Source organism: Talaromyces stipitatus, genomic scaffold (genome assembly GCF_000003125.1).
Source record: "Talaromyces stipitatus ATCC 10500 scf_1105507295523 genomic scaffold, whole genome shotgun sequence".
Taxonomy (NCBI): Eukaryota; Fungi; Ascomycota; class Eurotiomycetes; order Eurotiales; family Trichocomaceae; genus Talaromyces; species Talaromyces stipitatus.
Window position 1 is genome coordinate 3,342,630 of NW_002990113.1, and position 513,223 is coordinate 3,855,852.

At 46.2% G+C, this 513,223-nt stretch overlaps 192 protein-coding genes, 1 non-coding gene and 1 pseudogene across 204 annotated transcripts in view, besides 51 other annotated features; 99 read left to right on the forward strand and 95 right to left on the reverse strand.

Moving 5' to 3' along the window:
* Positions 1 to 115, forward strand: part of TSTA_071590 (nuclear envelope protein, putative) — a 2,377-nt gene extending 2,262 nt beyond the window's left edge. The window contains exon 3 of the mRNA XM_002341108.1: positions 1 to 115. This exon is cut by the window's left edge and continues 1,567 nt beyond it. Coding sequence (XP_002341149.1) covers positions 1 to 15 — 15 coding nt within the window. The 3' untranslated portion in view covers positions 16 to 115.
* Positions 116 to 185: 70 nt separating this feature from the next.
* TSTA_071600 (L-lactate dehydrogenase) lies at positions 186 to 1,777 on the reverse strand (the record flags this gene model as incomplete). Its single annotated transcript, XM_002341109.1, has 4 exons — positions 186 to 401; positions 452 to 1,500; positions 1,548 to 1,599; positions 1,663 to 1,777. The coding sequence occupies 4 exons, from the start codon at positions 1,775 to 1,777 to the stop codon at positions 367 to 369; spliced, it is 1,251 nt and encodes a 416-aa protein (XP_002341150.1). The 3' UTR covers positions 186 to 366.
* A 584-nt stretch (positions 1,778 to 2,361) lies between these two features.
* On the forward strand, positions 2,362 to 4,259 carry TSTA_071610 (acyl-CoA thioester hydrolase, putative). 2 transcript variants are annotated; one of them, XM_002341110.1, is made up of 5 exons: positions 2,362 to 2,770; positions 2,824 to 2,888; positions 2,940 to 3,236; positions 3,290 to 3,471; positions 3,531 to 4,259. In XM_002341110.1, the coding sequence occupies exons 1-5, from the start codon at positions 2,465 to 2,467 to the stop codon at positions 4,100 to 4,102; spliced, it is 1,422 nt and encodes a 473-aa protein (XP_002341151.1). In that variant the 5' UTR covers positions 2,362 to 2,464; the 3' UTR covers positions 4,103 to 4,259. The 2 variants fall into 2 exon arrangements, with proteins under 2 accessions (XP_002341151.1, XP_002341152.1); XM_002341111.1 differs by having other exon boundaries at positions 2,362 to 2,888.
* A 151-nt stretch (positions 4,260 to 4,410) lies between these two features.
* Positions 4,411 to 5,427, forward strand: TSTA_071620 (uncharacterized protein). The gene is made up of 4 exons (XM_002341112.1): positions 4,411 to 4,661; positions 4,712 to 4,996; positions 5,051 to 5,124; positions 5,196 to 5,427. Exons 1-4 carry the CDS (start codon positions 4,542 to 4,544, stop codon positions 5,308 to 5,310), a joined length of 594 nt encoding a protein of 197 aa, XP_002341153.1. The 5' UTR covers positions 4,411 to 4,541; the 3' UTR covers positions 5,311 to 5,427.
* Positions 4,826 to 4,989: a sequence feature (GA-rich).
* Positions 5,428 to 12,092: 6,665 nt separating the features above from the next.
* Positions 12,093 to 13,899, reverse strand: TSTA_071630 (dual specificity phosphatase, putative). Its single transcript, XM_002341113.1, has 4 exons — positions 13,711 to 13,899; positions 13,332 to 13,553; positions 12,746 to 13,099; positions 12,093 to 12,682 (listed from the first exon to the last, which is right to left on the reverse strand). Exons 1-4 carry the CDS (start codon positions 13,752 to 13,754, stop codon positions 12,154 to 12,156), a joined length of 1,149 nt encoding a protein of 382 aa, XP_002341154.1. The 5' UTR covers positions 13,755 to 13,899; the 3' UTR covers positions 12,093 to 12,153.
* Positions 13,900 to 17,593: 3,694 nt separating this feature from the next.
* Positions 17,594 to 17,627: a microsatellite.
* Positions 17,628 to 19,850: 2,223 nt separating this feature from the next.
* Positions 19,851 to 22,565, forward strand: TSTA_071640 (C2H2 finger domain protein, putative). The gene is made up of 3 exons (XM_002341114.1): positions 19,851 to 20,398; positions 20,469 to 21,470; positions 21,521 to 22,565. The coding sequence occupies exons 1-3, from the start codon at positions 19,998 to 20,000 to the stop codon at positions 22,047 to 22,049; spliced, it is 1,932 nt and encodes a 643-aa protein (XP_002341155.1). The 5' UTR covers positions 19,851 to 19,997; the 3' UTR covers positions 22,050 to 22,565.
* Positions 22,566 to 22,614: 49 nt separating this feature from the next.
* Positions 22,615 to 24,862, reverse strand: TSTA_071650 (aspartic-type endopeptidase (CtsD), putative). Its single transcript, XM_002341115.1, has 2 exons — positions 24,336 to 24,862; positions 22,615 to 24,284 (listed from the first exon to the last, which is right to left on the reverse strand). The coding sequence occupies exons 1-2, from the start codon at positions 24,549 to 24,551 to the stop codon at positions 23,034 to 23,036; spliced, it is 1,467 nt and encodes a 488-aa protein (XP_002341156.1). The 5' UTR covers positions 24,552 to 24,862; the 3' UTR covers positions 22,615 to 23,033.
* Positions 24,863 to 25,998: 1,136 nt separating this feature from the next.
* On the reverse strand, positions 25,999 to 27,373 carry TSTA_071660 (cytochrome c1 heme lyase). The gene is made up of 2 exons (XM_002341116.1): positions 26,361 to 27,373; positions 25,999 to 26,268 (listed from the first exon to the last, which is right to left on the reverse strand). Exons 1-2 carry the CDS (start codon positions 27,251 to 27,253, stop codon positions 26,169 to 26,171), a joined length of 993 nt encoding a protein of 330 aa, XP_002341157.1. The 5' UTR covers positions 27,254 to 27,373; the 3' UTR covers positions 25,999 to 26,168.
* A 142-nt stretch (positions 27,374 to 27,515) lies between these two features.
* Positions 27,516 to 28,990, forward strand: TSTA_071670 (diphosphomevalonate decarboxylase). The gene is made up of 2 exons (XM_002341117.1): positions 27,516 to 27,682; positions 27,759 to 28,990. The coding sequence occupies exons 1-2, from the start codon at positions 27,621 to 27,623 to the stop codon at positions 28,909 to 28,911; spliced, it is 1,215 nt and encodes a 404-aa protein (XP_002341158.1). The 5' UTR covers positions 27,516 to 27,620; the 3' UTR covers positions 28,912 to 28,990.
* Positions 28,991 to 29,008: 18 nt separating this feature from the next.
* TSTA_071680 (killer toxin sensitivity protein (IKI3), putative) lies at positions 29,009 to 33,509 on the reverse strand (the record flags this gene model as incomplete). The annotated part of the gene is made up of 9 exons (XM_002341118.1): positions 29,009 to 30,124; positions 30,182 to 30,461; positions 30,521 to 30,654; positions 30,706 to 30,974; positions 31,025 to 31,367; positions 31,428 to 31,581; positions 31,633 to 32,189; positions 32,242 to 32,334; positions 32,384 to 33,509. The coding sequence occupies 9 exons, from the start codon at positions 33,507 to 33,509 to the stop codon at positions 29,121 to 29,123; spliced, it is 3,960 nt and encodes a 1,319-aa protein (XP_002341159.1). The 3' UTR covers positions 29,009 to 29,120.
* A 229-nt stretch (positions 33,510 to 33,738) lies between these two features.
* TSTA_071690 (cytochrome c subunit, putative) lies at positions 33,739 to 34,439 on the reverse strand. Its single transcript, XM_002341119.1, has 4 exons — positions 34,384 to 34,439; positions 34,153 to 34,330; positions 34,038 to 34,070; positions 33,739 to 33,974 (listed from the first exon to the last, which is right to left on the reverse strand). The coding sequence occupies exons 2-4, from the start codon at positions 34,328 to 34,330 to the stop codon at positions 33,946 to 33,948; spliced, it is 240 nt and encodes a 79-aa protein (XP_002341160.1). The 5' UTR covers positions 34,384 to 34,439; the 3' UTR covers positions 33,739 to 33,945.
* A 234-nt stretch (positions 34,440 to 34,673) lies between these two features.
* On the forward strand, positions 34,674 to 38,272 carry TSTA_071700 (ATP dependent RNA helicase (Dob1), putative; the record flags this gene model as incomplete). The annotated part of the gene is made up of 4 exons (XM_002341120.1): positions 34,674 to 35,508; positions 35,567 to 36,628; positions 36,677 to 37,269; positions 37,326 to 38,272. 4 exons carry the CDS (start codon positions 34,674 to 34,676, stop codon positions 38,070 to 38,072), a joined length of 3,237 nt encoding a protein of 1,078 aa, XP_002341161.1. The 3' UTR covers positions 38,073 to 38,272.
* Positions 38,273 to 38,703: 431 nt separating this feature from the next.
* Positions 38,704 to 40,593, forward strand: TSTA_071710 (nuclear envelope protein Cut8). Its single transcript, XM_002341121.1, has 2 exons — positions 38,704 to 39,080; positions 39,132 to 40,593. The coding sequence occupies exons 1-2, from the start codon at positions 39,005 to 39,007 to the stop codon at positions 40,001 to 40,003; spliced, it is 948 nt and encodes a 315-aa protein (XP_002341162.1). The 5' UTR covers positions 38,704 to 39,004; the 3' UTR covers positions 40,004 to 40,593.
* An 819-nt stretch (positions 40,594 to 41,412) lies between these two features.
* Positions 41,413 to 41,447: a microsatellite.
* Positions 41,448 to 41,846: 399 nt separating this feature from the next.
* On the reverse strand, positions 41,847 to 43,628 carry TSTA_071720 (methyltransferase LaeA-like, putative; the record flags this gene model as incomplete). Its single annotated transcript, XM_002341122.1, has 11 exons — positions 41,847 to 42,278; positions 42,345 to 42,699; positions 42,752 to 42,782; positions 42,830 to 42,855; positions 42,907 to 42,931; positions 42,980 to 43,109; positions 43,161 to 43,205; positions 43,252 to 43,258; positions 43,318 to 43,371; positions 43,436 to 43,476; positions 43,548 to 43,628. The coding sequence occupies 11 exons, from the start codon at positions 43,626 to 43,628 to the stop codon at positions 42,033 to 42,035; spliced, it is 1,041 nt and encodes a 346-aa protein (XP_002341163.1). The 3' UTR covers positions 41,847 to 42,032.
* Positions 43,629 to 45,526: 1,898 nt separating this feature from the next.
* TSTA_071730 (uncharacterized protein) lies at positions 45,527 to 47,258 on the reverse strand. Its single transcript, XM_002341123.1, has 2 exons — positions 47,198 to 47,258; positions 45,527 to 47,145 (listed from the first exon to the last, which is right to left on the reverse strand). The coding sequence occupies exons 1-2, from the start codon at positions 47,201 to 47,203 to the stop codon at positions 45,928 to 45,930; spliced, it is 1,224 nt and encodes a 407-aa protein (XP_002341164.1). The 5' UTR covers positions 47,204 to 47,258; the 3' UTR covers positions 45,527 to 45,927.
* A 638-nt stretch (positions 47,259 to 47,896) lies between these two features.
* Positions 47,897 to 51,197, reverse strand: TSTA_071740 (ornithine carbamoyltransferase; the record flags this gene model as incomplete). Its single annotated transcript, XM_002341124.1, has 5 exons — positions 47,897 to 48,101; positions 48,302 to 48,677; positions 48,862 to 49,266; positions 49,423 to 49,598; positions 50,077 to 51,197. The coding sequence occupies 5 exons, from the start codon at positions 51,195 to 51,197 to the stop codon at positions 47,897 to 47,899; spliced, it is 2,283 nt and encodes a 760-aa protein (XP_002341165.1).
* A 604-nt stretch (positions 51,198 to 51,801) lies between these two features.
* TSTA_071750 (uncharacterized protein) lies at positions 51,802 to 55,078 on the forward strand (the record flags this gene model as incomplete). The annotated part of the gene is made up of 5 exons (XM_002341125.1): positions 51,802 to 52,618; positions 52,671 to 53,630; positions 53,708 to 54,031; positions 54,087 to 54,268; positions 54,332 to 55,078. 5 exons carry the CDS (start codon positions 51,802 to 51,804, stop codon positions 54,671 to 54,673), a joined length of 2,625 nt encoding a protein of 874 aa, XP_002341166.1. The 3' UTR covers positions 54,674 to 55,078.
* Positions 54,371 to 56,072, reverse strand: TSTA_071760 (mitochondrial acetolactate synthase small subunit, putative). The gene is made up of 2 exons (XM_002341126.1): positions 55,159 to 56,072; positions 54,371 to 55,099 (listed from the first exon to the last, which is right to left on the reverse strand). The coding sequence occupies exons 1-2, from the start codon at positions 55,956 to 55,958 to the stop codon at positions 54,922 to 54,924; spliced, it is 978 nt and encodes a 325-aa protein (XP_002341167.1). The 5' UTR covers positions 55,959 to 56,072; the 3' UTR covers positions 54,371 to 54,921.
* Positions 56,073 to 56,682: 610 nt separating this feature from the next.
* Positions 56,683 to 58,966, forward strand: TSTA_071770 (KH domain protein). Its single transcript, XM_002341127.1, has 9 exons — positions 56,683 to 56,977; positions 57,043 to 57,122; positions 57,174 to 57,329; positions 57,522 to 57,543; positions 57,627 to 57,679; positions 57,745 to 57,909; positions 57,970 to 58,178; positions 58,241 to 58,823; positions 58,881 to 58,966. Exons 1-9 carry the CDS (start codon positions 56,761 to 56,763, stop codon positions 58,902 to 58,904), a joined length of 1,509 nt encoding a protein of 502 aa, XP_002341168.1. The 5' UTR covers positions 56,683 to 56,760; the 3' UTR covers positions 58,905 to 58,966.
* Positions 58,967 to 59,164: 198 nt separating this feature from the next.
* On the reverse strand, positions 59,165 to 59,958 carry TSTA_071780 (NPP1 domain protein, putative; the record flags this gene model as incomplete). Its single annotated transcript, XM_002341128.1, has 2 exons — positions 59,165 to 59,657; positions 59,714 to 59,958. The coding sequence occupies 2 exons, from the start codon at positions 59,956 to 59,958 to the stop codon at positions 59,165 to 59,167; spliced, it is 738 nt and encodes a 245-aa protein (XP_002341169.1).
* Positions 59,959 to 59,993: 35 nt separating this feature from the next.
* Positions 59,994 to 60,014: a microsatellite.
* An 803-nt stretch (positions 60,015 to 60,817) lies between these two features.
* Positions 60,818 to 60,841: a microsatellite.
* Positions 60,842 to 61,753: 912 nt separating this feature from the next.
* On the forward strand, positions 61,754 to 63,506 carry TSTA_071790 (uncharacterized protein). Its single transcript, XM_002341129.1, has 2 exons — positions 61,754 to 62,199; positions 62,285 to 63,506. Exons 1-2 carry the CDS (start codon positions 61,866 to 61,868, stop codon positions 63,370 to 63,372), a joined length of 1,422 nt encoding a protein of 473 aa, XP_002341170.1. The 5' UTR covers positions 61,754 to 61,865; the 3' UTR covers positions 63,373 to 63,506.
* A 75-nt stretch (positions 63,507 to 63,581) lies between these two features.
* Positions 63,582 to 63,610: a sequence feature (AT_rich).
* Positions 63,611 to 64,233: 623 nt separating this feature from the next.
* Positions 64,234 to 65,551, forward strand: TSTA_071800 (uncharacterized protein; the record flags this gene model as incomplete). The annotated part of the gene is made up of 2 exons (XM_002341130.1): positions 64,234 to 64,612; positions 64,698 to 65,551. The coding sequence occupies 2 exons, from the start codon at positions 64,234 to 64,236 to the stop codon at positions 65,549 to 65,551; spliced, it is 1,233 nt and encodes a 410-aa protein (XP_002341171.1).
* A 613-nt stretch (positions 65,552 to 66,164) lies between these two features.
* Positions 66,165 to 66,996, reverse strand: TSTA_071810 (uncharacterized protein; the record flags this gene model as incomplete). The annotated part of the gene is made up of 2 exons (XM_002341131.1): positions 66,165 to 66,681; positions 66,745 to 66,996. The coding sequence occupies 2 exons, from the start codon at positions 66,994 to 66,996 to the stop codon at positions 66,190 to 66,192; spliced, it is 744 nt and encodes a 247-aa protein (XP_002341172.1). The 3' UTR covers positions 66,165 to 66,189.
* A 1,471-nt stretch (positions 66,997 to 68,467) lies between these two features.
* On the reverse strand, positions 68,468 to 69,174 carry TSTA_071820 (uncharacterized protein; the record flags this gene model as incomplete). Its single annotated transcript, XM_002341132.1, has 2 exons — positions 68,468 to 68,836; positions 68,896 to 69,174. 2 exons carry the CDS (start codon positions 69,172 to 69,174, stop codon positions 68,468 to 68,470), a joined length of 648 nt encoding a protein of 215 aa, XP_002341173.1.
* A 475-nt stretch (positions 69,175 to 69,649) lies between these two features.
* TSTA_071830 (bicyclomycin resistance protein, putative) lies at positions 69,650 to 71,248 on the forward strand (the record flags this gene model as incomplete). Its single annotated transcript, XM_002341133.1, has 2 exons — positions 69,650 to 69,879; positions 69,958 to 71,248. The coding sequence occupies 2 exons, from the start codon at positions 69,650 to 69,652 to the stop codon at positions 71,246 to 71,248; spliced, it is 1,521 nt and encodes a 506-aa protein (XP_002341174.1).
* Positions 71,249 to 71,529: 281 nt separating this feature from the next.
* Positions 71,530 to 72,805, reverse strand: TSTA_071840 (zinc binding dehydrogenase, putative; the record flags this gene model as incomplete). The annotated part of the gene is made up of 4 exons (XM_002341134.1): positions 71,530 to 71,557; positions 71,617 to 72,530; positions 72,604 to 72,670; positions 72,726 to 72,805. The coding sequence occupies 4 exons, from the start codon at positions 72,803 to 72,805 to the stop codon at positions 71,530 to 71,532; spliced, it is 1,089 nt and encodes a 362-aa protein (XP_002341175.1).
* A 600-nt stretch (positions 72,806 to 73,405) lies between these two features.
* On the reverse strand, positions 73,406 to 75,443 carry TSTA_071850 (RecQ family helicase RecQ, putative). Its single transcript, XM_002341135.1, has 4 exons — positions 75,259 to 75,443; positions 75,093 to 75,211; positions 75,010 to 75,044; positions 73,406 to 74,956 (listed from the first exon to the last, which is right to left on the reverse strand). Exons 1-4 carry the CDS (start codon positions 75,333 to 75,335, stop codon positions 73,568 to 73,570), a joined length of 1,620 nt encoding a protein of 539 aa, XP_002341176.1. The 5' UTR covers positions 75,336 to 75,443; the 3' UTR covers positions 73,406 to 73,567.
* Positions 75,444 to 75,592: 149 nt separating this feature from the next.
* On the reverse strand, positions 75,593 to 77,980 carry TSTA_071860 (pentatricopeptide repeat protein; the record flags this gene model as incomplete). The annotated part of the gene is made up of 2 exons (XM_002341136.1): positions 75,593 to 75,621; positions 75,829 to 77,980. The coding sequence occupies 2 exons, from the start codon at positions 77,978 to 77,980 to the stop codon at positions 75,593 to 75,595; spliced, it is 2,181 nt and encodes a 726-aa protein (XP_002341177.1).
* Positions 77,981 to 78,307: 327 nt separating this feature from the next.
* TSTA_071870 (mitochondrial 37S ribosomal protein RSM25) lies at positions 78,308 to 79,443 on the forward strand. Its single transcript, XM_002341137.1, has 2 exons — positions 78,308 to 78,895; positions 78,978 to 79,443. The coding sequence occupies exons 1-2, from the start codon at positions 78,459 to 78,461 to the stop codon at positions 79,333 to 79,335; spliced, it is 795 nt and encodes a 264-aa protein (XP_002341178.1). The 5' UTR covers positions 78,308 to 78,458; the 3' UTR covers positions 79,336 to 79,443.
* A 974-nt stretch (positions 79,444 to 80,417) lies between these two features.
* Positions 80,418 to 84,415, forward strand: TSTA_071880 (RAM signalling pathway protein domain-containing protein; the record flags this gene model as incomplete). The annotated part of the gene is made up of 3 exons (XM_002341138.1): positions 80,418 to 80,839; positions 80,908 to 81,019; positions 81,078 to 84,415. 3 exons carry the CDS (start codon positions 80,418 to 80,420, stop codon positions 83,523 to 83,525), a joined length of 2,982 nt encoding a protein of 993 aa, XP_002341179.1. The 3' UTR covers positions 83,526 to 84,415.
* Positions 84,416 to 86,500: 2,085 nt separating this feature from the next.
* Positions 86,501 to 86,526: a microsatellite.
* A 205-nt stretch (positions 86,527 to 86,731) lies between these two features.
* Positions 86,732 to 89,409, forward strand: TSTA_071890 (cAMP-mediated signaling protein Sok1, putative). The gene is made up of 3 exons (XM_002341139.1): positions 86,732 to 87,037; positions 87,105 to 88,111; positions 88,181 to 89,409. The coding sequence occupies exons 2-3, from the start codon at positions 87,182 to 87,184 to the stop codon at positions 89,063 to 89,065; spliced, it is 1,815 nt and encodes a 604-aa protein (XP_002341180.1). The 5' UTR covers positions 86,732 to 87,037; positions 87,105 to 87,181; the 3' UTR covers positions 89,066 to 89,409.
* A 2,098-nt stretch (positions 89,410 to 91,507) lies between these two features.
* TSTA_071900 (uncharacterized protein) lies at positions 91,508 to 91,962 on the reverse strand (the record flags this gene model as incomplete). The annotated part of the gene is made up of 2 exons (XM_002341140.1): positions 91,508 to 91,694; positions 91,733 to 91,962. The coding sequence occupies 2 exons, from the start codon at positions 91,960 to 91,962 to the stop codon at positions 91,508 to 91,510; spliced, it is 417 nt and encodes a 138-aa protein (XP_002341181.1).
* A 1,456-nt stretch (positions 91,963 to 93,418) lies between these two features.
* On the reverse strand, positions 93,419 to 94,028 carry TSTA_071910 (uncharacterized protein; the record flags this gene model as incomplete). Its single annotated transcript, XM_002341141.1, has 2 exons — positions 93,419 to 93,456; positions 93,506 to 94,028. 2 exons carry the CDS (start codon positions 94,026 to 94,028, stop codon positions 93,419 to 93,421), a joined length of 561 nt encoding a protein of 186 aa, XP_002341182.1.
* A 3,284-nt stretch (positions 94,029 to 97,312) lies between these two features.
* On the reverse strand, positions 97,313 to 98,428 carry TSTA_071920 (uncharacterized protein; the record flags this gene model as incomplete). Its single annotated transcript, XM_002341142.1, has 4 exons — positions 98,391 to 98,428; positions 98,262 to 98,329; positions 97,720 to 98,195; positions 97,313 to 97,643 (listed from the first exon to the last, which is right to left on the reverse strand). Exons 2-4 carry the CDS (start codon positions 98,277 to 98,279, stop codon positions 97,313 to 97,315), a joined length of 825 nt encoding a protein of 274 aa, XP_002341183.1. The 5' UTR covers positions 98,280 to 98,329; positions 98,391 to 98,428.
* Positions 98,429 to 99,594: 1,166 nt separating this feature from the next.
* TSTA_071930 (12-oxophytodienoate reductase, putative) lies at positions 99,595 to 101,254 on the forward strand. The gene is made up of 3 exons (XM_002341143.1): positions 99,595 to 99,916; positions 100,009 to 100,644; positions 100,706 to 101,254. Exons 1-3 carry the CDS (start codon positions 99,671 to 99,673, stop codon positions 101,054 to 101,056), a joined length of 1,233 nt encoding a protein of 410 aa, XP_002341184.1. The 5' UTR covers positions 99,595 to 99,670; the 3' UTR covers positions 101,057 to 101,254.
* A 794-nt stretch (positions 101,255 to 102,048) lies between these two features.
* Positions 102,049 to 103,368, forward strand: TSTA_071940 (uncharacterized protein; the record flags this gene model as incomplete). The annotated part of the gene is made up of 2 exons (XM_002341144.1): positions 102,049 to 102,499; positions 102,584 to 103,368. 2 exons carry the CDS (start codon positions 102,049 to 102,051, stop codon positions 103,366 to 103,368), a joined length of 1,236 nt encoding a protein of 411 aa, XP_002341185.1.
* A 169-nt stretch (positions 103,369 to 103,537) lies between these two features.
* On the reverse strand, positions 103,538 to 104,761 carry TSTA_071950 (uncharacterized protein). The gene is made up of 3 exons (XM_002341145.1): positions 104,449 to 104,761; positions 104,182 to 104,400; positions 103,538 to 104,125 (listed from the first exon to the last, which is right to left on the reverse strand). Exons 1-3 carry the CDS (start codon positions 104,752 to 104,754, stop codon positions 103,841 to 103,843), a joined length of 810 nt encoding a protein of 269 aa, XP_002341186.1. The 5' UTR covers positions 104,755 to 104,761; the 3' UTR covers positions 103,538 to 103,840.
* A 258-nt stretch (positions 104,762 to 105,019) lies between these two features.
* Positions 105,020 to 105,058: a sequence feature (GA-rich).
* Positions 105,059 to 106,413: 1,355 nt separating this feature from the next.
* TSTA_071960 (cytidylyltransferase family protein) lies at positions 106,414 to 107,286 on the forward strand (the record flags this gene model as incomplete). Its single annotated transcript, XM_002341146.1, has 2 exons — positions 106,414 to 107,241; positions 107,266 to 107,286. The coding sequence occupies exons 1-2, from the start codon at positions 106,423 to 106,425 to the stop codon at positions 107,284 to 107,286; spliced, it is 840 nt and encodes a 279-aa protein (XP_002341187.1). The 5' UTR covers positions 106,414 to 106,422.
* On the reverse strand, positions 107,279 to 108,231 carry TSTA_071970 (uncharacterized protein). The gene is made up of 2 exons (XM_002341147.1): positions 107,934 to 108,231; positions 107,279 to 107,816 (listed from the first exon to the last, which is right to left on the reverse strand). The coding sequence occupies exons 1-2, from the start codon at positions 107,998 to 108,000 to the stop codon at positions 107,491 to 107,493; spliced, it is 393 nt and encodes a 130-aa protein (XP_002341188.1). The 5' UTR covers positions 108,001 to 108,231; the 3' UTR covers positions 107,279 to 107,490.
* Positions 108,232 to 108,528: 297 nt separating this feature from the next.
* Positions 108,529 to 110,056, forward strand: TSTA_071980 (ER associated DnaJ chaperone (Hlj1), putative; the record flags this gene model as incomplete). Its single annotated transcript, XM_002341148.1, has 3 exons — positions 108,529 to 108,799; positions 108,859 to 109,131; positions 109,195 to 110,056. The coding sequence occupies 3 exons, from the start codon at positions 108,529 to 108,531 to the stop codon at positions 109,737 to 109,739; spliced, it is 1,089 nt and encodes a 362-aa protein (XP_002341189.1). The 3' UTR covers positions 109,740 to 110,056.
* Positions 110,057 to 110,412: 356 nt separating this feature from the next.
* Positions 110,413 to 114,209, forward strand: TSTA_071990 (ubiquitin fusion degradation protein UfdB, putative; the record flags this gene model as incomplete). 3 transcript variants are annotated; one of them, XM_002341149.1, is made up of 7 exons in its annotated part: positions 110,413 to 110,442; positions 110,501 to 111,162; positions 111,231 to 111,441; positions 111,492 to 111,947; positions 111,996 to 113,583; positions 113,638 to 113,787; positions 113,855 to 114,209. In XM_002341149.1, 7 exons carry the CDS (start codon positions 110,413 to 110,415, stop codon positions 113,950 to 113,952), a joined length of 3,195 nt encoding a protein of 1,064 aa, XP_002341190.1. In that variant the 3' UTR covers positions 113,953 to 114,209. The 3 variants fall into 3 exon arrangements, with proteins under 3 accessions (XP_002341190.1, XP_002341191.1, XP_002341192.1); XM_002341150.1 differs by having other exon boundaries at positions 111,996 to 113,787; XM_002341151.1 differs by having other exon boundaries at positions 113,638 to 114,209.
* Positions 114,210 to 117,473: 3,264 nt separating this feature from the next.
* Positions 117,474 to 117,494: a sequence feature (AT_rich).
* Positions 117,495 to 120,424: 2,930 nt separating this feature from the next.
* Positions 120,425 to 121,463, forward strand: TSTA_072000 (3-oxo-5-alpha-steroid 4-dehydrogenase family protein; the record flags this gene model as incomplete). Its single annotated transcript, XM_002341152.1, has 2 exons — positions 120,425 to 120,460; positions 120,510 to 121,463. The coding sequence occupies 2 exons, from the start codon at positions 120,425 to 120,427 to the stop codon at positions 121,461 to 121,463; spliced, it is 990 nt and encodes a 329-aa protein (XP_002341193.1).
* Positions 121,464 to 121,756: 293 nt separating this feature from the next.
* On the forward strand, positions 121,757 to 123,508 carry TSTA_072010 (uncharacterized protein; the record flags this gene model as incomplete). Its single annotated transcript, XM_002341153.1, has 2 exons — positions 121,757 to 123,395; positions 123,477 to 123,508. 2 exons carry the CDS (start codon positions 121,757 to 121,759, stop codon positions 123,506 to 123,508), a joined length of 1,671 nt encoding a protein of 556 aa, XP_002341194.1.
* Positions 123,509 to 123,682: 174 nt separating this feature from the next.
* TSTA_072020 (DNA methyltransferase 1-associated protein DMAP1) lies at positions 123,683 to 125,532 on the reverse strand (the record flags this gene model as incomplete). The annotated part of the gene is made up of 3 exons (XM_002341154.1): positions 123,683 to 125,222; positions 125,277 to 125,385; positions 125,439 to 125,532. The coding sequence occupies 3 exons, from the start codon at positions 125,530 to 125,532 to the stop codon at positions 123,683 to 123,685; spliced, it is 1,743 nt and encodes a 580-aa protein (XP_002341195.1).
* Positions 125,533 to 127,132: 1,600 nt separating this feature from the next.
* Positions 127,133 to 128,329, forward strand: TSTA_072030 (endosomal cargo receptor (Erp5), putative). The gene is made up of 3 exons (XM_002341155.1): positions 127,133 to 127,377; positions 127,439 to 127,812; positions 127,888 to 128,329. The coding sequence occupies exons 1-3, from the start codon at positions 127,224 to 127,226 to the stop codon at positions 128,035 to 128,037; spliced, it is 678 nt and encodes a 225-aa protein (XP_002341196.1). The 5' UTR covers positions 127,133 to 127,223; the 3' UTR covers positions 128,038 to 128,329.
* A 5,849-nt stretch (positions 128,330 to 134,178) lies between these two features.
* Positions 134,179 to 134,245: a microsatellite.
* Positions 134,246 to 134,266: a microsatellite.
* Positions 134,267 to 135,126: 860 nt separating this feature from the next.
* Positions 135,127 to 135,148: a sequence feature (AT_rich).
* Positions 135,149 to 135,229: 81 nt separating this feature from the next.
* On the forward strand, positions 135,230 to 137,693 carry TSTA_072040 (uncharacterized protein). Its single transcript, XM_002341156.1, has 2 exons — positions 135,230 to 136,007; positions 136,064 to 137,693. The coding sequence occupies exons 1-2, from the start codon at positions 135,731 to 135,733 to the stop codon at positions 137,266 to 137,268; spliced, it is 1,482 nt and encodes a 493-aa protein (XP_002341197.1). The 5' UTR covers positions 135,230 to 135,730; the 3' UTR covers positions 137,269 to 137,693.
* Positions 137,694 to 137,822: 129 nt separating this feature from the next.
* Positions 137,823 to 139,732, reverse strand: TSTA_072050 (DNA 3'-phosphatase Tpp1, putative; the record flags this gene model as incomplete). The annotated part of the gene is made up of 9 exons (XM_002341157.1): positions 137,823 to 138,137; positions 138,212 to 138,357; positions 138,413 to 138,473; positions 138,524 to 138,663; positions 138,717 to 138,844; positions 138,903 to 139,211; positions 139,265 to 139,377; positions 139,425 to 139,591; positions 139,660 to 139,732. 9 exons carry the CDS (start codon positions 139,730 to 139,732, stop codon positions 137,973 to 137,975), a joined length of 1,302 nt encoding a protein of 433 aa, XP_002341198.1. The 3' UTR covers positions 137,823 to 137,972.
* Positions 139,733 to 140,085: 353 nt separating this feature from the next.
* On the reverse strand, positions 140,086 to 140,885 carry TSTA_072060 (RNA polymerase II mediator complex subunit Srb5, putative; the record flags this gene model as incomplete). The annotated part of the gene is made up of 2 exons (XM_002341158.1): positions 140,086 to 140,398; positions 140,452 to 140,885. The coding sequence occupies 2 exons, from the start codon at positions 140,883 to 140,885 to the stop codon at positions 140,086 to 140,088; spliced, it is 747 nt and encodes a 248-aa protein (XP_002341199.1).
* Positions 140,886 to 141,763: 878 nt separating this feature from the next.
* TSTA_072070 (RNAse III, putative) lies at positions 141,764 to 142,282 on the forward strand (the record flags this gene model as incomplete). Its single annotated transcript, XM_002341159.1, has 2 exons — positions 141,764 to 141,974; positions 142,065 to 142,282. The coding sequence occupies 2 exons, from the start codon at positions 141,764 to 141,766 to the stop codon at positions 142,280 to 142,282; spliced, it is 429 nt and encodes a 142-aa protein (XP_002341200.1).
* Positions 142,283 to 143,080: 798 nt separating this feature from the next.
* Positions 143,081 to 143,136: a sequence feature (A-rich).
* Positions 143,137 to 143,332: 196 nt separating this feature from the next.
* On the forward strand, positions 143,333 to 144,684 carry TSTA_072080 (uncharacterized protein). The gene is made up of 2 exons (XM_002341160.1): positions 143,333 to 143,684; positions 143,794 to 144,684. Exons 1-2 carry the CDS (start codon positions 143,609 to 143,611, stop codon positions 144,090 to 144,092), a joined length of 375 nt encoding a protein of 124 aa, XP_002341201.1. The 5' UTR covers positions 143,333 to 143,608; the 3' UTR covers positions 144,093 to 144,684.
* Positions 144,685 to 144,978: 294 nt separating this feature from the next.
* Positions 144,979 to 148,109, reverse strand: TSTA_072090 (regulator of G protein signaling domain protein RgsD). 3 transcript variants are annotated; one of them, XM_002341161.1, is made up of 3 exons: positions 148,082 to 148,109; positions 145,484 to 146,907; positions 144,979 to 145,406 (listed from the first exon to the last, which is right to left on the reverse strand). In XM_002341161.1, exon 2 carries the CDS (start codon positions 146,631 to 146,633, stop codon positions 145,629 to 145,631), a length of 1,005 nt encoding a protein of 334 aa, XP_002341202.1. In that variant the 5' UTR covers positions 146,634 to 146,907; positions 148,082 to 148,109; the 3' UTR covers positions 144,979 to 145,406; positions 145,484 to 145,628. The 3 variants fall into 3 exon arrangements, with proteins under 3 accessions (XP_002341202.1, XP_002341203.1, XP_002341204.1); XM_002341162.1 differs by having other exon boundaries at positions 144,979 to 145,260; positions 145,337 to 146,907; XM_002341163.1 differs by having other exon boundaries at positions 144,979 to 146,907.
* Positions 148,110 to 152,510: 4,401 nt separating this feature from the next.
* Positions 152,511 to 153,249, forward strand: TSTA_072100 (uncharacterized protein; the record flags this gene model as incomplete). Its single annotated transcript, XM_002341164.1, has 3 exons — positions 152,511 to 152,902; positions 152,959 to 153,009; positions 153,126 to 153,249. 3 exons carry the CDS (start codon positions 152,511 to 152,513, stop codon positions 153,247 to 153,249), a joined length of 567 nt encoding a protein of 188 aa, XP_002341205.1.
* A 2,155-nt stretch (positions 153,250 to 155,404) lies between these two features.
* Positions 155,405 to 155,848: a mobile genetic element.
* Positions 155,809 to 157,221: a mobile genetic element.
* TSTA_072110 (uncharacterized protein) lies at positions 156,327 to 156,870 on the forward strand (the record flags this gene model as incomplete). The annotated part of the gene is made up of 2 exons (XM_002341165.1): positions 156,327 to 156,366; positions 156,578 to 156,870. The coding sequence occupies 2 exons, from the start codon at positions 156,327 to 156,329 to the stop codon at positions 156,868 to 156,870; spliced, it is 333 nt and encodes a 110-aa protein (XP_002341206.1).
* Positions 157,222 to 160,555: 3,334 nt separating the features above from the next.
* On the reverse strand, positions 160,556 to 162,553 carry TSTA_072120 (cytochrome P450, putative; the record flags this gene model as incomplete). Its single annotated transcript, XM_002341166.1, has 10 exons — positions 160,556 to 160,721; positions 160,778 to 161,072; positions 161,127 to 161,268; positions 161,323 to 161,439; positions 161,502 to 161,631; positions 161,681 to 161,777; positions 161,828 to 161,911; positions 161,965 to 162,151; positions 162,214 to 162,342; positions 162,407 to 162,553. 10 exons carry the CDS (start codon positions 162,551 to 162,553, stop codon positions 160,556 to 160,558), a joined length of 1,494 nt encoding a protein of 497 aa, XP_002341207.1.
* Positions 162,554 to 163,463: 910 nt separating this feature from the next.
* TSTA_072130 (uncharacterized protein) lies at positions 163,464 to 164,480 on the forward strand (the record flags this gene model as incomplete). Its single annotated transcript, XM_002341167.1, has 3 exons — positions 163,464 to 163,678; positions 163,763 to 164,320; positions 164,381 to 164,480. The coding sequence occupies 3 exons, from the start codon at positions 163,464 to 163,466 to the stop codon at positions 164,478 to 164,480; spliced, it is 873 nt and encodes a 290-aa protein (XP_002341208.1).
* Positions 164,481 to 164,955: 475 nt separating this feature from the next.
* On the forward strand, positions 164,956 to 167,581 carry TSTA_072140 (efflux pump antibiotic resistance protein, putative; the record flags this gene model as incomplete). The annotated part of the gene is made up of 4 exons (XM_002341168.1): positions 164,956 to 165,334; positions 165,466 to 165,505; positions 165,617 to 165,744; positions 165,834 to 167,581. 4 exons carry the CDS (start codon positions 164,956 to 164,958, stop codon positions 167,579 to 167,581), a joined length of 2,295 nt encoding a protein of 764 aa, XP_002341209.1.
* A 178-nt stretch (positions 167,582 to 167,759) lies between these two features.
* On the reverse strand, positions 167,760 to 169,193 carry TSTA_072150 (annotated as a pseudogene).
* Positions 169,194 to 169,384: 191 nt separating this feature from the next.
* On the forward strand, positions 169,385 to 171,324 carry TSTA_072160 (sugar transporter, putative; the record flags this gene model as incomplete). Its single annotated transcript, XM_002341169.1, has 8 exons — positions 169,385 to 169,657; positions 169,681 to 169,706; positions 169,793 to 169,906; positions 169,952 to 170,075; positions 170,202 to 170,282; positions 170,474 to 170,709; positions 170,761 to 171,001; positions 171,127 to 171,324. 8 exons carry the CDS (start codon positions 169,385 to 169,387, stop codon positions 171,322 to 171,324), a joined length of 1,293 nt encoding a protein of 430 aa, XP_002341210.1.
* Positions 171,325 to 173,372: 2,048 nt separating this feature from the next.
* TSTA_072170 (casein kinase, putative) lies at positions 173,373 to 175,332 on the reverse strand (the record flags this gene model as incomplete). Its single annotated transcript, XM_002341170.1, has 6 exons — positions 173,373 to 173,732; positions 173,787 to 174,371; positions 174,424 to 174,829; positions 174,877 to 175,025; positions 175,076 to 175,145; positions 175,204 to 175,332. 6 exons carry the CDS (start codon positions 175,330 to 175,332, stop codon positions 173,728 to 173,730), a joined length of 1,344 nt encoding a protein of 447 aa, XP_002341211.1. The 3' UTR covers positions 173,373 to 173,727.
* A 378-nt stretch (positions 175,333 to 175,710) lies between these two features.
* Positions 175,711 to 175,750: a microsatellite.
* A 1,166-nt stretch (positions 175,751 to 176,916) lies between these two features.
* TSTA_072180 (negative regulator of DNA transposition (Rtt106), putative) lies at positions 176,917 to 178,610 on the reverse strand (the record flags this gene model as incomplete). The annotated part of the gene is made up of 4 exons (XM_002341171.1): positions 176,917 to 177,574; positions 177,630 to 177,980; positions 178,040 to 178,387; positions 178,448 to 178,610. 4 exons carry the CDS (start codon positions 178,608 to 178,610, stop codon positions 176,967 to 176,969), a joined length of 1,470 nt encoding a protein of 489 aa, XP_002341212.1. The 3' UTR covers positions 176,917 to 176,966.
* Positions 177,024 to 177,173: a microsatellite.
* Positions 177,205 to 177,231: a microsatellite.
* A 182-nt stretch (positions 178,611 to 178,792) lies between the features above and the next one.
* TSTA_072190 (KOW motif domain protein) lies at positions 178,793 to 180,084 on the reverse strand. The gene is made up of 2 exons (XM_002341172.1): positions 179,604 to 180,084; positions 178,793 to 179,536 (listed from the first exon to the last, which is right to left on the reverse strand). Exons 1-2 carry the CDS (start codon positions 180,018 to 180,020, stop codon positions 178,892 to 178,894), a joined length of 1,062 nt encoding a protein of 353 aa, XP_002341213.1. The 5' UTR covers positions 180,021 to 180,084; the 3' UTR covers positions 178,793 to 178,891.
* A 1,165-nt stretch (positions 180,085 to 181,249) lies between these two features.
* Positions 181,250 to 183,161, forward strand: TSTA_072200 (Rho GTPase Rho1). Its single transcript, XM_002341173.1, has 6 exons — positions 181,250 to 181,407; positions 181,613 to 181,684; positions 181,762 to 181,789; positions 181,905 to 182,102; positions 182,160 to 182,294; positions 182,351 to 183,161. The coding sequence occupies exons 2-6, from the start codon at positions 181,617 to 181,619 to the stop codon at positions 182,501 to 182,503; spliced, it is 582 nt and encodes a 193-aa protein (XP_002341214.1). The 5' UTR covers positions 181,250 to 181,407; positions 181,613 to 181,616; the 3' UTR covers positions 182,504 to 183,161.
* Positions 182,895 to 182,965: a microsatellite.
* Positions 183,162 to 183,220: 59 nt separating the features above from the next.
* On the reverse strand, positions 183,221 to 186,020 carry TSTA_072210 (uncharacterized protein; the record flags this gene model as incomplete). The annotated part of the gene is made up of 5 exons (XM_002341175.1): positions 183,221 to 184,151; positions 184,280 to 184,479; positions 184,535 to 185,547; positions 185,599 to 185,692; positions 185,767 to 186,020. The coding sequence occupies 5 exons, from the start codon at positions 186,018 to 186,020 to the stop codon at positions 183,307 to 183,309; spliced, it is 2,406 nt and encodes an 801-aa protein (XP_002341216.1). The 3' UTR covers positions 183,221 to 183,306.
* TSTA_072220 (methionyl-tRNA formyltransferase family protein, putative) lies at positions 185,864 to 187,613 on the forward strand (the record flags this gene model as incomplete). The annotated part of the gene is made up of 4 exons (XM_002341174.1): positions 185,864 to 186,515; positions 186,567 to 186,637; positions 186,687 to 186,802; positions 186,860 to 187,613. Exons 1-4 carry the CDS (start codon positions 186,257 to 186,259, stop codon positions 187,611 to 187,613), a joined length of 1,200 nt encoding a protein of 399 aa, XP_002341215.1. The 5' UTR covers positions 185,864 to 186,256.
* Positions 187,614 to 187,776: 163 nt separating this feature from the next.
* On the reverse strand, positions 187,777 to 189,234 carry TSTA_072230 (short chain dehydrogenase, putative; the record flags this gene model as incomplete). The annotated part of the gene is made up of 9 exons (XM_002341176.1): positions 189,031 to 189,234; positions 188,791 to 188,935; positions 188,649 to 188,735; positions 188,529 to 188,591; positions 188,368 to 188,475; positions 188,261 to 188,312; positions 188,107 to 188,195; positions 187,969 to 188,031; positions 187,777 to 187,905 (listed from the first exon to the last, which is right to left on the reverse strand). Exons 1-9 carry the CDS (start codon positions 189,078 to 189,080, stop codon positions 187,777 to 187,779), a joined length of 786 nt encoding a protein of 261 aa, XP_002341217.1. The 5' UTR covers positions 189,081 to 189,234.
* Positions 189,235 to 190,825: 1,591 nt separating this feature from the next.
* Positions 190,826 to 192,935, reverse strand: TSTA_072240 (amino acid permease (Dip5), putative). Its single transcript, XM_002341177.1, has 3 exons — positions 192,612 to 192,935; positions 192,329 to 192,554; positions 190,826 to 192,264 (listed from the first exon to the last, which is right to left on the reverse strand). Exons 1-3 carry the CDS (start codon positions 192,778 to 192,780, stop codon positions 190,947 to 190,949), a joined length of 1,713 nt encoding a protein of 570 aa, XP_002341218.1. The 5' UTR covers positions 192,781 to 192,935; the 3' UTR covers positions 190,826 to 190,946.
* A 1,274-nt stretch (positions 192,936 to 194,209) lies between these two features.
* On the forward strand, positions 194,210 to 196,930 carry TSTA_072250 (uncharacterized protein; the record flags this gene model as incomplete). Its single annotated transcript, XM_002341178.1, has 3 exons — positions 194,210 to 194,335; positions 194,401 to 195,210; positions 195,260 to 196,930. The coding sequence occupies 3 exons, from the start codon at positions 194,210 to 194,212 to the stop codon at positions 196,844 to 196,846; spliced, it is 2,523 nt and encodes an 840-aa protein (XP_002341219.1). The 3' UTR covers positions 196,847 to 196,930.
* A 212-nt stretch (positions 196,931 to 197,142) lies between these two features.
* On the reverse strand, positions 197,143 to 198,646 carry TSTA_072260 (chorismate synthase). Its single transcript, XM_002341179.1, has 3 exons — positions 198,499 to 198,646; positions 198,087 to 198,448; positions 197,143 to 198,034 (listed from the first exon to the last, which is right to left on the reverse strand). Exons 1-3 carry the CDS (start codon positions 198,531 to 198,533, stop codon positions 197,196 to 197,198), a joined length of 1,236 nt encoding a protein of 411 aa, XP_002341220.1. The 5' UTR covers positions 198,534 to 198,646; the 3' UTR covers positions 197,143 to 197,195.
* A 195-nt stretch (positions 198,647 to 198,841) lies between these two features.
* Positions 198,842 to 200,355, forward strand: TSTA_072270 (lipoyltransferase and lipoate-protein ligase, putative; the record flags this gene model as incomplete). Its single annotated transcript, XM_002341180.1, has 3 exons — positions 198,842 to 199,876; positions 199,925 to 200,032; positions 200,086 to 200,355. The coding sequence occupies 3 exons, from the start codon at positions 198,842 to 198,844 to the stop codon at positions 200,353 to 200,355; spliced, it is 1,413 nt and encodes a 470-aa protein (XP_002341221.1).
* Positions 200,356 to 200,820: 465 nt separating this feature from the next.
* Positions 200,821 to 204,178, reverse strand: TSTA_072280 (uncharacterized protein; the record flags this gene model as incomplete). Its single annotated transcript, XM_002341181.1, has 1 exon — positions 200,821 to 204,178. The coding sequence occupies one exon, from the start codon at positions 204,176 to 204,178 to the stop codon at positions 201,191 to 201,193; it is 2,988 nt and encodes a 995-aa protein (XP_002341222.1). The 3' UTR covers positions 200,821 to 201,190.
* Positions 204,179 to 207,270: 3,092 nt separating this feature from the next.
* Positions 207,271 to 207,297: a microsatellite.
* A 463-nt stretch (positions 207,298 to 207,760) lies between these two features.
* Positions 207,761 to 207,799: a microsatellite.
* Positions 207,800 to 209,245: 1,446 nt separating this feature from the next.
* Positions 209,246 to 213,795, forward strand: TSTA_072290 (serine/threonine protein kinase, putative; the record flags this gene model as incomplete). The annotated part of the gene is made up of 2 exons (XM_002341182.1): positions 209,246 to 210,045; positions 210,096 to 213,795. 2 exons carry the CDS (start codon positions 209,246 to 209,248, stop codon positions 213,028 to 213,030), a joined length of 3,735 nt encoding a protein of 1,244 aa, XP_002341223.1. The 3' UTR covers positions 213,031 to 213,795.
* A 1,133-nt stretch (positions 213,796 to 214,928) lies between these two features.
* TSTA_072300 (C2H2 transcription factor Crz1, putative) lies at positions 214,929 to 217,287 on the forward strand (the record flags this gene model as incomplete). The annotated part of the gene is made up of 2 exons (XM_002341183.1): positions 214,929 to 216,189; positions 216,242 to 217,287. The coding sequence occupies 2 exons, from the start codon at positions 214,929 to 214,931 to the stop codon at positions 217,285 to 217,287; spliced, it is 2,307 nt and encodes a 768-aa protein (XP_002341224.1).
* Positions 216,893 to 216,929: a microsatellite.
* TSTA_072310 (alpha-1,2-mannosyltransferase (Alg11), putative) lies at positions 217,237 to 219,682 on the reverse strand. Its single transcript, XM_002341184.1, has 4 exons — positions 219,158 to 219,682; positions 219,038 to 219,107; positions 218,923 to 218,988; positions 217,237 to 218,877 (listed from the first exon to the last, which is right to left on the reverse strand). The coding sequence occupies exons 1-4, from the start codon at positions 219,502 to 219,504 to the stop codon at positions 217,696 to 217,698; spliced, it is 1,665 nt and encodes a 554-aa protein (XP_002341225.1). The 5' UTR covers positions 219,505 to 219,682; the 3' UTR covers positions 217,237 to 217,695.
* A 134-nt stretch (positions 219,683 to 219,816) lies between these two features.
* TSTA_072320 (mitochondrial export translocase Oxa2, putative) lies at positions 219,817 to 220,969 on the forward strand (the record flags this gene model as incomplete). The annotated part of the gene is made up of 2 exons (XM_002341185.1): positions 219,817 to 220,464; positions 220,519 to 220,969. Exons 1-2 carry the CDS (start codon positions 219,959 to 219,961, stop codon positions 220,967 to 220,969), a joined length of 957 nt encoding a protein of 318 aa, XP_002341226.1. The 5' UTR covers positions 219,817 to 219,958.
* A 126-nt stretch (positions 220,970 to 221,095) lies between these two features.
* Positions 221,096 to 223,322, reverse strand: TSTA_072330 (protein phophatase 2C family protein). The gene is made up of 3 exons (XM_002341186.1): positions 222,600 to 223,322; positions 221,541 to 222,551; positions 221,096 to 221,489 (listed from the first exon to the last, which is right to left on the reverse strand). Exons 1-3 carry the CDS (start codon positions 223,280 to 223,282, stop codon positions 221,378 to 221,380), a joined length of 1,806 nt encoding a protein of 601 aa, XP_002341227.1. The 5' UTR covers positions 223,283 to 223,322; the 3' UTR covers positions 221,096 to 221,377.
* Positions 223,323 to 223,457: 135 nt separating this feature from the next.
* TSTA_072340 (Nulp1-pending protein) lies at positions 223,458 to 226,040 on the forward strand. Its single transcript, XM_002341187.1, has 2 exons — positions 223,458 to 224,554; positions 224,606 to 226,040. The coding sequence occupies exons 1-2, from the start codon at positions 223,666 to 223,668 to the stop codon at positions 225,961 to 225,963; spliced, it is 2,247 nt and encodes a 748-aa protein (XP_002341228.1). The 5' UTR covers positions 223,458 to 223,665; the 3' UTR covers positions 225,964 to 226,040.
* Positions 223,921 to 223,950: a microsatellite.
* A 326-nt stretch (positions 226,041 to 226,366) lies between the features above and the next one.
* TSTA_072350 (vacuolar membrane PQ loop repeat protein) lies at positions 226,367 to 227,533 on the forward strand (the record flags this gene model as incomplete). The annotated part of the gene is made up of 4 exons (XM_002341188.1): positions 226,367 to 226,486; positions 226,573 to 227,180; positions 227,236 to 227,344; positions 227,396 to 227,533. 4 exons carry the CDS (start codon positions 226,367 to 226,369, stop codon positions 227,531 to 227,533), a joined length of 975 nt encoding a protein of 324 aa, XP_002341229.1.
* Positions 227,534 to 227,919: 386 nt separating this feature from the next.
* TSTA_072360 (60S acidic ribosomal protein P1) lies at positions 227,920 to 228,946 on the reverse strand (the record flags this gene model as incomplete). Its single annotated transcript, XM_002341189.1, has 3 exons — positions 227,920 to 228,384; positions 228,459 to 228,678; positions 228,878 to 228,946. The coding sequence occupies 3 exons, from the start codon at positions 228,944 to 228,946 to the stop codon at positions 228,338 to 228,340; spliced, it is 336 nt and encodes a 111-aa protein (XP_002341230.1). The 3' UTR covers positions 227,920 to 228,337.
* Positions 228,486 to 228,544: a microsatellite.
* Positions 228,947 to 229,598: 652 nt separating the features above from the next.
* On the forward strand, positions 229,599 to 231,712 carry TSTA_072370 (uncharacterized protein). Its single transcript, XM_002341190.1, has 8 exons — positions 229,599 to 229,968; positions 230,051 to 230,132; positions 230,195 to 230,219; positions 230,275 to 230,553; positions 230,607 to 230,773; positions 230,822 to 231,035; positions 231,086 to 231,271; positions 231,333 to 231,712. The coding sequence occupies exons 1-8, from the start codon at positions 229,743 to 229,745 to the stop codon at positions 231,495 to 231,497; spliced, it is 1,344 nt and encodes a 447-aa protein (XP_002341231.1). The 5' UTR covers positions 229,599 to 229,742; the 3' UTR covers positions 231,498 to 231,712.
* A 314-nt stretch (positions 231,713 to 232,026) lies between these two features.
* Positions 232,027 to 232,486, reverse strand: TSTA_072380 (uncharacterized protein; the record flags this gene model as incomplete). Its single annotated transcript, XM_002341191.1, has 2 exons — positions 232,027 to 232,247; positions 232,300 to 232,486. 2 exons carry the CDS (start codon positions 232,484 to 232,486, stop codon positions 232,027 to 232,029), a joined length of 408 nt encoding a protein of 135 aa, XP_002341232.1.
* Positions 232,319 to 232,786: a mobile genetic element.
* TSTA_072390 (retrovirus polyprotein, putative) lies at positions 232,514 to 233,453 on the reverse strand (the record flags this gene model as incomplete). The annotated part of the gene is made up of 2 exons (XM_002341192.1): positions 232,514 to 232,693; positions 232,716 to 233,453. The coding sequence occupies 2 exons, from the start codon at positions 233,451 to 233,453 to the stop codon at positions 232,514 to 232,516; spliced, it is 918 nt and encodes a 305-aa protein (XP_002341233.1).
* Positions 232,794 to 233,540: a mobile genetic element.
* A 604-nt stretch (positions 233,541 to 234,144) lies between these two features.
* On the reverse strand, positions 234,145 to 234,848 carry TSTA_072400 (uncharacterized protein; the record flags this gene model as incomplete). Its single annotated transcript, XM_002341193.1, has 2 exons — positions 234,145 to 234,390; positions 234,480 to 234,848. 2 exons carry the CDS (start codon positions 234,846 to 234,848, stop codon positions 234,145 to 234,147), a joined length of 615 nt encoding a protein of 204 aa, XP_002341234.1.
* Positions 234,849 to 237,815: 2,967 nt separating this feature from the next.
* Positions 237,816 to 237,854: a microsatellite.
* A 756-nt stretch (positions 237,855 to 238,610) lies between these two features.
* Positions 238,611 to 239,077, reverse strand: TSTA_072410 (uncharacterized protein; the record flags this gene model as incomplete). Its single annotated transcript, XM_002341194.1, has 2 exons — positions 238,611 to 238,930; positions 239,056 to 239,077. The coding sequence occupies 2 exons, from the start codon at positions 239,075 to 239,077 to the stop codon at positions 238,611 to 238,613; spliced, it is 342 nt and encodes a 113-aa protein (XP_002341235.1).
* A 1,035-nt stretch (positions 239,078 to 240,112) lies between these two features.
* Positions 240,113 to 240,505, forward strand: TSTA_072420 (integral membrane protein, putative; the record flags this gene model as incomplete). Its single annotated transcript, XM_002341195.1, has 2 exons — positions 240,113 to 240,319; positions 240,353 to 240,505. 2 exons carry the CDS (start codon positions 240,113 to 240,115, stop codon positions 240,503 to 240,505), a joined length of 360 nt encoding a protein of 119 aa, XP_002341236.1.
* A 410-nt stretch (positions 240,506 to 240,915) lies between these two features.
* TSTA_072430 (aconitate hydratase, mitochondrial) lies at positions 240,916 to 243,470 on the forward strand (the record flags this gene model as incomplete). The annotated part of the gene is made up of 2 exons (XM_002341196.1): positions 240,916 to 240,960; positions 241,015 to 243,470. 2 exons carry the CDS (start codon positions 240,916 to 240,918, stop codon positions 243,352 to 243,354), a joined length of 2,385 nt encoding a protein of 794 aa, XP_002341237.1. The 3' UTR covers positions 243,355 to 243,470.
* A 265-nt stretch (positions 243,471 to 243,735) lies between these two features.
* TSTA_072440 (Fe-containing alcohol dehydrogenase, putative) lies at positions 243,736 to 245,429 on the forward strand (the record flags this gene model as incomplete). Its single annotated transcript, XM_002341197.1, has 3 exons — positions 243,736 to 244,082; positions 244,138 to 244,671; positions 244,734 to 245,429. Coding segments are annotated over 3 exons (1,256 nt in total), but the record flags the coding sequence as incomplete, so codon positions are not given.
* Positions 245,172 to 246,302, reverse strand: TSTA_072450 (isoflavone reductase family protein; the record flags this gene model as incomplete). Its single annotated transcript, XM_002341198.1, has 3 exons — positions 246,008 to 246,302; positions 245,578 to 245,953; positions 245,172 to 245,514 (listed from the first exon to the last, which is right to left on the reverse strand). The coding sequence occupies exons 1-3, from the start codon at positions 246,279 to 246,281 to the stop codon at positions 245,172 to 245,174; spliced, it is 993 nt and encodes a 330-aa protein (XP_002341239.1). The 5' UTR covers positions 246,282 to 246,302.
* A 2,439-nt stretch (positions 246,303 to 248,741) lies between these two features.
* TSTA_072460 (uncharacterized protein) lies at positions 248,742 to 249,989 on the forward strand (the record flags this gene model as incomplete). The annotated part of the gene is made up of 2 exons (XM_002341199.1): positions 248,742 to 248,800; positions 248,975 to 249,989. The coding sequence occupies 2 exons, from the start codon at positions 248,742 to 248,744 to the stop codon at positions 249,987 to 249,989; spliced, it is 1,074 nt and encodes a 357-aa protein (XP_002341240.1).
* Positions 249,990 to 250,149: 160 nt separating this feature from the next.
* Positions 250,150 to 254,285, reverse strand: TSTA_072470 (importin beta-3 subunit, putative). The gene is made up of 7 exons (XM_002341200.1): positions 254,068 to 254,285; positions 253,717 to 253,907; positions 253,432 to 253,654; positions 253,200 to 253,375; positions 252,721 to 253,152; positions 250,597 to 252,662; positions 250,150 to 250,541 (listed from the first exon to the last, which is right to left on the reverse strand). Exons 2-7 carry the CDS (start codon positions 253,897 to 253,899, stop codon positions 250,334 to 250,336), a joined length of 3,288 nt encoding a protein of 1,095 aa, XP_002341241.1. The 5' UTR covers positions 253,900 to 253,907; positions 254,068 to 254,285; the 3' UTR covers positions 250,150 to 250,333.
* A 271-nt stretch (positions 254,286 to 254,556) lies between these two features.
* Positions 254,557 to 256,888, reverse strand: TSTA_072480 (CBS/PB1 domain-containing protein). Its single transcript, XM_002341201.1, has 4 exons — positions 256,630 to 256,888; positions 255,701 to 256,574; positions 255,556 to 255,650; positions 254,557 to 255,506 (listed from the first exon to the last, which is right to left on the reverse strand). The coding sequence occupies exons 1-4, from the start codon at positions 256,825 to 256,827 to the stop codon at positions 254,649 to 254,651; spliced, it is 2,025 nt and encodes a 674-aa protein (XP_002341242.1). The 5' UTR covers positions 256,828 to 256,888; the 3' UTR covers positions 254,557 to 254,648.
* A 301-nt stretch (positions 256,889 to 257,189) lies between these two features.
* On the forward strand, positions 257,190 to 259,214 carry TSTA_072490 (40S ribosomal protein S26). Its single transcript, XM_002341202.1, has 4 exons — positions 257,190 to 257,350; positions 257,499 to 257,626; positions 257,800 to 257,902; positions 258,055 to 259,214. The coding sequence occupies exons 1-4, from the start codon at positions 257,328 to 257,330 to the stop codon at positions 258,158 to 258,160; spliced, it is 360 nt and encodes a 119-aa protein (XP_002341243.1). The 5' UTR covers positions 257,190 to 257,327; the 3' UTR covers positions 258,161 to 259,214.
* On the reverse strand, positions 258,646 to 261,175 carry TSTA_072500 (Leucine Rich Repeat domain protein; the record flags this gene model as incomplete). The annotated part of the gene is made up of 2 exons (XM_002341203.1): positions 258,646 to 260,939; positions 260,986 to 261,175. The coding sequence occupies 2 exons, from the start codon at positions 261,173 to 261,175 to the stop codon at positions 258,646 to 258,648; spliced, it is 2,484 nt and encodes an 827-aa protein (XP_002341244.1).
* Positions 261,176 to 261,946: 771 nt separating this feature from the next.
* TSTA_072510 (uncharacterized protein) lies at positions 261,947 to 262,822 on the forward strand (the record flags this gene model as incomplete). The annotated part of the gene is made up of 2 exons (XM_002341204.1): positions 261,947 to 262,586; positions 262,623 to 262,822. 2 exons carry the CDS (start codon positions 261,947 to 261,949, stop codon positions 262,820 to 262,822), a joined length of 840 nt encoding a protein of 279 aa, XP_002341245.1.
* Positions 262,823 to 263,042: 220 nt separating this feature from the next.
* Positions 263,043 to 264,899, reverse strand: TSTA_072520 (lanthionine synthetase C family protein, putative; the record flags this gene model as incomplete). Its single annotated transcript, XM_002341205.1, has 2 exons — positions 263,043 to 264,663; positions 264,847 to 264,899. The coding sequence occupies 2 exons, from the start codon at positions 264,897 to 264,899 to the stop codon at positions 263,043 to 263,045; spliced, it is 1,674 nt and encodes a 557-aa protein (XP_002341246.1).
* A 302-nt stretch (positions 264,900 to 265,201) lies between these two features.
* Positions 265,202 to 267,118, forward strand: TSTA_072530 (histone acetyltransferase Spt10, putative). Of its 2 annotated transcripts, XM_002341207.1 has the most exons (3): positions 265,202 to 265,273; positions 265,421 to 265,965; positions 266,017 to 267,118. In XM_002341207.1, the coding sequence occupies exons 2-3, from the start codon at positions 265,468 to 265,470 to the stop codon at positions 267,052 to 267,054; spliced, it is 1,536 nt and encodes a 511-aa protein (XP_002341248.1). In that variant the 5' UTR covers positions 265,202 to 265,273; positions 265,421 to 265,467; the 3' UTR covers positions 267,055 to 267,118. The 2 variants fall into 2 exon arrangements, with proteins under 2 accessions (XP_002341248.1, XP_002341247.1); XM_002341206.1 differs by having other exon boundaries at positions 265,255 to 265,965.
* Positions 266,374 to 266,610: a mobile genetic element.
* Positions 267,119 to 267,296: 178 nt separating the features above from the next.
* On the forward strand, positions 267,297 to 269,477 carry TSTA_072540 (t-complex protein 1, eta subunit, putative). Its single transcript, XM_002341208.1, has 6 exons — positions 267,297 to 267,500; positions 267,563 to 267,729; positions 267,789 to 268,125; positions 268,187 to 268,559; positions 268,610 to 269,271; positions 269,320 to 269,477. Exons 1-6 carry the CDS (start codon positions 267,455 to 267,457, stop codon positions 269,424 to 269,426), a joined length of 1,692 nt encoding a protein of 563 aa, XP_002341249.1. The 5' UTR covers positions 267,297 to 267,454; the 3' UTR covers positions 269,427 to 269,477.
* An 835-nt stretch (positions 269,478 to 270,312) lies between these two features.
* Positions 270,313 to 272,247, forward strand: TSTA_072550 (metacaspase CasA; the record flags this gene model as incomplete). 2 transcript variants are annotated; one of them, XM_002341209.1, is made up of 6 exons in its annotated part: positions 270,313 to 270,422; positions 270,504 to 270,633; positions 270,702 to 270,786; positions 270,855 to 271,202; positions 271,258 to 271,866; positions 271,951 to 272,247. In XM_002341209.1, the coding sequence occupies 6 exons, from the start codon at positions 270,313 to 270,315 to the stop codon at positions 271,974 to 271,976; spliced, it is 1,308 nt and encodes a 435-aa protein (XP_002341250.1). In that variant the 3' UTR covers positions 271,977 to 272,247. The 2 variants fall into 2 exon arrangements, with proteins under 2 accessions (XP_002341250.1, XP_002341251.1); XM_002341210.1 differs by having other exon boundaries at positions 271,258 to 272,247.
* A 140-nt stretch (positions 272,248 to 272,387) lies between these two features.
* TSTA_072560 (RLI and DUF367 domain protein) lies at positions 272,388 to 273,734 on the reverse strand (the record flags this gene model as incomplete). The annotated part of the gene is made up of 3 exons (XM_002341211.1): positions 273,428 to 273,734; positions 273,224 to 273,360; positions 272,388 to 273,169 (listed from the first exon to the last, which is right to left on the reverse strand). Exons 1-3 carry the CDS (start codon positions 273,682 to 273,684, stop codon positions 272,388 to 272,390), a joined length of 1,176 nt encoding a protein of 391 aa, XP_002341252.1. The 5' UTR covers positions 273,685 to 273,734.
* Positions 272,770 to 272,818: a sequence feature (CT-rich).
* Positions 273,735 to 273,855: 121 nt separating the features above from the next.
* On the forward strand, positions 273,856 to 276,571 carry TSTA_072570 (VHS domain protein). Its single transcript, XM_002341212.1, has 8 exons — positions 273,856 to 274,044; positions 274,106 to 274,193; positions 274,262 to 274,337; positions 274,400 to 274,693; positions 274,739 to 275,011; positions 275,064 to 275,427; positions 275,480 to 276,033; positions 276,100 to 276,571. Exons 1-8 carry the CDS (start codon positions 273,978 to 273,980, stop codon positions 276,298 to 276,300), a joined length of 1,917 nt encoding a protein of 638 aa, XP_002341253.1. The 5' UTR covers positions 273,856 to 273,977; the 3' UTR covers positions 276,301 to 276,571.
* Positions 276,572 to 277,371: 800 nt separating this feature from the next.
* Positions 277,372 to 277,397: a microsatellite.
* Positions 277,398 to 279,697: 2,300 nt separating this feature from the next.
* On the forward strand, positions 279,698 to 281,608 carry TSTA_072580 (uncharacterized protein). The gene is made up of 2 exons (XM_002341213.1): positions 279,698 to 279,962; positions 280,013 to 281,608. The coding sequence occupies exons 1-2, from the start codon at positions 279,889 to 279,891 to the stop codon at positions 281,223 to 281,225; spliced, it is 1,287 nt and encodes a 428-aa protein (XP_002341254.1). The 5' UTR covers positions 279,698 to 279,888; the 3' UTR covers positions 281,226 to 281,608.
* Positions 281,609 to 282,964: 1,356 nt separating this feature from the next.
* Positions 282,965 to 284,894, reverse strand: TSTA_072590 (CBS domain protein; the record flags this gene model as incomplete). The annotated part of the gene is made up of 4 exons (XM_002341214.1): positions 282,965 to 283,583; positions 283,631 to 283,927; positions 283,975 to 284,441; positions 284,493 to 284,894. The coding sequence occupies 4 exons, from the start codon at positions 284,892 to 284,894 to the stop codon at positions 283,121 to 283,123; spliced, it is 1,629 nt and encodes a 542-aa protein (XP_002341255.1). The 3' UTR covers positions 282,965 to 283,120.
* Positions 284,895 to 285,157: 263 nt separating this feature from the next.
* Positions 285,158 to 286,496, reverse strand: TSTA_072600 (uncharacterized protein; the record flags this gene model as incomplete). Its single annotated transcript, XM_002341215.1, has 2 exons — positions 286,069 to 286,496; positions 285,158 to 286,013 (listed from the first exon to the last, which is right to left on the reverse strand). The coding sequence occupies exons 1-2, from the start codon at positions 286,284 to 286,286 to the stop codon at positions 285,158 to 285,160; spliced, it is 1,074 nt and encodes a 357-aa protein (XP_002341256.1). The 5' UTR covers positions 286,287 to 286,496.
* Positions 286,497 to 287,855: 1,359 nt separating this feature from the next.
* Positions 287,856 to 287,913: a microsatellite.
* A 1,795-nt stretch (positions 287,914 to 289,708) lies between these two features.
* TSTA_072610 (actin filament organization protein App1-like, putative) lies at positions 289,709 to 291,441 on the forward strand (the record flags this gene model as incomplete). Its single annotated transcript, XM_002341216.1, has 3 exons — positions 289,709 to 289,752; positions 289,845 to 289,906; positions 289,933 to 291,441. The coding sequence occupies 3 exons, from the start codon at positions 289,709 to 289,711 to the stop codon at positions 291,183 to 291,185; spliced, it is 1,359 nt and encodes a 452-aa protein (XP_002341257.1). The 3' UTR covers positions 291,186 to 291,441.
* An 87-nt stretch (positions 291,442 to 291,528) lies between these two features.
* On the reverse strand, positions 291,529 to 294,609 carry TSTA_072620 (Golgi phosphoprotein 3 (GPP34) domain containing protein). 2 transcript variants are annotated; one of them, XM_002341218.1, is made up of 5 exons: positions 294,330 to 294,609; positions 294,029 to 294,275; positions 293,477 to 293,970; positions 292,457 to 293,425; positions 292,346 to 292,384 (listed from the first exon to the last, which is right to left on the reverse strand). In XM_002341218.1, the coding sequence occupies exons 1-4, from the start codon at positions 294,594 to 294,596 to the stop codon at positions 293,375 to 293,377; spliced, it is 1,059 nt and encodes a 352-aa protein (XP_002341259.1). In that variant the 5' UTR covers positions 294,597 to 294,609; the 3' UTR covers positions 292,346 to 292,384; positions 292,457 to 293,374. The 2 variants fall into 2 exon arrangements, with proteins under 2 accessions (XP_002341260.1, XP_002341259.1); XM_002341219.1 differs by having other exon boundaries at positions 291,529 to 293,425.
* On the forward strand, positions 291,652 to 293,027 carry TSTA_072630 (zinc-binding oxidoreductase, putative; the record flags this gene model as incomplete). The annotated part of the gene is made up of 2 exons (XM_002341217.1): positions 291,652 to 292,897; positions 292,957 to 293,027. The coding sequence occupies 2 exons, from the start codon at positions 291,652 to 291,654 to the stop codon at positions 293,025 to 293,027; spliced, it is 1,317 nt and encodes a 438-aa protein (XP_002341258.1).
* A 617-nt stretch (positions 294,610 to 295,226) lies between the features above and the next one.
* Positions 295,227 to 296,329, reverse strand: TSTA_072640 (acyl carrier protein, putative). The gene is made up of 6 exons (XM_002341220.1): positions 295,992 to 296,329; positions 295,913 to 295,930; positions 295,754 to 295,834; positions 295,653 to 295,701; positions 295,567 to 295,605; positions 295,227 to 295,515 (listed from the first exon to the last, which is right to left on the reverse strand). Exons 1-6 carry the CDS (start codon positions 296,208 to 296,210, stop codon positions 295,508 to 295,510), a joined length of 414 nt encoding a protein of 137 aa, XP_002341261.1. The 5' UTR covers positions 296,211 to 296,329; the 3' UTR covers positions 295,227 to 295,507.
* Positions 296,330 to 296,528: 199 nt separating this feature from the next.
* TSTA_072650 (NADH-quinone oxidoreductase, 23 kDa subunit, putative) lies at positions 296,529 to 297,604 on the forward strand (the record flags this gene model as incomplete). Its single annotated transcript, XM_002341221.1, has 3 exons — positions 296,529 to 296,809; positions 296,903 to 297,168; positions 297,229 to 297,604. The coding sequence occupies 3 exons, from the start codon at positions 296,529 to 296,531 to the stop codon at positions 297,357 to 297,359; spliced, it is 678 nt and encodes a 225-aa protein (XP_002341262.1). The 3' UTR covers positions 297,360 to 297,604.
* Positions 297,605 to 297,832: 228 nt separating this feature from the next.
* TSTA_072660 (60S ribosome biogenesis protein Rrp14, putative) lies at positions 297,833 to 299,980 on the reverse strand. Its single transcript, XM_002341222.1, has 3 exons — positions 299,813 to 299,980; positions 299,670 to 299,753; positions 297,833 to 299,605 (listed from the first exon to the last, which is right to left on the reverse strand). Exons 1-3 carry the CDS (start codon positions 299,825 to 299,827, stop codon positions 298,082 to 298,084), a joined length of 1,623 nt encoding a protein of 540 aa, XP_002341263.1. The 5' UTR covers positions 299,828 to 299,980; the 3' UTR covers positions 297,833 to 298,081.
* A 1,145-nt stretch (positions 299,981 to 301,125) lies between these two features.
* TSTA_072670 (high expression lethality protein Hel10, putative) lies at positions 301,126 to 302,142 on the forward strand. Its single transcript, XM_002341223.1, has 2 exons — positions 301,126 to 301,591; positions 301,655 to 302,142. The coding sequence occupies exons 1-2, from the start codon at positions 301,221 to 301,223 to the stop codon at positions 301,887 to 301,889; spliced, it is 606 nt and encodes a 201-aa protein (XP_002341264.1). The 5' UTR covers positions 301,126 to 301,220; the 3' UTR covers positions 301,890 to 302,142.
* A 160-nt stretch (positions 302,143 to 302,302) lies between these two features.
* Positions 302,303 to 303,767, forward strand: TSTA_072680 (mitochondrial 37S ribosomal protein MRP4). Its single transcript, XM_002341224.1, has 3 exons — positions 302,303 to 302,489; positions 302,550 to 302,768; positions 302,829 to 303,767. The coding sequence occupies exons 1-3, from the start codon at positions 302,459 to 302,461 to the stop codon at positions 303,611 to 303,613; spliced, it is 1,035 nt and encodes a 344-aa protein (XP_002341265.1). The 5' UTR covers positions 302,303 to 302,458; the 3' UTR covers positions 303,614 to 303,767.
* Positions 303,768 to 303,821: 54 nt separating this feature from the next.
* Positions 303,822 to 306,365, reverse strand: TSTA_072690 (alpha-glucosidase, putative; the record flags this gene model as incomplete). Its single annotated transcript, XM_002341225.1, has 1 exon — positions 303,822 to 306,365. The coding sequence occupies one exon, from the start codon at positions 306,363 to 306,365 to the stop codon at positions 303,822 to 303,824; it is 2,544 nt and encodes an 847-aa protein (XP_002341266.1).
* Positions 306,366 to 306,790: 425 nt separating this feature from the next.
* On the reverse strand, positions 306,791 to 308,286 carry TSTA_072700 (mitochondrial carrier protein (Ymc1), putative). Its single transcript, XM_002341226.1, has 5 exons — positions 308,099 to 308,286; positions 307,916 to 307,927; positions 307,720 to 307,856; positions 307,040 to 307,671; positions 306,791 to 306,991 (listed from the first exon to the last, which is right to left on the reverse strand). Exons 1-5 carry the CDS (start codon positions 308,208 to 308,210, stop codon positions 306,961 to 306,963), a joined length of 924 nt encoding a protein of 307 aa, XP_002341267.1. The 5' UTR covers positions 308,211 to 308,286; the 3' UTR covers positions 306,791 to 306,960.
* A 216-nt stretch (positions 308,287 to 308,502) lies between these two features.
* TSTA_072710 (mitochondrial translation initiation factor, putative) lies at positions 308,503 to 311,665 on the forward strand (the record flags this gene model as incomplete). The annotated part of the gene is made up of 3 exons (XM_002341227.1): positions 308,503 to 308,526; positions 308,601 to 311,235; positions 311,298 to 311,665. The coding sequence occupies 3 exons, from the start codon at positions 308,503 to 308,505 to the stop codon at positions 311,450 to 311,452; spliced, it is 2,814 nt and encodes a 937-aa protein (XP_002341268.1). The 3' UTR covers positions 311,453 to 311,665.
* A 115-nt stretch (positions 311,666 to 311,780) lies between these two features.
* Positions 311,781 to 312,679, reverse strand: TSTA_072720 (uncharacterized protein; the record flags this gene model as incomplete). Its single annotated transcript, XM_002341228.1, has 3 exons — positions 311,781 to 312,347; positions 312,401 to 312,586; positions 312,653 to 312,679. The coding sequence occupies 3 exons, from the start codon at positions 312,677 to 312,679 to the stop codon at positions 311,781 to 311,783; spliced, it is 780 nt and encodes a 259-aa protein (XP_002341269.1).
* Positions 312,680 to 312,824: 145 nt separating this feature from the next.
* Positions 312,825 to 312,852: a microsatellite.
* Positions 312,853 to 312,977: 125 nt separating this feature from the next.
* TSTA_072730 (uncharacterized protein) lies at positions 312,978 to 313,920 on the reverse strand (the record flags this gene model as incomplete). The annotated part of the gene is made up of 2 exons (XM_002341229.1): positions 312,978 to 313,658; positions 313,714 to 313,920. The coding sequence occupies 2 exons, from the start codon at positions 313,918 to 313,920 to the stop codon at positions 313,086 to 313,088; spliced, it is 780 nt and encodes a 259-aa protein (XP_002341270.1). The 3' UTR covers positions 312,978 to 313,085.
* Positions 313,921 to 314,050: 130 nt separating this feature from the next.
* TSTA_072740 (haloacid dehalogenase, type II) lies at positions 314,051 to 315,108 on the forward strand. The gene is made up of 2 exons (XM_002341230.1): positions 314,051 to 314,281; positions 314,333 to 315,108. The coding sequence occupies exons 1-2, from the start codon at positions 314,110 to 314,112 to the stop codon at positions 314,878 to 314,880; spliced, it is 720 nt and encodes a 239-aa protein (XP_002341271.1). The 5' UTR covers positions 314,051 to 314,109; the 3' UTR covers positions 314,881 to 315,108.
* Positions 315,109 to 315,315: 207 nt separating this feature from the next.
* Positions 315,316 to 316,891, forward strand: TSTA_072750 (protein kinase, putative; the record flags this gene model as incomplete). The annotated part of the gene is made up of 7 exons (XM_002341231.1): positions 315,316 to 315,353; positions 315,402 to 315,446; positions 315,475 to 315,512; positions 315,722 to 315,885; positions 316,110 to 316,325; positions 316,393 to 316,555; positions 316,626 to 316,891. 7 exons carry the CDS (start codon positions 315,316 to 315,318, stop codon positions 316,811 to 316,813), a joined length of 852 nt encoding a protein of 283 aa, XP_002341272.1. The 3' UTR covers positions 316,814 to 316,891.
* Positions 316,892 to 317,174: 283 nt separating this feature from the next.
* On the forward strand, positions 317,175 to 318,197 carry TSTA_072760 (uncharacterized protein). The gene is made up of 3 exons (XM_002341232.1): positions 317,175 to 317,277; positions 317,334 to 317,911; positions 317,970 to 318,197. The coding sequence occupies exons 1-3, from the start codon at positions 317,227 to 317,229 to the stop codon at positions 318,142 to 318,144; spliced, it is 804 nt and encodes a 267-aa protein (XP_002341273.1). The 5' UTR covers positions 317,175 to 317,226; the 3' UTR covers positions 318,145 to 318,197.
* Positions 318,198 to 318,810: 613 nt separating this feature from the next.
* Positions 318,811 to 321,416, forward strand: TSTA_072770 (uncharacterized protein; the record flags this gene model as incomplete). The annotated part of the gene is made up of 3 exons (XM_002341233.1): positions 318,811 to 318,870; positions 318,927 to 320,600; positions 320,656 to 321,416. 3 exons carry the CDS (start codon positions 318,811 to 318,813, stop codon positions 321,268 to 321,270), a joined length of 2,349 nt encoding a protein of 782 aa, XP_002341274.1. The 3' UTR covers positions 321,271 to 321,416.
* Positions 321,417 to 321,481: 65 nt separating this feature from the next.
* Positions 321,482 to 321,506: a sequence feature (AT_rich).
* A 97-nt stretch (positions 321,507 to 321,603) lies between these two features.
* TSTA_072780 (uncharacterized protein) lies at positions 321,604 to 324,094 on the reverse strand (the record flags this gene model as incomplete). Its single annotated transcript, XM_002341234.1, has 1 exon — positions 321,604 to 324,094. One exon carries the CDS (start codon positions 324,092 to 324,094, stop codon positions 321,662 to 321,664), a length of 2,433 nt encoding a protein of 810 aa, XP_002341275.1. The 3' UTR covers positions 321,604 to 321,661.
* A 938-nt stretch (positions 324,095 to 325,032) lies between these two features.
* TSTA_072790 (neutral/alkaline nonlysosomal ceramidase, putative) lies at positions 325,033 to 327,640 on the reverse strand. The gene is made up of 2 exons (XM_002341235.1): positions 327,345 to 327,640; positions 325,033 to 327,271 (listed from the first exon to the last, which is right to left on the reverse strand). The coding sequence occupies exons 1-2, from the start codon at positions 327,539 to 327,541 to the stop codon at positions 325,189 to 325,191; spliced, it is 2,280 nt and encodes a 759-aa protein (XP_002341276.1). The 5' UTR covers positions 327,542 to 327,640; the 3' UTR covers positions 325,033 to 325,188.
* Positions 327,641 to 328,987: 1,347 nt separating this feature from the next.
* On the reverse strand, positions 328,988 to 329,404 carry TSTA_072800 (uncharacterized protein; the record flags this gene model as incomplete). The annotated part of the gene is made up of 2 exons (XM_002341236.1): positions 328,988 to 329,065; positions 329,087 to 329,404. The coding sequence occupies 2 exons, from the start codon at positions 329,402 to 329,404 to the stop codon at positions 328,988 to 328,990; spliced, it is 396 nt and encodes a 131-aa protein (XP_002341277.1).
* A 39-nt stretch (positions 329,405 to 329,443) lies between these two features.
* Positions 329,444 to 330,320, reverse strand: TSTA_072810 (C6 finger domain protein; the record flags this gene model as incomplete). Its single annotated transcript, XM_002341237.1, has 3 exons — positions 329,444 to 329,530; positions 329,569 to 330,081; positions 330,189 to 330,320. The coding sequence occupies 3 exons, from the start codon at positions 330,318 to 330,320 to the stop codon at positions 329,444 to 329,446; spliced, it is 732 nt and encodes a 243-aa protein (XP_002341278.1).
* A 170-nt stretch (positions 330,321 to 330,490) lies between these two features.
* On the forward strand, positions 330,491 to 331,727 carry TSTA_072820 (BCAS2 family protein). The gene is made up of 2 exons (XM_002341238.1): positions 330,491 to 330,597; positions 330,663 to 331,727. Exons 1-2 carry the CDS (start codon positions 330,561 to 330,563, stop codon positions 331,280 to 331,282), a joined length of 657 nt encoding a protein of 218 aa, XP_002341279.1. The 5' UTR covers positions 330,491 to 330,560; the 3' UTR covers positions 331,283 to 331,727.
* A 1,057-nt stretch (positions 331,728 to 332,784) lies between these two features.
* On the forward strand, positions 332,785 to 334,485 carry TSTA_072830 (immune-responsive protein, putative; the record flags this gene model as incomplete). Its single annotated transcript, XM_002341239.1, has 2 exons — positions 332,785 to 333,030; positions 333,088 to 334,485. The coding sequence occupies 2 exons, from the start codon at positions 332,785 to 332,787 to the stop codon at positions 334,294 to 334,296; spliced, it is 1,455 nt and encodes a 484-aa protein (XP_002341280.1). The 3' UTR covers positions 334,297 to 334,485.
* A 440-nt stretch (positions 334,486 to 334,925) lies between these two features.
* TSTA_072840 (MFS multidrug transporter, putative) lies at positions 334,926 to 337,155 on the forward strand. Its single transcript, XM_002341240.1, has 4 exons — positions 334,926 to 335,510; positions 335,566 to 335,942; positions 335,993 to 336,269; positions 336,326 to 337,155. The coding sequence occupies exons 1-4, from the start codon at positions 335,092 to 335,094 to the stop codon at positions 337,092 to 337,094; spliced, it is 1,842 nt and encodes a 613-aa protein (XP_002341281.1). The 5' UTR covers positions 334,926 to 335,091; the 3' UTR covers positions 337,095 to 337,155.
* Positions 337,156 to 337,262: 107 nt separating this feature from the next.
* On the reverse strand, positions 337,263 to 337,775 carry TSTA_072850 (uncharacterized protein; the record flags this gene model as incomplete). Its single annotated transcript, XM_002341241.1, has 2 exons — positions 337,263 to 337,635; positions 337,690 to 337,775. The coding sequence occupies 2 exons, from the start codon at positions 337,773 to 337,775 to the stop codon at positions 337,263 to 337,265; spliced, it is 459 nt and encodes a 152-aa protein (XP_002341282.1).
* A 229-nt stretch (positions 337,776 to 338,004) lies between these two features.
* On the forward strand, positions 338,005 to 339,549 carry TSTA_072860 (SNF7 family protein). The gene is made up of 4 exons (XM_002341242.1): positions 338,005 to 338,500; positions 338,569 to 338,773; positions 338,839 to 339,047; positions 339,112 to 339,549. The coding sequence occupies exons 1-4, from the start codon at positions 338,326 to 338,328 to the stop codon at positions 339,192 to 339,194; spliced, it is 672 nt and encodes a 223-aa protein (XP_002341283.1). The 5' UTR covers positions 338,005 to 338,325; the 3' UTR covers positions 339,195 to 339,549.
* Positions 339,550 to 339,776: 227 nt separating this feature from the next.
* Positions 339,777 to 341,575, forward strand: TSTA_072870 (uncharacterized protein). The gene is made up of 2 exons (XM_002341243.1): positions 339,777 to 341,031; positions 341,088 to 341,575. The coding sequence occupies exons 1-2, from the start codon at positions 340,006 to 340,008 to the stop codon at positions 341,445 to 341,447; spliced, it is 1,386 nt and encodes a 461-aa protein (XP_002341284.1). The 5' UTR covers positions 339,777 to 340,005; the 3' UTR covers positions 341,448 to 341,575.
* Positions 341,576 to 341,743: 168 nt separating this feature from the next.
* TSTA_072880 (uncharacterized protein) lies at positions 341,744 to 344,390 on the forward strand (the record flags this gene model as incomplete). Its single annotated transcript, XM_002341244.1, has 2 exons — positions 341,744 to 341,818; positions 341,901 to 344,390. 2 exons carry the CDS (start codon positions 341,744 to 341,746, stop codon positions 344,388 to 344,390), a joined length of 2,565 nt encoding a protein of 854 aa, XP_002341285.1.
* A 228-nt stretch (positions 344,391 to 344,618) lies between these two features.
* On the reverse strand, positions 344,619 to 345,537 carry TSTA_072890 (GNAT family acetyltransferase, putative; the record flags this gene model as incomplete). The annotated part of the gene is made up of 2 exons (XM_002341245.1): positions 344,930 to 345,537; positions 344,619 to 344,861 (listed from the first exon to the last, which is right to left on the reverse strand). The coding sequence occupies exons 1-2, from the start codon at positions 345,299 to 345,301 to the stop codon at positions 344,619 to 344,621; spliced, it is 615 nt and encodes a 204-aa protein (XP_002341286.1). The 5' UTR covers positions 345,302 to 345,537.
* A 314-nt stretch (positions 345,538 to 345,851) lies between these two features.
* TSTA_072900 (Phospholipid:diacylglycerol acyltransferase, putative) lies at positions 345,852 to 348,022 on the forward strand. Its single transcript, XM_002341246.1, has 2 exons — positions 345,852 to 346,353; positions 346,412 to 348,022. The coding sequence occupies exons 1-2, from the start codon at positions 345,967 to 345,969 to the stop codon at positions 347,990 to 347,992; spliced, it is 1,968 nt and encodes a 655-aa protein (XP_002341287.1). The 5' UTR covers positions 345,852 to 345,966; the 3' UTR covers positions 347,993 to 348,022.
* Positions 347,964 to 347,985: a microsatellite.
* Positions 348,023 to 348,078: 56 nt separating the features above from the next.
* On the reverse strand, positions 348,079 to 350,578 carry TSTA_072910 (aureobasidin resistance protein Aur1). The gene is made up of 2 exons (XM_002341247.1): positions 350,077 to 350,578; positions 348,079 to 350,026 (listed from the first exon to the last, which is right to left on the reverse strand). The coding sequence occupies exons 1-2, from the start codon at positions 350,508 to 350,510 to the stop codon at positions 349,147 to 349,149; spliced, it is 1,314 nt and encodes a 437-aa protein (XP_002341288.1). The 5' UTR covers positions 350,511 to 350,578; the 3' UTR covers positions 348,079 to 349,146.
* Positions 350,579 to 354,025: 3,447 nt separating this feature from the next.
* TSTA_072920 (pogo transposable element, putative) lies at positions 354,026 to 355,749 on the forward strand (the record flags this gene model as incomplete). Its single annotated transcript, XM_002341248.1, has 2 exons — positions 354,026 to 354,999; positions 355,036 to 355,749. The coding sequence occupies exons 1-2, from the start codon at positions 354,082 to 354,084 to the stop codon at positions 355,747 to 355,749; spliced, it is 1,632 nt and encodes a 543-aa protein (XP_002341289.1). The 5' UTR covers positions 354,026 to 354,081.
* Positions 354,127 to 355,542: a mobile genetic element.
* A 1,216-nt stretch (positions 355,750 to 356,965) lies between the features above and the next one.
* Positions 356,966 to 357,028: a sequence feature (CT-rich).
* Positions 357,029 to 357,145: 117 nt separating this feature from the next.
* On the forward strand, positions 357,146 to 357,451 carry TSTA_072930 (uncharacterized protein; the record flags this gene model as incomplete). The annotated part of the gene is made up of 1 exon (XM_002341249.1): positions 357,146 to 357,451. One exon carries the CDS (start codon positions 357,146 to 357,148, stop codon positions 357,449 to 357,451), a length of 306 nt encoding a protein of 101 aa, XP_002341290.1.
* A 2-nt stretch (positions 357,452 to 357,453) lies between these two features.
* TSTA_072940 (mitochondrial distribution and morphology protein, putative) lies at positions 357,454 to 358,010 on the reverse strand (the record flags this gene model as incomplete). The annotated part of the gene is made up of 4 exons (XM_002341250.1): positions 357,454 to 357,692; positions 357,752 to 357,819; positions 357,873 to 357,910; positions 357,970 to 358,010. 4 exons carry the CDS (start codon positions 358,008 to 358,010, stop codon positions 357,603 to 357,605), a joined length of 237 nt encoding a protein of 78 aa, XP_002341291.1. The 3' UTR covers positions 357,454 to 357,602.
* A 350-nt stretch (positions 358,011 to 358,360) lies between these two features.
* TSTA_072950 (exosome component 3'-5' exonuclease) lies at positions 358,361 to 360,907 on the forward strand (the record flags this gene model as incomplete). The annotated part of the gene is made up of 2 exons (XM_002341251.1): positions 358,361 to 358,938; positions 358,992 to 360,907. 2 exons carry the CDS (start codon positions 358,361 to 358,363, stop codon positions 360,727 to 360,729), a joined length of 2,316 nt encoding a protein of 771 aa, XP_002341292.1. The 3' UTR covers positions 360,730 to 360,907.
* Positions 360,837 to 360,865: a microsatellite.
* A 1,790-nt stretch (positions 360,908 to 362,697) lies between the features above and the next one.
* Positions 362,698 to 362,755: a sequence feature (CT-rich).
* Positions 362,756 to 363,261: 506 nt separating this feature from the next.
* TSTA_072960 (GTPase activating protein Sar1, putative) lies at positions 363,262 to 366,293 on the forward strand (the record flags this gene model as incomplete). The annotated part of the gene is made up of 4 exons (XM_002341252.1): positions 363,262 to 363,475; positions 363,526 to 363,659; positions 363,733 to 365,581; positions 365,632 to 366,293. The coding sequence occupies 4 exons, from the start codon at positions 363,262 to 363,264 to the stop codon at positions 365,790 to 365,792; spliced, it is 2,358 nt and encodes a 785-aa protein (XP_002341293.1). The 3' UTR covers positions 365,793 to 366,293.
* Positions 365,923 to 365,950: a sequence feature (AT_rich).
* Positions 366,294 to 366,482: 189 nt separating the features above from the next.
* Positions 366,483 to 368,021, forward strand: TSTA_072970 (phosphatidylinositol transporter, putative). The gene is made up of 3 exons (XM_002341253.1): positions 366,483 to 367,038; positions 367,090 to 367,213; positions 367,268 to 368,021. Exons 1-3 carry the CDS (start codon positions 366,806 to 366,808, stop codon positions 367,856 to 367,858), a joined length of 948 nt encoding a protein of 315 aa, XP_002341294.1. The 5' UTR covers positions 366,483 to 366,805; the 3' UTR covers positions 367,859 to 368,021.
* A 75-nt stretch (positions 368,022 to 368,096) lies between these two features.
* Positions 368,097 to 369,048, reverse strand: TSTA_072980 (uncharacterized protein; the record flags this gene model as incomplete). Its single annotated transcript, XM_002341254.1, has 2 exons — positions 368,848 to 369,048; positions 368,097 to 368,789 (listed from the first exon to the last, which is right to left on the reverse strand). The coding sequence occupies exons 1-2, from the start codon at positions 369,031 to 369,033 to the stop codon at positions 368,097 to 368,099; spliced, it is 879 nt and encodes a 292-aa protein (XP_002341295.1). The 5' UTR covers positions 369,034 to 369,048.
* Positions 368,342 to 368,366: a microsatellite.
* Positions 369,049 to 369,552: 504 nt separating the features above from the next.
* Positions 369,553 to 373,316, reverse strand: TSTA_072990 (forkhead domain protein; the record flags this gene model as incomplete). The annotated part of the gene is made up of 2 exons (XM_002341255.1): positions 369,553 to 370,600; positions 370,625 to 373,316. The coding sequence occupies 2 exons, from the start codon at positions 373,314 to 373,316 to the stop codon at positions 369,594 to 369,596; spliced, it is 3,699 nt and encodes a 1,232-aa protein (XP_002341296.1). The 3' UTR covers positions 369,553 to 369,593.
* Positions 369,804 to 370,262: a mobile genetic element.
* Positions 373,317 to 373,582: 266 nt separating the features above from the next.
* On the reverse strand, positions 373,583 to 374,690 carry TSTA_073000 (uncharacterized protein). The gene is made up of 2 exons (XM_002341256.1): positions 374,141 to 374,690; positions 373,583 to 374,073 (listed from the first exon to the last, which is right to left on the reverse strand). The coding sequence occupies exons 1-2, from the start codon at positions 374,628 to 374,630 to the stop codon at positions 373,802 to 373,804; spliced, it is 762 nt and encodes a 253-aa protein (XP_002341297.1). The 5' UTR covers positions 374,631 to 374,690; the 3' UTR covers positions 373,583 to 373,801.
* A 157-nt stretch (positions 374,691 to 374,847) lies between these two features.
* TSTA_073010 (cytochrome P450, putative) lies at positions 374,848 to 376,577 on the reverse strand (the record flags this gene model as incomplete). The annotated part of the gene is made up of 3 exons (XM_002341257.1): positions 374,848 to 375,658; positions 375,717 to 376,273; positions 376,376 to 376,577. The coding sequence occupies 3 exons, from the start codon at positions 376,575 to 376,577 to the stop codon at positions 374,855 to 374,857; spliced, it is 1,563 nt and encodes a 520-aa protein (XP_002341298.1). The 3' UTR covers positions 374,848 to 374,854.
* Positions 376,578 to 377,099: 522 nt separating this feature from the next.
* Positions 377,100 to 377,120: a sequence feature (AT_rich).
* Positions 377,121 to 377,371: 251 nt separating this feature from the next.
* On the forward strand, positions 377,372 to 378,563 carry TSTA_073020 (uncharacterized protein; the record flags this gene model as incomplete). The annotated part of the gene is made up of 2 exons (XM_002341258.1): positions 377,372 to 378,469; positions 378,530 to 378,563. The coding sequence occupies exons 1-2, from the start codon at positions 377,391 to 377,393 to the stop codon at positions 378,561 to 378,563; spliced, it is 1,113 nt and encodes a 370-aa protein (XP_002341299.1). The 5' UTR covers positions 377,372 to 377,390.
* A 92-nt stretch (positions 378,564 to 378,655) lies between these two features.
* Positions 378,656 to 380,040, reverse strand: TSTA_073030 (cAMP-dependent protein kinase regulatory subunit PkaR; the record flags this gene model as incomplete). Its single annotated transcript, XM_002341259.1, has 2 exons — positions 378,656 to 378,747; positions 378,822 to 380,040. The coding sequence occupies 2 exons, from the start codon at positions 380,038 to 380,040 to the stop codon at positions 378,656 to 378,658; spliced, it is 1,311 nt and encodes a 436-aa protein (XP_002341300.1).
* A 1,286-nt stretch (positions 380,041 to 381,326) lies between these two features.
* Positions 381,327 to 383,232, forward strand: TSTA_073040 (uncharacterized protein; the record flags this gene model as incomplete). The annotated part of the gene is made up of 3 exons (XM_002341260.1): positions 381,327 to 381,349; positions 381,503 to 381,638; positions 381,994 to 383,232. The coding sequence occupies 3 exons, from the start codon at positions 381,327 to 381,329 to the stop codon at positions 383,230 to 383,232; spliced, it is 1,398 nt and encodes a 465-aa protein (XP_002341301.1).
* A 1,084-nt stretch (positions 383,233 to 384,316) lies between these two features.
* Positions 384,317 to 384,348: a sequence feature (AT_rich).
* Positions 384,349 to 384,442: 94 nt separating this feature from the next.
* On the forward strand, positions 384,443 to 385,293 carry TSTA_073050 (uncharacterized protein). Its single transcript, XM_002341261.1, has 3 exons — positions 384,443 to 384,789; positions 384,840 to 384,935; positions 384,989 to 385,293. Exons 1-3 carry the CDS (start codon positions 384,581 to 384,583, stop codon positions 384,993 to 384,995), a joined length of 312 nt encoding a protein of 103 aa, XP_002341302.1. The 5' UTR covers positions 384,443 to 384,580; the 3' UTR covers positions 384,996 to 385,293.
* Positions 385,294 to 385,545: 252 nt separating this feature from the next.
* On the forward strand, positions 385,546 to 387,408 carry TSTA_073060 (cytochrome P450, putative; the record flags this gene model as incomplete). Its single annotated transcript, XM_002341262.1, has 4 exons — positions 385,546 to 385,862; positions 385,929 to 386,042; positions 386,152 to 386,890; positions 386,938 to 387,408. The coding sequence occupies 4 exons, from the start codon at positions 385,546 to 385,548 to the stop codon at positions 387,406 to 387,408; spliced, it is 1,641 nt and encodes a 546-aa protein (XP_002341303.1).
* Positions 387,409 to 388,962: 1,554 nt separating this feature from the next.
* Positions 388,963 to 388,992: a microsatellite.
* TSTA_073070 (vacuolar iron transporter Ccc1, putative) lies at positions 388,978 to 390,089 on the forward strand. The gene is made up of 2 exons (XM_002341263.1): positions 388,978 to 389,375; positions 389,429 to 390,089. The coding sequence occupies exons 1-2, from the start codon at positions 389,014 to 389,016 to the stop codon at positions 389,937 to 389,939; spliced, it is 873 nt and encodes a 290-aa protein (XP_002341304.1). The 5' UTR covers positions 388,978 to 389,013; the 3' UTR covers positions 389,940 to 390,089.
* Positions 390,090 to 391,121: 1,032 nt separating this feature from the next.
* Positions 391,122 to 393,921, reverse strand: TSTA_073080 (N-acetylglucosaminyl transferase component Gpi1; the record flags this gene model as incomplete). The annotated part of the gene is made up of 6 exons (XM_002341264.1): positions 391,122 to 391,570; positions 391,636 to 391,730; positions 391,780 to 392,241; positions 392,294 to 393,413; positions 393,469 to 393,638; positions 393,687 to 393,921. 6 exons carry the CDS (start codon positions 393,919 to 393,921, stop codon positions 391,235 to 391,237), a joined length of 2,418 nt encoding a protein of 805 aa, XP_002341305.1. The 3' UTR covers positions 391,122 to 391,234.
* A 538-nt stretch (positions 393,922 to 394,459) lies between these two features.
* On the reverse strand, positions 394,460 to 397,547 carry TSTA_073090 (DNA mismatch repair protein Msh2, putative; the record flags this gene model as incomplete). Its single annotated transcript, XM_002341265.1, has 2 exons — positions 394,460 to 397,424; positions 397,524 to 397,547. The coding sequence occupies 2 exons, from the start codon at positions 397,545 to 397,547 to the stop codon at positions 394,614 to 394,616; spliced, it is 2,835 nt and encodes a 944-aa protein (XP_002341306.1). The 3' UTR covers positions 394,460 to 394,613.
* A 2,411-nt stretch (positions 397,548 to 399,958) lies between these two features.
* On the reverse strand, positions 399,959 to 401,725 carry TSTA_073100 (uncharacterized protein; the record flags this gene model as incomplete). Its single annotated transcript, XM_002341266.1, has 2 exons — positions 399,959 to 400,064; positions 400,122 to 401,725. 2 exons carry the CDS (start codon positions 401,723 to 401,725, stop codon positions 399,959 to 399,961), a joined length of 1,710 nt encoding a protein of 569 aa, XP_002341307.1.
* Positions 401,726 to 402,608: 883 nt separating this feature from the next.
* Positions 402,609 to 403,805, forward strand: TSTA_073110 (uncharacterized protein; the record flags this gene model as incomplete). Its single annotated transcript, XM_002341267.1, has 4 exons — positions 402,609 to 402,935; positions 402,984 to 403,177; positions 403,233 to 403,617; positions 403,680 to 403,805. The coding sequence occupies 4 exons, from the start codon at positions 402,609 to 402,611 to the stop codon at positions 403,803 to 403,805; spliced, it is 1,032 nt and encodes a 343-aa protein (XP_002341308.1).
* A 2,185-nt stretch (positions 403,806 to 405,990) lies between these two features.
* Positions 405,991 to 407,208, reverse strand: TSTA_073120 (uncharacterized protein; the record flags this gene model as incomplete). Its single annotated transcript, XM_002341268.1, has 2 exons — positions 405,991 to 406,971; positions 407,041 to 407,208. The coding sequence occupies 2 exons, from the start codon at positions 407,206 to 407,208 to the stop codon at positions 405,991 to 405,993; spliced, it is 1,149 nt and encodes a 382-aa protein (XP_002341309.1).
* A 1,189-nt stretch (positions 407,209 to 408,397) lies between these two features.
* TSTA_073130 (uncharacterized protein) lies at positions 408,398 to 408,972 on the reverse strand (the record flags this gene model as incomplete). Its single annotated transcript, XM_002341269.1, has 2 exons — positions 408,398 to 408,723; positions 408,783 to 408,972. The coding sequence occupies 2 exons, from the start codon at positions 408,970 to 408,972 to the stop codon at positions 408,398 to 408,400; spliced, it is 516 nt and encodes a 171-aa protein (XP_002341310.1).
* Positions 408,973 to 409,269: 297 nt separating this feature from the next.
* On the reverse strand, positions 409,270 to 411,009 carry TSTA_073140 (uncharacterized protein; the record flags this gene model as incomplete). The annotated part of the gene is made up of 2 exons (XM_002341270.1): positions 409,432 to 411,009; positions 409,270 to 409,365 (listed from the first exon to the last, which is right to left on the reverse strand). Exons 1-2 carry the CDS (start codon positions 410,965 to 410,967, stop codon positions 409,270 to 409,272), a joined length of 1,632 nt encoding a protein of 543 aa, XP_002341311.1. The 5' UTR covers positions 410,968 to 411,009.
* Positions 411,010 to 412,561: 1,552 nt separating this feature from the next.
* TSTA_073150 (uncharacterized protein) lies at positions 412,562 to 412,915 on the forward strand (the record flags this gene model as incomplete). The annotated part of the gene is made up of 2 exons (XM_002341271.1): positions 412,562 to 412,582; positions 412,778 to 412,915. The coding sequence occupies 2 exons, from the start codon at positions 412,562 to 412,564 to the stop codon at positions 412,913 to 412,915; spliced, it is 159 nt and encodes a 52-aa protein (XP_002341312.1).
* A 248-nt stretch (positions 412,916 to 413,163) lies between these two features.
* Positions 413,164 to 413,905, reverse strand: TSTA_073160 (uncharacterized protein). Its single transcript, XM_002341272.1, has 3 exons — positions 413,737 to 413,905; positions 413,584 to 413,684; positions 413,164 to 413,512 (listed from the first exon to the last, which is right to left on the reverse strand). Exons 1-3 carry the CDS (start codon positions 413,846 to 413,848, stop codon positions 413,312 to 413,314), a joined length of 414 nt encoding a protein of 137 aa, XP_002341313.1. The 5' UTR covers positions 413,849 to 413,905; the 3' UTR covers positions 413,164 to 413,311.
* A 1,009-nt stretch (positions 413,906 to 414,914) lies between these two features.
* Positions 414,915 to 417,811, forward strand: TSTA_073170 (C6 transcription factor, putative; the record flags this gene model as incomplete). Its single annotated transcript, XM_002341273.1, has 5 exons — positions 414,915 to 414,997; positions 415,282 to 415,775; positions 415,833 to 416,363; positions 416,415 to 416,805; positions 416,860 to 417,811. The coding sequence occupies 5 exons, from the start codon at positions 414,915 to 414,917 to the stop codon at positions 417,809 to 417,811; spliced, it is 2,451 nt and encodes an 816-aa protein (XP_002341314.1).
* Positions 417,812 to 418,715: 904 nt separating this feature from the next.
* Positions 418,716 to 419,117: a mobile genetic element.
* A 1,016-nt stretch (positions 419,118 to 420,133) lies between these two features.
* Positions 420,134 to 421,341, forward strand: TSTA_073180 (uncharacterized protein; the record flags this gene model as incomplete). The annotated part of the gene is made up of 6 exons (XM_002341274.1): positions 420,134 to 420,181; positions 420,205 to 420,239; positions 420,290 to 420,428; positions 420,629 to 420,887; positions 420,943 to 421,042; positions 421,098 to 421,341. The coding sequence occupies 6 exons, from the start codon at positions 420,134 to 420,136 to the stop codon at positions 421,339 to 421,341; spliced, it is 825 nt and encodes a 274-aa protein (XP_002341315.1).
* A 3,573-nt stretch (positions 421,342 to 424,914) lies between these two features.
* Positions 424,915 to 426,537, reverse strand: TSTA_073190 (sugar transporter, putative; the record flags this gene model as incomplete). The annotated part of the gene is made up of 2 exons (XM_002341275.1): positions 424,915 to 426,333; positions 426,391 to 426,537. The coding sequence occupies 2 exons, from the start codon at positions 426,535 to 426,537 to the stop codon at positions 424,915 to 424,917; spliced, it is 1,566 nt and encodes a 521-aa protein (XP_002341316.1).
* Positions 426,538 to 427,239: 702 nt separating this feature from the next.
* TSTA_073200 (uncharacterized protein) lies at positions 427,240 to 428,635 on the forward strand (the record flags this gene model as incomplete). Its single annotated transcript, XM_002341276.1, has 2 exons — positions 427,240 to 427,707; positions 427,799 to 428,635. The coding sequence occupies 2 exons, from the start codon at positions 427,240 to 427,242 to the stop codon at positions 428,633 to 428,635; spliced, it is 1,305 nt and encodes a 434-aa protein (XP_002341317.1).
* Positions 428,636 to 431,557: 2,922 nt separating this feature from the next.
* Positions 431,558 to 433,357, forward strand: TSTA_073210 (sugar transport protein, putative; the record flags this gene model as incomplete). The annotated part of the gene is made up of 5 exons (XM_002341277.1): positions 431,558 to 431,822; positions 431,889 to 432,032; positions 432,079 to 432,185; positions 432,235 to 432,369; positions 432,443 to 433,357. The coding sequence occupies 5 exons, from the start codon at positions 431,558 to 431,560 to the stop codon at positions 433,355 to 433,357; spliced, it is 1,566 nt and encodes a 521-aa protein (XP_002341318.1).
* A 1,991-nt stretch (positions 433,358 to 435,348) lies between these two features.
* TSTA_073220 (efflux pump antibiotic resistance protein, putative) lies at positions 435,349 to 437,347 on the reverse strand (the record flags this gene model as incomplete). Its single annotated transcript, XM_002341278.1, has 5 exons — positions 437,028 to 437,347; positions 436,870 to 436,967; positions 436,471 to 436,818; positions 436,263 to 436,403; positions 435,349 to 436,198 (listed from the first exon to the last, which is right to left on the reverse strand). The coding sequence occupies exons 1-5, from the start codon at positions 437,280 to 437,282 to the stop codon at positions 435,349 to 435,351; spliced, it is 1,692 nt and encodes a 563-aa protein (XP_002341319.1). The 5' UTR covers positions 437,283 to 437,347.
* Positions 437,348 to 440,234: 2,887 nt separating this feature from the next.
* Positions 440,235 to 440,960, forward strand: TSTA_073230 (uncharacterized protein). Its single transcript, XM_002341279.1, has 4 exons — positions 440,235 to 440,437; positions 440,489 to 440,600; positions 440,707 to 440,849; positions 440,908 to 440,960. Coding segments are annotated over exons 1-4 (423 nt in total). The 5' UTR covers positions 440,235 to 440,270; the 3' UTR covers positions 440,909 to 440,960.
* Positions 440,961 to 441,624: 664 nt separating this feature from the next.
* Positions 441,625 to 441,647: a microsatellite.
* A 320-nt stretch (positions 441,648 to 441,967) lies between these two features.
* Positions 441,968 to 443,625, reverse strand: TSTA_073240 (MFS monocarboxylate transporter, putative; the record flags this gene model as incomplete). The annotated part of the gene is made up of 2 exons (XM_002341280.1): positions 441,968 to 442,995; positions 443,053 to 443,625. 2 exons carry the CDS (start codon positions 443,623 to 443,625, stop codon positions 442,201 to 442,203), a joined length of 1,368 nt encoding a protein of 455 aa, XP_002341321.1. The 3' UTR covers positions 441,968 to 442,200.
* Positions 443,626 to 443,871: 246 nt separating this feature from the next.
* TSTA_073250 (C2H2 transcription factor, putative) lies at positions 443,872 to 446,394 on the reverse strand (the record flags this gene model as incomplete). Its single annotated transcript, XM_002341281.1, has 2 exons — positions 443,872 to 444,557; positions 444,607 to 446,394. The coding sequence occupies 2 exons, from the start codon at positions 446,392 to 446,394 to the stop codon at positions 444,402 to 444,404; spliced, it is 1,944 nt and encodes a 647-aa protein (XP_002341322.1). The 3' UTR covers positions 443,872 to 444,401.
* Positions 444,155 to 444,178: a microsatellite.
* Positions 446,395 to 447,305: 911 nt separating the features above from the next.
* Positions 447,306 to 447,362: a microsatellite.
* A 905-nt stretch (positions 447,363 to 448,267) lies between these two features.
* Positions 448,268 to 448,293: a microsatellite.
* A 755-nt stretch (positions 448,294 to 449,048) lies between these two features.
* TSTA_073260 (3-oxoacyl-[acyl-carrier-protein] reductase, putative) lies at positions 449,049 to 450,073 on the reverse strand (the record flags this gene model as incomplete). Its single annotated transcript, XM_002341282.1, has 3 exons — positions 449,049 to 449,481; positions 449,541 to 449,988; positions 450,037 to 450,073. 3 exons carry the CDS (start codon positions 450,071 to 450,073, stop codon positions 449,049 to 449,051), a joined length of 918 nt encoding a protein of 305 aa, XP_002341323.1.
* Positions 450,074 to 450,453: 380 nt separating this feature from the next.
* Positions 450,454 to 452,316, forward strand: TSTA_073270 (uncharacterized protein; the record flags this gene model as incomplete). Its single annotated transcript, XM_002341283.1, has 5 exons — positions 450,454 to 450,736; positions 450,786 to 451,072; positions 451,128 to 451,243; positions 451,290 to 451,449; positions 451,549 to 452,316. 5 exons carry the CDS (start codon positions 450,454 to 450,456, stop codon positions 452,023 to 452,025), a joined length of 1,323 nt encoding a protein of 440 aa, XP_002341324.1. The 3' UTR covers positions 452,026 to 452,316.
* Positions 452,317 to 452,407: 91 nt separating this feature from the next.
* On the reverse strand, positions 452,408 to 453,849 carry TSTA_073280 (Golgi transport complex component Cog5, putative; the record flags this gene model as incomplete). Its single annotated transcript, XM_002341284.1, has 1 exon — positions 452,408 to 453,849. Exon 1 carries the CDS (start codon positions 453,824 to 453,826, stop codon positions 452,408 to 452,410), a length of 1,419 nt encoding a protein of 472 aa, XP_002341325.1. The 5' UTR covers positions 453,827 to 453,849.
* A 358-nt stretch (positions 453,850 to 454,207) lies between these two features.
* Positions 454,208 to 455,619, reverse strand: TSTA_073290 (class II aldolase/adducin domain protein). Its single transcript, XM_002341285.1, has 5 exons — positions 455,286 to 455,619; positions 454,967 to 455,227; positions 454,784 to 454,913; positions 454,553 to 454,721; positions 454,208 to 454,478 (listed from the first exon to the last, which is right to left on the reverse strand). The coding sequence occupies exons 1-5, from the start codon at positions 455,572 to 455,574 to the stop codon at positions 454,404 to 454,406; spliced, it is 924 nt and encodes a 307-aa protein (XP_002341326.1). The 5' UTR covers positions 455,575 to 455,619; the 3' UTR covers positions 454,208 to 454,403.
* A 604-nt stretch (positions 455,620 to 456,223) lies between these two features.
* TSTA_073300 (uncharacterized protein) lies at positions 456,224 to 457,055 on the reverse strand (the record flags this gene model as incomplete). Its single annotated transcript, XM_002341286.1, has 2 exons — positions 456,713 to 457,055; positions 456,224 to 456,656 (listed from the first exon to the last, which is right to left on the reverse strand). Exons 1-2 carry the CDS (start codon positions 456,958 to 456,960, stop codon positions 456,224 to 456,226), a joined length of 681 nt encoding a protein of 226 aa, XP_002341327.1. The 5' UTR covers positions 456,961 to 457,055.
* Positions 457,056 to 457,392: 337 nt separating this feature from the next.
* TSTA_073310 (uncharacterized protein) lies at positions 457,393 to 458,018 on the forward strand. Its single transcript, XM_002341287.1, has 2 exons — positions 457,393 to 457,731; positions 457,790 to 458,018. Exons 1-2 carry the CDS (start codon positions 457,495 to 457,497, stop codon positions 457,898 to 457,900), a joined length of 348 nt encoding a protein of 115 aa, XP_002341328.1. The 5' UTR covers positions 457,393 to 457,494; the 3' UTR covers positions 457,901 to 458,018.
* A 154-nt stretch (positions 458,019 to 458,172) lies between these two features.
* TSTA_073320 (RNA-binding protein (Nab3), putative) lies at positions 458,173 to 461,539 on the reverse strand. Its single transcript, XM_002341288.1, has 6 exons — positions 461,035 to 461,539; positions 460,023 to 460,853; positions 459,779 to 459,958; positions 459,235 to 459,730; positions 458,961 to 459,181; positions 458,173 to 458,896 (listed from the first exon to the last, which is right to left on the reverse strand). Exons 1-6 carry the CDS (start codon positions 461,312 to 461,314, stop codon positions 458,325 to 458,327), a joined length of 2,580 nt encoding a protein of 859 aa, XP_002341329.1. The 5' UTR covers positions 461,315 to 461,539; the 3' UTR covers positions 458,173 to 458,324.
* A 448-nt stretch (positions 461,540 to 461,987) lies between these two features.
* Positions 461,988 to 464,502, forward strand: TSTA_073330 (ribosome biogenesis protein Erb1, putative). Its single transcript, XM_002341289.1, has one exon. The coding sequence runs from the start codon at positions 462,040 to 462,042 to the stop codon at positions 464,371 to 464,373; it is 2,334 nt and encodes a 777-aa protein (XP_002341330.1). The 5' UTR covers positions 461,988 to 462,039; the 3' UTR covers positions 464,374 to 464,502.
* A 37-nt stretch (positions 464,503 to 464,539) lies between these two features.
* TSTA_073340 (AAA family ATPase/60S ribosome export protein Rix7, putative) lies at positions 464,540 to 466,982 on the reverse strand. Its single transcript, XM_002341290.1, has 3 exons — positions 466,893 to 466,982; positions 466,577 to 466,828; positions 464,540 to 466,516 (listed from the first exon to the last, which is right to left on the reverse strand). The coding sequence occupies exons 1-3, from the start codon at positions 466,944 to 466,946 to the stop codon at positions 464,600 to 464,602; spliced, it is 2,223 nt and encodes a 740-aa protein (XP_002341331.1). The 5' UTR covers positions 466,947 to 466,982; the 3' UTR covers positions 464,540 to 464,599.
* A 150-nt stretch (positions 466,983 to 467,132) lies between these two features.
* Positions 467,133 to 468,566, forward strand: TSTA_073350 (SNF7 family protein). Its single transcript, XM_002341291.1, has 3 exons — positions 467,133 to 467,366; positions 467,449 to 467,812; positions 467,868 to 468,566. The coding sequence occupies exons 1-3, from the start codon at positions 467,323 to 467,325 to the stop codon at positions 468,084 to 468,086; spliced, it is 627 nt and encodes a 208-aa protein (XP_002341332.1). The 5' UTR covers positions 467,133 to 467,322; the 3' UTR covers positions 468,087 to 468,566.
* Positions 468,338 to 469,143, reverse strand: TSTA_073360 (DUF1000 domain protein; the record flags this gene model as incomplete). Its single annotated transcript, XM_002341292.1, has 3 exons — positions 468,338 to 468,752; positions 468,824 to 468,935; positions 469,002 to 469,143. 3 exons carry the CDS (start codon positions 469,141 to 469,143, stop codon positions 468,338 to 468,340), a joined length of 669 nt encoding a protein of 222 aa, XP_002341333.1.
* Positions 469,144 to 469,340: 197 nt separating this feature from the next.
* TSTA_073370 (ATP dependent RNA helicase, putative) lies at positions 469,341 to 471,576 on the reverse strand (the record flags this gene model as incomplete). The annotated part of the gene is made up of 3 exons (XM_002341293.1): positions 471,245 to 471,576; positions 469,532 to 471,187; positions 469,341 to 469,472 (listed from the first exon to the last, which is right to left on the reverse strand). Exons 1-3 carry the CDS (start codon positions 471,467 to 471,469, stop codon positions 469,341 to 469,343), a joined length of 2,013 nt encoding a protein of 670 aa, XP_002341334.1. The 5' UTR covers positions 471,470 to 471,576.
* A 154-nt stretch (positions 471,577 to 471,730) lies between these two features.
* Positions 471,731 to 473,623, forward strand: TSTA_073380 (CUE domain protein, putative). Its single transcript, XM_002341294.1, has 5 exons — positions 471,731 to 471,857; positions 471,915 to 472,209; positions 472,273 to 472,497; positions 472,556 to 472,837; positions 472,896 to 473,623. The coding sequence occupies exons 1-5, from the start codon at positions 471,837 to 471,839 to the stop codon at positions 473,267 to 473,269; spliced, it is 1,197 nt and encodes a 398-aa protein (XP_002341335.1). The 5' UTR covers positions 471,731 to 471,836; the 3' UTR covers positions 473,270 to 473,623.
* A 416-nt stretch (positions 473,624 to 474,039) lies between these two features.
* Positions 474,040 to 478,264, forward strand: TSTA_073390 (transmembrane glycoprotein, putative; the record flags this gene model as incomplete). Its single annotated transcript, XM_002341295.1, has 2 exons — positions 474,040 to 474,679; positions 475,275 to 478,264. 2 exons carry the CDS (start codon positions 474,040 to 474,042, stop codon positions 478,262 to 478,264), a joined length of 3,630 nt encoding a protein of 1,209 aa, XP_002341336.1.
* A 1,036-nt stretch (positions 478,265 to 479,300) lies between these two features.
* TSTA_073400 (protein phosphatase 2C, putative) lies at positions 479,301 to 482,400 on the forward strand. Of its 2 annotated transcripts, XM_002341296.1 has the most exons (8): positions 479,301 to 479,698; positions 480,020 to 480,338; positions 480,398 to 480,471; positions 480,531 to 480,615; positions 480,673 to 480,879; positions 480,928 to 481,188; positions 481,244 to 481,455; positions 481,552 to 482,400. In XM_002341296.1, exons 1-8 carry the CDS (start codon positions 479,663 to 479,665, stop codon positions 481,672 to 481,674), a joined length of 1,317 nt encoding a protein of 438 aa, XP_002341337.1. In that variant the 5' UTR covers positions 479,301 to 479,662; the 3' UTR covers positions 481,675 to 482,400. The 2 variants fall into 2 exon arrangements, with proteins under 2 accessions (XP_002341337.1, XP_002341338.1); XM_002341297.1 differs by having other exon boundaries at positions 481,244 to 482,400.
* A 491-nt stretch (positions 482,401 to 482,891) lies between these two features.
* Positions 482,892 to 484,674, forward strand: TSTA_073410 (cholinephosphate cytidylyltransferase; the record flags this gene model as incomplete). The annotated part of the gene is made up of 4 exons (XM_002341298.1): positions 482,892 to 483,424; positions 483,471 to 483,821; positions 483,870 to 484,275; positions 484,332 to 484,674. 4 exons carry the CDS (start codon positions 482,892 to 482,894, stop codon positions 484,467 to 484,469), a joined length of 1,428 nt encoding a protein of 475 aa, XP_002341339.1. The 3' UTR covers positions 484,470 to 484,674.
* A 210-nt stretch (positions 484,675 to 484,884) lies between these two features.
* TSTA_073420 (uncharacterized protein) lies at positions 484,885 to 486,060 on the reverse strand (the record flags this gene model as incomplete). The annotated part of the gene is made up of 2 exons (XM_002341299.1): positions 484,885 to 485,438; positions 485,649 to 486,060. 2 exons carry the CDS (start codon positions 486,058 to 486,060, stop codon positions 484,885 to 484,887), a joined length of 966 nt encoding a protein of 321 aa, XP_002341340.1.
* A 1,208-nt stretch (positions 486,061 to 487,268) lies between these two features.
* On the reverse strand, positions 487,269 to 488,963 carry TSTA_073430 (DUF6 domain protein, putative; the record flags this gene model as incomplete). The annotated part of the gene is made up of 2 exons (XM_002341300.1): positions 487,269 to 488,430; positions 488,490 to 488,963. The coding sequence occupies 2 exons, from the start codon at positions 488,961 to 488,963 to the stop codon at positions 487,303 to 487,305; spliced, it is 1,602 nt and encodes a 533-aa protein (XP_002341341.1). The 3' UTR covers positions 487,269 to 487,302.
* A 487-nt stretch (positions 488,964 to 489,450) lies between these two features.
* Positions 489,451 to 491,919, reverse strand: TSTA_073440 (nucleolus protein required for cell viability, putative; the record flags this gene model as incomplete). Its single annotated transcript, XM_002341301.1, has 5 exons — positions 489,451 to 490,445; positions 490,497 to 491,074; positions 491,124 to 491,323; positions 491,380 to 491,744; positions 491,798 to 491,919. 5 exons carry the CDS (start codon positions 491,917 to 491,919, stop codon positions 489,521 to 489,523), a joined length of 2,190 nt encoding a protein of 729 aa, XP_002341342.1. The 3' UTR covers positions 489,451 to 489,520.
* Positions 491,920 to 492,064: 145 nt separating this feature from the next.
* TSTA_073450 (eukaryotic translation initiation factor 3 subunit EifCf, putative) lies at positions 492,065 to 493,775 on the forward strand. 3 transcript variants are annotated; one of them, XM_002341302.1, is made up of 3 exons: positions 492,065 to 492,304; positions 492,366 to 493,075; positions 493,140 to 493,775. In XM_002341302.1, the coding sequence occupies exons 1-3, from the start codon at positions 492,200 to 492,202 to the stop codon at positions 493,372 to 493,374; spliced, it is 1,050 nt and encodes a 349-aa protein (XP_002341343.1). In that variant the 5' UTR covers positions 492,065 to 492,199; the 3' UTR covers positions 493,375 to 493,775. The 3 variants fall into 3 exon arrangements, with proteins under 3 accessions (XP_002341343.1, XP_002341345.1, XP_002341344.1); XM_002341304.1 differs by having other exon boundaries at positions 492,065 to 493,075; XM_002341303.1 differs by having other exon boundaries at positions 492,366 to 493,775.
* Positions 493,776 to 493,788: 13 nt separating this feature from the next.
* TSTA_073460 (transcription initiation factor TFIID subunit 13, putative) lies at positions 493,789 to 494,836 on the reverse strand. The gene is made up of 2 exons (XM_002341305.1): positions 494,474 to 494,836; positions 493,789 to 494,421 (listed from the first exon to the last, which is right to left on the reverse strand). The coding sequence occupies exons 1-2, from the start codon at positions 494,532 to 494,534 to the stop codon at positions 493,955 to 493,957; spliced, it is 528 nt and encodes a 175-aa protein (XP_002341346.1). The 5' UTR covers positions 494,535 to 494,836; the 3' UTR covers positions 493,789 to 493,954.
* Positions 494,837 to 495,725: 889 nt separating this feature from the next.
* Positions 495,726 to 497,909, reverse strand: TSTA_073470 (pentatricopeptide repeat protein; the record flags this gene model as incomplete). The annotated part of the gene is made up of 2 exons (XM_002341306.1): positions 495,726 to 497,498; positions 497,538 to 497,909. The coding sequence occupies 2 exons, from the start codon at positions 497,907 to 497,909 to the stop codon at positions 495,726 to 495,728; spliced, it is 2,145 nt and encodes a 714-aa protein (XP_002341347.1).
* Positions 497,910 to 498,528: 619 nt separating this feature from the next.
* On the forward strand, positions 498,529 to 498,616 carry TSTA_073480. The gene has a single exon. It is a non-coding gene; the product is annotated as a tRNA-Arg (tRNA).
* Positions 498,617 to 500,116: 1,500 nt separating this feature from the next.
* Positions 500,117 to 500,191: a sequence feature (CT-rich).
* Positions 500,192 to 500,254: 63 nt separating this feature from the next.
* On the forward strand, positions 500,255 to 501,869 carry TSTA_073490 (ankyrin repeat-containing protein, putative; the record flags this gene model as incomplete). The annotated part of the gene is made up of 2 exons (XM_002341307.1): positions 500,255 to 500,570; positions 500,605 to 501,869. 2 exons carry the CDS (start codon positions 500,255 to 500,257, stop codon positions 501,867 to 501,869), a joined length of 1,581 nt encoding a protein of 526 aa, XP_002341348.1.
* Positions 501,870 to 502,363: 494 nt separating this feature from the next.
* Positions 502,364 to 502,383: a microsatellite.
* Positions 502,384 to 504,009: 1,626 nt separating this feature from the next.
* TSTA_073500 (uncharacterized protein) lies at positions 504,010 to 505,914 on the forward strand (the record flags this gene model as incomplete). Its single annotated transcript, XM_002341308.1, has 4 exons — positions 504,010 to 504,975; positions 505,099 to 505,205; positions 505,435 to 505,816; positions 505,900 to 505,914. The coding sequence occupies 4 exons, from the start codon at positions 504,010 to 504,012 to the stop codon at positions 505,912 to 505,914; spliced, it is 1,470 nt and encodes a 489-aa protein (XP_002341349.1).
* Positions 505,915 to 508,095: 2,181 nt separating this feature from the next.
* Positions 508,096 to 508,893, forward strand: TSTA_073510 (GPI anchored serine-threonine rich protein; the record flags this gene model as incomplete). Its single annotated transcript, XM_002341309.1, has 3 exons — positions 508,096 to 508,181; positions 508,243 to 508,341; positions 508,416 to 508,893. The coding sequence occupies 3 exons, from the start codon at positions 508,096 to 508,098 to the stop codon at positions 508,768 to 508,770; spliced, it is 540 nt and encodes a 179-aa protein (XP_002341350.1). The 3' UTR covers positions 508,771 to 508,893.
* Positions 508,894 to 508,934: 41 nt separating this feature from the next.
* TSTA_073520 (ubiquitin-protein ligase (Rsp5), putative) lies at positions 508,935 to 512,478 on the reverse strand (the record flags this gene model as incomplete). The annotated part of the gene is made up of 10 exons (XM_002341310.1): positions 508,935 to 509,587; positions 509,639 to 510,034; positions 510,089 to 510,226; positions 510,277 to 510,570; positions 510,620 to 511,835; positions 511,890 to 512,023; positions 512,084 to 512,189; positions 512,249 to 512,287; positions 512,361 to 512,383; positions 512,459 to 512,478. 10 exons carry the CDS (start codon positions 512,476 to 512,478, stop codon positions 509,488 to 509,490), a joined length of 2,466 nt encoding a protein of 821 aa, XP_002341351.1. The 3' UTR covers positions 508,935 to 509,487.
* Between the last annotated feature and the right edge of the window lie 745 nt (positions 512,479 to 513,223).

A 513,223-nucleotide genomic window follows, 5' to 3' on the forward strand; every position in this document is an offset into this window, starting at 1 on the left:
CCTTTCACCTCTTAGGCGAAATTTGTTGTTTTGGGGTGTTTAAAAGTTTGGTCATGCATTGTACTCTATTTATATTCATAGAATCGGCAGCAGGGAATTTACGTCATTCGTATTGTGGTTATGATAGCATATTTATTATCTTCTGAGTCAGTACTTGAGACTGATCATGGTTAGGTTTTTAGATAGCCCTGAATTTCTGTTTCGGAACTTCTCGTCGTATCAAGCAAGCATAGTAGCTTAGGGCTCTAGGGCTAGTTATTCACACTATGTCTGTACACAGATAAGGCAGGTATTTGGCCGAGATAGTTATCCACGGACTGAAATAGCCCAATAACACACTCAATCAGTTGCTTGGACGATACAACTTCATTCAGGTATGCTGTACGACTTTGGATACGACTCTGTATACAAATTAGTCCACTGATAAAGCATATCTTATAGAGGGACATACCAAGAATAGAACGATCAAACTCCTTCACATTCGTAAACCCTCCTACAGCCATGAAAATATCAAAATCCGCCAGCAGCGACTTCATAACATGCCTCACCCCTTCCTCGCCCATAATACTCAAACCCCAAACCCACAAACGACCGACAAACACAAACTTTGCACCTAGCGCCAATGCCTTGACCACATCACTCGCTCCACGGACTCCAGAATCAAACATGACATAGGTCTTATCGCCCACAGCATCGACAATGTTCTCAAGCGCATCAAGACTGGCAATTGCGCCGTCAACCTGTCTACCGGCATGATTACTTACCACGATACCATCAACGCCGTATTCAACCGCCTTCTTCGCATCAGCCACGGACTGGATCCCCTTTAACGCAAACGGGCGTCCACCAGAGATCAATTTCCATTGCTGAATTAACCAGGGTAATTTCTCCCATGACCACGCTCTACCATGCCAGATTGAATCAATCCAAATCGTGGATGCGGCGACGGGATCTTTCTCAATGTCTATTCCTTTCTCGCGACATCGCTTTTGGAAGACGGGGTCACTTAGACCTAGTCCCGCGCCGATACCGCGGTAGAATGCGTAGTTGGAGTTTGCGACATCGTCGTGTCGCCAGCCTAGTTGCCATGTATCCGTTGTGAGGATCAACACGTCAAATCCGGATTTCCAGGCTCGGTTGAGTAAGGATAGAGTCAATTCATCGTCGTGAGGCATGTATAGTTGAAAAAATCGTGGACCGTTCCCATTGGCCGCTCCTACTTTTTCGATCGGTGTACTACCAGCCGTTGAGAGACAGTACGGCAGGTTCAGTTCACCGGCAACTTTTGCAACTGGTACTTCGGCTGCTTGATTGTAGATTGCGTTGATACCGATGGGAGCAAATCCAATGGGTGCAGAGACCTTGTGGCCCCATATTTCGGTAGTTGTGTCGCGGAGATTGGTGTCGACTAACATGCGAGGGACGATGCAATGCCGGTGGAAAGCCTGACGATTGACAGAGTGAGTTGTTGAGAGGCCTGCATTGGAAGCTGCATAGTACCTATCTCTGTATCAGCATTGATTTCTGTTGGGACCCGGTGTATGTACCATCCTCCTAAACTTAGCTTCTCTTTGGCTTTTTCCTCTAGGGCCTTGGGGTCTATATGAAGCTCGTATTAGCTCGTATCTCTATAACATATTCCAATGTACTTAAACAGCTTACGCGTATTGAAAGGAGGCGTTTCTCCATCATTGGCTCTCCAGAATTGCTCTCTTTGATACAAAGCCCATTGCGGCGTTGAGCGTTTCTCGATGTTTGGATTGAATGGGTCACTCATTGTGAATATATGCCTAGGTAAATGTTCTTTGTTATTGAATAACAGAAAAACTCATCATCGTGTTTGAAGTTGTTCAGTCTTTATAGAAGTTCTCCAAAGCATGACTTCACTTTGACGCGGTTCCATATCTGGATTTCCTGTTTTGATCGAGAATAGCCTTAACTTCATGCCCTAACTCTCCCACCTAAGTACCTTGACATGTCGTCTTCACTTGAAAATAGTGCTTCTATCTTGTACATTTATGGTATAAACGCCAGAGAGCATGTCTAGCCAGATAATTCTCCTTCACAAAGCTTAGTGGTTATATAGTGACGTCATAATCGAGCATCCTACCGTCCACGCTCAACAAGCTTCAATTGCCACAAAATACAAGCTTAAAATCTTTCTCTCCCTCGGCTAAGCATCTCTGATTCATCTCCAGTTTTCGTCCAGAAGCTAGAGTATCTGACTCATCCATAGCTAAGCTACGAAATCAGTGAGTTAGGGCTAGGATGTTTATCCGAACTTCGGATAATCCCGGCGATAAGCTAATCCGCAAAGCCTCATTTTTTCTTTTGTTCGCGAATCAAAATTGCTCATCAAACAATGTTGAGAACCGCCAACAACTTGCAGAATTATATAAAAAAGAGGTGATACGTGTATAGATTTTTGATTGCAATTGGAACTGTTCAACACGGAATTGCAGCAATGTTGGCACCGGCTCGCAGGATAGCTCTCTCCAGCTACAAGGCTGCTGCGCCCCGCACGGCCATCACGGCTCGATGCATCAAGCCCGCAACCACCCATGTAGCCAAGCGTCACTTCCATAAGACCCCGGAAACTGCTTTCTACAAGGCCTTATGGCAGTCAATGCGAGTCAAGATACCTTGGGTGGATGCTTTGGCCCAGAGTCGTAAACAATCAAAAGCCGGGGAACCCATTACGTTTCAGGATGAGGAGCTTGCAAAGCCGGACCTTACGCCAAAGAGAATGTCTGATAGCTACTTTGCTGCTGTTCGTTAATCCTTGTTCAGGTTATTGTGGCTTTGCACTAATCGATATGTTAGACAATTCCTCTTGCTGAAGACAAATGGCTTTTGGACGAATATCTGAATGCCTCTGGACGTATTCGGTGAGTATCACTCTGTTTATCGCCTAGCCAACATACGGCTAATGATTTTAGACTTGGTACACTTTTTATGGATTTGGATGCTCTAGCCGGCGTAGTAGCCTACAAGCATACAGGTGATACAGTAGCAACTGTCACCGCTGCAGTGGATCGAATCACGCTACTCAATCCCTTGAAAGAGATTTGCAATCTTCAACTTAGTGGGCAGGTTACCTACGCGACAGGCAGATCAAGCATGGAAATCTCTTTACAGGTCGCCAAGGCACCTGCTGAAGGCGAGAAAGTGAAAGATGAGGATGTTCTGATTACATGTGCTTTTACCATGGTATCATTGGATCCGAAGACGAAAAAGTAATTACCTTCCTTTGCCCTAAGAAATGGTTCTCTTTACTGACCGTCCACAGGCCCGTTGCTGTGGCACCACTCTTGATTGAAACGGAAGAAGAACAACGTCTTTTCCAGAAGGGTGAAGAGAACTACAACGCAAAGAAGGCTTTGAGGAAGAGGAGTTCTTATGAACAACCACCTGATCAAGAAGAGAGTAATATGATTCATTCTATGTGGACGACGCAACGACCATACAAGGGTGAGCTATCTAAATACTCGTTTCCATTCATTCTGACAACTTGCTAACTTAGAAAACAGTCCCCGGAACGGCTATTCAACACTCACCACGCATTCAAAACATGGACCGGACAGTCCTAAGATCAGCCATGATCATGCAACCTGAAGACCGAAACAGACACAACTTCATGATCTTCGGTGGTTTCCTTCTGCAACAAACATTCGAACTCGCCTTCTGCTGCGCCGCTTCTTTCTCCCATACGCGCCCAAGTTTCGTATCCCTTGATCCCAGCACATTCGAGAACCCCGTCCCCGTCGGAAGTGTACTCTACCTAAAAGCAACAGTAGCATACACGGAACCTCTCGTGCGAACCGTCAATGGAGAAGAATCCAGTAAACGGACCCCTTACACCAAAGTGCATGTCCGTGTAGACTCAAAGGTGCGAGATGTCGAGCATGCAACTAAGAACCCAACTGGCGTCTTCCATTATACATTCTTGGTCCCCAATGAAGTTCAGGTTATGCCTACTAAATACGCTGAGTATATGTTGTGGCTTGATGCGCGTCGTCGCGCACACGATCTTGATCCGATTATTGCTTCGAGGTTTACGGAGGATGAGACTTCGGCTCGTATGGACGGCGTTACTGAATAGAGTGTTGTTTTCTATGGGAAGTTGGCGCATACTGGTTACTACATATAGAATTTTTGACTTTGTCCATCTAGTTCAATATTTGTATCTAATTTTTGTTTCGCCTAAGCAGATGGGTTAGGAGATATCCAAATCTTAATGCAGGAGTGCTTTTACTTCGAAATCATAGTAATTCATCTTTTGACATCAGCACAGATCTTTTAAATAGAACAGATTGTAAATAAGTTCAATCATGCTCAGGAGCTGCCTCTTCACGTGACCGTACTGTTGGAAATTCTATGGCCGTGCGGGGAGAACATTGAGGCTTTTCCACGTCTTCTTACATTACACGAATTTTCAATATTACCAGTTTTCCTATTCATCAACCATTATAGTAGCATGAATACATCCCAAACCTCGCTCAGAGTCACTCCCAAAATTTGTACGAACTTGTAAGCGGTATATGTGGGATATGTCTCTTCAGAACGTCTGGCATCTTCGCCGAGTGGCTGATACCGCCTCAAAAGCATGCATGGTTTGCTACAAGCCATCGACAAGTGTGCTGATAACGCCTGATAATAAAGTAAGATACAAACAAAGATAAAACAGTAACATTTGCTAACTTGGTTGAAGGACTTCTTCTACATATGCCCAGCCCATCTCAAGGACCGTGGTTTCTGTTCTCCCATCGTGGATGCAGAGCAAGATGCCAAGAAGAAGAGAGATGAAGAACTAGCCCGAGAAATTGAGAAGGTGACCAAAGAGTATGAAGAGAAGCAGAAGAGGAAAAAAGAGAAAGAAAAAGAAAAAGACAAGGAAAAGAACAGTAAGGACGATGATAAAGATAAGAAAGAGGAGAAGAGCAAGAAAAAGGAAGACGAGAAGGATGAAGATGTAGAAAAGGAGAAGAATGATAAGGTATGTCTGGATTCAAGTCATGATATAGGCAGAGCCTGGAGCTAATCGAGCCAGATCAATGACCTCCGAAAAGCAGCAGAGACGAAACAGAGTGATAATAACTCTCCTCGAATATTCGAATTGCACAAGTGAGTTAGAAAATTGATTTCCTAGGTTGAATATAATTGGAACACTAACGGTGTGCTACGTTCTTGTTTAGGAACTTCTATCAAATGCGCATCAATCGCTTGCGGAATATAGAATTGGCAAAGAGGAATGCTGAGCGCCTTAGAGATCCGACTTCGTTCCCATCTGTTCCCAAGGGTGATTTATGAGCTGTTAGAATGTGGTAATTGATAATAAGTGGATTTTGGAGCAAGACTTTTATTCTTTACTAAAAGTTCTTGGGGCTATATGCATGAGCCATACGATATAGTGCAGTCTGGCCTGGATTGATGAACAGTGATACCTGAAGTTGTTTTAGAAAATCTCGTAGAAAATGCCATATCTACTTAGATACTCTCCATGGTAATAGGTCACCGGGCCTGGCAAACATTGCCCAGGTGGCTACGTACATACGTCCTGTAGCGTACGGTATGGGAACCGTATGTATTGTTAATGCTGCTCCTCCTCTTCCTCTAGAATATTGACACAGTTACGTACATTTACCTGTCCAGTATGGACTACATGGTCTTATGATTTTGGTATCACATCCAACCCAATGATTATTAAACACTATAGTCAAATGCCCACATGTAGGTGAGTCCCTTATCAAGCTTATGGAGCTTAAGTGCAGCAATACAGGATTATGTTACGTTCATTGATCAGGTCATCTGATTGACCATGATATTGAGTTTCGGTCGGATTCAAACCTCGTTTGCCTTCACTTGAGCAGTTTGGGTTGGTTGTAGATCATTGATTGAAATAGCAAGATATCTTTCAAAACGTGGTTATTAGACTAGGCCAATCTCACTACACAATGATGATTGGTGCTATTTCGGACAAACGACGTAGGCGAAAATTCTCTCTCAATAGACATAAAACCCTATTGCGCTAGTATAGACTTATGTACGCACTGTCTATGTACTGTGGTTCTTAATAAGTCCGTACTATCAAGGGTATGTTGGGCTAATACACGCCCAAATGTAGGGCTGACAGGCTATATACTATATCTGAGGCTAACCAGAAAGCTTAAACATGGAAATCTCCTCACGGATTATTTAGACTTCCCAGATCTGACTTGGTTATTGCTGATTTTCTGATCAGTGATCAATATGCAGGGCCGCTAGGCCGTGGCATGAACGTCTATACGTAAGACATTTACGTAGATTCCAGAAATGAATACCAGGTTAATGCATATACGTACTTAGATACACAATTCCACATTAAAAAGAACACGGACTCAAAATCTCTCGGAGACTTTGATGATCATTACACACTAGGATGATTTCAATGGCCCGAATTCCTGGGGCTCAATCCCCTGTAGTAGTTGACTAATTCCTGATTAGTATGTAATTTTGAAGCAACCTACGCAGCTAAACAGCTAGAGACCCTGGCCAGTGCGTGCTTCATTATTGATGATGCGAAAATCGACAGCACTCAGGGGATAGATTTGTTGGTATTTTATATGGCTATCAGTTGTTCCAAATTACGGTATACTCCTAGATTTTACGCAGTAGTTATTGTTCAATTCAATATATACATACAATAATACATCAATTAATCTCAATACTATCCAGGGCTTCATTATTTGTTTCAGTTATCAAATACTCAGGTACCCGACCTAAATATCAAGTAGTTCATCCGGACGGAGCCCAGAATTTGTACTCTGCACCAAGCTGATACCCGTTGTAGATGTTAGTACAACATGTATACTTATTATATGATAATATACCTACTTAGGCTCTTTTGAAACTCCTTGGATTTGGATTAGACGACGCATGTGCTGTTACCTTGCGGAAATGCAGGGCGATGATTCGGCTGTGAGCAAGCAACACAAGTTGCCGCATTTGGGGATTATCGAAAATTACCATTTTTGGAAAGACATGTCAAAACCCTAATCGGACCTCTGATTTTCAGCAACGCAGCGAAAGTTATGGCACTTCATTTTATGTGCCATAATTAGCGGACTGTAATTTATTGTGGTTTCTTGGGGATATCCTAGTATTTCGTTTTCTGTATCTCTTGAAGAATTTCGTGGACTGGATTATTTCGATGAGAGACCTCGCGACTTCACCTACGGAATGCATTCTCAGACTGCCATGTCCGAAAACAATACGCTCTTTTTACTTAGGTGGCCAATGAATAGTTCCAAGATTGAGTTAGGTATACCATCATCAGATGGATTCTGAGTCACTAATACGAAGCGCGCTGAGACTACTCCCATCAGACCTCACTGCAGGGCCTCCAACGAGCGGACTGTGGCAAAGTCCTCTGACTCAAAGAAGCCCGAATCTAGCATAGAGTCACAATGAAACTCGATTTCGACGTCATTCGCCATTGGCTATCATTCATTATGACAACTACCCCAGTCCTCGTCGTTGAATTCTATTGGTTTTGTGGATACCCCTTTTCCAGATAGAATAGAAATTATCAAAAAAAAGGTTACCATTGCCTTTATAGGATTTTAAGACGCCCAGCGACATAAACCCAAATTTGGAAAAATACCTGGCTGCCAGCATACTTTGCAGTTTAGGGGTGTGGGCAACGCTGTATCCCAAGTCAAAACAAAGGCCGATGTGAGGATCTGCAAGCACCTAAGCATGACGTGGTATAATCCCTCACACCATCACACACGATGCAAAATAAGCATACCGCATTTTCAAACGTTCCCTTGGTTCCGAATCGATTGGACTCAATGCTGTCCCATACGAAATAAAGCTTGCTCAAACCACTTTTCGCGAAGTTTCGGTTGGTCAGGGACAGTACCTTGAACGCTTGATCTTTCAGAGTCAAAGAAAGCGTCTCCCTTGTCGACAATCCAGTTTATATCATGGTAGCGTATTACACCATGGTCCTCTGGTAAATCATTGTATGTTGCATCGCTACACAAAGTCGGGACAGCATCGTTCGGAAACTCTTGACTGGATACGCACCATTTGAGGATCGTCTCCGCTGATTCTCCTTTTTGCCTAAGTTCATTATAGATTCTCCATAGTTTTACTAGTTCATTAGTTTCATTGCACCTGTCGAAGTCGTAGGTACACCGCATTCTGAAATCTATGGGGATCAAGCCAAGTTCCCAAGCTTCATCAAACAGGAGGCCAAGCACATCAGGCGTCAGGGGGCCATTGTCTGGTTTCCGAGCTCCATCGTTCTTGTTCGATGCACTGTATATGGGTCCGAGGTGATTGAATCGAGTATCGAGGTTTGAGATTCAAGTTTGTGAAAGCTGAAAGTTCAGAAAGAGAAGTCGTAGAGATTGCTTGTTGGATATTCAAGATCTACACAGAGGTCCCATTTGGCTTTCTTATAGGTTTGTGCCAAGCTCATTGACTCAATATGACTCCTTTCAATTATGACTCTCCGTGTGTCAAGTATGTCATATTTGAAGGAACAAAGATGAGTTGGTTGAGTAAGGCCGGGTTTCATTGTCATCCTATGTTGAAGATCGCCGATTGTGACTCTCCGCAAGTCAAGGTTACTTTATATATTTGATGGGTTGACGGAAGTGTTAGTAATGTGAGTTTATGAGGTCAAGTGTATTTGTTTCTCTACTGAAATCTGATGATTGTACATTTTGTGAGTCAAATATGCTGTCAACTTTGGGGAGATGTAGAGAGCATTAATGCTCGGGTTCGGAGAAGATTTGCATTGTTATCTCATGATGACTACTTCTATCAACTCCTTGTGAGTCAATAGTTTATAATAGAAGGAAATACTCACTGCTGGTGAGTCGTTATTCATTGTCATCCTATGCTGAACTTCAGCCGCGATGCCTCGTGAGTCGGGGTACCGGCATTCTTCGCAAGAATTTTCGTTTCTTCTTCGATGTGGACGAAGAGAGCCGAGAACTTTAAACGATTTGGCGGCTCCATCAAATAGTGGTCTTCGACAAAGTCAATGTCGAAGATGTCTACGACCTTAAGTTCGATGTACACCTAGTAACACCGAAGACAAGTGGGAGAGATAAAGGGCATGGAGGGTTATCGAAAAATTATTTAAATTGACCTTCCAGCAAAGGCCAATGTGGGATCTAGTAAGGCATTCTGAGAATAACTGATTGAGGCGAAAAATGTTGTTGTGGTGCGCTATCGAATGGTGTGAGGATCCGATGGAGCTACATAATATCATACAGGTTCAGGGGGGAAGGGACTTGTGGGCTGGTTTTCGTGGTAGGAGACACACCTATCTAGTCGGGCTCATGCTTGCCTACAATCTATTTGATCTCTTTCTTTCTCTCTTCAATAGATTCCATGCATCTGCTTTTTCATGCACTAATAATTTATCAATCACTTCATGAACTGATTCCCTATGCCCCAATTTCCTTATTTTTTAGTTTCCTATTTTGATACCCCATGCTCTGATTTCATGTGCTCAACTTCCTATGTACCTAATACCAGATTGAATGTGCCTTTTATCTTTACAGACCAGTCAAGGTGCGAACAGCAACGCCAGGAGGTGCTTATGTAGTTGAACAACCATGTGCAAGTAATGCCTGGGAGGAAGATTGTACACGGAAAAGATATCCCACCAAATAAAACGTAGAGACCCTACAACATCGAAATAGGAGGGGAGACATTTAGATATTTAATCTTCTCAGACACATACACTGCCTTTGAGATCAATGGCAGGTCCTAAGTCTTGCCTGAGATGATCCTTGGCTCCAAAATCAAAATGTGTGCATATATACATTAGGATAAAGGCATAAGATCAGACCTAGTAATTCAATCATTATTTTATTTTTCAAGCCCTGACCATGATCGTGTAACCACATCGAAAAGTCGAAGATATAACGACGTAGCACCTACTCCCAATGAGTAGTACCCCAATCCAGTATCGATGTCAATTAACTGTGGGACTAAAACGGCCAGTATATACAGGACCCATATAGATCCATGTGAGGCGCGCCTCGTTCTCGATCGTAACTAAGAAAAAGTGGAAACCTTTGAAAGAAAAAGGTCCGAAAATGATATGGGCCCAAATGGAGGCTACTAGCACGATGTTCTCAGAAGTATTTAGAGTTAATTGTTGTGCATTAGAAGGAAAATTTAGTGGGCTTCCTCAAGGCAGCGGTGAGCATCCTATCTGTCAGTCCATATTCCCAAACGGCATACGGAGCCTCGTGAAATACCGAGTACAGAAATTTGTGCTGACCTGATTGACGTAGCCCTATTATCTCAGCCATCTACAGCCTGATCTACCTAGAAGAGGCAATGTGTCACTGAATCATGTAATTCCTTATGTGATTCGAATATATGGTGACCTCCGACTCCGTACTAAATCAAGTTTTTCATCTTACGGCTGGTTAAATGACCCTTGTTGAGATTCCTTTCCGCCCGTCATGATCCAGGTCGGTGGATATCTCACTGGTTAGGGCTAGAGCTCCGGATCAAGGGGACAATGACACAGGCCCGTAGGGCTAGTTAAGGACAGGGTCTAAATCTAGAGGACGCCACGGAACGGTGGTTTAGCCCTAACGGTTCCGGTCCTTCGTCAAGGTGCTGTTAACTGTTGATTAGTAAAGTACTACGTACCTAGGTCTCTTGAAGACGGAGGAACACATGGCGCATGGCATGATATCGGTTTGACATGTACCGGTACTATGACATGACACTCAGAATAACCGGAGCACGTGCTACATATGTAGACAGGATGACGTTAACTAAATTTTGTTCATGCGGACAATTACTGACAGTGTCTACAGCGTTTTTACCTTTCTGGATATACATCTGAACTCAATGAGATCGACCTGTTCCTGCCCCAGGCTTGCCTAGGTGTCAATGAGAAGCACTCACTTGAAGTTGTTGTAGTACTTAAGAGGGAAAACTAAGAGACAAATAACTTGGCGTGCCATGCTGTATGGTTTACTAATGGAGAGCATAGTTATACGATCCACATATAGTCAGCTTTACTACTACGTAGCTAGAAGTCTCTATCATACAATGCTATTGTGGGCTTTATTCTAGAATCCGAAACATGCTCAATGAAGCAACTGACAGAGGTCTCCAAGGTTGCACATGATATAACGCTCTAAGTTCTGATATCTAGATCGTTTAAATACATGAGTTCATTTCCATCCCATAACGTCTGTTTTCAATACATACAAGCGTTTTCCCTCTTAGCCTTGTATGTTCTAGTTTTGACTGGGCTAGATACGTAACAATATTCCCAACCATAAGCACTAAGCGTAAACACCTCTAGAGGATAAAAATTACGATTCGGAAACACCTAGAACCGTGGCCGAAGCTCCAGCCCGGAACCGAAACCTGAACAGCAAACGATTTTGCTGGGAACATTAGTCGAATTCACAGTCATAAGTACTTACGAGGGACATACTAATTTCCGACATCTTTGACAAATCTATCTCCTTCGACGGATGCATTGGATCCTATGCATATACTCGGCTAAAATTAACCAGCTTGGAAGAGTCCGTCACCGAATACGGTAACTGGCAAAATACCTACATTAGCCCTAACTAGTTCACAATTTGCCTACCTTCGAGACAATTTCAGTTATTCTCAGCTCCGCATGAGGCTATATACATCATAATAGCACCTATCAATATACTAACCTAGTTAAACAATTTGTAACGCCGCACGAAGCACACTGTTCCCCTCAGTTACGTCTCAGTAATCAGAAAATAACTCGATGATCGTCCTTGACTGTAAATGGAAACTCTTATCGAAGTCATTACTACTTTGGAACTAGTTTGCTGTAGGGCTCGTTTAAATCAAGGCTAAAGGACAGTGCGTATATACGGAGAACTCCGTGCAGTATGTAGTTAATAACATGCGTACGTGTATGTATATGCTAATTTACGGGTCTAGGTGTAGAGCCCACTAAGACGTAGATGGACTTTCAGCTGCAGGGCATTCTCAGTTCGGACGAAAGGTCGATCATTATGCTTACGTACTTGACTACTTGCATAGCTTTAGCTAATGTGGAATATTCAAGTGTACGGGTATCAATCCATTGTATTATTCACTCGTATGCAATAACAGCAGGACGAATCCCAACTAGAGATTGTTCCTCGGACTCTGATCGTTACTGTCGTGGGCAATTCCACGCATATGAGGTGGTAGTCGAATACCCATGGCTCCTAACCTATTATTAATACTGTTATAGTTGTTTTTGGTGCTAGTGCTGCTCAATGCGGACACAGAACCAGAACTATCCGTGACTTTCCTTTCGGTAACATCAACTCTAGCACGAGCAACCCCAATTGCCGGCACCACCCATTTGCCGCAGCTGCAACGCAATCCTTGCCAGGCGAATTTGCCTACGTTAGCTTCACACTTGGGGTTTGGACATGTTAGTCGACCTGATAGTGGAGCATCGCCGGTAGCTGTACCCGCCAACCCGTCGGCGGCAGACGATGAACGAGAAGTTTGGGAGGAGTCTTGAGCAGGGAATAAGCAGGGTCGCATCCATGTTAATGGATGAAGGAATATATGGGCGCAGTCCACCCCTTCCGTGGATTGCTTGGAGGGGGTCTTGCTGTCTTTATCATGAGGGTTGATGAAGGGTGTCGTAGCAAGGATGCGTCTGTTCTTATTAGCAATGAAATAGCTAAGCGCAATCCAAACATATAGGAGATGTATTGCGTACCGGCATTTACGACATCGAATCTCAGTCAGCTTCCCCCCCTCAGCCCCGTCACTATCAGGCTGCAACTCATCCTCAAATCGCACTACATCAATCTCCGGCGCCTTACCACATGCGGCACTAAGCTCAATCTGCCGGTGTGATTGCCAGCGCAGATATGCAGGGTCATTGGTGACATCATCCGGACAACCCATCTCATAATAAAGCCATAATTGCTTCATGAAATCTTCATTCGGTTCTGCTATTGCGCGAGTCTTGCGAACCAATTCTAGGGCTGACTCAGGGTCGAGGTTCTTTGGTTGTCGATGTAATAGATATGCAATACATATAGCTGCAGATCGGGATTTTCCCATGGCACTGTATGAGTGGTCAGTACATAGACTGTATGGATGTAGACGAGCAGCCAATCAGATCGACGAGGATCATGCCAGCCATTAATATAAATCGCGGTATCATTGGTATTAGCCACAGGCATAAGGATCCACACCATCCATAGCTTAGTGAGCTCGCTATATATTAGGGTCTTGCTTGTTGCAGGGGTACGAACGGACGCCTTGGAGAAGAGGGGCAAGAACAGCACAGTACGTACCAGTGAACTAAAACACCACCACCTGCATCCAGCCCTGCTTGAATAAATGCATTCGCGGTGGCAAAATATTGCAAAAGATCTTCATCGTCTACATCGTCGACTTCAATTTTGAGATGTTGAAACCCTTCTGTCAGGTTCTCATCCGGATGCATACGCAGTACCGAGACCACGTGCGTAATATTCGCTTTTTGTAATGCAGCTTTATTTCTGAGGGAGATCACACTGTTTGTAATCCAGGGCCAGGAGTGGAGAAGTGGTTAGCAAAATATTCAAAAGGCGTCCATCCATCATGTCAGGTTGGCGATCATAGTGGGACACGGCAAACCCGGCACCTCGCGAAAAGTTCAAAAGCAAAGACAGGAAAAAGCAAAATACTAACCCGCCGATGTAAAGGTTGTGTCCCTCAATCTGATTCAAAGTCATACTGCCTAGTCGGATTGAGAGCGATGATATGTATGATGGAAGGCAGTAGTGTAACGTGCGTCAGTGGTACTCAGCAACGGCTATACAGCTTCGACTTGGCCTGATTAGGATCAAGCCTCAAGACACACTCTTCCCGATGTGAATTCGGTATCCTGACGCAGTTGTGTGAGATGCTGCGTTTTTGATAATCAAAAATAAGAATTTCTACGACACGGATACCGGTCTAACTTCTTTTGATTATAGTCTGTGGAGACTAGTATTGGAACAGTATAGGCTATCCGCCCAGTCTAACCGCATTTGTGTACTTACCCATTGCGGAGTAGCGCGGATAGTAGTCTGTTCTTCCGTCTTCGTAGGGCAGACTCTTACTCCTTCCTGTACGAGTAATATAAACCTAGTGTGTCCTCGTCCCTGGGAATAACCAAGTGAATATTAACCGGGATATCCGATATGATATTACGTCGTAGATACTAGGTACCATGTAAGCAACTACAAGTAACTATGTACAAGTATGTAATTGAGTGAGATTGGATTGCTGATGCTGCAAGCACTCGGATAGTTCTGAGTTAATCGTTGTGTATCAGTGTCGGCAATTATTTTAGCCAGAAGTCTTGAGACTCCTCTTAAGACCATGTCCCACCCAACAAATCCCAAGAGTAATTGGAAAAACGGTCAACAAAAAGAAATAATAACGGCATTGACGTCAAATGACAAACAGTGAGTTGTTCACTCCTTAGTTGGAAATCGAATCAATCGATAGTGTATGTATGTGTCTCGGGATTTGCATGCTCCCAACTACACGTTGCAGCATACGTAATTTTTTGCTTCTGTTCAATTTCATGCTTGAATGCATTTGAGTTGACATGATTGAATGGTTCAGGGAGATAAGTACGGCCGCTAACGCGATCCAAGCGAGAGTCAAAATTTCACCTGTTCGTGGTAACGACTATCTATCTGGCTTGTAAGTAAACTTTATAGCCTGATATGTATCCAATGACAAATGTTCGGGTGGACAATTTTCCTCAGTCATGTCCACCTTGTATTGTATGGTGGTTTGGATTCCATCCACACTGTCTTGAATCATGCTTTGAAATGATTCCGCCGTGACGGAAATACCGCGGATGAAGCAGAAAATCGTGCACGGCGCACACGCCCCCTCAAGCCTTTGGGTTTGATGGTAAAACTGGGGTGATATGCAAAGCCAAATGCCGATATGTAATGTTTAAATTCCAGGTCTTTATTAGGGCGAGTTACGTATACCCTCAGACAATTCATTTCCGATTCTTGATTACTCGTTCATCATGGTCGAAGCCATACGTACGACGATGTACGAGGTAGTCATGCGACATACGAGGGTTCCAATTATTAGCTGTTAGTTAGCTCTACGTAGTAAGCTGACGGACTTTCGGAATTCGGGAGTACGTGGTCAAGACGGCGAAGAGGTGGAAATTCCTTCTTTGGGGCTAGATGGTCGTGCGCTGGTTCCATATTAGGACATAAGCAGTTAGACTGTTAGATGTTGGTCCACTTCGCCTCTTAAGGCTGACGGGCGGGCGGGCCACGGGGTTAGAATAACACTAAGCCTAAACAACATAAGCGTGTATACACAGTATGATTACCGTACGTAATCTATTTTACTTGTCTACAAACCCAAGTCCCTTAAATCTGACAGTTGTGTCCTTGTATGAGTGATTTATTCGGGCAGTTAATTAGCACAGACGTATCTCCGTGCATAATAAAAGGATTCAGTTACAGGGTCGTATCCCGTAAGTATGTATCGATAAGAGATCAAAACGTCAGCTACTATGTATATGTACATCGTCTCGTCTTGAGTCTGACCTTGACGGACACAGATCTTCATAAACGATCTAATTCGTTCATTTATGTCCAATGGTCAATAGCTACATAAATCTCTGTGGAGATGCTTCTCGTGGTCCGTACTTGTACGGATACATTTTTCCGAAGCGTATTGTCCGTACTGTAACACAGATACGTATCGAGTTAGTTAATATGGACAATCTCGGTATCAATCACACCGAACCAAATACTTGCTCACATACTTAATCTCTGTTAATTAACAACCCCAGCGCAAAGACTTACCGTCTCATCAGCAGGTATATTATTGTTGATTGCTGCCGATTTCGCTTTTCCGACCGCTTCCCTCCAAACATCGCGTCTAGTTTCATACAGTCTAAGAAAATTAAGACATGGTGCAAAACTTAAAAATCTCCGACGCGGAAATAATTGCCTAGCATGTTTTTCTGACTTTTTAGATTTGATTCAGATGGATTCAAGACATAACAAATAATTATTATAACTGGGGTAAATCCATAATCCAGTGCGTAGGTTAATCGATCAGTCAGCAATGAGGTCAGCCGAATCAGCCCTGAAAGGATAATGGCCTAGAAAAAGATAGAGTTGGTTACACACGATTAGAAACGTGCGTTGGTAGTGATGGCGACCTTTGGAACTATACACATGTACGTAATTATGTATTTCCCGGATAGGAAGCTCTCTAAGTTAACTTTTCAGAGATTCTTTTAAGTTAACTTAATTCATGATGTTTTCAATCTGTCTCATGATCGAGTACGTAGTTCTAAGTTTGTTGATACCTCTACTTAACGTAGTGTCAGATGGTCTCTTGTTTCAATCTAATCTCCGGCTGCGTGATCCGTGGGCTGCCTGATTAAAATGCGGCGTAGGGCAGGCGTATGCGCACCCTAATTCCTTATGTACGACGTTAGGTGGTCACAATGCTAGCGGTAAATCCATCGTGCCAATCTTGGTCCACTGAAATGAGTAGATCTCAGTCGACTGGATTTGGGCATTGATCACCAAGATGTTCTGACCTGAAAGCCTTCAAAGTTCAATGTGGCAAGTGAGAGACCGTGTGGCGCAGGGTCTCCATTGATTACAGAATCGGTATTACATAGCTGACTAGTTACCGTGTCTTACCAATACATAATCAACTGAGTCAATAAGTTACCGTAACAATGTACAGAATAAGTACGTACTACAGAAGAAGGATCTTGTCTATTGAACTCTAACGTCGCCAGACTGGGGAAAATTTCCTATTTAGTACCATCAACTACCCCATAATTCTTCATAGGCTTCTGGAAGTACTTTTAATTTGCTACATGAATCGGCTCATATAATTTGGGCCGACCACTAGTTAAGAGTGATGTCTTCACCGCTTGAACAAATTGTCTAAATATTTAGCAATAATTTACTTGCTGATTATTTGCTGCGAGTGGTTAATTAACAAGTGGGATGAGCACAATATGATTGGTTGCTAGGATGACACTAACCTGACCTGGTAGGTAGTTGATTCGGCCTCGATAAACGGACGGCACCACCTGTTGAAGACAAGACAACTCCTCACCATCTGTCTCAATTATGGATATCTGGTTTGTTTATGCTCAGAAAACACAAATAGAAATAATATTGATGAAATTCATTCGCTGCCAACCCTCGTATATCCAAGGCGAGTCATTCATGGACCGCCAATTGCTCTGATACGAGGCGCAAGCTTTTCTTATCTGTTTCGTCTCATTCCTCGCTTGCGACGTTTCATTTTATGGCAGATGCAGGGTTTATTTTCGATCATAGCTCATACATTAGGAAAAAGGAAACCTTGGACACACACTTTATGATCACGTCTATGCGCACAAAAGGCCGACCATTGATCAGCACAAGGCTGCCGGTGCCAAGATAACCCCCCAGGTCTAACCCGATAGAGGCGATATGGGAACGATTGGTAGAATGGCTAGGTGACGGAGTCTGCCCTACGACAGAGCTGTTGAACTGAACTGTCCGAGTCAGAGTACCTAAACGGGTCAACGCTACAATACGATACGGTACGATACGATACGAATACATAAGGCGTCGTCCCGCCCTCCTTTCCGGTGGCTAGTCTAAGACAGCTGAAAGTCACCATTAATAATAAATTAAGCTTAGATTCGTACAGAGTACGACGTGCTGACTACGTACTCTTTCAGTACTCGGAGATAACCTCGGCCGATGCTGAAGGTGAGAAACGGAGACAACGAGGCTAGGAATTCCAGTCAATACAGATATACCAATCAGATGCAGTCACTGACAGTAGTAAACTGTACCGCGCCAGCCACGCCTTACCATAGGAACAAAAGGCAAAAACCCATAGATTGGTACTGGGACTGGACTTTGACAGAGCGTGGACCCGGGGACCCACGGCGTCGAGCTCATAGCGTGGGATTGTGTGACGGGCTAACTTCTGCCCTAGCGAGCCAAAGTCGATTTTATCTTGAACACTGGCCTGGCATATCGTGGTACATAGACTGTGTATAAAGATGTAATTACAGTCAACGGTTAACGACTCACACTCAATTCGTAGCCCAGCAAGTTAAGAGATCTCTTCCAACGGCTCCCGATTAAAGTCGACGAGAGTTGCGTGCTGTGCCACCAAGATCCACTGACTGGCCCTCTTCCAGTGGGGAGCGGCCTTTAGGAATCAACAGAATAATACAATACCCTCAGCTTCCCCTGATTCGCCAACAAATACTTGGAAGAGGCAAAGGTTGAAACCATCGAAGCGCTGTGACTGCAGGGTATGTAGCCTTCGAGCTTCCGCATACATACTAAGCATATGTAGTAGTTGCAAAAAAGGAGGGGTGATGATGCATGTGCAGGGTGTGAGAGAAAAAGGCCGAAGAGGAAAATAAAAAGCATGCCCTAAAAGTACGGAACGACGGCTCCTGCCATGCTCCATACATACCATACAGCTATACTGGATACGGTTAGAATGTGTATAATTGTTAACGGTCAGGATTCGGTGCCCTACAGCCTTGTGTTCTTTGTATAACCATTGTTTGGCACTGTGGCATAGATATATTCGAATGACCTGTAATTGGATTGATCATCATAGTATTGATGTATCGATTGAACGTCTTCAGATCTTTTGCACATATCATGTCCATACGTACATGGAGATGTACTTACTGTATTATTAATATTACGCAATATTACCAAATACTCCTAGTGCGTAACTGCGTAGTAATTCAGGGTAAAGTTACCTATTTACACGGCCAGTTACCCAGCCCCACCGCAACGACAGCCGGGGTTTGCGATGATTTGACTCTGCATCTGCAGTGTGTCTACTAAACGTATATTATTAGTAGCTGGTGCTGCATCTGCTACGCGCTAGCTAGGGTTCTTGCTTTCTCAAGTTACTTGGTCAAGTGGTAACTTAGTGAGCTAACTTGTTACTATCACTCGCCCCTCCCTCTCTCCTTATTGCATTACTAGTGGCATTAATTGATATAAGCCCTATGTCCTTCTTGACCATTGCTCTCTCTCCACTGGATACATAATTTCATCTTTTCCTTCCTCTCCCGTTATACACAATGGCTGCTATATTATCGTCTATTATTATAACTGGGTACTAACCTCCTGTGGATGTACACCTCCCATGGCTTTCGCTCTCTCACTGTTGTATTGGATATGGTCACCACCATTTACTGCCAATCATCTATTTTGAGCCATTACCGCATCCTGCATCGCTCCTACCCCGTTTGATCTCTTTTTATTATCTGTCGCGGCACCGTCCTCGCAGGCGCCTTCCTTCAGTTTTACTTCTTGCGCCGTTTCTTCCCTCGGCATCTTTCTCAACCTCAACTTCTTCCAATTTTCTCTCACAACGACTCGATTGATCAGAAGTTTCATAGGAATGGTTTTGAGAAGGAATCAATTTGCGAAGGGAACAACCAACAATTGATCATATATCGTCTGAGACGTCTGCCATTGACCGACCCCGAGCTGATCTTCATTCTGCATGCGCCGCCCTATTCAACCCTAACTGCAACTTTTTATCCGGTCTCCGCAGACCATAAACTACTCGGCATTTGAATAGGGTATAGAACCAGTGATATATATATTTCTGCGCATTTATATATTTTTTTTTCCACCGAGTCTACCGTCTTGTTTATATGACGCTTGTGCTTCTTCATTCATTGGCGTTGACTGACTTCCGTTGATACTCATCACTCCCTATTTGTACCAGGTGCGAGCAACATTCACTTTGGTCAAGTTATGGTTAGATAACTTGCGCTCGACACTCTGCTCGTGATATCCTCTCGTCAAATTTACTACAAATTGTGCTGGGAAAGACTGCCAAAGTTGCGTGGGCCAAAATCGAAAGGAAAGTACACTGAGGTTGTTTGTATTCTCGAACCGACGGTGTGGTGAGCGTTCCTTGCGGACTCGAATATGGACTTCTCCCGGTTCTCACCTCACGAGGAAAATCCACCGACACAATCGTATTCGTCACGCGGTCCAATGCGCATCCCCACGAAAACAATCGAGGACTTTGCTCCTCCTCCGCTACCTCCGCCGCAACGTATCAATGATCTCGAAAATGGTCATGACGCGGGTTGGCTTCATGCCAACGGGATGGGTCGTCCTGATATGACTAAGCTCGCCCCTATCAACCCAAGCTCGAGCTTATTTGGTGGTCATCGCGCCCCAGAGCCTATTCCACGCATTGAGCGCATGTCATTAGATGATTCGGCTGGTCGATCATCTAGCTTCTCCCACACCAAGATTGAGCTTCCGAGACGAGAGACCTCAAGCTTCCAGAGTTCTTATGCAACACATTTCTCAGAGCCCATGTAAGTCAAGCCTTGCTCGTTCTATTTCTAGCCAGCAAATCACCGTGGGCGATAGCTAATTTACTTGCAGCTTACAAGGCGAACAAAACTTCTCCCGAAAATGTGTAATGAGCTCTTCGGACAATTACGATCGACATCTCCTGTCAAAAATCGGAAAACCTCATTCCCCACCTCGTACCTCGAGCATACTCGGCAATGATTTCAGATCAGGCAGCCTGGGAACTAGTTTCCAACCATCTTCGCTATATGACTCGTCGTACAGCCTCGGCAATTATGCTGTATCACCGGGTGGTCTTTCGCCGAGATCAAAGGCTTCTTGGAAAGATACTTCAGATTATCGGAGCCCTAGCGTCGAAAGCAATGCGCCATCTACAAGCATTGATTACGATAGCCGCAGACGCACCGGCGCTTTGACTCCTCAATCAGAAGATACTTTTTCTTTTTTCCCGCGACCTGGTCGACCATATCAAGAGCAGAGCGTATTCCCTGATGTCGAATGCGAAGACGACAACCATATGTCTCATAGTGATTACTTGTCCGGGCAGCATGGAATGAAGCGAAGAGCGTCATCTCCGCCACGTGAACCTATTCTACACAAGGCACCAAGCAACGGTGATCTTGCGTCACGACGAACGAGCGCACACCACTTCACAAATCATGTTTCTCCCACTTCACGTCATTTACCGAGTCATAACTCGATATCGTCTCTGTCCTCCGCTAGCTGGCGGACATCCACATCTTTTAGCTCTTCGGCTGGACTGTCAGCTGGTACAAGTGCATCTTCGTATGATCGTATGTCTACTGGAGGTCAATCTCCCAAATCAGACGGAGATCACTATCATGATAAAGCAGTCGTAAACCAACCCAGCCCCAACGGGTCAGTCGGTGGATTCTCTACTTTAAAAACACCATACTATAATGGGGATTCCAAACCCACCGTGTCGAACCGAAAGATCTCGTTCCAATCGGGCATTAGCGGACCGAGGGGCGGCAATTCCAAGTTGGGCGGACTATACATCTGCGACTGCTGTCCGAAAAAACCCAAGAAGTTTGAGACTCAGGAGGAACTCCGGTAAGTCACAAACAGCACTTATTGTATTAACTTGTACTAACCAGCAGTAGGACTCACGAATTGGAAAAACAATATACATGCCAATACTGCAGCAATCGATTTAAGAATAAGAATGAAGCAGAACGACATCAGAATTCGCTACATCTGCGACGTCATTCGTGGTCTTGTGCGGCACTTGCAAACTTCCAGGCAGCATTCCATCCGTCAACATCACCAGTGACGCAAACAAGCGCAGGCCCTACTCACGACACATGTGGCTATTGTGGCGAGGAGTTCCCCAACAACCCCGAACCAGACTGGGATCAACGTTTTGAGCATTTGACTACCATGCACAAATTCGGTGAATGCAACAACGTGAAGAAGTTCTTCCGAGCAGATCATTTCCGACAACATCTCAAGCATAGCCATGCAGGGACACCGGGGAAGTGGACTAACATTCTCGAAAATGCATGTATGAAGGAGGAACCTCAAGCAGAATCGAGGCTCGGAAGTATCAGTGAGAAGGGCTGTAAGAGATCTGAATTAGGAGATGCACCATTGACATCAAGCACAATCGATGAAGTCATGGACGAGTCCTAGAATCTTGATCATCTCGTATTTCGATATCTTCACCGCCACTGTACGTACCCGGTTACACTTGAATGCCTACGACTGCTTATACGACACGATTTCTTTCATCTGGAACGAATAACGGCCTCCCTCTCTGTTTATATTACAACTATTTGAACCTGCGAGTTTATACCGAGACTTGATCATTTCTCAAGCGAAATTCATTTGAAGCGAAGAACAGCCGACGGATGTTTGCAAAGATGCATCACAACGACTTTAATGCATGGAAAGTCTTTACACGACGAAACGAAAAAAGCGCAGAATCAAAAAATTTTTTTTCTGGAAGTTTACATAACGGCCATCATTCAAGTTTTTTGCATGTACACGGGGATATCAAAACAAAAATTGAATACAAAAAAGTGACTTTTTTTGGTCTGGTGTGAGACGGGTTGGCTTTGTATTTATACATGGTTATAAAGTATCTCACTTAGTACTTTGGTATAGGTGGCCATCAGATTACTACAAATTTACGAGGTTATGAAGGACATTACCTGCTCTACTATAGATCATTGGTACTTAGTAAATATGGCTTGATCAGGATGGGTGTACTGCATCCATTGTCTATAACTACCTAAGACTAACTATGTATATGTATCTAGAAAAGGATCAAAAGATGTAAAATATAAAATCCATTCATCAGCAGATCCTAAATAACCGATGAATCAGATAAATATGTACTACCGACAAATTCTCGCTTTTTGTGCTGAAATCAATATCAAACGGACAGATAGAAGTGTGTGTGCAGCGAGATTAAAGAATATAGTACAGCTCTCGTAAAAATTGGAAAGAGATGAATAATCAGACATGAGAGAGAAGATTAAATGATTAGGCAGGTGACAGAGATGCTTTTCTGTCGCAAATGTGAGAAAAAAGAACAAAACAACAATGCTGTTGTGGGTATCCGAACGAATGAAAAGAAGCAAAACAAAAATAGAACAAAGAGTCTCTCGCAAATCAGAGGTTGGACAGGAAATACAAGCCTAAGAAGATCACCGAAGTCGTAAGTTTGACCAGCGAAGGAAGTGAGAAAGAGGCGGCAGCACCAGTATATGCACCCGTGTGAGTGGCACTAGCTGTCTGTGTGGTGGTGTTGGCTGGAGATGTGGTAGTACCGGCATTCCCTGAGCTGGCAGCAGCAGAGACGGGCGAAGCAGTACTGATGGTAGCCGCTGTACCATTTCGAGCAGCAAAGCCAATACGATTTTGGTCAAAATCAAAGACCGAGTACACATTCTTCATGAAGACGTCCCCGAGAAGCCAGTCATCAGGTCCAAATGTTTGGACCGCAATGATATTTGAAAAGCATGTCGTACCACCGTTCTCTGTTGTACTGCCGATATAGTCTTTGGGCGAAACACTATAGGTCACACCAGAAAAAGTGAATTGCACAGTTGTGTTTGTGGAGCATGGAAAAGTGTATTCCTGGCCTGACAAAGCAGATCCTGGGATCAAGGCGTGAAGCGCGCTGGCATCGGCTGGTGGAAGAAAGATATATGACGTTCCGGTATCAATGATAGCAGACTTGCCAGTCACATTGAGACGAGTGCCAGCAACAACAGCGTCACCCAATGGAATCTCCCACCGGTCTGTGGTTGATATGACAGAGGTATATGTGATGTCACCCTCGAACTTCGAAGCGTCAACCCCGCCAAATGTGACTTCACCGTCCTTCGCACCATCCTCGTTTCGCTGCAAACTGATTCCGACAATGTTCGACGGAAGGAGTTTTGCATTGTCGATGGCCTCCATTGCTGTGGATGTCCCCGTTGTGCTCGATTTCGAGCGACCCAGCCCGAGAATACCGTCCATGGGATAATCGACAAAATCCTTTGATGCATTATTGACCAGTCCAAAAGTGAGTTGGAAGCTGAAATTGGCGAGTTTGACCGTGTCGGAGCTCAGCAAGCCTGACACTGTTCCAGATCCGTAACCGACACTGAACGTATTCCCCGATGTCTGCAACGTTGTCGAGTCATTCTGGCCAAAGGTGTTGTGCATTTCACAGGCGGGGACTGTGCAGTTGGTGCCGAATACCCAGCTGTTTGTACCGCCAGTATCGAACAGTATCCACATGGACTGATTGTTTGACCCGAAATCCATCTCAAAGAAGTAGGAGAAGTCATTTCCGTCCTCGTTAACGGTCGCGCTGTTCGGGCCAGTAGCAGGGTTTCCATGGACAATTGTATACTTGTTCTCGCGTTTATTCTATAAACTGTTAGCATCACGGCTTCTGAAGCTAGGAATCAAGATATATACCACAGTCGACCGCTTTTTCAGCGGAAGAGTCAGTAACTCGTCATGTGTGGCATCGTCCCCGCTGCTAGAACTCCCTCGCAAGTGAAATGGATAGAACCGTTCGACCAGTCTGCTGGTTAATGACGGAACCGCAGTCGAAGGGCGGATGTATGGATAGAATGCGTTGACGCCGATTGACAGAACAGCTGCAGGGAGTACATATCGAGAAAAAAGCATGATCCTAGACGAGGATCTCGAATATTGCGGTGGTCGTCGAACAATTCATTGATGACAGCAGTTGATTAATATGACATGCAATTCAATTGATCGGATGATTATGACAATGACGATGCGAAGATTAGTGATTATGCTGATCAAGGAACAAACACGCAAAAAAATCAGAACAGAAGAAATGCAGAAAAACACAAGTCAATGAGATAGAAGAATATTAAAGGTATACAGTGAATGAGGTTGGGGAAGGGGACCAAAAGAGGGACTGCTGACAGAAGGAAAGAGCGAATTAATGAAGGGAATAATATGATATGGATGGAGCAAGGAAAGAGCGACCCAGGAGGGAGCCCTCCAGTGGAAGGTGGTACCCTGCGCAGAGCTTAGCGGGGAAGCACCTTCCCTAGGCGCGCTGACTCGCATAAGGATCCGGCCAATCACGTTGTGCGCTGTCATCGGCTGGCCTGGAGATCGGTCCCGAAGAGGTTTAGCGCCATAGGAACCAGACGGGCGTGCTGCCCCTGACCTATCTTATTTCTCTCAACTATCTACAAGGTACACAGGACGACTTGTTCTGTATACACTCACAGCATCGATCATTAGATTCAGTTTCCTATCGTCAGTCATATACGATTATCAAGGTCCTTGCTTTATTCAACTCGAATAATACTGTGGGTAGTCACATCCCTTATGGTGTGGATCCAAGATAAGACGACAAACTGACAAAGCCCGGAGAGGTCAAGGTGTCTAGCCCGCGCAGGGGCCACATTTCTCAGGAACAGTGTGCCTTAGCGCCTGAGGCCTGCAGCACTGCCAAGTTTTTGCTAGCTTATCACGGCTGACTTTTGTACCAAGCATTCGATGGCGACGTTAACGTTACCTCCATGGCTGATGACTATGCTACATTCTGCACTGTCGAGTTAGAGTGGCTGTGTGGAATAGCCAACACATTATCTGCAATCGAGTTGGATGACAAGTCATTGCGGATAGATCTATCATGTCCTATATCGCGATGTGGATCTGATACAGCTCGAGCGGCATTGCAGCGCTTCTCCTTACGGAGTCGAACACATGGGCAGGTAATCATGAAAGAACAAAGCACCCACAGGACATCTACATGTATACGTCTTTGGAGAAGGGAGTGTCGGTGAACTCAGCCTCGGTCCTCGTGCTAAAGACGTGACTGGCGCGTGGGACGAATTGGGATGGCGGTGTTAGGGATATAGTCGAGGATGAAGATGACACTGCCCTGCCCTACTATGGTGTTAATGGTGCCGATGGTACCTTTTTAGGCCTGGGAACAGAAGACCTAGTAGTTGCGGTAGGAGTGGTAGATTTGAGACGTCTTGGTATATCCGAGATAGGCTCAGAACGTCGTTTGCGTGAGTATGTAGTCTTTACCTTTGTTTGAGGCATGTTTTTAATTTTAATGCTTTTGAAACAAGTGAGCAGAGTGTTGATGAAAGAAACAAGTTTGCTGCACCGTTGCTGTTGCTAGCTAATGGAAACAAATTATTTGCCCTGGCTGCCGTGCAAATTACCGACTAATCAACCGAATTTCATGCTTCATAGAATGGATTTGCTGGATACTAATAGTTTCCAGAGATAAGAACCTTGGAAAGATATCTATTTATTATTCTCGGTTACGCCAGTCAAAGATGGTAGAGTATTGAGAGTGAGGTTAACTTGTCGAGAAACTCCAGGACCAGTAATCATACATAGATATCTTTTAATATACAAGGCTGTATAAACATTTAAATGCAATGCTATGCAATATCCCATCATAATCAAACAATGCTCTATGCCAAACCCCAAAACCTATTGAACCTCATACGCCATCCCTCATAACTATTCAGTTTAGGCCGTACGTCAAGATAGAAGCTCAATTTCCCAGGCCCCGTAGCACCCATAATCCCTCCAGAAGACTCTTGCGGATTAAGAGGTGCACTCTTCCCCTGATAAAAATCAATCACGTATTCCACTCTCTCTCCACCACAACGCTCAACTACCCAATCATGCCGATCAAACGGTAATTGATACCCCATCAACCCATTAAGTCGAGCACGCGGAGAGACAAACTGTGATTCCGTCCCCAACCCGCGAAAAGCGTATAATCTCGGTCCGCCGCATTTACTACTCCCCGGATCGGAAGATGGGGAACTCTTTTCCCATTTCAATATCTCTTGCCAGGCCTTTTCGTTCACGGCATTGTGAATGGGTATTATGGATGCGACGGAGGTTGCTAATTCTTTGGCTGATTGTGTAGAGCCTGGTACATTGCTTTTGCGTACTAGCGCATCGAAGAATTGTCGTTCGGAAGGGTATATCCAGTTTCCAGTTGCGGCGTCATGGCCTGTTTCAGACTCGGCGTTGGAAGGTGTGGCGTGGGACGCAGTTGAGGATACTGCATATGGTGAGGGGGTCTGTCGATTGTCTGAAGTAGATGTATTCGGACCATCGAATGCTCGAGGAATGCTGCTCACTTCGCGATCGTTGGATAATTGTCGCTGGAGCTTGGATTTATCTTCATTCGTCGTTGCGCCATTGTTGCTGCTTACTGCGGAAGGGGGAAGTGGATGAGGAGGCCCACCGGCAGAGCCTCCTTGATGTTGTTGCAACCATATTTCTCTCGTCTTGTGGTCAACTGGGCATTTGGACTCTTCCGTCGATGTAGAAGGTGCCGGAGCTTGGGTACTGGCATTTGCACCCATCTTGTCGTACCAGGTAGTATGAGTGTATATTGCACGGAAACAAAGACTCTAGGAAACTCCCACGCTCTCCAGACGCTTCAGCCCGACTTCCTAAGCTTGTTTCTATGTCAATGGACGATTGATTCTATTGGTAATCGTAGTCGGAGTCCGGGAGAAAGCTAACAAAAAGCGGCTTGATGCTTACCGCCTAACCAAAATTGGAAAGCCCGCGTTTTTGGCCGAACTTTTAGAGAGACCCCTCAGCTCAGGACAACGAATATATGCCCAAGCTCCCTCAATTAGGGGGGAATCCTTTTTGACTTCATTCACTCGAAGGAAACGTTTCTGCAAATTTATTTCGCACCTTAAAATACGGTCTATTTTCACCATGACTGACAGCAATGTGTTCCGAGCTACTACGACTGCCCCAGTAAACATTGCGGTCATTAAGTAAGATTCCCCGAAGCGCTACCTTTTTACAAGACAACATTGAGCGAGAAGATGGACTGATAAATAACCACTCCAGATACTGGGGAAAGCGCGATGCGACGTTGAACCTACCCACAAATTCTTCTCTCTCTGTCACCCTCTCTCAACGCTCTCTTCGCACCGTAACCACGGCATCATGCTCTCCCAACTACCCCGCCACTGAAGGTGATACACTCACCCTCAACGGTAAACCCGAAAATATCCAAGCCTCCAAGCGAACACTCGCCTGTCTCTCAAGTCTGCGCGCACTACGCAAGGAACTCGAATCTGCAGACCCATCTCTCCCAAAGCTTTCCTCATACCCACTCCGCGTCGTATCAGAGAACAATTTTCCAACGGCCGCTGGTCTAGCAAGTTCTGCTGCAGGATTTGCTGCGCTCGTTCGCGCCATTGCAGATTTGTATGAGCTCCCTCAATCACCGACTGAGCTCAGTCGTATCGCCAGACAAGGCTCGGGTTCTGCCTGCCGTTCCTTGCAAGGCGGATACGTCGCCTGGCGAGCCGGTGTTAAGGAAGATGGAAGCGATAGTCTCGCCGAAGAAATCGCGCCAGCGTCTCACTGGCCCGAAATGAGAGCTCTCATCTTGGTAGTCAGTGCCGAGAAGAAGGACGTGCCCAGTACAACCGGTATGCAGACCACTGTCTCTACCTCGCCTCTCTTCGCGACTCGCGCAGAACACATTGTGCCCCGCCGAATGACCGGTATGGAAGAAGCCATTACCAAGCGGGACTTTGCTGCTTTCGCTGATTTGACTATGCGAGATTCGAACAATTTCCATGCTGTTTGTTTGGATTCTGAACCACCCATTTTCTATTTGAATGATGTGTCGCGCGCTGCTATTCGGTTGGTAAATGATATCAATCGACTAGCCGGTAAGACCGTTGCTGCTTATACCTTTGACGCCGGTCCGAATGCTGTTATTTACTACCTTGACGAAGTCTCTGAGCTCGTCGGGGGAACGTTCAAGACTATCTTGGGTGGTGAATTGGAAGGGTGGGAAGGTCCATTCGGAGATAGACTCAAGGGTGTATCTGCCGGAGTTGATTTGAATAGTTTGGATTCAAGGGCTATTGAGGTCTTGAAGACTGGGATTAGTCGTGTTATTCTTACTGGAGTTGGTGAAGGTCCTCAAAAGATTGATACTCATCTGGTCAGTGAGAAGGGTGATATCTTGAGCTTGGAGAAGTAGGAGTAGTTCGTTTTGTGCATCATGCTTATTTCTTTTGTTGCGCGTTTCCTTCTCAGACGTAAATACTTACATAGATACTCTTTACCAGATGAGCGTCAAAAACAAATCTTATGAATCAGACACGATTTGAATCCATGCCAGGCTCATTCACTGCGTAAATAACTTTTAGTCGTCATCTAATTAATTATCTAATCAGCATTAGGAACCAATCAGCCCAAAAGAGCCAATTTCTTAAACTCCTTCATAACTGGCGCAACACGTTTCTGCCCAGCATAAATACTCTCCAAGAAAACAGCATCACCACCCGCGGCCGAATACGTCTGTTCTCCTGCTCCCTGATCAGTAGCGTCCTCCGTCTGTTTTTGCTGCTGATCTTCTTTTTCCTGGTCAAAAATTTCCTTTATAGCAGACGAACACAATCCCAACACCTCCTGAAGCGCCTTCTCAACCGCAACTGCGCGCTCCCTCATTCCTCGACGCAGGAGTCCCTTGATCAACGAATTAATCTCGTCAAATGTACTATTGACCCGCTCAATAAGTCGTCGAACACTATTCACCAGATACTCTTCCTCATAGACAGTTCCCTTCCGTCCAGCGGCTCGTTTCCGTTCCTCACGGCGGCGGGTCTTTGACGTTCGGCGCGACATGTTCGTTCCGCCCGTGTAGCGAGTAAACATTGTTCGACCAGCGGCAGTTGAGGCGTCTGTTGGTGCGAGCGAGACGTTATCCGGGATATCAACTCCTCCAGCTGCTGCTGCTTCTGGATCTCCGCCGAAGAATGCCAATGGGTCTGTTAGTCGCTTTTCGCGCAATTCGCCGATTCGTGGTACTTGTGCGTTTAGTTGGGCTTTGCAATCGGCTAAGAAGTCGGTTGTTGAACCCATCGCCTCTGCAAGGCCGTTGTCGACGAGTTCCGGAATGCGATCCTGAAGGCCATTAATTGCTAGGATGCGTGTTGCGTCTGCGAATCGGGAGGCACGGCAGAAGAGTGTTGCTGCTGCGGGATAGTTTTTCAAGTGATCTGCTTGGATCTGTGCTGCTGAGAGATAGTCCTTGTCTTCTTCCACAAGTGTTGTAATTAGATTGTTGGCGTGAGTTTCAAGCTCTGTTTGCGATAAAGGTACCATTAAAGCGCAATAAAGGGATTCGCGCCAACTGTGGGCAATCTGATACGATTTGTATGCTTCGTCGTAAATACCAAGGGACTCATAGGCTGAGATAGCGTTAGTATAGGTTGTATATAAGGTAACAGATAGATCAGATTTCTTACCAATGGCAGCTTCCTGATAATTGCTCTGTTCGTACAAGTAGTCGGCATACAGGCGAGTCATTTCCCGCAACTGCTCTGCCTGATACTTGTAGAGATCAAGCGCTTCTCGGTAAAGGCTGTGCTTGACGGCGTATTGCTTCAATTCATCAAATGCCTCTAGAGCATGGAGGTGTTTCAGAGCTTTCGCTGATCGACCTAAGTAATTGTCGATCTCGTATTGTCGACGAAGCTCAGGTAGAGTTTGGAGTTTCCGTAAGAAAGGAAGGTATTCTCTCGGATCCTATTCATTATCAGCAAACTCTAATAGTGCCTATAACATGACCAAAGATTGGAGCCTACCATTTGCGCTTGCTGAGCAACAAGAAGAGTCAGCTCTAGGTCATACAGCCCCAGAGTATTCTTGTAGAGATGATGGGCATCAGTTAAGAAACACATATGCTCTATAGCTTCTTCAGCTTGTGCCGGACTCCGCACTATCTTGTGTTAGTTGCAAAGATATTCGCTGGTAATGCGACGAAACAAACCTCTTAAATCAGCGACCAGCTGTAAACCAGCGTCAAGATCTGGTGGAAACTTGCACACATGAGCTGTAACCAGGTTTTGCAGATTCGTGTCCATTTTGCTCTTGAGGGCCACTAAAAACGCATCGCAAATTCGGTTGATCTTGCTATCCTTTAACGGTTTCAAAGTGCCATTAGCTGTTGGCTTGACTGCAGATTTTGCTGCGGTATCAGCTTCGGCTTTTGAAAGTTTCAGCGTATCCTTGTACAGAGTCTGGGAGACATCTTCTTCTCTATGAGGAAGTCAGCAGTTTGGTCAAACAGAAGGTAGACACGATCATACTTTAGACGCGACAGGAATTCATCAATGTAATCGGCTCTCTTGATCTGCGTAATGAAAAGAGGAACATTCTCCATAAATTGTTGAGGAGCATAATCATGGAGAATGTTCATATCGACCATCTGACTTCGGCAAGCGAGATATGCCAAGCGGTAATCTTTCGCATCAATGAAGCTTCTTATACCCGCCAAAACCAGGGCTCGGGGGTATATCGTCTCCAGGTTTCCTCGAGGCATCTGTAATGTTACGGCGAAGTTTGAAGGCGTCACTGTTACTATTCGTCCACCGCGCTCAATGCTTCGGCATCGCTCGTCCGTTTCGGGTGTATCAGCAGGTACTTCCATGTCTGCAAATCAAGTTTAGTATTCTTCTTGCAACCATGCTAGGCTTTCCTTGATTGACATACCTTCGACGTTTGTGATATGGACGAACTTCAAGAGATGTTGTGTGGTAGTAAAGATTATGTGGGCGGGTGTGAGTATAAAAGAAGTACAATTTTTTGCCAACAGACGTCGATTGGCATACAATGCTCCCGTTCGCGTCATGGAGACGAGGATATCCTGTTACCGTTAGCTAGGTCATACTCCGAGCTTTCAAAGATGAAGAAGTACCTGATCGTCAGAAATATACGTGCTAGCTGCCCACTGAGCTTCGACTGCAGGAGCCGCATCGAAAGATGAGATGTGCAAATTATTCGCAGATAGAATACCTTGAAGGTATGTTGTGCCTTGTGCTTTCAACGAAGACTTTGAAATCCAGAGCTTATCATACCTAATGTTCGGGAAGATACTTTGAATCTGCTCATCTGCGGCAATCACATATGACACGGAGCTCTCACGAGTATCCAGCTTCGTCCTTTCAATTCGACGGGTTGGAGCTCCGTCATGAATGAGAATGAAAATTTCGCTATCGTTAAGGAAAGCGATCTGTCTTGGTCGAGAGTTGGCTGTCTGGGGAAGAGGATGACTAGACTCCAATAACGGCGAAGGGACTGATCGAGTTTTCAACGGCCATGAAAATATCGAGAAGTTATCTGTGGTAAGTACTGCAATCCTAGCTCCCGAATGACTGAATGCGACATCCACGATATTGGAGTCGACGTTTATTTCACAATGAGACATTGGTGGTGGGACGCCAGCGAGTCTCAGGGGAGTCAATTTCAATATTCCTAGTTCATAACAGTTAGGATAGTTACATAACAGAGCTCCTATGTGACTTACTTCCATCTATGACACCAACTGCTCCATAGTCATCTGGACTTGTAGTTGAGCCATGAGCCACATCGAAAACCCATTCGCTATCCATCAAGAGGTCTGGTCCTATTGTCAGCGTGCTTTAGTTCATGAAAATTTCCTGACTTACTGGAAGAAACTGCAATGAGCCGTAAAGACTTCTCTTGATGCCAGCGAACGAACTTCTTGCTCTCGCCGTGAAGTAATATCTCCTGTTTCAGATAGTAATGGTAATTACCCATAGTCCAGAGCTGAATACGATCTTTAAAGTACACAGCCAGAACCGTGGAATCGATGTTCCAGCTCAGATAAATATCCGAGCCCCAAGTCTGTCGTTCTTCCTCCGATAGCCTCAGCGTAAACTGGCCGTGACGCAAGCCGTTGCGCTCAAAGAAGACCACATCTATACGATCATCAAGACGTTGAATACCAGCAATCAAGTTTCCTGACGGTCTCCAGCTTAACGCTCCTTCGAGTCCATCTACCGGCTCGCTAACACTATCGAGAGTTCCCTCTCGAGAGTATACTCTGGTCACTCGTCGAACACCGCTTTCCACACTATTAACGGCAACAAAAGTCCCGTCCCCACGCCACGAGATTGTGGTTCGAGAATCATCAAAGGTGCTGAACTTGCCTTCATCAACCTTTTCAGGCATGGTGGGATCCCTTAATGCTTTGGCTCTTTTGCCTTGAAATTGTGTCTCTTTCTTGCCCCATCCAACAGAGACATGCCGTGACAGTTTGAGATCGTCTGGAGAGAACGTAATTTCTGCGACATTCTCAAATTCGCGAGTCATATAAAGTAGCGTGTTTGCTCTTGTCGTAATTGCTAAAAGCTCTTCATCTGGCGACCAAGCTGCAGCTGATATACCGACATCAACTGAGCCCAAGATTTCAATCTTGTCTTCCCCAGGCTGAGGATCCTCACGAACAATGATGATATCGCCTCCCTGAAGAACAAGGATTGCAGTCAAGTTATCTGCAAAGTACTGCAACGATAAAACTTGATCATAAGGCAAGTCAGGTAGAGGGCTTGGGGCATCCCATGATGCGATCGTCTCAAAGTCTTCCTGGCTGGCTGGAGATGTATAAACTACATCGTGTCGTTTTCTCCGCAACTCGATGACCTGATTTCCTTCCTCTGGGCCAAATGTGCAAATAATGGAATCTGACGCAGTGTCCCAAGCAGTCGCAGTCAAAGGAAGCTTGGTCTGTAGCTCGACTTCGACGAGGCGCACGTTCTTGAGATTGCGCATCTTGTATTATTTGCCCCTCCTCCTCATTGATCAGAACCACGTAATTCTTATGACCCTCTGGATTTTATATCATTTGCTTATCTCCGATAATTTATTCAGTTGGAACTATGTGTCGTAGCGTTGATTAGTCGCAACTGTCATATCGCATAAAAAATTATTTGAGTTGTCCCGCAAAATTAGTCTTCCGAGATCCATCGCTAAATATCAACCAATGACTTCATTCACATTTCCGATTGCAACCGCCTAATCATACGACTACGACCGACCAAAGGAAAAGGATAAATGTGAACTTGTAAAAACAATTGGAGCAGTTTGACGAAAAGAGGTCTTGAAGATTCTCTAGTTTTATACAAATGAAATCTTGAATCTGACGTATTGTAACAATTCCTTTCCTTAAAACTCAACCCAACTAAGTAATCGGCTCGGCGCGCATCGTTTAAGGACGGGTCTTGTAGGTTTGCCAGACTGTAGCAATCAATTAGCGAACAGAGGAAGACAATGACGAGCTCCAAACAGTTAGGAACCTACGAGCAATGGCGAATGGAGCACCGAATCCGGTGACTAGAGAAGCACACAACGCATACACATTAGCCCACTTTGCTGCAGTAAATCTGACGCTGCAGGTTAAAATGGCACAACGTACCCATAAATGCCCAGTATCGGAAGAAGAAGTACTTGGTCTTGGGGTTGAAAGGAATATTGGAGCGAGGGCCCTCAGCGTAGTGGTAAGGACTGGCAAGCTGGGTACGGGTGGTAGAGAAAGCTCGGCGAGCGACGATGGAGTTGGCCAATCTGGCCCGGGCAGCGGAGGCGGCAATCATCTTGAAGCAATTAGATAGAATGCAATTAGCAGGGTATCGTTTCGAATGCATACCTTGATCTGCAGGGTGGTGGAGGAGAGATTGGGAGCTGGATGTCGTCAAGAGAGTCAATAAGAGGGAATTAGCCGTCAGAGCAGATCAGCTCACCCGTGTTCCCGCAAGTCACATGATGCCACTCACGTGACTGTTACTAACTAGCGAATCAGGAAACGGCCCGCGCTCCTTCCCCAATTGGGAATCGCAAATTTCTAGTTCGCGCAACTTTTGTTTCTTCGACAAGGTCTGTTGTCAGCCATCTTTATGTGTACTTCCTTTCGTTTCAAGAGAGGAGTTAATCGTCAAGATGGATGACTTATTCGATGTCTTCGAAGACAAGCCAGGAGCTTACGTCTCAGACGACGAGGCCGCAAAGCCTCGACCAAAGAAAGACAAAAGCAAAAAGCGGCAAGCAAATGGAGATGTGAAGGCCAAGCAACAAGACTCACAACCCAAGGACGACGAAGTGTTGCCAGATGCCCCAGCCGCTACCACAACGACGAATGGCGTATATCATTTAGGCGAAGAGAATGGTCAGCCTGAAGCGAAGCGTCAACGCCTTCAAGATGTGCCAGCCGCAGTCGTCGCTGATTCCTTCGAAACGGAGCAAGAACGTGAGGTAGCTGCCTCGGCTGGTCTGCAGTCCACCCAAGATACAGGTGCCGTTGTACTCTCACATCAGGTCCGCCATCAAGTTGCACTTCCACCAAATTATCCGTACGTTCCTATTTCGCAACATGTACCTCCCGAGGAACCTGCTAGGACTTGGCCGTTCACCCTCGATCCTTTCCAGCAGACCGCTGTCCACTCAATTCAGAGAGAAGAAAGCGTCTTGGTTTCGGCTCATACAAGTGCCGGAAAGACGGTTGTGGCAGAATATGCTATCGCGCAAAGCTTGAAGAAGAACCAAAGAGTTATATACACTAGTCCTATCAAGGCTTTGAGTAATCAGAAGTACAGAGAGTTCGCGGCAGAGTTCGGTGACGTTGGATTGATGACTGGTGATGTTACAATCAATCCGACAGCAACTTGTCTCGTCATGACTACGGAGATTTTGAGATCCATGCTTTACCGTGGTTCTGAAATCATGCGAGAAGTGGGATGGGTCGTTTTTGACGAAATTCACTACATGCGTGATGCGAGTAAGTTACTTCTGCTCTTCTAATCATAGGCGTTGCTAATCTTTCTCGTTCAAATCAGCTCGCGGTGTCGTTTGGGAGGAGACTATTATTCTACTTCCCGACAAGGTTCGATACGTGTTCTTGTCCGCAACAATTCCCAACGCCATGCAGTTCGCAGAATGGATTGTCTACCTCCATAAACAACCATGCCACGTCGTTTACACCGATTTCCGACCCACACCATTGCAACATTACTTCTTCCCAGCTGGGGCAGACGGAATCCACTTGGTGGTCGACGAGAAGGGTGTTTTCCGGGAAGACAACTTCCAGAAAGCAATGAGCTCTATTGCTGAGAATAAAGGTGATGATCCGGCAAATGCTCTCGCGAATCGCAAGGGTAAAGGAAAAGACAAGAAGTTCAACAAGGGCGGCAAGAAAGATCAGTCCGATATCTTCAAGATCGTCAAAATGATCATGCTCAGAAGCTACAACCCTGTGATTGTGTTCAGCTTCAGCAAGCGTGAATGTGAAGCCAATGCTTTAGCGATGAGTAAATTGGCCTTTAACGACGACTCCGAGAAAGAAATGGTTTCGAAAGTTTTCAATAGCGCCATTGAGATGCTCTCTGAAGAGGACCGCAAGCTTAAACAGATTCAGAACCTTCTACCATTGTTGCGACGTGGAATCGGTATCCATCACGGAGGTCTACTTCCCATTCTGAAAGAGACTATCGAAATCTTGTTCCAAGAAGGTCTTCTTAAGGTGCTCTTCGCAACAGAGACGTTCTCTATTGGGCTAAACATGCCTGCCAAAACAGTTGTCTTCACAAGTGTACGGAAGTTCGACGGTATTGATACCCGCTGGGTTACACCATCCGAATTCATTCAAATGTCTGGACGAGCTGGTCGAAGAGGTCTGGATGAACGTGGTATTGTGATCATGATGGTTGGTGAGGAAATGGAGCCCGCCGTTGCCAAGGAAATTGTGCGTGGTGAACAGGACCGACTCAACTCTGCTTTCCATTTGGGCTATAACATGATTCTGAACCTGATGAGAGTCGAGGGTATTTCCCCCGATTATATGCTCGAAAAGTGCTTCTACCAATTCCAGAATACTGCTAGCGTCGCAGGTCTAGAGAAAGGTAAGTAATAGCACCCCGGGATGTGCACCAAAATACTGACAACATTAGAACTTGCGGAGCTTGAGACCAAGCGAGTCAACATGAACATTCCAGACGAGGCGACAATCCAGGATTATTATGAACTACGAAAGCAGCTCTCAAAGTATACTGATGACATGCAAGAAGTCATCAGCCACCCCGATTACTGCTTGCCTTTCTTACAACCGGGACGTCTCGTGCATATCAAACATCAAGGCAATGACTTCGGCTGGGGTGCAGTTGTCAATTACAAACAGCGGAGATCAAAGGATCCCAAGGAAATCCTCAGCGCTCAAGAGTCCTACATTGTAGATGTATTATTGGAGGTTGCCGAAGGCTCTGCAACGGGTACCCGCACTCACACCGGTCTACCTCCTGGCGTCCGGCCACCCAAAGAGGGCGAAAAGAGCCATATGCAGGTAGTGCCCGTGCTTTTGCGCTGCCTACAATCTATATCTCACGTCCGTATCTTCCTTCCCAAGGAGGTGCAAACGGTGGATTCGCGGGCTAGCGTCAAGCGTTCTCTTGAAGAAATAAAAAAACGATTCCCGGATGGGTTGGCTCTTCTAGATCCGATTGAGAACATGAACATCAAGGACATTTCCTTTAAGAAACTCATGAGAGTAAGTGCTTTGATCCAAATTCGGTCGTGTGGATGGTTGCTAATAACACGTTATAGAAAGTCGAAGTGCTTGAATCACGGCTTCTGGCCAATCCTCTGCATAATTCGCCCCGGTTACCAGAGTTGTACGATCAATACTCGGAGAAAGTCGAATTGGGCGTTCAAATCAAGGCAATCAAGAAGAAGATCTCCGACGCCATGTCGATCATACAGCTAGACGAATTAAAATGCCGGAAACGTGTCCTTCGGCGACTCGATTTCATCAACAAAGAAGAGGTCGTCCAACTCAAAGCTCGAGTAGCATGTGAGATCAGCACCGGTGACGAACTGATGCTGAGTGAGCTGCTGTTTAACAGTTTTTTCAACACTCTTACACCTGAACAATGCGCTGCTGTCTTGAGCTGCTTTGTCTTTGAGGAAAAGGCCAAGGATACGCCTGAACTGACTCGGGAAGAGCTAATCAAGCCTCTCAAAGAAATCCAGGCTCAAGCCCGAGTCATTGCCAAGATCTCTATGGAATCAAAGCTAGCGATTAACGAGGAAGAATACGTACAAAGCTTCCACTGGGAACTTATGGATGTGATTTACGAGTGGGCTCACGGCATGTCATTCGCAGGTATCTGCCAGATGACGGACGTCTACGAAGGTAGTTTGATCCGAGTTTTCCGTCGGCTGGAGGAACTGCTACGACAGATGGGAGAGGCCGCCAAGGTCATGGGCAACGAGGAGCTTGAACAGAAGTTTGAGACATCTCTCACCAAGGTACGCAGAGATATTGTTGCAGCTCAATCTCTCTACTTGTAATGACTGCGTATCATTGGGTCATTTATTTCTTATTTCCCGCATGGCATTGGCGTTTTGGAGGGTTTCCGGCTTGGCCATCAAAAGTTCACCAGATTATTCCACAATGTATAGAACTTCAAGTAATGTAGGAACGAGGAATAAATGTGTATATCTAGGAAGATACAACCTCAGGATAACAGGAAATAGACTGATTCCCAGCCAGTATGCAGAACGATATAGCTGACCCCTCATATAAACTTACAGAAACGTGCCTGGGATACAGCAATGTGTGTAATTACAATACGACGCATGGTCCTCATGCGGTTTTGCAAACGGGTTTAGCTGCGCTTTTGGTTACCCCGTCTACGATCAGCCTGGTCAGGCAGGAGCACTAGTACCGTAATGCCAATACGCCCTTAGTCAGCTAGATCTCCGATGACATAAAACACAATACCAGGACATTACCAAAATTACAGTAGGCAAAACCTCCCACAACCGCCGCAGCCCAACCAAAGCTCTGCCCATCGTAATTTACAGTACCCGCCCTATACGCTAAGCTCAGTAACCTAAACCACCACCGCCAATTTCCAGCTTAAACTCAGCAAACTGACCTGGCCATTCCAAACCTCGCTTTCCTAAACTTTACAACCCCATCCTCGTCAAACTTCTCACATCCCAACCTCACCTACTCATTTCTCTTTTCTTGATACCCGTCTGGCTCAAGTATAAACTTCAGAGTGCCAATTTCTCTTCTTTGTGATCTTTTTCTCTCGCAGTCGATACAGCCTGTTGATTTTCCTATCGCCTCCCTTCTGTTGCCTCTGCCCACAAGACACCTTGGAAGCAGTTATCGAACAACACATATACAATCATTTATCGCGAAGACATCTATATCCATCTCGATCGTCAAAGAGTGGTCGAGTTTATCAGGCAGCCACCTACTTCGCATCATCATGAACAGTTTGGTGGCTACGCCTCCTGTTCCTCCACACTTTTACGAACATTCTCGCTTCTCTCCTTCACGTTCCAGTAAGAACACTTTTGACAATTTCTGGCATCAATTATATTAACTGGCAATAGTGTCTACACCAGCACAGCAGAGTAGCAACCGAAAACGCAAGGCCGAAGACGATGGCAACGATGTCGATATCCGCATGTCCGCTTCTCCTACCAACTCTCCAGCTTTTACTCCACGTCCTTTGCCGAATCGCCAGATGAAACGTTCCCGTCCAAATGTATCCGGTCGGCCTTTATCATTACCCAGACTTCTCGAGACGTTAGATACGGATGCTTTACGGTCGGTGCTACAGGCAGTCTGCCAGCGTCACCCAGAGCTAGGTGACGAGGTCGTTCACACTGCTCCACGCCCGAGCGTGTCGTCAACGCTGCAAGTACTTCGAAATTATCAGTCGACTTTACAAACATCGATTCCCTTGGGAAGCGGCGAGTACCTTTCCGACTATGCATATAACCGAGTGAAGCAACACCTTTTCAACTTACTCGATGCTCTCAGCGATTTCACACCACATTTCCTGCCTCCCAACGAATCACAGACATCGGTTTCCCTTACTTATCTTGACGGGGCAACGGATATTATACATAGTTTGCCGAAATGGCAGACACCACGACATAACATCGGCCGTGACTCAGCCTACGAGGAAATTTGCAAGGCTTGGGTACTGGTTATTCGTGAAGCCGCCAAACGTGGCGGAGGTATACAACTACAATACGGAGGCTGGGATCAGAAACTAGCGAAACACAACGAGACTTCCGGTGGCAAATTGCAAGACGCAATCAATGAGCTACAGAACAGCCTGGGTTGGATGGGTTCATCTGCGTTGCCGGGTGTTGGTGCAGCCGGTACACAAGGAGGTGATCAAACCTCCATCCGCGAACAGCTCCTATCTGGAACATATGGTATGGGCATGCCTCTGAAAGTTGGACCCTGGTAGACAACAGAACATAGTTCATCATGATCTGGATCTTTTCTTTCTTTCTTTGCTGTCGATACGCTTTCGATATTACGGCCTACAAACTTTTATTACGACACGACACATAATGATACCTGCATCAGTCCTAGAGAGTTCGTGAAACCCACCGGCGTTACCAGTTTTAAAGCTCTTCTTGATATTTGATTCCGGAGTTGAAGTGAGATGGATTTGGATAGGGTTGATAAAGCTATAAAGCGGAGGCAAACTTAACAAGGTTTGCTATCATTTGTCTTATCAACAGATACTTCTTCATATTTCTTATATTTGCTCCAAAAGACATACTACATTCCTGTCCCTTTTCTTTTTTCCCCTCGACATTCTCATTCTTTCACTTGCTTGATTCCTTTGCTTTTTACTTCCTACCTAACAGTTAAGGAGTTATTGGCTACGAGTGTCTTTTTCTTTTTCTTTGTTTACAAATCGATTCATCATGCACATCATCCATATATCACTACATGTCATTCATTGTCGGCATTTCTGCCAGTATTATAAGCGGGCATTTTATTCGTCTCGCTGTTATCGACTAGGAAGAATATATTATAAATAGGTCCAACTTTTTATTTTTTTTTATGAGTAATAGTTTACCGGTATATACAAGAGTAGAAAATGTATGATGAGCCTTGACATCAGCTTGGTTGCCTGCAGATTCTACCAACCTTTATATGCGCAGTTTTACCTGCTTCTACCTAGTATTCTCCCTCCTCTTTTCAGCATCTTCGATAACAGCAAGGATCCTAATAGTTGACCAACATCACGTTTAACTTTCTAGGGAAAGCCAGGAAACCCTCTCATGAAACTTAGAGGTTGAATACTAACATATGAGATTTTGAGCAGTTCGACGCGCCATCATCAACAGTTACACAGCAGACAGTAACCGAATCGATCTATCAGGGACACCATACTTAGAGGATCCTACAAAGGACCCTGAAATAGAAGCTACCTCAACACCCCAAGTGCGGTTTGTTCTCAACCGGCCGGGCTATGTACTACCTCATAAGAGAAATACCTGACCCATATTTCCCAAGGTCACCTTGATGATGACGGGACGGAAACAAAAATCCCATATGAAACGCATGTTTCTACGAATTGCAAAATGTGATATACCGAGGGATAACCAGCTCAAAAGCAAGCATTTACGCGCTAACGAGGGCGCTGTGAGTTGCAATGAATGGCTTGTGGGAATGGCTCATCCTGATGAGACTAGCTACCTCGTATCACCTGAAGGTAAGGAAGCTATTGAAAACAAGACAATGAGAGAAATGGAGGGCCCTACGAATCAGCACTAGCTAAGCACCATATTCGATTCTGGTTCTTTGTTGGCTTGGGCCAAAATGGGAAGTGGTATATTGGGCTGTCACTTTCCCTTAAAAATGATGGGTGATTATGATGATGATGATAATGGTGAGGTAGGATGCTTGATTTGAGTGATTAAATTGCACCTCTTCATTGGTGGACGAATCGAACCCGTAACAGGCTGAGGCCTTAATGATGATTGGAAGTATCTCACCTATATAGGGAAGTACTAGATCCGACTAAAAGGCATAAAGAAGGTTAAGAGATCTGTTAAGAATGGAATGATTTCAAAGCAACAGATCTCATACCAGCATTGAATAAACTCTGACTTCCTATAACACGAACCTACACACTTGTCTACTCAGCTCGTCAGAGGGAATCCATGGATGCCCTCCAAGTCTGACCAAATGAAATCTTTAGGACTCCTTGAAAATCATTTCTGGTATATTGCATCTATAAGGAAGACCTATAGGTTTCTAAGTCTGGTGAGGAAGAGGTCTGGATATTTATTACGATATATACATGTATTACCGTGCTAGCTTAATGAAGTTAGTAGCTCCTATAACCATTAACAAAATTAACATAAAATACGGTATTATCAGTACCATATTTCACATAGCCCTAATAACCCGATCTAGACATCCTAACAATCTCTTCTGATGACACCCATCAGAAAGTAATGCTCGAAAAAATCTAGTCAGTCTTCCTGTTCACTAGGTTTTTGTCCATAAACAAAATGCACCAATGTATAAATATGGCATGATCGATCCTTGAGTATCTTTCGCACTTCTCCCAACAACGCCTCTACTTCTTCCTTGGGCCATTTCAGAACATTTGTATACAGACGTAGACTGTACGACGTCACGCCCTCAAACATGTGGAGTTGTTGATAACGGCCTAGTTCTTTGAGCTTCGGGTCTTTTGGCCATGTGTTGAACGGTAGCTGCAATCCCGATACGTTAGATAGAAAATAAAAATATGGAGTGATTAAAAGGGGAGGGATAATAACCGGAAACACAACACCCTGCACATTCTGAAATCCAGCATTTCTCATCTTATCCGACCACGTCCTAACAGTCCTCATATTCTTCCCAAATGTGCGCGCAGCTCGATGTAAATTCTCAGACCACCTCACCCACGCAGCAGCCTTTTGTCGCGAGTCATCATCACAGAAACAATTCAATTCGATAGTTTGGAATTCCGCCCATCCACCAGGTTTGAGGTTTTTGTAGCATTGCGTAAAGAGGCGGTCAAAGTCTTGGACCATGCCTTCCATTTCGCGGCCGTGGATGAAGTCGAATTTGGTAGAGTAGGCCCATTCGCTTTCGTAGTCGTCTACTTCGAAGCAGAGGTTTGGTGGGACCCTTTTCATTATTAGTCAATACCCTTTAACCTTTAACAGTCAGTTTGTCTTACCATGAGGGTTGTATAGGACTGAGGTCATTGCCTGCTTCATGATTAGTGGTGGCTATGCTGGGGAGGCATAAATCCTACCTAGGACAGAAGCATTCGGATGTTCACTACAATGATTAGTACAACAAAAGCCGTCATCAGTATATTCAGACACATACTCTGCAAAATCAATTGCCCAAATTCCTACCTAAATTAGTATTCAGGATCTCGAAGCGTTTGGCTCAAACATACCAGTTCCAGTACCGAGATCAAGCACCCGTTGCGGATCATGTATTGGAGAAAGATACAGTTTACCGCCGGTGAGCATTAGATAAATATGATGAGCGAGATCCATTCGAGCTTGTTCATTTTCGTCGTTTGGCTATGCACATTATCGTCAAGAGATGCTGGGTAAAAGCTTAAAAAAACCTACCAAGACATGTTGCCCTTCTCTGAAGGCATGATATCTTCGACCATTCTAAAGAATTAGATATTCGAACGGACCTTCGTAGCAGATTTCATACCTCATATCTAGAAAAAAAAATTCAATATCAGTGTAATGACAATAATATTAATGGGTCTGGGCCTACTTGTAATTTCTCACGCTTGTCGAAATAGACGACGTATAGCTTTCATCTCCAATACTATTTCATATGTGTTAGTTCCTCATCTGATATGATACAACTACCTAGGTATATTTTAACATACGAGCCATGAAATGCAGAATCCGAGTCACTTGAATTGCGATCCTACTCCCATTGATCATCAGTACATTCATCTTCTTCATGCATTGGGGTCGGGTAATAATATTCTGACGTACATCAGCCTCGATATTCCCTTGAAGGTTCGACGGTTGAGGGTTCTCAGGAACAAGAACCGTAGGTAAAGGTGAAGCCTCCATATTTGAATAAGTGGCAGGAGTATTCCAGTCAGAGGAAGATGGAGCTTGAGCACGGTCGATTCAATCCATCAATTATATATTCTTTATGTGCTAATTAGCTTTTCACTTTACCAAAGTGCATACTTAGGTATAGAGTTGCAAGGTAAAAAATAAGGTCTGCTCCGTCCTCCCACCAACTCGGTCAACATGTAGGGAACAGTTCATATGCAACATGAACATGTAACAAGCAATCGGGGAGTTCTTTCAGTCCCACCTTTTCAGAGATGTATAATCTCGCCGGAAGAACAGGTAGGACGACACTGGTCGATGATGCTCTCAAAGAGAACGAGGACGAATAGTCAAGCTGCAAAAAGAAAAGAGGAATGGAGGTCGAGAATTAAATTGGGCGCTTGGGAAGATCCTACGGAATTGGTTGATGGTTAAAGATTGCGTCTGTAGCCCTAACTGCTATGCTCTTACCTAAGACTTCTCATAACAAATCGACGACATATTTAATTAACTAATATAAATGCGTACGTATATACAATTTTTCTGTCATTATGTGTCGATCTAGACAGCGTTACCTACATACCGGGTCGTGCTACGTATGTCATGTATGTCAAATATCATGCAGGCGATATAAACAGCCAACCATCTTGCTTAATGCCTCGGAATACTGTATGGTCACTGGGATCACCACTGTCAGGAATTGTTTTACGTGTTCCAATGCATGACCTGACGCAAAGTAGGGGGGAAAAAAAAGAAAAAGTATGTGCGAATTTTGCTGGTCCACAGAGTTGCAAAGGCACCTAGCCGTACGGAGATCAAGTTTTCACCAGTTAAATGTATATTTTTTTGTTTCTTAAACAGTGGTTTAGAAAAGCTTGAAATTTAGCTTTCTTTACTTAGCTAGGTTTGTTGTAGGTATTGCTTGAATGAAAGAGCAGCATCTAAATGCTTGTGGCCGAAATGTGTAAAGATACTAAACAGACAGCACACAACTGACTTCTATGTATGCCTGAGAGCCAGGCTAAAAAAGAACAGACCGGTTGTACGCACTAAAAATATTTCATCTTTCAATGCTGTAAGCTGTACCGAGGTTCATCTCTCGTGGCGTGAAAGTGGAGAGAAACAGACTCAAAAATTCGTACTTTGACATGCGTGGCACGCTAAAAAGACGACAGCTCCTCCATACCTTGTATCAGAATGCTTTAGTTAATGCAGGGATAATGAAGAAATCAGAGCCTCTATTGCTTGATCGCACGGAGGTCAGTGACCGGTTCTTATTTTTGGGTTTGTCCCGTGCTTTTCTTTTTTCACATCACGTTTCTTTGTCTTCGTATAGGATCTCGGGCTCATATAGAAGATAAGAGCTTGCTGTCTATATAAGTGAAGGTCTAGCTCGATAAATATATCTGTTAGAAGAGAATAGAGAGATCTGCGTAGTACACTTCTTTTTCAATGTTGAATATCTTAACCAATCCGGAAAGGTTTGATACCCTACTCTGACCGACATTTCCGAAACGACTCTCGTATATGAAAACGATAGAACGATGATGTACAACTCAGTCAATGCAGTGCACCAGCTTAGTCGTCAAGTCCAATTGAGACTCGTCTATCACTCTATCTAAATAGGTTTCGATGATGTACTACTCAGATTGTTAGGTTTCGGATGATACCGGCCTGCCAAAATTGACCAATAATCAAAACCCTGAAATAGAAAGTTCATTGGATGATAGAACAATGTAGAGCACGCAAAAAAGTAGATAGTTGCAGTTGAAACCACGTAAAAGTCTCAAAATTTGGATTGAAGCCCGGTGAGATGGATAAGTTAAGCAGAGGTCAAAGCGACCTATATAAACATATCATATGTGCATATATGTACGAAGACTGACAATAATCAAGCAAAAACACTGCTTAGAATGGGATTCATTATAGGAATGTGGATTATAATGGACTGCATGAACTGGGGTATCCCTTCCTGGACACGTAGTGATGATCTAGCCCTAACACTAGGGTTCCCCTTCCATTATTATTGCGAGTGTACGGCAAACTTTCAAGAGGATCAATAAACTTGTCATTATCTATGCAAGATAATGCATACATCCAACGCAAATATCAGGAATTCTGATCTTTGAGAGTCTTTTGATCAGCCCTGCGTCAACTTCTAGTTATGTCATTCGGAATGAAATCGTTGGACCTGTGGCCAACCCATGGATCAATAATAATATAGCAAACTCAATGTACTCTTCAGCTAGAAAAATCGCTGCGCATTCGATCACCCGTCCAAAATCAAGGCGGAACGCCGCAAGCATGAAGACTAAATGATTGCCTTCCTGGCTATTCTCAAAAACCAAGTTGCATCAGCCCACCCTCCTTTGTCGCCGGCTCTCTCTACCGGACCTGTAGCCTCATCGCGATCAACAACACCATCCGAGTCATCATCAATAGACTCACCTTTGACTATTGTTGCAGAAGCCGGCTCAAACGCAACAATAGCATGACGGCTAGACTCTTCCGCAGACGCAGGAGCTGGTGATGTGGAAACTTCTTCTTCTATACCAAACAATGTCCAGCTAACAAATTGGTCAACCCATGTTCCAAGACCGAATCCTCGCTCACGGGTCAGCCGCTGAAACTCCCTCTCGTCCATTTCATCGTCCGACTCGGATTCCGAATCATAGAATGATGAGCCGGATAGATTATCCTCGTAGTCATCGTCGTAATCCTCAAGATTACGACCATTAATAGAAGCAATTTCAGCACGGATACGTGCATCCACAAAGTCCGGAAGCGTTGCATGATAGCTTCCCATGCTAGATTTGCGCGAATGCCTAGATGCACCACCACTCTCTACATCCATTGACGTCATGCCGAAATCTGCACGACTGGCATATCTACTATGCTCGCGGGACCTCGATGGTCGTCGCGATAGTGCTGCGGGCGTTGACACAGCGGATGACCGTGCAGATCGAAAAGGTGTGCTCCTCCCACGTCGATGATGTCGGGTTATCCGAATCACATCCGGCTCTGCTTCAGCCACCAAGCTAGTAGAACTCTCCCTTTTGACTAGCCAACTCTGCCCCTTCTCTTCCCTGGTTGATGAAGTGAGCGCAAGGCCCGCTCGGAGCAGCCATTCCGAATCTTGAGATTTTCTTCTTCCCGTAGACGACGAAGAGCCAGGTGTGTGTGATCCGGACTTTGATGCACCGGTCTGAGCCTGTTGATGATGTATTCCTCTTCGAGCGCCTAGACTCCGGAGATCCGTGTCACTGAGTGTGTGATTGGAGCTCTTACTGCGCCTATGGTGTCGCGTTCGAGAACTGGCGCGTGAATGGGATAGAATCGGTGGAGTGTTGGGAACTGATGAACTAGAAAGATATGAGGTGGACTGTCCATGGGCGGATTGGAAGTAGTCATCTTGTTCCGGTAAATCGTCGATTGGGAATCGCGGTGTAAGTGGTGCTAGCGAGATGTGGTTTAGAGCTGGATGTGAGCGTCTGGACCTGAAAGGGCTATGGGAGGATGGTCGATAGCTCTATACATAGGATCTGTTAGTACTGCACATCACGAGGGTAGATGCCACTTACCTCCATAATATAATCAAACAGCGACCCCCCAGATTTCTCTAATTATATACTGTATCGATAATAGAGCCAGATTTGAGAGAATTGTCTGGGGAAAGAAGCGTTGATGTAGTTGACGAGGTCTAAGCGGGAGCGAATCACATGCCAATGCGGAGTCGGTCCAAGTCGGGTGTTTAACTATTGATCAGCCAACATCACCTCATCATCTCCAATGTTTCATGATGTGCAACGATACATTCGACATGCGATTATCAGGACAAATCTTGGAGAAGTAAGACTAGATTGTCATATCAACATTGGCATTGTCTGACCAACTATCGCCTATCGCCTGCTTATGACGTATTATTCTACAGGATGTCACCAACAACGCAATCTCTAAATCAGCTACAACACATAAACTGCTTGAGCCTCTGATTCTTGCGGTGATTCCATGCACTATGCCACTTCATATTTGCTGGTGTCCACAAATTCTGCAAGACATCATAATCCATAAAGCAGGAGCAGGCCGAGAATGGCCCATCTCGAGCTGTCCTAACAACATTCGCACGCACGTTTTCTTCTCTCAAATGATTGCCCTGCCTCATTGCCATCCCATGCCCATTGCAAGACATTGTGTTCCTTGACTCTTTGGAATTCAATAAGGTAGTAGGACATGCCAAGGATTTGCCGTCCTCGCTCCATCAGATCACGGGGAGACGTGAATCAGTAAATGAGGTTGCCGTGGGGGTGTTTCAAGTCAAAGTCTTCTTCAGGAAGGCCGTGAAATTGGAGTTTGCGAGCGCCTTCAGCCATTTTGACAACTATTCTGGCAGCATATGAGTGTTCACCGACAAATTCCGTCAAGGATTCCGAGGCTGTAGCAGGCAAGTAAATTTTATGCTGCAAGATCGTTGACTGTTCCCGTGATCTGCTCCCGGTGAGCAGGCACAGCTTCTGTAACAAGCTAGAGATACGGTGTCTTTGTTCTCCCATCAAGTAGCGTTTGAATGATGGTCTGCGCAATCCAAGCGGGGGCATCTGTAAGTCCGCGGGCATTCGCAAGGACAGCCACTCCGCTTCGAGAATCTGGGAAGAGATATACGGCAGAAATGGCTCCAGGGACCTTACCCTGATGGTAGATGATGAGCCGTGAACCTGTATCCGATAGTAGGCATGCTTTTCATAATCTGGGGTGTTAGACCTATGAACCCCAGCTTGCTTGGTAGCTGGGTTTGGATCCAACCCAAACCAAGTGTACGTTCATTGAGTGATTCGCGTTGAGGGGGGAAGAACGTATGACCGGTCAATATTGTGGACAGCTGCCTCAGAGGCGACTGTGTTTCTTCTGCATCCGTGGCGCCATTCATCTTTTGTGCTGCATCATTCAATATCTCTCGATAGAAAGTGAGAAGATCGTCGATAGAGCTCCATATGCTGCCTGATGCAATCAAATGCGATCTTTCGAAATATAATGGCCACGTATTCGCAACCGCCGACCAATCCTCTGTAACAAACTATTTCTTGGCCGCGTACGGACGCTGCCGTCGATCAAATTCGACCCCAGTCTGTTCCAAACCAAGCGGCTGATTGATATACCTTTCAAATAGATTGCTATAGCTCTTGCTCGTAGCGCGACTCATCGCTTGACTGGCCAAGCCGTAGCCAAGATCATTATATTGCATACATACTTGACCGGAATGGCCCTACCTGTGGAGGACTGGCATACGCAGCTACGAGTTCCGTATTACTCAAAAGAGGCTGCACATGGAAATAAAGCGAGTCTCCTCCCGCGATTCCAGTCCAATGCGACAAGAGACCAGTGACATTAGTGAGATTCTCGACTTCTGGATGCCCGCTAGGAAACTCTAATAGGACGTCACGGATCAGCGAGTCCCAGTCTACGACTCCTTTAGCAACGAGGCTACCGTAGATGGTAGCCGTGAATGCCTTGGATAGAGATCTAATGGGATCAATCGTATCACTTGTTGCAGGCAGTTTCTGCTCAAGGTCTCGGTATCCGATCGAACGACGGAAAATGATCTCATTTTCATGGAAAACTCCAATCGAAACTCCGGTAACACCAGATATGTCCACTATCTGTGTTTATAACGGAGTGAGTGCGGTAAGGGCTGCTGTGAGGTTTCGCGTTGCGCCTCCCAGTGAGAAACTAGGTTGTTCATTGTTATACCCTGTCGTTTGTAGGGATGGTCAGTTGAAGGTACTCCTGAAATGAATGACAGAAAACCAACAAGAGAATGTTCTCCTTAGATTGTTGCCAAAAGCCATGTCCAGCGTATATGACGGATAAACGAAGCTGCGAGCCTCAACACGCAAATCAATGCCGTCTACGAGAATACCACCTCCTGCAGTGTAAACCTTACGGTGTTGGAGCGAACTCAAGCTTTTCATAAGCCCTTTTGTGCCTCTATGTTGTTGTTCAGATGGAGCAGAATCGAGATTGGGTGACGTGGTGATGAGAGCAACGGTTAGCAGCATCCATATGGCACCTGGTTATGGTACACCCAAATTTCCACATGCACCATCGTCTTGCATAGATCGGATATGGACTGTCGTTCGTCTTATGTCTCGACGTTCGCTTCAAGGCTGGCAAGATCAGATTGCAGTCAATACAAGCACGGGTACTCGTCGAAATCTACTACATGATGTAATTATCCGCAGAGTTTGCAACAGTCGGCAGGGCGTTCTCTGCTCATCTTGCTTCTGACAGTCAATAATGCTGGTTACTGGGCATGTCTAATCGGAGTGGGCGTATTCGGCTTTAGTCATCCATGTGAATAGCTCCTGATTGGACTGAGTTGGGAATGCGATGGACTAGTCTATAGAGTACGGTTTCGGATGTAGCACATGTCGTACTCAAACTTTTATCGTAGAGATGTAACTACTCAATCTTTCCCTTGTTAACGACAAATCCCTCCAGTGCTGAGATAGCAGCCCACAGCCGATTCTCGGCTTCAGGGAACACCAATGAGCGATGGCTGTAGAAAACCTCATCGCTGACCTCTTCTGGGTGACGAGGAAGACAATGCATAAACTTCCAATTTTTCTTTGCGCCTCCTCGCTTCGCAAGCTCAGATGTAATTTGGAAACCCTCAAAGGCCTTCATTCGCTTGACAGCTTCCTCCTCTTGACCCATAGATACCCATGTATCCGTGACTAGGATATCGGCATCCTTGACGGCTTCTTCGGGAACATTCGTCTGGATAAGCTGTCCTGGTGACTTTACTCCTGCTCCCGCCTGCTTGATGATCTCAACCATAGTAGACGGTATCTCGTACCCCTTTGGCGTAGCCACAGCGAGATCAACACCCATCTTAGCGGCCGCAATAGCCATGTCAAACAAGACATTATTTGCATCCCCAACCCAAGCAATCTTCAATCCTTCCATGCCCAAACTACTCAATCCCGTAGTGGAACGTGGAGTGAAATTCTCATGAATGGTCAAAAAATCGGCAATAGTCTGCAATGGATGAAATGAGTCGCACAAAGCATTGATAACGGGAACTGTAGAATGCTTCGCCAAATCCGCCACATCCTGATGTTTATTAACCCGAGCAACAATGCAAGACACCATTGACGACACTACGAGGGCTGTATCGTATAACGACTCATTGACCCCCAATTGGATATCATCTTTGCCCAAAAACATGGGCTGACCACCCAATTGAGCTACAGCACCTTCAGTCGAGACTCGGGTTCGGGTGCTTCGTTTACTAAACATCATTGCTACCGTCTTGCCGGATAATGCGCCTAGCAGATTGCGTGGCACAGAGCCGCTCTTGATGGTCTTTTTGTGTGAGGAGGCATTGCGAACAAGGGCTGTGAATTCGGCGGGAGTGAGGTCCGCAATTGAGAGGAAATGTCGAGGAGCAAATGGTGAAACTGGTGGTGTGGTGGCTGTGGCCGAGCTGTATGTTCGTCGTAGTATAGAGCTTCGTGGTTTGGCTTGGGTGAATCTAGGTGCGAGTCCAGAACGGACTGCCCCAACGTTGAGACTGGAAGCCATAATGACGAGTGTAGCACCAAAGTACAGTAAGAGAGAAACGTGGAGCAATCAATTGATTGAGTAGAAGCTGACAATGAAAGGAAACGAGAAGTCAATGGCAAGAAGAAGTTAATAAAGAAATGTTCACGATAAGTAGTCATCGTCCTGAGTCACCGGTGTCGCTCGCTTACCTAACCCATTAGACTAAGCTGTGATTGGTTGGAACTAGGAATATCTCCTAAACCCAAAACGTCATCCCCGGATTATGTCTTCATGGTTTCAATCTCCAAGAGGTAGGATATTTGACCGAGTCTATCCGTTAGTAAAGCATTGATTAATCGAATATAAATCACTGAATGGGAAAGAGATAGAGCTTTTCTCTATGTATCATGAAGCTCTCGTGTGACAGATAAATCACGTGACTTTTATCCCGATATGGTCTAGCTCCGATCGAGTGTCTTGAAGTTGTTTCGCAGTGCAAACAGCAACTCCAATCTACATCACTATCTCACCATCATATTAGTTCATGAATATATATCGGTCTGGGGGGTGATATTCTGCGGTTATGCGTTGAACGCTGTTACAATCTGTCAGGGCATCATTGAATGCCGAAATCATCTTCATGATGGCTGACGACAGTACAGCCCCGCTCTTGAGCAGGGCCTCCACGGATTCACGAGACACCTCATATTCACACAAGCAGCACCAGCAGCAACGACCAGATTCACCATCCTTCCAACTAAGCTCCGAATCAACACCCCTCCTTCGACATGAAGATGCATATGGGATATCCTATGGTACAGAAAACCGAAGACGTTCATCAGCATCGGTGTCCTCTAACCCGCTATGGCCTATTGAAGATCCTAGCAAGCGTCCACGATATCGTCAATGGCCTATCGTTATTGCGATAACAACTCTACTGGCCGCTGTTATTCTGACGCTGGTGTTTGGGTTTGCGGCTCCATCTGCAGTCAAGCAATATGCACAAGAAGCGGCGGTCTTCAAACCTCAGAGGATCTCCTTGGACTCGGCGACATCCGAAGGCATATCCATAAGGGTTCAAGGGGAGTTTTCTCTCGACGGTTCGCGGGTGAGACAACCTCTCGTACGAGGTACCGGCAGGTTTGCAACATGGATTGCCAAGGAGGTCGAGACTGGTAAAACGGAAGTCGATGTCTATTTACCTGAATATGATAATGCCCTTCTTGGCCGTGCTTTCCTTCCAGCTATCAAGGTGGATATTAGAGAGGGTCATTCAAACAGTATCGACATCGTAGCAGGCTTGCAGTCAGGTGATGTGGCCGGTATTCGCCAGGTTGCGGATGATTGGATGAATGGTCGGCTTGCCCGACTCCGTGTACAAGGTACAGCGGACGTGAATATAAGATCAGGGATACTAAAGTTCGGTAGCCAGGCTATAACTGCTGACTTAGCCCTTACTGGTAAATCTTCGTCACCCTCGATCACCAGTTTCGTTTATTGACCAGACTATAGAAAAGGATATCCCTGCCCTACCATCTTTCAGCATAGACAAACTTAATGTGCATGAAAATCCATGGAACCCCAAAGACCCTGGAATCGCTGTGGAAGTTGCAGTTAGCATCTCGAACGATTATGCCTTATCTGTGGTTATACCTCCTTTGGGGTTTGACATTCTTCTTCCGAACTGTATACCGACCGATCCGCATATTCTGGTCGCTAAGGTGACTACGGAGACAGTCAACGTACAGCCAGCGGCTCCTGCAATCGTTGATGTTAGCGGTCTTGTTCGGCGACTACCATCGGAATTGACGAGGGTCTGTCCAGGAAAGAAAGATTCACCTCTTGATTTGATCATTTCGGCTTATCTCAAAGAACATAAGACCGTTATCTACGTACGAGGCGGTAATCCTCCTTCGGCATCGACACCCGGGTGGATGGTAGATCTGCTCAAGAGTGTTACTATTCCAGTACCCGTGACCGGCCACGATTTCGGTCAACTTATCAAGAACTTTTCCATGACGGACGTCCATTTCTCTCTGCCAGACCCCGTTGCAGAACCAAATTCACCCGAGGCCCAACCGAAAATTTCTGCAATGGTCAAAGTCATGGTTGAATTGCCAGAGGAAATGAACTTTGACGTGGACATTCCCCACGTACGAGCGAACGTTGGCGTCTATTATGAAGACGATAAATTTGGTATCCTTGACCTGAGCGAATGGCAGCCTTCCAATGCATCCCGAATTGATGACCCGGATAGCACTCGTCCGCTGTTATTGGTCAGCTTTGAAATCAAAGACGGCCCTCTACAAGTCACCGACAACGATGTTTTCTCTCAAGTCGTACAGTCAATACTATTCGGCAACGATCCAGTTGAGCTAGATTTGCAGGCGCTCGTGGATGGAGAAATAGCTACAACGTTGGGCCAGTTCATTATACATGATATCCCAGCTCAAGGGAGCATAAATGTCAAACGTGGGCTGTTCTCCTAGGCTATCAAACTACACGAAAATCCAAAGACACTAATGATTGGTTCTTTTTGTGCTCAATAGCGCCGTTCGGAAGCCGCCCCATTGGAAGCTTGATAAAACCGAGAGTTGAATCATTTGAGATATTACATACGACACAATCGACAATCTCTTTGCAAGCTACGGTTAATTTCAGCAATCCTACGCCGTATTCTGCAAGTATACCCTATATTGATTGCTTGATGCTATATAACGGAACCGCTCTGGCACATGTGACGGGGCGGTCTTTGTCGGTCGTGCCGGGGGATAATATTGGAGTTGTTTTCGAGGCTTTATGGAGTCCATTGGCTGCCGGTGCTGATATTGGTGTCATTGCAGGTCGGGAGCTTCTTTCGAACTACATCTCTGGTAATCCGTCACCTCTTTCGTGTTCATGGACTTACTACTAACCATGCTTCTATAGGCCTGAATACCACAGTCACACTACAAGCCCATGAAGGTTCTCTGCCTGGATTGCCCGATCTTGGGAAGGCATTATCAGGGATCTCAGTGAACGTCAGCGTTCCGAAGTTGGGGACACCTGGAGATGGTCAGGGTGATGATGATGACGATGAAGGCAGTCCACACTTCATCAAGGATGCAACAGTATGATCTCCTTTTAGTTTTCCCCACTTATCTGGAATATTTTATCTAACGTTGCTCATATAGTTGCATCTATGGTCCTCCACGGCCGTCTTCACACTCACATCTCCTCTCCGCCATTCAACCCTATATATCGACAAAATAGACGCAACAGCATTTTACAACCATACCGAACCTATCGGACGAATAGACTATGAGTTGCCCTTTGCAGTTCCTCCCGGCGATTCAGAGACACCTAGACTCCCTGTTGCTCTTGATCTTGGCGGTGTTGGATATGATGCCGTTCGGAGAGCATTGGGGGGTACATTGATGATGGATGCAAAGGCCAAAGTTGGCGTTACGTTGAGCGAGTATTCGACCACTGTGTTTTATCAGGGTAGAGGAATTGGTGCGAAGGTTCGCATTTAGCATTTTTACGCTTAGCGGTTTGCTATACTTTTGTCCTCTATTTTGCTGTTTTACAACACTGTACATAATGGGAGTAGGGCGCTCTTGTCTACTCCGTTTTGGTAACCTGGGAAAGACGCGTTCATATGACAACTAGAAATATTTTTTCTCCACTAGATACAATGAGAAAAACTCAATTACTATTGAAATACCCTCCGGAAGAATACACTCAACCCATACTCCTGATACAAGCGACTCACGGAATAATCTTAACCAGGAGGCAAAGTGCTGGCATCGACAACGTCAGCGGCTTCCTTCTCGACTTCTTCAGTAACTTCAGTAAGCGGTGAGCGAGTCAAGGCCATCAATCCGGTTCTGGTTGATTCCAAGATACCGAAAGGACCGACGAGTTTGAGGAAGGAGTCGATACGGGATGGTTTGGCGGATCTGTTACGGTTAGTTCTAAAGAATATCAAAAAGAGACAATGGGAGAGAGGAATACGTACACCTCGACAATACAGTTATTCGTACTAATATCCAAAACCTTACCACCAAATTGGTGCGTAAGACGAGTAATAGCATCAAGATGCTCATGCTTATGTCTCAGAGCTTGCGAAGCGGGGATGTTTCGAGGATGGAAATGGGAATCCTCAATCGTAACACCAGCTTCACCATTCTCTGCGCCCGCGGCATCATCAGATGTCATTTCACGATGGTGCTTGAGCAATTCCTCAAATGCTTCGGGACCCAAAGTGCTGATTTTGGCGAGCAAGAGTTCACGCTGCACGAGAGGTGCTTCAGTGTAATCCAACACAGCCCAGACGGGGACCAAATCGTCCAGTTGGCGACGAGCTTGTTCAACGACTCCGTCCAATCCGCGAAGCACGATGGTCATGCGTGAGAGATCTGCGACCTCGGTGTTGCAGACAACAAGAGAGTCGATGTTGAACCCACGAGCGGCCAGAATACCAGAGACACGGGACAGGACACCAGGTTCGTTTTGAACGAGGCAGTTCAAGATATGCCGTTTGGGCGGGTTTGTGGACGGCAGCGGTGTCTCATATAGGATTGATGATACGGCTGCTGGAGCATCCCATTGAGGTGCATTGTCGGAAACGGGGAGTTTCAGAGGCGAGCGACGGTGCATGGCCTTGTAGGCCAATGCAGACGTAGAGCTACTAGTTGACCGTCTTCCATTGCGAGCAAAGAATGATGTGGCCGATGATTTTGCGGCGGAGGTGGTTGTCGAGGCTGATATCGCAGGTGCAGCAGCCACTGGCTTGGCCAGGGCACGGCGAAAAGCCATTGTGAAGTCTTTGCCAAATAGCTTCTCTCAGCGAAGAGATGAGAGAAGACAGAAAAAGATCAAATTGCTGATCTCGATCTCAACTGATAATTGAGACGAGTAGTTTTTGAAGATGGAGAAGGGAAAAAGAAGCTATCGCGGGAAAGAGTCATAACTTTGCTTGGTCTTCCGACTTCGGATCGCGGTACGTATTACTCGTACTGGCGGCGTATAGATTTCCGCTAATACTCCGCATTTTCTCTCCATACAATTTTGAATACGTGCCTGAGAACAGCCGACTCCATGGATTATATCTCATACGTACCTAAACTACTTTTTGGACTTAACTTCTACAGTAATCGCTATGTACAATGGTATGGTCAGCTCTTACATAGGTCGGTTATCGACAATGTGCAAAATTCGGTATTGATATCAGGTCGTAATTACAATACCGACTACGGGGAGGCCATCAGTAAGTCCGGTGACGAATCATATTGATTCACTAACTAATGCATCAGCTTCAGATCTTTGGAGGTCTTCAGATATGCTAGGGCTCTGTGCGAATGTATGTTTCAAGACTTATTTTATTATCTGGCGTTGAATGCAGTCTGGCAGAAGTGTAACCAAACTGACCAATCCAATCCATAGAAATTTCAAATGCAAGTTCGAATTGCGCTATGCCGTTTTAGTCTAGGCTTTCTTCTCACCCACGTAAAAGTTTCAACCTCTTCAAGTCTGGCCTTTTGCGACTCCATCGCCTTCGTCTAAATACCACTTTATTCATATTTTCCTGGAATCAGTAAGCCTTGGACACCGGTATAGCATGGCAGACGATGAACGCCGCGCAAAGCGATCTCGCTTTGATCAAACCGAACCTGAACCCCGTCGACAATCCCGTTTCGATCGCCGTTCACGATCTCCCGCCTCTCGTCACCCTGATTCGACTCGTCAGCGTAGTCCGTTGAGTAGAGAACCTCGCAGTCCAGGCGCTGAAGGTTCTGCTAGATCTTCGGCAGCACCAGATCCTACGGCGGCAGCAGGTGAGGAAATGCTATCCCTTTTGTTTGATTGTGTCGTGGGACTTGACTGACAGGTTGATGTATAGCTGCTGCCGCTGCTAAGATTAACGCGCAGTTACAGGCTAAGAAAGGAATCCAGCATGTTGACGTACCTCCTATCCGTTCGGTGAGATCTACACAGTCCCAACCGTCTAGCTGTCATCTAACTCTTCTATAGAGTGGAAGCCCCGCTGCTAAAACAGGCGTATCCGCCGACGGTGCTACCAAGCTCGATAACGATGTATACATTGCCGATGGAGATTATATCAAAGATATCGATGTGAATGGCCTGCGTAACCGCTATGCTCTCACCAGAGGCTCCACGCAGAGAATGGTAAATAAGCTCCTGTTATCATCTTGCTGATACTCCCAGAAATCCCCTTGGGCATAGCTCATTCATACATACTTTGCTCCAAGTTCACATATTACTGGCTACATTTGCTTGGATCTCGAAGCTTACCCAATTTAATTGTAGCATTTCCTTGCCCCTCTTTTGCATCTGCTGACCTCGGCTGCGTGATTATAGATTAAAGAAGAAACTGGCGCTGGTACGCGTTTACCCCCAAACAAATATGTTTTTTATATTTCAAAAATTGGATGTTTCAGACACATGCTTATTGGAATGATCAAGATGTCACGACCCGCGGTAGTTATTATCCGGATAGGTCTATGGCCACCCCGTCGGTAAGTTCAATGCACCCTTGTAACTATCCGGAATATTTTGATACTGACAGATTGTTCCGTGTTAGAACCCTCCTCTTTACCTCCACGTTACGAGCACCACCAGAGAAGGCCTCGATAAAGCCGTTGCAAAGATTGAGGAGCTCATGAAACAGGAATTGCCCAATTTGGTAGACGAACGCCGATTCCGTCGCCGGGAACAGCCTGAAGTGGAACGTGATGAATTTGGACGGGTATGTTACTATCAAACGTGAGATAATGCCTTGAATATACGATACTTATACCTGAATTAGAGGAAATGGCCCGAGGAACGCATTCCTATCGACCTCGAGCCAATCCCCGGCTTTAACTTGCGAGCCCAGGTTGTCGGTCAGGGCGGAGCATACGTGAAGCATATTCAACAAAAGACCGGCTGCAAAGTCCAGATCAAGGGACGTGGCTCCGGTTTTCGAGAGCATGGCACCGACCGGGAGAGCGACGAGCCTATGTATTTGCATGTTGCGTATGTGCTTGATTCCTTATTGTCACGTACTAGATATGTTGCGGAGCTAACTTTATAATCAGCGGCCCTGATCCCAATCAGGTGCAAGTTGCCAAAGAACTTTGTGAAGACTTGCTATCAAATGTCCGTGAGCAGTATCAACGGTTCAAGGAAAACCCTCCTCAACATGGATATGGCGGTTATGGTCAGCGCGGTGATCGTCACTATGGTGGAGGACACGGCGGTGGTGGCTACGGTGGTGGTTACGGCGGAGGTGGTTATCAACAGCATAACCAGCATCATCAACAGTCACCATCTGCTACTGCCTCAATGAGCCCTACGGGAGCAGCCACCCCAGCAGAAAGCACTGCCGGGACCACCAACACTGCTGATTACGCTGCTCAATATTCTCAATATTATAATGGCCAGGACCCATACGCAGCTTACGGAGGCTACCAGAACTACGTTGCTTATTACCAATACTACCAACAATGGGCCCAGCAACAGCAACAAGGAGGAGCTCCAGGGGCTCCTGGGGCACCAGACGCTACCGGTGCAGCACCTCCACCTCCCCCAGCTTCTGAAGTCCCACCACCACCACCTCCTGGAGCTGGATCAGGTTCACCTCCGCCGCCACCTCCCCCAGGTGGTGGAAGTTACAATGCTGTAGGCAATATTTAAATTCTCCTCTTGATATCATCTCACTAACGCAAGGTTCAACAGGTTCCACCCCCTCCAGGCTTGTAATCTTGTTTCAATGCCATCATCAGGAGCAATTTTCATACACAATGCGATATAACGTTTGTCCAGTAGCTTTTGTTCGTTTTTCATTACCAAGCCGGTCTCGAAAATGGATGTTTTCTTTAATTAATACCATTTCGCTTCGAGAGTGCGTGATGCACGGATACCAAACCATATAATACTCATTTTAAAACTAGTCTCGCGACAGGACTAGCCAATGTCAACTGACCTTCACCTCTCTGAAGTCATAACCACCCGAACTCCCATCAAAAAGTAGCCTGACCAAGATTCGACAAAAAGTTATTATCATTAAACGGCACATTCCCGGCACCAAAGTCAGTCGTATCAAGAGCCTGTTGCGCAACAGCCGGCAACTCCTCCCAAGAAATCAACGGCTGTAATCCACCCACAGTCGTCGTAAGTCCACAGGAATGATCAAGAGGCCATATACTCTCGTACTTGATCAGGGGTTGTGTTCCGGATAGAGTATATCCATCCGTAGAGCAGTCCCATTTACCGTGTGCAGAGGGACAGACAGCCAGAATGTTGCTGGCGCTGGTTGAAGTGCCCGAGGCGAGCCAGACGATGACTCCTTCCCAGTCGTGCCGGTGGCCGAGACCATCTGATGGCTCGTCCTTGGGCATGTACCACGAGTACATCACGGCGTAGTTGCCGTTGTAACTGGCGGCGCGACTGTATACTTGGCCGGTGCTGCTAGAGCATTGGCCGTCACTTGCGCCTGTAGGCTTGAGACCGGCACTAACAACGTTAGTAATGTATCTATGTATTTATAGAAAGCTATGTTCGAAACTCACTTGGTATTTCCTTCTGCATCAACGGCCGGAAACGGGACACATCCATTCACCACTTTGAGATAGGGCTTGTAAGCCAAATAGACCTCGCCAGTAATACCGCTAGGCACGGTTTGTGGAAATCCAACAACCTTATCACTATCGATCGTTCCTCGAGCGACAAGAGTAGATGTCTCTAGAAGAGGGGATGCGGATGCTACGGACGCGGCCAAAAGGGCCAAAGAAGTACGTCGAAAGAGTGCAACCATGTCTGTTATTTGCTTGGAATATGAACTGTGCTGCCTTTTTTTTTTTTTTTTTTTTTGCAAAACTTGTGTTGGATAGACGGTCTTATATAGACAGTATAATAGTTATTGCACACAGCAGTATGTCCAGGTGCTTGCCCCTTATGCCCTAAATATGAGTAGTAAACATGCGCTAGCAGTGCTTAATGAGCCATCGTCTGCATAATGCAGTAATTAAGAGCTAGTTAAATAATTTAAAGAAACATTTAGATTGAATATTGTCTATAATTATCCAATCGCACAAGGTTGCTAGCGCACACTCTCGGACGAGGTAACAGACGGATGCATAGATAGATTTGTTTAAACAAGCTGGATTCTTCATGTTTCATTGAGCGCGATGAATAGTCAATATCCTCGTTGAAACGTGCAGATATGAAGACAGCTAGGGTGCCGGTGCGACTGCTCACTTGAGAAATCATCGCCGAGGGATTGATTTGGCCCGCTTTGCTGATGTTAATTCATGCAGATATAGGTCTTGTTTCATTCAGACTAGCCGGAAGCAAAAGAACGTCCATTGACAACCATCGCTACGTAATATGTATTTTCACTACTCCATGGGCAGCTTGAGGGACCATCGGAGCCAATGGGAATCGAATCACACTGTAGGTAGTATTGAGAACGTTGCAGGATCGTACGTCCTTCGGTGACAACAATATCATTTCAAGAACGCGCCTGTCTTATTGCGACTGGAGCTTTTCACGATGGATTCCACACAGAACCAGGACCGCTGGAACATATAAAGCAATAGCTAGAGGGCGGGTTATGATCAACTTTTACCTTATAGACCAACACATTACCTACGATTTAGCCCCTTTGCAGGACTGCTCTAGCCCTAGCCCTAGCCCTACCTGAGCGTGTACAAGTCTCGAGATCATTCCAGGAGTGGTAGGGAATAGTTCCACGTGGAGAAATCACATCTTGGAGTAAGGAATGTACGTAATCCCCATCTTTTCTTTTTCTCAACTCATGCTCTATATTTTTGAAATGGAGTGTCAGTATGGTGTAGATTGGCGAGCTATAATTCACGGAACAGCGAGGCTACACCCCAGAGCCATCTTCTCAGCAGTACTGTAGAATTGGTCCGGACCTTCCTCCTCCAGTCCTCAGTCAGATGTATATAGTAAAAGATTGATCAGATTGACCCGTGCCGAAGGGCATACTGCAAAGTCATGCATTACCTTTATGTCAAAACGACTTGGCAATTAATACTGAAGATATCTCCATCCGATGCCGAGGATATCTGATGTCATTTCAAGAATTGGATTTCAGCGCTGGTACAGATTATTTCCTTCGTGAGGTTCCGATCGACAGTCTTATGAGAGGCGATGAAGGTCTAGCGTTTTGGCACGCTACATGAATGATGAAGCAACCCGCAAGGCGATAGAGTTAATACAACCTGGTCTCTTAGCTGACCTTGCTTCATTGGTCAGAGATACCCGTATACATCGTATTGGATATATAGACCTTGAATGATGATGGGCTTCAGCGCGTGAGAAATAGTCCGTATTGGCCTCAAACTTGGCCCCGCCATTTGTTCGAGCCGAGCATTATCGGAACCCGTACTATTCAAACCTGAGATAGTCTTCCGAAAAGAAAAGAGAATAAAAACGTGAAAGTCTTTTTTAGGGAAGTAAGACTGATATCTCATGAAATCTCGGGATCTTGCACGCCGTTCTTCCGGTGGTCCGTGCGCGATACAAGATTGTACGTCAAGAACCATCGCCGGTACAGCTGGCCTTCGCATTAGCACCCACGAATCGCAGTCGAGGATAACAGGGATGGTAGAGTAACCATGTCTTCGTCTATCCCATAGCCTCTACATCCTATAAGGCTCGTCTCCGTATATCAAGCCACCACAGCCAGCACCTCCGATGTTTGTACCCTATACTGGACCGTCCAACCAGCGCAACCCCAAGGCACGAAGGGCTGCCAATGCATTCAAGGCAGCGAGAGGGGCATCTCGTGCGAAAGGTGGCCATGGCACCTTGCAGTGGGTGCAGGTTCCAGACTCCAGCTCGGAGGACAGCTCTGAGAGTTCAACGAACGAGACACCCAGTTCGTTAGTCATCCGAGCGTCGAAATCCTCGTCTTCCAGAGCGGCAGAACCAGCCCCGCTACCAAAATTCGTGCTGGGAGGGCAAAAGTTCTACCCATACCATGGAATGGGAGGAAAGGGTCCTCTCACTACGACAGCTTTGAGCCGCTGTGTGTATCACCCGTTCCTCATTCAAAGCCGTTCTGCTCCTTATCTAGGGTCAATTTGCTGACTGCACACTTTCCTTCAACGCAGATTTTGATATCCTCCTTCCTGACGATTGTAAGGCGCAAGGCATCGATGTCTCCAGAGGGGCAGCATATGGAGGCGGCCTCCTAAAGTGGATAGCACAACATGACGGAGTACTGCATGGGCTTACTGCTTTTGCTCTCTGTAGTTTGGAGACTGTAGGCAAGACAGATGCAATCTACCAAGCAATTCTCCATCATCGCCACAAAATCCTGGAAGACGTCCACCGGCGGCTTGAGCGCAGACAAGTGGATGATGTGTTGATACAAGCAATATGTCTGTTAATACCGGTGGACGACTATCTGGGATATGTGGAATATGGCCCTGTTCATAGAAGCGGACTTTCCAATATAGTCAAGATTCGTGGTGGTTTTAGGCAAGTCGGGAATTCCGACATGGCATTTGGAAATCTACTGCAAACGAGCATGCTGGTCGTAATGAGCATGATTGACTTCCATGTGCAGACCAGAATTGCACCCATGTTTCTCCCGGACGAGAGACCAATGGCCTCTATAAGTTTGTCCTCGGAAATGCAGAAGAGAATCTTTGCACTCCCATCCGGGTTTCAGACCCTTGTTCATGCAGGGATTCTGTCGACGAATGTCTTGGTGATAGTGGAGAGTTATGAGGCCTGGCTGTTACAGGTGAAAGATGTCGAACTCAAAGATAGAGCCACCTGGCGACCACAACTTTTATCAGAACTCAATAATGTCGAAAAGTGCGTTGTCGTGACGCTTGTATGCTTAGCAGACGATATCAGTTCGCTGGGATTCCATGCTGCAGCGCCTATTTTCCGAAAACCCAAGCAGCGCTCTGAGGCCCTTACTGACGTCCCTGAACTCTGGGCTGACCCAGCACTCGTTGACTGTGTGATTTGGATGTCCACCGTCATATCTACCCCGCGCAACAGCCGAAGCATTGATCCCGATTTCAGAAAGGAAGTACTGAAAAGATCCATTCGCGGTAGAGATTTTGCTTTAGACTGGGAACAGATTCAGCGCAAACTCCGTCGATTCTTTTATGCTGAGGAACGCGCTGGTGACTGGGAGAAAGCCTGGAACCTAGCATTAGGTGAACCGTGGCTGTTTGAGTAGTTTACTCCATGGTGCGATGCTGCAGTGCCGCTGGATCGGTCAAGATGGACACTCATGAGTAGACTGAAACCCGGATATGTGTTGAATCCAATTTCTTGTGATGTTTTGCGTCGTGTGTTAGCCTCATTTCGCTGCTTGTCAGCCTTTCTGCGTGCCTCTATCGGGAGGCCGGCGTGAACCAATTGCGTTGGCTTCGAGAATAAATTTGGAAATATATAAACAAATAAAATTTAATAAAGTGTAAAAGACTGGGGAAAAGCTATGTAGAAGATAAGAGGTTGTTGCGTGCCCAAGGCAGTGAAATGGCGGTAGGTGGAGGAAATGTTACGGAGAAGCATAGAAGCTACCATGGATGTAACACAACAGGTAGATTAGTTTAGGAGGAAAGGGTCCATTAGTTAAGAAGCAGTAGTTCCGGCGTCTTCCACATTCATAAGGTAAACATCTAGCTACATTGACAGTTCCTTTGCCAACCCATGTCTTACAGTAGCCAGTCCCGATTGGGAAGGATGTTCTCCAGATGTGGTTAGGGCTAAATAGTGGAGAGTGCGGCCACCCGAGCGAGGGTTGTCACCGGAGGCCCAAGGGTTGAATAATTCTGATGATTCATGATTGTCAATCAGCCCCATATATGGGAACTCTGGTACGCTATAGGTATCCCAGTATTCCTCATGGAGAGCTATGGAGGAGATTTGCAGACGTTGAGATCGCTTCTCTTTACCGATAACCAGAGGACTCAAGGAGTTTCTCTATATCACCAGCAACATACGCCGACTATTTACACCAGGATCATGAACCGGATGTTTGTTCCGAGCAGGAATTTGATTTAACCAGTAAATTTCATCGGAAAATTCCCCAGACATGTTCATTCCTTACACTGTACCGTCCTCTGAGAAAGACCGCAACACTCGTCGCATGATCAACACGCATGTAGCTGCAAATGCCAGTGTCAAGCGTCGGTCCTGCAAGAAGGCAATCAATGATGGGTCTCAAGAATCAACTGAATTCACGAAAGGTCTCAATTGGTTCCATATTCAGAGCCATCCTACTACAACCCCCAGTCACAACCAGCAACAAGAATCTGCGACTGATGAGGAGAAAACTCTCGAACACACAGCTTCCGACCTTGTAGTGGCTCGTGAGTTCTGTTGTCCCTCATTCTCTGGTGGTAGATTCTACCCTATCAAGGATCAGGGCAGTGATTCACGCGGACAGCTTTTTCTGAATGCCCTCAGTTACTGTGAGTACGTCCGGCCCTGATATCTGGATTTCATGCATTCCATCTGTTCCTTGTGGGCCCTTGACTAATCGGATCCGTACCCCAGATTTCGACGTTCTTCTTCCATACGACTCAAAAGTTGCTGGGCTGAATAATGCAGAAAGATATGGTTACGCAGCAAAGTTGCTTGACCGCGTACTTCAATATAAAGAAGTGCTCCATAGCCGGGCGGCATTTAGTCTGTGTATCCTGCACCACAATAATGGCAGTAGACTCGTGCACCAGGCAATCCTGTCCCATCGTCAGCATACACTCAAAGCCTTGCGTCAGAAACTCTCTAGCCAGCAAGTAGATGATGCGCTGCTTGACAGCCTTTGCACAATGATTTCCGTTGACGAATACCTCGGGTTTAGCGAGTATCGTGCGGTGCACTTGAAAGGTCTTCAAGATATCATGCAAGTTCGCAAAACGCGCAATGCAAACCAACAATTAACCCTAAGCCCGGCTCCCATGCCTACAGCAGAAGAGTCAGCTATTACCATGGTGGTGAATATGAACAGGTTGATGGTAGAATTCCATCTACAAATGAACGTCGGCTTTTATCGGAAGATGGCTACAATCCCGACACCAACACCAGAGACACTCGCTCGGTTCTCGGATCCAGCACTGGAGATGAGGGCGATGAATCTTCCACCCGGTTTCAGAGACCTAATTTGCTCTGCTCTTCTTACGGCGAATATACTTAACCTGCTCGATGACTTTGCAGCTTGGTTCTTCAAGGGGATGGGCACGGAAGCCGCATATCGGGAAACCTGGCGGTACTCCTATTTTGAACCGGCCAATGGGCTTGAAAACTGCATTAGCACTGCCCTAGTATGCTTAGCTGATGACCTAAGTGCCCTTGGCTCACACCCGTGCGCAGTTATTTCCGGCAGGCGAACCAACGTGCAGAGATGCTGATGTCGTACTCCGAGCTGTGGAGTATGCCCTGTCTCAGAAACCTTGTTATCTGATGTCCACTGTCATCTCAGTCCGCGGGAGAAAACACTCGTGGCTGAGAAACGCAGATGGCACTGCTGAGGAGATCAATAGGACATACAGACTTCTACCAATCGGTTGATCAGGTTGAAGCAGTGCTGCAAAGTTTCTTCTATGACCACAGTCGCGCCGACGCCTGGCGACATACTTGGCAGAAGAGCTTTGGCTTTGTAATTAGCTTTTCTCTTCTCTGCCTTGATTATCTTGTGCTTTCAGGTGGTCTCCAGGATTGGCGCTTGGGCTCTTACCCCTGAAAGTGATTGGCATGTTTATACGAGTATCTCAGACTAGGCGATATAGATTGCAATTGTTTATTTTCGAGATACCAAGCAAAGCGACTTTGTCAATTCATCGCATCTGATATTCATATCTCATTAATTAAGCGAACAACAAGGGCCGACTGAAAGCGATCCCATAATCTGGATTGTATAACGGGTATAAAGGAGCTATCCTCCACGAAACGTATCGCCGGATATGTTTGCGACAACCATACTGTTTTTGACAATTTCACAGGCAATTTCATCCATGATTCGAAAACTAATTAATGTTCCGCTGCAGAATCACATTGGTAACCCCAAAAGGTAGTCGGCGTTGTTTTGGATATCGTTCGAATGGTCACTGTATCTCACTCGCCAAGCAGGCGTACCACCCACATAATTATTATCATTGAAGAGTAGATAAGGCATATCCAGAAGACCAATCGGCGACATTTCCGGACGCAGAGGATTATTCATTTCAAAAAGAGGATACGACTCGCCGACTGGTATAGAAGGAATAGATTTCGCGTGTCCACCGTAGGCCGCTATTGAAGCTTCGTCGATACCGCTGTTGGGAGTAAGTAGTTCCAAGCTGTCTTGCGGTGATTTCGAGTTCGTGGGCCATTCCCTTAGGACATCGGAGTTCATGGATGTGGCGCAAGTGTTGAGGTAGAGATTGCGGAGGAGGAATAGCTTCTGCTCCAGGTCTGCTACCTTCTTGTTTAGCATTGTTATTTGGTCTTCTTTCCGGGACCGGTATGCTCGTTGTGCAAGTCGTAATTGATCTTTTCGCCGCTATTGAGGTTTTGTTAGTAAGTTGGACAGAGAGTCTACGTCAATTGCAGACCACCCTCGTACCTCTTTAAGGTCTGCCTCACGACGATCGTCACGAATCAATCTGGGTCGACCACGTTTTCTGGACTTGCACACTGGTTTTGTGGCCCCAGCTTCGGGAGGTGAGTCGAATTTTTGGCTTCCGTTCTCTGTAGATGTTGGGCTGGCAATTTCTAAGCTTTCCACTGCTTCATCTAGTAGAGATGGATAGTCGTAAGCTGAATCCGATCCCCATGACGGAAATGGTAATTCTTTCGAGGTGTCTTCACATGCCATCTTCGACTGCTTGTGTGCCAGTAAAAGCAGACTTATTAGTATTCTTCAAGGAGTCTTGCAGGAGAGAGCAATGTTTTTTTTTTTTTTTCAAAAGAAAAAAGGAGAGTTCCAGATTGCTAAGCAGATGTTGCATGCAGCTCTATATAGTGTGATACATGGCCCAATCGCCAAGTAGACTGTAAGGTAAGTATCCGTAGGTGAGATAACGTTGCTGGCATTCCGACTCTAAATTCTGACGGAGACTGTCACGATGGTGCAATATAGTTGGTTAATAACTGGGGAACCGGCGAATACTCTATCTTAAGATGGTAGGAAAAAAAGTTTCTGGTGAGTTTCAGTGAATCTTGTTGGAAATTTCTTGTAGTCCATTTTCCTTTTTTGATTTAGCGCACATGCCACGAGGGATATTTTTGCTTGCTAAGAAGCTTTCTGCCGCTGTCGGACACGTCTGATGGTATTTAGAACTGCCGATAGATTGGCCGATTATGATAACTACCTGGTTGCTAACTAATCAGTATTTCTTCCTCAATATATAGAGCGCGATTGAAATTGGGGATCACGAAAGGACCTCCCAATTAGGAAACTTACCTTCTCTAACAGGAATAGCGTGCGGCTTCAGCTTAAGTTCCGTGACTTCGGGCCCAGACCCCGAACTTAGCCCTAATTCAGAGATCCGACTTCCTTTTTTGGAAAGGTCATTAGACACTTGACATGCTGACAAAGTGAGTCTATCCTGAACCCGAGACGTCCTGCATGAGCACTTTCTGTTTACTCTGCCATTTAGGGAAGTTCTCTTTCCTCATTGACACTAGCTGCTGCGGTTAAACGGTTTCAGACTTTCAAGTGGCTGGATCGCATCGCCAGACCAACGCTTAAAGTTGGGCTGTGGCGGAGGATCTCGTATGAGATCATGCTCTGCGAGCTAGATTCCGCACATACTGCCGCAGGGCTGGAAATGCTTGGCACCGGTGAATAAAATCTGGCTCTGACAAGTTGACGGTCTTCTCGGCTTGGAGACCCTAGGGTAGAGGATGACAGCAATCAGTGACCTCTGCCCATGGACAACACGCACTTCGTCCCGGTCCTACAGAGGCACACTATTAGCGACGGATGGATCATACCTAAGTAACAGTCCTCTGAATCCAAAGTGGATCACTTCATGTTGGACCTATGTTGGATTCAGGGGCGCCGAGCTGGATCATGGGACATTGATTGTTCCAACCTCATCATGTATGCAACAATTTCCGATAGAATGATAGTACGTAGGTTATGTACATAGGTTATGTACATGTAAAAGCATCAATTGATCTCACAAATATCGAACTTTCACTAACAGGGTATCCATATTTATATTATTGAAGTACGTAACCTTAGAACAACAAACCCCAGATTCGTTGTATGTATCCACCGCTTCTGGGATCCAAACAATGGCAAAAATTGGTTGCCAGTATTTGAGGTAGGTGGAGATTGATCACGCAGCGTCGCTCTTAGAAGACACTGAAGCGCAAGCAACTAATTGTCCCTCAGGCGCTGCACAACGGGCTTCCCGGTGCAGCAGATCGGCCAAGCTCTGGACTCCCAAGTCGAAATACGGGTTATGGTTTTCTAACCGTAAACGTTCAGGGTCCGTGAGAGAAAGCAGTGACTGCAAGGTGCTCAGCAGGGTATCGGATGAGTAATACCCCAGAAGACCAGAATTCTTTAGAACATCAAGGCATAGTTCACGGATGGACTGTATCCGTTGCTCGAGTCCCGCAACTTTGTCGTTCAAGAGTACGGCTCGCTGTTCTTGACGTACACGGTAACGTCTTTGTGCGAGGCGATTTTGTCGTTTCCGTCTCTAATTTGTAATAGATCAGTTCCGGTATGGTATTGTTTGCCGTACAAAGTAAACTCTACCTCAGTCAGGCCCTCAGTAGGCCTTTGAACACCGACACAATCGTACTCCAGCTGTGGAGGAAACTCTGATGGCCAAGATCGATGTGCTATATGAGTATAGACTGTAGCTCCATACTCATACAAAGGTGGTTGTGGGATATAGATGAAGTGCTCAAGAGCCGGGTTTGATACTCCCGTAGACATATCAAGATATTTTGGCGGCGGATCTGTTTGCACCTGAGATATGACTGCGTCGTTCCCCATATTTAGTTTAGGGAGACTCAAAGGTGTATCAGGCATTGATTGTATCTCTACTGTGGGTGGCTTCTGTTGGATAGACGATGGAATGTCCGTTGATTTGCAGATCTACGAACTGGACATCAGATGAAGCTAAATGTGGGCGTATATATTCATTCCATTACTGTCTTTAACACAATCAGATAGATTATTTGAACAACAGGTTAAAAATCACCTATTGGATGCCACAATTTTTCATTTACTAATCCCTATTAACTAGGTGAAAGTTTACTTTGCTGATATTTCTCTATTTAGTATTTGATTACCATAATCCCAGGGCAGACATTCTTATGTACAAACTTTTTAAAGATCGGCCGAGAGTGTCCTATCAGAGGGACTGGAATTATGCCGGGATGACGGATTATGTTGAATATTGATTACTTATCAATTCATATTCCTGTCCAAGTTTCTCTCATTAATATTCTCCTACCACCCATATTCTATCGAAGCGCAGAACATTCGCTGCCAACTGACAACTATGCCAGCCCCTGAGGAACTCGGCGTTGAGCTTTCTATAGCGTCCACCCTGGGATATGACGATACTGAAAGAGCTTTAGAAGAAAACTCGCCAGCTAAGAGTAACTCGTTAAGGACGACTGTTACAGCTCAAGACTGGATTGGGCCTAACGATCCAGAGAACCCTCAGAATTGGTCAACGCCGAAGAAGATATACCATGTACTAGTCCCTACCATTTTCGCATTTGTGGTGTATGTAAGAAAATTTATTCTCCTGGTATCTTTCAAACCTACCTGGGGAGCTAACGCGTGTCATTTATGATTACACAGTTCTCTAGGAACATCAATCATTTCGCCAGCGATTGACTCAATGGCCGATGCACTGCACGCCAGCAGCGAAGTAGCCCTACTCAGCTTCTCATCCTATGTCCTAGGACTCGCCTTTGGTCCGCTTCTGGGTTCTCCTATGAGTGAAGCCTTTGGTAGGCGAGCCGTGTATCTACTATCAATTCCGATCTCACTACTATTTACCCTCGGCGTCGGATTCGCCCAAAACATAGAAACAGTCATCATCACAAGGTTCTTTGCCGGTGCTTTTGGAGGACCTGTTTTGGCAATTGGTGCCGGGACAAATGCAGACTTATTCATTCAAGAGCAGAGGTCAACCATGACAGCTGTTTTTTCTCTGGCACCGTTCTGCGCTACAGGTATCGGTCCAGTCATCGGCGCATATGTGAATGCCTACAAAGACTGGAGATGGGTAGAATGGACACTCATTTTCTTTCTTGTCGCATCTTATTTCTTCGCCCTTTTCGAGGAGGAAACGTACAAGAAGACCATTTTACAACGACGAGCAAAGAAGCTTAATATCGCTCCTCCGCCCACGGTCTCCGGTATCGCGAGCCTTCGACATACCGTTACCGTCGTTCTCCTGAAACCTATCCATATGCTTTTTACTGAACCGATCGTGACATCCTTCAGTGTCTATATCTCATTCAATTTTTCCGTCCTCTTTTCTTTCCTTGCTGCTGTTCCACTTGTTTTCCGAAATGTTTACGGATTCACTCCTGAGCACCAAAACTTGACCTTCATTGGTATCTTTTTCGGATGCGTCCTTGCTCTTCCTACACAGCTGGCGTTAGATCAAGGTTTGTATCAGAAACGTCAGCGTAAGTCATTTACCGAAGGTTCAGGGGCGATTGCGATAGCACCAGAGCACCGCCTTTATGGCGCAATGCTTGGTAGTATTGGTCTTCCAGTTGGCATTTTCTGGTTTGCATGGTCATCAAGGAGCGATATACATTGGATCGTTCCTATTATTGCCTTGGTACCTTTTGCATGGGGTAATCTGTTAGTCTTTATCTCGGCTGTGCTGTATACAGTCGATGTGTACCAAGCAGTTAATGGTGCGTCTGCGGTTGCTGCGAACGGACTGCTACGGTACATTATGGCTGCAGCTTTCCCGCTGTTTACGATTCAGATGTATGAAGGTCTTGGTCATGAGTGGGCGAGCAGTCTGCTCGGATTTGCGACTTTGGCGTTGCTGCCAGTGCCGTGGGCTTTATACCGTTGGGGTCCAATGATCAGGCGCCGGAGCAGCTATGATACTATTAAGGCATGATTTTTGGAAGTATACATGGTGACACTCGATGATAATTATCAAAATAGAGCCTTAATATGGGATTAACAAAAGAGATATAGAAATAAAACAAGAAATTCCTCTGACTACTTTGAGCGCGGGATAAGTACTGCTAAGTACAGTAATGACTTATATTAGATGTGACTGCGTTTCTCGAAACACCTACGTGAAACAGCTAATAGAGTACAATAACCATAACGGCAAGTGACAAATAATTTCTGGTCTTTACAGATTCCCCAAGCACATTCCTTGACAGGGCGCTCTTAGACTAGGTTGGGCGTATCTGCGATTCTGTCATAAAGAAAATTGGCTGAATGAGAGAGAAACAGGAAAGAAGTGAGTTATCTCACCGGTAAACCAGCTTCTGAGCTGAGACCTTTCGATCATATAGCAATTGAATTCCTTCGGCCACACTCTCAAGACCCTTAGGTAGAACTTCGAACGGATGGGGCTTGAGCTTCTCCTCGGCCAGGAGGCGACTAATATACCGGTAAAAGACATAGGCAAACTCGTGATCCTCTGCTGCTTGAGTTTCATCTCGATACTTGTGGGGAGTACCGTATGCGCTAGAGACAAAAGTCCTTGTGAACTTGATCCCCTCCGGCCAATTCCAAGAATCACGATTAGGGATTGCAGAATCATCACTAGGAGGGTCGACCATGTCGATTTGACCACCTCTTGACGCCTGGAGCACTGCTACAATATTCTCATAGCTGCGATTGTACGAGACTGCATCGAAAGCGTGGTGCAATTTCCGCCCCTCGAGAGCTGCTTGGATAGCTTCCACCACATTCCCATTTCGATAATCGATGATATGATCCGCCGCATTGAGGGACTTCACAAAGTCTATTCCATTCCCTGCGACTGTAATAATTGGCGATAAACCACTGAACTTTGCAAACTTCAGAGCATAGGCGCCAACAGCAGAAGCACCACCGTAGATAAGAATGGGAGTCTCTGTCTTTGCAGGATTCCATGGCAGAGGAAGGCTCAGGTTCTGGTAGAGTGCAAGGGCAGCTGTCATGCTCGCTAGAGGCAGAGTTGCTCCAGCCTCAAAGGACGTGTTTGCAGGGAGCCGGAAAGTCGTAGATGCCGGGGCAATCGCATACTGGGCATAGGATCCATGAGGCTGGAACATGCGATGAAAGGCAGCAACACGGTCCCCAGGAGCGAATTCCCAGACTGAGCTTCCGACTGACTCGACAATACCCGAGATATCATCGCCTTGGTTGATACCACGGCCTTCTTCATGGTTGCGAAAGGCCTGATCATTGCTCCCATTAGCATATGTATTTCCTACTATCAATTTTGCTATGGAAGCCGCTTCCAATGCTTACTTTCCAATCTTTTGGATTAGAGTCCGTAGCAATGACTTTTATCAGTACTTCATTTGCGCCAGGCTTCCTGTTCAACATGTCTGCTTAGCAGTGCCATGAGCTAGAAGTATGAAATAACCTACGGGATAGGAGCAATGCTCCGGGTTGCTTTGATAGGGCCGGGTTTCCCACTGATAGTGTATTCAATCATGTTGGTGGTCATTCTGGGTTGCTCAGGAACGAATTTTTCAAACCGAAATTTCTGCAAAAGATTTTGAGGATATCGTCTCATCCAGTCAATGTTCTTCGCGTGTAATTGTCTTGCTGTTTGGCCATGTTTGTTGAGCCCTATATATATCCGGATATCTCATAAGGAACCTCTTCAAGGATTACAAATCAACGCTCCTGAACCTGCTAACAGTATGACCATTGATCCTCTAGACATACCTAAGATAACTTATTAATGAATGCGATAGATGATTAAGACACGTATTGATGATTGATTCCCCAGACATTCCTAACATAGCTAGCTATTTCCTAATTTCCTAACTAGGGAATGCTGAGTAATCATAGAAATGGTCGTCATTGTTTTTGTTGGAAAGTCCGCGAATAACCGCTGAGGCTTGCATCTTCATACGGAGTTGGGAAGATTCTCCCCGGCCAACTATAATGATAAGGTAGTATAGGGCTGGGACATCATTAGCTGATCCATCTGTATCCCAGCTTATACATACATATGCTCTTTTCTATCGGTCGAAGGGGACTGCCCCCAGTACCACCCTATGTGATGTAGATTGATTGACGTATTTGGCCACTGGAAAATGAACAATAGTCCGATGATTGGCACAGCCTTCCACTGTTGTTCAAGATATCTCAATCGTGTCATGCAACCTAGACACGATTGCCTTCCCTATAAAACCTATGATTTCCGGAATTGATGGATATCACAAGGATCCCCGCCACTTCATTGTTGTTGTTGTATCCGTCATCGCCGAACAAAATAAGTCATCCAATAATACATAAAAGTATGCATATCAGCCGAGTATGCACCCATGGCTTCTAATTCTGCAGAGGCCTTTAGCATCTCTGTCTTCTTTTGTGTGATCTCTGCCGTGCCGTATTTGCACACATCGCATGCAAAGTCGCATGGAGATGACGATGTCTGATTTGATCGTGTAGTCTGACTCGACATCAGAATTTCCAACTCGAGGTCGCCTGAGAACTCCCGGATAATTTCGTGTCTGCATCGGTCAGTTGACTCACAGAATGCTATCACTTTGTTGAAGCTTTCGAGACGCGCCTCAAGGGAGCGTTTTTTTGCACCCGCCGTTTGAGGAGCGAAGCGATTACTGGTTCGTTCGGGTCGGCCGTCAGCCTTGACTCGTTCAAGAACTCGATCGCGTTCATTGCGATTATAGTATATGATTGAGACAGCTGCACGTCCGTCCCTTCCCGCACGGCCGGACTCCTGGACCAATCCTTCGAAGCTCCGTGGAGGTGCCCAATGAATCACAAAGCGAACATGAGGATTATCAATTCCCATGCCAAATGCGTTTGTAGCGACGACGATTGAAAAGTACGGACAGGGGCCAGTTAGCTGAGTTGAAGGCGGGGTTTTAGATGCCCACATTTTCTGGATTCGCTTGCGGTCACTGGCCGGAAGACCGGCATGGTAAGCCACTGCGCGGATGTTCCTACCAGATTTGTTGAGTATACGAGCAAGTACATCTGCAACTGACCGCAAGGGTACATAAATAATGCCAGATATTGGCGGAAGTTTAGGCCTTGGCTCATTGGATTCACCGTTGGCGTCCGGATTCATACGAGCCTCACGTCGTTTCCGTACAGTGTCTAACCATGTGAGCAGATCGTGTACTCGTTCTTCATCAGCTGAGGTGCAATCATCGTCGATCTCTTCCACATATTTGACTTCGTAATGAATGTTGGGCCGAGCAGAAGGGGTATGAAACCACTTCAGAGAGTCTTTATCAAGGCCAAGCAACTTCACAATATCATTACGCACTTTTGGCGTAGCCGTTGCCGTAAGTGCCGTTATAGGAACAAGCGGGTTCTTAAAAGTCTCCCTAAACCACGACAGCTCTTTATATGCCGGTCGAAAATCATGGCCCCATTCACTGATACAATGTGCTTCATCAATTGCCACACGAGTGAGTTCTCCCTGAGCGTGTATTCTCTTGAGGTTGCGTCGAAATGTTTCCGTGCAGCAGAATTCGGGCGTGACATAAAGCAAGCGGATCTTGGGATGCCCGGATAGGATGTCCTCGATAATCGCTTTCCTTTCGGATAATGGTGTGGTGCCATTGATTGTTGCAACAGGGATCCCGTAGGCTTCGAGTGCGGCAACTTGGTCAACCTAGAACTACTTCGTTAGGGTCTTGTAATCTCAACTGTGCTTTTTGTTCCTACCATCAGCGAAAGGAGTGGTGATACTACTAGAGTCACTGCTTTTGATTAGCATTCATCAAAACTGCCCAGGAAGGGAAACGTACCACCATGGCTGACAACAGCGGGTAGTTGAAAGCAAAGACTCTTTCCAAAGGATGTAGCAGCTTGTAAGAAGACATCGTGGCCATCGATCACCGCTGAGATGACCTCGCGTTGAAGAGGCCTAGTAAGTCAGTTTTATGATCGTCCGAGGATAATGGTTCTACAAACCGAAAAGAAGTCTTCCCAAAGACGCGTCGTAACGTGAAGTCAATATCAACCCATAAATGATTATGATCATTTACCATATCTGCATGATGCGTTGTGGTATGAGGGGCATTTCGTATGGGTTGTCTCACTGTTCGTGTTGTTAGAGCTCGCAACTGCTGAAGATTATGGAACTGTTGTTGATGGATGATCTGGTAGCACGCATCGTGAAGTCGGTGCACTGCAAGTCACGGTGTCATGTGATATCCCGGCAAAGAGTCATTTATGTCCTTTCTGGTGTTCTTTTATTGATTGATTGCTTTCCTATAACAAATAAGACAGAAAGTCTGTCAACCTATTAAAAATACACTGTGATATACATGAGCTCTATGAGAATATACATTGATGAATGGCTGGATTATCCATTCCCAGACCTTGCGTGTAAGAAATACCAGTGGGTGGTACTTTCCGGCAACTATGATCCTCCTTTTGCCAATGCTGCTTTTCTCTTGTAAATCCTTACTATCTGCCGCCGTAACTCTTTTCTCACGCCTCGTACGTCGACAAGCCGTCTCTTCACAGGTTGCCACATACTTTCAATGTCCGAGTACACGCGAAATAAAGTTCTAACTCCACAGTGGGAGCCAAAGGCTTTCAAAATCACGACATTGAGCTCTCGACTAAGAAACATAGCGTTGTAAATCCTTCGTCGCTTTTTCTTATCATAAATCCAGTGCTGGTGGAGCTGACGGAGGCGGCCATTTTTCGTAAGCTGGTCAAACAGTGCCATAAGAAACTCATTTCCGTGTTTCTTGTCTTCGCCGACTGTGTTCTCTTTAGTTATCTTAGAGCCCGTTTGGATTTGTCCATCTATCGACGCTTGAGAATAACTTTGTGATCCTTGTTGAGGTGGTCGGAGAGACTTTAATGGGTTTTCCCAGTTTACTGGCTTTAAAGGCAGTCTCGAATTCTCGAAGTGGTCCAACTGTGTGTAGGAATCATATAGAACACTTTTGAATGCTTTCCAAAGCTCCAACAGTCTCACTTCTGTCCATCCTTTGGCTGACGAATGAAGAGCGAACCCACGAAAAAGGAAGTAGTAAACGATAACATTCGGTGGGTTTTCGAAGACTTTCTCCATGTCGCTCAGTAGCCGACGAATAGCCATCAAATCCCCCGTATGAAGGCAATGGAAGCGGAGCATGATGGAGAATGTTCTGGAGTCGGGTAGGAAGGGGATATGTAATTGTCTTCCATGCTCACATTTCTCTTTTGTCCTCACTGCCAGGTAGGCCTCGAAAACCTTAGTAAGGGTATTATTTCTCGATCTCCAAGCATGGAAATCGGCAGACATCGACGGAACATAAACGGGAGTCATATCGCTGCCAGTAGTTCTCGCGTGATCCTGCATCATGCGAGAATAAATCTGTTCGGCCGTGTCAAAATCTCCCGCGTTGAGTAAAGATGAGATCAAACAATTGATAACAGTCGTATTAACAACTTTGCCCGATGAAACAAGTTCCTGAAAAGCTTTGCGTATCCCTTCCGTATCGCCTCTTTTCCCGTACGAATAAAGAATGGATAAATAGCCTTGTAGTGAAAGTTGCAATTTTCGGTTTTTCATCTCCTGTATCAAGCGATCACCCACGCCAAAATGACCAGAAAGCGAAGCGATTCTGAAAAGCAGCTCAAACACCACGTTATCTGCCTTAAGGTCATATATAGTCTCCATTCGATGCCAGATAGCGATGGCATCCATCAAGTCCCGTTTGTTAAGTTTCGGTTCCTTGTGCGACGTGAAATAAATGGCTGACGTGCACAGAGATCTGGATAGCTTGAATCCGGCGTCAATCATGTCTTTAAAAAGCGTTAAAAAGTAGCGAGCATTACACCGACGTCGGTCTGGTGGGTGTGCAAAGCGATACAGGAGCCTGCTCCTCTGTTTGAATGAAAGGAGCTTCAACCCTGGTGATGGTAGACGTTTGTATAAACCGAAAACATACTGATTAGACTTGGAACTGCTCCGAACGGCAGACATGAATGACTGGATAGCACTGGCAGCTGTAGGTTCCTTTAATCTGTGTCCAATGTGGTTTTTTGGCCACTTTGGTTTTACCCGTCCATTGTGGTGTGTCATCCATTTCTCGTGGTATTTGAACGTGAACGGATGTTCCACCTGCCTTCTGCGATCACACCGATACGCTGAAGTAATGACTGTGTGTCGGGTTTTGCTTATATGTGCAGACGCGTTATGAGGGGAAGACTCTATTGATTCCTTCATTTGACGCATCGTCCTGCGATCATCAGATCCTAGAATCATGGGTTCGGGGGCCCGTTCTGTACTCGCCGAAACCTTGTTGTTCACACGGATTGACGAGAAAGGACCGACAGGACGGGGATCGCGATCGTCAATTTCGCTTTTGGCTGCATATGTGCTTAATGGCTGCGATTGGATGTGTGCGGCACGGGGATTGAATGAGTGGGTTGGAAGCCCAATGCTTGGGTGGCTGGGGCTCTGCTTATTGTTGCTATAGTTTGCAGATGTTCCAAATGCGCGATATCTGATGGAACTGAACTGGTTATGGACGGGATAGGCTCGCTGCTTGGGGGCGTGATCAGGACAGAATCCCGCAAGCACCAGTGACTGTATGAAAACATCTGCAACTGCAGCAACGGCAGGCCGTCGCTGTACTATGCGTCCATATTTATTCCGACCATGACGGTTGAGCTCTCGCTGGCTGTGCATTGGGATTTCCTTCCCATTCGCGATGGCAGTCCGCCAGGGTGTTGGCTCTGCAGATATACTAAAAACCGGCATCGGTAAGCGGACATTGCGACTTCAACGTAACGACACACATAAAAGCATTAGTTTGGATAGAGTAAACAGTAGAAAACGATGGTGTTGAAGTAATTGTATGTTGATAGAAGCTGCGGTTCTGTACAGCGAAATGAAAATAATTGTCAAGATGGACTGTCCGGCGGAGCTGCAGTGGAGCCAATCGGAGCCTTCCTTCCGCGACCATCTTTTTCTGCAATCCGCCAGGAACGCCAAATCATTCCCCCCATCACAATCGTCCTTACAGGGTACCAGGCATTCGTCAACGACGATATCATCTTTCAATACCTTGAAAGTTATTATCGACAAATGATTTAGATTATTTCCCCCCGTCAGTTCGAATCATCATCACGTTCGCTCGCCGTTCGATAACGCCTGACAAGACAGTATGGGGAAGTATAATCTAACCGCACTCCGAGTTCGACAGACTGCTTTGCGCCAGAGGGCAAACGGGAAAATTGACAAACTGCCGGAATGGGTCGATATTGTCGGTGATATTCCCCCAGCGCAGGTCGTTGTTCGTCATCAACCCATTCAGCATGAGTATCTCCGCCAGCGAGTTAGGACAGTGCCCGGCACTTCGAAGCTGGAGGTCTATTTTGAGAGCATAAACCAGCGACGGACCAACCGCAACAAGAAACCCAGCAAACTTTTTCAGCCTCTAAAGATCAAATATGAAGAAGATCAACTTCGAAAGGAATTCTTCCGCGACCATCCATGGGAGCTGGCAAGACCACGAATCGTACTCGAGAAAAGCGGAAAGGATTTTGAGAACTACGACTGGAGTCGAATACAACAACCGGGGAAGAGACTGGATGGTGAAAGGTAAGCGTCATCACCTGATTGAATGGCATTGTATACGCGTGGATAGCTGGTGTAGTTGCTGATCCTTACTTGGTTATAATAGCGTGGTACAACGACAACTATGGCTTCTCAATAACGTACCCGACATGACAAAGACAGCTGCATATGATATTGCTCGTCGAGAATTTTACCGCCTTCGTCTGCGACAGGAAATTGAACAAAGGGTGGCGGCAGAAGAGGCCGAGGCAACGGGCGCCGTGTTTGGACCTCGCATGTTGGACATCTCAATGGAACTTGAAGGAAAAGTCTATGAAGACTGGAAGGTGTGGGCAAAGACTCAAGCCCAGATTATGGACCAGAAAACAGCAGCATTTGTTGGCGCCCCGGAAGTCGCGATCCCTCCAGATGATAGTAAAGTGAGCGTCATGGAGGCTGAGGTTGAGGTGGAAGCCGTGGCGTAATCATCACGCATTATACATGAACTGTACTTTATTCAACTATATCTTTTTAGTTAACCGGTTGTACTCTGTATGATAGGAGATCGCTGTTCTTCCCTTTATTTTGTATAATCGAGATTGCCTACTGTAGAAATATACTCTGAACTCACCCATGCTTTTTGTTGGTTTTTACTATTAGCCTTTTCTCACCTTTTTCTCACGAGAATTATAAACCTATATCAGATCTATCAACATTAAGCATATCATACGATCAGGCATCACGGGCTGGACCAATCGGCAGAACTTCATGCCTGAAAAATTAGGCTTAGCCGCCGTTTCAGTGTGCTCTGTTCCTGCGCTTGTCGATTTCGGGCCTCTCAGCTTCACCCATTCCAGACCCACCAGTGTGACGACTGCAAGAATACTGTTACTCACAATTGATGATTGCTTGAGACGCCCAACTACCGGCTCGAATCGAAATCACCTCCAACCTTGTGCGGCTTCGGAGTTCCAGTATCGTCCACTTCTATTTGCGAGACACACCACGCCGTGCCGGAACGCCGGACAGTGCGGGCGATCTCCTTGCCTGGGAGGTTAATCGCTACAAAGGGATTGATCAAACACGAACTCTACAGCCGTGTCCGCTTATAACGCAGAACATTATCACTGTGGACGTCTTACGAGAATCCTATTCGACTGTAATAGTCGTGCAACGTGGGCTGGTGCTGCTTCCATATTTCTCGCCATCCCTGACGTGAAGTTGCCCTTTACTCCTCTCTCTCCACTCGATCCTCCCTTGCACCGAGATCTCGTTCGCGTCCGTCTATTTTTCCACGACCGAAAGAGGAAAGCAAATCCCACGCCACATCTAGACTGTATCTCGCGATAGGAGCACGTTTTTCGGTTCTTTGTTTGCCGAACTTCCTCGTCCGAACAGCTTGGTGAAACCGTCCAAAGAATGTCGAGATAGTGCTGAGAACACGCCTTTGCGTCCTGGTCATCGAATTATGCGTGTTTTTAGGTGTGAATAAGTTTGAGAAGTCTTGATTCACTTGAGCGCAATTTATTCAACCCTCAAGCAAAAGACGTCTGCAGGGTGCACCGGCATGTTGCGTGTTGAAGATACCGTCAAACTCTCTCACCCTCTCCGGAGCCAGACGAGCATGGAGGATGACATGACAATTGCAACTACCACACCTGGATCGAGCTTTTCGTCCGCTAGCTCAACCCAGAGCGCCCCCTCGAGTATCGATGACGAACCGGAATATATCAAACAGAAGGCGAAGGCTGCAAGAGAAGCAAACTCCGAGGTTCGCAAAGCGACACTCAAACAATTGACACCAGAAGAGACTATTGAGTTGACTCGACAAGCAGTCGAAAATGGTATCCAAGATACGAAGCGATCATTAGCTGGGAGCGAAGCAGTGAGTGATGTGGTGCGGCCGAAATTGACCATCGATCTCGGCCATTCATGTATTGGACAAATTCCTGAGGGTGTTGTTGACATCATTAAGGATGAAGTTGAAAGGTATGTGTTAGGAAGAGAATCCCTTCACTATTATTAGGGGTCATTTGGCCTTTCGTTAACATGAGCAGACTTTCTTTGTCAAACAACCAGCTACTCCATATTCCGTACCGCTTTGCAGAATGTGCCCACCTTCGATATCTCAACATACGCGCAAACAATTTCCGAGAGTTCCCAAAAGGGGTATGTTATTATGATCTAGAGTGTTGGCCGTTCATTGCTAATTTCTGATATTGCACAGATATATAAATTACCTCTGCTAGAAATCTTAGATCTCAGTCGCAACAAAATCAGCAGAATTCCCGATGAAGTGCGAAAACTTACATCTCTACGCGTCTTTTCTATCATGCAAAATCGCTTGGACGATCTTCCCTCAGGTGTTGCGGATATGAACAAATTACAGATCCTGAAAGTGTCGGGAAACTTTCTTAAATATCCTCTAAGGAGAGTTTTGGAGAATAAGGAGAGCGAAGTAGCTCCGCTGCCAATGTCGACGAATGAGAAGGAAGCATTGGTCACCGCAGAGTTGAAGCGCTTTCTAAAGACCAGACGACAAAGCACAACGCCCGAGCCAGAAAGTGGTAGCGAAGCTAGTGAGCCAATGCCCACTCTTGACACACCTAAACCTGTCAAGCGTGGAGGTAATAGCCGATTTCCTGTTATACCTAGTACTAGCGATGGCTCGTCAGACCCTCGATCGCCGAATCTTTCGAGACCACCACCCATCCCTATGAGATCACACCAACGGCTGGCGTCGGGCCAGTCATCTTTTCAGCCGGGGTTTTCAAGGCCCGCCATTGCGCCTGTTCCTGGAGCTAACGAGAGAAACCGCAGCAACAGTGAAGGCATCATACCCCTCTCGACGCGAAACAAGCGAATGGGTCTCATCTCCAGAAGAACAGATCTTGGCACACTAGAAGAAATGAGACCATATCGTAATAGCCACTTGCGAGGTCTCAGCCATGGCTCTCTTCTGAGAACCAACTCATCCAGCGGACGAAATGGTAGCGCCTCCTCCAGTCCCGGAAGTCCTCACGGTGAACGCAGGCGAGCACGCGATGGCCCATCTCGACGCATGTCGAGTCTACCGGAACATAAGGAGGAAACGGCGCTTACTCCGATTGTGACAGGAGCCAAAGGAATCTTGTTCTCATTGTTCCAGATCCATTCTCATATGTCCACTCTGATCAATGTAATCAAGGGTGACGATGCGCGACGGCACAGTCTAGAAATCGTTTTTTATAATGCGTCAACGCACGTGGAACAACTCAACGAAGCGTTAGAGACTATCGTCGACATGGATCCAGATAATAGAGACTTCTCAAGACTCTCAAGCGACGTCAAGCGTGAATGTGTGACTTGTCTAATGGCATACACGCATGTAGGAGCGCAGCTTCGTCAAGGGGCTCGGAGGATTGTTGAGCAAGGCGATCCCCGGTATGTTCGCTCACTTATGTTAGTGATATATGGCAGTCTCCTGGAATTGCGCAATGCTTGCATAAGTCTTGGAGCATCATCGTTAGCCACCCGAAAAGAGCGTAAGACCTTACGCAACAAGCCGGCCGATCTTGGAGGTGAACAAGTACAGATTTTGTCCGACGGTCTGCCGGCGGTTGCAGTCACTCCGACAAGAGAATCAACTCAGCCAACGCGCCGATTCCGAAGCGATACTATGATTCAACATCCCCAAAGCGGCCCTATATCTTCAACACCTAATATGGGGTGGCAGATCACGACAGCCTCCCCCAGTGCGACAACACCGAGTTCAACAACGATGATGTTCGGAAGTCGAAGTCGATCCAACAGTCGGGCAGCTACAGCACTGAGTTCGACCGCTGTATCGTCTCTGGCAACACCTCGTTCTGGCGAAGCTTTCCCACCTATTCCTAACATGCCAGGTACCAGAATCAATCCTGTCACGGGACTAGACGAGTTTGTTGAAGAGCAGATCTTCGAGAAGATTTTCAAGCAACTCACAGCAGCGTACAATGCTGCTCTCCATGCTTTACCTTCTGCCAGGCATCAATTCTCCCGGTGTCTTGAGATTGCTGAGACGACAAGGGAGCCGGAGGAAATTCGTATAATGTGGAACAACCTCATTCGCCGATGCAATGCTTGCTTTGAGAGCTCAGAAGCATTAGGACAAAAGCTGTTAACAATGAAAGTCAAGGAACCCGGAGGTGGAGCCAGAAATCAAAAGGACTTTTGGCAATTATGCAAGGTGTTTATGCAGTCATTTGTCGACTTGGTTACCGATATGCGCGAAGTGAGAAACATGCAACTCCTGCCACCGGACATTGTCACGATCCTACGTCCTGTACAAAAGGCCAGCAGAGAAGCAGGACGATTAATCGAGACATCGCCATGGTCCTATTTCGCAGATGTGCCCGCCGCCCCTCATATCCCCTATGTTTATGGCCCTCCCTTACAAACAAGCCAACATCATCCATCCTCATCAGCACCGGCACCGTATCTCAGTTCGAGTAGCAGACTCCCCGGCGCATCACCGCAATCTTCAGCTATGCCTGCGACTCCTCTGAGTGCAGCATTGGGACCTGCCGTTCAAGCGACGATACCATCTACTCCTGCCAGTGCTTATAGTGATCGATTCTTTGCTGGAGATGTCTTTCAGCGAGCAGATACGTTGTTGTCGATGCAGAATCAGGCTCCGTACCTATATCGCCGGTGATATTACAGTCTTATTTCTGCCATGACCGCGAAGTATATTCGCTTCCCTCTGCTGGGTTAGAAGCGAACATTTACATATACAATCGCCCAATGTTATATATAGGAGATATCTGCACACCCTCATTTATCCATTCATCGTCCACCCAACCCGTCAAGCGTTGATCACATGACTGGTCGAATGGACCTGGACCACATCAATCTATCAAACATCTATCCGATCCAAAATGAAAAGTCTATGTATTTCACGAGCACTATCATCCGGAGTCTCTTTTTCCTGCTTCAGGTCTCTACCTATCTGGCATGTTAAATCATCCCATTGTGAGATGTTCTTTTTTTTTCTTCTTTTTTTTGGGTTTGCATTTTGAGCGTTGTCATTGATCTCTACGTTTCCTTTTGAAAGTTCTGGTTGATCAAAATTTCCTGTCGTGTATTTCCAGCATGGAGTTCTTGTATGTGTGGATATATATCGATTTCAAAATACCTTCAGACAGATACAGAAATACTGAGATGGTTCGCACAGTCTGACAGGCAGCTGGTCCAAGTTTAGATGCGTATCACGGCGTCAACTTAGGCAATCCATGCCTGGGAGAACACGTAGTAAGATATGCAGATAATCTGCATTTCATCGGCTGAAGCACCGTCAGAAAAAAATTTTCTTCTCTTTTTCCAGGCACATGTCCACGGGATTGAGTTGTTGTCACTGTTGTTAACAAAGTGAGGCGACCAAGCTCAGACGTGGCAGGCGGAGTACGACTGGTCCAGAAGGGGCAGCCTCCATCCTCGCCTTCGCACTGAACACGTGCCACCAAATGGCAAACACTAGTGAATTGTGATTCTCACTGTATGTACCTCATTGTAGACTGTTGATGGCATAGGTTAATAACACGTGAATACTTGGATAGAATTCAAGCATTGTTTCCTCTCTGCAGAGCTGACAATTTGAGGATTGTTTTCCTCCAGGCTAGCCGCTGACCCACCAGCGGCGAGTTGACTTGGCGTCCCGGGTTAGCAACTTAGCAATGATGGCGACGTTTAGTTCGTCTACCAAGAGACTAAGACTCAATCCCGGCGGCTTGTTGGGCCTAGTCCGTTCGATTGGTCGCCGCGACTATTGGCGCGAGGCGGCTTGCCATACCTTAAGCCCCAACTAATCCATGTCTATGGTGCTGCTCACTGCTCGCCTACCACTTAGTCGTACTAGAACTACGTACGTAGTACAAACTCGAGTCTCGAACGGAAGTATATAATCGTACTTGGTTGTCTTCATGCAGACCAGGTTGTTCCTGGAGTGTGAAGACAGCCTCACTTGCCGCTTCACCTATGAGACATGTCCCTTGTTGTCTCACAGAGCTTGCATTCCATGTCGCGGTCCATCAGCATTTACTCGACAGGTCGTCGCCACTCATATGGACCCCAAGACCATTATTCAAAGTATATATTTCAGTGCGTGACTTGGGAACTTTCTCTAGAAGCATAGCTAGAGCACACACCGCATTCCATATGGCACGCCAATACTACTTCCAATGCCCGTAGTCACAAATTTCTAGGGATTCTGACCGCTAGATAAACGAGTGGCGCATCCAATGATAAGATTCGCCGTCAGAGAGTACTTCCCATATTCACAGCCAATGGGCAAGTCTTACTTTCGATGACATTAGTTCATAAAAAAATGGACAAATATTGGAGGCGCAAGCGGTAAGTGCGGCGAACGGGAACGATTGTATACGACCCAGCCCGTCGGAATCCGGAAGTTCTTATCGCTCCCCCGAGCCCCTTTCACCTCTGAGCGCGTAGACTGGACCCCAAGAGTTACGGAGTACTTATCTCAGTAAACTCAGACGCTTATTCGCTACAGGCCGGCATTCTGCCGGGCGATGAGCACGGCGAAAAGCGGCGGCTGAGAACAAGTTTCCGCGATTTGTTAGGACGAGGTCAGTAAAATAACATATATATTTTGACTTTATCGCGTACGCTCTCATTCACAACAATAATAATCAAAATTCTGCTTCACCGGAGGTCTAGAGAAACCAATGGGCTCTTAATTGAACTACTTTGTGTACAATTTAAAGATAAGCTCGTAGAGTAGTCGTAGTTCTAAACCATAGCAATGTTTTCAAGCGAGGTCAGTCGACATAACAAGCGGCTATTACCAGCTCAAAAGGGCACTCTCGTGTAATTCGGCACGTCAACTGGCGGCGTACGAGGGTTTGATTATTGATATAGAATAACAATATGAATAGTTAACTATAACTAATAATAATGGCGGTAACTTGTCCTCACACTCTCCTGCGGAGAATTCGCGAAGCGAATGGATTAGCCAATCAGGAAGCTTGCTGCAGGCGGAACGCCTCTGATTGGTCCATTTGCTCAGCGGATATTCTTCGCGCGAGAGTCTGAGTATGCCGAGATAAAAGAGTACAAAATATACTCCGCTCCTTCTCATCCGCGATTGTCACGCAACATATAATTGAAATCCCAAGGCGATACTGTTTTGTAGCACGTGAGGGCGTACCGGCGATCAGTCAGGAAGAAAACATCGGTAGAGCGAGCGATGCTGAAAGCGGATCCAGCGACACAACCGCAAGCGTCGATCTCACAATCCAAGACCAAGCCTCACTTCTAAAGTTCTTGCCAATGCCGACCCTTCTTTGGCATCTTTCCTCCTTGTTTCGACCACTGAAGATTGAGTGAGTGAGTCAAGTCTGTTCCTAGCTTCTGACACTAGCACAAAACAAGGGCCGCCTAATCGGACAACAAGGACATGAATTCTTCATGTGTACAACTCCTGTTCGTGGTTAACGGCTGGGTACCTCCACCCTGACTGGGGCCGAAGTGAGTCTGTAGATGCGAGGCCACGAAGTCGGAAGCACAAGAAGATCAATATTGAGATGGAACAGCTATTCAGAGTAAAAAAGACAGAAATGCAGAACTAACAACGGGGGAGGGAAGACACTGCCAGAAATGTACAAGGGGACGAAAAAAAAAAAGAAAAAAAAGAAAAAGGGAAGCTACGACCAAGCAAGACGGCTCTTTCCCTGCGTGCCCTTTGGTCCTCTCCCTTCTTCCATAGATTCCCCCATCCTTAGCTAACTCAACTACGAACAACTTCTTCTTCTCTCTCCTATCTACACAAAAGACAGTCATCCTTGGATAGAAGTGTCGCTTCAATTCTTTCGCTTCTCTATTTTTAAATCCATCCATACTGTGCTCTCCCTTCTTCCTTTCTTCTCCACATACCCAACTGTGACGTCGTCCGAACTCTACCGTTCGCCTCTGGAGTTAGTCAACCCAAAAACCACCTTCTGTTCGCGGCGCCCCTTCGTTCGCAGCAATTCCCTCCAACGGCGCTTGCCATTTGCCTGCTTCTCATCATTAAGTATTAATCTCGGGGCCTGCGGGCCGACTCTTTCTCTACATGGCGTATTCTTGACGCTCGCTCATTCTTCCTCGCGCTGGCACTTGCTGCGTTCTGTATGCGGTAACAGCTGGCTCAAGCTATATCGGACTCTCAGGGTAATTACCTTAGTTTTTTGACTCTGTTTAAGTTTCTGTCCTTCACTTGTACTTACACCAACTCAAGTAAATTAAGTTCGCATTGTACTGGTCCAGCCGGAACTCTCTCATCCAGCTGTCGAAGCATAGTCTCCTCCGCGCATCATGGACCTTCAGAAGCCGAAAAAGTCGCGACCAGACACCCATGACCAGGATGACAGTTCCGACTACCGGGTGAATGGGTACGGGCCAGCAGGAGTTATGGACAACGACGACACTGATCCTCGACAAGAGCTTGAGCATGAAGTCACTGTCAAAATGGACACCAAGCGTGATATGTCCAATCCTTCAAGCCTACAGCCCCTCGTGCAACCACCCAGGCTTATGAAGCTCTCGCTCAGACGTCGGGTCTCACGCATTACGGCTGCGCGAATACCAAAAGGCATCCCATTGGACTCTCGTCAAAAGACGCGACTACGATACGCCGATATGGTACCACCAGTCACCAAAGAAACACTCAGTGAGCTTGATCTTGAACGCATAATGCAGAACATACAACTTCGCGTGGACGCAAACTTCGAGTCTGGATTACATTTTTTGCTCGATCTCAACGGAGAGAAGGGCAGGCAGAAGAAGATCATGACAGATGAATACTGGGAAGCCCTGTCGATTGAGATCATGATGTACACGTACATTAACATGAACCGTCCTCGTACGAGCGAGATTGACATGGTCCATGTACCGGATATGATGGCATTGATGAAGGACACCGATCTCTTCCAACCGCGATTGCCTATCATGTTCGAGACTCTGCACGGCATCCTTATGACCCTTGTGCCTGAAAAGGATCATCCCAGCGTTTCACAGAACCTTGACATCTCGCACTTGATGCAGCAGGTACACAAGGGTGTTCTCGACCTTGTCAGCCTCTCAAAGTGGCTTGCAGAGCTTTTGAAGATGCATTGCGCTCCTATGAGGGACCATCTCGCCGATGAAATGGCCGCGGAAATCGGCATGGGATCAACGCAGGCGGATGTAGGCATGCTGGTTAGTGGGCTGCGAAAACTATTCAGTATGCTTGAGATGATGAAATTGGTGAGTGGGTGGGAAACTGGTGGGCGTTGTATCCGCATTTTACCATTTTACTTACAGTGAAAACCACAGGATGTTGCGAACCATCAATTAGGCGCATTTCAAATCATCTTGATCGAGAACACAATTCCTTTCCTCCATGACTACTTCTCGCGACGTATCATCTCACGCGAATTCAAAGTTGACGAAACAAAAGCATGGTATCAAGGCCTGCAGCAACGAATACCACATTCACTGAAGGAAGGCGTGAATCAATCATTCTATCCATTGTCAGTCTTACTGTACGGATTGAGTGAGCATATCTTGCAGCCGGATGAACAAGTGAAACTCCCTGAGCCCTTCGACTTCGATACGGCCCGTCTGTGGCGACTTCGGTCTGAGGTTCAGAAAATCATCCATGTGCATGTTTGCTGGTCCATACTCGAGTCGTTGCTTCAAAGTCTTGACTCGAAGCGCTCATATAGCTCTCAAATGCATGCGTCATTCGTGATGCGTGTAGCAGCGCTTTTGGAAAAGGACAATGACTCAAAGTCAGAGCCTTCTAGTCTAGGATCCCGTCTACCGAACGATTCATCTATTGCAATGGAAATGGCGCGCACTATATGTGCTGTCATCGGTCAAATGGATGATGTATCGGACGATATTCTGAAACAGGTTGAGGATGCCATTAGAAAGTCATTCGCAGATGACTCTACACAATTGCAACTGGTTCGAAACTGTGTGCATCGACAGTTATTACAGGCTACCTGTGAAGTTGCGCAGCGATATGTCAACATGACGCCGCTTGAAATCTGCGAATCGCAGCGACAACATGCATATCTGCAATCCTCGTCTTTGGATTTCAGCTTCATCGCAACAAAACTCGCTCACATCGGGGTCTTGCACTGGCGAGTATGGGCTCCTCTAGTTTACGTTTCACAACCGCCCATTGTTTATGAACTCAGTGCCGAGCCATGAACATCGTTAATTCGTTGTCTTGTCTTGTTTTTACTTTTGTTTCTCCTTTTACCCTTTTTTACCTTTTTTTCCGTCGTCTGCTCTTAGCGCTATCGTTATGCATCATTGTCGGATTGCGAAGGCGTTTCAGTGACTATACTTACTCTTGATTATGCATTTTACCGCGCTGGTTAGGTTTGGCGTTGAATCATCTCGGGAGATTAGAGGACAAACAAGGTCGGTCTGCAAGGGCAGGGGAATGGGAACATATTGAGCCGGATTTTTTTTATCATGTATATTATTACTTTTAGCGAAAGCACATATTCATGACATACATCTTTAATGCTGACCTCGAGAACTTGCTACGACAGGGACATGTGGTTATGAAATTGGCTACGCGCCGTAGTATCTTTGGTTACAACAAATTCCATAGTCGAATCTGATAGGAGTTGTCTTTCTCATAGCCCATATTCGTTAATAGGGTATAACCCACTTTTTAGCTTGACTTTATATATGTATATGATAAGAACTACTGATGGAACACATCAAATTGATCGAGAAAGCCTTACTCCTGACAGTCATGGCTATATGTAATCATGGTCTATAGAATATCAAGATATCCTACTACATCTCATCCACCCTCCATCAACTCTCCGTTGAAATGTTAAAGTACTCGCTGCGATCGAGTGATCCAGAAGAATAATACTCACATCCTTCCAGCAACGAAACTCCTCTATTCTCGGAACAGCCAAATCATGCTGACTAGGAGGATCGAGATCTTGTAGTACTTCCTCCGCGAAGGTCGACTCAATCAATAGATATAAAAAGTTCCTGCTTTTTTCTTGATCACCTCCGCGGCAATGTTAGCCACCGCTTTGCGATTTCGCCCGGGCCGATTGAAAGATCGGCTGAGGCAACGCGAGATTCTTTCGATTATACCGTATAGAAAGATGCCCAGGGGCGTTTTTGAAAGCCAAAATGATCGCAAGAGGGATATTGGGTTAGGAAAACCACCGACACGAACCTGTTCTAGGAGAGTGACAGGGCATCCTCGAGTTCAGCCAGTTCTGAGATATGAGATAGAACCCCCAACTTTATGACCTGACTGATGAAGCTATCTCACACAAGTCAGAAACGAAGCCTAAGTGCTCTTAGAAAGTAATGGAAGTTGTTAAGGCTGGCAGAAAAGTAGTTGCCAGGTGTGTTAAGAGCAAAGCCTACACACTTAGACCGAACTACTTATCAGTCTGGACAGACACAGCGCACCACTTTCTAAGTATAAAGGCATAGGGTGGGAACTGAGCTAGGTTAGTAGGAACCAACTATACGAGTATTATGCCAGGCGGGTATTACAAGTATTGGCTTCTGCAAGACATGGTCGGCTGCTAGAGACTTCTAATAGCAACGGGAAATTACTTGATTATGGCAATGAAGTAGCGTGCCGTAGCGCGCTATGAAGATGACCAGAGGGTGACTACGAAGAACATGTTCCTAGCTCGTACCTAGGCCATGGCTATCTAACTGGTGTCTATGCTTCTAACTCGTACTTGGACCACAGCAGCATGGTATCGCCGGCACTTGTACTAATATTTTATTGGTATCTATGTTTTAAACTCGTACAGACCGCTGTTGTGTGGGATCGCCGATAAATTCGTTTTAGGAGGCCCACGGAGATCTTATAAGGGCTCAAGAGGACGGATGCGCATGTTGGTCGGCTTAGAAGAGGAGTGCATTGTGCCTGACTCGTACTCAGGTCCCTGGGATATATGTCCTAGCGCGGTGTCGCCCCTAATGCAATTGCTTTGCGGCTGGTCTAAGGTGCAAACTCCAAAGATGTTGATAGCAGCAGATCTTTTGGCCGGGGGATCTGCCAATAGGAATGGGTAAAATCACCACCGAAGCGAGAAGGCAAGGTGAAGGAGGATGGTATTGGTATCGACCAGACTTGTTAAGGCTCTGCCACAGGCGACCGCGAGCCACCCAACTCCTATTGTCTCTGGCGCCTTTTTTCTTGGTGGGAAGTCACGTTCAGACTCAGATCGATGGCAATCAGATCTGAACGCTGTCCAGGCTGACTTCACCGGTCAAAACCTTTGGCACAACTTCTGCTAAACTTGTTAATCAAGCACTGATTTTCCATGGAGTCGATGGCGACTAAATTCTTACAAATTTTGGACGATCAAGACTGCTTTGGTCGCTCCGCTCTCTTTTATGTCCTCGAATGCCAAGGCCAGCCGTGATGTTTTTCAATGGCACCTAGAAAACGGGGCAAACCTATCAGTTTCTGTGAACGGGCGTTTCCCACAATGGGACGGACTTACCTGTCTTCATGCTACTATCGCTTCTTTTCAGCCTCGACATCCAATATCAAAATCCGAACTGTTCCTGTTGACTTGGCGGAGATTTTAGCCTATGTGTCCTGAATCCAGAAGGATCGACGTGGCTTCCTAGATCTTGCTGCAATTAGAATGGTAGGAGACGAAATCCGTCTTCAGCAATTTCCAGGATCTCCTGGTCCACTGGTTCACTGAAAAGCCCCGTTGGGATAGGATCGGTATCACTGTATGGCACCGGATCATCAAGGACGAAAAATAATTGCTTGATTTCTTCATGAAAGTCAGATCCATCGATAAAAGGTACCGTGCGGCTGCTGTCTGCAGATGCGAAGATAGTACCGATGGAATATACTGATCTTTGTCACGAGCACGAGGCAATCCGGTGAATTTTTGGCGAGCTGCAAATTGTGATGCGTCGTGTGGCGCCTCAAGACCGGGTGCGATGTATTTGAAACGGTGGGTTTTGATTCTAGATAGAAACGAACGAATGAAGCAGTTCTTTGGAACAGATGCCGTATCCTGCTCTGCATCGGTGAAGAGAGGCTTGTCTGGATTGACGGCAAGTAAGTATTCTGAGGACATTTTCGCCTCGATGTGGCTGACAGACGATCCATGGCAGCTACAGCGCTGTCAGCCTGGGCAGGACTGTAAGGTTGCCATGCCCACGACCTGAGTTGGGACCCGACTTTAAAACCATGTACGCTCGTAAAACCTTCCGCCGTTCTCGTCGGGAGGTAGACCGAGGACTACTTTGCCGATACGAATCAGGCGTATCCAGTGAGTTAGGATCGTCTCAAGAGGTATTCATAGGTCTTCATGGTCGTTGACGGGCATAATGCTCTCCAAGTTCTCAATAGAAAATGGGAGTACCACGCGGTGATATTGTTGATCGTAAACGAGGCCTACACTGTGAGAGTCGAAGTCTAACACGACGCCATAGATCAAAACAGACCGTTCCATGTCTTCTAGATGTCCTTGGCAAAAGGTATTCATCAGAGGCTGTCACCTCCAGACCACCAACCCAGTAAAAAAATGCCTTTCTCGAAATTAGACGGAATAATAACGTCTAGATACGAAAGTATGGCTGGATGCAGATGGTTACGAGGGACACCTGACTTTCCTCCATATCCGTCGAGATATTTTGTCCGGCTCAATAACTCACCTAGCTCATGTGGCCATTTTTTGTGATGAGCCATCCAACCATAGGCTACCAAATAATTGTGTATTCTCGCGCAACGCTCATAGTATAAAGGCCCATTGGTGCGTGCAGGGATTTTATGGAGAGACCAAAGTATCCTCAATGTCAAGCAACTGATCCGTTGCGATGTTGAACATGGTGGCTACCGTCGAGTTTGGCATGCGGCTGAGATCTTCCAGGTCCCTGTTCCCAAGAGTCATAAATTGTTAGGATCGCCGTCGCGATTTCAGCAGTCACCATTGTATTCAGCAAGCAGTTGCGCAGCAGACTGAGGGGTACAGAGTACAGCTTTTGGCAGCTAGACTGTATATCTAGTATTATCTACCCTTCTCTAGTGCTAATTCACGCTTTCTGACTAAGGTAGTAATAATTTTCTGTTCCAGAATAAACTAACACTTGAAGGCAATCGCTAGGTGCCTTTAGACTCAAGCCATCATGTCCCGCTAAGTAGGCTAGTTTTTCTTTGGTCTTTCGAAAAGATCATTACTACTCCGAGTAGTCTGAATGATGCTTGGATACTTTGTATGGATAGAATCTCAAAAAGAAAAATAGAAAGAATTTTTTGATGACTTTGAAACAGAGTTACGGAAAATGGAAAAAGGATCGTTCTGTAGATCCGCCGGACCCACTCGGCCATGATTGAGATCCTTAAGTTTACCTAGCTACAGAGTAAACAGCTCACTTAATCAGTTTGGATCGCTAACTTACTATCAAGGATCAATAACAGTTGTGTCGAGGGTGCCTAAGGATTTAGACAGCTTTGTTGCTCGGGAACTGAGTGCTTGATCGTATGGATACTTTGAAAAGCTGAATGTGAGATCATCAGTTTCACTTGACATGTTAAATGGCAGCTTGGATTACATCCCAATGTTCTTCCCCTTGACTTTTTTTTGCTACTCAGCAACATGGCACCAGGAATACTTATACCGGCCATAGCGGCGCCAACAATGAAAGTCTGCGTGGTGACACTGTTATATGCGAGCAGAACGCCGGGTAGGTTTGCCGAGTCAACGACTTGCTTAATTCCTATGGCTCCAGCACCTAAAACAACCGCCGGATTGACTCCTGAAGCATACTCGACGATATACTGGACGAGTTTGTTGGAAAAGACATTTTCGTCAACCGACACAAAGAGTGCACCACCAAGAACCTGCATAAATACTATGAGGGTGGTGCCTGTAAGGACGTCTGAAATGTCGAGCACGACCTGTACGGCAACGAGAGGCTGTTGGACGCCAAAACCAAAACCAATGCCAAAGCCGGCCAGGATCTGGTAACCGGTCCAAACCGGATGTGGCGTGTCTGGATGAAAAGTGCTCACTAGGCCGTAACTGATAGGGGTAATTATGGAGGCGAGCAGCATGAAGGGCGTGTAGTATCCGATCGTGGTAATGGCAACACCTGAGAGGATGGGTGCAACCACATTACTGATCAACAAAATTAAATTCATGACGCCTGAATTGACCACATTAACAGCCTGGAACCAAATAGGCAGATAGTAGTCACTGCTCAGAAATGCTGCGCCCAGGCAAACGGTGAAAATGGCGACAGACCAAACGGAGCGCTTTGAGGAAGATATGCGGAGAGACCGTTACAAAATCCTGCTGCCAGTACTGTACAAACATTAAGACGATGAGAAGCCAGCCAAATAAACAGAAGAGTAGAATGACCAGTCAGATATTCTAGGCATAGGTAGTGCCATTCCACTGCATAACCAGCAACAGGCAGATGATTGCGGGCATGAAGACGAGATTACCGAGAGGATCGAAGCGCCATAAGCATTTAGACCAAGGCTCAGACTAAATCTTGAGTTGGGGAGTTGGGAAAAAAGATCGTAATCACGAACAAGGTAATGGCGCCAATGGCAAGTTGATGAAGAAGCACCAGCGCCAGGTGACCTTATCAGTGAAAGTGCTGCCAAGCAAAGGGCCTGCCACCGACGCTGTGCCGTACATACTGCCAATAAAGCCGCTATACATCGGACGACGTTCAAAAGGCACTGAGTGTGCCATGATAATAAGTGCGGCCGAAAAGATGGCTACCGAGCCCATACCTACCGCCGTGCGGCTGATAATCAATGTCAGGCTGTTTGGACAACACCACAAATTAGACTGCCCATTCCGAAGAGCGCAATTGAGGCTAAAAACACTGATTTAATGCTGAAGAAGCTATAAACCTTGTCAGACAGCAGCTGCAATGATGCAGTCGTCGGCATGTACACCGTAGAGGAATTAGCCTGGTTTATTTCGGCTTTCACAAAATAGGGTGTTATTAGCATACCATTACCGTTCCAGTCAACATTGTCCAGACTATTGAACTGATCTGTGATCTTGGGGATGGCTGTCGCGATGATAGAGTTGTCTGGAAGAAACATTGAAGTATTGGTCAGAGACAATATATGGAAGAGAGATGTTTAACAAGAGCCATAAGAAATACACTCAAGCATAGGACTAGTATAATCAAGAATAACTTTACGCCTGAAGGATATTCGATACCATCGTAGCGTTTCTGGAGAGTGTTGACTGGTGAGGATCCTATCTTCTCACGTGGGTGTCATCAATAGGGACTGGCTAGGATGTGAGAACTTTGTCGGCAGACTCTTCTCCATGTAGTCCAACTGGCCCATGTTGCCGGTACGGTCAATATCTTGTGAAGTTTGGGTTCAGTAACACTAGGCGTAAGCTGTGGGCACTGGCAAAATATATAGGAATTAATCTAGAGCAATATGCTCTTAAAAAAGTCTCTTGATTCAATGCTGCCAATATCAACTTTTCACACATAACATGTCATATCATCTTGTTGCGAGCAGCAGCAACTTGGTGTCAGAAAGAGGAGACGGTGATCTCTGACCCATTATAACTCCTGTACACAGTGCAGATTTTCTGAAATTTTGCGTGTAATCTTTTAGAGGCTCCGTTGTTGCGCTGAAACAAGGATGTTAGAGCATAGGCCAAACAAATGATGCCGTAGGAGAAGAAAGCTCCCAGAGAATCGGAATTTCGAAAATCAAATTCGTAACTCTAGTTTCTTTGTTATCCCTGCTCATCGTTGCCGCAATTTACATGCAATCTATTTCGTCTGGCTAGCCCTGAGTTTTAGCCCTAGCCCTAACACGTGATTTAGAAATATTGTCGGAACTAAAACGTAATACCATTTCACCAAAAAGGTCGAACCGTTCCGTAGTTCGACTTCTGTATTCTGCTAGTCACGTGATTTTATTTCCAACAAATATTCCTCGATTAAGCAATTCGACCACCGAGTATGTTTCAGCATTTCAAATATCCTTCTCTTCGTGCATAATTGCAATAAAACCATGTCCTAGTTTGAAAACCAATGAGACTTGTGTCAGATCCATGTAACATGAAAACCATAATCTTGTAAATGTTTGTCATGCGAAAAAAGCTGACTACTACTGGGGGGCACGGATTTCCCAAAGAGTTGAAGTTACAAATCTGAAATCAAGCCTGAGTTAACAAACGCAGAAATAGAACTACTAAATAGCTGTATCTTGGTTTATACTGCTCCCATTGCATGGTATACTCCTCAAAGACATCAAATTCCGTTTCGTACGGGCTCAGAGATTGCGGTATCCAAACATTGCGCCACTCTCCATCATATTTGGATGTGTACAGAGTCTTGCAATATTCCCAGTAGTGGTGATACCAGCCAGCATTATCCCAATCAATCAAGACGGGGACGCGGGGGAGTTGTTAAAGAAATTATAATGTTACCATGGTGCAGGTCTCCATGGGTTAGCGTAATTGTTCTAGTGTTTGGTAAATATTGTCGATAAGGGACTGTACATTTTTGAGAATCGGGCAGCCAGCATTGAGGAAATGCGGAAAGCCAATCGTTAAAGTCTTTGACAGTCTTGAATGGGCCTTCTGATGGCATACCTTCGAGAACGTAATCATGTAAACGTTGACGAGCTATTGATCCTAGAACAGCTATCAGTACACGATTGCGGATATTGACTTCCCATTTTGCATGATGTTCATACTAATAAAAGTATCTTTAGGGTCCTGTTCAACTTGCTGAAGCGATGAGATGATATCGCGAAGCTGATGACAGATCGATGATTTATCTGTATTACTCAGATAGTCCCATCGATTATGCAGCGGCTCTCCGTGAATCAGCTCCAATGTGTAGGCTCCCTCTACTCTCCAGTCGTACATTTCCGGATACGAACTTTACCGGGAAGAACTTTCGGAAGCACAGGCATACACGCAGCCTCTTCAACTAGCAAGTGAGGACCAAACTTCACAATGAAATTGAGATTTTCGAATTTAATCGGTGTAAATTGAGGCGTAGCCCCAAGTCTTCTGAACAAGCGATGACCACTTGTGGACTGAGCAAGCGCTTCTCACCGGAATCATGTTTGAAAAAGGAAGAATCGAGGAAGTCCATCTCTGTCTTCGTTACATCAGGGAGCCATGATGTATCATTTCGAAGTTTGTCTGCATTTTGATCGATAAGATGCACTGAATTTTATGTTGTCCCGAGTTTAGAAAGCTTTCAATGACATCGTGTTTGAGTGGATAAAGTAGTAGTGGGGAGATATTCCAAACTGGGTGACTAGCACGAACCCCTGAGTTGACTTTAGGGTTAGGGTTGTCCCTGCCCTTGGCATCAGTAAGTGTCTGGAGCGCTACTTCATTAATCCAACAATTGAATTTTACATATATTATAACAGTAATAAGTAACAATCATACCATTTACCAGTACAAGACATAATCATCGTTTATCAACCACCACGGACTGAGAAACAGCCACACTTTTCATTATACCCATGCCGGTTCCCATGTGGCCGTCAGCATCTATTGAATCGGGTAGACTCCGAGAAGCATCAATATTGGATATCAATGTCCTCTCATCAGAACAAAACCCTGACCCATCTTCATGATCTTCGTGATCTTTTCTAGTGGTATCGTTTCTAGACCGCCGGATTTTGCTGAACTGGAATCCTTGGCTGTTCGACGCATTGGAACTCTTGGGGATTTGGCTGACGAGAATGTTCAATGCTGGAAGACAAGCGCATATCAAGGCAACCGCACCTTCAGCATTTCTATACAGACCAGTTTTTAATCAGCATAATGCTATACAAGATTGGGGAGTAAAGGAGGACTAAAGAAAAGACTTACCCGGTCAGCACAACCCGAGTGAAGACCATTGTCTGATCTGAGGACTGTCCGTCCTGCACAATCATAACCAACCGATACAAACTAAACCCGGTCGCAAGCCCACCGGCACTCAAAAGCCCAACAACCTTCAATTTTTTCTCCAACGGCATATGAAGAGACCACGTTAATGGCAGCGGGAGGATGAGAATTGCAAGATCCGTTACAACACTCATGACGGAGTCGGCAAGGATGACCCTTCCTTGATCCAGACATGAGCCACCCCTGTCTGTGCCATACCAGTAGGAAGAGATGGGATTGCAAATACGGATTTTGATGATGAAGGCTGGAATGTAGTATGCTAACACAATTCCCAGGATGATGTTTATGGCTAACACCCATTTCCGATATGGTTTGAAGACCCGCGCCAGGAGGGTCAGTAAAGCGACTTTGACGAATAATGCCATGGGAGCATAGAAGAGCGTTGCAATGTATGAGATCTAGATCGGAGCGCCTTGGTTAATGGTTTGAAAAGAGGTGATAACGTGAAATGGCAGGATACGTACCCTCATGAATTCCACCATTTCCGACTTAGAAATCTCCCACTGATAGTTTCCTCCGCCATGTCTGGACACTTTGAGCCATTGCAATCGTTAGCAGAAGATCTCGGAATGAATACAAGGCAGAAAACATACGAAAAATTGCAGTTATACAATATCCTAGGAAAAGGATCTTCGACAGTATGTAAGTTTCATTATCACACCGACATCAGCATTTGAAATAGGCAAACATACCCATGCAATAAAACCAAAATCTTGAATACCAGGTTAGCCAAAGAAATGTGAAAAGCACAGAAGGAATGGCCCACATTCATCAAGACCTAAGTGTTGTCCGAAGCGAAGTCTGACATGAAGACGAAGCACAATCAGGACCGAGCAGACTGGTATACAAAGACATTGTGTAACAAGAAGCACGGTATTCAAAGCGTCCTTTGGATGGACAAAGTCAGGAATTTCGCCGTGGGGACTTGCGAGAGCGGGTTGGTCGGAATCTGTCATTGTAATTATTCGCGATGTCTCTCGTTTCTTCCTTGTGGATAACAGATGCCTCCAGGGCTGGGTCCATATATACCATGTCGAGATGAGACTGAAGGAAGAAAAGCCTTGATCTTCAACTAACCGACTCAAAATCTTTCAGCTTTGGCAGCTTTACGAGTTATCCGAGGCATGGTGATACTGGTGCACACGACGTACCCGAGAAATCGGTCGATCGACCTCTTTTCTCGCATCCTCTTTGATGAGCTAACTCATTTTCTACTAATTTCTAGGAAGATCTTCTGTCAAACTATGACTATTAGAGATACTACGCACTGATATATTTTTTAGTGCCTCACGCGGACCACTTGGCACTGCAAGCTAGCGGATGCAAAACTTCTTGCTGCGACAGGAGGCGTTTACAAATGACATGCACAACACGTGCGTTTCTATCCAAATCTCCTCCAGACGGTCGGATCAGAGTAAAACACGAATGAGAAATGAAACTAATTCGGTAGCAGGGCTCGGTTATGTGGTGGGTAGGGTGAGATGTCAAACCCTAGCATTTTGACTACTGATTAGGGTATGACGGAGCATCCACTTTTGAGAGGCAGAGTTCCACTTGCGAAACGTATCTCTCACTTCTATCCTTTTTCTTGTCTCCAGTCTGCACATATTAATATATTCTATGGATCTTCGGGTCTTAATAGCGCGAGTGATAGTCTTAATAGTGGTTTTATAATGTGTGAATTACCTTAGTAGTTAACAAACATAGTTTAGTTTGATAAGTTAGATTATGAGGTGATTACTAAAACGCTAAAAATGAGAAAAGAAACAGAATTCCGATCATCATCGAGGATTAAATAGTTCAAATTATGTTGCACGGAGTAGAAAATCAAAGAAAGAGCAACTTTACAGACTTTTAGTGAGAGAGAAGGAAAATGCACGACAGACTTCAGTCCAAATTGTTCCAGCCCCTTGTGATCGCCAATGGCAAAATCAAACTGAACCACCGAGTGGTTCTCGCTCCGTTGACTAGGAATAGAGGGGTACCGCTGAATTCTGTCAGTGCTCCTGAAAATCCGAATCGTATCTGGTATCCGGGAGATCTTATGGTTGAGTACTATCGGCAACGGACCACGAAGGGCGGATTATTGATTTCAGAGGGCGTCCCGCCTTCATTGGAGGTAAAAATTTCTTTTTTGGACTACGTAGCAATGAATGAGGGACATTCTCCTACTTCGGTTTATTTGTTCTGACTGATGTATGTTTCGTATAGAGCAATGGCATGCCTGGAGTACCCGGCCTCTTCACGGAAGAACAAGCGGAAGGCTGGCGAAAGGTAATCGATGCTGTGCACGAGAAAGGTGGTGTCATTTATTGCCAACTTTGGCATGCAGGAAGAGCCACCATTCCCCAGATGACCGGATCCCCTCCGGTATCAGCATCGGCGAGTGTCTGGGACTCTCCTGACGAATGCTACTCTCACATCCCAGTGGGTGAGACAAAGCCTGTTCGATATGCTGACCACCCACCTATTGAGTTATCCAAGGAGCACATAAAGAAAACAATCGGAGACTATTGCCGCGCCGCGCAAACAGCCGTCAGAATCGGCTTTGATGGCGTTGAGATTCACGCTGGCAATGGTTATCTTCCCGAGCAGTTCCTGAGCTCGAATATCAACAAGAGAACCGATGAATATGGTGGTTCGCCGGAAAAGAGATGTCGATTTGTTCTCGAATTGATGGACGAGATTGCTAAGGCAATCGGGGAAGAGAATCTCGCTATTCGTCTTTCACCGTTTGGACTCTTCAATCAGGCTCGTAGTGAGCAGCGAGTGGAGACTTGGACATATCTTTGCAAGTCTTTGAAGCAGACACACCCATCCTTGTCTTATGTTAGCTTTATCGAACCGGTGAGGGCACATACCTTGATAAAACGAACAGACCTTGGGATATTATACTAAAGCTCTTCAGCGCTACGAACAAATCTTCAGCTACAAAGAAAAGGACAAATTCCTTCAGAGCTGGGGTCTTTCTGACGTCTCACTTGACGGATTCCGTCAAATATTTGGCGACACGCCATTCTTCTCCGCGGGCGGGTGGGACGACACCAACTCCTGGGGTGTGATCGAATCTGGCAAATATGATGCCTTACTATATGGTCGCTACTTCATTAGCAACCCGGATCTAGTAACCCGATTACAGAAAGGCATACCACTCGCACCGTATGACCGCAATCGATTTTACGGGCCGTTTGAAGATGACAATGCTATTGGGTATACGGACTATCCGGGTGCCGAGGAAACGGCCCGTTCAAGTACCTAGGATTTGATGCTATCAATAAATTGACATGGCATTATGGCTCTGACTGCTGTGCGATTTTTCGTCTTCGATGTTTTAGTTTGTTGTACTTCGGTATTGATGCTCTTCATGATGGTAGCGCCGTTCACTTATCGAACACACATGTCATAGACCAATAGCATCAAGTTCTTGGAAGAACACAACGAGGAGAGGATATTTGCGCTAATTACAGTACCGAAGAATGATTTGATATAAGAGGGTAGTTGAAAGTATTACTTGATAGATATCGGCTAAAAGACTGAAAAGCTGTCAGCCCTAGCCCTTGCTCTAATTGTAGTCCGTATTGAGATCTCGGGCTGTATTAGAAACTAACAGTCGCGATTTCTCGTAAGTTCTAAAAGGAGAAGAGAAATAGCAAATTACGTCATCTACCTTGGGTAATAATGACTTTCGTGCATCTTTATCAAATCAGTCTTGTCCCCTCTATGCATAGGTGCTGGAAGGACGATGTTAGATAACCCTAATAGTCCGTACAAGCGCAGGGTCTACTTGCTTGATCGATGTGGCTGGATTTAGGTACTTACGGTCTGGTCGCCGTTGTTCAGGCCACCGAAACATTCCCCTATTTTTGCAAGAGACGCTAGGGATGAATCAAAAATCCAACTCATCTCCACGCATTGGCAGGTATCAAAAACCCTCTCGTCATAAGATCTCCGTCTTTTATTTTCCGCCTCTCCTTATCATTGTCATTGTGGAATAGACTCTGCAAATTCTCACTTCGAGTCATCCTTTGCCTCTTTTTCCTTTCCCGCTCTTCTTTCAAAACGTGGCTGTCAACAGGGCTGTCGAGGCGTTCTCTATACCTTTCTATCAGCCACAAATACAATTGAGGCTTAAATGTCCCTGACTAGCCCTGAAATGTGCTAGCCCCAGATCCACCCGTCCATGTCCCCATCCGTCCCAGACAACATCGGACAATCCAATATCATAACCAACAAGAGAAAAGCAAAGCACCAATGCGTCTCGCACTTCCAAACTTATCGAAATTACCGTCAACAGGAGTAGAAACATATCTCACATCTCTTAAAGCAACCCAACTGAAAAACCTCGCCCGAGAAACAGGCATCCCATCCTCAGGACGCAAGGATGAATTGCGCCACAGAATCAGCGAAGAACTCTTGACGAGTATTCTTCTTCATGAGAACAAGAACCATAGCACGTCTGAACATAAGAGCAAGACGAAAGAGAGAAAGAAAAGTGGAAAGGAGTTGAGTATATTAAGTATTGATATGGGAATACAAAATCTTGCGTTTGCGCATTTGATTGTTCGGCCGTTGGGGGAGCATGCACCGGGGACAGGGGCTGGAGTCGATAGAGGATTGATAATGCTGAATGCGTGGCATCGCATCAATGTTCAGGAATTAAGATCTTGTGCTCCTGCGACTCAAACAACGGACACAGAAATAAGTTTACAATCTCTCCTCCCCGCCTCAGCATTTCGCACATTTACCACGAAAAAACAAAGCAAGACCACAAGACAACCATTGGCAGGAAATGATGAAATTGAAGAGGAATCAATCCCTCAAACTGAGACAACAACAAATAAAAACTTTGAACCCGACTCACTCTCCTACAACGCTTACGTGTTACTTTCATCTCTCCTCCAGGCCTACAAACCAACTCATATCCTCATCGAACGGCAACGATTTCGCTCAGGCGGCCAGTCGGCCGTTTTGGAATGGAGTTTGCGCGTAGGCGTGTTTGAGGGTATGTTGCATGCTGTGTTGTGTACAATGCGGGAGGTCTCTAGACTTCTCCACGATACTCACAGTGACATTTATGGTTTAGACGGGGTCGTGGATGGGTTAAAGGTTTATGCCATCAGTCCAGCGAGGATAAAGCAATTCTGGGATGAAGGGAAATCAGAATCTCTTCTTGACAATGAGGAAGAAGGCAGAAAGGGGAAAGGTCAGAATCAGCGGGGTGTGAAGACATTCAAAATGGATATTGTGGGTGATTTGCTTTCTGCTTCGACGAAAACAGGGAAGAGTCTTTCGTGCTGGGATCTTGCTGTCAATACGGACAAGGGCGAGAAGGGTCTTGGTGTCAGTGATGTGGTAGATGCATACCTCAGACGCTGGGATCCGCAAGCCGTGGACTCACAGCCTACAGGCCTGAAAGGAAGGAAGAAAAGCATGTCAGCTACTACCGAGAAAGCACACAAAATTGACAAGATGGATGATCTTGCGGATTGTTTGTTGCAGGGAGTAACCTGGTTGGAGTGGCAGGCTAGACGGGCCAGGATTGTGCGTGGAGAGTTCTTGATTCATAATTGAAACAGCTTGTATGCACTACGTGCGTACTAAAATGGATATATACTGCTGAATAGAACAATAATCTACAATGAATTCAAACTCCATCTATGTGCTAATCCTATTCCAATGCATCAATATTCAGGCTCATCTGTGTCGCTCGAGATGATACAGGCTAGCTGTTGATGTATGTGAAAGAATAATGTATTTCCGAGAATAGAATCTCACTGGCTAGCAGTAAGACAGATGAAAAGTGCATGTAACGAACACAATTCAAGAAGATGGTTTGAAAATCGAAGGAAAAAGGGCCATCACCCAGTGTTGCCCTTGTCATATATCTGAACAGGTGATGGAACGAAATGGTTAAAGATTGAAGCACATACACATGCTAACGCAGCGTAACATTAGTCGTAACCCGGAAACGACTGAAAAATAGACACGGCGGCGAAAATATGATTGAACAAATACCGGTACAGTATCGTGAACTCATATGCGTCTAGAAATAGCCGGTGGGGCGGGGACGGTCAGTGTGCAGTGGGACAGTCTTAGTCAAGAATCCAGAGGATGTCACTTGGCCCTGCCCTGGAACGTTGGTCGGGTAGGGTGCGACGGAAGTATTGCCGTGACCACCATTGGGGCCGCTTGGCGATGGGGGAACCTTGAGAGTAGTAGTCTCAGTAGGTTGCGTGGGAGCAGTTGTAGCGGTTTTACTTGGGGCAGAAGATCCAGTCTCAGAGATCACCTGAGTATTGAGACCACCTGTGGCATCGGGAATGGCGGTCTAGATAAACAGATTAGACCTATCAGGAAAGAATAGTGAGCATATTCTAAACTTACCACGGTGACGGTTTCCTTCTCGGTGACGGTAACGGTGGCCTGACCACTGCAACCCTGGCCGCCATTGCCATTGCCATTGCCAGAAGCGCCGGGACCAGAGCCTGCGGCAGTAGATGTAGCGGCCAAGACAGTGACAGTCGAAGTGGAGGTAGAAGTGCTGAAGACAGTGGTTGTAGCTTCGCTGGATGAACCAACAACTTGATTGTTACCACCAGGGGCCTATAACTCTGTTAGTCTCAGTTGTCTCCGAGAATCAAGGGAACATACCGCAGTGGCAGTCACGTAAAGCGTGTCAGTCTGAGTGCGATGGATGGTAGTGGTCACGACCTGGGTTGAAGTACCCGTTCCCAGTGTGTAAGTCAAGGTCAGGTCCGTCTCAGTAGCAGACGCAGAAGAGACAACAGCGGAAACAGGCGCTGTGCTGAGAGGAATAGGGTACACGGTGACGGTGGGTGCAGAAACAGTCGTGGTCAAAGAACGCTTGGGGTGCAAGAGTCCGTATTCATGGTGGCGAGCCTCGCTCACAGCAGTCAAGACAGCGATGGCAGCCAACGAAATCTTGGTGAAGAACATGGTGAAGTCTTGTATGGTTGAATTGATGCTGAAGATGGAGGTCTGTCTTCTTCTGAGCTGAACGATTTGCGTAGGTTGAGAGGCTTCGAACTCGTCAAAGTCGAATGGTGTTGGATAGATGGTAAATGAAAGAACGCGAAGTCAATTCGCTTGAAGAGCTCTTGAAGGAATGAAAGAGCAACAACAGAGATGGTTCAAAGAATGTAAGAAGCTCTACCCAGAGAGTGCAAATGAGTGAAGAAGCGAGTCCTGATGGCCTTGATAAAAGAGAGGAGAAGAAGAAAAGGAAGAGAAGAGAAGAGAACGAAATTAAGGAAAGAGTCCAGCCCGGCAATTTTAGAGTTGGGCCAAGTGGAAAGAGCACGGTGCGTGGGGTCCTTCCCTTGTGGCAGCTTTGCGGTACGGCGTAATTACAGGGCTACGCTGATGTCAGCATGCCGTGATTGGTTGATAGAGATATCAAACCCGATGGACGTGCGCAAACTATCTCTGATTGGAGGACAGCCAGATGTGTGCCTGACTAGTGGGTGGGTCTTGCGTTTGAGATCAATGAAGGTGTAATCTAATACGGCGCCGTACCAATGCCCTATTCCGTCGTTGAAATTGCTAGGATCTTTGCTTATTGCCATGTCACCTTACTGAGTACTCGTACTAGTAGCACTGCAACGGACAGAGGCACTCTGGATGATCCCATATCTGCTGATATTACCTACCTCCGGACGAATCAATCCTCACTGTCTGTCCGCTGTCCTCTGTGCTCCGACTCGTGCTCCGTATCCTCTTAACTCTGTCAGACGCTCAACTCAACGATAAGCACATCATTGCCTGGCGTCGGACAAATCAGACTGCGCCATTCAAATGGGCGTTCCTGATTTGTCAGGCTCCGAGACAGCCTGTTCGATTAGCGCACGCCCGAGACAAGCCATCGGTACGAAGCCCCCACTTGGCCTGGTCCTGTCACTTTGATTTCATTTACATACTACGTAGGATGATCTTCATGGCCATATATGCTCCAAATTGAATACGCGCTATAAAGATCCAGGGTACGACGGCCTCGCTCTATTAATGATATTTAATTTGATCAAAGCCACACAGGGCTTGCCAATGTCCGCTAGCAGCTGTGGCACAGTACACGTTCATAAGAATATCCGGCCAGTCCGAAAAAGACCAATTTATTTTATTACAGAATTTATTGAGGAGATGGCTCTAGACAAAAGAGAATAAAACGTCAATATGTTTATATTAAATATCCACGTCTGTGTATTCCATCATCATATCAGCTCTCTAATTACCAGGAGATCAATCGTTTCATTGTTGGTTTGATCAGATGCTCATCAAAGCTCCGTACCAAGCATGAAACAGCAGCACCTGTCTAATCCAAACGATCAAGCAGATCGATAGAAACATTTTAATCTATCTTCGACGTCAAGGAAGGGCCTAAAGCAGTTATTTGTTTATTAATGTTTCTCTAGAAACGTTTAACGTACGATATGTCCAGAGGGAGACTGTGCGGTGACCCACGTGCCTTATCGGCACAGATAAGCTGAGATCGAGACTGGTTGTCCAATCAGAAAATGCCGATACTCTGTGGCTGACCATAACGCTCGGCCCGCCATCCGACGTACTTCCATCACCATCATCTTTTAGCCTTCTCAGTTCGGCACCAACATGGCAAACAATTCACTGAACCTTCTTCGCTCGCGATACGCATCCTCACTAAAAGAATTCATATCCTCACCACGAACATTCGAAGTCCTAGACCGCGTCCCCACCGAATCCCACGAACGACGACCAGCCCAAAACGCGCATTCCTTATTCATCCTAGACTCCTCCTTCAACCCTCCCACGGCAGCACATTTGGAAATCGCATCGACCGCACTGGAAGGATCCCCTCAATCATCAAGATTGTTATTACTGCTTGCGACACAAAATGCCGATAAACCATCCAAACCGGCTTCATTCGAGGATCGGCTGGTCATGATGAACCTCTTCGCACAGGAACTCCGAACTCATCTCCAATCATCCTTGCCATCCATCCCCGCCGCGGATTTACCGGAGGTCGATATCGGGGTGACTAAAAAGCCGTATTTTGTAGACAAGGCAGCTGCGATAGAACAATCTGGGGAGTACCCTGAGAATCTGGAACAGGTCCATTTGACGGGATACGATACTTTGATCCGTATCTTGAATCCCAAATACTATCCACCTACACATACTTTACAACCACTAGAGCCGTTTTTGTCGCGGCATAGGTTGAGGGTTACGACGCGGCCGGATGATGAATGGGGGGATCGTAAGGAGCAGGAAGAGTATTTGCGGCATCTTGCTCAAGGCGGGCGAGAGCGAGAAGGCGGGAAAAGGGAATGGGCGGAACGGATTCAGTTGGTCCCTGGTCGAAAGATCGGCGAGGTTCCCGTCAGCTCTACGAAAGCTCGGAATGCTGCTCAGAATAAAGATGCGCTGCTTCATTCTTTGGTGCCAGCCGCTGTGAGCTCTTATATCATGTCACAGGATTTATATCAGGCCGAATGACATGTAGACGATTGTATATTATGAAAGTATAGAACTTTGCAGATGCATAGTCTCGAGCTAAGGTATGTTTTGTGATGTGTATATCGTACATATGGCCATCCTCTGATGGCCACTTCATTTCGCCAAGTCCCCCAATGGCTCAAACCAAACGCCGTAGTCGAAAGTATCATTTCCCTTATTGTACAATGCAATCGTCCTCGTCCTCTAATCTTCCTCTTCCTCCTGTGTACCCAATGTATACGTCAAACCCCCAGCCACCAGATTCGTCAACGCCAAACCCATAGATGCACCACGAATAATTCCTCGGGGACCCCATTTCTTCATAAACGCCTGCTTGCGTCGACTAGCAAGTAGAAGATATAAACCGGACCAGGCGGCGCTGATACCCGCCGAGTCTTTTTTGAATCCGTTCACGTTCGTGTAGGATGTAAATAGGAGTACAGGGACGAAGCTCATCGGTAGCAATTGGAATGGCCGCATGTGTTGCGCGGTGATGAGGGTTGCTAAAAGTGTGGGCGGTAGAGGGTTTTCTGTGTAAATTAGATTAGTTAGTCAATTTGCTTTTACATAGACATGCAATTGAGAATCAGGTGAAGTCAAAATTGTCTTGGTGCGGACAATAAGTGGAATAGGAAGATATTACGCACCTCCCCAGCTTCGAGCAATCTCGTACACAGACTTCTTAGCCTGTTCTGTCCCGTCTGAATTCGCCATTGTGTCCGTAGGTCTTTCTCCAAGAATACTTTATAAGAACTGGCAATTATGATAATTCGTAAAATGGTCAATATCGCAACAGAAATATGAAATGCTTAATTGTAAGCTGTAAAGATATCGCCAATCAACTTATATGCGAAAGCTCCGTCAAGCCGGAAGTGGAACCAAGCGGCGAGTCAACTTCGAAGACCACGTACAATTTAGGACCACTCTTTCTTTCCCAGAAATCTAGAACAACAACACACAACACCATCGCTTGAGGCAACTGAGATTCTCCGCTAATAACCATCATCCAGTCATTCATTCTCTGTTTATTAATATCGTTTACGAGGTTGTCGATACGTTTCGGCGGGGCAAATCGTCGATTTCATTCTCCAACGACCACGGCTCTCCCTTTGCAGATTTGTTGACGTCGCTGCACGATCCACGAGATAAACCACATTTGGGCGGCTATTCTGACTTAATCCCTGAGGCAATCTTCCATCTGACTGAGACGAGTTTTGAGACTGGGATATTACCCACCCAGAAATGCCTTCAGCAACCGCCTCTGGAGCCGACAGCTCCAGTGGATCAGCAAGGTCGCGCGAACACAACTCGGGAAATCAAGACCGTAAATATACCCCCGAACAAAAAGCAGCAGTTCTCAGAGTACGAAGATGTTCTCCGACGGCATTTTACGAAATCCTGGCGGTCGAAAAGACGGCGACGGATGGAGAGATTAAGAAGGCTTATCGCAAGTTGAGTTTGCTTACCCATCCGGATAAGAATGGTTATGAGGGGGCCGATGAGGCTTTTAAGAGTGTGTAAATCATTTTCTAATGGAAAATGTCTTACTCTTACTAATTGATATGATGATAGTGGTTTCCCGTGCTTTTCAGATACTTTCCGATGCCGATAAAAAATCGAGATATGATAAGTTTGGCGGTGATCCTGATAATAGATTTTCGGCATCTGGTGCTGGTGCTGGTGCCGGGCCATCTGGTGCGGGCACGCCATTTAGCGGATTTGGTGGTGGATTTCCGCAAGGTCGACCTGGCGGAGCCATGTTTGAGGAAGAGATATCGCCAGAGGAATTGTTCAATCGGTTTTTCGGTGGTGGTGGATTCGGGCCTATGGGCGGCGGCGGATTTGGTCCGTTTGGTATCCAGACCAACTTGATGATTGACATGACTGTATACTAACTAGCAACTATAGGTGGCCCTCAATTTGTCTTCAATATGGGTGGTGGTCCCGGATTCAGAGTTCACCAATTCGGCGGCCCGGGTGTTCGCAGAAGACCACGTGAAGCTAACGCCCACACTCAACCTGCATCCCCCGGCTGGGCTTCATTGACTCAACTCCTCCCACTTATTCTCTTGTTTGTCTTTCCGCTCCTCTCCTCTCTATTCTCGGGAGGATCAACAACTCCCACCGGCCCAAGCTATCGATTCGACGGACCAGTCTCCCCTCATACCATGCACCGCATCACACCGTCTCTCAAACTAGATTATTACATCAATCCGCGCGATGTGGATGACTTCAGCACGCGGAAATTTAGAGATTTAGACGTCCGGGTCGAAGATGAATATGTCAATAAAATCCGCTATGAATGTGAGGAGGAAGTACAGGAACGGGAACGCAGGATGCAAGCAGCTCAAGGGTGGCTATTCCCGGACGTCGAAAAAATGAAGGAAGCAAGAGCCATGGAATTAAAAGCCTGTCGTCGGTTCGATGATTTAAAGAAGAGAAGAAGATTCTAATATTCCTAATATTGTATTTCTCTCTTCTCTTTCTTTTTTTTTCTGTCTTATTTGAAACAGCTGGTGGTTCTATCATATTCTTTATCCTTTTTTTCTCTCAGTCAATACTGAAACCTTTTGGCACTCAGTCTTCTCTTCTATGGAGTGACTCATGATCGGACTAGTATCATGGGATGTTTGGTTTGTGCTCTCTAACCCTTGTATGAGCATGTGTTTATGATTTACGTATGTGCCATTACATAGCGATTCAGACACTTCTGACATAATGTCCTATAAACAGTATTTATAATTAATCTATCGGTTTTCATTCTTTCCTCAGACTAATTATCCTAGTATCAGTTCATGTAAGTAAACTTGTGAATAGAATCAGTGGAGCCAAACCCTGCCCTGACCCACCCGGCAAGCTCAGCTTAGTAAAGTCAGCGAGTGCGGGCAACCTTCACTTAGATTCCATCATTTCTATGGAGTTTGCCTGCATGCTGTCATTAATCATTCCGCCAACACAACAATTACTCAAGCGCGACCTCGCCTGCTGGACTCGACTACACTGGTTTCATCGGGTCATATCATCGCAATATAGACCTTTACTTTTCTCCAGCTATTTCTCTTTATTGCTTACTATCAGATTACCTTTACTATTTCTTGAGGGAGCCTAAGCTCACTGACTCCGAAGATGTCGGAATCGATGTCAGATGCTGATAAGGTAAGTTTTCTCGAATGTCTTCTTTCAAGTCTTACAACTCACGCTTGTCGCCATTTAGATTCGCAATAAGAGGTTAGCAAAATTGGGAGGACCATCAACATCAACAACGTCATCAACTTCTTCACCGATAGAGTCGAGCTCCCCACAACGACCATCGCCGGATTTGTCATCGCAACAACAACAACTTTCACAACCAGAGATATCGCAAGACCAAAGCGATGCTAGATCGAGCGAGTCTGTACAAGGCAAGAGGATAAAGATTACACCATCCTCAGCAACTCCCAATGTTCCGTCGCCATCGGCGTCGCCAGCGCCACCTAAACAGCGCGCTGCCCCCAAAGCGGAGGAGTCCCTCGAGACATTTGAAGATAGGACATTACGCGCATTATTCAACATCACTCTGGACGAGAACCAGCAGAAGAATATACACGGCAACAAATTGACTTTCTTACCTGGAGTACTTGGCGAACTCAAGGATGAAGGATCCGAAATTAGATTATCTACCGGTGTCTTGGATCAGGCGATTTTGGAAGCTGCGTCGAACACGGGTCGAGATACACCCTTGGATTATCTGTTACCGTGTTGGAAGCGTGTGCGACGATTAATCAAAGGGTTTCGGAAGTCGTCCGACAATGACCCTAGATTTGCAGTGATCAGTGAGGCCAAACGACTGTGCATAAGTTATTGTGTTTTTGCAGTGACTATGCCGGAGATGTTTGGGTTGGTCTCGCTTTTTACCTTGAGTGGCTTGGTTTTTAACTGATGCTGACAAGAGCTTTTCTGAATAGTCAAACGCCAACCGGTCGCTCACCTTTAATTCCAAACCTCCTTCTTGATGCGGAAGATGATCGCGGCGTGGATCTTGACTTTCTTTCTGAAGTGGTGAAGCTGTTTGAAGAACAGGATGATTTGAAGCCGACGATTGTTTCGACGGTGGAACAGATGAGTCAGGAACTCTCTGCGAAGACTATGAATGATGATTATAAGCCATATGTGACGGTTTGTATTCCACCTTATTTCCTGCGGATCTTGTGCTAACATTTTGCCAGGCTTTGAGGAACCTCGTTCATAATGCTGTTATCGGAGCTACCATAGCCGAGTCTCCGCGATTCCTGGACGTTGCAGATGCTGCGTCCTTTGAGGTGAATACACTACTTGGACCTTGGTTTCGTTTGTCGCCGCTTCAAGCACCTGTTACGACTACTTATTTCTCCAGTCCCAAGACACGGGATCAGGGATTTATTTTGAACTCGCAGCGATCTCTTCGAATGACTCAGCAATTGCTCAGCTCTGATCTTTTAGACATCATCAATCATTTAATTCGTGCGTCGAAAGAGGCTAGAGAGAAGGTACTTGATTGGTTTGCGGCGGCCATCAACTTGAATCACAAGCGGAGAGCCATACAGGTTGATCCCAAAACGGTGTCATCCGATGGATTCATGTTCAATATCACTACTTGTCTAGACCAGCTCTGTGAGCCGTTTATGGATGCAGCGTTTACCAAGGTATGCGCTCTCATATATTCTGACTGTGCGCGTATGCTAATTAAACAGATCGATCGTATCGATGCGCACTATCTTCATCGTAATCCTCGTGTTCAGATGCGTGATGAAACCAAGATCAATGCGGACCAGCGTACATCTGACGAGTTTTATGCCCAAAAAGTGGACGGCACCTCCAACTTCATTTCCGAAATTTTCTTTCTTACCGTCGCAGCGCATCATTATGGCAGCGAATCACTGACTTCCAAGCTGGAACAACTGGAAAAGGATCTCCGCCATATGGAAACGCAGATCAATAAGTTTGAGCTAGAGCGACACAAGTGGATCCACAATCCTATTCAATTGAGGACATTTGAAGAGGCTCTTAAGAAGTACAAAGACCGGCTTGACCTTGGATTTTCTCTCAAGTACAGTCTTCAAGGCGTACTATTCGATACTTTATGGCAGACTCGGTCTATGCAGTTCATGAGATATGTCATCGTATGGATTCTCCGTCTCGTTTCTGGAACGGACTTTCCCAAACAGAAACTTACGTTGCCTCTACCCGAAGAACCTCGAGAAATTTTCAAGTGTCTTCCCGAGTATTTCATTGACGATATCGTGAGCAATTTCAAGTTCATAATGTGGTCTATGCCGCAGATTATCACCACGGCGCAAGGTGACGAGCTTGTGATGCTGTGCATCGCATTCCTTGAAAGCTCGCAATACATCAAAAACCCATATCTCAAAGCTGGTCTTATCTCTATACTATTTCGAGGAACTTGGCCTCGACCTGGAGGAGCTAGAGGTATTCTTGTGGATTTGCTCAATTCATTGCCCTTTGCAAATGAGTATCTCCTTCACGCTGTGATGAAATTCTACATTGAAGTTGAACATACCGGAACTCATACACAGTTTTTTGACAAGTTCAATATTCGATATGAGATTTTCCAAATCATCAAGTGCATCTGGGGAAATCCTGCTTATCGGAACCAACTCTCCGACCAAGCGAATGAGAATCTTGACTTCTTTGTCCGGTTCGTTAATCTTCTTCTGAATGACGTGACATTCGTTCTTGATGAAGCATTCACTGCATTTATCACAATCCACGATACGCAAGAGCTCCTGAACCGAGAGGGAAATACCATGGAGCAGGCAGTACGCCAAGAAAAAGAAGAAGCCTTATCTGCGGCTCAACGTCAAGCCAAATCCTACATGCAACTCACCAACGAAACGGTGGCTATGCTGAAACTCTTCACGGAAGCACTAGCAGATTCATTCACCATGCCTGAAATCGTACAGCGATTAGCAGACATGTTGGACTACAACCTGGATGCGATGGTGGGGCCGAAGAGCTCCAATCTGCATGTTGGAAATTTGCAGGAATACGGATTCAATCCTCGAGGACTTCTGAGTGAAATCATCGATGTGTATATTAACTTGATGAACAAGGAGAATTTCATTGTTGCGGTGGCTCGCGATGGACGATCGTATAAGCCGCAGAATTTCGAGAAAGCGGCTGAAATCATCCGCAAGCGCGGATTAAAGTCAGAAGAGGAGCTAGCTAAATTGATCGAATTGTCGAAACGGATCAAACAAGCCAAGGAGGCGGATGAGCAGGCCGAAGAAGATTTGGGAGAGATTCCGGATGAATTTCTTGGTATGTCACTTGCCTTTCTATGCATAGGTGATACATTTACTGACAATATGGAAGATCCCCTTATTTACACCCTCATGGAAGACCCGGTCATCCTACCCAATTCAAAAGTCACGATTGATCGCGCCACGATTCGGTCGCACTTGCTGAGCGATCCACATGATCCCTTCAACCGAGCGCCGTTGAAAATTGAGGATGTTATACCCAGTAAGTCCCCCACACCCCCACAACCCCTGTAGAGAAGCAAAGTGTCATTCTCTAACCTATTTGCTAGATACGGACCTGAAAAAGCAAATCGCGGATTTCAAAGAGGAACGCAAAGCTGCAAAGTTACAGTCACTGAAACAGGATGTTATGGATACATCGGCGTGATGATTTTACATTGCATTTTTTGATGAATTAGTTTACATATGTATTAGCATTTTCATCATTGAATTGTTTTGCACATGAGTGCGAGATGAAGCACTTGGTATCCAACGTTCCAGATATGACTCTTGAATTGCGTTGGATGTTATAGAGAGATATCTAGGTTTTCATGAATGGTGTATAGATCTAGATACTGTTATACCTACAGTCTAGTACCTAGGTGACTATACGTACCAGATTTCCTTTGCCGAATGGGGGTTTCCTTTGGTGGCTCCTGAACAAGCTTTCTCCATACAAAACCTACAAATCACAAAATTAAGGAATCGACTCACTATAGAGCATGCCAATAAGCTCAATTTCATCAAAAGTCGCGCGTTGAATAACATTATGTCTAACCAACTAAGTACCGAGGTCGCGGTACTCGAAATTGAGGCTGAGAATGACTTTATAGATACCCGGAAGATTAGTCAATCTGTAATGGATTCGGAATACGGCAATAGAGGGGGAAATATTGAAGAATCTCAGGTTAGCGACGTCGCCAGGCCGTTTATTTTGATCTGATAGTAATTTGGAATGCAGAAAATCAGGGTTCTTTGGAATTTCCATATGTATGCCAAGACGCACTAAATTTATATGGCAATTTTTATTTTCCAAAAACCAACAAATTTCAAAATTTCATTTCAATACGTTGAAATTTCGAAATTGAAATATTTTTTTCCCAACCCTACTCCGTACAATACAGGGGTGTTAGAAATCATATCACGTGATTTTAACACAGTACGAGCAGATACGGAACATCTGCACTGGAATACAAACCATTACCAGAAAGCCCCAAAAAGGGGGATCCTCTTTTTGGTGAAGTTGTAATTTAGTTCCGACACAGGGATGTGTCGGATTGCTGGGTTAACTTCAGGCCAATCCTGAATAGTAGTTACAAGGATGGGAAAAAGAAGTGACTAGCAAGATTTGTGTGTACTGAGTTGTCTCTGTCTCTGTCTATCCCTCAGGTCTTTTTAAAGCAGGGTGTTTATAAACATCTTTGGCGGGGTGATTTGTGAGCTATCATGAGGGGTAAACATTGGGCTGAAATCTAGGTGCCCAGATATATGCCCTAAGGTGCCTTTTAGACCTGTAAGATCGAACATCGGATCTCTCTGCCTCGTTTGTAATCCGGATTATCTGACAGGATGTGGGGGCCGGGCATATATATATATACAGTGGGGGTGCAGTAGTGTTGACACCCCCCTTCTTACCGCCCACGTTTATTGCCTGCAAAACTTACACCAAGGGTGCCAACACTACTGGAAAGGCACTGTACATGCGGTCCCTATCTATCTGTATTAGGAATCAAGATAGCTTCATATTGTCAGGCTCATTAGGCCGCTTCGTGCTCGTGCCTTGCTACCGTCTATGCTTCATAATACGGACCATAGCAAAACCAACAATAATCATTGCGTATAGTTTAGGTAGAGACAGTCTAGGAAACGCTTTCTTACTTTGCAAGCATTAAATTCCTTTGAAATTCTCTGGAATGATTACTTTACCTATTTGTCACGTATAACATGTAAGAGTAGCACTATTACATTTTATGTATTCAGGTTCAACAGATTATTTACTGTTGGTTTAACTACGTCCTGATAACACGAAGCACAGGATTGCGCAGTAAGGCTATTCCAAAGAGCCCATGAGCCTGATAATATTGATGTTATTCGAATATTATGACGGGTTCCTAAAGGGGATATCCCCAGTGTGCTGGGTAGGTGAAACGGAATAACTAATATTCCGGTGTTGATACTCAACACCTGGGGATTCCCGTACACACAATTACATTTTGTTTACATCAAGGCTAGGAATGGATTAGACTAATTAGCTACGTGACGGACAAATCTAAATATTGTTTAATATATAAATTGGGGGAATTGGGCTCTTCCAAGTTCCTAACCCTCATTCCCAAATATCTCTCTGATTATTTCACTTGATATTCCTTCTTGCCCCTTATCTACTGGAGAGCTCTGCTTATACTCTCTTTTCGTGGTTTGTTCTCATGATTCATCTTTTCGCGCAAATCGAAAGAGACCTTGCCGGGATTATAATGCCTTGAATAATAGCATATTTTCTAAGTCTTCCATGGTACGAAGAAGTAGATCCTCCTGGTTCTTCCTCCCCTAAATCTCTACCTTCTGATATGCCTACTCCATCTAATAAATCTATGCCTGCATCTCACAAAAATATATCCTCTGACAAATTAAGTCTGGTGCTGTTTGAATTAGCTTCACAAGGATTGAAGTCTCCTCAATAGAATGTGGATAATTTCTCAATTAGACCAAGAGTGATTTTAACAAGACTCCAACAAAAAACAAAAGAAGAGATCACGTACCAGCTGGACTGTAGATCATTTTAATGCTATAGGCCTTGAGACTACATGGTGTCCCAAAGGCGGCCGTCATAGAAATGATAGACTACTTTTATGTAAACGATGCAATTTGTTTAACCAATTTAACTACACACCTTTACAAAGAACACCATATTGAACAGAATATGATTACATCTCTAGCTGGGCCTCTTGATATGTTCATAGAACTAGCTAAGTCTAGACTTAATCCTATGCAGGCTCTTCTTCGCTGGGTAATTAAAACACAGCAGCCTTTTATAGTTGTTGAACATCCTACATAGAAAGAACTTCTTATGAGCCTAAATGCTAGCTGCTCTACCAAAACTGCAGATACTCTTTGAAATTGAGTTCAGAGTGAGTATTCGATTTAGAGGAACCAGTTAGAGCAAGAATTAGCTAATACCTGCCAATCGATTTTACTTTCACGCCGCTGCGAGATGTCGCAACACAAACAAGGGTATATCCCAAATTCTTGTCACTATTATGGCTGGTAAACGCCGAACCGCATGTTGGTGACATAATCATCACTTCTGGACTTGGCCGTGTCTGGGAAAAAGTGCTACAATAAGGACTTTCTAAGAAAATCAAGGTTATCAGTCAGGGGGGGGGGGGGGCGCCTTAGTGACCGCATTGTTATTACGCTGTCAGCCAGAGAAGTGGTAGTGGACTATTTACAAGAGTACTGCAAGATTTATGTCTAGGCTTTCAGCAATAGCCTGCTAGACATTCCAATATTAAAGAAAGCTAACCAGGCGGTTGTTATCGTGGGAAATGAAAATGAACAAAGCAAGACGATGGATGAAGTCTTAGAATAGGCTTTTGAGGACACAGATTTCAAGCCTCAACAGGTAGTTTTACCTTCTAATGCTCCTCTATGTCTTGATGTAACCTAACTACTAGTAATAAGTTTGACACAACAAGCGGTTCATTGCCGACGTTTTCACTCGTGGCCGGCTAAAGTAAATATCCCTAGACATATAGAATAGTGCTTTTTTTCTATACTAATAACTGAGCTGATAAACTCAGTTGCCAAATAGCTGCCCACACGCCAGTAAGCTTCACATAGAATAGGGCCATTATTATATATATCCTGCATAGCCATTATAAGTAACTCTACAGATATTCTATCTGTCGCATTAATAATATTAATATTTTACTGATGGATACTAACTCTTCTATAAGGATCTGACCCTGATCATTTCTCTTATGAGGTGCGGAGGCCCCATGGCTCATGGAGTTTGGGGCGTATTCCTCCGTACAATATATCTACATGCCAAAAGTCCTATGGATATCAAGTCTAATCACTTAGATGGTTAAATCAATGTTCTACTTATTAACTCTATTGTAAATACTAGAACGTCTATTATAGAATTTGTATAGCCCATTCGCAATCTTCATACCACTATTTATATTGTGGTTATTGCTAGTTTTATTTAAGCTCGGTGTACTTCTGGTAGCCATAGAACTAACCAGAAAAACACCTGGTAAGTGAAGTCTTCAATTCTAATATCAAAAGGGACATGCGGTATCGACCAGGATAGTGTCAGATAACCCAGATATCTGGTGAGGCAGAAGATAAGCTATTCGATCTCTCGAGCGTCAAGCAGTCACCTCAGGGCTCAATATAGCCCTCAATGTTTACCCCTTATGATAGCTCACAAATCACCCCGCCAAGAATGGATATAAAAACCCGGCTTTGGAACCTGATGTATTCGAAAACAGACAGACAAACAACTCAATAGATACAATATTAATAGTCACTTCTTTTCTCATCTTAGTAAACCACTATTCAAAGATTGGCCTGGAATAAACCCACCAATCTGACAGATAGTTGACGACGCCGAATTGTTAATAAACTAGAGGAGAATGTGGATGCTAAGGGTTATAAGTAGTAGTAGAGATATCAGCTGTATGCTTTCCTTTGGGGAATGATGATTCTTGATAGAGCTTTCTCAACGTTTTTGTTTTCTCTCTCTGCCTGTTTTCCTAGCTAAGAGAAAACTATCTAAGGGATAAGGTCTCCTGTTCCATGCTCATAAATATTGGCCCGAAGGTCATATGATCTTTACATGAATCGTCCATGTGTTTATTTGTATTAAGGTTACCGTATATTGGCAGTATTATGATGTATTTATCTTGAACAGCCACAAAGATTACGGTGTGGCTGTGTCAAATATCATAATATATGCACAAGTGAACACAAAAGTGTTACATTATTGAATATGAAAATTAACTACAAGTCTCTGTAAAATCTTGTAGGACTCATTATAACTGTTCCAGTCTTATGGAAGCTGTGAGTGGTTGGGGTCACTGAAGAAACAAACCTGTGGAGTTTGATCACAGGTAGGCGTAATTAATACTCCATACTCTGTACACACTTCATACAATACTTCTATTGGAGAGCAGAATTCGTTCTGTGCACCCCCTAACCGAATAGCTTTAATTGCGGCTCCCCATTTCTCTACAACAAACCTGTCCCGCGCTCGAATACCGCAATGCTGGAGTTCTCAAGCATAGATGCTCTTATTAGTATACTGTATACTATAGCATTGCGTGTGCCTATGGTATGGAATGCTACCCCAGCATCACTACGGGAGTAGATAACATTATAGCTTTACCTGCTCTCTCAGTGAGGATGCACACATGTCTTTTAGATTGTGGGACAGCACCTCAGACTTTGGGACTTATATATTGGATATAAAATGAAGAAGAATAATAAATTAGACTAAACACTGTATGATACAGGTTATATATTGTTATAACTGTGATGGAATATTAATAAGGAACAGATGGCACATTGTTGTAAGACAAAGCATACTGTTAATTTTGGGTAAAGTATGTCTCTAAAGGGAAATTTCATTGGCGTCGGTTGATCTAGTTGAAAGGTATCAACTTTTTAGAAGCAAGGTCGTCATAGGGGTCAAGTAGCTCATTGGCCTACATAGTAGTGAGTGAACCAGAGTGCTCAGTTCTACTCAGTGAAGCGGCGAGGGGGTGAGCGCTAAACCGGAAGGGGGAAGTCGCGGAACGTCAAAGGAAATCTGGTACGTAGGTAGTGATGGAGAGATGTCTGGGTCACAATTCCCAGATTAGTACGCAATATTCACCCAAAATCCTCCCTCCAGCCGAGAACACCCAGTAGAAAGAAACATTCTTCTCGTCCAGCTAGAATCGTTCCCTTGACAGGACTAATACGATGAAGCCATATAAACCAGATTGACCATCTGCCTATCTGCTTATCTGCCTACGAGCATTTGGTAGAGAAGGGAACTGGCCCCTGCACTACTAAGTTTTTACAACTTTTGCCTGTTGATTTTTGGGTTTCGGGTCATGAGGTAGAATCCCGCTGGATACTTTTGTTTTTTTTTTTTCTCACTCTACAGTATATGGTTTTAGTGATATGTTTTGATATCACGGGCAGTAGGTACATACGGTTCGAATGTGAAGATGGCAACAGATACCTAGGTAACATGAGTTACACTACCTAGTTGGGGCATGTGCTTTCTATAGTCTATCCCTAAGGACATAACTTGTAAATACAGACGGCTGCCTAAGGCTGTATCTGTCTAGGGGTAAAACTGATGTAGTTGATACATAGCCAGCCCTAATTCATGGATATCCCAGGGAATCCGAGGAATACTGAGCTTGCCGGTAAATTGCTCAACCCTACAAATATGCATAGATATTTCCGGTCAAGCATTTATCTCTAATAGTTCAATTAACTATCGCTGAAAATCAATAATGAGAGAGTTAGGATATCCTTTATCAGTCAAGACTCAAGAGCGATGTTGTGAAACAATCAGCCAATCGGGAGCAGCCGATAGAGCCCCAGCTAAGATCGGCAGATCTTTCTGACGCGGTGATCACGCTGACGTTTCGTCCTACTCGAACAAAATCATTACTGATTTTACTACTTCCTTAATAGATATTGGATAATCTTTGACTCGACTACACAACTACTCCCTCTCCAAGTCTCAGACCTGAGCAGCCTATCTCTTCTCTCTTTGTTCAGCAACTTGATCACAATGAACAGTCTCCTCGCGTTCGCGAGGTCTTTTCTTTCCCCCCTCAACCGTGGACTTATACATGGCAAACTTCGACTCTTCCAAATGGTTTCCAGCCGTAAGTCTTGGACCAATTACTTTCAGACATATACTGAGATGGTATACAGGCAACAGTAGTTCAATGGCTCTTAAACTACCATCCAGCAGGGAAATTCTCCCTGCCAAACTCCGTACTCAATCTCAATGGCCGCTTTGCCTGGTGTGTCATGGAGGTGGTTGGTCCCATCAATATGATTTACATACTCTCGACACTTCCGGCACAGGTCAATTTTTCGTTCACAGATTTACCTCTGTGGAATAAACTTGCTGCCGCGCTTTATGTGATTCATTACTTCAATCGATCTATCATGAACCCCCTCTTTGTTGCGCCTAGTATCTCGCCCGTCAGGCTGGAAGTATTCCTGCTGGCTTTTATTTTCAATTGGTTCAATTCTTCGTGTATTGCTGGGTGGATTGCGGGATATGATCTCACTCAGAGACTTGGATATACGCCTTTACCGGCGTCATCGACGATACTTCACCAGTGTCTTCCCTATATCGGCTTGGCAACTTTTGCATATGGGATGATTGGTAATATCCGTGCCGAAAGGACACTATGGTCCCTTCGCCGAGAGGAAGCGCAGCGTCGCGCATCCAAAAAATTAGACAGCAAAGATGGAGAGTGTGAGAAAAACATCTACCACAAAGTCTACGTTATTCCTCCCGCAAAAGGGCTATTCCGATGGGTTCTCTACCCCCACTATGCCCTCGAATGGCTTGAATGGCTCGGTTTCGTATTAGTCGGGACAGCTGTATACCCTGCTCATGCATTTTTGCCCGCGATATCAAATCCAGGTTTGCCAGCACCGTCAGTCGCTCCTGCGCCGTGGTTGAGACCATTTGCTATGCTTGCTGAGCACTTCCGTCTTCCGTTCCCAGGGCCAGCACTTGTGTTTGTGTTGAATAATGTTTTCACTATGTTGCCTCAGGCACGACGTGGGTGGAGATGGTATAATACCAACTTTGGAAAGGATGCTGTTGCCGGTCGGAGTGCAGTGATCCCAGGGGTCCCGTTTCTATAAAAGAATTACTCTTTTCAGGCGGATTGGACTGACTGTATTTATAACTGTATACTAGGATATATAGAAAGAACGACATATGGATCATCTCGGGCTGTTCCTTCCACGAGGAACGGGCAGGTGTCTACTTCCAAACCAACCTCAACCACGACTTCGCTTCTATTCTTCACATCACAACACAGCATAGCTAATTAGCAATTGCATGTCTTTGGCTTACATTATATCGCGTTTTTCATACATTTGATCCTGAAGCACGTTCCCGTCAATTTTGGAACACTGCGGCGTATACCATCAAAATGGCCTTTCTCAAGGGCCGTCTCCGTCGAAAGTCGAGCGAGCGATCGCGAGCAACCAGTATTGATGTGGCAACGAAGAATCACAAGTCCGAATCTAGTCCATCAATATGCGCCTCGGTAGCGGATACTGGGAATCTGGAATCGATCAATATCGAAGTCGAGCAGTTGTTCCAACAGGCAACGGATACTGATACTGATCATCCAGGACGCTCAAAGACCGAACCGTCTGTTTTTCTTAAAATCATGAAACGCAAAGGATCTCCTACGAAACCAACCGGTTTAAAAGAGGGACTAAGGAGATCTTTCTCTCATCGAGAACGTCCGCAGCCGTCGACGGAATCAAAATCCAGCGATAGAGTACAGAATAGTTCGCCGGACTTTGTTAGTGAGATGGGATACGATAGTGATGCTCTCTTCATACCTAGCCCGCGGTTCTCTGAGCAAAGTTGGGATTCTGCGCATCCTTGCAGTCCCATACAGATGGAACGAACTATGACCTCGTTAAACCAAGTATTGGCGAATGATCTGAGATCACAGCCAAACTTACACCAAGATAACGAAACTATTGCCTTGCCGGTCATTGAGCCCCCCAAGCTTAATGACCTCTCGATTTTGAAACGGAGAAGGAAGATTGAATTTGGTGATGAGCAGAGCAGTCGCTCATATACTCTTCGATTATCGAGCATCACTCCTAGTGATGAGAGCGGGAGGTCGGAAAGTTCTATCGCGGCTATTGAGAACCGTCGAAAGAAGAGTCGGTTCAACGAACTATTTCATCTCGGCCTGAAAGATGATATTTCGTCTCAACAACCTAGGAAAGTGAGCATTGGATGGATGTCAGGCGGCAAGCGCTGTGGTTATGGATATTCTTTTGTCGAAAAGGAGGAGGCTACCAACGCCTCCTGCACTGCAGACGTACCGCCAGATGACTCATCTGAAAGTTTATCATCTGGAACTGAGGACTGGCAATCAACCAGGGACGTAGTCATATCTGATGACAGTCAAGATAATGATGAGGGTAGCGAGTCAAAGGTCGAAATTTCTTCTCAAGTGAAAGACGAAGAATCAGCCCCCAAGCCCGAGAGAATCTCGTCCCCTTCTCAGCGCTTACGGTGGACAATCTTTCCAAGCCATACAAAGGCTGAAAGAAACCTATCCATGAATCTTGACAATGGAATTATTGTTCGTGATTTCTGCCCTAAAGCTTCACCAGACAGACCTCAGCTAGAACAAAATGGAGAGGAAAAGAAGCATCATCTGATCTCTCACGCCATCCGTCAAGGCTTCCACGACACCTTTCTCTGGGTGATTGGTCTCCGCAAACGCGAAATAGCAAGATACCACGCCGGCCTTGAAGTACATGCAGCCCGGTCTCATGAGTGCATGGATCCACCCTTCGAGACAACGGTACCTTACTGGGATAATGTCCCAAAGGAGGAACTGGGCGATTATCACATTGAAGCTTGGAGAGCGGCAAAAAGGCGAGAAAAGAAGAGATCTGGCGGAAAATTGGGAAAGTTCAGGGTTTCCATGGGTCATAGTGCTGACGCTGCTGCGAAGGAAGCACGCAAAAGGCCGACATCCTCCTGCTCCTCGTCCAAGAAAGTATGTGAATCACCTCTTTCGGGTCCTGAGACTGGTAGGAGGTATCTTGGTAGAAGGCACAGTGCGAAGTTTTGATGCATGAAACGAGAAAGGTGGCTGAATTATGTGTAGACAGGTTGGGAGTGTTGGGATACAGAGAGATATTGAGGTTTTCGCCTAGGTAGATTAGCCAAGCATGTGAATACCTAATCATAAGATAGTACATACTTTAGGGCCTTGGTATAAATATATTCTAGTATGGGATATCGTACAATTCTTGAATTCATATAACTATCTAGGAATGCACCTAAATGCAAAACCTCGAATGAAGATGAGGTCACATTACTTCCGCTGCCTTTTGGAACTCTTGTCACTCTGAGCACTCAAAACACTAGCCGATCGTTTATGTGACAACGATCCTTTAGTTTCGGGAGCCGTCTCGGTAGTATTATTCGTACCATCTTTTCGCTGCTCTATTGGTGCTCCCTCTTCTTGATTCCGGGGCTGATCATCCACAGCCTCCAGTTTGATTTGTTTCTCTGCTTGTTCAGTGCTGCCTCCATTCGTTGCTGATGTATTTGCAGCATTAGGATTCGCTTCTCGCTCTTTCCTCAGTCGTTCTTCTCTAGCAGCCTCCAAAACCCGAATTTCACTGTCCACCTTTTCAGCCACTTTGCGCGCATCAAGTAGGGTATTAACTTGATGGATGAGTTTCTCAAATTCCTTGCATACTTTCTCAGTAGGCATAAGTAGGCGTAAAGGAATATCCAGTTCCGTAAGCGCAGCGGCAAGTTTTTGTGTTTGAATGTTTGATTTCGCTTGTGTGAGTTTTGTGGCTTTGTCGTTGCGGAAGTGGACGCCTGGCGGGACGCGATCGTGGTGTTGAACACCGTATTTTTGTTCTTCTTCTTTGGTGAGTGTTCGGACGGTCGGTTGGGATGGGGTTGCTGCGGCCGAGGCGGCGGCTGCCGATCCTCTCTTGTTCGATGGACCGGCTGTGGGTGTATCGATTTGACCGTCGCGGGCACCACTTGGTAGAGTTTGGGAGGGCGTTTGACCGGCTGGGCTGGGTACACCGTCCGGCCCGAGTATAGAGCGGCGTTTCTTGCTTTTATCGGCTTGTAACAATGTTGACAGGAGCTGCGACAGGCCTTGGCTGGATTGATACATGGTCGTGTTGCTGACATGATAAGGAACGTCAAGTCTGGCGTACAGTTCCCTGCGCTCTGCTATAAAGTTTTGCTCGTTTGTGACGATTCGTTTGAGTTCCTCTAGTAATATTCCTTCTTCGCGGACTTCATCAGCGGTGCGATTAAGTTGCAATGCAGCCAGTTCCTTTCGAACTCTTTCACGTTCTGGGTCGAATTTCATCATCTTTTCATGCAGCGCGAACTCGGCTTCAGACATCTCCGAGGGCGGATGCTCGAGAGCAAGCATATTCGCCGCAACTGTATAATAACGAGCCTTCATCTGCTCCATGGTCCGGACACTTTTTGCTGTAACAAGTGCCGTCGCATTCGCTTCAGTGTTCTCGGAGATTTCGGGTTGAAAGTCGTATCGATCGGCGATAATAACCCATCTTAGATCATACTCTTCCACCAAATTCATGAGATAATCCGTCTCCTCGCGCGACCAATCATCGCTCTGTAGGTGTCGTTGGTATTGATCGTCGGTATATCGTTTGGGAACTTGGGCCTTGACGTTATATTTCGCGAACATATATGGTTGAGTGGATTGTTGTGCGCCATCAGTCGCATGCTCATCAACATCCATTGCCGTATCGTCTAAAGGTTTGAGAGTCTTGTTCGTGTCAGTCCGTCGTTGCCAATGTCGAAGGACCAATCCATCCCTACGCGCTTCGTTTGTGAACTCAGTCATTCGCCTAGTCATTCACGTTAGAAATCAAATACGATCATCTCTTAATGAGCAATCATACCATGGCGCCGCTCTCCGATTTGATTTCTTCAACTTGTATTTGTTCTCCGTGAGTGAAATGGGAGGCGCCTTTTCGCCGAGGAGCGCGTAGAGTTCACGAGTGATACCCTCTTTTAGACGTCAGCGAGTGAGCTTCAAAAATAAGAAGAAAGGAAAATCTCACCTGGCCTCTTCTCCACGACCTTCTGCTTCTTATGCGGTCTAGGTTGCCCATCCGCGGGCAAATCGAGCATGTCGCGAACATCCGCTGCAGCCATGATGGCGGGATATCCAGACTCGACACCGGTGGATCAAGGTTACGAGATGAAAAAAAGTATGAGTGTTATAAGTGATGATGATTAATTTCCGGGAGCTGACTGATTATCGCGATGTAATAGTAACCCCGGACAAATCGATTGTTGAAGATAAATGATTGAACGCAAGTTGAAATTCGAGATTCGGATTAAAAACACGAAAACCCTACTATGATTGGCCATATGGTAGGCGGTGAAGGCGTTCCGCCCAGGCTGGCAGAAAGGGAAGTCCCAGGGTTATTTAACCTACTTAAGACAGCGCAGAAAGACAACTCCTGGATCAACAAAACATCATCTGATTCCCCTATCGCGAGATCCTTCCAACTTCATCCGGTTTCATTCGTCGGAAAGCTATTGGAAGTCTAACTTAAGCATGATTTCTTACGAATCGTGACCGGCTATTCGAACCCAGCCTGAAGCACCAGGAAGGGTTGCAGGTGAGGGTTCGAATCTGTGGTTTATTTCTCCGTCATATACGTTCATTCTACTTCTATTTTGAAAAGAGGACTCGAGGTTGAAAAGTTATGCACGGCTTTTCTAGGTATGTTATCAAAAGAAATTGTCTACTGATTGTTGAGAATGAAAGAAGTCTTCAATCGAACATCAATCGAACATTTAGTTCTAGCTCACTGCATACCATGGGAAATGGACATGTTGGAGCAACATTGGAAAAGTCCACATGTATTGGTCAAAACTAAGTTGCTAACTATTTATAGAGTGTCCAAACTCATTCACATGTAGGGCAAAGTCGTTGACCAAGAACCCAACATCCAGACTGAATCATGTGCTGCAATCTTAAAGACCCTTTGTGGTACTAGCCATTACTGTGCGGTCGATGCTAATCCCTTGGTGCTTTTCAAGGGCTTCAGTTGCGCTTAGGCGATGGGCAAAGAGGCTCTGTTCAATCTGGAAGGCACAAAGACCGGGTCCTGGACAAGCCCGATTCCTTGTGACAGTGACGAAACTCTAAAGGCACAGTGGAATGATCTGGAGGTGAGGTGTGCAGACCAGCAGTGCCAGCGAACCAGTTCTGATGGCCCTAATAGCCCCGTTGTGGTGATCTGTTATAATGGCGAAACCTCACGTCTAGCTACATCCCTAATGTGCGGTCAGGGAATAGAAGCGTACAGTATTGCAGGAGGAGCGCACACAATAGCAGCAGCTTCTTAGGATAGTTTGATCACAGATGACTGATAATACTGTTTTGATAATTTAATTCAATGATTGTTTGCATTGAACAACGAGCGCAAAACAGTTGGAGTTGTTCAAAGAATTCAGAGTTGTCAAGCATGACTTTCAGAAGGATGCTCACTATCATATTAGCATACAGCAGTAATAGCAGTAATCATCCCAATACAAGTCATAACCAGCATATTTTCTTCTGTATATAGTCACTCGAAGACGTCGAGAATCAACAGGAGCTATAGTTAATCTAAACCAAAAAGAGAAATTGATGCGCTAACTTCTTCTGACATACCAACAGTTTGACCTGATTGGCCAGACAGCAGGCGGTAAAACTGTTGCGGCCAACTTGACAGAAAGAGGAGCTTTCCCCTTTTGTTCTATCAATAATATTGGCAACATCACAGAGATCTGCTTCCTGTTGCATTGCTCTATTTCCGTTCGTTGCTTCTAGGTCATATTGCATAGCCGCAATGTCGGCCACAAGGACTAGCCCATCATGGCTGTTGACACTCTTCACTGTCTTCACCGTGTTGTCTGCACAAGCACGCGCACTCCATGTATACATGGAAGGCCAGCAACGGAAGTGCTTCTTTGAAGAATTGCCCAAAGATACATTGGTTGTTGGTAAGTCTCGAAACATTCAGCATATAGGGCTTTTATGGCGATTAACAACGAATGAGTGTAGGAACATACAAGGCCGAAATCTTGAACAGAGAGTCCAATATCTGGGTCCAAGACTCCTCACTCCAAGTACTCATCACAGTCGAAGAAACCTTTGATAATGATCACCGAGTCGTCTCTCAGCGCACGCCGAGCAACGGACGCTTCACATTCACTGCTGCGGATGCTGGACAACACCGAATCTGCTTCACTCCGGACTCGCAGAGTCAAGGTTGGCTTTCCAGTGCGCCCACTGTGAAATTGGCTTTGGACGTCGCTATTGGTGCTACCAGCAAGATTGAAACCGAGGACTCCGGGAAGATTTCGGATATTACACAAAGAGTGAAGGATCTCAATAGTCGGTTGGAGGATATTCGTCGTGAACAAGTATTCCAACGGGTAGGTTTATTTCACTTCTGTATATCTCGGGTGGCACAGGGAACAGCAAGCTAATAATCTCTGGGACTTTTACAGGAACGAGAAGCTGAGTTCCGTGATCAATCCGAAGCTACCAACTCCCGTGTCGTTCGTTGGACTTTGATACAATTAGCCGTCCTTTCTATTACATGCGCGTGGCAATTGTCGCATCTCCGATCCTTCTTCATCAAACAGAAATTGACTTGAGCAAGTGATTATGAATGTATAAGCGAAGAAATTTGTTTGTCGGCATGCTGGTGTATGGTGCGGGATTTTTGTTGAACTCAAGACATATGTGTTCAATTTGCGAGATTTTACGCCTACTTATGTTTTCTATACAATGCTCATCCTCTATGTGTAGAGGAGCTAAGTAATGGGCTTTGGAGGCATGAATTGTAATGATAGCAAGAAAATTGGTTTGTTATGCGGCATTATTTTAGGGTTAGTTCTATCAGAGCGCATTTCCTTTACTATTTCAAGGCACTATGCTCTTCTATTTATTCATAACGCTTAAATACTTCAAGCTGTGAAGTGCAATGGCCTGTTCTATTAACACATCAAGGGCCAGTATGAGAACCTGCAGGATACATGCCTACTTGGGGAGGTAGTTGGTCAGGATTATCTTACAGAATCACTCTTATGTACGAGAGCCACCAAGCTCAACTGACATACTACTCATAGGTCATTCATAGACATCTCAACATTAACGTCTATATATACCATATAATCAATCTGAATAGCCCCGGACTTGGAGTCCCCAAACCAACGGGAAGTATCTCCCTAGGTTTCAAGCGTACAGGGTGACTGTTCTTCATTTTGGGACGCGGCGTTGCAACACTACACCCTTTGCTCGACGGACCTTTAGCACTACACTGAGCACATGCACTTCCCGGATGTTTCACTTGCATCTTACCTCTATCACTACATACCCAACACTCCAGACCGTCATGTTGGCACCATGTGCATCTTTTATCGCCGAGGAGTCGAACTCCAAGCTCAGTTTCCATTATACGGCCAATATGAGAAGATGCAGCCTCGATTCTGGCATCCCCTTGACCTTCTACCCAATAATTGTACCACCATTTACCGACCGCGATAGGATTGTATGGCATATTATCCTTTTTCACCCGTAGTGGACCGTCGCCATGGAATACGTGGCTGGTCAGCTACCTGTGATCTGAGATAGGCTATCTCCAAGGGAGAAATTAGAGGTGGTCTGGGAAAGAATGTCAGTGGTCTGGCTATTCATCAACCTTGGAGGAGATGCGTGGGATAAAGCACTCACATGGAGATCTGGCGAACAGACGTAGTTTGTGATATTGAAGTTGGCGCCGGAGATGATGCTGGTGCACCTTTAAAATTTAATATATGATCGTCAGCGGCGGTAGCAGCGTCATCTATCATATCACTTTTAAGGTAGAATAAGTCGTCATTGGCCTGTTGCTGCTGTGGCTGTGGTGACGAATCGATGTCACCCACATGCTCGAGAAGCGTGTTGTAGAGTTGCTAATCTAGAAGCTCTTGGTCAATTTGCTCTTGAGCTATAGATTACATGCTCCTCCCCCGTTCACCCTCACCCTCATTCCGTCGCTGAAAATTGTGAATGACTACATTAGATCTGGGATTGTGGCCTTCCAGGCTCAATGTCACTGCGCGGATTTATTACGCCAAAAAAGAATCGTCGGGACAAACAAATCTTGCAATAGCAGAATATGGTATTGAACGGTGTTAGCACGTCGTGGGCATGAACGGATCATCCGTTTCTGGGGTGCAAATTAAGAATTTCTTTCATTGCTAGACTCACTGCTTGAGGTTGCTAGGCCGGAATACTTCACTTGTTATGTGTATCCCAAGATTGTGTTCAATTGACTCGAGGAGAAAAGAAAGACAGGCGAAACAAATTTTCTCCAGTGGCTAAGCATCATAAAATTGCATCGCGGCGGGCTGCAAACAAATGCAAACTTTGGTGCCGATATCGACCTTAACGACCAAATTCCTGATTCGCTAGAAAGTGCAATGGTGTCCGTGGCATATTGCGAATTCATATTCGTTTGGGGAGCTGTAAGATGGATAGGATATTGGCGCATACAATGGAGTATCAGTGAGATGCCCTGGAGATCATAACTAGGAAGTACGTTCGTTATTTGCTAAAATGAAATATCTGACATAAGTGAGGCTGTAGTCCACCGTATTTTATGTCGATTACTGTTTTAGGCAATAACGAAGCCATTTCTTTGCCCTGATTCTCTATCATCTCCTTCCAGTCTGTGAGGTAAGTCGAGACCTTTGACCCCAAGTGCTTTAATATTGTATCTTATGATCGAATCTGGAGTTGAATTTATCTTTCTTGTCTCCTTCGGCAGCATTGAAGTGCTTGTCGGGATACAGCCATTACTGTAAGCGAGAATTGATAACAATGCATCAGACTGACTATCAATTGATAGAGCTTCCGACTCGATGATGATCAATGTCAAGCATAACACCATCCCTGCAAAGTCGTTTTACTTGATATCAAGGAATATCCAGAGCTCCTTTGTTGAACGGGTAATTGAGAAAATCTCAACCCATGCATACCAAGGAAGGATGATACCATCCGGGTTTCACTATCGAGTGATATAGAATCCCAAATACAATGCATAGACCAGCGTATACTAAAGGCTATGCGGTCTGCATGATTTGGGACACTATCTCTTCGCTTACTGTGAACCTGAAAAGATCTGCCATATAGGAGAATAGATAACCCGTAATCATACGATGTCAGTTGTACCTGATAGACTATCTCTCTGTACTCTGTACGACATCCAGTACATTGGCTAGAAGTTTAACAGATTATGTGGAAAGAGAAGTTGACGATATATGAAACGACTGGCCCTGCAAGATGGTAGTACGAATGTCTAGGATCTATACATCGATATCAGATAAAGGTCTTTTCTGACAGCACCTAAATACATAGACATGATGTCCTCAGTACGTAGCTCTAAGAAAAAGGAATTCCTAAGTATGAAACAATGTAGATCTCATCACGTAGACATGCTGACGTACCCTGAACCCTATTCCAAGCCCTAAGTCATCCAACAGTCCAATGTCTGGTATGTTCTACAACAACACTCGGACTCACAACAAAGAAACCATTATCTGGTAGAGGGCTTCTTTCATCCAAGGTTGAACAATATGTCACACATGCAAAAATCCACTTAGTAGGGCTACAGCCTTTCTCCGTCGACCATGAAAAGCTTTCTTTCGAAAAAGTCTAGAATTCGCGTACAATCGGTACCTTTTCTCATCGTTTCTCCACAGGTTCCAGGGTTCTGTTAATAAACAAATGTCGCACAGACAAATCGGCTTCTGCAATATCATTCTGCGAGTGGTGTAATGTTTTGCATGGCGATTGGAAGCCACTGACATGACGGCAACGCAACACAGTTTTGAGGGAAATAAAAATAGACTTGACTTTGTTATCTGCATGCGTACCGCACAGACATTGGAAGTTTGGTTGAAAAGGTAGATACATGTCCTATTCCCTCTCACGATCTCGACGGCCGAAGTCGAAGGGTTCATAGTCAAACTCCATAATTCTTCATCACAAGCAAGCTAAGAGAGCAGAACAATCGCTCCACTCGAGAGTCGTAATTCACGTCCAATAGCTAGTCCCTCCGGAACCCATGAATTCTCCGTATGTTGCTTAACAATTTTTCGAATCTAGATCATTGTCTTTGTTGATCGTGGGGCTGTCTGCCTTGACTCTTGAGCTGGGACCACACCGGAATGGCTGTTACGTACTATATTTGTAGAGTTGGGTAAACGCACCAACGGGCTATAGCCGCTATACATACAAAGTACATCGATATACCTGATTGAGTACGTATAATAGGATACACATATTGAAGCCTTGAAAAATCGCATCACGTGTATTCTCTCTCTCCAGCGTACATTGATAACTGGGCGGATGGTCCGATTGCGGGTGGACCATGTCTCTAGCGACATTCCGGACGGCTCTGATTAGCCGGATCTATAACAATAGCATTTCATCCGGCCGACATCGCTTGTCTAAAATCTCCTCAGATCTTCGTGCGCGAAGAAGCTAGGACTTACTTACTGAAATGGGAAAGACCTCGTTTGACCTCACTATCTGTCACTGTTATGACGGATATAATGTCAATCAAACTACGGACAACTCGAATGGGTAGGAAATGACGATTTTCAGAGTTCGTCCGAACAACAGTTCGTCGAGGGACCTAACCGAAGCAAATATTACATACTTCTGCAGCATGGTATAGTCTTAGGCATAACAGGAGACTGGGATTCTCTTCCGTACGGACACCGAGGAACAAACCACAGGCCTAACATGAGAAAACAAAACGAAACCGAAGAGCATAAAGCTGCATAACAAACACACCCGTTTTTAACAGGCTTAATAGGCCATCCAATGAACCGCGATCATATTGAAAAATTTTCTTATGCATGAAAGAACAAGGATCGAAGGCCTAGAACATGAGGCAAACACCAGAGTAAGCACGGGACTGCTTATTTGGGAATAGCGAGGGATTGACATGTTTAGATGTTTAGGGCTTACTTAGGGCTTACTTAGGTAGGCCTGTAGGATCAATCAAGTCTTTTGGCGGCTGCCATTTTTCGATTTTGTTTTGAACCGCACGGATGTCTCTTTAGCCATGACAGCGGTTATGATGTCAGGCTTGTAGATACGAGGATAGCACTGTTCTCAACAGTGAAGACGATAGTGGGCACTGGGTAGGAGACTCAGGAAGCCAAGCAAAGTAAGCTTACGTTGTCAGTCCACAACACAGGAAATGGCCCATTTCTGTTCTATGACTGTCCAATAATAGTACAAGTGTCAGCGATTCAGTGTTGACTTAATTCCGTCCCCTGTTGCAATTCCGTATGCAGTCAATATATTTCTCGTATTGGATACGTACTCTATTTCCGAACGGAAAGAGTCGCATTGATTTATGAGATGTGTGCTCCGTACTCCGTACGCCATAGATGCACTTAATCATCGTCGCAAAGCCCGGATGTCAATGTACTATGTAGGGTCGACCCTATCCCACATGCGTCATAGTACGTGCGAATAAGCGAATAACGACAGTGACAGGGAACGGCGTACCTGCATCAAATCCCGGTACATTCATCTTGGCTCGGTGCTTAGTTTACTTACCGATACCCGCGATCGAATAGCTTCGTGTGCTTGTTGCGGGAAGCTGACTTGTCCACTTCACCGTTTGTATTCACCGAAAGGAATGCATCAATAATTAATACGAGAACGAGAAGCGACAGAAGAAAATGGCAGTGTTCGCTGGCATTTGCAACGTCATAGCCTCTTGTCTTTTTTCGGGTTAGGCTAAGAATTTCGATCTAAGCTCGAATTACATCATCCAAAATTGGCCAATTAGGGCTATTTTGCCCGTGACCGTAGAACAGATGGCATACTGCAACTGGCTCTTATCTCTTACTGCCCGATGTTTGGAAACCACCCAAATGTCGGCTGGAATGGAAAGGTGCATTTCAAACACCTTCAAATCCCACGACGAAAAGGGCAGGTAGAAGCTTGGTCGTTGTTCGGTTGCTCGCAGCACACCTTCCCAATGCCAGTGGTTGGAGACATCCTCACTGTTATTGTGCAATACTACGCGATAACGGAAACCCCCGCGAGGAGGACAAGGATCAGGGGAGTTTGTGAGGCAGGGATATAGCTGTCGGATACCGTGTCCGGCATGGTAGTGCTGTAGTTGCCATGTTTTTCTCTACCTACCGTGTCAGACATCGTTGTTAGTCAAAAGCAGGGAAGGGATAGACATGATCAGTTTACAGCGGTTGTTTGGCAGTTTGCTGATCTGTAAGGCTGCAAGGCACACTTTCCCAGTGAAGGCTATACTATGTATTGCCATACAGGCGGGTAACGATTGGCAGAATGTGATCGGTCGAGATTGGCTAGAAAATGTATTGTGGCGTCTGGCTGACTTTTAGCATATGACACCGAATGTGACCAGCCAGATCGATCTGGGCTTTTTTGATCAGTAGTACTACGGAGGTACGGTCATACAGGTAAATAATGTTAGCGTCCCACAGAGCGACCTTTCCCTAAAACAGTATAAATCATTCAAACTAGATAAATACACGCTCGGAATCCCTATATCCACCATCTGTTTCAATAAAGGACATAGAAGCAGATGAGGAAGATGTATAGACTAGTGCGTGTTTATAATCAATAGGTGGATTCGAATTATTTCCACGGCCCACCTTACTAGCATTATTTATCTGTATGACCATACAGAGTAGTAATATCAGTAAGTAACACGGGCTAACATGTAATTTTTCTATCAATATGTAGCACTCTCTCACTCACTCACTCACTCTCTCTCTCTCTCTCTCTCTCTCTCTCTCTCTCTCTCTCTCTCTCTGTGTGTGTGTGTGTGTGTGTCTCGGTCAAATAGATTTGTGAGGTCAAGCTGGCCTGGGAATTTGCCTGTTTCTATCGGCGTCTGGAAGCACGTCGACCATGGTCGCAATCCGCCAGCAGTGGGTCTGCCTCAGGCAGTACTAACTTAGTAAGATCCCCGGCCCGGTATTCTGGGACTGGACAGGTCAATCGAGATGTCCTTCCTTTTCGGTAATAAATTGATAATATTGCAAATAGTAAGCGTTGAATATACAGCGAGATCTCAATATTTGTCCGGGTGTCCATTTTGAGTAGAAAGACGCAATAAAGGATGTCGGCATATACCAACTGCCAAATTATGGATGTAAATTATGCGAAACAAAAAGAACGCGATTTGTTGTTTGTTCGCCTTTGTGCATGATTTGCTCCACCAACCGCCAGTTGAAGCCAATCAGAATAGACTCCAGCAGTATCCCGCGCGCCCACTTTCCTTTATCCCCCGCCCAATGAGAAGCATCCATTTTTCAACCCAAGGAAGGAACTCCATGGCCCACACAGAAGAAGCCCAAGGAAGGCGCGCCCTCAGTTTTGGGTAAGAGGAGGCAAACGAAAATTGCTTGTACGTAGTGACATACACACACACACACAACTTCTTTCTTCTTCAATATTCCTCCTCCTACATACTTTGCAACACTATTTCCATCCTCATCTACCATCTCCTTCAACACAACGACTTGAGAGAAAACTTTTCCTGCGCTCGGTGGATACTGCGTTAACGGCTCCGTCATATTCTGGTGCAGATCTTGGCCCCAATCATTGCTAGCCAACAACTCTGAGTGCTCGAAGAAAACAAGCTTGGAGCAGAGCTTGCTCGATCTGTGACCAGCCGATTTAGCTTGATCTTAATTTATTATTATTATTATTGTCCAGTCCACCACTGGCTGGCCACGCTTTCGTGTCTTCTACGATATCCTCCAGTCGCGCGACACACAAAACAAGTACCTCCTGCAGCCTGACGTGGTGCTCTTCTCTCCCTCAAAGTACCATTATTGACTGCTTGTGCCTCGTGACTCGCGTCGTGGTCTTGCTTCATTCGAACGGGACTCAACAACACTGTGCACCGCTGCGAAAGAAGTGCCTGAGTCACTGTCAAATCCCCGAATTACGTCTGCTTCCGCGGTAAGAATTAGCTTTCTTCTCGTGTGAATCCAGTGTGACACCTGAGGAACCCTTGGCTTGACCGCACTCAACGCTCGTGGTTCGGTGCCTGACACGACACGACAGTATCTGTCAATTGGCCAAATACTGTTGTTCAGTTGTATTGCTGTACACAAGATTGGCCACTTGTCTCTTAAAACATACGTTCACCGCCGCTCATTCGCAGTTTACAGTCAGACGACAAGTACACTATGGTCAGAGAGTTCAAGATTTAAGAATCGAGAGAAGCCACCTGGAGACAGATCACCCTGGTCATATTCACCGCATAAAAAACAAGCTTTTTACAAAATGGCTACAGATAGAGGACGAAAAGGACGTCCGCATCCCCTACAAACACCTACAGCCCCGGCTTCGGTTTACACAGATTCGTCTGCTGCCGTCTCGCCAGCCCTATCTTCATTCTCTTCCTCCTCACGATTGCAGAATAAGGTGTTCTCGAGCTCCGTCTCTTCTTTATTACCATCTCCTAGCATGGGTATCACGATGGAACGCACAGGCTCACTGCCAATACAGCTGGCCGATGTCAAAGAAGAGCAAAACAGGGATATTGAAGACGATTATTTCGGTAAGTACCTGATTACTTGATCCAAATGCTCGCAGCAACCTGGCTGACAGATTTAGGCTTCGACCAAGTCATGTTCGAGCCTTATGAAATGACTAGCGACGTCTACGACTTAAATGACAACCCTACATACTATTCTGAGACCGAATCGCCCAAAAGACTGCGCTCAGAAAGTTTATCATCAAGAGGCTTGTCGCGATTTGGATCCGGAATTCAGTCCATGTCGTCTCGCTGGGCATCAATGGCGCGATCATCCGAGGGGACTTATGTTACCGATATTCTAGATGACGAGTTGCGATCACGAGCCAATTCAGCTGCCTCGTCGACATCTCAGATCACTTCCCTCTCCCAAGATGCGCTACCGATGGCTAGGAACTCTCAAGATCAAGCGCGCCACAGCGGGCACAGCTTAGGAGCGATATCCATTGAAAAAGCCAGCAGCGTGGCTTTCGACGAGGAAGACGAAGTCGGTGCCAAGGCAAGCACACCATTGCTTCCGCCTGTCTGGACTGAATACCCATTTACGACGCCCAGCTCTGAAGTCGCGTCCCCGTTACAGTCGCCTTCTGTCGCAGACGTCTTTGATGAGGATACTGTGCCGGCAATGACAAGTTCACGTACATCGATACACCGATCACCCCCATTGTCTTCGAAACCTTCTGTGGCATCCTTGACAACGAGAACTCGAGGTATGACCTTACGGACGACAATATCTGGTGAAGGAGCACCACCTTTGGTATTGACCGAGGGGGACGACGAATGGTCTTTCAAGCTTGGACACGCCAACTTTACCATTCATCCAGAGCCATATATTCCTGAAACCTCGGATGCCACAACATTTCGCCAGTTCCGGGATGATTGGGACCTGGCGCGCACCAATTACGCCAAGCATCTCGTCCGTACCGGGGAGCACTACGGAGAAACCTCGATGATCTATAAGTTCACCAAGGAGAAGTGGGAAGCCATTGAAGAAGAGTGGAAGGAGAACTTGGAAACTATCGTTACCAACGATGTCAAGTTCGGCGCTATCCTTGGGTTGACCAAGTCCAACATGAGTCCCGCGGAGACCATCAAGATTCCTCGTCTACATGACAACGAAAAGTTCCCCGAGTTGGGCGACGAGGAGATTGTTGGACCCATGTCAGTTGCGCCTGCTATTCACTCCGCCATCCGGTGCAAGTCTCCCAAGCGACGAAACGTGTTTCGCTTCTTGCATGGACTTGTCAGCCGTCCTGCACCGGGGATCACCGCGACGCGTGCCTAACCACCGTCTCCTACATGTTACGACCAAAGAAAGAAACCATATAACGACCGTTATGACTATTTGTTAGAATATTAAAAAAAGCCAGATGATTTTACGACCTTGCGATGCCGATATCATTCGGAATTTTCGATCATTATACCACATTCCTTTTATTTGATTCCCAGCGCGTTTCGATCACGCAGCGTTACGTTCCTTAAGCCACATTCATTACAGCGAATATGCTTTCACTTCATGCATCCAGTCCCGACTGCTGCGACTGGCATCCTTTTATTCAATTCTCCTGTGTAATATTACTATTACCACCTTTTTTCACCTTTGGCTATGAGCCATAATACCCATACCATCTGGCTATCCGGGGAAGTTTCCACGACTCGCCCGACATGATACTGTGTTATAGATTTGGTGTCTATCGAGACATTACATGATGATTTAATCATCTCCATGTACTATTGGCTTGATATCTTCTCGGGGATAGTTTTGCCAAATCATGTATGTTACATCAAATGTCTAGGCAGCCCTAGACTGGAAAATAAAAATTCGAAAATCTTTCCGAATACTTTTAACATTCATGCCGTAGTAGTTTTACTCTTGCAAGCTGCTAACTGACCATCGGTTTATGGTGAAGCTCGAGAACTTTAAACCCAAACCACTCTCCTTGTCCTCTTCCCAAACCCATTTGGTAGAAGACAGTAATTATATAGAAATCAAATCCAAAACTGGCCCCAAATCCTTTTCGACTCCTCATCGCCTTCAAACCGAAAATCGACTCGAGTTATATCCTCAAACCCTTCGGCGAGGGTGGGTTCTTCGAATCTCCGTGCAAAATCTGCGAATGCCATGCCTGGAAGAAGGGTGCGAGATTCTGGATTCTATTTCCCCAAAAAGAATCGAGGTTAGTATTGGCTATGATATATGAATGCTAGGAGGGTAATGAGGGACAGACTAATGAAGGATTTGAAGCTCGAACGGCATCGTTATGACGACAAAGGTGTGGAGGAGAGGTGAAATAGATGCAGCGGATGGGGATACTGAATTCTTTTGCGAGGTCGATCCAGTATTTTCTTGTTTCGATGTTGGCATTTGTGTTGTCTTTTCCCCCGGGTCTGTCAGTACTAATTTGATGGGGAAAGGTGGGATGTCTTACCAACGGCCACTGAGTGGCCTGCACTTAGATGATCTGTTGCGACTTTGATACACTTCTGGCGCTGTTTATTTAGTTAGTAGGTTATTCCCAAAGAAAGGAAAAGTGGCGCACTGTTTTGAGGAAATCTTGGTTCACGCGCTCATACCCCAAGGGCTTGAGGTATTTCCAGTAGAATGTTGATTTGCCGGCGCCAGGACTGCCGCAGAATATGACTAGTTCAAGGGGATGTTGTTTGGAAAAGGTGGATATCACTGGCTAAGTCAGATCATCTGAACATAATATGGCATAAGGTTGACATACTTACCAGGTGCATCAGGGTCGACATCAATATACGCCAAAGGATCAAATTCTCTAATAACTTGCTCCGGACTAGCATCAAGGAAGAATTCCTCCGGCGTGTGAAACTTGATAGACACATTAGCAGCAAAGTCCCTATCAACCGGTCAGTTAAAACACCACAACAATAAACAACAACGCAGCGACGAGATACCGATCAACACAAGAATGATCCCCCGGCCGACCAGCAGCATCTCCCACAAAAAAAGACTCCTCCAAATCCAATCTATCGTCAACATCCAAATCATAATCGTCCAAAAACTCCTTCCACATACCCGTCCTTGGTTTTCGGTATTCATCGTACTGTGTAGCTGCGTATATGCTTAGGGGTAGATCGAGCTGTCGCATAACGGCCAGAACTTTTTCTTTGAAATTCGTCAAGCTTTTCGATTCTGATCGGCCGCCTTTGAGTTCGGTTTGGAGGCTGATCTTCTTTTGGTTTGATAGGATGATGATTTGGTATCTGTCAAGACGGACATCTAGTTACTGTATATTTTTGGCATGGGAAATACGCACCCATCGGCATTTAGTTGTTTTAGTTTCCCTGGGACCTTGTTGTTCCACCACTTCCAGTCCGATGCGTCTCGCGCGAATCGATTTCCGGAGGCTGTGGCTATCAATGTCGAGTCCTGGGGGATCAGCACCACTGCCGCAGACGACAGATAACAGCACCTACAAGATCGAATGCGGCAACTTTCCGTCTCTTTCCTGGCTGTGTTTGTGCATTGTCTTCTGGTCCTGAAGTATACTTCCCGGCGATGAGGCTTTTGTTGGTAATCCTCCATGATATCTTCTCTGGTTTCTTTTCGGAGATCGGGGTGAAGAACGAAGCGACGGCGGTTTCTATAGCGTTAAATTCAAAAACGTTAGTAGTCTACTTCAAAAGCCTTGGGTATGCAAATGATACTCACTGGTAGTTGTCGATTCGACTTTGCGTCGGAGTGGAGGCGGAGACACTCCGCCTGAAGAACTCAACCTCTTCATCCCAAGACTGAATGTAGTTCTAGCTTGAAAACTCCAGTTCTGTGTAATCATCCAAGTGCAATGCGATAAATAGATTAGGGAAGGACAACGTCACAGGAAGTGGTATAACATGAGTCGATAGGTAATGGTAAAGTTATCCAAGAGCGGCGCCGGAAGACGCGCCCACGCGTTAATGACTCCGCGAAGTCACATGTCCGATTTCTCAATAGCTCTCATTCTGTCACCTTCAGATCGGTTCTACTACAGATATGAGTATGAAGCAGCTAGTTAAAAACATAGATGAGTTTCTAAATTTGACTAACTTTTATTGGGTATCATGTACAAAAACAAGCGAGAAAATGAACTTTTATCCGTTATTTTACCCTCGTATCCAGAGACAAACGATCTGCCTGTTCGAGCTTAACGGCAGTTCTAAGCTGATCTCTGAGTCCATAGAGACGCTGAGTAGCTGACTCAGAACTTACGCCGTCCTGGACAGTGATCGATGCCTGTAGTAGATAACTCCCACTGCGGTCCAATAGAGTCAAATCTTTCAGTGGCGGTAATGTCGTTCGTGGTGTTTGCGCGGTTTGCGAGTCTTCTGGATAATTGAGGACTCGATGCAAGAAGAGAGTTGTATCGTTGTATATGAACACATCGCCTTCGACCACATACTCATTAACGAATCTAGGCCATGTCAGCTAGGAATCATAACTTGACTTAGTCAGATCTAGACATACGTATACCCCCACGTCTCCATTACCTTCACAATATCCCCTTGCGGAAGAGCAGCATTAGCAATAAGCCTTGAAGTGACCCCCGAGCGAATCCCAGCTTCAGGAATATCCCTCCACTCCATCCGCCAAAACTGCGACTCATGATCATAATCATCTGCCGAAGCGCCGAAATCAGTCCGATTAACCACCCCAACAACTCGAACATAATACGTAGATCCATTCAGCATTTTAAATAGTCTCTGAATCTCTGCACCTTGGACATCTTGACTGCCTCCCCCTAGCCGTGTGTTGATGCGGGTTGCTTTGCGATTGGCTTTGAAGAGTAGACATCGCTCTAGGCGATGGCGTGGCTGCATGGCTGTGAGGCCGGACAGTTGTTGGAGGAGTTCATGGTGTTGTTGGACTGGGACTGGGGCGAAGAGGAGGAATTCATGCATCTTTTATCGCTTCTCTGTCTTGGGGAGATGGCAGTTCTTGATATGTTGGTTGTGTGTGTGTCTGTTGATTTGCTTATCGGTGTTGAAGTGGGTCCCAGTTTATTGCTATGCTTGTTGGCCAATGAGAATGGGCTTAGCCATTACTAATAGAACATCATCTCTAGAACTTCGATTCGACACCATCCTAAATCATGCAGCTGATGAAGAATAATGTCTGACTTGATCCTTAGTGTTCGCACCTGTCAGCATTGTGGTACCAGACATGCACTGGTGGATGCATATCTGCCAGCCTGAATCAGCCCAAATACGCCTACTTAAGAGCCTAATTTCTGGCACAGCGATCTAGTTGCTAGTTTTCGATGGCACAATCTTCTAAACTACAGCAATATGACGGCCCCGTCTCGGCTTTGCTCAAGATACATTTTTGCAGTTGATAGCTGCATTGCTAGTCCCGCTGAATAAGTCACTGACGTGACTGAGAGAATGTCTATCATCTCCCGGAGACGAAATCCTGGACGAGATCTTTCGAAAGACTCGATGTGGCTTCTTAACCCTGTCTTAATCTCTTTTGCATAAGAAAAGGTGGTCTCTTAATTGATACGCCGAGCGCTACGGTGCTCCAGTCGTACATACGGGCCGGTGAGGAGACTGAGATACCACCCTTGTCTATCGAAGTGAATCGACAAAGCCACGACGAGCACAGCCCGATACAAAACATTATTGAAAAGACTCAAAAATGCCTCGTCAGCTTTAGTTACTTGTAGGTATATTAAGAGTCCTACGACGAAAGATTCCGTTCACTCGTCAACGCAAAATACATTCTGAAAATTCTCTTTTTACAGTCACTTTACGCAAGAACTTGCAGAAATATCTTCAGAATGGCTTCTCTACACTCTCATAGGAAAGATGCTGTCCAAGCCATTCAGGAGATCACCGGCTACACATTCAATGATCAATCTCTTCTTTCAGAAGCTGTTGAAGCAGCAGATTTTAGAAACAAAGACGGGAACAAGGATCTTGCTCTTCCGGGCGGCGCAATCCTGAAAGTCTTCATCATCATGGAAGGTCGTCAGAGACACCAAAACAGAAGTATGGGATGAATTGCCTCCATGCTCTTTTGTCAAAGATTAATTACATCTTTTTGACTCTGTCTCTAGAAGAAAATTTCATATGCCCTAGAAACCATTGCTTCAAACGCTAATCTGGCCAAGAAGGCGGTTGAACTCGGTCTTAAGGACTACATTCAAAACAACCCGGCTCAGGGAAATCTCATCTCCCAGGGACCTTTGGCTACCGCAATGGAGGCCATTATTGGAGCTATCTATATCGACAGTGATCGCGACTACTCTGTTCTTTCAGAAGTCATCACTCGCATGGGACTAGGATGGCCCCGATAGTCCATTCCATCGATTACTGAAATCATATTGCCTGACATTTGCTTCAGCATTCCGTAACCTTTTCGGTGGAGATGCAGGGGCTACTCTGGAGAAGTACTAGAGAATTTCGCGGGAGGAATATATTGCATTCATGTACAGAGTATTGGGTGACATGCTCGGCAATACGGAAACTGTACCTTGTGCACAGCTTATGATAAATATTGTTCATTTAGCCTTTAGACCGCTGATTAATTGATCTTTTGCAACCCGACTGGCCCATATATTAGTTTTATTCAAATCCCGGACATAGGGCATTCTGCATGTGAGCATGCACGGCTCATATGTATAGGCCTTGAACCTGGAATCCTCTGCCCGAATTAACATTCCTAAACGTTGTCGTAACAGTAGGGTTTCCATGCCATATTCAGTAAAACAACATCTGATCTGGTGCCGAATTAGACGATGGGATAGCTCAAACGTAGCGTGCTCACTTGTAGATTGACGAGTAGGGGAAGGCAATCCCGAAACGCTAGATGAGTTGGTCAGGTTATAACTTATGGATCTGCAACATGTGCATGGCTCTTGGCCTGTTGTACTTGTCCGCGGCGGTCATGGTAGGTATTCCGTGGGGTCCAAGACTGCCATTTCCCCGCACGAGTAGACTTTTCCGGCGGCTCTGGTGGTTTTCGGGTTTAAGCTTGAAGACGGCTTCGTTCGCCAATCGTACTCGCCGGCGCATGTGGTTGATGATTTGGTGGTGATAAGGACAGCATTAAGTCCGCCCTCTGCGTCCACCATCTGCAGCAGTCAAGAGTCGAGAAAGAAACGAAGAAAAAGAAAAGAAAGAAAGAAAGAAAAGGAAAAGAAAAGATAAGCAATACCAGATCACATGATTGGGGATGTCGTGGGGAAGGAGGGCATCGTCGTTCGTGACTGCCTAACTGGGAGCTCCCGGTGTGCAGGCGTTCCTTCCCCCGAGTCACGCAACTGCTTTAACTCCGCATTGATTGATAATTATTTGATTTCTCTCCTCCTCAACTTCTTTGACTTCTTCACTCTTCGTTCACTATCAACTACATTTATGCTTCAACTATAATCGAATCTACACTGCTAGTCAGATCAGTCTATTACCAGACGTCTTATCTTATCGGATCTCCTCCCGAGCTCACTCACTACACAACCACGCTAATCCGGCACCGAGCGGGCTATTCCGGAACCGAGAACAACCAACAACCACGATAACCAATTCTTCAACCTCTATCCATTGCTTGTTCAACCATTAGGCGCGTCAATTTCAGTCTCGTTGCGTTTCCAATCAAAAATCTAGAAGAAGGAGAAGCTGCGAAAATGCGTACCACAGCAGTTTTGAAGAATGCTGCTCGCACTCCTTTGATCAAGTTCTTGGGAAAGCGCACCACGCCAGGTAAGACGAAATTTCGCCCGCTTCGGGCTCCCTCCGTGACCTGTTACTGGCATTATGACCTTCATTGATGGACAACGTCAAAAGCTAACCTGAAGTCAATTGAATATAGCTTCCATTGACCATACCCCGCATGCTCACCCTGCTTCTCCCACTCAGACTCTACCCGACTCATTCGCTTCGTACCGAGCCAAAGCCCAACAACACGGTCCTCTAAACACTCCCGGCCGCGCCTCATCTCAGTCGTACGGCGCAATTGGCGGCACCCCCGGTGCCACTTTGGGACCTGTTGAGCCTCGCAAGGGCGAATTCTTCGATCGCCAGGAATTGCCTTCTCGCTTCCATCGGCTACCTTGGAGCGAGTTGGAAATTGAGGCCATTGAGACTGGCGGCGCCAGTCTTTACAACTAGAGTGATTGGCACTCAACCCTTAAAAGTTGGATACCTGTGACGATACAGGTCCTTTATATGCAGCATGATTTGGCGTGAGACGAGCAGATTTGGCATTATTCTTATAAAGTTCATTGGATGAGAGAGGGGGGTGGAGAGATGATGAAGACGGGCACGGCTTCGCAAGAATAACTCAAGATATTTGATACTCGTGTGTCCTGGGCGTCGTTGTATCCTTGCGAAGCAGGCAATGCTATCCCGCTCTTGCAGTCAACGCAGTCACACAAATCCGCTCGTCTTCTCGACTCATCATTTCCAGCAATATGGTCTAGCAGATTCAACATTGACCAATTGCGCCGAGAGAACGATTGACCGATGAATGTCACACTCCATCTTTCATGTGATCTGGACCTCGGGAAGACCACCCCTGCATTTTTCACATTCTTATTGAATTGCGTACTTTCACCACTCCATATCATTCAGTTGCTTGGCGTGCCGGTGTTCGCCTGTCTTTTACTTGTTGGGCGATTATTAGTTATACCATGTACATAGCCTATTTCCTTCTGTCGGTCGTTTCTGAGAGAACGATTTGAATCACAAATAAGTATTCATTATATCTTCTTTATTCAACACGTACATCTGATACTCATGATCATGCCAACGAGCAATAGTATCGACACGAGAGACGTCTCATACAAGTTATTCCTTCTCCGGGACCCGTTCGTTCGTCGAGCACCGAACTACGACATACCCAGATAATAGCAACTTACTCCTCGTAGGAAGGCTTACGTACTTCCCAAGATCGTTACTCATTAAGCTTGAACTATTTCGTCCATATTCAAACCGGCGAGTATCTAATAGGTCCTACTTTACGGGAACCGGGGTACTAGGTATCAGACTGGAAGTATGAAGGAACCATGAATAGAATAATTTGCATGCATCTGATCGATTGGAGCAAAAATCTGTTGACATCGCATGTATGCATTGATGCAAAATTGGACGATTGTTACATAACGGAAAAAAAAGGCTATACAATGCAAGATTTCTTCGGAAAATAGACCGAGTAAAGATAACCATGATGATGATGCTGAGACCTTTCTAATCATAAACGCCGATAATTTTCAAGACCCAAACCCAAAAAAAAGAAAAACGAAAATCCAACACGCTTCGCCATGTCATATCGTATACGCTGATTTTGAATCAAAGTGCCTCCGTCAAAAACAATAAAAAATGGATAAATCCGACAAGATCTTAAAGTCGCGCACCTTGCAAATGCAGACAGTCATCCACCCTCAATGCAGCACATAGTGTGACTTGAACCGCCTAGAATCAACGCTATGATGGGGAAGGGCTTCATCTCAGCCCAACTGCAAAAATCCAATCGAAATTCATAAAAAATGCAATAATATTACCAATTCGTCAATTCGTCATGTTCATTTCGGATCCCCATGTCCGAAAGAAGTATGTCAAGCTCGTGCCTGAATTCTGTCATGATCTGGTTGTCTTCTCCGTCATTTTGAAGGTCTTTGCATTGGACCACATCCGACACGCAGAGATTCATTCCTCCCATCTGCCATCACGACTTGAGCTGCCTGGCCGCTTCTTAAAACCCAGTTTTGCTCCCATCTTTTTCCATGTGGTGTCAGACCGATTCCTCGGACTATAGTTATGCGCACTCCCGGGAGGTGTCGTGGGTGGGGTCATTGGATCAATTCCAGTTGGGCTAGACGACAGAGAATCATCTGTAAATACAGGAGATCCGGAGTCCCCGCTGGAGCTGTAGCCTGATAAATGGCTGCCAGTCTTGACCAACGCAGCAACCCGAGCGGATGATGACATGCGGTGGTGATATGTAGAATCGTCTCTGGATACACCTGGGGAGGACCTTTGGGAACGGGATGCAGCCCGTCGAAGTCGGTGTGGGCGATCTTCAATGTATGGAGATTCCATTTTAGAAGGAATCTGCGGTCCGAAAGTCTGGCTGTTCACGAAGTGAATGAATATCGATTCCTCCATCAGATCATGCATAATCCGTACGGCAGGATCTAATAGCTCCGGTGGCGGAGCCATCATGGGATTAGCGTTCGCGAGTAAAGGATCCCGCGCTGCAGATGATAGATTGATCTCACGGGGTGCACCTGGAGCAATATAAGCAGATATTAACCGCCGCCATAGCGTGATCAGTTGTTGCGTCTGGGGTGCGTCAGCGGGAACCATGCTCTGGCCAAGCATGCGAGCAACGGATCGGTATGAATCTCTATATCGCTTTGCTTCCATGGTAAACTCTAACGTCTCCAAACAATGATTTTGAGAAAGATATGCCATAAACGCTGAAAGTGTGTAAGGGTAAGGAGCAGTATTGGACAGAACTTCATCAAGCGTAGGGCGAGCTGGTGGGAAACTCCCAGCGGGGATGTGTAGGCTCAATGGCCTAGAACCCATTGCCCGTCGTTTGATAGACTTTAAATCTAGAGACTGTGTAGGTGGTGAAAACTTTGGAGTCGGGTCGGGTGTGAGACTTCTCAATGAATGCGGCATATGGTAGATGCTTCTCGCAATCATTGCGTATATACGCGTCGGTATCCGGCCTCTCACACTATAATCCCCTATTCTCCCCTTCTCCTCCCAATACCGACGTCGTGATAAAGTCGCAGTTAGATTTAGACTCGCATCTAGTGATTAACTTTCCAACTTGTCTATCTTCATTGATCTTTAAGGAGGGTGAAGTATCGATAGTCAATCTCCCAAGTATGATCTGTGACTTGACTTTTCAGCAAAACATTTGCTCACAAGTTGGTGAAGGACAGTAGTGCAACAAAGATGCGGGCAGTGGATCCTGAAAGTCGAGAAAATTAGCCAAGGTTCCAACAACACAACGCTTATATGAAAATCAAAGTTAAAGAGAATTGCATAAAAACACATTGTGTAAATCCGAATGCAATGGGAGAACATGACTGGTCCAATGCACCTGAGAGGATCAGACTTGACTGAAAACGCTCGAAAAGGGGGGGAGACAGGGATCCAATCCAATGTAGAAGAATGGTTGGTGGTGGGATAGCCTTTCTATGCTGCCAAGTGTTTGGTCTCATATTTTTAGAGCAAACGACAATAGCCATAACGTGTTTAGCGATCAGACTAAACCGATTCCTGTAGTGCACGTTGCAGATTCATCAGCAATCAGAAGCCACAACGATAGCTCTGATAGTGGTGTGGAGCCCAGGATCGGCGGTCGAGGAAGCCTTCTTTTTGAGTCTGCAAGTAATATGACGGAGTGCTGTGGAATCACTGGAAGTTTATTGTGGCCGATCTGCTCTTCCTTCATGTTCTTTCCCCGCTCGGCTCTTTGAGGCGTCTTCAAGGTATTACCATAAATATGCGAGATACCCAATGCACACACACGACCTTTACAGGCCCATCGGTGGTCGCTTTCTAGGTTCTGGAAATACGCGGAATTGCATGAGGGGCTGTACAGTGGGGAAGACGGTGGCACCAGTGTACGTAGTTGTAGTCGAGTTGCTAATCGACAGTGAACAACATGATGCTTCGCACACACTTCCGAATGATGAATGCAGGTGAGTTGGCTTCTTCAGGAACGGCCTCATTAAAGGGTTGGGTAAGATTCTCAGCGGATATGTCGATGGTGTCGCCAGATACTCAATCGCCAAACCCACAGTGGCACATTTCAAGATTACGCGCGGGCGAATCCGGATGATGGAGGCTGTCAACTAGATGCAAATCCCAGTCTGGGCGTGGGTCGTATGTGCACTCTCAATCCTTCCCACTGGTCGGCTTCTCATGCAGTGTTTGCTCCTATTCATGCGGGCAAGACGTAAAAGGTAATAGCAACGTGCTGTGTCTGCTGTGTCTGCTGTGTCGCACTGGAGTGAAGCCAATAAATAGAAGCCAATCCCAAACAGGCATATTGTGCGATAAAGTTGCGTAACAGGTTGCAAAAAATACTGAGGAAGAAACAATCGAAGGAAAATAGAAGAAAACTAATGTACGCTTACCTCAGGTTATTGATGCACTGCGACAGGGAAGACAGGCTTTGCGAGCGGAAACTGCTGGGTCTTGTTGCGATGAGCAGCCGAGCAAGCAAGGGGGTGGTCGGCAGAAAACAACACTGTTGTTTAAGACGTGCTAATGCACTTTCAATGCGACTAGTGGCAGGTTGTCACGCTTTATAATAGATATCGGAGTAGATGCGACAAGTCCGACTGAGAGAATTCTTCTGAGTCGTTGGGAATTTTCGAAAAGACGATGGTGATATATTCTGGTGTGGCGAAGGACGAATGTACTCCGGCAAGTCAAGACGGTAGAAACTTCAAGCTCTGTTACACCAAGACCGATTGCTTCTTCGTGCTGCCTTTTCTTTTCTTTTTGTCGTATGCAGAGAAACAGAAAATAAGGGAATGAAGCTTGTAGGAAGAAGAGAAGAGAAGTAGAAAGTCGAGGTGGCTACCGTTCCAGGTTGGTGCGGCAAGAGGAAGGTTGCTCAAAAGAGGCAACTGCGATCCCGCCAAGTCGTCGTCGAACAAGCAAAAATCGAATATTCCTCGTCCTGGGATGCAAACAGATGCAGAGAAATATGTATGTATATGTAGTAGGTATATAATAGTCAATCAGGCACTTGTCCGTGTGGCGATTGATCGGAGCTGCAAGTTGTGGATGGCTGTACCGCTGCGATCAGACGTGTCTGGAACGCAAAAACGACGTACGAGTAATGTTTGTTCAAATAGTTGTGGAATTAACCACACGAGCGTTGGCTACAATGTAAATGGCCTGCAGCAGTATTGTTTTCCGTTGTCCGGATATCCGTGAGCCTTGCGGTCCTTCGAGCAAATACTTTGCAAGGTGACACACCAAGGGTCCTGTCTGGGCTGATGGCGGCACTATGCAGAGATCAAAATGTTATATATCAGAGCGAGATATGAAGCCGTGGAACGAAACTAAGAATAAAAGAGGCTTGCAGTTCAACAGGTGACTATCATGGATGTAGGATAGTCTAGTTACTCCAGATTTTCTTAGGACCTGCTAGCTTTAGCAAAGTCGCTCGTGTTTGCCAAGTTGCTCCGATGCTTTCGGTGTAGTTTGGAGTTAAATCTGTCATTTGACTTCTACTTAAAAGCCTAACTTAAGTTACATAACTAGCACGCGCCTATCCACATTTCGATCTCCAACAAAGACGACAGAGTCAGACAACAACTCAGCAACAAACAGGCCTGGCCGGGGCCGTATGGGGGCCTATGGTGTACCAAGGCCCACTAGGACGGGACAATCTAGGATTTTCAAAGGAAGCGGCCCAGCGTTCGCTTTTGAGTAATGTCCACGAAGAGAAGGTAGCACGCCCCGAGTCCACAACCACGACTAGTAGGTTAATTCCTTCTGTCAGACTGTCCCTTAGGACTAAAGTTGCTATGGGAAGATGGATCTGCCGTACGGATCGCTGCTTATCTTACATAGTATTACAACTTACAACTTTACAAGGAATATACCATTTCATCGCTGAGTCTACACGAGATTCACCGATGATTACGGATATTTGGCGCTAATCCATCTATGGAAGCAGAGCCCACATATTCTCGTATTTAAGCCAATGAATGTACTGATTGTGTGACTTTTACTGCATCTTACGTCAGTGGCGGCTGAGCAAGGGTGTACGAAAATCTTTCCAGAAGGCGGAAGAAGCACTTTCCGCTCTACGTAGAAGACGGAAAGAAATTTCGCCCGTCGGAAAATCTACATGAATCAGCGGGAGAAGGAGCCTAATGAGAGATGAGCCAATCGAGGCTTGTATATTTAGTGGGACTATACAAAAGAACCAATGGAACAGGTGGACCGTGACCGGTCCCTGGGCTGTTACAATTACGCGTAATTTTTGACCTCAGCCAATGAACGCCTAGTATTTCCGTCTTTTGTCTTCATTAATTACGGACTTGGGCCATCTTGGACGGATTCTGAAGACTGTTTCAGTGTTTCCAACTCGACCGTGGGGGCTGTCCAGTCTAGCCCATGGCCTTCCAGGATGAGCATCCCGGAGTACAGCACGCTTTTCAGAGCTCATCAGTCTGGCTCATCTGGGATCAAGCAATTCTGATCAGACTTTAGACCCAAATTTGTGCTGTTTAGTGTGGACACGTACTATGAAGTAATCATGACTAGCGCTTAGCATCCTTCCAATCTGATAGAGACCGGTTATCCGATAACGCTGCCTTAACCGTTAGCCTGACCGCGCGCCTTTTTGTTGGTCTAAATATTTTGTCTTTTTGATCAAGTTAATACGTAAACATCAGATCTTAATAATTTGTTGATATACAGAGCACATCGTTTGCGCGTCTTTATGCTTTGCCCCCCATGGAGCTTAAATACGGTCGGCCTATTTATAACAATACAGATTAGTCAAAGTATCCAGAGAATCCCGAAGCTGCATCTCCTTCGTCGTTTCCTTTTCTTATTTTTCGCCACAATCAGATATCGTGAATGAACTTTGGATCCTGTGGTGAAGAGAGAGAAGAATTTTCCTTTTTTTTCCTTCTTCATTTGCAGAAAACTAATGCATTTCGGTCCAAAACGGAGCACTTGAGCATCATAGCGGAGGCAAAAGGCCAAGGTTAGAAGCGGATGGGTCTTTTCGATAGGATTTTCTAGCGTATGTTGGAATTTTTCTAGAAGCCTGCCTTATCTATCTTAGTGTCTAAGCCCGATCCACCTCTATTCACATACTAAGCCTAATGTGGATTTAGCCCTAATTGCTGATTCTCGTGGGATGATTGTGAGCTGACTCGTCCCTTCTACGTACTATCTCGCTTATCTCCTGCGCCGCATTTCAAAAGCCTGACATTTGTCAGTACGCTAGAAGGTATACAAGCCGAGTAACTATGCTTTGATTCATTGTTAGGAATAAGTTTCCGAATTGTTCCTGATCAGATGAAAGCTTTCATTGTCATCAATGATCATTCTATGAGTCTTAAATCATGTTGTCCTTTTTCCCGGAAAGAATGGATCGACCGACCTCTTCTCGAATCCACAGTTAGTGGACTCCATATATACGTAACATACGTACAACGTACGTATGTGATCCGTAAATATCGGTGACAAAAGTTAAAACTTGTCACACGCCATCATCATGGTTTACTGGGCACGTTGTTTCCTGACTCAGTGACTCACCAGAGTCAAAGTCAGCCCTAAAAGTAAAAATCAACGGTCAAACTCAAGAACAAAGACAAGAATTAACCCTTCCAAACGCCGGTGCCGTTGTCGTCGTAGCCTGTTGGCCAGCGTCAGAAATGCGAGTCGCTTGTAGTTGCCATGGATGGAGAGCCATGGTTGCCTCGGCACGAGTTGGCGTGGAAAGTTTTTCAGTAAAGAATAATCGTCTCTACGGCTCCCGAATACATATCCAATCGGGTTGACCACGTGCCTATGCCTAGTCATGAAAAACGTGTAGATGGTGATACCATCCCAGCTTCAGTCGTCTTCTAGAAGATTCAGCTTCCCCAGTGTCTTTCAGCTCTGCAATCAATCCAAGACTAGTTGGGTATTTATTTCCGAGTGCAATTAAGCGCTAAGCGTGTTCTCATACCGCCCACAAAACCACACTGGAAGCGTTGGGTATAAACCACCAATGCCCTATCGGCATCCGTAACTAATTGGTAACAAAGTACGACAATTAACATCTGGCTCGGTTACTAGCATAGTAGCAACTATGTACGTAGTCTAACCGAGTAACAAAACGCCAATTAGACTCGAAGTCCTTAACCCTAGAATGTGTCGTGGCTCGTGGGTCGCTTATCTCAACTTAGCTAAGGACTGAGGTAGAACCAACAGTCATTTATTTGATTGGCTACAAAGAGACGCTTTGGAAAGACCGCTGCTCCAAAACTTCAGCTGTTGCTTACATACCATAGCTAGTGGTGTCGCGTTGGTGGTCAAAACTTGGCAGGCGACCGTTAGGGAGTGCTCTTCCGAGGCTACTCCAGGTTCGCTTCTAGTATATAACAGATACTCGATGTAGCCAATGACTGGATATCTACCAGTATACAGCTTGTCAGCTTCAGTTGAAATGCTCACGGCATCGATGTCTGTTGGTATGGGGTTGAGAAGTCGAGAACGAGATATATAGAGGAGGCAAGGAGAATCGCCATAGGATTCCAAGGTTCCCAATTCCAAGGGTTGTAATTGAAAATTCAAACTCGTTCATATACAGTAGACAACACATCAAGATACGGACTCAAAAATGACCGAATTCCAATTCATACGTCTTTCGACAAAACCCACAGCACAGGTTCCCTACAGTTTTCAACCATCAGTATCCACAGCCAAGCCGGCATTGGTAGTCTTTCTGAATGGACTCGGACTCCCCACAAGTGTCCGGATTGCAGACCATTTCCCAATTGAGAGAACTGCGCAACAACACCAATATCCCCGCTATTTTAACCTATGACCGCTTCGGTTAGGGTCAAATCACAGATCGCGACCCAAAGGATGAAGGAGCTTCATACCCAATGCACGGTCATGGTTGTACACGACTTGCACCAATTAATCAGCCAGCTCATCGCCGAAAAAATGGGCATCTCAGACAACAACGTGACTTTAGTCCTAGTCGCAAGCTCAATTGGATGTGCGCTGGCCCGGCTTTATGCACAAAAGGATCCTGGCACCGCGGCTGGGTTACTATTTCTTGATAGCGTCCTTGCCAATTCGGACTGTGTTTCGATCTTTCCAGACCCAGATACCGAAGGATTTGATCCTGCTGTCTTACCTGCGGGGATCACTCACGAGATGCTATGCCAGTCAAGAGAAGCTACACACGACGCACCTTCCATCCTGAGGTCGGTAGCAAGGAGGGTCTGAGCCGAAAGAACTTGCGACAACTACTTCCCTCCAGCGATGGACCCATCATGCAGGGGCCGGAGAATGAGCATGGGCCCTATGTAAGGTTGGTCACGAGTTTGAGACCCTTGTAGAGGATTCCGCTAAGACGGGCCATCCCAAGTTACTGACAATGACATAAGTTAACCCTTGTTGCCATCAATATAACGGACGATTGACCAGGATTACGCAGTTGGAGAGGAGTATGGGGCCGTTGCTTGCGCCAACTTCGGGACATTTTTTGCAAAGGATAATCCTGCGTTTGTGGCCTCAAGAGTTGAATGAAATTCTGTCCCAAGTTCTGTAATCTGATACTCACTACTGACCGGATCTATTAGTTGGTGTTGATGAAGTGTACTTACTGCACTACTAAGAAGCGTCCAACTATCTTAATGTCGATACAGAGTACTTAGCTTTTTACTCCTTTATGGAAGAAACGTCTGGTCAAATAAACTCAAGATAGCAATCATTCAAGACGAAATCATTGCTCTATCCTTGTCGTGTCAACGTTGCACCAGTTCGTATTTTATGGAATAGGATGAAATAAACAAGACCAGGAGCCAAAGACATAACAATAAAAGCAACTAAAGCTTATACTCTATGGTACTTAATGCATATGCAATCACGGCACAGCTCAACTAACAGGACCCCAACCTCAACGTCTCAGGGTCCAAAGCTAACCGAGTTGTCTCTAGATTCACTACACTTCCCTACAAGCGTGAGATGAGTTGTCTTTTTAGTACGGTCCAGTTTGGCTATCCACTAGACTAAAGCGGCTCCGCCTATGGATGAGAATCATAATCACAATCACATATGCACTTGCATATCAAATCTGCATTGACTACCTGGCCGAACAACTGTCTGCGGAGACTAGTACGTTTAGACGATAATGGCCAACCAGGGAAGCATAGATCCAAGTGAATCTAGCGACTGAAACTTTACTTCCACCTTAGATCACACCAAATACATATGTTTTGGTATTGAGCTATTGAGAGAATCTACAGATCCATGATGGGTAATGAGAACGTCCAGATCCAGAGCATGATAAGTACGCCAGTGTCTTCCAAGGTTATCTATAAGCTCATCCAGTGAGCCTTTAAGCACAATCAGATAGATAATCACGTTGTCTAACCTACTTGCTTTCAAATTCCATATAGAACTGCGTCAAGCACAAGTGTTTTGGCTGCTAGCCGGCGAGCATACATGGACCTACTCGCTTATACTCCTTGAACTTGATACATATCCTTGAGTGCAAACAAAGGATCTGAACAGAATGGACATAGAAATCAAATCATACGATGCCCTTTCCCTATCATTAATAACAACTATAAAGTTACCTAGATAAAGTATTTTGTCTCGAGGTATACCTAACCCTAACAACGTTTCAGCTACCTGAAGGGGTCTGCTCTCAAGCAAAATATTTAGCCCTATTTGTGTCAGTTCTAATGACGACCGCCTTCAGCAATTTGCCTATGAACCCATAAAAATATCGTCCTACCAAGGTTACTATGTTGTATGTAGTGCTGTTGAGTGCGATCTTGAGTGCACTTTCTGCCGTGTTGAGTAATCATTTACTTAGTTGCTCCAGAGACATTTCCGCTGTGAGTGAAAAGTAGACACTACAATTCTCTGAAAATACTGTGACCACTTACATATATATCGCTCCAAGTGTTTCATATATTCCTTGAGGCATATACTAGGGCTGTTGCGAATACGAATATTCGCAGTAATCAGCAATATTCGTTATTCGCATTCGCAATATATCACGTGCAACAATTAGGTGACACACAAAGGAGATCAAACAGCTGAAGATAGCTTCGTCTCTTACTCTTCTTCCCTTCCCTTTCTTATGCTTGGTATTTGCGCTATATAGTACCAATATGATCAATCCTGCTTCATATCGACAGGCTCTTGGCATCTCACAGTCTTCTCGTTGAAAATACCTCTATTATTTTCCCTTCCATAGATTTGCCTATAGATCTCGATCTTTTCCGCTGGTGATGCAGACTCGTAGAAATCGTCCGAACTATCTCGCTCTAAACGATGGCTATCGGAGCGATGGACCTCCTGAAGACTTGACATCTAGGCTATCTAGGAGTCCAACAGCCCAAGATCCAGGAATAGGCCCATCATTTCCATCTCAAACTCCTGATCCGACTCCATCAGCAGTCAGTGCTCGACTCGATTCTTGTATTGAATTTCTAGATGATGAAGTTTTGCCTACAGACTCAGCATCTCAGCTTCCAACTAATACTGCAAGTTCCCAAATTTCGCATGTGAATCCACAAAAAAATGAATGGTTATGGGGTTATTTTCATACGAGAGAGTTCCCTAATGCATGGATTGAGAATAGAAACAAAAAAAGACGGCTTATGGACCGAGAAATATATTGTAGTATTATTAGCAAAGACACTGGGAAGCAATGCGACTGGTTTATAACAGACTCAAAAAGACAGACCTCTACTACCAATTTGAGGCTGCATTTGAAGGAGAAGCATGGAATTCTACTACCTGGTATCTATTAGCCAGTTATTGTTACACCAAAGTCTACTATCCTTGGACTCTGGGGCAGTATAGGCATACTCACAGTTCAAGAATTTCTTGAAAGGAATCTTCGTTGCTGGGTTGTTAGTAGCAAGCAGCCCTTTACAGTCATTGAATTACCAGCCTTATAGCAAATATTTAAGAATATACTAGGAGTTTTACTTCCATTTACCTCTCATCATACACCTCGACAGCGTCTTTTGGAAGACTTTAACTTACAACGTGTCAAACTAAAAGGAGAGCTTGCAGCGACGTGCAAAACAATCGCTCTATCCCTTGATGTCTGGATAAGCAAGAATTACCTCCTAATCCTTGGTATTATGGCCACTGGCTCACAGAAGAATTTAAATATTGAGAGAAAGTCCTGGGGTTCACAGAGCTCCATGGACCACATAGTGGTGAGAACTTGGCTGCAGCTGTTGAAGCTTTACTTATTGAACTGAATCTTGAGCATAAATTGCTTTCAATCACTAGCGACAATGCTAGCAACAATGAGCGGATGGTCTTACAATTATTCCAAAACTTGCAGAAGAAGTTAGGAGCCAGTCCTTTATTTTGTGGTCTAGGAAGTTATGTGTGGTGTTTAGTGCATATTATTAACCTTATTGTAAAAGATATCTTTTCTGCTCTCAAGTCTGGCAGTACAGAAGAAGCTACTTCTTTCTGTGATACCCTTGATGAAGGAAGATATCACTCATACTATACACCTAAGCTACTTGTAAAAGTTTGTATCCTAGCTCTCTGGATCCATAGAAGTCCTCAACAGAGGCAGACATGGAACAGCAGTTGTAAGCGCATGAATCTGTCTAATAAATTCATTGAGTATGATGTTGATACACGATGGAATTCTACTTTCAGAATGCTAAGCGACGCTTTGAAGGTAAGCTACTAGCTTCACACACTCGCGTAATATGGAACTAATACTTCAAAGTCAAGGACCCAGCTCGAGAAATTCATTCACTATGAGACAGATTTCCCTCCCTTCTCACAGAAAGATTGGACTCAACTCTCCTAAATTCACAGTATTCTCTCCAAGTTCAATGAGTTTACCTTGTTTGTCTCGGAAAGAAAACCACAGATTAGTCTCACAGTTCCAATATACTATGAGCTCTACGATTTGCTGCATGATGCTGCTGAGCGCAAAGAAGATTTTGCAGATATTGATGAGGATGTTGCAAGTGCTGTCAGAGAAAGTATCAAGAAGTATATGAAATACTATACTTTCATGGATATCTCCGACACGTATTATACTGCCCTAATCCTAGATCCTCGTGTAAAGGGGGATCTCCTCCTATACGAATTGGACGACGAGGACACTGGCAGGAAGATTCTCCAAGCCCTCCGTGGCAACCTTCATGAAAAATATCCTGACACTACAAATTAGCGTACTATGGTGGAACCCGCAGATCACAGCCATAAGAAGCAGAAAGTGGACAGCCAGATGTTGCGAAGGCTACAGCCTTAGGACAAGCCTCAATCTTCTGATATTGATAGGTATTTCGACGATATCCGGGTTGATGCCATTGACATGGAAGATCTGAATTGGCTATTTGAATGGTGGAGAGTCCATAGGAAGGATTATCCTTGGATGGCTGCTGCTGCTAGAGATTACTTAGCAATCCCAGCCTCTGAAGTATCAGTTGAGAGGTTATTCAACTCAGGAAGAGACGTACTTAGTGTATGGAGATACTCTATGAAGAGAGAAACTATGAGGATGCTAATGCTGTTGGATGATGTATATCGTTAAGCAGTAGATGATTATTAATCAACTCAGAACAGATATAGCTTAATCTTGCGTTACTCTGTAGTAGAACTTTTAAGGGAGAGCCAAAAAAATAATTTGCGAATTGCGAATATTCGCAAAATTTCAGCGAATAAATTATTCGCTATCCAAATCCGTTACGAATAATATTCGCAAGATTTATTCGCAGACATGACTTTTGCGAATAATTATTCGCAACAGCCCTAGCATATACTCACGAACAATAATAGTGAAAGGAGCACCGTCTTCGATTTTATATTGGCCCCGGTTAAGCTGCGAGTGCTGGAAATGAGGATATGCCTGAGGTAGCTTTTGAAGGGGCCCCGGGACCATTGCGCAGTTTAGATACCCATCAATGATAACGAAGGTCTGTAACGAGGTATAGAAAGTGAAGTTTGTACCTTGGATAACCGATATTTTCACAACCTCCAGTAAAAGGGATGGCTGTCCGCGGAGTTGTGAGTGGTATCCATTTTACACGGATTGGTACTGTCTTGATAGCTACAAAAGTTTCTTGAAGACATTGTATTGTTCATTCCAAGATGACTTTTCGTTCTACCAAAGAGTTGTGGTGCTGCCTGGGCGATCTGAGACGCCGATGATTGGTGATAGTATCAGGAACATCTGATATCTCAACTTATAGACAAGGGAGCTTTCAAAGTTATGAAATCCAAATTATTTTACAAGACCTTACCACCATTGAGCCAAGGCAATACCAAGTTTCTAAAGTACTCAGCTTCTAGCCCTAAGCGTAAATATTTAGCTACGCCACATGGCAGAGGAACAAAACCCGAGCTTTGACTCAAATCACTCAGCTATGAGCCCCAAGATACGTACAAAATCATTGTGGGTAGAGATTATCTGAAGAAAGTGGAGTTAGTATTAGAACTTATTCGATACTGAATTTTGAGATCACTAATCATGTCAGAACGCTCATAGAGTTTATGGGATTTAAGCACCCCTTGATCACATATGATCACGTTTCAAAGAGGCCATACGTAAAAGCTTGAGGTTCTCCAAGCATACAAAGATGCTGTGTTCTTCATCTAACCCTTAAGAGCTCTAGCTCTACATTCTAAATTGTACATTTTCATAACGAGGACCTGATGTAGAGAAACAACACTCGCCCCATACGAAAAACCAAACACTTGATTCCAGAACTCCAAAATGATCATCAAAACACTTCTCCTCTTTAGTTCCCTGGCCATCCACGTCCGATCCAACCCTATCACCGAGCCCGAACCAGAAGGGACCTCCCTTGAATCTCGCAATCAAGCCGTCTGACTCAACACTTACCGAGTAAGCTCCTGTGACCACAGCTACGAATTACAACCAACCTCCGGCTGGCTTCAGTCCGGGCAATGCAAAAATCTCGATTCGTTTACATACCGTGCAAGACTTGGTAATAATCACCTCGGATGGCCTCTTAGTTATACCCTGAAGTTCTGGCAGAGGGCCGATTGCCAGGGTCATGCAACAGTCACTCGTATACAGGATACGGCGATACATGAATTAGAAAACGGTTTTTTTGGGGATTATGAATGTATTTCTACTGCGGATAAGGATGGGAAGTTTTATCTTGGTAATGGGGTTGCGAGCGTCCAGTTGATTTGTTAGTGTTTACTCGCCCTCAAACCCTATGGATGGTTGGTGTTTGGTTTCTTTATTACTACTTGTTGCTTGTCGTGTTTGTTCTTTTACATCCATTCTTCGTCTTTTGCATCTGTGTACCATTATAGCCTCCTTGTTTCCCGTGTTTTGTGATATGGATTGGAACTCTACGATTCTGGATTAAGCCTGTAACTGCTAATTTGTTTGAAGATATGCTAATTCCTCTGACTCAAATTAGATTCTCTATATCATCTACCTACGTTCATGCGCGCAGAAGGAAGATCAATTCAGATAGATAAGTCCATATCAAACAAGAACGAGTCCAGCCTGGAGCCACCACAGTCCGTCTCGAGAAATGAGGCGATTAACTGAAAGCGCTCATCAATACCTCTCAGTCGATCAGGCAGGCTTAGGGAATTGGGGACAAAAGGTTCATGATCCGAACGTGAAACGAACTGAGACGTATGTGATGGCTGACGAGATGATTTCATCTCTCCGTGATACCGCGCTTCGGTGCCTTTAGTCTATCTCAAACTCTACTTCCCAAATTTCTTCCGCAAAACTCCTTAAGTTCATCGATAGTGAAAATAATTATCTTGTTCAATCCCCCTGACGGTGGCCAAAGAACTAGGTCTTCAAATGTGATTACCAGGGGTTCTCCGTTGGTAGTTTGCGCAACTCTTTCGCCATTCTGGGATACAACATTTTCGATATACTCTGCGTGGAGGGTTAGTGCCATCCGGGAGCTATTGGCAAATTGTCATCTGTTTGACCTCTGGATTGATCGCAATTGTAATAACGGACTTGACATCGCCAGCTGACTGTGTAATCCACCAATTGACATCTGATTCCAGCTTCTGGTCCTAAAGACCCAGCTTTTATGACCAGGCTCGGCTAATGGTTGTTTCGACCATGTGATCGGTTTTTTGTTTTGTAGCTTTCGCCTGCTCTTTTCATCCCACCGTCACGTTGCACATGAGCACCTCCGAAGGGTCTGACAGACTCGTCTGCGCCATCCATATCTCGGAGCTTAAAGTGAAGCAGATTATCGAAATTTCGGTGAGCAGACCCATGAGTTCGTGACTCCATTTTGACTAGGATAAGCTGACAAGTAATTGAGTACGCCTCGAAATCGATTAAACTGTCAACAGGGTCAAGAAAGTCTCGGCTGAAGGCTCACTCGTTCAAAATAAGGTATTCACTTCTTGATCTAGGATTCGAAGTGAAAAGATCGAGCTCCTCATCGAGCACAGAGAGAGAGTGCCCCCTACTTTGGTACTCATACTGCCTGTATCCGCATTGAGTCCAAACAGAAGGCGGTAGTTGCCGTTGTTATCAAATGCCATTGCTACTGCTTCTTCAGCTGAAAAAGGAGAATAATTGATGATATTGGTTTCGTATCCTCATAAAATCCTCAATTGTCTATAATACACCTGGGTATAACCACTATGGCTGTAAAGATCATTATTACACAATCCTTTCCAAGGTTTACCACGAGTAATCATTCGATGAATCAAGATTCAAGTGAGCTTAAAAGTCTGTTCTACAATTATAATTCAATGACTTATTGAGACTAATAATCATATTTTCAGAGATGGGATTTTCGGTTCTATATACCTAGTTGCAATCTCCGAGGCCATCAGGGTTACTATTGGAGTGATCCCTCCAAACTCACAGCACCCATAGCGTCAATATGCTATATCCGCCGACGCAGAACAACTTCCGTGCTTGATCTTGGGTAGATGAATGTCCGCCAACTAACCCAGCGAGATGCCTCAGGATTGGAGAGTTGAATATCATACTCGGTAATGAAAATCTCGACCACTGTTCTCATGATTGCAGCGGCATAGTATCTACCGGGACTTTTTCATTCCCATTATTATTGAAACACTGTAATGGAAAGAAAAAAGAAACTCACCAGGCCATACGTCCAGTCCCCCAGACTTGCCAATCGATCACATCTGTAAGCCGAGAACCTTTTCCAGACCCCACCATGCGCATTTCCGGATCTGATCCTAAAGAAGATGGCATATTCTTCAGAGCATTAAGACGTTCGGTATCCACAAATCGAAAACCATCGAACTTGAGCGGATCAGGGTAATTGGCTGAATCGCGCATCATCGCTCGGAGTGGCGTGCATATCCAGTCTCCGACTTGGATTTTGTGTCCATCTGGGAGCTCAAAGGGTTGCAGTGCTTGGCGACGGGTGCTCACTGTATAATTGAAATGTCAATGATATATAAAAATGTATATAAATGTTGATATACTTGACTCGACAGGCGTAGTACGCATTGACTCCTTGATAAAACTATCAAGCAGATCCATTGCTCCAGGCTCTGCACATTCGGCTCGTAGAGGCTCAATATATTCTGGGTGTAGACAAAGATCGTGTATGGCGAAACAGATCGTCTGTTTGTGTCAATATATCGGAACTTATCCTTCACAAATCCAGTTTATATTTACCGTAGAAAGCACATGGACAGACCCAAACCAAAGCGCCATTAATTCATGAACAATACGCTGAGCAGACCAGGGTTTTTGCTTTGGAGAGCATTCCATTACCCATTGAATGCAGTCTTTCTGTAATGAACATTAGACTTGGTCAGTATTCAGAATATATTGTAGTATGAGCATGGAAATACATGTGTTCTGATTTCATGGCCGAATCTCTTCATATCTCTCTCACGAAGCCGTTCTTCGGTGACGGCAACCAAATTGTCGTTTATCACGAGATGAGCCTTGAATTTATTTGCGAGGAAAGTACCAATTTTCCTATAGCTCGTGTTAGTCACGATTTAGAACATGGATAAGTCCAGCTCACGGTGCCATAAAGCACGGCAATAAGCGCATTATCTCAGCGACTAGAAGAGTTTTTTCAATGAAATCTACGGCTGATTTCATAAACTCTTGGTTTTGAGCTATCTGCTTTTAAGTATATGTTTGTTTCGGGTATAGGAAAGAAACATACCTAGTTCTTCTCCAAAGAATGCCAGTGCGTTGGAATATGCAACAACCGAGATGATCATCGAGTATAACGGAGCAAGGTGGCCCCCTATAGCAGAAAATTAGCACAGACGCCTCAAGCTGGAGAGACGAAGATAGAACCATCAATCTCAGGACAAGACTGCAACATCTGATCAAATTTGGTCACCATAGCTCGACGGATATCAGGCAAAATGTCCGGAACGTGATTGGTAAGGAGGGTCCGCAGAGCCCTAACTAACGGCGTGCCTTCGAGACCACGTTGATCAAACCAGTTAAAATTGTGCATTGTATACTTGGGTTGAAGCATCTATTTTGAAAAAAATCAGAAGATGACATTTTCTTTTTCATTAAATTTGTCAGGCAACTGACCTGCTTCGCCGCTGCTTGAAGTGACAAAACAGAGTCAGGGGCAGCGTCGATTGCTTTGATATGTTCAGCTGACGAGACGAAGAGATAGCGAGCGTCTGGGGCAAGTATTTCAAAAGGTGCGCCTTTAGTCTAATAGTTCTCTGTTAGTGCGTCTCGTTTGCTTATTTGGGGAGGGGGGGTATGTGTAGGTTACCTTGTCGTATCCCTCCTGAATTATGCTAGGACCCTTGAATAGAAACAGCCACGCCTTGCCTCGTCTTTTGAGAAAATCGAATGGATAGCACAAGAGTGAGATAGTTTTTGAGCGCATCTTCTTATTAAAAAGGGCATACAGAGCCATGACGGAACTGCAGACCAAGATAAATGTCAATGGATCGGCTGGTATTATGAGCGAAAGCATAGTGACTACGTGACAGTGAATTATCAATCTATTTATTTTTCAATTCACTTCGTGATAGCTAGATTCTAGATAAGATCAACAATTGTTTCCTTTTTATATCCCATATTGATATCCTTTCCATATCTTTACGGCGTCCAATTCCAAAACTTGTTGATACCAACAAGCCTGTCTTCAAAGCCTCAACCCAGTCAAGTTGGAAATAGTACAATATCCGGCCCCTTGTGTTAGAGCTCAGACTTGACACTGTGTTTGGTCGCCGTTTTATCCATCTTATCAATCGCTATTGGTATCTATACGGACAATGAATCACCAATATATAATAAGATGTCGATGAGGGCAATTTACCCAAAGCAGAATCTGATAAGATCTGATAAACAGGCCGGAATATAATGAATACTCTTGCAGATAGCCCCCAACCTATTAATCCCGAAACATAGACTCGGAAAATATCCTATAAATATCATTGATGTGACACCTGGTATGTTGAGTGACAAACCCCGAGTCGAGGTTCAGCAATGAACCATGATAAGTAACCATATCCGTCTTTTCACTTTTCAGCTGAATGTGTACTCTAACTACGTAACACCTAGGTATTGCCCTACTATGGTTCGTTGGTAGTTGTAATTGCAATCCAATGCATACAGGTAACACATTTATGATTCACATATGTATGGGAGATGCCCTTCAAAATGATGGGCTGAATCGTTTTCCTCTTCAGGCGCTAGCTCTACAACAAGCTAGATTTTTGTCTTATTTCATAAAATAGTGAATGGTATTTCTCTGGATAGATCTAAATAAGAATATCTTATAGAAAATAAAAAGATTAAACATCAAATAATCTGCCTTCACTATGGCTGATTTGTCAAACGTGGCCCTTGCACCCAACCCTAATGGCAGTCCTCCCAATTTCGTTAATCCACCGTCCCTAGAGAGTACAGTTCTCGCAGTTGGGGTTGTTTTTATTGCTATCAGTGGAACTTTGATTCTAATACGCTTGGCTACGAATTATAAATATACGGGAAAGCTAACTATCGACGACTGTGAGGGCCTTTCAAATATACCTAGGTAACATCAGGATACTGAAATGCCTACAGACCTCTGTGTTTTTGGAGAAATAGCGAGTATTGGATATTGGGTTGTAGTGTATAGTTGTGAGTTGTTGATTTCCTTCGTGGTGATGATTTCTGACAGCCAATCGAATACTAGTCACGAGAGACGGCGCAGGGAGGCATACCTGGGATGTTCCTGCCAGTATAGTAACCAAATCATTCATCAAGGTAAAATGCCTAAGCAGTTTAAGAAAGACGGTGTCATTGACCTCAAGAAGAGACAATTTGTCCAGCAAATGCTCATTGCTCCAACATTATGGGCAACCAAAGCATCGGTTCTGGCACTTTATCTACGAAACTTCCGAATTATCCAATGGATGCGCGTCTCTTGCTGGATTCTTCTTGTCGTTCTGTTCTTATTCTATGGATCTAACATTGCCATTGCTGCAGTTTACTGCATTCCTAGAAACGGAGAGGCATGGGACAGTACTGCATTCGAGAGATGTGCTAGCCCCATCACATCAACCGTTGTCATTGGAGTTTTTGCTGTGGTTGCTGACCTGATCATCTTTATGATGCCTTTACCTATCATATTTCGACTGCGACTTACTCAGCAAAAGAAGATTGGGCTGGGGATTGTGTTTTCCGTAGGGTTGCTGTAAGCTTTTCTTATGGAGGTGGCATCACTGAAAGCTAACTCATTTGAATACTGATATAGAACGGTGATCACCAGCATTGTTTCACTAGTCTTCCGAGTCCGCGTGTTTCTCGGACACGATCCCATATGGGCTGGCATTACCCTCGCAATCACAACGTGAGTTGAAGTATATCATATTGACATTGACCCGTAGTAACGATTCATGGGACCCCTAGATTTGCTGAAATTTTCGGAACCATCATAGTTAGCTGCGCACCAGGCTTGTACTCCTTCTGGTTGAAATATGTCATGCAAAGTCGATTTTATTTGAAAGTTCAATCAAGTATTTCATAACTGGAATCACGGCCAAACCTCGTCTTGTATTTGCGGGTGAGAGCTTACTTATCTGCAGTCCATCGGCCACTTCAGATAAAGGAACTAATTTCATTCGATTGGAAATAATAGGAGATTTAAGCCAGAACTGGTAGAAGTACAAGAACAAGCTTGGCCACGTGATTTGATGTGTTCTTTATTGTAACGAGACAGTAACTTCCTTCCCCAACCACCACTACTAACCACTTAATCACTTCAGCGCTTTCGACTCCCAACTTATACTGCGACTTACTTACATCGATCGAATATTCTAACCAGAAATAATGTTTGAAAACTTCAACTTATTCCATGTGCCATCCCTCTTCGTTGCCACTGCCGTTACCTTTGGCGGCTTGATACCCTTCTTCAACGCCGAATACGCCATCGTTGAATTCGGTCTCCCACAACGCATCGCTAATTCCAAGCCAGCTCAGTCGGTGATGATACTGAGTTCTGCACGCGGCACCGCCATCGGTATCGCTCTTTTTACTTTCTATTTTCAAGGGAAACTGGTCGAGTTCGACACCGTTCTGACCATTTTGGGTGCTTACGTCGGCCTGGTAGACGGCTATGTCTGCCTGCGAGAGGATGTGCCTAACAAGGCTGTTTTCCGTACAGCTTCAGGCCTGGCAATTGCTGCATGGGGCTGGTTCAGCATGACGAGTGCTGCCTGAGTGATCTGTGCTACTTGTTTCTCTCTTCTCTGTTTCTCTCTTCTCTGTTTCAAACTCTGCCATCAGCCAAAGTTGTATGATTGCGGTGATCAATATGTGTGTGACTGTGCAATATAACAGTCACCTGGCGGCAGTGGCGGTCAGCTGATGAGCAGAAGGGGTAATCATGATTGACATGTCGTTGTTCCTATTAGGCAGCCTTTCCTGCACAGTTATTCGCCGAGACTCGATATGCATTCATTATTTTAAATAATGCCTATGGTATCTCTAGATACAAGCCGGAAGCGTTACAGGGGGAAGACAAGAGATTGCATTGTGTAACTACCGATAGCGCAAGACTTGACGGTGTTCACAACCCCCTGTGTAACAAATTCTCAATTATTGCCGGATCCCTCCTTCGTTAAAACACAAGAATACATAGAAGTATGACATTCTTGTATCGAGTATTGTTGACTTGACAAAAAAGGATATGGAAATCCATTTTCTAGTTGAATCAGAAGCAGAAATCATGGCCCAGCCATACAAAGATGGAGGAGGAGAAGATACCCCCCAACACACTCAAGAAGATGTACGCGATTTCCACCTACCCTGGCGAGTTCGGTGTGTCTTTATTATCCTCTGTCTCTTATCCTTCATGTCCGCCATCGACGCAACCATCGTGACCACGTCTTTACAAACCGTCACCCAAGAAATCGGCGGCCAAAAGCAATATGTCTGGATAGTAAACGCCTTTATGTTTGCCACTACTGTCCCACAGCCCTTTTACGGACAGATCGCGAACATATTTGGCCGCCGTCATCCGATGATAGTTGCCATTTCACTTTTCGCTCTGGGCAGCGGTATATCTGGCGGTGCGACGAGCGCTGGGATGCTCATTGCTGGACGCACGATTCAGGGGCTCGGAGCAGCAGGCCTGTATGTCTTGTCGGATATCATCATTTGCGATTTGGTGCCGCCTCGACATCGAGGTCCTTATTTGAGTGCTGTGCTATCAACCGCTGCTATCGGAACGACCATTGGGCCGATTATTGGTGGTGCACTGGCTGAGGCTCATTGGCGATGGATTTTCTGGATCAATCTGCCTGTATCAGCTGTGGGGCTACTGGAAATTATATTCCTCCTCAGAGTCAAACATGAGAACACCAGCCGGATTTGGAGACATGCCGTCTCGCGAGTCGACATTCTGGGCAACCTGATTTTCATACCTTCTATGTTTGCAATTTTCTTTGGTCTGATCATGGGAGGGGAGCAATATCCCTGGAATTCCTGGCACATCATCATCCCCTTGGTTCTGGGAGTTCTAGGATGTGTCATCTTTGCTCTTCATCAAGCATCGTCGATTTGCAAAGAACCTAGCACGCCGCCACGACTCTTCAAACATAGCACCTCTGCAGCGGGTTACATCATCATCTTTCTAGCCGCCGTAATTCTCCAAGCCATTTCGTATTTCTTGCCAACCTACTTTCAGGCTGTCAAGGGCACCTCGCCGCTTATGTCCGGAGTCGACTTTTTGCCGTTTGCACTTGCCATTATCCCGTTTGGTGGCATAACGGGGTGGTTCATGTCCAAAACAGGGTTGTATATCCCCATCCACTGGATGGGCTTCATTCTCACCGCTACAGGAGCTGGTCTCCTCTCAACACTCAACCAGGCATCCAGCCGGGGCGCTTGGATCGGCTACCAAATCCTTGTATCTGGCGGAACTGGCATGATCTTTACAGCCACTTTACCATCTACATTGGCTCCGCTGTCAGAGTCTGACGTTGCCGTTGCAACAGGGACATATTCATTTATCCGCTCATTCGGCTTGGTTTGGGGAGCCACGGTGGCATCGGTTGTATTCAACAGTCAAATAGACGCCCATCTCGGTTTAATCGCTGCGACGGATAGCGGTAACCCTCAGACGATAAGGGATGCATTGGCTTACGGGAAGGCATACTCATACGCGAGTGGTGGGTTTATTACTTCTTTGCCTGATGAAACACAACATCAGGTTGTTGACGTCTATGTCAAGGCATTGCGCGTTGTTTGGTTGGTTGTCACCGCTGTGGCATGTCTCGGCTTCGTTTGCGTGATTTTCGAAAAGCCTGTCGAGCTTCGAAAGGAGCATGATACTCAATATGGGCTGGTAGAGGATACGAAATATACAAACAAAGAAGGCATTATTGTCAATTCTTCTATTGATATCAATACGGTGGAACAGGGTTTGAGCGCTGCAAAGGGTGGGCAAGAATGATTGTTCTGGCACTGTTTCAGCAGGGGATAGTAAAGAATTTACCAAATTTTCACTGAGAAACTTGACGAATTTTATAACGGCAGGCTGAGGACTGTTTACCATACAGGTGGCACGCTGAGTATCTAGCGTTGCACATATCATTTATATACTAGGTATAAAAGATCAACATTCAAAGATTCATATCAAACATAAGAGATCCACGGCGGGAACACTCATCGTGCTCGGCTCATCTACATTGAAATCAAACCGATCCGGCATTTGCAGCCCTTCTCGCGCATAATTAGAAGACAGATATCGCACCACTGGCGCACCATCTCGCCACAACCACAAGTATTTTGTCTCCTTCTGCCACAATTCAAGCTCTGACCGCATCTCCTTGACGCTCCGAGCATACGCTGGATCAGCAGCCAAATTATGTATCTCTAAAGGATCATTTTCCAGGGTCAAACAATTCTTCCGATGGTCGACAGATGTAGTCCTTTAGGTTTCGCAGCCCAATCATGGCTGGTGAAGATGAATCTGCCGAGTTGCGCTTCCCTTCGAACGATAATGGCGCGTACAGATCCATAGAAGAAGGAAAGTCCAGTTTCCAGCAGATGTCTCGATGGTATTTATAGCTTTAATTACGCATATGTCTAGTGAGCCAATAATTTGTAATCTCATGGAAGGAGTGCGAACCAAATACGCGATCCCAACCTGGCTGTAAGGCAGTACTTGCGAGAATAGGGAGGATAGATCTTTCCTGGTGCTGCAGCCAGACCTTCATATCCGGCCCAGTCAAGAAACGTGGGCAAGATATCGGTATATGGTATCAAATTGTGATTAACCGAGCCTTTCACGTCAGCACTGGGTACTCGTACCTAGAAAGGCAGCCGTACACAAGCATCAAACAGCGTTGTCTTTGAGCTCACGAATGGTGGGCCATTGTCGCTGAGAAACAAGACAAGCGTGTTGTCCGCTAACTGTGCCCTTTCTAATGCGTCGAGAATCAAACCAACTCCATGGTCCATACGATGAATAGCTCGGTAGTATTCAGCTAGTTTCTGACGAACCGGTGGTATATCGCTCAGAAAGGACGGCACCACAACCTCATCAGGACTGAGAATGCGATCTTTCAGTCAGGGGTCGTGTTTGCCCTCCACATTGTCAAAACATCCTCGTTTTTGCAATTGGCGATGAGGTCCACGAATCCGATAGTGAGGATGAATTGTTTCTCTTCTTTCTTAGCTTCCTCGGAGAAAGATTCTGCCCTGTCAGCTATCCAGCCACGTCTCTGGTTTCGCTCTCTTCTCGGATTTGCCAGGGGTATACGCTATCAGGACTTACAGCACCTCTCCCAGGATTCCAGTCTTGTACCCAAGCTGATTGAAAAACAGGGGTGCAGTCTCGACATTTGAAAACGTTTGGAAGCTATTGGGTACATGAGTCAGACCATAGCTTCCGGTCATGTGTGTCTGCAATGCTGTATGGATCACAGTGCGACTCCCACTACAGGACGCCGTACTGGCAAATGCCATGTCAAACTGAACCCCGGAAGCTGCCAAAGCATCGAGATTGGGGGTAGTTTGGACCGGGCAGCCATAGCAGCCGATCTGCTCGCGGCCCAGATCATCTGCGATCAATAATAGGATTTTTTTTCATTCATCTTTCTTGACACACCAAATCAGTTTACTCAATAAGTCATATTTGAGGTATGAACCGTTCCAAGGGGAAAATGTCGTGATTGAAAAGGCTCTCGGAATTCCGCCAGCCCTAAAACCCGAATCTTGTCGGCACCCGCTCGGCATCCGCACTCGTGGCGAGATGGGGAAAGGTATATATAGCTTCATTACCTCCACTGTTCACCATGTTCCCACGCTTCCAAGGTCAGGAGCAAATGCAGCAGATACGTTGGGCCTAAACCATCTTTCTCTGAGGCAAAGCTTCAGTGTGAGGCTCGCCCTCGCGGTGCTGTTGATTGCCCAGTTCAGCTTTGGATTCGACCAACAGGGCTATTCGTCCACTCAGGCCATGGCTTCTTTCAAGAATCAGTTTGGCTCGTACAATGCAAAGATGAAGAAATATACTTTGGATACAGTATGAGTGTCGTCCTTCAATAGCTGCATATTCTTGGGGCAGGCCGCAGGTAGGACAACAAATGAATAATGCTCCATCCGAATACTGATAGAGAACTTATATAGGAGTGATTATGGGGAATTTTATCAGTAGAAGATACGGCGGACGCATGTGCATGTTCTGCATGAGTATTCGGGCAATCATCTGTGCAACCATCCCCCATCACCCCGAGGACGTCCGACCAGATTTTGGTTGGTCGTGTGCCAAGCTGTGAGTCAAACCCCCATGAGTGACATTTGAGTTGAAGTTTGACAGTATTGGCATTCCAACAGACATCTACATCGGCATGGAGCTATCGGTAGTTTCTATCTTCCAATCCGAGATCGTCCCTTCTCATGCCTGCGGTTTTGTTGTCGGGACCTACCAAAGCAGTTCATATGTAAGTAGCACTCATTCCCATTATGTATTCTCCATGAATTAGTGAAGGAGCTAACCATCTTTTGAATTCAATTCGGGGGATTGGTTATCAACCTGATCTGCCTTGGAACCGGGTACCTTGACAGAGAGAAAAGCGTACATGATCCCATATGGATTGTTCTATCTCGTCCCAACACCAGTTGTGACACTTATTTGGTTCATCCCTGAGGTAAGGAGACCATTCTGACATCTGCACATGAAAGTATATTGATATGTTCCGCAGTCTCCTCGCTGGCTAATTATAAAGAATCGCCGTGAAGAATCCCTAGAAAGTCTCCACAACCTTCGACACGGCAAATTCGGTGAGGATGAAATCCAAAATGAATACAAATGATTATTGCCGGAATTGAACATGAACAGGAAAATAGTTCCTTTCTTGATATCTTCCGCGGATCGAACCTGAGACGTACTCTGGTCGTATGCGGTACTAATTTCTTCCTCCAATCCACTGGTCAAATAAGTACTTCTCTTTATGGAGCTCTGTTCGTCTCGGACCTTGGGACGGTCAGTCCATTCATCGTAACCGTTATAATTGCTATTTCAAATCTAACTGCATCGGGAATTGCGATGATTCTTACGGATCGAATTGGTCGAAGGTGAGCCTGCTATATCCTCAATAGAGTAGCAGTTAAGCTGACACCAGATAGGGCTCTCATCTTGATTGGTGCCTCTATCCAGGTTACCTCGCAAATGACCATGGGCAGTTTAGGTAATGCCAACCCATTCACTAAAAGCGAGAAGGCTGGCGTGGTCGCGATGATGGTTACCCGCCTTTGGATACAGTGTTGGTTGGGCAGCAGGTGCACATATTCTCAGTGTAGAATTTCCCAGCAATCAGGCTCGAGATATGACTTGTCGAACTGCTTCGGTCCTCAACATTGCCGTGTAGTATGCTCTCCTCTCCCCCATGTCGAGCATCCTCTAATCATTTAACTCTGAATACTATAGATTCGCCATCTCGTTTTCCCTCCCCTACCCACTTAACATTCCATACGCCAACCTTCATTCAAAAGTCGGCTTTTATATTTGCATCCATTGCATTTGTCTCGATTGGTATACGTACTTCATTCCAAATGTTGCTGGGTGGTCATTGGAGGAAGTCAACGAGCTGTTTGAGAGCGACACCCCATTGCGGAAGTCTTCAAAAGTTAAACTTCGGAGTGAAGGAGACCATTCTGAGGATTAATAAGCATGAGATTCAAATATTATAATCTCTCCATGACTACTTGAAGTACTTGATATAACTGTTAGTCATTCCTGGGATGACGATCACGTGCTTCTATAGCCCTAAGTACTTAGGACAGCTGTACCAGCGACAGATAAATGGAAAGATTCGGCCCCAATCTCGCACATATACAAGCACGTAGCCTCCCGAGGTCAGATAGTCTGACTGCAGGATTTATCATCTGTTTTGTGGTTCTGTGTTTCCCAATTCGTGATATATAGTCACCGACAGTATACACACGGATGTACTACTAGTAGTCTTGATATCAACACGCGAAGAGAATCGAACCTAAACCAGCATAAGAATCACGCATAAATACCTGAAGACTATCAATCTCAACAGCTATGCAATCATACATAAATACCTCTGTTGCCGACAATAAATTCTACGAGTAGATGTACTTCAAGGTTGCACAGCTCGATATCTGAAGAGTTAATATGCCATGCAATGAGTCCAGTTCGGAAACCGAAAAGACGCCACTGCTACCCGGCAGGTTTGCGATACATGTAGCTCATCTTCTCTATTGCACCTGTCAACGCCTTCTTGGTCTTAATCACTTGATGCTTATTGACTAGATCAATTCCATATATATATTGTACTCAGCCGGACCAACCGTAACCATCCACTATCGACTAGTTTCAGACATTCATAACTCTACCTAATCTGGAATATCACAGATACGTCAACTATTTCCAGCTCCTTCTTCTCCAGCCTGGTGTATTCTGACACCTCACACACAGGCAGGTGACCATCTCGCATCCTCACGACCTCCACACTGGTCATCATACAATATACGTACGTATACCCCGTCCTTGCTGCACCCCCTAATACCCCGTTTGATCAAATACATATCCATCCTGCATCGAACATCTATTCTTCTTCCATTCAACTCCCGCTATTCGTATTTCGGCAGGCCAATTGAGAACTTGACCGGCCTCAAATCCAGAATTCGGAAGTATTTCACCACGGCTAGGAGTCTAGGGCCTGCCAATGTTAGCTGGTATTGCGCGTTTGGTTGACAGGCACTTCCACTGTAGCTGCCCAGTGTCGTTGACAAGGGATGGGAGGCTGATGAGCATATCTGCAGGCATGCATTTCTGTGTATGTTATCCAGTATCTACGTATCTACACAGTTACCTGAAGGCAACAAGATTTCATTTCAAGAATATTCCAGCCAATCCCTAGATTCATGTAGATAATCTGCATAAGCGTAAAACTACATTCTTGATACTGATGTATTCAACCTACGTACTTGTGTATACGCAGGTGATGAATCTGGCCATGGCCCATGCCCTAATTCCGTAAACTAGGTTGTCGATACCCATGTATGTAAGAAGAACGCATAGATGTTGGACTAACCTTGATGTCTGAGGAATTAATACATCTCCACAGCATTGGGCCCAGAACCGATCAGTCTATTAGACGAAATCATGAGAGCATCTCAGACGGTTGACTCTGCCTGTATAGAACTGCGTGGACTTTGAGCATAGTAGGTATGTATATACTGTACCTAGAATATCTGGCCAGGTACATGATTTGGAGGTACCTATGCTCATAAAGCTACAAATACTCATCCTACAAACCGAACTAAGGATAAAAAAATATGAACCTTTATTTCCCATATTATTATATAATCTGCACTTTTTATAACAGGCTTTCCTTGTTTTCTTTCTCCTCTGGTGGTACAAAATCCCCACTCAATCAACTCAGTGACACACAAGTAACAAAAGACAAAAAAAAAAAAAAGACACTCTTCTTCTATCATTAAAAAGGGTGGGAGGTAGTAAAAGGATGCCTGTCACACCGCTCGGGTTCGAGAAACATATGTAGAGGGAAAAAGAGGGGGAAGAAAAGTATATTCTGAGGGAGGAAAACAGTCAAGGCAAAGAGAAATGAAAAACGCTCCGATGTTCGCCGGCCCAGGAATGTATAGCACATTAAATGAGTGATATCAAAGACAGGAAACAATTCAAAAGAGGCTCAACAATGCCATTCGAAAACCACAGAAGAGAGCCCAATATTAGATCATGGGCACCTTCTTATACGGCATCCCAAAGATGCAAAAGTGCAGACTTAAAAATGGAAACAAGGATTAGGCAACAAGAGACGAAGAAAATGCAAAAACAAGACGCAATTCCATCATGGCCGTGCCGTCGTAAAGAGAGCGTTGCTTTGATAATATCAAACCCGTTGAAACCGATTGCAAGGATGTCGAAAAAACAGTAGATGACAGGAATCATTCTGTGTTTTGCACATACTGTATTATAAGGCCCGAGATCTTATGCTGAAAGTAAAAGCAAAAGACTTCAACATGAGCCAAGTCATAGAATTGTGAAGGCTTTCATGGATGATTCAAGTCACAACAACTGATGAGCATGACCAGCTAATCTCAACCTGTTAATCGATTAGCGACGTGATGCAACATCAATCAAGACTTCCGACCCGTACCACAGCACAACGCTCTCATGGCCTTTTGCATGAATGTTGGTTCTGGTTCATTCGCCCCCTGGAGACCTGACATTTGTTGTGCGCTCGTTGTTCCTTGATTCGGTGTGGCGATACGACCGGGGAGATTGGCGTTGGAGTTCTGGAATTGAGCCTGAGTGGACGCTGTTGGTGTCGAGATTTCTTGGCCTAGAGCGCTCTGTCTCTTTCCCTGAAGACCGCCTGAGGCGCTTTGTCGGTCGCGTGTCTTGCCAGCTCCTGGCTTTGCTGGAGACGGAGGAGGGGGCTGCGCGGCGTTTAAACGATCAGCAGTGATACCAGGCCTTGATGGCTGACGGGCTTGCGTGCTGTGGAGATCACGAGCAGAGGTGTTTTGCATTTGGGCAGTGCCATGGGGGTGATGCTGTGATGCGTAAGGTTTGTATTCCCATCCTCTTCCGTTGTTCAATTTCATCCAATCGTATTCGCCATCCTCAACTTCTCCTGTATTTTTAAGAGCTTGTGTGAAGAGATCACGAAGGTAGTCGTAGTCGGGAGTGTCTTCGAAACCGAGGTTGCGAACGTAGGTAAGGTATTTATTGAATTCCTCTGCGAATGATTAGCAGAAAACAAACTACGAGACATATGAACAAAAGCATACCTGGATAGCCTTCACACAAATCCTTTACAGCAGTGGTCTGCTTCTTCTCACCAATCTTCTCGTACTTCTGCTTATTTGTCGCAGCCTTCAATCCCTGCCAGGGAAGACCTCCCCTCAAGAAGTACATAAAGACATGACCAAGTGCCTCCAAATCATCTCGTCGGGATTGTTCGCGCCCTAAATGGGTGTTGATACTCATATAACGAGCAGTACCTGACAATGACTTCCTCTCGCGATAGGGAATGTGTTGCTTAGTCTTTGGGTCACGGTATTGTTTAGCCATGCCGAAATCAACAACGTGGATAACATTAGCTGCTTTAGTTCCGGGACGTCCAATAAGGAAGTTATCGGGTTTGATATCTCGGTAGATCAAGTTCTTTTCATGTATAGTTTGAACGCGGGAGAGCTAAGCAGTGTTAACCGTGATCAAAACTGACCATCTGAATGACGTACCATCTGCTTGGCAACCATGACAACGGTCTTGATAGAGAATCGGCGATTGCAATGGTCAAAAAGATCCTCAAGACTGGGTCCTAGAAGATCAATCACCAAGATATTGTGAAGACCTTCCTGCCCGAAATAGTAAACATTGGGTATACCGGCTGGATTCATTAGCAGATTTCAAAGTAATAGCAGAATGGACCGAACATACGGCACCCGACAAGTATTTTGTATGTTCGATATTCATCGCGAAGCTGAGGAGCATCACTTTTGCGAGGTTCCTGGAATCCTCGTCAGTAGGCGGAACGTGTTTCCGATTGATGAAACATCTCAACATACAAACTTAATAGCGACTTGTTGGCTGTTCAACAAGTTTGTACCCTCAAAAATCACACCAAACGAACCCTCACCAATTTTCTTTCCTACTCGGTAATGTACTCCCACGACGTTGGACGAGGAGGATGCCATTGTAAACCGGGACGGGGCCAGAGGCGATTGACTGTCAGATTTCGGAAGGTCGGTAGAACGCTAGCAGGTAAACTGTAGCACACGGGGAGAAGAATCAGTCGACACAATTCAAGACAAAGATATAGACCTCGACGGTATCATGAGGCTCAAACCTACCAAGGTAGGGATGGTGCTATAGTCACGGTTTACAGTATCATCAAGCAATCGCAGCAACAGTAGATGCAATTGAACTAAATCCGCATCGGAATAGACAAGGTATATGACATGTGCTCGCGAAGTTGATCTGTTGCAGGTCGAAACAGCAACACGGACAGGTATTGGATGGAGATGACACGCGTGTGACAACTGGTTGGACGACGATAGGGGGACCACGACCGGAGAAACGGCGGCGACAACGGCAACAGCAGCAGTAGCAGCACTGGCTGAGCGAAAGGCGGACGAACCGCGCTGTGAAGCGGTCGGAGTGGGCGAGACAGAGGGTGAGAAAAGGTCGGTGATGGACAAAAGAAGAGGAAGAAGGAGAAGGAAGAGAAGAGGAGCGGATGGAGTTGGTCGAGCAGAGAGTAAAGGGAGTCGAGTCAGAGAAGTTCCAGCGGGTAGTTAAACTGGTTAGCGCAGCTTGGCAGGGCGGTCAGCTTGATTTACTCATCCACACCTTGTTGGAGTCAACAATAACTAACTTACAGAACAGGATCTCTATCGAGAACTCGAGAGTCGAGACACGCAGAGAAGAAAGAGAAAGAGAGAAAAGATGTAAGGAAGAAGGGAGAACTGCCATAGGTCAAGGGGGTGTGGTTAGGCTGTGGCTGCGTTCACAGCTAGTCTGAGACTGCTCTAGCCGTTGGGAATAATTAACTACTGCACCCTTCGCGTCTACTTGCTACGTTAGTGCGTCTAGTTATTGAGATGCGATCGAATCGTGGTGCCTTGAAGGTAGATGGCTTTGTCATTTGCTGAGTTTCTCTGAGCCTCTGATTGTCAAACTTAACACAGGACAGCTTCGTCTTGATGGAAGTATCTTTCCGAAGCAGGCTTATTTGCTGTGTTGGTGTCCATCACGTGAGTGTATGGAACTTGTTGTGAAATACCAATACGCTGTGGCTTGATAAATTACATACTCGTCTCAAAACACGGTCTTGGCGTCTGTACGCAATCTATGCTCTTCTTCCTGTTTGTCAAGATCAGATAAACTAACCCTCTCTGAAACGATTACATGTTCACGAAACGAATATCTTGTGGAAAGATAGTAAGAAACACCTACCCGAGGTTGACACGTACAGTGTGTTAGTTAGTATGGAGTTCTTTTGTAACTTCTCGGTATGTTAATCTAAACTGACCGCTTGATTCATCACGGACCATGGTTCTCCTTTGTTAACGGTCTACTCCGTAGTTAATCCACATGGATGCTAAGTAAGCATTTGTAAGTTTTCCGCATTACACACAAACAAGCAGGCATCCCGAATGGGTATGGCATCGTTAATGCTCTACTACTACTATCTAGGATAGGTTCCTCAAACTATTTAGGTGAGATAGATTGCTATGCTCCATTGCATTGCAAAATGAGCTTAGTTCATACCAAGACTGAGGCACTCATGAATTGTTGTGCATGACTCCCAATTCCGTACGATACAACCTCACAATTCCTTCTCATCAACATCTTCCGCTTCACTACCCAACTCTTGCTTGACGAGATCCTGATCACCGTCCTCATCCTCATCGTCCTCCTCTCCATCTTCGTCTTCGTCCTCGTCATCATCCTCCTCACTACTAGACCCACTCCCATCACTATCACCTTCACTACCAGGATCGTAATCTTCCTCCTCCTCATCTTCCTGATCCTCCAATTCGCGCTGCGCCTTTTGTAATTCGCTTTCCTCCTCCTCCTCCTCCTCCCCCCCCCTAGCTGCACCCGTAGCTTCAGTACCATTCTGCTCTCCGTCGACGGCAGCCTTGCCGCCATTCACATTGTACTTCTTTGCCCGTCTGGCTTCGGCAAGACTTGCGTCCTGGAGTTGATGGTTCTTGATATATGCGTCAATCCCGGCATAATCGGCCTGATCGATCATGGAGAATTCGAATTCCTGAGGTTCTTGGGTTTCGTCTACTCGCGTGCTGATGTTGAGGTTGAATGTGCGTTGTAGAACGGAGGTGTATGATACAGACTCGATATTGTCGAAGGAGAAGAATACTAGCGGCTTTTTGAATCCGAATAGTATTCCCGTAGAAAGGAAGAATAGGTAACCTTGTATACCAGTTAGCGAGCACATTCCTCTTCATCTCTGAGAAAGAAGAAATACCATCTTTACTACCCCTATGCGCTTTGACGTGATACGCCTTTTCGCCCTTACGGTGCGCTTCCGGTGTAGCGCTCACAAACTCCCGATCATCAGGGCGGATGACTTTCGTATGTCCAACAGTATCGTTCAACCAACGTCTCAAAAGCACTTCTCCGTTCTCATCGCTTTCTACACGTTGTCCGGCACCCGTAAAAGCGGCTTTCGCAGGACCATCGGCGATCGTGAATACCATCTGATCTGGAACCGAAGCGTTCTCAAGTACCGGCGTGACGCCATCTCCATATTTCGGGATAATGCAAAAATTCGTCTGACGTTGTGCTTTTTCCGGAACGGGGAGGCATAGTATATGCTCTATCGAGAGTGTGTAAGCACAAGCTTTGATTCATACTGTAGAGCATTTGGACACTCACGAATATTTTTCACCGGGATACCAAACTCAATCTCCTTGGAAGTTTGATTCCTCGCACGAAGATAGCCGCCTGCAGCTGTCATCTCCAGCGTCAATTTCTTCCTCTGAGGGACTGCAAAGGATACATCCTGTACGTAGAATTGTAGCGGACTATCGGCCTTGAGATCATGGAGGATACCAGTAGATGAAATCGCACCGCCAGCACCGGTATTTCCTTCCAACTTGCGTTTCTTGACCGCCGGTTCGTCTGAGATGGATTGACTACGCTGCTGCTGCGATTGCGATTGCAGCAATCTGTATGTGTATTGTGCGATATCTTGGAATAGCGCTCCGTGTTGAGGTGAGGCACCTGACGAAAAGAAAGAGATTAGTTGCTGCTTGATGCGAAGAATAAGGGTTATGCACTCACTAATCGCATCGTAAACACGTTTCCTCAACGACGAATCCGTCGCAAAAGCATTATCGATAATTGCATAGTTCACGTGTGTCGGAGGAAGTTGTTGATTTACCGTTGATTCTATAACCGGTAACGTTGAAGCATTTCTTGACGAGTTAATTGCCGCAAAAGCCATGATGAATCTTTTGCAAATGTGATTGTCATGGAATCGTATGTTACTATTTGGAGGAGTGAGAAAGTTAGGTGCTCGGGTGTTTGATATGATTTATTTACTCTAACTCTGGGGTTAATTGACAGCTAAGGTTCTATCCTTGGCGGCAAGCATACAACGACTACACAGCACAAAGGAGTCCAATCGAGAGATCAAAGCGGTATAAATACATGCTATTCCTTTAGAATATGTAAATAATAAAACAAGTACTCATTTTCTAAAATACATGGGATTGAAAGAAAAAACTATTTCAGTGCCCGTTCCGGCTGTCCCTTCCCAGCACCATTCTTACTGATGAACTGGGCAATAAAGTCTGAAGTAGCCTTGTCCATGATGTAATTTCCATTCTCATCCTTCTTTGACTGTCTGGTCGCAGCTTTCTGTTCCGCAAGCTTGGCCTTATATTCTCCGACGGGGGTCAACAACGTCCTCGACTTGAGGAACTCGGCACGGAGATCCTCTAGTTTGCGAGCTTCGACCCAGGCAGGATCATGTCGTGTTCGGTACTTGGAGTATTTGTTCCTTAATTCATCCATGACAGAGCTCTGGAATGGCGCCGTGTTGAGCGATGGTGTCCATGTCTCGTATTCCACTTCCTTGCGAGAAGTGTCTCCGTCTTCGTCGGTCGTCTGGTCGATCTTGTTCTCCTCCGGCCAAGGGATGCGTATATTCTCTCCACTGATATATCTAGTATGTCGAGGCGTGCTAGCGTTTGAACGAGTGAGGAACGGACCGGAACCGTGGACATGTTTAGCGACCACTTCGTATTGCCGACCATTGTCCTCAAGGGTACAAACTAAACGGACGTCATCGACTGAGATTGGTAGAGAATCCGTCGTAATCGGTGCACTGTTCTCGTCTTTCAAGTATGAGGGGACCCGGTAATCTGCCTACGTAGAACCGGGGGATTAGTTTTTGTGCTATTGCAAATTTGAGCATCAGACAACTTCAGCGTACCTGATTAAGATCACGACAGCGGAGACTCTCATTTTCAGAGTCAACCGTGGAAACCTCACATATCTTGCCCTGATCAGGACCTTTCAGAAGAACGACCCGATCGCCCGGGGCAATATTGATAAACGGTCTACGTAAATGTTTCGGAATTCGAGGTAAAAAAGTTCCTTGTGCATCGACAGCACCATAGGTGCTAGCCTCCAGACCTGAGTCTCTGCGCGGAGCAAGAGGACCCTTGTACCAATCTTCATGTCGTGTTTTTGCGGCTTGTTTTTGTGCATCAAGTTGTGCTTGTTGATATTGTTCACGTTCTCGAAGGTATCTCACGACATCGATACGTTCTTGTTTCTCCTTGATGATTCGCGCCTTGCGAGCCGCTTGATTGCGCGCAAGGGTTGTGCGTTGAATTACCTTTTGCATTGTGCCGGTAATTCTGAAGTGGTCAACAGGGCATCATGCAATTGGTGTTGTCCTTGGTGCTGGTGCTGTTGAGTTCAATCATGGAGAGCACCGGCAGAAATTTGGCTATTAGTCACGTGATGCCGCTTCAAAAATCTACTCCGTCTAGGGGCACTTTTACCGTCAAGTCTACTCAATTGATGACTACGCAGAGAACGAAGTAAGAATATCTTAATAATGCCCGATTCAACTCAGAGACTGGACAATCCAACAATTCCATTCCTGCTCGACTGCTTCATAGTCAACTGAGAACCGCTTGATTGGCCAGCCATATTCAATTCTCTGATTGGCTCGGGTTATCGTGATAAGAACCGTGCTCACCTGCACCGCCACACTTGCTGGAGCGTAAACAACTCCTTCTTTCGTCAACCAGAGAGATGTTGTCCAGTGTTGACGGTCTATTCTGGAGATGTACTCTGTAGACTTCACAGTTATGATAACGTCGAAGTCGAGGCTACGTCTGATCCCGGTGACACGTACGCACTACGTAGTCGTCCTACAGGGACTACGACCCACTACAGTAGGTCTCTCTGCGCCATGTTTGGCCAGGAGATTTAGTCGGTCTTGAATAGGTAATAGGAAGACTGTATATTCCCTTACCACAGTTGTGGTTTGTTTTGTATGTACGTATCAATAATCGGTAATCTACCAGGGATACAATACTGCAGTCAGTGCATATTCTTGGTGCTTGGGTTGAGCCATGAAAAGGAAAGAATTCGGACAACTATTATTGCAATCGTATTTTTAGAACCCCTTTCTCATCAAAAAGTTGGAGAGAGAAGAAAAAGAAAATAGAAATAGCATTTGCTCAGCCACAACCCAGGGGTTACGTCTTGTAAACGATGGTGGAAGAGTAAATACGGTACGAGTACACAGTCGTATCAATTTTGGCAAAGCCACACATACACAAATTTACATACCATAACAGAGATCAGCCACAGATGGTAAACAAAATACAGGTACCGACATTAGGGCTGAAGGCATCCTAACTGAGCTGCTCTTCTGATTGGCTCTTACATATCATTTCCTGGCTGGCCTGTATGAGACCTGTAACGTATCGTTGCCAATCCCTCATCAATAAGGAATAGGCCTGACCCCTAATACGCGTAATACAATACGTGACTGGATGCTTAGCCTCCCATACCAATCCAACTCTTACTTGCCTAGTCTGACTCCCCCAATCTCCATCCTCTCCTCTCGCAGTTGAAAACAGAGATCATCATCATCATCCACCTTCCATCCATCTAACAACACACTCTCAATCTACTATTTCTTCACCTATCTCCTGTGTGTGTCAGGCATCTAATTTTGACTTATTACTCGCCCTTTCTACAGCTGACTCTGATTTGTACGTGCCAACCCTTTTTCCCGTGGTCGCTAGTGATAAAGCTGTCGACAACAGCACATCCGTTATTCCCTCTATCTGTCACACGTCAACAACCGACACAGCTCAGCCTAGCAACCTGATCTTTGTCTACCTTTTCTTCTCCTTTTTTATTTTGAACACTTTCTGCTCGGCTGGATACTGATCGTTTGTATTCTGATAACTACAGAAACATGGCTGAGATCCGTCGCAAGCTCGTTATCGTTGGTGACGGTGCTTGTGGTAAGACTTGTCTCTTGATGTAAGTTCTGTCTCTGCCTCCATGGAGCCAGCCTCATCGGCCTCCCCAAATGGCAATACTAACATTAAACTTGATAGTGTCTTCTCCAAGGGAACTTTCCCAGAGGTTAGCAATCATCAACCCCCTCTCCTTCCGGTCATCGAGACCACGTGCCCGTCAGCCTCGTCGTGTTGCAACCGACGTACTCAAAGCTTGTTTACTCTGACACACTTTTGTATAGGTTTACGTTCCCACCGTCTTTGAGAACTACGTTGCCGATGTTGAAGTCGACGGAAGGCACGTTGAATTAGCTCTTTGGGATACTGCTGGTCAGGAGGATTACGATCGTCTCCGTCCCTTGTCCTACCCCGACTCCCACGTCATCTTGATCTGCTTCGCTGTTGACTCTCCCGATTCTCTGGATAACGTTCAGGAGAAGGTTTGTTTTTCTGACTAGAATAGTGTGTAAATGGATTATGCTGACTAGTGTCGATAGTGGATTTCCGAGGTCCTTCACTTCTGCCAAGGACTCCCCATCATCCTCGTTGGATGCAAGGTCGACCTTCGTAATGACCAGAAGACCATTGATGAGTTGAACAAGACCTCCCAGAGACCTGTCACCTCTGAACAGGTACGATAAATAAGATCCGTTCTAACTTACAACAACTAACATGATACACTTTAAAGGGCGAGGAAGTCCGAAAGAAGATTGGTGCTTACAAATATCTCGAGTGCTCTGCTCGTACCGGCCAGGGCGTCAAAGAGGTCTTCGAGACTGCCACTCGAGCAGCTCTCTTAACCAAGTCTCACAAGCCCAAGAAGCCTTGCAGTATTATGTAATCTAGCTACATTTTTCTTTCAAATGTTCAAGGTTTCCAGCGACGACGAACAAGACTGCTCAACGGGACTTTCTTCTTTCCTACTCGACACACAATATCCCCTCACTCCCAAATCGGAAATTTCGGTTTTTCTTTTTCCTTGAGGTTCCTTGCTTCCGATGATGGTCTAATGTGATTTTTCCGTCTGCATGTACTACCCTGAGATTTCTGTGGATAGGTTCTTGAATTGAATTCCAAGCGGGCACGATCCTCATGGGAATTCACATAGATTCAAGCTTTTGGTTCTGGTCATTCAAACAAGAAAGAAAGCCCACTGCTGCTTTCTTATTTCTTGGCTTTGATCTCCCTATGCCGAAAGGTGGTTTTCCTTCAAACCTTTTTTTTCCCTCTCTTTGTCTTGTCTTGTTCCGTCTCGTTTCGTCTTTTTAATTATGCTTTAGTGTTGTCTTTATTTGTCGTTGTCCCTTATATTCTTTCTCTTGATATTGATTTGCAGAATCTAAGGATGGCGTTTTCTTTTTTTCACTTTCCTTTCTCTTTTTCCTCTCTATATTCTTTAACTCAATTAGAATACTGTCTAAACGAAACCGAATCCAGTAAGAAAAAAAGAAAAAAGTATGAACCATTGTTTTCTCTAATTTCATGGTTTTAAGAGCATTGTTTTTCGAGATTGCCGAAAATCTACAGCTTGGTCGTTTACTGGATAATACCGAGAGTAGTATCATGCCCATATTCATATCGTATACTGACTATATGTAGCGTAAATAGAAATAGATCTATATCTCTCATGATCTCGAAACGAGTCTATCGATTCAAACTCAATAAACTCTCAATATATCGATGAGCATCAAACCCCAGTCCCTCCGTAAGTTTTCCCGAGCCCAATGAGACATCATTCCCACCACCTCCAGTCGCTGCAGCACCAGAAGATGATGCACCGCTCAGATCACGAAGAAATCTGATCCCACTGCTACTCTCGTGGGAATGTCGGGCACCGCTCCCACCAGAAGATGAAGATAGAGCGTCGGACGCTTTCCTGATCAAGAAAGCTTCCTTTGACGGATTGAGATGTTGCTGAATCCTATCTGCGGCTGTGGCTTGACCTTGCTGCTGCTGCTGCTGAGGTGGTGGTAGTTGTTTGGAGGCTGATGGTTCGTCACGAATCCGAACCCAGATTAGCCACCAGCCTCGACTTGTTTTGCAGGTTCGTTCCATTTCTAGCGGACGGCTTCGAGTTTCGATGTATGTGCTGAGGAATTGGCTATGGACATTCAGAGCTTCAAGGCGGGACCATTGCGGTTGTCGGTCAGATGATCCCAGTAACGAAGACGGAGAAGAAGAAGTATGGTTCACGCCTGGTTCGGGGATATTAGGGATAGATGATCGAACAGTCAGATTGCTGGGGTCGTAGACAAGATCGTGAATCGGGCTACTGATTGCGGAAGATGCGCGTTTCTTTTCGCCGGCGTCGCAGTCTGCGAAGTAGATTCTGCGGGCGACGTTGAGCGGGGATGTGGATGATAGGAGAGGTCGTTGTAAGGGGCCGAGTTGGTGGTGGATGCTGCGGTAGAAGGAGGGGAGGGTGAGAGATGGTGTTCGTAGATCGAATAGGAATGTGAACATGAATGGTTGGCGCTGTACTGTCAGAACTGGACTCTTATTTATATTGAAGTACTTACTACGTAGACCAGGACTTGAAGTTTTTTATGGACTTCCTCCTTAAATGTATCTGTTGACATCCTGTTAGTTTAGTCTCGTCGTAGGTGAAACAACATACCTTGACCGTTGTTATACGACGCCGACTCGACTGCCTCTACCTGTACAGTTCTTAATAGCGTACGCCTGTTGTTATCTTCCTGGTTCTGTGGAAGAAAGAAGACACTCTCATCGGGATTGTCATCGTCAGAGACTTCTTCCTCGAGGTCGTCTCTGAGACCGATGATGAACTTTCCTTGAGAAGCATCTCCGTCATTTTTCCTGGTAACATGTAAGTCTCCAAGTTATATGAAAACGGTATCCTGACATCACTTACTTTGGTTTGTTATCTTGAGAGCCGCCATTTTCGGTGCCGCCCTTTGCTGACCCTGTGGCCTCACTTGAAGCATTGGGTGAGATACCAGGAATTTTCCATACTGAACCATATCCCAGTGTGAGGTATTTCATGACCATTTCAGCACTGATTCCGCTATCTTCTGGCGTCTGATCGCCACTAGTTGTGTTCTGGACAGGCGGAGGAGTGCCGACAACCAACGGCAGCGGAATGCCTGGCGATTTCCTACCACTTTGTGACTCTGTTTTCGAGTTCGTTTTCTTTGGCCCAGTCGGTTGAGTTGGTGTAAGGGTAGTCGTTGCCTTTGGTTTAGGTCTTCTTCGCCTTCGTGACCGGCCAGAACTAGGGTTCTCATCAACCCCATATGCAGCTTCGCCGTATCTATAAATCCATTCCATCCAGTGGGATATACGCACCAAAGAACGTCTCGAGATAGCACCAACTCCCGAGAATATAACACCATCTGACGGGCGCGGAGTCTGATCCGATCCTAGCCAGACACGTAGTTCAGCCTGTTCTTTACCAGAAGTCCCCTTTACCGGTGATGTTGGCGGTTGAGTCGGTGCATCTCCGAAGCGAGAGACGACAAGATCAACGAGACCATTTGTTCGCGAGACAAAATCTTCAAGAACTTCTCTTTCCCCACTACCCCATTCCTCTTCACCTACACCAATACCGAGCTCTCCGCCTACAGCTAATTTGACGCCATTGAACAGGTCTACGGCTGGGTTGCCGTTGAGAAGTACGAGCCAGTGACGGACAAATCTGTTCCAGAAACGACCGAGCAATTTGCAGAAGGGTTCTCTTCCAACTCGTCCATAGAGGCTTTCTAGGGAATCGCTATGATGTAACAGGAATATCGAATGCGCTCGTCGAAGTTGTTGGATTAAGGACTGAGGTGGATATATTTCTCGTGAAGAGTACTCGATTGATGTAGAGGTTTCTGAAGATGCATTGGCGGCACTGGGGGATGATATTCGAGTGAAATCTATTGACTGTATCCAATCAGTGAGCTTTGAACATCATACAGTCCCAAAATCACTCACAGCTAATATCCACCAGTCGCTTTCGAGTTCATCCAGAACAATCCGTGACTTCTCAGTCTCAACGCTATCAACAGGACGACCATTGGAGAAATTTCTGCACCCATATAACAACCATTAGCCAGTTCACTTTTGCCTTCCGAGGCATCATTCCTAGGCACACAAGCCTACTTTGCAAAATTTACCATGCCCTGCGCCAGGCCAATTTTGCGCAATCTCTCGTTTGTCTCGTCCTTGTTATTGTGTTGCTCTGAGGAAGAGTCATTTGACGAAGCATTTCCGCCGTTCGATGATCGACTAGCTGCAGAATAGTAAAACACAATTTGGTCCTGGAGCGTTTCGTCTGTTGTTCCCAAGGAGGGGTTGTAGATGGTGAGGAACCCGAGTTGCGCGGGAATCACAGAGAGAGTTTCGTTGTCGTTCATATCATATTCGGGTGCGCACACGACCGCCGTCGACTATATTAACCATAAATCGGTTATATTTTCAGTCGAAGAGGTGGTTGTCGGTGTTGTCGTTGCGCAACGTCATTTTTGGGATTGAATGCGGAGAGCTCAAGACTTTCGGCAGTTCCGCAGTTTAGCTTCCGCGCGTCGAGATCAGCTCGCGTGTCCCTGAGGGCTTCTTGTCGTGGTCACAAGCTTTTTATATCAGACTAGAAATGTCGTCTTACAGATATTCTGCTATATATATTCTGCGCAATCAATTACAATGCAGCCGCACGATCGGACGTCGATGGTACTCGGACAAGTCGATTGATCCCCTTCGCATACTGTTCTGTGGCTCCGACGAATTCAGTGTTGCTTCTTTAGAAGCTCTCCGCGCCGAACAGTTACGATCTCCGCAGTTGATAAAGTCGATTGACGTTGTATGTCGACCGGGGAAGAGGGTTGGTCGGGGCTTGAAACAGATTCGCGAAGGTAGCAATCGCTTTGAGGAGTATTACAGGACAGAATGCTGACTGGTGATAGTTCCGATCAAAACGACTGCATCGAAGCTTGACCTGAGAATACACGAACTAGATACCTTCAAAGGATGGACTGTAAGTTGGGAATTCATCCTAACGGAATTAGACTTACTAATATGAACAGCCTGATGGGCCAATTGACCTGATTATCGCTGTGTCTTTCGGCCTGTTCGTTCCCTCTCGATTACTTACAGCCGCAAAGTACGGAGGCGTCAATGTCCATCCTTCATTACTCCCAGAGTAAGTCTCCCGTTGAATATATCTGGCTGCTCTTTTTAACATTTTCAAATATTTCAGCCTTCGAGGTCCAGCACCTATACATCATACCCTCCTCTCCGGACGAAGGACAACGGGAATAACACTTCAAACCCTCCACCACAAACATTTTGATCACGGAATTATACTAGACCAAACCCCTGCACCAGGCATCCCCGTCCCCAATCTAGAGTATTGCACGGTACCTGAACTATTGGGATTTCTCGCACCGAAGGGCGCAGAAATGCTGATCAACGGAATCCGCAATCGTGTATTCGTGCCTCCATTGAAGGAAGTCAACTCTCAGGTCAATAAACTCAATTCCAAAAGTCCTATACACGCCGCAAAGGTAACACCGGAAGATCGCCATATAAAATGGAAAGAATGGACTTGGACTGATATCAACCGTCGGCAACGAGTCTTGAGTTCCCTGTGGAACAAAGCACTCATTCCAGCCCAAAAACCGTCTGCAGATGATCCAAAGAACTTCCAGTGGAAGAGAGTCATCTTCGACGAAATTGAGGGAATTTCGCAGGATAGTGTTCCCAAAAGTCAATGGCTTTCATTGCTGCCAGGGGTACCATTTATCCCCAAACCAACTGAAAGCAACTCCCGCGACAGCGCATTATACGTCTATACTGCAGATGGCAAACTATTACGTCTAAACAAATTAAAGGTCGAAGGGGGGAAGTTCAATAATGCGCTTATTGCTGCTCAAAAGGCTCATATGTTCTCCCCGAAGAGTTTTCGTGCTACGGATGCTGAGTTTAGCTTGTTTTATAATCCTTTGTGTTGAAAGTTGAGATACCCTTGCATTATATCTATATGCACACTTGTTATGAGTTGTTTATAGATATATGCAGAGCATTGTAACCTAGTGTATATGTTTGAATGTACACATTTTATATTGGCCGGTCGTTGGTTGCTCAGATGATAGCAAAACCCCCGTCTATCACATTTCAACCGTCAGTTTGCCTTTCTTCGAACAGGTGGACAAAATGAGACTCACCAACAGCCAAAGATTGGCCGGTTATGGAAGCATTCTTTGCGAGGCTGATGTATAGATCTGCTGTATCATCCAATTCGGCCTGTTGTCCTCGGGTTAGTGAACACAATCTTTCCGTGTTCACAACAAAAACCAGGATACTAACCACTCGTTTTAGAGCTGTTTGATTGATATGATTTTCCACATATTCTTCCGAGAATTGGCTGCCCTGTTATTGATACCGTGTCAGTCGATCGATATGCCTCGCAACACTTCCACACTTCCTCGGTGTCTAAATCCTTACCCATTCAGTAAGCAACAACCCAGGACAGACTGCATTAACGCGAACTTTGTGTCCTTGTGATTTAGCGAGACATTTCGTCAGGTGCAGGGCTGCAATAGTGGTGTTAGTTGAGGCATCTCTTCTAATAACCTTCAGAGAAACGTGAGAGCATTACATGCTGCTTTTGTGACTGAATATGCCATGCTACTTCCACTAGGCATCAATCCCTGCGTAGACAGTCAGCGCTATGAGTCAGTAATAGGAGCATTGAGTGTCTCTTACTGCTATAGAAGCCGTGATTATGAACACGCCTCCATCGGGGTTGGCATTGAATGTGGGCAAAGCTTCTCGAAATACGTGCATGTGGCCCTTGACATTGACCGACCAGCACTATTCATGGGGCTGTGTCAAAAACGTTTGCTTTATTTGGTAGTATAACACACCTTATCCCATTCACTCTCATCCAATGCATCGAGGTCGGCGAATTTGGCGAATTTAGTCCAGCCCTAAAACCGCCCAAATCAAGTCAACAATGGGCGGCAATGGGAGAGGGAGAGACTCACAGCATTCGAAATCACAACATCGAGACCACCCAATACTTCAATAGCCGTCTTAACGACCCTAACGCAGTCTTCTTTTACACCCAAATCCTAGTACGCCGTCAGCCATTCCTATCACGCCAAACGAGAAATCTATCGGACGTACTCCCTGAATAACAGTAGTCTTAACCGCATATTGCGAAGTAATCTTCGACTCCGTCTCCTTTGCTCGTGCCTCATTTGAGACATAATTGATCGCTACATTTGCGCCTTCTGATGCAAATTTCTCCGCAATCAGAGCCCCCAGACCGCTGTTGATTGCAAGATTGTGAGTTAGAGTTTCTGTCGGAAATATCGCTTTATATATATGAGGGGAAGCTCGGGGAAGGTAACCTGGAAAACTTACCGGGAGCCTGCTGTGACAAGCACGTTTCTGTTTTTGAGTGAGTAGCCCATCTTAATTGCTGTTATAGAGGTATATTGTGAGCAGAGGTGACTTTTGGGTTTATTTTCAACGACTCTTGGTGAAGGAGACTCAATTTAAGGTCTGCTATGTTCATGTGGCAGGCGTCGGACCGTCCGCCGATTCCATTAGGGCTATGCGACGAGACTGTCGATTCTAGTGACATGATTTGTAATACATTGAGGATCTTGGTACGTTTTAAGCTTACTAAATTTATATTCACTTAATTGGCAATTTGAATTCTACTTCTGATATTGGATTAGGGTGTCTAACAAGCACGCAGGGTTCCGGCCATCATAGCAGATGTCGACATGGGCGAATATATACTGGAGTACGTGTCCAAATCTAGGCTCTAAAAGAGTGCTTGAATATGTCCAGTTCTCATACTCCGCATGAGTTTGCAAGCAGTCCGGAGTAGGTTCAGGGTATAAATCTCCGTTTAAATCTCCGTTTAAATCCCCGTGTCCCCCGCCATACGAATAAATTCCCGTACAGCCTTAGCAAAGTTACATGCGACTCTTCTTATAAGTATATCCGTCGTGAAATTCCGTTCTTCATTATTATGTCTATTCAATAATTGTCCCAACAAACTCAGCCTTTCTCATCCCTTGCCATGCCTGTTTCCCTTCAAGATTCGGCCATTGCACCAAGAAACGATCTACAAAAGGGAGTAAAATCTTTCCTGACAAACTAAGCGTCGTGACTCGAGCCCAGGACTCAATGAAGATAGTGCGAAGTGCATATGTAGTCGCGAGTTGTCTTCGATGTCGTCGCTTGGGTTTGAGTAGCAGTAATGTACGAAGCGCAGTCCAAACCTCAGCAGTTTGCGCCTAGACTACGCAGACTGCTGTGCGGGACGTGGTAGTATAATCTGATATATGATGTGCAGCTGCGATCGCTGCGTCGTGATCTGGTGTACGCGAGACTGCAGACAGCCCAAAACATGATCGTAGAAAACGGGCCGTGATGTAAGACTGATGAACTCGACGAGCCCGAGGCACTGTAATAATCTCGTATCCATGATTGTTGTTATTACCATCCGAACTTCTGTGAAGAGTGGCTTCGAATTCCGCTGCTTTCGAGGCACTAACCCGTCGCCGGATGTGACTATATACGTCCGAAAAGTGTAGATATTGGATCTAGCGGCATTCGACGTAGCATTGATAGCATTTCTGCTGTATGGCCGCCGCTGCCGAGTACGATCAGGACATGGGTTGGAGTGCCTTTGCGGCGAGTTTTGGGGACGGGAGAATGTTGCGAAGTTGAGAGTAGTATATGGAGGCACTGGAGTGTTTTTTTCATAAGGGTTAGTAATAAATTGGGGAATCCTGGGGATTCTGATCCTTACAACTAGCAGACCCAAGGCAATAATGAACAGAGAGAGGACCGCGAGAGCGGCGAAAGTCAATGCTGGCATTGCGGTATAGTGTTTGGTGTTGAGCGTGGGTATCGTGGTGATGGTTGATGCAGCCGAGTAGTCGCGGCTGCGACAAGCCGTTCAGTGCATTATGATTTCGATTGCATCAAGCAGATCTCGGGCTGAACGTTGAAAACTTGCAAGCTTTACACACAAGTTGGAGCTCCGCTGCACATACCCCAAAATACGCTATGCCTGATTTGGATAGGTAAGATAAACAAGTCTCAGTCTTTTCAGGGGTATGAACGACGTTGACGATGCTACAGTTTACAGAAATTTGGCAACCCAGGGTATCTTTTGGAAAGCTCTGGGACACTTTGTAGATCCATCAATCCGGCTCGTGATTCTTATCTCATAAAAGACTAACATAAGCTGAGTACATCACTATAACACTATCTATACCACGCGGCATAAGAATATTCCACCTTGGAAGTCGTGGCCATCAGAACAACCACGAAATATAGCGTCTATAAAACTTAGTTGCCATGCTCTTTTCCCGCAACTCATCTTGCCTCTGAGCCTCTGCCCATTCCTTCTCGTGTAACTCCACCTCTGCCAATCCAGAATACAGATCTGCCTCCGAGGCCGGAACACTCTTCGTCTTGTGCACGACTTTATAGTATACAAAGGCGAACAAAAAGACCGGAAAAGCGATATATCCAACGATGAAATTCTTGTAATCAAAGTTTCCAGTCGACTTAGTATGAATAAAGACTTTGAAGTTCTTCGTAAGCGCAACCAGCACACAGAATGCAAGTGCAAACCACGATCCCCAAGTGCCCAGAGGTGCTTTATAATGAAGACTTTGAGCAGGAATGTCTTGTGTTTTGCATGCTTGGACGAATTTGATATGACTAAGAATAATGCAGCACCAGACAATCAGTCCAAAGACGGTGAGGCAGTTGACGAAGTAGCCAAAGACTTCTTTGGAGTCGCTGGAGACGTTCATGAAGGCAAGTAATGCTAAAACGGCAAAGGCGGCCAGTGCGGGAACAGGCACGCCGCGTCTGTCGGTCTTTGCGAGAAAGCGAGGAGCTTTACCTTCATGTGCTAGACCGTAGAGTGTTCGGCTGGAGATGTAGAGGTCGGAGACACTGGCGGAGAACACGAAGATCAAGATGCAAGCGTTCAAGATTCCGGGTAAGACTTTGATACCCGCCAACACTATGGCAACAACAAACGGCGATGCAGCAGCCGAGGTGGACTGCTTAGTGGCGAATGCGAGTTCCTTTGAGTTGTATGGAACCAACATACCAACGAAGAAGACACTGAGGACGTAAAGGAATATAATGCGATAAAAGATCAGTCGAGCAGCACGCGGAATTGACTCTCGTGGATTTTGTGCCTCTCCGACAGTGACACCGATGAATTCAGTGGACAAATACGCAAAAGCAGCTGTACCCATAGTATTCCAGACTCCCAAAAACCGGCCCAGTGCACCATCCGCGTCAAACTCCTTGAATGCGCCCGGTTTGTGCCAGTATCGGAACCCCTTCGCATCATGATCCGGTCCTCCTCCACAAGCAAGAATCAAAGAGAGCAATATAACCCCAACAAGAGTCAGTACTTTTGCACTTGAGAGCCAGAATTCGAATTCGCCGAAGAATCTGATGCCAAAGTAGTTGATTAGAATGATTACGACGTAGAATATAGCGATAAAAACACCGGGGTTGAGCTTGTCGGCTGGGACCCAGTATTGGAGGACCAGAGCAATGGCTGTGAGCTGATTCGGGGTCGATATCGAGTACTTGAGCCAGTAACTATGGTTCCATTTTTGATTAGGTATGAAGTGAAGCTGCCACAAGGGCGTGCGGGATGACTTACGACCAGCCTAGAGCAAACCCCAACGCAGGATCCACGAACCGAGAAGCGTATCCGGTAAAGCCTTCGGGAATTGGCAGGTAAGTGCCCATCTCGCACAACCCCGTCAACATGATCCAGACAACAAATCCAACCACGCTGTAGCAGATCAAGATGGGAGCTGGTCCCGCACTAGCGAGAGCAGATCCGGTACCGATAATCAAGCCGGAGCCGAGAGCACCACCAAGAGCTGTTTATTATATTCCATCAGGTCATGGTCTTCGTTTTTAGAAGCAGTAAAACATACCAATCATAGCAGTGTGACGCGACTTGAGACCTCTATGCAGAGAGGTCTTTTCATCTATCACGACTTCACCCCCATTTTTAGAGACGTTCGCTTCAAGGTATGGGGTCTCCCTGTAGCTGTCTGCAGGGACCGTCACTGCATCAGCAGGAGGCATTTTGTTGTCGCCCATGTTTAGTTGCTTCAATGCCTTGGACTCGAGTAAACAATTGACGAGACATATGATGGGCAAAGCCACCGCATTTGTGCTCTGCAATTCACATTATCGCCAAGAAGATACGGAAGAGTCGTCTGGAGTTCTCTTCATTTGTTGCCTTTGTTGTAGCCGTCAGACAGAAGTTCCGATGGGATGCGGCTGATCGCTGCGGCTTGATAAGGAGAACACCAGCTTGCCATTGGCCGATGCTCTATCCGCAAGACTCTGTAGGGTTACTTCCACGAACTTGGCAGACCCTATAAACAACTGTGATATACATCTAATCGTTCTTGGGTTGCATGCATTTGGCGGGAAACTCGCACTTTGTCTCTATCAACAGCACGGAAGTATACAACCGTACATTAGGTACATGGATCTTCATTCAGCGCTCGATCTGAAAGGCAGAGAGCTACATGATACCTTGCAAGCAACTGGGCGTACAGCCATATCTCATGTTGAGTTTCCAACGTCAGTTGTTGAAGGCGCGGAGTTAGTTCTATAGGGCTTGAGAATCGACCTACGAATAGATCGGTGCCAATCGAAAGGCTAGATACATACATCCATGGATATTCGATCCCCTCAGCGAGGGTATCGCCTTCAAAGGTACTTGACTCGTTCAGCCACATTTGAAAGACAAGGAAGCCATGGTTCAGTTATCATGGATGCACACGGCATTCGAAAACGTGGGCATGAATGCTGATCACTTGAAGCCATAGTTGAGAATGATTACGCTCAGTGGCATATGCCTATTCTTCTCTTGCCTGATCATGGGAAAGATCTATTATAACGAGGAAAAATCACTGCCAGGTATCCATGCGTAGAGGACATCAACCAAGTACCTCGACTGTTTCACGCACGTTGCTTCATTTCGGCTATCAGACGCTGGATGTTCTAACAGGTAGAATTGTTGGGCAAACACCGAAGAAGGTAATTCATCATTCGCAGATATGGCCTTATGCCAGTTGGTAACTGAAGACAGGTCGTGCTGAGTCAGTGTCTTTGGAGTCCGAGACTTTCTACAGTCTTGACGAACGTTAGACCTGGTTCGGTGATGGAGCAATGCAAGCAGTTGCACAGTAGAATGAGTTGAACGTCTGGCAGGTGATATTGTTAGCAGTGTGTATCATTAATGATGGTTCCTGGCCTAAATAGACAGAATTGGAACAAGGTCGAAGTTGGGGTTTGCAGCAGGCCTGTTTGGTGTAAATAGGAAATACATCAAGACAATAATACTATAAGTGTCTGCACATTAGAGAGTGACAATAGCGAGTTGAGAAAGTTTAAGGTAGATAGAGGGTGGTCCGTGCGCTCGGCGTTTACCTGATTCATTTTGCGCATCTCCGATGTCAACACAGACTCTCTCCTTCATCTTTTCTCCCACTTCTGCTTCAAAATATAAAATGAAATGGCGCCCTTGTTCCAAAGGCGGTTGCGCTGCTTCTATTGCGGTCAGCGGTCTGCATCCAAGAAAACAATAGGCTTGCGAGAATGGCGTTGTGAGCATTGCGAAGCCGGAAACTATCTCGATGAGGTATGCACTGTCACTTTTTTTTGGTATTGCAGAGATATTGTGAAGACTAATGTGGCGGCATGCAGAATGGAGAAATTACAGATCCACCGATTACAGTGACGGACAATCCCGCTATCTTGAACAATACCTATCAGTCGCCGTTTGAGTCCGCAGGCTTCGATCAGACGGGCCTCTTTTGCAGGAAATGCATTCGAAATCAACATATGCTGGTGTCGGCGCTTGCCGCTTATCTTCCGGACACTGATGATCCTTTATACTTTGCGTACGAACAACAACTACCTTATTATCGCCAAAAGATGGAGGACAACTATCCCCAAGTATGTGAGAAATGTGAACAGAAAGTGAACGAGCGTATTCGGCAAACGGGCTACGAGGCTAAAGCTGATCATTTGAGGAGGACAATGGAACGCAGCAAGATGAGTCGCGCGGCGCAAAAGGCTCGAAGAAGGAATTGGAGGAGTATGCTTACTATGGCAGGTGCTTTGGGTTATTGGACGAGCGTTGCTGGTCAGCTGCTGTCGGACTTGATTGGAACATGTGCCCTGTGGGATAGTATTGCTGGAGGGCGCTGGCCTGTGGTAATGACATTCTTGTCATTTGTGCAGGAATTGGTGTCGTATATTGGCTATTCCTCTCAGGACCTTGCTGGAATCGCATTGGTAATGGGTGCGCTTTCGATATGGTGGAATCCCAAGATTCATCACAAAGTTGAGGGACTAAATGGCCGGATTTTGAGATTGAATCAATACTACGAGTGCCAATTGATTGTTATGGTGGCCAGGTTCGCGGTGTGGGCGTGGTTGAAGGACTCAAGCAATATGGAGCCCTCTCTTCCTTCAGCCGTGCACGCATTCATGATATTATTTATGAGCGTGGTGAGTGCCGATCCAAGCATTACACGTCTATTTACTGACACCGCAACAGGCAACGATATTCTCTCAGCGACTCGTCCATTATGATACGCGACCTCTTGTTTTATGGTCCAATATTACTCCTGTGGTTTCTCCCCAACGGCAGAAAATCGTACCGCAGACAGTACGGACGACCAAGCCGCAGAATAACTTTTTTCAACAAGATATGTTTCAAAGCTTCCCTTTAGAGAAGCTAGGCAACCCCCGAGATAGTCCTACATCAAACGCGGCGCGCTTGGCCACACCTCCCCTGGAGCCAGAAGACTCGATGGATTGGACACCTTCTGTAGCGCAAGAAATCCGCCCTAGGTTCGTTACCTCGAAGCCAGAGGTCGCTCCAGAACCGATACCACACAAGTCAATATTTCAAGGTGCTCTCCCTGCAGCACCACGACCTCCTGCTTGGCAGCTGCGGAACCCTATAATAACTCAGAAGCCACCAGTAGTGCCGGTGACAAATGTATTTCAAACTCGGCCAACCTCTCAACATATTATTGGAAACGAACACAATGATACTTCTCGCACACCTGATGCCTTCTTTGCACCTCCTAAGTTCTTTGCGCCATCGGATTATCATGCTACAACTGGTTTGGAAAGCCTGTTCGATCAAACATTCACAATCAGGTCTCCCGAGGACGAGATGGATGAAGCTACCACATCGCCGTCAAAGGTCAAGGAAGTACGCAAAGAACATCCTCCGCCAACCCTGTTATATTCCTCGATTCGACTATTTCTTCTTTCTCTTAGCATACTTGCGTGGTCTATTGATTGGTTTAGGCTAGTTCCTATTCCTCACGACGCTGTTTTGATGGGAGGCTTGATCCTGAACATTCTATTTACAGGGTTCGGTCTACTGGCATCATTAAATCAACCATTCATAGCCATTCCAAGAGTCGTCTACTCACTGTTCAAATTTGTGATGAACGTTGTTCTCGCTCTCTGCCTCAGCTACAATTTTTCCATTACTTTCTACCAAGGGGGAAACCTGGAGTTATGTGTGACGTCTTTGACGGCTTTGTTGGCTGTGGAAGAAGCTTTGGCATTATTTTCAACCATGCCGAAGAGTCGGATTCGGAAACAGACGCAGACGGCTAGAAAAGAAGCAGACACTAAGAATCGTCCTCCACCAACACCACATCACACAGCTGAGGATCAGTTCAATCTCGATAACCAATACTCTTCACCGCCTCAAATCTCGCCCACATTATCGTACATATCCCATCACCCCGCGAGTGTCTATTCACAGACTTCCTCTTTCTCCCAATCCCAACCATCTTCACTTGGTTACGGGCTTTACCAAAGGGACATGCGCCGCAATCACCTCTACGACGATGGCTCCGACGCCTCAGAAATCTCAGGTGGAGACTCCGACGCTGAAACAACAATCAGCTCTTACACCAATAAATCAATTCGAAACATGAATCCATTCGAATCCGACGACAGAAGCTATCGCACTCCACGAGCGCCAGGCCTCGGCTCTGGACTGCAAGGTTTGAGTCTAGATGACAGTCCAGTTTCGAAACGGGTCACTAGAAGTCAAACCACGCGGAGGACAGGCATGGAATTTGAGCGAAGCCGTCCGTCTAGGAGACTGAGGTGATCCTCATGCAAGAATTGCAGGTTTTATGAAGTATTGATGATTACATGAAAATGAGGCGTACATGGGTTGATTTCTTGGACAACATATATGGCTTATACTGTTTATTATTTAGCATTTGTTGCTGTTGCATACTGGCCTGGTCTTTGTATATAGCAGGCCTTACCTAGATAGTGAATGATAACAACCTTATACACTATTCTTCGTGAGCATTCCGTTTGACTGTTGTTTATAAGGTAATATGGCTTGCTAAGGGTTAGTACTTAATATACCAACTTTTATGACAGTACTCAAGAACTGAGGAATTGAATCGAAACATTGATTAACGAGATCTATATAACACTCTAATTAACTATTTCGACGTCTCCGGCTTTATAGGAAGACCTTTTGGCAACGGCGGCAACAGACTCCTCGACGCTTCTCGCGCCTTTTGTGCCAACAACGCATCCATAACCACAAGAGCAGCCATGGCTTCCACAATCGGCACAGCTCTTGGCACAACGCACGGATCATGACGACCTTTAGCCTCTAGAATACCCTCTTCAAGGGCATATGTTGTCGTAGTCTGGGCCTGACCGATTGTTGCGGGGGGCTTGAAAGCAGTGCGGAAGTAGATCGTGGCTCCGTTAGAGATTCCGCCTTGGATACCGCCCGAGTTATTTGAGCTTGTAGTCAGTCTTGACTTATTAGCAATTCCGGCGCCGGGTTTGTTCTCGGATACCTCGGGTGCGGCCACAAAGGGGTCATTGTGAATTGATCCGGGGACTTCGCAGCCGCCGAAACCAGAGCCGATCTCGAAACCCTTCGTAGCAGGTATGCTCATCATAGCGTGGCCGAGTTTGGCCTCTAGCTTGTCGAAAGCAGGTTCACCGAGGCCAATGGGGACATTCCTGATCACGCACATAACTGTCCCTCCGATACTGTCGTGGTTGTCGCGGAAAGTCTCAATGACCTTGGTCATGCGTTCGGACGCCTCTGTACTGGGGCATCGAACAGGTGCGAACTTATCTACCGTTTCACGGTCGATTGTCTCAATCAATTTCAAGAATTCAGGATTCGTGGAGTAAGACGGGTGCTCGGCTGAAGGAGGGAAAAGATGCTCGTTTCCGACTGAGGAGACGAATGAGACGATCTCGACGTTGTGAGCTAGCTTTAGATACTTTTCCGCAATCGCACCCGCGGCAACTCGTCCTGATATATAGTCAGTCTCTCCCCCTAGGTACAGAATAGTAGTGAGTCGTACCAATTGTCTCACGCGCACTGCTGCGACCTCCACCGCTGCTGGCTTTGACTCCATATTTCTCAAGGTAGGTATAATCCGCGTGACTTGGGCGAGGGTAGAGATCCATTGTACTTCCGCCGTAATCCTTGGGTCTCTGATCCTCATTGCGCACAATCATCGCAATCGGTGTGCCGAGGGTATAACCGCATTCAGTGCCGGATTGAATCTCTACTCTGTCCTTTTCGTTGCGGGGTGTGGTAAGCGCGCTCTGTCCGGGACGTCGTCGGGTCATTTGAGGTTGGATATCGTCCTCTGTTAGGGCCATGCCGGGAGGACATCCATCGACAATGCAGCCCACTGAGCGGCAGTGGGACTCGCCGTAGCTATTCTGGTTGTTAGTTGTAGTGCTGGTTGTCAGGTTCATGAAACTCACGTTGTCACCCGGAAATAGTCACCCCACGTCGACATATTGCAGATGAATCAATTGAGCGTATCTGAGCTTTGTGTCTCTTAGCAATCGCAATGTCAATCTCGGAGGATCAATAAGAAGTAGCGACGGCAAAGACAACGAACATGCCACTGAAAAAAAAAAAAAGGTTCACAACGAATCAACATATGATCAGCGAAGTCGGCCTGACTCATTTTTGGGGTCCGCGGGGGATACTGCGCTTTCCTTGAAGGAGACTAGCGCACCGATGACGCCTATAGCCAAATGTCCATCTTGGTCCGAAAAGTGACCTCTTCTATCAACAAATTCATATTTACAAGAAGCATCCATGCTGCTTCCAGTACGGCACTCATCATGCGTGCTATCCATCCAGTTCCGCGCACATAGTCGATTTGCGACAACCCGAACAATAACCACCCTCGCCTCCTCCGCGTTCGCCGAAATCATTTCCCGGAGCTCATCAAAACATCAGATTTACCAATCCATCTCATCGGACCCGTTTGTCAACCTCTCAATTGAGCAGTATTTGCTGCAGAAGACTCCGGAGGACTCCAATGTTTTGTTTCTATATGTCAATCGGCCTTGTGTCGTGGTCGGTCGCAATCAGAACCCTTGGCTTGAGACGAATTTGAAAGCTTTGCAAAAGCACGATACGGATATACCACGATCTGGAAGCTCGGTGCGTAATGTGCTCTATGTGCGACGACATTCCGGTGGAGGCTCAGTATTTCACGACGAAGGAAATCTGAATTACAGCGTAATCTGTCCCCGAGATGTCTTCACCCGTGACCGACACGCGGAGATGGTGGCACGCGCACTCCAGAAAATCGGCGCAGTCAATGCAATGGTTAACGAACGACACGATATCGTCTTGGCTCAACAACCTAAAGAATTTGCAAAACAGAAGGACGCGACGGGAATCGAAGACCCGTTTGAAGAATCTACTCCGCAAGCTTTGAAAGTATCCGGATCGGCCTTTAAGCTTACCCGAAATCGAGCATTGCACCACGGGACATGTCTACTCGATTCTCCGAATATAAATAATCTAGGCGCTTTTCTCAGATCCCCAGCTAGACCGTATATCCATGCCAAAGGTGTCAGCAGTGTGCGGTCGCCAGTGGGAAATGTGTCAGCTGGACTGGTTAGTTCCGCGGAACCGTTTTCGATGCAGCGCACAATACTTAGTATAATGGATGAATTCTCGCGGCTTTATGGGAGTGGACATGAAGTCCGGGATTGCGCAAGTCGGTTGAATATGACTAAGAGTGAGTTTAATGCAGGCGATGATTGGGTTGCGGGGGCCGTAGGAGAGGTACAACTCCATGAAATACCGGAGATTCAAAACACGTTTGAGATGATGAAGGTACTTACTACAAGCTCCAATTATTTGCTGCGTACTAATGATATATAGTCAACCGACTTCAAATTCCTCCAAACACCGGAATTCACCTTCTCCACCTTTACAACAGAGGAGGATCCCAGGCTTCGGCCTCCTCTACCAAGTTTCCTACCTCCTTTGGTACGTTCTCACTTTCTTAAAATCGAAGAGTACCTAGATACTAACGAAATCAGACAAGAATATCCATCCGCGCCAAAAAGGGCATCATACTAGAAGCATCCATAAGCACCTCCAACGACGAAGCCATAGCTCAAAAACAAGCCCTCCACAGTTCCGAGATATTAGCAGACAGAACACTCCACGAAATAGATGCTCAAGCATGGAGACAGATTATTGATTCGATCGTGGGTATAGATTATGACGGCCAACAACAACAACAACAACCTATGGAAGAAGTGGTTGATCATTTAACGGAATTTCTTTGTGAGAAGTTTGGTGTATGATACATGGGAGATTCTGTACATTATGTAAAATATAAACAATTTTTAATTAATGTAAGTTATAGAATAATTTTAGATTAAGGAGAAATCCACATGACTTCGTTCAAGATCAGTCACGTGTTACAATTAACCCTACATATCCTCTATCAAACTGAGTGATTGAAACGAGTTTATCCCTCCTTTATATAAAGAAATACAATGGTTTGTGAACATCTGACTAAGCAGCTGTATCACATGCATACAGGCTAGGCAATATCTAATTAGCTGGAGCTCTCCCAAGTTTGTATATACAGTGGGATGAAAAAAGTGTTGGCACCCCCCAATATCGGTAACACCCGCACAAGGGCGTCAACACTTTTTTCGTGGTACTGTATTTACATTTATACGGAGTACTTGATCTTGAAAACTCCCTCTGTCTCTCGAGCGAAGCGAGAGAAGGACAGCTTGTAGTCGATGTTATAATTCATATTTCTGACCCAATTTACTAGTTACAAAGACATCATGTAGAAACGAAGGTAATCAGAAACAAGAATATATCCGCTAACAAAACATCTCTGCTTTCAAGGTTTCCATAAGAGAAACCAAAGGGTTGAAGGAATCAGCTTCACGAAGTGCGACAAAAAGAAAAGAATATATACAGTGAAACAGAAAACCCCCAAAAAAATATCATGAACGCCAGCGGAGATCGAGCCAGAGTCGGCAGTCGATTTTGTCTCCATATACCCAAAAGCCCTCCATACATATATCCATCAGTCGTTCGTTCTGTTCATCGTTCATCACTCATATTCATGTTGCCAATCAATAGTCACAGACCAGCAAAAAGGAAGAGGAAAAAAACTCATCTCTCTTCCTCAGACGTTCTAGAAACCACATCCGAAACATCATCCCCAATAACCCTATCCCCAGCCCCAGCATTAACAACCCTCAATCTCTCCTTTGGAATCGTATATGTAATCTGCACAAGTCTGCCTTCAGCAGCGAGTTCGACGTCCCAGTCATCCTCGTCGGTGTGGATACTACTACCACCACCACCACCACTGTGATGGTCGTCATCTGGACCAGGAGGGACGGTAAGATGACCGTTTTCATGATCATTATCGTCAGCATCGGTCGTGTGATGAGTTCGACGCGGTGAGGATGTTGATTGTGATATCCCGCTATGTCGAGAGGAGCCTTCAACAGCCCAATCGCGCGGACCTTGTTGTCGTCGTTGATGGTGCGCTACCACCGACGCGCTGGATGCTCGTCTCGATATCTGCAGGGAGAGGTTATCGTCATCGTCAAAATCGACAGGTGAAGTGATTTCAAACATTGCCGGTGACGCTTGGTGCTCCTCTGCAAGAGAGCTGTTGCCGTAACCTGATAGGACGACTTTGCGCGCATTCGAAAGGGTTTTGCGGATACTTCCCATCCATGTTAGGGAATTATTGTTATTGCTGTTGTTGGATCTGTTTTCACGGTCGGAGAGTCGTGATGGGGATTCCGGTGGTGTTGACCATTCAGGTGCCGATCCGAGTAAGGTGTCTCCTTCTAGGGGACTTCGTCGGTGATGACTGGCTGATGTAGATAATGAGTCTACTGTGCCTGAGCGCTCAAAGGGCCATCTCATACCAGTACTTTCATTGGCTGAACGCCCTGTATGCAAGGACGGCTTTTCTGGGGAAGAGCGGCCGCTGCCACTATCGTCATGGTTTGAGTTCGAGGGTTCCAGTGTTGGAATAGGCGGCTGGAACAGGTGAATCGATCTTCGTTGGGATCCAAAGTTCGATCTCTGAATAGACAATTCTGATATCCCGGATCTAGATGATTCTGATAAATCGGAATGCGTTCTCTCGGTCTTATCAGGCGACGACTTGCGCGAATGTACAGACGCACCATCAGCCTCCTGCGGCCGAAGTGAGTTCTCATGGAACGCAACTAAATATGCACGAGTAGGCGACGGTGGATCAATAAAAGGATCAGACATTCGATTATTGGCACTCTCCGAACTCCCACTTTCTGGCCTTCTGTCAAAAACTTCCTCAGGCGGTGTCTCAAACTCCTCACGTTCATCAATCGGATGAATCGTTCCAGCTCCATACCCCGTTCTACTATCCTCATACCTACCCGCTGATTGTACCCGCTGCGGTCGACCAGATAGACTTCTCCGAAGACCCCTCGATGGACTAGGTACATCGTGTAGCAAGCCATTTCTTTCCGCTTCTGTCGTATTGCCATCTGGGGCTGGCACAGCACTATATTGATGACTTGGCCCAGAAAAGTAAACGTTCTCCAGAATCGAATTTCGTAGCGCAGAGTCGCTGGGACTTCGATAACTTGACTCCACTCCGGGTTCGCCCCATATATTTGAACGTTCTGCTCCGAGGGCCAGTTTTCGAAGTTCCTGGTCCCTTCGTCGACGATGACTCCATCGTTTTCTGGACCAATAGATGTATCCAAGGCAAATAAGTGCGAGTACTGCGACGGATACACCTATACCAAGTCCTGCTTTCTCTCCGGAGGATGAAAGTGCGCCGCCATGAGAGCTTTTATCCGTGTTCGAAGGGACTGGCGCCGTGTACGATGGCATCCATGAATTCGAAGTCAGATTGTACAGGTAAATCTGCGAACTGGACTCGAGTCCTGCTGAAGACGATCGTTTTGACGTGCTTGACGCTGGTATGATATACCCCCCCAAAATCATCATAACATCTCCAGGAAGCATCGTCGTTGCATGCCCGAACATACCAGATCCAGATCCAGGTCCTGAACCAGTGGGCACTGGGGTCGACCATGTCCATTCGCCTGAACCACCATAATCCTCGCTAACTTCAAGAATGGCGAGCTGCGGATCAGCTGGTGTACTGGTGTCACCCACCCATCCGCCAAAGACGATAATCTTGCTTCCATCTGAAGACATGACCGCGCTATGGCCGGATCTAGGCTCAATCTGAGCTGTATCCCGAAATACAAGATCGGTTCTGCCAGAGCCGAGATTGGCGCCTATAGAGATATAGGACCAACTAGCCTGAGGAAGAGAGAATAGAGCTAAAGTAGACATGTTCAAAAAGGCTGTCTCTGTGTGACCGCCAATGAAAAGGAAACTTTCTTGTTGCACAATTCTACCTCCTGAAGTAGTCGAACTTGTCTTTTGAAGGGGTGTAACGGTATACCCGGCTTCTGCAATGGGCGAATTTGAGGATTCAGTCTGTTGCACGATGTAGTTGAAATTTGAGGAGGTATTCGGTACAGTCAAGGCAGTCATTATATTGGAATAATTCGCATTTGACGTCCAGTCCGGCTGATTCTCGCTGGAAAACGGACACATTCCCCCAAAGGTATAATATTCAGGGGATGTATCATTTGATGAATTGAACGCAAACCCGCCCGCGAGATATCCAGGACCCGTGAGATTCGTACTTGCACCATTTACTTCCACTGATGACCATGTTCCGTTACCTGTGGAACTGTTGTGGGCTGGTTGAAAAGACCATAATCGTGGTACGGCATATTGTGATGCGTGGCAATTGCCTGTAAATACCGTTATGGATCCATTTGAGTTAAGCATAGGGACATATGCCTCGCTATCTGAAGCAAAATAGACGTCATCGTAAAGAACCGTGTACTGAGGACTGGCAGAATTGATAGTTGTCAAGTTGAGAGACAGAAGCTGAACTGCTTTCTGATCGCTCGTGGGTTGTAGGACATAGACAAGGTCGCTGTCATTCGACCCCTGTGCCGGAGCAAAAACATGTGTCGGAAAGTAAGGGATAGTTCCTTGAGCCATCATCACAGGCCACATGGTGCTCAAGAACAAAGCATAACTGAGAAAACTGCCTGGAGGCATTTTGAGCAACGCTATGCCACGTAGCGCAAATTCCTTGCGTTTTTGACGTTGACGTTGGTACGTAAGGGACCTAGATGCCCCCAGAGGGGTTCCATACAAAATTGCACGGTCTTGATGTGTTGAGAATCACCGCTGACATATGGAAGTTCACATTCAGTATATCATGACATTCAGACATCAACAAGAAGTTCAATGCCCTTGTTAAGCATGAAGGAAGTGCGGTCGTCCGTCTGGGATGTCAGTTATCGAGGAAATAGGTCCCGAGTCGAGGCGGGGCAGGACAGTAAACATGGACGGTCTAGATGGGTGGGTTTGCCATGGTGATGATTGACAGGTAATTCGTGGGAGGGGAGTAAAAGTACGCGTTCATTCAACTTCATTTTCAGTCTGAAGCTGTGCTTATTGGATCGATCTCTGTGAGAGCATGATCTCGGTAAACATCGCCGTTGGCACGGCAACGCGGATAACATCGAAACATATGTCCGTATTGATTCCATTAATTCTGACCTACTCGAAGTAACGTCGAGTTGCTACAGTATGCACTGATGAGAGTCTATTGAAGCTATTCCAGAGTGATAGGGTCGAAAGACCAGATTTGGGAAGAGAACACTGGACCATCTTTGTCGCAATGAATCTCCGACATTCCGTCGTTACAGTGTAAGATTCATCCACGTCTGTCTGTAAGTCTAGCGCACGCCTACAGTAAGTAACGCTCATTACATTACTCTCAACAGCATTTACACAGCAGTAGTCGAGACAATAATGCATCCGTCCGTACATATACGGTCAATTCAATCCTTTGCATACTGCATACGGGTCGTACGACATCACGCATTGTACGACACATCATCCTTGCAGGACAAGCTTCAACCTAGACTCGCCATATTCACCAAATTAGAGAACATAGTCTCTTAAGCAGACTCAAAATCTAGCTCTCTCAAATACATCACTCAAGCAATCAACAAATGAAAAATTTTCACCTTTAAAGTCTCTAATTGAGTTCGTGACAAATGCAAAAGGTACCCTGCAGGTCGATGCACGTTGTCAGCACTTGTAGATACTAGAAATGCACTCCATACATTAAACTTTTGAGTACACACCAGTGACACGACGACAACGTACCAGTGTCCACTTTGCTTGCCTATGTAAGTGATCCTTCTGTGTTCGTTGAGTATGCAAGGGCCGGAAGTGCTGGCAAATAAGACGACTAATTGACACAAGCTCTCACTCTCAAACGGTTTAAGAATTCGACTCGATTGACATGGCTAATCTGGGAAGAAAAAAAAAAGGAAAAGAATTCAGAACAGCGAGATGAGTTACACTGCTTACGGCTAGGCGCGTGGTCTTTGCATTCTGCGCTGATTATTCGGTCTTTCTTGAGCGTATAGTCGGGCATATGGCAGTACTCGGGCTCTTTATCGGTTGGTCTTATTGTCACCATATATCTCTTATCAGTCAGTATACGGTGCGGTGTATGACTTCATTTCAGTCTTTTGTGTTTAATATAGGAATAGTATCGTACAACTCGTGCTTGTATCAATCCTTGGTTTAAGAAAAACGAACCCTGCATTAATGCGCAAGTTAGAAGCAAACCAGCCGACAATCGATGATCCTCGCCTCCAGCAAACCGTTGATTCTTTAGTTTCTGGCTTTCGGTGGCTCAGTTCTTTATCTTCGGAATCCGACGGTTGAACTAGCCTTCAGTTTTCAAGGTTGTTGACCACGACATGAGTGCGTTATCTAATTATCGACATGTGAAGGGTGCTATAAGTTTTAAAGGATACGTATGTATTGTATTACCTTTCAAGGTATTATTGACGTTTTTGCCGGCGTTTCCGACATGCTGCAGATTCCGCTTTATCGATATCGCGGAGGACTCTTAGACTCTCAGACTCAGGACTCAACAAAGGTCTGTATGTCATACAGACACGTTAAGAACAGTATACGTATACCCATGCATATCATCAAAGCGTTTGCCAGGCAATATCAAGTCTGAAAAGTGACGGCAGATGCTGCAAGGAGTTCTCAAAGAGGCTAGACTCAATCGTTCAATTTCCGACGCTGAGTCGCTGGCAGTAGGTAAGTGAAATAGCTACTAATCAGTCATTCGACCGCTGGCAAGGAACAGTAATTGTATACGCCAACTTCAAACTTGACTGTGCGGCCTTGCTTGGTGTTGTTTCTACGTAGTAATCCAGTCCCCGACTCCTTGATATTTACTCAGTTAAGTGAGGGGATTCTTAGCTAGGCGATCAAGATACTAGTCCACTAGATACAGAGTCCTAAGTAACCTTGAGTCTACCTACAAGAATACCTGAACACCTCGCTTCCTGTGCCTCCCTTCAAAGTTCCAACCTCCCATGTATCAGATTACGATAAGGTGTACCGTGCAAGCGGGACAAAGCGGGCCGTAAGCCGCCTCTCTCCCATCTCCGTCAATCTTATTTCCCTGGTCGCGAGACCAGATTCCGTAGATAAACCACATCATGTCTTGGTTTGTTCTCGAAGCTTGAGATGGACTAGCTATTGGAGATAATCATCAATTATTGGCTATGCATGTCGCCGGTGGGTTTGAGGCTGTTACTGTTTGCTCTCTGTCGGACCATATCTGAAATTGAGATCTTACATACCATTCGAGTTAAGGGTAGCTCTTACATGTATATGTCTCTATCCTGCCCTGTCCATGCGCTTTCTGATCGTATAGAGAGTCAACAACTTGTTCAAGGTCCGATACCTGCGAACTGACAAGTCAAAATCAAAGGTCAAAGCCCAATGTGGCACATTTGTCAGTCAAATTTTAGGATTCGATAGCCCCCTACGTAGAGCTGAAGCAGAGCTCCAAAGTCAAACGTATTCAGCTTTGTGGTTGTACGAGTCAGGACTAGTTGACTGTTTGAGTTTTTGGTACGTACGTCCATGGATGCTTTCAAGGTTGCTGGGATGGTGGTTTCATGAGGATAGGTATCCGGGATGGTCAAAAATCTGACGCTAGGGTTTGTGGACCATAGTCGATCGGGAGACTGTGGCAATCATGTTGTAGGATCGATATACTTTTCACTCAGACGTGATCACCAGTTCAGTATATCCAGACTTATGTATATATATATATATATGTACATCACGACTGTGGACGATTTGCCTCCCGTCTTGAACGTCATGACATACTACTATGTAGTATGTACATAGTACAGTCGAGGAGAAGAGACTTTACCTACGTAATTTATACTTGATCTTATTGGATCAGCATCAAGCTAGATATGCAAACAAAGAGGACCGTCCACGGCGCCACCAATACAAGACCCCACTTCGTCCAATCAAACCCTCGCTGATCACTGGTCCGTGAGCTGTGCAGGTGGAGTCAAAATGGAGGCAACTGGAGCCGACACGGACAAATTAAATCTTCCAATTAAGACCCACAGGGGAAATTCAAGATCTCCTGATTGGTTCGCATGACGGGTCGTATCAACTGGCCTGAGTCCTTGTACGGAGTCAAGACACGAATAGAGCACTTGTAGTGATGAGTTGAAAAGCAACCTCAGTTTCTGTCAATCTCGCTTGCTTGCGGCTTTAGAATCAATTAACAAAAGCAACAAAAAGAAAAGAAAAGAAAAGAAAAGAAAACAACTGAATGCTGATCATTAATATGCTCGCGACAGGCAATTCGTTAGAAAGTGTATTCATTTCTTCATCGGCGATGATATCAGCAAATCTTATCAAGGTAAGCTGCATTCCTGCCTGCCTAAATTCCAGTCAGGCTGTTAAAGTACATAGTAAAGTAATCCTGCCAGTCATACACCGTAATCATATACGCACAGCTAATGCGTCTAGCCATCGAATCGTATCCAATCTTCGATCACTGCTAGAACTTCGGCTGACCTGCCTCTAACCTTCGTAAGGGGAGTAAGACTCACGGACCACTTTGGCTACCCGAGCCTAAACCAGTCCAGTGATTCCAGTCTGACTGAGCAGGGACAGCGCTTGACCTTGGCGAATTAAACGAGCAAGCTCAACCATATACGTAAATAGGAAGCGGACCATGCCTGATTCTCCGGAGAAGATTGCGTTGAGTTGTTCACTCCGCTGGCACTAGTTATTAGTTAATATAATATATCGATGCTACATACCTCGTTGGGGTTGGTGATTATCTAGCTGCATCTACGAGTCTTCCACGTCGTATCACAGGCTATCCCCTTTGTGGCCTAGGGAGACTCTAATTGACTGGAGCTTTTCCTTGTTGGGATTACTGTTGTATTACCGTAACCGCTGATACAGGACCCCTACCATCACTGTGCTTGCCGTGGTAAGTTAGGATCGCTCAGGGATATTAACTTATTAAGTGCTAGGATCCCGGTAGTTGGCTATATTAAGTCTGTGGACGACAGCGCCTGATCCAGCAGCCCAGAACTCTACGGCAGGAAAAAGCCAAGAATGAGCACCTGCACATGGCATGGACAAGCCAAAGCATCACTGCCTCGACTATCGTTCTATCGTTTTCTCTGATACTCATACCATCACTACGGAGTACGTACTACCCATATAACAGACTGGAGAAACCGGTTCAGTTGCCTGTGCTGACCCCACCTGTCAGTCTGGCCAATCACGAGACACACACCCTACCCACACGAAGTCACTGCCCAGTTTAACCTGACTTAACTCTTACCACACGACACCTCTCCTCAACACCTATATACTCGCTGTCGTCTGTTCATACAAACTGCGAGAAACAATAATCGTCTTTGCTTGCCTTCCGATCCATCCCACCGCGTCTCCGGGAGTTTCCCGACAACCTGCGCCGAGCCGACCGGATCAACGTCACCTGGTAGTCCCCTTCCCGAAATTCGTCCGCTCGCTCGTTCCCTCGATGTCAATTTCGAATATCTTGCGCTCAGAGGAATGAGGCCATCCTGTCCAGTGGACGTAGGGAGTTTTCTTCGATTCAACTGCGAGTCTCTCTGTATCTGCATCGACGACGCCGACACCGCCGCCACCGCTCTTCCCGCCGAGAGAGAAGAGGAGGAGGATGTGCTCACTGTGTATAAAAGATAATTGGTAGCGTCCTTGAAAACCATGGGGCAGTTTGAACGGCGATCATCCCACGCTGGTCTGGAGGATGTGGAGCGTACATCAGAAACCCATGATCAAGACCGGTTTCTGACCGGTCTTGAGCAGCAGCCTGCTCAGAGTCAGCATCCTCGCCGGGGCGAACCGACCGAGACCAGACATACTGGATTGAATGGTCCGACTACTTCATCGACTTCGGAGTCGAGTTTATCCTTTGCAAACAGGATGCGGGCATCCAAACAGGGTCTGAAACATTCCGGCTCAAGGGGCGACTCTCACCACCCGATGCATTTCATGCCGCAATCATCCAATAACTCGAGAGCGTCTTCTGCGAAGACCTCGTCGAGTTCGCTACACACCATGAGCGAGGATACCGTCGCTGATCCTCGACCGGAGCCTTCCAGTGGCGGTCTTTCTCGTTCCTCTCTAGTCAGAAGACTATCACAACAACTCGAATTATCCTTTGGCCAATCTCTCGTCCCAAAGACTCAACCTGTGAATACGACCACCGATTTCCCTGTTTATCCCGATCAGTCATATGCAGTGTTACAATCGCAAATTCACCCGCCTCCCTATCAGCCCTTCCTTCGAGGGCGCAGTTCATATCCATCACCAACCGAAAATATAAGACCATACGACCATGCTTTTACTACTGCCGGCGCCCGGACAGTTGGTAATACCCCTGTTTCTACTCCGGGATTGTTTGCAGGCCGTAGTGCCCGTACATCTCCTTCAGTGGGATCTGACGACGAGGGTTATACATTCAGTCCGTATCTTCATCCGACACATCTACAACCCCCCAAAGAGTGAGTAGTTACCTTAAAATTTGTGGCGCGCCGACTGACGGTTATAATAGAACGCATACCGCCGAAGTTGAACGTGATCTTCAGACAGGAAATAAACTTATAAATGACTACGAAGTGTTAGAAGAGCTTGGCAGAGGCGAACATGGAAAAGTCAAATTGGGCCGTCACCTGCGCACAAAACAACCAGTCGCAATCAAAATCGTTCAACGTTATTCTAAGCGTCGACGTCTAGGCAAACTCGGCAATCCGGAGGACAAGGTTAAGAAAGAAGTCGCTATTCTCAAGAAAGCCCGACACCCTAATGTGGTCAGTCTTTTGGAGGTTATTGACGACCCGAACCGCCAAAAAGTGTATATTGTGTTGGAGTATGTTGAGAACGGAGAGATCAAGTGGCGAAAGAAGGGCGTCCGAGAAATTGTGCAGATGGACAAGAGACGTATCGAGCGAGAGAAGAATGGCTTTCCAGATTCACCCTTTTTCGAAGAAGAAGGTCAACAAGTCGTTCGTTCCCTTATGAACCAACGAAGACGCAGAGAACTCGCTCGTGAAAGGCATCGTGCTCAAGCACAAAATAACCATCGACATTTGATTCCTGCCTGGAGCTTGGAACATGGTGGAGAATCAGATGACGAGTCCAACCCGGAACTGGCATTGGCACGGTCTATTAGCCAGAATCTTACCCAACACCAAGATCGTATGGACGGCGTAGACCACCATGGATCTCCAAGCCAATCATACAACAGCTCAGCATCCGAATTTGATCGTCATATGCGGGAGTCAGTTTTAGCCGCCGTCGAGGGTAGCATGTACGGTGCTTATTCCGACTATCCACTCGAAAGACGATATAGTACAGCATCTAGCTTGTTCGGCTATTCTTCGTCAGAAGCTGATCACTTTTCGGATGATGACGATCTTTCTTATGTACCGTGTCTTACCATTGAAGAAGCTCGCAACGCTTTCCGAGACGCAGTGCTCGGGTTGGAATATCTACACTACCAGGGTATCATTCACCGCGACATCAAACCGGCAAATCTTCTTGTGACAGCCAAAGGACAAGTGAAGATTTCCGACTTTGGTGTATCTTATCTTGGTCGGCCGATCAGAGACGAAGACGAAGAGCAAATAAGCGAGACCGATGCTGCAGAGCTGGACGACGCTCGTGGGGAGCTATCCAAGACTGTTGGCACTCCGGCTTTTTATGCACCAGAGCTTTGTTACAGTGGTGACGATTACGTCGATGCCAGTGGCAAGGGTCCTAAAATTACTGGTGCCATCGATATTTGGTCTTTAGGAGTAACTCTATACGGCATGATCTTTGGGCGACTACCCTTCGTCTCGGACGATGAGTACAGCCTGTTTCAATCCATCGGCAAGAACGATCTCTTCATCCCTAAGAAGCGACTCAAGCCGGTCGAGGTCGACAGCAGCAAAATTAGTGCCGATCCGCGCCACGGTGTGATGAACAGCAATAAACGACTGGAGGATGAATTTGTCTACGAGGACATCGATCCCATGCTAGATGATCTCTTACGGCGTCTGCTTACCAAGGATCCCCAGAACCGGATCACTATCAAAGGCATCAAAACTCATGCATGGGTATTGCAAGACTTGAAAGAAGATCCTGCCGACTGGGTACAGAAAACCGATCCGCAGAGCAAAGGTAACCGGATTGAAGTATCAAAAGAAGAAGTCACTAGTGCAGTCAGCAAAGTCCCATTTGTCGACCGTGTCAAATCGTTGGCCAAGTGGCTCAATCCTCGCCGCGAAGGTCGAAGCCATCCCAAACGGCCGTCCAGTGCAACTGGATCCTCTGTTGAATCTACATCTTCAAGAGACTCTAGTGGTGCATCAGGTGGTCGCCGAGCTAGCTTACGAGGGGATGAGGATATTCTACGTCCGCATCGAGCTGTACGAGAGGAGCACCCACTTTCTCAAAGCGTAACTGCTAGCCCAGATAATACCCCGGGACGTCCTTCCTATTTCGATCAAGCACCTGCCAGCGATGTGGCTGAGGAAACTCCTCGAGGTCATGTCACCGAACGCTTGTCATCGATCATGTCGACCACGGCGTCGACCAAGACAGTGAGGCCAATGCCGTCAACCAGAAGCTTCACGCCGCCAGTAACTGTTGAGGCCGAGGCCGTGACGGAACAGCATGCTGTGTCAACACCCAACATCGCTGGCATTTTTACAGGAGCAACTCATCGAGTAGACAAGGTAACACATAGTGACGATTATCATCATCATCCACAGTCTATAGATGTCGCCGCGTGTGAGACGGATGGTCATGCTGAACCTAGTTTAGCATGGAGCAATGCATCCGCTACTGGACAGGTTGAAGTCCCGATTGCAACGACATGGGAGCAACACGATCGACCTCATAGCCAGGGGAATGACTTTGCGGGAAGTCCTTCCTCGGCTGGACATCGCCGCAATCGGTCAGAACAAGTTCCACCAGAGGTCGTCGATCATCAATCCTTTCACCACGCCAAAGCAGCATTGTTACGCCAAGCGGCAGACCACACCCAGCCCGATGAAAAGCGAGACACCGATGATGCTACGCCTGTTGAGAATAATGAACGTTCTATCGAGCCAAGTCCGACAACATCCACACATCACTTGCCCTCTGATGGAGGGTTAATTACCTCACCGCCGTCCGCAGCGACCATCTCAACAACGTCGGTTGACGAGTGTGCAAGCGAAATGTCGCAGAGTGTGTCGCACCCAAGCTTACCGTCTATTATATCAGGCGCCTCGTCTCTCTCCGGCGATGGTCTCCATACACATATTGAAGAACGGGAGAAGGAACTCGATGCCACCCCTTATGTGTCTCCTATCCTTCGAACGGGCGACACGATTACGCCGCGGAACATCAAAGCGCAACGCTCTGCTACTGAAGAGGGTTATGATTATGACTGTGATGATGAAGATGTCGAGTCGGAGGATGAAGGCATTGTCTTTGGCAGGAAGAAACCTTCTACATGAGGCTAATACTCTACGATCTGCTCCTCGACCGTCTCGCTTATAAATATTTCCGTCCAATTCGACAATGTCGAAACGACTAATGTGAAAATGATCAAGGCAGAACAGATTGTTTTGCCTGTTACGTATCCATCAACGAATGAATCCCGATGGACATATTGATATGTACAGTACCGCCGGCACCGGCCCTATTCAAATGATCTATTTCTCCTACCGTTCTCCTTCGATGCAAAGGAAGGAGACCAGAAGACAAGACCGTACGAAACACGGTTCAACTGTTGAATCGTCCGAATACGATCATGCTTTTGATTTATGTTATCCAATGGTGTTATTTAATCCTGGGCACAATTCGTTTTCGGGTCAGACACGCAAAAATCAAAAACGGAGGGGTGGATCTGCTATATAGACGTGGGGTGTGAAAGAATCGTTTCCCGATTTCCCCCATTGTCATACATGCATTGCTGGCGTTGTTTTTTTTTTCTTCTCTTCTGCCGTTTTTCATTCATACACCGATTACCTTACTTTATTTCTGTTTGTTCTCACTCTGTTTCGTGTATATATTTGTTCAAAGAATGCGCTACATCGCAACTATTTTCGAACGTCGATTCATCCTTTTACATCCTTTTCTTCTTGATTTTTATTACGTGTAAAGACCTGTGGTGGTCTACTGAACATGGTTCGGCTTCTTGTTTTTTTTTTTTTTTTTTTGGCCGGCTACTCATCCGACGTATATTTCTTCAAGGAGGTAGCAATACATGAACTCTTATCAACATATTATTTCCCATCGGACTCCCGTTTAGGTATGTAGCTGAAAAGGTTCCAAGGTCGAGCAATTCTTCAGGGTACTCCGTATGGATATATCTAGGCAGCAGAATTATGATCATGATCCTGCTGTCGAATGCATGTTTCATGATCGCCCGGTCTAGGGATTCTGAATCTGACTAGGGGCTTGTAGCAGGTGTGGCTGAGCTGTTGCAAAAATAGATGGCTACATGTCATTGTCTGTCGTATCTGTCGGTGATGAGATAGATGGTGGATGAATCGGGGAAGCTTTTGCTCATTGAGGTGGAAGTCCTGGTTGGTTGGTCGAGGGGATTAGGGGTTAGTGCGCTGAGATTGATGGTGGGATGGTGATGGATTGTATATAGCGTAAGTGACTGTTCAAGCAGAATATTCGTATTGCAGTATAGAGATAGGTAAAGAATACATTGAATTGATTGATGTCTTTGTAGAAAAGCTGAATAGTTATAGACAGTGATTGGCTAGAAAGACGACCAATCACATGCCGAACGCATTATTTGCCTGATATGTTAGGCACCAAGTCAGTCCACTCTTTCTCGAGTTGGATGACTATTCACCTCAGAAGTTCTCCTGCAACACTTCAGTGCACGAGATTGACTGCCAGTCCACTATTTGTCTTCTGTCAATATTCCTGAACACTGTGAACACTGAACTACGCTAGTACGGCTGATCCCCGCCAATACTCGGGAGCTCTATATAATGTGGGCAGCCTAAGGCTGATTGCAAGGCGTTCTCGTATGCCCAGTCCAATCTTTCCCTTTTCGTTCTGACGATTCCAACTTCTGACACGATCTTTGACAAATACCCCAGTCAAAGGAAGAAGCTTGTCATCACAGCTGTTCTTACCTACTTGAGGAACTCACGTCCTCGACTTTCTCGCGCAGCCACAACTTTCTCTTGTGGTTTCCCTCGTGTTCTCGGCTTTTGCCCCTCACACTTTCGGTTTTGGGTAGGGGAACATTCGAACGGTCACCGCGCTTCTTTATTCTTATACACACACACACATATATATATATATTCATGCGCCATAGACGGAGCACAGCCTTGACATTTCCTTCCTCGCTCCGTATCTCTGTTTTTCTGACCAACTCAATTGAGCCATGGAGAACCATGGCCAATATGCCAATCGCGGTCGCTCTCCGTCCGCGAGTGTGCATAGCCGCAACGTCAGCCCATCACCACATCACTCCCCATACCACAATCCAAATGCCGCGGGACTCATGCTGAATTCTTCTTCGTTAATGACGACGACTACAACTACATCATACCCATCCTCCTCCCTCGCGCCTGACTCGGATAATCCCGATCTCTACAACGCCTTCTTATCGCATACGAGCACCTCCGCTGATAATACCAACAACCTCGTCGCGCAAAACGAGCAGTTCTCTTCTTCATTCGCGGCGAGTTTTGCGGATCAGTTGGACCAGTCGTCAACGCATCAGGAGGGGAATTATTCAAGTCTGCTCAATCCGAATCCGAATGAGTATGATTTTTCGCAGTATGGGGTGGCCGCGGGTGACAATAATGCGGGCATTCAATCGGCCTTTGATTCGTCGTATTTGTTGGATCAGCAGCAGCAACAACAACAACAACAGCATAATACGCAAAACGCTCAGTTGATGGGTCAAGGGGATATGAGTCAGATGGGATCGCCTAATAATTTATTATCGCCTGAACAGCATCACTCCTCTCCTGGTCAGAGTCATACTTCACCGCCCATCTCGTCCGGTCCTTTCTACTCTCCCAGACACTCTCGGAGTGCCTCCCTAGATCCCATGAGTGCAGCGTACATGTCTAATCATAACCAGCCGCAAGATTGGCAGAATATGCTGGAGAATCACGCCTTTCAGAGTCATCGACGTGCCCCCTCGGAACACTCTGAAGTCTCGTCCGTGTCCCATTCGCCTTATACCGGTCATCATGAGTCATTCGATGCTTTGGATGGTGCGTCACCGTCCCTAGGAGCTCAGAATGATCCTGTGCTGTATGACAATACCTTGGCAATGGATAGTTTTACGCTTTCGGAGCAGCAGCAACAACAGCAGGGATTGAGTCCTCATCACAGCCCATACGTCGCGCCGCAGGTACTGCCTCAAGACGTTAATAGCGATGCGTTTTTGTTAAGCGGGCAACAGAATATGACTCAGTTCCCTACTCTATCTCATGACATATATACAGGACAGCCGGGTGATGCAATGCTTGCCGGTATGCAAGCGCCAGACATGTCGGGTGTTGATTTGAATCAGGTGAACAACATGGTTCCGCCTCCGTCAATCAATGTGGAATTCGCTCCTCCGTCTAGAGTGCCTAGCTTTGGTCCGAATGGGGAGAATGACTTTGACGCATTGTCTCCACCATCTCGTAGGTTTATTACATTCTGACTTGGTTTCCTTAAACTAATGCCGTTTATCAGGAGGATCCCGTGGACGAAGTAAATCGGATCCGTTTGGACGACCTCCGTCAGTTGGTCGACCTCACTCGCAGTCCGTATCGTCGACAAGCAGTTTAGATCCTGCAGTAGGTTCATCTCCGCGATCTCTTTCTCCGTTCGGCCCCATGGGAGGGTCACGTAGCAATCCAGGCTCGCGGGGCGTGTCGCCGGCATCCAGATCGGCTATACGTAGACAGTCTACATCTTCTATAGAACGCAAGGTCATTCTTGATCTTGCTGACCCTCAGCGACCAGGTGCTACACCTGGCGAGTCAAAGAGGACTCAGAAACATCCTGCCACGTTCCAGTGCAACCTTTGTCCTAAGAGGTTTACACGTGCATATAATCTACGATCTCATCTTCGAACCCACACAGATGAACGACCCTTTGTTTGTACCGTATGCGGTAAAGCGTTTGCTCGACAACACGATCGAAAGCGCCACGAAGGATTGCATTCAGGAGAGAAGAAATTCGTATGTCGCGGCGATCTCGCTTCTGGTGGTCAATGGGGCTGTGGCCGACGATTCGCTCGAGCCGATGCTCTGGGTCGTCATTTTCGCTCAGAAGCTGGGCGTGCATGTATCAAGGCGTTGCTGGACGAAGAAGCCATCGAACGCAGTCGAGCGTTTATGGAACAACAGCATCAACAACAGCAACAACATCTACAACACGTCCCGCAGCCGATGATGATTCCGGGTCTTGATAACGGGCAGGGCGCGTTTACCCTGCCAGCTGCACTGCTAGCCCAATATCCTGCTCTACAAACTCTCCAATGGGACCAAATCGCAACAACATCCGGGAACGATGATGTCAGTGATATAAGTGCTCGAAATAGTTTTGACGCAAGCTCAGGCGGAGAGTTTGGATTCGACGACGACGATTTGAGTATAAGTAGCTTTACAGCCGCGTCGAATCAAGGCGCGATATACGGTGGTGGTGGTGGTAGTGGAAGTCATCCTGGCTCGTCGCCGAATTTTGGGCTAGATGCCACCACAGATCCGAATTATACGGGCCAGGAATGGAGTTGATAAATACCCTTTTGCTCTTTCTTGTTTATACTTTTCCCAACCTTTCTGCTTTCATTCTCTTTGACTGTCGTTACACTTTATAGAGCGGGTTTGTGGCGTCTTTTGCTTCTTCCTGCTTTGCGACTTATCATTTCCTTTTTCTACTTGAAGCAGGGAGAGAGATAAAATCGGCAGGATAGGGAATACTAGGTGACTTGGGTGTTATTGCTTCATCTTTATCATCTATTTTGCTAAAGGCATATGGGTTATACGAAATTGGGATAGTTCTTACATCTACGGAATACCCTGACAGTTGCTGATTTATTAGAACCTGAGTTTGCATCTGGTTGAATACATGAATACAATATGGCTTATCCGAATAAAAACTAAGCTACACAATATAAAAGATACTTCTCGATGGACAGAAGACTACTTCTTCCTTAAAAGAACCAACTTCTCAATCTCCACAACCCACTTCCTCGCAAACTCCTCTTCCGTAAACCTCAACGCCGACCTCCTCGCCCTCGACCTCATAGCAATCTTCTCTCCCTTCGGCAACGCCAACGCATCCTCAAATGCAGCCGCAAACTCCTTCTCTGTCGAAGCCCGAAACCCCGTTTCTCCTTCCCCATTTAAATTGATGACAATATCTTCCCTGGGACCACCAGAGTCGTGGACTACACTTATCAGTCCTGCGGCTTGGTATTCGACTACACCGATGCCGAAATGTTCATTCCACATTGCATTTGTGCCGATGGAGCATGTGCATAGGTATGAGAGGATGGTAGGCCAGCTCGCGTCGCAGATGAAGGTTGTCTGGTCGCGGATGTGGAGTTCATGTGCTAATAGGCGGAGGTGGTAGATGTGAGTTTCGTCGGGGCTAGAGTGGCGGACTGATCCTATCAGGATCAATTTTGGTGTTTTTTCTGCGGTTGACTTTTCACGGTGCTTGTTGAGAAATCGAGCGAATGCGCGCAGAATCAAAGCGTGGTTTTTTTCCGGCCGGAATTGAGCTATGTATAAGATATTGGGTTCCCGGCTTGATTCGGTGGAATCATTCACTTCGATGGAAGAGTGTAATTCCTTAACTGCTGTTGGCGGAAATACGACGGTCGCATCTTTATGTGCTACTAGTCGTTTGCGTGACGGGCCCCAAAGGGAGTTTATATGTGCCGATGTCCAGGAGGAGTTGGTCATGACCACGTCAACTTTACTACCCACCCAACCATACAACCGGGCAAAGAGATGCCAATATCGTCTTTTAGCGGTGCCTTTCCATCCGGAACCGGCGCCGGAATTGAGGCCCTTGATACCCGTGTCGTCGTCAAGGGAGGTTAGCATATCTGTCGAGATGGTGGGGTAGTGCACGTATGCTCCCGTTGGTACCGAGGGGAAAAGGTATTTGCATAATGCGATTGTGAACGCGTAGCCCATGGTGTCGATATATATATCTGGGACGAGAAGGTTGAAGGCGTCAAAGGCTACGACTAGGGATCCTAGGGATTGGCCTAGAAGTGTGAAATGGGGGTACATGCTGCTGAGGACGTATTTTCGGGTGGAGAGGTATAATAGGACCACAGTTGGTGCATGTAGTTTGATATTGAACCGGGTCTGTTGGTCAGTCTAAGATGGCTTCAAGATGTAATGCACACTGACCTCGACCCGTTCTAGAATTGCTGCTTTGGTGACTTCATGGTCACCAGTGTAGATTGCACATACGGCCTATCGGTGTGTTAGTGAGTAATCTAGTAGATCGAATGAACGCACATACCTTCGGCCAACGTTCCTGCGTGGCTTTTACGGCAGCCCAAAGGACACGCTCACCACCTCCTCCGGCGTTACTAGAAATAATTTAGCAAATTAAAATACTTTATTGAGGGAACTGACTTACCAGAACGGATGAAAGAACCCAATTATACCCTCCCAATCCTCGCCCAACGGTTGCCCATTCCCAGCTACACTCGGCACAGTACCATCTACTTTCTCCCAATCATCATCTTCCGGACCAGCTGAAGCTGACGCTGATGATATGGTAGACTGTTTAGCCACATAATGCTCTTCTTCTATGCGCACTTGGGACAGAATCAGTTCTCGGCGTCCATTAGTCTTGTTCTCGAGAGACCAGCCGATGCTGCGGAGAACAAGTTTCAAGATATATCCCACTACGGCAGGAATCAGGAAGAAAGTGACCACTGGGACCAGAAGTGTGATTATAAGAGTGGTGCTGAGAAAGGCCATGTTTGTTCGTCGCCTATGAGTGACGGAGCTGATCCCGGATTGACTCGAGATTTAATGGTCGAGTTTAGTCCATGTTGTCAACAATTTGCAAGTTAATAGACGTAGCTCTGAAGAAATATTCGGAAGAAAATGGCTATTCAGCTTAATATTGAACAGTGTATAGCCAGATCAGTTGTTCAGAACATCCAAGTGACCAGGACACATTACCAGAAGCATTGCTTTATCGGCGGCACGTGATGGCAATCGCAGCAAATAAAGCAAACACCTTTCCCCATGAGGCTCCACCGACTTCCGGAGCTAAGGAAACTCCCCGATCTTTACTTCATCAAACTCACTTGAAGTCTTCCTCTTGTTGTGTCCATATTTCAAAGACACACCTGGCCGAGTGACTGCCTGCTTCGGCAGCTGCAGATATATCCATTGGTCGATGAACAGCTGATTAACAGCCGTCGATATGCGGCCGCCTCTTACACCTCGATGGTTCCAACTCCGACGACCAGTGACCTCTTCAATCCTCTTCCATCGAATCCGTCACTTTCATGCAACTCGACCGGCTCCACTCGTCGCAGAATCCGTCACGCTTGCCAGCGATTTCCTTCATGGCGTCCACGGAGTCACAGGACTACCATGGGCAGCCTCAATACCCCTAGCAGCCGTTTGTGTGCGAATGGTTGTAGCTTTCCCACTCCTCGTTTGGTCTCGCGTAACCAATCGTAAAATGGCGGACATCGCACCACTACTATTATGTCTCCGAAATCATTACCAACAGGCTGTCAAGGCCCAGGCCATGGAGAACAAGTTATACATGCGACCCAGAGAAGCCGAGAGGCAATTACGAGCCCATCTCAAGGAAAGAACTGCTCTTCTCTACAAGGAATGGGGGATATCTCGAACTCTGGGTTTTCTGCCCTTGCTGCAGCTTCCCGTTTGGCTGGCTCTTATGGAAGGTGTTAGGAATATGTGTGGGTTTCCGATGGGAATTCTACAATGGTTCATTTGGCTTCCAGGGAATAGTGGCCAGAGCATGAATCTACCAGGCGTTGAACCGGCTTTGGCGAATGGGGGTGCATTCTGGTTTCCGGACCTGCTAGCTGGAGATACAACTGGTATTTTACCTCTCGCCCTCACTCTGTCCATCATGGCAAATGTGCGACTCGGGTTCACTACAAAGACTTTTGCCGAGTTATCTGATTATAAAACCCCGGAAATGACTCGTCACCTATTCTTGAAGGTTGTGAAAGAATTTTTAACATTCATGTCGGTATATATTGGCTTCACAGCTTACATGACAGGGATGCCTGCGGGGATGATGCTGTATTGGATCGCTAGTACGAATACGGCAACATTGCAATCAAAGTTTCTCGACTTCTTGTTTGCTAGCAAACGCCTACAGATTTTGCCTCAAATGCACGTTCGTGTTTTGAAGCCGGGGGAGAAACCGCCGCCAATCAAGTCTCTCGAATGATTTAGAGCAGGATACCTATACCATATACTGTCGTCTCATTGCCACACTGTACGATAAAATGGGTCTGGAGAGAGATTTCGGGTAAGACCATACCAACGTACGACCATTTCTGAAACATTACTTCTGCGGACTTTGACTGAGGAATGAGGTTTATTGGACAGGCGCAAACAGCTATGGGAATACTCGAATCATCAAAATTAAATCATGTACAACACTATGCAGCATAGAACACCAGACGACTACCCATTCACAGCAGAAGTTAAAGAAGAACCGCCCAACGCCATCAGTCAAAAGACAGTACTTGATGGTTGCAACAATTTCGCCTGATTTCGCATCTAGACAGTGGAAATACCTAGTAGGGAGAAATAAAATACATAATGAACTATGATCCCGCTGAAGTGTATCAAATCATAGTCTTGGTTTGGCCGACTCGGCCGACGCAGTAGCCTCTTTGTTTATGGTGACACTACCATCGTCGATGCTTTCACCAAAGAAGATGACTTCAACAGTGATATCATCCCTTGAAACAATTAGTAAAAACTAAATAGACATAAGACAGGAAGAAACTTACCGATAACGTCGTGAATATGGACTAGGTAACGTCAACAAAGCCGAAACCATATCTCTATCCTTTCCTCCCATGGCATTCCGCACCAAATGAGTAGCAGCATTCTTATCTTCAACAACAAATCGCTCAGCAGCGCCAGAAATCTCGTACTGTTGTTGACGAATTGGCGGTCGTTGACCCGCTGTTTTAGTCTCTGTGGCCTTTTCCACCGGTAGCTGTTTGGGCTCAGAGCCGAATAGACCCTGCAACCAAGAACGTTTTCCATCATCGGCGAAACGCTGAGTTTCTAGCCACTGGCCTACGAGTCCAACGACTTCCTCGTTGGTGAGCATCTCCCACAATCCGTCGGTCGCTAATACGACAAAGTCGCCGTTCTTGGGATCGATCTTCGTTCGTGTAATGACGGGTTCTGCGGTGACATATGGCGGCGTCTTGAGCATGGGGTGAGGTGTGCGACCGAAGAAACGGCTCTTGATTTTCTCTTGTGTTTCCCTCTTCCATTTATAGAAAGCATCGCCGAAAGAACGGCTAGGCTCAAGTTGTCCCAGAATTCGCCCGTTTCGTACAACGTACTGCTCGCCAGGATGTTCTTTTCGTAGGCGCTCAATCTCGGAGGGTGTTCCACCGGTTTGATCCTCTGATAGAGCGGTTGCAACCCATTTTCCGCTGGGTCCGCGGCGTCCAAGAACAGCCCGTGAATCCCCGGCGCATGCAATGCGCAAGTCTTGAGTCTGAGAATCGTAGAAAGCGAGCAATGCACAGGATCCAGACAGAGCAGGTGCTAGAATTTCCGCAGCGACTAGGCGAGAGTTTGATTTCATAACCTTGTCGACACTTTCGTAGACAATATCATTATCCAAACGAACAAATCCTTGTTTAATTGCTTGATCTATGGCCTCTGGTGAAGGAGTTTTGACGGAGGGATCTGTAGCGGCGGCCTTGTATGTAGAGTTAAGCTCACGAGCGACGTAAGAAATGAGGACGTTTCGTAACTTGGCAGATGTCGTCCAGCCACTGTAATCACATTAGAAGGTCAACATGTACGTAGACTGAGAAACGTACGAATGCCCATCGAACACTCCCCAGAACATCCAGTCACTTTTGGGAGATCCATCTTGCGTTCCAGAAGTAGCCTGCGGAACCTCAACAATCTTCTCAGCGTGGTCATCTTCAATAGGTGAGTTACTTGGAACTTGTGTGATATCATATCGAACAACACCTTGTCCGCGACTGACAATGTAAGATTCATCGTTCTTACGAAGCTTTTGCGTGGCTTGCTCTGGGGTCAACATCTCCAGCACCCTCCTATCTGAATCGTCCGATTGTTTAGCAAGAGGCTGATCGCCAGACAGAACCGCAGTGTAAAACTGATCGTTCTCAACCAACAGAGCCCGACGAGTAGTCGTCGAAGTTTCTCCGGTTGCTGTCTCTGCTGTTGTGTCCGCTAGTCCCCGTGTTTGAAGGTTTGTGGTGCCATTCAGAAATGTTGACTGTTGTTGTGTTCCCTTGTACGCGTACCAAGCACCGGAGGCGACAAGAGTCGAAAGAAAAGCGAGGGAGAAGTTTCGGACGTGCATGGAGGCATGAAGTGAAGCTGGTATGTACGGTGTGTGTCTCTTGTGGAGAGCGAGTGCCTGTCCACTAGAGAAGTAGGCACGGGATGCTGGTCTACCGCCGGCTCTCCATGCTGTGGTGTAGCGAACAGTCCGGAAGGCCTGTAGACCTTGAGAAACAGCGCGACGCATTGAAGAAAATTTTATGTTGGGTTGATGGTTGCCATCTGGTAGTTGTTTCTCGATTGTGAGCGGTCCTACGGTAATAACAAAGGGGCCACGTGATCACGACCGTATCAATCGGGCTCCCGATTGGTGCGATGTCGTCATGTTCAGTTTTGGCGATGATTCATTCTCGACTTGAAAGCCTCAAACTTTTCTTTATTTGGATTGATAGTTGTATGAAAAAGGCATTCTTTCGCCTAGGAAGATTCAAAACTAACAATATTGTTCTTCCAGATTTCCTTCATTGTCATTCGGAATGATTACATGCCCCACTATAAGGCTTCTTGGTTTGCGATGACACACATTCAGTTGAACATTTGAGCCCCGAAACTTTCCATGAATTGCCGAAAATGTCTTCCAGAGCATTACGAAAATTGCAAAAGCAGCGCGAACTAGAGGCACAACTCCAGGTCCCTGAGGATCAGGAGTCTGATGAAGAAGTCACGCCTGCCCCTTCAAAAAAGAAATTAAATGCATTCGACTTGCTGAATGCGGCCGAAGAAGATGATGAAGATGGCCAAGATTCAGAAGCTGAGATAGAATCGAACGAGACACATACCCCTCAAGTCAAAGCTCCGCCTGCGACTGCAGAAGTAGGGTCAGCCAAAAAGAACAAGAAGAAGAAAAAGAAGAAGTCGACACAAACTGCACCGCAGAAGCTGGCTTCCGAACCGGAAAAACCAGCTACAGAGGAAGAACTTGATGATATTGATCGAGCTCTCAGGGAGTTGGCAGTGAAGAATGGCACTGATGCCGTTTTGGGCGAGAATCAGCACATGCTTTCCAGCGCGAGGGAAGGCTCATTCGCCAAATCACCCTCGGAACTGCTTGCCATCGATCCAAAGTCTCTTAATGCGATCAACGAGATGCGGAAACTTTTCGGAAATGTCGTTCTTGAGTCATTTGATGATCAGGATACTGGATCTGGAAGACGAAGGGAACGGCAACGGGAGATGATTGACCTGGGGAAAGCGTTGAGTGGCCGATATAGTCCGGCAAGCAGAGGACAGAGTCTTGCCGGTGTAAAAATGCGGAAAAACATACTTATGCATGGAAAAGACGAGTGGCCGAGAACCACGAGTGGTGGGTTAGGAATGGAGCTCGTGCAGAAACTACCGGATGGTAGTAGTCAATATCGACTTGTGCACAACAAGGTATATAAAGACGTACAACTACAGTTTGACATGTGTGTTGAATCTATGGATCCTCAACGATTAATCCATCTGCTACAATACAATCGTATGTCTTTTATCTTGAAACATAGTGTGTCATAATACTGACAAGATTCAGCATATCACATCTCGACATTACTTCAAGTCTCCGAAATAGCGAAACACCAAGGTGATCATGCCGTGTCAGCTGATCTTCTGGAAAGATCGTTGTTCAACATAGGGCGTGCAGCTCACTCCTCATTCAATACCCAGCTCCAAGAAGGAAAGGCAAGACTGGATTTTATGCTCACGGAGAACCGAGAGTTATGGCTCACAGTATGGAGATATATTGCAAACCTTGGCATGAAAGGAACATGGCGAACAGCATACGAATGGGCTAAACTCGTCCTGAGTCTTGACATTAATGACCCTTACTGTATGAGGCTGCTCATTGACCATTTGGCACTGCGGGGCCGACAGTACGAGCATTTTATCTCTCTTTGCACCGAGACCGTTTTCAAGGAAGACTGGGAGTCATATCCCAATATCCAGTGTTCACTATCCTTGGCATACCTACGATTGAATAAGCCCAAAGAGGCTCGTCAGCAACTGCGGGCGGCCATGTCGTGCTATCCATGGATCTTCAACCGATTGGCCCAGGAGTTGGATGTGCAGCCTATTCCCAAAAGAATATGGGGAAAGATGCCTTCGGCACAGTCTCACGAATTACTCGCCGAACTTTATATATCTCGCGCAAAGGATCTGTGGAATACACCAGAAGTCCTTGCGCTCCTTGTGGAAATAGCAGAGACTTTGTCTGGAGATGTCGTTTCTATTGAACCACCAGAAATCACATTGGACATAGCACGCCACGTCGTACTTTCCGATATTCCAAGTGTCACAACTCATCTTCCGACTCGATTCACTACCGGCAGAATTTCCGCTTCTGACCCGCTGCCTCCATATGACTCCGAGGCTTACCGACAACAGACAAACCCAGTTCCTTCGTATATTTCCCAAATCCCAGAAGCCGCCCAACCGCAGTGGTTGAGAAATCTCCTTGGCCGTGTGAATCCAGAAGGATTCGAGCATGCAGATGATGATGACGACCACAGCGAAGAGGGCGAAGATAATAATCCAGAATTGGGTCCACCATATGTACTCGGAGGCTCGGACGAAGATGATGACCTTGCAAACGCCTTTCCTCCACCACCCGAAAGTGATCAAGGGGAAATTAGACGTTGGCTTTTGGGTATTGGTATCCCACCTCTTCAAGCATTCGTGCGTCAACACGGTATAGATCCTGGAAACTGGGACGATGTTGAATCTACTCCGGTGAGAAACTATGTCGATGCTTTAATAAGGGTTTATCCCTTTGAGGATAGGGAAGAATTGCTCTATGGACCAATTCAAAATATACTGGGTGAGATGGTGGTGGATCTGCTGGAATGGCAAGGGCAAATGCGTCCGGAATATTGGGAGCATCCAAGCAATTGAAGTGTCGCCACATGTGGAACATATTAGAGTCCCATGTTTCATGACAGAGAAAATATCCATGTTCGAAGTTTCAGGAGTGGTCGCAAGTCCTCTATCTCCAGTAGACAGTTTCAACCAATCAGAGACTCCAGAAAGTAATAATGTCGTGCAGTTAGACTTTTTTCTGCCGCCCCGCATAAGCGCGCGGTGTATCGTTACATCCTTTCCATCATCCATTTGTTTTCCTAGACGAAAATCTCAACTTTCAGTTTTAAGAAGAGATTTCGCCTCCTAATACGGATACTTTACTTATGTGGCAGATAAATCTCACTCTATTTGACAGTCAGACTCCAACTCTACACTCTCAGCCGTTTCAGACGGCAGAGAGTACATTTCGGCCAATTCCGCGGCTATGACATCTACAATGTCAAACTTCATATCTTCCCTGGCGGAAGATCTGTCACAAAATGTTCCCTTGACTTTCCGTGAAGCTGCATCCGGTGTATTAGGATCAGTATCCTTGACTTGTTGGATTTTCCTTTTAGTATGAACTCTCCTATTCAACCATTCAAATCTCAGTACGAGGCTGAAGCTGAGGTCATGTATTAACACTGCTGTCATGATGAAAAGGTCCCACAACTCATCGAAAACTACCGATTTGGCAGCGCAGAAGGCCTATCAATGGCCTTCCTTTTCGTCTGGTTCGTGGGCGACGTCACAAACCTCATCGGTGGTCTCTGGGCACAACTCGTCCCCGTCGTTCTCGCGATAGCAGTATACTTTTGCATCGCAGACGGTGTTCTAATCTCCCAATGCCTGTACTACAACATGCGTAACGCGCGCCGCGAACAACGCCGTAATAGCGTTGAATCAACCCTCGACAGTCCCACGCCAACCACGCCACTACTCGGTCGACGATTCAGCGACGAATTGAGTATACCCGGATCCGGGCGACGACGGAGATCGTCGGCATCGCAGAGGGATCTTCAGCAGCGTCGAGCTAGTCACCCAGACAGCACATTGGCGAAGATTGTCGAGGAGAGTGAGTCTGGCGCGAAGGCTTGGTTGAAGAATGTTTTGAGTGTTGTTGCGATTGCGGTTATTGGTGCGGGTGGTTGGGCTATTGCGTGGCAGATGGGGGTTTGGAAGCCTACTCCTGCGAATCATGACGGGGAGGGGGCTCCTATAGCACCTGGTGCACAAATTTTGGGGTATTTTAGTGCGATTTGTTATCTCGGGTATGTTTTGTCCTTGTATTTGGGGTGATGTAATCGCTGACAGAGGGTCTTACAGAGCTCGTTTACCGCAGATATACAAGAACTACTCCGAAAAGTCATGCGAGGGTCTCTCGTTGCTCTTCTTTGTTCTATCTCTTATGGGCAATCTCACCTACGGAGCCGGAGTAAGTCTTTCACGTCCGATTTACCTGACCCTATACTAACACATCCTCCAGATCCTCGCTCACTCGACAGAGAAAGAGTACGTTCTAAAAAATTTGCCCTGGCTGATCGGCTCTCTGGGCACGATGGTGGAAGACATCACTATTTTCATACAATTCCGCATCTATGCACGACCAACCCTTGACTCGTGATTGTTGATATTGTAATAGCAAACATTTCTTATATATGTTTCAAGAGAAGTAAAAGAGTAGTCTGAACACTGGCGAAAAGCGGGAATAGGGTTCGGCGTTTGGTGATTTACATAGCGAATTGCTTTCTTCGTGTATTGATTGGATCTTAGGTAGAACAAGACATTCGATATTACTATTGTTTGGCGCGTTTAAGCTGGCGCGACTATGATATCATGGAAGTCATGACAGTAAACCACTTAATTGGTTGGTGAATTGAGATTAGAGCAAGTGGGATCATAGGAATGAGACTCCATACTTTCCTCATACATTATTCTATGCTGATGGACATCCCATACTTCCAAGGTTTCTGATCTAATCTGACTGACTACGTAGTCGAATGAACATTTGCAGAATTTTTTTGTTCTTTCATTTGTGGAATTCAATCTTTGCCATTACCACCGTAAATATGACCACCATGATGACAACGAGCAAAGCTTTGACAAGACAAAACAACAGGGAAGAATGCCATCTTTTTTATGCGCCATCATGCAGTTCATAGTGATCAAGAAGGGCATCATGTTTCTCGTATAGAAAAGAAAAAAAGACTTCCCCATCATTTGACAAAGAATTTTGTTTTTTCTGCCCCCGAATATAATTCATCCATCATCCATATTTCATTAGAATAACGGATTTATCGAGTACATAGGACGAGAGAAGTGATATGAGATAGGAATAATTGTTTTGCGGAATTGTAGAGAGAAATAGGAGGATAAATGACCGGGGGGAATCGAATCAATGGCGTAAAGAAACAGTTGAGAAGACCGTTTAGTCGAAAAGACCGAATCCCATGTCCTCGTCGGACTCTTCCTTCTCTGTAAATCAGAGTCAGTATTCCACATTCTCCTAACATTGCTTATAATGCTAATTGTAGAGGGGGAAAGCGTACCCTCTTCCTTCTCTTCCTTCTTCTCCTCAGCAGCGGCGTCACCACCGGCAGCAGCACCACCAGCAGCGGGGGCGGCAGCGGCAGCACCACCGCCAGAGCCGACGTTGGTCAAGAGTTCCTTGACATCCTTGCCCTCGAGAGCGCGAGCGAAGAGCTGGGCCCAGATAGGCTCAACTTCAGGGACGTTGGCGGTCTTGATGAGAGTGTTGAGCTTGTCGGCCTGTTGAGAAACAGTTAGTCTGTCTGCATTCAAGAAACCCAAGTCCTTTTTTTTTCCATGTTTCCATATTTCGCTCCTTCTATTTGCTTGCGTGTGCGCACAATTGTGCCTTGGTTCTGTACTCCCATCCCGCACAGGCACAGTACAGTCCACCTCTTTCTGCTCAGATTCAAGACATGGGTTGGGTTGGGCAACATACGGTGATCTCGACGCCGTCGTCGGCAAGGATCAAGGCCGCGTAGGAAACAGCAAGCTCGGCGGTAGACATGGTGGTCGGTTTGGTGGACGAGAATAGTTGAAGTTATCTCGAGGAGTTGCCGTGGAATGGATTGACACGGAAAGAAAAGAAGAAGAGAGTAACAAGACGAGACTTTGATGCTAGCCCGAGCCGGAGATCGCAGAGAATGGCCCAGTGTGTGCCGCGCAAAAGCCCTCGCTTCTGTCGCACTAACCTCAGTACGGTTAGGCTGGTTGATATGATGACTCAGCAGTCAGCCCCGCGCTAGTCCTGAATGGGCGGGTTGCTTTCTACTGGAAAATCACAGCTAATTCTGATAAAGTCTTGGTTCTATCGCCTGCTAAATACTTATGAAAGTTCATTCTCTTCGCTTGTAGGTATACCGAGCTAATTCTAGGCACAAAGCCCGGTGATGCAATCATAGTTACTAGGTACATAAACGCATACTGAGACCAAACTTTTTCTGACTCTGCTGATAAAAATACACGGCTACAAAACATATCCAGATCCATTGAAGAATTCCATCAAAGAATCTGAAAATCATAGCATGTCTACTAGTACTATGTATGTAGTAGAAAGTTGCTAGTCATCTCCACATCCGGCGGCTTAGTATCTCTCGGAACTCTCCCCCACTCGATTATCCTCCGTTATCGACCTAGGACTAGACCCGAGCATCACCATCACCTGTTGACACTATCTACAATTCTGATCTGTCACTCTACTGAACAAATCTTACCCCTGTTTCCTCCTCAAACCTTACAGGAACCAGAATCACGAATGCGCTGAGCTCCTCTTCGAACTAAATATACTTATCCGTCCTTTCGTCATGGATTCCCCGGCTGTACCGGTCCCCCTCGATCCACGAGAACAGCCAATCCTCGAACGACTCCTGCGCACTCGAGACGCACTCTTATTATTGAAGCAAGATAAATCGTCTTATATCAAATCTCGGGATGTTCTTCCGCTATACGAAGAAGTGATCGGTCAGGTTGAGGGCTTGAATGCTGTGCGGAAGAACCAAGATCGTGACCGCCGAGTACCTCATAGTAGACGTCAGCAACCACCGAGCGGGCTTTGTTGTTTTCGAAGGAAACCATGAATATCAGAAGCTGACTTGTGGTGGTGCTTTTATAGTTGACTATGTACTCGACGATTGCTTTCAACTCATTTCCCTCCTCTTCCTCACAGTTGGCCGAAACAATGAGGCTCCCGCGACGTAAGTTACTCCATATTGGACAGCTTGCACGAGAGAGGTTTGAAGCTAAATTTTGGCAACAGATACTCCCTATCAACTACGGTTCTGGTATATTGACGCATTCCTTCCCGCTCCCCGCATCAAATACTAACATCAAACTCAGCGCTTGCTCCACCATCTCGAAGAAGCAGGATTCTATAGCGCCAAAGATCTAGAATCAATATCCCAGACCCTAGATAGCATGCGTGAAACCCTCGGACGTGGCAAAGATACCCATTCTCCTCATCTTCTAGAACTTTTAGAGAGCCGATTGGTGGAATGTCAAAAAATCTTTGATAAATTGCGCAAGGGTCTTGAGCATCTTTCGCCCGAGCTTGTGAAATATCATGAAACTTTGGTCTCGATTTTGCGGTCTACGTCTGCCGCCAATACTCGTTCAAAGGTACAAACTGCCAGCCCGGAGATTGCGAATAATTGCTTACACTGGTGGTTTAGTTCTCGTCATCCGAAATCCTTGACTTGCAAGAAGGATTGAAGGAAATTCAGAATAGTACGAAGGATGGCAACTTTGTTGGATCCGATGGGCAGATTCTAGAGGGACAAGAGAATGTCAAGCGTCTTTGGGAACGGTGCTGGAGATGGACAGAGATTGTCCTTGAACGGTAGGCTCTGCATTCTTGTCTCTCATGTCAAAGCTAACGTCCCTGTAGAAAAGGTCGTATTGACGAACGTTTCCAAGAACAGTATGATCGACTTTTCGAGATTAGGAATCAGCTAGAACGACTTTCCATGACGCAGGCATGGTCACTTCGCGAGACGGATCTCTTCCAATACCAGCGCAAGCTTGATCGTATCGATGAGGCTCGCGTTAACGGCAACTTTTTGGATGCTAATAACCAGCCTGCTGATCTGCATACTCAACGAGTAGGTCCAACCTTCGTCTTGAGTCCTTTCACTTACTAATGGTCAAGCAGACGCTGCTTTATTTGATCCGCCGTAGCTATGCTTATATCTATGCACTTCTCATTGCTTCGGAGCCAGTCTCCGAAGCCCTCTTACCAATCTATAACCAACTACAAACCCTACGCCGATGTCTACTTGAAGTCAAGGACTCTGGCGGTGTCTCCAATGCCCGCGAACTTTATCCATACAGCATGAAGGTACTTCACCTCTCTCATACCTCGAACCGAACAGAAGAAAACTGACATGTATAATATCAAGCTAAACTCAATCGATAACATGCGCATCGACGGAAAATTCTACATAGGAAACGATATCCCCGAAGGCCAAGGAAGCGTAAACGCTTTATTAGCAGAATGTTATGAACTCGCGTACGAATTACGAGCAGCCGTTGACGAAGATAAAGAGGATCGAGAAGAATCATAAATCTTCTCTTTGAGTTAATAGTTGATATGCCGTGGACGAAGAAGAGAAAACACATTGTATGATAATGATAACTTTCCTTTTTTGCATGAAGATGTAATCTTTCATGGCTTCAGATGAGAATAAGGTTGCTCGACTGTCTATTTTGCCTGGCTTCTCCCCAATAACAACGATCTCAACCGCAAGTGTATATCCAAGGCTATTAGATTGGGATCAAACCCAAATAAAGTCACTACAGGTAGAATAAATTTTCTCCGCTCACTAAGAAATAAAAGAAGAACAACCACAGCAGTCATCACAGACGTCAGCTAGAAAGAGCAAGAACAACAACGATAAAGAGTTTCCCCTCTTGCTCAAGAAAAAAGGGGGTCCAATCTAGTGACTCCCACTGCAACAACGCGAAGCAGGGGTTCAGACGGTGAATTTATGGCCGATGTTTCCAGCTGAGAAGGGGGTTGCCGGAACGATCTATCCATTGCTTGGTACTGTGTAATCGATCAATCGCAAAATTTGGGCCTCCATTTGAGAGTGCTCAAGCAATATTCACTACGACATCAGTGACTGACAGTTCCGGAACACATCTCCATTTTTCCGAATCAAACAGCTCAGTCTCCTCTGGTAGTGCATCCTCCAGCGAGTTCCTCACTTCGGACGGTCCCAACCACTCCTTTGGTAACATGAGCCGTTCACAATGATCTTGACGCTCTCTCTCCGGTCCCTTTCTCCGAGTGAAAGCATCCGCTAGGGTGTTTTCTTTCCCGGTCGATGTTTGATGATGGAATGGTATTGGTGCAGGAGCTCACACCATCGAGCTTGCCTGTCATGAGTCGTTTAGCAGTTATGAAATATTGTAGGGCAATATGGTTAGATAGAATCTTGAATTGTTCCTGTCGTTGCAGTCCAATTAGCTCCACACGCCACTTCTTCAACGAGTCCACGATTGCCAAAAACTCTTTGTTATGGATGTCATAATTATGCTCTGCGGCCGTCATGCTTCGTGAGTAATACGCGACGGGATGTCACTGCCCATCTTCCTGCAACTGTGAGGGCACAGCTGCTACTATTCCATCTGGCGCATCGGCCTCCAAACCGGTAGGTAGTCCTGGGCGGTAATGACACGAGACAGGTGCACTGACCAGACGTTTCTTCAGTTCTTCAAAAGCTTCTTGGCACTCCTTAGTCCAGTCGAACAGCACGTTCTGGCGAGTCAGTCGGTTTAACGATTTCACGATTTTGGTATGGTTTTGTATGAACTTCCGGTAGAATCCACAGAATCCTAAAAACGACCTCACAACCGAATACGGTAGTGGACACAGTCCAGTTGATGATAATCTCAACTTTTCCCTGATCAACCTTGATGCCATCAGGAGCTAGGATAAAACCAAGAAACTTTGTTTCGGTCACATGGAACTCGCATTTATGGAGGGCTGCCTGTAATCCTGTGCTTCTAAGTCGTTTGAGCACCCTTTGGACATGGATCTCGTGCTCCAACTCATTCTCACTGTAAATGAGAAGGCCATCGATGAAGGCTATAAGGAATTGGTCAAGGTCGTCTATAAAAAGATCATGTACTAATCTCTGGAGCGTTGCATGCCCGTTTGGATTGACAAATGGCTTAATCTTATACTTATATGTGCCATAGCGACATCTGAATGTAGTCAGATCTTTAGAATCAGTGTGCATTCTGATGCGGTGGAAGCATTGACGGATGTCCAATTTGGTAAATATCCGAGCCCGACTCAATCGCTTAAAAATCTCCTCGATTAGTGGGAAGGGATAACGGTCCTTCTTAGTCAATTTATTTAACTTCCGATAGTCCACACAGAAGCGGAGTCCACCTCCAGGCTTCTCTGCCATAATCATTGGTGAAGTGAATGGTGCATTGCTCGACTCAATAAACCCTTTGTTAAGGTTGTCAATAATGCACTCTCGAGCGGCTTCCAGCTCCTCCAGTGACATTCGATACAAGGGCTGGTAGCTAAGCTTATTTGGCTTCTTCAGTTCGAATTTGTGATCATAGGGTTGATGCGGGGGGAAGCTTGTCGGATTCCTTTTTTGAGAAAACATCGACGTACTCTTTGAGGTAAGGTAAAGGCAACTATTCCTGTATTTCTTCCAGTTCTAGCTCCTTTTCGCTCATCTTCTTGCGGCTAATGACCTTGTCGATCTCTTATAGACTGGTAAGGAAGATGATGTTCTTCTTTTCTTGGACTAAGCGGTGAAATCCCACTCCTCCTAACATGGCGATATTGATCTTGACTGACTTCTTTTTGCTCGGCCTTTTGCGGCTCTGGGCTGGGACAGGAGGCTCCCCTGAAGGATCCTTATATGACTCTTGTGGTAGCTTCGGCTATACTCTGTTGGGATTTTGCTCTCCGATTTTTCAAATGCTCGATCCCGTCGCTCCATATTTCTCTGATGCGCAGGATTGACGGCCCTATCCCTCTGCAGTATCTCTCGTGGCACAGGAACATAGTCCATAGTCATGATTGATCTTTTAATGAGATGTCCTTCGGCCAATGCAACATTTTCCTAGCGCAATCCGGTAGTACGCCGTACTTTGCAAACCACATCCTTCCTCAAATAATGGCATGCTTTCCCATATCTATAATGAGGAACGGAGCATCCGACCGTCGTCTCCCATCCACGATTAGATGAAGACAATGGCGTGCGTGATCGGTGAAGCTTCCTTCCTATCGTATCCTCTTATAGCACAATCCAGTTCCATCCGGTGTGTCCTTACTTGAAGGAATTCGCTTAATAATATGGCGAAGTGGATATCCATAAACGCTAATCCGTTTGCTCCAGTGTCAGTAAGTGCTTTGGCAGAAATTGAGTGTGTATTCTTGGCTACTTGGACGGATATAGTGAGACTATCCTTCTCTCGTCCAATCAACTGACTAAGATCAATACCACACAAACTGACTTCGATCGAGTCTAGGTGGGAGGCTTTCCCTAGGCTGAGGCGTATGCTGCTTCATCTACCTTCTCTAGTTCCTTCAATTCGGTCGAACGGTTAGGGGTATTCGGACAATCCTTTCCAATGTGACCAAGCATCTTGCATTTGAAGCACTTGCCTTCCTTTATTAGCAAGGCACGAGCCTTTTTGGTGAGACGGTTGCCGCTATGGTATTGCGAGTTATTATTCAAAGGACTAGCAGCGGTTGTTATGGGTATCGAGGCACGAGTCGATAGTAACGGGGTTGTTCCATGTGGATTGGCCGCACGGCCCTTCACACGATCCTCGTTCAAGGATATCTGCTCGAGACGGTTTGCTGTAAGGCTGCATGCTTTAACGAAGTCGGGCCATCCTTTCTCTCGGTTATTGCGTTTGGCGATCATTGCCCTCTGCATCTCAAAGCTGAGCTTTTGGTACAATTCTTCTTTCTATCAATCATAATCAAGTTCAGCTTCTTGAGCAAGGCAGGAGGAATCGGATAAAAAGCCCTGGAATCCAGTGTCCTTTTTCATCTGAAGGCTGCGGAACTTAATCTTCGCTTTATTGACTTGGTTGGGTCTAGGAAATTATCCTTGAGGGATTCAAACATGTCTTCAACGTCTCCACATAGATGAGGATGACTAGGTCAGAGTCGCGGAATCAAGTGCTCTGCAGCCCTTCCTTCACACATGCACTTCACAAAAGCAATACGATCTTCTAGGTCAGGAAAGTGGTCCACGTTGGTCTTCATAGACTAACACATGTCGATCAGCCACGATTCAAAAATTAGGTCTTTGTCGTTAGACAATTTCTTAAGATCTGGCAACTCTCCCTCATCAGCAGGGGGTCCTAACCATGACAGACGCCAGACGGAGAACTGGATGAAGGAGATGAGGCAAATGGAGCAGTGGTAGAAACAGGTGGTGGACCAGCAGCCTATTTCGTTTTCCTAGATTTGGATAGCTCTGAAGCCATTTTTCATATCCGATAATGGTGATGCCGAACTCTAGCAAGATCAGCGAGCTTCTTGCGAGCTTTCAGAAAAGGAAATAGAGCACACGTCGACAACGATGCGGATCACTTGAAGACATCCACCATATTGAACTCAGTAATATGCCCAAAGGCCGGGCACGAATCAGTATTGCTGACGTTTGAGACACTGTAAGTTGGAGTCGAGGGTGAAATAGAAATCGACCACTTCACGATTTTGTCAATGAAATGTCTTCCCAGTCATTGGAAGCATCTAGCTTGCATGCATGGAGTTCTGTAATCCATTGAACTCCTTGACGATCCCAAGATATTGTCTCATTATTGATAAAAGAAGATCATACCGGTTGCGTAAGAAACCCTCCTTGAATTTCTTTTCCATTCTTCTTGATCAAGAGAACTAGCTCTTTGATATTTCACAGTATTCAGAAGTTCCTTCTTTGTTGGATTCAAAGCCTGGTTCTCATTGCGTTTTTCCCGTTCGAGTTGTGCGTAGACAACTCCAACAATTTCTCGATGCTCTCTATCGAGTGGAAGCGAAAAAACTTTTCGATTGCAAGAATACTATACCGTGGAGTTTAAGGCACTGCTAAGTCATGCCATCATAAAGAATGCTGAAGTATCGGAATGGACTTTGGATCATAGAGAAGACAATTCTGTTGAATTTCTATCCTGTACCACAGCTGTGTAAAGGCACAATTGGATTCTTGGCATCTTTTTGCTTCGACAATGATTGAAATGCTTGACGGCGTCAACTAGCTCAAAAAGTAGCCTCAAGGGAACATCGACACAAGATCATATGGCCTGTCAGTATGACTGCTAGATCATGCAATTCCTCCTGTGTGATGTAGACCATGGAGCTTACAGCTCATTGGATTTTGCAGTGTCATTCGCATGTCCAATTTCTTGAATATTTTTCACCTTTCCACAGAGTCCTGAAGCTTGGCGTTTTGTGGCATGTTGTATCAAGTATCGAACATGATCGATTTCATACACTGGATGTTGGAATTTGCTCACAGGACGTCTTCTGGCTTACTCCGCCGTTCCTTGCCTATCGACTCACGGTTTTTCCCTCAACAACCCTAGTTTGTTTAGGTAGCCCAGACGCCCCTAGTTGGACATATTGGGTTCAGGATAATAATAATAATACTTGTATGCTTCATACCATACCATAACGATCTTTTGTGAATCTGAAGGTAGTTAGTATCATTGAAGCAGATGGTCCAATTCAAAGTAGCCTTTACCTCTGATGTAGTATTGACGTAAAACACATAAACTAACCTACCTCATACAAGATTTCCGCTCAAACGGGATGTCTGGTAAGGATCATTGATTCAGTTGACACGGGTGAGTCCCTTGATTTATAGGCTGTGTCCATTCACGGCTTCTTGAAGAACTGTTTCATCGAACCCAAACTGCAAAGCCGTAAATCGTCTGCCAAACCCACCAGGATGCTGTTCTGTAGATTCCATGATGACTGTCTAGTAAATGGCTGCAAAGGTTCGTAACGGTTGGAGGCTGTTTCACTCACTTACCACAAAGTGCCTCAGTGATATCGATCTCACGGTCTTCGTACCTTGGCTCATTCTAGGGCCGTAAATGACACCCTCTTCATATGTATTCATGTTGTAGGCTATCTGTAGGCTATCGTAGGGTATTGTAGTGGATTGTAGTCAAAAAGTACAACCGCCAGGTGAAAATCTGCGGTTGTAGGAGGGTGAGGAAAACGCGGCATCAATAAGGTAGCCTCTTTGGCGATGTTACCCTCGGTGTACGCTGAGAAAGGAGGTTACGCACGGGGCTTCGAATCCCCAGGTATTGTGCTTGCCCAGGTATTAGTCACAAAGATCGATTGCGACTTGGGAGGTAGTTGGTTCAACTCGTCCTCGATGGAATCTCGCTTTATTTCGTCGATTTCTGGGGATGCGTTCTCGGCTCAACCTGGATGTACGTATTACAGGTATCCGTCGAAAGGTATAAGACAGTCCTTCTGACTGTTGACACTCTATAAGCCCACGATTGTTCCTGATCCATTGTTGACATGAGCATTGCTTTGATGTCTTTGGTCACTAGGAGTGAGACGTTAGCTAACAATCTGAGCCAAGTAAGAAGTGGTACGTACATGGTAGGCGGTAGACTGTCATATAACAGACTCGCTCTGTGTTCTGAACATCCACATGGTCCGCTATTCCTATTAGCTAATGTCAACAGTCAGTTTCTGGGGGGCCTCGTACACCAAGACATCGTTGGTTGAACGATAATATTCATTGGCGTGGTTCAGTTGGTCATGATTGTAAACGTAATTTTGGAGGTATAAAACGGGTAGGATGATCAGAGGAGACGAAATTGGTATATAAAATTCTCAAAACCCCAATTTGAGGATGTTGATGTATAATGAAGAAGAAGAAGAAGAAGAAGAATAAGAAGAGGGAGAACACGCTGAAGGGGGCAAACGATGGGTATTTATACGGTTACCTATGGCCTGCCATCATCTCAACCTGATTGTTCAGCCCTTGTCATCGATACCATGTCGGAGCCTTAAAGGGAACAATTCTTTGTATCGTTTGCCATGAGGCTTATTATTTGTTAGTCTTGTCTTCTTTGTTAGGTGTGGTCCTTCATTTCTCTCTGTCCCGGGCACTGTTCACCGGTCCCGATTGAGATATCTCATTCGTCGTCCTCACGTTTGCCCAATCTCGAGGAGTCCACCGTGCTCCAAGAAAGTAATAATTCCCGGACAAACAAGCAATATGCTTAATTCCGTCCATGGTGTTCTAGTCATGCCAGTTTCGTGAACATCCAGCGTGACTCCTAATTCGGTCTGCGAACCTACTGCCCTCCATGGTCCCATTGCAAGATCGAGGTACGTATATCCCGTAAATGCAGATGAGCCAGAGTCGATCAAGTCAGGTTCGATAGTCCAGACGTAAATTAGAAGAATGTATGTGAAATGCTATCCCTTCGCTTGTGCATGTATTCTTCAGGGAAAAGGGGTGGACTTAGTGTACATGTGTTCTTGGCGCAAGATTCAACTATACCATCGCTCAATAATCCAGTTAACCAAATTAACCCAGGTTGCACTGTTCTGGGGGCACAATGTTTCATAATTCCGTATTAATCGGGACTTGCGCAATCGATTCCATGACAATCCCATGCAATAGTTGATACACAATAGGGAATATTCTGGAGCTTCATCCCACATTCTCATTGAGCTTCATGAATTGCAGTTCAATTCCAGAGACAATGCCGTAGGCTGTAGTCTCTGTTGCATCGCTTGGACCAAGTGACACGCTTTTTTGATGCGCGCCTACCATGTAGGTAACGGCCTGAGCTGGACCCTGGTATGTATCAGTGGTCCTCTCGGACATTGATGTCAAAGGCCAAATGCCACTCTTGTAGCATACCACCAGATCGGCATTTCCGGTAATGACAGATTCACCATTAGGTGACTGGGCGATGATAGGGTAATCACCTGTTACATACATCTTCCTTTCGGTGAATGCTTCGTGGGCTTCAATGAATCAGAAGAGGGATGTTCGAGCATCTCTTGCAATAGGTGCTCTTGAAAGAAATTGCGATTAGCTTTGTGAGTCATGACATGTTGAAAGAATGTAAAGTGCCAAAGGGACGACATACCAGTAGCTTCTGAAATCCTCATGTCGGATAGGTCTGTTGGACTCTCCCAATGATAGAAATCGAGATTCAGCAGCAAAGCCGCGTCTTGGATGCCAGAAAGACTAGAGGTTTCAATATGTGTTCCAATTGATGCGGCTCGAAGCTCGAGAGGAATGTTGCTTGATTCGAGGAAAATACGCTGCCAGGTCTCACGGGAGAGACCATCCGAGCTTGGTGCAGTCACACTAAGAATTTCACGGAGGTCGGATGAGGAGATAGATATGAGGACGGTTTATTTATTGACTTGTACCGCAGAAATAGGATGTGGACAGAGAGACTTCAAGAGGTGGTAGTTGATGATGGACGAACAGGGGGTATTGAAGGATGGAGAGGGACAAAGATGGGAGAAAGAAAGAGTCCGAATTTGGAAGACGCCCAAACATAGTCGAGGTCATATGAAATGGCTGCCTGAACCTTCAGGAGGTTTGTTGGTATAAGTACAATTTCTCCCCTTCTTATTCTGAATTCTTCCTTCTCTCCTCATAGCTCTCATAAGTGTAGTATCTGTTCTTTTCATCACGTGGACTATGATGATGTATCGTCTATTTTAGAAGATGTTTTGATATGGTGACTGGACGCTTAGGGAGGATCAGAAGCTATGTCGCGAAGCTCTTTGCGATTGAAATCTGAGTCCATATTTGATGCAATGATGTTGGCTATAGGTAGCTGTGATCGTTGCCTGCAGTGCTTGGGATTCGGATTGACGAGTTTTATCTGTTTGTAACAATAGATGCAGAAGATGAGGTGAGATATATCCTGAATCATGTCACGAGATAGCAAAGTTGTTCCTGAATAAGATAAAAATAAAACTCAGCGATCATCCATGCTGATTGAGCAACAGCCAATCAGATGGCAAATATGTAATATAGACCTCGTATTCTAGGCTGCCACTGCCCAGTATCCTTGCTTATTTCAGGGAATATCCCTGGTCGTCGCCTGGGCAGACCCTCAATCAATACCGCCTTCAAGTCAAAGAACAAACTTTTGAAATAGCCAAAAGCCAAAACACTCCATCAAAATGCGCATTTCCGAATCCTCGTTCTTCACCTTCGCAAGCTTTCTCTTCGGCGCAATATCTACAGGATTTGGAATCAACAGCTTCCTCCGTCCAAATCATGCTCTGAGCTTCTTTCACTTCGATGACCTACGAACATCCGGCGACCAGCAACTCGTCGATTACCTGATGTTCATCTACGGCGCACGAGACATCTTCATGGGCGTGACAGTATGGCTAACGCTCTATTTCGGTACGAGAAAGGCCCTGGGAGCGGTGACGATTGCCTCCGGTGCAGTAGCTGTTGTGGATGGTTTTGTATGCAAGTTGCACGGGATCGGCGAGTGGGATCATTGGGGGTATTCGCCTATGATCATCGTGACTGGATTGGTGTTAATGGGGGTTCTGGACTGGTAATTCCAGTCTCGATGTGAATCAACAGACGTCTTCATGATGTTTGATTGAAAGTTGACTTGTAGACATTGATGTTGATGGATCATGGAGATGGAGATGGTCCAATATCAAAAAGAGAGGTGCTTACACTAAGCCATAATAGTACTAGAGCCATACATAGTAGATCCGATTTCGGAGCTATTCTCTAATGCCGACAGCCAATCAGAAGCCATGTAAATTAAATCAAAGCAGTAAATTTGCTGGGGTAAAACCTCGCGTTTTCCTCTTCTCTCCACGCGTGGAGAAGGTGACAGTCATTGCCATATATTCATATATTGTATGGTTCGTTCAGTATCAATTGCTTTCTAAGAGAACTCCCCTATATCTTCGCCCCAGCCAAAACAATTCAGTCCGGGATTGTCCCGTGAGTCACGATGGTGAGGCAGTTGGTCTGGCAGCGGGCAGTGGCCACTCACAAGGTTAGTAAATCGCCAGACTGTCGAGAGATTCTTCAAATTAATATTGTTGAACAGGTATCATGTCTTACTCCTACCTATCGACGAACCCTTGCGACAGCTGCGTCCAGCTCTCGCATGCCCCCATACCCGAAGATCCTCCGAAACTTCGAAGAAGTGCGCCGCGTCCTAGGTTCCCAGCGCGCACTCACACTAGCCGAAAAGATCTTGTATTCTCATTTAGATAACGTGGAGGAATCGCTACTCTCCAGCACCAACAATGGCCGTGATATTCGCGGGCAAGCAAACCTCAAACTCAAGCCGGACCGTGTCGCCATGCAAGATGCTTCAGCACAAATGGCGTTGTTACAATTCATGTCCTGCGGATTACCGTCTACCGCGGTCCCAGCTAGTATTCACTGTGATCATATGATTGTCGGAGAACGAGGCGCGGATACCGATTTACCTGCCTCGATTCAGGGAAATAAGGAAGTCTTTGATTTCTTAGAATCAGCTGCTAAGCGATATGGAATTGAGTTTTGGCCTCCTGGTGCTGGTATCATCCATCAAAATGTTTTGGAAAACTACTCAGCTCCCGGTTTGATGATGCTTGGTACCGATAGTCATACCCCCAATGCGGGAGGCTTGGGGGCTATTGCTATCGGTGTCGGCGGTGCTGATGCAGTTGATGCTTTGGTTGACGCACCGTGGGAATTGAAGGCCCCTAAGATCCTGGGAGTCCGGCTCGAAGGTCGTCTAAGCGGATGGACTTCTCCCAAGGATATTATCCTACATCTTGCCGGTAAACTTACGGTTCGTGGTGGCACGGGCTTCGTTATTGAATATCACGGACCTGGTGTCGATACCCTCAGCTGTACTGGAATGGCGACTATTTGTAACATGGGTGCTGAAGTTGGTGCTACAACGTCACTCTTCCCTTTCTCTCCTAACCACGTTCCATATCTCGAAGCCACCAATCGTGCTGCTGTCGCTGCGGCAGCAGCGGAGATTGCAGCTGCTGGGTCTCAGAGTTTACTCAGAGCTGATAGCAAAGCTGAATATGATCAATTGATTACCATCGATCTGGCCACCCTTGAGCCGCATATCAACGGACCCTTCACGCCAGACTTGTCCGTTCCGCTTTCAAAGTTTGCCGAAACAGTGAAGGAGAATAAATGGCCTGAAACATTCGGTGCTGGACTTATTGGTAGCTGCACAAACAGCTCATACGAGGATATGACCCGTGCGGAGGACTTGGTCAAGCAAGCGTCTGCAGCCGGCTTGAAACCCAGAGCTGATTTCTTCGTTACCCCCGGTAGCGAGCAAATCCGCGCCACTCTCGAGCGGGATCAGACGTTGTCTACTTTCTCTGCTGCCGGCGGCACCGTACTAGCCAATGCATGCGGTCCTTGCATTGGTCAATGGAAACGAACGGACGGAGTTGCAAAGGGCGAGGACAACGCTATCCTGACTTCGTACAACCGTAACTTCCCAGGCCGTAACGATGGAAACCGACGAACCATGAATTTCTTGGCATCCCCAGATATTGTTACCGCAATGAGCTATTCAGGAAGCACTACATTTAACCCCATGACCGACTCGATTCCTACACCTGACGGCGGCTCATTCCGTTTCCAACCCCCTGTTGGCCATAGTTTACCCAGTGCTGGTTTTGAGGAAGGAAACCCAGCTTTCCAACCTAGTGCTGCCGTGCCTGATCCTTCAGTTGAAGTGGTTGTTTCGCCTACTTCGGACCGATTGGCCATTTTGGAGCCCTTTGCGCCGTTCCCATCTCGCGAGCTTACAGGTCTCAAGGTTCTTTACAAAGTTAAGGGTCAATGTACTACAGATACTATTTCCGCCGCAGGACCATGGCTCAAGTACAAGGGCCATCTCCCCAACATCTCCGCAAACACATTGATTGGAGCCGTAAACGCCGAAACTGGAGAGACCAACGTCGCCTACGACGAGTCTGGTAACCACCACTCCATTCCAGAGCTGGCTGAACAATGGAAATCCCAGGGTAGTGAATGGTTAGTCGTTGCCGAAGACAACTACGGAGAAGGCAGTGCCCGTGAACACGCCGCACTCCAACCTCGCTACCTCGGTGGACGTATCATTGTGGCCAAAAGCTTTGCGCGTATCCACGAAACCAACTTGAAGAAACAAGGTGTCGTACCTCTTACTTTCGCCGATCGAGCAGACTATGATCGCATCGGTGCATGCGACCAAGTCGATACGGTGGGGTTGTATGATTTGTTGAAGGCCGGTGGTCAGGGCGAAGTTAGTCTTAGAGTCACCAAGCATAAGACGGGGGATACGTTCACTATTCCGGTCAAACATACACTCAGTAAGGATCAGTGTGGATTTATTCTTGCTGGAAGTGCGTTGAACTTGTTAGCCAAGAGGGGGCAATAGTCCAACTTGATAAAAGCGATTCGCATTGATGTATTTGTCTTGATACGGTGTTTGGCGATATTGATTATATATACAGCCTGGGTCTATTATACCCAATAAAATATCATTTTTTATTTCACGAGATCCAACATGACGAGTGTTAAAATGTAACTATACAAAAGCCCCACATTGGTGTTGATGCTAGCCCCATGACTAAATTGATATCTTCATGTGGGGAGACATCTCCAACTGCTTACAACATCATGCCTACGAAAGACCCCGCATCATTTGTCATACTTTCATAGAACAATGTATATAGCTCAGATCCTGAAAATTGACCTTTTATCAGCTTCCAAATACTTGAACATTCACCACCAGTAGCCTAACCTCTGCCAATTCTAACAATGTCCCAAGCGACAATCCGACCAGCCTTCGCCGGCCGCCATGAACCCCGAATCTCATACGGCGCTCCATTCCCAGAAGCAACCGCCAGCCAAGCCGAGAGTTATTTCCATGCCTCGAAAGTATACGTGATATGTTCCGGATCCCTGTCCCGCAACACCGATGCTCTGGATAGGCTCAAGCGTGCCCTGGGGAGCAAGTTTGCAGGCGTCCGGATTGGTATGAAGCCGCATACATTGTGGTCTGAGGTTGTGGAGATAATCAATGATGCGAAGAGTGTTGGGGCTGATTTGTTGGTCACTCTTGGAGCGGGGAGTTTGACCGATGCTGCGAAGATTGTTTCTTTTGTACGTCTTCATCTCATTTTGAGAGGAATAGTGAAAAGTGTTGACGAGGTAACAGGCCCTCGCAAACGACGTCACTACATTCGACGGTCTATACAGTCTTACCACAAACGTAAACAAAGACAGCAACGAACCCGCCGGAAAGAAAAGTGCAATTAAGGGTTCAGTGATACCCATTATCAGCATCCCAACATCCCTATCTGCAGGCGAATACTCCGATTTCGCAGGCGGCACAAACGACAAGACGCATCGCAAACACAGTTTCCAAAAGCCTCTCCGCGGCCCACGGTTGATCATCCTCGATCCGGAGTTGACTGCTACAACACCGGACTCTATCTGGTTGAGTACCGGTATCCGTGCAGTTGATCATTGCGTAGAGACTCTTTGTTCAACTGTGTCTTATGAAGAGACGGATGAATTGGCGCAAAAGGGGCTGGGGATGCTGGTGCCGGGATTGTTGAGGAGTAAGCATGACAAAAAGGATTATGAGGCGCGGTTGAATTGTCAGTTGGGTTCTGTGGATGCTATGGCTGCTTGTACGCATCCGGAAAGGGTGGTTGAGTTGGGTGCTAGTCATGGGATAGGTCATCAGGTATTCCTTCTCCTTTTCTTTTCCTTTCTTTTGGAAATTTTATAGAAGACTAATAGATATAGCTTGGTCCCCTTGGAGTCGGCCACGGTGAGACAAGTTGTATTCTGCTCCCAGCCGTATGCAAATACAACGCCTCCAAAAGCGCAAACAATAACCGACAAGCACGCGTTTTGAAGTTTCTACTTGACCAACCGACCGTCCAGGAAGTCGTCAAGAAGTACAACATCAACCCTGAATCAGCAGATCTTGGAGATGTCCTAGACGGCATCATCCGCGAATTGGGTATGCCCCGGTCCCTCAAGGATGTAGGGGTTGGCCGTGATCAGCTCGACAAGTTGGCGGAACACAGTCTAGAAGATAGATGGTGCAAGACTAATCCAGTCCCATTGGAGGAGAAAGGACAGGTTTTGGAGATTTTGGAGATGGTTGTTGAATAGACCATCGAAGAGCTTAAACTATAGTAGAACCATATAAATGTACATTTTTGTCAGTCTATGTACCTAAGTAGAAGTCTTAATATACCAAGCCACAGTATCCTTCAAAGTCAACAACTCCGGATTCCCAATAACATCATTATCCCTCTTCTCATACAAAGTCCCACCTTCAGCCCAAATTCGACGCAAGGTATAAATAGCCGCATCAGGACGACCAGTTTCCCAAGCAGTCTTTTCGAATTCCTTCACTCCGTCAATGGACGTCTCGTGAACGGTCCATCCACCGCCAGTTTGTCGCTCAAATTCGGCTTGGATTTCGGCTGGCGTGACAGTGTAGGAATTGACTTTGAGAGCTTTGTTGAAGGATGCGGATGGATGGCGGAGGGCGGCGAGGACGAGGTCGCCAGTGCTATTTCATCCATTAGTATCATCTTTCAGAACTGCTACTCAGAAAAGGGAAGGGAGGACATACTCCTTCATAGTCGTAAAACTAATCTTATTATCCTTCTCCAGTAAATAGGCTGTCTTGGATTTGACATCCCAACTGCCAGCCTGCGGATATCCTGCTGGTCCCTTGAAATACATCTCCGGATACGGACCCGTTACGACGTAGGTGTACTTAAGGCCACTTTTCTTGATTCCATCATCTTCTTCAATATAAGCTCTAATCTTGAGTTTCGCCTGATGAGTAGGCTCGCTAGCTGATGAAGGGCCGTATTTAATATCTGTGCCGTATTCAGAAGGGAAAATCCATTTAACAGATGAGCCAGGGGAGGCGGCGAGTTTGATGAGTTGGATTTGAGGTAGGAGGGCGCCTCGGCCTAGGGCGAAGATTACTGTGTCGATTCCTTCCATTGTCTTGAGTTAGTCGAGATAGTACTAAGTAGAGAGGGAATGAGTACCCTTGTAAGCATTCACAACATTCGTCTCGTTGTTGATATCACCAATAATGATTTCAACGTTCTTCGATTTGAGTTCTTCAATGAACTTTTCCTTGTCACTGCCTGCTGCCGGAGCACTAGTTAAAATAGCGATGCGATCAAACTCGGATCTTGCAGAGACGATTGATTGAGTGATGAATCGGCCAATGTTCCCTGTTGCGCCGATTATGAGGATATTGCGCGGTTTGAAGTCTGCCATTGCTCCAGGCCAATTGGTTTTGTAGTCACTGGGCATATGCACGTACTGCTTTGAGGCAATGAAAAAAGAGGAAGGAAGCAACAGAAGACGAGGTGGTACTTATGCAGATACCTTTGATCATCACTTCATCTTCCCCCGCACCTAAAACGGTTGATTATCAATCAGGTCTATACCCGAATATATTGAACGTTAACTTTTTAAGTCAGATACATTACTAATCCGTAGAGAAATATGAGACAGAGATGCTTTTGAGTGGAGATTATTTGATTAATGTCTTAAAGATTCGTATCGTGATATTAATAAGAAGCATTTCGGCATTCGACATTTTGTACATATACGAATTGGCGTCCTGTGATTGGTCAATTCTCGGGGTTTGGTGGTCAGGTAGAAGACGTCAATTTGTCAGCATGAGAGGACATGTTTAGTCGAATAACAAAATTGTCGTTATTATTGCTTGAGTTAATCAGGGACTGTCAAAAAATCGTCTCGGTGTGTTGTTCTGGCGATCTGTTCATGTCTGAATGGTTCACCCAAAGTTGGCCTTGAGATTAGGGCTAAGTCTAAACAAGCCCTCAATTCAGGATGTCTAAGCAAATATTCAGCCATTAGCTCACACCCATCAATTCTTGGTAGTAGCGGACAGGATTTACTTTTAACTCCCCAGATTGATCACGCTATCTCCTAGGACTCAAAATCTAAGAAGCAGGAGCCAGCCCTGTGGAGCCGTGCTGTGACATTTCTCCCAAGGTTTGCAAAGGCATGTACCCTATCGAACTGATAATCGAATACCTAAACTCTTAACAAAGAAGCCCTGTAAACACGTCAAAACACGTACCGGCAAAATCAACCGAGAATTTAATTGGCCGTAGACCTCCATTTTGTCGAGCCGAAGCTGACTTTGACCACCCGTGAAATCGACCAGTCAAAATATTTCCGCATCCGGAAAGTCTTACTGTAATTGGATATCTAGACTTTGCGGTCATCGATCTAGATTTCCCTTTGCGATTTTCTTTTTACTTTGGTCACTCGATTTGGTCATTTCACTTATAGAAGATTTTGAATGTGGCATTTTCTCTGTCTTGAAACTCTGCTGTACGAACTTGACGTTCGAAAATTCTCCATCGAAACCTTGGGATCTATCCTCGGCAAATCTCCCTTTTTCCAAGAAGTAGGAAAAATCTCCTTATACCTCGCCTGGCCCTCTTCGCACGAGCCTCGAAAAGAGAATCTTGGTAAAGGGTTCGGCTGAATCGTACTTTTGTCAAAGGTGACATCTATGCCTCCACCTGTACCTTCTAGGTAAAGCGAAATATGAGCAAAGAATGACCTGGAAGTCTTTTGCCACGACGAGATATCACCTTCCTGTTTAAATATATCGGTGCCGAGTTGATTGATTTATATTTTACGTAAGGTAGGTATATCCATTCAATTTTTGTTTTCCGTCCTATATCAACAAGTTCCATCAATATCATTTTGCAGTCTTTCGATACCAACGTCCTTAAAATGTCGTTGCTGATTTGATCACTATTGCCAGAAGGCTGAAGGAACGGCAATACAGCCATTGTTCTTATAATACGATAAATGCGTGCATCCGGTAGCACCTCATCAGTGGACTCTACTCAAATGCAGCGCGAGCCCTCCTTTCCTTCTCCATTAGTCAGTCATGGATATTACGCATGATTCTAGACAACAAACAAACTCAAATAATGGATTGAATGCACATCAAACCAAAAGTCTCATCTCTATATGGGTACTATTCGCCCCGTCGAGCGTAGTCATGATCCTTCGACTTATCTCTCAATTCGGGATTCTGCGTGTTGTTCGAGCGGATGATATTTTGATGATTATAGCATGGGTAGTCCCCCCATTCTAATACAATAGCTGTGCCCTTTTGACCTGTGGTCTGATAATGCCTAGATCTTCCAAACAGTCAAAACAACCACATCCACAATCTCCCTATACTGGGGCTTCGACAGGCACAACGCCGAACTTTCCAGTCGACAGGCCTTCGTGAACATGATGCGATTCCAAATGTGTTCCATGATCTTTGGCACTTTGTGCACAATCTTCGGTCGAACCTCATTCGCCGTGTTCTTGCTATATTTCATTCGACGCATTTCGCGGCCTAGGACGTACCTGATTTGGAGTCTAATTGTACTACAGGTGATTGTCAATGTGTTTTTTCTTGTTTATAATCTCGTGAAATGTGCGCCGGATGATATGAATTCTAGGGGTGTTTGGGAGGCGGGAGTGTGTTGGACGTCGGGTTCGGCGTTGGTGGTGCAATATGTTCAAGGGGGTAGGTTATCAATCTTTTATATATAAAACACGATACTAATGTTTAATATCTAGCCATTAATGCAGCGACAAATCTCTGCCTTACATTCCTCGCCTTAGGTTTAGTTCTGCAAATACGTGTCCCAAGATACAACCAAGTCAGCCTTGGAATCGTTCTTTCTCTAAGCCTAATGTAAGTTCTACTACCTCAGCGAACCAATGAATCACAATTTGACAGTCTCAGCGCTACGATTGCTCAAGTCCTTGCTACCATCGCGGTGAGTCGGTTCGCAAGTGATGATTCCGATCTTGCATGTGAGTATACTACAACACAATTCACATTTTGCCGCTAACAAGTCAAAGATCGACTCAATACATGGATCTATTGGTTTTCGTAAGTATCAATCAAATACCTAACATTTGTTCTTCTTGTCGCTAACAAAATAAGAAAGAATTGAAGACGCCGTTATCATAATCACAGCCTCAATACCCAAGATCAGACCCGTGCTCTTGGTAGCATATAAACGCCTCCGAAGACATCGACTATGGAACAAACTCACCTCCAGCGATCGATTGAAGTTTTTCACGAGGCGTCATGACAGAAACAACGGAGCAGGTCACATTTCCATCCGCAGCCATCGTGTTTCCACAGATGACCATGAAGAATCGTCTATACTCCATCGACTCAGAAAGCCAAATACATGCAGCAGCATATACAGCAGAAAATCCAAACCCACCACACATCACAGCAGTCGTCAAAACAATCATGAATCATTCGAGCAATCCTCCTCTTCACAGAAAACAAAACACCACCGTCGACATCTCAGCAGTACCAGCGGGGCCACAAAATCCAGTCTCGGCTCTCACCCCCTTTCACGCTTCACAACAGCAACCACCGGCGTCGACAGTATCGATTTCAGTAATGCCGATACTAATCCTTCTGCTCCTTTCTGCCCATCTGGTCTGGCGAATGATTTTTGGCCTATTTCATCGCCACAACTTACATGTCAAACTGTTATTTCTGCTGGTGATGATCCACCTCCACCACCGTCGCCATTCGCGTCGTTTTTACTACCTCAACTACCGCCTACAGCTGTAACTCCATCGAATTCCCTTACACCAACGAATGGAAGCGGTCGATCGTCACGGAATAGTCGTCGGGAATGTAGTCGTGCCGCTGCAGAAAGCGGATTCACGACTACAAATTCATCTATCATCTTCCTACCAGTCAACAATATAGCCGGACCATACCCAATCCTACAAACGAATCATTTCAGCATTGAATACGAGGATGAGAATGATAGTAATCAGCAACAGCAGCAGGATTTGGCCTTGATATGGGCCGATGCTCAACTCGCTGATATTGCTACTACCTCGAGCAGGAGGTATAATGAGGATGATGCCGAGGCTTTGCAGTTGCATGATGTGGGTTGCATATTAAATGAATCGAGGTTGAATCAGCCTTGATTATGATTGAGCAATATCTGCATGGACCTGGGGTTGTACAGTTATCCTGGGGTGTAGGTATGCCATTGTACATATTTGTATATACTTATGATCTTAGATTGAGATCTGTCTCAGTCATGTAAAAGGTAGAGAAGCCCGATCTTCGACAAGAATTAACAATCTTAAAAGAGTTGTCCTATTAACAGGCATAAACATCACACCGTAGAAATTCAAGCTGAAAAGAAAATGGCATTGGGGGAATGTTAAAACCATCTGTATAAACTAACTAATTTCCTGGTGAAGAGAATTACACATAAGAGATTTCATCATGACAAGAGAGCAAAGACATCAAAAGGCCACCCGCTCTACTGGAAATACTTCCTCACGGTTTCCTGATTATCTGGATTGACACCAGCCAAGATCGCCTCTGCGTTTATGCCTGTTGCTTGTACTAATCTTTTTGCGGCATCGGCGACCCTCTTGGCTGTTTCGCCTTGGAGGGTCTCGTTGTCGAGGGCTTGAACTATATATCCGAATGCCTTGTCTGCGTTGGAGAGGACGGCGGGGTTTTGTCTATTTTCTCGTTAGTTTACGATCAAAGGGTTGGGATAGGTGGTGAAGAACTTACTGGTCAATCAGTTCGGCGAGGAAAGAGTAGGCATATGGAGCAGCCTCTTCATCGTTTGTGATTGGCAATGTGTTAAGCCAGTTGGCAACAATCTCCTGTGGATTTTGCACCTTTTCGTTATTGAATCGTAGGATCTTTGCGATACTGGCCGAAGCATTTTCAGTCGCAAATACATGCTCTTCCGTTCTTGCGTGAGGGTGCTGCGTGACCTGGAACAGACTGGGGATACTAGCAGCAACAAACTCGGCGAAAGCTGGACCTCCCTTTTGAGCAGCAATACCGACACCGTACGAAGCGGCTTGTCTGTTGGGACCGTTGGAGTCTTGTAAGCCGTTAATTAGAGGCTGTAAGATGTGATCCTTGAAAGCCCAAGAATCCGGGCCGCAGAATTCAAGTACATCGTCCATAATGCAGGTTGCCCATTGACGTTGTGTTGGATCGCTGCTGCTGATGAATGCATCGTAAATGAGCATCAGGCGCTGCCACGACGGCAAGAAACTAGATCCCTGGTTCTTGAAGATGGCATGGAAGGCTTTGTTCATATCGCTCAGAAGAGCCTGGTCATCTTCAATAGCATAGGCGATCGACATATTCTCCTCGTCGTTGTCCTCAGCTTCAGCCTCCTCTTGAGCACGTTCCTTGACTCGGGTCTGATAATCTTCCAGAGACGATTGGACGGAATCAATAAATGCTTGCATATGCTCCTGAGTCAAACAATTCTTGCCAACCACCTCGACTGATTCGTAAAAGCACTGGAACATCTCAGCAAGGGTATCAATGGCAGGTTCGGCGCTGAGAACTTCGATAATCTTTCCAGCCACGTTGTTCCAGAGTCCGGCAAATCCGGGGGATTGGACTCCGTGAGCCTTCTTGTAAGCATTGAGCAGGTGGGGAATCAACTTGGCGGAGGACACGCGCACAGGATCGTGAAAGAAGAAGGCAAGTCCAGGAACTGCAACCTTCTCTAAACATTCAGCGACGTAGGGCTCAAATGATCCTTCTAGGACTTGAGCGTAGACGGCGAGAAGCTCAATGGCGGTGTTCTTGTCTTCCAAAAGACTCGTCCTGATACCAATGAGCTTGCCCTTCAACGGAATAAGTTCCCATCCTTCATCTTGTTCAACCATCTCAGCCTGTTCATCATCTTCCAACAATTGGATATCGGCCTTGGCGGCAGCAAGGGTAAGAAGAGGTGGGACAACAGCACTCTGGAAAGGTACAAAGTCTTGGCCAAGAACACGGCACATACGACCCCAGCAGTGAAGCAAGTATTGGGATTGTGGATCGTCGGCATCCGTGATGCTTTGCTGAATTGCTCCAAGAAGGTTGACCAGGTTGATTGCGTCCTGACCCATCTTTTCCTTTCCAACAGCTAGCGCAATCAAAGTAGCACACTCCATAGCCTTCGCACGTAATAGACGGTACTCCTTGGACTGCTCCTCCTGCAGAACTTTGAAAAGCAAAGGCATAAGTGTTTCATAGTATTGGGTGAACGCTGCCTCTGCCGAGTCTGCGATAGTAGCAATGGTGGAAAGAGCTTGTTCCTGGACGAATCGCTTGTCGGTGCGCAGAAGCTGAAGGAGGTGTTGAAGTAAATCGCCGAGATAGGGCTCGAGGATACTCTTTTCGGCCTCTTCACAGAAGTTGACCAAGGCAGCCGCAGCATGAGCCTGGACACGTGGTTCTTGCGAGTCGAGGACAGGAATAATATTGTTCAAAACCACAGCATGATACTTCTCTTGCATAATGCCGGCGAAGTCGGTGCTCATCTGACCAAGAGCATTGCATCCTGCGTACCTGACACGTGGATGAGGATCTTGAAGAGCGGGGACGACAAGAGCGAGAACATGGTCGAGCTCGCTGATCATTAGGTCACGACAGCCCTCAGAGATCGCAGAGATAGCCATAAGCGCAGCGTGCCGATCTCTCCAAGCGGAAGACGACATCATGCGAGGAATCCAAGCGAAAGTAGCGGGAAGGACGATATCGCCGCCAAGCTTGTTTGCCAATCGATCCATCGTCTGCTCACCAGCGACATGGTTCAAGTCACTTTCCTCGAGTTCAAGCTAATTGGGATTACTCATTAGCTCAAGCCAAAAGGATCAAATTGGCTCAACAACTCACATCTTCCGTAGCACCCCATTCGCGGGCATCGTCATCGTCAGCACCAACGTCCGTCATCAAACTGAGGCATTGAGTAACCATATCCGTAGCATAATTTGGGTCCTTCTTGCACATATTCGGGGAATATTCAGCAAATGTTGCCAAGAGCTCCAGCGCATTCTGTCGGACGAGATCGCTAAGTTCCTTATCGGCGATAACGCTTATGCTGAATTTTACAAGGTTGTTGAAGAGATTCTTGAACATTTTCGGGGAATACTCGGCTAATTCGACAAGGGAAAGGAAAGCCTTTGAAAGTTCTTCTTCTTCGTCCGCTTCTTTGAGGGGAGGAAGGATATTCAAAAGATCCGGAGCTAGGCTGAAAAAACCGGCGTGTTGTTTTTTTGGTATAGAGCGGAAGAGGGCAGAGAAAGCCTCCATTGCCGCGAGTCGCACCTATACACCGTAAGCACTGGATTCTTGTTACTGGCAAGCTGACGTACTGCAACATGATCATCTTTGAACCCCCTGCTAAAAACATTCAAAACCGCCTCTTGATGTTGTTTCTCAATGATGCTTGGTGTTGTAGAAAAGATTCGGAATGCAGCTTCGCGTAAGCCCGCTTCGGAAGACTGGCTAGCCTGGAACAATACTCCTAAAAGTTCGGGCCATGAGTCGCCTAGCTCTCGTTTCGTCAGCCGTTGCGCAATTTTCTTTCCAGGCTTCAACACGTACCGTTGTCTGTGTATTGGCGTGCGATCTCCGCAATAGCATCTCCAATCTTATTCCGGACGTCGGGTAGTGTCTCGCTGCTTAGGCAGCCAACAAGCTTCTCACGAATTGCGACGCGTTGCTCAGGACTCAAGTTAGAGAAACACTCCTTGGTCTCACCAGTACGCGGGTCTTTAGTGTTTCTGGTAGCTATTCGTCGAAACAGGACCGCGGCGAAAGATCGTGTCTGTATAGAAACCACTCGTCAGATACAAATCCGAGTCAAGGAAAAAAGGTGGCTGAACTCACTGCGGCATCTTCTGCTCCCTGAAGCTGCTCTGCTAGACCCATAAGAAGCACATCTGGCCGATTCTGGACCCATTCATTGTTGAGCTGTTCCTCTGCCTGTGCTCGTACAGTGTTGTCGGGGGTGGTCAAGGCCGCCAGAAGCTGCGAAAGAGCAGCATGGATTTCAGGCGCGAGTAAGGACATCCTGAAAGCTATATTCGGTCAGATCAGAGCATATAAAAGGAAATATGATATATGCAAATCAAAAATCCAACAAAAAAAACAAATTTTTCACACAATATTGCCTTTGTTGCTGTGTAGTTGATTTCTTTGGATGTTGTTGTTATTGAAAGCGGGGATATTTTTGCATACTTTTTGATCCTTAAATTATTTTTTTTCTCCGAGTCGAGATGAAGTCGAGGTGTAGCTGGACATTCAATAAGATTGTGTGAATGAGTTCAAATTAGCCCAGGTGCAGCATCTGCATCTCAGCCCAAAAGACAACCTTTTTTGTCTTTGTTGTGACTCAAAACAAGAAAGATGTGACTGTCTGGGGGGGTTTGGAGGTGAGGGCGTGTCTGAAGTGGGATGAATGAAGGTGAATGAAATTCCACCCGCCTTCTCGGAATGAGCCAACACAACACACGCAGTTTGTTTTGGCTCTGCGGTCCGCTCCACACTAAGTCTGATTGGGCTTAATTCGGTCTTAGCATGCTACTTGTATGAAAAGTAGTTCCTTTTACAATTGACCAGTCAACTATTTTACTCTCAAAATGCAGGAATTATATAGGATGAATGCCTTGAAATATGTGCATTTGCTCAATGATAATTATAGAACACCAGTTAAAAATAGAAGAGATGCATGCGATATTAATTAAGGCTACAAAAACAGACAAGGCAACAGTCCCTTGAAAAGAAAATATCTATACAGATCTTTCGAACAGAAACTACAATCATCTACTGCTTGCCCGGCTAAGGATGAAGACTCCGGCAATTACAGCGGCAAGAGTGACAATAGCACCAGGCAGCAAAAGATCGTTGGGTACTCCGGCAATAAGTTGTTCTTCTGGAAGACGTTGAGGGATCTGCTGCTTTGACGCTCTTGTTGATCGACTGTACTTTTCTTCGTCTTCTTCTTCGTCTTCCTCAATGTGTTTAGGAGCACGCTCTTTGAGGACGGACTCGGGAGGGGTAGGCGGCTTCGATAGAACTGGTTGAGGTTCGACGGTGGTAGGAATTGGTGGCTGAGAAGGATCATGGATGAACAAATCAACCTTCTCATGATGAAGTTTTCGTGCCTGGTGAACAGCATCTGAAAGATCTTGATCGGTGGTAATAGAAACGGTGTCTCCCTCATTGTCAAGATAACTCAAAGCAAATCCTGTACTGCTAAGTTTCCCCTCTTCGACCGATGGTACACCACCAACAGCTTCCGACTCTTGACCCAGTTTAGCAACGACACTTGCAACAAGCGCAGAGAGACCCTCCGAGATGATAACATTCACACGGTGCACACGGCCGCTAGGCGCTTTGAATTTGAATGCGAAGGGGGTGTTGACATCGTCGACGTGGTGATCCAGAAGTTCCGAATGCATATCATCACCATGATGTGAAGCTGACTCGTTGGGAAGTACACTATCACCGCGATCAAACCCAGGCTTGGACGGGTCGGGGCTGAGTACGGACCGGTGAGGAGTATGGGGGCGATGACTGCCACCGCCAGAGACCATAGAATCGGATTCATGGTCCATGGACAACCAGAACTTGTTCCAAGCTGGGCCCTCGTCGTCACCAGTGTTCATAGAGTTGATCTAAGCCGTCAGCATAAGAATCAGTTGTTACATGATTTCAAGAACAAACCTGCTCAAGTGTGGCATATGTCAATTTCAACACATCGACCATGCCGACAATCTCGCCAGCTTCATTCATGACAGGCAAGTTGAGATAATGTCCATCTGTTCTGATTATTAGTCAATTGAACTTCAATTGCTCGCAAAATACATACCGTGCATCTTGCGCAGAGCAGCTTGGATGCTCATATCGGTGGGCGCAAAGTCCGGGTGAGGAGTCATCACGCGAACCACACTGCAAGTCGCAGGGTCCAGACCTGGAGCAATGACACGCAAAACAACATCCTTGCTAGTAAAGATACCGGTGATAGAGCCCTGATCTTGGACAAGAAGAGCGGTTGTATGGTGCTCCTTCATCAAGGCCGCAGCCTCCTTGACTGAGGTTCGGACCGATACAGTAGTTGGAGGCATGCCATCCAAGACCGATTCGAGGGTAGGACCGGACATCTTTTGACGGAGAGCTTCGACGTATTGAATGATTTGTTGCGGCTGGCTGGACCCAAGTTCTGACTGTACACCCTCCAATGCATCATAGAGCTTCCTAGACGAGCTGTACGCACGCTCTAGCTTCTCCATGGCGTCGTAAAAGCATTTAGTGATATCCAAAATACCTGAGATATCCTGATTCTCGTCCATCACAGGCAGGTGGCGGAAACCCTTCCGGACCATGAGGTCGAGAGCATCAGTAGCACTGGTATCAGTGCGGGCGCATAGAGGATTCTTAGTCATGATCTCAGCAATTGTCACCTCTCTGGCTTTCAAGCCCGCTCCAACAACACGGAATGCAAGATCCTTGGCAGTGAAGATCCCGGCAATCCGGTCATCATCGTCGGTGACCAAAACGCAGTCTTCTCGTTTCGCAGCCATTAACTGTGCGGCCTCGGACACGGTGGTGTTGGGCTTGATCTGCAGAGCCTGACTGGGTTTCAAAGCCAATACGGTTCCGGGAGGAGCTTTGCGATTGTGACGAGGGCGTTGTACGTGATGACGCTTCTTATTGAGGTCTGCCTCCATTTTCCTACGAATAGCCTAGATAAAAGATGATCAGCATGAGAACAGCAGACTGCCATGTGCAATTACGTACCTCATCTCGTTTCGATTGATTCTGTCTCTGCCTGCTCGCAGCAGTAGCAGAACTTCCTACATCGCTCTGACTTATAGCCGACTCAGGTTTGGGACGAGGGATATGAGAACCAGGACTGCTATTGTAGTCAAAGTCGGGCATCTTGCCTCGGCCAATTGTTTTGTTCGGGGTGCCTCGATACGTGCCGGCGGCAGACATCTTGTCAAAGTAGTATTGAACGAGCACCCAGAGAGGAGATGGTTATATTAAGAGTATATATGTAATAAGAGACGGAATTATACCAACAAGGAGACGGGACGAGAAGCGTTGCATGTTCCAAAGGGAAAGAAAGATAAACAACCATCCCGGGAGGAAGCCGTGGGTCGGGGTGGCACGGGGTTCCAAATTCCAGCGAGCTAGCATACCGCTAAGCCGGGAGAGGTTTAGCTCGTACTGACGCGGTGAATGTGCCCCACTCCTGCAAAAAGCTCCTGATGTTTATGCCTCAGGCAGTTAATATTAGTCTCAGATCCCGTGACACCGCCCTCGCTTAGCTCCCACAAACGGGGCTGACATACAACACCGGGAAAGGACTGGCTTATCTGAACACTCCCGCCAACACCGACAATCGACAATTTGGAAGTTCTGCGACAACCAGCTCTTTTCAGAACAAACTTCCAAGTTACTGTTCGACCCGGTCGCTAATCCCAGAAGTCAAAATGGTCAAGAAGAGAGCGTCCAAGTAAGCACACCATTTTCCGTTCGTTAAATGCGGCAATATTATCTCGGATACTCTCTACAAAGATGGAATCGACAATTCGAGATTGAACGATTTCATACACGACACACGATTATCTATTGAATGGTACTAATACGGTTGTTTTTTTTAGCGGACGTAACAAGAAGGGCCGTGGTCATGTCAAGCCCATCCGATGCTCCAACTGCTCGCGATGCACTCCCAAGGACAAGGCCATCAAGAGATTCACCATCCGCAACATGGTTGAGTCCGCTGCTATCCGTACGTCTACCACTTTGTTCTAAACGATATACGAATCTGCGGGAATGAGTTATGTGGAAATGGATATATCAATATCAATATGAAACATGAGAAAGAGCTGGGAATTCCGCAGATGGACATATCGTTAAATTCAATCGTGCTGGAGGAGGCATGACTGACATTCAATTTCCCAGGTGATATTTCGGATGCCTCCGTCTTCACTGACTATGCCGTTCCCAAGATGTACTTGAAGCTCCAGTACTGCGTTTCCTGCGCCATCCACGGCAAGATTGTCCGGTACGTTACAGAATATCCCACGTCGAATTTACTTCCGCCGTTCCGCCGTTCCAGCGGTTTACTTTCTCCCTCCTGCTATACTGCAAACAGACCTGGAAAATCCAAATATTGGACCACGTGAAAGACGCATAACTAACATGATTCTACTACAGTGTCCGCTCCCGTGAAGGTCGTCGCAACCGTGCCCCCCCTCCTCGTATCCGATACAACAAGGATGGCAAGAAATTGAACCCCCAGCAAGCCGCCAAAACCGCATAAATGAACTAAAAGAGAGATATCTGCAATGAAAGTTCTTTTCTTTTTGTTTATTTGCATTATTCCTAAAACAAAACGGTTTTATTATCTATTATTGTGATCATGATGAATCTGGGAAACATGACGGATTTTTTTTTGAGACAAGAAAAAGTTCGGCATTGCGGTGTAGGAGAAGAGAGAACAAAAACTATCTTCTTCCATGGAGGGATCTATTAGAAAATGATTATAACTAGAAAATCGATTCTATTGGACCTCTGAAAATCTTTATACGCAATCTTAAGGGAAAGAGAGAAGGGAGAGATGACGTGGGAACAGCTTAAATTACTTCCAGGGAGCCAGGACGTTCGTGTTCAGTGAGTCTGCTCGAGATCTTTGCTGTCAAGCCAAGCTACTACGTAGCTATGTTCCCGTAACCTAGGTATGTGCAGACGTAATGGACAAAGACTCATATATCAATTTCCCCTGACTCGTAACTCTATAATTTCCCATCATGGATACAAATACCCCTTCTCAAAGTAATTACCATATATATCAACCACTCCACTCCGGCCCTTTGGCGTCGGGTTACGTATCACTTTTACTTCTCCCGGCCAGTATCCTTCTACATGTAATGGCAGAGCGCCGTGACTGTCGAACGGTGACGGGCATGGAGAAGATGTCGATGGAGAGTGACGATTAGATTCTTTCAACCTTTCAAATTCCGCCTTTTTAGATCGTCTGAATGATGCTAGGGCTGATACGAGATCGACTTCAGGCTCGTTCGAGACAATAGATGTGCTATTGTTGTGCATTGTTGGTACCGAGGATCGAGGTGTTGGTTGTTTGGGACCGGATGTGTTCGAACCTTCCAGCTCTGGTACGCTTGAATGAATAGAGTCGTCATCAGACACGAGCCGAACTCTTTCGTTCAGAATGGTCGTCGCTATCTCTTCATGGGGCTCAGGCACGCCACACTCCTCATTACCAAAAAAACTGAAATCGTTCGTAGCAGCGGACCAAAGCCGTTCAGAATCAAAATCACCTGTAGTCGACTGCCACCCTGTACGATCATGCTGCTGCGGTTTCCATGGACTTAGAGCTCTCGGTGGCGCAGCATTTCTGACTGCTGGCGTGATTTCCAGAACTAGACATTCTAGGGCAAATAATGATTTTGCATGTTGCTGCTCTGCTTTTACACGGTCACGACCAGGTGGGAAGGAGTAGTCTGCCCGTGCACGGAGTTTAGCTAGAAGCATTTCATCTGAACATGCGGTGATAAATCGGATGAGTGAGGATAGAATGGGAGAGCTTGACGAGACGTGCGACGGAACATCGGTGAGTATAAGAGTCTGAACATGCGGGATATGGGAAGGATGTAGATAAGGAAATGTCTTGCTCTTTCCGTGTTTTAGGGGTAGCACTTCAGTCTTTGGCCGCTTGAAGAGAAGGTCTCTAATCTTTCGACTGCGTTCAGTAGATAGTGAGCATTCATCACTATGACAATGATCATATTGCAGCAACTCCTTGTCGTCAGTTGTGGTTTCGGTGCTTACAACTTCAGCAGCAAAAACTGAGCCACGGCGTGGAAGGAGAGGTTCATCCGGGTATTGATTGCTCTTAACTACTGAAGTAGACCGGTTAACAGAGGAAGATGAAATTGAAGTATCTTCCAATTCACACAATAATTCATTTCCAGCAGGCATTTCGTAAATCACATGAGATGTATCCATCTCAGCGTGAAAGTGATGAATGTCCAACTCGTCAGCTGGCAACTCCGGAAGAAGTTCGGTTATGGCAGCCTCACTCGTGGCTGGAGCGTCTTTCGTGACGATAGCGTGGTTCACTCTGAGATATGTCAATCCGTCTTTGGCATATGCTCCCAGTATGGGGACTAGCTTCTCAGCCCCGGGTACTGTATTGAAATCAGTTCTGGAACCTGGTGGCGCAAGCAGAGGTTGGTCAGCTCTCAGAGTCTGGGCGGTGTCTACACTCCCAGTGTCAAGAAGATGGAGTCTTTTGGATGCGAGCAAGGCCGCAACACCTTCGACAGTGAGACGATTGTCAGATATGTACAAGTGAGTAATTCCAGCTTTTGGTAAATGCTCGAAAATGGAGCGACCGGTAAGTGGGCGAGTAAGAAAATCGAGAAAGTCATTGTCCAAGCTGGGACTTTGCAGTAACGAGGGATGGTGATTCAGGTAATACTCATCCCCGTTATGGGTTATCTGGCTCGTTCCTTTCGGTATGAAGCAAGCCTGTAGGAGTGATCTTACACTCCTATCTGTAAGCACATTATTTCGAACATCCAACAGTCGGACACGAGTCCCGATTGCATTAGCAACGAATTCAGCATCGGCGTCCTTCAAGCCGATACCCCGTAATTTGAGTACTCGTAAATCTGGAAGCTCACTTAAGACAGATAACACGATCCGGTCTTTAGCGGGGGATGTATATGACAAGTCCAGATATATCAACAGTGGGAAACGAGATAGAGCAGTGGCAAGTCCAATCGATGTCGTATTTGGCTCTCCCTCTGCCAAAAGTAGCCGAAGATTGTATGGTGGATAGATTTGCGCATCCGAAGGGACCTTGAGGCTGATAGTTGCATTATGGTCGAAGAAAGGCAATTTCGATACTATCAACGACTGCAAACGTGGCAGATAGTCCAAGAGATCTTTTAGCCACGATGCGCGGGGTCCACCATATATCTCCGATAGTGCCGGTGGTAGATGAATGGTGTGAGTTAAGTTGCGAACCTCGGGTCGTGCATGTGGTAGGGTTCGTCTGAACCGAGTCAAGGCAACTTTTCCGTCAGTTTTACGATTTGGTATGAAGAAGGATTAGCTTACCATATACGGCATCATTCTCAGTGCCAAAGTGTGATGCGGGGTTGCCCCAAAGATGCGGATTGAAGATTGCATGCCATCGTCGACTTACTAGCGAGGCCGAGCACAGATCAGCCGAAGGAATATAATCAGCTATTATGGCCAGTGCATCTTTCATGATGGCATGCTCGTATGAAGGAGGTATGGCATCCATTTCCTTGATTGCGATCCTATGGAGAGATGTCCAGTCATGATATTTATCTTGTCAAGGAGGCGAACGCCGGCGAGGGGACACGCCCCCCTCATGCAGTAATTGCATTAGTTGAGCATTCACCGGCCGCGATATGACTTGATGCAGTAGAGGAGGATCCCTAATCGCAATGATAAGTCGACTAGCATCCTCATTTGTGAGGTGGATGTTGTGGTGTGTTGGACTCAGCCTCAGAGAAAGATCCCGTGACGTCAGGGACTCGCCTCATAGAGTGGCCAATCAGAGAGCCGCAATGCAGACATCCAAAGTATTCCATTCCACGGGAACTGATGATAGGAACAGGTAAAGCTTCATGCTGTTGTCTCGACGATTTTGGTATTTATATCACCGATTAAGAGCAGTATCATAGCTTGGCGCTTGGAATCTACACTCATCAATCGGTGATGACCCTGCATAAACATGCAGTTGGTGTTTTTCAACAATGTTACTTCTAAATATTGATGCATGAATTCCAGGCCTAACGGAGGACTTAATTCAGCGAAATGGAATATAAGAGTGAGATGCCTCACAGAATGATGCTGAATCATCCATATCTCAGCCAGTGACGTCAATGACGGAGGCTCCGGTACGTCAGATCATAAACAGTAATCGCTCCCATCAGCAATCACACAATCACACAATCATCTGTTCAATTGATATTATGCCAGTGCAAATATGAATATTTAACAACAAGAATTGATATAACACTCAACTACCATCATTCCTTACCTCGCAATGGAAACATCCCAAAAATCCATCCGAGTAATGCATTACATCGGCGAATTCCTCGACCTAGACGCCAGATCCTTCACCAACATCGCCGAATTTATAGCTCTCATACAAGCTATCCGGGAAGGTCTCAGTCGCATCGATCCCACATTCTCCGTCTCTGATTTCCACATCAACATCTTGTTTCTTTCGAAGTTACAGGCCCATCCGAAATGGAATGAATGGGCGAGACATATGCTACGAGATCCGCGGATAAATGTCTCGGATTCGAGCAGGTCGATGGCTTTTCATGAGCTGGCGGAAATGGCGATTCAGCACGAGAAGGATATGACCGTTGAAAGGACAAGGACGAAGCAAGTGAGGAGTACGGAGGACGTCCCGAATGGATATCATACGGGCCGTCTGCAGAATTATACGCAAGAGGAGATTAATTCCTTTGTCATTCGACAAATGCGTAACCAGAACGAGCAACAACACGCAGCAAATAATTACCAGAGACATAGTAAACGACCCAGTCAGGAAGAAATCAATGAATTCGTCGTCCGCCAAATGCGCGAGGAACAAGAACGCAAAACTCGAGCGAGAAGCAAATCTGAGCCGAGACCGAATAATGCCCCGTCGGCAGCAGCGATGATGGCTGCGAATCGTACGACTAAAAGTGCAGATGATGACGATCACCTAGATGGCACGACAAAATGTGATAAGTGCGGGGAGAGAAATTATCCCGGACAACAAAAATGTCATCATATAAAGACAAAGGATACGAAGAAACCACCAACTGTGGAGGTTCCTCGCGCGAATTTTGTGCCAAAAAAAGTCGAGTTTGTTAAACGGACTGCTGATGGATTACCGACGTATCGGACGGGGTTTGCGTTGACTTAGTAGAGGCTTCAAAAGATAGAATAATGTGTAATCGGATACAGGTTAGAAGTGCGGTGTTGGAGATATACGGATAACGTCTTATGTGTACCTGTACTATATACGAATGTAATGATTAATGCTTATTTTAGATAGCCGACTCAAGGGTATGCATGTCAATAAACGATTTTGAGTCTCATATTTGGATACTAATAGTAATTGTCTCATGAATGGGTAAACTGACTTAAAGACTCTTTGGCCCATTAATAACCAACCCAAAAAACCCAAGTTGCTGTGCCAAAGACCCTCTGAACTGTTCGTCTTCATCGAAAGATACATTGCCATTGCTTCCCGAACCAAGTTCCATCTTTCGCAAACGAGCTTTTATAACAGCACATGTCTCTGCCCAAGCGCACATTTGACCTGCCAACCCTTCTCCATAACTATATGGTCGATCCGGTGCGCGAAAATCAAATGTTGTCTTGATGTTGATCTCCTGGCTGTATGGTGGTGATTCGCGGGCGAGCATCATGAATGGTAATGCACGGGAGAGGAAGTAGTCTCCGTTCAGAGTTTCCTCCTTTTCTGTACTAAGACGCTCATACTTTTCAAGATCTGCCATTCTCTTTCTTTTTGCTTCTCGTAGGGCCGGTCCCTGGTATTCATATATGTTGTGCAATGAAAGTAAAGACCACGCATTTCCCGTCAACCCATGACAAACATTCCCACCCTTTGACAACAGGCCTTCTTCCCAGATCTTCTTTGTACCCAAACGAATAGCAACATCCCATTCCGGTCTCCAAAACCGTTCCACAAACGACATCTTCTCATAAACCACACCTAACAAAACAAGTAAACCCGGAGGCCCATGACACAACTGGACAAAAGGCGAAGGTCTCGTCAATGCATCTGGGCGATCGGGAATGGACATGGGGAAATGGCCTCCTTTCTCTATACATATTCGGCAGAGACTGGTTATGGTGTCTGCGATGTCTTGTTCTTGTTCGTGGGAAAGGTCGCATGATAGTAGCATTGTCAGAATCCCGGTCGTGCCGTGCATGGCGCCTAGGGCGTAATATCCCTCCATCCATTGCCACATTAGGGGTAAAGCTTCTTTGGAATCGTATAACTTCACAAATTCCTGAGAGCCTTGCTTGCCCCCGTCGATAATTGCATTGACAAGTTTGGGAATGCTTTGTATGGCTGTGCTTAAACGTGTCGTAAGTAATTCCTCGGTTGCCCGCGGCGTCAGATTGGCATGCGTTTTCAATGTGAGCAGAGACCACAGTAATCCTGCGCGACCGAATATGAGCTCGTCGCCTCCGAGACTAAAGCCCTTGAAGGTATAGACTGGACCGTGAAGGGTCGCCCTCTCAACCGCTTGATTGAAGATCCTGAAATCTTCAGGGTCTGGAGAAGTATCTGCCTCTGGTTGCAGATTCAGTTGCTCGCAATAAGCCAGAATCCGCATAAACGACTGTCCAACTTCCGAAGCTAGAGGGGATAGGCGGCCGTCGATCTGCTCAATATCTGACGGTGTCTGCATGATCAAGTCAGATGCTAATTGGAAGTAATCTTGACTCGGATAATTTGTTTGGCTATTTTGTTCGGCCTTTTGCTGAATGGATGGTTTCTGGCGTTCCAGCCGGAGAAGCGTCAGAACGATGCCTGGTATACCGCCGTAGACATTGCCGTAGGCGCTTGCGTCTGTTGGTCGTTTGCAGTTTCTCGAGATGATATCCACACTGTTTTTGACGGCTAGCCGCAGATCTTGCAAGACACTTTCAAGACTTGTCTTGCTAATATCCGATAACCGCAGCGTATTGGGATAGAATTGTGGACGAGTTGACTCCATCTTTTCGCGTCTAGAAAGTGTGTAGCTTGAGACAGACTTGGAGGCCAAAAATTTTCAGGTAGAATCTGTAGGCATGTTAAGAGTCTATATAACATCCTGGACGATCAAGCTGAAAGAGAATGTTCACACCCCAGGGGAAGAGGAAAAATGATATGTAGATTTGAGTATCGGAGGATCTCGATTCTCTACAAACATGGCGGAGTTCCGCCATTCGAATGGCCACCGGCATACCACGTATGCGACCATCTGCAGCGATACTTCTGAGCTATGCAATACTGCATATCATAGGTCTATTGACATGGGCTAAGGTCTGATCACAAATTTGAGTCCGGCTCTCAGAGCTGACTACTACGTAGAACAAATGGGTTGATCAACATTGAACATTGGAATAAATGGCGCTAATCTGTATATGACTAGCTTCCGTCTGGCTCGAAACCTGATATTCAAGGCATCAACTAGCTAGGGCAGTCACATGACAGCGGTACGGTATTTTCTCCCGTGCGTTCAGATTATTCCGGACTGCAGACTACGGAGCGTTCTTGGAAGTGCTGCATCCACGCTCAACGACCTCTTTACGCTGAGGCTAGCCCTAACTGCTCTCTCTAGCATTTGCCATCCTGGTAACGTCCCTTTACTGCTGCTCTATATGGGCGTGCATTCCCTTGTCTTTGTGTTTTATGCTGTTCTGAAGATCAGCAGAGAAAAAAATGGCCCTTATCCATTCTATCCCACCGTATTTTCGATCCTGACTAACACGGATTATGTAGTCCCGTGACCTGCCCCCTAGTGGTCGCGGGTGTTTTATGAGGCTATCATGCCCGGCGTTCATGAAGATATTGGATCGGAGGTGATACCAAATCCGCAAGAGTATGCTGGGACAATATGTCCGCGACAGTTTACTCTCCGCGATCGGGTAACTGTCGCGACTCTCGTTCCTTTTATCTCGGTTGCTCAAGTACCTCATGGTCTGCTGAGGTATCTCTCAGATCAGCTCAATAAAGAGATTGAAAAGGGTGATACCTACACCATGATTGACCCAATTCCGCTTGAGAAATTTGCTCCGTGGTGGTTCTCTAATATTGGCGCTGTGATGCTTCTGGGTGACATACAGGATGTACATGATGTGAACATCATGGAGCACAATGGTACTGACTGGACAAAAGTTTGTCTGGGTAGTTTCAATATTAGACCGAATTACCCGGGTCGTAGCAGTCATGTGTGCAACGGCATGTTCCTGGTCACTGATGCCTCTCGTAATAAGGGTGTGGGTAAGCTGATGGGCGAGGGCTTTCTTGAATGGGCGCCGAGGCTGGTAAGTCTTTCCGGCACCTAACATAGAGCCTTGTGCACTAATATTTTATAGGGCTACACATATTGTGTGTTCAATCTCGTATACGAGAGTAACATAGCTTCATGCCGAATGTGGGATTCACTAGGATTCAAACGTATCGGCAGAGTTCCGGGCGCCGGTCATATTAAGTCCTATCCAGGACAACCGGTTGACGGTATCATTTATGGCCGTGATTTGAGCATTGAAGGTGACGAATCTGTCACCCAGGAGAGATTCGATAAAATTCGATATTATCTGAAACATGCCAAATATCCACGAGGCGCAGACCGTGCCGAGAAGAGCCGTTTGAGAAGTGCGGCAACGCACTATAAACTCGTCGGTGGAGAGGACGGGGAACCGGAAAGACTGATGCTCAAGGATAAAGAGGTTGTCTCAGACCCCCAGCAGCAGTACGAGATAGCTCGGCGGGTTCATTTGGAACATCACGGCGGAATCAACAAGACCACGGCTACGGTGGCATTGAAATACCACTGGGTCCGTATCAAGGAGACTGTAAGTCGAGTCATCCGGGACTGTCCGAAGTGCAAAGAGGCTTCTAAAGCCCCGCCGATCTTGAATGGTGGAAGAACTTCAGAACCACCAGTTATCAAACCTATCAGCGAGATTGAGACTGCTGTTACGAATAGTCTGATCTCACACTCGGAGCACCTGATGGCAGATGCTACCCATGTACATGCTAGTCCCTTCACCCAAACACATACGACAGAGGTACATACAATGGCCGACGACAGTATGTCCGATTATACGCACTTACCACTTGACCCGCAAATGATCGATATGAACACACATCTATCTCGCTTTCAACATCATCACGGTATGGCCACCGGATACGACCAAAGTCACGGATTACCTCATGCTGTGTTTGAGGATGACCTGAGGGGTCATCATCACAATGATTATCAGGCCATGGTTAATGATGAATCGGACTCGGAGGCACTACAACGGGATGCTTTGAATCTGGTGAATACGCAGTTGACGGACTCTCAACACGAGCAAGAGATGCTCTCTAGATATGTGGATCGGTCTGATGATGAGCTTGACTTTACCTGAGGCGGGTAATGGTGCATGTATGATGTCGAGGCATTTTGAGGATATAAATAACAGCTTTTGCACATATATCTATTTACTCTAATATACAATTTGCAGGCTATTTCATCTCTATCCCTGTAGAGTCATCATGTTGTCTGACCAAAAGGGGTAGGTATACTCGATTTTGATTGGCCGACTTTTTGTGCTTGCCGACCGCCCAGCGCGGAGCTCCATCAGAATTTTGGTGAGCATCGTCCGGCGAGGTGAATTAAAAAGCAACCCCGCGTCGATTCGACAAGGAATAACCAGATCAAGAGCAGTTATTCTCGAGTTTTTTCAGATACATTCATCTAATTTGGAAGATTTTGAACACTTTGAATTATCTAATTTCTTTTTCTCTTATAATCCTCACGCACGAACCATGGCCTTTGCCGGCCAAACACCCACAATTATTGTGTTGAAAGAGGGTGCGTGATTCATCCTTCTATTCTTTTTTTTTGCAGTTAAACCGACTCCTCCATTTATATAGGGACGGACGCTTCACAAGGAAAAGGTCAGATTATCTCGAATATCAATGCTTGCGTTGCTGTGCAGTCGACCATCAAGAGCACTCTTGGACCATACGGCGGTGATTTGCTTCTTGTCGACTCCAACGGCAAGCAGACAATCACAAACGATGGCGCGACTGTAATGAAGGTATATATCCTTTTCTTCATTGATGGGCTTTATTTGATACTAAAAGGTCTCATTTCTAGTTACTGGATATCGTCCACCCCGCAGCTCGTATCCTTACCGATATTGCTCGCTCGCAAGACGCTGAAGTTGGCGATGGTACCACGTCGGTTGTTGTTTTGGCCGGAGAGATTTTGAAAGAGGTTCGGGATTCTGTTGAGCAAGGTGTTAGCACGCAAACGATTATCAAGGGCCTTCGACGAGCAAGTGTTATGGCGGTCAACAAGATTAAGGAGATTTCGGTCGATATGTTGGAAGCTTCCGGTAGCGAGGAGAAGAAGATTGAGACTCTTAGACGTCTTGCTGGTACGGCGATGAACAGTAAATTGATCAAGAGGAATTCGGATTTTTTCACAAAGAGTAAGCATATCTATGTCAAAGGAATTTGTTTGGAAAGCCATCTAATGTTGACTTGTTATAGTGGTCGTCGACGCTGTCTTGTCCCTTGATCAGGAGGATCTCAATGAAAGACTTATCGGTATCAAGAAGGTTCACGGTGGTGCTCTTCAAGATTCGCTCTTTGTGGATGGCGTCGCTTTCAAAAAAACATTTTCGTACGCCGGTTTCGAACAACAGCCCAAATCCTTCAAGAACCCCAAGATTGTCTGCTTAAACGTCGAATTGGAACTCAAGAGCGAAAAGGACAATGCCGAAGTGCGGGTTGAGCAGGTCTCTGAATACCAGGCTATCGTGGATGCGGAGTGGCAGATTATCTACAATAAATTGGAGGCTCTATACAAGACTGGTGCAAAGGTTGTCCTAAGCAAATTACCTATTGGTGATTTGGCTACACAGTACGTATCAACCCCTCCCATTCAGAAGCTAATCGACTAATTGTTTATAGATACTTTGCCGACCGTGATATATTCTGTGCCGGCCGTGTTGCTTCTGAGGATATGGAGCGTGTTTGCCAGGCTACCGGTGCTTCAGTACAGTCCACTTGCTCCGACATCCAGGAACGCCATCTCGGTACTTGCGGTGCCTTTGAGGAGCGACAGATTGGCGGAGAGCGCTTCAACTTCTTTTCACAATGCCCAGCTGCCAAGACATGTACCCTCGTCTTGCGTGGTGGTGCAGAACAATTCATTGCCGAAGTTGAGCGAAGCTTGCACGATGCCATCATGATCGTCAAACGAGCGATCCGCAATCCAACCATCGTCGCCGGCGGTGGTGCCTGCGAGATGGAATTGTCTGGATACCTCCACGGCTTTGCTGATCGCAACGTTCCTCACAAACAGCAAGCTGTTGTAAAGGCATTCGCCAAGGCCCTCGAGGTGATTCCTCGACAGCTGTGTGACAACGGCGGCTTTGACGCTACCGACATTCTGAACCGATTGCGCACTGAGCACCGAAAGGGTAATGTCTGGGCTGGTGTAGACTTTGATCATGAAGGGATCCGGGATAATATGGAGGCTTTTGTCTGGGAGCCGAGTTTGGTGAAGGTCAATGCTATCCAGGCTGCTGTTGAGGCTGCTTGTTTGATTTTGAGTGTTGATGAGACCATTAGTATGTACATCATCTCTCCTTCGTGTTTCATTACTAACATACGAACAGAAAACGAAGAATCTGCCCAACCTCAGGCTCCCCAGAGAGGTCTACCGCCCGGTGCAGCTCAACGGGCTCTTCGCGGCGGACGTGGACGAGGCATGCCCAGGCGGTGAGTTTAAAAACGACACAACATCCATATACAAAAGAAACGCGGAAAAATGGTATGAGGAAAGAAATGGTTGGTGCTTCTTCTATGCAATGGATGCATGTAAGATGGACTATTATTCTAAAATACATACATAATGATATTATAGATTAGCATCCATGCCATCCATTCGTGTAACCGACGTAATAAAGTGATCTGAACTGCATCCTAACGATCTCAATTTCCGATGTCTTGTCTGTAATTGGTGAACAGAGAATCAATAGTCCGGAAACCCCTGCTATGTCAAATCGAACAAATCGTTCGGAGTTGCCGTGGATTGGTGGCTATGCCTCTGACATGTCAACATCCTGCAGCTTAGATACTGCAGATCCGGAAAAAAAGATGCGAAAATTTTTATACGAATTTGAGCCTGACCGGAAGAGGAACTTATTTCCGAGATGAGAACGAAGTTCTCCGTGTTGACAACCCGTGCCAAAAAAAAATGTAGACCAGAAAAATACAGTAAGGCTGAAGGTGTTGACAGTTCAGGCCGTAAGCTAAAGAGGCTTGTTGAGACATGATTTGTTGCGGATTCAGCTTCGATGGTCCCTGGGCCGGTATTGTGTATTGTTATGTTCGATACAACAGAAAAATTCAGAAAAACTTAATCTATAAGGTACGTAAGCATGTATTGGAATTACAAATACACAGTACCGTACTGCGTCGGCTTCAGTGGCAAGTGGTCCTCCCCCACTCCGCGTGTTCCTCTTCATCTCGACGATCGGTACGCTAGCTTTTGTTTAATCATAGTCACCCCATTACTCAACTCCATTTATCAATCTCTGCTCTCTTGTCTGAGCTTCATATTCCCTGCGTTGAACAAACTCATATCCTCCTAATAAACCACACGCGCAATGTCGTACTACCCACCTCCAGGTCCACCTCAGTACGGTGGTGGTGGTTATCCGCCGCCGCAACAATACTCTCCAAATGGCTATGGTCCTCCACCACAACAAGGTTACCCGTAAGTTTGCGCTTGAGAGTTTCTGCGGAAAAGGGAAGAAAGCTATCAGTGAGATTACTGACGTGTATGTTCGTTGTACAGTCCACCACAGAATTATGGCGGTTATCCGGGTCAGGGCCAGCAACATTACCATCATACTCCTCCACCTCAACACGGCGGCTATGGTTATCATACTCCATCTCCGCAACCTTATAACAATGGCGGATACGATGTAAGCGACCGGACTCTGTGACTGTCAACTTGCGCATCATGCATGGCAGCATACTGATGAATTGATAGCGACCTCCCCCTCAGGCACCCGGATATGGACCTCCACCATCACACTCTCCCCATCCATCCCACGGTGGCGGCTACGGCAGGCAAGGTTCGTTGGCTTCTTCATTTGCGTTTAGAGCATCGTATCGATAGCAGCATCAACTAACACACCTCCAGCATACGGTCAACCCCCACCACCGCCAAGCGAAGCCGTCGCCTTCGGTCACGGAGCCCCTCAAGGCTACAACTTTCGCTACTCGCAGTGCACAGGCAAAAGAAAAGCGCTTTTGATCGGCATCAATTACTTTGGTCAAAAGGGACAGTTGCGAGGATGTATCAACGATGTCAAGAACATGTCTTCGTACCTTAACCAGGCCTTTGGTTATGCGCGAGAGGATATGGTTCTGCTTACGGATGACCAGCAGAATCCCATGAGTCAGCCGACGAAAGCTAATATCTTGCGAGCGATGCATTGGTTAGTCAAGGATGCGCAGCCGAATGATTCGTTGTTTTTCCATTATTCGGGTGAGTTCAGTTACACATTGTCTTGTCGCCGGCGATATTGTTCTAATGGTTGTAGGTCACGGTGGTCAAACGCCTGATTTGGATGGTGATGAAGACGATGGTTACGACGAGGTAATCTACCCAGTGGATTTCCGTGTTGCGGGACACCTTACAGATGACGAAATGCATCGCATCATGGTCAAGCCGCTCCAGCCGGGTGTCAGACTGACAGCCATCTTCGATTCTTGCCACTCCGGTTCCGCTTTGGATCTGCCATACATATACTCCACCCAGGGTGTGCTCAAGGAACCCAATCTGGCCAAGGAAGCTGGCGCAGGTCTGCTCAGCATTGTCTCGTCTTATGCGCGCGGCGACATGAGTGGCATGGTCTCCTCAGCAATGGGTCTCATCAAAAAGGCAACCAAGGGCGACGACGCATACCAAAAGACACGTCAAACCAAAACCAGTCCCGCAGACGTTATTATGTGGTCTGGCAGCAAAGATGAGCAGACGAGTCAAGACGCAACGATTAACGGTCAGGCTACTGGAGCTATGTCCTGGGCGTTTATCAATGCTCTCAAGAAGAATCCTCATCAGAGTTATGTCCAGTTACTTAACAGTATCCGTGACGAGCTTGCTGAGAAGTATTCTCAGAAACCGCAGTTGAGTTGCAGTCACCCTCTTGGTACGATAATCCGTCCCTTTCTGCCCTAGGCTCCTGGTTTAGGCCGTATACAACTCGAATATACTAACGGTTAATCAAAAACAGATACCAATCTTCTATATGTCATGTAAATAGTATGGACATGATTCAAAAGGCATGACCTTTTTGCCCGAGTCTATATCCTTTTCTTCAGTGTTCTGTCTCGTTTCCGATTTGCAATGATACCGGCGTTTTTCTTTTCTCTCCTTTCTCTTTTTCATATGAACCTCGGTTTATTCTGCATTGTTGATTCGTTGGGTTACTTTGAGAGATGGATCAAGGGTTTATTCTCCTCTTTCAGGGAGGTTACGTATATAATTGAGTTGGAGATTAGCATGTAATGACATCCTTGCTCGTCTGATGAAGTTATTGAATTGATTATTAGGTACTGCATGTCTAGGCACTACTATCTATAATTCGTGAAACTCTGATCCGAATAGTAGATTCATAGAATTAGTATTTCCAGATTCTACAATATAACTAAGCCCTTCATGGGATTGTCTTCACCACTTCTTCGGCGCAGATATCACTGTTCGCGAAAAAGATGCCGTTAAAGAATCATTGACTTTTCGCTGCTTTTTCGCCGCCAGAATACCCGTCCGGTCCGTCACAGGCGTCGCGTTGATGATATTATCGAACGCTTCGTCGTCTTCGTCGTCGCTCACTTCGGCGGAGCCGGATTCTGAGTCTGAGTCTATTGGTAGTTGTTTCTTATTTTGTGATTGGGAGGGTGTCTTTGTCGAGGACGCAGGTTGAGGTTGAGGTTCTTGCGATGATGATTCAGATGTCGGATTCTGAAAACTCTTTGAATTAAGGATTTTTCGTCGAATTTCAGCCATTTCTTCTTCGTCGTCGGAGTCATCTGAAATTGCGAATGGGTCTTTATCTTCCTCTTCCTCTTCCTCTTCTCCCTCTCCATCTTCGTCCTCGTCTTGATTATCGTCCGAATCAGGAATCTCTAATCGATTCGTATTCCCCCTATGCCACATATCATCCGCACCACCTGCTTCCCTCTCCGCACGGCTTTCATTATATTCCCGCTCAATCTTATTCAGCCATTCTTCCTCTGTCCGCTTAATATCCTCTTCATTCGAACATGCCGCATATCGTTTGAGAAGTTGTGAGTTAATATTGATAAATGCTTCGCCGTACGAGAAATGTTTTAATACTTCCTCCGCCCAGTCTTCGTGGCCGCAGATGTAGAAACAGGCCGCTAGTGCTTCGACGCAGTTTAGGCGCCAGGGCCGACCGTAGTTGACCGAGTTTGCGGCGATGAGGTAGGGTACTTTTTCTTGCGTTAGTCCTAGCTCTTCATTTGTCTCGCGTTTCCTGAACGTACGTAGTCTCTCGCACTTTCCTCCAATACGGGACCAAGGGACTTCCTTGACACGAACCCAGGAACATTCCACCACAGCGGCGCCGTATTGTTCGAGTAGATCTCTATCTGCGGGGGAGAGCACACGTTTCGCATTCGGTCTGTCATGAAAACCTACATTAGCATCTTGTACGAAAGTCGATTGTAGAAGGAAAAAGAAAAACATACGAAATCACAACTCCCGAATGCTTGTGTCCAATTTGAAGCTCTCTCATCAACCCAAAATTCATCAATCTCTTCCCCGAGCATCTTTTCGGATCGCAATGTCCCAGATCCCAGCATGCAGCTTTGAAAGGCGGTCTTGTTGCGCCGCCCTCTGTGGTATCATTTTCATCTTGAGTGCCGGCGCGGGGTGAGGGTCGGTGGCGGGGTGGTCCTGACTTTTTTCCGCCTCTGGCGAAGTTGTCTTTTTTGTGTCGGACCATGTTTATTATAATTCAAGTAATGTCTGGCTCTAGAGAAAAGTAGTGAATTCAATGTAGAAGAGTTAAGAAGATCAAAAAATGATCAGTTACGGAATACGGCAACCGCACCAAGCCGCCGCTCAGCCCGCCTAAAGATCCACCCACATGGAAACACCCGCTTGGATGTAAGCTGTCCATTAAACAACATCATCTTACTGCGACTAGCCTTCTCTCGTGTTCTTTGCTGGCTTCTCTCTTGTTTATACTTGCATTCTTGTCTTCAATTTATCAAGCTGGAGGCTGTTTCGGCACGTATGGCGGCGAGGGACCGATTTGGTTCTTTCGCTGACCCGTCGCTATCACCACTTCAACGAGCTATACGTATGCCATTCTGCGCCTTTTCAAACAGTGTGAATCTTACCAGCTAACTCGCGTCTGTCAGACAATGCCTGCGAACCAACGAATTACGAACCGAATCTCGCATTGAACCTCGAAGTCGCAGACTTGATAAACCAGAAGAAAGGCAATGCGTGAGTGGGGCATTCCATGAGATGATGATATTCGCGTCTCCGAGCTAAGATCATTGACCTTTGAATAGTCCTCGCGAAGCTGCCATTGCAATTGTTCATTTGATCAATTCCCGAAATCAGAATGTCGCTCTTTTGGCTTTGGCGGTGCGTACATCTTCCTAGCCCTAGGCTCGGTGCTCATGTCAGTTCCACCTAACGTCGCTTAGCTTCTTGATATATGCGTGAAAAACTGCGGATACCCATTCCATCTTCAGATAAGCACAAAGGAATTCCTCAATGAGCTGGTCCGACGATTTCCCGAGCGGCCACCTGTTCGGCCGTCGCGGGTACAACATCGGATACTCGAGTCGATTGAAGAATGGCGGCAGACAATATGTCAGACTTCTCGATACAAGGAGGATCTAGGTTTTATTAGGGATATGCATCGTCTTTTACTTTATAAGGGCTATCATTTTCCAGAAGTGCGACATGAAGATGCCGCGGTTTTGAATCCCAGTGATGTAAGACACTCCCTTCGATTTTAGATGTAGTGCTGACAGGTGTAGACCCTCCGATCAGCAGAAGAAATGGAGGAGGAGGAAAGAGCGGCGCAATCCGCAAAACTTCAGGAACTTATTCGACGAGGAACGCCACATGATTTGCAGGAAGCGAACCGCTTGATGAAGGTCATGGCAGGTTATGACACGAGAAATAAGACCGATTACCGGGCCAAGGCTGCTGAAGAAGTTTCGTATATTCAACAGAAAGCTAAGATTTTAGAAGAGATGTTGCAAAGCATTCAACCGGGTGATAAGATATCCGCCGGCGATGTATTTGAGGTATGCTGTCTGAGTCTTTTTTTTCTCCTTTCCGTATTTAACGTGGTTATAGGAACTGGCCAATGCTCTACAAAGTGCGCATCCCAAAATCCAAAAGATGTGCGATGAGGAATCAGACGATACCGAGGCAGTTGAAAAACTGAAGCAGATCAATGACAGCATCCAAAGGACTATACAACGATACAAACTGGTGAAGGCGGGCGATTTTGAAGGTGCTTCCAGGATACCAAAGGGAACTTTGGGCACCACGACTGGAGTTGGAAAGAATGCGAATAATGAATTGTCGTTGATCGATTTTGATCCTGAACCGAGTCCGAATGGGCAGGAACAAGCGGCTACAAGCTCCTTGGAGGATGATTTACTCGGACTGTCTTTCCAGGATAGATCCGCTCCTGGACCTGTAAATTTAGGGTTTGGTATGTTTACGCGCCAGGATATTCTATGCGGTTATGCTAATTAGGAATGCAGATGCACCCATTGCAGCGTCTTCGGGCGTTCCATCCGCCCCTTCTCAGACTCAGGGAGCTGCTGGCAGTGGCTTCCAGAGGAATTACGACATTCTTTCTTCTCTTTCGGGATCTCAACAAACATCTCAATCGTCCACACCGGCACCTGTTATATCGCAAGCGACGAAACCAACGTCTCCTCCACCAGCCGTTGATCCCTTCGCTTCATTGATTTCAGCAAGCTCAATGTCATCGTCTCCCATGGTTTCTAATCAAGGAGTTTCATCATCCTCGGCCATTGTAGACCTTTTGGGCAGTGGCCCATCGTCATCGACTACTGGCAGCATCGCCACTACTGCACCAACAGACGATGAATGGAGTTTCACATCAGCTCTACCGACAGAAAATACATTACCAGCAACGAACCGAGTGCGGGTTTTGGAATCTTCCCTGGTCGTTGATTTTGAAGCTCGAAGGAAACCCGGTGAACCCCGGACAATCCAGATTATGGCCCTCTTTTCGAATAAGACTAGTCAACCATTGACTGAACTTCATTTCCAAGTGGCTGTTGAGCGGGTAAGTCCTTTCTTTTTTTTTCTGTTACACTACCTCAATGATTACGGTGCTAAGCATTTATAACAGGCATATCATCTAAAACTCCAACCACAAACAGGAAGAGACATCTCCCCTTTACAGTCTGTTGGTGTCAAGCAAGAAATGTTGATTGAGAACGTTGATGCTGGCAAGGGAAACTCTGTCAAGGTACGCTTCAAAGTCTCGTACCGAGTTGGGGGAAAGGCCACAGAGGAGCAGGGCATGGTACCACAGTTAGGTATTTCATAATGAACCGGTTTTCAGAAATGATGGTTCCTTGTGTCCTTTTTGGTCTGGTTGTCAACCAAATCACTCGTTCGAGTTTGATAGAATGTTCGTCTCGCTTCGTTTTGATATCAATGTCAATTCGGAAATGGGTCTGTTTGAACCTTGCATAATTGCGTTCCTTACGTGAATCTGTGTGCTTTTTTTTTTCTTTTTCTCGCAAAGTATATACCTTTATCTCGCTTCTCTGGATCTATAGTTCGTATAAGAAAAGCTCAGATTTCGTTTGCCTGTCTCAGAGTGTTAATTAGGGCAGTTCATCAGAGTAAGAACACTTAGTACGTGTCATCAGCGGCACAGCATTAACCACTGAAAGCACGAGATCTGGAATCCTTGACGGATGCACAACATCCATGCTACTACCTAATTTAGCCATCCACCTACGTGTTTATTAGACTCCCGGAATCCTAGAAGAACATTCCATGCGACGCATTCGAGTCATGAATGGCGTCCAATCCTCGCTTTGATTCGATCACAGCCTAGACTTAAGTCTATTTGACCACGAGGTTCTCAATCTTAAACCTCCTCGTGGAATAACGCCCTAAGGAGGGTAGGGCTGGATATCAAATTTCAGCCTATAGTAACCGAGACTGGCGAGATGGCCGAGCTGGCCAAGAGCCATGTTATATTGCATGATGGCATAAACACGGCTTTTCGCACCATCGCCACTCAAGGTCTTAGAATGCCCAGTAAATGATCCAGGATTATGCCTTTTTCTGTCTATGTGGGCATAACATCGTTAAGGAAGCAGCAACCGAGACATGTTCTGTTTACGGGTATAATATAGCTAGGGATCAGGATGTTATAAAATCACGTATAGTCAAGATGATTGGCTCAAAAGCCCCCAAAGGATTTTCGTAATTGTAGTCTGATGTCTGGTTCGTTATGTACGGACTTGGCCGTGGTTCTTGAGCCAGTAAGAAATCGTATTGTATGACTCGCACCATTTCTCCTCGATCTGACTGGATGGGGCTCGTATCGCGAGATATCGCCGAGGAGAAACCAATATCAGAATCATCAATCATCAAATGTCACAAAAAAAAAAAAAAAAAAAGAAAAAAGGGGGATAGGTGACTTACTTCCAAAGCCGGTCGGCTAATTCGTGGTTGATGGAGATCGCTTAAAATTACTACTAGAAATCTTCGCAACCAAAGAGTCGGTCGTCGCTTATGAGGGCATACGTACTTGACGTATCGCCACAGATTATAGCCAAGGATTGGTATAATGGTTGATAAGGATTCAATTGGCGTGGGTGATTCGGTTATTTAGTGACTCGGCGGAATGGAATCATTCTCCGCAATTGTCATGTCGACTAGCGTTGGGAATATGAACGAATGAGATGCGTTTTGTATAGTGGTCTCATATTTGAGATTGGGATATGACAAATCGTGCCGCGTGTCACCCCTCTGCGTATAGGCTTCTAGTTCTATAGAATCTTATACCCGGGGGGAGGGGGGTGAATGAGCGGAAAGAATTTCTATGCGCATGTAGATAGATAGTCAGGAACACTACTAACAATAACTTCACGCACCGACCACCCCGGTTGGTCTGTGCAGTCAAGTGATCTCTGAGGGCTCAAGGCTCAAGCAGAGACAGACAAAGGTAATAGTGGTTTCTTGGGCTGGTTATACGCGGATGATAACTCATCAGCCAAGATAAGCCCAGTCGAACAAGTGGCGAAAGCCCGTATTTTGTCTTTTAGGGCCTGGACTTGGTCAGTGCCCATTCATGATTCAAGAGATGACCGGAAAAGGATTGAGGATCGATGGTTGGACAAATATCGATAAGAAAATCCGGGGAAGATCACGGACCAGTGGGATGCCTGAGGCAGTTAGGATCGCACTCGGACGTGCTCGGACCTTTTCTTTTTGGTGCTGATCTAGATTAGTGCTCTGTCTCTGATTTAGCATGATGATTGTGATTCGGACATGATTCGGGGCTGTTCGTTTGTAGTTGTTGGAACTTTGAAGGCCCATTGGAGTCTGTTCAACATGAGACCCTAGACACACTGTGCACGTACTCCGTAGTATGGTGAGATACAGATCACGTGAATCCGGCAATCTTGTCAATCAATGATCTCCAGAGGAAGAAAGGGTAGCGTCGGCTCTGACTCCTCCCAGTCCAAAGCAAACACCGAGTGCATGCCTGGCCGAAGCTTCACCGGCGAGCTACGTGATGCTGGTGAATATCACCATAGAGGTCCAGCGATACGAGACTGTGGTAGCAGTGCCTCGTACCAGACGTGAAAAGCCCAGTCCTGAGTCTCCATACTAACGAACTGTGCCACTTTTTGGCTAGATCACCGTCCTAAGCGTGCATCTGTTCTCGGGATTCGAATCCCGGCGTAGATGGAAGCACAGAAGATTGTTGCACCTTACCCCTGCAGCAGATCGTAGAAAGTCTCTATTCAGCAAGTGTTCTAGGCCGTGAACGTCAGAGGGGCTTTGTACAACGGTGATCTTGCAGCCTGAAAATGTTGGCGACTGCCAAGAACAGTAAACTCGATAGAGTCGGGGCTAGCTTAGTGCCGATGCTCAAGCAGCCAATAGAAACGGCCACAGCCTGCAGCACACTGCACATGGGTGGCTCGTGCGTATGCGCCAAGACGCACTAGCCCGAACCTTGACGGACGATAGACCTGTACGGATGCCTCAGGCCGGCCAACCTTAACTGTGGTTGAGCCAATCACAGGCTCGGCAGCGGCATTGAGCTTCTGACTGACGGTCCGAGCTCTGTGCTAGCTGCAGCTACTAAGCCTAATGCAGCCATTATTCTTCTGTTCTATTGGTCCGCCCAGGCTAGACTTGAGCCAGGATCAATCGTCGCATCTTCCGTGAATCCGGAGCATCCGTACCGTGGATGGGGTTCACTGCAGCTGCTTCAGCCCTCAGCCCTCAGCTCACCACGCCACAATCAGCTGTCTGCCAAGTACACCCAGTATCTGTATGCCTGTATATGGCGGTATCCAACAAGACAGGATGACTCACAATACGTCCATCGTTCTATAGAATTAATGGCCCATTGTTCCCAAGAGATAACATGTTGTACGGAGTAGTTGTGATGAGAATTACCGTATTCTGCAACTCCACCACTGCCAATTTGTCAAATCAATATCTCGTTTCCACGGATCACCTAAACTCAAAGCGGGTATGGCTCGTGCTGGTTGGCGAGTATAAGCCCAGAAGGTACTACTATACTCATAGCGGTAAACTTCCTGTCCTCCATGGATTGGCAGTTCCATCGATCAAGCAGATAAGTGACAGCTGCCTTGCCCCGCTGTTCGATGTTGCCTCTTGTAAAAGTTCTCGACCATAACCCTCGTACTAAGACCCCTCTCTCTTTCTCAGTTACCCCGTTTTCTGGGTTATCTGGTTCTAGCGACATTTGCCCCTCTTCCTATATCTACAGCCCAAGCGCTCGTCAATCTTTCGATCAATACTCTCTTGCATACTCTTGATATATATCTTGATATTCGTACCTACAGTCTCGGTACATTCCTGGTACTTGCCTGAGAGTGAATCCATCTATCAATTCATCAGTTCAGACTACACCATGGGGTCTCTAGTTGCCGACCTCGACCTTGATGTCAGTCCCGTGCAGCGCTCCAAGGAAGAAAATCAAGAACGGTGAGGTTCGCCTCACAGATTTGAGGAGTCAAATATACTGATTATCACAGTGCATTCGTCGCCGCCTCCCGGCGCAAAGACCGCAGTCTCGATGCGCGACTCGAATCTGCAAATCGAGCCTCGATGCTTCACAAGAAGCGGACCGGCAAGGCTCTGCACATCACCAAGGAGATTGTCGAGAAAGAGGCCATGTACGAGGAAGTGGATGAGCGGTATCAAGAGAAACGCCTGAGTATACTCAAAGCTCACACTACTCAATTGGAAGCTCAATTCCATCGCCACCTCATGGCTACCATGGCCATGAACAATAATGCCAGACATCAGCAGCATCAAGCACGCATTTCTCCCAACGGTGGTATTCAGAAGATGCGCAATTCTTCTGTAGGCTCAGCCTCGGATTATTTCGGACAACTCAACAGCAATAATCTGCACATTCAGGCCGCGGCTCCAGTCTCGCCTACTACCAGCTCATCTAATGTACCGAGCCCGACGAGCCCCGTGATTGACATGTACGGCAACACCTCCTCATCCTCATCTGACACGTCTTCATTCGCACAGACACCGGCGAGTGGCTGTTTCGTGTCGACACCCATGGCATGTCCCCAATACGTCGACACGGGCTTGATGTCACCTTCCGTCAGTCCAAGAAATAGTACCTACCAGCAATGTCTTCTGAATCCAATGCAGTCTGTGCACATGAGATCCGCCTCTACAGCACAAGTTACGACTCCCGCCCCAGCTCCCTATCCGCGACAGCGGTTCGCATCGTATCCTGATGCGTTTATGCTTCAAACACCTCAAGAAGTAGTTCCACAGCTCAGCGCTGCTTCGTACGTCAATTTTCGAGCAAGCTCTGAGCCATCCAGTGACCTTTTAGCTACTCCATCGCCAACTGGGCCCCTCATGACGACAACCGTGCAAGAAAATGGTCTTCTACCAAGCCCTGCCCTTTCGCCACCGTCAATGACAGTCGGTTCCTCGCAAGATACTAGCTGTGACAACACCCAATACTCGACACAAGCAGCAGCAGCACCACCCCCACCACCTGCACAAGTCCAATTCAACGATACAGAACTATTCAAACAGCAGCCACTACTGGGGTCGTCCGAAGACCCAGACCCAGATTTCAACGAATTCGTGAACTTTGCAACTAACATGGAAGATCAATGGCAATATGCCATGGGCGGCAATGCTCCTTTTGAGGAATTTATGAATTTGGAGAATCTCGATTGTGAATTGGCTCATTCTGGCTTGTATCGGTAGTGTTTCAATATTGCTGCTGTTTGATTTACGAAAAACTTGCTATCTGTTGTCTGATCTACTGTTTGAGTATCGTGCTGTTTTTCCGGAGGTGACCTCGGCGATTTGAATCGAAATACCCTGTGACACTTGCTTTTATGTCTGATTACTGTTACCATTGATACTATACCGTAGTATCGGTGAGGCGCTTGGGAATGTTGACTTATTGTACTGGTAAATCTTACTACATGTTACTAATACTACTGTTTCTTCCAAGGTTGATTGTTACGGTGCGGGATTTTTTTTTTTTTTCTTCCTTTGAACTCTGTCCCAACATTCTATTCCTTCTGTCCTTTCCACCAGTGTATAGTTTTTGGAACTTATTTGCAGTAATCGGGTGAATCCGTCAACTTTATTTTTCCTACTTCCATCACATCAAAGTTTAGAAGTAGGGTTTCATCCGAGGGAATAACTCGTGAAAAACATGGATGATATTGCGTGACTTTCCAGGATGGTTGCCACTGGTTTGTATATTTTTACCTTTTTGCCTCTGGATTTTTTCTTAGTAATAATAATACAAATAAGATGTAAAGTCAACATGGAAATGGATGTAATAGGTAGGTAGCATTGAGGATTCATGCTAGTTACTTTTGGTTACTGCCACCAAAAAGAAAAGAAGATAGTAATGGTAGCATGATGTAACTCAATCCAATCTATTCACTACACAATTCGAGTATTGCCCTTTTGATTATCTAGTTGTACCAGTAACGACCGGATATAGGGTAGTTAGGACACTGATGTAATAGTACGGAGTAGTAACAGTCGCACGACGTCGATCCGGGCCAGATATCACAGATCTAGACTCTTGATCGACCACAGCCGCGAATAGTTAGTGCACTTACCGTATGCGGCTGATTTTTCCCTAAGCCTCTCTTCCCTTCTGTTTGCTCTAGGAAGAGAATAAACTTTTTATTTTCTTCAACTGAGTAAAAAGCTCATAGTTTTTCCCTTAAGTTTTATCTGGTAGGACGATAAAACTTTGATGCATCGAACTGTTCAAAGTGGAGCGATCTAAATCTGCAGCCCTAAGAATGGGGTGATCTGGATCCACTTTTTGCTGACACTCGCTGCATATGCATACAGACTGATAGATGAGTAATTTCCTAATTTGTAAACTATTCATATATCTAATCAAATGTCGCTATTTAGAGGATAGTAAGGAGAAGATAGTGAAGTGAAAAGGGTTGAAGCATACTAAGAGGGTTGTCAAAGTTGAATTGGGAGTTGAATTGGGAGATTTCACGGGAGTACGAAAGCACCTATGTAGAACCTTGTATCAATTTGATTCTATTCAAGTCTCGACTAAAGAGTACTACTATACGTAATCTAGATTGATTATGCACTCTGATTCGCAAATCTGTGCAACAAGTACTGTAAATACAACTCGGAATGAGTTCCGTCTTTTCTTGTACAGATTGATCATCTGCCCAGAAATAAATTGATTAAGTCTCTACGAATCCACTCGCACGATGCGCGCGCAAACAGGAAAAAAAAAACCAAAACAAAAATTCGAAGAAAGCGAGTTCATTCAACTTGTCACTTTGGTAACTTTTCTGATCTCTTGGGATTCTCATCTCGGCAGATAGAGAAGTATGGATGTAGAGGGTTATCGGAAAAATTATCCACTTCTATTCACACCCCGTACAAAATCTCTCTTATCTTTGATTTCAATTGAACTACTACTACTCTAAACGATTGATATATCTGATATCCTCATGACTCGGTACCATCAAGATACGTCCATGTATCTCTGGTTTGCATGACTAGTCTACCAAAATCAAACGAGGGGTGCTCGGTAAGAGCGCCATTTTGGATTAAAAAAAAAAATTTAATGATAGCACGGCCGTATTAATCATTTGTCATATACCCCGGTCTGCAGATGTAGAAGATCCTCCCCGAAACAGTTCGCGAGCCACATCTCCACTCTTACGCGTACTCAGACTGGAACTACTGCTTCGTCGACGACGATTGCGTGTCACGGCGGGATCGTCGGGGCTCAAGCCGCTGATTGTAGCGTAACAGAATAAAATGTCTGTTAGACTGACGACTCCAACTAATCGGCCAGAGAGTCTTGCGCCTGGTAGTGCTGACGCTGGTATTGCTGGTGATGGTGCTAGTCCTGGGGATGAAGATGGATATGCCTGTGGCGGAATCGGGTGATGGGGATAGGTATAATTGGGAGGCGGTGGCCCACCGGCACTGCTAGAAGGCGGATTTGGCGGATTGTTTACTGTTGGGGGATTGGGTGAAAAATGGGAAGCGGACAAGGCTGGCGTTGGCGGTCCAGAAGATGATGGCGATTGAGGGTCGGTCATCCATAGACTGTACAGTTGGTTAGATAAGTCGACTAGCAACCAGGTGACACTTACCGATGAGATTTGGTAGCAACCATTTTAGCCACAGTGTGAGCCAACGTTGAAGTTGGGGTCACATAAAACACCGGGAAAGAGTCCTTGCCTTCTACCAGCCCGCGAGTTGAAAGAATGACAGAAATGAAGTGAATGCATGTGTTATGTAAAAGAGGGAGAGAGGTTGACTTCGTCAACAGTTTGACGTCAACAGTAGAAATGTTACCAACAACGTTGGCATGATTGTCCACCACAGCTAACGAAGAAATCCCTTCATCGTTCATGAGTTGCAAAGCATGATACAGTGGTTTATCTCCGCTGTATGTTGTTAGACTAGTCTCATGCGCGGCAGGAGCAACACTTACTTGATACTGACCACTTGCTGAGACCCTAATCGCAAATCTTTGAGTGGTTGCGGATACAGCTGGTCAATGATCGGAAAACTGCGCCCATTCTCCCACAGAAACTTGACCAGTCTGGATTGACTCATAATCCCAACAGCTTCGTTGGTCCCTTCTTTCAGGACAACGATTCGATGCACTCCACCACCGAATGTTTCCACAGCTTTCATCAAATTGGCCGTGTGAGGCAGTGTGGTCAATGGTTCTCTCGGAACAAGATCTCTAATATCCCTAAGAGGTATCTTACTTCCTTCCCGGGCCTTTTGGGCAACTTCCTGGAAAGATGTGAGTTGCGATTCGGTGGGTTTCGCCAATCCGACCACCAACAACAGATACGCATTCAAGTCATTGTATCCGAACGTCCCAACGGGGCATTTGTCGTTGGCGGTCTCGCGAACGAGTAGAACGGTAGTATCATTATCGATCAATGTCTATATACGACAAATCAGTCAATGTGCGTCAGTGTGATGGCACAAACCCACATTGGTAGCCTCTTCAATCCCCGTATCCACTTCTACAAAACGCAGATCTGTCGGCTTAATAAGTTCTCCAATCGAAATATCTCGCCAATCTCGACCCAAGAACTTGGGATCTGCAGGATTACGCGCCGGCGGGTTATCGATCAAGCCTTGAATGGCAGCTTGAGTCAAGGACGGCTGTCGACGGCTGCGCGGGGATTGTGGGGTGCTTCGAAGACTTTCGCCGAAACTCTGTCGATGCGAAGTAGTGGGAGATGGTGAGATGTGAGAAAGACGGATTGGAGTTGGTTGCTGTCGCGTAGTATTGGGATTAGATGATCGAGAATCGGTGCTGGTTCGTGGCGAAGAAATAGCAGACTCATTTGGTGGAGGATCCTGCCCCGCGTGAGAAGGCTGGTCCGCCATTCTCGGTCTACTCGTCAGCGCGATGGTAATTTCGGTTTTTGTGTGTCGGCAGATATATCGGGTCTGAATAATCAACCTGAATGCGATGCCATTGACCGAATAGTCGAATGTGGGAGTTGATGTGATGTGAGTGAGTGAGTGCCTTCGTTGTCACCGCCACAATTCTTATCATTGACACTGTGGGGGCTTCCCGCTAGCTTCCTTCCTTGGTAATTACGGCTTCAATATCCGCGAACGATATATTGAGAATTATACAGCTAGTTTTAGATAAATTCAGCCAGCATGCCCGACAGATCTTTACCACGCTGTTTCATGACTGTCTTTCTCGTCTGCTTTTGAGCGCGGTCGTTCTCCGATGGCACTGTATCGACCAAACTACGCTTGTTTCCCTTAGAGACATGCTTGCGCTGCATGATGATAACGTCACGATCTCTCAGTTTCTCATACCTCTGCCCAATAGTGAACTCGAGCATGGGTATATCACTTGGTAGTGAAGAAGACACCATCCCTTTCTGGCGGCTATGCCATTTAGTCCTCCCATCGAGATTGTTTGAAGTGAGAGAGAACTGGAATATTGTCTGTTCAGAGGCATCCTCCATGACGATCCAACCCTGCGATTTCGCTAACTTGAGTGCGGATTTCGGTGTCATTCTATCACACATCGCCAGCACACAGTACTCCAACGAGGGAAGCTTGGACAGGTAAACAAAAGCCTGTTCTGTAAGGGCCCGCTGCTGGTACAGTCTCAAAACGCGAAGGTGCTTGAAAGCGCCTGCTGCTTCAGCAAGATCACTCCATGTCCGCAAGATACGGTCATTGAGAGACGCTACTTCTTGATCGTGTCCCTCTGGTATTTCTGGACACGTAGAAGTATTCACTTCCAACGAGACAAGATTAGTCAAATCGGCGAGTTCGACCAGCTCAGGCACTCGAGCAAACTCGGTCCAAATATTCAGTATAGTAGCCCAATTCTGACTCGAGCTCTTGACCAGGTTTACATAGCCGCTCAGAGGATATTGAGGATTCCTCACCTGAAAGTCACAATGTTGCGACAAAGTTCGAAATTCAACAGGATAAGCGGTACAGAATATTTTCCACATGTATAAAGTCCGTTTGCCACTGTCACGTCGATGTTACCTTTTCGCCATCAATAACAAAGAGTTGCTTGCCTTACCTTCGAGTGAGATATTGCCAGAGTTCCTCCGCAATAGGCCAGGGGATATGACGAAAATGGCCTTGGTCCAAATTTCGTTGATCGCTTAATGCTCTCTTTGTGGCTAGGTGTTTCAACGTTGATACACCATAAGTATTCCATGCCTCATAATCCACATCCAGAAATGGGGACTCGGTTTCCCATGCGATGTTCTTTACAAAGCCCAGTTTGGTGGCCATGCTGCTTCAGGATATTCCCGTCCCACCAGCTTTTTGAGGTTCTTTAATCCGTGTATCCAGAGACATTCGCTTGTTTGTTGCCCTGAAGTGAATTGACGTACTTATAATAATTAAGGAATGGCATTAATATGACCCATTGTTGGGTAATGGGGGATTGTGTAGGACGGTTTTTGTTGTTTATTTTTGAAATGCATAAAAGTCATCGATATCACGTGCCTTCCCCCTACAAAACTAGCACCGTCCCAAATTCCGAAAACTAATCATCGACTCCAGGATACAAATGTTTGACGCGAGAATAATGCGTACTCTTTTTTTGTTTGGTCAATCCTAAGGCATGCCGACTGTAAGCACCACTTCTATGCATGAGGACAATGGACTTCTTAACAGCTATAGACGAGAGCGCATCTCTAGAAAGAAGGTAAGAACCATGATGCGAGATAAAGTGCATTGTTGTTGCGCATACCCATGACAGATCACATACTCGTCATCAATGAAGAGCTCCTGCTCTGTGTATTTTAGCTGAACCAAAACCAAATAGCCAAACTTCTGAACGCTACCTGGCAAAGGATGGACGACCTCTTTGTCGGTCAATCTCCAATCTGAAAATATCGGTGTCGATGTATGAAAGGCTTACAGGGTTACAGAACATAAGCATAAGGGTTGCTACATATTTTCTAAATCGAGTCATGGTAATCGGAGAGTATGAGCAAAAAAATAGCTCCTTTGACACGCTCCGATGTCAAATCACACTCGGAAGAAGCATTATCTGGTCCTTTAAACGTTCATTCGGTACAAAGATCGCCTGTATATTGATGATAGCAAAGATGAGTATTTAACTGCGGTACTTATTTCTACAAGCAGGAAATGCTTCCGCCGAGTATTTCTTTAAATGTGTTAAGCTCCGGGCTCACTGCTGGGTTACACTCTCGCGACGTTGCACTCTTTCACAGCCTTGCAATGCTATCCGACACTCTCGTTTTTAGTATTGACAGGTTTCCGAACTCTTGTTGTTCATATCGCCCTTTACTTAATTAACGGATCTTTACACTCCGTGTCGTCAAAGGCGCTGGATGCATTGAAGAAACTACCTCAGCCGAGTAGCTCAGCTTCGTCACGAAGGCGTAAGAGGTCGGTCAATAAGTCTTCAGCGAAAGGAAGAACTTCTTCTAGCAAGGTTTATAGAGCCGCATGAAAGGAAGAAATCACCGTCACCGTTACCGATGAAGGAATTATCACCAGATACCGCACCAGAAATAGTGAGCCGACGAAAGGCCAGTGATGAAATAGCTCTGCAGGTGAGTTTAACTCAGCATCTGTGAAACATAGCTTCATCTTGACGACGCTTAATTGGAATCAAGAGACGTAACATGATACTTGAGTCTTCTCTTCGTCCTTATTCCACGCCCGATGGCAAGGAACACAATCGTACCAAGACTCCGGAGCAATCTAATCTGTGTTTGAGACATAAAGCAACCATAAGGACCCTTTCATACAATTCTCTATTCGACTTTCAGCTTGCAGCTCCATCTAGGAGGGCCAATGATGAAGATGAGGCTGGAAAGACAATACCTTCTTCTTCTTCTTCTTCTTCTTCTTCTTCTTCTTCTTCTTCTTCTTCTTCTTCTTCAATATACTCAGACCAAAGATCTCCACGCCCAGACAGCTCCTGTGAGCGTATACGGCAACATGAGCTCTCGGACAATCATCAAAGTTTCAGCCTGATATCGTTCTTTGCTAGCGACTTCTACAATCTACCCGAATGCCCATTCTATGCCAATGAAATCTTCAGCCTAAAGCTCCAAATAATAGAACTGGAATGCATCAATGTGACCCTGGAGAACAAAATCCGCAAATACCGAGAGGAAGTCCGACTTTTCAAACAGGATATAAAAGGGTATAAAGTGAATGGGAGACAATTCACAGCATTGCTCTTGGAAAGAGAGAGTGAGATTGAGACTCTACATGAGAGAATCACCCAGCTTCTGAATCAGGATACTCTTCCTTTGCCGCCGCGATCCACTCTGAGCCCGGTGAATAGAAGTCATAAAAGATATGGACATATGACCACTTCGTCGGTGGCGCTTCGTGACTTTGGATATAATGGGCCAACCGCAATCATAGCCATGTGAGTGAGCAGGTGGGTAGTGCTGAGACCGATCACAATCCTCAGCGATGGGTATGAATATCTGGTCAGAATTGCAGGTTTATGCAACTCGAGTACGAAAAATGGCGATGCCAGAGGGAAGTTACAACTTTTGAATCGATGTTGCCAGGTCCTCCTCAACCCAAGCAGAGCGGCCCATGAGGAGTAGCTATGGAGTAGTTAGACGGTGAAGACGTGGCTGATATCGTTTCTCTTCGCAATGTGAGCGAAGCAGACAAGTTGCGATCATGTTTCTTAACTCAAATATGGCGATCCTGATTCTGATAGTATTGAATACCACCGTTATATTCTGTTGCTGTTGATATCGTTTCATACCAATGTTGTCCCATGTCCTCCTCCTCCATTGTATAAAAACTGGTACAGTCGCTATACCATCCATTTCTACATGGCGGGACAGATCTCAGATTCATGTGAAGGCCAACTGTGCGTAAAAGAATGTCCAGTCCAGACGGAAAGATATGGATTCGGGTTGAAATAGTCCCGTTGGTTGAGTGAGTTCTCATTTGATGGCTGTCTTTGCCAGTGATGACTGGAAGGTGAAGCATGCCTTCTTGATAAAGCGGGGAGAGGAATAGAGATCGCCATGTTGCTGAGGTTATCAGATCGAGTTGAATGTAGTTTTTTTTTGTGTGTTCTTATTCGCATATTACAATTGGATGATCACATCTGAAGCGCCTCGTAGCCTATTATAGTGTCTAGACAGACGAGATGTAACTCTAAAATAGAAGAATTCTTCGCCTCAAATCCCTCGGTTAAGGGGGAAAAGCAATGCCCCCGTTTTCAGGGACAGCTAGTAGATTTCATGAGTTCAAAGGAGAGAAAGTCGTGATAAGGAGAACTGAGCCTGGAAAAACTAAGGGTTGAGGAAGGGGACGGCATCAGGTCAGGTGCACACAGGGACGTCTGCCTTTCCTTCCAACCCTTCAACATCACCCACCTTCAAGCATTGTCGTATCTCTACTCCAGGATATTTTATAAGAATTAACATACGGAGAACATGCCTGGAAAGCACGATTTAATTTGGTTCTTGCTGGATCTTTGGGTCTGTGGCTCCCCATCCACAAGTAAGTATCCCTGACTCACGCGACTGATCGTTCACTTTCTGAGGAGAGGCTCATATGTTTCCTCGTGCGAATAGAACTCCAAATAAATGATTACATATATCTACTAGGATGAACTGAAGCGTCATTTTGTTCACGAAATCGGAATATACATGCCATGAGAAGTGGTAACGTGCTGTGCGGTAGCTCATGTGATCATGTCATCTCATGGCAGTACAGCATGCTTGAACGTTATCCTTAGGTAAGAAGAACAAACTCTCTTCAGACTTAGTGATACTGATCTGATCAGTTGACTTAGACATAAACATGCTAATGACTTGCTCAATGTGATAGAAATACGGCTGCTTCGGGCTGCAAGCAGAGTGGATGGAACAGAATCCTGGATATTGTTCCAAGTATGGGAACTCAACATATCTGTCAGGTATATTGGGTTATCTCGACATTATTATCCAAGACATGGCAGATATAAAGACATATACTGAGGAAGTTGTCAGGAGACGTTCCCACTCTGTCGAAAAGAAGACATCTCGCAAGCATCTTCATCGAATTCTCAGAATCATTGGTTTTCACACTGAGACCACTACCGTACACCCAATTAAACCAGGGCAACATGTTGTATGGCTCTTTGACAATGTTGCATATCAACCTGTGCACCGATCCAACCAAGACCAGACATGGGAAGCCGAGATGGTGGCCTGCGTCTTCAGTCGCGAGCGACGTAACATGGGTCAGTATGTTGCACGGGTAGCTGACTTTGTCGGCCTTGACGGGAAGTTTGGAGAAGATCCCATCATTCGACGGCGGATAATCCAACGTCTGCGGTCTTTGTTATACGTTGTCGCTCCCAGTCGTACTTTACCTGTTGATATGCCTCTACCTAATGGGACGGTTCGCAGGTTCCATTTGGGTCCTACGAATCAAAACGGAGTCCTCACACAGACTGTTTCTCTGCCACAGATGGGGATAGTAGACAGAAGCGTGGTCACGTCTGAGTTGGTAGGATCAAGGGGACAGGTGCGAATGCAGACGAGGTTTGCTGCTCCAGAAGGATGGTTGTTAATATCCGATATCGATGATTCCATCAAAGTTACCCTGACTCCAGAAACTGTTGGAATCCTTCGTACAACTTTCGTGACCGACCCAGAGCCCATTATTGGTATGCCCGAGCTCTATCAACTCATAGAAAGGGAGTTGAATCCGACATGGATCTATCTGTCAGCGTCACCATACAATTTATACAAATTTCTACGCAACTTCTTGCACTTATTCTACCCCCCAGGTACCTTACTGCTCCGACAAGCTACCTGGAAAAACCTCGGGGAATTCATCAAATCCTATAACACAGGCACCGGGACGTACAAGATGCGGCAGATGGATAAAATTCACAGTTGGCTTCCAGCAAGGAAAGTTATCTGTGTCGGCGACTCGACTCAAAGTGATCCAGAGATTTATGCAGAAATGTATAGGAGGCACGCGGGCTGGATCAAGGCCATATTCATTCGCAAAGTGACCAATATACCGCACATGGAGAAGAAGAATTCGTCGTCAAGGTTCCAAAGGGCCTTTGAGGGTGTTCCGCATGATGTTTGGAGGATATTTGAGCGTCCCAGTGGTTTGTATGAATCTATTGCAAAGCTTAACTATGAGCCGTCAGCTAGGCAGGTTCGAGTTTGACGATTATTGCCTTTTCATCCTTTTCATTATTGTTTCTTGTCTTCTGGCCAGTGCACCGGAGTTCAATTCCGAGTTGTTATCAAGCAATATCAAGCCCGTCACCAAGCGGGACGCAACAAATCTGGGAGGTCTTTTTCTTTATGTCATCTTGTATTTTCCTTATGTATAATAGCTTCATTTGCCATTGTTCAGGACTTCATTTAGAACATATCTATGCCTTTATGTATTATAGTGGCGAGACTTTATGCATCATACGAGCGTCAGGTAGGACGTAAGTGGGGAGTTGCCCTAACTCTCAAGACAGTTGATCTCTCAAATACAGACTTATCAACACAAGGTCTTGGAACAATCAATTCTTGCGAGTTAAGACTTAACCTTGAATACGTGAAACTATACGGCTAAACAGGCAGCATATTTTGGGAACAATCAACACCAACCAAAGCTATCAACAATCCAGAGAAACAACATGACATCCAACACAATGAGCGAACAAACCCGCGTACCCAAATACATGCAAGCCCTCCATCTCCCATCCTCTTTCACCAACAAAGCCACATTAGGAGGTCCATCTTCCCTAAAATACGAAACTGAGCGCCCCGTGCCTAGACCAGGGACAAATCAATACCTGATCAAAGTCCGCACAGTCTGCGTATCAATCGATGAGCTCCAGCAAACCTATACTTCTTCCGCGAGCGGGCAGGGAAGTGGAAGTAACAGGGATAGCGCTATGTTTCTCGAAAGACCGACGGCAGACGGGATTGATAAGATACATGGCCTTATCCCCGGAAGAGAGTTTTGTGGTGAAGTCATAAGTACCCCCCGCGAAGATCATGCCAGTTCCACCGGTCCGGCATTCAAAGTAGGCGACGAAGTAATCGGTGTATTGGGTAATATCGAAGGTCGCGACGGTGCAGCAGCGGATTATACGCTCGCCACAGAGAATGAATTGGCATACAAACCCGCCAATCTTTCCGCTGCAGAGGCAGTCACAATCCCCCACGCGGCGCTTATTGCATGGCAAGGGTTGTTTGGATATGCGACACTTGATCCTGATGATGGGCCATGTAATAAGCCGGCAGATGGGCCCTTGAGGGTTCTTGTGACGAATGCCGCGCAGTCGGATGTGGGAAGGTATGTAATGTTGTTGCTGAAGTGTCAGGCGTTGTTCCCGCATCATGTAATGGGTCTTATGGGCGGTGCTGGATTGGGGGAGTTAGAGAGATCGACTTGGGTTGTTGCTACGGGTAAGAAGGATGAGCATGAGTACTTACTCAAGGAGCTGGGTGCGGATGAGGTTACGGCCTCGACGGATATAGCCGCTGCGTTTCGGGAAAAGGGGTGGAAACCGGTTGATATTGTCTTTGATTGCGTGGGTGCTGGTGGAGGATTGTTTCGAGAGGTTCATTCTCCGGTTGTAGTCAAGGATCATGGACATGTCTTGACTCCTCGACGGCCGCAATCGGGACATCCGGAGAAACCGTCTGAGTGGGATCAGAGGACGGAAGTCATGACGAGGAATTTGACCAGTGAGGTTATTGATGTGAAGCCGAATAAGACGCAATTGGGCAAGATTGTGCAGTTGGTTGAGAAGGGCGTTTTGAAGCCCGATGTGTCGTATCAGATAGAGGATCTGTTGCGTGGACAACAGGCGTTGGTTTATGCTGAAAAGGCTGGGGAACAAAAGGTTGTGTTGCGAGTTGATCCAGCTGGAAGTCAGTTTTAACCCAGAAAGTAGAAAGAAAGGAAGTAAAACAGTGTTATCTTATTATAGAATTCAATATGAAGTACTCCGACAACAATATGAGCAAAATACATGTCCATCGAAGAGAAAATGAAATGTAGACTTGTCTTGACTCGCAGACCAGCAATCGAGCTGCTTGCGTGATGAATACCAACTGCGAGTGCGGATGACAATAGTGAAACGCCCAGAAAGTGAAGAAAAGAAATGGGCACGGAGATTCGAAGAGCTCCCTTTTCCCTTGAAAAAGACACCTAGCAACAATGAAGATACCCCCAAAGACTCAAAGGGCGGGTGATGTTCTAAACCGCCTGCTGGAGAAAAAAGAAAAGAAACCAGATAGATGTAATGCCCGGAGATTATCGAAAGTGGATCTCTGTATGTGAGGGAGATGAGGCGTACATATAAAAAGAAAGGAGAGCAGGAGAATGGTAATATGTTGGTAGGCCAATTACAGGAGAGAGTCAAGTCGGGTAAACACGCTTAAGCATGCAGCAACAATCTGTGGTGTCGTTAGCAAAAGTCTTTGATAGAAACGAAGGGGATGGTATACCTCTAGCTGCAATTCTCGATCCTTTGATTTATTAATCTCGTCGTTGACTGCCTGTGCCAGATTCGCTCCGATACTCTGACCAGCACCTGATTTGCGAGCAAAAGGCCATTGCGAGTATTCAGCAAGTAATTCGTCAACCTGAGCGAAAGCTCTTTCCCTAGATTCATGGCTCATAGTAACCAGCGCATTCTCAAGCACATTAGCCGCATATGCAGCGCACACCATGCTTATAGTTCGTAGGAAACGGAATTCAACATCTTCGGGGAGCCATTGGTTTGGTGTCAGGATAACAGTGCGACTGCTGCAGACGTTACGCACACGTTTATGCAGTTCTTCTTTCGCGCCGGAGTCGGCTACGGGGTGAGTAGCCATATCGAAAAGGAGGAAATTGCGCTTCTCGGTGCGAAGGACACCTTTGTCCACGAGGCCTTTCATGATTCGTTCACGGACTTGTTTCAATTGATAGCCGATTTTCATCAAGTTCCAGGTTTCGCCTATAGAAATACTCAGTAAAACGTTGTCGCGCTGTAACTGACGAGAAAGGTGACGAACCGCTCATTAGATCAATCCAAGTGCTTACACTCATCTTTTCACTCGATTTCATCATCTTGAGTGCCTCGTCCAGCAAGACCTCGCCTGTAAGTGTATCGTCAATCACTTCAATTACTCGGTCTGCAAGAGGGAATCTCCTGCGAGCAGGGTCCTTTTGCATGCTTATTCGGCCGCGGAAAGCGAGTTCGATAACGATGCAACCGCGTAAAGCGTAAGAAATATTCTCGTTCCAAAAGGACAGATAGCCCTACACGGCAATCGTCAGTTTAAACCTCTATCTTACCGAGAATCAGGATAGTACCTGTTTATCTTTAAGTCCCAGAAGTACAACCTCATCCATCAAAGTCAACTTGGGCATCCTTGTCCGTTCCTCATTTTCGCTAATGTCTCGTGGGTCGAATGCAATTTTGTGACCGTTCTCGCCGTCAGTATACGAAGTTTCTGGCGTACGAGCATCGACAGCCGTTCTATTATTGGGCACTGGCGATGAGACTCGACTGCCTTCCTCGTTGTCTTCTCCGCCGACTCGACCGCCTCGTCGCCGTGTCAGTCCGCCGGCTGAGGCCATGTGTAGATTTGCTGGATGATTTGGTGATATCAAATTCAAATTGAACTAAAGGCCGAGCCTATCACAAGGTCGGCGCGAAACAATAGGGCGTAGTAACGGCGAAAAATCGATGGATAGGTGTTGAGGGGGTTCAGAATGCTCCGCAAATAATTGCGCACGAGAACAACCTAAACTTAAGGAGAAGAAGCTGAGACCGAGAAGGATGACAAGCACAAAACACAAGCGATTCAGAGAGGATAACCGATGCGATTCTCCAATTCTCTGGTTCTCCCTTGGACGCCGGTCAATTGTATAGGAAAATGCGATGGCGCCTCCTTTTAGGATTGAGGTTGCGAACTTGCGAGAGCCGCTAGTTGAGAAATAATTAGGTTGACTGTCAGTGATTCCTGGAGCCTTGGCGCTACGGACAACTAACTGTGGTGGATCGTCCGATAGCGCTGTCAACACCTATCACTTGATCTTGAAAAATATGGCTATCATTTTTGCGGCGCTGGTTATAATTGTATTGCAGTGCTAATATCTCAACGACATAATACTCTGAACTCCATTTTACGGCCGAGGAATATACCCCGACCAACTCATCCGATGCCAATATAGGGTACTGTCGAAGAGTTACTCAGCAGCCTCAGCTACAGACACATGTCTTCCCATGGTCGATATGTACATGTATTTTCGTAATAATACATGGAACTGTACCTAAGTTGTATGAAAGACGAGTGTCGTCTAGAGAAACGGAAGCGTGTTTTATAAAGATGGGTCTGATAGATGATATACAAGGGTACAAAGTACCAAGAACCACGAGTAGATTAAGTGCACAAGAGAACGCCAGTAGCAGGAGCTCCCATTATCTAAACGATTCTCAAATGACACACCAAATTCCAAGCAGCGAAAGTCCGTCCGTCTATGACTGTTTAATGGGCTAGCAAGATGTTAGTAGGCGAGAGACGTCAGAGATTGTGATGAGACATACCATCAGGCTGAGAGAGGATGTAGTTAACGGCTTGCTCGACTGTATAATAGTTAGCGTATGTATGGAAGACTGGCAGTTTCACATACCACTGTGGATAGCGTCGGCGTCCTTGTCGGGGATTTCAATGCTGAATTCCTGTAGATAATCAGTACGGCTGCTACTAATATCATGAATAGCGTATGCATACCTCCTCAACAGCCATCACAACCTCGACAACATCAAGGCTGTCCAAGCCCAAATCATTTGTGAAGTGAGATGCTCCGTTAATCTATATAATATTAGACATTCGAAGTATCGTTATATAATCTGGTAGCATATATATCCCAGGAGCGAGAGTGGAACGAACCTTGCTAGCATCGGAGACCTATTGCACATAATCTTGTTAATTCTAATGTTGTAGCCGAATCGAAAAAAGTTGGACACACCTTATCAAAGTTCTTCAACAAGTTCACTATACGACCCTCAACTTCATCCTTGGAAAGACCAGCAGGAGCTGAGTAGAAACGGGGTGTTTGAGTATTGAAAACAGGGACGAATTGAGATGGGCGAACGGCAGGAGTGATCTGAATGCGAGGAGCAGCAGCAGCCCGAACGGTGCGAGGGACGGAAGCTCTCAACGAGCGCACAATAGCGGAACGAAACATGTTGATAATTAAAGAGAAATGAAGAGCGCTCGGGAGGAATATAAATCTCTTTTATTTAGGGGTGAGCAACGAGGCGTGGGAGGTAATTGGGCAATTGATAGAACTGTCGTGGGAAAAGCAGAGAGAGATGAGGTTTGTTAACTCTCTCCGGCGTTTTCCACTCGGCAGAACCACAGACCTACCGCCAACCAATCAACGGCCACACGAAGGGAATGACCTAAGCCAAATTGCTCGCAACTTCCGTCTCCAAAGGAACCTCTCTATCCAACTTCTCCCCTCTTCTCTTTACACTCGCTCCCTCCAATACATCCTCCCACAATGGCCTCGCCGCAGTCAATTGCGAGGCTAGTTGCCTCTCGCCGGCATTTCGTCGCTGTGCCCTCGACTACTCTCCGAGCTGTCGCCGCCGCAAACTTCTCGTCTTCTGCATACCGCGCAGCCACGCCCTCTGGTCCTCCTCCCTCGGGCTTCAGACTTCCACCTCCCAAGCGGTGGGATCAGGGTGAAGAGTCGTCTTTGGACAAGGCGAGCAAGTACTTCCTCATGGCAGAGTTGTTCCGCGGCATGTACGTCGTGTTGGAGCAATTCTTCCGACCACCGTAAGTCTTCCAACGACTGGTACTATCTTTTCAAATGAAATATAGAAGCTGCGATGTTATATACGCCGTGACAAAGCTAACTCTTGACCCAAGTTACACCATTTTCTACCCCTTCGAAAAAGGTCCCATCTCCCCCCGATTCCGCGGTGAACACGCTCTACGTCGCTACCCCTCTGGCGAAGAGCGCTGCATCGCCTGTAAACTCTGCGAAGCCATCTGCCCAGCTCAAGCCATCACAATCGAGGCCGAGGAACGTGAAGATGGTAGTCGACGAACAACCAGATATGATATCGATATGACCAAGTGTATCTACTGCGGTTACTGCCAGGAGAGTTGTCCAGTGGATGCCATTGTTGAATGTGAGTCTTATATCTTTGTTTGATTTGCTGCGATTTTCAGTCTGCTGACAATATAAATAGCACCCAATGCCGAATACGCCACAGAGACTCGAGAGGAATTGCTGTATAACAAGGAGAAGTTGCTCGCTAATGGAGACAAATGGGAACCTGAGTTGGCTGCTGTCATTCGCGCTGATGCTCCCTACCGATAGAGGATGGATTGTGGCTAGCTCACCATCTCATCGTTGATCTCTGATCGTCGAAATTAATGTACATATCAAATGACTAAGATTTTTCATCTGACACTCGAGGAAAGGAGAGCTCACTGTTGGGCTTTGGGTGTGATCTGCTATTCTACTTGCCGTTTCTTTTGTTGAATTAGAGGACGATCCGTTTTCTTGTCTGTTCTATTAGTGTTGAGCTGCTCATCGAAAAGAATTTAGCAATCTGCCCTCGATGTTCTCTTTGTTTTACGTGAAGGTTGCTGCATATGGAGCTTCTAGAGATTGATATGGGAATATCCAGAAGTATCCCAGATGAATATCAATCAGAATCGAGACACTAGATATGATTAAGTATAGGTAGGTATAACCTAGACATTCAAATGGGTCCGGTGTGCCCGCACATCTATCCACTGGAGAGAAGAGGCAGACCCCAAGGCTAAGTGCTAAGAATGAATGAGATGGATTGAGAATTTTTATTTTCATTGATCTCAAAGTGGTAAAATATACCACAACTTAACGCCACGATTCAACGTCTCCCAATCCAGGAGGGAGGACACTATACACACAGAAAGAGAAAATATGCCAGAGAAAATGGCCATAGATCTGACATAACAGACATATTCAACGCCGGCCCTCATGATGATGTGAAATCAGAACAATTTCCCACGCTCAAAACACTTTTTGTCATATCAAATCCGACAAACTTTTTCTTATTTCTTCTTACCACTACCGTCACCATTCTTCGCTCTAAAACTTCCTTCAAACCCTGGTCTGGCTTTTGATTTGCCCTTATTATTATTACCACCACCGGCTTTCTTGCCGCCGGCGTTTCCTCGATCTTCTTTCCTCTTGCGGATGTTCTCTTCTCGTCGTTGTTGCCTCATTTCCTTGCCCTTTGCGACTCCCTCGAGTCTCTCTTTCCATTCACGCTCGGACTTCTTTTTAGCTGATTCTTTGCGTTTGAGGGCTTTCTTTAAGAGAGATGTATCGTCGCGGACACGCTCACCGTGAGCACGTTTCTTAGCGTTTAGCCACATGTCCTTTTCTTCGATTTCGGCTCGTTTCTGCTCGTCAAGACTGGAGAGGCGTGTCTTTTTAGCTTCGGCAGCCTTGAGGGCAGCCGCAGGATCACGAGGGCCATGTTTCGACTTGTCATCGAGTAGGCGTGAAAGTGTAGGATCAGCATGTTGTCCATCTGGGAACGCAATTCGTCCAAAGGCAAAATTCGTGTTGGAATTGGATGTAAACGATTCAGCGGGCGAACGAGGTGAAGCGAGTAGCGAACCGGATCCACCAGGCGAAAACCGTCTTTGCATTTCCTCATCCTTTTTCAGCTCTTCTTCTTCCTTGGCCTTGCGTCTAAGTTCCTTTTTGTGTTGTTTCCTTTCTTCGGCTTTGCGCCGTCGTGCCTCGATGAGTTCTTGTCTTGTTCTTGCTGGTTTGCCATTGAGGCCGTCTGCTCGTCGAGCAGCGCGAAGTTCGTCGAGACGCTTTTGGAGTCTTTGACGGAGTTCTTCTGGTGTGGTCTTGAGAGGTTTGAGAGTAGGCTTTGTTGCTTGTTGTGAGGGCGCCTCGCTCGGCGGGATGATGGAGGAAGTGGAGGAGGTACCGGAGGAGTTGTTCGACATCTCGAAATTGGATGAATCTGGGTTCGACGAAGTGGTGGATGATGTTTCTTCTAATGCAGAGTTTTTCGTTTCCAGATCAAATCCTTCCACTACATCGAGTTCTTCTTGATCGACGTTGTGGTCTTTTACGGGAGGTTCCTTGTCGGATTTTTCATCCGCTGAACTCTTTTGTGTAGTTGTAGACGGCTTTGCAGCAGGTTGTGATTGCTCGTCCACGTTCTTCTTCTTATCAGCTTTCGCTGCCTCCTTGGCCTTTTTCTTCTCACGCTGTGCCGCCTTTTTCTCGGCCTTCTTTTCAGCCTTCAACTTCCGTCGCTCCTCTGCCTCTGCATTGCGATCTTTATTATCCTTCTCAGCAGCATCTATTTGCTTTTGCTTCTTGCTTTTCAGATCGCCGCGTTTCAATCCCTCCTTGGGCAATTCGGAACCCAACTCGCTCTCGGCAGACTGGCTCTGATTATCTTCCTCGATTCCATCTTCTCGTTTCCGCTTTCGAGCATTCTCATCCATGACATCCTTTGCTGACTTGGCGGCATCGGGGTCTAGTTTGGCCAGTTTGGCGTTTTTAGCTTCTTCTTTTGTCTGTTTCTTGCGCTGCCATTGATCCTATGCAAGTTGAACAATGAATGTGAGTGTACGATCATACGAAGGCACTGATTTTTACACTCACACTATGGTCCTCCTCATAGTAATACTTTGCAGGAATCAAAGACATAAGCCCGCTAAAAGCATCGGAGTGGCTTCGAAGCCGTTCCTAGATGGACCAATTCAGCTGGAAGATAAAAAGAAAGGCGGTCTATAGCAAAAACGTACCTCGATATCCGCCATTGTGACTTGCTATCGAAAACTCATTCAAGATTTCGTAAGCAAGTGACGTTCTTGTCCAGAAGCAGATGGAAGCTGAAATAATGGATATTCCAGAGCTGTCTCGGCGTTCAAAGACAGGGAGTACTCCTTCGTCCAGCATCAACAAGTTCGAAGAGAAAAAAATTGGTGTGGGTTGGAAATCTTGGCGCCGCCCGGTAGCGCTTGGCCTAATGTGGAGTTAGCGTGGATATCGACCAATCATAATTTAGCAGGTCCTTCTTATCGCGTGCGCGACTACCAAAGCTTCACCATTGAATATAGAGGGTTTGTTGAGAACTCGACTACATTGTACAATAGCTACTGTGAACTGTGGACGCGCATTTTCTGGTACTACAAAAATTGCAGACTAGTCTTCGTGTGGAGCCATTGGTCAAGTCACAGTCACTATCCAGTCTATCCTAGCGATTTGACGAGAATTCTTTGCAGCCAAGCAGCTAATCTGCACATAAATGAGCCGGATGCAACAATTGACAACATGCCAATACTAGATGGAGAAGTTCTGTGTGGGCATCTTGAAGACGCATCATGTGCCAAGAACACTGGCAAAGTACTCGAGAATGAATCTTTCTTTGGACAATTTGACTAAGTGATTACTGAAATACAGAGGAGTATCGGCCGTAAAAAGCCGACCTATCAGTGACCGACTGAGGAGTCTCTCAGCGACGCATTGGTTACCATACCGGGATATCAACTAGTCAGGAACGGCTGTAGACAAGAACAACGACAATAGACACGGCAGTGCTGTGGCTTGGTCTTCCTTTTCGTCGCCTACGGAGTACTTCATGATGATAAATAAGTACGCACTGCTAAAATTAGAGCATACAGCCGAGCCACATCTCCAGCCACGATCGCGGGGCAATGTTACCGCTAAGCCCCATCAGTACGCCGCGTGCCGAACAAACCGAGCCGAGTGTTCCGTTGGTGGTAACTGTGTGTATTTTCAAGTGGACCATTTAGGATTTGCTGCGTACTGTTACTGTATTTGATTAGTAATTTAGTAAATCTTGCGGCCACACGAGGAGGAGCTGAGGGGTCTGGTTGGTATTGGGTGTATCTCACATATGATGGTTGGTAATAATACGTCATGAATGGAGTAATTACATGGCTGTGGTTCAGGCAATCTATGTAACTTTGGAGTTGTCTTGAGACCAAGCCTTCGCATGGGTTCGTTCTTTCAGCTGATGCCTGCCAGACCTGATGACACTCGACGACAAACTATATAAGACCCTGCCCTAACCGATAACCCCGCCCTCAGACTCGACTACATTTTAAATCACCTCGCATACCTTTCAGCTCATCCATCACCATCCTTATCCACAACCTGTCTAATCGACCTCATCGCATCACATTCAAAATGTCCGACTACAACAATCAATACAACAACCAACAGTACGGCCACCAAGGTGGCGGCTACTACAACGACCAACAAGGCGGCTATCCTCCCCAGCACGGCGGTTACGGTCAAGAGCAGTACGGTCAACAACAACCTCAGTACGGCCAGCAGCCCCAATACGGCCAGGAAGGTCAACAATACAATAACCACCAGCAAGGTTACGGTCAGCAAGAGTACAACCAGCAGGGTGGATACGGTCAGCAGCCTGCCTACGGTGAACAGGGTCATCAGGGCGGTTCGGCCTATTACGATCAGAACAACCAGTCTGGATATGGTCAGGGTCAACAGCATCAATATGGCCAGGAGGGCCAGCAGTACGGCGAGCGCCAGGGGTGAGTCAACTGTCTTGAAATCAATGCGCAGTGAGAACATGTGACTAACAGCAATCAATCCAGGTATGACAACCAATCTGCTCCCGGGGGCGCTCAAGACGGCGAGCGTGGTCTAGGTGGTGCCCTTGCTGGTGGTCTTGCTGGTGGTTTCGCCGGTCACAAGGCCAACCACGGTATTTTGGGAACGATTGGTGGTGCCATCATGGGCAGTATCGCCGAAGATTTTATCAAGGACAAGAAAAAGGACCACAACAACCAGCAGGGTGGCCAAGGTGGTTTCGATTTCTTCCGAAAGTAGATGCTAGGGCATGATGTTTTCCGGGCTCGATCATATTTCTTCTTAGGCCGTGACCGTGTCTCGGTCTGCGTCGCTTTTCGCTTTTGTCTTTCATGAAACGAGTCCTTTTTTTCTTATCAACGATTCGACTTTCCTTTGTCTATATTAAACTAGTCGGCCTTGGGATTGAGATGGCGTTTTGACTGCGTTGCTGTCATGAATACTGAATGATTATTGCTATTGCGGATTGCAAATGCTCTCTGCTACTCCTTTCAAACTCCTTTCGTTGAAGTAAAAGATCCATGTAGCAGTTCAAGTATGTCGTAAAGGACGAGTGACCAGACTTCGTGAAAAGGTCATGAGTACAAGCCATGTTAAACACTCTGAGAAGTCAGGACGACAACAACAGTATCCGGAGTAGACTAGTCCCTTAACGGATAAGCTTTGCCTACTAGCGAATCATGACCGACACGCTTGTGGGCACTGTTCCTATTTCGGGTTAGTCAAATCGGCCAAATCATTTTCGCAAGGGAACTTTCAACACCAACAATGATCATCCGACCTATCCTCAGACAACAAGACTTTACACCATGATAATACGGCAATTAGGTCTGCGGCAGGGTGAGTTCCTATCTTCAGGTGCCATGCTATAATTTCAAAAGCCTAACCAAATCGCGTCAGGCCGCAATGTCTCTTTAATCCGTCAAGGACTCGTCCGATTCTCGTCTACCGAGACGACAACAACGACTACGACAATTACAGCAGAACAGACACTCCCATTGAGTGGAAATGGCGAGTCGAGCTCTACTATAGTACAAAGTGTGCAAGCATCCCGTACTTCAACATCGGTCTCTCCTGCATTGAAATCTCGCAAAGCTTTCTTACAGGCTGCGCGGCAACGTGAGTATCAACCTCTTTTCAAGCAATTCGTCCACCACTGAACAATAATGTGATAAACAGGCCAAAAACTCAAAAGCATCGGCACAACAATCTCCCAAACCTACGATCCAAACACCCTACTCAAAAACCCCCCCAAACCAGCTGAAGTCACCCTCGAGTTACTCCTAGCCTCCCAATCCCATTTGGGCCACACCACCTCACGCTGGAACCCACAAAACTCGCGATACATCTTCGGTATCCGAGAAGGTGTACATATCATCTCCCTGGACGTGACAGCCGCGTACCTCCGCCGAGCCGCAAAGGTAGTCGAAGAAGTCGCTCGACGCGGTGGATTGATTCTTTTCGCCGGAACCCGCCCCGGACAAAAAGAATGTGTCGTTCGCGCTGCTGAAATGGCCAGGGGATATCACGTCTTTGAGCGCTGGATTCCGGGCAGTTTGACAAACGGACAACAGATCCTGGGTAATTGTGAAATCAAAGTCGTCAATGCCCTAGATGAAGAATTACCAGACTACAAGCAATACTTGACCGAACGACCAGTCCTCAAACCTGATCTTGTGATTTGTCTAAACCCGATTGAGAATGAGGTCTTGTTACATGAGTGTGGGTTGAATAATATTCCTACAATCGGGATTATTGATACCGATGCGGATCCCACGAGGGTTACGTATCCTATCCCCGCGAATGATGATAGTTTGAGGTGTGTGCAACTTATTGCTGGTGCGTTGGGGAGGGCTGGGGAGGAAGGGCAGAGGTTGAGGCTGTTGGAGGCGCAGCAGGGTAGATTTACTTATACGCCTGTTGGGGAGAGGGATGTTAAGCGTTCGTCGGAGGGTCAGGAGTAGTTTTTTTCTGGTTTGCCGTTTGGCTTCGTTGCTTGTATACATAAAATTTCAGATGTGCCTAGTGCCGCGTGTATGAATATATTACTTATTTAGTGTACGTCTTCAAAGGGTTTGGTTCATGGGTGCTAGATGAATTGATTGCAGTCTATCTTCAGTATGCAGCTCTCCGATATACAAGACGCAAACTCCGTACTACATAGACATATGCTCAGACAGTCTTCAACCGATAAACTCTCCTTCCCCTTGCATCAATACCAACATACTCCAACGGCTTTCCCAAATTCTCAGAAACAACATGTCTCTCATCACCCATCGGCAAAACAACATCCAAATCCTTCCAAGCAGGAACATACTTATTATCCTTCCCGCGCTCAAACTCCACAGAGACCTTCTCAGCGGTAGAGCTATATCTGACCGTGAACGAGGACACTTCGGCATTTTGTGTGTACCCATCATCTTCTAACCAAGTAGTCGAGAAGACGTGGCCGTGAGAAGTTCGCTTTGGAGGAAAGATTTCAACACCGCGATAGTCGTCGATTTCATCGACACCGGCGGCTGCTACGTCTGCTTTTTCTTCACCTGGTGTACGAGTTACAACGCTCTTGCCAATAGGGATTGCGCCGCCGATACGAGCGAGTAATGGGATACTCTCCTGCCATTTCGATTCAATTTCAACCCATTGACCGGAAGCCAGATGCTGATAGGGAGCATTGAGATTGACATATCCATAATCAAACGATCCATCTGATTTCCGTGGAAGATAGACCTTTGCAACCGTCACACCAGGCTCGTAGACACCACCAACAAGCAAAGTGTCCCCAAACCAGAATTGTTCTTCTCCCTCTTTCAGTTTCTTGGAAGCCCAGACTTCCGGATCGGATTCGTAGCCCCATCCAATCCATCGTTGGGGCGGGGAGGCGTACAAATGACTTTCGAGGGCGAGGGAGTAGATGTATGGTAATATCTCGTAGCGACGTTTGATGGTGTGGCGGATACGGGGGGTGATTTCGGGGTACATCCATGGCTCAATCACGTCGCCTAGGAGATTGTCTGCGGGTGATGTTTTGAAGCAGTTGATTGCGAATCGGGGGGAGTAGATGCCTACTTGGACCCAGCGGAGGAGGAGTTCGGGGGATGGTTGGGGACCTTCGAAACCGCCAATGTCGTGGCCGTAGCAGTGCAGGAGCGAGAAGCCTGCGTTTAGTGATAGTGCGTTGGCGCCCTTGAGATTCTCCCAGCTGGTGACGTCGTCACCGCTCCAGGAGCTGGCGGCATACCGTAGCGTCCCGGGAGTCGCACTTCTGGTCAAGACGAATGGTCTCAGATTCGGTCTCAGGGCGACGAGGGCGTCATGGGAGGCTTTGCCCATGAGCTCAGTGTGCATATTCCGTCCCCAGAGACCTACAGAGTTAGGTACCTCTGCGCGCTTTTCGACTTTGGCATGTTCGTTGTCCAGTTTCAATTTCCAGTCGTCATTAGGGAGAGTATATTCATTATTGTCGTTCCACATTCCATCGACACCGGCGTTGGCCAGCTTCTGTACACCTTCAACCCACCAATTGAATCCATACTTAGAAGTGAAATCAATGTGGCAGCCTTCAGCACCTTGACCTCCGCCGGCGCTCCATACATCCATATAACCCGGCAGATTTGTATCTGGATCAATAAACAAAGCATTCGCATCTTTCAGCTTGTTAAAGTCTGGATGCGACGAGAGGACAAAAGGCTTGATATTCGACAACAACCTCAACCCAGCAGCATGCATTTGCGAAGTCCACTTCTTCGGATCTGGGAACCGTTTGGGATGCCAGGTGAAAACGGTCCGAAGACTGGGCGTAGTATCACTAAATGAATAACCGGAACTCATCTGATGAGCTGAGCAGGGAATTTCGTGGTGTTTGAGCTTAGCGGCAAAATCTAGCAGTGCTTGATTGTCGACCATGGTGTATCTGTAGCCACCAGAGATATAGCCGTATGCCCATCTGGGGGGTAATAAAGGGAATCCGGCGAGTTCGGCATATGTGCGAACAACATCTTTCAGAGTCTTGCCCACGATGAAGTATTCTTCCAAACCGCCGTAGTCTTGACGGTATACTTTGTATGCGCCGTACAGACCGTCCAATTCAGAGCCAACGCTCCATGTACCTCTTGAGTGAGAGGAAGAGAAAATTGCAACTACGCCGTCGCTGTTGGCTTTGATCAGAAGCGGGATATACTTATACAGAGGATCTGTACGGTAGACATCGTATCCGAAAGTGTCAGATGCTGAGAGGATGAAGTTCCGATTCGTCAGGTCCATAGGCGCCGGCTTCTCGCCCAGTCCGACGTGGAGAGCCTCCCTGTCATGGACACTGTAGTGCGCCACACCGCTGGAGTCGGCGACATACGACCGACCAGGCAAGTCACGATGCAGGACATGCTTGGAATCCGACCACGACAGAGAAACGACAGGCGTATTCTCCCATTGTACAGTAGCCGTCACCCCGTCGATTTCCGTAGTCGCCGAGGAAGAATTAGTGCTGGTAAACGAGGATGGCAATGGATGATCCCTTGTAGGCTCAGGGATACTGGGGTATGGTGGTAATGGATGAGCTTCGGAGGTGAATCTCACTCGAAACAGGTTTGGGCGTATAGCTTCAAAGGTGAAATCGAAGCTTTGTTTTCCGCCGACTGAGCGGAGAGCGAGCGTGGAATTGGTGCCATCTTGTTCACGCAATTTGTATTTCTTGGGGACAAATTCTCGTTGAGGCATTTTGATGTATTGATTCAACGCTTGCCTCTCATAAGAAAAGAATGAGTTGATACACTGACAAGAAAAGAATATCACCTCATGGGACTCGCCATCTTTTCAGTTGACTACCACCAGACACCCCACCCACGTGCAACTACGTGGAAGATGGAGTTCCCTCCGAGAGTGAAGGTGAGCTGTCTGCCCCATTGGGACAAGCACTGACTGAAAAGAATCCGGGGGCTCTCCACATTCCCCCCTCATAGTGTGGGATGGCTTCCCGTCTGTTGGTGGATTGCCGGTTATTGATCCATCGGTTATTGAATTTTCAGTCTTTTTGCCAACGATTGTCAAGCTTTTGAGGGGTTTATGAATAGAATTGAGGATCAGTTCTGAATTCGTACGTGATGATGCGCAATTATTCTACAAATAAGTGCTTCGAATGAAATGAGTTCCAAGGTTCCTGTATCAGATGATGGTTGAAACATTTGGCTGGCATACTAAAGGACTATTCCAATCCATGGACTCAGAAACTCTGCTTGAGAGGAATTATTGGTAAGTTACTGCGTGAATCAAGCGGCGTTCTATATGTCTTTTAAGTTCATTGCATAGTCATATTCTAACCCATAGCCCTCATAACCAATTCGACGCTGTCATATCGTTAGCAACAACCCCGTTTATAGACTGGAAGAACTTACGTAGCAAATGTACCAGCAGAAACAGGCATGGCCCTGAGTAAAGTAGGCCCAAGACCCTTCCAGAAACCCGCATACCCTTCAGCTGCCAACGTCTTCTTGAAACAATCCGTCATACTCTTGTACTTTTGCTCAGTACCAAAACCATCAGTCTGCATCTTACTCTTGACGACGTCAAAGGGATAGCTGAATATCCACAGTGCTTCACCGGCAAGACCACCGTATGTGGCAACTTTGAGACTAGAGATATCCTCTCGTTTAATGTTATTGCGTTTGGCGTCTTGGTTCATAAGATACTCAAAGGCCAAGAACCACATTCCATAGGCTTGCGCTTCACGGAGAATGGTCACGACTTCGCCGCGGTAGAGACCACGCAGGACACCGTTGTGCGCAGAGAGTTTGCGCACGCAGTCCATGGGACCGTTATATAGCCGTCCAGCACCGTGAGGTTGGGCCTGTAGTCGGATACGGACATGCTCAATAGGGCCAGAAATAACTGAGTTAGTGACACCAGCAAAGGCACCCGCCAAGTAGTATTGTGTATACGAAAGACCGGGGCTGAGAGGAGACTTTTTCAAGTTCTCCTCTTCAAAGTATCTTCTTGCTTGATGGAAAGCACCAAATTGCACGCTCACCTAATAACAATTAGAGACTGGACATTTAAGTCCAGGAAAGAGACTTACACAAGCTCCGATTCCAATCAAAGGCGTCAAAGTACCCTTGTAAAAAGCTAGAGGACCTTCATTCTTGAAAATCTGCTTTGCGCAGTCTAGGGCGCTAGAATATTGAGAGGTTGTCTGTAGTCGCACCTTGACAATATCTGTTCGAAATAATGGTCAATCAAGGATTCATCCATAAGGACGCTCAGCGATTGCATACCGAAAGGTTGACCTATCGAACTAGTTAGTATGTATGCATCGGTGATAAAGGACATGCCCGGTTAGGGCTAGAATGCATAATGGCAATTGGCACAGCTTATTAAGAAAATTTTTGAATTCAAGTAAAACAGAAGCAAATGAGTAAACTCTTCAAAGAGCTGTTCAACATGCGTGGACAACTCACCCAGTAACACCTGTGTTATACCGCCTGAAGCCCCAGCGAACAAGTCCTTCGCTGTCCGTACCCAACCCTGGCTGAGCTCCTGCTCAACCTTGTCGAATTCTTCCAAGGCCATGGCGTCGAAATGCTTGAACCGAGTGCGCCAAGGGAAGACTCTCTCACGCCGAACGAATTTTTACGTCGAATTGTGCGAAGAGATATCAAAGTGAGAGAGCTTTATCTCTTCCTGTGTCTCTCGTTCCCCGATTGCGCAATCAGTCCTTGCACTGTGATTGGCCAGGTACGCCGTGTCACGTGATTTTGACCGCCAAGCCCGCGGAAAGCAGTCGGAGAAAAGAAAAAGGCAGAAGCGACCGACTAAACCAAGCATTGATCGAATGGGCGGACCTTGAGACGAGGCCACCATCATGCACAGAAGAGTTTGTCGACGAGTGAGTTCTCTCAGTCGATATCGCACAATTGAAGTTTTCGGGTCAATTGGCTAATCAATGTCTATCACTAATAGATATGTCGGTGTCCGTCCTTCGACTCGGGCTATCCCACTCCCGCAACGACACGGCGAAGCTGCCGTGACTTTCACCTCTCTTCATCATATCTCCAGAGCGATAGTCAAACGACGCGCGGCACCGGTGAAAATGAGGGCGAATCGACTTCATCGCAAGCTACACCTCGTCCGTTATTTAAGCCAAAGTTTGGCGGCGCATGGGGCGCGAAATTGTCAACTCCCAAAGCTTCTGGCCTAACAGCTGCCGAGTTGGCCAGTAGAAATGCCCTCAAAGCAGCTACTCCTGCTCCTCCTCCACCTCCACCTTCAGAACTTCCGAAATCGGAAATAGAATCTGTCCTAGTCACGCAGAAACCGGTCTTCAGACGCACAGCAGATTGGATCTGTCCTCAATGTCTCTATAATTGTTTCGGGAAGCATCCCTTTTGCCCTAAATGTCGAACGCCAAATCCCAATCCCCCTTTGCATCCTCTTCCGGAGCCCAAGCACGATCCACAGATTCGAAAAGTGAACCCCAGGAAACTTGGAGAGGATATTATAAATTCATGGAGAAAGGATAACGTTCAACCACGAAATGAAGGGAGTTCTGTCAATATGAGAAAGATTACATTCCAGCCTCCAGAGCGACGCCTATCGATAGAAGAAACGGAAGAGCTCGTAAAGGATGAGAAACAACCCGAAAAAGCATCTCCTGAAAAGGAAGAGGCCAAAACCGCCGAGTCGGAACCAAAGACTGCAAAAGAGGGGAAGCAAGAAGTCAACGAGTTCGACAAATGGCTAGTGTCTTTGGAAGAACTCAAAAAAGCCGAGGAATTGCAAAAGGCCCAAAAAGCTCAGCGATCTGAAAAGGCTAAAGATGCTAGGAGGGGTCGCTCGCGTGACAGTGAGGAGGAGGAGTTCGATCCCGAGGAGAGAAGACAACGAAGGGAAAAGCGAAAGCAGAAGAAGAAACCTGCAGAGGTTGTTGAACCGCAACGAAGCCCATTGTATCTTCCCGAGTTTATCAGTGTCAGCAACCTTGCCGATGTCCTAGGCGTACGCCAGGCTGAGTTTATCGATCACTTGGAGGAGATTGGCTTCGAAGGGGTGATACACAGTCATGTGCTCGATGCAGAGACAGCGGGTCTTATTGCAGAAGAGTACAATTTTGAGCCTATTTTCGAGACAAGTGAACAAGATTTGGTTGCGGCTCCTGAGCCTGAAGATAAGTCCCACTTACCGCAACGGCCACCTGTAGTAACGATCATGGGTCATGTTGATCACGGTAAAACTACGCTTCTGGACTGGCTTCGAAAATCGTCCGTCGCAGCTTCTGAACATGGTGGTATTACGCAACACATTGGAGCCTTCTCTGTGGTCATGCCTTCTGGAAAATCCATCACTTTCTTGGATACCCCTGGTCATGCTGCATTTCTAGATATGCGCCGTAGAGGTGCTGATCTAACAGATATTGTGGTCTTGGTAGTCGCTGCAGACGATAGCGTAAAGCCACAAACGATCGAGGCTATCAAGCATGCCAAGCAAGCCAATGTACCGATGATTGTCGCCATCAACAAGATGGACAAGGATAATGTCAATCCGGAGAAAGTTAAGCAAGATTTAGCTCGTCATAGTGTCGATGTGGAGGATTACGGTGGCGACGTTCAGGCTATCCCAGTCAGCGGTAAGACCGGACTGGGGATGCTTGATCTCGAAGAAGCGATTGTGACACTTTCAGAACTGTTGGATCACCGAGCCGATGTCGAAGGTAATGCTGAGGGTTGGGTAGTTGAGGCGACTACGAAAAAGGCCGGAAGAGTTGCTACTGTATTAGTGAAACGAGGTACAGTACGTGCAGGCGATATTCTTGTTGCTGGAACTACCTGGACTCGTATCAAGACGTTGAAGAATGAAGCTGGTACTGTGATTGAGGAGGCTACTCCTGGAATGCCCGTAGAAATCGATGGATGGAGAGAACAGCCAGAAGCTGGTTCAGAAGTCTTGCAGGCTCCTAGCGAACAACGTGCCAAGGATGTCGTTGACTACCGTTTGGAGCGCTCAGATATCAAGAAACTGGGCCAGGATACAGCCGCGATCAATGTCAGCCGACGCGAAACTCTCGAACAACGACGCCGATCCGCCGATGATGAAACTGTCGAGGAAACAGAGACATCCACAGGGCCCAAATTGGTTAACTTCATCATCAAAGCCGATGTATCTGGATCTGTCGAAGCGGTCGTCAACTCCGTCAGCGGCATTGGCAACAACGAAGTTCTAGCAAACATCCTTCGTTCGGGCGTTGGACAAGTCAGCGAGTTCGACATCAAACACGCCGCAACCTCCGAGGCAAGCATCATCAATTTCAACGCTGCCGTTGACCCTATGATATCCCGCATGGCCGAAGCACAGGGTGTCCGTTTGATGAATCACAATATCATCTACGAGCTGATTGACGACGTCAAGGCGAAATTGAGTGAACATCTACCACCAAATATCACATACCGCGTAACCGGCGAGGCGGAAATTACGCAACAATTCGAAATCACCGTCAAGGGCAGAAACAAGAATTTGATTGCAGGTTGCAAAGTTCGTAACGGCGTTATCAGTCGAGGGAAGAAAGTGCGTGTTCTTCGAGATAAGGAGATTATTTATGAAGGTATGTCCTATCCCTGTACCAAAAAGTCGTTCATCGAAGTGTGATGGTCTAACTGTGTTCAGGTTCCCTCACATCCCTCCGCAATGTCAAAAAGGACGTCACCGAAATGCGTAAAGACACTGAATGTGGTCTCAGTTTCCAGGATTGGGTTGGTTTCCAGATCGGTGATCATGTGCAGTCTTATGAAGAAGTTGTTGAGAAGAGGTATCTTCATTAATCCTCTCTCTCATTTCGAGTATTGTATATTATTTTTTTCTACACGCACCCCCTCTACTCGCCATTTTTTTCTGGAAATCATGTACAATTGTGAATAATTTGGGAAATACCTCAGGTTTTGTGAAAGCTTGTCATATGTTGCATGCATGGTCAGGGCGTTTTCTTGTTACATTATCTATTCTAAGTACGATAGAATCGATTTTTGCGCTTCATGAGACATTGATTTTGAACTTGGAAGGAGAAAAAAAGACAAATTAGCAAATCCTCGATCATGTACCATCAACCCTTGAAAGATAAAATGGACGAAAAGGAAGAAGGGATGACCATTATCATGCTTCTGAATCACTGTCATCATCCGTGGTTGTCGACTCCTCATCGCTCGAAGGTCCACAAATCTTCATACTTGACCCTTGAGCCATGCACTCCAGGAACGATTCACGAGCCGTCTTTGTTGATATAAGTTTTCCTGACGCTGTTCGTAGCGGCTGAGCTTGAACTGGAGTTGTAGGGGCATTGGGGTTATTGCCATTTGCCTTCGATTTATTGTTGTCCGCACCGGATTGTGAGGGTCGTGCTGCCTGACTCTTGGGCGCTTTCATGGCTACTGTTCCTGCTTTCCCAGTGCCGGCTTTACCTTTACCATTCATCTTTGCAGGCGCTGCTTTGGGGCGACCCCGTCCACGTCTCGCTGTAGTGTCTGCAGCTGACTTGTGTCGAGGCTTGCCTTTCTTATCTGTGAAATTCTCCAGTGTTGAAAGAGTGTCATCGTCTGAAGGGCATGGAAGCTCGTCAATGAGGTTGTACTGTGGTGTCAATCTTCTCAGGGATTTTGCAGGTAGGCTGTACGCCAACCTCTGATCAGCCCAGAAGGGTTCAAAGGTGTTTGTATGCAGAACCTGCCGTCATCAGTCTATCTGGACCTCCAGGAACCGTGTATAGAGTCTATTACCATGCTTGTACAAGACACCTTATGAAGTATAGGCAGGTTTGGATCCTCATTTGTTAAACGAATGATATCTTTTTCGATTTTGGTACGATTGATTTTGTCCTTTCTGTCACTTGCGACGTATTCCTGGATGACTCTGGACGCGTAAGTGGTGTAGATGTGGGCGAAGAGGTTTGGTTTGTCGAAGAACTGTAGTCCATATTGGCATGGATGAGTGTCTTGAACGACAGTAAATGAGTGGCTGGAGACACTTACGCTGGGTTTCTTGTCAGGGACAGGCATCTTGAGATAGATTGTTGGCTACCAATCTTAGATTGAAGTTATCTGAATTGTTTTCGACATCAGATGGTCCCGGAATGGGAAGAGGATGGCTTTCTGGAGTTGCAGTGGGACTGTGTAGATAGACAGAGACTTGCTCAGCGTGAGAAGAAAGAGAGAGAGAGAGAGAGAGAGAGTTATTTGAAGAAGATAGCCTGGAGAAGAGGAGAGGAAGGAAAGGCTGGTGGCTTGTTGATTGTGCACCTACCTCAATAGACAATATTCACAACCAGGCGCACTCTAAGACTACAAGCATCACCCAGCCTTCACAACCACTTCACATGACACTCTTGACATTATTGCAAAGCCATACTCTCTAACACCTTGCTGTTGGCTTGTTTGAATATGTATTCACATCAGAACAATGAAACTACCGAGCCTTCCATCGCACTCTCCCAACCCACTTCGCCCAATCCTGCACATCATCTCGTTCCAAGATGCGATCAATAGTATAATACTCGCGCGCCAACTCCTCATTACTCGCCATCTTATGAACAAAGTTATGACAAGCACGACACAACCATGCCACACTATTCAACATAAACTCTTCATGCCAGCCACGTTTGAGCGCTTTGGTGTGCACTTCTCGAGGGATGAGATGGTGATAAGATAGAGGGATCCAGTCCCGTTCGCAAATCTCGCAAGCTTCTGTCTTGGTAGTAGCCCATGCTGGAGGAGCAGCGGTTACAGACGTGATGTAGTCTGTGAGTACTGGGCGGAGGAAAGCTGCTGTGATGTCCATTGACTCTGGGAGAATGCCGTATACTGACAGTGATTCCGAGACCGAGACTGGGATGGTCGCCGTCAGAGTCTCCATGTCGGAATCGGTCAGTTCTGTGGCATCGCTGTATCGACTTGCCAACGATGCATCGTTTTGGATTTTCGAGTAAGACAGAGTCTGTACTGTCTCTGGCAATGCATGAAAGACTTCCGAGACAATGAACTACTTCTTGTTAGACTCTTTTTCTGGCAACGGGATCTCTGGTCAGAGGACATACATCGATAAATTCAGCGAGCTCTTCTGGATCTTGTTTCTCTAAACCACCAGAACTCTGTTCATCCTTACTGGTCTTTGTTATGTCGCCTCGCTTCTTGCCCTTGAGCCTACGTTTCCCGGAATTCTTGCGGCCTCCTTGAGATTTTTGCACTATGACTCCGGAGACACATTCTCTAAAGACCTCGAAATTATTCCCACCGTCGCTCATTTAATCATATAGTAGTGTCGAGACCGAGGCACGGAGAAAGATGAAGAGAGGTTAAGATGACGTTGTTATCTCGACGTTAAGACAAATTCACTGGAAACCCCACGCAGTGGGGTCTACATTAAACAAGACTGCAACGACAAAGTGTATGACCATTTGAACATATTTACCTAGGCGTGCATCGCACTCATCATGGCTCAGTCAGGCAGTCTCATTGCGTTTGATCTTTACGGCACTCTGCTATCAACGGAGTCGATCTCCAAGCGATTATCCGAGATTCTCGGATCGCAGGAAACAGGCACGCAGGTTGCGGCATCATGGCGAAAGTATCAGTTGGAATATTCATGGAGATTGACGTGTATGGGTATGTTGCCCCAAATCCGACTCATCAAGAGACATGAACTGATCGTGGTAGAATCCTACGATGACTTCTACAACATCACCCGCAATGCATTGAGACATGCACTCTCCGAGGCTGCAGTTCGACTAGAAGAAGATCAGATCGACCAACTGATGGATGAATACGACCACCTATCTACGTTTCCAGACGTAACACCGGCTCTACAGAACCTAACAAAAAGACCAGACATCAAAACCGTCATTTTCTCCAATGGAACTAAACAGATGGTCTCAAACTCCGTGTTTCGCTCCCAAGATCTTTCGCCTCATGCATCTCTATTCACGGATCTAGTCACGGTAGAGGACGTCAAAGCGTACAAGCCCGCACCTGCTGTCTATGAGCATCTGGCGGTAAGTACAGGTACGCAAATGGGGGATATATGGCTCATTTCGGCGAATCCATTTGACATTGTCGGCGCTGGGGATTACGGCTTGAAAACTGCATGGATCGATCGCAACGGTAGGGGGTGGGAAGATGCTGCGGTACCAAGGTTGCGACCACGGATTATTGGCAAGAGTCTGGATGAGGTTATCAAAGCAATCTTGGACGATCTTAGCAAGTAGATTGGTACAAATGCTTTTCCAGTAGGAAATCAAAAGCCAGGTTTAGCGATCAGTCGTTATGTCGCGCTGTATGTATTTCCAAAATCCTCCATGCGAAAAGGGAAGTCTCGGGGTAAGTAGCAGCGCTCTGAATTCGTTCTGCCCTTCCATTTCCCCTCTAGAAATATTCCATGAGAGTAAATGTGGAATCTAGAGTGAATAGGAAGGGGTGATGTTTTATGAATGATTGGAGAAAGAAAAAAGAAAGAGAAAAGAAAGCGGGAAAAATCTTGATAGGGTTTTATATGTGCGCTTATCGATAAGCGGCTAGCTTCGTTTCCAAGTACTTACAACTTCAACTTCAACCTCGTATTGTTCATCATTTGAACATGGAGGTATCGCCATGAATAAATTAAACATGGCCATCCACTTTCTGTCAAGGTATTCATGTCCATCATGTCTGTGGTCGCGATACTCCCGTTCAATCCGGCGTAGTATGCTAGTCTTTCTCGGTCTCCATCACAACTGCATGTCTTCCCTAGTTCAGGCTGGAACAACATTGATATTGGCTTGAAAGTTGAAGAGGAGTCAATCACCGCTTATTGACCTGAAAAGTTCTATCCGGTCCGTCTCGGTGAGGTATTCAGTGGCCGGTATCAAGTAGTCGGCAAGCTGGGCTATCGATCCAGCGCGACAGTCTGGCTATGTCGCGACTTGCTGTAGGGAAGAAACTTACTTATCCGGTTCATTAGACCCAATACAACGGCAAGGGAACCACTGCTATATCACGTTGAAGGTCTTTGCGACATCGACCTCGGTGACTCGAGAAATTGAGGTCTACAACCATCTGAAAAGTCTACAGTCCGAACATCCTGGTCAAACATGCTTGCGACCTTTGATCGAGTAATTTCAGATTCAAAATCCTCACAGACAGGGTTTATATCCTTGTCTGGTGTATCAGCCACTTGGATGAGTCTCCACCAGCTCGTGGCGCTGCTTCCAATTAAGGTTATGAGCAGTGCAATGGTGAGAACTACTGTCCAAAACGTACTGGTCGCTTCAGATTTCCTCCACACAGAGGCACGTATAATACACACTGGTAAGTATTCCACCTACATCTGAATAAATATTGCCATGATATATTGGCTAGCAACAAGTTTCTTAACTGGAAACTCAGATATCCAACCAAATAATATTCTCCCTGGCATCAAGGATGACTCTATTCACATTTGAATAAACTGAGTTCAAAGCGCCAGTGCCGCGGAAAGTCCTTGAAGATCGTAACAATTTACCTCTCGTGGCCTCTTCCAATTTCCTACGGTACTCCTGTTCTCTGCGATTTAGGCGAAGCTCGACTAGGGACCGACCAACAACAGGGCGATATTATGCCCGATATTTATCGAGCGCCAGAGGTTATATTAAACCTGAGCCGAGATTACAAAGTTGACATCTGGAACGGTGGGATGGTGATGAGCTCTTTATGAATGCGCTTGTCATCTGTTTTCAAGGGGTCTCGGAATCGACAGAGCCCAGACTTGGGATTTGTTTGAGCATCGCCACCTTTTCAAAGCTCGTAACCCCGATCGTGAACTGGACGACAGCCATCATCCTGCCGAGATGCATGTGGTGCTGGGAAAACCACCTACGGACTTCCTCAGTCGAAGTGAGCATAGTTCTCGATATTGGGACAAAGATAGTAAGTGCCGCGGTCCATATTAGTTATTTACATATAAAGGCGTGAGATATCAGACTGACACTTTAACTAGGAAAATGGAAAGGCATGGCTCCCCATCCTGACCGTGGTCTTGAGACCCGTGAGGAAAGACTTCAAGGCGATGAAAAGAAGGACTTTCTCCGTTTTCTCCGACGTATGTTATGTTGGCTTCCTGAAGAGAGGGCTACTGCGAAGGAGCTCATCCACGATACTTGGTTAATGCATGGCTTATTTAACTGAAATACTTCCAGTACACCACTTTTCTGCTTTTCCTTCTCACGCTTGCTCTTTCAAGAGCAACTGATCAAGTATATGCCATCTGAATAAAGAGTGAGATCCCTCTGCCTCTGGGTTTGGATAGGTGGAAAAAAGACCGGTGATCCAGCTGTCTTCAGCAACAACTATGCATACGCATCGTTGGCACTGAATTCAAGACGATATTTCCTTATTTATTGCACCAACAGACTAGATAGGCAAAATAGAGAATATACTTAACTATACCCAATTCAGCCTAGTGACGATTTTGCGGCCTGGGGCACCAACCTCGGTACCTAGGCGGCGATATTTCTTGCTTCCGATTCAGGAATCAACAGCTCCCTGCGAGCACATCAAGACGCTGTATCAATACCGTCTGGACAGTGTACATTCTCACAATGCTGGGCTCACCGAAATTACGCAACGCGACGTGGTTACATCCACTCCGGGTTCGCTAAACCATCAGTTCCATCAAAAATCCAGCAAGCTAATCTACAGTCTCTAGGGCATCGCTTACTTCATCTCACACCCTTTCCTATGGCCCCTCCTTCGCAGTCGCTTACTACCAATTTTTCTATTATCGGGCTTCATCTACACGCTTCTATTCTTCTTCGCCTATCTCCCACAAGTCGCATTTCTCGCCATCTTTCAAGGACACAGTGCCTGGGTAAACGGCGCATTTCTGGTCCTCGGAGAAGGAGCCGCAATTGTCGCCCTGCTCTTCGAAGCATTCTTCGTCGACGAAACATTAGTCGATGTCTTTGATGCCGTGCTTATAAACGAAGGATTCGAACAATTGGTCAATAAAGAACGCGTTATACACCCGGATGGCGTCACGCCCGTTAAGAAGCTTGGGAAACCGACTACAAGCGCGGTCTATGCACCCTTCTCATTCAGGCAGATAGTCGAGTTTATCTTTTTGCTTCCACTCAACTTTGTGCCTGTCGCTGGTGTACCTATGTTCTTAGTTTTGGCTGGATATCGAGCTGGACCGTTCCATCATTGGAGATATTTTCAGCTTCTGGAGTTCACCAAGGATAAACGGAAGCGGTTCATTCGTAGTCGCCAGTTGAAGTATACAGCGTAAGTTGTCTACACCTTTTTGTTAGCTTCCTTAGAGGCTGACAGGACGATATCTTAGTTTCGGCACAGTAGCTTTGATACTACAGCTTATTCCCATGTTTTCAATGCTTTTCCTACTCACTAGTGCTGCTGGATCAGCTCTTTGGGCGGCGGAGATGGAGAAGCACGAGGCGTTTCTTGAGGCACACCGGCCGGAGAGGGAAGAACATTTATATCACGATGATCCTGCATGAATCTACCTTACCTAAGTCCATAATGTATATGAATGAAGTTACGAATTTGCTTAGCATCATATTATCCCCGACTGAATTCAACATAGGCTGAGGCCTAAATGTAAGCGTCGGGATGGCAACCTTGACCACAAGAGATGGGAATAGCAGGACAAAACAATTGCCCTCCAGTGTTCTCCTAGCTTGTGACAAAAGTATCAATTCTTTAAAAGGGACGCAATCAAGGTTCGTAGTGTGTTACACGTGACCAGCCTCTGTGAGTGTTTGCCGGCAACTCCTCCGGAAGCCTTTAGCCTCTAAACCAACCCATGTCAACACCGGCATCATGTCGGGGAGCAATGAGGAAAATCCCCATCAATTGTTACCAGGATGCGCTCCTTATGGTAATACCTTATAGTTTCATGTAACAATTGATAGATCGGGACTCCATTGGTGATCTGCGTCCTGTCGCCTGTTGCGTCACAGGCGAGTCTTCCTCGGCCTTCAATGCCGATGGCTTAAACTATCAACAACGCCAGGCGACTCTCAAGAGACAATGCGACTTACAAGCGACAGCGTCTAGGTGTGGAGAAAGTACGACTCGAACACCATCATCACAGAGCGGAGCAATTGTAAACAACCCCCGCCCCAGATTCGCTATAGCTCAATTCCTGGGGAAACCGTGCTATTATGGATGGTAAACCGAGACTACAAAAAGCATGCGATGCATGCAACATCCGCAAAGTCAAGGTTAGATATTTCTTCTAGTCTGATCACACGAGCAATTGTCTGATTTTATTCTGCAGTGTGACGAGGGTGGACCACCATGCAAGTCCTGTATCTCTCTAGATATTCCATGCACATTTGACCGACCTAAAAAGCGTCGTGGTCCTCCAAATAAACATGCAGAGGCACTCAAAAAGCAAAAAGCGCAGCCCACAACTCCGCCAGCAACGGTGACTCCTGCTCTAGCGCCAGCAGCAGTGCCAACTCCTATCAGCATACCTCCTCCTCTGGCTCCTGTTACTGTCCCTACGACTGCCACTGCTACTGGGACCTTGACCACAGATACCACAGTATTAGACCAGAACATACTTCCGTTGTCTGGCGAATCAATATGTTCATTACCAACACTTCAGCTACTAGTGGATGACTTTTTTCTATTCATCCACCCTCTCATCCCCATACCGCACGAACCAACCTTCCGTGAAGCATTTGCGAGGCGAGAAGATCTGACCAATGGACGGTTTCTGGCACTACTAGCTGCTGTAATAGGCTCTCTGGTAGCCTCTTTCCCACGCCGGCCGCGATTGCATTTGCGCACAGACTCTGCAGGGTCTCGGTATTCCAATTCAATGGCCTTTGCTAAGCGTTGTCATGACATAGCAGTACAGGCGCGAGGATTGGGATATCTAGATACGAGTACCACTGTTGAGGATGCAGCCATTAGTTATCACTTATCACTCTGTTCCAGCTACGTCTATAATCACCAACGCAGTCGGATGTACCTTGGCGAGTGCATGACTATTCTGCGTGTATACGGTCTATATAAACCTTCAAGGCAAGGCGGGGCTGATCTTGGTGGGATAACAGCCGGATCACCGATATCTGAACCTCACGGTCATCTCGGCGACATCACTGAAACGACGGAGAACTACCTCGTTCAGGAGCAAGGCAGGCGTCTGTTTTATATATGTCTTGCTGGGTTGCAGACGTTACATCAACTCGGTTCAGCGGATGGCCGGACTTACATACCCCCTGAAACTCCGACGAACCGATATCCTCCTTTCCCTCTTGAAGTAGACGATGAGTTCATCACTTCTAATCAAGTCACAGCGCAACCAGTCGGTGTTGTTTCCCAGCTTACGGGATTCAATGCGAATGTGCGCATATTCCAATGCTATAATCCGCTATTAGCGTTAGAAATTGCATTCAACGACATGCAACTAGTGAGCTGGGAAAGACAAAGACAACTGATATGGGAATCATTACAGAAAGCGAAAAAGGTCACTGCAGAACTACCTCCAGAACTGTCTTTGAATTACCCACAGGAGCTTCTGAATCTATCCTCTCCTTCGATTATAGGTGGCTGGCCTTCAACTTTTGGGGAAAGTATAACGACCCGTGATCAGGAGCGTCGAAGGATACAATACGAGATTCAAAAGGTGAACATCTATATCAGTTCGTTGTCCACGCGATCATATTTGGTTGAAAAGTATTGGATTTTGTTTGAGGGTCATATCAGATTGCAAAAGGCGAAAGCTGCTTCTGCCGAAACACCGTCTAATGTCGCTGCTCCATTCGACTCTCAATATATGACGAGTGACACGACAACGTCGGCACCAGATGCGGAATTCCATGCGCAAACAGACCAGATTGGACAAATGATGAGACAGGAACGTGGATTGGTAATCAAGGATCTACTGTGTTTGCTGAAAAGTGTGCAAGAAATCCATATAGAGCCAAACGGCGCCAGTTTCGTACGTACAACATGTTTTAAAAACATGAAGCATAAAATACTGACCAGGAAAACAGACCCATAAAGTCCGCCAAATAGCCTCTACACTTCTCAATCTCCCCCAAGAAATGAGCACAACACTCCCACCAACAACAACCACAACCGTCGACCCCGTAACCGGAACACCAACGGCAACAGAAACAACACCATCAGGACCCCAACCCTTATCCACAAGCGACGCCGAAAACTACCTTCGCACATTCCTCAACATCCTCGTCCGTCTCGAAGGTGTAGGCGTCACAGGCAGCGATCCCATCCAATCCATAAACACAGTCACAGATAACCTCAACATGAAACCGGACGATCTGGACATGAATCTAAACTCCACTGCCGCTGCTACTACTACACTCCTCAACGCGGACATGCCCATGGAGGGCAACAATAACATCAATGACGCTGCAGCTAATAATAGCAACAATATAATAGCAACAACAGCGCTATTAAACGACCCTTTAGTCTCAGCGGCAGCAGCATATCCGAGCCCTAATCATAATGAAGCTTTCCTATTACCGATGAGTTATACGGGGGATGGGATGAGTGGTCAGGAAGAAGAGGAATTGAGACAGTGGGCAAATTTGAAGGAGTTTCAAAAGTCGTTTGTGGAGGATGGGGGGTTGTTGTATTCTACTTGATCTGTCTGTTGATATCTGGTCGAAAATACTTATTGTTTGTATGTTTGGGATGGTATTTGTAACCTTGGAAGTTTGTTGTTCTGGATTACGGGGACTCTATTAAAGGGGTAGTATACACATCACGGCTTCAGTAGACATGGATACAATTGATTAACACACACACACAACCCATCAATGTAAACAATGGACATGAAAAGGTTCAGTAGCCACCAAAAAAAAATTAAAAAAATAAAAAACTGTTATTAAAGGAGTCGATAAGTCTCCTGAGATGTAGGTGCATGTATGTGTACAAAGAGAACCTTAAAGTTTAACCCAACTTTTCAATGATAAACACCTGGCTATACATTCACAAAAGAAAACCCCCAACAGAAAAGACAGAGAAAAAGAAAGTCTAGATATTAATCACATTATGTTGATGCGCACTCATACTAGGACTCGGACTTGGGCTAACAGTCGGTTTCGGCGTCACTGTCATCGTAATCATCTGGGTGACAGTAACCTGAGGACCAATCTTGGTCACGAATTGCGTTAATGTAATTGGTGGCGGCGTAAACGTCTTCCACACTGTGGTTGTAGTTGTCACTGTCACCGTTGGGGTTTCCTGTACGGCGTTGAGATTGGTAGATGTAGGGGGAGCGTTTGTCACCATAGCAAAAGGATTCTTTGCTATTGCGACGGTGTTTTGGGCATAGGCTGCTGAAAGAGAAGGTGTTATTGTGGTTCGTTTGCCGGTTACGGTGGCGTATACGGTCGATGTTAGGGATATCATTACGGTTGTTGTTGGTTCTGCGGATGTCCCTGTCGTCGTTACGGCGGTCACTGGCACTTCTTCTGGAGATGGTGCTGAATCGATGCTAGTGTCTTGTCCATATGCAGTCGTTGGAACTCCTGCGGGAACGAAAGTGGTTGACGTTGAGCTTGCAATGACCACCGATGGGATTGAGATTGCGCTTGTGATTACAGTGCTAATGTCAACTCCCGGGACCGGTTTGACAGTGTTCTCAGGTATGGAAGTACTGCTGTGAGTAGTCGGGTTCACGGTGGGGACGCTGAACGCCGATGTCATGCTAGGTCCGAATGTCGATCCTGCTGGGTTTTCTGGAGAAGTTGACGTTGGGACAATAGCTGGTGAGTACGAGTATGAGCTGCGCGCTGCTTCAGATGGTTGGGAAGTCGAAGACGCAACTGTTGTTGGAACCGCTGGCGCACTGTACGCTGTTGTTGTAGATGGTCCATATGTAGGGACAACAGCAGTGGATGAAAATTTAGGTGCTCTATATGTCGCGCTTGTCGTCGACGGCTCATACGCGGAGACAGCAGCGGGTACCGTAGACGAATCAATTACAGTCGAGAGCCCAGAAGTACCAAGCACTGCCAACCCTGACGAAGTGGGCGTGGCAGGCGGCACTCCCCCTTGAGAAAGTGGTTTGACCGTTGAAGTAGCAGACGGAATAGACCATTGACTAGTCACCGGATAACTGTCCGTACTGGAAGGAGCTGCATAAGTTGTATCCGGAACGTCTGTAGAGATGACAGATGAAGCAGCAGTAGTCGTTATACTTGCTGCGCTCGATCCAGCCAAGCTCGAAGCACCTGCTGTATGAGGGCTGAAAGGGGAAGTGGTCGGGTTGACTACACTAGAAGCTCCTGGTATTGTTCCAGCAGTATTTGAACCAAACGTTCTCGTAGTTGGGCTTCCGTCAATGGTAGGGTGATGGGGGTGGTGACTGCTTGAGCTGTGGCTCGGAGCAGCAGCCGCAGAAGATAGACTGGTTGGGGTAGTAGTCGCGCTTGACGCCTTGCTACTTGGTGGCGGCAACGGTGTAGATAACGATGTAATTGAGCCTCTGTCAGGTGTCCTTGTCGGTGTTGTCGTTGTCGTTGTCGTAGTTGGGCTTGCATCAACGGTAGGGTGATGGGGGTGGTGACTACTTGAGCTATGGCTCGAAACAGCAGACGCAGAAGGCAAACTTGTCAAGGTAGTGGCCTTGCTTGACGCGCCTTTACTTGGTTGTGGTAGGGGCGTAGACAAGGATGTAATTGAGCCTCTGTCAGGTTTCCTCGTCGGCGACGTTGTCATTGTTGCTTCGCTATGGGCAGGGATAGCGGATGCACTGGAAGCCTTGATCACGGCTGAGCTTGACCCAGTAGAAGTATGCTCTGATGTAGGAGGTGGTGATGAGGTTGTCATAAAGGTTGAAGCCACCGTGGAAGACAAAGGCGTAGTAGGATGAGGGTCAGAGTGAGGTGTCAAGGGTGTGGTTGAGGTCACAGCTGAAACAGCAGAAGACGCAGCAGTAGAAGCTGGAAACGTAGTTGTTGGGGCCGCACCAGGTGTGGTATTGTCTGCAGCTCCAGTAGTGCCAGTCCCGACGTGTGAGCTGAGAACAGTTGTGCCACTTGTCGCGGTTGATTCGGCGTGCGTTGTAGGTTGGCTGGAAGCACCAATAGTGCCTGTCCCAGTTGCTGCGCTGGGAACGGTTGTACCGCTTGCTGCAGTCGACTCGGCATGTGTAGTAGGCTGGCTAGCACCAGTACTTGTCGCAGGCAGCAGGCCAGTTGTCGTCGTCGTCGTCTCTGGAGGATGAGAAGCACCAGCTGTAGTAGATGGTGCTGTGGTAGGCAAGGTAGTAGGAGCACTCAAGGTATTTGCGGCAACAGACGAGACTGGTTCGACTGAATTCTCTTTGACTGCACTGGATGAGCCAGACTGTTGAGCATCTCTGCCTCTGAGATGTGGTATAAAAAGTGGTTTTCCACTGGAGACGTCACTGATAGCTGACAACAGCATCAACAAGGTTGGAAATGAAGTTTGAATCTTCATTTTGGAAGGGACTGGCCACCGGAATACGAATGAAAGAGTGAGGAGGAGAGGACACGTAACAGATGCCTCTTTGTTTGCGAACCGCCAGTCCGTATGTATCCACAGAGAGTATTTCCCAACGCAGTATAACGGTAAGGAGGAGAAAAGTATCTTCGAATTCTCTTTGGACCAGCCAAAAAAGGTATGCTGTATTCGAGTCGTAAATCTCGTGACTACCCTTTGTAGTCAGAATAATGATGCAGTGTCAGACAGAAATGTAAAAGCCTGCAAAACTCTTGTAGATGAGAGATTGTCAGAATATCAGAAATGAAATAGAAAAGAGTGTATCCAGAAAGAATGACAATAGCCGTTGTATTAAGCCAAATAATAGGCTGTGAAGTGAGGGACTGTATTGTTCCAAGCGAGAGACAGACAAACCTGGAGAAAAGAGCATCGCTGTAGAAAAATGGCAGGGTATGAGTATTTAAAGAGCATAAAGAAATGATTCAGGCAATAAGCCATCATCCTCATCGTCCTTCTCCATCATCATTGTTCTAGACTGCAAGTCGCCGGAACAAAAGGAAAGGAAGTGAATCATAACTGGACAGTAAGTGAAGCATAGGTATGAAGCTGATGATTCAAGCTCTGGTATGGGGCAGGCAATGATTGGTCCAGAGCGATGGATGACAAGCGCTGTTCTGACAGTTTGGGAAAGGAGCCATAGTGGGGCAGATCTGTCGCAGCTGCCGCCCGGGTGGATCGTTTAGGGTGATACTATTGGTCGGATACTTAAAGTTTCAATGTTTATTTCGGGACTGCATCGAGATAATCCCCGTGATTGGCTGGATAATTGGACGTTCCTATTGGCTGATTTGATGTTTATTTCAGGACTGATCTGTATGAATCTTGCCGCGATGGATATCTATGACTATGAAGAATTGGAAGTGGACAACGTATTTGACGGCATTCGTAACTATGTAAATGAATGCAATAACCAGCTACCTATCCACTATTCAAAACACAAATTATAATAATTCATTTCATTCCATAACTTATTTGATAAGCATCGTACATCCAATTGTTCCATCTCATAAACATCGTTCATATTCCTCATCCTAGATCTTCACAGTAAATGCACTACTCACCCCCTCAAAAGACGAAACAACCCCCAAAACAGACTTCGAATCCCCATAATAATGCAACCGATACGAACCACTCTGCACAGGATTCGGATCATCAATCGCATAATAACTATCCTCAATCTGCCAAGAGAGAACGACATCACTATAACCCAAAACCGTATTCGTGCGTTCCCATTGATAGATCAAATTCCAGTCTGCGTCTGTGCGGACAGTTTGCCATTTATTAGACGCTGGGTTGAGCCATTCGACGGCCCCGAATGTGCCTTCTTGACGGAGGTTGTTGCGCGGATTGGCGCCTACGAAAGTTACGCTGATTGTGTCTCCCGCTCCGTAGGTGGTTGTATTGGGGGATGTGGCGGTCACGTCGCCGAAGGACTTTCCGATGGGTGCGCTGTCGTACACGACTCCCGGGATGAAATTCAGGGAATTATTTGTGTTGATAGGTGGGTTTGGTCCAGCCGGAATCGGCGGTAATTGTGCCACGGTTGCTTCACTCCCCAAGTACGGCAGGTATGTTAGGGTTAGGTTGATGTATCCGGCTAGCTCGTTTGGCCCGTACAAGGTGGATGCACCTTCGTAACGTTGGACGCTGTATTCTTCTTCTGTCGCGACGTAGTGGGCGTACGTGTTGGCTGGTGATCCCAGGACGACCAGAGGGTTGGTAATGCCCAAAACATCCGAAGACGCTTTGAGAATTGCGTTCTTCCATCGACGACCAGACATAGTAGTGACCTCGCTAGGTGATACTATGATGATCAATTGCCCGATACGCAGAAGTTGAATGTCAACAATATTCGGCGCCCACGCATAGGGGAGGCTGACTGCTCCAGCGTCGAGGAGAATCTCTTTCGGGGCTTGACATGCCTGTTGCTCTGCTGATGGCTGATGAATGAATGCCCGAGCAACATACCACACAGGGTTACTTTCAGCTGGCCCAGTTCCATTCTGAGTAAAATCAAACTGCCCAGGTCCGTCGGTGGTGCCCGCAGCAAAAGAGAATCCCAGCGCTGCATAGCAAGTACTCAATGTTGTTCCATTAAACGGCGACGGGAATTCATATCCTGTAAAATCATGATAGACATGAAACGATGAAACAGAGGAGCTACCGAGGATCTGTGTGCCGTCGGTATCCAACTGGTCATAAAGCTGCTTCGCTGCCGTATACTGGCGTCGACCAATCTCGAAACAGCTCTTTGACCCAGCATCGTTCTCCGAAAAGTACGGACCTCGTCCGCGACAGAGCTCTGTCTGCCCATTACAAGTACTATCCTCGAACCGACATGGTAGTCCGGTGTCTTCACAATATGCACCGAGGACATTTGGCGAGGTATCGCCAACGCTCGACTGAGAGAACCCAGCTATAAATCCATTCGCGAAGCGGTTATCCTTTGCGGCACTGCGCTCAAATAAGTATGCAGCAACACCCTTGTTGTCGCCCGCGGTAAGGGTGTTGTTCTCATATAGTGAGGTGCCATGAACAGAAAAGAAGGTCAGAACAGCGAACGTTTTGCTGTCTGATGTACGATCAAATCGCAACATACTCATTGTCTTATCAGTATTGTACTCATATTGAGCCCTCTCTTCTTCCGGGTTGGCTAGATAAGCATATGGACTCCTATTGGTATTACCGTCCGGTATGTCAATAGTACCATAACTCAACCGTCCTGAAGTAAGACTCTCATGCGCTCGCTGAATAGATAGCAGCGCCCCGTCAACAAGGGCCTGGTAGCTCTGCGGATCAAATCCAAAAGTCGGAATCTGTGGCAAGAGATAATTCATCCATGCTCCGGGGCCAGAGTGGGCGTGTGTTCCGCTCAGGGCTATATTGTGCTCGCCATAACGAGCATACTCTGCGCCTAGTTTTGCTAGGCCTTGAAGCACACCGTGTCGGACAGCGGTATCACCAGATTGTGCGTCAAGCACTAGGTAAATAAAAGTGTTGTTGGTATCATTTGGATCTGCAATGATGAATGCTCGTGAATATATTCGTTGTCGTAGTCCTGTTCCAATTTGGCTGAGATTCGCATATCCATTCAAAGCAACTTCGACCACAGGTCTAATGATTTCTTAAGTCATTCACTGAAACAAACACATGCGACACAACAGACTCTCATAGGGAGCAAACTTACCCCGTAATATCAGCTTTCCCAGCCCCTAACAAGAAAATACTGTCATCGGCTCTTGAGGCCTGCTGAAGAATTGGCCTATGTGTCCTATAGTGAGGGGCAGATTTTCCCAAGTCGATGCCCGCAATGACCTGTAAGAGGAACAATAACCCTATTGAAGCGCTCACCAAAAGGGCGATCATGAACCCCCAACGCGCCATCTCAGGCAACTATATGTACCTACCTAGGTATCCAACAACACTGCAAATAGAAGGGATAATTGCTAAAAGCCAAAAAATAATTTGAAAATCTCCTGATCCAATCCAGAGCGAAATTCAGGGTGGATAGAGAAAAAGAAAAGAAATTGACTGCCGGAACGAGACCAAGGTTCGTTTCTTCACATGATATCACTCTCCCCTCCCAGCGTTCCTCTCTTCTCGGCACGAACAAATCGATTTCTGGTGCCTGCATGAATACAGAACTGATACTAGTAAGCTTAGTGTTGGTGTTGTTTTCCCGGCATGGCTTACCTAGGTGGTAGCCTAGGCAGTTTGTTAGGAATGCGGGGGAAGAGATCGTCAGGCGGATGATTCCCTTTCGCATAACATCCATTTTTAGGGGGTGTGATAAGGTATGATTAAAGCATACGTATTGCTACCCCTCCAGCGGACTAATTTCAGCCACTGTTCATCACGGTGACTTGGTTAGTTCAGAGTTGATGGGTTAATAGGTTGGCTCGTTCCATTAGTCTCTGTTAACTCTTGTCGTTTACTCCTCAGATGAAAGACCTTATCTATGATTTGCGGGAAGTTGAGACTCTGACTAGGATGTCACCATGCAGTAGACTCGTTACTACGTAGCACTGCTTGAGTACATTCATATCTTAGCATCGAATCGATAAGCCTGTCCCCGCGGCACTGCCACCATCTCGTCAAATCTGGAGTAAGTGTGATCCAATAATGTTGGCTCAATACTTATTGGTGACATCGCTTTGTAAGTTTGTACGAGTCCAAAGAGTTATTGTTAATGTATGTATGGGCATTGTGGAACGCTCTCTGGTTCCGTCAAGGTCAGATGGTTACTAAGCTCATATATACGCCGATACTAATAAGAAGCTTAGCAGGACTAGTGTGTGACTTCATTGGTAAACTCGCTTCAATATTCTTAAAAAGGCTCGTGACAGGTGCATCGGGACAAAAGTCCCAGTCTAGAACGACACTCCGTTAATGGCGCTTTGCCTAGCTACCATTGATACAAATCTCGACTCGAGGAGAGAAGAATAGGCACTGGACAATTGGCCTTATTAAGGTAGTTTCCCGTCTGTCATGCAACGGTTTGAGGTTAATCCTTGTCCTTAATTGTCTGTTGATACGCACGCGAGATACGAGTATAATCTTCGTCCAATTGGATAACCAGTTTTTGTTTCTTGCGATTGCGCCATGTGACGATCCGGTCGGGACGTACTGACAGTATTCCATAAAATGATGTACTATGTTTCTCAAAGAAAAAAAAAAGTAGGCCGAGGGGTCTGATATGGGTCAGCACTTGGCCTGCTATAGCTGACTCACACCCACTAGATCATGGATCCGAAGGAAACCAGGAGAATATATGGTCGCTTTGTTGCAATAGTGTATTCGATGGCGAATCAAAGAGCCGTTACCAAAATATCAATGCTCACAAACTTCATCCATGTTCTCGTCACGCCCAGATAAATACTGAGAAGTGTTCATGTCCATCTTCGAAGCCTAAAGTAGGCTATCACGAACCGATAGCGGCCACTGCATCAAAGGTTGCCAATCTTCTGGTATTATTGAAGCAAGACCGGTTATCTCCTTTTGTGGTGTTGCGCCAATCATCCACGAACCGGTATATCCTGCCATAAAAGTAAAATAATGCGCAAAAATAACAAGGGCACGAGGTTGTCTTTCAAGTAAAAGATGACTGGATTTCGTCGGCAAAAGCCCTAAAAACCCAACCAAGCGGACAGGGTCAACTGTGAGTTTGAGATGTCCCAATGCTCCCAGGGCATGCATGTAGGTGTCAATAATCTCTGAATCCCATGGTTCAAGCTGATCTCGAGGCATGACCCGTTCCATCAGACGGGAAATAACTGGGTTTCTGACTTATTGATGCCACGGCTCCACCATTGCGCCAATGTTGCTTCGCGGAACAAGACCATCACTGAAGTATTCGCGGCCTCCGGGTTTGATCTTACAGATCCCCATATAGACAAAAAGGTGGAACGTACCGTGGCAGTTACTGAGAGTAATTCCTCTGGGAGTTGATATAACTCGGTGTTCCGATCTTGAAGCCGAGCAAAAAGAATAATTCGCAGTAGACTGGATGTAAACCAGACTGCATCCGCGTTAATTATATTCACATTCGAGATATCTCGGCGGTGGCCTCTTAATGCGGAGTCCATACAATGGCAATGAGCGTCAAATAGGTCACTCGATGGCTCAGTTAGAGCGATATGCAATGCCGCCGCTGCGCAGATAGTATCTAGCAGGGCCGGGTGCTTCAAGGCCAGCTCTGGACACTTTTCACGCCAGACTTTGGCTAGGTTAGGGTCCGCTGATGTCGGCAAGGTATCGGCGGTTTGAGTCGCAAAGTGATGTATGAGGCGGAGCTCAAGCAAGTGTTTTGAGGGCCTGCTCGTAACTAGAGGCGATAGCAAATCTGTTGTTGTACCTCGAATCTTGTCCTGGTTCTGTTCACCTTGTGATACTCCAACAACAATTTTGATTCTGTCGTAGAAGCACTTTACCCCATATCTTCTACAATTTACACATGTAGGATGGGTCTCGTCGTACTATGATTCAATCAGCAGGATAGTAGAGAATCCTAAGACAGATCGTACAGGCCTACCTTAACCCGTCGAGAGCGACAAGTTGCACAGCCCGTTTTTGACTTCTTATGATACAATTTCTTGGGCCTGGGCCGAGCTCGTCCAGGAGGAGTATCATCTGTGTTGGCACTGGAGTCCCCAGTGCCCTCCATTTGGTCGTCTCAGTATGTATTATACATCATCGTGGAATATGATGATTTGCTGAACTCAGCTGAACTGGTGCAAAAGGAAGGTGCGCTTGATACTGAAATGTGATTGGATGAATGCTTACATAACAATCATAATCTTTGTTGCCTTTTTGCCTTACGCTAAGACCAGAACTGAACTTCAAGCTCTTTTGCTGCGACACATTAGTAGCATGCATTTCACCGATCTACTACTCTCGACTCAAGATGCCTTTAATTAATGAATACCATTCTTCGCTTCCATGTATGTGTTTTGTCTATTTATCCAGTTTCACTACGTCACTTGAATCTAACAACAGCTGCCGTTAGACATTGACGGAGAGCCAGGAGAGCAGGCTCGCGCAACAGCTCAAAAGCTCATCTCGGCAGAGTTATCCCCAGAACATGCCTCAACCCTCCATCCAGCCATACCTGCATTACCTGAAACTCGCTTCTCACCGCTTATCGAACAAGAGCTCTCTAGGAAAGAGGCCGGTCTCCCGTTGACCGGTGGGATCGATTTGTCTCGCTACGAAGCACCAGAAGCGCCAGAAGGACCATCTAAAACACAAGACGAAGCTTCAAAGAAACTGCAGGAATGGAAAGATACTCTCCGAAAAGCGTACATTTCCAGCTCCCATCTGTCGATACGACATAATAACCTTTCCCTTCTTGAAGAATACGGGAAAAATGCCTGGCTTATTGGAAACTCTCAGCTAGAGGAAATTTTGCGAAATGTTGAAAAGGAATTGGCAGAGACTAAAGAGGCTGTTGAAAATGTTCATAAGGAAAGGAAATTGGCACAAGAGTCTGGTCATGGAGAGCTTTCCGGGTTGGAGGATACGTGGAGACGCGGAGTGGGTTCTGTACTGGAAGTCGAAGTTGCGGCGGAACATCTGAGGCAGCAGATTCTTGAGCAACGCCGTCAACAAGCTCAGCAGTCTCGGTAATCGCGAATGATCGATCTTGTAATCGATATAGCGGTGCTGGGCACAACCCCCCCTTTTTACTACCTGGCCAACAGCACATCGAGTATACTGCCCACAGTCGACGCTGGTCAATCAGATATTGATTATCTGGAGACACCTAATCTTCTCAGGAATCCGCTCAACGAGCTTCTTGCGAAGGGCAAGAGCTAGCTAGGTCTTAGGGCACTCCACGGCTACGATCGTTGCCCTTATTGAACTCAAGGAAAACATTGCACAGCTGGATGGATTCATGGGGACGTCATCTTGGTAACAAAAGTTATTGATCTCTGGGGCAGATCTCCGGATCAATTGATCAACTGGCTTGGAGGCTGGAACTATAGCACCCACTGCCACTTTCATATCGTTGGAAATGTCATACTCAGGAGTCACCGTTTACGGCTCAAAGCCTTCAATCTGAACTATCACATACATATCGGAAATCTTAGTAGCCTTTCAAACATATACGAACTGTTCCTTGAACCAACGTCCCATGGGTATACAATCAACTGAATGAAGCATATTTTCGAAGTATGAGAGACTTCATGTTGACACGTAATGGCTGCGATTTGCGAGATGTCCTCTTCATTGAAACGAAACGATGGTTGCTTAGGTTATACTCCAAGTACCCGTACTAACAGCGCAATGTAGGCATCAATCTCATTCTTGAACCTTAACATTCTCCTTTTTGACGGACTTGCTTATATCACAATACCTAAATCCGCATACAAGCAAAACGCTCATGTCGAATTTCAGATACGTAAAGCACGTGCACCCAGACCAACTCAATCGGAAAAGTTTCCGAAATTCCGAGTTGTTATACGTACTATGTACTCCCAAGTCTTTTAGGGCTCGGGCTGGTCCTGTGACCGGCAAACCGGCACAGTTGATCAGCATACGGATAGATAGGCTTTGACCCTTTTCAAATGCGATCTCGGGATATGCCAAGGGTGTATGTATGACGGCCCAGCCAGAATTGAGATTTGTAATGTTCTACATGCCATGTGTTTGTTGTATCACACATACATATGCAGTCGGAATATGAATATGATAGGTATGTCAATTGCCGTACATACGTACCCATAAGGAGAGATACATAATACCTAGGCACATAGAATTAAATCGATACTGTACAGTAAGGATAAAGTGGCTCGTTTTCAAGGTGCGTACTTACTTGGAGGACTGGTAGATTGGATTCCTATTCAAGCGATTTTTGTTTCGAGTATATCTACAACTTCCAACTTCAATATATCTTGTACTTCAGAGAGTTATACGCATACTACTCGTGCTCACTAAGTCATATAACCAACTCATCATTACTTCCACCAACAGACCGGTGCTCGTCACGCCCCACGCCCACCGGGCCGTTAACGGCAAGTATGTATGTATAGATGCAATGGATATAAAATATGGTAAGCAGCTTGACAGGATGGCATTCCAAGTAGCTAGTAGCGATATCCATGGATTCAACTTAAATTGAATCCCAAATGGCTTCTACATACGAAAAAGGCTCCGAAGAGTCAGGTGTAACCAAACAACTTTGCCGGTGGCTTGAGACTTTCACATTGGATGATGTCCCGGAAGATGTACGCCTACGCGCCAAATACCTCATCTTAGACGGTCTTGCATGTGGTATCGTAGGCTCTCATCTGCCATGGACAGAAAAAGCAGCCAGCACATTTTTTGAAATGGAACCAACTGGAACCAGCATCGTATGGGGCTACAGCGACAAGGTTTGATTCATCAGATTACGTGTGAATCCAATAGGCAAAACTGACGGACAAGTAAAGAAAGTTAGCCCCCTGTCTGCTGCGCTGTTAAACAGCACGGCAGTTCAATCATTTGAGCTTGATGATTGGCATCTGTCAGCCCCTTTACATTCCAACTCTATTATTCTCCCAGCTCTCTTCGCAGCTGCCAGCCATCGTGAAGTTGGGCAGTCAGTCAAGACTGATGGCAAGACGTTTCTAGTCTCCCTCATTGCTGGATATGAGACAGGCCCTAGAGTCGGACTTGGTCTTCATGGTGCTCATATGCTCACCCGCGGATGGCATTCAGGAGCAGTATTCGGTCCATCAGCTTCAGCCGCTTCGGTCAGCAAATTATTGCAGCTTCCTGCCGGTTCTATTGAGGATGCACTCGGTATCGCTTGTACGCAGGCAGGTGGATTGATGTCTGCCCAATTCGGAAGCGAAGTAAAGCGTATGCAGCACGGCTTTGCGGCCCGGAGCGGCCTTCTTGGTGCTCTGCTTGCCCAGAAGGGCTACACTGGAATCAAAAATGTCTACGAAGAAAAATTCGGAGGTTTCCTCATTATGTTTGGTCAGGGTTCGGTGAAGCAGCCTTCATATTTACCAGAGGAGATTAGTAAAGAGCTCGGGGAGACATGGCAATCACGCCTTATCCGAGTTAAAGATCATGCTTCCATGGCTGGTACTCATTGCACAGTTGATTGTGTCCGCGCATTGCAGGATAAATACCCTGAGAAATTGTCAGATCTCAGGGCAATTACCAGTATCAAGGTGGATATGACGGAGGCAGCATTCCATCACGGCGGATTTGACGTGAAACGACCAGTCGCAGCCACAGGAGCCCAAATGAGTGCAGCATATACTGCAGCTACGCAGCTCGTTGACGGACAGGTACTTCCCAATGAATTTCGACATGACCGGCTCGATCGAGATATTGTCTGGGAGCTGGTTGAAAAAATCAAATGCTTCCATGCACGCGATCTCGGCGAGGATCGTTATACGCAGCGTGTTACTATCACTCTCAACGATGGCACGGTTTTGAGTGAGACCTTGCACGCCCCGAGGAGTGTGTCGCCGGGATTGACTAATGAAGAGATTTTGGAGAAGTGGCGGCGACTGACTCAGGGTCTCATTGAAGAGGAGAGACGGGATGAGATTGAGAAGATGGTATTGGACATTGAGAATGTGGACGATGTGGCTGTTCTGAACCAACTAATGGCAGCGCATTTCCTGAATCCTATTGCTTAAATACGTTATGTAGCATCCACAATAGAACAGATTTCAAGCGCATTAGCAGCCAGACTCTGGAAATCAAGGAATGCTGCGCAACGCATACAACCAAGTAGGAATAAGGTAGACGTGGTGTAACGATCTTCAAAGTTTTAGCGCCGCACGTATTCCGAGGTTTATTTTTGCCCTAACTCTTGAGTCTTCCGTAGTGAACAGAAAAAACGAACTCCGAACTCCTAAAATCGAAGAAAGATGCTAGCCGACAGCAAGTGCCGCCGGAAATTCGGAATTCTTTCCAGTCACCTTACCCTAAAAAAAGTATGCATCGGCTTTCGATGCGATAGAATCAAAAATTAGGCTTGGACCAGGGTTTCTCCACTACGTGCAAGCTTAGTACATCTTCGTATTTTTTTTTCTGCCCCATGAACGGAAAAGAACTTTGGGGTCTATGAAAGAATGTTCGTATTTCTTTTGCTTCTCACGGATTCCTTTGCTTCGTCCCCTTATCATAATCTGTTCTTGAGGTTTAATCGACTTTTCCGAGTTTTGAACGGTTCAAACGAACCTGGCTTAATACAAAACTGATTTATTTTTCTCTGCGATACATATTTATCACAGTTGACACTGTTCCATATCTGTTCCGTCATCTCGTTTACTTCCAGATTTGAGTTGTGGTGTTCCAAAGCTGTCTTTGACAGGGCGCAAATTGTGGGGCTGGACGATATCTTGTCATTGATATATGGGATGCGGCTCCGATTTATCAATTAGCTAAAGTCTAAAGACAACTTGATCATATATTAGAAGGAAGTCGATATGTCTTCCAATCCGAAGTCTACCCATGGCGGCTCCGGGGACGACGACCACGACAATTCCGAGAAATGGTCCCAAGACGAAAAGATGACTCACAACCAACATTGTCAACAACACGAAAGACAGCAATCCCTCGGCTCATCTGACAGTGAGAGCTTCTACGAAATTCAACCTGTTCGTAGCGAACGACAGGTCCATCCAGAAATCAGGGGTACCGGCGACGGCCTGTTGACTCCCCAAATATCTCGAATATCACATAATTCTCTGGCTCGCAGAGTCACCACGGTTGGCACAACGGGGACAACTGATCCGCTTTTTGAGGTGGATTGGGATGACGAAAATGATCCTGAGAATCCGTGGAATTGGTCGTTGGCTTATACGGCGATGTGTATTGCATTTCTGTCGTATAATACCCTTGTGATGTATGTCCGTTCCGATGTGGTAGATGTCCATGCTGCTAACTGCCTGGTGCTATAGTGTCCTCTTTTCCACCAGTTATACCTCCGGCACGTCGCAGATCGCTAAAGAGTTCGGCATCTCGGAAACGATCGTCACATTGGGTCTGACCTTTTACCTCCTCGGTCTAGCATTAGGCTCTGTGGTCATGGCTCCCCTCAGCGAAATCTATGGCAGAAAACCGGTCACCGTAGCAAGTATGGTGATATTCAACGTGATGATTATCCCCGTTGCTGTAGCCAAGTCAATGGCAATTATCATCGTCTTTCGATTCATTGGGGCTATCGCCGGAAGTGTCATGATAAGTAGCGCGCCAGGAATGGTGGCTGATATCATCCCAGCACAGAAGCGAGCTCTTGCTTTCTCTATCTGGAGTATAGGACCCATCAATGGTCCAGGTATGTAATTTTCCTGTCGATACTAGCATCATGCACTGACATCGTGACAGTGCTTGGCCCTATTATCGGCGGTTTCGTAACTCAATATTTGGGCTGGCGTTGGGCTTGCTGGATCAGTCTCATGCTCGGTGGTGTTGCCCTGGCGTTCTCCTGCATCATGAAAGAAACATACGCCCCCGTCATCTTGCGGAAGAAGGCCGCTCGCCTTCGAAAAGATACTGACGATCCTCGTTGGTGGTGCCGGTATGATTATAAAGTGCCGCTAAAAGAGACTATGAAGTCCAATTTGAGCCGTCCTTTGATCATGGCAGTGTTAGAACCTATTTGGTACGTCTTCCCTATTAGCTGATAGATATGAATACGGATCTGACTCGAAGTGATAGCATTTTCTGGAATCTGTATATCGGGATCGTCTACGGTATCCTGTACTTGTGCTTCACCGCGTATCCGATCGTGTTTCGCGAAATAAGAGGCTGGAGTCTTGGGGTATCTGGTTTGGCTTTCCTGGGCATCGGAATTGGGACGCTCCTAACGATCGCTTGTGAACCGTTCTACCGACGACTGATCCAAAGCCACAAGAAAGACCCCGAAACCGGAGAGGTGTACCCTGAAGCCATGGTATCGGCTGTTTGTATCGGCTCAATTCTCATTCCCATCGGTGAACTATGGTTTGCTTGGACGTGCTCACCAGCTTCGATCCCTTGGCCTGCCCCAATCGCCGCTGGTATTTTCTTTGGCGCCGGCAATACTGCTGTTTTTATTTATTCCTCCAACTATCTGACTTTCAGTTATGGTATCTACGCCGCATCTGCGCTAGCAGGAAACTCCCTCATAAGAAGTATCCTCGGTGGTATTATGCCGTTGATCGCAACATATATGTACAACAGCCTTGGACCCAACTGGTCCGGCACATTGCTCGGTTTGCTGGAAGTAGCCTGCATTCCAATTCCGTTCATCTTCTGGAAATACGGATATAAGATTCGCCAAAAGAGCATATTTATCCGGTCCATGCAAGAGGATCAGAGAAGACTGAAGGGCAAGAGAGAAAACAGGAACGCCACAAGTGCAATATCACCTGAAGAGGCTGTCGAAGGCGTTGTCGAGTTCCAAGATATCGAAAAAGGTGGCGCTCAGGTCAAAGTTAATGCATGATCAGATTTAAGAAGAAAGGTCGTTTCGTTTGTTCTGTTATTAGCCGTAGCATACATACCCCATTAATGACATGCATTGCGTTGGTTCCCATATTCAAGCCACAATGATTGGTAAAGTAGTCTGCCGAACGGTTGTAATTGAGTTTGACTTTGAAATGTCTGCATCGGGTCAAGTATCCCGTCCCAATCTTCGATTAATTGCTTGCATATCCGCAAGACTCTGCTCATATTCCGCAACACGTAGAGCTCCAGCATCCGAAATCATAACTGCTTCGACATAGATCTGGCTGCCGTTGGCATCTTCTGGCGTATGACAATCTTCGTCTTTTTTGCTCTGCATTTCGAGTCTGATATACCCGAATATATTCAGCCATGTGCCGACTTGTAATTGACCCCCCGTGATGGTATTGAGAACGTGGCAAATGTCCACTGATACTCTCCTTGATGCAATAGATGAACTTCGCTTTTTATCTTTCCTTGATAAGGGAGGAAAATTATGTTCAAGTTCTAGTCTTCCTCGCACGGTATCATATCGCGTGACACTTCCCCAGATCAGTAGGGTTCATATATCGACCAGGGGCAGTTTATTGACATACCACCCTAGGAATCTGACCTTTGTATGTGGAGGGAGAGATGAGAGCTCGTGTAGGAATACGAGGCGGGTCGGGATTGGCCCGTTCATTATAGACCCCAGGAATTTGATTCCAACAACATCCTCTTTTCTCTAATCTGATTAGATGTTGGTATCGAGTCAAAAAAAACATTTGGAAGGTCAAGGAGACAAAACAATAGGCAGCACGTGACCAGGGCGGTCCGATAGGCGGGAGGACTCCGACTGGCCCAGCGGGAACCTGAAGATGTCATATGGGCAGAACAACTACAGCAGCGGACGGACGCTTTCTTTCTCTTTCGACCAGGCTACCATATTGTCTTTCCAACGTCGAATCTTCTTGGCAAACAACTCTATCAGCAGTTATACATTGTCTTATTTATCTGGATTGCTCGTTTTGCTAAATATTAACAGCAGTCGACTGCGGAGGAGGTGGTGTTGTTCCGTTGCCGATAACGTTCCCCTCCATTCATCTCCAACATTTGAGAAGTTCGGCGTCACCAAAACAAGCATCAACTTGCGACTAAGTGCCAGGGTTGTCAGTCGTTTTGACCACCAAATAACATTTTAGGGTTGTGCCAACCGGACTATTACTGTAGAAATATATATCGCCCCGCGAAAAATGTGGTCGTGGTTTGGTGGCCAGTCTGCGCAAAAGCGCAGAGATGCGCCCAAGGAAGCGATATTGAAACTTCGCGAACAGCTGGATATGCTACAGAAGAGGGAGAAACATTTGGAAAATCAAATAGTGGAGCAGGAAGCCATAGCAAAGAAGAATGTCACGACGAATAAGAATGGTGTGTATTTATTTACCTATTGCTCTGATCCTTTATTAGAAGTGACTGATGGTTCTTCTTTTGTACAGCCGCCAAAGCCGCCCTCCGGAGAAAGAAGATGCACGAGAAAAACCTCGAGCAAACCCAGAACCAGGTCATGCAACTCGAACAACAGGTGTATTCGATCGAAACAGCCAATATCAACCAAGAGACTTTGTATGCAATGGACAGTGCCGGAAATGCCATGAAACGTATGCACACTGGTCTCACGATGGAGAAGGTCGATAGCATGATGTTAGTCACTCCTTTTTCTCTCCAAACAAGTATTTTCATGGCTCTTGTCTAACTGTTGGAAACAGGGAGACATTACGAGAACAACAAGCACTCGCCGACGATATCGCGCAGGTCATCACAACAACACCGTTCGGCGAACAAGTCGACGACGATGAATTGGAGAGTGAACTGGCGGATCTGGAGCAGGAGACTATAGACGAACGAATGTTGAAGACTGGTACTGTCCCAGTCTCCGATCAACTGAATCGGTTACCCGCGGCTGCGAATGGAGAGCGTAAGTCTACCCTTGTGCGACCTTCGAGTGATGTAGACGCTGAGATTGACTTTGTTGTGATTAGTCAAAGGCAAAGCCAAACAGACTGAAGAAGAAGACGAAGAAGCGGAATTGGAGAAACTACGTGCTGAGATGGCCATGGGTTAGAGGACCTTGTTCATCTCTATTTATTTTCCATTCCATTGCGCGGCTCAAGTCAAGTGTTGAGAGTATCGATCACCATACCATTATCAGATCATCTGCTTCTTGCCTCTCCGTATTTTCATGCCTGCCAGCTTATCCATCGCCGCGTTATGTCTGTTTATGCGAGGGATTAAGGTTTTGTCTTTTATCTTTATTTCTTGGTTATACTGGTGTTTGTAAGGCAGAGAAACCCCTCTATTAATCCTATAACGGCTTCCTTTTCCCTTCATAATTGCTGTTAGCATCATTAATATCTATCTTGCTTTGGGCCACCGTTGCGGCTATATAGGCCATATTAAGACAACGTCAATTGAGCGCTACCAATTTTCACAGTGCGTTCTGCCTAGTATAAGATAGGCCACAATACTATATACATTGATCCATTAACAGGTAAGTAAATAGTGTTAAGAATTATGACATCTCAGTCGAGAACTAGAAGATCATGAAGATCATTGTGATCTACACTATACTCAATCTGGCACGCTAACAGCTGCAGGCCGATGTCATACATCGTCCAACTTTTGACCACACAACCTCCTGACTTGCATTCTCACATTCTTTTAATGTTAAACCTATCGACAGGTATACACTCCTTTTATTTCCTTCTTGTTTTAATCCTTACTCCTTGCTACGACTTCTCATAACCTCACCAATTATCCTGGCCTTTCGCGATTGTTTCATTGATATGACGTCGGCCGAGCATGTGATGGAAGGTGGTTGATCGAGACACCCCTAAGACGTTCTCTAATATCTATCTACCCAAGCCGAACAAATAATGGCTACTGATGTCGCCAAGGGAATTGACTTGGTTGACAATACAAAATCACAACAACCTTCTGAACAGGACCTAAGCCGCTCAGAGACTCGCTCGTCCTATTTCCAACTGAAGCAAAAACTGACCAGGGACTCTGTCAGAAATGAATTGCAGAAAAGGAAATACGCCAAGTGGCAACGCGAAAGACTTGGTGCCCCGGATCCAGAGTCTAGGAGTCAAAGTCTATCGCGCACAACCACCAAAAACACTACACCAGGTACCCCAATGCCTAGCAAGGGCTTTGATAATGTGGACATACTTAATATTGCCCCCGTGCAAACCGAAGCTACGAATATTCTAAAAACGGAGGAAAATCCGGAAGCCAGCTCAGAGCTTGAAGTGCTCTATGAAAATCAACGAGGATGGTTTCTTTTCGGGATACCATTCTATTCGTCTCGCTCCCTTCTTCAATTTGATCCTCCAGCATGGGTGGATAAGGAATATCGCGTTAGTCCCGTCAACATTACAAATACGCAAGTTCCTGATCCGAGCTGGGAATGGGCTTGGCCGACGTGGTATGTGGATATGTCCGACGACGTTGACGAGGAAGGGTGGCAGTATTCGTTCTCCTTTATACCGAAATCTGGTTGGCATGGGACTCATCCTTGGTTTCACTCGTATGTGCGCAGAAGGCGCTGGGTGAGATTACGGGTTAAGAAGAAGTACGCGAGACTGAAGAATGGAGTGGACCAGACGGACTTTCGCATGGCTCATATGTTAAATGAGGATTACTTCACTATTCATTCTCAAAATCTGAACAGCGTGGACCCGAGCATTGCGCCTCCAACGGCGGCAGATGTCCCTTCGTCGTCATTTTCTAGACAGTGGGTAGGCGATTCACCGGAAAGGCATGTGGAGGATAGTATTGAAAATATACCGGCACTTCTCGAAGCTATGAAAAATGCCATTGTGGACCGCAAGAAGATCGAAGCGCTTCGGAAGTTTTTGGCTCAGGGTGGAGAAGAGCTTTATTATCTCCCTGACAAGGTTCGCTGCTAACCGTCACTTTATCAATTGCTATACTAACCCAGGTATCATGACAGGTTCCTGAAATGTTGAGCTTGTTCGTATTCCAAACATCGCGCTGGCAGTTTCTAAAACTCTTGCATGATGCATTAGACGACGCAAATAGTCTTGAAACAGATTCAAACGCAGGTAAAAAGGAAATTGATGCGCAAGACCGAAGACGCAATAATATTTTAAGAACGATTGATGCCGTCAAGAAAGAGGTTTCTGATATCGGCGTTTTCGATATTTCGAAAGAGAATCTCGAAAGTCTCTACGACTCCGAACTGCACGAAGCACATAGATCCTCGCGTGGAAAGGGTAAGGAAAGGTCATGGAATGAGATCAAAGGCATCCCTAAAGCAGCCGGCATTGGTAAAGAGGGCCATATCTATTGATCATGGCATTCATCATTATGCTAATCAGTTTGATTCGCCTTGTATGGCATCAAGCATATCGTTAGCGTTACACGGCGAGGGATACTTTGCTAATTTTTAATATGTAATATATTGTAATCACTCTCCGCAAAAAGTCATCAACATGTATGTTCTGTAGAAAAACATCTGAAAGACGTCGTGGGCGTCTAGTAGTTGTTTGATGAAGCCAATGAATGCTCACCGCCCGGGTGGATACGCATTTCCCTGAGCTCCGGTGGACTTTTTCAAAATTTCCGCATCATCAATCGATGAGCTTCATGTCAACAACCACCACCTACACTCATCGTACATATTTACAAGCACGGGGTTCTATGATTTCCACATCGACAACTGTAAATAGTTTGCTTGCAGTCAGAGAGGTCCCCTCATGCTTACTTCTCTCTGCTGCCACCCCTAATGATTACTCGAGGCAAGAGCTGTCTTCGATGCGGCAACTTGTCAACCTTTCTGGATAATGTCGCTGTCCCTGCATCGAACGAGCCTTTACAATTTCTCTACCCTTCTTTCGCGAAAGGTATCTTACTAGGGTGCCAGGCTTCGGAATCTCGAGCTCGTTTCTCGTCTACCCGACGGTCCAAACTGCGCGGAAATCACAAGAAGTTTCAGCAGCCGTATACATCAGTCAATGCGAAGTCTCGTCGATGGCTGACTCAAGGCAGCCATTTGGCTACGAACGGTAATGTTGGAGATGTTGAGGTTAGTCCTCGGGCGGAGACTTCGTATCCCGAACTTTACCGCGATGCCGACCTCGATCGGTTCGACGATGGTGGCAGACGAACCGATCGTTTACGTACGAGAGCTAACGAGCATGAGACGGGACCACGCATCGAACCCGAAGTCGACAAGATCTTAAATCATAGATCCTCTAATGAGCCCATGTTCGACGAGGGCACGATTAACGGAAACGTGGAGTATGGACATATGGAAAATGAAGTCTTCAATGCAGGAGAATATGCTTTGACGACTCCGATGATGCAGTCAGAAGTACCCCCTCCTGACGACCGGAAGCTTCTGACTTTAATGCGCAAACGTGATATGGCTCTGGCCGCGATGACGGCCTACGCGAATACGCCAGGGGAATCGAAAAAATTGAGATATCGACAATTCATAGCATTAAAGCCCAAGAATAAACATAAAAGACGGCCTCACTGGACAGAGTTAATGGCCCGGCTTGAAAGGATGCACCATGAAACGATCGTGGAGCCGATAAAAGGCACACGCAAGGAAATTCTATTGCGAGAAGAAACGGTTGCATTTTTCTCGGGCACTACCAGATCGATGGAGAATATCTGGTACGTTCGGATTCGAAATGGATGTAAGGTCCACGTGTTGGACTCTATTGAGAGTGAGGGTATATATCGCAAAGTGGTCCTTACTGGAACGAAACGAGTGATTGAGCTCGTAGAGAAGCAGCTTCAACAATTCGATGAGCAGATTCGGCAATCAGATGTACCCCCTGTCGTTCCCTCAATGCTTGCTTTGCGCCAGCAAGGCTTGACGCCTCCCCTAGTTCGAAGATGGTGGTTCTCCCCTTCGGACCATGATAACCGCATGATAGTCTCAAAACCTGTGTCAGGTACTGTGGTGACTAGCGTTCGGGCGTTTAACAGCTTAGTCGAGCAATGGGTCTATTATGAACCCCCTGTGAAAGGACGCTGGCACACCAGTTTAGTGAAAGACGAACTTGTCGCTTTATTTACCAGGCCGGAAAACAAGCTCTATTTCTCGTCCAATGCCTTACACTTAGCTCTAAATTTTCTGACGGAACACGAGTTTCTTAACTCAGTTCGCAAGGTATTTTATCACGCCAAGACTGTGGCTACTGCAAACACGTTCAACGTTTTTCTTCAGGCATCCGCCAAACGCCAAGATCCTTGGTTCTATCGGTACGTTCTGACAGAGATGGAGAAATCGGGAGTTCAGCCGAATGGGCATACCTGGATGACTTTGTTGAAGTCTCTTGTTTCGCCAGGCCCGAGAAAGGAATTGATGAAACGTATGAAGGAGTTTGGATTACTTGAAGACACCAGAGTGCTTCATGATATGATAGAGCACGACATCTCCTCGTTGGTTTCCGATTCTCTCGAAGAAGGGAACGATATCCAGACTTTTCTAGAGTCGTTGGAACGGGATTATGGCAGCGACATCATAACGACAAACTTACTCAACCAGATCCTGAATGCAGTTTATCTAAGACGAGACTTAAAACTCACGGCAGACATACTTAAAAGCTTCGAACGATTCGGAATTGCTCCAAATGCGAGAACTTTTACTGCCGCACTTTCCATATTCTTCCGTATTGGTCCTGCTGTGGGGATTATGACACCATATCTGAGAGAACATGAATATCTTCTTCACCACCGCCATTACGACATGTTGTTTCTTGACGCGATAGCCTCGAATGCGATCAACGCATGTCGAGTCATTTGGAGATATGCCAGCATGAGAGGCGAAACGAGTTCGACAATGCGATATATCGTCCTCTCATCTCTTCTTGGTAAACGTTCAGCGCGGCATGTGACCAACCCTGAGCACATTAATCATCACATTGGTTCTCTCGTTATTGGATTGAACTATCCCCAGACACAACCCACGACAAGGGCCGCGTCGCTGGTACCTCCACAATTCCAGACGAATCCATTGATATACCTGCTCCACAATAGAGACAATATGCCGGCCTCCGAAAAGATCAACCTTGTCAAGGCGTTGATGGAGGACGACGTCGAGGGTGGACCACAACATATACCCCTTGAACCTTTTACGGTCATGCTAGATGCGGCCGTCAGACTCGATTCAAGTCCAGAGTACAGTTGGGACAGGCCTGAGGGAGGAGGCCATCCTGGCATGAAGAAGTTGCCGACGATTGAGATTCTCAAACGCATTATAGATGTTCCTATAGAATAGGCCTCTCGGCTGCTCGCAGATCTGGCCGGGTTTGTAAATATATGTACATTAATTAGACGATACACATGTATAATTCTCCTGTTGTCAGCAGTTTTGCACGAAGCACATGAGTAGGCACCGTTTCATCACGTATTTATCTGCAAATGCATTTATGCAGGGGCGCATCGTTCCATCATTACATAGCATGACGCTTGATCCATATTCTATCCATGCATAGCGAATCTGTCCCTACACAACAGAACCACCAGCTGGAATCTGCGGCGTCGTGGTTTGTGGTGGTGCCCCTGGTATAGGCACCGGATAATCATAATTCGCCCCTATTGATCCCACGCCTTCTTTCAGATATAAAACAAGACGATACGCCGAGTTCCCATTAAGATAATATCGATGCAGCCGTTTGCTTCGAAGGAAACCCAACCGTTCATATAATTTCATAGCAGCTGTATTCACAACCTCTGTTTCCAGCGCGACCTATACTTCTCATCAGCTCTGTCCGTTTCCTTCACCTGCCGACAGTAGATGGGTGGGTGGGAAATCACCTCATCAGCATTTCTCTCAATCATCTTATCAATCGCCATCCGGACCAATCTCGTCGCTATCCCCTGTCCTCGATACTCCTCCCTAACCGCTAACATGGCAATATAACCCCTCAAAGGCCCGCCTCGATGAGGTTCCAGTTTTGAGACTACCACGCCCACAAGTTTGTCGTTGGAGTCCATGGCCAGAAAACAGAGATCGCCCCACTGATATAAAAAGTAGCGGTATACGTAGATGCTGTAGGGTTCCGAGAGGTCTTTGGATATTAGTTGGCGCATTGCGGTGAGGTATTCGATTTCGCGGGAAGGGTCGTATTGTATGTAGCGTAGTGTACTTGGGGATTTTGTTGTCGAGTTGTCCGTTAATGAGGCCATGATGAAGGGATTTTTGGGGTTTCCTTTCTATCGTTTTTGTTTCTTTCGTATACAGGAGTCGTTCATTTGGAAAAATGCGCTTGTTGAGAGTCGGTTGATCTTTGGCTCTGTGTAGTGCAGCTTCTCCTCCCCTCGCTTTTTCGAGGACTGAAATGGACGGAAGCTTTTGCGAAGACTTGAAGTCAAATACAAGGAGTCTTGGTATGTAATTAACGCTTGACAGTGTATTCGTGTATAATGCAGGTGGTGTAAATAGTTGGCTGTACCTGAATAAATGTTCCGCGGGGAGTTCTCTGCTTGCACATGTGACCAATCGAAGATAAGAAAAACAGCTACATATCTCTAGCACACATCTAACAACACCATGAACCCAGTCAGGATATCTTCCTGACGCTCATCAATTTACTTTTCTTGCTATTTCCTATCAATTGCTTCACCTGTGGGTCGTCGAAACAGGTAAATCCTCATAAGACTCTGTATTAACTTATCGTTCTCGGAGTGACGCCTTTTTTTCATGTGATTATCAACTGACACGGTTCGACTAGCACAACCCTTTTTGCCTCCTTTGGTCGATTGACTCCTTCCCACGTCTTATACTTCTCTAGAGAGACATACCCGACGTCGTAATCGATCAAACGGCCTTTCGCGAACGTATAATCAGGAGGATGCCTGACCTCCGGCGTCGCGCGGTCAAGCAGCCATCGCGCGATGAAAACGGCGACAATAACGACACAAAGGAAGCTTCCCTTAGCGACGCCGAAACAAAAACAAAAACCTCCAGAAAGGCTCACAAACATGGCACCAACGCTGAACGTGATAAGAAACAATCATTGAGCCCAATTGTCAGGTTAAAAAGATACATAACCAAGCCCCGCGGAAAGCGCCGGCATAGTTTTGTGTTTTTGCTTGGTGGACTATTTGGGATATTCATTGCGCTGTTCTTCGCGAATCAGAATGAAGTTATTAGTCTTGATGCGCTTATGGATCTTAATCTTGACTCGTTAATTGATGTTATGCCTACTGGGTTTCTGAAGGATGCAAAGGAGATTACGGTATGTTTTGTGACCTTATTACGCTAAGAGGGGAAATCGCTAATCTAATTCGGGGTAGAAACACGAACGCGATACAGTCAGCTATGACTCCTTTTCTGTTGGTCTACAATTAAAGTCGGAAGGCATTCAAGCCAAGCATCCCGTTGTCATGATCCCCGGCGTCATCTCTACAGGACTCGAGAGTTGGGGTACCGAGACCGAATCGAGGCAATACTTCCGGAAGAGGCTATGGGGTAGTTGGAGCATGATGCGAGCATTGGTCATGGACAAAGCATCCTGGAAGAATCATATCATGCTCGATAAGGAGACAGGGTTGGATCCTCGAAACATCAAGTTACGGGCCGCGCAAGGGTTTGATGCCACTGATTTCTTCATTACGGGGTACTGGATATGGAATAAAATCCTGGAGAATTTGGCGACTATTGGATACGACCCGACGAATGCATTTTCGGCTGCGTATGACTGGCGCTTGTCGTATATCAACCTCGAAACCCGGGATCAGTACTTCAGCCGTCTCCGGTCACACATCGAGATGACAGTGCATACAAGAAAAGAAAAAATCACATTAATATCACACAGTATGGGATCTCAGGTAGTCATGCATTTCTTCAAATGGGTAGAGAACGAGCAACACGGCAACGGCGGTAAAAACTGGGTGAATCGTCACATTGACTCCTGGGTCAATATCAGCGGTTGCATGCTCGGAGCCGTGAAAGGGTTAACTGCCGTACTTTCCGGCGAGATGCGCGATACAGCACAACTCAATTCCTTTGCAGTCTACGGCCTTGAGCGGTTTTTGTCGAAGGAAGAACGAGCAGAAATCTTCCGTGCTATGCCCGGTATATCAAGCATGTTACCCAAGGGTGGCGACGCGGTCTGGGGTAACGGTACCTGGGCACCGGATGACAAACCAGACAACACCCTCAGTTACGGCAACTTCATCCGTTTCCGCGAAACGAACTCGTCATGGACAAGCAGAAACCTCACCATGGAAAATAGTCTAACTTACCTCTTCAACCAAAGCGAGGACTGGTACCGCAATCAAGTCCACAACAACTACTCCCAGGGCGTAGCACATACCCGCGCCGAAGTAGAAGCAAACGAAAACGATCCTCGCAAATGGCTGAATCCACTCGAATCCCGTCTTCCTCTAGCACCAGACATGAAAATATATTGCTTCTATGGAGTCGGCAAACCCACTGAACGAGCCTATTTCTACCAAGAAGAAAACGACCCCTTGACCCGTCTCAATGTCTCAATCGATACCACCGTCACCGAACCAGACAGCACCCTTAATGGACCCGATCACGGCGTCGTAATGGGCGAAGGAGATGGGACAGTTAGTTTGCTAAGTATGGGATACATGTGTTCCCGCGGCTGGCGAATAAAACGCTACAACCCTTCCGGGATAAAAATCACCGTTCATGAAATGTTACATGAACCAGATAGTTTTTCCACCAGGGGGGGTCCTAATACTGCTGATCACGTGGATATTTTGGGTAGGGCTTCGTTGAATGATTTACTACTGAGGGTTGCTGGTGGGAAAGGGGATTTGATTGAGGAGCATTATGTTTCGAATATTAGGGAGTATGCGGAAAGGGTTAAGATTTATGATGATGATGATGATGATGACAATTGAATTTTTATTCCTAGATTTTGGAAAGATATATGCTTGTATTCTAGAAATTAAACTACATCTTGACTTTTCTACTGAGCGAAGAATTGATGGTATGACCATATGTGCATTGAATCATATATAATAATAGTATCATTAACATAACAGACTCAATTACCTTCCTCCATCTTCAAAAGATTCAAACAGAAGAGGTAAAGCCTGCATATCAGCATAGAGATAGATTACAAGTAAAGTATGTCTCCGTCAAGTACATGCTCACTTCAATCCATCTTTGATGAATAAAAAAAATGTCCTCCAATCGCTCCTATCCCCTAATCGAAAGTCTCAAGGTGAATGTTGATCCACCTTCAGAAAAAAAGACTGAGGTGAAGATGAGAAGTTCACCAACAGTTAAATTCTATAAGCACAGCGAGTGATGGTGCTGTAATGATAATGCAATCCGTTATTCCACCCAAAAAGCAAAAAAAAACAGTGTTCCTTTCTTTTCCAATAAAGAATTTTGTTTTCCCGTTTCCCCTTTCTCCAGGCACCAGAGTAAAGCGACTGACATAAAATTCGTTATATTGTGGTCCGAGACCACAAGGCAAAGAGGCAGTCAAGCAAGAAGAGAAGATAAAAAGGCTTGACTGTTGAAATAGGGCGTATGCACGCCAAGAATCGGAGAAAGCTGTACCACTGGTGGTGGTAAAGCTATAATTTTGTACAAGCGAAAGTCTTCAACGGCGAACTTAACGCAAATCCATGGCGGGTAGCGAGTGGGTCAGAATGAAAATCGAAGAAGGGTGCCAGAATTTGTCGCCAGTCGCCGGAATTAAGTATTATTGACGGAAATTGTGTCTATGAAAATCGCTCCAGAGACATTGAAAAGACCCAAAGTGGCGTATATAAGCGCACCAATCCATGATGCAATGCATGTACAGTAAACTCCAACACGCGCAGAGACAAAAGTCGACTGCGCCAAACCAAAAGGCAGAAGCGGAAGCCGTGATTAAAATATTCTGTACTGGTGAAAACAAAGTGCCATGCTATGATTCGCAAGCCGATAGCGCTAGCAAAACAACAATGCAGCAATGCAAATATCGACGGGAGGACGGTCATCGATCATTGAGGTATCCTCGAAGGGCGGAATTGAGTTTGAATAGTGGTGGGTCGCTAGTCTACCGACCAGATTCAATATCAGAGATAGAGGCGAGAGTTTCGCCTTCCCAGAGATGCTGATCTTCAGTCGGAGAAAGAGAGCCTGACGATACTGACGAAGAAGAGCCAACAGTCCACTCGTCACTATCGGCATGCATATGGCCCTTGAAATGAGCCAAGTCATAGCCCTCCTCATCCGATCCATTGCCCCTCTCAATATAATCGTAATCCCAGCGGAATCGCTTGCCTGGCTGGACTCGCGGCAGGAATCGAGCCTTGGCAAAGTAGAAAGCGACAGCGGCTAGAATACCACCGCAGACGAGATCCACAGCGTAGTGATGGGACAGGTACATGGTAGCCCACCACATCCAAAGGGTGTAGGTAACGAAGAGTGGCTTGAGCTTGGGAAAGACATGGCTCATAAAGAGAGCAGCAACGGTGGAATCGGCGGCGTGAAGGGATGGGAAAGCACCGAACACGACGGGTGAGGCATGGAAACCAGAGGTATAGAGATCGATGCCGAACAATGCATCGATACGAGCCAGTCCAGCTGGGTCACCTTTAATTGAATAATCGGCGGGCGCGAGACCGTAGGTGTTCTCATACCATGGGGGAGAGCATGGGAAAACAAGTTGAATGGCAACGGCGGTCAAACTGATATAGCCAAACGTTTTGGCAAACACTGGGACTGTTCCGGGTGGTCCGAAGATGAACATAATGGCTGAGCATACGAAGGGTGCACCGTAATGGCAGATTCCATAAGGCAACCAAGCCAACACGTCAAGCACCACGCTCTGGTGCGCAGATAGAATGTTACTTATGTTGGCGCCGTACAAGATGTTTTCCAATGCCGGTAGAACGCGAACCCAAACACCAGGGCGATATTCGGACGGAACGAATCTATAGACATTAGCTAAGTGATCACAAAAACACATTCGCGAGAAACATACTGGCAAGCATAAAAGAAGATCAGCCAGGCGGCGATCGGCAAGAACGGTAGGAAGAATTGCCTCGTAATCGGCAAAAGCAGCGACAACAGAAGAAGCGAGGCCACGAATGTCTTGCCGAATGGGTCTGGCGATTGTATAATACAGAGAGAAAAGATACCAATGATAGCTAGAAGCAAGTATTGGAAATCATAAACACTCCAGCGATAAGACTGCAATGATCGCAGAGTATCCTTGGGAGAAAATGAGGTCTGTAGTGAAGCGATCGAGGTTGCTGGTGACACTCTGCTGCGCAGCTTCGATCGCAGCTTTCGCCTCATACGGTGTGGCATGAGGAGTTTGAAAGATCGCCATGGCATAGTCGGGAGTTGGACCTTACTGAATTGTGACTTTTGTCGATCCTTCCACGAAGGTACTGATATCGTCGGATTCATCATGTTGACGATGTAAAATAAGAAGAACGACTTGTCACTTTCCCTTCTGATTGTTTTTGTTGGGGGTCTCCAATTAAACCAACGCAAGGGGGAGAAGTAATGTGTGGTTGTGGTGGTGGAAAGAGGCGGGCGGCGAGAGGGCGAGAATGACGATGACAGTCGGACAAAGTCTCTCGATCGTCTCAAAGAAGTACCCTTTATCCTCAACACATAAAGTTGTAGACTATTTTCTTGACGCGAAGAATCTCGGCGCAGACCAACTCTTTCTCTTGCAACACAGCCTCAGAAACGGAAACCCTCACAGCCTGGTTTGACAGAAACTCGGCGTCCGGCGGTTAAGGAGAGTATAAGTCGTCAGTCGAGTCAGTGTCGCACTGGGCGGCAGGACCGTAAATGAGGAAGACGATGGACGTCTTGGTCGCAAAATGAAGGGTTAGAAGGGAAGAAGAGAAGATTTGCAGGGAGGAGCGTATTGGTCAAGTATAAAGAATGGGAAAAGGAGAGGAAAAGGAAGAAAAAGCTATGACGGTTTGGCAGACGATGGGGCACGATGGACGGTAATTTTCTCTTCGTATTACGTTCTGTAATTTCAGGCCAGCAACCAAAAACGGTCATGCTGATGCATTAACCTAGTCTTACGTTTTATTACATAAGGCTGTAGTAATCTGATTGGTCGTGAGCGGTAAAGCAGCTGTATCGGCAGTACGGGTAGATCGAGCCGGTACTGGTAATACGGGATTATGAATGGCGGCATCAATGACTGCCTCGATCGTTATGACTGTCACAACTGTACTCTGTAATTTATGATCTTTTTGTTTCTGTATGTGTTGGATTTTTATATAGAAAAGCAGTAACAGTTATGTACTGAGGTTGAGATGTCGTCTCATATCTCTTACTGCCCGAGGCAGTGACAATCACTCGAAACTCCTCGCGCATCTGATAGCTGCAGGGCGCCACCATAGTCATCATACGTTGCGCGAATGACCGAAAAGAAGGGTCCGGAAGCGCCGGAGACGTTGATACGGCACAGTAATGCTCTGAAGAATCTGACTATTGATTACGGCTAAAGGAGCGCATTTGTTGCTTGTACAATAGCTAGTTGCTCAATAGGACAATAGCCGATACGAACAGCACCGACTATTAAGGATCATACTCGTTCATATGAAGTTATTTATAGGCAAACCAACACGGGTCTTCAGGCCTCTACATTTATTGAACGTTAGTTCGTTCTCAAAGAGTGAAGAGCTGAAATGGATGATTGGCACTAAGCCTGCTCTATCGATCTGAATTTCATTTCTATGGACTGCCAAGACCTCGCTTAGCCTCAACAGGAAACCGTGCCAAGCCAATCAGCTTGATTCTAGAGTTGATACCAGGCTCTGATTGGTTGACTTTTTTTCGATGATTATTAGAGTCGATACGCGTATTTCAAGATACAGAAATATTGTAATCAATACACAAACGCCAAATACACATAGCACCAATCATACCAGACTATCAAATACATCAACTCCGAAGATACAAAACTCGCTGATTCAGACTTCTCTCCCGGACTTCGGATGGAAGTGTGACCGACACCACCGACCTATCCGATGTGGCTTCGATTCGGCCTTTCGGGTGATAACTTGCTAGTTAACTTAGTCTAACTAAATGCTTGCTTAAGTCGTGCATGAGGTCAAATGATTAACTAACTAGTTAGGTCATTACGGAGTATGTTGATGAAGGGTACTCCGTACATAGTACATGGTAATCCATATCAACTTATGCATTAGGTGCTTATTCAGCTTACCCTAGCGTAACGTATCTCATTACTTATGCCGTTACGGCTTACCATACATGTATTAACGACTTTACCGTTACGGGCCTATCCAACCAATATCATTGCAATAAATACGTATTTTTAATTTCCTTTTTGCTTTCCCAGCCACATCCTCGATACCTCGTACCGTATCTGCGGAGTAGTTTCAGGTTGATTACTATCCAATGTATTATCTATCAGCTATCACAACACTAAACAAGGTGCAGTTTCACGATCATAGAACGATCAGCCCGTGCGTTCGCTTCCAGCCTTTTGATATGTATTTCGTTCGATCTTCTTGGGCTGGGGATGAAAGTGGAAGTAGGCGTGAGATGTTGCCGAAGATAGAATATGTTTAGGGCTTGAGCGTTGATACGTTTATCGTTTGAGATTTCTCGAGTCATGAGGCTATTCTGTATTCTGCACAGAGTAGTCGACCAAATAATTTGAAGCAGTTAACTACTTAACTAAGTGTTGGGGGCAAAGAGGACCAAGGATGAAGCTCTGACCAATGAACCATATCCATGGGTCATATCACTACTCTATTCTTACGGAAGAAACTCTGATATGAGGATCTTGGCCAATGTTGAGTGCATACTCAGTTTCCGCAATAGAACGCCGATGCATGATAGAATATCAACTCGTCCATGTTCGCACACCACTCTCCATTGCAGAATCGAGAGCACTACAAGTCTGCATGTCCTACGAATATATTTCTTCCCGTACCGGCACATTGAGGATCTTGATAACGGTAATGCAATAGCTAGGAGTGGGAATTATGTCTAATGACAGTTAGATCTATGAGGCACTCTTATTTCATACAAAGAGCTGAGCATTAGACTGTTATACATTCTAAAGGCCTCCAACATCACACATCGTAAGAATGGATTCATATAGTGGGTTAGTAGTGCCCCTGATTCTACAATGGGTAGGACTCGAAGTGGATGTCAAAGGATTCAAAAGCACCCCAGGAGCATACATGTTGTCAATCTACGCGTACTCCTCTTGTTATCACACATCTCACCTTCCTCGAAAAGGATCAAAGCAGAACGTCAAAGAACACTATATTGAGTAGCAGAATGCAGGAAAAAAAGATAAACAAACAAGTCAGAGACAAAAGGGTCACATGGGGACTGTTCAGATAGTGAATGATGCCAAACGAAGACGATCAGCGCCGGATCAAAGTTAAGGATAGCAAGTGCCACGAGGCCTAGGCGAGCAACCCCAATCCCTCGCTCCCACGGCGTAAGAGAGCTTGTGCTTTGTTAGCAAGGATCTGTTGTGGACGGTGCTTTTTTCAAAAAGGGGCAATTGATATGCTCTAGCAAATGTGTGGGGCCTATAACCAGCTCGGGAAGTCTATACTGCATTTGATTAGGTTATTTATTCTGCCACCGTCCGGTTCTCTTTTGGCCTAAATGGAATGTGAAGGGTAAAACATAAGGGAAACAATCAGACCTCTAGGATTTGAGCCACACCCCCCGGGCATCTACAATTCTAAGTAAGTACATCGCATCGAATTTATTTAGAACTTGCGAAAACTATTTATATAGTAGTGATCCTATACAAGAGACGATTCCAAGCGCCTTTTAATCATGTTTTGAGGGCTACTTATGAATACAAAGAGTATTCAGTAGAGATAGGATCACGTGATCTTAAATATTTCTTTTATATGGACCCATAACATAACATAACGTAACTGAGCGGGTCACCTTCCCCTGAGCGCGTCAAAATATTTCAAATATCTCTCTATACACCCATCTTCAACGCGTCATTATGCCACCAATTCGTACAAGAAATACACAAAACTCAAGTAATCAAGAGGGCAGTATATTGCTTGCTATATCCGACTTAGAAAATGGAAGAATTCGATCTATTCGTCAAGCAGTACAGATCTACGATGTTCCATTTACAACTCTCCAACGCCGACTTACCGGCACTCAACACAGGGGTGAAAGACACGCGAACGATCATATATTGACTCAATATGAGGAGGAATCTCTTCTAAAATGGATTCTTGACCTTGACAAACGTGGATTACCTCCCCGGACATCTCTCGTACAAGATATGGCTGATCTTCTTCTTTCTCAACATGGAAATAAACACGTCAGTGAAAGATGGGTTTATCGATTTGTTGACCGGCATCCGGAAGTGAACCTACGGTTTTCACGAAGACATAACTACGAGCAAGCAAAATGTGAGGATATTCAGATAATCCGAGAGCACTTTAATCGCGTACGAGAGGTTATACAAGAATATGGGATCTTATCAGAAGATATATATAATTTCGATGAGACTGGCTTCGCTATGGGTCTCTGTGCTTCTGCAAAGGTTATTACAGGCAGCGATCGATATGGAAGGCCTAATCTATTACAGCCTGGCAATCACGAATGGGTTACGGCAATTGAAGCAGTTAATTCCGCTGGATGGGCTTTACCCTCGTACGTTATTTTCAAAGGAACAACCTATCATCAACAAGGCTGGTTTGAGACTCTTCCACAAGATTGGAGACTTGATATCAGTAATAATGGCTGGACAACAGATGAAATTGGAATACGATGGCTTCAAAAACATTTTATCCCTCATACAACAAGCCGTACGAAAGGGAGATATCGGATGCTTATTCTCGATGGCCATGGAAGCCATTTGACACCTCGATTTGATCAAATATGCACCGAAAACAATATTATACCAGTGTGTATGCCACCTCATTCATCCCATCTTTTACAGCCTCTTGATGTGAGTTGTTTTGCCGTTCTAAAACGACAATACGGACAGCTTGTTGAGCAACGCGTACGGCTTGGATTCAATCATATTGAGAAATATGACTTTCTTACGGCTTTTCCAGAGGCTCGTACAATGGCATATACAGCTGAAAATATCCAGAATGGCTTCAAAGCGACCGGATTAGTGCCATTTGATCCAGATCATATTTATCAAAAGCTTACAGCTCAGCTTCGGACCCCAACCGCCCCTCCTAGTCGACCAAGCAACTCACAATCTTCTTGCTTACAAACATCTCAAAATCCACGTCAATTCAAGCGCCAAATGACAACAACAGAGAAGCGTATCAATGAGCATACGACAAGGTCATTAGAGGTGATTGATCGAGCGATAAAGCAGCTGTCTAGAGCGCACGAAATGAGTATCAATGAGCTTCTGATTGTACGGAAAGAGGTGCTTAATTTACGGGCTGCAAATGAGAAGGAGATGCAAAAACGTAAAAGATCTAGAGCTCAAATATCTCATGAAGGATCTCTTCCAGTGCAGGAAGCTCGGGAACTAATAACTAATCGAGATATGGCATCTCAACCTATTCCGGTTGCACCAGTCGAATCCGAACCTCAGGCCTCTCAACCACGCGTACGAGCGCGACCGAAGTGCAGTGGATGTGGGATTATCGGGCATAAAATCAATCGATGCCCAAATCGTACTACTAGTTGAAGAACTGTATTTATTTTGTATGTGGTTTAGAAATTCAAGCTTTGAATTCGCGTAGGACACGTTTTCCGGGAAAAACTGGCGGGACGAGCTTGTTTCTGTTATAGATCATTTACTGCCATGTAGACCTTCAAAAGATTGTTGCCTAAGCGAGCTTTCACACCTGAGAGGGAGATAATTCATATTCCTTCCCAATTTGCAAAATTCTAACATCGTATTGATAGACATTCGAAGTCAGAAATTAAGTAATAGAATAGGTATTTGTAAGTAGATAAACTTCATGGCTAGTGATATTATAATCTAGCCTAGAGACGCTCATAGCGCTATTAAGATATAGCTTGCTGCAAGTAAAAGCCCTAAGTGATAAATCCAAGTTCTTGTATAAAGATTGATAAATAGTTTTAGATCCTTAACGGGATCCCCTTTGATGGATGCTATGGCTGGGGGCATTTATTCTTTTCTAGCTGATATAAGGCTCTCGAGGGCTTTCTGAGATGCTTAAGAGCCTAAAGCACCCCTAAGGCTCAGTACACATTACAGAGTACGTACTTCATAAGGTATGAAAGCTGTTCCATTCAGGCCTACGTGAGCTAGCGCCAGTGCATGCCCCCTAGTCTACTGACTTACTAAGCTATGTCTCATATATCAGGCAAGCGCTCCAAATCCGTATGCCTTGTGAATCTGTTCCTTTCAATGTATACCGTTGGAGTCCTTCAAAGTTTGTAACATTCCAGTCTGTAGTTTTTTGTATGGAAAAGAAGCAGCCTATACATCCATGATGCAGATATCTGGTTTTCTTGATATACACCGCTAGAGTACCTCTGTATGCTACATCCCTGTTCACTAAGCCAGTCTCATATATCAGATGAGCCTTCCAAACCCATATGCCTTGGGAACATATTCCATTCAATGTATACTGTTGAAGCCTTTCAAAGTCTATAACAGTCCAATCCTTGGTTCTTTATATGAAAAAGAAGCGCTCTATATATCTATATGATTCAGAGATCTGATTTTCTCGATATGTGCCATTGTAGTGCATTCATACGACATATCCCAGTTCACTAAGTCAGCCTCATATATCAGAGAAGCCTTCCAAATTGGTATGTCGTGCGAATCTGTTCCTCTTAATGACAGCTCCTGGTGTCCTTAGGTCGTCAATGCACAGGCATGCAAAGACGCCGAGCCCCTAGTCACACGAACATATAAATACTTGTGAATGCTTTCTTTCTCTCTTTCTCTCTCTTTTTTCTTTCTTCTTCCTTTTTCTTCCTCTTTTTCTCTCGATCTCCATTTTTTTTTAGAATCTACTGCCTGAGTGCCTTCCCTCCTCTCTTTTTCCCCATTGAATATTGTGTCTTCACCCACCCCTTTCCTCCTTCCCAGCTTCGACATCGACCTAATGGCTCACGGCGGTGCCTGGACAGACGAACACCAGCTGTACCTGGTGGTGATGAAACTCGCCACCAGGTACAGCTGGAGGGCGATCGCCGCCCTATTCCAAGTGCGATTTAATAGCGCAGCAACATCGAAAGACTGCGAGAGCAAGTTTAACAAGGACCTCAAGAAAACCAAAATGTTTAAGGTTTTGAACAATTTTTTCGCCAATGGGGAGGTCCCCGAGGAGGGGAAGGATGAGGAGAGGCGCTTCCTCGCTATCGGACTGCTGCTCCTGGGCGAAACAGCCGAGGAGATGCGCCGCCGCTAAGTGTAAGTGAGAGATTCCTTTTCATTCATGTCTTTTCCTTTTCAATTCCAAGTCACAGAGAGGAGATTGTTTCATAGAATCATGTCTTCGTTTCTCATTAAAAAAGAAAAAAGAACCTCATTTCTTTTGTCGAGAAAGAGCTATGCAACTATCACCGCTTGAGATGCTCTGCATCACTCTCCTTTGACCCCTGTTTCGCCTCTTCCATCATAGTGTCGATACCACGTTCCTTGAGCGCTTTCTAGTGATTCATTTTTTCAGCAAGCTGTGTCCATCGAGAGTGTCGCCTCAGGTACATACCATGAGACACGAGTTGTACTTTTTGAACAGATCGGCACATTCATCTTTGGAGTTGCCTCTGAGATATTCTGTCATCTCATCAGTCCTGTTTTCGTTTCTTGACAGATAGCTTTTCTCTCACTTTCGCTGTACCATTTGAGGAAACATGTGTCGTATTTTCTAATTCATCTGTCAGACAGACTCCGATTTACAGCTCCGCCTCCCACTAGTAAGCTTACTCTTTGATCTCGTTGCATTCTGGAGCCAACGATGCTGACATGATGAAATGAGGAAAGTCCTTCTGACCGTCACTTGTGCCTTTTTGGATTGAAATATTCACTCTCTCCTGTTGTTGAATGGAAGCTTGGTTCGGAAGGGAGCTTGGTCTCCACCTTAAATTTTGGCGCCGGCATAAAGTTTTCCCGTCGAGTTTCTATGCCGCTGATTTCTTATCAAAAGTTTTGACAGTTCATGAAGAACTCATTTTGGCGGTAGGCTCCCCTCACTCTCTTCTTGGATATCCTCACATATTACTGCGTTCATCCATGAATTGAAACACTTGGATTTTGGTTTCACGTCACTTCCTCCTCACACCACCTCGTCGGACTTCAACTCGTCTCATTATCCACCATGGATAACTCCGCAGATTTTTCCTCGTTCCAAGACAAAGTCACAACGGCTCTGATTCGAAGCAGCAAAACTGTCCAAAAAATTGGTAAAGAGGATATTGATTTCCATCGTACCTCCAACAGCGAATTTGCCGAAAATCTTGACGAACAGAGCTCGCGCTTACTTTCGCTCACTTCGTCCTTACTCAAAGTCGCGACCGATGGAACTGACATCAAGCCTCCCGCGCTTGAAGATGAGGATTCTCTGGAAGATAATTGGCGAGGGATCGTGGATGTGATTGATAACCTACTGGAGAAGGCAGATGCATGTCTAGACGAATTCACTGGCATCATCAAAAAGCTGAGTCCTCCGCAACAAGATCGGATCCGTGAGGCAAGCAGCCGACAGCAAGAGAAGAAGTTTCCCACCATATACGACTACGGGCCTTCGAAAATTCCTAAACCACAGCTCCTGTTCCGAACCGCTCCAAACAACCATGACACATCGCCGTTCCGTCCTTTGCTCAAATCCAAGCCGCATGCCATCGTACCATTAGAGCAGTCTCTTCAATTGGTTGGGACAGACAAGAAACCAGCGTTGTATGTGACTGCTTTTGCTTCTGATAAAGAGCGATACTGACATACGCGTATAGCTACCCGAATCCATATGAGAAAGAAATTCGTGAATCCACATACCCCAAGTCAACCTACGTCGTCGCACCGCCGGTCGAGTTCGGTCCTGTCGAAACCACACAAGCTGTCTGGGTCGATACTCCCGAGGGAGTTGCCGAGATGGTCGAGGAGCTGAAGAAGGCAAAAGAAATCGCTGTTGACTTGGAACATCACGATGTGCACACATACTATGGACTGGTCTCATTGATGCAAATCAGCACTCGTGACAAGGATTGGGTAGTCGATACACTTCAACCATGGCGCGAAGACTTGCAGCGACTGAACGAAGTTTTCACCGACCCTAATATTCTCAAAGTCTTCCATGGTTCCACAATGGATATTGTCTGGCTTCAACGAGACTTGGGTCTTTACGTTGTAAGCTTGTTCGACACATACCATGCTGCAGTTGCTTTGGGATTCCCGAAAAGAAGTTTGAAGTTTTTGCTGGAGAAATATGCACATTACGAGGCAGATAAGAAGTACCAAATGGCTGACTGGCGTCTGCGGCCTTTGACGGATGAGATGTTGAAATATGCTCGTGCCGATACGCACTACCTTCTTTACATTTACGATTGCTTGCGCAATGAATTGCTAGAGAAATCCACGCCGAAAAGAAACCAGATCGACTATGTGTTGGAGCGATCAAAGACCGAGGCACTGCAACGTTATGAGCGACCCGTTTACGATACTCTTGGTGGTCAAGGTGCTGGTGGCTGGTACGATTTATTGAGCCGGAACTCCGGTCAGTTCACGAAAGAACAATTTGCAGTCTTCAAGGCCGTCCACGAATGGCGAGATCGTGTCGCGCGAGAAGAAGATGAGGGTTTACAATGCGTGTTCCCCAGACACGTGCTCTTTAGAGTGGCTGTAGCCATGCCCGTCGACAAACACACTTTGTTCAAGACACTGTCACCAGTTACCTTGATTGTTAAGGACAGAGTGACGGAATTGCTCGACATCATCAAGAAAGCGAAAATTGAGGGTGCTACCGGTCCTGAGCTACGGGATGTTATCAAGCCAAGGAAGACTGTCGAGGAAGCTACTGCGTCCCTACCGCTGTTGGACAAAACACCAGCCATGATTACTGTCGTTCGAGCGGATTCATCCCAGTTTTGGGGCACAGCATTGCAGCCACAAGGGACGGTCGCAGTTCCTCTAAACTACAAAGTGGCCGCATCATGTGAAGCTTTACGGTTATCTGTACCTATTCCTCCCATGCCCGTGACTGTGTCTGAGGTTCGACAAATGATTCACGACACCACACCTGCTGCCATGTCCGTCGAACCATCACCAATGAACACGCCGACAACCAAGACAGATAAACAGAGCGACATTTTCACAGTCAAGGAAGTTGCACCGCGCCGCAAACGAAAAGTGACCGAGACAAACGACTCCGACGAGACCTCCAGCAGCGGTAGCAGCGAAAGCGAGAGCGAAAGCGAGAGCGAAAGCGAAAGCGAAAGCGAAGAAGAGATCCAAATCCACCAACCACCAACCAAAAAATCACGACAGAGACCAAAAGAGGAAGACACAGTACCATTCGACTACAACACGGCAACCTCAGTCCTGCACTCAGAGGACATGGCCGCCGCGGCAGCAGCAGCAAATCTACCGAATCAAAAGAAATATTTCAATCCATATGCCAAGGCATTGAATGCACCAAGCGGGGTACGAAAACAGAAGAAGGAGACGAGTGGGCGGACGTTTACATTCAGATAGGAAAAAAGAGGACAAGTGGGTGGTGGATCAGCTGTGTATCGGGAGTTGTTCCTTATTCAGATGTTCATGAGTTTATTCCAGGATACCCGCATACTTTTCTTATACTATGTTTTGCTTTGTTTTGTTTTGTTTTGTTAGTATTGAAAGAAAGCCTCAGGCAGCGAAGAAGCATTTGACGAAAGCAATGGCCACATGGTCTTCCGATCCCTTGAGACGTTCTCCTAGTAATAACTAAGTTCAATTCCGATCCATACATCTACATAGTAGACGAACAGACCCCCATGAAGTGGAAAGTAACTAGCTAACTACAGCTGCGCTGACCTCTTTACGGAGGTCACATGCCTCTCGGAACATAGTTGATCCGCGTCGGCCGCAGAGAGATCCACGGGGTATAGCACGCTGACAGCATGGACATGATCACGAGCATCGAGCCCTGACCCCATACCTCTACCGCAGCCAGGGAAAGTAGGCCAGTGAGTCTACTAGCGCAGACCATGGGGGTCCAAGCTTGAACTGATAGACTTAAGTTAGCTAGTTAGTTAACTAGTCTTGATGAGTGATGACCATGCCGTTCTCTAGCTACCTGCCTGGTAAGCCATAACCAGCCAAAGATGACCGATATGAGGTAGAGGACAATGGTTCGAGCCGAGATGAGCCGAGCAGATAGATTAAAATAAACGAAGAAGGGCAATTGTACAAACCAGCTACAGAGTATCAAGGACGTACTATGTATTCTCGTCTAAGTATCCATGATTCCATAATACTAACTAATATTTAATAAAATACTATGTAAACTTCGCCCGGCAGAACGGAGCTCCCGGACATCCTCCGTAGTTAGAAAGAAACATCACAAAAACAAGGAATTGAATTGATTAGTCGTACCTGCATCCATCCGGGTCCCTGCGCTAGTCTTTTAGGCGAGTGGCTGAGAGGGTCACGAGGTTTGGTTAATTTGTATGCGACACAGTTCTTATTCATGTCCCCATAAACAACATATGGAGACATGCATGCATGTCAAATCGACTATTGAAGGTAGAACATCTTCAACGAACAAAGAGGAAGAGCGGCCTATCAGGGACTCGGGATGGCCGTATAGATCGTATGTTTTCATAGTCACTCTTTCACTCTTTTTATTGTCATAGTCGATGCAAGGAGACTTGATATAGGAGGAAGCAAAGCCCTTCATCTGCTCTCGGTGGATACTGCGGGAAGCCTGCATATCCTACCGGACTTCTCATTCCCTCTCAATAAGAGCTTATCTTATTGAGGAGTACAGACTGCCAGTGTTAGCTGTTGAGGTCCTTGATGATATAAGTTTACGTACATTTTATACTTCTCTCGTATTCTGTAGACACTCGCAGTGAGTTGCTGCGTTAGCCACCAACCGGGGTTTCAGGGGCTAATTCTGAACTGATGCAACTCATCCGTTTCAGCGTCGTCTTGTCTCACTTGATACAACATCATGCGCAGACGTTTATCCAGTATTTCTGCTTAATACGTAGCTATTCACTACATAGCAGAGCACTGTGCGTAGTACTACTAGTAGTACTACTCCTATGAGTGTTTTGTCTTGAATGGCAGTCCTTAATCTACAGTTAGTGCGACTGTATGTGCTGCCCCATAATTAAGGCTCCATAATGGAGAGATATGCATACAATCGTCACTCTATCTGAGTTACTCTCCGTACTCAAGCACAGGAACTACCTTCCTCTCTTCTTATCGCCTAGTATGTAGGTAGTTACTAATAATATCACTGGGATTGACTGTGTAACTCTTGTATTCAAGTAAATACGAGAATAAAAAGGGAAAGAAAAAGAAAACGGGAGAAAAAAAAATAACTTATCATGTGTATAGAAGGGCAGGGTATCCAAACCGGAAATGCGCAACCAACACCCCCGCTCTTCCCTGCCTGCCCCTGCTCCTCTTCCTCTATTCCCTGGCACCCCTCCCAGCAGAAGATCGACGCCGTTCTTCTTCTTCTGACTCTCTCCTTTTGCATCTTTCTTTTCTCTTCATTCTCCTTCTCTACCTATATCCCCATCACGATCGTTTCCTTTGTCTGCCATTGCGCCGACAATTGTCATCGCTCTCTTACTCGGCTCGAATCGAAATAAAAAAGGGGCTCCACGAAAAGGAAAAAAAAGGAAAAACAAGCAGCAACACTCCAGAAACTTGACACACAACTGTTTCGCTACCCAACATACCCCTATCTAATTCAATTCAATTACCTTACGCTTCCCAGGACGATTGAAATTCCCTTTTACGACTATATTCATTTCTCACGACATTGCCTCGACCGAACCCCTTCGCTATTCGGTCTATCTACTCTATATACCGGTCGAATCGAGACCAAGCCCGATATATTGGAATTGTTCACTCTGGTGACCCGACGAACGACACCGGAATCGTATATGACACTCGGAATCGAGCCTACACACAGCGACGCGGCATTATATATTCGGTATAATCCCGCGAGATCGCTATTTATATAATCCATATACTACGCTTTCAACCGGTCGCGAACTCGTCCCAATGTCGGTAGCTACCATGCTCCAGCCGGCATCGAGGGCATCGAGGGCATCGACCTCCTCTTCCTCCTCCTTTCAGCCCGTTTCTCGTCAAAACACAATGTCTTCGCACGACACGAGGTCGCTGCGCGCGTCAAAGCGCATGTCCGTGACCGCGTTCTACCTGTCCATGTCCGCGAAGGATAAAGATTTGGAGATATCAGACGATTTGGCCAGGGGTATCCTATCCTGCTTCGTGTATCAAGACGTGGAACTGATTGTGATTTAGCGCAAAAACATCTTCGCGAACTCAAAGCAAAAATCTCGTCGCAGTCTAAAAAGAATTTCGTTCTGGAAAAAGATGTTCGCTACTTGGATTCTAGAATTGCATTGCTCATTCAAAATCGCATGGCGTTAGAGGAGGTTTGTTGTTTTTTCTTTTTTTTCCCCCTCCCTATCTTCTGTTTCTTGTCTGGCCAACCTGACGGTCATATAGCAAAATGAAATCTCCAGTCGCCTCGAGGAAAGCTTGGAGTCTTCACAAGTGGGCTACTTTCCCAACGATGAAAAGACACAAAAATACGGCAATCTCCTCTTCCTGCTTCAATCCGAGCCAAAACACATTGCCCATCTCTGTCGTCTCGTTTCAATGTCCGAAATCGATTCGCTCCTGCAAACCGTAATGTTTGTGATTTACGGGAATCAATACGAAAGTCGCGAAGAGCACTTACTACTGACTATGTTTCAGTCTGTTCTGACTTACCAATTCGATAATACCCCAGAATACTCGTCGCTCTTACGCCAGAATACCCCCGTCTCGCGAATGATGACCACTTACACTCGCCGTGGTCCCGGTCAGAGCTACCTGAAAAACATCTTGGCGGATCAGATCAACTCGCTGATCGAGTTGCAGGACGTTGACCTTGAGATCAACCCATTGAAGGTGTACGAGAGCATGGTTCAGCAGATTGAAGAAGACACTGGACGACTGCCTGATTACCTTCCCAAATCAGTGACTGCCGAAGTTGCCGCCGAGAACGAACAAGTTCAAGCCATCATTGAGCCTCGTTTGAAGATGTTGACCGATATTGCCAACGCCTTCCTGACGACAATCATTGACGGACTTGAAAAGGCTCCGTACGGCATTCGATGGATCTGCAAGCAGATTCGCAGTCTGTCTCGCCGCAAGTACCCGGACGCTCAGGACCAGACCATTTGCACATTGATTGGAGGTTTCTTCTTTCTTCGTTTTATCAACCCAGCCATTGTGACTCCTCGCTCGTATATGCTCATCGATTCAGTTCCCTCCGACAAGCCACGCCGAACGTTGACCCTCATTGCTAAGATGCTGCAAAACTTGGCCAACAAGCCCTCGTATGCCAAGGAACCCTACATGGCGAAGCTCCAGCCGTTCATTCATCAGAATAAAGAACGTGTGAACAAGTTCATGCTTGACCTGTGTGAAGTTCAGGACTTTTATGAGAGTCTGGAAATGGACAACTATGTTGCTTTGACGAAGCGCGACCTCGAACTACAGATTTCTTTGAACGAGGTCTACGCGACTCACTCCTTGTTAGAAAGGCACAGCGCGGCTTTGGCGGCCTCGGATCAACACTCTCATCTGCAATCGATCCTTCAAGAGCTTGGCCCAGCGCCTCCACAGCTTCCGCGCAAAGACAACCGTCAAATCAATCTGCCTCTGTTCAGTAAGTGGGAGACCTCTGTCGACGATCTTACCGCTGCACTCGACATTACACAAGAGGAGATTTATTTCATGGAGGCCAAGTCGACTTTTGTTCAGATTTTGCGTGCACTCCCGGAAGGTTCGAAGGTCTTGCAGCGGCCTTTACGTCTGGATCGCATTGCCGAAGCTGCTGCAACTCTAAAGAACGATGCAGTCATGGTACGCAAGGGTATCCGAACTATGGAACTGCTCAGTCAACTTCAAGAGATGGGCGTGATTGACCGGTCTGACGAGTTTGGTCTTTTGCGCGACGAGGTTGAACAAGAGTTGGTCCATTTAGGCTCGCTCAAGGAAAAGGTCCTTGAGGAGACCAAACAATTGGACGAGGTGTTCCGTACGATCCGTGATCACAATGCGTACTTGGTTGGTCAGCTGGAAACATACAAATCGTATCTGCATAATGTGCGAAGTCAGTCAGAGGGCAAATCACGCAAGCAGCAGAAGAACCAAGAACTTGGGCCGTACAAGTTTACGCATCAGCAACTGGAAAAAGAAGGCGTTATCCGCAAGAGCAATGTGCCAGAGAACCGACGAGCCAATATATTTTTTATGTTCCGCAGTCCACTTCCGGGGACATTCGTTATCAGTCTACACTACAAGGGTAAGTCTCCTTCATTATTCCATGGGGTTCAATCACTAAAACGTTCGTAGGACGTGCGCGTGGCCTGTTAGAATTGGACCTGAAGTTGGATGATCTGCTCGAAATGCAGAAAGACAATCAAGAGGACCTTGATCTTGAATACGTTCAATTCAACGTGTCAAAGGTTTTGACACTTTTGAACAAGCGCTTCGCTCGCCGCAAGGGCTGGTAAGGTTTATGACCTTTTTAACCCTCGCCGTCTAACGTTCTATAACCTGCTCGCTCCTCGAGCTTCACTATGATACCCCTACCCCGACTTGCGTCAACCTGAGGTCTAGTCGGGTCTGCACATATCCTTATTGATTTATTTTTTATTCTATTTTTTATTTTCTATTTTGGTTTTTGATTTGCCATTTTCGTTGTTAGTACTGTATTGTACAGTACGTACAACAGTTCTCATCTCTCGCTGGTCGAAGATGAAATGTGTTTGGTGTCTTCAACGTTGTTATCAGAGATGGTGGTCCACTATAATTCCGGCTTTTACTGACATGTATTTCTTATCTTATACCATATTGTTTTTCTGCTTTTCTTTTGTTCAAGATCGGGCCATGGTCTCTTCATGTAATAATAATGTGCGATGTTTTGATTTGAGTCTGTTGCATTTGTATGATTTGCGAGTTCAAGCGATATATATACATACAGATATGCGGCATTTATTATGTTTATGTTGTTATACGAGAAAATATATTGAGTACCTGATCAGGTGAATCCACTGCAAGTAAAATAGTACAACTATGCATACAAGTTGACACCGCTATCAAGTCAGACCGACAAATCATCTGAAGTACAAGTCATTGGCTTAATCCAGTGACTTTGACTCCACGTTAAGTTCGTTCTGTCGTCTCCGCGTCCCACTTTCCCTACTCTACTGAATTTCTCCCCTTTTCCCTCTTCCTCCTTCTCTCCCTCCTTGAACTATTTCCTCGATTCCGAATTTTTTCCTGGTGGAAGAGCTCGTCTTGTCGTGCTCATTGTATAGTCTCTGGATACGATTTGCCTCCGTCATAAGCTCGATCATTGTTGTTCTTGGCACGAAAAGTCAACACTTTCCTCAACCAAGACTCCTCCGAACGAATACAACAGCGAGTAATCCTTGCTTTTCTCCGAATCTGTGATCTATCAATCAAATCGGACAACCAGGAGAAAGAAATAAAACAAAAGGAAAAAAAGGGAGAATCAGCAGCCATGGCCGAAAAACCCCAAAACTTCGACCCAAAATATGACGACTACGATTTCCCAACAACCTCACCCGAAGCACGATCCGGTCACCCCGGCCACACCACTGAGGAACAAGATGCAAAGATCTTCCAGCTCCGTGCTTTGTTGGAACAAGAGGGTTATACGGAGCGTTTGGATACGTTGACTCTGTTACGGTTCTTGCGCGCGAGGAAGTTTAATGTTGAGGCTGCCAAGGCTATGTATGTTTTCTCCGCAGCTTTGACTGTATGAGTGATATTAATGGAGGATAGGTTCGTCGAGTGTGAGAAATGGAGAAAGGAGTTTGGCACGGACGAGCTCGTGCGAACTTTTGATTACACGGAGAAGCCTCAGGTGTTTGCGTATTATCCGCAATATTACCACAAGACTGATAAGGTAGACTCACCCGATTTCTGATGTAAGGATAAACAAAGTTGACCGACCGACAAGGACGGCCGACCTGTCTACATTGAAAAACTCGGCAAAATCGATCTCAACGCCATGTACAAGATCACCACCGCCGAACGAATGCTCCAAAACCTCGTATGCGAGTACGAGAAACTGGCCGATCCCCGTCTACCGGCCTGCTCCCGTCAAGCAGGCAAATTACTCGAAACCTGCTGCACCATCATGGACCTCAAGGGAGTCGGAATCACCAGCGTCCCCTCTGTGTATGGATACGTCCGTCAAGCCTCCGCCATTTCGCAAAACTATTACCCTGAACGATTGGGAAAATTGTACTTGATCAACGCTCCCTGGGGATTCAGTAGCGTCTTCAGCGCAGTCAAGGGATTCCTTGACCCGGTTACGGTCGATAAGATCAAGGTGTTGGGATCGAACTATCAGTCTGAATTGTTTGCGCAGGTGCCCAAGGAGAATTTGCCAAAGGAGTTTGGTGGTACTTGTGAATGTGAGGGAGGCTGTGAGTTGAGCGATGCTGGCCCATGGCAGGATCCCCAGTGGACTCGTCCTCCTAAGTGGGCTGCTCCTGCTGCTACTGGTGAAGCTGCTGCGCCTGCCGGAGAGACGACCGGTGCTTAAATATAGAGATCGACTATTAAATAATGACATTGAATTGTTTGTTATCCTTCATATACTGGACTCAGACTGATATCTGATTGCCAACATACACGCCAGTTTGTGCTTGTGCATGTACATCTCTCATCTTTCTTTTTTGGGTATCCCTTTGGGTGAATTAGGCGAGTCAAGGTAGATAGCTATGGAGAATCATCATTATAATATCATAACAAGGTTTATATATATATATACATGTAATAAACTAAACCATCTTTTCGACAACCTCAACAGCTCTCTCCGCCCTCTCCGCCGTTGCCACAGTCGTAGATATAGCCTTCTTATCACTATCCTCTGTATCCGCTTCTGTACCGGCTAATTCCTCCCCTTGCAATCGGAGTAATGTCCGCAACGTATCTGTATAAATCTCTGCTATTTCACCGCTGTGCCATCGTTCACGTTCCGCCGCAGTACCAAAGGGGATATCGAGTCTGTATTCTGGATTTATTCCTTCTTCTTCTTCCTCTTCTTCCTCGTGTATATTCGTATCATCGCCATCTTTATCATTATCAATTCGTCTGCGTTTCCTTTTCCCCTGCTCTTCTTCTTCCTGCTGTTGTTGTTGTCGTTGAAATTCCTCATCCTCTCGATCCAAAATCTTCTTCAGATTTCCAGCATACATCCTCGCCGTCTTTCGCGGCGCATCACGTCTTAATTGCGCTACCGTAGTCGTTAACGACTCAAGTTGCGCATACAACGAACTTACACGCGAAGCAAGTTTCCCATCGTACGGTTCATATTCCACTGTTTCATCGGGCGCCGAGAATGTCGCTGGAAACGGTAACGCAGACCCTTTTGACTTTGATGCTGCTGCAGCTGCAGAGAGAGAAGCAGAATCAAATTCGAGACCGTTTATGCTTAGGGAGTCGGAGGCGTAGGTGTATGTTTGCCGGATGAACTACTCCAATTAGCACCTAAAATTCTTTCGTATTTGAGAAGGGAGTGAAGGGACGAACATCATCTACAAGCTCCTTAACACGCTCCTTCATCGGATCCAGCTGATTACCATTTTGTGAATATGACGCGGACGGCGGGAAGTGTAAATCGAGCTTTTGACGCGATAGGGCGATCGCGTTGGTGTAGAGGTAGGTTAGGTCTGCGGGGGATTGGAGTTCGATTTTGCGGTAGTGTTCGGATTGCATTTTTTCTTTTTTCTTCTTCTTATCTTCTTCAGAGGCACTCGTTAGCGGTTGGGGTGATGTTGGTGATGTCTTTTTGGTGGTGTTTGTTTATGCGGGATTGAGTATCCACAAGCGGAGATCTTGGCGCATGCAAGCCGAGCTTGTTCCTTAACCACTTACAGTGAGTGTAACACTGATCTGATGAGATTGTAAGCTGATGACTTGAGCTATTCTGACATTTAGAAATCCACTTCGATATCTTTACAAAAGTCACTAGACAATAATGAGTAAGCATGTTAGATTCACTAACTAATTCTAGACATATCAGAGTAGGTATCATATGCACAGAAGAAAGGATCAAAAGGAACAGTAAATAAGACCATATTTCTCCTTTTTGAAAGTCAAGAGAAACGCCCTGTATGACACCTTTTCGAAAAGATATTCAAAGTTCATAGAACTTATTCCCACATCAAATAAGTAGTCCATCATATCAAGTCATAAAATTCGTTCGTCTAGTCACTGCCAGCCATATCCATAACACCTCCCAATCCCAGAGCCCAAGAGATCAATAAGGGAAAGGATTACTCATCTTTCAAACTCCCAATCAAATTCCGCAATACATCCAATAAAACAGCTTCATCCTTTGGCTCTCCATCCGCAAAGGAACTCTTGTCTGCATGTCCCAAGGCGCGTGCTCGGGCGCTCTTGAGCACTTCGCGGATGTAGTTTTTATCGTCGTAGTCTTCCATTAGGACTGCTTCGAAGTCGTCGATAGCTTTGTTTGCTCTTTCGAGGAAGGAGAGTGATGATTCTTCGGGGATTGTGTTGGTGGTGCTGTTGCCACTAACATTGTTCTTGTTATTGACGTTATTATTGTCTGTGAGTGGCGGACCTCCTGGTGGTGGTTGATACAGTTGGTGTTGTTGTGGAGGCTGAGGTTGAGGCTGATATGGTTGCGGCGGTTGTTGGGACGGAGAGGGTGGTGGACCTTGGCCGGGTGGAGGAGGATAATGATGTATTTGACTGTTGGCCGGTGGTGGATATGATGGGCCATTCGGGGTATACTGGGGAGGAGGATGTTGCTGAGGTTGATGTGGCTGGTTATGTTGAGGTTGGGTTTGATGTTGCGGCTGATGTTGCGGTGGCGGCGGTTGTGACTGATGCAGCATAGGTTGATGCGGATGCGGAGTAACAGAACCAGACTGTCTTTGATCCATTGCCGGTTTCGGTTGACTTTCCTGCTGAAGCTGAAGGATTTCTGGCGGCAAAGCACAAGGATAAGGTGAGACGTATTTCGCAGGTGCTTGCTGGGTAAGAGCGGGAGGAAGACTGATATTCTTGAATGGATTCGGTGCGGATGTTTGAGCAGGCGGAGGAGGTGCTGGACGTTGATAGGTACTCGGTTGAGGAGCAGGAGCGTTAAAGGTATTAGGTGGTATTGCTGAGAACTGGAATTGCTGGTTCTGCAAACTTTGATTCGGATACGTATGATTCGGCGGAGGCATGTAATGTTGAGGAGGATGGTGAATATGTGATGCCGGAGGCGGAGGCGATGGTCTTCGTTTCTTCTCCTTTTCCACTGATGCTCCTGCTCGAAGCTGCCACGACCAACCTTTACCGTCTCGTTCTGCATGCTCGAATAGTTGTCGATTTCCATTCAAGTTGTGCCGAACACTAGACGTCCAACCTTCAGTCTCGCACTTGAATCTGAAATACGGGTACTTTAATTTGAGCGCCCTGTATATTTGTTTTAGAGTCATTGGTGTCCGTGATTCTGTCAAAGCATCGAAAATAAGAACGGCATAATTATAAGGAGGTTTTTGCAATTGATCTGGCGTGTAGGCCGATTCGGGAGGATAGTCAGGTGAAGGAGACCGTGAGGGTTTGCGTTTCTTGGGAGGAGGTGGTTTCGCATATTCCACAACAGGCTGTGGTGGTTGTTGTTCTGGCACGATTTGTGGCTGTTCATCACCTTCGATAGACTCGACAGGAACGTCAACGACAGAACCATCAGGTTGCTTGCGCTTGACGGACTTCTTCTCCGCTGCTGGTTTAGCAGGAGTAGCAGGAGTAACAGCTGCCGCAACTTCCTCCACTGAATCCTCTTTTCGCGGTTGTTTGGTAGGTAGCTTAGGACGGTTGACCGGCGGGGGTGGTGTCACTCCACCGTTGGCTTCACGTTTTGCTGCTAGTTTCTGCTCCCTGGCAATCTCGGCACGCTCACGTTTCGACATGATGCCATCCTTGGGAGGACGACCAGGTCCACGTCTCTTGGGCTGTGATGATTCGCCATTGGCGTCAGCCGATGCATCGGCGTTTGCTGAATCTGCCTGAGATTTTGTCTTCAAGATAAGTTTCGTCACTCTTGGTTTACTTGTGCCTTCTTGGCTTTCATCTGAGTCTTCTTCCATTGCATCTACCTCGCCTGTTACCTCAGTGGTCTCTCTAGCGGTGGCAGTGCCGTCTCCTTCCGGTAGAGGTTCTTCAAGTCGATCGGCTCCAGTCTCGCCTATGGGTACGTCTGGGAGGAGAAACCGTATGCGGACGCCTCCAATCTGAATATAATCTCCACTATGCAGTGGCCTCACTTGTCCCGGTGCAAGCCAATCAGCCCCAATAAAAGCGCCGTTTCGACCCATGACTTCCATCTCAAAGAAATTCTTGTCAAAGTTATACGCAATCTTTACATGCTTCCGGGATATTCCCTTGTGACCGGCGGAGCTGCCGTCTGCGGTTGCTGGCGGATGAATTGGAATTGTTGGACAAGCATCGGGTGAAGGCAACAAAGCCAGCATGTCAACTGGTTTTGCATCGGCATTGCCGTCGTATAAAGACTGCATGGCAAGCGCATTGTAGTCTGTATGGTTCGTTTGTAACTGTGCCGGAGTTGCATGAAGCACAGAGTCTGGTTGAGACGAGACAGACGACCGACGACTAATCTGTGAAATATGATGAGGTACATCAGGATCGAACCCCATGATACCGCCTCGATCGCTCACCACGCTACCGACGTAGGCGCTGCCGTCACGTTTGACTCGATTAGGGGTGTGAGACGTATTCCCACCGCTGGAGCTTTTGTTTCTTGACGGTCTCATAGCTTGTCGAGCTTGTACTTCGCGTTGAAAAGCGGCACGTGCTGCTCGGACGTCTCGGCCAAGAATGAACGAGTAGGTATTCACGTAGAAATGACCATCGTCAAACTCGAGTTTTGCAAAAGCTTGGATACGCGGCTCCGACCCAGCTATAGACGTAGCTACATCGTACTGAGAGTAACTCACATCGGGGAGACCAGACATGTTGATTTCGTGAGACAGGAATGCATTCGCAAACAGATCATGCTGCTGCAGAGAATCTAAGCCATTTTTAATACTGCCATCGGCATCGAAAGGTGCAAAGAGGGCGCTGTGGTCATGACTTGTCTTGGAGAGCGGATCCTCCATAACCCCGGTAACCATATCTGGTATTCTTGTGGCAGCTGTATCGATTTGCATATCGTTGAACGGTTTGTCTGTGGGTGAAACAGGGTGATCCTGCACCTCTGTGAGTTTGTCTTCCTGCTTGGTAACAGCCTGTCCATCTGTCCCGGGTTGTGTTCCCACTTCCTCGGTCTGTCCATTGATCACTGGCAACGAGATATCTTCATTTGGAGCTGCCGGCGTCGATGCATCGGTCAATGGTTCTGGCAATGGCGTCCGAGGCAGATATTCCGGGGTAGCAGGTGACGGACCAGTTTGAGCACTGAGGCTCCCCAGTAGTTGAGCAAGAAGGGATGTAGCAGCTGATTGTTTCTCTTGATCTTGCAGCGGTAACTGATTGTGTTTGTCTGTCGGATCTTCCTTGACCGTGGTCATGTCCGACACGTCTTTTGTACTTGTCTCTTTTTCTGCCGGTTGCTCTTCTAGCTGTGCCTCTTGTTTTTCCTCTTTTATTTGCCTCTGTTCTTCTTGTGTTTCTTTTCTTTCATTTCCATCCCTTCCGTTGTCAGCCACCGTATCCAGTTTTTCCTCGCTATTGGCCTCGGCAGGTGATCGATCATGCAGTGCGGATCCGTTCTGTTTTGACGATGCGACATCCGTATTCATTGGTTCTTCACGATCACGGCTCGCAACGTTCGTATTCCTATCGGTACCAGCGTTGGCATTAACATCGGGGTCTCGAAAATCATGCCGTGACAAATCGTCGCTTTTATGATCAACAATCGCATCATTCGTCCTAGTAGTACTGCTACTAGCAATATCTATCCCAGGATCGGGAGGCCGATTATGGCCCACCGCTGGCGCTGTCATGGTCTGTAACGACGACATGACAATACGCTTTGGATGAGCTACTGTCGTGGTGGTGAGAGTGAAGCGCAGCCAGCAGTAGTAGGCGGTGAGGTCGAGGCCATCGCAAAAGTCGGCTTTTTCTTTTTGAAGACAAGGCGGTATTCCCAGCGAATGATTTGACAGTCTTGGCCTAGGTGCCTGACTTCTCAGGTGTCGTCCATATATACTGTTTCAGGGAAAGAGCGACCTGGGCTTTTGGTTTTGGCAGGAAGGCAAACCTTTTTGTTGCGGGTCTCTTTTTTTTTGCTCAATTTGAGGCTTCTGATTGGTCAATCTGCAGTTCTGATCCAGTAAAACTCCATGCCCAGTCTCTTGATTGGTACTAGCGTTGAATATTTTAACTAGTTTTTGACCAATAGCAATTCAGTTTTGAGCACGTAGTGGAGATCAAAATGTGGGGATAATTGAATCCTACAGGCAACCCGATGAATAAGATTGTCTATACAGATACAACATGTATAGAGCTATCGCACTACCAAATCACTCCGTATAACCCACTTCTCCCCCTTCCGAACCTCCTTTCCCTCGTGTAAAAGACAATGCTCTCCATGCCGGTGCAAAAGCGCCATTCCGACCTCAGGAGTCACAGATATCGGCGCAGAGCCATCTTCAGGATAGAAGACTGTTTCTCCTCCTTCGGTCGTGGTGAGATATATCAGTAGAGTCCATGTTGTGCGTGCCGGGACTGGTTTGTTGGGTGTGTGGTCAGGGAATTGGAGTGTATTGGATTCGTCGTCTGCCTTGTTAGTCTTTCCAACCATTCAAGTAATAGCAAGCAAGTAGAGCAGGTGAGGGAGACGTACAGTGCTGCGCAAAAAACTGCCCCGGCGTATACCGATATATCCTAATATTCGGATTCAATCCTAATACCCTTCCACCCCAAATCCGCTCATTCTCCTCTTCTTCCTCTTCAACACCACGCTCATCTATCCCCCTCCTCTCATAGACAACATCCCTCAAACAAGTCCCCCTCCACAACATCTCCGCGAACCCAGCATCCTGAACCTGAAACCGATCATTCACCCTAACCGCATGATCCTTACTCTTCGGCTTCAGCGGTGTCGTCACCAAATCAATTGCCGATGAAGAGCTGGTGAAAAACGAAACGTATGACTTACACAAGCTGGCTGTGAAGAAATTGCGGATTATGTAGATTTGATTTGTGAGCAATGGTTCGATATAGAGGTCTGTGGAGGGGACTAATGGGCGGAGAGGGGGCCAGTCTGGTGGGGTTGGTTGTGGTTTGGGTTGTGTGGAGGATGGTTTTTTCTTGGGAGGTTTTGCAGGTGGCATGTTTTCATACCGCTTAGGTATAAGGGGGTGGTCGTTTGCTTGGTGACAAGTATTTCGAGGTTGCAGTGTGTTGGAAGAAGCTCCCGCAGTGACGGAAGATGCCTAGGCATACAGCCTCCACCAATGGATTCTCTAGCTTTGAACTTCATTTTCATACTCAACAAAAAAGCATTTATGCATATAAATTCTATCAAGTCGTATATATCATCATATATCATTAAACATCAACGCACAACGACCCTAACGCCTTTACTATCCTTCGGCCCAAACGGCGCAAAATAATCATGCACAATACTGACATCCCTCCCCGACGTACCAAACAACTCCATATGTCTTCCAAATCGTCGAAACAGATTCCCCGTCATAAGCGTAAGTTCTTCTTTGGCTAATTCAATACCCAGACAACCCCTCGTGCCTTTACCAAACGGTACGAAGCATTTTTCCATTTGTCGGAGATGGGGTTCGGGGGAATCGATCCAGCGTTCGGGTCGGAAGGTGCGAGGGTCCGGAAAAATGTCGCTGTTTAGATGCATGTCGATTATGGACATTGACAGGACGGTTCCAGGTGGGAAGGTGTATGTCTTTGGTGGTGTTGATTCTGAGGGGGACGGTGTTGCGTAGGTCATTGGTGCGATAGGGTTGATGCGAGGGAGACGTCCGACGACTCCCATTCCCAGACGGAGGGCTTCCCTGATACATGCCTGTAAATATGGGAGTTTCTCCAGAGTTCTAGAGTCGAGCAAATCGGATGATTGCGATTTGGGTGATGCTTCTTCCAGCTCTGTCATCAGTTTGTCTAGTATTGATTTGTTGGATAGTACGTGATAGACAAAATTTGATAAGGTGTTGCCGGTTGTCTCGGTGCCGGCACCGAGAAGAGCCTGTGTCTCTGCCATCATCCGTGGTAGAGTCTTTTCTTCAGGTCCGATCACGTCGGATGTATATATGGCATCCAAGACAGTAGGTAACGACTTTTCAGGTGGATTTCCCTTTGTGGCTATAACGGTTTGTGCTTGTTTAAGCAGACTCTATACGCATATTAGCATATTAATATTGCAAAATCAATCAGCCACGAGCAGAACATACAGCTTGATTATCCAACACCGCAATCTGAGCCCCCGTCGGATCCATCATGGATATCAACCAGCGCGGCATGGCGCCCAAGATGGGAAACACAACCGGAAAATGTCTATGCCAGAGCATAATCTCAGAAAAATCTCTCAGAACTTGATTGAATGTCGCCGAGAAATCCGGCGTACTCAAAAAGTCTCTCGTATGCGGGGCAGCATAATCCGAAATCACATCTGTCGCAAAGCAGCGAAATGCATGCGATATAGGCAGAACCGCAAAGTCCCCGCTACGAAGACATTGACGACCTTCCTCCACGCGATCGAGTAATTTCTGTACTCGAGCGAGCACTTTGGGCTCTAAGCGGGCGACGTTGGCGGCCGAAAAGAATTTGGCCATGGCCGCGCGACGGCGGCGGTGAAGGTCCCATGGACCAGTGCCGACGGTACCTCTATTATCGCCAAAGGCGCGATAGAACCAGGCATCCTTGTCGATTTTGTTGTTGGTATAGATAGTATCCCAGTAGGATGGGTCTTGGATGTGGACTTCCCAGGGATTGATGCGTACGATGGGGCCTGTCAATGTCAATGTCTAGTCTTAAGCACAAGAACCAATCGAATTCAAGAACGATAAGTAAATAAATGGGGCGAAAAAGGGGGGAAAAAGAAAAAACAGACCATATTTTTGGTGCATTTGCCCAATTTTGAACAAATAGTGGCCCTGCTGCACACAGTCCCAGTAAAACTCATACCAAGCGGTAATGGCCGCAATTTTGGGGCCGGGAATCCCTGCCAGCGGGCTGAAGAATAGTCGATAGATAGCGAGGGCGGTGCATATGGAGATGCCGATACTAACGGCGAGAAGGAAGATCATGTTCATCCGTCGGCTAGTATGTCTCCTAGTGTATGTATCCTGAATCTCGTATCTCTTAGTATATACTCCACTCCGCAGCTACTACTCAGGATACTGAGGACAAAAGATCAGACCGACAAGCTGGGGATCAGGCAATTTATTCATGAAGTTAGAGAGGAGTGGAGCAACGATAGAAACAGACGAATCCATCATTGATGCTGTGGATACGTCCGGAAGTATGCGATGTTTATTTAACTCCTATGTACAGACAGGACGAGATCAAAGCGAGGCGGTCCGCACATGTCGGATAATGAGATATTTGCGGTGCACAATGTGCAACCTTGCAGCTAGTGAGCCACATGGTGTGTAGAATAATTCATGCAGAAACTCCCAAAGGGTGTGAATAGTTCATTTTGGCGGAGTAACGAGGATGGTCAGCTTCTTCAGGGTACGGCCACATGAAGGAACTAGCTCAGCACTGACTCAAGCCGCAAGTTCCAATCCGATCAATCCAATCCCCGGGTTTTATCTTCGTCGCTGCTATTCGTCTATATTTTAATTTATTATTTTCCGAGATGGACTGGATTCCGTCATACGTTACGGGGAATTGATCATATCCACTCTGTCGCAAACTTGAGTCTATACATACAGATACCTTTGACAACGATCCAATCCCTGCATGGGTAGCTGATGGCGATAGCTCAAGCCCTGACACAATCCGAGGTTGTGGATGCTGTACGATGGTTGATCTATTTTTGAGACTTTCATTTATATCGTCTCCGAATCTCAACGCATTCATTATTTTGTTCCTATTTTCAACTGAAGGGGACTACATATACAATGGCTCAATATACATGGCGACATGCTAGCAATAGCAACCCGGACAATCCAATACCCACCGATCATCCTTTCAATAACGTCAACAACAACGAACCCCTCCTTGTAGACACCACCACCATCGCTCCAACAGGCTATTTTTATCATCGCGACGACAACGACGACAACGACTCCGCGCTAGGCGACGACAAAGCCAGCTCGACGACCTCCCTCAACGAAAGTATCTTCAACTACCAATACGAAAACGGGCGCCGATACCATGCGTTTCGCGCCGGCGCATACCCTCTACCAAACGACGAGATGGAGCAGGATCGCATGGATATGCAACACCATATTTATTTGTTGCTGTTCGGGGGCGAATTATATCGTGCGCCGATCGGTAGGAATGGACAGAGCGACATAGGGAAAGCATTAGATATCGGTTGTGGGACGGGGTTATGGGCCATTGATTTCGCGGATTCGCATCCAGAGACGCAGGTCATTGCGACTGATTTATCCTATATTCAACCAACCTGGGTGCCCCCCAATTTGAGGTTTGAAATCGACGACGCGGAATCAGAATGGCATTTCCATGAAGAAAATATCAAGTTTGATTATATTCATATCCGGAGTATGGCAGGAAGTATAGCCGACTGGCCGCGATTACTTCAAAGAGCATACGACCATCTCTCTCCGGGGGGATGGATAGAATTAACCGAATTCGAAACCTGGGCTTCTACAGACGATAATAGTCTGCCCCTCAATTCGGCATATCACCAATACCAAGTCCTGCTGTGTGAAGCGGCAGCCTCATTCGGCAAGGAAATGAACATAGCGCCTCATATACACCAACTGATCCTCAATGCGGGATTTGTTCATGTGCACAAAGAAGTTCAAAAATGTCCGTTATCGCCCTGGCCGAAGGATAGAAGACTAAAAGAGTTGGCCATGTATATGAATCTGCAGATGATGGAGTCGATTGAACCGTATGGATTGGCGTTGTTTTCGAGAGTGCTCAAATGGGATACGCCGAGGATATATGCGTTGTTGGATGGGGTGAGGATGGATTTGAGGAATTTGAATTATCATATGTATTCCAGGGTGTATGTCTTTATTCTCGCTCCCCCCCCTTTTTTTGGATGTTTGGATGCTGACGTGTATAGGCATTGTGTATATGGACAGAAGCCGTATAATTGATTCGATATATCATGAGAATACCATCCGGCAGGGATAATATCTGCTGCTGCACCCCCCGGGGGGGGGGACTGTACCATACGAGAGAGTCGACACTAAGCGTCGACAAGATGGAGATCCCCAGGAGGGATAAGGACAAATATACCCATAGCGCAATCAATTGAATAAATACTACATAACCATTCAACTATCGTTTAAACAAGTAATAGTAAAGAACGTCATGAACCACAAAACAGACAAAGCAGAAACAAAACTAGGTACTAGTAGTAGGTGTCCCAGCAGGATCAACATCATACTCCGTCCTCCGCATAATCTGCTCCACAGGACCCAACAACCTCTTGAACCCATCCCGTCCCAACCTGGCCACTTTTACATCCGTCTTCGCAATCACACTCGCAGCCCGCGGCTTTTCATCTAGAAGGGCCAATTCACCGAAATAACCTCCTCGCGAATACTCTTTAACAGTTGTTCCGGCCTTGACGGCTTCGGCTTCACCAGACTCCAACAAATAGAAAGAATCGCCTGGATCACCTTCGCGGATGATTGTTGAGCCCGCGGCGTATTTGATTGTGTCCAGTGCATCGGCAATCTTGGACCGTTCGTAGGGTTTCAACGACGAGAGTAAGGGGACTTCCTCCAGGAACGCTTCGTACATACGTCGTCGCTGGAATGCAGAATCCATCAGGATGCGTCGAAAGGTTATACGATCCAATGCCCACAATGTCGACTTGGGGTCTAGAGAGACTATGGTTGCCGCTCGGGGCGCATTGTACATCAATGCCAACTCCCCAAAGGAACCTCCAGGTCCTATACTTCCAACCTGAGTACCGAGTCCATCTGGACCCGGTTGGGCGGCTCCGGACGGGTTGATAAATACTCCAAAGGTACCTTCTTCAACAATATAAAAGTAATCACCTGCATCTCCCTGAGTAATAACTTTGATTCCCTTGGCGGGGATGGGTTTTTCGACCAATGCATCCAATACAGTCTTGAGATGTTCGTCATCCAGATGAGAGAACAAGAAATTCCCGCTAACAGCCTTCTTTAATCGCGATAACTGTTCGTCGGTCTTGGGATGGAAAGGCGGTGTCCAACTATCCGCTCCAGACGAGGTAGGATTCAAGGACTCGGCGGACACGGATGTACGTCGACCCATGGCATAGTTATTCGGCATACCCTGACCGGGACCACCAGCATTAGACAGAGCAGCGCTGAGATCGGCGGAACTGAGTCCTTCTCCACTGTCTTGATAAGCACTTGCAAATATATTTCTGTTTATTTGGGTGTTGTTATTATTTTCGTCCTCGTCTTCATCGGGTCCGGCCTCGCTCGAAAAGGGACTTTGTGAGGTCGTATGTGAGCGTCGGAAACTGGGATCCGTCGGTGAAGTTACATCGTATTCTTCCTCTTCGGATATCTTTGCAAAGGACGAGCCGGGACCAAAGGGATTCGAGGATGGCAGGCTGGAACTGGAGGCCATTGTGGCCGGTGATGCAGTCGTATTGCTGGTGACGTAGTTGACCTCCAATGGGTTGACTTAATGCACTCAATGGGACGAGCGAGTAGGGCGAGTCGAGAATATTCAATTTAATTTTGCAGGAGAATGTTGAGGGATTTGTTCCGAATAATCGAGGGGTATTCGTCCTCCTCATCCACTGACAATCAATTGCGGGGTGGGTAGACCAGACAGTTGAGAGAGCGGAGATGGGGAAAAAGAAAAGAAATTGACGTTAAATAACGGAGAGAACAAGACCAGACGAGGCGTCTGGGGTAAGTCACTCGGTAGTTTTGCAGATACTTTATTCAACTTGGATGGAAGAATCGGCAGAAGAACCTTGGAAGGTCACAGCAGAGACGCGTGATCTGCTGCAGAACTGCACGGGCAAGGTGGGGGAAAGGACAGGACCTTCTTGCTGAGGGCGAGTTTCAGGTCGTCTTTCTGCGATCCCTGCACCACAGAAACGATTCTACTGGTACAGTCAGAACATGCAAGGGTCTCTGCAAGCCATATTAACTAGACGTTGAGGCAAGTTGGCAGAGGAGGATGATGTGAGGGTTGCGAAGACGTCCGGGATGCGGGGCATTCTATGTCTCCATTTGATTCATACCTGGCAGTGCATTCACCATGGCTGCGAACTATTCTGAGCATACTAAGTAACTACAGTCTCTAGCCTGGATGTACGCTGGACTAGATTCGTTATACATGGCGAAACAGATTGATCTTATCATATCCTTCTAGAACATCACGAGATCTTCCCTACGTTGGGGGTGGCGATGATACCCTAGTTCTACAGGGCTGCGGCGGTCACGTTACTTGTTCTCGTCGTCTTGGTCAATAATAATAGACTACGTCAGAGGCCCAAGCTCCCGCTCGTCGATGCCTGAGGCCACAGCTGAGTCATCCTCAGGCCTCAATTAGTTAACCACTAGTTATCTCCTCAGGCAAAGACGAATAATTGCCACGATTGGTCCACGTCGTCATCCGATTGCCATAATCCCAATTGTAACACTCAAGCCTAGACTCCCAGCCTCAGCTTTTTTTATATCGTTGCTTTTTCTTACCCCACTGAGCGGTGAACTGAACTCATTACCAAGTTACCAACCGCTGAGAAGAGCTTAGTCGCACTTTCAGAGAACTTTCAAGAATCTCTGCCTTTTTTTTCCCCATCTCATCTCGCTGTCCTTTGCTTATTCCTTTCGGGAGGTGGCTGCGAGCGACGGTATCCTGACTCTATATTATTCTACCGCAAATTATCAGACGATAAAATGGGCAGCTATGTGTTCCGATGGTACGTCTCTATCTTCTCCATGAATCGTTGCTTGACTTTAGATTCTACCCGGCGCATTCCTACCGGGCCGCTCGTGCGGACAGGACAGTCCCATCTCGTCTCGTCATGCGATGCCAATTAGCCGTATCAACAGTCGCTAATCAGCTTCTACAGGCCGCGCGAGGCAACCGAAGTCTATGTAACCGGTACTTTCGACGACTGGGGCAAGACGGTGCGATTGGAAAAGAACGGCGATGTCTTTGAGAAGGAGGTCCATCTTCCGACGATAGATGGGAAAATTCAATACAAGGTATGTATGTTATATTGGCCTTTCCTATGCAATATTGGTCCGTTGGCGGGAGGAACAGTGGCGCATACATCTCCGCAAGAACATCTGAACGTTTCTACATATTCAATCGGCCAGTCGGGAATAAAACATCGTGCAGTCGAAATTTTGTCTTTTCTTTAAAGAGAAAAGTCTCGTACGACGAGTTCAGCTCTGACTTGCGGCCGCTGAGGCGTCATGCCGGTGACGTCATGTCACGCTCCAGTCAACCACATTAGTTTAGCGCTTTCTTTCTTTTTGACTTTTAAAATGCCTGTACCCCGCTTGTTTCCTTCTTACCCTTTCATCTTTCACTTCCTTTCAGTTACTGACTTGTCAGTTCGTTGTCGACGGATCTTGGGTCACTGATAGCGACGCTCGTCAAGAGAGCGACGGCCATAATAACATAAACAACGTTCTCTTACCCGAGGACCTGAAATCAGCCGCCAAACCAAATACCGAGGTTGACTCATTGACTGGAGGAAACACTGCTGCTGCTGTCATGGCTGGTGTCGTCCCCGAAGCTACTACTGCCCAATTGGCAGGTGAAGTGCCCAAGGAAAATAATGCTTCATCCGTTCCTGGTGGATTCCCTGAGACACCCGCGACCGAAGCCGCCAATGAGTTATCAGTCAATCCCATCCCTGCTACCAACGGAATCGGAAATCCAGTAAAGCTTACTCCCGGCGAACCTGTCCCTGATCCCAGCACTCTATCCGGCAATACTGTCGAATCGACCGTCAGGACCGACAAGGAAGGCTATGAAGCCGATGCCAGCAATCCAGTTTTTCTCAATAAGGAAGAACAAGCCAAAGCTGATCCGCTTTCAGTCCCTCCTGTGTCAACAGGTGGTCTCATCCCCGAGTCCAGTCTTCCTATGAACCCTCCTGAGACGGCTGAAACCCCTGGTGTGACTATTCAATCTGTACATCCTACCTCAACGACAGCTGCTCTCGCGGCAGAAGTACCACTTGAATCGCAAAAGAACGCTGAAGTCGCCAGCGATGTACCCAAGGTTGTCAAGGAGTCTCTCACCAAGGCCCATGAGGCGCCAGAAGCCGCCGCAAATGCGGAAGCAGTCGAAGAGAAGGCAGAAGTAGAAAAGGAGCTACAGAACAAGGTCGGTCTTGCCGATGCGCCTGCTGTCCCAGCTTCTGATGTTCCGGAAGTCGTAAAGGAGTCTCTTGAAAAGGCGCATCAAGACCCCGAAGCGGCTGCCAGTGAAGCCGCTGTTGAAGAGAAGAAAGAAGTTGAGCAAGAATTGCAACAAAAGGTTCACCCGACTGAACAGGCCGGTGAACCAGCACCGATAACCAGCGCTGCCACCACTGCCACGGCTCCCACCGTCGAGTCGACTGATGTTTCACCTCAAACCTCTCCTCCTGCTACCGCTGCTGCTACCAGCGCACCATCGACGACCACTCAAACCCAACCTACAGTAACCACTGGCGTCGCGTCTGGCACCACAACCGCCGAATCCAAGCCTGTCGCAGGCGCGCCCCAGGATAACTCCAAGGAGAAGAAGAAGAAACATCGCGCCAGTGGATTTTTCCAGAAACTGAAAGAAAAGTTGAAATAGACCATTTTGCCTTGGAACTTTCGAACTTTTTTTCTTCTTTCGTTATACCGGAGCTGCGAAGCAATTTGTCTCTTATTGTCTCAAAAAGACGTTATATAATCCGCGAACGATGCGACGAATGACTGGACTTGTTTGATGTTTTGCGTTTGCTTCGTGTCTACTCATAGGATACCTTGTCTGTTGCTTGCTCTGTTTATTTGGTTTGTTGTGTTTTATTTGCTATTGCACAGAGTTTATACGTTCGCTGTACGGTTTTGTAAGTAGCTTGACTTGTTACTTTGTCATTTAGGAATGCATGTGGTCAATCACTGTACAATGATCGAGTAGCGTAATTGCATAGATTAGGTACACAAACATCCTTCTAAGTTACCTCAAATGGTTAAATGGGTATAGTATTACTTATTTCCCCATTCAACTTCACCGGAAACGCAAGTAAACTGCACTCATCAGCCACAACCCCTGAAGTGTAAGTAGATTGATAGAAACATACTCTTTCCCCGTCTTGGTAGCATTACATCCACAGAATATCGATGCTGGCCAACATATTACCTACATCTGTTAGCCCTTCCGAACGCTTTGCAGAGAGTGATTAGAGACATACACCAGCAACAACACAGGAGAAGAATCCTATCACACGATTAGCACATCCATGGATACGTAGTTTTGTAGGGGTAGGAAGGTACCTAATGTCGGACCAACGACTTTACAGTGACAAGGGTTCTGGTCGGTGCCGCATTGGAAGCAGATTGGGAAGAACGGGAGGCCGACCATTTCGTTTTTCTTTTTTTTAATGCGTCTTTGTATGGATTGAATTGGATGATTGACGGAGTGAGGCATGTAGTTGATATAAGGAAAGATTGTTAGGATTGCATGTTTGAATGTTAGTCATCATGACGATATGATCTGTAACTATGTCTGTTGATATTGTGGCCTGACGATTCAGGTATCGAGTATGTGTTCAACAGGGTTAGGGTAAGTCTATTTTTAGACTGTAGGTCCTGGTATGTTTGGAATGTTTTACTTCGTTCAGTGTTTCTGATAATGGCAAGCATGTATCTGCCATACTACGTATAATTCAAAGTAGAATAATAAAATAGTAAATATTAAAAAATTAATCTCACAAGGCACACACCAGGCGGGAGTTATCGGGGTAGAGCCAATCAGAGGGTTGGATGGGACAGCCAAGATCGATCTCAGCTGATCTTCAAAAGGAGAGACACTCTCGTTTCACACCTCTCTTTTTTTTATCACCATTCCTTTATTTGATATTCCGATCACTATTTCAATCTCTTTTGATCGAGATCGTCGTCTATCCTTCCAACTCTCATCGACAGGCATACTAAACGAAATGGCAAACAGCATCATCCCCCTCATAATCCTCCTCCTCGTCGTCGCCCTCTTCAGCGCAATCGGCTTCGCAGTCTACACCATCGCGCAGGACGTCAGCAGCAATACGCGCGCGAAAATGGAGAAACGGAATATCAGTTTTTCGAAGGAGGGGATGAAGGTTTCGGTGAAGGAGAAGAGGGATGAGGAGTATAAGGATCAGACGCAGAGGTTTGTTTTCGTTCCTTTATATATGAAGGGGGAAGGGCTGACTTGGGTAGTGTACTGGTCAAAGTGTGGAATAATACTTCGTTTCCGGCGTATAAGTCGCGGTTATGGGATAATGGGGCCTCGGGGAAAGAGGATGATGTGAAGCGGTATGCTCTTTCTAACTCGAACAGGAGGAAGTAAGTATGCTGATTGTTCATAGGCGATAACTCTTTTTTCTTCACGGTGTCGATATGAGGATCCGGTATTTGTTTACATGCACCTATATGTATGACTCGATATGAATGATCGATGCTCACTATTTCCGACTACTTATACCACCATCACGATCAGGTGGTCTTTCTTCATTTGGACCAATCTTGAAGACTTCTCTTGTACATTTTCATATTAAAAGGGTATCTTTCTAGGAAAGATATCTCAGTTACTTTCTGAAATTTGTCCATTGCATGGACCTTTCTAACTTGTCTATTATCCAAATTTTAACAAGGTTCAGCCCTAGAGCGCGCGCTATCCGGATGAAGTATCACTCATAAAACTAACAAGTGACGAGACTAAAATCATGCACCGTCGGCTATTTAAATATACGTACGTACACATGCGAGATGTGGCTGACAGCTGAAACCTGAAACTCTACACGGAACCATTAGATGAATCACAAGAGTTGTCTGCAAGTATAACTATTCCCTCGCCTACCTGCCCAGGTGTATCAAGATAGGAAAAAAAAACAACAAAAATAGTAAAAACAAAAGAAGAGGAAAAATGATCCTCACCATCATTTCAGGAACAACAACAATCTACCTCCTCTACAAACTCCTCTCCTTTATCTACTACTACGTCCTCGCCCTCCGCACAGGCTTCCCACTCTTACTTAGCCCCATATTCGCAAAATCGATATTATGGCAAATCCTCGCCCCAGCCGTATTACCTTCAATCAGAGGAAAATTACCCTTATGGATTGTCATTCGTCTTGAGCTGGTTGTGAATGGATGGGAGTTTAGATGGAGGCATGGAGAAGCGCAGAGGTTTGTTGGTGGGGATACGTTTGTGGTTGTTTGTCCGGATGGGTTGTATATGTGGTATGTCTCCTTCCATATCCAACCTTGGAAGTGTTCTTTGGTAGAAAGGAGGGCTGATTGAAGTAGGTGCTCTGATCCAGTCCTTGGAAGTGTGATATTACAGCGCAGAAAGGATTTTATCCAGGGTGATGTGGTGAAGCAGTTTATTGGTATATTTGGGTCGAATGTGCTTCAGGTTTGGTCTTCCCCCCATCTTTACGTGAAAGTGCATAACTAACGTGTCTAGTCCAATGGAGAAGATTGGTACGATATCTTCAGATCATATGGATGAAAAAGCTAAGAATCAAAGGCAACGACAACGTAGAATCATCGCCCCCCATCTCAGCGAAGGTATCATGGCCACAGTATGGAAAGAGAGCTGTCTCCAAGCCCGAGATATGATCGCCTATCTGGTCGAGCACCCCGGCGGCGAGACGCTAGGTGGCCTTCGAAGTGTGGCAATCAACGTCCTCGGCTCAGCGGCCTATGGGTATAGTCAATCCTGGTCTCCGGGGATTGCATACGGAATGACCGAAGAAGGTAACTGGGGCAGTGGACGAATCGCTTATTTCAAGACTATCGCTTTAGTGGCTGATCAGTTCATTGCGGCTGTCCTGATACCCTCATGGATTAAGAAGCTGCCGTTTATGCCAAAGTGGTTGCGGGTTATAGATCGACAGATGGCGAATGTGCCGCGGTACGTCAAGGAGATTTTTGACGCGGAATTGCAGAAGAAAACTACAGAAATTCCAGAGGGGAAGGATAAACACAACAATAATGTTCTGGACATGTTGTTGCAATACTCGCAAAAGAAGACCACCAATGGGTTATATCTTACCGAAGATGAAATGAGTGGTAATCTATGGGTCTTTACAGCAGCTGGGTTCGATACTACAGCAAATACCATGGGGTACGCGGTGATACTACTCGCGGCATATCCGGAATATCAGGAGTGGATGAGGGAGGAGCTTTGTGGACTTGATGCGGATATTTCACCGGAGGAGTATGAGAAGTGTTTTGCTTTGTGTCCAAGGGTTTTGGCTGTTATGGTATGTTCCCTTCAGCTTTGTTCGTTGGATAGGGCTGACGGAAACAGTTCGAGACATTACGTCTCTTCACGCCAGTACTCCATTCGACACGAACAGTTAATGGGATACAACAACTCGCAGGCCGGAAGGGAACGCACATCCTCTCCTCGCCCATGGATGTCTTTGTCTGCGCTCAAATCATGCACTGCGATACTACTCTCTGGGGTCCGGACGCAGCTGAATTCAATCCAAAGCGATGGTTCGATAAGCAGACAAATCTACTCATCAAACCTCCCAAAGATACATTCCTGCCGTGGTCTGGCGGGCCAAGAGTGTGTCCCGGAATGAAGATGTCGCAGGTAGAGTTTGTGGCGACTATAGCGACGCTGTTTCGGCAGTCGAGGTGTGAGGTGTTGACGCTGACTGGCAAGGAAGAGGAGGGACGGAAAAGGTTGATGGATATGATGGACGATTCGATTAGTAAGTTGACATTGCAGGTTAGGAATGGTCAGGAGGTGAAGTTGCGATGGGTTGTGTAGTCTCTGGCTCATGCCTTGATACTGCGGGGGCACTAGAATAGACATACAATCAATTGCTAAGAAGTTCGTTGAGGGCCCTATCCAGTCGCGTTCGCAGATAAACTAAATACAGACCCTATTGCAAAGCTCAACCAGACCAATCCTGCATATTGCCAACAATGGTCAAAAATATGACCTGAGAGACCTTACTATTCCGTATCCTCTCCCCATATTTCCAAAATACCAGCGGAACAGGCACAATGCCAACCTACCCGAGAAAATGGTTAATCGTACCTCCATTTCGTCACTGCCGTGATGAGTGATCGTGCTTTGTTTCGAAAACTAGAGATTCTACATGCCTGACAGAAGCTATCTGATCTACGAATATGGCTACATCGGACTGTGAAGGAGAGACACTTGTCTACTACATGAGGTGTTCAAATTGATGTTTTGTGGATTATGAGTCTGCACCCTTAGTTGGGTTTGACGATTTATGATAATTAGGTCAAAAATTTTCAAATTCTCTAGTCTGACTATAATCAATGCGTCCGGTAATCAAGAGGTCAACTATCAATTTGATGATGTAGCTAGCCGTGCCTAGGCATATCGTCGTATCTTAGGGCTAAGTCTACTAGTAGTCCATCGGATCCCTTTCCGCGAACTTTGACGGAAACTCCGCCGCTCTTCTACTGCCTCTCACAGCCTTCACTAAAGACAATATTTCCATCAAATACCCATGGATATTCCACCACTTCTAATGCAATGCCAAACGAACAGAAACAAACCGCATCTCATCAGAGACCGGGATCCTGCCGTTTCTGAACGTTACGCTGCAGCCGAGCAGCGCCTTGTTCCAATTGTATCTCGCGAGGCATCATTTTCAAAGGGAAACTAACCTATTTACAACTCTATTTCCATACTTTACTCGCAGCTTTGGCGATGCGGCGTATTAATCCCTCGCGCGAGATATGTACCAAATACGTGCAAGCTGACCTGTGGCAGGAAGATTTCGATATAGAGAGCGCAACGCGTTTAAATTCGCCGCTCTTTTGATCGGTGTCTTTCTGGAGCTTGACTCTTCTTTCAAGCTTCTAGAAAAGAAAAAGAAAAAGATATCTGGATCACATGACGATAATGTTACTTACCTTCCTAATCGGGATATAGATGGTAGGACCAATAGGATTTCTCTGATTACGGACTGCACGTGCGGATCGATCGACACGCTGATTGGCCCAGCCAGTGACAGGGCCCGGCTGAGAAATTGAAGCAGTCCGATTGGCTGATAGCGTATCTCCCCGCTCTAATAATGCTTAATTAAGTTAATCTATCAGACTAGCACCAATCAGACGCATTGTCCATGGCAACGTGCATTCTTTGTGCAACTCCAGTACGACGCTACAACAACTAGCAGATACTAACAGGCCAAATGGAGAACGGCGGATGTTTCTTTGCCTCGTGGCGGTTGTCTCGATTGCAATGTTCTCCTCTTTTGTTTTGTTTCTTATACTCCCCATCCCTTGCATTGTCGAGATTGCTAGACATTGACTGAGACTGTTGTGAAAACACAACACAGAAGACACGACACGACACGACACAACACAACACTCCATTAAGGTTGAAGACAACATGTCGTTCTCATCAATCAAAGCACTCCTCGCCCAATACTCTCCCGTCTCCGAGAGCTCCTTCTCCGACGCAGAGAAAGAAGCCCAGATCCCATTGGGACAAGACAAGGATCTTGAACTCTCCAGCAATGGCGACACTCCTGCGCCGTCTAGTCGCCCCGAGAAGAAGAGCTGGGTAGATGCACGAGTTATATCAGACGCCATTATCGGATTATCCGATGGGATGACGGTTCCGTTTGCCTTGACGGCCGGTTTATCGACACTCGAAGATACCAAAGTCGTCGTATTCGGAGGATTGGCAGAACTCATTGCCGGTGCTATTTCCATGGGATTGGGAGGATATCTCGGAGCAAAGAGTGAAGAGTGCGTCCTCTTACCATTTTTGGCCCAGAGGGGAGGTAACTAATGAAAAGTAGAGAATCATATCGAGCAACCCTCAAACAAACCCGTGAACAAACCCTCTCCGACTTTGATGTCACCACAACCATCATCTCAGACATCTTCGCCCCTTACGACCTCCCCGCCCAAACAGTCTCGGATCTCACAAAACATCTCGTCGATTCACCGCACTTACCCAACTTCCTCATGAATTTTCATCATACTCTCCCCGAACCTTCCGGTTCCCGGGCCGTGACATGCGCCCTCACAATTGCCTTGGGTTATTTTGTCGGCGGCTTTGTGCCGCTCGTGCCTTATTTCTTCGTTGGTCCCGAGGATGCTTTTAGTGCGTTGAAGTGGTCTATTGCCGTCATGGCTGTTGCATTGTTTGTGTTTGGGTATGGAAAGACGTGTTTTGTGGCTGGTTGGAAGGGGAGAGATAATGTCAAGGCGGGTGTTTATGGGGGTGTGCAGATGGTGATTGTGGGTGGTGTGGCTGCTGGGGCGGCTATGGGGTTGGTTAAGTTATTTCAAGTTTTGGCGCGATAGGCCATGACTGAATGTTTGAAAAGCTATGATTTCAATGGTGTTATGGATATGTAATGTATGGCGTTGGTTGGCATGGCGTTAGGACAGTTTCTGATAGAATACTATTACGAATGGACCGAAATTTGGACGTGAGGCTACTCCATAACCGTCACTCGAAGCAAGCTTCTTTACTGATTGGGCCCGTGATTGACAGCTACACAGTTATGATGCAGAACAATACTTCAGATTAGAGTTCCGATCTGTTAAGACCTCTGACATACCCCGATCCAACTGACTTTATAACTACCCAGGTAGTCGGAACAGTCACAGGTAAACTCTCACCGTTGCAGCGTTTATACACATTTTCTGTGGCCTTGATCACCAATATACCCTTCTTATATATCAAGTAAAAAATCTCGCATATGTAAGGATATGAGAACTCATAAGCTCAAAACAAAGACGGAGAAGTGTCTCTGCTCCTGATTATTGACGATATCTGTCACGAATCCTACCGTCAATCCCACTCTTCAAAATTATATCCTCGACCCTCTTCATTAAAGAAGAACGCAGTGGAATATTTTGACCCAGAAGATACCTAGGGAATTGGCAAGTTCGTCCCAATTCTTCTCTTGGGCAAGGCCAATAACTCTTTGAAAGCTTCCCTTTGGAAAACTGATGCCTAGATTACAGTCAAGGATACGGAGTCCAATGATCATTAAGAATTGATGGTTTCTTTGTTGGTATCTACCTATGTAGTAGGTTGTGCCGCATCAGTTTTAGCATTTCTATTATAGTACCTAGGTAAGCTGTTATCAGTTGCGTCGTGCCACAGCCATATGATTGTACAATCAGATCGTCGGCTGGAGAATCCATGGATGGGATATGGAGCCCCCCCATATATTTCCGGGGACACAATCCTTCTATATATCCATAATGGTAGTGCTTCAATGTTCCCATGTCATGTTTTTGAAGTCAGAAACTCGGCAAATCATATACAGAGGAGCACCAGGGATTCAAATAACCGGTTGCCTCCTGATGATACTTTCCACTCCATCAAATAGGCTTCCTGGGATGTATCCTAATATGAAAACTAGGTATCAGAGGCTAGGGTCTGAATCAGTGCGAGATGGAATGATCAGCCAGTCCCTTAGGTGATGAGAAAGATAAAATATCGAACTGACCAAATATGGAAGCCGTGTGCTACCGTACAATCTAATACACCAATTCAGACTCAGAGTGACCTTAGACCATGCAGAAGAGGATAAAGGATATCTATAACGTATACCGTATGTCCCATAATTAATACATTACAGTTGTCACCGATGGCTCCGGCGACCACCGCCATTAGACATATAATTAGACGGGACTTTAACAAGCCCATTCCCGATACCGCCATTCATACCTCGGCTACCACTAGAGCTAGTTGACACACTCTTCTTCTCCGTCAGTCGTTTCCAGACTTCAAACATGCCCGCACGGTGGGCAGGAAGCATGCTGTATTGCATACTGTAGAGGTTACGGCGATGGATTGGAGGTACGAAACGGCCAGTGACGAGGCATAGAATGACACTGGGTGAGAGGTAGTGTTTGCGGAGGCGATGGCCGAGTTGAAAGTATTGGTCGAACATGGCGCGGAGAGAGAGGGGGGTCGACTGTTTGATTGTGAGTAGTTTTCGTCTCGGGTGTAGATGGTTCTGATACTGTCGTGACGACATACCTCAAGATGGATGTAGGATATTCTGATGGCTTCTGCACCTTTCTCTTTGGATGACGGCTTGATAACTTCTTCCCGCAGTGAGAAGTAAATGCCCCCTACAGATTCATCAGTACTTGAACAATATTATTTTCTCGAGAGTCATACCAGGCAAACGCCCTGGATCCTTAGCGCGCAGCATTAGTGCGAACAGAGGAAAGTGATTCAAAAATGCTAACCACGTATCCAGCGCTGCTTTCAGTGAAATAATCAGCATCCGCGCCGATGCAAATGCGATATAAAAGACAATGACGGTCGGAAGAAGGAAGAATAGCACAGTGAACAAAATAGTCCCTAGCAGAAGCTGATCGAGATCGTAATCGCAGGAATCGATTCGATTGCGAAGAACGTTCCGCTTCTTCCCCCGGAAGAGGTGAAAAAGAGATATTATAATGCTAAGTTGCCAATTAAATATTCGAGCCGATGCTATGTAGAACGAATAGATGTGGATGGTGATTATTGACAGTAAATCGGAGAATAGAGCAATTGGCATGCTGGCACCGGCAAAACTCGAGCATCCAATAATGTATATTAAGTGTGGTAAGTATGGTTGTAGGTTAGCAATACAGGCTATACACCAAGATTAGCGCTCATACTACTGCAGATTTGAGGGACCACATACCGGCCCAATGTTCAATGACCCAGAGGAAGAGGTCACCCAGGAATGCAGCTAATTCATTATTCAGCTTCAAGCCGGCTGGCCATCCCATTAGCCAGGATATGGTGCGTTGTAAACCTTCGACTGTCCAGTCTGTGATTAAATAGTCTATTTGACTGGCCACCCATTGCGCGTTGTCGATGATATAAGAGCCCAGAGCAATGCCGATAATAACGTCGTTGGCTACAAGCCAGAGTGAGTTGTAAAAGCGAATGTAATCTGGGTGACTGGTTGTAACACTCTCCCAATTGTCTTTTCTTTGCCGAAGTTTGACGTACTGAATGGGCCAGTAGCAAAATTGCTGTAACCGAATATCGACCTGCTGCGCTGTAGCGGATATATCCTTGAGAGCTGCAGCATCGGGACGGGCTCGCCATTCAAGTAGACGCAGCACCAATTCAGCAACTGCCCGATGACAGACTAAACCAAAAACAAAACATCGTGTAAGAACCGGCCAGAGCCATTGCCAGAACATATCAACGAAAAAGTCCCAAATTGTTGTAGCAGATTCCACGACACGTTCGCTGACACTCATACTTCTCTTTCCGCGTGTTCCAATCAGTCGGCTATTCTTCCCGATGAGCTGTCCAACCTCAAATGCGCAGTTCACTTGATTCAAAATAATAGGCAGCGCGACTTCCTTCTGGGATGGGACATGGCGGACGACCGTATGCCACTTCAATTTCTCGATCAATTTCCTTGATCGAGCTTTCTCCTGCTCTTCGTCCGCATCTATCGGAGTAAAAGAAACACCCTTTCCATCATTCATTTGTTTATCTGCTAAAGCCAAAGATATTGGCTCCAATGACATATACTGCATGCGGGTCGGGTGAGGTCGGTTGAACAGGATCACTTGAACCGAGATATTTGTTTCCGGCGGACAGAACACTCGGGGTACCTTATGCGAGGGTTTGGTAGTTACTGAAAGATGGCTGGCATCGAAAGTTGTTGGTGGCTCAGTTGGATTGGTTGAGCCTAAAACATGCATCGCCGATTTTCCGCAGAGAACGAATAGTTGGGCGATCGGATGAGGGCAATTGCGATACAAGATGCCCGTTCGCAGCGCATTATCAACACTTTTAGGCTATGTAATTCAACACATTAGCATCGTGAGCCAGCCCCTTTTGTACTTGACATACCTCCACATCTTCCAAAACAGTTATGACGAAGAGATCCAATTCCGAATTACGCCAGCCGATAATAACACCGGGGGATGATGAGCGCGGTATATCATTCGGCCAAAAGACACGCAGCAAGCCATCGCCAATTATCATATTGTCATCCTTCCAAATAAACCAGCTCAAACTCGCTTCTTAGAAAGAGCCCCTCCGGCGCAATTCCTCCCGCGCAGATATACCTTGCTGAACAACACGGGGATGTAGATCGATTTCTTTAGATGCAAGACAATTGAGTGGTATGATGATAATGAAGAGTATAGCCGAGAGCAGTACGAATCCCTTGGCGGTTCGAGTAACGACACCGTGATCCCACGCAAAGATCGCTAATTCGTATAGGCGAGTAACCAAGTCCCACCTCGCAGTGATGTAGCCAGCTACAAAGATTCCGAGTGTCAGTACAGAAAATGGATGCATGAATCTGGTGTGATTGGGGGACCTGTCTGATGGTCGGTATTAAAGTGAAGTAAATTTCAGGGTAACGGCATAACGGCGTGGAGTTGAGGATTGATGTAGTTCGGCAATTGAGAAAATCTGCTTATTCAATTAGTAGCACTATTTCCTAATGCTTGCATAGTCGCGTCGCAAAGAGTGAAGCGTAATAGATCCAATCTGATATTGGATGTAGAGCAATGAGAAGTTTGTTGTGTCCAAGTAGAGATGGTCTTGCCAGTTTCAACAGACGGTTGCGTCACGTGTTTTTATGCTTTCGTCTCCGCGCTCGACATGTGCAATTTGTTAATCTCATATTCAATACAATTGGGTTCCTGATATTTTGCTTATGAATCATTTGAGTCGTGAACTAGGTCAAATGTTGTAAGAATTGACATGTGTGCTGGAATTCTTGAATAATTGCCAGTAACGTTATGTCACCTAGTGAACATCCAGCTTGATTCAAGCTGGACTTCATCCGATTCACTACGACTACATTTTTAGCTACAATCGCAGACGAGCTGTCAACTAGAATCTCTCATTACGAAGTAGTATACATGATATCAATATTCTGAATCCCTAGCCTTTCCGATCAACATCCCATGAAATACTTAAAACCCAGTAACCGAAATGATGAATTGAGCTTGCAAATGGTATCTGTTAGAAACGACGAGCGTCTATAGATTTTTGATACCCTGAAAGACTTTGTTTGACTGCAAATTATTATCTGCTGCGACCAAGTCACGCATGATCTGACGTTTCTCTCCTGCAGTCAGGTTTTCCTTTCCTGGAGCTTCAATTTCCGCCTTCCACTTGAGTAACATTGACTTCAAGAGGGCACTACCTTCTTCTACTTCCTCTTGAGAATAGCCATCAAGCGCCGAAGCTTCTTTCTTCTCGGTGTTATCGGAGGTTGCTGTGGTGAAATCCTCTAGTTCTTCCGCTTTTTGTCGAGCCATATTGACAACCTTCTCTGGGAATCGAACAAGTTCGGCAACGTGTATACCAAAGGATTGATCACAAACACCAGGCTCAACGCGATAAAGAAGTGTGACCTCCCTTTTTTTACTGCTTTCTCCTTCCTTGGCATCACCGATGAAAGCGACCACATGCAGATTCTTCACAGCTTTTGGATAGCGATCAGCTAACGCTGTCAGCTCATGGAAATGGGTTGCAAATAAGCCGAAACAGCCTATCTCCCTGACGATGTGTTCAGAAATCGCCCATGCAAGACCAAAACCATCGTATGTGCTGGTTCCTCTACCGAGCTCATCTATAATGATCAGGGATTCGGACGTGGCAGACTTCAATATGTTTGAGGTCTCGAGCATTTCAGCCATGAAGGTTGACACACCCTTTAGTTGAGAATCACTTGCTCCTACTCGAGCGAGAATACAGTCAAATATGGTCAGCTCTGCCTCAGTACAAGGTACGAAGCAACCAATTTGAGCCATTAGCGCAATAACACCGATCTGTCGAATATAAGTGGATTTGCCACCCATATTGGGTCCCGTGATAATGAGGAACGAGGACACATCTCGTAGAAGTGACACGTCGTTTGTTATAAATGAGATGTCATCTTGCATTTCCATACATGGATGACGAGCTTCTTTGAGGATGGTGTTTCCGGTACCTCGTGGGTGCATCTTAGGGCGGGTATATGCTGTTGGAGCATGAACTGATACATGTGCGAAACTCACGATGACATCTAGATGGGCTAGGGTGCCAGCTAGCTGTTCCAGCACAGGGCAGTAAGAAGCAGCAACATTGACTACTTCTTGGACAAGACCTGATTGAGTGCGGTTGTAATTTGATGATAGTTGGTCATGTTCTCTGCGAAGTTCTTGCATCGTTCTCGTGGTGAAATAGACGCCATTCTTCTGTGTTGAGCACTCTTGGTACTCCCGTTTGTTGCGAATACAGCCCGCTTCATTTCGAGTCAGCCTAAAGCACCAACCATGAACGCGATGGTTCTCCATAAATAGCTTCTTCTCCATGTCTTGATTCAGGTCCTTGGCAACCCGTCGGTGTTCCACGTCCATATCGTATCTGAGCTTGTCCAGCTTTTTCCGAATGACTCGAAGACTGTCGTCAAACTCGGGTTTTATGATAAATTCATGGTTATCAAGCGCATCAAGGTCAACTGTAGTTTCGACCATCTCCTCGAGGTTTGCAAGGCTGTTGGACATATTACGCAACTTTGTCGTGTATTGATCGTCCAAAGGGGTTTGATATTGCTCGTCCATGATGTTCTCGAAGCTCCGAATGAAGCCCGGTAAACGGATAGCAACTTGATAAACTCGTACCACATCCTCGAGATTGGCCTGGCTGCGCTGAAAGCGCTTGGCCAGTCTGTATAAATCGGGAATTGCTCGTAAATGTTCCTCCTGCATCGTCTGCCGTAGTTCCGTGTCGACGACAAATGCTTCAACTAATTGATGTCGCTTTTCTATTTCCACCTGATCCATCAGAGGTTGCTTGAGCCACTGAGCGAGCAAACGACTCCCGACCGGTGTCTTGCAATGATTCAAGAGTCCATACAAGCTCATGTTCTTTGCACCGTCTCTGGGACCCGGCATGAGATTCAGTGCACGTAAAGCAGAAGCGTCCAACTTCATATATTGCGATAGATCGTGTTGGTAGAGTTGGTATTGACCGAAGTTAGTCGAATCTGACATGACTCCCAAATATTTAATTAAAGAAGCAGCGGCGCCCATAGCCAACTTCAGTTCTGTTTGTGGTAATGTAGCAGCTGATCGTTCATCGCGCAAGAGTCGTGTCAGATCCTGTTCGATGTCTCTCGTACCAAAGTCTGCCGCTGGCCGCTCAGTTATAGCAATGCCACAAGTATCTGCAATGGCCCTGAGTTTGGCCAGCTCGGCATCCTTCTTAGAGCTGTCGAGCTGAATGACACATTCTTTTACGCCAAGTTGTATAACAAGCGACTCGAAATTAGAGTAGACATCGTTATCGAGGAATTCGCTCACACCGAGTTCTCGAACGCTAGCATCCGCGAAGCAAACACCAATATTCTTAGCCTCTGACGAACGAGCAGAGACTTTGACGGCAAGTATAATGGGCGCCGAATCCATGGCAGATCCCCCTGCACCGCCGAGTTCCTCTTCAACATCTTGCAAGTTTCCTGGGCTGGCCTGCTTGCCTAGTTTCCATTGACCTCTTCCACTTTCCGCAGACACCCATATCTCGATACGCTTGTTCAGACGGAAAAGAGCTTCTCGCAAAAAATTTCGAAACACTGTCACACTCAGAGTGACTGACGGTAGCCCGCCGGAGTCACTTCGGCCTAACGTTCGTAAAACCGAAGTGGTTTTGTAAACAGTACGGGCAATAAACTCGGCATCAGTCCCGTGTGCTGTATACCAGTCACCACGATCAAACAAGCGGATGGTCGTCGGGTTGCTCTCGTTGATAGCGTCTTTAGAAGGAAGCGATCGGAAAAAGCGAATGAAACCGACTTCATCGTCGACCTGTAATGCTATGGATTAGCTTGCGTCCATCCAAAGTTCTGTAGTGTCAAGTATTGAAGAGCAACACTTTTGTATACCCATCGTAACACAACAACTTACCTTGAGCTCCGGTCGTGAAGACATGTTTGCTGTAATATTTGCTACGTTATGATCATATCAAACCCGTAGATGGAAGAAGGATGACGAAGGATCTCTACTTTCTCAGGGTGACGCGCGGCGGCGGATGGACGCGGGTCACATGACCACGCGTTCGCGTTCAATTGAATTGCCGAATTAGGAAGTTGTTTCTTCTTCCAGTATCTCTTTTTTCTGTTCGCATTTTGGCTGTCTCAGGTCATGGTAAAGTGCGATAGGTATTGTCTACACGATATTACTTTAAATTTGCTTGCTAGTATAGTAATGGAGCGTACAGCTATACCTATTGGAAATTTCTTGGCTGTCTCCTCTTAGGAGGTTTTGGAGTTTGATTGAGCCTTTTTCTGTCTTATATGTATGTAATACTTGTGATTTGACATATCAAATGTAAGGACATGACACTTCTACCTGCGTCTTTGAGTTCTTCGGACATGTGTGCAGTTGCATCAGAATTTGGCGTTGCTCATTCGTTAGCAACTTCTGCAAAGTCCACAGAATTTGTTGATACATACTCAAGGAAGCGTAGATGGCTGAGATTTGCTCGATCATCACTTTAAAGCTGCATTGTTTGTTTTTATTTAATTAAAAACTGTGTGATGCTTCATTTCAATGGTTTATATCAGTCTTTGTGATACCTTGGTTGTGATATGGAAACCCTTCTAAGGAAGATACAGTTAACAACAAAGATAAAAATATATGACAGAACCAAAAGCGTCGAAGAAATTAAATTAAGTTATTATCAGGTCATGTTGCCCCTGAACATATAGATGTTTCAAACGGATATGACTGTTGAAGTTGCCTAGTCACGCGTCAGGGCAACAACTACATATCTCTACCTCGGTCTTGATACTGAAATATTTCAGCTCTTTTATCACCACTATCTGTGTCTCATACGTGTCCAAGCTACATCAAGCAAACATGGCTGAGTCCCATCGTAAGTTGACTTATTGTCTGGGTGATGCATCTGGCTTCGCTGACAATGGTTATATTAGCATACCTCGAGCTTCCCTTTCCCAAAGATGCACCTATCGAGTTACGTCCAACTCCTGGCAAAGGATTGGGTGCTTTTGCAACTAGATATATAGAACGAGGATCACTAATCATGAAAGAGAAAGCTTTGTTCGTCATCGAGAAACCAATGGGAGAATTGACAGAGCGAGACATCGACAGGGCAGTCGAGAAATTGAGCCTATCAAAGTTATATACATTTTGTTGCTTGTCTGGGAATGAGATACGCACATCTCCTAATGGCCAATTTGTTGCTGGATGGATAAGTCATACAAGAATTTGGGAAGGGAATTGTTTCTCCCTTAGTCATGGTGTAAAGGAACGACTGTTTGGAAGATTCGTTCAGTAAAAAAGATGGGCTCTTTTTCCTTGTCATTCACGTTTGAATCATTCATTTCAAATGAACGCTTGTGTTCCAGAGTCTCAGGCGCAGGAGGTTGGGAGAGATTCTATGTCCAGCTTTGCAATGGGAGATATCACTGCCGGAGAAAAAATTACAATCGGCTACAAAAACGGGTTTGACAGCCGCACTATGGATGAACGTCATCGATTGCTTGAATTCGAATGTCGTTGCAATGTTTGTGACCGAGCACTAAAGGACAAAATGTTAGACTGGTCAGCGATATGCGGCGAAGGCTGATCAGAGGATTGATCTATCTCTTGGACGGCATAGATGATATTAGCGAGTACGAGACGCCCTTGACACCTGTCATATGCGATCCCCTCATGCGCAAAGCTGCCGACAACTTCGATTTCCCCCTCAGCGCTAGACTAATTTACGATCTCTTGCTGGTAAACCTCAAAGAGGCTGAGGGGATACTATATGTCGAAGAAGTCGTCTCCACTTGGACTTATGTGTGGCGTCGGGCATGCTCGTTCGGCATAGATGAGAACCGGAGAATTACAAAGCTTGCTGTGCAGCAAAAGACCTGGCATGAGAGGCTCGGAATGGCTTTCCAACTTGATGGGCGAGCTGATGCCGCTAATCATTTTCATACGATAGCATATCGCCGGGCCAAGGGTACGCAGATTTGACACTGATATTTTTCAGGTTAGGCTCGAATACTCGATGGCCCGGGATGGGGATGATTGAATGATTGATAGTCCTTTGAGTCAATTGTCTTATTTCTTTCTACAAGTTTTCCGTCGTGGGCAACAGGCGCTGTACGGATTGTGTTTGATGAGTTCCCGGCTATTGTGTGTGTTTTATTCAGATTTTATAGATTTTATAGTATTTGATTCCAACACGAAGACTTGTCCACAACTTGACATGAGAGTGATCTTCAGCACGTAAGCCTCGTCGAGCCCAGAACTACATGTAATTTAGAAACCATCAATGTTGCTGATAACAGCACAGGAAATACATGAAATAACAAAGATAATAAGGTGACTTAGGCATTAATTGAGGTTACAATATTGTGTACCTCTTTGCCCACATTCCCGCCGTCATTTTCATTGGCGTCACGACGATCATCTTGCCTGCCATTTTCATTTCCCCTGTAGCAGTTAACTTATCTAGTACTTTATCAGTAGTATTGTTCAGAAGTGGCTTACTTAGATTCTCTCAGGTCTCTTGTCTTAGTCTTGGCATTCTGCCTCTTCAATGCGTGAAGCCTGGTAGCATTGAGCTCCTTACTCGAGCGCCATGGATCGGGAAGGAATGCCAGAACTACCAGCAGAACTATGACCCCGACGAAGACAGTAGGAACAATGATGAGCGCCTTCACAGAGAGTGTGATAATGTCGGGGCTCGATATGACAAACTCATCGGAGCCACTATTATTGGCAGAAAATGCAGAAAATACATTTAATAAATCTCCTCGTCCCTGTACACTCATAGTGGTTGAGTCAGATAGAATGTTGCGGGTTGCGATATAGCTGGTGTTGATGAGGCGAGTCATGTCCGCGATAACGCTGCATTGCTTTGCATCGAAACCGGACTGAACATAAGTCGTCGACGACGCGAGGCTGGACCGGCCTATGCGATCTGTCATTAAGGTAACCATGGGATTGTAAAGGTTCTGACTGAGTGCTATATAGACAGGTTTCGACAGGCGATTGTCGGTGAGCTCTCTCAAATGAAGCGTATCATTTGTGTGTCCTCGGTAGGACCAGACGGTTTCCTCCCTGCAAGACAACGGCGGCCTCTCATTCTTGACTTGATATAACCACGGGGGGTTGTTATTAACAATATTTTCAGTTGCATACCAAGGGTCGGTGGAATTAGAAAGTGATTGGCGTCCGACAGAAGATACCAGAAGGGCGTAACTAATATTGGAAATGGAGATGTACCCGTCCCTGGCGTCGACATAAGCAGTGGCAAAAGCTGGCCCATGATCTAGACTTGGGTATACAACTTGGACATTGCTTGGATCGTTGAACATGTGATATACATCACCACCGCTTTCATCCTCATATTGGTACCAAGTATAGTCTGTGATGCAGGATCCGGAGACGTTCAGCCACAAATCTGGAGTTTTCTGCAAGCCGAAGTCGCTCCCTGATATACCATATCGATAATCTAACTGGAAGACAGTTCCGTTTTCCGACGATGATGTGGCATTGGATATAAAGACTGTATTCGCTGGAATCGTCCCAGCGGCACCAACAGCACGCATCGCTGCCGGCACAGCGAGAACCATTTGCTGAGCAGTTTCGAGCATGTCCGAATTCGGGTCAAAGTAGTATGGGACAAACACGGATTTTGGATTTACCGGGGCAACATTTCCAATCTTCAAGCTTTGCGTTTTCAAAATGGGCACTACAAGTGAGGCTGCGAGAGCGACAGCAGCCACCGCAAACCAAATTAACGGATACCAGAGATCTCGAGATGTTCTAACCGCAAATGCGCGTCGGATCATAAAATAGATTACTTGTTGCGGTGAGTGCCTGAAATTCCAAAGGCCGATAGTTGTTGTCGTGGCTGACGAATCCGAATCATGAGGGGAGTGCCGTTGCAAGAAGAGGCCAACGCCGAAGAGAACGACGGCCATCCAGAAATATGTGACAATGGCCTTCATCATTATGGTGTAAAATGAGATTATTATAATGCCTTGCGAGCTCGATACTGCCCAGGCATCAATTGTACCATTGCCGTGCGGCATGTCGAATCGCCTCCGCAGCACGTAGGTGTCCCGAGCAGCAATCAAAGAAGACATATTGACAACAATGACAGTGTGAGGTTCCTTCGTCTGGAAAATTAGAAACCAGCTACTTTGATGTTTCTGGGAGTTTGATCGAGGTTGTCGTAGAAGGTAGTAGTAGGTTTCGATCCGGAACTCTTGATCCGGAGGTGTTATAGAGGACCTCAATACTCCAGCAACTTTGGAATTTCAGCCTCATTTAACAAACTATGAAACTGGAGATAAAGCTTAAGTCCAAGCAAAGCTTGCATTGGTAGCAGGGGATTGCTATAGCCTGAGTGTCCAAGTGATTTCCGTGAAGCAACGAAAACTGAATTTTGAATGGCGCTTCAAAGTCCGACTGGTCTGTGCTGTGAGTTGGGTTTCAGCAGCAGCATCGACTAAGTGAAGTTATGCTCCGAGCCGCAATACTAGCTGGTTATGCTTTGAATTTTAGGTGTTCATGGATGCTACTGGATGTGCTTTCTGCACACTGTTTACAGGGATGTGCGTAAACCCTCTTGCTGGCGGCTCATAGATACCAGTAATGATGCATAGGAGGGACGTAGTTTCTAATCAGCCCTTGAAAACTTACGGGTCTGAGTTCGCTTCCTCCTCTATACACCGTCGATTGGGTGTATCGACCCTTGCCAGCCATATTCACCTCGATAATACACCTATGTGTTGTCGTTTTGTAATATACTATTATTTACCGTATGGTTCTCTGATAGTTCATGATTCTGGTGTATAAATACTTCCGCAGAAGTCTTCAGCTACAGGAAAGCCAACTTGTTGAATCATCTTCTGCAGAACTAACTCAATTGTTGAAAGTTTATTGAGTCATTCGTTGCCCACCTCAGTGATTACTCTCAGCATTTGAAAGAAAAAAAAAGCAACATATCTGATTGTCCCCAAAGCTATGGCTTCCTTTGCATTCATCCTCTGCACACTGGCAATACTATGGCAACGCGTTCTTGCTGTGGCTGTCTTTGAGGCTTTACAGTCATCCAATGCCGGTCTTTTTGCACAATGGGTTGAGCAGGACCAAGGACTTGCATCACTCTACAGTTCCTCGAAAGTCAAGACGGTTTTTGCGCCCGTCGACGACGCCTTCCGAGCTTATAACCAAACCGGTCATCTTTCTCAACTACGTCGCGTACTCGTTCGTCAAGCCGGACTCCCATCAGAGGCGGGTCTGCAACATGTCAGTGGTAACTTGAATCATCTAAATGAGCAATCACCCGATGTAAGTAGTAGGGGTGATACATATCAAACTCTTTTACATGCTCCTCAGTCAAACAGGACACAGCCAGTAGTCGGACTACCATCATCGTCAAACGGGGCCAGCGGGGTATCTAGCAGACAAAAGCGCCAAAGCAATAACTCAACGACCCAGACTCTGCGATTTTACTCTGGTCTAGGAAATAGTGTGTCTGTCATTCATGCCAATATACCGTACGACGGAGGTTTGATACATACTCTTGACGGGTTTGTCTTTTTCTTCTGCCTTGGACCTTACTCATAACACTAACTGCTAGAATAGTTTTTTCACTCTCCCTCAATCATGGGACGATACTTTTGCATACACCAACACAACTTCATTCTCCTCTGGGCTCAACAGAACTGGTCTTGCGTCAATCATCAGTAATCCAAAAGGAGCAACCATATTCTCGACGCCAAACGAGGTTTATGATCGCAGCATACAGCAGAACATTACAACAGCATCGTTGACAAGTACTCTGTCCAACCACGTTATACCCAATTTCCTAGGTTACACCCCGAATCTTGCCAACGGTACGATTCTTACTACACAGAGTGGAAATAACCTCACTGTGAAAATCATCGACGGGGAGTGGTTCATCAACAACGCAAAGATCATCGGGTCAGACCAAATTTGTTCATATGGAGTGGCTCATATTGTCGACAGCGTAAGTACTTTGCTCACTTGTCTTCTCCATGTGCATTCACTAATCATGATTATTCTATCTAGATAATTGAAACCTCTACAAGTCCGAGTGTGCCTGCATACACTGGTATGGCCGCAACTCACAAAAAGGTCGAAAAAGCAGGCGTTATTGCTTCGATAGCGTATGCATTTCTAGCATGGCTCTTGTAAAATGGTACATTCTTCTTCAACCTAGGATGAGAGGACAAGAATCGTTGTGATGCAAGATAGATGTTATATTATATTGTAGGTATCCTTACTGATACCTATACGTATTATGAATCCGACAAGTTTTGCAGCCTAATGTCTAATAAATCATACAATTTACTTACGAAATACACATTTTATTTAGGTAGCTAGCTCAATGAAGAAGTTCAAAACTACCCAATGCATTCTCAATGCATCACATACTGCATCGTAGTTGTACAGGACCTGTACTTGTACAATCCGGTAACGCGATTACGAATTCCATTCGAGACGAAGTGAACTAGAAGTTGACGAATCATAATACAGCATAGAACCATACGCTTAAATTACAAACTGGTTGCGGAGATGGCTAAACTACAAAGGTACCACACATTTCAATAAAACACGTATTATATTGAAGCAAGCACAAACCATCATGCCCAACTAATAGAGCAGTGCAGGGATTGATGCATGAAAACGTTCGCTTATAATGAATGTCTAGAAATGAACTCGACACCAGGCTAGCCACTCAAAATAAGCATTTGATAGCATGCAGCTAGACTAGTTTAGAAAAGTGACAGGGCTAAATGTGTCTACGGGTACATCTAAGTATATGCGGAGTCTTATTACTCGGTAAAAGATTCCCAATCACGACAATCCCTGGGAGGCTGAAAGATTTTACGTATTACGTGGCCATGAATAATATCAAGGGGGTCTTAGGATAAATCTGTTCTCTATAGTGTGAAAGGTCAGCAGAGCCTTTTACTTCTCTAGACCTTGTATAACTATCCAAAAGGGGCGTTTTTTCCCGTTCGCGAGTTAATCGAGATCCCCGAGAGGTCTGATTTCTGCCTGGCCATATGCCAATGATTCAAGACTTATGAAATGAAACGTCTGAATTAACCTCTATTAATGCTGCTTTGGATGAAAAGAACAAAAATTGAAAATAGTGACTAACATCTGAAAACCGACTCCGACATTGGGTGCAGCCATGCGTGAGTTCGTATGCCCTAATTTCCTTTTTTGGTAAGAATTACTTATCTAAGAAATAATAGTACAACAACCGAGAAGAGAAGCAAAAACACATAACAACTCATGACAGATGCGAGTACGATCCCTGTCATACTCTCAATCAGTTACTTAAGATAAAAATCTTAAGTTAGTAAATATTCAGACCTATTCAGCTCGAGAAGTCAAGCCGAATTGCTTACCAAAGTTTCATGCACGTCCGGTATTAACATCACATATTATACCTCCGCAACAACCACGGAAACCATCGATCGCCGATTATCTGAGTACTTGCATAAACCCAATTAAGTTAGAGAAGTTCCTTAATGTATTATGAATCAATCTGAAATAGACCCTTAGTTGTCAGTCACATATTCAGCCTCATCTACCCGAAAGCTTCCTAACCAGCAGCCTCTTGCCACTTGCCACCTCTCGGAATAGCATACAAATTATACATAACGACAAAATAAACTGGATGATCGCCGATTAGTTGCAAAAGTACGAGTGGTGAGAAAACGTTGTAAGTGATATGGAGATGATTTCCAGGTTTAGCATGAGCTTGTGTCTAGTAGCGATTTCTCCACCAGTTGAAACCTCGCAGGAGGATTATTGAATTGGACTGGGTGTTAGTGTGCACACATGCTGGGATCAGAGTCGAGTTTTCGCCCCCTCTTAATAGATTTCATTCAATACTGATGGTATGAGTATGTTAACTTTAGCTTTCGATTTTCCCAACGTTCCGTTGAAGTAAAAGCGAGACATTGGGCCCGCGCCCGCTGAGGCGCCCTTTGAACCCTGATGAAGATGGGCCAGGCTGGTTCGGACTTTAGGGCAAACCTACGGATTCTGGAGCCTCCACTGGATGGATTTCGTATCATCGGTGATATGACAGATGCGTTCGACTGCATGTCGCGGACGGGAAGTCGGAAGAACGGGGAAGGAAAAGGAAAGAAGGCGTTTTCGAAGATGGTTAATACTCAGAGACTTAATTTCCAAAGAGACTAGATTTCTAGAATCTTGGGTATCGGTTGAATACCAAAGCTCGGACTGGTGGACTGGTTAAGCGAGCAATTGTACAGAATTTTTGCGATTTGGACATATGACATGGAGATGGACTAAAAATTACTATATGAAGCTTCAAATAACTAAATACTGCGCAGATCTAATCCACATAATCGTTCGTGCCATCGTCATCCTCATCGTCAACTAGATATCCTTCTTCTTCCTCATTAAACCCACCACTATCCATATTAGTTCCATCCATAATAGCTTGATTAGTTGTGACCTCCGAATCAACCGCAGGAACCACCGCCACCTGAGGAGAGCCCACAACCGTCAGCGGTTGCTGTACCGTCATCAGATATTCTGTTTGCGGCTGTCCTGAGCTGGGGATCATGTAAAACAAGTTAGGAGACGCTGAAGTGTCTCCGGAAGACACCTGTACCGTATTCGGTATCGTCATGTTTGTGGCGATAGCGTTGACTCCTTGGTCATTCGAAGCATTGGTTGTTGTATTATTATCGTTTGCCGTAAGAGGACTTGAGTAGGAAGTCGTATTCTGAGCAGCGGGACCTGGGGCCGGCATCACGGCTTGCATGACCATTTTCATTGTATTATTCCCCAGTGACTGACCGCCCGTGTTGTTGTCTTGAGTACCATTGTTCGCCGTATTGGTCTGGTTGTCATCCTTCTTGTTGTCGTTGTTTTCGGCCTCTGTCATTCCCTGAAATAATTTCTTGATTGCAGTGCAGAGTCCGCACCCTCGATCTCTGCTCTGCATTGTAGCCGTATTTGGGTTCGTGTTCGCGTTAGTTTGTAATTGCGTAGATGTAGTCAGGGGCTTCTTCGGGTCGTGGGGTTTTACGGCAGCGATCTGTGCGGATGATAATTCAGGTTTTTCGAGCTTGTTCACTGCATCGTTTTTCTTCTCTTCCTTAAGAACTGACGCTTGCTTCTGAACGATACTCCCTGGTGCACTAACAGCTGTTGGTTGACTATGTACGGATATTTGAACTTGCGGAAGTACGACGGGGACTGGAGATGCCGCCGAAGTAGGAACCTGAACAGGGCTGGTGGAGACTGGAACGAATTGGTTGTTCATGATTGTCATTGTCTGTGTTGCCTGCGTGGACTGCTGCTGTACCTGGATAATGTGTGGCGATGCATTTCCATCAATTGATGGATTTGTCTGCGTACTTGAAAGGACATGGACCTGCTGCTGCTGTTGAGGAATGTATACTAGTTGTTGCTGCGCAGCTAGTATTTCTCCTCCTTGTAATGCTGCAGAGGCGATATTTTGCGCTATACTTTCGGAGCTCTTCGATTCTGATGGCTTGTCGCTGTCTTGGGGTTGACTAACAGTCTCAGCTATGTCCGCCATTATCCTATTGAAGAGTATATGGGGAAAGGTTGATAGCAAGCTTGGAAAATTTAGCCCTGGGGTTGCGTTTGAAGGAAAGAAGAGAGGTAAAATTGCAATCAGAGCCGCATACCGGTAATCCCTAAACAAAACTTCTGATTACCGAGCATGATACTGTCGGTGGGCACAGACAACGCACTACCAGAGTCAAACCAGTAACCCCCCTGTACGTCAACTTGTATCAAGCGAGTCCTGGTTCTTCAGCAACCCCCCTACCAGAACATGCATGCACTAGCAGCCAGTGCTGTAACCTATTTAGCTAGACTATCAATGCACGGCGACCAGTCCATAGTACATGTAGGTGTCGAAATGATGGCTGACATGTTTTACACTAATCATTCAATTCGGTGTGTCACACAGCAGTCACCAGCGCCAGTATTTCATTCTTAGCCTCGTTGGTCCCAATTATTGGTTTAAGGCCCTTGTCAGGCTGTCATTATGAACGTTGCGCGTTGGCTCTCCGAGGACGAAGATGTGAAAATTGGGTCCGCAGCCAACCAATCCATGGAGACTTTGGGCTCTCATGCTAAACAGTCTATGTAGACTGATAACGTGTACGAGCGAGTCGGCGCCAAGCGGGCACAAATTGTCTCGCCAGATTGCTTAGATTAATAATGAAAATGACAGCTGAGTATCATTTTCATGCTGGCTGGACCTGTAGGATCTTCCCTGGGCTCAACGCGCACTCACTTTATTCACCTGGTAGCCCGTTTTGAAGGATTATCAATCTGACCAGAGATGATAAGACAAGAAGAGAGAAATGGAAATCTAATCCAGATGATTGCTCAATATGCAAGTAAAGTACATTGAAATAGTATTTCAGGGCCCTTGTGCCGCGGGCTCGTTGACCGCCACATCAGTCAGTACCAACAGCCTCCAGATACTTCAGCGTCTTCTGATAGCGGTATGTGCAGTAATCCCCATCCAAGCCCAAGGCAGATTCCGGCTTCTCCTGCAGGTCCCAAATCCGAGTGCGTCTTCCGCTATCCGGTAACCATGCAATCTTGCCATCAGCCTGAGGTTTGCAGATATATAACATCAACTCGTCCACTATATCTCATGGAGCCCATCGCACTCTTCTTCTCCGTGTTTGAAACGAACTTGATATCTTCGTATGGTGGGAGGACGCAATCAAAGTATCTCAAGCGAGCTAAAGGCTGTCAACAAGTGGTCCACACTCTGCAAGTTCTTTGATACAAGGGAGGTATTTCTGGAGAGCGTGAGCCCAGGCGGAACCGCATTCCAGTCCTCTCATCTTGTATGCTTCATTGATAATCTCCTGATCTTTCTTCTGATGAATTGGAACGTATACGCTGGCTGAATTTCTGTGCTTCCTCGCGGGCGTATTCCGGGGATTGTCAGTTGTCGCAAGCAACTTTCTCTTCAAAACCGGGCCGGCAACCTTGTCAACAAGCAATTCTTTCACGATTGCTTTGAGATCAGATGGCGAGATCATGTCCAGCACTTCATGGACCGCTATTTCAAACGGACTAGAATTAATGATGGGAAGGCTGCACCGATAATTCCAGACGTACAGATAGCCTCGTCGGTGGGCTCATCACTTGATAATCTGGCTCTCTTACTATCAGTATTATCAGAATCTTCTACAAAATCAAACAAACAGCGTCCTCCGGACGGTCGTTCCTGTAATTCGGTTCGTTTCCTGCAAAAGAATTTAGGCAGCTCAGAAGAACCGTCATGTTCTGTCACAGACGGATTGGCCATTATTTCTGGTCGAGATCTCTTTCTTCAATTGTGAAATGAATGAATACGTCTGTTGAAAATCTCGTTTGTGTCTCTTTGTCCTTGTCAGGGTTCGACATCTGGGAAAAGTAGTCACGAAAAAGCCGCGCTAAGAGTTCGACACGTTTCCAGCTTAATTGATCTTGATCTGCATCCAGCGTTCAGCGCCAGGGGAAGATATCGTCAAGTCGAACTCAGTATTTCAAGATTTGCTCGTGTCTGCTACTTCATGGAAATAGCTTTATACTTCTTAACTATGCATATCATACTATTTGAATACTAGTGTGCCTGCGCGAGGCATACAGATACACCATGCAATAACCACACACACACGCTCGCTTCAAATGCGAAAATAGGCTCAACAGTCGCTGGATACTAATAGTATAATGCAGTCCAATGCATAACAAATAAAATGGGCATTCAAAACTGCAGCTTGCTCACTTTTATTCCAATCTCTTTCGGTGACACGTCACGGCCGGACATCAAAACCACAGATTTCAAGCTGCCAATAGTAACGACCTCAATCCAATCACCAGCAACATCCTTTTGTGCTAGTATATCCAAGCATGCACCAATCTCCTCTGCCGGAATTGGATTTCGAAGGGAGTCTCGGACGGTCTGGATAAGAGAGTGCCATGAGAATGGTTTCTTCTGAGCGACAACAGCGCTATTATTCGTCGTCATAGTATAAGAAGGCCGCAACAAGGCAAGAACTCTTGCTACATCCTCAGCTCTTTGAGCGGCGGATCGACGAAGTAATTGTTCCTTTGTTGGTGCCGGTCCGAGTTTTGATTGTAGAAGCTCTTTGTTCTTGATACGCTCAAATAAACCCTTACGGCGGTCAGCAGTTGGGTCACGAGCGATGGGTATCACGGACCCTGATGCTGTCGAGGCCAGAGAAGCAGCTTTCAGCATGGCCGTCTTGACCTTGATAACACCACCTTTGAGGTCTTGGAGTCGTTGTTGACCTTTGCGAAATGTGTTGCAGGGATTGAGACAATCCTGAATAGGAGCCAGAGGTAGTTTGTCGAGTTGAAATGGAAGCTCCATTTCATCTTTCTTTCCATCTCTTCGAGACTCCCCTTGATCTTGCCATTTTCTTTCCATAATGTGCACAAATCGTTCATGGAATACGTTTTCATCAAATATTCCTTGTGATCCCGACCCCAAGACATCTAATCTCTCGATGCACACTTTGCCTAATCCATAGTTTGCGATCCGGAATCGCAGGTTGCTGCGACTCGAATTTGTCTTCTCCTCTTTTTTCTCGCCATTTTCATTGCCCTCGTATTCTTCATCCCACACATAGACAATTCTTTGCAAATCTTTCGGCACGACTTTACGTTTTTTCCATATTTTCTCAATGCTCGGCAAAAGTTCCCGAAGATCGGCAGATGCGGAGTAGTCATTGTGAGCAAAGTGTAGGGATAGTGCCTTTAGGAAGCAAGAGTGAAGATCGAGGAATTCTGAGAGCGCGGCGGGACGTTTTATAGTAGTCGTAGTTTCGGTTATGTTTGGTATCGAGGCTGATTTTTTGAAAGAAGGTGGTTTCGGAAGTGGACGTGTGCTCGTGCTCTTGCTTCTGGTCGTGGTAGATCTCGTCCGGGAGCTTCGGGGAGTTGAGAAAGAGAGATCAGAGAATTTCAAAGTCTTTGAAGGGGTATCTTCGACCGATAGATCTGGTAAGGCCTGTGTAGAGGGTGCGACTACCTCAGCTGCACTTGTGGCATCGTCGTTGGTAGTTGTGGAAGCGATTTCGTTGAGTTTTCGTTTCTTCGACGGAGACGCAGTCAGTTTGCAGGAGGGACTGTTACAATCGTCAATTACTTTACCGCCATCGAGCAGCAAGAGCGATTTGGAAGAAGGAAGAGCGCCTGGTTTGGATGTCCTTGTGAATCGCTGAATGCCTGCTCGCTGCGACTGCGAGCGAGGAAGGTGAGAGCGAGCCCGGTTCCTGGGACGAGTGGCCGTGGACATTATAGTGGTTGCTCTTTCTTTATTATTTTTTCAGTCGTTGTGTCTTGAGCTATATTGATTTTTTTTTGCACTTTCCTCAAGAATTGACTGGCAAGAGAGTTGTGGTGTTGACAATTCAATAGTCTTTGTTTTGCAGTGACTGTTCTCCGTTTTTGGTGTTTCCTTTTCCCAAAGTGGCTGGTTCGACGCGACCAAACAAAGACGCGTCGCTCGCGTCAATTTCGCGTTCCGCTTTACCCAAATCGGGAAGAATACTTCACAAATACACGACTGGAAATTTTATTAGCAAGAATCAAAGACCAGAGCTTGAAGATGATGTGAATAGGTCTTGTTCATATATTTAATCTTCACTCAGAGTGGGGTATGTTTTCATCCTGCTAAATTCTCCGAGTAACCACAGCAATTATCCGTACAGCTGGAATGTGAAGACCGGCCATGCGCACATCTCAACTGATATATGAAATCAAACTGGAGAAACATTCATTCCAGCCAGAAGCAAGCGGCCCTCATACGAATCGATACTTCTTATTGCCAGCAATACAGCAAGTTCTCACAATACCGATTATCTCGTCGAGGCGCATCAGAAACATCACGAGCCATTACTGGTAGTCAATCCCACAAAAGCAACCAACACAGCAGCATACGCAGCAGTACTTGACATGACATCAATCGGCTTCTCCCATATCAACAATTCAAACAGAGCCACACATACCGTCGTCGAAACAAGCGCGGTATAAAGCGTATTGTGGCCTACGTAGTCATAGTCCTTTAGGGCTTGTACTACTAACCCCGTTTCTGATTAACGTGCACAAGTGAAGAGAGAGCGAATGCACGGGAGAGATATAATGGGGGAGCACCATATTGCTTCAAATCCTCAGCCCAATCGACAGGTTCACTAGCACTGTACTGGAGATCAACTGCATGCTAAATCAGGCTATGCTACAGTTTCCGTATGTATGATCACTGCAGCTCCAAAAGATCGATTTGATAGCTGTATTTTCTCTTTTGCTTGTCTGTTCATCAGTTGATTTCTTATGATCGTGAATAGTATTCGTATTCTTCGGAGATCCTTCTCTGGAGACTTTGCATTCCATGACCATGCAAGGAAGGTTCTCTTCTGTTTGAAGATCTTTAGTATGATATTGCTGCGGTGATGGTCGATCATCCAATATGGATCAGTGAAGTCTAAATCTTCCTGTCCAGCATTGGCTTCGACATCATGTCCCGGATCACGTCTCTGGAACATATTGTACAGTATGCTGTATCGTCGGCTTTCACTACCGAGTAATGGTAGGTCTATTGGCAGATTATATAAGTTCAACAATAACACGACGATTGTGACTCGGATTCTCCGTATCCCGGCAGCAAAATCGTAAATTGAGAATCATCGCAGCCAATAGGCTTCTACCTACGAAGATCGGAATGAGAAGGCTTATTATACACAAAACATTGTCATATGATATTACATGCAGGGCTAAGTTTTTGACGACAGGTCATGATGGTATCGCATTATATTACTTTCTTTCCTCCGGCTACTTATAATCGCAGAGGGAAGACAGGATTCTTGTCTCATCAAACCTTTTATACATGCACCATGGTACCTCCACCACTCAAAGTAAATGCGCCTGACCATCATTTTCTCGTAACTTGCTGCGGCTTGACACTACAACAAATACTTGAAACGCTCAAGACTCTTAAGGACACCAAAGGATCGCTTGGGTGAGACCGAAGAAATCGTATTCTCCGCACAGCAGGTAACACTGTCTCTATGGACCTTCTCTCAGGTATTACCGCCGTGTCTCTATCCCAGAAGCCTGGAAAGGTCATCTTGATATTCGAAGACAAGGAGAAAGCAAAAGCATGGGAAAGAGATATGGTTCTCTGGGAAGAAGATGCCAAACGCGGCAACGTCACAAATAAACCTTATCTCAGCCTTGTGACAGTCTGAAAAGTCGCAGATTTCGATAGGAGGTTGAGCATATCGTATGGGATCAGGCACCCTTTCGTGAGCCCTCTTGCGATGGCGAGTATGTCGTCGGATATATTGCAAATATATTTCAGCAATGTGTTTGGCTTGCTAAGGTTCCATGAAACCTTCAACTCATCTAGGAATCTTGTGCGAGAGGAGCTTGGGCTTGGAAACGAAGACTTTCAGCGTTCCGAACGATCCTTGAAGAAATAAGATGAAGAATTATTGGCAGAGTGGAAGACATCAGATTAGTTAAAAGCCCTATATTAACCATCATTGATAACCCTAAAAGCATCCAATTAACATCGGCCTCATAAAAAAGATAGTATGAATCTCATATGACGTTTCCTTCAGGTATCATGAATTAAATCGAGATCACTTCCCCCCAAACCACGATGTGATACTCTTCTTCGCCTCTGCAGCCTTCTCTTCCACTTTTCGGTCTAATTTATCGACCGTCGTACCCATTTGTTTGGCTGTATCTTGACGAATTCGTTCAATCTTTTCCAGACTTTCCTTTGCACCTTCTCCGAAGCGACTATTGGCATCTTTGGCTTTCGCATGTGCTGAGTCGACCTGCTCCATGAATTGATTAGTATTATCGCTCTGAGACGGTCCGCTATACCCAAGGCAAAAGGGAGACGTACAATTTCGTCGAGTTTGGCAGTCGCCCTCGCGCCTATTTCTTCGCCTTTAGCCGCAGGTTCATTGGTACCCGGTAGTTTGGCACGCGCTTTTTCGGCATCGGCTAAATTCATGTTAGCGGTATCCTGGTAATCGTATGTAGTGAAGAGAGGTACCTTTAGCACGCTGCGCGGCTCCGTCGACGTCACCGCCGGATTTGTAGAGATAGTAACCGCCGGCACCAGCAGCGGTGAGACCAAGGTAGAGAGGTAGACGTGATTTGGACATGTTGACTGTTGTATAGGTGAGGTGTAGCTGAATTGGTTGAGTGTTTTGAATTGAGCCGAAAGAGCAGAGGGAGAGAAGAGGAGAAAAGTATTTAAAGATGAGGCCGGACTAGGCAGGACTATGACGTGAGGTATGCAACAAGGTTAGCCTAGGCACTATCCGAGGATGTCACTTTAGTCTGGAATAGATTTAAGATCATCATGTAGCTCTAAACTTGTTCATCCGTCGCTGGTGATTACATAGACCAAGACAGCGCCTGCAACTCATTTAGTCTCCTTGAATACAAAATTTTACTTGATTGCTCTAACATATCCTTCTCATTCAGTATATTTCTAGGTCTCTTCTTGTTGTATCGTGCTGAAAACGCATGTTTCTAGACTTCAACCTTGGAATTCAGGCAGATATGCTTCAATCTGAAGCTCTGATTGGTTGTAGTACAGTGTGGGGTAAGCATGAGATAATGATGTCATCACTCCTGCTTTTGTTATCCGCTAACCATATACAGTTAGCCTAGTGGCCTCAGGCCGCAATGTGCATTGTCCAGCCGTGGCCAATCAGCTGTCAGTTTTCTCATATATTTTGCTTCTGCTTCAAGCTGGAAGCAAAAGTCACAAGAAGTCGGTATCATTGTCTCTTAAGTGGTAGTCGGGGAGCTAGAGAATCATCTCTTCAGCATGCTCATACTCAAATCGACGTCGCAGCAAGAGAGCCAACTCTTATACTTCGAAGCCGCCCCATTGATTGAAGAAGAGTCACGAATAATCGATCAACAAAGAAATATGGTCTTATATAGCTTTTCCACATTAGAAATCAAACATAGCCTTTGATACATATTTTGTGTCGCTGTTGCAGTTCACGTGCCACGAAGACTTTTGTTGGCTTGCTCTAACCCTGATATCAAAATAAACTTTACGAAAGGCAAGCCGGCCTGTCCTTCCGCGGCAAGTCACTTACCGATGGCGAATCCAACATCTATATCCCACGGAATATATTCATCCACTGGCCTTTTGATTGTCTTCTGTTCCTTTTCACTTCTATCACACGCGGGAAATGATTCATCCCGATCATGCGAGTGTCGCCGGCTACACCGCAATGCCCAAACCAGCAAGACGAGCCGTCAAGGCTTGTCGGTTTTGTCGTCAACGGAAAGTGAGTTAACCCTCAATAGGACTCCGGGTTCTCATTTTTAGGCTAGTCACCTGGATGTTTAGAGGACACTAGCGGTGATTCATGATTCTGGATGGGCTTTAAAAGATATCGGCTCACGATTATGGCTGCATAGATGAAATGTGATAGTCGACAGCCGTCATGTCATGCGTGTGAGCTTCATGGGAAACTTTGTGTCTATGAGGAACTTCCGAGACGACCTAGGTAAGCATTTTATCATCTACGTCATTGGGACGGTTTTAGCATGCAACCAACACATTGTGTAGACCGTCAAATTCTCGAATCAAAGAACTAGTTGAAGAAAACGAGCGGTTGAGAGTATCCTTAGCGCTTTCTCAGTCTCAACCTGGGTGTGATGATGGGCCTGCGTCCTCGCTTACCCGTGATGATAATCCTCCGCCTCATGAAACCTCAAACCTGATGTCAAGGGATTGCATTGAGCGGGAGCAACAGCCAGAGTTTGATCAGTCCGCCCTCTCTGCTAGCAATGAAGACGTCAGAAGCGCACGCTCGAGTTCCAGGAAAGCCGTAAGATCCTCAAGGAGGAATCCAACGCCCAGAAATGTTCAGAACTCGCTCAGCTTCACAGAGGCCAGAAATACTCAGTCAAACGACGCGGAGCCTAGGTATCATGGACCAACTAGCACATTGTTTGATGACGCTGTTGGAGACCGTCGAATTCAACATAGCGTCCCTATTGCTCCCAGACTTCCACCCGCATGGGTGCAAAAGGGATTAATGGCTGAGGCAACATGTCAACGTATGTTCAGCCAGTTCATACACGGTGTAAGGACGTCTGACCGACTGACCTCAATAGGCCACATGGAAACAATCAATTACTCCCAGAAGAAACTTGACTTTGACGGCATCGATCCAGGTCTCGGAATGCATCTATTAGACCTTCATTGGAATCGCCAACACCACGCCTTCTTAATAACTTACCGCCCAGCTTTTATGCGGGACATGGCCTGTAATGGACCATATTATTCGAAACTTCTTTTGAATGCCATATACTTTGGTGCGTCCAAATTCAGCTCTCGGCCGGAAGTCCGCAGAGAACCTAAGGATGTCCGGACTGCAGGCTGGTTATATCGCGAGCGAGTTAGAGAATTGCTTGGTGGCGCCCTAGATCGCAGCGATATTACAACTATACAAGCTCTGTTGGTAATGGCCAGCTCTTTGTTCGCATTAGGTGATGAAAGAAGCGCTGCATGGCTTTATGCAGGCACTGCATTTCGTATGATTATCGATTTGGGGATGCATGTTGATGGGTCTCGGCTGCCTAATAATCGGAGGTTCAGTGATGAGGATCTCGAAATCCGGCGGCGTGTATTCTGGGGAGCATTTGGTATTCTCTTCTGAAATCCAATGAAGAGGACCATTCACTTACAAATTACAGTGGTCGATAAAATCCAGAGTCTCTATCAAGGTCGACCTGTCAGCCTCCAAGAACTGGAATGCAGTGTTTCAATCCAATTCATGGACCATTACGAGGAACTCGAGCACTGGAAACCATTCGCATATTCAGAAACGCAAAAGTATCCAGGATCACCAGCTTATAGTGTCTCGACATTTACCCAGCTTTGCAAATTGAGTCTAATCATGAACCGTATTCTCAACAAAGTCTACGGTGAAAGAAGTTCGAAAAGAACTCCAAGTGAACTTGCACAGGACCTCAAATCTTTGCATTCTGATCTCGATCAATGGTGCACAGGCTTGCCAGCGCATCTCACGTATGATCCTGCTGATACCTCCAAGCCTATTCCCCCTCCTCATGTCCTATCCTTACTGTAAGCCTCTAGAGTTTTTGATATCTTCAAGTCCCTTTGCTGACCAGATAAAAGAGCGATGTACAGTGTCCTCCGCATCCTTCTTCATCGACCATTCGTCTCAGATGGAGACCTACACTCCAGTCCCTCCAACGCCATAAACTCCTTTCTCGTATGTGCAACAGCAGCAAAAGAAATCGTCAGAATACTACGAGCATATGACTCTGCTTTCTCCATTCAGCGAGCACCATATTTGATTTCTTATGCCACATATGTAAGCGCTACGATTCACGTTCGCATCGCAGCACAGCGTGAACCGGGTTCGGAAGCTCATATCTGCCTGGCGATATGTTTAGATGTCTTTAAGAAGAATCAGGAAACGAATTGGGCTGTGAGGAGAGCGAATGGGATTATACACAATCTGATGAAACGGATGAATGTTTCAATTGGTGAAAGCGACATCAAGGCGTCGACAATGGAACAACATTTCGGAAACGATGATGGCCAAGAAAACAATAGCCCTATCTCCACGAGAGAACAACCTTTGACTCATCTAGCTATCACCGATGATCGAAACAAAGGCCTGGAAAATAATCCAAGAATGAATGGCCCAAATGACGATCTCATTTTATCGCCCTCGAACACAAGAACGAATGCCCAAGTAACCTCTGATCTAGATATTGACGCTATTATCCAAAGCTTCATCCGTGAACAGGAAATATACGCCCCGTCAAACTATCAAGGCGCAGAAAATACTTCAATAACCTATGAAGCCAGTCCTTTGGGACTGACCAGAATCAATAATGAATGGAGTAGCACTCCAGGAGCATTTATGTCAAATGAGATGGGTGTACAGCCTCCCTCATTGACTGGACAGTTGTTGCAGCCACCGGGAGATAATAGTTACGGGACGGAATACGCCCATCAGTCTTATCAGAATCAATTCTCCGCAAATGATATGTTGTTTGGATTTAATAGTTCGGAGATGGAGGGAAATGGGTGGGAACTTGATGATACCATGGTCTGAGAAATAAAATGTCTTATGAAGGCATGAGTGATATCTTCCTAGATGTACAAAATCTTGTATCCTTCTCACGTTTTCATGGCAATACTACCTTTATCGTTGACAAAGTGAATATGAATGTGGCGAATTATCAAAAATGTCATGCTTAATGATACCTACGTACCGGATTTCCTTTGACACCCCGTGGCTTTCCCTTTCCATTTTAGTGCTCATCCCCTCGCTGCTTTTACTCACTGAGTAGAACTGAGCACGCCCTGAGTGCCGCTGACCGGATCAGTGAGCCAATGCAGAGAGCAGTCTGATCCGCTCACTGAACAACCCCATGGCGACCTCGCTTTCTAAAAAGTCGAGACCATTTCCCTCATCGGAAACATATTCACCCAATACCAGACTCTGGAGCACGCTTTATATAGTTCCGAAATGTGTTCCTTGTGGAGGACCTCATGAGTCATTCAGTAGAAACTGCCGAGTACGCCTCTTGCAATCTCATGCGTAAATCATTTTGCGCACTACAACTCAACGTGGGTAAAAGAGACACGGTACAGCAAAGCTTAATGAATAATGACAAAATTAGAGACTACGGGGTGATGGCAGTATCCGAACCATATACGCGGATAATTGAAAATGCGGTTATAACAAGTCCAATAGGTCACAGTCTTTGGGCAAAGATGATACCCACAGAGAGACATAAGTGCAGATGGCCAATCCAGAGTATGCATGGGTTCAGGGTGATATCGAGGCTGGACAGATCCCAGTATCATTCTCAGATCTGACAGCCGCGGTACCATAACTTCCAGGCCGGGCAGTGCTAGTAATGTTAGTCTATGTGGAGAGAATCAGTGAAGAAGCATTGACATCCACATTAGATTGTTACGCAGCCTAGTAGCAGACATCCAGGGCATGGGAGGAACAGACAGATGTGTTGATAATGGGAGACTTCAACAGGCATGACCAACTCTGGGGAGGAGATCAGATACCTTCTTTGAGACAGGGGGAGGCCGATGATCTGATTGACTATATGAGCGAGTACTCTCTCCAAAGCCTCCTACCTAGAGGCACGAAAACATGGCAATCAGGGGATAGATAGATAACAACTGACTTGGTACTAGCATCAAGAGAGCTAGCAGAAGAGATGGTACAGTATGGCATATACTATATAAACCATGGATTAGACCATCAAGCAATTAAAATGGAGTTTGATATATTAGTTCCAGATTAACTAGTTAATGAGAGACTGCTCTTGAAGAACACGCCATGGACAGAAATCAGATCTAGACTAGCTACCAATCTACAAGTGGTTCCTCTAAGTGGCTCAGTGCAAGCGCAGACAGACCATCCCATAATAGTAGTCATGAAAGCAGTCCTAGAGCTATACTAAGAGCAAAACCCTTACTATATACTAAGCGGTGATGGAACTTAGGTCTAACATAACTTCGCTATATATATACCTACTAGATAAATTAGGCTAGATCTTAACGTAGAAGGGAATACATAAATCCTAAGCTTAAACGATAGGCCAAAGGCGCAGCAAAGGAATATCATGATTCAATCCAGAAATAGAAGAAGGCACACTGGGAAGACTTCCTTGCTAATAATACTAATATATGCAGGCAACTAAATATCTAAAGCTAGGTGGTAACTCATTTTGCGATAAAATACCACTACTGACAAAATCAGATAGGTCTACTACCAAAGACAAAATAGAACATGCTGAAGAGCTACTTGGATTAAAGATGAGGGAGCCTAACTACAAAGGTAGTTTACCCCGGAAATGCATCTTGTCAAGGTGCCCATTTCAGTCAAGTCTCTCGCCGCTTTACTCCCCCGCTAGCGGCGTCGGCTCCCGCGTCGCTCGCGTTGATTCCCGCGAGGCTCCCGTGCTCTCGCGTCCTGCTCTGGCGTGCTTGATGTCTGCTCACGGCGGCTCCCACTAGACCCCCGTTCCCGTCCTCTCTGCCACAGCCTCTCTACAATCCACCTTTTCCGTTAATCTTCAATATTATCAGCTATAGACGAGATGACTCGTTTCATGGCCATGGAGCTCATCCTGGACCAACTAGGGCCAAGATTGGCTCTCCTTTTCAATGCGAAGCGAGATTTGGCTATTGGCTCGATAATAGTCTTGACGGCTCCCTGTGCCATCTTTATAGAATGTGCTTATCCTACAACTTGGTACTTCGTCCCTAACTCATTCTGCGTCGCAGTCAACCGCTTCTACCCTTATATTTGACCTTCATTACTTTTTTACAATTCCATTAGATCCGAGTTCCCCTGCTATGCCCCTGCAAAGGAAAGGAAAGCCATTTCTTGAGAAGGCTCGGCAGAATGGCGCAGATCAAAATAGACAAGGAATTAATGGCGAAAGAGTCAACAGTCAGGTCGAGCCCAATACAGAGAAGGAATATGAGAAAGCACAGAACATGTGGAGAGAGTTTGTTTTCCCCTTTCGACAGATCTAATTCTGATTCTAATTGGTCATAGATTCTGTTCTTACAAGGGAAAAGATCCTATAGCAAGCGTCTATGATCTGGAGCCGCTGAAGGACTTTGTACATCACCTAGCTTACGGGATTGAGGGAAGATACGACGACGAAGCAGCAGGGCAAGGTTCTGTGAAGGTGGTGTGGAAAAGGTTCACCGCCGGGTTTAAACGTAATCATGACGGTATCCCTAGGCATATAACACTCTCTGTGACGAATTTAAGCGAGCTGTGTTCTCCTTTCGTCTCCCTGATCTCCTTTGTTCTTTCGCGTCCTCACCCTCCCCGTGTTTCTGATATGGCAACCGCGATGAATCACTGTTGGTGTCTAATTGCCGATAGTTCCTTCGTGAAACAGTATTCCCGACACGTGGAAATAAGCGGGTTAAACGGAGGCGGAAGCATGCAAGGAAGAATCACTTCATCCACCTCGGTCGGCAGCTCTGGGAAAATGACTACCATGAATACACCAAAACGATCATAAGAGTCAGCCTATGGGCGCAGATGCTAGTCTACGTCTTCTCGTCTGCGAGGCTGTGTGAGTACCTCGAGGGTGTCTCTCGTGCAAACTCTCGCAGGGGGTTGTATTGCAAGATTAGTCGTCCTCTCGCGGGATTGCTGCAGAAAGAGTCCTAGCCGACTCCTTTCCACTTCAGGATATCAAATTAGGGTCATTCGAAATGAGCTCAGCGAGTCTGAACTTGTGTTTCAGGTAGTGAAGGACGCGAAGGGTATGACAAATGCGCCTGAGAAACGGTCAGTTGCCGTTGTCCGTAGTCGATTTTATATAGCTCTGATAGTGGAATTCTAGACCCGAACATGAACTTTATGAAGGATTATCGACAAGTTCACAGTATCTTCTATTAAACCCGATGCTACCGATCCTCGCGATGTTGGTTGCGAGTGATAGGCTGCGAGACTATTGTACGTCGAAAGCTGTTTTGGCAATCTCCGCTCCTCCACCGGACGAGGTTCACGTCCTCGAATGGAAAGATCCAGATTGCCCGCTCTTTGAAGGCCTAGACGACCCATCGCCAATTCTATGCACCAAATAATGGGGCCGACAAGGGGACAAAAACCTACCCATAGGAGTATTGATAGCAATATCCTTTGAAAAACCCCCCTGGATTCAGTTCCACCTGGTATGAACCGATTAGCAAAGAATGATCCAGGAAAGAAAAGAAAAGCAAGTGATACATTGTCCGATGGTTGAATATAGTGACCAGCTCCTATTCCAGAAGCGTATGAGTCCCCAATGGCCGCCAATTTCTCTATCCAGGTATGATCAAAGGGGCTGGAGGCTTGAATGGATGCCCGGGCATAATTGGTTGACGCGAATGCTATGGTGATAGTATGGGAAAGAACCACCAAGATAGCAGTAAATAGAACCATCATTGTTTATCAATCAATTGTTTCACCCGTTCAAATGTTCTTGAGAAAGGAAAACCGTGGTTTTCTTTCTTTCTTTCTTTTTAAGCGGTCTCTCATGTTTTTGTCCAAAACTCAAGTGACACACATCTGAAAGACACTAACGCTACATATGTACCAGAAGAGGGACGCCATTATCAATTTTGCACAAGAGATCTAGACCAGGACTAAACACTTGTGAAACAAAATGGCTGAACAATCTACTGCCGCCAACCAATTGACACTGTGCAGTTAACCTTGCTGATGAGATATAGACAGAAACATACTACATATGCACATGCATTTTGGTCGTACATGTGCATCAATCAATTGATGATATCTGTACGATGCAAATTCAATGTTATGCTAAATCTGGCAGATGGTATTACACCAAGGAATACTCGGGTATTTTTACATGACTAAATTAAACGATCCATAGTTCCATACTGTGTATTTCAAGCCACGGCGCTTATTTCCTCCCCGAATAATTATATCCAAATTTTGTATGTGGGAATGTTATGTGTTAAATAGTCAAGGACCTCCAGGACAGGGTGACTCCACAACATTTGAGGCTAAAACATCCAACGACACTAAGTACCATCACCATGCCCAATAAAGTAGTCCAGCGGAAACTAATGCTGAAGTGCTTACGGAGTAGTGAGTGCCGGAATATAGACCTAGTTCCTTATATGGATATATCGTTTAGTGCTCGCCTTCGCTTGTCATCGCTCTAGTAAACCAACGTTCCGACACAACGTTTCCGAATAACCTCACATCGAACCGTCACACTGAGCTCACTGACACACTCTATAAGGCTACCTTAGAATGCCACGATATAATCACAACATTATTACTGGACAAAGATGATACCTATAGAGAGATATGATAGAAGATAGCCAATTAGAAGCATGCTATGGGTTTGGAGTGATATTAAGGCTGAATAGATTCTAGTAGCATCTCTAGATCTGACAGCCGCGATACTCTAACTCCTAGGCCAGGCAGTGCTAGTAGTGTCAGTTTATGTGGAGGGAGACAGTGAAGAAGCATTAACATCCACTATTAGATTGTTATATAGCCTAGTAGCGGATATCTGGGATAGGGGAGGAACATGGATAGATGTGTTGATAATGGGAGACTTCAATAGGCATGATTGACTCTAGGGAGGAGATCAGATATCTTCTGTGAGACAGGAAGAGGCCGACAATCTGGTTAATTATATAAGTGAAAACTCTTTATACAGCCTCCTATCTAGAGGCACGAAAACATGGCCATTAGGGGATAGAGAGATAATAATTAACTTAGTACTAGCGTTAATAGAGCTAGTAGAAGAGATAGTACAGTGTGGTATACACTATGTGACGGTGCCAATCTGCTTGGTTTGAGTACGCTATTCTAGCTAACTATCTCGTACAAGAGGTGCTTGTCGACAGGCAATATTAAGCATAAAGGGGAAAAAGGAAGAAATGAAGTAAAAGGTCTGGTTCTCGCTTCTCATGTAAATCTCTGTGCAACGCGCCTTTCCCTATCCAGTTCTGACGTCTGATGTTGATATCACTTCCCAATACGGCGCGGATAGGGTTACACGGCTCCTAGCCCTATCCGTGAACTGAAACGGGAACGCAGAGCCATGCCCAGCCGTCACACACTATACAAACCATAGATTAGACTATGAAGCAATTAAGATGGAGTTTGATATATTAATGCCAGAGTGATCAGTCAATGAGAGACTGCTCTTGAAAAATGCGCCTTGGACAGAGATTAGATCTAGAGTAACTACCGATGTCACTGCTAGGGTGAAATAGGTCTTCATTTGCAGAGCGTTCACCTTTCGCATCCGAGTTTGCTTCCGCCATTAAGCCGGGTAGCTATGTGATTGCACCACTGTTGAGCCCAGGAAACATATTGAAATTGCGCTCCATCGCTTCCAGGACGTCCACTGAGGGAATGACATGCGATTTTAGACTCAACGCTACCTGCGAATATCTGTCCGTAGATATCGCCCGTCTTGGTATTTCGTACGACGGAACCGCAGTCACCAAGCTGAAGACATTCCTCAAAATCAACCTCGAATGCTTCTCGGTGGTTTTGGGGAGGCGGAAGTATAATGGTCTACCAGATAGCTTTCCAGTCAAGATTTCGCCTGAGCTTGTTATTGCCGTAACATCAGCATCTCCATTACCGACCTTACACATATTATCCCACGAAAAGGTGGGAAGGGTCGCTGTGAGATAGTCATTATCGTTGATCTTAATTAGTACAGTCGAGCTCCATTGAGGTGATAAAAGGTGGTTTGATCTCGAAGTGCATAGTGGCAGCCTGCCCGCAGTGTCCTCTGATTCCAAGGACCGGATGGGCAGGATGAGCTCCTTATAAGCTTCATCCAGCGCATCGTAGAGTTTCTAAATCCGCATAGCAGATACTGTCGAGCATAAAGAACAGTGAGGCTGTACTCGTACAATGTAACAAGAAACAACGGAAATATAAGGCAATAAATGTAGCAAGCAACAAAGAACAATAAGAAGCTGCCCCGAGTATCAAGATCTGAGTTATGGTTGGAGCGAGAGCGAACCCTAACATTGAGCATGGGACATTGATACTTAGTCTTGCTAGGGAACTGAGGGACCTGAACCAAAATTGAATAAACCCGTTTTGTGTTCTTTAATAAAGGCAAGCACTTGAATAGTATCCCTTAGATACCCTTTCGCTTAGAGATTTAATACACCTTGAAAGATTCGGATCGGGCCATCGTAGAAGCTTCATCAAAAATCTCAGTTTGAAAATAGAACCTCAATCCAGCCATTTTATGTTAGCAAATGCTAAGGTTTGGATCCTCTATAACTCAACTAGGGGCTGCACGGAGAGGTAATTGGCATGAAAGGCAGATGGATTCTCTACGAGTGAATTCTGAGCACCGTGATAATAGTTCTTCAATCAAAACAGAAGGATACCTCGATATATCGCTAGTCGAATTTGCAGAGTGACCTGTCCACAGCTGCACTCTCAGTGTCTGCCCAGTGAGCACTTAGGGAGCGTCGGCCCGGACTGAAATTTACTCAGTGAGCCTGACTGCGAGTGCCCTCCCAAAAGTGGCGGGAACTGTGAAAGAAAATCACACTCGGCAAAAGAAATCTGGTACGTATAGCTACCCAGGTACAACGGAAGACATCCGACTTCTCCAAGGAAAAAGAAAGCTATATAATGGCAAGAGACTAAATACATATTCACACCTGCTCCTTTTGCATCACAGTAGGCTTTAACCCTCCTACCTCCCGATCAACAGAATCAGACTCTCCCGGAGTCTCAGGGGGCGGCACAGAATAACTCCTAGCCTTTTGCACAACATCAAAAATATTGTTAGTCTGCCGGAAAATAATATCCATCTCCTCCAATGACCGGCCATTCGTCTCTGGAAACAAGAAATACACAATTGGCACAAAGGATGCATTTAGCACAGCAAAGATAATCCAATATCTACTGCCCAAGTGTGTGGTGCCTGGAGGCGTAATCTGAGCGACAACGAACTGGCAAAGCCACTGCGTCGCGTTGGCGACTGCTGTGATGGGTACGCGCAGTCGTAAGGGTGCTAGTTCAGTGGCGTATAGGAATGTTTGACCCAGGAATCCGATGGGATAGAAAAGGTCGAATAAGAAGACGAAGACAACGGCTGCGTTTGCGGCGCTGCTGCCTTTTGGTTGGCCGCCTGTTCCTGCGATAACTGCTGTGCAGATTGCGAGGCCCGTACCGGTTATCATGAAGAGTTTTCGGCGGCCATATCGGTCAATTAAGAAAAGTGGGATAATGGCACAGAGGGTTTGAAAGGTAGTTAGACAAGCGCCAAGCACTTTAGCCTTGTCACCTTTGAAGCCTAGATCCTCAAAGATTGTGCTAGTATAAAACACCAAGGCGGAAATACCGCACATTTGCTGGAACATTTGTCCACAAGCTGCGAGTAATGTGCGATGTAGGACACGCTCTTCCCCGTTTCTGGCAAGTTCCTTGAGACTGCCAGTGACCAGGGACAAGGATCGTTCGATTTCTGCCATTTCCTGACGCACTTTGGGTGAGTCTTCGGACTCGTTTTCCAATGCAGCCAGAACTCTTCTGGCTTCTTCCATTCGTCCCTTGCGGGCTAACCAGCGTGGTGACTCGGGCATTAGGAATAGACACGGAATCACAAACAGGGAAAAAGTAACAGGGAATATCAAAGGTAGTCTCCATTGAACAGACTTGTTGGATGAGAATGAACAGCCAAAGGATACCCATTCCGAGAGGGTAATTCCACTGCTAATACAGAGACCTTCTAGGACAACAAAGGCTCCACGATGTGCTGTTGTAGAGCACTCCGACTGCCAAACGGGTACAGCACTACTGATTGTGCCAATAGCAGCACCGATAACTAATCTGCCGATGGTGAATTGCGCGACACCGAAAGCAGAGGCCTCTAGAACAAGACCGATGATAGACAATAAGAGACCGATGAGGACGGTTCGTAGTCGGCCGATGCGGTCACTGTAGCCAATACAGAGCAAGGAGCCGATGACAGCGCCGAGATCGTACGATCCGGTGACGACGCCTTTGATTGTGGCATTGTGAGATTTTTGAGCGCCGGTAGTATTCACTGTGTCGATGGATGGAAATTGCTAGAGTATCAAGACGTCTGAGCGTAGATCCTGAAAATATAAGGGGGAATAACTCACATGGACAAACGACTCCAACGTCGCGATACCCCCGGTTGATCCATTATTGTATCCGAAGAGAATAAAGGAAGGCGCAACGACAAGCAAAACCATTGCTGTCCTAAGCTGTGTGCCTCGAAGGCGTAGAAAGCTTTTTCCGCCTCCCATTTAGAAATTGTCCTACTTGCGAACAGAACAATCGGGCTGTATGATTGTAGTTCTGAAATCAAGTATGGCCGGTATTATACATTTATCCAAGCAGATAAATGCCAAATTTATATATTTTCCACGTGCGTGCATGACAAGGATCCCCGCAAAAAACTAGGTCGGATGCATGCGAGAGGCATTGACCCATATCGGTGGTACACCGTTCACCCCACGGGGAGATGAGCGAATCCACTTTGTCCGGACCAGAACCACCCATTGCTTAACTATCTTTCAGCTATCAATAAAAAGGTGGAACCTTTCTAGAAGTTGGGGTGGCGTGGCTGGAGGTATTCCGTGAATTCCCACGGCTTTTGAGATGCCGTGGCTCGTGACTTGCCGTGCCCTAACAGGATGTCAATCATATGCCGTGTACGTATGAGTAGGCAAATGACTCGGCAAGAAACATAAGGATTAAGCATGAAAGGAGAGGCGTATACAATTTTAGGAATTAGCCATCGAAAAGTGATCGCACTACCATTTCCGTCATGGATGTCCGCAATTCACCGAAGACATAAAAAAACCTCGAGTTATCACCTGGCCGAACAGAAAAGGTAAACGGACAAGTACAAGTGATATACCCACAATAGTAAGCAGATGCAGATCAACCATATCAGAACATTGCTCTCGTCAACACGTCTTCGAGCAACAACTGCTGCCGCCGCAATGCCCACAGCATACAGTCCCGTGTCTATAGAGACACAGAAGCCTCGAGTGCCGTCCCAGCTAATTGTAAAAGCAACCGGAACAGCCCTAGACCTATCTCGACAAAAACGATATCGTCTCAAATCCGTCTTGATGCGTTCTGGAACATCTAGGGGTCTATTTCTTCATCGTCATGACCTCCCGCCTTCACCCTCAGACTGGGATTCGGTGTTAATCGGTGCCATGGGATCTCGTTACAATGACCCTCGACAACTTGAAGGTGTTGGTGGCGCTACATCAACCACTTCCAAGGTGGTTATCGTTGCGAAGTCAGATCGGCCGGGTATCGATGTTGAGTATACCTTTGCGCAGGTTACAGTGGGACAGGAAAAGGTTGATATGACGGGGAATTGTGGGAATATGGCCTCTGGAGTAGCGGCTTTTGCGCTTGAAGAGGGCTTGATAACTGCTGCTCCTGGTCAGATGGAGGTAAGCATTTATAACCTCACACAAGTCTTTGTCAGCCATATATACCATTGTAAAGAAAGATGCTGATATTTGTTTTGTCGTTCTGGTACAGATTTCAGTCAGAATCTTCAATACAAACACCAAATCCATGCTTATAGAGACAATTCAGCTCGACGGTAGTGGTCACTTTCTCGAGGAAGGCGACTATCGTATCGGTGGTGTCAAAGGTACAGGCAGCAAAATCAGAGTCTCTTTTGTAAAACCCGGCGGATCGATGACTGGCTCCACCTTTCCAACTGGCAATCGAGAAGACGAGCTCCTTATTTCGCCTAGTAGTAGCAACCTGTCAAAGGAGCCTTTTACCGTTAAGGCTACCCTCATCGACGTGTCTAACCCCTTTATATTTGTTGATTCTTCCTCGCTGCCTCCAGAATACTACGCTCTAGGCCAAGATTCTGAGGCATCCTTGGAGATCATAGAAGCTATTCGCCGTGGGGCATCAGTCAAGTTTGGATTTGCGAGCGACACACAAGCTGCTGGGTTGAGAAAAGGAACACCAAAGATTGCAATTGTCTCGACGCCTGTGGTTCCAAATTCAAACCTCACAAGCAACGACACTCCGGATATTTCAGTGCTAGCATACAGCATGGGTAAAGTTCATCCTAGCGTGCAGCTGACGGGTGCCGTATGTCTTGGAGCAGCAGCGAACCTCAAGGGAACCGTGGTGGAAAGACTAAGAAGGAAGGCTGGTTCTAATTCAGACGGAGCAGTAACAGCATATGATGAGCAACTGATTAGTGGGAAAAAAGGTGGTCTTGTAGTGATTAGTCATAATAGTGGCACTATCGACGTCGATGTTGATGTGACAGCTAATGACGAGGTTGAGAGCATTACAGTTTTCCGCACAGCGCGCAGGGTGTTTGAGGGCACGATCTTTGTTTCCGGATAGACTTTTGTGTGTATGGATTGATACAGATTGGAGCACTTGTATAATAAGAACATCGTCTTAGAGGACAATATCACCCCCAACCATGAGCTCTGGAATGTTGTTATAAAGCAAGTATCACGCCAGGAAAAGCCATGTTGTTCGGAGTGGGGTGTGAAGTCACCGATATGTCCCGGGCAGAGTGGTAATGACATGTATGTACGTAGAAATACCTTATTCCTTTAGTTGGGGAGTAGCATATTTTAGTACGTTATAGCGTGTTTTTTTTTGATATTTTATTATGCAAGGCCTCTGATTGGCCAGATCTACGGCCCGAATCCAAAAATCCGGCAGAAAATCTGACGCGCCCCGTCAGCCCATTACATCGTCAAAAACGTGATTCGGAGCAACAAAGAGGCATCACAAAAAGCATCAAAAATCATGGATTCCATGTCTGCAAAACAGGACTACGAGCCGCATCAGCCTAGCTCTAATCCCCAGCGAAAACCAGTGGGAAAAAAAGCCGAAGCTATGGCAATCCTAGCACAGATTCCAGATGTAAAAGACGTGCATTTTGACGCGTTACAAATCGATAAAAATCACCCACCCCAGCTCCAGTTCTCCCCCCCCCAGATCAATGAGACGGATCCATATCAATTATTTAGTCTATTTTTCAAGGATTCTTTATGGAAAGTTCTCGCCGACAATACAAATTTATATGCGCATGCGAAAGAATGCAAGAACACCGGGGTACACCACCGACATTGGCGATCAACGACACCGGAGGAAATGTGGGTATTTATTGGCATTCAGATTTATATGGGGATTACTTGGTTCGAGATGTCCTTTGCTTCGCATGGCAGGATAATAATATTATCCTCGGCCTCACTACAATTCATACTGTTGATGGGACAGATGATTTCGTCGACCGTGAGCGCCAAAGGCCTCAAAAGACATCAACTAATGGGCTCTTAGTGCACCGTGAATTTGGTGATATGGCAGTTAAAACCCTGCCTATCCCACGCTTTATTGACGATTACAATTTCCATATGGGGGGAGTTGATATAGCCAATCAACATCAAGCTGCGTATGAGACCCATACACGTACATATCGCTCATGGTGGCCTCTATGGAATTGGTGTTATGAGCTGATCTCATGAGTATGTTCGGGCGAAGCCCTCACGGATATTGACAACAGCGCTATCTGCCGGATCCCGGCAAACCCGAATATGAAGCTATTCCCAGATCCCGCATGCTTGCGCAACATCGCCTATCCGGAGTCGTACGATGTCTGGAGTCATACGATATCAGGCAACCCCGGGTTCCCGGAAGAAGCATGTTGGAAGCCACTAATTCCCCTTGCCCATATAAAGTTGTATGCGTGTGAAGAACCTGTTGTTTCCTTTCTCTTTTCTCTTCTCATGTTATGTTTTCTATTCAAGTATACCCTTATAGTGAGCATTAGGCGGGACTAGCCCGTAACATTGGGGGCTAGATGCCACTATTGTGAACGCTTATAAGCTACATTCTTTACGCTGTAAAGAGCTTAATAAAGCTTCTGTTGGTTTAACTACGGTCCGTATCACGAAGCATAGACGGTAGTAAGGCGCGAACACGAAGCGGCCTAATGAGCCTGACAATATGAAGATATCTTGATTCCTAATATTGTGACTTATTCCTAAGAACGAGGGGGAACGGGGGGATAGCTAGTTAGATATACACGCGGCACGCACGTGCCACGTGAGACTAAGTAGTCCGGTGCCGAAACGCGTAGGGTTTGATATTCACGTTCCGACAGCTTCATTAACCCACGTTGAGTTCCGGAGGGCTCTTTATAAACGGCTTTTTAGCTTCAACCCCCTATATCGACCGGACGGTGGGAATGTTATGAAACGGAAGACGGAGAGCCCCAAACTGCCTGAATCCCAATTGACTAATCCCATACTACATATAGCTGTAAGAGATTTTTCCGGCATTCAAAAGCGGTGCTTTTGGTGTCTACATTATAATCCCAAACGTGGAACTAGCAATGGGAAAATCGCTGTAGGGCGTACGCTGTTCATGTGTAAGGCATGCCAGCTTCCACTTTGCCGGCCAAATTCCGGAAGAACGTGCTTCCGGGACTTTCATACGCCTTAATTCTATCCTAATCCCCTTTTTGGTTATGTGAATAGCTTCCAAATAGGTTTTTATTGTATATTATTAGAGCTTCTTTCCATTTCATCCTTTTCTCTAAGAAATTGTATGGGGTTGCAATCACTGACCGAGGTGGGCGGTGAAGGCAGCCGGAGGCGGTCAAGGGCTCTCAGAGGGCTGTAATTAAAAGCTGGCCAATCGGGAGCCCGAGATAGCAAAAATACCAAAAAAACACGCTATAACGTACTAAAATATGCTACTCCCCAACTAAAGGGATAAGGCTTGAAATATACGAGTGTCTTCCGTATTATACCGTCATGAGAAATTTAATACAATAAGTGGGCTGATTATCTTATCAGATCCGCTTTCTGCACTAACAAAGTTATCAGATCCGAGCTCTCCGTCTTGGACAGGAACAGAGAGACGGTATGTTTTCTGTCAAGTACATCTTGAGATCCGGAGTGAGTCTTAGGTATAAGAACTACCTAATTGAGGGGGTTATGTGTCATATTATCTCTAGCGAAGAAAATTTGTCTCGTTGGAAAGTGAAAATACAACATGGCGCTTCCTCCACTGCCGGTTTCCGTGATAATTTCTCTCTTCAAATATATTGACATTTTTTGTGGGTTTCTCGATGCTTCGCCTGATTGGTAGGTCATCCTCGCGTATTAAAATACGTTATAGTCAAACTTAATTGTTATCTGATCAACTTTATTAACAAAATTCTGGCCTTCCTCACTTCTCGGATCCTTTTCACAAATCTCCAAGATACATACTGTGTTGAAAACAAAATAAGAAAGAGCAAAGATAATGGTATCTACACCGCCAGAAAAATCCAATATCCGGCCGAGAATCTATCTTCGTGATTTTAATGCTACCTTAATTTGCTCCGTTGCCCTGCTTTTCTTCTCGGCCTTGAGTTACGGGTTCAGTGATCAGTCATTCGCTTCGACACAGGCTACTTTTGCGTTTAAAAAGCAGTTCGGCGACTATAAGCCCAAGGAAAAAACATATGCTTTGCCGGCTTTGTATCTGAGTCTTTTGAATAGCTTAAAAGCGGGGACTCAGCTCGTTGGTAAGCTTGGTGGAACAAATTTCCCATCTTTACTCAATATTGCTAAATAACTACTGGTTGCCATAGGTGTCATCATCGGAAACTTTATCAGCAAGCACTATGGTCGACGATGGTGTATCTTCGTTATGAGTCTATATTCCCTGGGGAGTGTGTCGGTTATTGTATCCGGTACCAGCCGCGGGCAAATGCTTGCGGGCAGGAGTATCCATTGTATGTGACAAAACATATTGTGATAAGTATACAACTGACCATATAGATATCTACTTGGGAATGCAACTGGCCGTCATTCCGACTTTCCTAGCTGAGATCTCTCCCACGCACCTTCGAGGTGGAACAGGGGCTCTCTATTGGCTGAGTATAAAGGTCTGCAATCCGCGCTTGTGCATTTATCGACATGCTGACTTCCTCATAGTGTGGTGGACTATTAGTCACTGGTATCGTCAGGGCTACTTCGACGAACAAATCCAATATCGCCTGGCAACTTCCGATAGGATTGATCTTAACCTTCCCCTTTTTGGTGGCTGCTCTCGTGTGGTTCATTCCTGAGGTATGTTTCACTCTACCTACGTACATATTTAACTTCAAAGAAAGGAATCTATATTGATATAGCTTCTCAAAAGTCCCCTCGCTGGCTGCTGCTAGTTGATCGACATGACGAGGCTCTAGCAGCACTCACCCGACTCCGCCAAACCCGCGCAGAAAAACGAAACAAAGTCCCCATATCAACCGAGATCCTAGTGGAGTTTACAGGCCTCACCGGAACAGTTGAAGGTATAAAAACGGCTCGATGCGAGAAGGGGGGATCTCGAATTCGACAATTCTTCTCCATCTTTAACCGCTCCAACTTTCGTCGTACCTTCATCGTTGTTTTCCTTCTCTTCTTTCAGCAGTCTACGGGGCAATCATTCGCCTCACAATACAGTACCCTCTTTGTCCAGGCCTTGAACACTGTCAACCCATTCAGCGTAACCCTCGGCACCAACGCCGTCGATATCGGGGGTATTCTTTGTTGCATTCTTCTCGCAGACCGACTGGGCCGCAAACCAGTTCTCATAATCTCGGCTGTCCTTCAGACTGCCGCTTTGCTTACGATGGGCGGCTTGGGCACGACAGACCCTTCGACTTCAGCAGACTCCGATTCTATCAAGGCTGGTATTGTGGCTATGCTTCTCCTTTTCTCTTTCGGTTGGTCTTTTGGATATGCGCCTCTGGCATATGTCGTAGCTGCCGAACTACCTTCTCCATATCTCCGGGAGTATACGCTGAACGTGGCCTATACAGTGAAATTAACCATGGAATTCGTTGTATCATTCACCTATTCGTACCTTGAAGACCCCGACAAGGCCAATCTGGGTGGGAAACTCGGGTTCATCTACGGCTCTATAGCTTTTTTGGCGCTGATATTTAGTATTCTGTTCGTGCCTGAGACGAAGAACATCGAACTCGAGGAAATGGATGAAAGGTTTGGTGTGGCTGCAGATAATTCTATACTGGAAAAAGGGACTACCGAAGACCCAATAGATGTCAAACGGTAGGACTAGTTAGATCAGATGTATTATAAGATACGGCAACTTATTCTATAGCAATAACCATAAATTCAAAATCGATGTTGCAGATTCCTGATTGATTAAGCTATTTAGAGTTAGATTGGAACAACATCCATATCCTTTTCCTGGAAAACTTCGGCCGAGCTCAACTACTGAGTCGGCCCTGATACCGGACTACTCAAAAAGATACTGGATAGAAAATTGAGAGTCTTTCGATTACCGAATCACTATCTTCAAGCCATCCATGCAAGCATAGTAGATTCGCGCATGCTGTAAGCCGATACAGGATATCATAAGGACCTACACCATCAAATTAGGACTGCCCACAAGGAATGGAACAAAGGAAAGCGAAAACAGAAGAGCAAGAACAAGGCAAAAAGAGAGCAACTTACAGGAAACGGTGGTTCGTCTTCGAAAAGAAACCCATTGTCCACCAGGACAATGTCATCGTCAGCTGAATCATCGTCTGATTCTGAACTGGATTCCATGGACCCAACACGCTGAAAAGCACGATTTCGCATACCAGTAAGAAGCAGAGCGGGCTTCCCGAATGAGATCGATCCGTTGTGACCATAATCCACGATCTATTCCAGCATTACAACGTGCGGTTTGTCGTCAGCGTACTGCTCACTGTCACACTCGTAGACGTGAGCGTCGTAGCGATGTCCAAATTTCTTCGTAAATGCAGAACCAGTGTATAAACCATTTCGAGCACTGGACATTCGAATTAGCACGACGATGCATATCCCCACGCAGAATCAGACAAGTGCTTACCGAACAAGAGCCACGCCCGGTAGTGCACGCAGGGTTAGTAGTAGCAATTTTCTCTTTCTTGGAAATCCTCCAGCCAATGCTCAATATAGCGGAGAGTAAAGCGGACGCGGTATGCTACGGTATCCAAACGGGGTGTTCTTTTATAATCCGAATACCCCAAGTACATTTCTCAATCTCAGGATCCGAGTATGCTTCCGAAGGAAGGATGGGATACCTCTGAAAAGTCTCCAGAGGAAGATGAGAGAAAAGGATCGGGGGATCATGGCTCAAAACCGCACTATTTCAGTTCTATCAAATTCGTGAGAAACAATATGAATGCCCTTCTCTTTCAAGAATTTCTCAGGTATAGAACCGTCTGGCGAGAGGACTTTTTGTGTCTTGTCATCCTTGGTCACGGTTCGTAACAACGAGCCGAGCCTTGCTTCTTGAACGTAGATCCAAGGCTGGGTTTGCGTTCTCCACTTTCGTGCCTTGACAGTCAAATAACGCTGAAAATGTCTATGTGATGGTAAGATGGCTGTTTTCCAATCTTGACTTGGACAAATGATGATGGTAAGTTACCTAGGTAGGTTGGCAAATCTAAATGAATAAAGAGACCGTGGGCGGTGGCCTCCGAGGTCCTCGTGCCTAATCATCAGATGAGAAAAATTTGTGAAACAGTTGCCAGACAGAGGTACCCTGAACTCTTAGGTATAAATGTTTCATACAAGACCAGCCTGTTGAATTCGATGCAGGCCTTTTCTATGTCCAGTCAAGTGCTCGTACGCGAGCATCCTAGGTTAAGGGGTAGCTTTTATCACCCCCCTACTACAAAAGGAATTGTACTTTTTGCAAATATCTGACAAAGCTCCTATGCGACATAGATCAAATGTAGTACTATAACTATTTAATTGGTTGGAGCACTATACACATTTGTTGATTAGCTAAACCAACCCCTCTAACTATCTGTGTCTCCCCAGTGAAACACAGACAGCTTGCATAAGATAGTATATAGCAACGTGTGTTTAGCATTCTTCATAAAATCTGTGCGTGGTCTCCGTTAAATGATTTGATCTGTCCAAATATAAGGCCTAGGGCCGTTCATTGCATTGATACCTGTAACCTCGCAGCATCCAGAGCCAACATTGACACAGAGATGTCACAGGTTTCAGTCTCCTTACCTTATAAGTCTGTTCCGGTTGGATTATTCAGAAGGCAAGACCTATTCAAGAACTACTGTGCTGGGTTGTCTCAACTGCATTGCGTCGATAAACCCCTGTGGTCTCACCACGTTCAGTCAGCTCGAACTGATCCGATAATTCGCGGTCCTCCTCGCGCCAGCCCTCATGATCATCCTTCACTCTTCGAACAAAAATTATATCCAGCACGAGAGCGACTGCACTGATTGCAACACCAAAGTAGAGCGCCGCTCTATATCCCGCAATAGCGCTACCAGAACGCTGCGCAATTTGAATCTCAATCGTAGAGGCAAAGCCCAGTCCCAAACTGTTCCCATACAGATTAAGCGTACCGATGAGCGAGCCGGCGATACCCTGCTGGTTTCGGCGAACAGAGTTACTGGCAATAATTTGCCCGGCAGTATATACAAGATCTGGACAAAAGGAGAAGAGAACCACCGACGGAAAGATTTGAGCCCAGTAAGATTGATGTAGCGGCACGGTTGCCATTAGCGCATTGGAGATCAATATCGTAATGGTACCAATTGCGAGAATCCATTGCGCTGCCATACGGGGAATCATCCAGGCTGCAAGATATGTGGCGCCCACGGCGCAGACAACGAATGGAGTCCAGCCAACAGCAAACTTCAAAGGAGACCAATGCCAGACGGTTTGCAGCCAAAGAACTTGGTACCAAATTAAAGTGCCCACAGCCATGTAATTGAAGAGGACGACTATAAGGAGAACAGCAAATGAAGGAGCCTTAAATATGTCGAGAGGCATCATGGGAAAAGCAGTATATTCCTTTTCCCAAATGATAAAAGCACCGAATAGGACCATAGACAGAATTAGAAGAACGATCTCATAGGGAGTCGACCAACCAACTCTGGGGGCTTGACTAGAAAGAAAGAACCATTAGACTGTGCTTGTGCCGGATGTTTGGGTAGTTGTTTTCAACTTACTTCCAGACAAAGTTAAAAATGATTAATGAACTTGTCCCCAATGCCGATCCAATATAATCAATTTTTCCACCCCGGTCAACCGGCTTCTCTGAAGGGCTCAAGATTCCCAGAGAAAGAAAGACAGCGAAACCCATGAAGGATCTACAATAGAAAGAGTGTTGTCAGTCATCCTGAGCTCTCACAATGATTGATAGTCTATTCAACTTACAGGAAGACAAAAAACCATTTATATTCCGTTTTCTCCAGGAAAGCACCGAGGAACAGTGCCCCGAGATATCCTCCTATGGGAGCCGAGGCCCCAAAGATTCCCAAACTGAGATTGCGTGCACGACCTGGAGGAATGGTACTCGAAATCATTGCCACGGCATTGGGCATAATAAAAGCACCCCCCAGGCCAGACAGCGCCCTCAACGTAAGAAAAGCAAAGATATTAGAGCAGAAACCACAAGCCAGCGTGCATACAGACAACCATGAGCCGCCGAGCAGCACCAGCAATCTATAACCGTAGACGTCACCTAGCCGACCGCTCGGGAGCACAAATGTCCCTTGAGTCAATCTACCTCATGTCAGATTCATCTTCGCGTATACAGATATGGGAATCACTAACGCATAACTGGCAGCTATCCATGAGCCATAAGCCAACTCTGCTCCCATCGCATCAACGAGAGTGCTTCCGCCGGCAACCCCGGCAAAGTTCACGGTCATCTATGTTCGAGATCAGAATCGTGGGTTTCTCCGATCGAAGAATATATCAAGAGACTTTACCTGGACGACATTTGCCATGACAAGCAATACGATAATTGACAGCTTACGAGTCTGAGTAACCTGGGCCACTGTTGCTGCCTCGAAGACGAGTTGAGAGGGAGCTGTTCCCAGTTCACCTCCAATAGAGGCATCTTGTGCTTCTTGATGTCGTTGATGATCTAGTGGCGGTGAGGTATTCGTATCTTCCCTCGGAGGCACGACTGAAATAGCCGAGATTAGCTGAGCCTCAAGGAAAAGAGTCTGAACTTGCGACATGGTATTTTCCGGAAGATGGAGACTGACTTTTTGACAATTAAGAACAAGGCTTGTAGAATGGTCTCAGAAGATTTGAGTCTTCCTGAGCTTTACCACGTCATGAAGCCCTCTGCTGAGTCATGTTTCCTACCCATGCAGTTCCACTGTTAGCGTCATCTTTCGGCAAAATTTCCGTGATGAGAGTGTTTGTACACATTAGTTTTCGGCGATGAGGCCGGTCATATTCGTATTAATAATGCCTGAATGGAACATCGTGAGTGGAAAGAAGGGTAACAGACTTCATATCTTACATCGAAGTACATACTGTACAATTGAATAAAGATTTATCTGAACGCCAGTCAGGGAATACCTAGGTATTTGAGTAATTAGAGCTAATTGCTCACATCAGTCTTCAGGTCTGTTGGTACAACATACTGTATCAGCAGGCCAGGAATACATGAGGAATGAATATAACGATACATATAAAAGCTATATTTCCGAGTACATTTCAGATATGTAATTATAACCCCGACATACAAGGCACTAGGATGCTTCAGGTGATATAAATATTCTGACGCTCGAGCATGGACTTCAGAAAATCCGTAGCCAGAAAGAGAGTAAGTTAAGTTGATTGCTCTGGCCCAAGAGCATCTCAGCTAACGTACGTAGTAGTACCTCCTGTTGCCATTTGAAAGAATACTAGTATTAATTGGGCTTTCTGTCCGTTACGGCCAAGTACCTGTGTTTCATGGACACCTGGGGCGTAGGGCAAGGTATAGATCTGAGTGGCCACACAATAGTATATTTGTTCGTTGCTACTGTCTCGCCAGCGCCTTCCATATGTAGTTTAGGGCTGTATTCAGGGATAGTATATAATCTCGCTTCCTTCCTTTCTTACCTTTTTTTCCTCTCTCCTACATACACACACAATATTTCGACTCCTGCGCAGACAATTAATAACTAAAAAAAAATACCATTCGACCAAAAACGAGGCCGTATTAGGACCAATTGCTCCACTAATTGCAATTTCCCGACTTATTCTCTTTGTGAATCTAATTACTACTCAAGAAAATCACGTTCCACCAGGCCAGTCCGCCAATATCATCCACTAGCTGGGCAGCATCATACTATGCTCAGCGTCTTTTGGTTGGTTTGAAAGGGGTTCCCGAGATCCTACTTCTGGTGAAAAGGTGATTTTATGGGTATTACCGTCTGACAGCTCCAAGTCATCATCACATCTGGAGGCATTCAAAGATATGCCTGGCTGCTGACTTCTCAGATAACTGAATAACTCGAAGAAAACTCGAAGCAGTCACAGAGGGTCAGCTACAGGATAGTAGCACGCACTGCTCTAGACAGGGGGTAAGTTGGATCCATACTTTCTATTGAGGACGACAACATGTCGAATTGCACATCAGAAAATTGATTACTATTAAGCTGTCAAACGATAGCTAGGAACCCAGACTTGTCTAACAATCTTCTGAGGACACAGACGCGTCAAGAAGCTGCTCTTGATCTTAGATAAATTATGCAGAGAGGTTCTCTACTTCTAGAGACTTACACCTTCTATTCGCACACCTTGATGAGGGTTTCCGATACTTATCACAACAAGGCCGGTAGGCTACTCCCTATTCCTGCTAGTATTATTCCTTATTCTGGCCTTTTTCACTTGACCTGATTTCTGCAAACCTTACTTCATTCGCGTCAACCGATTTGCAGAGTACTTTCCTAGCTGACTTCAGACATCCATTAGTGTACAAAACGAGTTGGATACTTTGGTACAACATGCCTCAAAATGCAAAAGCCAAAGACTATATTGCGAAGCTGAGAGAAATTCAGGGGCAATTGGGCTCAGGAGTGACCAGGCAAATTTGGTGAGCGGCACCAGTAATCCAAAGCCTGGGTTGAAACATCTACACAGCAAATATTCCTCACCACGGTTTGGCAGACCGTTACAAACCTACTGCGAGAACCATATCTTTCTGTCAACCGGCAGCATGCCTCAAAATGCCTATATGAACCACACAAATTGCCAACAATGCTATGTGCAATAGCTGCTGGTAGCCGTTTAAAAAAGAATCGTCAGGCTTATCAGACTTACAACCGCTATTCGTCAGAATACACATCACAAGATGTGTATATATGATCTCTTATGGAAGTAGCAAGAAGAGATTTTATTAGGAGGCACAAATGAGACGGCCAAGCTACGATCAAGGAAAAAGCCGATGACGAACCCAATGCAAATAACGAGATCGTTGAAGTCCTTACTACTGACGACAGCGATTGAGTACCCAAGCTACCTCTTAAGTCGGAGGTATCCCTTGCCACGAGTCTTGCTGAAAGGTCTCTGACTGAAATGGCCGCCATCGTTTCTTTCAACAGGGTTCTCTTTCACATCCGTAAAAACCTTCTCACTGACCTCACAGACAACGGCCTTGTCCTTAATCAAAGTGAAGTATACCGCTTCTCTAGGCACTACCTAGAAAGCGGCAACTTTTGGTATAAAGACTGCCAGTCATCCCAAAGATGAAACCCCCCTTAATGGGACCTTTATCCAATTGCTCGATGGGATAGCTGATATTGTTGAGAACCGTCAATGTACCTGGAGACACTCAAAAATTACCCTAGTTGCAGGCTTCTCAAAGGATTAAATAACTTGAAGAAAGTTCAAAGCAGCCACAGACGGTCAGCTGCACGATACTAAGTCGATCATCTATTTGTCAACGGTGATGTACTTCCTTCAGTCTACCTATGGCCCCAAAAAGCCAGCCAGAAGCCCCGAGGTCGTGGAGCTGAATTCTCCACGATTATGAATCTCATTATTACGGAGCAGAATAACCGCACCCTCAGCTTAACCGAGGATTGGGCTGACCGGTCGAAGTGGGCAGCAAGTGACTGGAATGCCCCTTGCCTGAAGCGAATCTTTGATAAAGATGCAGCAGATGCAGATAGCTTGTGGGATGGGCACCATATGTCAAATGACCGGAAATATGCCATATTGTATGCGATATGGACTGTATTCAGACTGTTTTCATCCGGGGGTGCTTGCAGTCCCGGATACACCGCACATGCATTGTGTATAGTGCATTGCTGAATGCAAGAAGGACCCCCGTAAAAATGCATGCAGCGAGCCAACTCATGGGCTGGATTCGAGAGTATCTAGGTCCAAAAAGACAGTAAGTTGAATATCTTGGTATAGGAATCTCAGCTAACATTCCCAGAAATAGTATCTTCTCTTCACGATTACCAACGGTACCTTACCCCCCCCCAGAATGGCTGCTCGCCCAACGTGCTCTTACTGAGGAGTTACCAACGCCGCCAGATCCCCTGCACAAGAGGGTGCGTTATCCTCGAGACTCTGATGAGGCTGACGGTTGCATTCAAAATGCCACAAATGAGTATTACGTGGCTTTTACGTGTTAGCACCTTTTCTAATATGAAATAGAATATCAACAACATCAAGGGGAGCGCATGCACTCAAATAAATTTCACGGACACTCTCGCAGGCGCACAGAGCTTCTGTGGAGCCAAGAAGAAGAAGGAAGTCAAGAAGGCTAGAAAATATCCTACGACACCCCGGCAGGACTGGTAAGCTTTCAGCTTGCGTTCATATGAATAAAGCTGATGTTTGTTTTTCATATGTTAGAGAACCGAAGTGGCTCGCTTTAGGGCGGCCGCCAACAGAGGAGAGGACATAAGGTGGAGAGAGTAATGTTGGAACAAAATTTATACCGTTCTACCAAAAAGGTGACCTCCTTAAAATGACTTGCTGGTCAGTGGTTGATGAGAGATTTTGAACTGTCCCATAAGCTCATATTATTTCCAACAGATTATACCAGCAAGCGGAGGAGATGGACAAGGAGTTGGAGGTCCCTCAATCTATAAAACGGGTTGAGAGCTTCTTGCAGCTCGGAGGGATCTTTTCAGGCACAGAAGTTGTTGGCCAGCTGGTCAAAAGTCTAGGCGAGTGGGCGTGCCACAGAATGACAGGGAAATAACTTGGCGTTCGACAACTATACTGACAGTTGGCTGGACTATATCAATTTCTGTCAGAAAAGCATTAGAGAATTAATGTGCATGTACCAATATGGGCCGTGCAAGATTAGTAGCTCCAGGAAAATGGAGATGGCAGCAGCTCTTTTGCTTGCTATTACTCTCTGAAACTTGCTTGACTTTGACCTTAGCTGGCATGATAGGACTTCCCAACCTTCAGCATGGCAGAGACTGAGTTTGGAGGAACGGAGCGTCCCGCACTCATAAGACTGCTTTCGATACTGTTGTCCAGGAAATACCTTTCGAGCAAATCCAAGCTTTCCTGTGGCCATGTCTACCGAGTTCTTGGAATTACTTGACTCTTCCGACAATGATGATGATGATGATGATGATAGAGATAACTGGCCTATTCTGGCTATTTCTAGCCATATTTGTAATCTATCCTCTAGTAGCCCTCGAAAAATCCTATATCTGAGACTGGTTCAGAAAGTGCAGGCAGCACTTGGCTAATATCAGATTCAACCGACAGTGTGATCAATTAAGAAATGGCATTGCACTGTCAATACAGTCCGCTGGATGCAATTGTACAAATTTACCCGTTGACTTCGCGATATAGGCAAGATGTAAGAAGGAGAGAAAAGTTGAAATCTGGTGGATCTGCTTCTATTACATGTAATTAGATGCTAAGACTCTCCTCACTCCAGGCTCCTATCCACGATTCATGATCATTTCATACTATACTGTCATACTAGCCTATCTAGCATGCGACCAGCTTCTTGGTCGGTTGGTTAGTCCCAACAGTAGACCAAGAGCCTTGTTCTAGATCTTGTTGATAAACCTTCAACGTTATACCTCCCTATCTTGGGGAATAAAGGTTTAAAAGCATATACCGTAAATTCTTGAGGGGTATCTGCTTTATACATATCCCAACTACCCTTGTAGATAATCAAACCAACCTCAACGGCCTCGCCAACACACTCAACCCTCCCAACAAAGCCGACACACCCGTAAAAACAATCAAACTCCCATACCCACTTCCATAAGCACCACCCAAAACCCCCTGAAATGGATACCCTTGCAACAACCCATCGCTCAGGGGCCCACTAGCAACATTCCCAATACCTCTTCCAGCGGCCAAAAACGCAAACACAATTGCCGGTTCGACGGAAGATTCTCGATTCTTGACTTCGCGCATAATAGCTGGCCAGGTTGATGAAAACGAGCCTGCGAATATACCATATACCACACAAAAAATCAGTAAAGGTGTTAGGGATATGGAAAACCCCCAAATAAGAAACACAGAAATTGTGCTTCCAATCGTTGAGAAGAGGATGCAAGTCGTAGCATGATACCGATCAACCATTGCACCCATAATAATACACCCAAACACCGAGGCAAGATTAAACAATATAACAGTCAACGACGAAACCACCCCGTTCACGCCTAGGGTATTAGTAGCGTACGTCGGGAGGTAAATAGTCGGTAAGAAGAAGCCCAAAGCCTGAATGATATTCCCCAATTGAAAGATCATAAAACTTCCGTTTCGAAGGAAGCGAAGATTAAATGGTCGAGTGCTTGAACTCTGTGCGATGGGGATACGCGGTTTGACAAAGTAGAGTAAAGGGCCGATACAGACCAACAACACGGCAGACCAGACACGTAGAGTTGTTCGGAAGCCGTAGGTGTCCATGAGCCATTGCATGAGGAGAGGTAATACGACTCCTGAGACGCCGGTTCCAGCCTATCTCACTGTCAGCATTTTCCCATTAATAAATGAGAAAGAAAGGGGGATACACACCCACATAATCCCAAACGCGAAACCCCTCTTTTTCACAAACCATTCCTCCATAAACAAGATCAACGGCGCATACGCAAAACTCGCTCCAATTGCATACACAATCCCCTGCGAAACCAATAACTGCCTCGTCGTATTCGCAAACGACGACCCCAATAACGCAGGGATCATAAGAACAAGCCCCAAAGCAGAAGAATACCGTTTTAATTTTGGGAACCCCAACAATAACCCAAATACCAACGGGGAAATGATGTAAATTATTCCCATACTACAGGTTCCGATGACAGCGATATTGGATTTATCACTGTCAAAGGGCGGGTGGGTGGAGTAGTATTGTTGGAAGATGCCGAAGGTGTATGCGAAGCCCCAGATGAGGGCTTCGAGGATGAAGCTTGATAGTAGAAAGAGATAGGCGTGGGTACCGGTGTCGGCGGGGTGGAGGGATTGTTGTTCTATGATTCCTGAGGTTTCGTTTCCATCGTTATGGATGATAGCCAGTGGTAGTGAGTCGATGCCATTACCGGGATGGGTAGTGCGGGAGGAGTGAGAGGATCGATGTTCCAGTTCGTACTCCATTGTTGCTTCTGATCGCTACTCATCAGTTGTCATGGAAGAAGATAAAGGAGAAACATCGTCAGGCAATCGTTCTCTTATAGTAGGTGGTTGCTCCACACCGCTGATCGATGTCGATATTGAGATTACTAATATGACTTAAATAAGACACGCCCTACGACTCGCTAACTTAACTTACTTAGCTATGTTAAGTCAACATATGTATTCCAGGTTGAGACCAGCAGTTCTGTAAACTGCTCGAGACGAAGTGAAGCATTTAAATACTAATATTCATTCATATACCACTCTCATGATACAACTAATCAACATACATGAGAATAAAAATAAGTCAATATCACACACGAATCCGAAGGGAAAGATAATCTTATCAATAGTCAACAGAAAAACGAAAGGATCATGGCTGGGTATTCGGCAAAATCACGTCCCCCCTTATTCCATCCCTCGATCATAAGAGTTCATAAGGCATTGCAGGGCATCAGGCATGCAGACAAAAAAGTACAAAAAAGAAAACACAAAATACCCAACCTGGCAAAAAAAAAAAGAAAAGAAAAGAAAAATCAATACCTTTATACACCAAAGTTCATGAGTCATGTCGTAGCGGTCGTGTCGTCAAGTAATAATCACATTTGCACGGAATTCGAAATACGCTGAAGCAGGGAGTCGTTTGTTGTAAGCTGAGTAGGAAAAACTGCATGTCTTGACAGTCAAAGTTGGCAGAACATTCAATGTTCATGAATAGTCGTGTCATGATCGTCGAGATCATGTCGGAAAAAATATACCTAAAACAACCGCGCCGCGGATTTGCCTTCGCTGGTTGCAACCGCTACCAATGCTTCCAAACGGCCCATACCATTCGCCCCGCCAGCAGATGGATTCTCAAAGATCCCTGGCCTGTTTGAAGGCGTGTAGCCGTTTTGTTGAGTAGGGGCGCAGTTCTAATCAATTAGCTTCTTCATCTGACACTGAGTGATAAGGAGAACCTACAGGGGCTTCATGTGCCACGGCAGGTTCTACATGTCCATTGCTATGTACAATAGCCGGGTGGTAATCCATAGAAACAGTCGAAGGAGTCGCAACACCTTCGCTGCTACTAGAATCTTCTGGCGAAGTACGAGTCACATGGGATCCAGGCGTGCTGCTAGTGGCGGTCTGAAAACTATATCGTTGAGTATTTTGCGGAGTCGATGGTTCCTGACGAGGAGTAGAGGTGTATGGCTGTCCACTGCTTAGCGGACGAGATCCGACACTGTGGATTTCTCCTAGTACCTGTTGGCCCCATGGAGTGGTCACTTCTTTATAAGAAGGGTTGGAAGATCCATTGCCTAGGTTGAGTCCAGTGAGATTGTAGTGCAAATCCCAAGACGGCTGAGCACGGCGGTGACCTAATCCGGACATTGCAGGCGGCGGCCGACTGGACGGCACTTGTCCCGCAAAGCCAGGAGTATACGGTGGGCCTCGGCTGGGTGTATCTATTTGCATAGGGCTGGTCTTTCGTAGAGGAGGAGTGAGTGGACGGCCCTGAATGACCTTGTCGAAACTCTCAATGCCGGGTAGTCGAGTGGTCTGACCGTCGGTAATTCCAGCGCCAAAAGCAGGACGCAGTGTATTTGCAGATTCTTCATATTTAACCAAGCCACTCGTGGCTGGACGAGGCTGATATGTTGAAGGATGCCATGTACGCCGACGAAGCTCTGCTTCAGACGGAGTCATTCCCTCGTCGCGAGAGGGAGCAAAATTCGAACTCGTGGGACTAGCATATACAGATGAGCCGGGTGTGTATGTTGCATGAGGCGGAGGAACGGATGTGACGTATGGTGGAGGATACGTCTCGTGATTGGTGAATGGATTCGGGCCGGACGGCACAGATAGACGACGAGCATGTCCTCGAGCATCCCAGTATCCCGGTTGATGCGGAGCAGAAATAGGAGAAGCGTAATGAGAACCGATACCGCCGCCAGCAGAAAATGTAGGGTATCCATGACCCGGAGATGGACCGGGAACTGAACGAGCAATCTGGCTCGGGGGTGTTATAGGTTCGGCCATGGCGCCGAGAGAGAGTTGAGCTCGAGCACTGCCGTCATTGGCCATGATCAAGGGAGGCGGCCGTCGTCGCAGATCGGGAGCCTGGCTCAAGCTGGAAGCAGTAGAAGCGATGCTGGACGTAGATAGATTGCGGCTATGTCCCCTGGAGTGGCCACCCTGACTTCCCGTCGTGCCGGCTCGTGCACGGCCTTGCGGAGGACGCACGCGATCGGTGCGGATTTGACGTTGGAACCGCGTACCTGTAGCGGCGAGCGAATCTCCGGGAATATCTTCATTTACATGGACAGTCTGGGCGTGTTGTCGCAAATTATCCAGTCGCGAGAAACGTCTTGAACAATGACACTGAAACGGCCGTTCACCAGTGTGTTTGCGGATATGACGAGCGAGGTGTTCACTTCGTGTAAAACTCAGCGTACAAGGCGGAAAATCCGTACAGAAGAATCGTTGTCCCTTCTTCTTTTTCGAAGGCGGGGCGTTCTCTTCATTGTCGTGTTCATTATCGGACTGGTCGCGGTCGGGTTCGTCCTCCGCCACCGTGGTCTCGTCACCTGTTGATGCCGTCGAGGGCGCGCGTCGATGATGCGATGAAGACTGAGATTGAGACGATTGGGTCTTTGCGGCTGACGATCGAGAATCCGATGAGCCCGGTCGAGGGGTGGTTGCTTTTACGTCCTCCATCTTCATACTGTTCGGGGTGGACGTCCTATTGACTGGTAGAAATGAGGTCATTGTGCCGATTGGCTTGGGATAAATTTGTGGCTCCGTGAGATACGGAATATTTTTACGTTAAATATATCAGTCGATAGAACAGACGCAAAAGAGAAAAATATACGTGTTTTGAATGCGTAGGTGTTGGGATCGAAGTTCCTGTACCAGCCGTAAGTCGGGTTGATGGAGGAAAAACAAGGCAAGGAAAGAAAAGAAAAGAATGAGCGATATCCAAATGATAACAAGAGCGTCACGGCGACCGATATCCCACACAAACTTGATGATATTGGACGGTGCAGCCGGCGCATGAGATAGAAGAAGAGAAGTGGTGAGAGGAGAAGGTGATGTGATGGTGGGGAGGAGGAGGAAGAAGGAGGGAAGGTCAGAAATGCGAGCGGCTGAGACCGGCGTCGGCAACAGGCCCAGGAACAAGAAAGCCAAGCCAGTCAGTCCACGTAATGATTTTGCCCGGATTAGCGGGCGATGATTGAGGTGAAACGTAAGACTGTGGAGGCAATAGTAATTGAATATTGGATAGTTTGGATAAGGAAGAATCAACTGCGACAGGACATATCTTGCTGTCTTCGAGTTATCGAGCAGTTTGAGATAATGGTCGATAACTGTAATTCGATGCCGTTTATGTTTGTAAGTTTCGGGGCGGAATTCCAGACTAGGTTTCAGATGGGTCACCGGAGCAACTTGGTGCAGTTGAGTCGCACAAACAGCGAGTTGATAGATCAAGGCCGACACGGCTATGTAGATATATCCCAAGCGAAATAAAGGGACACCTGGAATAAAAGGATGGCTGAGGTCATGAGTAATGACTTATGCTCCGGACGCTACGGTAAGCTAGTAACGCGAGGGGCAGAGGGGTCCGCCCACTGTCCAGGCCTTGGGGAGCCATGGTTAGCCCTGGAAAAACAGGGCAGACGTATATTACATAGATATTATTATACGTATATATATATGTTACATATGTATATAAACATCGATGTGTTGGCTGTGGGATAAGAGTACGAGACAAACAGTCCACGTACCTTGCTCCTCTACCTAGGGGTGTTTCGAATCGAGTCCCAGAATGCACAGACTGCTCTCTACATACATACATACATGGAGTTGTTACTGCCAGTCAACGCGATTGGCCGGACTTGACCGTGGCGGTGGCCCCGATCTGGCTACGGCAGTGGAGACACCAGGAACATTGATGATTCATTGATTGCCTGTTTGCGATCACTATCTTGCAAGGTACGTACTCACCAGCATCTCTATAGACAACTAGAACGGTCTATGGACGGAAACGGCGACTCTTTCTGACGTAGGCGTTGTGTCTTCCCCGCAATTCCGGTCTCCGGGCATCATGTCCTGAAACTCGTACCTAACTCCTAGGTCATGGCGACCGTTCCTTGGGATATCAGACCGGAGAGTTGAAACGGAGTCGTCTCATCTGAAAACGATCAGGAGATGATTCAAGATCTATCGCAGTGGAACCATTGCGACAAAATGACTCCTTAACGGTACTTATCGTTCTTATTGTTCTTATCGCTCTTATCGTTCTCCTGAGTATTACTATCTAGTAGTATCAAGAGTATCAAAAGAGTGGCAACGGCGCACTCGTGACTCACGTCCTTTATCAGCCCATTCCCGCATTGGGACACGGTGTAATGCGTGTAATCCAATGCTCTACTCCGATTGGCTGGTGGCATACACGCTCTGTATTTAATACGGACTGTTACAAGATCGATCGTCGAAGCTTGAAGGGCTCCCCACCTGCCAAGACGGCCCTGTGGATCTGTGCTTGTCACATGTCAGTCTGCTTTGGGCCAATCAGGTTGCTCCTGCTATGTACCTTCTCTGCTGTGAGGGTTGGTGTATATACTCGATTAGTAATATCTCAATATACATATATATATATATATGTATGTTCGTGTGTGTGTGTGTAGTGCATATTCGTGTATAACCCTCGAAACGAAATCCGAGTCATCCATGGATACCGTCAGCAGACCTCCTCGATTCTGTGCCTGGGCCCGTCGGTTTGTGCCTGGTCTGATCGTTTTGAGGCCAATGCATATGGCGTTATTCGTACCGCGCTAGTACCGTTACTAGACAAATCCCACCCTTGCATACATGCCTATCAGACCTATCAGTACGTATCTTGCTGCTGTCGAGGCTATTAATAGGTGAGACTCCACCGAGCTGCTATCTTGAATTTTAACCGGGAGTCATTCTGTATATATAGTTTGTGTGTATGTTCTGATATCTGACATGGTAGATATATAGGTCAAGCTACTAGTTGACGTACTATATTGTATACTCTAGGCCATTACCAACCCGGCTTTAGTATCGGAGGGCTTGGCTTATCAATCTGTACTACCTCAAGGCTTATTCACAGCACTTGAAGACTTAGACCTTCTACTCAGCCATCTCAGACGCGAAATTTGAGATCGGGGTCAGATTCTGGCATGTGATCTGATATCAAGACTACTATTTGCTTGTACGAGGTAAAAGCTGTGAAACCGTAGACACAGAATTGCACAAGAAGTCTACATCTCAGCCGCAGATAAGAGCAATGTCGGTGCTGCATAATGTGCAACCCCTTGCTCCCACGTACGTTAAAAACATGTGGAAGTACCGGTACATAGGTACGAACTCTTGTGTGCATAACGCTAGTTTCCTGCCTACCCGATAAACGATAGATCTGCTGAGCCAGGAGAAACACTCTTGCTCTCCACTGTCCAATCCTCGATCTCCTTCAATTGTTTCTCCAGCTCCAGCTTGACATACTGCACCGAATCAGCGCCCATCAACAACATCCTAGGCAATTCTTTCCCAGTAGTACCAAGAACCGTATCAACAAGTAAACGCGCACATTTGTCGGGATCACTCCAAGTCTTTGGTGCGTCCGGACTGTTGGTGTATCCCAACAAGAGGCTCAGAGGATCATCTCCAGTGTTGTACGCCGGATGTCGTGGCGCAAGCTTTAAGCCGCTGTTTGGAGTATTCATAAAGTTTGTACGGACGCCTCCGGGGCCGACGAGGAGGAAACGAATGTTCCACTCTGGTTTCATTTCTTGCGCCATGGCTTTTGAGAAGCCTTCTAGCGCGAATTTCCTATAATGCGTCGCAATCAGTATTTTGTTTCCGTCTCAGAGATAGCTGGCTGATCTTACCCAGCGTGGTAAAAAGCGTTACCGCCAACTGTGATCGTTCCTCCCATCGAACTAATGTTGACAATGGTCCCACCGACGTTGTGTCGAGGTTTATTGACCTCTCGAAACACTCGCACCGCTTCCTGCATCAGGAATACCGGACCCCAAAATAGAGTCTCAATCTCCATTCGCGCATCCTCTTCGGGTATACTCTCAGAATCCCCCAAGAGTCCATACCCGGCATTGTTGATGACAACGTCTAGACGACCGTACTTCTCTACAGTGGAGTTGACGGCGTTGATGATGGATTCCTTGGAAGTAACGTCGAGTTTTATTTTGAGCACTCGTGGAGAATCATCGGGGAGGTAGGAGAGGGTACTTGTGTTGCGAGCGGTTACGACGACGTTATGGCCTAGGTTGTAGACTGCTTGGGCAAAGGATTTGCCTAAGCCGGATGAGCAACCGGTAACTGTTCTCGTCAGCACGGCGTTTAAGATTGTTGCAGCATGTTACTCACTCAACCAGACAGCACTTGAATCGAGAGTAGCAGGCATATTTGTACTATTTGTACCAAATGAGATGTACTTTGAACAATTTGATTCCATCTCGAGGAACTGGGCATCACGCCCCTACTTATATGCCGCCGCCAGACAATTCTCATTACTTGCATTATCTCTTTTTATTGAAAATTCAAGAAAAACCCAAGAAACATTCGAGGTGAAATCGACCGTTCGGCCGAAGTGATTGATAAGTTGCTGGTTCCTTCCTTTTACGGCAATTGTCGAATACGGCTTAGCGCATGCCTTATACCAAAACGGGATTTTGTACTAACCTTAATGTGGGTCTCTCCTTCTATCAATATCATTTTCATCTCTTGTTCCTCTTGTTCATACTAATACTACCACCAGCTGAGTCGAATGCCATAATATCACGTATGGAGACAGGGATAAACGACTCGTCGTTTGTGGTCATAACCGGCCCGCCACAAAAGGACAAACACAAAAGAATCAGCCAAGTGCGCTCCGTGATTCGAAAGTCTCAGCTCCGACGTGATGGGCATCTACAACCTCGTAAAGAGTTGCAAGTGTCCAGAGCGAGGGCTCAGATACTGAATAAGAGAAAATTGCTGGATGCCCCGGAACGACAGCTAGCGACATTAAAGTTGGATCTCTCATGGTTATCAGTCTCGGAGGCTGTTGGTAACAGGTTGAAATATTGTAAGTGCCTGCCGTATGCATGTGTATCTATAGATGCTAATATTAGCAGTCTTCCACCAATACATCGAATCAAGTGCCCACTTACACCCCTTCTTCCACTCCCAGATTCCCTTAACCATCCTCCATGCACCGCTCATGAGCACCAAACTCGTGCATGCGACGGCATGGGACGACCTCAGTGGTCCCAATCCCGAAATTAGTAATTTGACTTTACTTCAGCGAGATATCGCCGATAATATGCTTCTGGACTCGATACTAGAAGCTACTGGTCCGACCACCGATGCCGAGAGTAGCCATGTGGCGCTGATTGCATTGTTGAGTATGTTATCATTTGAGGTAAGTCTTTCTAGCTGTTTGTCGTGGTTGGAGTATGCTTGCTAACCGTGGATAGATGATTAATGGTGACCGAATAGCATATAAGCGGCATAAAACGAATATTAATCGATTACTCGATATGCGAGGTGGATTAGACGGGTTGGAAGAATCTTTCAGAATCACTTTATTAGCGTGAGTCTTCTATCTCATGAAGTCTCCTATCTCTAACTCCCTTTAGTATCTATCAACTTGAATCAGTGATCAAAGGATTCGCCGACTCAACGACTCCTTCCTACTTGAGATATACCACAGAAAACGGCTCGCAGATAATATCCCAACCATCAGATTTCAAACTCATGACTTTTCATCGAGGCCAAACACGACTCTGGGAAGGACAAGTCAGTCTTTCGACTATACGTCTCTTGAGTGACTTTCTTCAACTAGTCATACTATCAATTCAATATCAACAATTATCAAATAAAAATCATCATGATCAGAATGAGATCTCGCAGCGACGACAATTAATCCGAATACAATGGCAGTTCCTCTGCGACAACCTCATTGCCCTAGCCTCAATCCCATTCCGCGTCGATACGGGTCCACCAATCGATCAGATCTTACTTTACGCTATTCTACTATTCGTCACTTCTTCTCTCCCAACATATCATCCGGTAATAGAAGGATACATAAACAAATTACAACCCCTTCTTCAAAAATCGAACGTCCTAGAATTATATCACGGCCCGTTACCGGGAGCATTGATTTGGTGTCTTATCATTGGCGCAAGGAAGAGTCATTTCCCTCAGGAGTCTGGTGTTGGCGGTATACAGAAATGGTTCTTTATGCAACTTATGCGGATAGCGTGTCCCGCGGCGCTGGATAACCCGCTCGATGTGGCGAGGAATATTGATTTGATATTGGCTGGGATGGAGGGTGTTGAATACCTCGCGACGGGTCCTTATGATTCTAGTTAGTGATACAAGACCTATGCACACGATATTGGTGTCGGAGAACATATGCATACACAAAACGGTCGCATCAATGCATCCACTATGAATCAACCAAGCACGTTGATCTCAAACATGTCACGCGAGACAACTGCCCTTGTTTCAGATACGTGGCTCAAATCTGTTTATGCAAGGGGCTTAACCCTACGTATACGAAGTTTTGGCCTCGAGATCGTTACATTCCTCGGCGAACATCATGTCCCATTAACTATCCACCCCTGATACAAAACTACGTACCAAGACGCTACCTGTCTATATACAGATATCTGGACTACCTAAATATACCTTTCACGCAGCTTGTCTATACATCAGACGATTGAAACAAAAACATGAATAAGATTAATAATATTCATCTCCCCAATGCACCCATTACCGAACTAACCATAACCGCAGCCTCTCGTTCCCAATTCCCTTCCACAACCGCTCCATTACCACTCGCAGGATTAATAACCCTCCCCTTGGCAACGTTAGAAGGTAACTGAGACCCCCGTAATACGCACTCTCTCAAATCACTCCGTAATCTATCCCGACTAGACTTCAAACTTCTTGCTGCCGCACCACCCCGGCTCATAATCTCTTGTACTCGAGCTGGTAGCGCAGATGCCAACGAGCGCCAGTAATACGATGGCAGGGACGAGGTATCAAGAACGGAAAGTAACGGTTTCAAAAGATTTGAATTGTTCTTGTCTGCAGCTTGGTTTGTCGATGGTAGTAGTAACGGGTGGGATGGACGTTTAAGACTTGCGAGGAGTGTTTCTAAGGCGCCTATGTCTTGACAGCGGCCGGAGACTTCTAACAGAGCGCGATCTAGGGTTGGTAATGAAGCGAGCCCGCGTGCAAGAGAGGACAGGGACGATGTTAATGAATTATGGATATATCCTTGCAAAGTAGACAGAAGAAGTTCTGGCTGAAAGTCCTCTGCGCTCACGCCGGTTTTTGGTGTTGGTGAGAGGAGGTAAAGTGTCGTAATGGCAGAGAAGAGTCTTGATTTTGCTTCTTCCGTTTGCGCATATGTCGATGGTACTCCCGCCGCTGGTGGAGGCGACTGGCTACCGTTGCTCGCGCGTGTACCATCAACCATCAACGACGAAATCGAAAACCGATTAATAACTTGCTGCGCTCGAGCCTTGGTAGTATTCTCCGCTGGAATGACCAAATCACTTCTCAACGTCCGAATAACCTTCACCCTATCCAATCCCTGCCCTTCCTCCCCTTCACCAATCGCAGAAAACATCTGTCTCAGCATGAGAATTGTCCCAGCCGCCCTAACCATTGCGCGATGATCATCTTTTTGCCCAGTAGTACTACGACCAGTAACTTCAGCAATCTGACCCTCCAACTGTCTTCCCAGAGTGATACAGCGCGCAACTGCCCTAGCCAGCCGCAAAGTCTGCAAGGAATTCTGAGCTGCGATCCTCGCTTCTTCGGCACTGGTCCATTTGCGTAACACTTCTTTCTCTAGACGCTGATACCCATCCGCGAGAGACGAGACCTGTTCCTCAACTTGAGTCAGAATTCGTTGACTGGACTGTGACCGGTCCTTGGTATGTTCCAGAAGTGGCAGGGCGGATTTGGTGGTTAGGTTGTGGATGTGGGTATCTATCTCTTGGACATCGAATAATACCCGGGACAGAGGGGTGGAGAGATCGACTTGCGTGTCGTTGATGTTGTTGGTGTTTGTGACTAGGGTGTTTGCAAATGATGAGGCGCTGAAGTCCGGGTCGAGGAAGGTGTCATAGTCTATGTATGAGGCTTCGCTTGTGGCCATTTCGATAAATTGGTTGGATAGTGAATATTTAGATTATTCACACACAGCATATGTCGTATTTGGATATCCAGGTTCATCAAGCCATATCTCCATGTAATCTCCGAATTTATTGATCATTCATCCACATCCTTTAAGATTCCACAATCATGCGTTGAGTCCTGCAATAAAAGCCAGTCTGAATGCTCAGTTCATCCAACCAAGATATGATTCTGTTGTCCTCCCAAGCACCGTTATGCAAATTCTACTATTCTCTTGCAATTGCTTGGCTTAGATGCGTTCATATAATTTCGTCGATTTGAAGTTGTTGTATGTTTTAAACAGACTATGTGGATTGGCCAGTCTGGTCCATCGCTAATGGCAGATACGAGCTAAGCCACATGTGGACGAGGTAAACCACGTGATATCATTTGCTATTTAAATTCGATTCAAGGGCTCCAGAGTCAACTCTCCATTTATATTGCATGAATTGTTCCAAAAATTGAATATATATATATATACTTGTATTGAAGTCATTATCTTTTACGTGAATCATTGAGTATAACGTACCCATTACGACTCCTTATGGCCTTCTACGACCTTATTCAAGGACACGACCATTAGACTCCTCGACAATGAGCTCGAACTCTGGCTGGAACTCTGTGTACAGATTATGCTAGAGAATTTCGTCAGTTATTTTCCAGTACGTACTTTGATGAGACTAGTCAATGGACATTGAGTAAAACGAACCGGATTCTGGACTGAGCTTGCAGTGTACGCTGCAACTTCATCCGAGATGATCATCTTGGGAATACCATTTGCAGCGGCTGCCTCGGCCATCAGCTGAGAATGACATGCCTTGTCCAAGCTGTAAAAGAGGAAAGCAGCCTCATCGACGGTATTTCCGACGGTCAATAATCTTCAAGATTGTTAGTTGTTGCTGATACAAACTGCTTCCTTGGCAAGTGGAATATGATATACCCATGGTTTTGCAAAATACATGCCATATTATCTCCAAGGGCTTTAGCAATTTGTCTGCCCTCTTCCTGAGCTAAGGCAATACCACCGTGGTCATCATAGACGCTGATTTTGCCGTAAAAGTTGCACGCATCTGTCACGATCAGGTTAGTCCATTCACTTTGAATTCAACTTTGGATATACTACCTTGACTGATCATCTCAATATTCCGCCCAAAGGCACTCCATGTCTTCCCATATATTCCATGGGTATGAGCTGCCGCAATCACATCAGGACGAGCCTTGTGGATCTCCGAATGTATCATAAATCCAGCTTCATTGATAACTTCTTGGTTTCCTCCCTCACAGACATACCCTTCGCTATCGACAAGGACCAAATCCGATGCCTTCATAAGTGAGAAGTGTTTGCCAAAGGGGTTGATCCAGAAATGATCTTTGAGTACGGGGTCTGCACGACATATCAATTAGACCTGTCAATTGATATGCATCTAGTAAAGAGCGCGCACCTCTCATTGATATATGGCCGGAAATCCCTTCTGAAAAATTTTGCTTTCCGAAGAAACGAAATGCAGCGGCCATGTGCTCCTTCATCCATTTTCGTTTCGCATATGCATCCTTGTGAATAGGAATGCCGCGTAGCTTCAACGTACCCGCTCGATCACCACGGACAAGCGACTGGAATTTGGTGTCGTTCTCTGCACGACCAACAGAGGGGAGGAGGTCTGCTGCAGGCGTGTCCGACACACCGACAACGCGGCTTGGGATGCTCTGGGTTTGGGTGATGGTTGATGACATTGTGTAGTCTTTCTTTTCTTCAGTCAGTGAAGGAGGAGTATCTGTGGAGAATGGCTGTGAAGGGGAGAGATGAGGTTCTTATCTACTTCTACTTCGGTGTAGCCGACCAATCAGAGACATTATGAAGCCCCGCGGGAATCAGAACATTAGGCGGAAAACAATCCGATGGCCAATGAACAGGCAGCTTTAACATCAAACATATCAAACTATGTTTGGAGAAGGCGTGACGAGTCATTGCAGCATGTCAATTAATCGAAATAACAGTAGAACCAGGCTATAACGAAAGGAAGGCCGCTCCACATTTCCACTGACATCAGCTTGGATATCTTTAATATGGGACTGAAGAGCATCCGGTTTGTTAATACTAAAACGGATCAATATAGTGGAGGTGCCCTTCATCCCTAAAATCGAACTCACTACTGGATATATTTGCTTGGGCTTGAGGCGCCTTCTGTTCGTTATAGTCAGGTTCTACTGTAGCACAACGACCTTGCAACACTTCAGCGATCTGGTCTCATCGAATCGTAAGATGGAATGGTTTAACAGGGTATATGTACATAGGTATAAAATCACATGTACTTACATACATGATTATAATTTCCAAAAAAAAAGCAAAGAGATATAGGCGGCTTCTATTCATATTCGTTCGTTATGCAGTATGTCCTTCTGCTTCTTTCATAGGCACCATCTCATACTCCTCTCGATTGCGGCCTCTTCGCCCACGAGAGAAACCCGGCATCCCGTTCTCGAGATCAGGCGAATTCGGCTGTTGAGAAGATCCCCCTATTTCATTAGACTGCGCTGCGGCGCCGCCATCGCCGCTACCTGATCCGCTTTGATCAGGGCCTCCCAGTCCAAGACCCAGACCAAAAGTGATGGGCGCTAGTTCCCGTCTTTGACAGGCCCAGATCCCGACAAAGGTCATGAGAGCCGCACTTGCGAGTTGAAGGGACCACCAAAGTAGATTTCTCGGTACGGAATGAGTGTAGAAGAAGACGATGAGCAAGTGGATGAAATGTATCGTGAGCGCGAAGTCGGGGATGAGCTTGGAGCGCGAAACGAAGATGAGGAGAAATATGACACTGTAATAGACATTAATATTCATGATACTGGTAAGGGGACATTGTGAGAGTCTTACCAAATGAAACTATTCAATATCCATACCAAACTCAACATCCACCCTACCGTAGTGTCTCCTCGCAAACTATCCCATCCAAATATAAGATCAAGAGAAAACACTGTACCAGCCACCAAGGTGGTGAAGATGACAAGAGCGGTTATGCAGACATAGTAGAGGGCTTGGAGAAGGAGGATCTTCCGGACGATTTTTAACGGTGGGAGCTCCGTGAGCGCCCCGGGACGAGGAGGGCGCCTCCTTGCGGGCATGGACTATTCTTTGAAGACGCTCCGAGATCGTTTCAAGTGTGGCTATACGTAGCGCCGACTGGTACGGTGTTATTATAATATTGGTGAACAGGGGTTGTTTTGACCGCAGGTCGACATCCCTTCCCCTTTGACAGCTTTCCACTTTCGTATTGCAGGTAACGGATTGGCGAGACCTGTATATGCAATTCTGTATGCAATACGCGCCTGGCCTTCAAATATAATGGATCGATGAAACAACTATATGCAGTACCTGTAGTAGTTGTCGTTGAGAGTAAGAGTAAATGTTATGACGGAAAAACAAACGCCACGAGGCCAGCTCCGGCGCCAAGAAAACTGGCCGCAAAGCCAAGCATTAACTTCCGCAACTGAGTGACATATGCGGAGCAACTTTAACTTCAATTTCAACCTAACATATCCACCTTTTCATATTTCATTGGACTCTTAACGATTCCAGAGCATCAATTTCTCTTCCCAACAGCCTACTAGACATTTTCCCTACTGCCGTCAATACCAATCTTAACTCAACACCACATCATGAGCTGGTTCGGCTTCGGATCCTCAAACGCCGGTCCCAAATCCGCAAAGGCATCAGACGGGGGACGCATTGCCCCCAACCGCTCCTCCCGCGAAGTCTGCTATAACGGACGAGATCTATTCTTCTCCTGTCTTGACCGCAATGATATCCTAGACGCCATCAAACACGATTCCGAGGTACGCAAGAAGTGCGGGAAAGAGATTGCTGAGTTTGAGTCTGCTTGTTCCAAGGCTTGGGTTCGTTTTTTTCCTTTCCGAATTCGTAAGGTAACGCATGTTAGCTGACTGCGAGTAGGTTAAATATTTTAAAGAGAAGCGAGTCATGGAATATAATAGGGATCAAACGATTGCCAGGATACAAAAAGCGGATGCGGAAAAGGCCGCTGAAGAGGCTAAAGCACGATAGACTCGGTTGAAAGGCGAGACATAACAATGCTGCATTCGATTTATGGAGTTTTGTGGGGATATTTCTTCGATTGAAAATGTATTATATATCTATGGTGTACTATATCAATGGCTTTGTACCGTGATGACGAAGGTATGAAATTTAAACTCTACTTCAAAGATAACAAAAACATATCCTATATTCAACATTTGAATGAATAGGGTAATTGCAAATATCAAAGGTATAATTCATGTATAGCACTTCACAAAAACAAAAGGTATGCTGAGTATCGTCGCCATAACTTGCCTGTAACCGTTTGAAATGCATGAAAGCTCTAAGAATCAAAACATATAAAGCAGACGCCAACACAATATAACGCCATGATTTGGGGATGTAAAGGGCTTGTAGATTTAGGTTATAAACCAAGTAATATAACAAGATGAGCTTATTGTTTCCACTTAGCGAGTTGATTGACAATGTTTTGCATATGAGGGCCAACTGGAGCTTGGCCTCCTTGGATCGAATTTCCATTCGCACTTCCTTTCGCGAGTAATGCGAGAAGATTTGGGTCCGGACCGTTGGACAGCTGAGGCAGGCCAAAGGGGTTTGGAGCCCGAGACTGTGATCCCTGGTTTTGAGCTGTCGCAAGAGTCTGCTGGCGGTGCGCGTTGCTCAATAGACTTGCGAGATCAACTTGATGGGAGCCGTTCGTCGCCATGGGCATTGATGGCACTGCTGCTTGTGGAACAGACTGCGCCTGCTGAAGTGTATTCAACAGTGACTGTAATGCGGGTCCGTCAAGGCCCTGGATGAGGTTCGCGATTTGATTTGTTTGTGGAAGCGCTCCAGTGCCTGGTTGTACAAGAGGAATCGGCTGAGGAAATTGATTCGGCAGAGGCAGAGGTAAAGGGTAGGAAGGATTGTGAGGGTAGAAGTTCGGAGCTGTTCCAGCTCGACGCAATGTGTGCATCTGAACAGTCATCTCGACTGCTACGTGCAGGTCTAGGTCCGGGTATTCTGTCGAGTTCCACGGTCAGCATCAATCTCAAACTGCGCTGACAAATATATAGCATACACTCACCGATTGAGCGAGGCTTACTACTGGCCCCAGTGGTGCGATCAAATATCAAAAGCGTGACCTTTCCAGAGAATTGCTGGCTTCTCGTGAGTTTTATCACTGCGAAAACGCCTTCTTCCATTTGCCTTTGGATTGCCACGTCCATAGGAATCCGGGAGAGCACTAATATGTTCGTCCGGAGCCCTCGAGTTTTGAATGAATTTTCGACGTGATATGCAAAGCTCCTATGAGTGTTCGTTAGCTTATTTGTTTCCCAGATGAGATCCTCTAAACTCACATATCCACATCGTCAGCGGCCAGAATTTGCAAGTCCGGCACATCCCTCGGTGCACGGCGCGAGGAAGCAGATTCGGATTCGCCGTCATATCCCGAGCGACCGCGAGGGCTAGGGCTTCGGTGCCGCCTGTCCCTACTATAAGGAGACCGCGACCTTCGTCTGTCACGTCGCTCGAACCTATCCGGAGTTCGATTTCTTGAAAGGAATCCGCTATCTCGATTTCGAAAAGAGCGTGGTGATGGTGACCGAGGCGGTCGGTAGTCATCACGACGTCGAGGGCCGTGTTCATCCCTAAAGTCACCGAAACTTCCCCTCTTGGTTTCATATGGGCGATCATGACGGTCACTGCCTTGATTGCGCGCTCCACGGCTATTGGAAGGCCCTCCACGAGTATAGTCTGGTGGCGATCTAGATCGCCTAGTTAATGACTGGCGTGCCGATTCAGGATGGTTTGCCCCAGGTCGTGTGCTTTTCTGAGGTTTCGAAATTTCAAGATCTATTTAGTGTTAGAACTATCCATAAACACAGCATGGTATATGCTTACGAATCTTTCGGCCTCTCACAACGCCTCCTTGCTCAGCTTGTAGAGCCCTGTGGCAAGAATCCGCATCAAGAAACTGAATGAAGCCGTACGCTTGCTTGATAGAAATCTGCGCTAGTTTCCCGTACTTGTGGAAAACATGAAATAGGTCACGCTTGGTTACCCGCTCACTCGGAAGGTTGCCTGAAATAGCGTATCATTAGTCCATTCACTGTAGAAGAACAGGAAGAGCATTCCGAGAACTCACCGACAAAGAGTCTAGAACCGTAAGGAAAGCGGTCCCACAAGCCTTCGGTAACATAAACTCTCTCCTCACGCAGAAACTCATCGTATATCTTCTGTACTTCTGACCCCCAGAAAGCTTCATCATCAGGAGAATTCCCGGACCTTGCGCCATACCTCTCAGGCCTCAAACTCTTATGGTTTGGTTGTGCACTAACGTCCTGTACAGTGTTTGGCTGCTGGAATGACGCTACAGGGGGCGGGCGTAACCCGTTCGATCCTGAAGTTGTACCTGGAACCACTCCAGGAGCAAACCTTGACACATCCGAGTATTGATCCTGAACTTGCGGCTGGGATATTTGGAGGGACATATTCGAAGTCTGGGCGCCAACCGGATAATATTCACTATTATTTTCCGTAGACAAATAATTGGGGTTCAGATTTGGCACCTCTTGAGTAGGTGGTCGCGGTGGGAGGCCTGCAGATAAGGCATAATTATGATCCTGTTTTGGAGGAAGTACAGACTGTTGAGGTTCTTGAAACCCGGGATTATCAGCGGGAGATGAAGTAATCGCAGTTACCACGGGGCCAGAGGGTGCGGTAGAGGCGGATGGGGAGGTGTTATCAAGCAGGTCTTGAAAGTCAACGCCAGTTTCGGCTGCTGCATTTTTACTCGGGATATCACCAGTGCCAGGATTGACAAGGGAAGATTCCAATGCAGTCGTACTGTTGTTCACGGGATCTGCACTAATTGGCTCGCTCATCTGATGATACGGAGCAACATTTGATTCATCCGAAAGTGGTAGATGCGCTGCGGCGGACTGGGCACCTAAAGTACTGGGAACATTTGCCGTCTCTGGGAAGCATGTTAGAATATATGGTTGGATATACTGGTTTGCAAAGGTGGATCTGGGCGACAGTTGTAAGGGGGATGTGGGCAGACACATGTTCAGCTATGAATGACTTAATCATTCGTGGGATAGTCTGCCCCTGGTCCTGCATCTAGTCTTGGAATGGGAGAATGGGAGAGGGTCTACCTGATGCTTGAGCCACACTCAGAAGCACTTCTCGTAACCTATTCTCATCCTCGTTGGTGCTCTTGTAAATTTCACTGTCCAATTCCAACTGAGAGGGTCGCTCATCATCCTGGTAGGCAGAGAGCTTCTCGTATGTCGAAGTGTCGTTGAAGATTGGGTCCATCTGGTTCTCTAGAACAGGTATATTTGAAGGCTCTGGGATGTGAAGCGGGCGTGGACTTTCGGGAGTAAGGGTCTTCCCCCGAAAGTGTATAGCCTCATCTGGAGGATTGGATGTCATAGGGACGGCAAGTTCTGATGCGCTTCATCTACAAAATAGCGTCACAGCGACAAACCGCGGAATGCGAAGATTCCACGATGCTCGCTCTAAGAAGCCTGAAAATGAGCTGACTTGAAGGAAGAAACGTAGTCAAATGCGATTGACGAAAATGGCCATTAATGGCCTGATAGTAAGGAACGCCAAGACAGGTTCGCAGAATAGACCTGAGTTTAATATAAGGAAGTACTTCCGAAAAGATGTGATATAATGTAGGTAGCGAAAATATGGCTGGAAGATCGAGACAAGTGTGCAGTATGTGCAGGTTGATCGTCGAGATGCGCTTTGTCGTTGTATGTCGTCAAAATGTTCAAATCTAGCTGATGATTGGCTGAAGCGTACCTAAACCGATAATAGAGAAGATTCGTCTGATAAGTGTTGTATCTTGCTTTTGGACGAGGGTCGCTGCAAAATACAACAAATGAAACCTGCTGGCGCAGAGATGCGTCGATGAAAGGTTGAAGAGATGAACAGTGAATAATCCCAAGATAAGAAGTTCCTGTGGTCGTCGAGACCATCGAAAGTCGCGGCGCCTTCGGTGATAAGGCGGGGCCGCAGCTTAATGCGGCAGGCGGTGTGTCACGTGGGCGGTACGGACCGTAAGAGAAAAATAATTTTGTTTAGCATCAAAAAGTCTGGCCCAGCACGCATAACAGAACCAGATCAGTGCAGAGGTTAACACAGTCACAATGGCCCCTGCAAAGGAATCAAAGAAGCGGAAAGCAGTTACTCGCGATGTCGAACCAGACACGAGTATTGTCTCCGGCGATGAATTGAATAATTTAGACCTTTCTGACGGCGCTCATGATTTGTCGGACGAAAGCGATTCCGAGGTTGAAATAATCAATGAGTTCAGCGACGAGGAAGATGACAGCGAGTCCGACATTGACAGCGATGAAGTCCCGTCTGATATTGAAGATAAAACTGGGGAAGTCAGCAGCAACACGAAGCGTCCATCCCAAACTAGGGACGAAGACGACTTCGATGAGCCCAATTACCGAGTCGAGGTAGACGCCAATGGAAACGAGCGATACGTGTATGACGAGATCAATCCAGACGATAATTCGGACTATTCGGATGCAGATGACAACGCAAACACAATTGGCAATATTCCTCTCTCATTCTACGACCAATATCCTCACATCGGTTATGATATCAACGGAAAGAAGATCATGCGTCCCGCTAAGGGCGAGGCATTGGATGCTCTATTAGATAGCATAGAAGTCCCTAAGGGCTGGACAGGTCTTACCGATCCTTCGACAGGAAGACCCTTGGAACTCACTCAAGACGAGCTAGAATTGCTACGAAAAGTTCAAATGAACGAGATACCCGAGGAAGGTTACAACCCTTACGAGCCCACGGTTGAATGGTTCACCAGTAAGCAGGAGATAATGCCTCTTAGCGCAGCACCTGAACCGAAACGTCGATTCGTTCCTTCCAAGCATGAAGCGAAGCGTGTGATGAAGATTGTACGAGCCATCCGGGAAGGCCGCATCCTTCCTTATAAACCACCAGCAGAAGAGGACGAGGCAGATGACGGTCTGATCCGCTATGATATTTGGGCAGACGAATCTCCACGCCCAGACCACATTATGAACGTTCCAGCGCCCAAATTGCCTCCTCCTGGTTACGAGGAAAGCTACCATCCCCCTCCCGAGTATTTGCCAGACAAGAAAGAGCGAAAGGCATGGGAGGAAGCTGATGAAGAGGATCGAGAAAGAGAGTATCTTCCAACAGATTACGGTGCTCTGCGGAAGGTCCCTGGATATGAAAACTTTGTCAAAGAGAAGTTTGAGCGTTGCCTGGACTTATATCTCGCCCCTAGGGTCAGGAGAAGCAAACTCAATATCGACCCCGAAAGTTTACTCCCCAAGTTACCGAGCCCGGATGAACTCAAACCTTTCCCCACGGCATGTGCAACCCTTTTCAGAGGGCACACTGGCCGTGTACGCTCTGTATCAGTTGATCCTACTGGACAATGGTTGGCTAGCGGAGGTGATGACGGAACAGTGCGTGTTTGGGAGATTCTCACGGGTCGCCAGCTCTGGTCCGCGAAATTGAGTGATGATGAACCTATCAATGTAGTCCGCTGGCGTCCTGGCCAGGATGCTGTCATACTTTGCATTGCCTGTGGAGATGATCTTCATCTCGCCGTTCCCCAGATCGTCAATCCTGAGCTTGAAAAGGCCAGTTTGGAACTTCTTGATGCCGGTTGGGGCTATGCGGCCAACAAGTCTGCCTCTAAGAACGGAGATACAGAGTCAAAGAGTACTCCTACGAACTGGATTCGACCGTCTGCGGAGTTTGCTGAGTCTGGAGTGTGCATCACAATACCATTACGATATGTTGCAAAGTCCGTTTCATGGCATCGCCGAGGAGACTACTTTGTTACCGTTTGTCCCGGATCTTCCACTCCTGCACATCAAGCTATTGCGATCCATACACTTTCAAAACACGTCACGCAAAACCCTTTTAGGCGCCGACTCAAGGGAGGTGGTCCCCCTCAAGCTGCTCATTTCCATCCCTCCAAGCCTATCCTTTTCGTCGCCAACCAACGCACCATCCGCGCATACGATCTGTCACGTCAACTCCTGGTCAAAATCCTGCAACCCGGTGCCAGATGGATCTCATCCTTCGATATCCACCCTCATTCCTCCTCAACGTCTGGCGGTGACAACCTCATTGTCGGATCCTATGACCGTCGGCTCCTATGGCACGATCTCGACCTATCAGCACACCCATACAAAACCCTCCGTTATCACAGTAAAGCCATCCGAGCCGTCAAATTCCACCCGAGCAGCCGTTATCCTTTGTTCGCAGATGCCAGTGACGACGGCTCACTGCAAATCTTCCACGGCAGCGTTACCGGTGATATGCTCAGTAATGCCAGCATCGTTCCACTTAAGGTATTGCGTGGCCATAAGATTACTGGTGAACTTGGTATCCTGGATCTCGATTGGCACCCTACTCAGCCATGGTGTGTCTCTGCTGGTGCGGATGGTACATGTCGTTTGTGGTGCTAGATATTCGGTTTTCCATGATATTGAACCTTTTTGATTATATTTAGAACATAAGGGCGTTACAAAAGTTATGTACATAAGCACTTTGCCCCACGTAGATGGTGCATTAATGAGATTTTTTCATCACATGTCAACCTAGGACAGAAGTAGATCGAATGTGTGGATATCATGATAATATCACGTTCGCAAGAATATCTAAATACTTAATGTCATCTATCAACAATAGAAACTATACCGCACCGCTACTCCAATCCCTCCTCAACCTCTCATACTTCCTCATATCCGTCACACTAGGTCTAATATGCTCTTTCGCAGCCACAAAATCCTCAAAACGAATCATATCCCTTCTCTTAATGGCCGAATAACCAGCCCTGCGCAATAAACTGCCAATATCCGCACCACTATAACCCTCGCAACTTTCAGCCAAGGTGCGCATTTGGTCGTTGAATTCAATAGGTAGGTTGCGAACGAGTGTTTCCAGGATCTCCGCACGTTCACTTGGTCCCGGTAAATTGACGAATAGTAAAGTCTCAAGACGGCCTGGTCGAAGCATAGCGGGATCGATTATGTCGGGTCGATTTGTGGCTGCGATTATATAAATTCCTTGGCGGTTGCTACCTAGGCCATCGAGTTCAGTCAAGAGGGTGTTGACGACTCGTGCGGAGCTTTCGGATAGCGCGTCGTCTCGACGGGGTACCAGGGCATCCAATTCGTCGAAGAAGATTACACAGGGAATAGATGACCTGGCACGAACAAAGACTTGACGAACTGCTCGCTCCGATTCACCGACGTATTTATTCAAAAGTTCGGGGCCCTTGATACTAATGAAGTTTGCACGGGATTCATTTGCGACGGCCTTTGCTAACAAGGTCTTACCACAACCGGGAGGACCCCAGAGTAGAACACCAGTAGGCGCTGTAATGCCAACTTTGGCATATATCTCTGGATTCTTGATAGGATCGACCACGGCTGTGACCAATTCGTCCCGAATTCCACCAAGAGCACCAATATCTGCCCATGTAGTATCCGGGATAGTTGCGAAGCCTTCACGTTTAGAAGAGGGTTGAATCTTGGGCAAAGCTGTAAAGAAATCTGCATTTGATACTAAGACAGGATTGGTTTCCTGTCCCATAGGTGCTTCTTTGGCATGCTTGATCAAGCGACGTATCTCCTTGACTTTTTCGGTTAGATCTTGCTCTGTCTCCCCTTCGATATCCATCTCTTCGCCAGTATTCGCCTTGAGTAGTTCAAGATATCGCTTGATTGCCGCAGCTCCTGCAGTGGAGACCAGATCATTTAGATCCGCGCCAACGAAACCTGCGGTTCGTTTAGCTAGAGTCTGAAAATCTAAATCATCCGCAAGTTGCATTTTCCGAGTCAAAGTACGGAGAATCTGCTCCCGCACAGGTTCCGAGGGAACAGTCAGATTGATCTCCTTGTCGAATCGACCACCTCGTCGCAATGCGGGATCCAAGCTATCAGGTCGATTGGTAGCGGCCAGAACAATGACAGGCTTGCCGTTGGTCTTCTCCAAGGCCAGATCGTCCATACAAGTCAACAACTGGGCCACAATACGCTTTTCCATCTCTCGTTGGGCGCTCTCTCTTTTCGGCGTGATTGCATCAATCTCGTCGATAAAGATTAAACACGGAGCTACCTTCTTTGCCTCGTCGAAATGTTCTCGCAGAGCTTTTTCAGACTCGCCAGACATACCAGAGACCACAGATGGAGCGGATATGGAGATGAAGGGGACACCCAAGTCGGCAGCAAATGCATTTGCAAGCATAGTCTTACCACATCCTGGCGGTCCATGTAAGAGCACACCACGCGGAGGTTGGACCTTGGAGGATGTGAAAATTTGTGGGCGTGTCATGGGTAATATAATCAAATCTCCCAACTCCTGCAAAACTTCGTCCATACCGCCGAGATCTGATAAACTGACATGAGTTGGCGGTGATTTGTCTATGGTATGATCCGCCTTCCTCCTCTTGGGTACTGATTCTCCCGCATTTTGACGTCTTTTAGCCCCCGTGGATTGCGCCGAGCCTTCAACAGCAGATGATTCGTTTCCTTTCCGAGGAGCAGGTGACGGTTTGGCAGATGTTGACCAGGCACTGACAATACTCCTGTTTAAACCATTGGATTCCTAGCACGAATCAGTATATTTGACCCTTTCAAACTTCAATGATTGTGCGGACTGCTTTACTATTTGATCAACTTTCTCATTTTCCAACCCCTCAAAATCTCCATTCACCGAATCCGACTCGTCGTCACCCCGAAGATCGCTTTGAACAACTTCTAGTACGCGCTCAATGCTGTCTTCGAGCAGTTTCTTCGGTTTTCGATTCAAACTCGAATTGGACTTTCTAATCGTATCGTATATTGAATATGTAGTGAGTCGGGTCTTGCCTGTCTCGGCCTGCTGCTCGTCTGCAATTTTGCGCACAATTTGGTAGATCTGCAGAAAGAAAGTTTTTTTATTAGTTTATGTCGTCGCCAATTAGTAGCAGATATTTAGTTACCTCTTTGTCCAAGCTATGGCTCAGACTTGGTCTCCCCTTACTTCTGTAAGGCATGATGTTGATTTAATCGATGAACAGCGTATATTGAATGACAGTCCTATTGTTGTTTGTTCCTGCGGAGATATCAATATTTTTTCGGGCTTATCGATCGCCGGATCAACAATCTTCCGGACCCCGCTTATCATTGGCCGATCTAGACACTTGCTCACCATCATAACAAGCTCCGTATTTACTTTCAGTACACAAAGTAGCGATGGAAATTTAAACGAGTCAGGAATCATGTCTTTGATCACTTCTATATAGTTGTCTCACGCGTGGTTTGACCGGCGTTGACTACTGTCATCAGTACGACCCAGGCCGCAACGATCAACGTCATCGCCTCCTCGCCGAAGGCTACCCCTTGTTATCGACAAGGGACGATGCTTCAGACATGGGAAATGCCAGTAGTTCCAACAAGATATCTGCTCAAGACAGGTCTGTCGCCATCATTTCCCTTTTCATTCGATTTTTATGTGATGTCTAGGAGAGCGAACACCCACTAACTCCGGAAATGCAGAGCAATCCTAAACCTCAAAATCCAACGCGACAAACTCCACGATTACCAAAAACGCATCATAACCTTGACCGATCGGGAAACAGAGATCGCCAAGGAATGTTTGGCAAAGAACGATAAGAAACGTGCCCTATTAGCACTTCGTCGAAAGAAATATCAGGAAACCCTTCTAGCGAAAACAGATGCTCAGTTGGCGCAATTGGAGCAACTGACGTCTCAGGTCGAGTTTGCGTTGGTTCAGAAGGATGTGCTATTTGGGCTGCAGCAGGGTACGCAGGTTCTACAGGCTATAAATAAAGAAATGGGCGGATTAGCTGCTGTTGAGAAATTGATGGGTGAGACGGAAGAGGCTAGGGCATACCAGGAGGTTAGTATTATCTCTTTAGTACTGATTGGACTTACTCTAATACTATGGAATATAGGAAATCAGCCAAATGTTAGCCGGACAAATGTCCAACCAAGACGAGGATGAAGTTGAAGATGAGCTCGAAGCTCTACAAAGGGAGGTCGAGGGTACCGTTGAAATGCCTAATGCGCCCACAGCCGCCCTTCCCGGAATGACAGAAGAGCAGAAAAAGGAACAAGCAAGAACAAGAGCCAAGGCAAGAGCGCAAGAGCGAGCTGCTATGTTGGCTGCTTAGGGATAGATGGGCCCACCAACTACATTTTACACAGATTCTATATCCTAGGCGCAAGGTCAATGGATTTGATAGAGTCATTGCGCGTTCACGTCACAGTTTTATGGAGCATACACGCATAGGTGGCTGGGTATTGTACAGTTTCGCATTCTCGTATATTCTAATTAGCGGAATCATAGACACATCACGTTAATCATAAAGTGGTATCATTTTCGTCGCAGTGGTAATGCAAACATCTCGAATGCTGCTAATGATTATTGTCCCGGCATAATCCTCCCTCCAATTCCTTGCACACCCTGGATAGCCACATGGTCACTGGGGTTCGCAGCTGCTTCGTACATGACACTGACAGGCTCCCGGTTCAGCGCCATAAACTGTCCCTTGAATCCAAGGTACCCGATCCTGGTAGTCTCTTCCTCGCCCCAGTTGTCTTCGAAGAACAGGGTGATGGACGTAGTAGTGTTCCACAGTGCGCGATTAAGGGGAAGGTCAAAGACGTCAGTCCCCGTAACAGGTTGCGGAATTTCAAGGATCTGGGTCGGTTTCAAATCCGACGCCATGGAGAAATCGAGGTCATTTCGGTTCTTGAAGAGCTTCACGGTCTTGGGAGCACATGGGGTCGGAGCTGTGTATATCAGGAGTGAGTGCAGTTTCACTTGTCCTGCAAATCTTGAAGCCTTTTAGTCCATTGCGTTATCTTCAGCTTCAAGGGCTTCCTGTAAAGTATAAGGATTGCTTACGGAATGTGCATCAGAAGCTGTTCGTCGGCATCGCTCTCGAGCTCAGGTTGTTCAATTAATCGTTCAGCCCAGGACTTTTGGAGAACTGCGGTACCGGCGCGAGGGACGGATTCTATATGTAGGGTATTTCATTTGTCAGTGCTTGTTGCATGAATGTGTTAGTCTTAAGGATTTGTACCATTCAATGTAGACACCATATCAAATTGTATCTGAGAGTACAACAGTGATTGGAGGGCAGGAGTGATGTCATTGGAATGATCGTGTCCCTCATCGTGACAATGATCTCCATGGCCGTGATCGTGATGATGATGACCCGACATTGTTGTATCAATAGCAAAGGTAGATTACATGGAGAGGAGCATGGTGAAGCAGAGTGAGAAGTGTCTGGTAGAGAAAGATTATCATCGAAGTAGCTACAAATAAATGAAATTGATCCGCACCGAAGCGGGACAGCCCTAATCAAGCCCCCCACCTTCACCAAAAGGTGATGCTCCCCACGTGCAGCACGTGCTCTTCCCTATGATAATCGATAGTATTCAGGAGCATATTCCACCAGCCAACTTCTCTCAATCTTGGTGATATCGCGGATGAAGGTCTTTTCTCCGGTTTCCAGGATTTCATGGAATATGACCCAATCAGCTTTGCGGTTCTATGACAGAGGGGCAAAGTTAGCAATGGCCTTCAATCTGGATTCAGTTGGAAACTTACAAACATCAATGAGCTCGGGTGAGTATGTAAAGTCAACCCCCCGCTCACGGTCCTGAAGCTCCCGTCAGGCTGCATTTTGGCAGCATGTGCAAAGTATCCCGTGGTGAGACACCGGCGGATCTGCTCTGCTTTGTTGATATCTGTTGAAGCAGAAGAGATTGAAGGATTCGAATCGACTTCCAATCCAAACCGCTCAAGATAGCGCTTCAACTGGGCACGAACGCTTACAGCTCGAGTCAAGGACTTATAGTTAAGCAAATTGTCTCTGCACCATTTCGAGTCCTTCTTGCCGTTGGTGATGAATGCCTGATACACATTCAAATACGTCATATGATCTCCCTCTTCAACTGCAAACTTCCTTCGTGCGCCTTCTGTTTCGTCTTTACCACCGTCATGCTGTACCCACAGGGAGCCCTGTAAGCTGAGCATGGCAGCAATAGAGAGAATCTCGCTCAAACAATTAAAACTAGATGCACTGAGTAAGACCTTGGCAAGCATTGGCTCAACACCGAGTTCGGCCATACGATATCCCGTAGGTTTTGTCAGTTTGGCATAGTCATCCACTGCTCCGAGGGAGTACAGAAGCTCTAGCGCACGCGTCATCAATTCAGCAGGAGGGGGCGAAAGAAAGTCAAAGCGTACGACATTGTCAATACCAAGAGCTTTCAGCTGCATGACAACCGGTGCCAAGTTTGATCGTTGAATCTCCGGTATGCCCATGTCAGGTAACGCCTCGTAGGAATGTTGGGTATATAGACGAAAACATTTACCCGGCTTTGTTCTTCCGGCTCGACCGGCACGTTGCGTTGCTGAGGCTTTAGATATCGGCGTCGCTGTCAATGTCTCAATGCCGGTCTTTGGGTTGTAAGCCCGGATCTTGACAAATCCACAATCAATAACAAAAACAACCCCGTCAATTGTCACTGAGGCCTCGGCAATATTTGTCGATACCACCACTTTGCGCGTGTTTTCTGGCGTAGGTTCAAAAATATACATTTGTTGTTCTGTAGTTAGGCCAGCGTAGAGAGGGAGCGGAAGTAGGGATTTTGCTTTTGGATGGAGCATAGCAGCTCGTTCTGAGATCATTTGGACTGTCTGTTCAATCTCTTCTCGCCCAGTCAGGAAGATGAGTATGTCACCTTCGTCCTCTTGAGAATGGATATCAAAGACCGTCTTAATGGCCCTTTCAACATACTCCTCCGCTGGGCTCTCCAGAAAAAGGATATCAACCGGGTACATTCGGCCTTCAAGACTAATAATGCGCCCAACATCGCCTCCAAGTTCTTCACCCTGTCCTTCAATGATCGCCTTATCGCCACAGAAAAATCGTAAGAACTGCTCAGCTTGCAAAGTAGCACTGCTGATAATAATGCGGAGCTCAGGACGTTTCTTCATTATCTTCTTCAGTATTCCAAGCAAAATATCAGTGCTGATAGAACGTTCGTGAGCCTCATCGACCATAATCACTGAGTAACGAGACAGCAAAGGGTCAACAAGTGCTTCTCGAAGTAACAACCCATCTGTAAGAAACTTGATTCTTGTAGCAGCGGATGTGACGTCCTCAAATCTGATTGAATAGCCTACTTCTTCTCCCAGCTTGCACCGCATTTCATCAGCGACTCTGCGAGCAACTGTAGTCGCTGCTACTCGACGCGGCTATTTCCTGATCAGTATATTCCAGTGCATGATAACAAGACTTGAAGGGAGTCAAACCTGCGTCACCCCAATGACCTTCCCATCGGCCGTCCATCCTGCTTGATCCAGGAATTGGGGTAATTGTGTCGTTTTGCCACTTCCAGTCTGCCCAACAACTATCGTTACCGGGAAAGCCTCAATAAGGTATAAAAGCTTCTCCCTATATCGAGCAATGGACAGAAGCGATGAAGGCTTATACAGGGCGGGAATAAAGGTCGAAGATAGATTGAGCTCATCAGCCATTGGACCGACTTTCAGGAAGATATGACTTCCTCCTGATCCACCTGATTTGACAATAAAGAGCCCATATGGTCATATCCAAGACTTGGGAGCTATATCCCATTGTCGATGGAGGACAAAAAGATGTAGAAGAGCAAGCCACATGAAAGTCTTGGCCCAATGGTTAGCAGTGGCGGTGCAGTGTGTGGCTTGGCAGCGGAAAGTGATGCAATGGCCGCTGAGCTTGTTGTCGTGATAGGCTGCAATCAATCTACATTCTCATACGCGGCAACCTGACCCCCCAAGTCCAGTTTGCTTCTTTAATTTCCATACAACTTGGGAAGATTCGAATCTTGATTTCAATATTTGGCTACCATTGAATATATTCATTATGGCTGACGAGGGGAAAGTGGTAAGCTCCTTGTCCCTTTCAGATGGAATTACCATCATTAAATACGAAACCCCGCAGCAAACCCCTACCAAATACTCGGGGGGAATCAACACTTCCAATCCAGAGTCTCCTACTACTGCACGGCCGTTAGACTTTGACGATGAGCCCCAGGAGACAGGCATCCTCTCTACACCTTCCAACCCAGAGACCAGTGCTGAAGTTCCTCCGCCGAAACCACCACGACCGGTCGATCCGCGAAAACAAGCAGAAGAAACGCTCAAGGAAGCGTTCCCATCGATCGATGCAAGTGTAGTCAAGGCTGTCTTGACGGCTAGCGGGTACAACGTGGAAAGGGCCTTTCATGCACTTCTAGGTTGGTCAATTTGACGGTCAAGCTTGTTACAGGCTTTGTCAATAACACTGGAAATTCTGACAGGCATGACGGATCCCTCTGCCCAAGAAGAGCTCCCACCACCACCACCGGCAAAACCTCCACGACCTTCTTATCCGGCAACTTCAACTACCCAGCAGCAATTACGTGAAGATGAGTTATATGCTCGTCGTTTAGCGGAACACTTTGGTGATTCGCAACCTCGTGGCAGGCAGGGTTCCGGTTATGGAAGTGAACATTCAGAGGAGCGAGAGCGCAACTTTTTTGATGGTTCGTTGTCACATTTTACTGACTATAAAGCTTTCTTCTCTTGCTTATTGGTGTACAGATGATTTGCCTGTGATCAGAGACAACATTCGCAAAGGTTTCCTCGAAACCCAGTCCAAAGTCAATGCATGGGTACAGAACTTTAAGAAAAAGCTCGATGGCGACGAAGATGAAGAGGAGACTGCTTCAGGATATCTTCAATCACACGGAGAGACTCAAACCTATGGCCGCACACGACGAAGCGGCGATTCTGCCCGACGCAGCGGTGATCGGGAACGCTACGATGCAGACCCGCAGGTTCTCGGAGATGACTTTTCAGCGCTAGAATTGAGGGATTCAGAGGGTTGCCCTCCTTAACCCTTGCCATTTATCATTTGTTTAGTCTTACTAACTCTGGATAGCACCTCCTCCACGCCCTGCTCGTCCTCTAGCAAACATCAGACCTGCCAATACCTCGCAAGAACGACGAAAAGTATCCTTCCAAGACGGCCCACCAGAAGAAATCGACAATCTCTATGACGCCCCGAAAACAACCAAAACCCCGCCACCAACAGGAGGCAAGTCAAGCAAATGGCAACCTCTTTCCACGACCAGTCACTCCCCCATCGGAGAGAATGACCCTTTCAGTCTCGGCGATAGCGAAGACGAGCGAGAGAATAAACCCAAGGATGGTCCGGCTGGAGAAGACCCACTCAAGAAACTGACGTCAGAGGCTATAGAGTCAGAGGTTGGTTCTAATTCGAAAGATGCAAGTAAGAAGGCGGATGATAAATGATGCGTTTTTGGTTGTTTGATTTGGATGCTCTGTGTGTTGCGTGTGGTGTACGATCTTTTTTTTCATACAATTTGATTTCTGAGATATCCCATCAACCATGAAGATGTTTTTGATAGTATCCATTCGTCTGTCTCATATGGTCGCACTGTATGATGTTGTGCAATTAGTGTCTTGTTGTCCTCCAGATATCTCGTAGCCGGTATCTCGCCAAATGGGTTGTAATTGTTCGGGTAGCCTCATAATCCTATCGTAAATTCATAGCGCATAAAACGTAATCCCGTATCAATAGAAAGATCAATGATCATCCATCAACATCTTCCCGAGGAGGCGCTTCTTTCCTCAAATCCTTGATAACAGTCTATCGATCACATCAGTACAAAAGCCACCCTAGAACAGAAGGGAGACATACAGCAAGCGCATCAGGATTAACCCCATTCTCAATAAGGGATACACACAACGACAATTCAGTTCTATCGAGATGCGTATTCTTGTTACTGTCAGTCAGTTCCATGCGAACTACGAATTAAGGGATTTTTGGAGGTACCAGTAATGTTGAAATTTCATAGAGGATGTCAATGACTTCACGCGCTGCTTGGCGCTTTTCGTCTTGTTGGGAGGGCATTTTTGCTTTGACTTCTATGTGGGTTGGGAGGTTGCTGAGGTTGATAAGATTAAACTCAAGAGCGACGTGCGTCGTGAGTGTTGACGCGCTAAGTTTACATGCAATACCCAAAATGACAGCCAATCGGAGCGATTTAATTAACTCCGACATGGAAGTCATCTTTTTTCGCGAGACGCATTTAATTCAACAAGCTCTCTTCCTGATTTCTACTGTTCATTCACATCATTCTCAAGATCTACCATCCCTCAATTCCGACACTTTGGCAAATAAAAGTCCTAGGAAGAAGAAAATGGAAGTATGTCTCGAAATTGCAGATCTCCATTCCTCGTCACGTTCTGAAGCACTCGAAATTCTCACCAAGATAGCCCGCATCGAGAAGAGAACGTTCCCGACCAACGAAGCGTTTGAATTTGATATCAAGTTATGGAAGAAATCTAACACGAGAGTTCTTTACGCTACTACTACCAAAGCTCACAGTGATAATGACAATGGCGGACCCCGTGGTGATAATGTGGTTGTGGTTGCTTACCTTGTATATGTACGACATCGCAATATCGCACTGTTACATAAATTGTGTGTTGTAGACGCGTACCGGCGCAAAGGTATTGGTGAACGATTATTGGTACATGCAATCAAAGAGAGATTGGTAAATAATGAGCCGGGTTGCGAGTATATTCAGTTGTGGGTTGATAAGGCGCGGGTACCTGCGCGAAGTCTGTACACCAAGTGCGGATTCGAGGAGAAGGAGGAGGTACCTGATTATTATGCTAAAGGGAGAACGGGGATACGTATGGTCCTTGCTCTTTAACCTTTAAATGTCGCTGTTCGCTTCAATCTAGCCATCCCCAGTCTGGCACGAAAACTCCCTCCCAGATTCGACGGAGCGAATAGGTATGCCTAGAGCAAATTTACCTTATTGATCGTTAATTTGCTACATACCGTGTGCCTTCTCCCTTTTCCAGGAGCGCAGACCTGCTAGTGTACGTTCCTGGATTCTGGGCCGTGTCTTACCCCTAGGTCAAGTGCCATCCTTCGGAATGCCCCTTGCTGACTCCATACACGTCCCGAACGTGAATCTCGGCGCACTCCAAGCTGTCTATCGCATATGCAACTTTCTTATGCGACCTACATAAGCCTTTCCAGCCATGTGTGTGCATTTCTGACATCAGACATACTCTACCACGGCTTCCAGCAATGCTTTACGCGCTTCGCGTAGGCACGCCCTGGGAGTATCCCTTTCAACCTGAGATAAGAAAAAGGATTTCTGCCTTTTGCCTCGATGTCCGGGCAACTCTTCCATCGACGTCTTCTGGACGTGGTACCTCGAGCCGAAGACTTCCCAGACTTTCATCATCACCTTGAGGCTTCTGGCGGCATTTGCAGTCTATACTTACCTGGAAGTCGAGCACATCATGGCTTTTTCGACGACTATGGCATCGAAATTGGCTGTGATGCTCTTGCTGATGTTAGCCAACATTGTTGATGCAATTCCAACACCAAACTATCCGATTAATTCGCAGTTACCCCCTGTTGCTCGTGTGTCTCAACCTTTCAACTTCACTTTTTCGGGCGGCACTTTTATCAATAGCGGCACTGGCTTACAGTATTCATTATCAAATGCTCCATCATGGTTGAAGGTGGACACGACGAGTCAGACCCTATATGGAACTCCAAGCACGAATGATGCTGGTGCACCGCAATTCCTTCTTGTCGCTGCTGATCAATCCGGATCAGCATCAATGAGCGTAACGCTGGTTGTTTCTAGTGAATCGGGCCCACGAACTGGGAAGTCTCTTCTACCCCAGCTAGCAAAGAGTGGCTCAACATCTGGTCCAGCAACTGTCTTTATGCATCCTGGGCAAGCATTCACCATAAACTTCGATCCCAAAGAGATATTCGCCAATACCCAAGCAAATACTGTTTACTATGCGACATCTGCGCCGTACAATGCTCCTCTACCGTCGTGGATATCATTCGATCCGTCGAACAATCTCAAATTTACCGGTAATAGTCCATCAAATCCATCATCGGTCCCTCAATCATTCAGCTTCAATCTCATAGCGTCTGACGCCGCCGGATTCAGCGCGGCTATGGTGACCTTTGAGATTGTTGTAAGCCAGCATATATTGTCATTCGGACAAACTGCTCAGACCCTCAATTTCACTCGTGGTCAGCCGTTTAGCACACCACATTTCATTGACGATCTTTCATTGGATAACCATAGTGTCACTGCAAAGAATCTGTCGCATTTTAGCGTTGACGGGCCATCCTGGCTCAAGCTTGACAACGACACACTCTCTCTTAGCGGAATAGTTCCCAATGACGCTGACAATCAGAACATCACAATCACTGTAGGCGACATCTATGACGACAATGCCAAACTGGAGCTCTATCTTCGAGTCTCGCAACTCTTTGCAAAGGGTGTAGAAAGCTGCAATGCCACAATCGGTGAAAAATTCTCCTACTCATTCGACAAGTCTTTATTGAGTGATGACTCGGTCCAACTGCGAGTTGATTTGGGTGCAGCGTCCTCCTGGGCCCATTACGACCTGGCGACTAAGATGATCTCTGGAGACGTGCCAAAGGACTTGACACCTCAGACATTCCCAATTAAATTGACAGCTACTCAAGGATCGATTGAGGAGACGCGAAACCTGAACCTCAGTGTTTTCAGGTCTGGAAAGACAGGCGTTGTCAGCGATAATCAGACCTCTTCGGGTACAAATCACGGCACAAGCAGACGCAAAGCTGGGATCATTGCTGCTGCCGTGTTATTACCTGTGGCGTTATTAACAGCAGCAGGTATCTTTATCTTCGTCTGCTGCCGTCGACGAAGGTCCAGAATCGATGGCACAAAACACAAAGACGAAGAGAACCCTGCTGGAGATACACATTCAGGTCCAGTCACGCATCCAGAGAAGAACATGGAAACAGAGGTCGCGGAGATGTCGCGAAGTCTTTCGAACTCGTCAGGCTCTTCGAACGATTCCGCTCCTCCTCAGCTAGAATTAGATCCGCTGTGGGAAACTGCTTCTCTAGAAGATGAACAACAGCAAAGACATGCCCAATCACCTAGCGTTTCTGTCCAACCTCAAAATTTTGTCATGGATTGGGATAATTCCATTATGGGTACGGAGAAAATCCAGGCGTCACCCAACGTGTCTCCCACAAGAAGCACAAGCGTGTCCCAAACATCTCCGTTTACTCGTCGCAGTAGCCGGCGATATTCAAAACGGGAGCCTCTCAAATCGATACAAGCTCGCTCTATCAAGAGAGATTCCATCATGTCTTCGAAATCCAAACGCTACTCTAGACGTTTGAGTGGGATATCGGCAACAGGGCTTCCGGTTCGACTTAGCGGTGCAGGTCACGGTGCTGGAGGATTTGGTCCATTGCGAACAGATGTGGTTGGAGGATCATGGTATACTACGCAAGTATCGTTACAGAGCGATGACACCAGCATTGAAAATCTTGCAACTATGTTCCCACGCCCACCTCATGTACGGAACAGAGATGGAAGCCTGTCAATGCGACACCGCGACTACCAAAAGCGAGCCAGCATGAGATCGAATAGACCGCTATCTACTGAGCCTCCAGAGCCTGATTCCCTCGAGGCTTTCATTCAAGGCCGAGCGCGCAACCGCAATTCTGGCAATCCTTACTTCTCAGCCAGGATGAACAGCTCAGGTTCCACGGGTTACCGTGCGTTAGAGAAAGCTCGTCGCAGCTCTAGTATTGCTGAAACCACAGTGTCCACATCTACTTTTGCAGATGATCGACAACAGCATCCAGTGCGCCCCGTATCGACCATATCAGCGTCTATATATGAGGATGATAACCGGAATTCGGTAATACAAGCACGGCCAATGTCGCAGATTTCCGAAGTTGGAGCATTCCCTGTCAACAGGAATCGGACTAGCCAAGGCTTAGTCCAGCGTTATACGGAAGCCATTGCGGAACTACCACGATTCTGGAGTCAGACCAGCATGAGAAGCGCGAAACCCTTCGAGTCTGGAGAGTCTCTGACGGGATCAGATGACTATTATAATTTGATAGATGAACTTGAGAACCCTGAAGGAGGCCGACAGTGGTACCGCGTGAATTCACAAACGCAACAACAGTCCAATACCGAAGAAGTCACCAAGGCTGATTCCATCCGACAAAGCGCGGAACTCTCTCCGATATCTGATGCAGGTGGTAGTCGAGTACGGCGCATGAGTCTGCTGCGAACAGGGTGTCAAGATAGTAGCCCTACTGCCGTTCGGCATTGGCGACTCGCAAACACGCTGGAACGACGGCCCAGCATTGAGGGTAGTGACAGTCTTCAACCGACAGCAAATAGTAGTTTTCGGGGTGATCTAGCATTTGTATAGGGGCCGTCTCGATTGTTGACGTAGAACATCAATTTTTTCTGTCTGTTGATATTGTCGTCCTGGGTCGGTCATGTTTTGGCTTGGAGTTTGGGTCAGGCGTTATCAAGATACCTCGGATATGGCATGGTTTATTTGTTCTTTCAATGGGTTTGATGACTTATTTATCCGGAGCAGTAGTAGTAAAGAATTGAATCATGGTTTTTATGGATGACATTTTCGGAAATTGCAAACGTCCGCAGGAGAAAACACGACCGAGGTGGTCTCGTGACTTGCATACGTAAATCTGAATTTCAGAGCAGTCTTTCAGAATTCTGTACAAAATTACGAACACACCAACGGCGTATCTCAGAATCGCAAAGATGCTCGCAATACCCGGCGTGACTCCTGATAACCAGGGCGGTCCGAGTAAATAACCAGCTAAAAATTTTGGACTGGAAACGTGACTATAAATTGGACCGAACAGCTACAATAGGCTCCTCGGTCAAGCCTAGATTGTAGCCTAACCTTCCAATCAATCAGAATCGGTTTTCAGCGCGGAGACTGTTTTCGCGTAGCACTGTTGAGGGCACAGGAGTTGCTTGACTGCTGTCAACATGAGGTCAATATGGGGATATATCAAGGATAAGAAGAGCTGAGATGCCAATCTTTTGTCACACTGCTGAGCAATAGATATGGCTGATTCTTCAGCCACACTCAAGGAACAGCCACTGTATTTTTATTACAACTATGCCTAATTCGGCTCTCAATTGTATTTTATACCCTGCTTCCTCTATCCCATCAAAGCCTTTGTCTTTGGCAGAGACACAAAAAATATATTTTTATTGCTTATATTATAAAACAGATACTTCTAATTACTCCTTATAAACTAAAATTACTCTGGTTGTCATGTGATGTACATATTTGAAAAGATATTACAGATATTACTCCGGAGCAGCTAGTAAGAGTATGACAAAACCGGCGCTAAGCATTTTCGTCATTGTCAGTCTGCTCTCCAACACGCGACTAGCAGCATCCCACACTTGCTTTCTCCCTGGCTGAGATTCTGCGAACAATTTCATTTTTCTTATTCTTCATTCTCTGACTCCTTTGTGGTAGTACTCCCATTTCCAGACTGCTGGCTGGCTCACAGCACGCAAGCACAGAAAAAAACACAATCCGCTACCCCCCACATTTTATTACCTCTTCCTCTGATCGAGTTTGCTGGCGCTAAGATTGCTGAAATCAGTGACATTACACCTCCCTTCTCATCCTCGTCCATATCCCTCGTCGCCCCATCTACCATCCTCGATCTCCGGGTCTCGTCCTAACGGTTCTATTCTCTCCTCTCTTTGAAGTTGTACACAGTCGACTGTCTGCTGCATAAATTCCTGGTCGTTCGATCGGGACCCGCGAGTCATTATGGGTCAGACCTTATCAGAACCTATTACAGAAAAGGTGAGGTCGTGATTTTTTGCTCTTTGTCCCCCCATTGGTCTTTTATTGCTATGATGTCTCTTTTTTTCATAACGTGAATCGTCACACTTGAGACTGCTGCGTCACATTCAAGCCCTGTGGCTATAAGTGACGATGTCAACTGGGTGCGGGGCAGATCCGTTTTTGTCCTAAGCGATCAGCTCGCTATGTCAGTGTGGACGGCAATGCAATTTCTGCAGTCTTCCTGCTTACTTCCTCTGTTCTCCCGCTGTTGGCATCTTATGGTCCATGCGTGTTTCGAGAATTCAAATCAATGTGCTAACCATTTATTTCCGCTCATAGACTTCTGCAGAAGGCCAAGATGATTGCGTCTTATACGGAGTATCAGCCATGCAGGGCTGGAGAATTACGATGGAGGATGCGCACGCCGCGATTCTCGACCTGCACGCCAAATATATAAATAAATCCTCCGAACCCACCTCGCCCGATCAGCGCCTGTCATTCTTTGGTGTTTACGACGGCCACGGCGGAGACAAAGTCGCCCTTTTCGCAGGAGAAAAGGTGCACCAGATCGTTGCGAAACAGGAGGCCTTTGCCAAGGGTAATATCGAGCAGGCTCTCAAAGATGGATTTTTAGCCACCGATCGTGCTATCCTTGATGGTTCGTGAACTGCTCATTTGACATACTGCACATGCTCAAAATGCTTATGGAATGTGCAGATCCTAGATACGAGGAGGAGGTTTCGGGATGTACGGCATCTGTTGGGGTCATTTCTCGCGATAAGATCTGGGTGGTGAGTTTGAGGGTTTCTCTCAAAACCGGCGTGAGCAGGATGACTAAATTATTGCGCAGGCAAACGCTGGCGATTCTCGAACTGTATTGGGTGTCAAGGGCCGAGCAAAGCCTTTGTCTTTTGATCACAAGCCACAGAATGAAGGTAACTTCTCTTGAATTCGGACAATGATTATTTTGTGACTAATGTGCTCTTTTTCAGGAGAGAAAGCGCGTATCAGTGCCGCAGGAGGCTTCGTTGATTTTGGACGTGTTAATGGCAATCTTGCTCTTTCGCGTGCCATCGGTGATTTCGAATTCAAGAAGAGTGCCGAGCTATCCCCCGAACAGCAGATTGTTACCGCGTATCCTGATGTCACAACACATGAGATTACCGAAGATGACGAGTTCCTGGTGATTGCTTGTGATGGTTCGTGCATCCTCTACACTTTTCTCCTACCACCACTGACTTTCATAGGTATCTGGGATTGCCAATCCTCTCAAGCAGTCGTGGAATTCGTAAGAAGAGGAATTGCCGCCAAGCAAGATCTATACCGTATCTGTGAGAACATGATGGACAACTGCCTGTCTTCAAACAGCGAGACCGGAGGTGTCGGCTGCGACAACATGACGATGATCATTATCGGCCTTTTGCAGGGAAAGACGAAAGAAGAGTGGTATAACACTATTGCGGAGAGAGTTGCCAAAGGCGATGGCCCCGTTGCTCCTCCTGAATATGGCAAGTGTAATGACAATACCCGCGACTCCACAATTTGCTAACTATAGAGTTGCAGCTGAGTTCCGCGGCCCTGGAGTCCGTCCCGGTGCTCGCCATCAATTTGACGACAGTCCAGACGATTACGACCTAGAGTCAGATAACGGCCGACGAGCTTTTGGTGTTCAATCGGGGCGCATCATTCTACTTGGAGATGGAACTGAAGTGCATACGGATCAAGACGACGAAGAATTGTTTGACAGTACAGAAGAGGAAAAGAATCAGAATCAGGTACGGGCTAGCACCGCTAATGCCGGGCATGATGCCAGGCGAAGCCATCGTGAAGATACTCCTGGACCCGAGCTTACCCACAGAAACGCTATTCAGAATACCGAGACTTCTCAGACTGGACAACAAGTTTCTGCTTCTCCGTCAGCTATAAACGCGGACACACCCACCGAGATAAAGAGTGAAGAAAACAAAGCTGCCAGCAAACCGACTGATTCCTAGCATGCATGGGTATATAGAGACTTACATTTACTCTTGCTACTACGAATGCCGAGATCATGATGATAATAACGAACGCCGGAATAAAGAACATTTCGATCTTCCTTGTCGAGTCTACCTTTCCGTCGCGCCCATCCTATTCCAGCTTTGAAATTCCATTCTATTCCTCCCCTCCCAGAGAGCGCCGTGCTACGATTGTCCTCTTTTCCGTTTTTCTTTACTCTGTCTTTACCGTGCGATTCTATATCCTGTTGAGCATTTGTTTATCTACTTCACGATCGCAATCCGATAAAGATAAGGAAAGAGGAAAAGATAAGGGCTAAGTGGAGAGTCTCTGGGTCAGCCTTTATTTTCACTTTTTCCTCCATCTTCTTTTTTGGTATATGCTGGAAAAGGGATGGCCACAACCACGAAGAGTCAGGAAGAAAGAACAACAGACGGTTAGGGTTTCAAACAAGGAGTTTTTTTGTTTTCTTTCTGTATACATTACGGCGTAACTGGGTAATTCTTCAATAAGCTTTAACGTTGGGATCTTTGTGCAATGTGAGATCGTATCGGTGTTCTTAATTTTTCTTTCAAATTTCTACCTGGACAGTGAATGGTATGTTCTCCCCTACCATTTCGACAGCAATCGGTATCACTCATGATCTTGAGCTTTCCTTTTCGAAGAATCTCACGATTCTATTTGTACTAGAGTCGACAGCAAATCTCATTCTACGTGTTCGAGTGACTCATTAGCACTGACAATTACAACATCGTACCATATTTTTTCCAATCTTTCTAATCTCTTCTCGGTCCATCGCAGCAGATGCCTCCTCAACCCTAACCCTGGATATTAGGGCTACACGTGCTGACGGAACAGGACGGGAGCTCAAGCTGAGAGAGACGCGACACGAAAAGAGCCCCCTAATATTCCCCATAAAAATTCATGTCCTTGTTTTAATTGATCTGTGCAATTTTCTACCGAATCCATCTGCTTCATGTTTCTCTTTTCATCATCTATCTGATTGTTATAATTATCGTCCGTCTTATCGATTCGCAGAGTGTGGGGAGTGCCGCTCTCCATCCTCGAGTCAATTCGCACTTTTCCCGGTTTTGCTGGCGTCTACGTCAACCTCAACTCAACCACAAACAATCTCCATTACCATCGCCAGCATCAACCAGAGCAGACGCCACTACAAATTGGCGCTAATTGGAGACCATTCCGGTTTAAACTGACCATGTCTTCTCCATCTTCGAGTTCCGGAAAGCGCAAGCGGACTGCTTCGATCGCTCACAATAATAATCATAATAATAACACCATCCCGAATACTCTGAAACCCGCCGAGCTTTTACAACCTTCATCCCGCGACGCCTCTGGAGAAGAAGGCGACGACTCAACTGCACCGACAGATGAACGGCCATTGTCACGACACAAGAAAACTCCATCACTTACAATTGACCCTAACGCCCACCCTTCGAAACGGGCAAGAACCCGTTCCGGCGCCGATACGACAAGCAAGAGTGAGAACCACCACGAAGACCCCGGCGAGCCATCTGAGACGACCGATGCGAGCGCCGATATTGAGACAAGGTCGAAACGAAAAGCCAGTACTCAGGTGGTCGCTGCCAATGGCGATGTGGACGACAAGGATGCATTCGTGCCGCTTCGTGCTGGACTTCAGGATCCAGTGGGATATCATACGAATCCGCCCCCGACCGGTCGGGCTGTTCGAGTGTACGCCGATGGCGTGTTTGATTTGTTCCATTTAGGGTAGGCTAATTTCCTACAATAGGGGGGAAAAGACTAACGTAAACAGACATATGCGACAACTCGAACAAGCCAAAAAGGCTTTCCCAGAAGTTTATCTAATTGTCGGCGTAACTGGCGACGAGGAAACCCACAAACGTAAAGGTCTTACCGTGTTGTCAGGCGCGGAGCGAGCAGAGACCGTTCGACACTGTAAATGGGTTGACGAGGTTATCCCCAATTGTCCCTGGATCGTGACGCCAGAGTTTTTAGAAGAACACCGTATTGACTATGTTGCGCATGATGATTTGCCGTATCAGGCTGATGAGGGAGATGATATCTATGCACCTATTAAAGCGCAGGGCAAATTTTTGGTTACGCAACGGACGGAGGGTGTCAGCACCACGGGAATTATCACAAAGTATGTTTCTTACATTCAAAGGGGGAACTCTCCACACTAACTATGCAGGATTGTCCGCGATTACGACAAATACATAGCTCGCCAATTCAAGCGAGGCGCATCCCGACAAGAACTGAACGTCTCCTGGCTGAAAAAGAACGAACTCGAAATCAAACGCCACGTCAACGAACTACGTGAAAGCATCCGCAACAACTGGAACATGACCGGACAGGAACTAAGCAAAGAATTCCGTCAATTCTGGGGCAACAGTCGCTCAAACAGTCCCTCACGTACCAGTATAAAGAATGGCGTGGACATGCACAGTCCGCGCTCGAGTTTCAGTATTTCCAAGACACATTTATCTCGTGGCTTGGACAGTCCTACCGGTCGTCCTGAGAGTCCTGGACCAGCAGGTCGAAATGAAGATTTCGCGACGGGATATAGTTTGGGGTTGATTGGGGGTGTTAGGGCATGGGTTAGTCTAATCTCTTCTCCTCTATGCCTGTTAAGTAGGAAGCTGACTTTGGATAGATGTCCCGAACACGAACGCCATATCTAAGTGGACCAACATCCCCCGTCGCAAGCGACGACGACAGAGATGCAGTTTCAACATTTGAAAGTGGTGACGAACGACGTCGACCGAGCCTTTTGCGCGGCGACACTTTATGATTTTCTTGCAAAAGATTAAACGTCCCATTTTCTTTTGGTGGTATTAATAACTAATATTTGCATTTGTCGTCGTTTTCTTACCGTTTGTCTAAACTTTGAAAAATTCATGTCTATTACTTTTTGTGGACGAGAACAGTTGTCTCGAAAACAAATTGAGAATGTTTTTGTATTAATTCTTTTGAGCAATTGAGGCGTATTCGGGTTTTGCATAGATTGTTCCTGCTGCGTGTGTTATAGATTGTTATGAATGAATCTCGACTTATAATCTTAGCTTTGTTCCAATTTGGAGGAAATGCTATATTCATGTAAGTATATACATGCACATTCATTGAGTCCAGAGTCAAAAAGGAAGACAGAGTTAACAACATGGGTATCTATTGACAAACAAGATATTCAATCTCATAACAAGGGGCGCTCAAGCAGCTGTAATCAGCAACTGCGGCCGTTGCACATTCCCTTTGGGATATGTCTCCATCCCACAAGACAAAAACTGACTACTCAAATCACGCAAGAACGAAACCGGAACATCAGAACTTGTCGATGATCTTTGGCCATGGCGGTGTCCTCGCGGCAAACGCATAACCTCCCTAAGAACATCCCTCAACACCACAGCCTCAGCACCAATCTGTTGCGCCAACGTGTCCTTAGCCGACGCATCGCAGCGCGCCGTAACACACAAATCAAAATCTTTGAGGCCACGCACAGCCATCAAGGGTTGAAGCCACTGCTCCGTAACGTTCAGACTAATCTTTCTATTGTTCCCACCTGCAAGGACAGTTGTGTTGGTGTTTCCCATGAATCGTCCGAGGTCAAGATTGAGATATAACGTCTCCAGACCTTCGAGAGACTGTACACGCGACCAAAATAGTTGCCAGAGATGGTCGTTGTGGGTGTGCGAGTAGATTGAGGAATGATTACCGGCGAGAGAACCTTCGCCGGTCATGGGTTGCCATATCGGTGTCCATTGAACTGTTAACTGCCTTATACGCACCAAATGTTCGGGTGAGATTGTAAGTGAGAATGCAACGAAAGTGTGTAGATCGTCCACATCAAAGGAAAGAGTTTGATATGGTATTCTCGCTGCTTCGAGATATATAGCGCGACATGTACGCAGCAGTGACAGGGATGAGTTTGATAATTTCTCAGGCAGACAAGTATGAGTATGCGGATAAATCTGACTAGGCCCCGAAGTAGGAGATCTCCATCGAGCCAATGTCTCAGGACAACAATGCCGATGACTCGCAGTCTCGAAAGCAGATTTATATCTGCAACAGCGCACGTGACGAATCTTGCCCTTGAGTTGGACCAAATGTACCGCTTCGTCGCCAAAGACGAACCCATAAATCATGAGCCGGATCTCTGGTGGAAGCTTTTGTAAAAAGACACAGTCTGGTTGAGAGGAGATACTGCGCGCTAGAGGGTTGATAACTTTCTTCTTGTCGGTGGAGTCGATGTCCATGTCAATTGAAGGAGAGCAGATTTGACGCGATTGAATCATGTCGCGGACGGATTCTTGCCAGCGTCGACCGCTGGAATAGTAGTGCCATATTGAATAGGGATCTCGTAGGATCCAAGCGTCAAAGTGTCTCATGTCTTTTCTTTAGGGGAGAATAAAATGAACGAGGACAACTCGTAGTGCCAGTGATACCGGATCAACCACTTAGCCCTAAGTATGGATTGGATGTTTACAAGGACCAGCTTGCTGCATCAACAGAACAACATGAAACATTCCAATGGGGGAACCAGCCCTCTATATACAAAAAGTCACAGCATCTCAAACCTCAAAATAAATTTAGTACCCTATAGATACTCTTTTAGTGATATCATTGGCGCAGTCGGTCAGGGGAACATTGGAGCATGCTGATTGGCTGATTACCCACGCAATGTCGGGATCTTTCGGTAAGGAGAAAGCGGCTTAGCGTCGTTTATATGCCTGAGGCAGAGAGGTCTTTGCTTCACTTCGATACAACAGATACTTTGAAGCCCTTTCTCGCTCTGTTGTTTGTAGGGTATCTCTTGTTTCTGCACGAGTATCTATCTCTTATCTTCTCACCGTATCAATCGCATCTACAGCCCAACACATGTCTGGGACATCAACACCGGAGTACTCCGCTCCAGATCATCTCCAAATCTCCAATCTCCATCTGCATTGATGCGAATGGATGCAATCCTCCCCCCAGCTCAGTGGGGTTCTGCACGGATAACTATGTATAGATACAGCAAAAGAACGACACCGACGCCATTGTACATGAAGCCTACGCTACTGCGTACGTCGAAACATTCAACTGCGCGATTTGTCGTCCAATTCTTTTTATAGTTGTTCAATGTGCTGGACGACAACTCATTGATATTCGTACTGGCACAGATGTGGCCTGAGAAGTATGGAGAGTCGATGTGATCAACGATGAATTCGCGTAGTTCATATGACTTGTCAGTATTCTATAAAAATATTCTCGCGGGAGTATCATCCGTGTTTGCGCATGTCCGTGTGCCGGATACTCTAAACATAGACGGTCCACACCACTACATTAACCCCCCCCCAATTTCACCCTACTTCCCCATCAGATATTCTATAAATTTTTAAAAGAGGTATATGTGATACTATAAACAGATTCCGAGTCAACTCATTTCTCCAAATCAGATATGGAATCAATGTGTTGTCCTACCCCGCATCTCAATTTACGAGGTCTTAATACTCCGCATTATTTTTGGAGATTGTCATCCGAACCGAGCCAGGATGGGGACTGTGGTGTTCAATATCTAAATAGAGAAAAATCGGGGAGCTAAAAATGGTTATCATAACAGTCATGATAATGTCTAAACAGATCTATGTCTATGAGGAGGAGGAAGAAGAAGCCTCGACCTCAGCATCTATATCATCCGACCCGGTCAAAAGACCCCGACCTTCTTCAACATCCCGTATATCCGCGGATGAAATCGTATCCTTGACTGGTCCTGTTTGAGTCCGGTCCTCACTTACTCGCCCCTGACCTTGTGCATTATCTTGAGCTGCACTTCTTGCGGTATTATTATTGCTGCTATTGTCCCGAACAACGCCGACGTACAGGGCACTACCAAGAATCAACCCGGAGCCAGCCCAGCTGATAGCACTTGGCGAACTATCCATGACCACCTTATCGTAAAACAGGGCAAACAGCATTTGCGTATACAGCATTGAAGTTGCTCGAGTCCCGTTGCCCTTTTGTGCTTGCTTGCCTCCAATAGCTGGTGGCTGATACGCTAGTCCTGCAGTAAGGAGATACTGCATCGTGAAGCCGGTGGCTCCAAGACCGAGAAGTAAAGCCCATTCCGTCAGGTTTCCAGGTAGTCGGAATGAAACTGATGGGATTGCAATCATGGCGATGAGTGAGACTGTCGCCGTATAGCCAGAGAAATAAGTGACGCTGACCAGGGGGTGGGCTCTGGGTCCGATTAGACGGATCGTCACATATGCGCATGCTGCACCAAATACTCCAACGATTCCGAATCCGACTGCCATGAGATGATGTATCGCACTGACACCATCTGCCATATCATTATCCGATAATTCACCACCAACAGTCTCTGTCAATGTACTATTTCCACCATCCCCGGCCAAGGGGCTGATTTCAGTAACAAGACTCTCGATTTTTCCGCCAGAAAATGGCCTCGCAATAAGAACGACACCGAGCAGTGAGATTAACCCTGCAAGTTGCTGTTTGCGCGTGAAGGGCTCATTAGGCATCAGGAATGAGCATGCATAACATGCGACGATGGGTGACAAAAATGTAAGAACCGTGGCTTCTGATAGCGGCATATACAACAAGGAGAAATACATGCCAAAGACTCCAAAAAACCCGCCAGAAGCTCGGAGTGCCAGGAGTCCTCTAATACCTCTTGAACCAAATGGATTCGGGACTTTTGTATACCACATGTAAAAAAAGCTAGCTGTGACGGTGATGATCATTCGCGTGAAGAGAATCTACATGACATCCGATCAGCTTTTGCTTATTCTCTTCTGTCTGGATTAATTATACTCACCTGAAATGGATGCATGGCCTTTCCATGCGAACCATCCCTCTCCAAAAGTTGAGTCATCACATTCATAGACGATCCAAAGAACTGAGACAAGATTACCATCAACATGCCTTTACTCTGGGCCCATGCTCTGTAGACCACGGAACGCTTCCATCTAGATACCGGCTGCGATGGATCAGACGCTAATTGCGCCTCAGGAGTCGACGACAGTCGTGTTTGGAGAGGTATTTGGCCGTATGTTTGACCATTGGAGACGTTGCCGGCACATAGAGACAAATTATCCCCGAATAACGTATCGGCTGCCGGACCGGTTGAATCTAGATATGTGCTGGCCGGTTCTCCATATTGCAGCGGTTCATCTGGTTTCGAAATGGTTTCCGTTCTGTTGACTTCTATCTCGGTCGTAGAAGCCAATTCACCTTGTCTGATTTTTGGATGCGCTGACTCATCCGACTGGCTGACGTCCCCCATCTTCATGTCACACAGATCAGTATGAACCTTAAGATACGCAGATATACACGCAAAAACGCAAACAGAAGTAGAAAAACAAGAGTAACCGATCAAACAGGAATGTATATACCTTGAACGCACAAAGAAACTACCGGTAAGACCGGCAACTAAATGGTGTGGCAAAGAATCGAATCCGAAGCGAATGATCTATCAGTTTAGTTTAGGAAATTTCGAATCAGCAGACCCCCGGTATGTTTGTCGTTTAATGTCTGATCTATAGCGTGGATGATACTTGACAGAGAAGATGAGGAGGAGAAAGACGCTTCTGTCCATCGAATAATGGTGCCATTTAGGCAGCTGGTCTTGTGAGCATCTGCCTTGGTAAGCGACTATGTTTAAGCTACCTAACAGCAAGTACCGATTCCCCGTATTTTACGAACGTCAGGCAGAGATGTTGGTGGGGATAATCAATTGCCATTGGTTGAATTTGAGTATTAAGGTTTGATAGGCTAAAACCCCCGCATGAAATAACACAAAAATGGTTAGACCGGTATCTTTAATACATAAATTACATACATATATTTCTATACGAATCGGAAAGTATCTCCCCCCTTCTCTTTGAGCATATTCCCTGCACGCTGAGTGCCTACAATGCGCTCAAGTTTGAATGCATCATACTTTGAAAACACTGCTCGCACATCCAGATTCTCAGCGCCGGCAGTACCGGCAAGAACACCCGGATCCTGTCCCAAATACTGGACAATCTCCCTGAAGAAAATCGGATTTTCGGGAAGGCCGTAGAAGATGATATGTTTAACACCACGGATGTTGTATCGTCGAAAATGATGCGCTCGTTCTGTGTATAGCAGAACTGAAAGTCGTCCGTTCATAAAGTGACTGCGTGCTCGACTCATCTCGCTCTGTTCCGTGTACTCGGATATTGCTCCAAAGGATATGTTGGTTGCCTGGGAAGAAGTAGCAAAGAAGTTCCGCACCCGAACAAAATCCAAGTAAGACGGGATGAATATTAAAGTTCCCGCTCCATTTCCTTCTCCCTTCCCAGTCACCGATCGCGCAAGAGCCGGTAAAATCGCGGTAGTAAAGTACTTGAACCGTAGGTCGGGATCTTTGAGTGCGAATGTAGAATCGAAGCGGGAGAATGTCTGCTTCACAGTGATAGGAAGAGCCACTTCAGTGATTGCCCCATTGTACTGTGGAAGTATCTTGGATTTCCCGGCGATGTTTTGCATGTGTTGCGAGAAGAGAGAGTTTATTTCAGGTGTGAGGAAGGATGTCAATACAATCGTCTGTCGTATATATCGTGCGCGATCGTCCAGGTACCATGTTCGCACGCGACTGAAGTCACATCCATGGGCTTCCTTTGGCTGTAAGTTGAGATGCTCGCAAATGTATTCAACGTGCTCCCAATTCTGCATTAGTAGACCATCGGAATGGTCGACAATGGCAATTTCAATCGACGAGAGGAAGTCGTGGTCCCGCTTCTTTTCACTGCTAGCTGTTAGATCCTACCACCGAATACAACGATGCTGAAATACATACTCTTCTTTATCCATAATCGTACGCAATCCCAGAGGACTTGCCAGGATAATATCTGAATTATAGAATTGTGAATAGTACTTGATCGTCTTCCTGGTGAATTTCAATCCAATCCGAAACATATCATCGTCATTTCCACCAAACAGATCTCGAAAATCATCAGGTTTGCTTGCCCATGATTCATTGTCTTCCGCGTGGTACTCATCCATAAACCTCTTTCTGTTCTCCTGTTGCTCTGGCTGGTAGATTTTGCTGATTGATTCTACAAACCGAACGCAAGCCTGTCTTGTTGGGAGAATGACCAAGACTTTTGGTCTTGTAAAACCCTGATCACGCACTTCTATATCTTCATTTGTGTCTCGAGAAAGGCGAGCGTTATTTTTGATAACTCGATCACGAGTTTTGAGGACATGGTTGAGAGAGTGCAAGCTGAGTAAATCTCGCATCTGCGCTGCATTTGATGGCGTTCTGCCAGCGAAAAGAACGTCACTGTAATTAAAAACTAACGAGGCGATGTTCTGAGCGACACCCTCGAAGCTTGGCAGAATCTCTGCTGCCCTTGAAACCAATTTCTTCTTGAGCTAGATATAACGATTAATATGGACACTATGGTATAAGGAAGGCCCTTACCTTCAAACTCCGTGTGGTTTTCACTGCGGAAGGCATACTCCAGCTGCCACCCTCGCCATCCGGTATGTTGTAGATTAATCTGAAATTCTCTGGAAGCGACGATTTGATTGAGCGCCATTTGTCAGATTTTATCTCATTTACTCTTTTGGTTGTCTCGGCTTCATCCAGACTGGCAATATGCGTTTCGAATGGATCCGATGCTGGAACCGTTAGCATGCTCAAAAGTAAACCACTCATAATGTAACATCATTCTCACCATCTTCGTCTTCATCTTCTGACTCCCCCGCCTTGTCTGCTTCGGCATTATCTTCTTCCTCGGAAGCCTCCTGATTTTCGAGTACGTCTTGTTCCTCGACTTCTTTACTGGCCTGTATCTCCACGTCACGAATATCCTGGGACTTACTCCCCGCACGGTCGAGTTTCCGTCGCTTGCGCGCATGTTTGGTTTCTGAATTGGCATTGAGTAGTTGAAGTAATGAATTGTATGGACGTTCGGTCGTAGCTTCTTCATCCTCTGAAGATGAGTCGACTATTTCCTCGTCTTGTACAGGTTCATCATCACCAGAGACATCATCTTCAAAACCGTTGAATTGATTTTCTTCATCAGATGATTCTATTTCTCTATGAAAAGCCTCGTTAACATTGACCAGTAGCCGGATTAATCTCGCTCTTACCGCTTTTCATCAATTCGAGATGTCTGGAAACTATTCCTCCCACCACGAGCATTACCAGGCTTTCGAGCGCCTCTAGAAGAGCCTCTAAAAGAACCTCTGCCTCTTTTCCGTGGTGGCGCCATTGTAAATAAAGTCTCGACGCTTGTCCGATTTCATTTACAGGAACATTTTTTCTATGCGATTTAGTAAGTCGAAGCTTATCTTATCTTAGCGTGAAATTTCGTCGCACACACAATTTGCCGCCTCAAGAACCACCAAAGAGGGAGTACGGCGGAACAAAGGAACCACTGAGCAACTCCACCTCCACAACCGAAGGGAAAAAAAAATCAACAACCCTATAAGACAACCCGATAACCGCGTCTGTTTCTCCAGGCAGACTGTGTCTTGCGTTATTACTTCAATATGGCTGAGACCGATTCCTTCCTTCATCTCGCGCGGCCTTTGGGCCCAGTGACGGTGGGGTCTGCACCAACCACTGCCCCTCTGAATGTGGTTATTCAACCTCAGGTAGGGACTGTATGCGATGATGTTCAGGGAATATATAGGTATTGATATAAAGTAACTTAAGGCTATTTTCTCTATCCTCGACCACTCGCTCCGCCGAAACGCCGATCAAGATCGAGTCATTGGAACGCTTTTGGGAACGCGAAGTGAAGATGGAACCGAAGTCGAAATCCGAAGCTGTTTCGCAGTCGGACACACAGAGACCACCGATCAAGTCGAGGTAGACATGGAATATCAGAAACAGATGCTCGCACTACACCTCAAAGCGAACCCCAAGGAAGTCCTCGTCGGCTGGTACGCCACCTCCTCAGAATTGAACACTTTCTCCGCCTTGATTCAGAACTTTTACGGTCAGAGTGATGGAACATGGCCACATCCTGCAGTGCATCTTACTGTCTCCACGGAGCCCGGGAAGGATATTGAGACTCGTGCTTATATCTCTGCTCCAGTCGGTGTTACCGTTGAACGGGCCGCTGATAGCGCTGCTTTCATTCCTGTTCCTCATGAGATTCGATATGGAGAGACTGAGAAAAATGGTTTGGAGGCGATTGCCAATGCGCGGGATGCCGAGGACCGACAGACGAATATCTTTACTGATATTGAGGCTTTGGAGCGCGCGATCGAGGAGGTTATTGGAATGATTGATCGGGTCTCGAAATACGTCGAGGCTGTCATTGATGAGGAGGCGCCCGCGTCTACTGCCCTTGGCCAATTCTTATTGAACGCACTTGCATTGGCTCCTAAGGTTGAGCCTGCAGATATTGAACGTGACTTGTACGTTTTCCCGGTATACTCGCATATATATATGTCATGGACTACATGCTGACATTCTTTACAGTAACAACCACATCCAAGATGTCCTGGTTGTCTCTTACCTTGCCAACACAATCCGCACACAAATGGAACTTTCAAACAGACTTGCTACCGCCCAACTCACTCTCGGAGGAGCCGAGAGCGCAAATGCCGGTGAATCTGGTCAACGCAACCAGCGAGGTGGCAAAGGTGGTCGAGGAGGTCGTGAGGGTCATCAACAGCGCAACCAAGAAAGGAATACCGAGGAAGTTCGCGCATAAAGTAGCCGAAAAAATGGGGAAAGTCTTTACGAAGAAAAAGAAGCACATGCCATGCCATGCACATATCACGATCATGTCTGACTATTGCTTGCTTTCATAAAGTATTGTCTTATTTAGAGGGAGATCTTCTTAATTCTTTCCTTTCTCGTCTTTTGTCGTCGATTTCTCTACGTCTCCTTGGCTTTGGTCATCTCGACTACCAACAATAGACTCGGAGGGAGACAAGATAAGAAATCAGAGGAAAGGGGCACGGCGTCTTGGAGTATCCAGTCATGTCATAGTCAGTTGGCATTCATATTATAAAGATATTTAGTGAGCTAGACATGACCTTCTAGCTTTATTCTTCGACTGAATGAATGAAATGAAACTAGATGATCATTGAATTAGTTACCCTTACTCTTGATACTCCTATCTGTGAACCCTTCCAATTAAGGTAGATGCAAGTCTCTTCGTATCATCATAATGAAGCCCGTATATCCATGGAAACTGATAGCAGACGATATCCAGCCAAAAGGCAAAACTCCACCCATCAAACGCCGTAATATGCAATGAATATTGTTACAATCCGGACATCAGCAGCTCAACCATCAACTTTTCGTTTCTTCAAAGCATTCTCATCCGTAGCATCCGAACCCCGTCTCCCAGCATTCCGTTTCCCTTTCCCCTTAGCCTTCTTATTCCCCGTTCCAGTCGCAACAGTCCCATCGACGCTAACATCTAATTCTTCAGCGACTTTCCTCCCCGCCGTCCCCACCTGATCATCATCATGATCAAAGATCTTTCTTGCATCCTTGAGCTCTCGATCCATTTGTAGGAGCTGCTGAACACGACCTAGCTTGTGAGGGTCACGACGCAATGCGAATCGGAAGTCGTCCACTTTGATCTTTTGGCGTCGTGCATAGCTTGCGTATGCGGCGGCTTCGTGGCACATTTCTAGGATGAAGTCGGTGACGATTTCGTCTAGGACGCGGACTGTTTCGGGAAGAGGGCCTGGAGGGCAGTAGGGATGGGCATCGCGGTCTCCGTAGCCGGATAGAAGAGTTCGCACTTTATTCGAGAAGTGAGCTAAAGGTCATTTGAAAGTAGAAGAATAACGTACAGTCGCCGGCAAAGTTCATCTGTCCTTTGTGCCTTGCAGCACGAGCGCGAGGTTCTGCCATTTTTGCTGCGTTGTATGTCTTTTTCTTTCTGGCTTATGTATGTGTATGAGGGCTTCTAACCGGTGGATATGAGATCCCGGAAGTAGATAAGTAAAGGTGAGAGTGAGTAACGCAAGATCGTAGCTGCTAGTCGCAGTGATTGTTGAGGAATAGTCGATGGTTGCGCAGAATAGTCTGCCGGTGACTGAAGGCCTTGCCGTGGCCTAATCAACCCATAGGCCAGTTAAGAATAGCCTGAGACCTACAACGGAGACTTGTTCTGATGTCAATAAATTTGACGTTGAATGGAAAATATGTTCGTCGAGTACGACTGGCTAGATAGTGGAGCCGATGACATCTAGAGCGGAAGTCTTAGCGCGCGTCTACCTAATCCAACTTTCCCATTACATCCTTCAAGCTGTCCTCAAATACTTTGGATATCTTAGACCAAGCCAGCAACTGTCCCCGGAGCATACACGATCATTTCTTCGACTTCAGACGGAGTGAATCTCAAACGCGGAAAACCGCACAATAATCATGGTGCATATATCTCTACCCGATGAACAAGTCTGACCGCTAACCCTCTAAACCTCATATAGTCCGCTCTCTTCAACTTCCAATCCCTCCTCCTCGTCTTTCTCCTTATAATCTGTACGAGCGCTTATGCCCATTCGATGATGCCCGGTATCATGGATCGGAATCAACACGGGTACTTCCAGTTCCCCTCGCCCTAAAAAGGGAACTCTGTCGGATCGTTACTGATACGAACTGGTGTTTGATAGGTTTATCGGCATATTCTGGAAATGCGCCAGAATAGGTGAACGGTTGAGTCCGTATGTTAGTATATGTTGCGTTATTATGGCGGTAAGTCTGGCTTTCTGCTTATATTCATGCTGGTTTTTGTTCGGGAGTTCAGAAGCTAATGGTGCTCTTGGTTAGATCTCGATATTCATTGGTGACTGATCAGAAAGAGTATATATGTACAAAACTATAACCATGTCAATGTTTTATGAATCATAGATGAAAAGGCGTATGGTACACGAATTGTTTTCAAATATCCATCCATCTTTCTACAACGCCCCAGGCCAAAGGAAATCACGATGATAATATAAGTACAAGTAACCTTTCTATGATGCAAACCCCCTGATCTAGAATCTAGCGTAAATGCAACGGTAAGAAAGGGGAGGAGATATGGCCATTTTTGAAAGTAAACTAATGCTTCTTCATAGCAATAGCCAAACGCTTGAGGCCCTGGTCCAACAGCTCTTCGTTCTGCCGTTCCAATAATTTCATTTCCTCCTCCATGAGCTTCTCCGTTTCCTGATCAAGGGCTTCAATCGCAGCCTGTAGTCGCTCCGGATCGCGAGCAAGACGCAGCGCTTTCACCGTGAAGTTATCCGGGGAGAATCCATGTTCATCCATTTCCCTCATCGCGGCAACTGTAGCCGGGATATCTTGGTTTCTGACTGTTCCGTTGATAATCACGTTCCATGTTACTGCGTTGAGTGGGACGCCGCTTTGCCGCATGATTTCTCGAACTGATGCTACACCGTCCACGTCACGGTGGGAGACGAAGACGCTCATCAATGTGTTCCATGTGTATGCATTGGGCTTGGCTGGTGTGATGATCCTGTCGCCAAGCTCGAAGGGTTCTGATTGAACCATATCTTCCACTATCGAAACACATTCCTTCAAGTCCGCACCAAAAGGACGGAAAGAAATTATGAACTCGTTATATACCTGTGCAAGTTCGACCAGTGGGGTAATAACGGGATGTCTCTGAGCAACCAGTTCGCAGAACCGTTTATAAAGACGTATAGTGGCTGTGTTTCGAGGATTGCATCGTAGGTAGGCTGCCATCATAATCATTAATATGACCCTGCTGGGTTGCGTGTCTCGTGGAATATCCACAGTGTTAAATCGTTGGGGAATAATTCCAAGTTCTCGAAGGGGAGTAGGATCAAAGTAGCGACAGTAGACATCCATCAAATCTGTAAAATGTCTGCCGGGATTATCTGATCGGTAGGCATGCTTGGCGCCGAAGATGTAGTGACTATGGAACACCTTGGAAGCGACATATTGGTTGTCTTTGAGTTCTGGGCGTAAGTTGATCTCCTGTAGAAGAGTATCGACCCGCTCACGATCCATTCGTTTCACAGCATCAGAGAGCAAAATGACGTAGGTATAGGAACTGAATTCCATGCCCTGTCCTTTCATATAATCCAGCATGTCGAGACCAAGATGCGGGTCTCCCGTGTCGAAAGCATTCGAAAGAACCACATTCATCATTTCCAGGCACGGAGTCACTCCTAGTTTCAAAACCTGTGGAAGGATCTTAAAATTGCGTAGGCCATCTTCTTCCACAACTTCATCCAACTCAAGAAGCTTACAGCAGTGGCGAAGGATAGCTTCCGAATTCATTGAAAGTCCCTGTCGATCCTCTATCGCAGCAATCGCACGAAGACACTCCAGTGCTCTGGTAACATCCCCAGCTTGCGTACAGACATTCATGAATGCAAGCAACGTGTAAGCTGAAATTTGTGAGTCTCGGGACCGCATGATATCCATAGCCCTATAGGCATTCTGCTGACCCGCACTCATCGCGTACAATCTGACACCACGCTGTGGTAGAAGAATGACTGGCCATCTCTCCGGATCCATACACTGAAGAAGAGCAGCACGGCGAGCACGGGGATCGACTTCTTTGTGGAAGTAATGAAGGTAAAGCATACAATCGCTTACCATCGAGAAGGGTGGATATGGTGCAGAATCTGTAGCAATCAAAAAGTCGGGCATCAAAGCAGGAGTAGTGCTTAATATCTGGAGAGCGATGAGAGGCCATTGTCGGCTTTTGGCGCGCTCTCCATATACTTCCCACAATTCTTTAAACCCCTCCACACCTTTCTCCTTCAGGGAGTTAAACAGTTGGTGAGTACCCGTATCGATCATAGCTGGCGGGTGCCAGGCTTCCAATTTCCCTTCTGACTTGCATTGGAAAAGGTTTTGGAAATAATTAGTCCATACTCGTGGGACGCCTTCGACGGAAAACATTGACGACAGCCTAATTTTTATATCATGCTCGAATGCTTCTTTTGTAATGAACCTGCCCTGTCTCCGAAGTGCTATCTCTGCACGTCTAACAGAATCTCTAACCTTAAGAGGAACCCCTTCATCTTCTTGAGTGTAAAATTTCAGAGGACTATGGTCCTCCTGGCCAGACTTTTTGCCGTTTAAATTCACCCAAACAAACTTCTTGTCCCTCAGTCGCAATGCAGCATTCTGCCGTTTCGGATTCACTTTTTCGGTACTCCTCGAAGGATATTTTGTCAGGCGGACTTTATCGACCTCGATCCGACGAATTGCCAGCGAATTGGATTGAGAGTTATCATCTTGCATGCTTATCGCCAGGTCATCTTCAAAATTTGCCGTTGACTCCAAACTCGTCGATAACGAAGACTGGGTGTGTATGAGGCGTCGCAAAACATGTCCAGAGAGCCGACTCGTCTCTTGAATACGACAATGTGACAAAACAAGACCGCTGGCATTCGTACAGCCTGACCGTATCGAATCCGGGTTATTTATACATCGACTTGGTATCCTCTTCGTCGGGTCAACGCCTTTCGAAATCCATCTTGGCGAGGTCCCTCTTGAGGGAAGGGAAAGTTGCACGATGTCGCAGCGCGCGAGAGATTTAGGGAAGTTCGGCATTCAGGATTCGGACATCGAGATGAAGGGTAAAGCGTTGCGATGTCGGCTCGTTCTTGTAGGTCGAAAGGACGTTCGGCAACCCCGATGCAACAGAACTCGACTCAATATATCCCTACAACCTGCATGGCCGTATGTTGCAGTCGAGGTTTTGTCGGCGAAGTGGTGTGTCTAATTGAATTTCACAGGTGTCTCGAGTGGATTGAATGACCATATCTCGAAGGCATAAAAGATCTTGTGAAGAAGGCGGTGAGACTTCTCCCGAGCATATTGAGAGGTCATAAGTCGTTATTCTACCCAAGTCAATTATGGCTGTGTACGTCAGTGGTAGACGACTGCCCTCCTATCTTTTAATAGGCGGTAGGCAGGAGTCCAGGGTTCGATCCCCTGCATGGTCGGCCTCTTTTTTTTATCCCTCCTCCTCGCTCCCTCTCCAACCGAGGGTTGTTGAGCAACCTCACACAACACAACGGTTTTAACCTTTTTTACATATATCGGCTCTTTCTTTTATGCTATGTGGAGCCTCAGAGATCGATGGTCTAATGTAGAGACCCCCTCGGGTCTCTACATGGAATTCGATAAACTTGCCGAGCGTTGAATATACATAACTATACCTGATGGCGCTACTCACTTGGACTAGCGAGATGACAAGGATAATCAAGAAGAAAACCGTGAGCTACCCTCCTGAGGTAAAACCACGCATCAATATATTTCTGGATGTCTCTGCCGTCCTCCTTACGCGCTTCTTCGAAAGGAAATTGAAGGCGACCAAACTCATTCGAAGTCAGTACGGAGTAATCGATACAGATCAGGATGGGGTCTTCAAATAGGCTCAGCACTAACATACGCTCTATCTACTTCTTCATCCAGTATAACTACAAGAGATATTATGCGTTAATCTCATAGATGGTCTCCCAACTCCTTGGTAATTCTAACCAAAAAGTAATTAAACTAGATACTGTATTGTCAGATTTAGCTGCTCTCTAAGCTTATTATATTGATAATTTTCTCGACGACAAGCTCACCTCAACAACCAAATTACGGATCAGAAAGCCTATTTTAAGTGAGGCCCTTACAAAACTATCATCTCACCTAGCTACACTTCCGTCACAGCCCTCGAGATGACTACAGATCTCATAGATGACCTGAACTTCACAACCGCTTGCCGGGTGGCATTTGCTAGATTCCTCCGCATTAGAGAATTCACCTATAAGAGAGAAGACCTCGACGCATCCTCTATCTTCTCCTCAATGAAGCTGACATGTTCGGACATTAGATTCTCTCCTACACTAGACTATGTCCAACTCACACCCAAGTGAAGCAAGACAGATTATCATTATGAAGGAGTATAGATTATCCTTGCCAAAATAGGAGATGGAGCATGCCTAGTCGACGTTTTTCAAAAACTGCTCCTTCTTAACTTTAGATGACCTAACCCCCCATTGTTCGTTCTCCTTCTATAGAAGACTGTTTATTCGCAACAACTTCCTCTCTGCCTTATCAAATAAGCTGAAAGCACTTAGACTGCGGACGGGTGGCTATTCAGGCTATAGTTTTTAAAAAGGTGCAGCACAGCATGCTCACAATAATGGGATTTCAGACGACTAGATTCAGGCCCTTGGTAGATGGACTTTAGAGGCATTCAGAGTATATTTCATAACAAATGCATCAGTCTTATACAAGTTCAATCATCAGTTCTAGACAGGCTCGCTCAGCTCTGCTGTCTCTATTAGTTCTACCACTGTCCCCTCCACCATCCTAGTTTGGCCCGGGTCATTTAGCACTCTCTAACGCTACGGCCTAACGCGTTTACGTGTAGGACCTCAGCGACGGGCTGACCCGTTGCGGCCAAACTATACACACATTTCCTACCTTGACTGCGTGAGGTCACCGATAAACCCTCTTCTTCCCCCTCTTCATCTTACTTTGCCTCTCTATTCTTCATCTCCCCCTTTCTCTCTCTCTCTCTTCCTACAAATGAACTACTGATATAAGAAGAAAAACAACACAAAAGAGAAAAAGGAGAATAAATTATTATGGCAGAGAGCAGTCCTTCTATCTTGGACCTCTCGGACCGCCCGGAATCCCCCTCTCAACTGATTGGCAGGCGCAGAAACCGCCTCGTGAACATCATCAAGCAGAACGACCTCCCTCGACTCCGTCAATTCATCGCCTCGTGCTCTCCAGAAGATGTGATCGCCCCTGGGACACCGTATTTGGAGGACACCTTGTTCAATGCAGCCTCCTACGGCAGTCCCGAGGCTCTTCACATCCTCTTAGAGGCGTACACTGCGGCGCCGGAAGTTGTCAAGAGGTTCAACCCCAAGTTCCGTCTGCTGCTTGACGCATGTGGTGCGCTTTATCTTGGACAGCCACGGCAGTCCAGAGAATCGGTTACCGCTTGGGACGGTGGATTTGCATCAGAGAGATGACTCCGGAGCTACGCCGATCCTCTCGGCTGCGGGGTCGCTGATGTATCTTGACAGAGACGCAGATGAAGTAGAAGATGAGGGTCTTCCCTGGGCTGAGTGGGTTCGGGATCGCATTGCGAAGAGCCATCAGTTGATTTATCTCCTTCTCGACCGGGGCTGTTCAGCGACAGATGTTGTTCCCCCTTTGCCAAATGATCTCTCTTCCTGGGGAAGTCAGGTACAAGAAAGTGTGCTCGGGCTTGCTGTGTCGAGGGCCAATGGTCCATTAATTCAACGGCTCATTGACTCCGGTGCCGATATCTACCTTAAGCATCAACACTTCCATCATGCCAGGGTGCCGTTCCAGTTCAGGACCACAAAGGATCACACGTATGATGTCACGGCGCTCCATCTGGCAAGTTTATTCTACCATCCCGATGCTGTTAGGTTGCTCTTGGATCATCAACCTTACAAGGACAATACCAACCCTGACCTGACTTCCTCTTGTGACAGTGATGGGCGACTCCCACTGCATTGGGTAGCTAGCGGCCCTGGAGGTTTCAACTGTAGACTCCTGGATAAGCAGCTCAGAATCACAGAGACCCTTCGACTGCTCCTTGACCATGATTCGGCTGGTATCAACCGTGCTGACAACACTGGATCCACGCCGCTGCACTATGCTGGTTTAAGCCACGCTATGTGCGGTTGTAGCCAGCACGCTGAGCTTGCTATCCGCACTTTACTCGAATACGGGGCTGACCCCCGGATCCCCGATGGCTCTGGCTGTACCATCCTACATCTATTAGGGTACCACTCCCATCAAGGTGACCCCGTGGAGACCACACTCCTGGATTTAATCCTGTCACACGGTGTCAATATCAATCATGCCGAGAAAAACGGGAAAACAGCATTGCACGTCTTTGCTCGGAATCTGCGGCAGGTCTCGGCGGCAAAGTTCTTAATTGAGCACGGGGCGGATTTCCGGGCTCGGAACACTCTCCGGGAGACGCCCTTTCATGCGGCAGCGCGGGGGTTTTTGAATGATCATGTACGCCGTGATGGGAGAGATAAGGAGGTGACGACTGAGAACAAGATCAGGCTTCAGGATGAGATGATGCGTGTTCTGCAGGAGGCTGCCCGGGAGGATACTGCTATGTTGATGAGCCAACCAAATGCGGAGGGTAAAACTCCGCAGGACTTACTGGAGGAGACCAGAAATTGGTGGCAGGGAAGGGAGTAGCCCATGCCAGGCTCCGGAAGAGGCAGAGGCAGAGGCAGAGGGCGGCCAGTAGGAGCATAATTGCAAACCAGGAAGAATATCTCATAAGGGTAGCCATTGTAGCACTTCTGACATATTTTGGAACTATTGAGTTGCCGGAAACTTCGGTTAAACTGCCGTCGAGTATATCTCGGATAGCTATTAACACGTCCAAGTCAATAGGCTTCTAAGTACGAAAGGCTTATTGAAAGCAAAGTCTTGACAAAGGTTGAATATTCGGTTCGATAGAAGAACGTATACTCAAGTTATCACAGTTAATTCAAGACGATCGAGTCAGACTAAGTACATGGTAAATGAGTGTCTATATATGCATAAGTGAAAACATATCGGAACATAGCGTTGCTATATTGGACTATGTTTGTGGACATATCAAAACATATCAACACTATGTTTTGCTATGTCGTTGACATATCGTTCTGTTCCATCATGTATCATCATAGTTAGTTAGCTAGTTAGATTGATTGATTGATTGATTTGTTCATCTAACCGTCCCAGCATCCCCGCAGGCAGCTATACGGCATGTGTCCTAATCCTGACCGCCAGCTCCGGTCCTATATACATGAAATAACTATGTATCTAAATGATTTTAAAATGAAATGACAAGCTAGTGTATGCTTGCTAGAGCGCATTGCTGCTGCTCCGGCTGTGTAGTGGTTGCTATACTCTTGAGGACTCACCACTCCGCTAAAGGTCTAAATTTATACTCCCAAATTGCCCAAGGAGCTTGGTTTCCAACATGAATTTTGCTGCCCTGAAGACGTATTTCCCATCAGAGAGAAGCTTCCTTGCATGGGACGACCATATTCCTTCATTCTTCCGCGCGTTCCGCTCTTCCTTGAACATGGGACAGCTCAGTAAGACATGTGTGACTGTTTGTGCTCCACGTCGGCACTGACATTCTCCATCGTCACGTACATTCTTCCCTCCATGAGGGCATGTAATTTTGCAGTAGTGGCTGCCTAATTCGCTCGAGGTGCTGAATGTTCGAAAACAGGTCTTAAGAGGACAATGGTGGCATTGTCTTATATTCTGCGAAACACCCTCTATGCTGCCCTTCGTCGAGGACGCCCCCGTCAGGCTTCCGAGCGACCGTCCCGAGAATTGCCTATGATAGATGTCGGAATATCAATCTCATGATTCGGTGCTTCCGCACCAATCTGACGCGCACGTACGCACATGTACGCGCAGCGTACGGAATGGGGATACTATTCCCCTAGCGCGTATGTGGCAACCCCCTATATAGCTAGTTAGACACCCCGATCCCCCGTTTCTTGGGGATCAGTCGTCAATATTAGGAATTCATACCGTATTGATCAGGCTCACCACATAGGGCAGTCGGAACGCCCTTCTCCCAATCCTACGCTTCGTGATACGGGACCGGAGTTAAACCGACACTGATCAGTGAGGCCCACAGATCAGATTCTTGGTGAAGCTGAACTCGATTTGTACATGCTCATATGTGTGAGTATTGAACTCTATCGAATTGCTAATATCTATCCTACGCTTCGTGATACGGGATACGATATGACCGATTTGATATTGCTCATACGTACGATTTTGGTTTAGAATAACCAAAATTTGACACTGCGATCCCCTGATTCGCACCTACCACGTATGCTTGCTTCGTGATCTGGAAACGTGGTCAGATTTCTCTTTATCCCGCCGTACGTGAGGCCTTAGTTGGCAATACACGTATCCTCTTTCTTCGTCCGTCCTCCCGAAGGATTCTTATATTCGATTTTCCCCGATTCGTACGTTGTACGTTATTGTACGCTACGCTTTGTATACGACTCCAACCTTACGACCCAACCGTTGCTTCTATCGCCCCAGAAAAGGCCTAGAAAGTACGACCGGACCCCCGTATAACCTGACGTCGTAACCCTGCGCAGAGACATTACCGTTCCGAACGGTCCTCAATCTCAATACCGACCAGGCCCATATTGAGAAGCCTCATATCCGAACCCTCCGTACAAAGCCCACATACGATCTTTACTGCGCCGTCCTACGCACAATCCTCCAATCCGAATAAACCCCCGATTCGTACGTTGTACGTACGATTTCATTCCGATACCGAACCCCCCAAATATCGGAAAAAGACAATATGCTTGTGAATAGAGGTGTCATAGACTCTATGCCTACAAGCTCTACAGCGCAATGCTTCGCTCCGAAGGACGCCACATATCAATCCTCACCATACGCCGCCACTTACCGATCTGCACCGTACGTCTCAATATATGCGCCAACGTACGCTCCTACAATGTATGGATCCGCACCATACGCCGTATATCAATCCTCACCGTACACCATACCTCCAGAATCCCACATTGCCACCCCCCTAGATTCCACGTACCAATCCTACACCGCTCACAAACGTGAAAATATGGAGTGGTGGCAAGATTTTGATCCCGCAGATAGACCCCGTGAGGATCTCGAGGATTACGTCGTCTACAAACTGGTTCAATACGCCAAGTCGGAACGATCATTCAGATTCCCAAGTGTCGAGTTCAGGAAGAAAATTGTATTGGAATGGTATGATAAGGACTTCTATAGGTGGACTGACAAGCATTGGGACTTGGTTGATCCAATTTTTGAAAAATTGATGAATACTGGTTTTGATTATGCTTTTATCCCATTGGTCAATCCACTACCAAGTTCCCTGTATCTAGGGGATTGGGTTAACCAATTAATATGGGTGTATAAGGATATATATGAGAGCTCCTCAAGGCCCTGGATCTCCCCAATTTTTTGCGCTTTGGATCCCCCGATTTCTCGCGCTCCGGATCTTCCTGTTTCTCGCTCTGCCACTGCGGAATACACTGACAATCCTGTTACTCACGGCGCTGCGGATTCCCCTGTTCCTATTGTTCCTGCCGCAGCGGAGTCCACAATTGTTGATTCCCACGTTCCTGAGGCCTCCGGATCCACGAAAATCCTTGCTCCGGAGACCTACATTGACAATATGGGACCCCAGGTTCGCAAAGCCTTGAAATCCGCAAAAACACTGACCCCGGAGATCTCGCTCGAACTGCCGCTCCCGCTACGTTTACGTGGCACGTTCGAACCACTTGTTTGCTCACTTTCTCACTTCCGCCAATACAGGCCAAAAATGCTTGATTTTGGCTAGTTTATATGCTTTACTGTTGTTTCTTGTTGTTATTGCTTATTTTTATCCCTTTTCCTATTCGCGGAGAGCCCCCAGGGGAGCTCTACCCATTTTCCCACTCGTTTTTACGCTCTGATTCCTGTCTTCATTGATTCTCGCACCCCGGATCCATACGTTCTTACACATGGATTCCGGTACGTTTTCTGCACCGTTTTTACACTCTGTTTTGCATCCGGATTTGCACCCAAATTCGCACCTGTTTTTATATTCGATTCCTCACCCGGTTTACAAAGACAGCCTGTCAAAATGGCCAATTGACTAGCCCACTTATACGCCAATTCTTTGCCCCTGGCCTAGCGCCAGATTTTTTCCTTTCTTGGTATATCAATTGCCTGTCATTTACCCCATTTTCTATTCTTCTAGAGAGTTGCCAGAGGACCTCGTTGTTGACCTCGTTGTTGACCCCGTTGTTGACCCCGTTGTTGATACCGTTCTTGCTCCCACCCCCGAAGCGCGCCAGGATGATATCCTTATTCGGAATACAGTGCCGAAGCCTACACGAGGCGCCGTATACGAATCCGTCGTTGATATTGTTGTTGATCCCGTTCTTGCTCCCCTTCCCGAAGCTTGCCAGGGTGATATTGCTGCTGCACCGAAGTATACACGAGGTGCCTATATCACCCCCGTACGAGATATGGCGCCGAAGCCTACACGAGGTGCCATACGAGGATATTTTGCGAATACGCCAAAGCCTCCGCCGCCGCCGGAGCCACCCCCAGAGCGCTATATCCTTATTTGCTTCTTTGTTCGTTCTTTCCTTATTCGCTTTATCTGCTTTCGTTACTCATTCGCTTTTTTCGCTCCACGTATGAAAGCCCTTTTTCGAAGGTCTCACATACGTGAATTCCTGCTCAATCGCACGTTCGAATTGCCAATATCGTGTATGAATCAACGGCTTGATCACCCGTCAATTCGCACTCACCAAATTCGCACTGTACGTTTGTTTTCTACATGTCGTTGTTGATGTCAGGATAAGCTTATTCCATATAAGCTTATTCTTGTGTAACGTCGACGTACGCCCGGTTCCCCCGTATGTACGCGGAGGCCTCACTTACACGTACGGGATGCCACTTTTTCTATATGCCTCCTTTATCCATTTTTACATGTTTTATACATTCTCTTTGCACATTCCAATACGCTCTTGTTACGCATGTTTTTACCGCACCAAATTGTATGTCGTTCATTGATATTCCGTTTATTTTCATTCTCTTTTGGAGAGTTGCCAGTGTCGGAATATCAATCTCATGATTCGGTGCTTCCGCACCAATCTGACGCGCACGTACGCACATGTACGCGCAGCGTACGGAATGGGGATACTATTCCCCTAGCGCGTATGTGGCAACCCCCTATATAGCTAGTTAGACACCCCGATCCCCCGTTTCTTGGGGATCAGTCGTCAATATTAGGAATTCATACCGTATTGATCAGGCTCACCACATAGGGCAGTCGGAACGCCCTTCTCCCAATCCTATGCTTCGTGATACGGGACCGGAGTTAAACCGACAATAGAATAATAGAGGTGCTTAGTACAGCATAGACCATCATATCCGATTGGACTGTGTTTATATACTCTTTTGTATATGTTTCCCAAGCTCTTGCGGGTGGAGCACAATCTGGCGAAGTGTTGTTTCGTTAAGAGCCTGCTCGTTGGTACCAACAGGGTTAAGAAGTGAGCTGATGGGTATGCGGTGACATGACATGGCTCATAGCTGGTAGTAGGGCAATGGGGAATAGAATAGAGAATATACGTGATGATTCAGCTGAGAAAGGAAACCCGTTCTCGGCAAAGGAAATCTGGTACGTATAGACACCTAGGTACGGCTCAAGGCCAGTCCCGATGTCATTATTCTACAAGAAACATTATGCATAGGTGCTAGCTCCAGCCTGATTTATCTCCTCGGTGCCTCGATTCCAACCTAGTTGTCATCGGCGCAATACAGCACCTGCTCTCAAGCTTCAGCGTCTCCGTAACGTCTTGAACACCAAGCTTCCCGGCTGACCGGAGATGTCGCCCAAAGCCTTTGCTTTGCGTTTCGTCCTGTGCTCTCGTCGAGTCCGAGACACGTTCTGTAAATGCGCCATGGGCCTCGACCACTCGACAATGGTACTTTGTTGTTCGTTTTCTGAGTGTTAGCTCATTCGTGATGCTCTTTCTTTTCGTGGCCGGAGACTCATGCAGATTACTTGAAGTCATGCATGAACCGATGATACCCGATTAAAACAACCCTATACCGAACTGGAGGTATCTATTATCGCTCAGAATCAAACATTCTATGGCAGGCAGCTGCTGTAGCCGTATATACCGCTCATTTTTCCAGTGGAATGCCAAAAGGTGTCTATCATTTTCAACAAATAAAATTGATACAAATTCCTCTACAACATAGGACGATTTCGGTCCGCTCACTGCCATCTGTACCTTTACTATCCGTGGGCAGCATAATACATTGACAGACTTGCATATCGACATACACGCACGACGAGAACATAAGGACGAAATCAACAACAAGCTATCACTCACCGTGTATATGTACACACAAGGATGCAAGCATTATCTTAAAGTTATCCGAAGAATGTAAACATGTCAACATCAGATGGCACAAAGTGGCTGGGGGAAAGTCGGGACATATCACACAGGTAATAGTTTTCAATATTTCCGAATTCGGAATCAAGGGATGCAATATTCTCTTGGTGGCTTTTGTACGGCCACATGTAAGGTACTGTACATGACATGTATCATTACACAAGAAAGGAGGTCTAGATCATAATCTCGCAGTGCATTTTGTTCAATAATACAGCATGTATGCCGTGTACTGTGTATTGAAATACGTAGATGCCCGTTTTGGGAGGTTTGTTGCCCTGTCTTGTTTATATTGGATAAAGACTTCGTGCTTCCTCCCTCCTTATTCTCTCTCCTCTCCATATTATCAAGTCTCTCGCTGAAGGTCCCCTACTACACTCGTTTAGTCTGCCCGCTCACCAACAAAGTCTCTCGTTTCAATCAATCCAAACAAAGCAATAATCAAAATGCGTTTCTGTACTACAATCGCTGCTCTCCTCACCATCGGCCTCGCAGCTGCTCATTCTCGTCGCGCTGCCTGTGCTGCTCAGAAGTGAGACCTACTCTCATTTCCTTAGAAATTCAAGCATTCTAACCTTAGCTGTCGTATATAGCATCCTCGACGCATGTCTCGCTACAGAGCAAGCACAACTCCAGGCCTGCGGAGTCAACGACTGGTCCTGCCTCTGTGAACAAAGCAACAATGTCTTGACGTACGTTCCATATCCATTCCCCTTTCCCCCCCCCTTTCTTACCTCCTGTCACAATCTAATCACATGAAAATTAGCTGCTACAACAACTGCCCCGGCGACGACGGCCACTTCGGCGCCCAACAAAGAATGACATCCTACTGCAACGCCGCAAAAGCATATAGCCCCAGCAGCATTTCCAGCAGTGCTGTCAGCTCCGCAACTTCAGCGCATGCTTCAGAAAGCTCTGGTGGGTCCGCATCATCGACTGCCTCTGGAGCATCAGCTACTGAGACCGGTCCTTCATCCTCGGGCCATTCTTCGTCTTCTTCGACTTCTGCATCTGGATCTTTGTTTACTCCGCATTCTGCTGCTGCTTCTATTGCTGCCGGTATGGTTGTTCAGGGTGGAGTTGTTGCTGCGTTGGCTTTGGGATTGGGGTTGATCTGGTAAGATATTGATCTGTCTGCCTTTGGATCTCATCTGCTTGATCTCTAGCATCGAAAGGAGAATTATTTCATAATGTATAATAATGAAGTTGGCAACCACCGCAGAACATCAATGATACTTACTTACACCCCATCTACCTGGTAAGGAGTAAATATATGACAAGAATTAAAGGAATGAATGGTATCTCACTTTAACAATACCTATAAAGACACGAAAACAAGAAATAAATAATGACATCTGGAAATCGCTCTGAAAATAAAACCAAATCGAACCAAAGCAAAGCAAGGAAAGAGAGGCGATGAAATATTTGTATGTCCTTGTGGAAAACAGCTTGAGAGTGATGGAAGTAGACCAGGCCAGAGATCGATTTTCTGTTTCCCTCTCGACACCTGGGTGGTTATGCTCTGAAGAATAGAATGGAAGAATAGGTAACTGGCAATATGATACTATATATATGTGATAGAAAGCAATGGAGATATAATGGGGAGACAAAGACAATCACCAACTGCCATGGAACACTCCCTCCGCTGCTGTAAATTCAAAGCAAAAAAAAGGGGGGGAGGTCGGTGGGACACGATCGTACAGTCATTCTGGCAGACGGGTGGTATATTATAACAATTCATCTTGTGCGGAAGAACGAAAGAAGCCCGTCTCTCTCTCTCTCAACCGACCTCAACACGTATAACTTTGTACTTGTACCATTAATGTAATCTATACAGCCTATTCTTGTCCAAAACCTAATGTTTCCTCAACGGCTATGGACAATTTCTGCTGAAGAACTTCGTTCGATTTGTAAGGGGGGAGGTCAAGACGGTTGAAGCTATTTTCAGATTAGTATAGTTTCAGAATGATCAGGAGGAGGAAGTCATACCATGTATGTGACTTTGGCAAAGCGTTAGGATCACCAGACTTCTCAATCGTAAACCGTCTCGGTCCATCCGATCCCTGCAAATCCTTAAATCCATTGACAGGAATACGAGAAGTACCAGTCGCAAACTGAAGTAATCGTGATTTCTGCTCTGCGTCCCAGCTTCGAATAATCTTCCAGAAGTTTTGGATAACTTCGTCGGATTCTTGATATCCGCGGTAATCGGTATGTTTCTTCCAGTCGTCGACGTCAATGTCAGCAATACCACCTATCAACAACTCGAGTTCGCGCTCGTCGAAGACGTTAACGAGGTCCTGGGGGATGAGCTCGTTGAAGCCTGAAATGAATGCGTTGAATTGTTCCTCTACACGTTTTTGGATCTTCCATTCCGTAACAAGTCTGTCTCGTGTCAGAAGTGCGAACAATCACGTGGAATGATAAATGGCCACTTACTCGACATATTTATGCTTATTCTCATTAGTGACGGGGATATTTCTTCCGTCGGGTATCAAATCAATTGTTTCTCGTTCGCCAAACTTTTCATCGTCAACCGAAAACGTAAGCTCAACAATGCCTTCTATATCGTTTTCACTATATACTAGTTAGCTTCATCTTTGAATCAATGAGACGATGAGACTTACAGCGTCCACGTCAAATTTCGGTGGAAATCTTCGTCAACTCCCTCCATGTCTTGAAGTGTGACTTTCTTCCGAAGCATCATCTTATAGAATGCGCCAATGAAGAACGAATCCAAGAATCGTCGATGGAAAATGGCAAGTCCGACGACACGACCAATGAACTTGAAATAGTTCAAATGCTCAGGGTTAATGCCGGAGTGAGGGTTGATTTGAAGCGTGTAATTATCGTGTGCGGAATATTCAAACAGACAATAGAAAGGATTGAACATCTCATGGGAGAGAAGGAAGAAGTACTCGCTGTTATACCAGTTAGTAGATGATTGTCAACATGCAGATGTAGACATACCGAGAAAGTCCACCATAATCTAAACCGTCCTCACCATCAAACTTGATCATAAGTCGTTTCTTCAAATCAGAAGCACTTTGACGCATGATCTCTGCATATGAATCCTCAAATATATTACTGCGGCGAACCTTAATGTGGCATTGGCCAGACATGATTCTTAATGCCGGTTGCGATCGGAAGTAAATCAGCTTGCGACGGAAGTCCCGCTTATACTGGGGCACACCCTGGTCAAGAGACGAAGGTAGTCGTGGATCGTCCCATGTGGTGGTCTTTGTATTGTGGTCGACAAAGTATACACGCGCAGTATTGGTCAATCTCATTTCCCATCCACTGGGCAAAGGTCCTAGTTGCGAGACTGGTTGCTGTTGGAAAGTGGTATTGCCTCCACTGGCATTCTGTCCATACATGCGAATGTATTGTTGCCGACGCGGGTCAACCCAGGTGGTAGTGCGAGTGTTGTGATCGACAAAATATGGTCTTCCTTCTGGTGTAGTTCTCTGCTCCCAACCAGCTGGAAGCTCACCAGTACCAGCGGTTGTAGCACCAGTGGCCATCATCGAGGCAGCATTGGCTGCGTTGGAAGCATTGCTGGCCCCAGAAGGAGGAGTAGTAGGCTGTTGAGCTTCTGGTAAGTTGGGTGAACTAGCTCCTGTACGGTCTTCAGGAAGCATTCGACTTTGATGAGCCCGACGCTCCATCTGCATATTGGCTTCCCGTTGTGATCGCTGCGCACTCTCGCTGTAATTGGCTGAAGGTCGAGTCCATGTCGTTGTCCTTGTGTTGTGATCGACGTAGTACGTTCTCCCCAGGTTATCTTCACGTCGTTCCCATCCTGCTGGAAGTCGACCCAGATTGTCTTCAAAAGAGCTGAGATTCGTTCTTGATCCTTGCGTCGCTTGGCCGTTAGCCTGCGGTTCAGACGGAGCTGATAGTCCACTCGTTGGCCGGGCATTGGACGAAGCGCGGGTTGGTGTGAATGAATTTGTTGAACTTGCTGCGATAGATCCCGGGGTAGCTCCATCGGCAAACGATTGGCTTTGCGTCGTAGGTGGTGTCTGCACTTGTGGAACAAGCCCTGACAAGTTTGATGGTGGTTGCTGTGGTCTATTTGGTCCGTTCGGGGCGGGTGTGGATAGGTTGGTCGAGAGGTTAATAATCAGTTTTCCATGTACTACCAAGTTATCATTCGACTTCTTGAGATCCCGAGTGAGCATTTCTGCGAGTACACTGGTTAGTTTCGATGCATCGATAAGAGGCTTGAATCAATTACCGTCACCGCCCATTTGAAGATCGATCGCATCGCCGATGCGCACATTGATGACACCCAAGAAACCCTGGTCCTTCTTCTTGAACTTTTTCTGGTCAAATATTTGAATCGCAAGGATACTGTCCTCGTTGACTCTCCTGTGCAAATGAGTCAGTAACAGAACCTTATATATACAAAAGGGGGGCGATGTAACATACAAATCAAAGCTTTCGTTCCAGTACGGATTCAACGTCTTCTTGATAACGGTTGTCGTCTGCGTCTGTTCACCACCAATGGTGGCAACAGCAAAAGGATCGGGGAATCCTAAATATCCACATCTTGTAAGCATAGTCGTCTTTGGAGATGATCGGAGTCAAACATACGGAAGACATCGCGTTTATATAGACCGTCAGCGGCAATGACTGTTAGGATATGTTTGTTAGCATTTGGTCTCGTGTTCTCGTGGATAGCTTATGTGGATATCCGGATGCTCACTTGTAAGCCTGAGATTTGGCTGACTGTACAGGCACGATAATCATCAGTACGCAAACAACAGACATATATATATCAACATCAATATCGGTCTCACTTACGCTGGAAGATTGGATCCCATGCTTGATATAAAATAACTGCCCTACGGGCAGAGCGGGATGCGACCTAGGATCCGGGCCAGTCAAGAATAAAGCCTAACAACATCCACACCCAGGGAAGGGTTAATTGACGGTATTTCCAGAAAACCTCGCAGACCCCGAAAATTGTCTATCGAATGCTGCGTCGGTCCGGGTTCGATTGAAGCAGAAAGAAGGGGAGGATACGAGTAGAAAGTGTCGTGGCTTGGGTTGTGTCTAATCTTCGAGGTTTCGTTCGGGGCTGAGTAGACTTGACGTGAGCGAAGTTCTGGCCAATGACCAAGGCGGAGGGGTTGGTAATGGTTCCGATACGTACTTTGTCAAGATTGGTGTCTCAAGGCAAAACTCGAACAGTTAGTGTGGCTTTGAGAGCTCCACAAATCAGGAAATGGCAAATTTAGTCAGAAGAAGATTTTCTCGCGAAAAGGGAAAAATTCAATGATTTTGACAACAGGTTGTTAGGGAAAAGGAGGATCAGAAGTAGTGAGGGGTTGGCTGAGCAGGAATCTAGAACTGTAAATACCGCCTGTAATCCGATTACCAATATACCGAGTATTGTAAACCATAACCTGCCTCACATGTTACAATATAAGGTATTGATTTGTAATGTGCTATACTGTATATATGACATGGCACAAAACCCCCTAATAATGGCCTAACTTTGATAGACTGGAAGGCGAAGTATGACTACTCATGCTTTTATTTAATCTAGACTGTCACAAAATATGG

Coding starts and splice junctions, on each gene's coding strand:
- TSTA_071610 (XM_002341110.1), top strand. CDS start 2,465: ATGTTGGCACCGGCTCGCAGGATAGCTCTCTCCAGCTACAAGGCTGCT. Junction 2,771..2,823: donor CTGATAGCTACTTTGCTGCT/GTTCGTTAATCC, acceptor TCGATATGTTAG/ACAATTCCTCTTGCTGAAGA. Junction 3,472..3,530: donor GACGCAACGACCATACAAGG/GTGAGCTATCTA, acceptor CTTAGAAAACAG/TCCCCGGAACGGCTATTCAA.
- TSTA_071620 (XM_002341112.1), top strand. CDS start 4,542: ATGTGGGATATGTCTCTTCAGAACGTCTGGCATCTTCGCCGAGTGGCT. Junction 4,997..5,050: donor AAAAGGAGAAGAATGATAAG/GTATGTCTGGAT, acceptor TAATCGAGCCAG/ATCAATGACCTCCGAAAAGC. Junction 5,125..5,195: donor CGAATATTCGAATTGCACAA/GTGAGTTAGAAA, acceptor GTTCTTGTTTAG/GAACTTCTATCAAATGCGCA.
- TSTA_071630 (XM_002341113.1), bottom strand. CDS start 13,754: ATGACTTTGAATCAGATTGAGGGACACAACCTTTACATCGGCGG. Junction 13,100..13,331: donor GGTGGTGTTTTAGTTCACTG/GTACGTACTGTG, acceptor CCACTCATACAG/TGCCATGGGAAAATCCCGAT. Junction 12,683..12,745: donor ATTCGATGTCGTAAATGCCG/GTACGCAATACA, acceptor TAATAAGAACAG/ACGCATCCTTGCTACGACAC.
- TSTA_071640 (XM_002341114.1), top strand. CDS start 19,998: ATGGACTTCTCCCGGTTCTCACCTCACGAGGAAAATCCACCGACACAA. Junction 20,399..20,468: donor ACACATTTCTCAGAGCCCAT/GTAAGTCAAGCC, acceptor ATTTACTTGCAG/CTTACAAGGCGAACAAAACT. Junction 21,471..21,520: donor GAGACTCAGGAGGAACTCCG/GTAAGTCACAAA, acceptor AACCAGCAGTAG/GACTCACGAATTGGAAAAAC.
- TSTA_071650 (XM_002341115.1), bottom strand. CDS start 24,551: ATGCTTTTTTCTCGATATGTACTCCCTGCAGCTGTTCTGTCAATCGGC. Junction 24,285..24,335: donor TGAAAAAGCGGTCGACTGTG/GTATATATCTTG, acceptor AACAGTTTATAG/AATAAACGCGAGAACAAGTA.
- TSTA_071660 (XM_002341116.1), bottom strand. CDS start 27,253: ATGGGTGCAAATGCCAGTACCCAAGCTCCGGCACCTTCTACATCGACG. Junction 26,269..26,360: donor TGGCGTATGAGGTTCAATAG/GTTTTGGGGTTT, acceptor GTATATTAAAAG/ATATCTATGTATGATTACTG.
- TSTA_071670 (XM_002341117.1), top strand. CDS start 27,621: ATGACTGACAGCAATGTGTTCCGAGCTACTACGACTGCCCCAGTAAAC. Junction 27,683..27,758: donor GTAAACATTGCGGTCATTAA/GTAAGATTCCCC, acceptor TAACCACTCCAG/ATACTGGGGAAAGCGCGATG.
- TSTA_071690 (XM_002341119.1), bottom strand. CDS start 34,330: ATGATTGCCGCCTCCGCTGCCCGGGCCAGATTGGCCAACTCCATCGTC. Junction 34,071..34,152: donor CCGATACTGGGCATTTATGG/GTACGTTGTGCC, acceptor GTGCTTCTCTAG/TCACCGGATTCGGTGCTCCA. Junction 33,975..34,037: donor TGCTCCATTCGCCATTGCTC/GTAGGTTCCTAA, acceptor TGATTGCTACAG/TCTGGCAAACCTACAAGACC.
- TSTA_071710 (XM_002341121.1), top strand. CDS start 39,005: ATGAACAGTTTGGTGGCTACGCCTCCTGTTCCTCCACACTTTTACGAA. Junction 39,081..39,131: donor CTTCTCTCCTTCACGTTCCA/GTAAGAACACTT, acceptor AACTGGCAATAG/TGTCTACACCAGCACAGCAG.
- TSTA_071760 (XM_002341126.1), bottom strand. CDS start 55,958: ATGGCTTTTCGCCGTGCCCTGGCCAAGCCAGTGGCTGCTGCACCTGCG. Junction 55,100..55,158: donor AATAACTGTATTGTCGAGGT/GTACGTATTCCT, acceptor TAACCGTAACAG/ATCCGCCAAACCATCCCGTA.
- TSTA_071770 (XM_002341127.1), top strand. CDS start 56,761: ATGGCAGACGATGAACGCCGCGCAAAGCGATCTCGCTTTGATCAAACC. Junction 57,123..57,173: donor ACGTACCTCCTATCCGTTCG/GTGAGATCTACA, acceptor ACTCTTCTATAG/AGTGGAAGCCCCGCTGCTAA. Junction 57,680..57,744: donor GGTCTATGGCCACCCCGTCG/GTAAGTTCAATG, acceptor GTTCCGTGTTAG/AACCCTCCTCTTTACCTCCA.
- TSTA_071790 (XM_002341129.1), top strand. CDS start 61,866: ATGTTTGTACCCTATACTGGACCGTCCAACCAGCGCAACCCCAAGGCA. Junction 62,200..62,284: donor TACGACAGCTTTGAGCCGCT/GTGTGTATCACC, acceptor CCTTCAACGCAG/ATTTTGATATCCTCCTTCCT.
- TSTA_071850 (XM_002341135.1), bottom strand. CDS start 75,335: ATGGTAAATGATCATAATCATTTATGGGTTGATATTGACTTCACGTTA. Junction 75,212..75,258: donor TTTGGGAAGACTTCTTTTCG/GTTTGTAGAACC, acceptor CTGACTTACTAG/GCCTCTTCAACGCGAGGTCA. Junction 74,957..75,009: donor CACCACTCCTTTCGCTGATG/GTAGGAACAAAA, acceptor AAGTAGTTCTAG/GTTGACCAAGTTGCCGCACT.
- TSTA_071870 (XM_002341137.1), top strand. CDS start 78,459: ATGGGGAAGTATAATCTAACCGCACTCCGAGTTCGACAGACTGCTTTG. Junction 78,896..78,977: donor AAGAGACTGGATGGTGAAAG/GTAAGCGTCATC, acceptor TGGTTATAATAG/CGTGGTACAACGACAACTAT.
- TSTA_071890 (XM_002341139.1), top strand. CDS start 87,182: ATGGACCTTCAGAAGCCGAAAAAGTCGCGACCAGACACCCATGACCAG. Junction 88,112..88,180: donor TGCTTGAGATGATGAAATTG/GTGAGTGGGTGG, acceptor TGAAAACCACAG/GATGTTGCGAACCATCAATT.
- TSTA_071930 (XM_002341143.1), top strand. CDS start 99,671: ATGCACGACAGACTTCAGTCCAAATTGTTCCAGCCCCTTGTGATCGCC. Junction 99,917..100,008: donor GCGTCCCGCCTTCATTGGAG/GTAAAAATTTCT, acceptor TGTTTCGTATAG/AGCAATGGCATGCCTGGAGT. Junction 100,645..100,705: donor ATGTTAGCTTTATCGAACCG/GTGAGGGCACAT, acceptor AAAGCTCTTCAG/CGCTACGAACAAATCTTCAG.
- TSTA_071950 (XM_002341145.1), bottom strand. CDS start 104,754: ATGTTCTTCACCAAGATTTCGTTGGCTGCCATCGCTGTCTTGACTGCT. Junction 104,401..104,448: donor TTTACGTGACTGCCACTGCG/GTATGTTCCCTT, acceptor ACAGAGTTATAG/GCCCCTGGTGGTAACAATCA. Junction 104,126..104,181: donor AGAAGGAAACCGTCACCGTG/GTAAGTTTAGAA, acceptor CTGTTTATCTAG/ACCGCCATTCCCGATGCCAC.
- TSTA_071970 (XM_002341147.1), bottom strand. CDS start 108,000: ATGGCGAATTCAGACGGGACAGAACAGGCTAAGAAGTCTGTGTACGAG. Junction 107,817..107,933: donor GATTGCTCGAAGCTGGGGAG/GTGCGTAATATC, acceptor TAATTTACACAG/AAAACCCTCTACCGCCCACA.
- TSTA_072030 (XM_002341155.1), top strand. CDS start 127,224: ATGTCGGCCACAAGGACTAGCCCATCATGGCTGTTGACACTCTTCACT. Junction 127,378..127,438: donor CAAAGATACATTGGTTGTTG/GTAAGTCTCGAA, acceptor GAATGAGTGTAG/GAACATACAAGGCCGAAATC. Junction 127,813..127,887: donor GTGAACAAGTATTCCAACGG/GTAGGTTTATTT, acceptor GGACTTTTACAG/GAACGAGAAGCTGAGTTCCG.
- TSTA_072040 (XM_002341156.1), top strand. CDS start 135,731: ATGGCTACAGATAGAGGACGAAAAGGACGTCCGCATCCCCTACAAACA. Junction 136,008..136,063: donor TATTGAAGACGATTATTTCG/GTAAGTACCTGA, acceptor TGACAGATTTAG/GCTTCGACCAAGTCATGTTC.
- TSTA_072080 (XM_002341160.1), top strand. CDS start 143,609: ATGCGTACCACAGCAGTTTTGAAGAATGCTGCTCGCACTCCTTTGATC. Junction 143,685..143,793: donor GGGAAAGCGCACCACGCCAG/GTAAGACGAAAT, acceptor AATTGAATATAG/CTTCCATTGACCATACCCCG.
- TSTA_072090 (XM_002341161.1), bottom strand. CDS start 146,633: ATGATTGCGAGAAGCATCTACCATATGCCGCATTCATTGAGAAGTCTC.
- TSTA_072190 (XM_002341172.1), bottom strand. CDS start 180,020: ATGCAAAAGGTAATTCAACGCACAACCCTTGCGCGCAATCAAGCGGCT. Junction 179,537..179,603: donor GCTGTCGTGATCTTAATCAG/GTACGCTGAAGT, acceptor GGTTCTACGTAG/GCAGATTACCGGGTCCCCTC.
- TSTA_072200 (XM_002341173.1), top strand. CDS start 181,617: ATGGCTGAGATCCGTCGCAAGCTCGTTATCGTTGGTGACGGTGCTTGT. Junction 181,685..181,761: donor GGTAAGACTTGTCTCTTGAT/GTAAGTTCTGTC, acceptor TAAACTTGATAG/TGTCTTCTCCAAGGGAACTT. Junction 182,103..182,159: donor TGGATAACGTTCAGGAGAAG/GTTTGTTTTTCT, acceptor TAGTGTCGATAG/TGGATTTCCGAGGTCCTTCA.
- TSTA_072240 (XM_002341177.1), bottom strand. CDS start 192,780: ATGGGCGACAACAAAATGCCTCCTGCTGATGCAGTGACGGTCCCTGCA. Junction 192,555..192,611: donor GCGTCACACTGCTATGATTG/GTATGTTTTACT, acceptor TATAATAAACAG/CTCTTGGTGGTGCTCTCGGC. Junction 192,265..192,328: donor GGGTTTGCTCTAGGCTGGTC/GTAAGTCATCCC, acceptor ATGGAACCATAG/TTACTGGCTCAAGTACTCGA.
- TSTA_072260 (XM_002341179.1), bottom strand. CDS start 198,533: ATGTCGACGTGGGGTGACTATTTCCGGGTGACAAC. Junction 198,449..198,498: donor GACTATTTCCGGGTGACAAC/GTGAGTTTCATG, acceptor CAACCAGAATAG/CTACGGCGAGTCCCACTGCC. Junction 198,035..198,086: donor CAGTGCGCGTGAGACAATTG/GTACGACTCACT, acceptor ACTATATATCAG/GACGAGTTGCCGCGGGTGCG.
- TSTA_072310 (XM_002341184.1), bottom strand. CDS start 219,504: ATGGCCTTTCTCAGCACCACTCTTATAATCACACTTCTGGTCCCAGTG. Junction 219,108..219,157: donor GGGTTCTTTCATCCGTTCTG/GTAAGTCAGTTC, acceptor AATTATTTCTAG/TAACGCCGGAGGAGGTGGTG. Junction 218,878..218,922: donor CAATTCTAGAACGGGTCGAG/GTCAGTGTGCAT, acceptor ACTGACCAACAG/ACCCGGTTCAATATCAAACT.
- TSTA_072330 (XM_002341186.1), bottom strand. CDS start 223,282: ATGCGTCGCGCTGTTTCTCAAGGTCTACAGGCCTTCCGGACTGTTCGC. Junction 222,552..222,599: donor GGAGTGTTCGATGGGCATTC/GTACGTTTCTCA, acceptor ATGTGATTACAG/TGGCTGGACGACATCTGCCA. Junction 221,490..221,540: donor CCATATTCACGACGTTATCG/GTAAGTTTCTTC, acceptor AATTGTTTCAAG/GGATGATATCACTGTTGAAG.
- TSTA_072340 (XM_002341187.1), top strand. CDS start 223,666: ATGTCTTCCAGAGCATTACGAAAATTGCAAAAGCAGCGCGAACTAGAG. Junction 224,555..224,605: donor CCATCTGCTACAATACAATC/GTATGTCTTTTA, acceptor GACAAGATTCAG/CATATCACATCTCGACATTA.
- TSTA_072370 (XM_002341190.1), top strand. CDS start 229,743: ATGGATTCCCCGGCTGTACCGGTCCCCCTCGATCCACGAGAACAGCCA. Junction 229,969..230,050: donor CCGAGTACCTCATAGTAGAC/GTCAGCAACCAC, acceptor GTGCTTTTATAG/TTGACTATGTACTCGACGAT. Junction 231,036..231,085: donor CTGATCTGCATACTCAACGA/GTAGGTCCAACC, acceptor ATGGTCAAGCAG/ACGCTGCTTTATTTGATCCG.
- TSTA_072470 (XM_002341200.1), bottom strand. CDS start 253,899: ATGTCCTTACTCGCGCCTGAAATCCATGCTGCTCTTTCGCAGCTTCTG. Junction 253,153..253,199: donor TCAAAGATGATCATGTTGCA/GTACGTCAGCTT, acceptor TACGGTGTATAG/GTGCGACTCGCGGCAATGGA. Junction 252,663..252,720: donor AATGGGGTGCTACGGAAGAT/GTGAGTTGTTGA, acceptor AATCCCAATTAG/CTTGAACTCGAGGAAAGTGA.
- TSTA_072480 (XM_002341201.1), bottom strand. CDS start 256,827: ATGTCTGCCGCCGGCACGTATCGAGGCACCCCGAACAAAACAATTGGC. Junction 256,575..256,629: donor ATCAATCGAAACGAGATGAG/GTACGTAATTGC, acceptor TCTTTTATCTAG/GCTATTCGTAGGAAAATGGA. Junction 255,507..255,555: donor CATATGCCACACTTGAGCAG/GTTTGTTCTTGA, acceptor CTGACGGCTTAG/ATCAACTCTATGAACACTGG.
- TSTA_072490 (XM_002341202.1), top strand. CDS start 257,328: ATGGTCAAGAAGAGAGCGTCCAA. Junction 257,351..257,498: donor GTCAAGAAGAGAGCGTCCAA/GTAAGCACACCA, acceptor TGTTTTTTTTAG/CGGACGTAACAAGAAGGGCC. Junction 257,627..257,799: donor GGTTGAGTCCGCTGCTATCC/GTACGTCTACCA, acceptor TCAATTTCCCAG/GTGATATTTCGGATGCCTCC.
- TSTA_072530 (XM_002341207.1), top strand. CDS start 265,468: ATGCCCGGCGTTCATGAAGATATTGGATCGGAGGTGATACCAAATCCG. Junction 265,966..266,016: donor TTGAATGGGCGCCGAGGCTG/GTAAGTCTTTCC, acceptor AATATTTTATAG/GGCTACACATATTGTGTGTT.
- TSTA_072540 (XM_002341208.1), top strand. CDS start 267,455: ATGGCCTTTGCCGGCCAAACACCCACAATTATTGTGTTGAAAGAGG. Junction 268,560..268,609: donor ATTGGTGATTTGGCTACACA/GTACGTATCAAC, acceptor AATTGTTTATAG/ATACTTTGCCGACCGTGATA. Junction 269,272..269,319: donor GAGTGTTGATGAGACCATTA/GTATGTACATCA, acceptor ACATACGAACAG/AAAACGAAGAATCTGCCCAA.
- TSTA_072570 (XM_002341212.1), top strand. CDS start 273,978: ATGGCGGCGAGGGACCGATTTGGTTCTTTCGCTGACCCGTCGCTATCA. Junction 275,012..275,063: donor CCGCCGGCGATGTATTTGAG/GTATGCTGTCTG, acceptor ACGTGGTTATAG/GAACTGGCCAATGCTCTACA. Junction 276,034..276,099: donor TCCAAGTGGCTGTTGAGCGG/GTAAGTCCTTTC, acceptor CATTTATAACAG/GCATATCATCTAAAACTCCA.
- TSTA_072580 (XM_002341213.1), top strand. CDS start 279,889: ATGGGGTCTCTAGTTGCCGACCTCGACCTTGATGTCAGTCCCGTGCAG. Junction 279,963..280,012: donor AAGGAAGAAAATCAAGAACG/GTGAGGTTCGCC, acceptor TGATTATCACAG/TGCATTCGTCGCCGCCTCCC.
- TSTA_072620 (XM_002341219.1), bottom strand. CDS start 294,596: ATGGCCTCAGCCGGCGGACTGACACGGCGACGAGGCGGTCGAGTCGGC. Junction 293,971..294,028: donor TTGGATTGATCTAATGAGCG/GTTCGTCACCTT, acceptor GTATTTCTATAG/GCGAAACCTGGAACTTGATG. Junction 293,426..293,476: donor ATCGAGAATTGCAGCTAGAG/GTATACCATCCC, acceptor ACGACACCACAG/ATTGTTGCTGCATGCTTAAG.
- TSTA_072640 (XM_002341220.1), bottom strand. CDS start 296,210: ATGTTTCGTTCCGCTATTGTGCGCTCGTTGAGAGCTTCCGTCCCTCGC. Junction 295,702..295,753: donor TTGTGATGGCTGTTGAGGAG/GTATGCATACGC, acceptor GATTATCTACAG/GAATTCAGCATTGAAATCCC. Junction 295,606..295,652: donor CGCCGACGCTATCCACAGTG/GTATGTGAAACT, acceptor ACTATTATACAG/TCGAGCAAGCCGTTAACTAC.
- TSTA_072660 (XM_002341222.1), bottom strand. Junction 299,606..299,669: donor ACTATGAGGAGGACCATAGT/GTGAGTGTAAAA, acceptor CAACTTGCATAG/GATCAATGGCAGCGCAAGAA.
- TSTA_072670 (XM_002341223.1), top strand. CDS start 301,221: ATGTCCGACTACAACAATCAATACAACAACCAACAGTACGGCCACCAA. Junction 301,592..301,654: donor CAGTACGGCGAGCGCCAGGG/GTGAGTCAACTG, acceptor CAATCAATCCAG/GTATGACAACCAATCTGCTC.
- TSTA_072680 (XM_002341224.1), top strand. CDS start 302,459: ATGATAATACGGCAATTAGGTCTGCGGCAGG. Junction 302,490..302,549: donor GCAATTAGGTCTGCGGCAGG/GTGAGTTCCTAT, acceptor AAATCGCGTCAG/GCCGCAATGTCTCTTTAATC. Junction 302,769..302,828: donor CTTACAGGCTGCGCGGCAAC/GTGAGTATCAAC, acceptor TGTGATAAACAG/GCCAAAAACTCAAAAGCATC.
- TSTA_072700 (XM_002341226.1), bottom strand. CDS start 308,210: ATGGCCTTGGAAGAATTCGACAAGGTTGAGCAGGAGCTCAGCCAGGGT. Junction 307,672..307,719: donor TGATTGGAATCGGAGCTTGT/GTAAGTCTCTTT, acceptor AATTGTTATTAG/GTGAGCGTGCAATTTGGTGC. Junction 306,992..307,039: donor TCTGCTGGTACATTTGCTAC/GTAAGTTCTTCC, acceptor ACGATATGACAG/CGTCGAATTGGTTATGAGGG.
- TSTA_072740 (XM_002341230.1), top strand. CDS start 314,110: ATGGCTCAGTCAGGCAGTCTCATTGCGTTTGATCTTTACGGCACTCTG. Junction 314,282..314,332: donor ATGGAGATTGACGTGTATGG/GTATGTTGCCCC, acceptor TGATCGTGGTAG/AATCCTACGATGACTTCTAC.
- TSTA_072760 (XM_002341232.1), top strand. CDS start 317,227: ATGCTGGGCTCACCGAAATTACGCAACGCGACGTGGTTACATCCACTC. Junction 317,278..317,333: donor CGTGGTTACATCCACTCCGG/GTTCGCTAAACC, acceptor TACAGTCTCTAG/GGCATCGCTTACTTCATCTC. Junction 317,912..317,969: donor CGCCAGTTGAAGTATACAGC/GTAAGTTGTCTA, acceptor ACGATATCTTAG/TTTCGGCACAGTAGCTTTGA.
- TSTA_072790 (XM_002341235.1), bottom strand. CDS start 327,541: ATGGCGCGTTGGGGGTTCATGATCGCCCTTTTGGTGAGCGCTTCAATA. Junction 327,272..327,344: donor GGGAAAGCTGATATTACGGG/GTAAGTTTGCTC, acceptor AGAAATCATTAG/ACCTGTGGTCGAAGTTGCTT.
- TSTA_072820 (XM_002341238.1), top strand. CDS start 330,561: ATGCCTTTAATTAATGAATACCATTCTTCGCTTCCAT. Junction 330,598..330,662: donor ATACCATTCTTCGCTTCCAT/GTATGTGTTTTG, acceptor AGCTGCCGTTAG/ACATTGACGGAGAGCCAGGA.
- TSTA_072840 (XM_002341240.1), top strand. CDS start 335,092: ATGTCTTCCAATCCGAAGTCTACCCATGGCGGCTCCGGGGACGACGAC. Junction 335,511..335,565: donor TCGTATAATACCCTTGTGAT/GTATGTCCGTTC, acceptor CTGGTGCTATAG/TGTCCTCTTTTCCACCAGTT. Junction 335,943..335,992: donor AGGACCCATCAATGGTCCAG/GTATGTAATTTT, acceptor ACATCGTGACAG/TGCTTGGCCCTATTATCGGC.
- TSTA_072860 (XM_002341242.1), top strand. CDS start 338,326: ATGTGGTCGTGGTTTGGTGGCCAGTCTGCGCAAAAGCGCAGAGATGCG. Junction 338,501..338,568: donor TGTCACGACGAATAAGAATG/GTGTGTATTTAT, acceptor TCTTTTGTACAG/CCGCCAAAGCCGCCCTCCGG. Junction 338,774..338,838: donor GAGAAGGTCGATAGCATGAT/GTTAGTCACTCC, acceptor TGTTGGAAACAG/GGAGACATTACGAGAACAAC.
- TSTA_072870 (XM_002341243.1), top strand. CDS start 340,006: ATGGCTACTGATGTCGCCAAGGGAATTGACTTGGTTGACAATACAAAA. Junction 341,032..341,087: donor TTTATTATCTCCCTGACAAG/GTTCGCTGCTAA, acceptor GTATCATGACAG/GTTCCTGAAATGTTGAGCTT.
- TSTA_072900 (XM_002341246.1), top strand. CDS start 345,967: ATGCCTGACCTCCGGCGTCGCGCGGTCAAGCAGCCATCGCGCGATGAA. Junction 346,354..346,411: donor AGGATGCAAAGGAGATTACG/GTATGTTTTGTG, acceptor AATTCGGGGTAG/AAACACGAACGCGATACAGT.
- TSTA_072910 (XM_002341247.1), bottom strand. CDS start 350,510: ATGATGAATCCGACGATATCAGTACCTTCGTGGAAGGATCGACAAAAG. Junction 350,027..350,076: donor ATCTTCTTTTATGCTTGCCA/GTATGTTTCTCG, acceptor TAATGTCTATAG/ATTCGTTCCGTCCGAATATC.
- TSTA_072970 (XM_002341253.1), top strand. CDS start 366,806: ATGGCCGAAAAACCCCAAAACTTCGACCCAAAATATGACGACTACGAT. Junction 367,039..367,089: donor GTTGAGGCTGCCAAGGCTAT/GTATGTTTTCTC, acceptor AATGGAGGATAG/GTTCGTCGAGTGTGAGAAAT. Junction 367,214..367,267: donor ATTACCACAAGACTGATAAG/GTAGACTCACCC, acceptor CCGACCGACAAG/GACGGCCGACCTGTCTACAT.
- TSTA_073000 (XM_002341256.1), bottom strand. CDS start 374,630: ATGCCACCTGCAAAACCTCCCAAGAAAAAACCATCCTCCACACAACCC. Junction 374,074..374,140: donor GCAGTTTTTTGCGCAGCACT/GTACGTCTCCCT, acceptor CTAACAAGGCAG/ACGACGAATCCAATACACTC.
- TSTA_073050 (XM_002341261.1), top strand. CDS start 384,581: ATGGCAAACAGCATCATCCCCCTCATAATCCTCCTCCTCGTCGTCGCC. Junction 384,790..384,839: donor TATAAGGATCAGACGCAGAG/GTTTGTTTTCGT, acceptor TGACTTGGGTAG/TGTACTGGTCAAAGTGTGGA.
- TSTA_073070 (XM_002341263.1), top strand. CDS start 389,014: ATGTCGTTCTCATCAATCAAAGCACTCCTCGCCCAATACTCTCCCGTC. Junction 389,376..389,428: donor CTCGGAGCAAAGAGTGAAGA/GTGCGTCCTCTT, acceptor AATGAAAAGTAG/AGAATCATATCGAGCAACCC.
- TSTA_073160 (XM_002341272.1), bottom strand. CDS start 413,848: ATGTCCAAATCACGTCTACCTCTCTACCTTGGTCTCACCGCTGCTGGT. Junction 413,685..413,736: donor AGCCGCGCAGCGTGCTAAAG/GTACCTCTCTTC, acceptor ACATGAATTTAG/CCGATGCCGAAAAAGCGCGT. Junction 413,513..413,583: donor CTGCCAAACTCGACGAAATT/GTACGTCTCCCT, acceptor TTCATGGAGCAG/GTCGACTCAGCACATGCGAA.
- TSTA_073230 (XM_002341279.1), top strand. CDS start 440,271: ATGGACTGTATTCAGACTGTTTTCATCCGGGGGTGCTTGCAGTCCCGG. Junction 440,438..440,488: donor TATCTAGGTCCAAAAAGACA/GTAAGTTGAATA, acceptor TCCCAGAAATAG/TATCTTCTCTTCACGATTAC. Junction 440,601..440,706: donor CAGATCCCCTGCACAAGAGG/GTGCGTTATCCT, acceptor AATATGAAATAG/AATATCAACAACATCAAGGG.
- TSTA_073290 (XM_002341285.1), bottom strand. CDS start 455,574: ATGTCATCAACCATCACCCAAACCCAGAGCATCCCAAGCCGCGTTGTC. Junction 455,228..455,285: donor CGGCCATATATCAATGAGAG/GTGCGCGCTCTT, acceptor TATGTCGTGCAG/ACCCCGTACTCAAAGATCAT. Junction 454,722..454,783: donor TGTATTTTGCAAAACCATGG/GTATATCATATT, acceptor ACAATCTTGAAG/ATTATTGACCGTCGGAAATA.
- TSTA_073310 (XM_002341287.1), top strand. CDS start 457,495: ATGAGCTGGTTCGGCTTCGGATCCTCAAACGCCGGTCCCAAATCCGCA. Junction 457,732..457,789: donor CTGCTTGTTCCAAGGCTTGG/GTTCGTTTTTTT, acceptor GACTGCGAGTAG/GTTAAATATTTTAAAGAGAA.
- TSTA_073320 (XM_002341288.1), bottom strand. CDS start 461,314: ATGACATCCAATCCTCCAGATGAGGCTATACACTTTCGGGGGAAGACC. Junction 459,959..460,022: donor CGGTTCTAGACTCTTTGTCG/GTGAGTTCTCGG, acceptor ACGCTATTTCAG/GCAACCTTCCGAGTGAGCGG. Junction 459,182..459,234: donor GCCGCTGACGATGTGGATAT/GTGAGTTTAGAG, acceptor GAACACTCATAG/GAGCTTTGCATATCACGTCG.
- TSTA_073330 (XM_002341289.1), top strand. CDS start 462,040: ATGGCCCCTGCAAAGGAATCAAAGAAGCGGAAAGCAGTTACTCGCGAT.
- TSTA_073340 (XM_002341290.1), bottom strand. CDS start 466,946: ATGCCTTACAGAAGTAAGGGGAGACCAAGTCTGAGCCATAGCTTGGAC. Junction 466,829..466,892: donor GCCATAGCTTGGACAAAGAG/GTAACTAAATAT, acceptor TTCTTTCTGCAG/ATCTACCAAATTGTGCGCAA. Junction 466,517..466,576: donor ATGAGAAAGTTGATCAAATA/GTAAAGCAGTCC, acceptor GATTCGTGCTAG/GAATCCAATGGTTTAAACAG.
- TSTA_073350 (XM_002341291.1), top strand. CDS start 467,323: ATGGGAAATGCCAGTAGTTCCAACAAGATATCTGCTCAAGACAG. Junction 467,367..467,448: donor AAGATATCTGCTCAAGACAG/GTCTGTCGCCAT, acceptor CCGGAAATGCAG/AGCAATCCTAAACCTCAAAA. Junction 467,813..467,867: donor AGGCTAGGGCATACCAGGAG/GTTAGTATTATC, acceptor TATGGAATATAG/GAAATCAGCCAAATGTTAGC.
- TSTA_073380 (XM_002341294.1), top strand. CDS start 471,837: ATGGCTGACGAGGGGAAAGTG. Junction 471,858..471,914: donor TGGCTGACGAGGGGAAAGTG/GTAAGCTCCTTG, acceptor GAAACCCCGCAG/CAAACCCCTACCAAATACTC. Junction 472,498..472,555: donor AGAGCGCAACTTTTTTGATG/GTTCGTTGTCAC, acceptor ATTGGTGTACAG/ATGATTTGCCTGTGATCAGA.
- TSTA_073400 (XM_002341297.1), top strand. CDS start 479,663: ATGGGTCAGACCTTATCAGAACCTATTACAGAAAAG. Junction 480,339..480,397: donor CGATCGTGCTATCCTTGATG/GTTCGTGAACTG, acceptor TGGAATGTGCAG/ATCCTAGATACGAGGAGGAG. Junction 480,616..480,672: donor TCACAAGCCACAGAATGAAG/GTAACTTCTCTT, acceptor GCTCTTTTTCAG/GAGAGAAAGCGCGTATCAGT.
- TSTA_073450 (XM_002341302.1), top strand. CDS start 492,200: ATGGCTGAGACCGATTCCTTCCTTCATCTCGCGCGGCCTTTGGGCCCA. Junction 492,305..492,365: donor ATGTGGTTATTCAACCTCAG/GTAGGGACTGTA, acceptor AAGTAACTTAAG/GCTATTTTCTCTATCCTCGA. Junction 493,076..493,139: donor GCAGATATTGAACGTGACTT/GTACGTTTTCCC, acceptor CATTCTTTACAG/TAACAACCACATCCAAGATG.
- TSTA_073460 (XM_002341305.1), bottom strand. CDS start 494,534: ATGGCAGAACCTCGCGCTCGTGCTGCAAGGCACAAAGGACAGATGAAC. Junction 494,422..494,473: donor GATGAACTTTGCCGGCGACT/GTACGTTATTCT, acceptor TCTCGAATAAAG/TGCGAACTCTTCTATCCGGC.